Source organism: Chrysemys picta, chromosome 4 (assembly GCF_011386835.1).
Source record: "Chrysemys picta bellii isolate R12L10 chromosome 4, ASM1138683v2, whole genome shotgun sequence".
NCBI lineage: Eukaryota > Metazoa > Chordata > Testudines > Emydidae > Chrysemys > Chrysemys picta.
In genome coordinates, this window is record NC_088794.1 from 122,878,835 (window position 1) to 123,348,234 (window position 469,400).

The following is a 469,400-nucleotide window of genomic DNA, read 5'->3' on the forward strand; positions in this document are numbered from 1 at the left end:
TGCCAGAAATTATGGGTTCAGTTCTCACAGCAGGCCATGAAATATGTCTAGGAGATCACTTGTCAAATGCTTTGGGATACTTGAATGAAAATGCACTTCACTTCTATTCAGTTCCAATATCTCTTCAATAGAACATGAGGACTAGTTCACCTAGGGCCAAATTCTCCTCTCAGTGATACCGTCATAAATCCACAGTAATTCGATAGGTTTATTGTGGATTTACACTGGTGTAACTGAAAGGAGAATCTGGCCAACAGACTTTCCCAGGGTCTGCATGAACAATCTTTGAGGAACTCAGTGGTTTCAATGCAATGTAACAAGAAGCAATAGATATACAATAACCAACCTCTTGTCATGGTTTTTCCTTGCCATGAAAAGTACTCCCAAATCACTCCATCTTTTGGCAAGGAAATTTCACCACAAGAAAAGGGGTTCCACCTAGGAGGTACAGAAAATATTCAAGGTTTCCTACTTTTTGGTACAAACTCAAAGTAATCATTTTTATGGAAAGTTATACAAAGAATATTCAAGCGAACACAGGCCAGTTTCCCATCAAACATGGGCCCAGTTCTCAGTTAAAATCTTTTTGTATCAAAAACAGGTGAAAATTGGTATTTTTGATGCAAAAATAGCCACTCTGTCAAAATGATAAATAAAAGTAGTATTTTAGAATGTGCAAAACCCCAGGAAATACGAACAGAAACACCATTCTACACCAAAACTGTTTTTATACACATCTCTAGTTCCAAGACCTTTAGTTTTGCTACTACAACTCACTATACACACTCCATCTCTGCTAGGTGCCTAGCAGGGTCAGGGTCTATACTCCAAGGACTTTCCAAATCTGTGGATAATTTTGAAAGTTGACAAATTTTGAATATGAACACTGTATTCTAGTCATGGGGTCAAATATTTTGGATTGTCATCATTAAAATCAAAGGGCTTGTCATGATATTGTGTGAGCACCCCAATATATTCTGACTTCTCTGGAAACAGGAGTGAGTGACAATTTCACAGCATGCACCCACTTATCACCTGAATTTTAGGTGCCACACTTTTTTGCTCAAATAGATAAAGGCTCCACATAGAGGAGCCATGGTCTGACTGCTCCAATATTTTCTAAGGTCCCTACTCAACTAAGCACATCCCTAATTTTAAATCTTTAAAACTTTAACCCTAACCCTGGTGAAAGGGCATCCTATTTCTGTCAGATTCTTTCCTTCTTATTATTATGAGCCAAAATTAGTCACTAGCTCATTCCAAACCATCTGGCAATCAGAATATCTGCACTCGTTACAGGAAATTGCTATTAGTATTCCAAATAACTGCAGTTTGAGTGAATTGAGATCACAGATAAATGCAGACTTCCTCTACTTGACAGTGATCTGGAGAGGTTTAAAGAAGAATTGCTGTTTTTTTTTTAGTTATACTTCATCTGTGTACTTAACACGCAGGGCTTCTTCCTCTTCTGAGCACATATAAATAATAATCACTAATGACAGTGGGTTCTGAAACAGGACAAGTTGATCATTTCCTAAAATTTTCACTGATGGGGGGAAAGCAAGTTGGAAGATTTTTGTATAGAAAAGGCCCATCAGATAAATTGTGCAGCTGCTCCAATGCTGACCTCTCCTACAGAGCAGTATTCTAAAGACACGAACATGAAAATAAACACACCCTCTCTACGGATGAGGGAGGCAGCAAGGTCCATCATGGCTTGATGCTAAACATGAGAGCTTCTTAGTCTGATGCTTGGTTTCAAAATATATTTCCATTTTGTTTCTCTTTTCAAGGGGAACTAGAGCTTTACACATCACTGAGTAGAATTTCAAGACCATTTAAAATGCATAGGTCCAAACTGTGGGTGATTTTAATGGGAGCTTTACCTAAGTAAGGATTTGCAGAGTTGGTTCATCGTTTCTAAGAAACTAGGCCAGATTCTATTCTCATTTACAGAGATGTAAATCTGGTTACTGTATTACTATGGGTACGCTGAGACAGTAAGATGTTTAAGTTGCTTATGGTCACACTTGAAGTCAGTGGCAAAGCTAAGTATCTGGTCAGCATGTGACCACACTGGCTCCCAATTGCTCTAGCTACAAATGAGACTTGAAAACTGCTGATATTCCAAGGATCTCACAGTGTCTTCCACATCCCAGAACACTTCCCCCTCGTTATTTCCCACTCTGCCCACATCCATATATGAGGAGCATTGGACAGGACTCACTCTAATCTCCAACAGTGCAACTCCTTAATTAAACAGATGATTTGCTGTTAGCTGAGAAAGGCATTCATTCCTAACTAGTAGAGCCTGCTGTCTCCACAGCACTCCTTACCTCTACCAGCCCAGCCAGTTGGGGATCGGGACTGGGAGGTCTGTCTGACAGTGTAAGCACTACCCTTGGGCCATAGTAAATGAATTCCTTCATCATGTTCCTGTATGGAAATATTTTCACATTCATGCCATAGGGCTAGTGGGTGTCACCAAATGACACCTTTTTCAGGACACGCTTGTAACCTGAATGAACACTTCCCTATTTAAAGAGACTGCTGTGTCACTATCAATTACCTCTGAAGTGCCACCAGAGCGGATGAAAGTGCTTGAGGTGCTAGAAGTGGCTGGGTTTTATATGATCTCCCATTATCTCATTACAATGAATTAATAAAACAATAACTTGAACCGAGCAGGGCGATTGTACCGGCACTACGCAGGTAATTGGTCTTGATACGCTGTTCTCTTTAAATAGAGATGTGGTGGTCAGGGTTACATGCAGGTCCCAAAGAAGGGATTATAATATTGTGAAACACAATGGCCCCATTTTGTTATCACCTGTAACTTGAGTCTGGTGTTTATCAAGATGTCTGTATAAAATTCCCTTCATTGCTTGGAACCGAATCCTGGCCCCACTGATGTCAATAGGAGTTTTGCTGCCTTTTTCATTCTGCTCACGTTGGTCTCCCTGCCCTTTGAAGAGCTTTGATCTAACTGCTTGGTTAGCCTGGGAAGCATCCACCCCCTTCAATGCATGTAGCAGGGGGCCTCTGATCTATGCTCCCCATGCAGCAGTCCAGAAATCATTGAGCCCAAGTCAGGTTCTATACTTTCAGGAGCTCCTGCTAGGGGGCACTGTGCCTCTGCTACTTCTGCAGACATTGCCTAAAAAACCACAGTCTTGTGACATGATGTGGACAGTTACAGTCATTTGAACAACCAAGCCCTTCCTTCCCTTCATTGGAGTGGTAGTGGAGAAGGGTTTCAGTTGTGCAGAATGCTACTATGGCCGCTTCATTAGGGACTGAACAGTGGAAACTCAAATCTAGACATCATTTCTCCTTGTTATCATGATACAAGTAGACCCATAGTAACTAGAAACAATTGTTCGTCAACAAGAATCTAAGTGACCCACATTTGTGTTGAAAAACACAAGGAACAGCACAGCAGGATAGAAAGAAATAATCTGCTCTGAGACTAATTGCTTATAAAATACAAAAGTAGCCAGCAACCAAACCCTCTATTGTCAGTATAGTAAATCCCACCATGTGCGTAATTGCTGATTCACTGGGAACATGGCTGGTATCTCTTCTGCTGTTTTTTGGAGATTAGATCTGTAACGCATCTTTCCCTTTTTAAAACTTGGTTACAGGGTAAATGAGCTGCGTTAGAGTGATAGTGATGGTCTGATCAGTGAAATTGTTACTAAGCACATCCTTTCTATTAACAAAGAAGATAGATCTAAGAAATCAAAATATGGACAATATAAACTGATTGGATAAAGCAGACAGGTAAATATAAAAAATATGGCCTAAACAGAGGGCTAAATGTTCTGAGAGGAAGAGGGATTGGAAAATTACAATAGGATCAGAGGAGCAAGAGGGATAACAGTGGGGGAATCTGCTCAACATCTCAGATGTCTATAGACAAATGCAAAGAGTATTGGGAATAAACAGAAAGAACTGGACATTAGTACATAAGTTAACTTATGGCTTAAGTGGTATCACAGATAGTTGAATAAATCTCATGAGAGGAATTTTGGTACAGAGAGGTATAACTTGTTCAGGAAGGATAGGGGGTGAAAAAAGGAAGGTGTTGTATTATACATCAAGAATATATATACTTGTTCTGGGGTCCAGAAGGAGGTAAGAAGCAGAATGTTTGTAAGTCTCTGAGTGAAGATAAAAGGAGGGGAAAAGAGCAATGACCTCATGTTAAGGGTCTACTACAGACCACCAAATCTGAAGCAGGAGATGGATGGGGCATTTCTAGAATAACAGAAATGTCCAAAACACAAGATCTGGTATTACTGAGGGGCTTTAACTCAGACATCTGATGGTAAAGTGATACAGCAAAACACAAAATGTCCAATAAGTACTTGGAAGCTATATGGACAACTTGGTTTCAGAAGTAGAAGCTTGGTTTTGCGGTAAGCAGGAAGTAACCAGGGTGACAGCCATTTTAGTCTTGATTCTGACTAACAGGGAGAAATTGGTTGCAAACCTAATGGTGGAAGGCAATTTGGGTGAAAATGATCATAAAAGGATAGATTTCCTTATTCTAAGGAAAGGAAGGAGTCAGACCAGCAGAATAAAGACACTACACTTCAAAAAAGCAGACTTTAACAAACTTGGTAATAAGGTCCCATGGGAAGAAAATCTAAGGGAAAAAAGGAATTCAGGAGAGCAGGCATTTTTTCAGAGACAATATTAAAGGCACAACTGCAAACTATCCTGATGTGAACAAAAGATAGCAAATAGTAAGAAGCCAATGAGGTTCCATCAGGAGCTCTGTAATGACCCCAAAATCAAAAAGGAATCTTACAAAATATGGAAACATGGACAAATTGGTAAGGGTGAGTAGAAAAGAAGGGACAAAGAAGGGAGAAAACCAGAAAGGCTAAGGCACAAAATGAATTACATCCAGCAAGGGACATAAAAGGCAATAAGAAGAGATTCTATAAATATATTAGGAGCAAGAGAAAGAAGAAGGAAAGTAACTTATCGGGGATCGACATGTGGCGATTGATGCATCAGTCAGCTAATGAAGACCTGCTAAATCGACCACAGACCCGCTAAATCGACCACAGATCGCTCTCCTGTCGACTTCTGTTCTCCATTGGAACAAGAAGAGTAAAGGGGGTTGATGGGAGACGCTCTCCTGTTGATATAGCGCAGTGGGGACCCTGCGATAAGCAGATGTAAGCTACGTTGACTTGAGTTACGCTATTCACGTCTCAAATTGTGTAGCTTAGATCGACTTGCCCCGTGGTGCAGACAAGGCTTAAGTGGGGAAGGAGAACTAATAACAGATTATATCAAGGAGGCTGAAGTGTAATGCCCGATTTGTTTCAGTCTACACTAACAACTATAAGTTGTGGCCAGATACTTAACGCAATTAATATTAACAAGGGATTAGGAATGCAAGCCAAAATATGGAAAGAACAATTTAAAGAATATTTAGATGTATTCAAGTCACCAGGGCCTGATGAAATTTACCCTAAGGAACTTAAGGAATTAGCTGAAGCAATCTTGGAATTGTTAGTAATTATCTTTGAGAATCCAAGAAGGATAAGTGGGGTCCCAAAAGACTAGAGAAGGGCAAACACAGTATATCTTTAAACAGGGGGAAAAGAGGACCACTCAGCATAACTTCAATACTGAGAAAGATCCTGGAACAAATTATTAAATAATCAATTTGGTAAATATCTAGAAGATAACAGAATGTTAAGTAATAGCTAACATAAATTTTTCAAGAACATTTCATGCCAAACCAACCTAATTTCCTTCTTTGACAGGGTTACTGTTCTAATAAATAAGGTGAAGTTGAACACATGATACACTGATTTTTAGTAAAGCTTTTGACACAGTCCTATGTGACATTCTCATAAGCAAACTAGGGAAATATGGTCTAGATTAAGTTACTGTAAAGTGGGTGCAAAACTGGCTGAAAGACCGCACTCAAAGAATTGATATCAATGGTTTGCTGTCAAACTGAGAGGGTATAGTGGAGTATTGCAGGGGTCAGACCTGGGTCCAATACTATTTAATATTTTCATTAAGGACTTGGATAATGGAGTGAAAGCCATGCTTATAAAATTTGTGGGTAACATCAAGATAGAAAGGGTTGCTAGCACTTTGGAGGACAGAATTAGAATTCAAAATGACCTTGACAAATTAGAGAATTGATCTGAAATCAACAAGATGAAATTCAATAAAGACAAGTGCAAAGTATTTCACGTAGGAAGGAAAAATCAAATGCATAAACTACAAAATGTGCTACATAACTAGCTAGGTGATATCTTGGGGTTATAGTGGATCACAGATTGAATATGTCAACATTGTGATGCAATTACTAAAAAGGCTAATATCATTCTGGGGTATATTAACAGGACTGTTGTATGCAAAACATGGGAGGTGATTGTCCCACTCTGCTCGACCCTGGTGAGGCCTCAGCTGGAATATTGTGTCCAGTTCTGGGTGCCACACTTTAGGGAAGATGTAGACAAATTGGAGAGAGTCCAGAGGAGGGCAACAAAAATGATAAAAGTTTAGAAAAACTGACCTGTGAGGAAAGGTTAAAAAACTGGGCATGTTTAGTCTTGAGAAAAGAAGACTGAAGGGGGAAACTGATAATAGTCTTCGTATATGGGAAGGGCTGTTATAAAGAGGACAGGGATCAATTGTACTCTTCATTCACTGAAGGTAGGATAAGTAGTAATGGGCTTAATCTGCAGCAAAGATTATTTAGGTTAGATATTAGGAAAAAAACTAACTATAAGGATAGTTTAGCTCTGGAATAGGCTTCCAAAGGAGGTTGTGGAATCACTGTCATTGGAGGTTTTAAGAACAGGTTGGACAAACACCTTCTCAGGGATGGTCTAGGTTTACTTGGTCCTGCCAGAGGTTTTAAGATCCCTTCCAACCCTACATTTCTATGATTCTGTAATTACAATCTTTACAAATCCATCATTAATTTGCTGTAAATTCTTAACAGCAGCTTCTACATCCTTTGCACAGAAACCAACCAACCAAACAAAATGATCCTCTGAGTCTCTCTCTCTGACCATGGCCTATTCGAGATGCTTCAGGAGAAGGAAATTAAATTAAAACACAAAACCAGATATACCTAGCCAATTGTACATAAGCAGGAATTTCATTCTGACCCTAGCTGATCCGTTTATATCCTGAAACGTGAAGATTGATAATCCTAATTTTGGTCCTACCTCCCCTAATAGCAGACACTATTATTTATTTTAATGTCTTTTGAACTTTACAAAGTTGTTTCCTTCACTAATATCTACAGTGGTGAGTTCTACAGATTAATTATATGTTGGATAAAAGTATTTCTTTTTATCCGTTTTAAATGTGCTATTAACAGTATGGCATACCTTTTAGTTTCTATATCACAGTGTGTGGTATTATTGATTGGAATTGGTTTAAATGGGCATAAATTGTTTCATTTTAACTCGGGATGGACCTAAACCAAAACTTCAGAACAAAACTTCCCCAGATTTTGTGGCATTGAAAATCCAAGCCTGGATCTAGATTTTGCCAGTGCCCTCTATCTTTATAATGGGCAAATCCAAATCTCCACATCTCAGCCACGCTGGGCATTCAAAATCCAGATTTAACTTCTGAAACTTGAGCTCATTTCTGATTTTAACATAAATTGTATGTGCCCATTTATTCACAACTCTGAGTCCAAATGAAAGTGCCCAGTCTTGAACACACATCAGAAGGTACTAGCTAAGGCCACCCATGTACTTACTCATATTTAATCTAGGAGAATGAGGGTAGGGCCACAGATCAGTAATGCTACAGAAGCTGGGGGGAGGGGAAGAATGGAATTATAGCAGGTGGATAATAGGGGCATTTAAAGAATGGGTAGGAAGGACACAATCATCATTATCCTTGGGCAAATTCATCCCTAATGAATTTGACCTCAATTGCTTGATGTTGGAATTTCTCTAACAAAGTAGAGAATAGAATAAAAATGATCAACGTATGTGCAGCCTCTAGAGAGTTGAGGCTTCTACTAAAGAGAAATTGTCAATTGCTTTAAAATTCCACATATTAATGGTATGTACTATGCACTAACAAGACACAAGTGATAGGACAGGGACTTTCCTAAGTGACATGCATCTAGGGTGACCAGATAGCAAGTGTGAAAAATCAGGACAGAGGGTGTGTGTGTGTGTGGGGGGGTAATAGGCGCCTACATAAGAAAAAGCCCCAAGTATCGCACATTGGCAAGCCGCCGCTCGCAGCTCCAGCCCTGCGGGGGCGAGCACCGAGGCTCGGGGATTGGTGTGTGAAAAGAAGCAGCAGGCCGCATCCAGCCTGTGTGCCTGCAGGCCCCCCCTCTAGCCCCTAAAGCCCCTGCATTAATCCAGCCCTGCATCTGGTCACCCTACATGCATCTACAATAGCTATATTTTTCTGGATATTTACACTGCACACCGCCCACTGTGCCGTAAGCATTCGCAGTATCCAAAATTCAGTAATTCTGAACATTCTCTGCTAAGACACAAGGATCAGGGACAAACAAGTACTTCCCATTCCCACTTTATCTTCTTAAATAGCCTCAGATAAGTTTGCCCCACTGCCACAACTTCTGTAATGTCCAAGCAACAGCAGAACCATATTTCACAGAGCTGAGAGCCATTTTAGGCTCTAGAAGAAAGTTTACTGCACAAGCTACACATTACATAGATTCTGTGCAGAAAGAATTCTCGGACAATCAACAATGGACAATAAGGGCCCAATTCTGCAAGATGCTGATCGGCACTTCACAGGACCAGGTCCTAGATGCTATTTGATGATTAACAATTGATTTTTCTTTTCCAGACCTGCACTGAGCATGGTTAATTTACGCAGTGGTAAAAATGCTTGCGCCTTGCCTACAGTAACACCCCAGAGGTAGTGCAACAGTTTCCTGAGGATTGCCAGCAAAGAAACAGTCTTTAGAGGCTAAAGCGCATCAGCAGTTAGAGGAGAAATCGTTGCACCTGAGGACATTACACAGCAACTCAGACTCCTAGTAGGGGAAACTCAAGTGCGGATTAAAATGGAAGTTTGAAGCATTTTCTCCCCACTGTACAATACCTGGCAAATTTCCAGAGAACGATATTCTCTAGCTGCTCAGAGTAAGACTAACAGCTTCTTAAAGAGAACATGAAAGAGCGGCATTCAACTACTTAAAATAAAAATTTGAGGAAATATAGGGTATTAGTCCAGGCACAATGATGTCAACCCTACGTTTAAAGCTAAATTGGAATATACCTTTTCTTTTATAGGTTTGCAATATTTTCAAACAAGCTTAACGGTCACTTTGTATTTCTAGCACCATATTTTATCTAGAGTTTAAAAACAGGAAACAGATTAAAGTATTTAATATCAGCCCTACATAGGATTTTAAAAGTTGTTCCCTTTTGGGCAATACATTTGCAGCAGTCTAGAAATATATGCAGGATCTTTCAAAAACTGTGACACATAGTTCCAGTCTCTGATGTGGGTTGTTTTTTTGTTTTTGTTTTGTGTTTTTCAAAAACGCTGACACCTAAGCTGCAAAATATCTTGTCTTCCAGGATTTCTTGCTTAAAGATATCATTTTAATCACAATTATCTGGCACAGATGAGTGAAGGAAGTTAAAAAATTCCTTTTTTGTTTTCCATTATCCTAGATTCTTATGTTTGTGATTAGTTTAACTTTCATTTTTTGTCCTCTGCATTCAAAATTAACTCAGTTTTGGATGAAGATATAGATCCTATTAGCTCTAGCCCTTTGGGGAATGCCTACAACAGCTGCAGCTGCCATTTCATTTCCCCTTAATACCCTTGTGTCCTAGAATCCAAATAAAACAAATGCTGATATCTTGTCTGTCACACACACTGCATAATATTATTTTATATGTACTATACAGCCACGTGTAATTCTCTGGAGAAGGCATTATTAGTAACTTTCAAAGAAACCATTAGAATAACAGTTTGTGCCTCAGTAATCCATGCTAGAGATAATGAAACTCCACACCAAACACTGATAAGTGATCTAAGTTCTCATAAGCCTTCTTAACCCCGAACAGTGGAATATTAAAATGCTGCACAAACTATGACAGTTGACATGTAGAGCCATCAGAAAAATGTATGTAAATCCTGCAACTAATGACTCTGCATTAATTGAAGAGGTTTATATTTAATGACTTGTACTGATTCAGTGTCTCGTTATTCTGAAAACAAAAACATCCAACATTTCTGTTGAGAAGCAGAAGCTACAATATATTTAAATTCAGCTCTTTCCTGCCCTGCACTGAACTCAAACCTGGGCAATGGACTTACCAACCTAATAATAGAAACCTCGGATATTGTTTATACTGTCCTTGTCTGGACAGGTCAGATTATATTTTTATAGTTTAGTTAGAGAAAAGAGCCTAACATCTTATCTGTAGTTAATTTTCCCGTCAGTGGCTGAAGGGTTGAAGATAATAGATTACAGAATAAAATCAAGCTGTTTTCCTGTCCTTGGCTGGTCTAGCTGGGAAAGAAAACTAGAAATTTCAGATTCTCTGGCTGATGCTTTTTCCTTTGCTTGCTGCTTTTCTCCCCCATAACGATGTGTCTCCGTGAAAGAGAGGGCTATTCCCAGCACGCTGGCTGAGGGAACTTAGTCAGCCAACCCCCATTAATACGTTGATATGTGGACAGAGTTGTAGGGCTCAAAGGCCACCATCCAGTTTTTGGCAAGTGCAGATGCTTTGAGCACACAGACCTGTATAGGGTAAGGGAGGTTAAGTAAACAGCTGTGCTTTCCTTAGATACCTTAATACCATCTGTGCTTCCACTGCTTATTTGGCAGACTATCTCAGATTCTATTTGAATAGAGAAGGACCCAAACCAAATCCCCAGATCACAATAAAACCCAGCTTTGGAGGGCATTCAAAATTCCTGTCAGGCCCCAAATTTTCAAAGGCTCCAAATTTTCAAAGGCCCCATATATAAACCAAAATCCGAGCTCCCTAAAACTGAATCTGGACTTTACGATTTGGACCCATACATGAAAGGGAGGGGGAATTATGTGTGTTTACCCACCTAACATGCATGTTGTCAAACTTAATTCATTAAACTACACAACTGCAAAGTATTATTATCCCCTTGGCAGATCTGGCCCAGTTCTACTGCTTTGTTATTATACATGTTAATTTAAAACACCGAGGAAGTGCCAAGGTTCAAATGGTACAGAGATGGTACCATTCTTCACTACACCTGAGCTTTGCTCCTGATTTACACCAGTGTGAGATCAGATTCAGGCCCAAGAACTGAAAATACATTAAAAGCAAGCCACCGAAATGGTGAAATTGCTGATACGGCTGAAATGGTTACAGAAGGATATGTTCTGTAAGAAAAAAAGGCACATTTAGACGTCTCCACTTTCAAATACACTGGTGCCACACGCCTCTAAGTATAGATTACTGTGAATCAAAAAGTGCCAGATACATACCCATATGATGGTTACACTTGGTCAGTAGTTTGAGGATTTCGATTCCTATGGGCTTTTGGTGAATTTTTATTGCTCATGAAAGGAGAATAATGTTTCCTGTTAATGCAGGGCCAGACTGTGACCCTTCCTGTGGGCCCACACAGGGAAGTAAGGAGCCCCAGATGCCTCATGTTCCCCTGTGCTGGCTACATTCATCATGAGTAGTGGCTTCCCCAACTGGTCATTGAGTGGGTGGGCAAGGAGCAGTCAGAACCTTGGCTCTGTCCTACCAACGTGCTGGGTTGTGCTCACTGCACCAGGTACAGACCGGGCACAGGGTAGGTTTTCCTCCAAGCAGGGAGAAAGCAGGAGCCAGAATGTAATTCCCAGTTGCAATCTGTTTCCTGGACTGCTCCTGGGGCAGCACAACAACATGCTGTTCCGTATGTCAGGATCATGGCAAAGCCCCAACTGAGCCCCCAGCAAACAAGACAACACATGTAGCAGCTTCCTCACACTGCCCCTGAGTGCTAATCTGGATGGGACATCTTTAGGAATGAGAGGTGGCTGAATCTTCATGCCCATTCAGCCCTGGGCCTCTCCTTTGAGAGTGCCAACAGAAGAACCAATTAGTGCCAATTGTGGAAGTAGTATTTGTGATAAGGACCCTGTCCACTAGGGACTGGACCACCAAACAGCCATCAGATGATAATGATTTTGGGTCACTACTCACCCAGGCTAGATTTAAAGCAGCAATCTAGAGAAGAAAGGCACACATGGTCTATTTTTTCTGTAAAGTTTTATCCCTTTTGGTTCTGTAGTGCAGAGGTGCCCAACCTATGGCCCACAGGTGCACTACACAGCCCACCAGAGAATTTCATAAGGCCGGTGGCCTGCTTCAACACAATATACTAACAGCCAGTTCGTTAGCATTTTGTCGTCATGCTTACCATCGTTTTAGTTTATACAAGTGCGTAAATAGACAATACTGTACATAGAAACAAGCTATCTAAATACTTACGAAACCAGCTGACCTTAAAATATAAAATCAGTACAGGTGACTTTAAATCTTATTAAAATATGTAGAATCTGTTTGGCCCACACAAGGTTGTGCTTAGGTTTATGTGGCCCTCCTGCATAAAAAAGCTGGGCACCACCGCTGTAGTGTAAGGGAATACAGTAGTATCCCTTTAAATAATTTGGGAGCACTCTAACGTCCCTGTCTTCGGCTGCTACAGTCACCAGAACCCTGCTAGAGCAGCAGCGTACACATATAGCTAGTCCTGTATACTTGTATGAAGTTAGCAAAAGTTATTTCAACCCAACTGTGCCCATGTGGTTTACACGTATTATTAATGTGGTGCAGAGAACAAAGACACAACAGGTTCATCTCTAGGAGCTATGACATGGAATAAAGCAGCCACATTACACACTCTCCAGGAGCCTCTTGTGAAGCTTGGGACTGCAATCCTGCACAGTTTTGCATTTCTGATATGTGGTTTTTTCACCACCATGAATGCCAGGATTTCAGAATGCACAAAATCCATTCTATCTGTAGTCTGCACTGGCAGACAACAGAGCAGATCCTGTAAAATGCCCCAGGGTTGTATGGAAAATCTGTCCAGCAAGCAGCCTCCATCTCTCTTCTATGGGGGCCTGCAGGCAGCCTGTGCAGCTCTCAAAGTGGATGATGCAAGATAGCTAGCAAAGGGGGCATGGCCATGGCAGTTGGGGGATTGCCTCAGCAGCCTCCACTGACTGGTAGGGTTGCCCCCTGTCCAGGTTTTCCAGGGATCTTCTCTTTTTTTGAGGTAGCTGTCCCAGGAAATCTGTAAGGATGCTCAGTGCATACTGCCAGCTATCCAGCTCAGGATCACCCCATATGTCCCAGTTTTTGTGGCAATCCTACTGGCTGGGCATCTATAGAGCTCCTGGGGGAAGTTAAAGCTTTCAGTAAGTCAGTGACACCCCAAGAGAAGGTGACAGTCCTTCCTGGACTGTGAATCCCCACCTAGGCTGCAGCGCCCCTTCCTACAATAGTGGTGGTGAATCTAGTCCATGTACTGTATGCCTGACTTGGATGCAAGTAACTATAAATGCCTGAAAATAATATGGTAATGTTTGCATTGCCATAGGATTGAAGGCTCTATGAACATTTCTGAACATTAATGAATTAAGCTTCATAACACCCTTGTAAGTCAGGGAAGCCTTGTTATTCCCAAATTCCAGATAAAGACACTTTGGCAGGAAAAAAATTATGATTGTTCCAAGGCCACATAACTAGCCTGTGAACAACCAGGAAGAAGACCCAGATTTCCTCATTTCCAGTCTTGGGCATTTCAGAATTGCTCTACAATTGTATTCTTTAATTCTAACCATCTTTATCCAAGTGCTACTGCTTTTTCCTTGACTCAGATTTTAATAGCGCACACAGTGGTGGTGGTAGACAGGGATTAGAAGGTCAATAATTTGATTAATATCAAGTCCACTTAAAACAGCAAAGTGAGCACTCATCAGAGCTCCTTTCAATCATCCAGCAGCATGTGAAATCAGGTAAACTGGCAGTGTCCTCCAGTGTCACTAACAATTACTAACCCAGGGCCCTGACAAGGCTCACCAAATCTGAGCAAATTAAAATATTAGAGGTGGCTGCTGAGATTTCATTTGTGATAGACTGTGCAGACTTTTGATCAAGCTCAGAGGTGGCTTCTCCCCTCACCCTGAAATTCTACTCAAGCTATTGTAAGAACGGAAATAAAATAGGATACATACAGGTACTATTTCTTGTCAGTATTGGTGGTTTGGCGATGTGTAATAATAACCTCAAAATAATCTGAAGCATTTAGTGCTAGTTCTAGTGATGATTGTTGTGATGAATACACCTGTCTGACAGGGACTGGACTGAGTCCACCAAATTTGCACAGGTCACTGAACAAGCCAACAGATGACAATGAGTTTTACTCACCTAAACTGGAACTGAAGCAGTAATCTAGAGGTGAAAAGATAATGATTCCAAGAGGTACTCATGAGATGGTGTCAAACTAACGTATTCATGGCATGAAGTAGTGGAATGTATGTAAGAAGCAAAGGGGATTCTGTTTCCTAGTCCCAACTCTGGGTCCTCGTCCATCTTGCTCCCTATCAATGAAACAGCCTCAGGCAACAGGTCTCTAACTTTTCCTCATTCACATCCTGACTACAGGCTACTTCTTCCACTGGATCCACAAGCAAACCCTTACAAACCTCAGTCAATTGACTTCCCCAAACAGAAAGGAAGAAAGAACATGTTACAGATACATAAAATGTAACATTCCAAAGGAATATTCCTCTGGGTCTCCCTATGGGTCTAATTTATCATTGTCTCTTTTAAATCATAAACTATTAAAGGCACGGGCTTGTCTTTATTTGTGACTTGTACATTGCTGAGAACATCATTGGTGCTTAACAAATAATAAGTAATCATTGGAATATTAATAAGTAATAAATCTAGTCACAAATAAGGCCAAAAACTGACAAAGGGGAATTCTGTATGGGGAATAAATGAGAATATGCCACAAATCTGCATTGTGGGTAACAGATCTACAATATTGACTAGAGAGGAGAATTTTACTCTTAGCCGTATTTGCCAGCCTATGGTACGTGATGTTTTTATTATTTACCCAATTAATTATCTACTAATGAAGGAGCTATATTTTTCCTTAACAATATCTTTTTAGCCAAGGGTCTACTGAGACATTGGAGCAGTACATCCATCTCAGTAATATAACCTTCTGCCTGACCTGAAATGAGCTTATTGCATTATTATTATTATTTATTTGTTCTGATAGTATCTATAACATGCAAGGTGTTTTCCAAATGGAACCGAAGTCACAAGAGTTCACATAATAGGTATGCAAAGTAAGTTAGGGAAACCAATAGTTAAATACAGGAAATGGATGTGCAGTGCTTTCTGCAAAATATGCTCACATCCCAAGCAAGAAAGTATTCTTTACATCAGAGATGACATATGGCACTTGCAAACAACTCTGTTTCATCCTGAATGGCAAAATGCCTGATGCAATGCAAGTTACTGCATCATGCCATGAAAAGCCTTTTCTGCTTAACAAAAACATGTTCACACTGATTCCTGGGCTACATGGCAGGCCAGGGTGGCATATATAAAGGGAAAATCAAGTTTTAGGTATAGCAGAGAAGAATAAAAAGTCACATGGCAACAGTGTATGAGACCAGTTACATTTTGCATGTAAAATACTTTGTAATTATATATAAGGCTGCGATTCTTTCACAGAAGTCGTGGAAGTCACGGATTCCATTACTTTCCATGACCTCCGTGACTTCCGCAGTGGCTGGTGTAGCTGACTTCAGGGCCACCCGAGCAGCTGCTGCAGCAACCCGGAGCCAGCTGCTCCGGCGGTCCCTGGGGCCAGCCACACCGGCCGTTGCTTGGAAGGCCCGGGGCCAGCTGGCTTTGGGGACCGCCCGAGCAGCGGCCTGTGCGGCTGGTCCCACAGACCGCCTGAGCAGTGGTCCTGAGGAGTCCCCAAGCAGCAGTCCTGGGGGCCACCCCAGAGCCAGCTGCACCTGCCACTGCTTGGGCAGCCCTGGGCAGCTGGCTCCGGGGACTGCCGGAACAGTGGCTGGTGTGGCTGGCTCCAGGGAGCACCTGAGCAGCAGTCCTGGGGACCACCTGAGCAGCAGTGGTCCCAGGGTGACTGAAGCAGCGGTCCTGAGGCTGCTGGAGCAGCGGCCCGGGGCACCCAGAGGCCATCCGGAGAGTGGTCCACAGGAGCAGCGGCCAGGGGCAGTCAATCCCCAGCACTGGAACAGGATTCCTCCCAGCAGGGGCCCCCCTGAGCAGCAGCACCCCCGAAGTAGAGATTTAGTCAGGAGTATTTATAGAAAAAGTCACGGATAGGTTACGGGCTGTGAATTGTTATTGATTGCCCGTGACCGGTCCATGACTTTTACCAAAAATACCTGTGATTAAATCTTAGCCTTACTTATGTATAGTACCTTATAAACATTAATGGTTTTAATCTCATTTTACCTCTCTGAAAAAGTATTATTAAAATGCTCTGTTTACAGATGGGGACATGGAGGCAAGAGATTAAATAACTCACCTTGTGTCACCAAGGAACTTTATGGCAGAGCCGGGAATAGAAGCCAAATCTCCGGCCTGAGCTTTAACCACAAGACCATCCTTCCTCCCAGAAAGTCTCTCATGCCTAAAAGGCAGAATACTCCCAGCATATCTATTTCATTTGTTTAAATAAAAGCCAATGCAGCAAAGGAGAAAACACACCTTCTTCCCAGCACTTGCTGCTTTTTATTTCAGTTCCTACAATAATAGATTCAGCGCTAGTTATATGGCTATAGCCATCTGCCTGCTTTGTGTTCAGATCCAAAGATGCCTGTCTATCCCTTGAGTTAATTATAGGCCCTGCACAACTGAATTCAGTTTTATTCTGAATTCTCTCATTTATGATGTGTTGACGGTATTTCCTTATTTAAAACATTCTGCTAGATTTCCTTCCATGATTTTTAAGGACGTTATTGTATATCAACAGCAGCAGGGTTCATACTTAGACCAAAAGCTTCAGCCCCCTCATGTTTGGTGAACTAATCTTAGCACCACGTCCTTCCAACATCACTGCTTTCATAGCTATAATTACTGTATTCAGTTCTTTCTACCATGTGCTACATTATAGAAATAGCTAATTTGAAATGCGCAGGCCTCCTACTCTGAAAATTTTGGGCTCTGTCCTTGCAGAAATAAAGCTGTAAATAAGGTCTAGGCTGCTAGGCCACATGGCTGTTCATTATCACTACATGAAACTAGCTATAAAACACATCCCAGGCAGTGTTCCCTCTCAGCTGCACAGTCACGCAAGATTCAACCAAGTGCCGTGCACTTGCTTAGTAGAGCCATGCACATCTTGCAGCGACATGTGTTCAGGTGCCCTCTCCCTGTCACTGCTCTGCTGCCGCATTGCTCCTGCCCTCTGCTTTGGAGTCCCTGGCCAGCTGCTCCTGGGACCCTCCTGCTTGCTGTGCAGAGTGTGGGGGGAGGAGGGGGTGCTGATATCAGGATGTCCCCCTCCCCCCCAGCCCATGTACCCCATCTCTGCAGAGCAGGGCAGGGGGGACAGGGATCAGGAGATAGATGCAATTGTTGCTGTCTGAACAAGCCTTCAGACTGGTGAGTGAGTGCCTCTCTGCTTAAAGAGACAGCGCACGGTCTCTCATACACTTCCCCACCAACCAGCACACACACACACACAGTCTGTGTGTCTCTCTCTCTCACACACACACACACACACACACTCCCTCACTCAGTCTCTTTCACACTCGCCTCCCAACACATACTTATATATTGTTGTTACTTCCTGCAAAGCACATATATTCTCTGTAATTTTATTCTTTCAAAGTGACATTATTTTAGTATTTTGACTGGTCTATGCATTTCATAATTTTATTTCTTTCTTACGCTTAAATTTAATTCTTTGAGTAGTGAGTTATAAAATGACTAACCTGTCCTGGCAATGGTAACTTTTTAAAAATATGTACTATAGCTAGGTGTTTTTGTTTCTACTGGTAGTGCACATCCGCACGTCACCTCAATATTGGTGCACATAACAAAATGCATTCCGCACATGAATGGAAAAAATTAGGAGGGAACATTGGAGGGTTCGGACAGGTGTCTGCAACTTGATTATCTGGTATAATGGCAAAAAGAAAGTTGGACTTGCATTCAGACTCTCTCAGGTCAGTGATATGAGCCACATCTTTCCATTAGTCTTATTATAATTTTCACTACTATACTTTGGAATCTCTGGGTTTTGTAAAAGGCCATCAGACTGTTCTCTGAGCATCAACGGTTGTGATTTATCAATTATGTGGATTTTAAAGCTGGTTTAATATCTCTGCACTGAATAAACAAAATAAATAATTGTATAAAAGGTGTATGAGAATAAGGGCCCAGTCTTATTCCCATTGAAGTCCATTGGACTGGATCAGCCACTTTTATGAAAGTGCATTGTGAAAATATGTACATTTTCAGAAGGTCTCAACCTCTTAGTTCTGCATTACCATAGTTTTATAAGACATAACAATACTTAGCATTTTACATCTTCAATGCACTGTGCAAATATTACCTCAATAGCCCTCACAGGTTTCGTGTTAGGTGGCTAGTATTATTAGGCACATTTTACAGATAGAGAAACTGAAGTAAAGAGAGGTCAACTCAGTCTCATATTTTTAAATTAAGCTGCTGAAATAATGTAGCTTATTTGCTTCATGATTAAGATGTTTTTATTCCTTGTTTGAATATTACCTTATTTTGTTTCTCTTTCAAAGCTTCCAGAAACATTGCAAGGTTTTTCATTTAGAACCTGAGGTGAAGTACCACGTAAAAGCATTTGTAATACCTTCAAGACCACTTCCAAGGTGTCCATGTGCAACAGAACTAAAGATATTAAATAGTACTTTGCATATAATTAGCAAGTTTCATCCATACAGCTCAAAGCACTTCACCAAGATGAATAAGTGCCATTATCCTCTTTTTATAGATAGACAGAGAGGTGAAGTAACTTGCTGAGCAAGAAGCAAATGGAGCCCAGGTTTCCTGACTTCCAGCTCCCTGTTTAATCCACTAGGTATGAGCTGCCAGGTTTGAGTCCAGATCTAGCACTCACAAGTTTAGGCATATTCAGAAGACTTTGAAGTTTAAAGTCTCTGTTGTTTTAGATTTAAATATGCAACTAGTATCTAAAAAGCCACCCTTTACATTGGTACCACTAATACTGCTCTCTGTTAATCCTAAATATACTTTGAGGATTTCTATCACAATTATCTCAACATAACACACATCCAGAGGAGTGGGTTTTTTTTTTTAAATACAATTCTTTGAATGCAAGAGATTATGTTGTGAAACTTTTAACTCATGATCTACCTGTTTGTCTGGTCCCAAATTTAATAAGCTCTCCAGTGAGACTTGCTGGCACATGCTTAATCATCTGCCTTTGTCGATACTGTACTGTAGGTTAACTCAAACACACACAAGTCCCAGAAGATTGTAGCCAATTAATTCAGATTATCATCCATTTATCATTGTGTAATGGGTGTTATGGTCAATTCATATGCTATTTCATATATAATCAATGTATGATAAATAGATTTAAACTGTAGGATTACAGAAGTATAAGACTGAAAAGTATTTAGAAGTGATGAGTGTGTATTAGTAAAACGTGGCTGGAACGCTAGGCCTACATACTGAGATCTGTAAGATTTTAGCTTAGCCAGACTAGGCCATAGATTTAAGAATGCTTAACATGAGTGGATGCCAGTCAGGTCACAAGATTACTGTAAAAGATGCGCCAATAGGTGATGTTCTGGAAATGGACAATACTTTGAAGTCTAAGACCACAAGACACCTGATTGTAACATCTTTGAATGTTCTCTCCTGAGCACAGGTTGCCATAGAGACATGTTGTGCATAGATGTTAATGAGAATAAGAGGAACTAAGAAACAACCTATGCAAAATAGGGCACCCCAATATTTATGGGGTGTAGAAGTACAGATAAGGAAAAGAGTGATGAAACTTTATGCATATTCATAAGGTATTAGGTGTGGTCAGAATTACAATATAAAAAGAAATTCCCTGGTTGGGTAAAAGTGGGAAGATACAAGGGAAGAGCCACGGGAAAGCCCCTGTAGGAATCATCCCTCTGTTGAGGATTATCTAGTGAAAGATCCATCAGACCCTAGAATCTCTGTGAGGATGTGAGTATGACTACAGTTATAATTATTGCATATGTTTTTGTAGGATTTCTATAGGCCTGGGTAATTGTAACTTTACTTATTGCTTTCATAAAACTGGTAGTACAGATACTACTTTGTATTTGTGATTGTAGCTGTGGTCACTATCCTTGGACTTCGTGTGTCTCTAAATTTGAGAAAAGCACCAGAGACGATTTTTCACACTGTTGAGCTTGAAACTGTACCAACTGGAGCTGAACCCAGGGTGGTGTAATACAACATCACTAAATTCACTTTAAATAAAATACAAGTTTACAAGATAAATAAACACTTTCATGAGGATCCCACATTAATAAAAAAGCTGCATCTGCTGTGGGTGGATCAAAATACTTGTTTTATAAATATATTAACCAGGCCTTTCGAGATGCCATTTTATTTCTCTTTTCCCAGTGAATGTGGAGAACAGAACACCTGGCTCAGATGAGTGGCTGTTGTTGATTCTAGTTAAGTCTTTAGATAACAAAGATGAAGCTATCTGCACAGTTTTAGCAGAGGATGCAGGGATCCTGAAAAGTAGGCAAATGTGAATGGCTGCTTCCCTTGTGTGATGAGCTTACTGGCCCCAGATCATGCAAGACTGATGGACAGTTTGTTATTTGATTGCTTTCCTTTTATTAATTCTGTGACCATTTGTCCTGCTGGGAAGTAGAATGTAATATAAAAGCAAATATCAGGGAATACACAGCAAATGTCCTGTTTTCAAATCAAGTTATATTAACCATGGAGAAATATTCATTGTATGTTGTACCTACAGCTCTGTACATATTTACTGACCTTGGTTGAGAACTAATATTTTGGGAAAATCTAAAGGGAAGTAATTTTTTTCAGACTTGCTCTTGTATAAACACTTGTCATATTTATTTATTTCTAATCAGCTAATATTTACTACATAAATGGCTGCAGACATTATTATAAGGTAGTTCTGCTCTATCCTTTCCAATGGTAGAACATTTTTGCTTGCTGTGTCATGAGTAAGGAGCATTGTATTGCTTGCGTTTTGTTAGCAATGCCTGAAAAATCGAGGCAGATGTGAAATTGTGTGTGTGAAATTTCATAACAAATAAATGCCAGTTGTTTTTTGGGAGGCGGGGGGCAGGGGAGAAAGGAGGGGCTGCAGTCCTCAAAATGTAATATTCTGTGAAATTTTGAGGACCCTAAAATAGCGTGATCTGGAAGTACCTAGTGCCTTTAACTGTTAAGAGACAAACATCTTATTTTTTGAATCCTGGATACTAATTTCACAGATATTCAATAAATTCAAAAAAGGCAATTTCTGATGGAAAATATAATTAAAAAGGAGATTAGCAAGAGAGGCTGTTTGCAGTACATCTATCTGGCAAAGAAAGAGTATTCTATCTAGTGAATATCTTTGAATACATCAGGTTGATATGGTCTACCTTTCTGGAGGGGCATACAGAACCCACGGGTTAGTGCAGGGGTCAGCAACCTTTCAGAAGTAGTGTGCCGAGTCTTCATTTATTCGCTCTAATTTCAGGTTTCGCGTGCCAGTAATACATTTTAATGTTTTTAGAAGGTCTCTTTCTATAAGTCTATAATATATAACTAAACTATTGTTGTATGTAAGTAAATAAGGTTTTTAAAATGTTTAAGAAGCTTAATTTAAAATTAAATTAAAATGCAGAGCCTCCAAACCAGTGGCCAGGACCCCGGATAGCGTGAGTGCCACTGAGTGTCATAGGTTGCCTACCCCTGGGTTAGTGTATGCTACAAGTCCCCCTTTGTGCCCAAGCTATAGAGGATGTCTTTTACCATCCTAGTTTTGGCTCTTTAGCTCAGGCTGTAGAGACTCATGCTTTTTAGCTCTGGAGGTGAATGGTTCAGTCCTTGGTGTGATCAAGATAGGGGCCATTACATATAATCTCACTCTGATTAGCTGGAAAGTACAGTGCCAGTGTGATGTCCCTGCTGTGGACAATCAGTTCTGCTCTACCCTCAGGCCAGATGCATGCATGTTATCCTCTCTGCAGAGTTCTGAGATACAGGTCTCTGTACACAACCTCCTCCCTCCCTGCTGGAAAGACGACTGCCCATCTGGGCACTGGCTTTGAGCAGTTCTTGCACACAGGGAAGCAGAGAGCTGTAACTGTTGATACCTGCTAGGAGTGAAGTCTCCTTCTTCCTACTGCAATCTAATCTGGCCCTCACTGGAGTAAACTGTATGATTTTCTGCGATTTCTTCTTGCCTTCAGCAATCCAGATACAATTTCTATCTGTGTGTTTACACCTAAAAAACAGTAACATTCTTTATGCAAAGCAAAATATGTGCTTTAAGGTATTGGAATAAATTTTAGGATTTTATACAGCACCTAGCACCATGGTATCTAAGTGCTACTGAGAATTAAAGCCCTTAAAGCCCTATGAGAAGTTAGTTTTCTCTCTCTGTCCCTGTGGACACAGGTATGTGACTGGGTGCATAGAGGGGAGGCTACACTAAGTGTGTTTTACACTTTAATCTGAATACCATCAGAATTGAGAATCTGAATCGAGATCTGAATTTTTGTACTTGCTCCTGTCTGAGAATGGGCAGAATCAAACACTCAGTGCAAAATACCTGTAAAACTTTGGTAGGGTTACCATATTTAAAAAATAAAAAGAGAGGACACTCCACGGGGCCCTGGCCCTGCCCCTTTCCCACACCTGGCCCTGCCCCAACTCCGCCCCTTCCACGTCCAACTCCGCCCACTCCCCACCCCTTCCCCAAAGTCCCCACCCTAACTCCGCCCCCTCCCCTGAGCGCCCCGCATTCCCCCTCCTCCCTCCCAGCCACGCGAAAAGGGCTGCCCGAGCGCTACCCGGCTTCACGGTTTGCCGGGCAGCCCCCAGACCCTGCACCCCTGGCCAGCGCTTCCCCAGTGCAGCTGGAGCCCGGGAGGGGAAGCACCCAGCCGGGGGCGCAGGGTCTGGAGGCTGCCCGGCAAACCGTGAAGCTGGTAGCGCTCAGGCTTCGGGCAGCCCCTATGCCTCCGGACCCTGCGCCCCCGGCCGGGCAGTTCCCCTCTGGACCCTGCGCCCGTGGAGCCCGGGAGGGGAAGTGCCCGGCCAGCGGCTCAGGGTCTGGAGGCATGGGGGCTGCCCGAAGCCGGTAGCTCGGCTCTTAAACAGAGCCGAAGAGTCAGGGGAGGAGCACAGCAGCTGGAGCCCGGGAGAGGAACTGCCTGGCCGGTATTTTTTCCCCGGACATGTTCGGCTTTTTGGCAATTCCCCCCGGACGGGGGTTTGATCACCAAAAAGCTGGACATGTCCGGGAAAAACCGGAAGTATGGTAACCCTAACTTTGATATGTTCAAAATCTAGGCCCAGAATTTGTGATTCAGGCTCATCTCTAGTACAAACCAAAACCTGCCTGATAGCTCAGCCTTCCTATGTTATGCCCTGCACTGAGACACCTCAGTTTTGTGACTTACCTCACAGAACCAGGAGGGTCTCAATAGAAAGTTTCTGTACAGAAACATCAGTATCTTATCTGTCAACTTGCCAACCATCTTGTGCATATCAGTAACCTCCCAAATGTGCAGTCAAAGACCAGAATACCCAGCAGCTCTGTTTCCTACATTGCTGACAGGAACAGTCCATCACATCTCACTCCAGGATGCTCTCTGTTCATAAAAATCCTGAGCTTTTGTGGCTGGCAACACATGGGAAAAGTGGGCATAAAGACAACTAGTTAATGAGAGCACCAGAGTGAACACTGTGCATGGTCAGGAGACAGATGATAGCACGTGGTGGGATCACAAGTGAATTCCGATATGGTGCAGCTGATTTGTAAAATATTGGATATGTGGCTTTGCATGCCAGGATTGCATGGAATACCATGCAAATAATAGCATGATCCTCTCATGAGGGGAGCTCAGAGCACATAGGAATCAGAGATAGTTCACAAAAGACCATTGCTTCCCCTTATGGTGGGAAATCAAGCTAATTCTCACATTCTGTCACAAATTAATCCCAATATTGGCTGTGCATTACGGCTTCTCTACAGGGGAAAACAACCTGGAATATTTTGCAGAATAGCTATTCCGCTTCAACTGCCCAAGCGGACACTCTTAGTGCACAACAAGAGTGTCCACATAGGGATTTAGTGCAGAATAGCTATTGTGCTTTAAATTCACACAAAAAGAACAGGAGTACTTGTGGCACCTTAGAGACTAACAAATAGTCTCTACGGTGCCACAAGTACTCCTGTTCTTTTTGCGGATACAGACTAACACGGCTGCTACTCTACATTCACACACTAACTTATTTCATGATAGCTTCCCTGTGTAGAAAAGCCAATAGAGATAGGCATGAAAGAAAACTGTAGATCCAGGTCTGAATTGAGTTCATTGCTGAATGTAAACAGTTCATAGCAGCTTGATATTCGAGATATATAATCAAGTTTAGATTAGGATTTCACACACCCCAAATTCAGAAGTGTTTGGATCTAGGATTTTGGTTAGGCAGCTCGTGTACTAGAGAGATAGTCATTTCAGATCCAGATCTGGAGTTTTGGTTCCAAATCATCATTCTATTGAAGCCAGCTGGGTTGGGTAACCAAAGGGGCTCTCAAAATATTTTAGATAATATTTAGGGGGTTCCATGCAAGCAATATATAAGCTGATCGAAATATTTGTGTATGTTTTCTCCTTGTAAATGTGGGGTTTCCCCCTCAGAATTATCCCAGTCCAAGGCCAGGACAGATTGGGTCCTGGACCAGTGATGACATAAAACATCATGACTTTAAAATCTAGTATACAAACACAAAACTTGTCTTTGAGATGTGCAAACACCACCTTTTCTCCATGGATAGGAGTTTGTTTTCCATATTTTACTTCTTCATACATAGGGCCCTACAAAATTCACAGCCGTAAAAAAAACATCACGGACCATGAAATCTGTTCTTTTGTGTACTTTTACACTATACTATACAGATTTCACAGAGGAGACGAGAGTTTCTCAAACTGGATGTCTCGATCCAAAAGGGGAGGTTGCAAGGTTATTTAGGGGAGGCCATAGTATTGCCACCTTTACTTCTGTGCAGCCTTCAGAGCTGGGTGGCCAGAAAGTGGCATCTGCTGGCCAGGTGCCCAGCTCTGAAGACAGCACTTCCAACAGCAGTGCAGAAGTAAGTGTGGCAACAGGTAGCTAGAGAGTGGCGGCTGCTGGCTGAGGGGCCAGCTCTACAGGCAGAAGCACAGAAGTAAGGGTAGCAATACCGTACCATGCCATCCTTACTTCTGCGCTGCTGCTGGCAGTGGCACGACCTTCAGAGCTGGGCTCCTGGCCAGCAGCTGCTGCTGCTCTCTGGCTGGCCAGCTCTGAAGGCAGCGCCACTGCCAGCAGCAGCTCAAAACTAAGGATGGCAATACCGCGACACCCTACAATAACCTTGTGATTGCCTCCACTACCCTCTTCTGGGTCAGGACCCTTACAATTACAACACAGTGACGTTTCAGATTTAAATATCTGAAATCATGAAATTTATTATTTTTAAAATCCTCTGACCGTGAAATTGACGAAAATGGTGAATTTGGTAGGGCCTTACTCATAAAATATATAAGTAATCTTGACTCTTCACATCCTATTTATTATAGGAAATAGAGTCGCCGTTTTGCACAGGCTGTCTTGTCACTATGCTGCAAGGTGGAGGTGGTTCACAGAAACCTTTGTGAAATAATCACAGAAAGTTAGTGGGGTAGAAGGAAACGTTCTCAGCCATTATCTCTTGCTCCAGAGGATGTTAGAGAACATAAATAAACCCAGACACTGCAAATACTTTGCTGCAAGCGAGGCGATTAAAGTATCGCAGATTCCTACAAGACTATTTAAAGCAACTTAAATCTCTTTGATGGCTAGAAGTTTGGTACAGCCTCGCGGCTTGTATGGGCTTAGCCCTTCTAAAGCACCGCACAAAATTCCACAGAAAAATGGGGCTTCCGCTCCATAGGGAATACTGATAGAAACAGGTCTTCTGAAAACGTTTTCTTTGCTGAAATAAGATACTCTGAAGGAGCTGTTCACTGCTAGTATTTGTTTGCCCTAAATACTGTATTGGATCCCATAGAGGGCTCAGTGCTGCATTTATTCCATATATGTACTGCATCTCTCACTGCGGTCAATGAGAGTGCTATGTTTAGAAGGCCTGCGGGACAGGAGATGAATTTTGCCAGCATCACTCAGATGCAGAGCACCTCAATCAAATGACCAACTGCCCCAAATTGAAAGGCAGGATCATTTGCAGAGGGAGGCCTGACAGGTGTTAGTCAACATTTGCTGACTATCTTACCACCCCTGTAGCTCTGCAACAGTCTGGCCAATCAGCAAGTGCACGGGGGCTCTGGAACCCCTTTGCTGTCAGGACCAGTGGAGATGCTTATGGGAGTGTACCAGGCAACCATAGGAAAGGGGAATCAGCCCCTGTGTCCCAGAAAGAGAACCCTTCAATGTTAATGTAGGAGGGAAATGTCATTTGCTCTTATTGCAGTACTGGGAGATAATAACTCTTCTCCCAGAGGATCCCAAAGCACTTTACAAATGATATACACCCACCACCACTGAAGTGCAGCCAGCTGGTGGGTGAAGGGCGGCAAGGCCCATGAGGTTTGGGACTACAATGCAATGATTCTGGAACTCTGATTTGGTGAGGCAGCAAGGCAGAAGGGTGGGTATGGGTGCAGGAGAAACTAGGGGAGCCAGGTGACTGAGGGACCCTGAGGAAAGTTTTGCTAGCCACCATGTGCTTAGCAGCTGCCCTGGGTAGTCCAGGGGAGGAGCTGTGGCTACGTAAAGCAGAGGAGCAGTATCTGGCAGGAGGCGGCTGGGACAGGAAGCTTTGTGGGCAGTGGGGAGGAACTGCAGAGCTAATTGAGGGGAGACACTTCCAACAGAAGCAAAGGGAGGTGGGAGCAGCTGTTTGCTGAGCAGTTCCCAAAATGGCCCATGGAAACTAGATGACAACTCAAATATTAGGGCCTGGTAAGTGGCTCGAGCTCAGCAGGGCAGCATCCAGCTGGCATGCGCATGTTGCACTACAGTGAAGGGGAGAAGGAAAGAGAGAAATTTTTGCCAAGGAGATGCACACTGTCCCTAGGGTGACCAGATGTCCCGATTTTATAGGGACAGTCCCAATTTTGGGTCTTTTTCTTATATAGGCTCCCATTACCCCCCACCCCCGTCCCGATTTTTCACGCTTTGTGTCTGGTCACCCTAACTGTCCCATAACAAACTATACAGTGACAAGGAGCCCATGAATCATGCAGCCATTTTTAAGGTTCCAACAATCCTCATTGTCTTCTACCAGCAGCAGAGCAATGATCCTGAAGAGAAATAACTTGATAAGCATGCCGGAGCATTGGTTCTGCACAGATTAGAGAGAAAACTGCCATCTCTTGCAACACCAAGACACTTTCTGCAATGCCCTGGATTTTCCTTGGGACAGCCCAATCACGTGCTGAACAGACTTAACCTCATTTAACCTAGAGAGATCTAACAAGAATACCGCTGAAACTGGCTTCAGTTCATTAGGAGGGGTAACAGATGTCATAGGCCACAACTCTGGCTTGGAGGTAGGGAAGCTTTAAGGTGACCTAAAAAGAAAAGGGCTTGTGCCCTTTTTAGTTTCTTTATGATATATAAAGAAAGCATAGGATGTGGAATGTGTTGGAAAGAATAGTTTTTTCCTGGTTGTTTATTACTTTAAAATATCAGGAATACCAAGTTTGTTTCCCTGATGGGAGATTTCTCAGACCTTAATTCAAGGGGAGGAGGTTGGACATTTAACAATGAGATTTTGTCTCTCAACTGTTTGTTACACATTTGAGATAAATAGAGGTTAATAAAAACAAAGCAAAAAAAAAAAAAAGAATGTTCAACCAGTCTGAGTATAAATCTCTTCCTCTCTCAGCTGCTCAACTTTCATTCCCTTAGTATTTGTGAGGTCAAAAATCACAGTAGCTCTCCAGTTAAACATATAGTCTTTTCCAGGTCAAGCACGGTCGATAAAACCCGAATTTCTAATGTATAAATGAAGAAAAAATGAATTGGGGAAAAAAGATTATTTCAGTCCTTTTTCATAAGTCATAAAGAACCCAAAATGGGCATAAAGCATTTTCCAGGTCATCTTAAATGCTCCCATCAAAATGCTTCCAGCTTGTGCTCTAAATAGAATCCTAAGAACAAGTTCTTTAATCCAGACTTTTTCAACCTTTCAACTATAATTCTTATCAGATTGTGTTATACATAAATAACACCAAAAACCTGAAGACATACCCTGTGGTTAAAAAAACCTCACACTGCCTTCTAACGTGATCAGGATTAATCAAATATAAACCTAACTCAGTGCAATAATTTTTAGCATGGGGGGGGGGGGGGAAGAAAGAACAAAATAGACTTTTCTAAATAAAAAGAATAAATCCTTTCATTGCAGAATCCCTCCAAAGTCAATTTTTATATACTGGGACATTTAGAGAGGAGACAAATTAAGATGAGATATGATAGAGTTCTATAAATAATGAATGATAGGACAATGATCAGCCATGCACTCTTATTTACTCTCCCTCATAATATTAGAACAAGGGGCCATTGTATTAAATTCAAACTGATTAAGTATACTTTTTAAAGACATAATGCATTAACTTGCAGAATTCATTGCCGCAAGGTGTCATTTTGACTAAGAGGTAAATAGGTTTCACAGAAAGGATTGGACATCTGTATTCTTAATGATAACATCCACAGCTATATGATGCACTGAATTTTCAAAGTACTCAGAACCCAGCTGTTCCCATTGTTACACTTATGGCCCACTTTTCAAATGGGGCCATGACTCAATGTGCTAGCTCTTTTGAAAATTCAGCCCACCCGGAGTGGAAGTTATATGCATTAACTCATTTTTACTCTCCTTCTAGAACCTCTAGTTGCATTTTGAAGTTAAATGTTTATGTTGCTTTCCAGTGTTGGGTTCCAACATAAAAAAGGATGTGGCCAAGAAAGCTACATGCAATGACAGAATGTAGGTTTTACAATAAAAGTTTAACTGCTACTGAGAGTGCAACCAAAACCCTGAGTCTGACCATCCTCAAATTTAGGAAAAGTTCATCTCTGAATGCAGACGTTCACAAATGGCCCAGTTCTGTCATGGACTGAGCTAAGACCTGGGTCCAAAGACCCATGAATTTTTTAAACCAGATCTAAACTTGAGTTGGGCCAATTATTAATTATTATTGATCACTTTTTGTAACTTGTAATGCACGTTAACTAATTTCTTTCACATAATTTATCTGTGTATTTAAAAAATATTTCATGTGGAACTGACCAAACTCCAGATAGGTAAGCACAGAGCCTTGTTTTGTGCAACTCTTCTGCATCTGATTTTTGGGCATTCAGCATTTAGATGCTGTGGAGACTGACTCTTTAGCTACCTGTCTAGAATTCTGTTTGAGAAATTTCACCCTGCTAGCTTAGTCCACTACATTTCTCCTCCAGCTAGCCAATACCAGGAGCTATTTTACAGATCCAGCTCCCATTTGTTTGAAACTGTCTGCCCCGCTATACTGGGACAGTGGTGTGGAGGAGCATCTCATTGTCAGCATGGGTCCATTTCAAATGGCCTTGAGCTGACAAATACTGGATGGGGATTTCAGTAAACAATAGCATCACAGCTACACCCTCCAGGAAAGTGATCTTCAAGATAACTCAGCAATCTACAAAACTAAGCAAGGACTGTACAATCTTGAATTAAGGCAAATGACCAACATCTCAGAACTGGACAACTCCCATTGACTTCAACAGAAGCAGTGGGCGTTCAGCACCAACAACAATCAGACTATAAAAGAGTGGCATGGAATTCTGACACAGAAAATATACCTGCATTAACTGAATATCTATGAAGACATACAGTCTCTTTCCCTCCCAAAAACCTTCTTAATCCTATACTCTCCTTATTTATTCAAACTATAATAAGCACCTACCACTCCATCTTCATTTTTAATTGTAGTGCTCTGTACTGTACCAGCTTGTGTCCTTAGACTCTAAGCCCAGATTCTTAGCCTGCTGGAGCACAGCCGTTGTTATTTGTTTGGCACAGCTCTCCTGCTATCAATGGCTTTTATATTTACTGTGCTCTGTAAATAGTTCTTAAGTAACATTTTGGGGGTGAAGTGTACGAAGACACATCACAAGATTAATCCAATGCAGCTAGGAAATGCCAAACAGCCAAGTCTGATAGCAAAGTTTACACTTGTGTTTCCCTACAGTGCAGGACACTCTAGATCATTTTATTTTTTTAATTCTGATCTTTCAAGAAGTATTTCAGCTGAGGTGCCAGTTGTTCTAAAGAACTCAGCTGAGTCCCATCTGGCTTGAACTATGCGACAGTCTGATATTCTCAGCTGCTGTGAGCAGAGTCACAGCTGGTTTGAACTTCAGAGCTCAGACACACCAGACCATGTGCTATGACGGATGTCAGCATGCCTTAAGTGCCGTTGCAAGACACGAGGCAAGGCTGAGTGTCTGAATAAAAGTAGTACCCCCAGAAGTGACAATACCTATCATTACATGAGGCCTGGAATATCTTCTTGAATTTGTACTGAACACAATATTTTGCTAGTTTAATAGACTCCTTCCACATATCTACTATTTTAAATTAGTATTTGTGAAGTACAATGAAGATATAAATGACTACTTCTTACCTGAATCAAGAATTACTAAAAGTTGGGCATCATTAGTGATTATTGCTCATTATATGAATCTCAATCATAAACATCACTTTGTTTAGAAAAATAAATGTTAATTCTAATTAATGTTAGTGGTATAATTGTTGTTGCTTTAAACGTGCTGTGCTGTTTCTTTGGAAGAATTAATTCCTGTTTACTTACATATCAAACAACTTGCTGAGCTCCAAGAAACAAGATTCTTCCTTTGATTCGACTCCAGGGATTTTTCTTTACAATTGTTCATATAGATCTCTCATAGAATTGTTACAGTTGGGGGCATCAGTCTATGTAAAGTTTTGAATTCCAATTTGATTTTATGAACTCTCTGTATGCGGATATCCTCAATGATGTCTTTCACAGCATGTGGTCATGTTGCATCATCCCTCTTGTGGCATGACGGGCTGGCACCTAGTGTAGGGTTACCATATTTCAGCAAGCAAAAAAGAGGACGGGAGGAGCCCCGCCCTAGCCCCGCCCCTGCCCCTCCCACTTCCCGCCCCCCCAGAACCCCCAACCCTCCCCCCGTTCCTTGTCCCCTGACTGCCCCCTCCTGGGACCCCTGCCCCTAACTGCCCCCCAGGACTCCACCCCCTATCTAAGCCTCCCTGCCTCTTGTCCCCTGACTGCCCCAACCCTTATCCACACCCCCACCCCCAGACAGACCCCTGGGACTCCCACGCCCCATCCAACCATTCCCCACCCCACCCCCTGACAGCCCCCCCCAGAACTCCCAACCCATCTAAACCCCTCTGCTCCCTATCCCCTGACTGCTCCGATCCCTCTCCCCACTTCTGCCCCCTGACAGCTCCCCCCCAGAACTCCCAGCCCCCCACCCCCCCGCTCCTTGTCCCCTGACTGCCCCCTCCTGGGACCCCTGCTCCTAACTGCCCTCCAGAACCCCACCCCCTACCTAAGACTCCCTGTTCCTTGTCCCCTAACTGCCCCCTCCTAAGACCCCCCCCCAACTACCCCCCAGGACCCTACCCCCTACCTGTACCCTGACTGCCCAAAACTTTCTCCACTCCCCCCAAAAAGCCCCCCCTGAACTCCCGACCCCCCCCCCGTCCCAACACACAACCCGGTCCCTGGCCCTGCACAGTGCTGCTGGAGCGGGGCTGCCGGGGAGGAGGAGCTGCCGGCTCAGAATGCAGGGAGGGGGGGGGGGGAGGAGCTCCTCTACAGCTGCTCCGGAGTCCAGCCCGTGACTTTCCTGCAGCCCTCCCAGCCGCTCACTCTGCTCTGCCGGGGGAGGGGGGAAATCCCGGACATTTTGAGTTATTTACAAATTCCCCCGGGACGCTATTTTTAGCACAAAAAGGAGGACATGTCCGGGTAAATCCGGACGAATGGTAACCCTAACCTAGTGTCTGTCACTGAATGGGAGTATGGGGTGTTGTAGACATATTGGTCCCAGGATATGAGAGAGACAAGGTGGTAACATCTTTTATTGGACCATCTTCTGTTGAGAGAAACAAGTTTTTGAATTTACACAGTACTCTTCAGGGAGAGCCATTAATGACCATCAGCAAATGAAAAACTTTGCCTTAACAGGCCAATGGAGGCTATCAGCCTGTCACAGGGTCCACTCACCGCTAGGGGAGCCACCTCCCTGCTGCTCTGGTGATTAGCTCTTTCCAGGTCTGAGGCCACAATCTGCTGCTCACTGCATGCCCAGCTGCCATTCACTCTGTCTCTGCGACTCCTGGTGCCCCTTCTTGTGACTTGGTCCTCCAGCCAAGTCAGTATATGTGTATACCCCTTCCAGGGTATCAAAATCTCTTCTTATGAATGGACTGAGGCAGTCTTCCCATTCACTGCCCAGCCAGTACCACTTCCTAAGTGGCTAGTAGGGGAACCCAGGCCTACCCTCTACTCCAGTTTCTAGCTCAATGATTCTTTAGTCAGCAGCCAAGGTCTGTTGCTTCCTGAACCTTACTGCCTTTCCCTGAGCCTCTTCTATATCTCTTGGATCTCCCCACTTCTCTGGGTTTGCCAGCCTCACAACTCCCTCCTCCACAGGCGCCAGCTTCTTCCTTACTCCAAGGATGCTCAATCCCCACTCCATCCCAGGCCCCACATCACCCCTTCCCCAAAGCCCTCACCCCCCCTCTTCCCACCCAGTTCCACTCGCCACAATCAGCTGGGAGGGAGGGAGTGGGAGGCGGAGGAGTTGATCAGTGGAGCTGCCGGCAGGCGGGAGGTGCTGGAGGGGAGGGGGACAGCTGACTGTCAGTGAGTACTAAGCACCCACTGATTTTTTTTCTGTGGGTTCTCCAATTCTGGAGCACCCATGGAGCCAGCACCTATACCCTCCTCCCAGGGAGTAACTGTAGGCTATTTACCTTTATAGCCCCCAAACACACCTCCCTTCTCCCAGTGAGTGATTGCAGTCCACTTCCCTGGAGCCCCTTTCCATTGTCAGCTTCCTGCCTTTATAAACCCAGCCCAGCTCCTCCCACTGTTGGACTTCATCAGCAAATTAGGCCGTAGCACTTCCTGGCTTTCCTCCAGGTGTGGCCTATAGGCTAATTGGCTTAATTTACCCCTTCAGGCCTTGTGTGGAGTGGACACCCCATCATGCAGCCAAAGACTATTGACCTTTAATTACTCTAATCCACTCTAAGGAACACTCAAGGGTTGGAGGCAGCAGCCTATAGGATTTGAAAGTGGAAAGACAGGAAGAGACAAAGTGTTAGAAACTGCTGTTAAAAGGAGACTCTCTCTGGTAAGCAGAGCCCATAACCAAATAAGAAGGCTGGGAAGGTGGAGAGGTGATGCACAAGGATCATGGGCTCCCTGAAGGACACTAAGGCCTCAGCTACCCTACAAAGTTAGGTTGACCTAATTCCACTTGTTTCAAAATAGTTTTGCATGTGTCCGCACCTAAATTTGTCTCCCACGGATTTAAGCACCCCATTTCATCCACACAATAACACCACCTCCCCAAATGATGCAGAATCACAGTTGACCTACTTTCATCAATGTAGTACATGTGCAGATGCTGCATCGGGTATGTCGACCATAACAGTCATCCAATTGCTACCCCACAATGCTCCTATCCTCATGACAGTGGTTGCTTCAGTCACAATTTTGAACTCCACTGCCCAGAGGGTCATAGACACTGGAAACCTGCCCCCCACTGTGTTTTTGAAATGCCTTTTTCTGATTGCCCATCTTTGAAGCATCCAGCCATGCTGGCTCCGCGCACACACACACACACAAAGTAGTAATACATCTCCCTGGCCTGTGGGGAGAAAAGTTTGTGCAAGCCCAGAGGGCCAGCTGAAGAAATATAGACATCTACCTCTAGACCATGCAGGGGATACTGAAATGGGGACACAACAGGGATGAGCAGCATTGATGCATGAAAGCAAAGATACTTCACCAGGCATACAAGAAGGCGAGTTTATTGATCATCTAACCTAAAGATTCCATAAGTAATTAGGTAACATGAAAATGTCAAAAACAGAACACACAGTGAAATTAATGGTGGGAAAGTAATTTTCCCTCCATAAATTAATTTCTTTGTCTCACACTCACCCCCAATAAAAAGACAGAGGATTTTGGAAGTGAGCTTGAGGAGTGAAGACCCCCAGCATCCCAGCAGTTATAGAGGAGAGAGAGAGAGAGAGAAACAGACACCAGCTCTTTACCTTACACCAAGTGTCGTGGAATAATAATAATATATGTATTCTTTCTGTGTTCTGTATACTGCTGTATTAATCTTTGATTGATAATCTTTGATGCAATAATTCTGTCTGAGCCCACTATTTGACAATCTTGAATCATTATTAAATCCAGACATGCAACATATGTATGGGTCACCCTCTTACAGTGCTGCTAAGATGTTTGTAACTTGTGTATCTGCACTTTGTTTCCTGTTTATTTGTATATAATAAAGTTCTATTTTTAGAAACTCAGAGTACATTTATGAGTTTACACCAAACATAAATGTCACATTACAAAACTGATAGCAGTAGTCAATAACCCATCCAGCTTCAAGCTCTATATACATGATAGCAGACTAGCTTACGAAAGCATCACACAACACTACTAGGGCTGACTGTTAAAAAGTTCTTTTAAGGCCTCCCTCTGCTGTATATCTCCACAGCTGGCTCTTCTAATAGCCCTTGTGTCTGGCTATTCAAATTCAGCAGACAGCTAGTCCATGATGCTGCTCCATCCTGCCAGTAGCCTTTCCCCCTTCACCTCAAATATTATATAGTACACAATATGCAGCTATAACAATAGGCATGTTTGCCTCACTGAGATCCAATCTAGTCATTAAATATTGCCAGCAAGATTTTAATCTACCAAAAGCACATTCAACAGTCATCCTGCACCTACTCGGTTGATAGTTGAATCATTCCTCAGCGCTGTCGGGGTGGCCACGGTACAATTTCATGAGCCAGTGGACCAAGGGGTAGGCTGGGTCCCCCCAAATCACTATTGGCATTTCAACATCACCAATAGGAATGTGCTGGTCAAGCAAGAATGTCCCTGCTTGCAGCTTTTGGAAAAGTCCTGTGTTCTTCAAGACAGAAGTGTCATGACACACTGTAGCCTCTGAGTTAACTAGGATGCAAAATGCCCTGGTTCAATATCTTAGGTAACTACTTAATGGATTGTTTCAGAGGTTTGAGATTGGTAGGGCACACATAGAGATAAAAATACTTTTATTAAAGCCCAGACTAGTACAAGTATAATCACGACACTGCTAAGGTATGAAAAAGTCCAGAAGAGTGTTCCGCAGCATGCATACTCACAAACCTTACAGGAAACACCTGCAGTAAAGAGCCCCTCTTCCCTGGGTTGGTTTCCATCACCTAACCATCCTGACTTCCCAACTAAGGGCTGGGCTACACCTCTTTAATACACCTTTCCCTTATACCCATACATGTCCAGGACCAAATCTGATTAAGTCTCAGCCCCCTGCCCAAGTTTCGTATTCCAGGAGACCAATTTGAGGGTTCTGGCAACTTGCATGACCAATTTGTGTTAATGCATTTCACAATGATTTTGATATATCAGTGTGGTTTCAAAATACCCAAAGAATACGTTAAATATACTATTTTAAGCCCAAACTGTTATTGTGGTTTGTGTGTTTATCACAAGATACATATTGCTAAGTCTAATGACCCTTGTGTCATTCACTCATGCCAATTAGTCAGGCCTTGTGCTAACTGCTAGACCTCAAACTTAAGTCTGTTTTAAGACAACCCTTGACTTTGTGTAAGGTAAGAGGGCAGCTGGCCACCTACAACTGGTTCTGCGGATTGTATCTTTCTACCTGGCCACACACAGGTTGATTACCTTATACTGACACACATACAGATAGCCCTTCGCAGAAGAACAGATGGTGTACAGAGCTTTCCATGTTTGGGTGTATATCACCACAGTAGGCAAGTTTAATTGTTCCTTGAAGACATCGGATTCAGGTTGACCTACTAAATGGACAGCAGCCAATTATATGAATGACATATATAAAGAATTGACCCCAAGTCAAGTTTGTCTTACATAACAGGAATTATGGGATGTTGTGTTACCTACCCCAAATTTCTAATTGCACTAAGTGGTTGTTGTTTTTTAAAACACATGTCCAGACATTCAGCTTCTTCCTTTTCCAACTTTAGATAACATTTTGGGAAATACAAATTTAACAACGGCTTATTTTTAATTAATTCTGGAATATTTTCTAATTCTTAATCCTTTAGGGTTGGGGTGACGGTCTTTAAAACATATTTAACATAGGTTGAGCAGATAATTTTCTGGCCCAGGTATAGCGATGTGGTTCTGGTGGGACCCAACTGAGAGTGCCAATTCAGGACAAATTGCTCAAACAGGGCAGTTACAGCCCTAGGCTGGGGTTTTTCCACATCTAAGGCAAACCAAGCCAGCCAGACAGTGAAGACTTTGGTCTCACCCCACTGGCTAACCGCAAGTCACACAAGCAATTCCCTTAGACACTCCAGTTTCCCAGTATCATCACCAGTGCCATTCGTTATGGGGACAAATGGTTATGAAAACCAATACCCCAATAAAAGAAAAAAGGTTCTCTCGATCCCAAAGGACCAAGCCCCAGATCCAGGTCAATATACAAACCAGATCTTACCCACCAATCACGCTGTTGCCAATCCTTCAGAATCTAAAAGTTCATTTATAAAAGGAAAAAGATAGAGATGAGAGTTAGAATTGGTTAAATGGAATCAATTACTTACAGTAATGGCAAAGTTCTTGGTTCAGGCTTGTAGCAGTGATGAAATAAACTGCAACTTCAAAATCAAGTCTCTGGAATATCCCCAGCTGGGATGGGTCATCAGTCCTTTGTTCAGAGCTTCAGTTTGTAGCAGAGGTATGAAGCAGGATTGAAGACCAGATGGAGGAGAGGCATCAGCCTTTTATAGTCTTTTCCAGGTATAAGAATATCTCTTTGTCCTTACTGTGGAAAATTACAGCAAAATGGAGTCTGGAGTCACATGGGCCAGTCCCTGCATACTTTGCTGAGTTGCAAGGCGTATTTGCCTTCTTTCAATGGGTCAGTTGTATAGCTGATGGTCCTTAATAGGCCATCAAGCAGGCTAGGCAGAGCTAACACCAACTAGTCTGGGAAGTTTCCCAGAAGCATAGCATAAGTTTGAAATACAGACAGTATACAGCCAATATTCATAACTTCAACTACAAAATTGATACACACATATAGACAGCATAATTATAACCAGCAAACCATAACCTTGTCTTAGAAAACGTCATTTGACCCTCTTTATACAAGGTTTGGTGCCACTACAGGACTTTGGTTGCAACCATGTTCTATATGGTCCCAGTTCAAATCAATAACGTGACACCAGGTAGTATTTATGCTCTGCCTTGATTTATGCTATAGTCCTTGATTAACTTATTTATTTTTGGGGGTTTCACTGAATAATTTGACTATATTATGCATGTCAAGACAGTAAAGTATTTTTTTCTGCTAACCCTTTTACTTCTGAAATTAAAGGGGTGACCCTTCCTTGACCAATCCACAGTGATATTAGTGAAGCATCTCTGATGATCCACCAATACCTGCATAACCATGGAAAAGTGCACATTTCTGTTTATGTGCTCACTGGCATGGTAGGCTGGTTCCAGAATAGGGCTATGCATCCTGTCAATCACCCCACTACAATTCAGAAACCCTATTGCTTCAAATCCATTCACTATTTCCTGCACATTGCCAAGAGTCTCGGTTCTATGCTGCAGGATATGTTTAACGGCCATACACACTTGGATGATAACAGCCCCCACTGTGGATTTTCCAACCCCAAACTGATTGCACTCTGACCAGTAGCAATCTGGTGTTGCAAGCTTCTACTAGAGCATGATTGCTACTTGTCTCCAAATAAAAGGTTTGAATACACAGCGTGAAAGCCTGGCCTCATTGAAGTCAATGGCAAAACTTCAGTTTGCACCCCAAGGCCATACTTGAAAGGCCACATACAGTCTGAATGGATGTAATTAACAACACAGTAAGATACATGGGTGGAATGGCTGATCATCCCATGTTTGGGGTTGAAAAGAGGAGTCTCTCAATGTGTAATAGGTTGAAACGATTCCATCTTTGTTAGCAAAGCAACCCTATGCCCAGCATCACCTATTGTTTGGGGTGGGGTGGGGTGGAGCAAGAGGGGAAGCACAGAGTAGGGACAGGCGATCAAGCCAGTTAGTAACACCAAAGTGATCTCTGGTCAAAATCATGCTCACCGGAGAGCCACAGAAGGCCATGTGGTAGAAGAGGTGTCAGTTTGGGGAAGGGAGTTTACACTGCAATCATAAGTCAGAGTGTTTTGGAAAAGGTGCAGGCCTTGTCCACAATACTCATTTTGGGAGAATCTCCCACCATTGCAATGCTGGAAAGGCTAGTGTAAAAAAACAATTTAATGCTGTACACAGCAATGATGATTGTGAAGCTTGGTTGAGGTGGTGAAGTCAGAGGGTGGGATATTTCCCAGGGAATGCCTTACTGCTAAATGATGAACTAGATTTTGGCTGAGCCATCAAGGGTTAACCCATTGTTGTTAATGTAGCCTCACACTCTACAAGGCAGCACGAATGGAGGGAGGGGAGACAGCACGGCAGACAGAAATACACACCCTGTGTGTGTGTGAGAGAGAGACAAATGCGCATTGCCCCTTTAAGTACGCTGACCCCACTTTAAGTAAAATGCCTTGTTAAGTAGATCAGCAAGTTGAGACAGCAGCTGCTGCCAGCAAGCTCCCTCCGTCCTGAGCCCTGTCCTGTCATTCCCCTGCCCTCCACCCCTGGAGATGGGGTAAGTGGGGTGCAGGAGCAGGGGGGAGGGGGACACCCTGACATTAGCCCCCTTCTCTTCCCCTTCCCCCCCCCCCGGCACAGCAAGCAGGAGGCTCCCGGGAGCAGCTCCAAGGCAGAGGGCAGGAGCAGCACATGGCAGTGGGGGGAGGAACAGCTGAACTCCCAGCAATTGATAGCCTGCTGGGCGGCTGCCACACAGGGAACTTAGGGGAGCGGGGAGCTGATGGGGCGCTGCCAGTCCACCCTGGTTCCGAGCCCCCACCAGCCAGCTCCAACGGGCTGCTCTTCCTGCAAGCAGTGGACAAAGCAGGCGGCTGCCAAACGATGTTATAAAGGAGCATTGCACAACTTTAAATGAGCATGTTCCCTAACTGATCAGCAACGAACGAATGTTGTAACAACAAAACAACGTTAACCAGGACAACTTTAAGTGAGGAGTTACTGTATAGTGGTCAGTAGGTTTCCGGTATAGGGTGGTGTTTATGTGACCATCGCTTATTTGTACTGTAGTGTCCAGGAAGTGGATCTCTTGTGTGGACTGGTCCAAGCTGAGGTTGATAGTGGGGTGGAAATTGTTGAAATCCAGGTGGAATTCCTCAAGGGCCTCCTTCCCACGGGTCCAGATGATGATGATGTCTTCAATGTAGCGCAAGTAGAGTAGGGGCGCTAGGGGACGAGAGCTGAGTCAGCCTGAACCAGTCCACACAAGAGATCCACTTCCTGGACACTACACTACAAATAAGCGATGGTCACATAAACACCACTCTATACCGGAAACCTACTGACCGCTATACTTACCTACATGCCTTCAGCTTTCATCCAGACCACATCACATGATCCATTGTCTATAGCCAAGCCCTCAGATACAACCGCATTTGCTCCAATCCCTCAGACAGAGACAAACACCTACAGGATCTCTATCAGGCGTTCTTAAAACTACAATACCCACTTGGAGAAGTGAAGAAAGATTGACAGAGCCAGAAGGGTTCCCAGAAGTCACCTGCTACAGGACAGGCCCAACAAAGAAAGTAACAGCACGCCACTAGCCATCACCTACAGCCCCCAACTAAAACCTCTCCAGCACATCATCAAGAATCTACAACCTATCCTGAAGGACGATCCCTCACTCTCATAGACCTTGGGAGACAGGCCAGTCCTCACTTACAGACAGCCCCCCATCATGAAGACTCACCAGCAAGTACACACCACACAACAGAAACACTAACCCAGGAACCAATCCCTGCAACAAACCCCGTTGCCAACTCTGTCAAGGGACACCATCATAGGACACAATCACATCAGCCATACCATCAAGGGCTCATTCACCTGCACATCTACCAATGTGATATATGCCATCATGGGCCAGCAATGCCCCTCTGCCATGTACATTGGCCAAACCGGACAGTCTCTACGCAAAAGAAGAAATGGACACAAATATACCTACTTACTGTATTTTCCACTCCATGCATCTGATGAAGTGGGTTATATCCCACGAAAGCTTATGCCCAAATAAATTTGTTAGTCTCTAAGGTGCCACAAGGACTCCTCATTGTTTTTACTGATACAGACTAACATGGCTACCCTTCTGAAACTAGAATTAGAGTTTGGAATGTTTGCTATTTGTGTTAGTACTTTAACAGCAACAACTTTTAGGGCAATATTTTGAATAGTTCTATTAAACTAATTGGTTGGGTGACTTATGCTAAAGAGTTAATGTTAACGACAAAGCCAATAATTTTGAATGCAACTAACAATTTGGTTTAATTATATCCTTCTCTGATTCTTCAGTAGTCAAGCGTTACCAAGATTATAGCCCTGAACACCCTGAGTATCAGCTTGCATGTCTTACTGTTGTAGTGCCTGTGAAATCTCAGAAGATATTCAAAGCCTGCTTTGGAGGAACATGCCCTCCAATCTATAAGGTTAAAAATATTAAGAAGTTCTTCCTTTCCTATTTCTTTACATTCACTTTCAGTTGCAACAACATTCTTTGGTGCAAACCCAATACACACCAAAACACTTCAGTGCTAGTTTCAGTCAGAGACTGAAAATTTTTCTTATGTTGACTAACCTGCGAAGTAAGCCTGCTAGGCCATGTGAAAAATATAGGCTCTGTCATGTCCCCAGAATGCAACAGCTCCCTGCAATTTAAAAGAACGCATCATGTGACCCGGCGTGCCTAGGGCAGCCCTCGCTGGAAATGCCAAGGTCAGGGCAGGCTGCACAAGGGAGAACAGATACTCCCAAGACTGGTGGTTAACACTGAAGTTAAACTCCCCAACCAATCACAAACTGTGCTTCTGATTTCCCACACTGGTTATCAAGAAGCTAAAAATGAAATCACACAGCCCCCTTAATTGCATTCCAGTTCTCTGGCTCCCAATCAGCACCTAGATCCAGTACAGTGAGAAGTTATTTGAAAAACTCTGCTCACTATACAAAATGTTCTTCTGATCCCCAAAGGGCCAGCTACATTGTCAGGTCAATATTAGGTTGGATCTTACCCAAAATACCATGCTGCCAGCCAATTCTTTAGTGTCTAAAAACTAAAGGTTTATTATAAAGAAAAAAGAAAAAACAAGAAGAGAGTTGTTAAATGGTAAAGTAATCAAATACATACAGAGACTATCAAAGACCATATATCAGGTTCTTAGCAGTATTGGTGAGTTTGCTGGTTTAAAAGTCTCTCTGGAGCACATCCACAGCGTGGATGGGTCATTCAGTCCTTTGTTCAGAGCTTCTGTTTGTAGAAAAGTTACTCCAGAGCAGGGCTAGCTCCAGTGTTTTTCCCCCCAAGCATCGGGAAAAGAAAAAAAAAAGCCATGATCAGAGATCTTCATTCTTCGGCGGCAATTCGGCGGCAGGTCCTTCCCTCCGAGAGGGACTGAGGGACCCGCCGCTGAATTGCCACTGAAAAGCCGGACGTGCCGCCCCTTTCCATTGGCCGCCCCAAGCACCTGCCTGCTGCGCTGGTGCCTGGAGCTGGCCCCGCTCCAGAGGTAAGAAGCAGGATTGAAGACAAAATGGAGTTGATGCAGCTGCCTTTTTTATTCTTTTGAATTTTACAATATTCATATTCATAATATCCTGAAGTTTCCCCCAGATTCCATACAGCATCACACAGTTGTGCTATGTACTGTATATAACTGTAGCATCAATTCTAGTTAGTAACCTTGAAAATATAACTTACAAGCAAGAACAGGCTGAATTTCACCCTGTAGAATTAGAACATGGAGCCTAATAGGAGGTTTTTCTGGTGTATGGGGAAAAAATTCAAGAAGCTGAGAGGCCATAGCAAGTGAAACAGAAATTATGTTGCATGGTCCAGTATTTAATTTGTTAATTACAAACCATACAGTGTCCTTGATCTGAAAAGAAAACTCCAGTTTAAATCATTTGATGGTGGTATGTGGTTCCTGAAAGTGACTTTTGTTAGTGATTTTTAGAAGGGTGAAACAGGAATGAACTGTGTGTTGTAGTAAAAACGCCCCCTTTGAAAAAGCATTGCCCCCTTTGAAAAAGCATCACTCCCTTTTGTAGCACCGATGTGACGATCTGAAGTTAAGCATTTTCATTTGTATTATGACAGGACCCTACAGATCCTCACTTCAGTGTTTCAGCACAAAAGAGGGAGCTTTTAAGTCATTTTTGGAGACAATCATGTGCAGAACCAACAGTAGAATTCTGGCTTTACTACTGGGTTTCACTGATATTTAGAGCTATACAGTTCTCTCATTCTATATGGCACTCCTATTTATGCATGGATTGAGGGCTGCATAAGTCTTTTAGTCATGACAGGCCAAATCCTGAAGTTCTTATTCGGTTTTCATTCAGCATTTGCCCAGTCTAAAGTCAATGGGAGTTTCTGAGTAAGGAATGAGTAAAATCTGAGTAAGAGTGTTAGGATTTGGTGCTACTTGCCTAGAGAAATAGCATTAGAGAAACTGCCTGGGCACTGTTCTGATTCCCATGCAACATACTGAGCCAAAGGGGCACAGCTGAGTGGTGCAGGGCCCAAGTCCTAATAGTCTAGTAGGTAATGAACACCCTCTGGTGTTTAATGTCACATGATTTCTTTCCAGTTCCACCATGAAGCAATTGACATTGATGTGACACTTGGTACAAATAAGTCACTTGGACAGACCTACATAGGACAGGGCAATAATAAAGGAGAGTAGCAGATTCTCATTTTCATCCCACACAGTCTATAAACCTTTACAACTGAGCAACTGTATTTACAAGTCTGAAGATTGCTACTAGGAGGACAGCCAATGGGTGGCCAACCCCCATGCGCCCTTTCATGGTCTCAAGATAGCCCTACAAGTACCTCCACTTTAGTTTCCTCCTACCAGGGGTTTCTTCAATAACTCATTTTTGTCCATTCACAGCTCTGCTTGGGTTCTGGTTTATTAAATTAACAGAACATTCAAAATAAAGTTTGTAAGTCCTTCTATTTACCCTCTTCCTTCTCCTAGCCCTTGCTTTCCCGTTGGCTCACTCCCCAAGCACCGGGCTGAAGCCTGCTCACTCCCAGCAGCCTCTGTCCTCCACTCTGTTCTTCCTGCAAATACTCTTTCTATGACTTCCTGCTGCTGTTTATAAGAGAACCAGGTGATCCCTGTTCAGGTCTGACTCCTTAGTAATCAGGGTTGGCTGCCCCTGGGGCTCTACCCTTAAGGAGCAAACCACCCTGTTACACAGACAGTATATATGGTTTAGGAGATTTTGTTTTTGAAATAAAGGCAGCCTTAGTAAATGATTTAGGAGGACCCAGATGATTAAGGGAACTATTGAGATTGAATCTCAAATCAGCTACAGATCTGATGTTCATGGGGTCTACGCATCTCCCAGCCCTTTAAAAAGCTATTTATAGTGGCTAATTGTCCAGCTGCATTACATCTTCAACTAGATCCTCCTTCCAAACCAACATGAAATTAAAGCCCAGAGGAAGTCAAAAAGACACATTTAATATTAAACTGCAGTAGAAATACAGGGATGGTGGGGAGATAAATGTTTTCCAAACAGAAAAGGGCAAAACCAACAGAGAGACATTTTTCTTTTCTAAGGGGATATTTTATTTAAAAAAAATTAAAAGTATATATGTGAGACAGTGGAGGAAAACATCTGAAAGTGCTTCAGCTATCAGATTAAGGAACAAAGTGATACAGATGAGAGAGCAGCCTTTACAAAGCAGATTAAAACATAAGAGATGAATGCAAATGAAGGGTCAAGCAGCATGAATCCAAGAGAGCAAGGATTTATAGAAAGCACAGGAGAGGATGGAGGGAGGAATGTAAGAATCTGCACTGTAGCAGAGGCTGGAGCTGTTACAGCAGCATTGCTGAGGGATGGATGATGTGCGGGCTCCTGTCAGTGGTGGTTTAGGAGAATTATATTTGCCTGCTGACTCCTCAGATGTGTTTATCAACTGTGTTCCAGGGCAGCTTGCCCCCAGCATTTTGCAGCTCTGGGGGAAGGATGCAGAATCATTGATACCCTCTGCTGCTGCACGGCAACTTGCTGTTGTTCTTAGTGCCTTGGCTGGAGTGCAATCTGCCTGGGCTACTTAGGAGCTACAGCCCCACTTTAGAACAGGCTTTTGTAATTATCAAAGCAGCCAACTGTGACAACGAATGGCCGGAGGAGGATTCAGCAGTCTGGCTGTCATAGTAAATGGGATATGTGCTGAGAGGCAGAGGGATGAGGAAGAGAGAAATGTGCTTAACCATACCACTAGGAGGTACAATGGGGACTAGGCATGTTAAATGTTTTAATTTAAAGCTGAGTACAAGATTTTACTTACATAGTTCCCAGTTAAGGGCCAGGTTCATCCCTGACCTGGAAAGGAGACAGAAGCGAGATTTGCATCTCTCCTATTCATGAGCAACCTGGACTCATCTTGGCTTCTGGCACAGGCTAGGGCAGCTCTGAAGCTTGCCTAACTCCTGAGGCAAGTGGGCAGTGCGGAGGCATGAAATTTCCCTGGCATAAGAACACCCTGGCTATCCGATCCCCTCCATCCCACTCCAAGTCTGCCTGGAGCCCCCACTTTTGCCAGAGCAGAGGCCTGCTGTGAAGGCACACAGAATCGGTGGGTCTGCACTTGCACTTGGCTGGCGCTCCTGCTACTTCGGGGTATTGCCTACAGGGGGGTTTACACTTGTTCTCTGGCCCCATTGAGCCAGCGTAGCGGATGCAAAGAGGCTGCAGTGCAGTATTTGAATTGAGCCCATGTCTAAAACACCATTCGTCACTTCATTATTACATGTATTGCACAGGACCAGGGCCCTTTTGAGATGGAGACTGTACACATACACATGAAACAGACTGTTCTTGACCAAACAGCTCTGTCTCAGTATCTGACCAGAGACAACAGGTAGATACAAGAAACAAGCAGAGTAGTACAAGGTAACAATGAGATTATTATGATTCACACAATAAGCAGCAGTCACAGCACATCAACTGGCTTAGCCATTGCCTCGTTTATTGGAAGCAGAACAGAGGGGAGCTTTAAGGAGCAATATGAAGCAGGATGTTTTTACAGAAAGCTCTTCCCCAGTGCAAGGGATGGTGCCACGTTTACACTGATTAAATGTATTGCCAGGAACACAGGAGCATTTCATGACAGTGGAAACCACTGGCTCATTAATACATGTCCCATTCCCATTTTTCCTCATAGGTTTCTGAGGGAGGGATTGTTTTCCTGACCCAAATCATCAGCATTGATATAAGTAGCAGAGAATCATAGACCTGTCATGCAGTCAAACATATGCTTTAGTAGCCAAGAATTAATTTCCCTAGTTTTCTTAAACTTACCGATGGCTCAACCACTGTAGTTTAATGAGGATAAGTGGATAATATTCTAGGTCTTCAGCAAGGAATTTGATACGATGTTTCTAAAAACAAAGGAAATGAGCAGTAAACCTGTTGGATTTAACAATTGATTCTGAACTCACAATACTTTCTTGTCCCAATATAGCCATCACTGGCAGGGTTAGACATAATATCAGAGGGGTAGCCGTGTTAGTCTGTATCCACAAAAACAACAAGGAGTCCGGTGGCACCTTAAAGACTAACAGATTTATTTGAGCATAAACTTTCGTGGGTAAAAAACCCACTACTTCAGATGCATGGAGGGTTAGACAATCATCCCATGACCATGAAAAGGAGGAATACAGTTCCACATGGCCCCAAAGAAATGAGTGGGAGTAGCAGCTTTCATATCATATGTCCCTGTGGTGAAGCATAGACTTAGACAGAGTGCTTAGGATAGGATAGAGTCTCACCCTTAAGAGATGAGGGGTGCAGCACTGGGACAGCAGACAACTTTATTCCCTCCAGTCAGAGCCAGTGCTAGGCATAAGCAGACAACTGCTTAGGACCCCGAGTAGCTCCAGGTGGTCCCCTATTAATTATTAGTATGTGTTAATTTTTTGCAGAGGACAACATATGAGTTCAGGAAAGCCCTGACAGTGCAATTCAGTTCTATTGATCAATGCTTGTAGGTTTTTGATTGCCATGTTCTGCAGGCAACAAATTTAATCAGCTTGTCGGAGTGCTACAGTGATTAGGCCCAACTGTAAAACTTGACTGAACTTCCTTTTCTATAAAAACAGCCTTGCTAATTTAAGAGGCATAGTGGAATTGGATCTGCCTTTCTGTTGCAAAGCAAGGTGAACATTTTGCTGGAATGCATGTGCCTGATTCGGACCACAGATCCACTGTACTTTCCTGGGGTTTTTCCCCTGGCAGACATTATCCTCGTATCGAGAGAGAGCTGACAACGACTTTCATGGGGAAGGTCATTTTAAGTTTTACACAGAATAGAAGTTCCTGTCACCATTCACTTAAACAGGATTCAAAGATACCAGCAATTCTGCTATCCTTGCAAAAGAACAGGTCTCAAGAGCCCTTGAAACCGTTACTGAAAATAAGGAAAAACGTAAAGGCAGAAAAAAGTCAATTAAAGTATTCAAAATAGCAATGAATGGGTGTTTATAAGCTTTCTCCTACCTTTTATCTTATCTTTCTCCTACAACTATTTTTCACAGTGGAAAGTTATATTGCATAAGATCTCTCTGCACCACAAACTAAATCTTTCTATTTTAAAAATTTTGTTTGATTACATAAAATTTAAAATGTAAAGGAGCAATAGCAATGAACAACTGAAATTTCCACTGAAATTCAACACCTCATCCCTCAAGTTATACATTGGATGCTTCTGGCAAAGGCCTAATGCACATATCCTGTTTTGTCTGTTTCTTTGCAAATTCAGTATTTAAGAAAAAATCCTTCAAATTTCATATTCAGGGCCACCAGTTGCTCTCGTCACCATTAGAGCTCTTGTCCTCACCCACTTCTGAAAATGCTGCTGATATTATTAATTCAGCCAATTGCTTGCCTTTTTTCCCTCCCAGAGTTCCAGAACAAACAGGTTACAATTAGTGTCTGTGATGTATCCAGTTGCAAGCCACATGTAATCCAATGGCAACACTGAACTCAGATATTATTGATCAACTTCTAAATGACAAGTCTAAACACTACTGAATACTTTAATAGGGCCCCAACTCCTATTACTCAACACACAAAAGTATACCGACACCTGTAAACAACTTCTAGTCTATAAAGTCTCTGATGTTCTATATACCAGTGGCTTAAAGGTAAACTGCCACTAATTATTTATTTAGTTTACAAATCCAAGCATTGATCTCTAGGTAAACTAAATCTGTAACTATTCCCTCCTTCTCTTACTGACAGCTCAACAGGAGAATCCAGCACTGTCTAAATTAAAATCCACTTTTAGCATATCCCATTTCTGTTACCCTCTAGTGCTCCTGTTATACTTTGTCAAGCCGAGAAACTGTTTGCAGGTTACTAGTGATAGCTGTTTCTGTGCATTTACAATTGGTAGCTGGGGGAAGTAAATCATTGTATTGCTTCTTTTTATTTATTTCTATTGCAGGCAGCTTTTGGCGTGGATTTCAATTTGCTAGATGGCAATTTGATGCCTTTTCTTCAAACAATACCAATAGTTCTGAAGGGAATGACGCATTATATTCAAAAGTCTTATTTGCAGATGAGAGCTTAGAGCATTCTGTGACTGTGTATACACAAACACACACCAGGGTCATTAGCTAACCACAAATACACAGCATGGGGATTAAAATTTACAGCTTCTGTGTACAAAAAATAGTCAACCTGGTGAGTCAAAAGAACAGTGCCACTAACTCAACCTAGAGGGGATTAACATGCTTTACTTGTTAAAAGCTCTGGCATGATCTTTCCAACAGAGGGCAGTGGGGTACATGTAACATTAGCTAGTGTATTGCATGCTCTGAAGTCAGCAAAGCTGCTTACTGTTACTTGATGAACAAAGATACACACACACAGTAATTCCAAGTCTTGTTTGCTCTATTTACAGTCCCCTATTAAATTTATACTCATATTAAAATAAACCTCATAATTCCCTAAAGTGTTTTTTCTTGACCAAATTGCTTATCTTGCATAATTATTTCTGATGACTTGGAAACTGTGAAGAGATCAAATACATGACTGGTTTGCTGAGTTCAGGCACTAGTTATGACACTAGTTTTTATATTTAAAAGTATTTCCTTTGTTACAAGTGAACATTGATTCAGTTTTTCCAGTGTCAAACTTACGTTTATTGTCGCCTGCTTTCATAAATCATACATATACAATACACATACACGCACATGAACACCCCTAAAAAACCCCACATCTCATCTAACTTTCTAATTTTTGAATCTATGAATTGCACTCAAGCGGGCAACATTACAACAGGGGCACACTTTACAAGATTATGCACAACATTGGAGGCATATTCAGGAGGTGCACTGACCTGATGAAGACAATTTGGCAGGGATGCATCCTAGGAAGGAACCAAGCAATTCAGAATGAAGACGATATTGCAACTAAGATTTTGCGGAATGCAGGTAAGAACTAATTAATCATCCTTTATGACTTAAAGGGTTTGATCTTATTCCACAGAAATTCACCATGAATTAGCAAAAATGTTCAGGTGTCTCTGAAGCTGCATTTTTAATGGAAAAAGAGTTTCAATAAAAAAAAATTCACACAGCTCTATTTACCCCAGCTGAGGATATGCCCCTAACAGTTAAAAGATAATAAAATGGACTGGTTATAAAAGGCCAAACTCTGGCCTCACTTTTATAACTACCAAACAGTGCTGTTGAAGTCACTGGAGAAACACAAGTGCAAGTAGGGGCGGAATCAAGCTCATGATGTTTGGGAAAAATCCAAAGATCTTGCAAAGACTGTAATGATTCTAAAAGGACCTTAGAGAGGTCACAAAACTTAGAGAGGGGCAAACTAACTGTTGTCTTTTCTACAGATGGAAGCCAAAGTAGTGCTGATATAATTGTTTCAAATGTTTGGATGAAAGCTGGATTCAAGATAATCTTATGAAAGCAAAGATCCTGGGACTCTGACGCCTCAAGAATGACATGGTGTACAACATAAATCCCAGATGTATCATGTCTCTCCATAAAAGGATAATGCTGCTAAACCCTAATTTTACAGTTATGCCTTCATTAGAAAATAAACTTTCATTTCAATCAGAATTTCAGATAGAGGACAAGATATGAATTTTGAATAAAATGTAAAATTCATGTTTCCTATGTTCTGAAAGTGCATGTTTCATGAAGCATTCCAGTTATGAAGTCCATTGGGTCACACGGAGTGTATTGTGCATTTCAGTGTATTGTACCTGCTCAGGCCTTTCGATTATAAATTCTTTCCCTGTTCTTTGTTTGGTACAGTTCTGTTGTATAACACCATGCACACCTACAGAGTTATACAGATAATAAGAGACATTGCCTGAGATCAGAATAAATCTATTACACAGTCAATATACTGACTCTATTGTGGAGTCACAATAAAATACTATCATGTCACTTTTTAATTTTTCTGCCTTTTTGTTTGTTTGTTTGTTTTTGTTACTTTTCAGTTGTTTGGAAAATTTTCTTAAAATAGAAAAAATAACAGTATTTTACCTTACCACACTTACTGTCTTTCTCCTGGCGAACCCTTTAACTTGTCTACACTGCACACTTATGTCAGTATATGAGCAACACAGTTATACCGACCGAACTCCTGGTGTTGACACTGACAGGCTATATTGTTCAGAGAGCATCTTCAGTCGACATAGCTACTGCCTCTTGAGGAGGTGGGGTACCTACGTCAATGAGAGATGCTCTCCCATTGGTAGGGTGACCAGATGAGAGGAAGAAAATATCGGGACGAGGGAGGAGGGTGTCCGCCAGCGGAGCAAAAAAAAAAAAAAAAATAACCGAGGAGTGCTGCCGGAGCCAAATATCGGGACAAATTGCATTCCAAACAGGGAGCGGTCTGGATGCGGGACAAACACCTAAAATTCGGGACAGTCCCGATTTTATCGGGATGTCTGGTCACCCTACCTGTCGGTGTAGTTAGTTTCTTTGCATCCTGGAGCATAGAAGACACTGTCAGGTTGAAATCTGTTTTGATATGGTTTCCCCAGTCTCCATCTTGGATTAGCTAAACAACAACTTGGACTCCATTTTGAACACCCTCCTTCATGGAGAGTTTGGCATCCTTTTTCACCTTTTTCAAATTCGAGTGGGAAAAGGTTACATCAGTTAGATCATGTGACAGCCTAGTCTGCCCAGCAACCACAGATTACTTAAGGGGCAGCGCAACTGTTTCTCTGGGCTGTCCATCTGAGTGGCAGTCAGTCTCTCATGTTAGGAGCCAGTGGATGTAAGCCCCTAGCTAGGCCAGGACTTGCAGTTAGCGATACCAACTGTCATCCAGTTCCAGCTTCAAGACTTACCTGCATGCACCCGTTCTAACATCCACTGAGGAAGAGTCTGCATACTACCACGCAGGATGACACCTTCAAGAAAGGAAGAAAGAAGAGGACACCGGGCACTACTTACCTGAGTGATCACCGTTCTTGTGTTCAGGCTTCCTGTTCCCGAGTTCCAGTCTGTATTCCAGTGTTCCAGTCCGTGTTCCAGCGTTCCAGTCCAGAAATCCAGGTCCCATCCTTGTGCGCAGTCGGGGTTCGTTCCCTTTGGACAGCGAGAGAGATGGTACTGTGATTGTCTTTTATTGTCTTTAAGTCTCCCTAGTGTGTAGAGGTTTTGGGGCTCTCTGGACTTAGGGTCCATCAGAGTATTGTTAACAACTGAGCCATTATTATTTCTGTATATGTGTTTTGGGGTCCTACTTGTTAAGCTCTTGGTGTTGAATAAACTGTTTCTATTTGCATCTTACTCTGCTTCCGTTTTTAATCACATCTAAACTCATTGATAGATGAGGATGGGGGTAGAGCTTGCAGACTAGCCCATCTTCTGAGAGGCCTTAGACGTAAAAGTAATTTAAATCTGTCTCGGGCTAACAACACAGCAGCATGAGCTTCACCGTGGGCTACACCTGTGCATACCATGGCTCCGGATGGGCTTCTACAGCTGTGTTGAAGCTTGCACTGCCATGCATTCAATGCTCCAGGACCCAAACTAGCCAGATTAAAACTAGCTCAGGTATGTAGGCTCAAACTGCAATCACACCCCATGACTACAGTCTAGACATACTTTCGTTAGACAACCTGATGATGACTGTCATGTAAGAGCCTGACTAAAAGAATGATCACTTTGCCAGGCACTTAGCAATCATAAGTCTGGCTATAAACAAATTTTCCTTGTCTGTGTTATTAGCAACACCTTAGATTACCAACAATTAATATTTTTACCATGTATTGGCTTGATTGCTTTCTGTATTTCGTGCAGGTTGAACAAAGAAAATCATTAGTTTCACTTTCTGGCTCTCCTGAACTATACTCCTGGAGGAATTCTGTGCCACTGCATGTGCAGAATTCATGTGCCGTGCTGAATTTTTTTTCTCAGCAGAAAATAAAAATTCTGCTGAGAAGTGCTGCAGTTACGCCTTTCACCCACCAGGGGCTGCTGTGGCACTAGAATGTAGAGCTCTCCAGCAGAAGTAGCCCCACCTGCAGATAGGGAAGAGAAGAGGCTGCAATCCTCACAGCACCCTGTGGAGCTAGGTCAGGTAGGGTGACCAGATGTCCCGATTTTATAGGGACAGTCCCGATTTTTGGGTCTTTTTCTTATATAGGCTCCTATTACCCCCCCACCCCTTGTCCCAATTTTTCACACTTGTTGTCTGGTCACCCTAAGGTCAGGAGGCACGGGATAGGGGGTGATGGACAGTGTGGGGCACATAGGTCTGCTGGGGGTCACAGACTGGGGTTCAGAAGGGCTAATCAGGGGACCCGGACTGGGACAGAGGCTGAATGGGTGTGGTGGTACAGGGACACATGGGAACAGGAGAGGAGGGTGACTGAGTGGGGGCCCAAGTCTGCATGGGGGGGTTCAGGGACACTGGGAGGGGGCTGGCTGAGTGGGGGAGCAGAAACACATGGGGACAGAGGAGAGGGGATAGGATAGGATAGAAGCTGATTTGTCTGACTGACTAAGAGAGGGTAGGGGTCAGCAAGGGTCTGCATAGAAGAGGCTCCCTAACAAACACGCCCCAACCCCCCCAAAAAAACCTGTCCATACTTTTCCCACCCACACCCAACAATTCTTCTAGTCCACACCCAGGCTCCTCCCCAGCAACTACTTCCCTCTCCCTCAGCTCCTCCATTACACCTGATTCCCCAAGCCTTTGCCCTGCTTCCGAGAGGTGCAGGAAATACATTTCTATATTGTAGCTTAAATGAATTACTACTCAAAGTTCTGTATTAATATACTTAGTACGGAATCTATTTGTCAAAAAACATTTCCTGAATCTTCTTTGTTGTCTTTATTACAGACATACTTGCTGACACATATTTTGCAATTAATTACCAAAATAACTGAAACTGGCATGATTATATTGTGTTATTTTGACTATAAAATATGCAGAATTTTATAATATTGTGAGCATAAATTTTATTTTTTTGGCACAGAATTCCTCCAGGAGTAGCACTAGCACAAACCTGCAGTCATTAGGCTCTAAGTACTGCAGGGCAGGGTATTTAACTTTAAACAAAGACTGGAATTTCACTGGAGCTTTTCTGACAAGTTTAATTTCCATTGGTCTTAGGTTTTGTAAAGCTGGAGGGTTTTTTTTTTTAACAATTTCTGGGGCTCTAGAGCTCTGGCAGCATCTCTATGACCATTAAATGGGATGTTTAATATTAAAAATTACACAATTAAAGTTTTTATCTCCTGACAGTTAAACAAATCTGGGAACTATTTCACAGTCAATGACTTTGGTCCTTCCTACTGTTAGTGTCATCAGTGATGGATGTCTCCACCAATGATGGATGTCTCCAAACACTAGGCTTAGAAATGTCAATTGTAATTACATTTTTTGGAGGAAATCAGTTTGCTCATGAAGAAAATTGAGCTGCTTATCGCGTAAGCTTTTAGACTATTGGACTGAGCAAAGTGGGTGCAATTTTCCTTCAAAAACATAACAGAAAGATGCATTTCCAACATCAAATTAGAATCCCCTGTATTATAGCAGCATATGTTTCTTCCAGATTCCAAGATAATTCTCTTGGGTTTTACAAGTAGTTTTAATATCAAAACATTATTAACACTGTCAGGAATCTCAACACAGTTCAGAGATACAAATCATAAAGACATTTCTAAAGGTTACACCAATGAACATGTCTCCTAATCTAATAAAAGCCACCTCAGCCTTTTAGAAAAATCATAATCATGAGTCATCTGTCATCATTAGTTACAAAAGCCAACTACGTTTAAGTAAGTCCCCAGTCCACTAAAGTCTTTAACCACAGTACAGCTGAAAAGCAGACTATTACATTACTTTAAACCAGCGGTTCTCAAACTTTAGCAACCCGAGGACCCCCATTTTGATTTAAAAATTTTCACAGACTCCCCCCCCCCCCGCCCACTCAGCCCCAGGCCTCATTCCTACTCCACCCCTTTCCCAAGGCCCCACCCTCACCCCACCTCTTTCCACCCACACTCCACCCCTGCCCCTCCTCTTCCCCCGCCCGCGAGTACACCCCATCCCTGCTCCTCCCGCTTCCTCCCAGCACCTCCTGCATGCCAGGGAACAGCTGTTCCCCTGTGTGCAGAAAGCTCTAGGAGGAAGAATGAGGAATTGAGGGAGGGAGAAAGAGAAGTTGATCACTGGGGCCCGCGGACCCCCTGGAGTACTCTCACGGACCCCAATTTGAGAAACACTGCTTTAAACATTATTTTTTAATAAATAACCCAACCTAACCATGATGAACTCTTATTTGCAAAAACATTTGTTTAAATACCCACTAGATTTCTTCTGAAACACTGGGAACTTTACATGACACCCCAGTTGAATTAATATTTTTAATCATGGCATCACTGTAAGACTCAAGGCGTAGGGAATCATTTATCCATAAGCTTAAATAGTTAAACCAATCAAGAGAAGTATCATTCTTGATTTACAGTATCTCAAAATGCTTATTGACTTTATTTGTAAAAACAGTAACAATGGTGATTGTTTAACTGATTGAAATTAACTGATTGAAAGCCTGCTGCTTGGGATCATTAAAGGCCAGTGTATTTACAACAAATGTAAAGAAATACTACTTCACATAACACATACAGTAGTCAGCTTATGGAATTTTCTGCTGTAGGTTATTGAATCAAATGCTGTGGCTGGATTTTTATAAGATGAATAATTTTAGGACTGTTAAAGGAAGACTATCAACTTATAACCACAGTCGTCTCCGGAACGCATTTCACCTACTATTTTTACAAGTACCAATTAAGATTCCTGTAACTGAAATTCAAGAAAACATTATTTCTTTTAATTTTACAGTTTGCTTTGGACCCTATGCAAAAAGCCATTCCCACTTATTAAAGCACTTAACCATTTGATTTAGTTAACGTCATTTGGACTTACTCACGTGCTTAAATGCTTTGCTGTATTGGGGCCTTTGTGCATTTGGCAACACTTTGTATCTAGTCAGTTTGACGGTTTCCTCTGTAAAGTCAGTCAGGCAATCATGCAAACCTTTATGTACAAGACTTCAATGAGACTAGGCTTGTGAGTAAAGTTACGCATGTGCGCAGGTTTTTGTAGTATCAGGAGCTTAGTCAGTTCTGCCTCGTTTATGTGTAAGCGTCCTTCACACAGCAAAAATAAATTGTTTAAAAACAGTTCTGCTAAGGAGAAAAAAAAGGGTAGTCACAAATGCTTCTTGGCATAAAATGACCATCTCCAAGAATCAGGCAGAAATTCCCCCCAACCATGTACCTTATATCACATCTTTGCACAGGAGCATTATTTCAGGGATAAAAAGAATGTTCCTACTGGAATTGATGGGCCAGGCCTGGTTGACACCTGTATTGATATGGCATAAATCAAACTCTGATTACAAGATATTATTAGCTAATGTTAGTGATACAAATAGATAATATAGGATCACCCTGTCACCACAGAGATAAAGCTAATTACCAACACAAGTGTTAGGTAAATCTTATAAACAGTTACATTCATTTTCTTTATTAACTGAATAAGGCTCTGAACTTCCATGTAACAGGGCCTCCTTGCTCCTGCCTCTGTCCCGGTCTACTCAGAGAGCCTTGTGCTAGTCCAACACCTTGTGCAGTTTATTTACAAACGGATTCCCATCACCTTCATAACATATACAACTCCTGTAACGAGGGAGGGCGCACGAGCAATCACTCACTCTCACCTGCTTCCCCCTTTCCACTTCCTTTCTGTGATTATTTGTGGGCTCTGCCTAATGGCTTAATTAGCCTTTCTGCCCTGCCCCACCCACAAATTAGGCACAGCCTGCCTTGCTTGATTGGAGCTGCTGTGAACAGAATGCTGACTCAGCCTTTCTTGCCTAGCACTATGTCACATTCCATCTATAGATATTTGTTTTACAGGTTAATTTTTGTTTTTTTGTGAAACTCCTTGGGATGCTCAAAAGTCCCTTCCCTACATATCATTGCCACCCCATCGGGGCGGCAAGTTGTATGGGCCCGTGGTGCCCAGGCTACATGAATATTCAGGTCTCAGGGGCCCAGTTCCACCAATGTTTGGGGCCGGATCTCTTCCCCGGCCCTGCCTGCCATCCCCACATGCCGGCCTGGCGCACGTCCCGGTCCTTCCTGCTGCCCCAGGGTGATTTAAAAGGTCCCACGGGCCCCCAGTCACCGCTGCCACCGCCACCACCGGCAGCGCAGTGGGACTGCCCACGTTACAGTGCAGCTGCAGCAGCACTGTGACATGGGCATTGTAGTCACGCTTTATCGCCAGGGGAGAGCTCATTCAGCGATAAAAAAATAACCACCCCAAACTGCTGTCTATACTGGTGCTTTTCAGCGCTAAAACTTTTGTAGCTCAGGGGGCAGGGAGGGTGTTTTTTCACACCGCTGGATGACTAAAGTTTTAGCACTGAAAGACACAGCCTAAGGTGACTTCCTGCTCCGCGCCGCTGGCACATCCCTGCCCCCACCCCGAGCACCAAGCCACTGCCAGAGGGGTGTGCAGGTTGTTTCGGGAGTAGGCGCTGCCTGAGGTAACCGCCGACCCCCTGGCATCCTCCTGCACCCAACCCCCTACCCCATCCCAGAGCCTGCACCCCACACCCAAACTCCCTCCCAGAGCCTGACCCCTCCCACACCCAAACTCTTTCCCAGAGCCAGCACCCCCTCCTGCACCCCAACCCCCTGCCCAGAGCCTGCACCCCACACCCAAACTCCCTCCCAGAGCCAGCACCCTCTCCTGCACTCCAACCCCCTGCCCCAGCCCAAACCCCCTTCCACACTGCAACTCCCTCCCAGAGCCCAAACCTTCTCCAGCACTCAAACTGCCTCCCAGAACCCGCACTCCCTCCTGCCCCAGCCCAGAGCCTGAATTCAGCACACAAACTCCCTTCCAGAGCCCGAACCCCCTCCCGGGGATGGGACTTGGACCCATTCTGGGCACCACCAAAAATTATCCAGACCTGCCACTTCTGCATTCCATAGCTAGTGGACTTTCATGCCTGGTCTACACTGGGGGGGTGTCGATGTAAGATACGCAACTTTAGCTACGGGAATACCGTAGCTGAAGTCAATATATCTTATTCCGACTTACCTCCCGTCCTCACGGTGCGGGATCAATGGCCACGGCTCCCCCGTCAACTCCGCTACCGCCGCTTGCTCCGGTGGAGTTCCGGAGTCGACGGGGAGCTCGTTCGGGGATCGATATATCGCGTCTTAACGAGACGCGATATATCAATCCCCAATAAATTGATCACTACCCGTCGATATGGCGGGTAGTCTGGACATACCCTTAATATCAAAAAGACACTGAGTTAGGCAGACTAATTGGCAGGAGAGCTTTGGCCAGTCAGAAAATGTTGTAGCCACAAAACTAATATATACTATATAAATAAATGAACATGTACTTTTCTGAATATGGAAGTTTTTGATTGGTTCAGAAATCAGAGATCTTCTCTTTAAGCCAATTAGAATCAAACAAATCAGTTATAATTATTATTATTAGATTACATTTGTCAGTAGGCCACTGTGACGTTGTGCAGTCTATATGGTTTTATAAAAACTTGATAATAAGTCAATATAATGTAACTGAGATAGTTTTAGAGAAAATACGGTAATAAGTGAATGTAAGTAACTGGGATATGCCTCACGCAAAAGGTCTCTTGTAAGGTATCATTACAAAGCTTATAATCTACTGAGTGTGATCATCTGATTTGTATAAATGTACCACTCTTGTATGTAAAACTAGAAATATAAAATGTAACTCTGAGGGCCTATTGTAATTGTGTAAAGTGTGGACCATTAATGATGGTTTGGAATCTTGATGACTCCCATTGTCTGCAGATGGCTGTATTTACCTGTGAGTCTTCCTGTATATGTGTGTGCTGGCAAGTGAGTAATGAAGTCTTGCAGTGACATGTGATCATGTCACCTGAACTGGAATCCATCTTTAACCTGGTGCTTTTCCAGTGAGGGGGGGTGGAAACCCAGAGAGACAAAGAGTTCCCGCCTTATGCAAAAGATATATAAAGGGGGGGAAGAGAACAGAGAAGGAGAGGAGCCATCATGAAGAATCCCCTAGTTACCACCTGAGCTGCAACAAGAGCTGTACCAGGGGAAAGAATTGTGCCCAGGCCTGGAAGATGTCCAGTCTGAGAAAAACTTACTGAAGCATCTTTGAGGGTGAGATTATCTGTATTTAGTTTGATTAGGCATAGATTTGCGCATTTTATTTTATTTTGCTTGGTGACTTACTTTGTTCTGTCTGTTACTACTTTGAACCACTTAGATCCTACTGTCTGTATTTAATAAAATCACTTTCTATTTAGTAATTCACTCAGAGTATGTATTAATACCTGGGGGAGCAAACAACTGTGCATATCTCTCTATCAGTGTTATAGAGGGCGAACAATTTATGAGTTTGCCCTGCATAAGCTTTATGCAGGGTAAAACGGATTTATTTGGGTTTAGACCCCATTGGGAGTTGGGCATCTGAGTGCTAAAGACAAGCGCACAACAGTGAGCTGTTTTCAGGTAAACTTGCAGCTTTGGGACAGGAGATTCAGACCCTGGATCTGTGTCTGGAGCCAAACAGGAGTGTCTGGCTCAGCAAGACAGGGTGCTGGAGTCCTGAGCTGGCAGGGAAAACAGAAGCAGGGGTAGTCTTTGCACATCGGGAGGCAGCTCCCAAGGGGGTTTCTGTGATCCAACCCGTCACAGCCACACTAAGCCTGTGGTCATGCCCTGGTCCTTCCCTGTGTCAAAAAGTGAATAAAAGAAAGAAGCTTCCATGTTTGCATTTTCCCCCTCTTCACATTGCTAATGGTAGTTGTATTATTTTAAATGTTTTTCTTGTTGTATTTTTGACTTTTTGATTTCTTGAAAAATGGATACAAAATTTGTAAAGTCAATACAAAAGTGGATTTTTTGTCTGGGGCTTTACTTCTTCTCAAGCCAACCTACCCGGCCACGGAAAAGCAAAAACTGACAAGTGAATTCTCAGAAGTGCAGCTAGTGACAAAAATGAAACCTGCAGCCCTGGGTCAGTGCAAAGCTGTGAAGAGGCAAATAATCTTGTCCAGCTGGCGCACGCTCCCTTCATGCCACTTATTCCTCACCTAGGGGCAATTTGCTCCCTTAATCTCTTAATAACAACATTTCACAGCACCTCCCTTCAGGGGAATTGTAAAGAGTGCTTTACAAACATTTACTCACCGGTTCCCACAATGCACTCAAAAGATGCTATTATCCCCCTCGGGTAAATAGAGGCAAAGAGAGCTAAGTATATGAATGTTAAAGTAATATTTTATGTTTATTATTTATATATTAATTTATATAAATTATTAATAGAATTGAGTGATCATTAATAGCCTCAGACCATTATAGTTCCCCAAATACTGCCCTTATATCTGTAACACCCACTGAAGCTGTGTGGAATTTAGGATTGTCACTATAATTAAAAAGCCCTTACATACCAAAACGAGATTGGTTGCACTTAATACAAGGACAAACTTCCACCAAACTATACAGCCAAAAGCAAGCGGAGGCCCCAGCGAGGATCGAACTCGCGACCCCTGGTTTACAAGACCAGTGCTCTAACCACTGAGCTATGGAGCCACCATTTACAAATTCGCCTGAGTCGCCCTAAGATGCCAGGCGACCTTGTGGTAACAGCTGCTGAAACAAGCCTCCAGCTCCCCTCCTCCGCCCGCAACCCCCTCGGCGCCCTCCCTCAGCCCTGCTGCGGGGCTCGCTGGGAGCCCGCATGGGCAGTGGCGGGCTCGCCGTGCTCCTACGAGCCGCAGCGGCCCCCGCCAGCACCGCTTCATTTCCACGGGAAAAGCGAAGCCCGGCGGGGCCCAGCGCTGCAGCCCGGGCCCAGCCGGGCCCAGCGCGGACCGCCCCGCGGAGCAGCGCCCGCGCAGCCCAGCGGGGCACGAGGTTGTAGCGCCACCCGCGACAGTGCCCCGCGGGGCGGCCGGGTCCGCGCCTGTCAGCCGCGCTTCGCGGGGCCCCGGGGGAGCCGTGGCGCGCGCCGGCTCCAGGCCCCGGTTCGCCTCGTGCTGCGCTAATGAGCGTTGGTCACCAGGTGTCGCTGCTGCACCAGCTGAACAAGCGGAAAGGCCGCTGCCTGCGGGGCGCTGCTGATCCCCCCCTTCCCCGGGCCGGCCCCTGCGCTGCGCCCCTGTTCCGTTGGGGTGGGGGGCTGCGACTGCGCCCCCCTCCGCACTGTCATTACAACCCCAGCGTGCAAAGGGCTCCTGGGGGCACCAGCAGCTGCCCCGGCCGCTCCCTGAGTTCCCGCGGAGCAAGCGGCTGCAAGGAGGGGCCTTGTCCTGTAAGCCTGAGTGATGATGCGCCATGGTCTAGAGTTGTCAAAGTCTCACCGATTTCTTCTGAGGCTGAGTAACGCTGCAGATCTCCCTGTAACACAGCCTGGGGCCCTGGCAACACAGCTCAGTCGCCTCTCTCATTCCTAAATCCCCAGCGCAAAAGGGGAGCACCAAATAACAGCTAGACTATTGCATTCCTTTGACCCCTTCGCTACTATGTATAAAACGCATAACAAGCAGAATAGCTCCCCTCTGCATCTAAGAGATTGGGGGCGCAGTTCTTAAGTACAGTAACAATCAGGTGCCCTCCTGGTGTAGCATAGGGCTGTCAGTCACTTCGGAGGTTAAAAAAACTGGGCCATCTGGGATGCTTCTGAGCCCACAAAACTGGACAGCTGGCCATGGGCATTGAGCACCCTTACAGATTTCCCAGCAGGACATCTGGGAAAAGCTAGGGTCATGTGAGGTTCCAGCAGTGAGTGTCAGGCTCTTGTGTCTTACTTAAGTGGGCAGCTGGAGGACAGTAAGTCGTTGGCTTGGGCTCTGGGAGGGTGTGACGGCTGTTCACCTGCTACTTGATCCACCAAGCAAGCTTTGGACATCGGCTTTAGAAGAAACTTCTTGCCCCTTCTCCCAACTGTTGGCCACATTCTTAGAAGTGTGTGGTTTTCAAGGTTAAAAAGTAGTTCCCACAGTGGAGAGTAAAAGTTCCTTAGGACCCAACTGAATTAATCCCACCTTGAGTACTGCTATTACCACCACTAAAAACCAGATTAAACCAGATGCTTTTCTAAAAGCTTCATTCAACTGGTGCAGGACTAGGATTTTTAAAGTACTGTACAGTCTGAATACAAATATATTATTTACCAAGCTACCACTCAGGCCGTCCACATATTGATATCTTCAGCCCCCTTCCTGGTTTCTTGTACTTCTCGTTTGATAGCATTTAGACAGGGGGGAAGATGGGAGATATCATAACCCTGGTTTGGATTACAGCATTTTAAAGATAATTTATTTATTGCAGTTACAGCAAGAGGCCCCCAAGCAGAATCAGTGCCCTTAGTGGTCTGGGCATTATTCTCACATATGAAGATGGTAAAGCTCTTCAGGGCAGGAACCATCAAAGAAATCTCTCACGTTCATCCCCTGATAATTTAAAATAAATAATGGAAGTAGATTATAGAAGTAAATACTAAACAACTAGCCATGGCTATTGCGAAAGCAAGATTCACTGGGCAGTTAGATAGTAAAAATCATGCACTAAACAAAACAGTAGGGACAAGTCTGTTTTCTGCTCTGCTTGACATTCATTGCATCCATTTGAATTCAAACTACTCTGAAAACAAATTCTATAAATAAAATTGTTTAAATTCATCATGAGTTTCTCCTTAATTCTGCTGTAACCTTATAAGTAACGAAACTCTGAACTTTGTTTTACTTTTGCTTTGAGTTTCCTAGTCATCATAAGAGAGCTAGAAAATTAATGTTAAAATCTCATCTAAATTCTAATAATCACCCCCTGCTTGTTTATTACAGGAGACAGTTCTCCTCTGCATGATTTATAGATTCCAAGGCCAAAAGGGACCATTGTGATAATTTAATTCAACCCTCCTGTATACATAGGCCATAGCACTTCCCACAAATAATTCCTAATGCATATCTTTTTAAAAACATCCAGTCTTGGTACATGATGATAAGCTGGACTACCTGCTTATTGGTCTTGAGAGGTACAATTCCTGCTATAGACAAAGATGTCTATCCTTTTAATAGGAAAAATTGTGCCAAATTTACTAGGTAAAGTCCTAGTACCCATAAGAAAGACAGTCATCAAGAAATAATGGGCCATTCCATCACTTAAATTAACCACGCTGAAAGAAGTAATACAGAACACAAAAGATAGTTCTTCTGTATGTCCTAAAAAGTGAGAATCACAAAGAAAAACCATGTTTAAAAGCTAGCAGCACAGCCAAGAGATCTGATACTTAAGTTCCCACTCCAACAGTGACTAAATGCAGGAGTAAAAGATATTCAACCTTTTCCCCAAAACCATAAAAAAGGAACATGTCAGCCATAATACTTCAGGGGGCTGGAACTGAAAGCAGTACCAAATGCCAATAGCAGAAATATATTTTCTGTGCCCTTTCAAAGGAACATTGTCAAGAGAAAACATGTAATAATTAATACTAACTTCTTACCTCTCTTGCTACCTACTAAAATGATTAAAACTAAGTATTTAAAACATGGATTCATTTTTCTCCAGTCATGCTTTTTATTTAGTTTTTTGCCTCGCTGATCTAGGACAGTAAAACGAGACTGATCTTTGTATGTTTGTAGAAGAGATGGTCCTGCTCAAGCCACAGAATTCAGATCTTGATCCAGAGGTTGCACAACCCTGAGGCGAGTCTCAAGTAGCCAGGAAGTTTGGAGGTTTCTGGATTTTGGAACAGAATAATTTCTAATTTGTAGCCAGGTTTGCTTTCTGGTTCTCATGCACTGAGCTGGGATTCATACCACTTAAGGGAATGTTTAAATCTCCCCTTCCCCCCCCAAAAATCCTGATTTTCATTGAAATTTAAAAATCAAAACATTTATATTCATAGGAATATTTTGTAAGCACCACTATCACCTCCCCCTCTATCATACCCCACAAACATCTTTCAAACAAATTCTCATTTTGGATCTAAAACAAGTTGGCAAAGTCCCTTTAAAGAACAAATTATTGTCCATATCTTAACTAAACGTTATTAAGTATCCCATCTTTTTACTGCAGGATGAAGTCCTCTTTATGAAAAGCAACAATTCTGGTTGCCTGGGTTAAGCTACAGAAGTCAATTACAGTAATTACTCCATCACTGGCTGAACTGGGGAACCCTCGGTTTCCTCAATGCATTTGTATTGACAAGGCTAGTCCCTCAAATGCATTTTTAATCACCTTTTTATATGATGCAATCTCACTGAAAGTTCATTGCATTTATTTTTGTCAGTTCGCAATAGTGGGATTTGTGTGAAAGGATTGAGGAGATTTTTCTATTAGCGCACTTCATTTTAAGGGCCCCAATATATTAATGCTGTAAATGTTAATGTCCTGGCCTGGAAGAGTAATTTGGATCTGCACATACTGGGCAAAGATTGCAGTTAGGCTAATGGAAGAAACTAGGAAAGTAGCTTTATGGATCAGAAGCCCAGCCAAACTGCAGGGATCTCGTTTCCAGCTGATGATTTATCACTTGGTTTTGATCTTTTATGTCACTACAGAACAGGGATTGTACTGCATGTTGCCTCTCAATTAGTCTGAACTATCAAAAGAGAACAGGAGTACTTGTGGCACCTTAGAGACTAACAAATTTATTAGAGCATCAGCTTTCGTGGACTACAGCCCACTTCTTCGGATGCATACCGAAGAAGTGGGCTGTAGTCCACGAAAGCTGATGCTCTAATAAATTTGTTAGTGTCCAAGGTGCCACAAGTACTCCTGTTCTTCTTTTTGCGGATACAGACTAACACGGCTGCTACTCTGAAACCTATCAAAAGAGAGAGATTTAGGCCCTGATTCTCCACTACTTTACACCTGGGACACTCATTTACACCTGTGTAAAGTCAGTGCAAAATAACTGTCAAATACCACCAAATAAAAATAGCACTTTTCGAGCTTGATTCTCCTGCTGCTTACACCAGTTTTACACTGGGACAGCTCAGCTGCATTCCAGGAAGTCAACCCTTAGTTACTCCATTATAAGTGAGCAGAGGTCAGGCCCTCAGTGTTTGTGGTCTCAGTTCCAATGGACAATTATACAGAGCTTGGAAACCACCACGACAACTGACACTATTGGAACCCTTGCTGGCAGTCTCAGCAGAGAAGCCATAGATTCAATTGGTTATGGACACTGCATTTACAACATTCAACTAATTTGCCCAGGCAAATTAGTTGAAACAATAGTAAAGAATAAAATTGTCAGACACATTGAAGAACATAAATTGTTGGGCAAAGGTCAACATGGTTTCTGTAAAGGGAAATCATGTCTTACTAATCTATTAGAGTTCTTCGAAGGGGTCAACAAACATGTGGACAAGGAGGATCCAGTGGACATTGTGTACTAAGATTTCCAGAAAGCCTTTGACAAGGTCCCTCACCAAAGGCTCTTACGTAAATTAAATTGTCATGGGATAAGAGGGAAGATCCTTTCATGGATTGAGAACTGGTTAAAAGACAGGGAACAAAGGGTAGGAATAAATGGTAAATTTTCAGAATGGAGAGGGGTAACTAGTGGTGTTCCCCAAGGGTCAGTCCTAGGACCAATCCTATTCAACTTATTCATAAAAGATTTGGAGACAGGGGTAAACTGTGAGGTGGCAAAGTTTGCAGATGATACTAAACTGGTCTAAATAGTTAAGACCACAGCAGACAGTGAAGAACTTCAAAAAGATCTCACAAAACTAAGTGATTGGGCAACAAAATGGCAAATGAAATTTAATGTGGATAAATGCAAAGTAATGCACATTGGAAAAAATAACCCCAACTGTACATACAATATGATGGGGGCTAATTTAGCTACAACTAATCAGGAAAGAGATCTTGCAGTCATCATGGATAATTCTCTGAAGATGTCCATGCAGCATGCAGCGGCAGTCAAAAAAGCAAACAGGATGTTAGGAATCATTCAAAAAGGGATAGAGAATAAGACGGAGAATATCTTATTGCCCTTATATAAATCCACCCACATCTTGAATACAGAGTACAGATGTAGTCTCCTCATCTCAAAAAAGATATACTGGCATTGGAAGAGGTTCAGAGAAGGGCAACTAAAATGATTAGGGGTATGAGGAGAGAGTAAAGAGGCTAGGACTTTTCAGCTTGGAACAGAGGAGACTAAGGAGGGATATGATAGAGGTATATAAAATTATGAGTGGTGTGGAGAAAGTGAATAAGGAAAAGTTATTTACTTGTTCCCATAATATAAGAACTAGGGGCCACCAAATTAAATTAATGGGCAGCAGGTTTAAAACAAATAAAAGGAAGTTCTTCTTCACACAGCACACAGTCAACCTGTGGAACTTCTTGCCTGAGGAGGTTGTGAAGGCTCGGATTATAACAGGGTTTAAAAGAGAACTAGATAAATTCATGGAGGTTAAGTCCATTAATGGCTATTAGCCAGGATGGGTAAGCAATGGCGTCCCTAGCCTCTGTTTGTCAGAGGGTGGAGATGGATGGCAGCAGAGAGATCACTTGGTCATTACCTGTTAGGTTCACTCCCTCTGGGGCACCTGGCATTGGCCATTGTTGGTAGACAGGATACTGGGCTGGATGGACCTTTGGTCTGACCCAGTATGGCCGTTCTTATGTTCAATATTGCTCACGGACTTGGTCCCTTAGCCAGGGCTGAGGTACTTGGAAGACAACATGTCCGTTCTGTGAATCAAGAGAGAATTTGGGTATCATGCAGCATCTTTCAAGAGCATAAAATTAATTTCCCTTCTATTACTCATAATTAATCTATGTATCCATCCAGAGAGATCTAATTTAGTGCTGTTGCATTATACAGCTATAAAGATCCCAAGAGGACATCACCTATATTCTTATTGTGCCGGTCTTTTACCTGGTATAAAAGAATTTCTCATGAGCAGATCAAGACTGATTCTTTCAACGGGAATGCCACAATCTCTGTTTTCTATCAGGATAATAAAATCACCCCATCACATTTCCACACTTTATTTTCGCCTGTATTCACTTTCCTTATTGGTTTATGCTTTCATTAGGGAGCAGGGCCAGGAGGAAGGCTCGGTGGGCAATCACTTGGTATATATTTAATAATATCCTATAAAAAGAAAATGCCAAAACCAATTGTTCCTTATGGGCAAGCTGATAGAAAATGAGTTCCCTATGGGATAGGGGTGTTCATATGAGATTTTCCACATCATTTCATAGCTATTCAGTTAAGAACAGGCATCACACTTCATCTAGGGTCAACAGGTAATTTTCTCTGACACAGGGTGCATGCTGCTCTTGCCATTAAACCGTGTCAAGGAAATGCAGTGAATATTATACTGACTTGCAAAACTGCATTAACCACAATGGTTTCTCTCCAGGAGAAGGTGATGCCTACTGGAATAATAGCCATGTGAGCTGCTGTGAAGTCTGACCGAATATTAACGTCCTTGCAAAGACTGAGTTTCCTCTGCCTGCTGAAGCAGAAAAATATTCTGAAGAAAAACACACTATAACCTTAATATGAAAGATAAAATTAGTGATTCAAAGGAAACATTAGAAGGAAGGTAAATTAAATACAGTATCACACGAATACCTTTATGTTACAACATGGCAGGACTCAATTTTCTTGGATAGTCTCCAAAAAAAGCCAATGGGGGGAAAAAATTGAAAATACTTTCAGGAAAACCCTACTCTGGAATAAAGGTAGGAATGTATCTTTGCCTAATTTATATATATGTATATCACAGGGTAAAGTATTTTAAAGAGTAAAAGCAAGTAGCTGTGCCTTTCCTAAGGCTTGGTCTACACAAGCCATCTTGCATTGACCTAGTTGTACAAGTGTCCACACAAATTTGTCTCGCACCAATGCAAGCGCCCTGTTACAGTGATGCAGTAACACCCTCTCCCCAAGCGACACTGAGCCATGGCCAATGTACTGAGGTTGACACAGCGTGAGTAGACACTGCATTACTTATGGCAACCCTAACAGTCTTTCAGCAGCCATCCCGCAATGCCCGACGCTGCTCAGAACTGTGAACTCCAGAAGAGCCCCTTACCCCTTTAAACAGAGCTGGCTCCAGCATTTCTGCCGCCCCAAGCAACAAAAAAACAAAACAAAAAAGCCGCGATCATGATCGCCGGCGGCAATTGGAAAAAAAAAAAAAAGCCGCGATTGGCAGCGGCAGTTCAGCGGCAGGTCCTTTGCTCCTAGAGGGAGTGAGGGACCTGCCGCCCCCGAATTGCCGCTGGTGCCGCCTCTCTCCCTTGGCCGCCCCAAGCACCTGCTTTTAAAGCTGGTGCCTGGAGCTGGCCCTGCCTTTAAAGCCCTGCAAATTTTTGAAATGCCTTTTCCTGATTGCTCAGCTTGGCAAGCACACCTAGCAGCTCTCCACTGTTGTGTGCAACTACCCAGCTGACCATGCTGTGCTCAAGACACGCTTCGGCTTGGACTAGACAGGAGATATTGGCTCTCTTGGACCCGTGGGGAGAAGTTGCTGTGCACACACACCTACAAACCAGCCATAGAAATGTGGACATCTACGAACAGATTGCTAGGGGGATGCAGGAAAAAGGTATGACAGCAACCAGCATCAGTGCTGTGTGAAAGCAAAGGAACTACCATCAGGCATATCAAAAGCCAAGGGAGGCCAACAGTCAATCTGGTGCCAAGCCACAAACCTGCATTCCACACTTGGCGGAGACCCCATCACCACCCCATACACCACCATGGGTACCTCTGAGGAGCCCAAGCCACAGGCCCCTGGCATGAACAGTGAAGATAAGGATGAGGTGGAGGAGGAAGACAAGGAGTACTAGAGACATACAACTGGGGTCCAGCTATGCCATGAGCCAGGACCTGTTTGAGACTCCATCACAGTCCTGGCAGGCAAGCACAGGAGAGCCTGATGGAAGGGAAGGAACCTCAGATAAGTGTGTAATTGTATTTCCCATTGCAATGAGGTGCTGATGGTGCCCCCAACTTAACAGGACATAGCTATCAATTTTTCATGGATTTACTCATACTAGAAGTGGTAGTGTTACAACAAAGAAAGGTAAGGTTATCTGCTTTTCATTCCCCACTAGAATTACTCAGGGAGCCATGCAGAGCAGTTTGTTTATGTACACAGGAATGTCCCTTGACTCCTCCTGAGAGATCTCAATGAAACTTTCATGGAGGTACTCTGCGATCCTCACTGGAAGGTCTCTAGGGATGGCAGCCTTAGTTCTTCCTCCCCAAACACTTTCCCACACCAGTCAGTGATAACTTCGTCAGGCACCATTGTAGTACACAGGCTAGCAGGATATGGGCCTCGGGTGACTTTGGGATGTCAGCAGCAGCTTGTGTTCTCTGTAACTTTGTTAACCTCAGGAGTGAGATATCAGCTAAAATCACCACCACCTGTGGAAAATGGTGCCAGTATTCAGTGCCATTACTTATAGTTTCATGCAACCACGCAATTCCATCTTCCTTTCCCTCATCTCTGCTGGGCCATATTTACCATGTCTGGTGCTGTGAGTGGGGCCATGCACAAGCACTCTGAAGCAGAGGTGTCAGTAAGCATGTCTTGTTGAAAACTTTAGGGGAGTAAGGGAGGAGAGTTCCGAATCTTAACTTTCTATTTCCATTGTGACTATACTGACAATGGTACCTGTGTGTTTTATCTGCAGCTGCCACCATTGCTGCCTTGAGGCATTCCCCCTCCACACCCTTGGAACACATGAGCCAGATAAAGAGGAGAAAGAAGATGACTCAGGAAGACACAGTCTGTGAAACCTTGCGAGTGCTACATCAGACTGTGAGCAAAGGGTGTGGACGATGAACATTGTAGACAGCCTGTAGAAGGAAAGAGCTTTCAGGAAAAAGGCCCAGAAGTCCCAGCAGGAAAAGGAGAGGGAGATGCACCAGGACATAATGGGACTTCTCTGTCAGCAAACACAGATGCTACAGACTCTTGTGGACCTACAGTTGAGCAATCACAGGCTCGCCTCCCTTGGCAGTCCATGGAGAACTCTATTGCAGCACCTCCCTCCCCCACCCAACAATGTTCCACGTGGTATCGGGCCGCATCCTTTCCCCTATCACTTCACCCTGGGGGACATTAAGGATAGTCACAGCTTCACATACACTGACCTGTGAAAGCCACGGTTGCTGTTATATATAGGTAAAATGGACATGATTGTTTTTTCCCTTTGTTAAGTTCTTTTCCATTAATTTATTAAGTTTTTAATGCATTAGCTTTTCAGTTGCACAGATTTTTCTTTGCACAGGTTTGGTTACTGAGTAAAATTATATTATTTGGGAAAAAATCATCTTTATTAGTTACAAAATACACCGCAGACAGCGTATCAATTCTGAAACCACCCCCTTACTTGTTATTGTACAGTGTGACACAATGCATAGGATCAGTGACAAACACAGCAAGCACCACAATAATAGGTGCATTGACAGTGTTATATTCATTGATGTACACCAAGTGCAACACAATTCCTAACAGACCCCAAAACAGCAGGGCCAGGCGGAGCACAATACATCACAATACGTTACTGTGGCTTGCTGTTAAAGTGCTCTTTCAAAGCCTCCCTGAGCCATATAGCTCCGCATTGAGCTCTTCTAATAAATCCTGTGTCTGGCTGTTAAAATTTACCAGGCAGCTGCTCCACCTCTGCCCCCGGTGGCAACTTCCCCCTCTCACCCCCTTTGCTTCACAGATATTATGCAGGTCACCACAGGCAGCTATAACCATAGGGATATTTTTTTCACTGAGATCCAGTTTTGTTAGTAAACAACTCCAGCATCCCTTCAATCTACAAAAAGCACATTCTACTGTCATTCTGCACCTGCTCAACTGATAGTTGAATCTTTCCTTGGTGCTGTCGAGGTGGCTGGTGTTCAGCTTAATGAGCCAGAGGAGCAAGGGTCCCCCAGGATCACTAATTGCATTTCAACATCACCAATGGTAATCTGCTTGTCTGGGAAAAAAGTCCCTGCTTGTAGTTTTCTGAACCGTCCTGTGTTCTTAAATATGTGAGCCACATGCACCTTTCCTGATCAGCCAATACTGGTGTCAGTGAAACATCCCCGCTAATAACCATAGAAAAGTAGCCCTTTCTATTGTTGTACTCTGTGGCTAGGTGGTCTGGTGCCAAAATAGGGCTATGCGTGCTGTCTTATTACTCCACCTCAGTTTGGGAACCTCATTGCTGCAAATCCATCCACTATTTCCTGCCTGTTTCCCAGAGACACAGTCTGCATAGCAGGAGACAATTAGTGGCCCTGCACACTTGCATGACAATGGCCCCCACAGTGGATTTTCCAACTCCAGAATGATTTCCCACTCACCAGTAGTAATCTAGTATTGCAAGTTTCCACAGAGGGATCACCACTTGCTTCTCTACTGTCAGTGTGGTTCTCATTTTGGTGTCCCTGCGCTGGAGGGCTGGGGCAAGTTCAGCACACAGATCCGGAATGTATCCTTGTGCATCCAAAAGTTCTGCAGCCACCGCTCTTTATCCCAAGTCTGCATTATGATGCGATCCCACCAGTCAGTGCTTGTTTCTTGAGCCCAGAAACGGCTCTCCAACATCTGCAACTGTACTAATGACCTTGAAGTGGTTCTCACTGTCTCCCACAGCAATCTGTCCTCCAAGCAATTGCCATGTCCCCTGCTGATTTGTTTTTTCTTATGGCTCTGCAAATACTTGCAATGCTTATGACAATACTGCAGAACTATGCAGGCTCCATGCTTCTGTCAGAGATGGCAGACAACAAGAAGGGCTGTGCTGGTTCATGGGATTTTTAAAAAAGGTGTGAAAATTATGGGATACAAATGACAGTATGGGATGGAGACAGTTGCATGCCAGGAAGTTGCCCCTGTTCCCAGTCATCCCTGCACGAGTTGTTTCTTCCCCAACATGCATTGTCAAAACATCCCAAAAGACAGTGTGCTGCATGGTTGCAGGTTGTGCACTTGGAGTCTTGCACTTAGGATGGAAGAATCCCATGCACTGCTACAGACTAGGGACTAAGTGGCTAGGCAGCAGTTCTGCAGAAAAGGACCTAGGGGTTACAGTGGACGAGAAGCTGGATATGAGTCAACAGTGTGCCCTTGTTGCCAAGAAGGCTAACGCAGGGGCGGTTCTATGTATTTTGCCGCCCCAAGCACGGCAGTGAGGCAGCCTTCGGCGGCATGCCTGCGGGAGGTCCGCTGGTAACGCGGATTCAGCGGCATGCCTGCGGGAGGTCCCCCGGTCTCGCGCCTTCGGCGTACCCACCGCCGAATTGCCGCCGAAGCTGCGGGACCGGCGGACCTCCCGCAGGCATGCCGCCGAAAGCAGCCTGACTGCTGTGCTCTGTGGCTTGCTGCCCCAGGCACGCACTTGGTGCGCTGATGCCTGGAGCTGTCCGTGGGCTAACGGCATTTTGGGCTGTATAAGTAGGGGCATTTCCAGCAGATCGAGGGACGTGATCATTCCCCTCTATTCAACATTGGTGAGGCCTCATCTGGAGTACTGTGTCCAGTTTTGGGCCCCACACTACAAGAAGGATGTGGAAAAATTGGAAAGAGTCCAGCGAAGGGCAACAAAAATTATTAGGGGGCTGGAGCACGTGACTTATGAGGAGAGGCTGCAGAAACTGGGATTGTTTAGTCTGTAGAAGAGAAGAATGAAGGGAAATTTGATAGCTGCTTTCAACTACCTGAAAGGGGTTCCAAGAGGATGTATCTAGACTGTTCTCAGTGGTAGCAGATGACAGAACAAGGAGTAATGGTCTCAAGTTGCAGTGGGTTTGGTTTGGGTTGGATATTAGGAAAAACTTTTCCATTAGGAGAGTGGTGAAGCACTGGAATGGGTTACCTAGGGAGGTGGAATCTCCTTCCTTAGCGGTTTTTAAGGTCAGACCTGACAAAGCCCTGACTGGGATGATTTAGTTGGGGATTGGTCCTGCTTTGAGCAGGGGGTTGGACTAGATGACCTCTTGCAGTCCCTTCCAACCCTGATATTCTATGAGTCTATGATACCTACTTGGTGCACCACAATGTGCATGGACACAAACACTCCTGGTGAGTATGTGCAACACCAGCAAAGGGAGCCAAGTATGCATGCACACAAGCGATATTCTAACTGCAATGGCACTATGCCAATGTAACTTGCCTCGACCAAAGTTTGTACCATAGACATAGCTTAAGTAAACACAACTCAAGCACTGTGAGAAGATGATCAACAATATTTAAAAATATCATGGACATCCTTGAATGAAAGATGTTATATCCTTTTACATAGGGGATAACTAGCTTCAGTTTTATCTGCATTGTACACTAAATTGCAAGCCATAATGTAGATTCATAGAGCTGAATGACAACAGATATCCAGAGGAATTTCAAAAGGAATTCTTTGGTCTGATGTTGATTTGAGCTTTTAAAGTTTTTAAGTACCCCATAGGGTCTTCTTCATACATGGCATCTCTATTACTGGAGGTTTGCAACCATGGTAGCCTATTCTGTACAATCCTCTGGTAATCTCTTCGTTGATGAACAGTCCTTGTGATCCACCCAGGATATTACATTGTCCATTCAAGATCTTTTTTTTTCTGCCTCATGTTTTTCTGCCATCAGCTTTCCCTTTCAGTGCCCATAAACATGCTTCAGCCTCTAAACCTTTTAAAGTGTGCCCTGCAATCAAATCTTTCTGGTCATAAAATCTCTAACGAACATTTGCTGAGTTCCAATCATCTCCAGTACTTTTGGTTACATGGTCTATACATGATATTTTCAGAATTCTTTATAACATCACTATTCAAAGGCTTGTAGTTTCTTTATTATTGATTGTTTGAATGTCCATGTTTCACAGCCGTAGTAATTTAACGCAGACCAAAGTTACGCTTTCAAGAGTTGGAATTAAGTCCCTTTCATTAGATGTTTATTCTTCCAGAATGTCTCTTTTGCTCTTGCTATTCTGGTGACGACTTCAGTATCTTATCTGTTTTCTGTAATAATGCTTCCTAAGTAGCAATAATTTCTCATTTGCTGTATAACTGTGTCGTTCACTGGAATCTTGCATGTTTTTCCAGGATCCTGGCCATAGTTACTGTCTTGTCCACATTCAACTCTAGATCATATTCTTTGCCATATTCATATATAATCTCCATATCTTCATCAGACTTCTGCTGAATCAGCCAACAGCACTGTGTCATCTTCATAGTAGATATTATTCAACCATTTTCCATTCATCTTAATATCTTCTTATGTTTCTTCGATTAATTTAAATGCTTGCTATAAATGTTGAATAAAGTTGGTGGCATACAACTTTATTCTCTCTTGATCTCACTCCTCTCTTGATCTTTTTTAGATTTTCATTTTCATCTCCCATTATAATTGCTTTCTGATTTCAGTATAATTGTTTTATTTTTCGGTGGCCATATCCACCAATTCCTACAGCTCTTAATATATTGAGCAATTTGTTTTGGTAGACTTTCTCGAATGCTTTTTGGAAGTCAATGAAACACAAATATACAGTTTTCCCCATTTCAACTGATCTTTCTAGTCTGAGCTTCAAGTTCATAATGGCGTTTATTCTGCCCTTTCCACATTTGAAGCTGTACGGTTGTTGGCTTATTTACTTATCAATCTTTCCTTATATTTGGACTTAAACAACTCACAAAAGTATCTTAAAGTCATGATATATTAGACTGATTGTTCTGTAGTCTTTACAATCCAGAGCATTGTTCTTTTTGGGGATTTGGGTACACAGTGAGGTTGTAAAATCTTCTGACAATTCTCCTTTCTCAAACATATTCTTCATTACCTCTGACAGGGCTTTCAAGCCTTCATCCCCTCTGCTTTTAACAATTCAGCCAGTATTCTGTCACAACCTAATGCTTTTCCATTCAGAAGTCTTGTTATTGCTGACATGATTTCTTAATGCATTATTGGACGGCTTACTTGATTGATTTTTGTTGAGGTTTTTTAAGGCCTATCATAACCAGAGCTGAAAGTAAGCCGGTATGGTGTACTGGCAAGAGCCACTACGCCGTGCCGGACTGGACCAGCTTCCGCGATGGTGATTTAAAAGGCCCAGGGCTCCAGCCGCTGCGGGGAGCCCCAGGCCCTTTAAAGCGCTGCCGGAGCTCCAGCAGCCAGGCTCAGGCAGGGATTTAAAGGGCCGGTGCTCCTGCCGCTGCGAGGAGCCCTAGTCCCTTTAAATCACTGCCAGAGCTCTGGCAACCGGGCTTGGGCAGGGATTTAAAGGGCCCAGAGTGCCGGCCGCTGCGGGCTCCCGCGGTGATTTAAAGGGCCCAGAGCTCCGCGGCGGCCGGAGCCCTTTAATTTGCCCCTGAGCCCCAGGGCCTTTAAATCTTGAAAGGCCCCGCCTCTTCCAGTTGAGACCACACCGCTGCTCAGGACTCCGGCGTACCGGTAAGTCCTTTAAGTTACTTTCACCCCCGATCATAACCATATAGTTCCTTCACATATTCTTGCCATCTCTCGTTCTTGTCTTTAGGGTCTATCAAATATTGTCTATTTTTGTCCTTAAGGGTTGTACTGATCACCTTTCTAATTAAAGGCTCTTATCTTTTGATACATCTCACCTTGTTTGTTCTGTTTATCCAGTTGTTCAATTTCTTTGCATTTCTCATTCAGCCATCCATTCAGAATTTGGTAATTTGCATTTATTTTTTATCATTTTATTTATTCTTTGGTGTTCCTCGTTTCCCGTTGTCAATCTTTGTGCTTTTACTTTCCTTCTTTCATCTATCAGAGCAAAGATTTCATCCATTATCCAGGGGTTTTTCTTAGTGAGTAACTTCTTCCTTACATATTTATCAGTAGCTTCTTTAATAGTATCTTTAAGACATTCTGTAATGCCCAGGGGTCAGGCAGGTTGAAAGGCAGTCCAGATCAGAGTTTATGCAAGAGATCCAATAGCCAGGAGATCCAATCCAAGGGGAATGTACAGTGAGGTGGCTGGTGGAATGAGGCAAGGCAGCAAGGCAGGATCGGGTGGGGCAGAAAGACAGGTCAGGCAAGTCAGCAAAGCAAGGTCAAGCAGGGTTCAAATAGCTACAGGCAATGGCTCATTGCTCAGACAAGGGCAGAAAGCATGCAGAAAGTTTATATATGGTCACCAACCAATCAGAGTCAAGATCATGTGGCCAATCAGGAAACAGGTCACAGAACCCTGGAATTTGGCCCACCAGAGTCTGTGAATTCCCTAATAACTGGATGAGTTGGCATGGTACAATAGCTAAGGGTACTGCCCAAAAACCCAGTGGGCTACGGTTTGAGACCAGGTCCTGAAACAGTCCCAAGTCACTTGCTCTTTGTTTTCATTAATGATCCTGAACATCACTTCTTGACTTTGTATCTCCTGATTTCTCAGAGCTTAAAGCAGGGGTCGGCAATGTTCGGCACGCGGCTCGCCAGGGTAATCACCCTGGTGGGCTGGGCCAGTTTTATTTACCTGCTGACGCGGCAGGTTCAGCCGATCGCGGCCCCCACTGGCCGCGGTTCGCCGTCCCAGGCCAATGGGAGCGGCGAGAAGTGGCGCAGGCAAGCGATGTGCTGGCTGCGTCTTCTCGCCGCCCCCATTGGCCCGGGACGGCGAACCGCGGCCAGTGGGGGGCCGCGATCGGCCGAACCTGCCGTGTCAGCAAGTAAATAAAACTGGCCCGGCCCGTCAGGGTACTTACCCTGGCGAGCCGCGTGCCGAACGTTGCCGACCCCTGGCTTAAAGTTTCCATCCTACATAGCATTTGGCTTTTTGTAACTTTTTCAGTTTGATATTCTGTCTCATCTATACCCATCTATGATCTGATCACAAGCTGCACTTGGCATAACCTTAACCTTCCTAATGCTGTTTCTATACCTATGATTGATCATGAAAAAAAATCAATTTGGTGTTTATATATCCCTCCTGGTGATTCCCTTGTGCTTTCTTTTTGTTAAAAAATAAGTATTCCAGGTGAGGTCATGTCTCTCACAAAATTCTATGCATCTTTCTCGTCTGTTGTTTTTTTCACCAACCCAAATGGGCCAACTGCCACAGCTATTCTTTCCTTTCCTACGTTTACACTCCAGTCTCTCAGACAAGAATTACTACACTGTCTTTCCATTGTCGTACCATTGCTTTCTTCATTGCTTCTTCAATGTTTTCAGAACATTTTTCAACATCCTCATCAGAATCTGCAGTTACTGGGGTATATATTTGAATAATCATTGTATTTTTTGGATGTGCTTTTATCACTATTAGCATTACACATTCAGATGACAGATTTGCTTGTTCAATCTATCCAGCTACAGTTCTGTCCTCTTTAATTGCCACTCCTCCTACTTTGACATCTACCTGCACTGATAACTATGTGTTCTTTGTTTCTCGGAAGACTTGTGATAAAGTCATCCTGACCTCTCCAAAATGTCTTAATCCCATTATTGTAATGTCTAGTCTTTCCATTTCACTGTGTATATTGGCAAGTTTCCTGGGTTGATTCAGTCCCCCTACATTTCATGTGGCTATCCCTGCAGTTTCACACATCCAGCCATGTGGGGCACTGGTTCACACCTAGGGCCAGTCAGATTGCATGTCCATTAGGGACAATTAAGTCATGTTATCATGGTATAACTTTGGGGCTAATACTGCACAAAAGCTCCAGGAATCAAGTGCAACCATTTTTATTTATTTTTTTTGGTTTGGAACCCTTCTGATTAGTCAAAAGGCTTATCCTCAAGGTAACAGGGATTTTGGCAACTGGCTTATTGAATGGCAGCCCACACTCACTATGTCACAGTAGTTGACATTTGTGGCCCATGGCATAGTGGACATTTGTGGCATTTATAGGGGCAGCAGTGCCATCTGCTGCTCCATCATATGCTTAGCACTGTTGTCACATGGTCCATCACAGCTTATTCAACAGGTTTCCTTGCTTATATCAGAGCTAACCTCCATAGCTGAAGGCCAATCCACTATCTGCAACACATGGACACACTTGGTGGCAGAAGCTGAGCCTTTCGGTTCATTTCCTCCAAATTAGTGGAAGTCATTATTTTCACTTTTGAGTGTGGAGGATTATCATATCATCCACTCTTTCCTTTCAGTTTCTAGTAGCAGGACACTGACTTCTATTCAATCCGTCTTGAATCCACTCTAAAACATTATGTCACTCAGGGTTAACTACACTGATATTTGCCTGAGAAAAAAAGACATGCCAGATTGGCAGGTAGATTTTCTAGTAGAAAACTTCCCCCAAATACATTGTTAATGTCTCTCCTGCTCACACATGGCATTTTTTTATATTGACACAGTTTGTTGAGGCAAGAAATTGTGATTATTCACTATGGGATAGACTTATTTAGTTGCTACAAAGAGTACCCACCCACACATATCTAGCAAGCTAATTTAGTGCCCAGGGATGGTGCTCAGTTGAGAGCCCTGAAAACTAGAGTCCTCTGTCCACAAAACCGGTACAGCATGGACAGATGCAGTGCAAATATCTCAATACTTCCCTGCTTACATGCCTTAAACGTTGACTTGAAAAGACTACCTGTACTGGGAGAGAATCTCTCAGCTGGGCCACTTTGCTGAGCCTTCTTACCAGTGCCCAGTTATTTCTAATCATGCTGGTGGTTTTTATGATGTGGACTGAAAACCCACCAACTCATTTCAAGTAAACCACCCAACAGTCATCAGCTAATAATGACTTTCAGTCAGTGATACTCAGACCTCAGTGGTTCATTGTTTCTTTTTATATATTTTTTTTTCTCACAGCCAAATGACTTACCAAGTATTCTACAATCAGGTAATAACATAGTAAAAGCATCTTCATTGGTTAATAACTTAGATTGGTTAATAATTAAATCACACAGAGTTTTAATATCATGTGCTACAAAGAGCCGCAGGAGACACATTAAAGAGCCACTTGCAGCTCCTGAGCCTCAGTCTGAGTATTACTGCTTTCAGTCATTACTGACATGGGCTGAATTTGAACCATCAACCTAACGGTGAATGCTTCTATGCCCTATTACCAGGACCCAAAAGCCCTCCAGTCACCTGCCACTCAAAAGTTTAAAGGAAAGATTTAAAATGTGGCAGCTGCACTATCACATTCCAGACCTTCCAGAATGTTCTCAGAATTATGGCTCCAGCACTGGTGTGAAATGTGGAGCTACAGTACATATTCCATTTTTTAAAATCTCTCCAGGTAAGTGAGAATTAAGGGACTGCCAGTATTTCTTTGTAGAAACTCTTCTGTTTAGTCCTCTTGAACTCCGACCTCAGAAGTGTTTTCAGCTGGAATTTTGTGCAATCAAATCACAATCTGAGAGTTAAAGTGACGAGTACAAAAATGATAAGAAAACAAAAGTCTGCTGGTTTTGCATGCTTTGACCTCTATTTAAAATAAGAGCTTACAGATCATTAGTCCATTTTGTAAACTGGATCAGTTCAGTGTTTCCAAATATATAAATACACAATTATATATAAAATGAGTTATTAATGTTTTTAAATTGTCAACTTTACCTGCCAAACTTTTCAGGTTTGGGGTTTTTTATTTCCCAAATTAACACATTCTGGCCACCACACCCTCACACTACTCTATTTAGTTTGTTTTATATCGCACCAGTCCTATTGTGCCTTGAGAGTGCAACCTTTTTGGGTTCGTACCTGTGATATGTTTGGGGTATTTTGCCTATTGATTGGCATCATGTATCTTGATGCTGCTATATAAATAATCACAAGAACTCTCCATTAATATTATGACTCCATTCTGTGAAAAGACGACATGACAAGGTACCATTTCACTATAGTTCCTTATCATGACATCCAATTGAGCTATGACAGGCCACTGGGTCAAAAATCCTTTCTTGTTTAAAAAAAAAAAAAAATCTGGAAAAGTAATTTAAACAACAGAGTATGTTGGTCTGAAGAGCTATTAGAGGTATGTTTGTTTTTAAGTAAATAAAATGTGTTAACTTCAGCCTGAAAATCAGACTTTAAAATAAATTTGCTATTAGTAACACACCTGAGATAATTAAACAGAAAAAAACCTTCTAATTTTCTTTTTACTATTTATGCAGTGTTTTTTGTTTGTTTGTTTGTTTTTGTTTTTTCATTTAATTCAGTCTGGATAATGTAAATAAACCACTTATTTTTTTACTGGTCAATCTCATTTTCTCATTCACATGCACTTGCCCAGGTCTGCAACGATTGTCAAGAGGAATGGTTAAATTCTGTTCTCAGTGGGGGGACTCTGAGTGGGGAAATTCATGAACATATCTATGTATTTTGGTCAAATTGCAATGTCTCCAAAGGAGCAATTGTAGACAGTCACGTAGAGCGTATATGTTTCTACATGGCAGACCTTGCTGGATTCAAAATAGCCAGTATAGTGGGGTGGAAGTTTTAACACATTAAAAGTATGTCTGATGAGTCACTCTAGCTTATTTTATTTGTTTCAATTTTGAATAAAACACCTTTGACACATATTGTCACCAGGCCTCATTGGGTCACAGCTGAGAATACCAGAGTCAGGACAAACTGCTGAGAAATGGGGCAGACCCACCCCCAAACTGGTGGTTATTCTTCTATAAAATATACCAAAGCAGTAACAAAAGTAAACTTCTGTCTTACCACACTGGTTAACACAGGGATCGGCAACCTTCGGCATGCAGCCCACCAGGGTAAGTCCCCTGGCGGGCCGGCCCAGTTTGTTTAACTGCCATGTCCGCAGGTTTGTCCGATTGCAGCTCCCACTGGCCGCGATTCGCCGTTCCAGGCCAATGGGGGCTGCGAGAAGCCACAGCCAGCATATCCCTCAGCCCGCACCACTTCCTGCAGCCCTCATTGGCCTGGAACGGCGAACTGTGGCCAGTAAACAAACCGGGCCAGCCTGCCAGGGGGCTTACCCTGGAGGGCTGCGTGCCGAAGGCTGCCGATCCATGGGTTAACAAGCAGTAAGAAATGAAGTCTCCTTAGGTATCCCAGCCCTTGTTTCATCACCCAGACACTAGACTTTATGATGAGTAGTTATTTAAAACCAATTTCATCAAACAAAGGGTTTTTCTAATCCCAAGAGATCAGCCACACAGCCAGGTCAATATATAACTTGGATCTTACCCAATAATCACGCTGTTGCCAGTCGTTTAGTATCTAATAGCTAAAGGTTTATTTATAAGAGAAAAGAAAGAGGAGAGAGTTAAAATGGTCAAGGAAAACAAATACAAACACTCATTGAAAAGTTCTTGGATAAGGTTTGTAGCCGTGATGGAATAAACTGCTGTCTTATAAAATCTCTGATAATTTAGGGTGACCAGACAGCAAGTGTGAAAAATCAGGATAGGAGAGGGGGGCTAATAGGAGCCTATATAAGAAAAAGACCCCAAAATTGGGACTGTCCCTATAAAATCAGGACATCTGGTCACCCTAAGTAACTTCCAAAAGATTGGAAAGTCCTCAGTCCATTGATTGGAATGCTCCTTTTAGTGTAAGTCCATAGTCCAGAGATCAGAGCAGGAAAGAGGCCAAACAGAGATGCTTCCAGCCAGGGTTTTTTAATACCTTCTCCCATGTGGAGGGACTGCTTTCAGTCTTAGCTTGTGGAAAATTACAGGCACAAGATGGAGTCCAGGGTCACATGAGCTAATCACATGCCCTTGCATGCTTCGATGACTCAGAGGAGTGGCAATTCCCCATACTCTGTCTAAAGCATCCACAGGAAGGCTCACCGGGAGGGGACAAGCTTCTTCTATGGTTCATTTTAAGATTTAAGTGTTCCTTAATGGGCCATTGACTCTAATAGTTCATTCACAATGTGCTGGCCAGACTGGATATAAATTACCCCAGGAGAAAACACATTTGAAATACTGGTACGTAGTCAATATTCATAACTTTAGATAAAAGGATAATACATTCATAGAAACAGGATAATCAATCATAATTTTTCCATTGATACCTTACATGATGTATTTTGTACAAGATTTGTTGCAATTGTATAATAATAGCAATATTAATTATATAAATGGTCACATTTCAATCATACAGTGTCATACACATTAAAAGTTCAAAACAACTACAGCTAGTGGAGTGATTTTTTCAAAGCAAAAAAGGAGATAAATCTCTCTGCCCAGCTCAATAAACCGGCCCTGATGCAAGCACACCAATCCTCAGCTCTATTTGGGGGTACTCTGTATGGTTTTCTTTTTCCTTTAGAATTATCAAAAAAAAAAGTTTAAAAAAAAATCTAATAGCGTTAAAGGTTTGATTTAAAACTGCAAGCCAGGAAATCCACAGAACGAGTGAACAGACTGAGAAAAACAGTGCAAGCTTTGCCCCCATTGCCCCTCCCACCTACCTCAGTGAAAAGCTGACAGAAGGTAAGAGGGTACACGTACACCACTCTATATGCCAGTCAAGCCTCAACCTCTCTGCTGTGGTTGTCAGTGTGGTGGTTTGAATATGCTGTAATTAATCCTTCTTCTTTAGCCAGTTTGATTTACATTAATCCCATATGAGGAAAAAGAAAACGAGGCAAGGCAGTTAGGGCTAGGTTCACAAAGGTACTTAGGCAGTGCTACACCTAACCCCAAGGTGCCCTGCTGTCTAGAGGAATTCTTAAACCCAGGTTAGGCACCCATGTTCCCCATGTATGAGGAGAGTTGAGCACCTTAAAAAAGGGATTTTCAGAAGGCAGCAAGCTGAGAAGGGAGCCACTCAACCTCACCTGGAGTGAAATGCACAGGAAAGGGGCAGGCTTAGGCCCTGCCCCTTGAAGGTATTTAGGCACCTAACACTCATTGATCAGAGCCCTAACTAGCAGGCAGGAGGCAAGTGACTCCCTCCACTCAGGATTCTTAGCCATGAACCCTCTTCGGGAGCTAGTTTCCTAAGCCAGGTCAGCCCTTTCTCACAAAACATCAGCAAAAGGAAGACACCACTGGGCTCTTGGCTATAATAAGGTTAGGCCACTCCCCTTGGATACAGGAGACCTGAGTGCCCTTCAGTCTCCTGTGGGAGTTGTTCCATTTTGCATAAATAATTAAATGTTCATTGGGCCAGAGATAAAAAGAGATTGACTCCATAACCCAAGGGCTAGGGCACACACCTGGAAGGTGGAAGACTCAGGTTCAAGTCTCTGCTCCATTGAATATTTAATTATTGACCAAGTGCAACCATTCCAACAGCCCCAGAATACTCCATGGCCTGGTAGTTAGGCCAATCACCGATGATGTAGGAGAGCTGGAGGATTCAAAATGCTTGCTCCAAATCAGGCAGAGTGGAATTTCAAACCTGCTGGTGAGATTGGTGGGGGAACATGTAGCTTGAAAATCCTCCTTCCGGGCTGCAGGGGCTTTGGCTTGCACTAGTTAAGAGTAGGGCTGCATCAAGACATGAAAGGCTTTGTGCATTCCCACCAGCAGAAATTTAGGCAGCAGCTAAAAGTGGTTTTGAAAATGTCTGTGGCACCTAACTGGTGGACTTAAGTCAAAAAAGGCAGCTAGCCACCTAAATATCTCTGTGAATCTGGCCCTTAGTCCTTGGCCTAAGGAAAGAGAGGTTGAGTGAAGACCTCTCTTCTGTAACAGACTGCTGTGCACTGGCTCTGTTTAAATTAGAGATGTGTCTAACCCCAAACCCTGCATCCCAATATCCCCCACATTTAGGGAAATGTGGATATGAACCATATCTCTAGAAAGAACTGAGCCAAAATCCCAGATCCCAACACCCCCAAACTTTAGGTCTCAGGAATATTTCTTGTTTACATATAATATAATTTGTTATATTATCCTTAAACTGTGTCCCTTTCTAACTGAAATGCAGCTCAGTGGAGTTTGTCTCCGTGTTCTGCAATGTTTCGGAACAATGGTAGGAATTATTAAATTATGAATGAGTTTCATGTCTACATTCCCTTGCATTTAACGAGTTTAAGATTATTTCAGTGGGGTTTTATTGTGGTTTATTATTAACTATCCTCATGTAGATAAAACCTTTATCAGCATCAGTTTTCTTATGAAATCTTGTACACTACATGGTGAAAAAAGACATCATTCCACAAGGGGGAGTTCTTGCCAGTAATGACAAGTGAAACGATGGATACTGTTCGAAAGCCTGTACTGAAAATGTCCAGAGTTTGAGGTTATATTTGAGTCAGACACATAAATGAGAACATTTACAACCAGTTTTGAAAACAAATATTTTCTGGCTTTATTTGCTGGGCAGACTTGAAATTTAAGACAGGATGATAAAGTGGAAGTTACATAACATGATGCATCAGCGCACGTCTGCCTTGTATGCCATTGTTCGCAGTTTCTCATATGTTCTGAGGTGACAACACTGAAGTAATCAGTATTCAGGGATGGTTCCAAGTTCTCACCCCTGTATTTTGAAATCATTGTGTGATGTGTCAGTCTCCTGACCCAGTCAGCTGGCTGAGACCCTCACACAGCTTTCTGAAAACTTATTCCTAACAGTTTGTCATATAAAGGCCTTGATTTGGCAAGTCTTTGCAAGTTGCACAGCTGGGTATTTAAAGGTATTGCATTTGCCTGCAAGGTGTTGATCCCTGAGTCAGCACAAGCAGTCCTACTGAAGTCAATGGGATTGCGCATGTGCTTAACTGCTTTTCTGTAAGTAAGGACGGACTTCCATAACAAACAGTAGTAAGTCTCAAGTCTCCTGTGCGTCTGCAGCCTTACTCACAAGGGCAGAGAATGTGTGTGACTGAAGCAACATGAGCGAAGTATGAGCCTCATCATGCTTATGAGGTGTGTTGTCCTCTTAGGCCTCAGTAATCTGACAGTAGCACAGCAATGCTCATTAATGCAGGATCAGGTTCTACTGTGTGCCTTGCCCTGCTCAGCCTTTTCCTTTGTGCTCACGCATGCAGCCACTCTTACCTCTGCTGGGCAGGATCCAGCCCAAAATGGCTTGTTCTGCTATTTAGAGGTGTTTACACAGGCTATCACAATGTTAAACTCAGGGTTGGTGGAAAAGCCCAAGTGAACAGGAGCTTCTGTAGCTTGTCTCACATGGATTCCTGTTTTCCTAATTTACTAGTTTTTGCAAGGGGTGGATGTCTTTGCGTTTTCAGACTCAAAAGCCATCTGATGATTTATAGTACATTATATACCTACAGCAGACTATCCCATGCAGGACTAGGCACAATATATACTGAGGAGTTTTACTTTTAAAAGAACATTTCACATTTCCTTATTTTGGCCTCATTGCCTCCTATCTCAGTTTCCCATTATATCAGAAAGAAATGAGTGAATTAAAACTCTAGAGTGTTTTCTGGCCATTAAGGCAGGATCCTGACTGGATCTGGTCCAGCCACAACCCATCTTAAAAAAACGCTAATAGAGAACTACAATAATTGTTGACTTCAGAATGCAAACAAAAACTTCAGACACTGATCCCTATCAGCCCATTAGGGCTGGCTGAGATTCTGCACACTGTTTTAGCAGTTGCTTAGCAATGAGAAAACAAGCTGTTCTTGCCGCTTATCATTGGAGGTATGGTTAGAACAATGCCTATTACTGAATTGAATAGGTATGAAATTAGTTTGTATTCTTCCCCTTTTTGAGAAGGCACTTGGCAGCAAAGTGAGTTGTTTGGGCTGCAGGCAGACAGCACTGATTTTTTTCCCTCGGCCTATCTGTAGAGATAAATTGAAATTGAGGCTTTGCCAGGGCTGTTTATCTGAAAGCATCATCAAGAAAGCTGTGTGTGTGTGTGTATATATATATATTTAGAGAGAGAGAGAAAGATTCTTCAAATGTCCTCTTGAGTGAATTTTCAGGCATGTGTCAGCACTAATGACTGAACTCTATTCAAAGAAAAGGTACAGCATAAGCAACAGCAACATAGCCATCCCCACACTGCCCTGATGATGTGCCTCAGTTCACAGCTAGCTGTTAATAAGTAGTGCAGGCCTTGATCCACAAAGGTACTTAAGCACCTAACTCCCAAATTTAGGTACCACTGTAATCCACTAGCCCCTTGCTTGGCTGCCACCTAGCCCTGTAGGCTCCTAAATTCACTTTACAGCTAAATTTTCACTCTAAAAGTTCCCTGTGCGCCTATATTTCTGTCTCTGGGTATGCGCAGTGCTGCCTCACTCTAGGAAGTCAGGGGCCTATTTTCAACCTAGCTATTGCTCCAGTGTGATCCGCAAACCAGGGGAAGATGGGATGATAGGAAGGGGAACACTCATCTTTCCAGCAGGGCTCAATCCAGTAAACGTGCTCTGAGCACACCTACCAGGCTGGCCCCAATCAAAATCCAGTCAAAGGAGGAGGCAGTGGGGCTGCCTCCATTAGGACTTTTAGCTCAGTTGTTGGAGCATTAACTCAGGATGTGGGATGCCCACGTTCAATTCCTCTCTCTGCCTAATGGGGAAAAAGGATTTGCACTGGGGTCTCCCATCTCTCAGGAGAGTGCTCTAACAATTGAACTATGGGATATTCTGATGTGGGGCTCCCTCAGTTACTCCAGTTGAAGCTGTTCCACTTAGGGAGGCCACTTGTCTGGTTTTGAACCAAACAGTCTTCTTTCTGGGTGGTTTGTCCCCCATCAGGTACTGAGACAAAACCGGATGTGTTTTTGTCCAGTATTGGATGGGGGACACCATTTTGCAGAGAGCACAGCTCTGCCCCCACCAGCATGACATCACACACACTGTACAAGCGAGGTCATGCCAGCAGGGGTGGGACAGCACACTGTTCAAAATGGCACACCCCATGCAGCATGACCTTGCACACATCACATCAACAGGGGTGTGCGCGCTTCAAAATGGTGTCCTCCACACGTGGCATGACCTTGCATGAACCATGCCTCTGAGGTCATGCCAGTTGGGCAGCCCCACGCCATTCCTGGTACTGTGGGAATGCGAGTGGCCACCAGAGTTCCACTGTGGATAAATAAAGAGTCATTGGGGCAGGGAGATTGGACCCTTGGTCTCCAAACCTCCAGGGAGAGTGCCCTAATCACCCTGCTGTTCAGTCACTCACTCACTCTCTTTATGGTCCAGTGACTATTTAAGTATTTATCCAAAATAGAATGGCTTCAACAGGTAACTGCTTTAAATCACTGTTATAGTCTGTGAATTTGAGCATCTATATCATATCTGATGTAACTTCACTGAGATCGGCAGAATGACACCAGGAATTAATCTGGCCCATTTAGGCTGGGAGAAACTCGGAATGCATATTTTACCTTCTGCTATGAAAACTGTTCACCCACTTTTGGGTAAACTGTAATCCCATAAATGCTCACCCCTCCATGACTGCGAGCTTGCCTATGACCTTAGCAACACCAGACCCCTCATGTGTGCAAAGGTATCAGGCAACTACAAGACCTTGATTGTAAAAGGACAGCTCCCTGAACACATTTTTCCAGGATGTCTGAAAAGTGGTTTTTGAGAGGCTTCAAATGTCTTTTTCATGCACCACAAATTTCTTTATATTTCATACCCTGTGGTCACCTGCCATAGGACTGTATCATGTCTCATCATATAAAAGTATGATTCTGATAGTTGTATAAGAGAACTTCACTCAGCTCCTACAAAAATTTCTCCTAAGTGCTACAGCTCAGCAAAGAAATGAACAACATTTCCAAGGACTCAAATATAGAGAGTTGAATAAAATCTGGTTTACCCAGCCTTAATAAATCTTGGCTCAAATCTTTCCTCTCACACTACCATTTCCCCACTCCCTCTTTTGGATTTAATTACAATAGCTGCCAAGAGCATAACAGACTAATGTTTGGATCAACAATTTTCATTGGGCCTCATACCCTCAGACTCTGGGGATATTCAAAATCCAAATCTGGCTGTGAATTTTGGAGATAATGTCCCTCTCTTTAAAATGGACAAAACCAAATCTCTTAGATTAGAACACTGCAAAAATCATTGAGTCTTCAAAATCCAAATATTTCTGCTTCAACCTATATGTCAAATGTGCTTAGAAGCTCTTAGGATGAAATCCTGCCCACACTGAAGTCAATTGGAGCTTTGCCATTGACTTCCATGGCGCTAGGATTTCACTCCTAGTATTCTACTGTCTGGTTCCACACTTGCTCTTAAACCTCCCTGATAATATTTCAGATTTTATAATCACATTTTCTTATTTCTAAAACTGTTTTTCTCTCCACTGTTTCTGTGTGAGAGATCCAAACAAATAGAAGGGGAAACTGTCTATATACAAACAGGGTTTTTTCTCGCCTGTAATCTCTTTCCTTTAGAATAATCTTAGGTGTTAGTTAAAACAATGGCTGATAATACATTTTCAGACAGAGATGAGGTTTTTTTTTAAGTTGAGAGTGTCTCTTTAAATTAGTTTTGTGATGACAGTATACTATTAATGAAGTGTAGGATCTCTTACCTAACCTTATTATAGTAGAAATAATGCACACAATATATGGTGTAATTTGGTTTCTGGTAAGAAGGCAAGTATGGAAAACCAAAGGTCCCTAGCAAATAATTACCACATTTAATAACATCATCACAAGTTTCATTATTGCTTCCCAAACACTTGGTTACTAAGCTTGGCCTTATACAGCTTCCCCATCAATCATATCATACTTCCCTTTGGTATCATGTCATCATATTTCCATAATCATTAATCATATTGCCCAATACATTCTTGAGCAATTATTTAAACGGCTCTCTTATCAGCTCCCCACTCTGCATATTGCCACCTGGACTGCTCACTTACCAGTGTTCCTTTGATCTGGGGACTGTTCAATCAGATCAATAACGTGTAAGGAAAATCCAAATGGTTTTAAGCAAGAGAATTTCTTTCATGTGGGATATCACATTTGGAACAAGCCTTTCAACTATACAGCTAATTGTTTTCCTGTATTTTCTAAAAAAGTTCTTTACAATGATTTAACAAATTATAGTTAGGTGATGCTCAGTATATGGTATTTGGAATAATAACTAAGTATAAACAGGATATATAAACCACAACTACATATAACTGATCTTCCAGTGTGTTTTACTTGTCGTCTGTGGGTCGAGAAGTGTAGGGTGTATTTCCTCCACGGGGAAAAAGGCAGTGAGAGCCTGGGGGTCTGAGGCAGCCTCCCCCATTTTCCCCTTCTTCCATCAGCCTAATCCATTCTTCCTCCATCCCTTTTCAGCTCCTGTCCCACCTTCTCAGATTCTGCCTCTTCCTTCGGATGCCCCTCCACAACGTCCCCTTCTGCCCCGTGCTCAGTCCCCACCTGCCCATAGGCTAGGGACTCAGGCGTCATATGCAATAGCAGTCCTTAGTGGCTGCTGATAGAACTGTACATCTCTTGCCCACATCTCAGGGATGTGAGAGATTCAGGCAGGTATGATTGGATTACCAAATACATGAGTGAGATACAAAATTTATGGCATTTGGCAGCTTTGTGAACTGAAATAACAAGTAAGGGGCAGATAACTACAGTTCTGTCTGGTCCAACAGAAACTCTAGCCACTAAGCTCTACAGCAGGATTTCACATTTCAGACATTAGTTGATCAGGACAAACTCCTATTAGTTGAGGGCAGGATGTTATTACTAGGAACTTCTGAGCCTCTTTCCAATGAACCCGTTCATAAGGTGTCAAGTATTTTGAAACAAGACCTCTTACCAAGTCCTGTCCTCTAGCAACATCATCTCTTTTAGTTCAAATTTCCTATTGTTTGCTATAATTGATTCCCCTAAATAAAAAAGAGGAAAGAAAAATAGACCTCTTTATAAATTATTAGATTACATGATAGATAGATGTGAAGCCAGGGTGATAAATGATAGCACAATTTATCATTTTCCTACACAACCTACATAGAAGTTATTATTTAACATGTATATTGCAATAGCACCTGTGACATTCCCCTGGTGTTATCCGGACCGGTGATCTGCTAGGTCACTCCAATCCTCGACTCTGGGAGCCAGCCTTACCCTGCTCTGCTGTGAGAATCCCCACTCCCTGGCTGTTCTCACACAGCCTCTAGCATGTAAGCTGCTTGGATTGCGCAACTGAATGACACTAGCCAATATCTCTGGTCCCAGACACAATCCTAGGAACCTCTGTCTTGCAGTGTCCAGTTATGCCCGCTGGATGCTACAAGCTTATATGAGTTCATCAGTTTAACAAAGAAATTGACACGTACCAGGCTTGTTATCCCAAGGGGAGTCTCTGACACGCTTCAAATCAAACGCACTGCTTCAAGTAGAATAAACAAATGTATTAACTACAAAAGATAGATTTTAAGTGATTATAAGTCAAAGCAAAACAAGTCAGATTTGGTCAAATGAAATAAAAGCAAAGCACATTCTAAGCTGATCTTAACACTTTCAGTGCCCTTACAAACTTAGATGCTTCTCACCCAGACTGGCTGGTTGCCCTTCAGCCAGGCTCTCCTCTTTGATCAGCACTTCAGTCACTTGATGGTGGTGGTGTCTGTAGATGTAGGTGGAAGAGAGTGGAAAAGCATGGAAAATGTCTCCCTTTTATCATGTTCTTTCTTCCCTCTTGGCTTTGCCCCCCCTCCATCAGGGTCAGGTGAGCATTACCTCATCATAGTGCCTGACTGACCAAGGGAAGGGGGGAGACTCACTCGAGAGTCCAACAGATCCTTTGTTGCTGCCTACATCAGCGTCCTTTGTTCCTGTGAGGCTGGGCTGGGTTTGTCTCATACATGCCCTGATGAGGTGTGAACTGCCCCTCTGTTCCTGGACTTGTTTTAAGCCATGAGGACCCATTTTCAGCCTCATAACTATATACATGAAATTACAACTTATAACATTACTATAACAACAAATGCTCAGTGCTTCATGAGCCTTCCGAAGATACCTGACATGACAAACTTTGCATTGGATACCACACAATCATATTACAAGGATGAACATGGGGTGCAGGGTGTTCCCCTGAGATACAGAGTGTCACAGCACCTAACAGCCTCAACCACATTGTGCCCCGCTGCTCTCAGTGCTGTATAATAAATTACGAAGAACTTACAATCTACAAGATAAGATGGAGACTCATATTTATGTCAGAGATCAGGTTTATCTCACTCTGCTGGACACACACCAGACTGCTTATGAGGGGATCAAACCACTGAATGCCACATCCCCTTAGCTTGCTGGGGGCTAGGCAGACTTTAGGCCTGTAGGTACACACTCCAGGGGTAGACCTCATATCTGACATTCCCTTTGGCAGTGGGGACCCTCTTGGCCAAATTCATATTTGTTAGTTCCTGAAATTAGTTCCCCCAAGCCTAGCAGCTCTTGCATGTTTCCTAAAATTCCACCAAAAGTATGAGCCTCCTGGTTTACAGTTTACCCCTTCAGGAGTATGTGATCATGAATGAAAACTGACATTCAGACTTTGCACAGGATTCTAAACACAACTTACTATTCACTTAGCACAAGAGCTACAATGATCTAGACAATAATATCCACATCTTTATGCATTTTCCCTGCCTCAGTTTCCTCACCACTCTGGAGAGTTCTTTTAGCATAGGTCAGAGTCCTCTAAGGAGTTCAGGATCCTTCCTCTCCCCCCTGCCCTCCTGGCTTCTCATCCAGAACATGGAATCTCTGGTCTCTTCTCTCTCATTTTCTCTCCAATGGTTGCTGAGAGATCCTCTCTCTTTTGTTACCTTCACCCTCTTTGTCAGGAGACCTCCTGATAAGCCTTAACAAGTGACCACAGATCCCTACCGTGTGATTTGATTGCCAGGGAACCTCTGTCCTGATACACCACATTTTTCCTGGATCAGAACTAGCCTTTTCACTGGGGTCTCCTATCTGTTGTCAGACCACTGCCCCAGTCCTTGGAATTCCAGTCCAACATGGAGGTAAAAGGACAAGAGAGAAGACAAACCAACCCCACACTCAGAATGGAGTCAGCAATCTGACACATAAAGAGTACCCAATATCAAATAGAATTCATAAGTTGTCTGTAGTCAGATTCCCTCAATCGTCACATCATACTATTGGAAGGAGAAGTTGCCTGGCTTCCTAAAGAGGAACACACATCTCACTCCTAGCCCTGGAAGATCCTGAAATATCAGACTTTGAATTTGTGACCTTTTAAAAAAAATATAAATATATATTTATTTATTTATTTATAAAAAATAAAAGCTATTTTGGGTAAAATTTTTGTAGCTCTCTCTGTACCCTGGATAGTTGGTAAATAAAGAAGCCTAGTTTTACACATGCAAAGATATGAAAAGTAGTTCCCATACACATTTTTTTAAACTCTGTAAAAACCCTAAAATCATCTTTCAGTATTATATGTAGCATACAGAATTACACAATAGGTATAGTGTAGGTTTATTGGCACTCAGCTGAGATGCCTTGCATATCTCACGCTTGGCTTCACCACTCGTGAATAATTTTGTCACCCAGACTCAAGCTGATAAACCCATTATATTATTCGTACATATATTCATAACAAACATATTTAGAAACATTACAATGCTAGAGTAATAACTAGGGTATTACAGAAATTATGCGAGACATGAAAAAGCACAGCTGCATAAAATCTATATTGACTAGTTAACATGTAAATGCAATAGTTAACTTCAAATACAGTATTTTCACTCAGTAAAGTTGAATAGATCTAACAAAAGGCTGGCACTTCCTCCTCTGCAAAGGATGTGATGACCCACAATGGAATCAATAGAGGGATTTTGAAAAATGAAAAAGTTCTTTATGTATCAAACAAAAATTTTTACATACAATTGAAGTCCAGTCCTTCTCCCATTTCAGTCAATGTAAATTATAGAATCATAGGACTGGAAGGGACCTCAAGAGGTCATCTAGTCCAGTCCCCTGCACTCATGTCAGGACAAAGTATTGTGCCATTGATTTCAAGTGGGAACGAGATCAGCCCCCTTAACCTATAAAACATGACTGAATACCTGAATAAGCAATAGAGACAAGTTGGGAGTTGACTAATATGATTAAATATATCTTTTGGGACTGTATTTCTCACTTCCTTTTAATCACACTAGGATGGCATGTTGCTATTGCTGTTTATTGAGAAGATTGTCCCTATTTCAAGGATCTTGTGTTATTAAGTCATACACAGGCAACTGATGATCCACGCTTAAAGTGGTGCCAAATTTTAAAACAGGTAATCAGGTGGTGTAGCTCCACTGACTTCAGCCTCTTCCAATTTCAGTTATTTCAGTGGAACTAAGGGCTTGTCTACACTGGCACTTTACAGCACTGCAACTTTCTCGCTCAGGGATGTGAAAAAACACACCCAAGTGCAGCAAGTTTCAGTGCTGTCAAGCACCAGTGTAGACAGTGCACCAGTGCTGGGAGCCGCACTCCCAGCATTGGTAGCTATGCTCCTCAGGGAGGTTGTTTTTTGTAGAGTGCCGAGAGAGCTCTCTCCCAGCGCTCTGCTGCTACTACACAAGCCATGTTAAAGCGCTGCTGCGGCTGCCAGTGTAGACTAGCCCTAAGTGAATGTACACCTTGTGAGAATCAGGCCTATTCTACACACATGACCAATGCTGGGTGTTAACATTAATAGGTCTTGGAGAAAAAGTGAGCACTAAGGAGGGATTTGAAAAAGAAGAGAGCCGGTGACTAGCATTAGGATAAAAACGGCATGGAGTTCCAAGTGTAAGTGGCAGCTTAAAAGAAGACGTGGACTTGGAGACAAGAGGAGGAGGAAAGATACAAAGAAGAGAGATTTAGGTGGAAAGAGCAAAGGGAATGACTGGGAAGGAAGAGAGGAGTGATATAGGTTGGGATGGAATTGTGTTGGTCCTGAATAAGAGGATGAAACCTTGAAATTCCTGTGAAAAACAAGGGGAGGCCTGTGAAGGGATATGAAGTAACAGTATGGTTAGAAAGTAGGAGGAGAGGAGGGTTTTAATGGCAGGATTTTGTAATGATAGTAGGTCCTAATATGAGCCAATTACTCTGGCTTGCCTGATGGAAACCATTCTGCTGTTCCAGGTAAAACATCCTGACATTTGCTCTGTGTTCATAGAATCATAGAATATCTGGGTTGGAAGGGCCCTCAGGAGATCATCTAGTCCAACCCCCTGCTCAAAGCAGGACCAATCCCCAGACAGATTTTTTCCCCATATCCCTAAGTGGCCCCCTCAAGGATTGAGCTCACAACCCTGGGTTTAGCAGGCCAATGCTCAAACCACTGAGCTATCCCTCCCCTCTACATTCCTACATTTTAATGTTTGCTCATTTTTGTTACCTTCATTACTTTTGAGGCTGAAGGAAATAAAATGAAGGTGCCATTCACTGTTTTAAAACTGTTTAAAATTGCATATTTTAATTAAACCTCTTCTTCATTCTAATTTTGTTGTTGTTGGTGGTGGCATATAGATTTAAATACAAGTGCTCAGATGCTACCATGACAAGTCTAGAATCTCACTGACTTACATTAATGGCTAGCAGACCCATTAAGAATCACCATTTTTTGTGAATTAGCAGAAAAGTAACCAAACATGATATTAATAGCAAGCATGGTGTGTCACAACATGTACTTTACTTGACAACTATAGTTCAGTTTCACTATATTCTGATTCACACTTTTGGGTGCTACTGAAAACAAACGATACAATGCAATAAAAATGCTGGAAAGCTGTTTTGCTAAAAAAAAAAAATAGTGCATTCTTAGCACTATTGTAACAGTTGCCTACGGGTTAGAAAATTACTAGCCAATTTAGCACCGGGTAATTTTATAGGATAATTACTGATTTTACCAGAGTCTGTTAGAGTCTAAGTAGCAGGAGTAAAATCCTGGCCCTACTGAAATCAATGGCAATACTTCCATTGATTTAAATGAGGCCAGGATTTCATTCCAGGAGTCTTGTGAAGTTTGAATTATCAATTGCCAACCGTAATGAGTTACTACACAGTTTAGGAAACCATTTTTTTTCGTCTCAGCGAAAATGACTTTATGATATTTGTTACCATAGACCGTTCTTATTTTCTTATAACAATATCCCACTATTGAGTTCTCTAAATAAAAAAACATACATTATTATGCAACAAAATGACTGACTATGTGAGGAGAATAACTGGCTAGGTGGTTGTACTGCTGAAAAGGGTCTGGGGGTTATAGTGAATCACAAATTGAATATAAGTCAACAATGTGAGGCAGCTGCGAAAAAGGCTAAAATCCTGGGGTGTATTAGCAGGACTGTCATATGTACGACATGAGAGATAATTGTCCCACTCTGCTCGGCACTAGTGAGGCCTCATCTGGAGTACTGTGTCCACTTCTGGGCATCACACTTTAGGAAAGATGTGGACAGATTGGAGACAGCGCAGAGAAGAGCAACGCAAATGATCAAAGGTTTAGAAAAATCTAAAATAACTGGGCATATTAATCCTGACTCTGAGAAAAGAAGACTGAGGTAGGAATGGTCCTGATAATAGTCTCCAAATATGTTACGGGCTGTTATAAAGAGGGCTGTAATCAATTGTTCTCCATGTCCATTGAAGGTAAGACAAGAAGTAATGGGCTTAATCTGCAGCAAGGGAGATCTAGGTTAAATACAGTAGTAGGAAAACTTTTTAAATATAAGAGTAGTTAAGCTCTGAAATAGGCTTCCAAGGGAGGTTGTGGAATCCCCATCATTGGAGATTTTAAAAACAAGTTGGACAAACACCTGTCAGAGATGATCTAGATTTACTTGGTTCTGCCACATCGCAGGGGGCTGGAGTTGATGACATCTCAAGGTCCCTCCCAGCCCCACATTTCTAGGATTCTATGAATCTGTGATTAAAAGATGGATTGCAAGCTGCCCTTATTCCCTTAAGCAAGTGGAAAGAATTTTTTTTCTCCTTTTGTTTCCCACAGCACCAATCAATTTGGTATACAAAAATCATTTGAAACTAATGCTAGGACTTTAACAAATTACCTAATTGCCTACCTGTCACTGGATTTTATTTAACCAACTCAGAGTATTCCAGAAAAACTGGTCTATTATGTGCTCCTGTTCATACTACCATTTTGGTCAGTCTACAAACTCAGTTGAATTTGATTCACATTGCAGTGTGTTCCATTAATTTATACTTCTGGATCAGATTTTCCCCAATATCTCATCAGCTTCTGTTCTTCTGCAATGTATCATGACTGAACCCTCAACTCATCCACTATGGTTCACCAGCACCACTGACTAAGATGCACTGTTGGAATTAAACAAACTAGCTTATTTTTTAAATCCTGGCTTACACTCTAGTACGTTATTGTCTCTGATTTTGCAACTGATGGTTCCAATCAATAACAAACCCCTTATTCCAAAAATGGAGTATAAGTAAGACTGAATAAATACTCCCCAACAACAGGGAATAACAACAGGAGACCAGCCAGAAGTCATCCTTTCCAAAATGTCCTAACAACACCCACCCAACCCCTACAACATCCCATTTCCCCTCGCGCCTCCTCTTCCCCCCCCCCCCCCAAAAAGAAACACACAACCACAGAAAGCAAGCCTGCGAAACATGCTCTCCTGTCCTAGCCCAAACACAAGCTGGCAAACTAGGCCTGAGTGTTAATGCCAACAAACTGGTAAAACATAACACTGCTTTAGAAATCACTTTCAAAAGCAAAACTCTACCAGCAGGAAGATATGTCCTCTTTCCCAGCAGGAAAAGGTCATTTGGAAGGTTTCTTTAGTACAACACAAGACTAAACAGTATGTGGGGTCTTAAGACTGTCTGAGGCAGAAATGGTTTTCCACAGGCTGGATTCCCTCACAAGAAAAGAGACAGGATATTTCAGAAAAGTCTTGCCCAAACATGTGTAGCAAATAGCACAATATTGTATTAAGTCAGAGATCGGTCTGAACAGGAACTGTTTAGCCACCCTCCTCCCATAAACTTTCATGGTTCAGGTAAGATAAAATATGGATCTAAGTCTTAAAAGAGCAACACTCCAATGTGGAAACTACAGAACCCGAACCACCAAAAAAGAAAATCAACCTTCTGCTAGTGGTATCTGACTCAGATGATGAAAGTGAACATGTGTCAATCTGCACTGCTTTGGATGGTTATCGAGCAGAACCCATCATCAGCATGGATGCACGTCCTTTGGAATGGTGTTTGAAGATGAAGGGACATATAAATCTTTAGCGCATCTGGCACATAAATATCTTGCGATGCTGACTACAACAGTGCCATGCGAACGTCTGTTCTCACTTTCAGGTGACACTGTAAACAAGAAGTGGGCAGCATTATCTCCTGCAAATGTAAACAAACTTGTTTGTCTGAGTGACTGGCTGAACAAGAAGTAGGACTGAATGGACTTGTAGGCTCTAAAGATTTACATTGTTCTATTTCTTGAATGCAGTTATTTTTTTTGTACATAATTCTACATTTGTAAGTTCAACTTTCATGATAAAGAGATTGCATACAGTAGTTGTGTAAGGTGAATTGAAAAATACAATCTCTTTTGTTTTTTACAGCACAAATATTTGTAATCAAAAATAAATATAAAGTGAGCACTGTGCCCTTTGTGTTCTGTGTTGTAATTGAAATATATTTTAAAATTAGAAAATATCCAAAAATATTTAAATAAATGGTATTCTATGATTGTTTAATAGTGTGATTAATCACGATTAATTTTTTAATCCTGCAATTAATAGCAAATAATTTTTAATCGCTTGACAGCCCTAATAATTAACTATGCTTAAAGCGCCGATAAAGTAGCAGGATATCTGCCTAGTAGGTGACAACATTTCAAACAACACTTAATGCAATCTGCACTGTACAGTGTAAATAGCGGTGGCCATAATTTTTTACTCCCTGTTCTATAATCTCCAATATACATGGTGTGTAACACACATCTTTAGTTTTTCAATTCAGAGCTCAGCAAAATCTCTCCTCTTTTTAGTTGCTAGAAATCTCTAGTGTTCATCATATAAATTTAAAATAAATACACCATACATAATTGGATCCTAACCAGACAACACTAAGCAATCATATTTTCCACTGATACTGCAGTTTTGTTTCTAATATGAGTGGGAGGCTCTTCTACATTTTCCAGATGAAATTTAATATAAGGCACAAGCTATTCAGTGTCTCATTCCTTTGCTTTATAAGGAAATTGCAGTTATATTATAAATATGTATCAAGTCTTACCTAAGAAAAATCAGCTTCCTTTAGATTTGAACACAGTTGAGAAACTGAAAATAAGCCACATCAGTAAAATGCTCAGGAAAACAGCTGTTCAATAATTTCTCATCTAGCACTAGATTAGTCACTTGAAAAAAGTTTGAAAATTTGTATTATCTTTTGCTTTGCTTTATGTATTACATTTTCTGACACCTATTGTTTCAGGATAGCAAAGCCATTTTGTTTGCATGCAACTGGCACGTTGCTTTATAGGGGACACATTTTTCAGACAGCAAGATCATTTTTGAAATAAAATAATGGTGTGTTAAAAATTTTAAGAAATCTACTTACAGTGCTTATCATTTACCTTTTTGCACTTCCCTCTACATGGATAATGAAAGTGGACCAGTTAGTTCCACTATCTAATTCACATGCACTAATACAAGGCTATTGTATTTTCATTCACAACATTTCAGGAGAATGTTACAAAGAAAAAAAAATACTTCAACCAATTTTTTCTACTTTTTCGAGTTGGCTTCATGAATTGGTTTAAAAAGAACTTTGTAAATTATTCCTTTAACTTTAAATGTATATTATCTAGCACTAGAGCAATGCTGAGAGTGGTTTTGCTCCTTGCCTTGTTAATTATACTGCCTAAAATTTTTGCTTACCTGTTTTCTCTCTTTTATAGTAGTCTGTTTTTATACATTATATTACTCTCTTTTTATGCATCAGTAAATATGCTTGGCTACAGACAACTCCTCCTGCTTTCCCTTTAGACAATATAGACCTCACCAGCCTTCCTGTACTGTTGGGGGGAAGCGGAGAGAGATGGGCGCCTCTAGACCCAAAATCATATACCTAGGGCCCCACCAAATTCACAATCCATTTTGATCAATTTCACGGTCATAGGATTTTAAAAATAGTAAGTTTCATGAGTTCAGCTATTTAAATCCAAAATTTCATGACGTGGTAATTGTAGGGGTCCTGACCCAAAAAGGAGTTGTGGGGGGAGGGGAGGGTTGCAAAGTTATTGTAGGGGGAGTTGCAGTACTGCTACCCTTACTTCTGCACTGCTGCTGGTGGTGGCACTGCCTTCAGAGCTGGGCAGCTGGAGAGTGGCGGCTGCTGGCTGGGAGCCCAGCTCTGTAGGCAGAGCCGCCACCAGCGGCAGCACAGCAGTAAGGGTGGACTGGTATGTATTGCCACCCTTACTTCTGTGCTGCTGCCTGCAGAGCTGGGCCCTCAGTCAGCAGCTGACACTCTCCGGCCGACCAGCTCTGAAGGCAGCAGCACAGAAGGTGGCATGGTTTGACACTGTCACCTTATTTCTGTGCTGCTGCTGGCAGGGCGTGACCTTCAGAGCTGGGCACCTGGCCAACTGCCGCCACTCTCCAGCCACCTAGCTCTGAAGGCAGCGCAGAAGTAAGGGTGGTAATACCACAATCCCCTCTAAAATAACCTTGTGACCCCCTGCAACTCTCTTTTGGGTCAGGACCCCCAATTTGAGAAACTCTGGTCTCCCCTATGAAATCTGTATAGTATAGGGTAAAAAGACACAAAAGATCAGATTTCACATGGGGGACACCAGATTTCACAGTCTGTGATATATTTTTCATGGCTGTGAATTTGGTAGGGCCCTACTTATACCAAACTGTCTTCCTCTGTAATCCTGACTGTCCTCCTCAATATACATTCTCTGCAGATTGAAGTTTCCTTTCATTTTTCTGCTAGGACATTTGCTTTTGTAAAACCACTCTACATGCATACTAAATCAAGATGATAGTGTATATTGGCACAGGAAATAGAGTACATCAACAGTTAGCCAATGAAAAACTAATGCATGAAAACAACCAGTTCTCTAATATTTGTGAGTCAAACCTCACGCATCAAGGTGGGGGGGTGGGGGGGGAAGACCGGCTGAAGGCCGATTGGGACTTTATAAAATGAATATATCATCTAATGAAAACAAAGAAGTTAAAATATGAGTGATCAGGGAAGTGCCTGAATAATTGAATTCACACTTTAAAAAAAAAAGATATTAACTTTAAGTGTAATAGGAACTTTGTTCATAACTTGGAGGTACTTTATATTCAAGCCACTCTAATCAGACCAGATAAGTTAAAGCAGGTGAAGCTTTTTATTAATGCCAGACAGATTTTCAGGAAATGTTGTAATCATGCCATTGTTTTATTCATGGAAAAGCCCTATTAAAAAGAAATGAGTTGCAGTTCTCCTGTTATATTAACACATCACAGGCTAATTCTTGTTAGAAACCACTTTTCCTAAGCACGGACATAATTAGAAACTGAATTTTAATTTTTGTGGAAGGGCACAAGGGGCCATATGTAATCACTGATTAATAAGGGGCACTTCCAAACCCAGGACATTTGTACATTGGGAGGGGACAAGATAATTTGCAACATTGCTTAGAAAATAAGATTTATTTGAACAACAGGGATTTTAACCTTGGACTGTTAAGGTTGCTTCTACAACTTTAACTCAGAGTTTATTATCTAGACAAAGTTATGAAATGTTATGAATACAGAATGATATGCCAGAGGATTCCAGTAAAATTGATGTAATACCATTATTTTACACAGCTAACCCAATATCATATCTTGTAGCACCCCTATCCATCTGGTTACCTCCTTTAATGACAATCTCCTTACCAGTTTTGATGGTTAGGCCTGGGATCATTTGGACACCGCCTCCCACTCAGCAGGGTATAACTTTCTTCTTCTCTTCCTAGATAAATTTATTCCGTGGTGCCCTCACCCCCTTGCTCCTTCCAGGCAGGATTTACCAGGCAGCTTGAGGGAAACTTCTAACCACAGGGTAACCATGAGTTACATGCCAAATAGTTGGAGACTCCCAAGGAATAACACACACAATATAGTCAGAGTAACTGTATTAAACAGGAAGTAAATATGACAGAACAGGATAAATCAATATTCTCAGTGTCACCGGTGCCATCCCCTGCTGATAATACTGATGAATTTCCCCTAAAATCCCAATCACATAACCTGATATAGCAGGTATAAAATTTAATGTCCTGTTGGTACACCTACTCCATTGGGGCCCTTGCTGACCTGCACAAAGAGTATCTTCTGTAGCAGATATAAGCTATCTGGCTGACTTGGTTAACTACAGCCCAAAAGACTCTCACATGGGATAAAATGGTAAATCCCTCCAACAGGTTTAATAGACAGTAGGTAATAAAACCCCCAAACTCTTACCCACTGGCTTGATGACACAGTTCAGGGAATAGGGGATCTCCCAAACAATCTCCCAGGCTATCTAACTAAAAGATGGTGCATTCACAACTCCATGAATGATCCTCAGGTTCATAGCTGGATCTGGACTCCTCAGAAACACTGGTTATCCTCTTCATACAGAAACCAGGCTGCTTCTGTGCCTGAGATTACCCTTCACCATAAAGGGACACAGGGATCAGGTGCCGATTTTAATAACTATCTTAAAAAAATCCTAACTGCTAATCTCCTACCGTAGATCTCAGATACAATCACAGCAGGCAGGCAACCCTGAACTCTCAGCAAAAGCCATACCTGCCAGGTGGTGACTGACCTATCTAGGGAGCTTAAGGACTAACTCAGCCTAAGTGGGTAATGCAGCCTATCTGGGAGTCCCCTGGAACAGGGAAAGGAACAAATTTAGGCATATTGCCAGCAGGTACCCAGAGGCCAGCTCTCAGGGGAACCCTGCATGCAGACCTGGGATTCATGAACTCACCAAACACCAAGTCCTACACTTTCAGTGGCTGGCTCCAGACCCTCCCAAAATGGGTTCTCTCCTCCCACAGTGCTCTTGGAGACAGGCATCTCACTGAGATCTTCATTACTGGTCAGGGCTAGCTTCATTTTCCCAGGCTTTTTGACAATCATTTGAACTCTACTCCCACTTTCTCTCAGACACTGCTCCTCCTCTGAGCAGGCATGCTGATGGCCAGCCAGACACAGGTGCTATAACTTCCCCAGGTTGACAGGGGTCCCTATCACTCAAAATAGTTTCTCTCCTCTCTCCCTCTCGGTCGCCTCGAAACCAGAGGGAGAGAGAAGAGACACTACTTTGAGTGATAGGGGCCCCTGAGAGACTGCCCTTGGCTCCCCTGTGTCATGGCTGGATCATGGACAGCCAGATCTCGTAGTGAGAGCCAAAGTCCATGGTCACAAGGAATTCGGAGTCAGCTGGATCAGGATACCAGGAGGTCAGAGTCAGGAATCAAACTGGAGGACAGAACCACAAATCAGATGCCAAGAGTCACGCCAGGTCAGGATGTCAGGAAATCAAGCCAGGGAAAAGAAGTCACACATAACTGGGGAGAGCCCAGTTGTTCAGACAGTTCCTTGTTCCTGCTGTGGATTTAAGTAGGGCCAACAGGCCAATCAGCTGCTCTGGGACTCCGCCAATAGGACTGCATGGGTGGATCCTCAAACTAGGGCTGGGCTTCACGTGTCCCAGATAAGCAAGCATCCGCAGACTACCAGATGGAGGGGTGGAGCGTGGCTGCTTCTATAAACCCTGCAGATCCACCTTTGAGACTCTTGGAAGCAGGGTGCCATGATCCCAGGGACATTATACCTTTACTTGAGTTACTAGCATAGACACACCCTGGAACCAAAGTAAGCTCCACAGGGGGGTTACAATCCTAAAAGTGAAGGCAGAGCACCCTCACTCTCATACTATCTTTCTTAAGATGCTCAAAATAATTTGGGTCTCTTAAAAATAGCAATTACTTTTCCAGGATTTTTATTGTTAGTGAAGTGGATGTACCTTCTGCATAGCAGAATCTGTGGATTTGGAGCCTTACAAGTTCTCTAGCTGGCATCTCCAGGGCTGTTAAGCCTCTGCCTCTATGGTTGGCTGGCTGTAATGCCCCAGGACATGTCTGACCCTTTTTCTGTGTGTGTTAAATCAGCTTTATTTCCAGGTTAAGTGCTATTTAGACCCATCTCTAACTGCTACTTTGTCCTTAATCCACCCTCATTGTGACTTTGAATAAATGACCATAACCAGTTAGCAGGAGAAGCAGCTGAAACAGTAGATATAAAACAAAGACAACATCAAGGTGTTGAACAGCTAACTATGACAGATTATAAAATCCAGCAGTAGGATAATATAGAAGGAGAAGGAGAAAATAACCATGTACACGAGGCAAGAAAGGAAGAGAAGATAGCTCCTTGTCGCTCTGCATTCTATATGTTTCCTGCTCCATCCACTCTATGGTTAGAGAAGAAGGAGGGGTCAGGAGAGCTGTTGGAAATTGTGAATGCATACCCTTAGCAGTCCAGAGTGGAATCTCTCTCATATTTCATGATAAAAGGTAGATCATAGTCCTACCATTGTTTCTCAAGACACTATCAGTCAAGTCAAATGAACAACAAACCAAAGACAGACAAGATGATGTCTGTCCATTTTTTTTTTAAACATAACATGCCAATTTAGCTGCTTAATTCTTTCTAATGACCCTTCTAGCCATCCTCGTTACAATATGTTTTATTAGAGAATGGATTCATAATTTCAAAACTAGTCTTTTAATCTTTATTATTTAAAAAATTATTTAAGTTTAGAATATTTTTAATATTGTATAAAATAAAAACAAATTACAAAGAGGAAAAAAATATACAGACAAAGATACAGTTTACCCTCTGCTATGCTAAGAAATCTCTGAGCAAACTTGAAGAAAATAGAGAGCCAAACAAATAAAAGGAGTGCCCACAGCCCACATAGAACAGAGTAATAAATCAGGAAACGTCTGATAAATCAATCCCAGCATTGACTGATAACCAACAATAACCTTTTTCTTGACACTAACTCCTTCATTGTATTTTTAGAATAATTTAGTTTTAAAAAAACTATGATTTCAGGAAAAAGCATAATTTTCACATTTCCTCTGGTGTGTTGTGTGCCCTGCTGTGTTATGACATTTCAGGTTTCATCAAGTCACATTAATTTACATTTTCACATGTTTTCTCAATAGAGCCTGCTCTTTGGGTCAATTTCCATCCATTGCTTGATCACTTTAATGTATTTGTATTTCTGAATACTTAGACCATGTTAACTAATTTTCCCATACCCCATGCTTGCAATTCATTAGCAATCATTTCTCTTCTCTGCAAGAAGGGGAAAAAAAAAAAGACAAAGAAACAACAAGAAAGAAGCAAATAGAAAATTAACACACAGTCTGCAGTGTAGCCTGTTTATCACTAAGGGCTTCTCTATATTAGAAACTCATACTGGTGTAACTAGAAACTTGCACTGGCGTAAATGAATCAATTTAGTTATGTCCACAGAAATCCATAATGTAAATGCACTTCAACTGGTTTAAAAACTGCCCTTATTTCAGTCTACTTTAATTCAGTAAATTATCAGATTAAGCTAAACTGGTTTAAATGTGGTTTAAACCAGTGTAAGTGCACATACGTTTGCGGTTTGCACTGCTATAACAAAATCTGTTTGGTTCCATTAGTGCAAAAACTCCACATACAGGCCAGACGTTCGAAACTTGGTCTATTCTGTTCTGCAAACAATGCCCCAAAAGGCAGTTAAAAAAAGGCGGGAGGAGAGAGGAAATTTGATTGGTGTGGGATCTTTAAGCATGATAATGAAACTCAGTCTCACCTGCTCTTCTCATCTCTTGTTGCAGAGAAAGGTCAAATGATAAAGCATGAAGCAAGGGAAACCATACATATTCTTCTGCCATTTCACTATATTTAATAAACTAATGACTGACTGATCCATGAATCCAGACCTTTCCTCCCCATGTCCGCCTCAGTTTGTGACCTAGGTGTGGGTATTCTAAATTCCTCAGAAAGTATTGTCCTCAGTATAAGGTGCCATTCTCAAGTGCTGTCCTGCATGTAGGAATGCTTCATCTTCTCTCTGGTTTTAGAAACCATTACTGCACATCACACTGAAAGTTAAGTAGAAGGGCTGTGATAGGCTGGTTAGGGAACTGTGTTCACCTGGAATAAGGAATCTCCACAATATGGCTTAATTTCAGTGTAAAGTTAAAGTGTCCTTCAGCCGGACTCTAAATGTAAAAATAAAGCTTGCAAGCTTCAAGTTCCAGATAGGAAAAGGCAAACCTCTAAATCCGCAGGGCAAAGTGAGGAAGCATCAGGACACATACATTGGCATGGGCATTCATCTTACTCAGTTCTTTTTGTTAGTTTATATTCCCACCCTTGAGGGCAACAAGCTTATTAACATTATTTCCCTACTGCCCCCCCCCCCATAGCATCTGCCTCTCAATACAGCCTCAATAGTATGTGGCCAAATCCTGGGTGGGATCAATTGAAAATCTATTGCAGCATAACAGATCAGATTCTTCCCCCCACAGCACCCCAAATTGTTCTTGCTGATACTTACCTCTACCATCAATAGAAAGGCCAGAGAGGCTTCAGCACTTTATAAATGTTGGTAAACAGGAGTGCATGGCTCTGTGGGAGGGTGCTGGTTGAGAAGCCCTTAATCAGCTCCTGCTACTCCAGCCCCAATCCATTCCCCTTGATTGGGGCTGGGTGAATAGCCCTGTGCCTGCCTGGTAATGGGCAGCACCGGTCAGTCTTATTAGCCTGGAGCTATAAAGGCTGGAAGGAAGCCAGAGAAGGGGGAATGGCTAAGCCTGGCCAGAAGTGGGAGCTTCCTAGTCTGTTGCTGGCCCATCCTGTTGTAGGCAAAGTAGCTGTGAAGCAGGGCCGGCTCTGGCTTTTTGGCCACCCCAAGCCAAAAAAAACCAACCAACCAACCAAAAAAAACCCGGGGTGGCCAGAACAGCAAAGCAAAAACAAACAAACAAACAAACAAAAAAACCTGCGACGCGGCTGGAGCGCGGGTGCAGGGGGACCGGCTGGGGGGAGGGAGTGGGCGGGAGCGAGAGAGAAGGGGGTGGCCAGGGCTACAGCAGGGGTGCTGCCACGCTGCCCGCCTGCCGCGAGGGCTCCGCTCCTGTTGGCGGGGAGGGAAGGAAGAGGACTGCCCGGCAGGGCGCTCTGATTCTCTGCGCCGCCGCCCCCTACAGGGTGGCCGGAGTGGAACAAAAAAAAAAAAAAAGCGGACGTGCCACCCTAGGATTGGGCAGAATGCCGCCTCTTACAATCTGCTGCCCCAAGCACCAGCTTGCTCAGCTGGTGCCTGGAGTTGGCCCTGCTGTGAAGCCTGTGTATAGTTGGGAACTGGTGGTGGGAAACCTTTTGAGAATAAAGAGCATGGGTACAGCAGCACACTGAAGTGTCCATGTCTCATTGAAGAGGAAGGCCCAGGGGCCGAATACCCACGGGTGCAGCATGAACTCCATTACAGGCTCCATAACTTTATTCTTAGTGCAGCTCCACCAGTGTGTGTGTATGTGGGGGGAAGCTCTATGTAAATGAAACACTGGGGCTGCTGGTGTTTTAACTGCTATGTCCAGTAACTGTTCTGGGCATAGTTAAACAGCATAGTGCTTAAATGCGGGGCAGCCAAACTACACTTCCATCACCCAACATTGCTAGCACTGATGGTAGTGATACTGGGATGCTTTAAGAAAAAGAGCCAGAGTGGCTGAAGCCTGCAGATCACAATTTGTTCCTAATCTTGAATGACTTCAAGGGAGATGATGAACTTCCCACAGAGAGTTGATCGAAGCAGGATGATGTATTGAAGCCTAAGGGGGCATACTAGCCTTTATATCACTGATGGGGAATAATCTAGTGTCACATGTTCTGTAGGAGAGAGCTCAGTATAGTGCAGAGAGGGAGGCACAGATACTGCAGCACGTCTGTTATCCACTGGACATTGGTGACAGAATGGAATGTAATCTGTGTGTTTACTCTCAGCGATTAAAGACAACAACTGGCTCCAACAGGACATTCTGTCCTGAGGTGGAGAACAGAAAGGGATGCTTACGTAAAAGTGCCTGACAGACAGTGCACAAGAGGCAGGAAAATACTCATTTTCCCCTGTGGCGCTCATAATAAGGGATTATTCTGGGCACAGGGAAGGGAGAAATAGGAAGTCCAGATGTCAACTTTCCTCTGTGCCACACAGTCTGACAAGCGTACTCCCTATTTATCCAGCATTCTGTTACATCACCAATGGCAAAACTCATCAGCGGGGCTGTCTCTCTTCACTCTTCTCAAGAGCTTGGGAACGGAAGGGCAAACTTTTCAAGGGCAGCTACACACACCTCTACCCCCTTCATCCCGAATCCCAGTCATCCATAGGTCTTGGATCCCCCTCTCCAGACTTCAGAATACCTGGGCATTTTACTTTATTCCCTCACTACTGTTTTCTGAGGTCTTGTCCACACCTGGGAGTGGCCCTGCTTCAGCAGTCAGTGACCAATGGGGTCACTGAACCAGTGCTGAGCCCTAAGAGTTAACCAGGGCAAGTTGAGATTTGAACCAATTAAGCTAATTAGTGTTTATCCCAACTGTAAATAAGGTTAAATCTCATTGGTTTTTGGCACTCTAGGGATCAGGGAAAAGCAAAAGGTAACACATAGCCATCCTTGTCCTCCAATCCCCAGGTCCTGCACTGAGTGCAGCTTGACCAGAGGATTGGGGCCTTTGGCTCTTTTGAGGTTTATTTGTCACTAATTATAGCAGATAAGTGGCATCTCTGCCATGATATGCCCTGAAAGATGCTGCAATACTCACTGTAGTTTGGGAGGGAGAGAGAGAGTCAAGTGAGAAATCATGACTAATATCCCTTTTTATGCATTGCCAACTAATAGCATCACAAAAGTTCATCAGTCATGCAGCATGCGTAACTTACATATTAAAGTCAGGTGCACTGTGCAATGTTTAGAGAACGAGATCACTTGAATAACAGTAGAAACCCAAATTGACAATGCACTAATAACTGTGGATATTAAAATCCCATCAGACTAGTTAAAGTTCAGACTGTGAACATTCATATATGCTGTGAAATGGGAAGACAGCCTGTGAAATGATCATTTTTTTTATTAAGAAGTGTTTGAATGGCTGTTAAAAGAAATTATTGCCATAGTAATCAGAGCTCTCTGTGTGAAATCTCTTCATAGGCTTCCATTTCCCCCATAAGGTGAGAGATGCCGCAGTATTAAAATTACATAGGCCTATGTCTGGCGACAGTGCTCACTGATTAGCTATTAAAATACTTTGAAATTTTCTTCTGCTTCTTTCACTGACATGTTATTCTCAAGATAATCCCCAGAAGACATTACTGTGGGCAATGACAGTCAAGGAATCATGGGAACTAGGGATAAAGGGGCCTAGTAAATAATCTAGCCCAGTGGTTGTCAATTGAGTGACCGTGGTCCCCTGGGGGGCCACGAGCAGATTTCAGGGGGTCTGCCAAGCAGGGCCAGCGCTAGACTTTTTGGGGCCCAGGGCAGAAGGCTGAAGTTGGAGCCCCACCGCAGCAGGGCTGAAGCATAGGTGGAGCTGAAACTCAAGCCACTTAGCTCCATGGGACCCCGCTGGCATGGGGCCATGGGCAAGTGCCCTGCTTGCTACCCCCTAACGCCAGCCCTGGCTTTTATATGCAGAAAAGCAGCTGTTGTGGCACAGGTGGGCCATGGAGTTTTTATAGCATGTTGGTGGGCCTCAGAAAGAAAAAAGTTGAGAACCTCTGCTGTAGTCCATCCCAGGTAGGTGTAGAAGTGTTGTTCAGGGTATATTTCTCAGTTCAGTGTTCTGTCCAATTTTAAATGTTTTAAAGGGCCCACTTCCATCAGGAGAAGAGACTGCCGTTTCCAATTCATCCATAGGAAGCTTTTGCTGATAATCTTTTCCAAATGTCCTTTCCTTAATTTCATGCCATTACTTATGGTTAAGCTGCCCATGGATTACCTTAAACAATTGTTCTTTCTCCTTGAGATTTATATGATACAAATGATTTTATAATGTTCTATTTCCTCTCCCCATTCTTAGTCATTTTTTTGGCCAAGCGACTGTATACAGAATTGGTTCTTTTAACCTTGCCTGTCAAGTCGATTCCTTCTGATTGATTCTGGGACTATAATGTCAATCCCAGATGTACCGGTTCCCAGAGGCAGTTCTTCCAGGTAAATCAGCAGGTGACAGTATCACCTCCTGAGAACAACGTAAGCACAGGCAGCAAAATGTCCACAATTTACTGCACATTGGTAGGTACCCAAATCTTCCTGGAATGCTTGTGACTTCTCTCCTTGGCACATGCAGTATCTCATGAAATTCATAGCAGGCAGGATGCCATTTAACATCCTTTGCTTGCCAATTAACAACTCTGCACCATCAATTGATTGGTAATCTACCCCGCACAGATACCAGTTTTACAGGTCAGTTCTCCACCAGGATGGAGCAATCCATTTCAGGTTATGTGCCATCTACTTTGCTGAAGTAAATTGGAATGAAGGATGCTTGCCCATGATTCACTGATAGAGAGGTTGCTTGACCAGAGACCATCAGTTCTTGTATCCCTAGGCCTGAGGGGACTCAAGATTAACAGTGAGCAGTGGGCAGTTGAGCTTGGGAGTGGATGAGGGAATAGACTAGTGACTGCTCATGCTGGTTCACTGAAAAGTGTTATTCCAATATACTGTACACCAGCCCCTGACCACTTACTCTAACGCTGACCGATTGCACCAAATTCAGTGTCAAGTGCACTTTGCTTGGGCCAGATATTTCTCCATGTTTCCATAGGGGTGAAGTTAATACACTGACTCACCAAGACCACCAGATCATTATGAACCGACCCATCCACATTAAAAAAAATAAAAGATGGTCTTTATAGCTTATTTCTTGAATATGGAGATATAGACGGGCTGTGGTCTAGGGATTAGAACAGGGTGATCTGGCATCAGGAAACATGGCTTCTGTTCCTAGCCCTGGCACTGGCTCACTGTGTGCAAACTGGGTGAGTTAGGAGTGTTGCTTTTGCCATCTGTAAAAGGGGGATAATATTTACCCACATTTGTACAGTAATGTGAGATCATCAGCTGAATGGTGTTATGTAAGTACTATCACACTAGATCCTCAATGTAAGCTCCCCCTCAAAGGGCGTCTGTTTATGTTTCACCTTCTGTGGAATAATATAGCTACAGTAGAGAGAGTCTGGAAATGAGACTACAGAATAAATCTATATTGAAGAAAGAACTGAGTTGCACTTTATGATATCCCTTACCAACAGACTACATCAGGAGTGAATGAGTCAGTCTTGCTCAGTAAAATCAAAGCCTTTTGTTTTCTCCCTGTCTTGCCCATTTCCCTTTCTGCCTTTACATTATAATCAATAGTGTCTAAGCTTAGGGAATATTATCAGAGCCATGATTGCAACCTCTAACATTATAATCCATAGGGTTGCTGGGAGCATTAGAGCAGCCAGGATAAATTAATTCAGGGTAAGTAAGAGCTTTGAAGCTAGGAGCATCACCAGGCTTTTGAAGCTTAAGCCCTGTTTAGATTACTTGATTAAAGTGGGTCCAAAGCTTCACCAATCCATATATGTTGCTTAAGAGCAGTGTTGATACAGAAGCAGATTTAATTGGATCTGCAGTGCTCTGCCTGGAAGATAGTTCTTTAGAATATAATGAGATAATGTGCATCTGAGGGGGGTAGGAGAGGGGGAGACAAAATCATTGTCGTATTTTCTGTGCGTCTACAAAGCTTCTTTGCAGGAGTTGTATAAAAATAATCTGTGCGTTTGAGAAGGCAGAGGAGGGAAATTAAAGAACAAGACGAAAGAACCGCCAATTATAAACCATGTAAATATGTATCTGTTCATACATGTTAATCATTAAGGGTCCAATCCCACTCTCATTTAAGTCATTTGGAGTTTTTCCAGTGACCTCAATTAGACGAGGATTGATCCATTAGCTACCCCTTTAGTTGTCAAAATTGTTGGTTAGCCAATAAAGTACTATGCTTGTGCCAATGTTAAGCAAAAAGCAATTCTTTTACTAAAATTAAGAAGCTGATACCAAGTCCCAACAATTTTTTATGGAACTTCCTGGCTTTAGTGAGCAAGAGTCCAATATTATGTTGTCTATGTAACACTAGAGTTTTAATAAAATGATTACTTCTGTTACGTTTCTCAAACAATGGACACAAGTAAGATGTAGGCAAGCAATTCTATGCCCCAAATCCAAAGCACCGCACCTACCCTGATAACATCTGTCAACAATTCATCACCTGTGATTTGATTTAATCCCTGAAAACACAGATTTGGGAAGGTCATTGAATCCAGTTTGCTGATGACAAGCAGTACAGTCTTACGAAGGGTTTTGTCTCCTGAAAATAAAACCAGAAACATGTCACCACTAGTGAGCACGTGCTAGCATTCCCTGTTCAACCCATAACTGAGAAACTGCGTGGAATTATTGAAACATTTGTATTTCCCCCTCCCTCCTCCCTATAGCTAGTTACACACAATGTTTCACATTTCAAATTAGATTATAAATTCCTTGATACAAGGAAAACAAACACCAGGCCACTTCAGAAAGGGAAAGAGTTCCTTTTTGGCAACAGGGCCTGTTGTTGGTGGAATTCTGGGCAGCATTATCCTTAAGGTCAGGTATTTCTTGAAGTTTCAGTTATATGGGGAGACGACTGAAAAAGAGATACAGCCTAGTTTAGCGGTGAATAACGTTGGATGGACAGAAGTTAGGGATCAGAACATAAGAATGGCCATACTGGGTCAGACCAATGGTCCCTCTAACCCAGTATCCTGTCTTCCAAAGTGACCAGTGCCAGATGTTTCAGAGGGAATGAACAGAACAGGGTAATTATTAAGTGACTGTTATCCAGTCCCAGCTTCTAGCAGTCAGAGATTTAGGGATATCTGGAGCATGGGGTTGCAACCCTGACCATCTTGGTTAATAACCATTGATGGACCTATCCTCCATGAACTAATCTAATTCAAAATAATCTAAGGCCAGTTATATTTTGGCCTTCACAACATCCGCTGGCTCTACAAGTTGATTGTGCATTGTGTGAAGTACTTCCTTATGTTTGTTTTAAACCTGCTGCCTATTAATTACATTGGGTGACCCCTGGTTCTTGTGTTAACATGTAGGTGTTTACTCCTTTATATCACTTTCTTCACACCATTAATGATTTTATAGACCTGTGTCACATCTCTCCTTAGTCATTTCTTTTCTAAACTAAACAGTCCCAGTCTTTTTAATCTCCCCTCATATGGAAGCTGTTCCATTTCCCTGGTCATTTTTATTGCATTCTCTATACCTTTTCCAATTCTAATATATCTTTTTTGACATTGGGCGACTAGAACTGCACACAGTATTCAAAGTGTGGGCATACAATGGATTTATATAGGGGCATTATGATATCTTCTATCTTCTTATCTATCCCTTTACTAATGGTTCCTAACATTGTTAGCTTTTCTGACTGCTGCTGCATATTGAGCAGGTGTCTTCAGAGAACTATCCACGGTGACTTCAAGATCTCTTTCTTGAGTGACAACACCTAAATTTAGACCCCATCATTTTGTATGTATAGCTGAGTATGTGTTTTTTTTCCAATATGCATTACTTTGCATTTATCAACATTGAATTTCATCTGCCATTTTGTTGCCCAGTCACCCAATTTAGTGAGATCCCTATTTAACTCTTTGCAGTCAGCTTTGGATTTCACTATCTTGAGTAATTTAGTATTGTCTGCAAACTTTCCTACCTCATTGTTCATCCCTTTTCCAGATCATTTGGGAATATATTGAACAGCACAAGTCTCAGTACAGATCCTTGGGGAACTCGCTATTTACCTCTTTCCATTGTGAAAACTGCCCATTTATTCTTATCCTTTGTTTCCTATCTTTTAAGCAGTTACTGATCCATGAGAGGACCTTCCATCCTATCTCATGACTGCTTATTTTGTTTAAGAGCTTGTGCTGAGGGACCTTGTCAAAGGCTTTCTGAAAGACCAAGTACACTATTATCCACTGGATCACCCTTGATGTCCACATGCTTGCTGACACCCTCAAAGAATTCTAATAGATTGGAGAGCATGATTTCCCTTTACAAAAGCCATGTTGACTTTTCCCCAACTTATGTACATGTATGTGTCTGATAATTCTATTCTTTACTGTAGTTTCAACCAGTTTGCCTAGTACTGCAGGTAGGCTTGCCAGCCAGTAAGTGCAAGGATTGTCTCTGGAGCCTTTTTCAAAAATCAGCATTATATTAGCTTTCCACCAGTCATCTGGTATAGTGACTGATTTAAGCAATAGGTTACATACCATGGTTAGTGGTTCTGCAATTTCAAATTTGAATTCTTTCAGAAATTTTGAGTGAATACCTCTGGTACTGGTGACTTATTACTGTTTAATTTATAAATTTGTTCCAAAACTTTCTCAACTGACACCTCAATCTGGGACAGTTCCTCAGATTTGTCTTCTAAAAGGAATGGCTCAGATATAGGAATCTCCCTCAGATCCTCTGTAGTGAAGACCTATGCAAAGAATTCATTTAGCATCTCCACAATGACCTTGTCTTCCTTGAGTGTTCCTTTAATGGGATATACTTCCAGTGTGAGCCTCTATTATGGTGTTTTTAAATACCATAGTTTCCATGCAGCTTGCAGGCATTTCACACTTCTGACTGTTCCTTTTAATTTCTGTTTAACTATCTTCCTCATTTTTGTATAGTTCCTTTCTTTGAAGTTAAATGCTACTGTGGTAGGCTTCCTTGGTATTTTTCCCCCTCCAAAGATGTTAAATTTAATTACATTATAGTCTCTATTGCCAAGCGGTTCAGCTACATTCACCTCTTGGACCAGATCCTGTGCTCCACTTAGGATTAAATCAAGAATTGCCTCTCTCCTTGTGGGTTCCTGGACTAGGTGCTCCAAGAAGCAGTTGTTAATGGTGTCTAGAAATTTTATCTCTATATCCCATCCTGTGGTGACATGGGCCCAGTCAATAAGGGGATAGTTGAAATCCCCCATTATTATTGGGTTTTCTGTTTTTGTAGCCACTCTAATCTCCCTGAGCATTTCACAATTACCATCATCATCCTCTCAAGTGGTCAGTGGTATACTCTAATGCTATATTCTTATTATTCATAGAGATTTTATGGTATGGTATGGTTTGATTAATTTGAGATTTTTACTGTAGTTGACTATGCTTTCTTTCACATATATTTCCACTCCCCCACCAGTGTGACCTACTCTGTTGTTCCTGTATATATTGTACCCTGGTATTACAGAGTTCCATTGATTTATCATTGTTCCACCAAGTTTCTGTGATGCCTATTATATCAATATCCTCATTTAATACCAGGCACTCAAGTTCGCTGATCTTAGTATTTAGACGTCTAGCATTTGATACAAGCACCTAAAAAATTGTCAATATTTAGTTGTCTGCCTCCCTGTGATGGGATTGAATGGGTCTGTTTGTTTGTTTGACTGTTTCTCTTAAATTCCTACCTGTACTTTATCAACTTCTATCCTTTCCTCTTTACTAGGATATAGAGTCTCCCGCTCAGGGATGTCTCTGCCTGAACCGGGTGCTCCTCTGCACCTCTTGGCTTTCCACCAGCCCTTAGTTTAAAACTCCCCTTGAGCCTTTTTAGTTTTACATGCCAACAATCTGATTCCATTTTGGTTTAGATGGAGCCCATCCTTTCTGTGTAGGCTCCTCCTTTCCCAAAAGGTTTCCCAGTTCCTAATAAACCTGTATCTAGGGTGATCAGACAGAAAGTGTGAAAAATCAGGACAGAAGGTAGGTGGTAATAGGAATCTATATAAGAAAAACCCCAATTATGGAGGCTGTCCCTATAAAATTGGGACATCTGGTCACCCTACCTGTGTCTCTTCTCCTAACACCATTGTCTCATCCACACAATGAAATCCTGCCTGTGTAACTAGCCCTGTGCATGGAACTGGAAGCATTTCAGAGAATGCTACCATGGAGGTCCTGGACTTTAATTTCTTACTTAGCTGCTTAAATTTGGCCTCCAAGACTTCTCTCCTACCTTCCCTTATGTCATTGGTACATACCATGTACCACGAGCACCGGCTCCTCCCCAGCACACCACACAGATCTGTCTAGATGTCTCAAATGGGCCACAACCTTCATACTCCACAAGCAATTCACCATGCAGTTCTCCCAGTCATCACAAGCCCAACTATCTATATTTCTAATAATCAAATCCCCCATTACTTGTCTTTTCCTAATAACTGGGGTTCCCTCCCCCAGAAGGATCGCCTCAGTGCAAGAGAATACCAGCACATCATCCAGAAGAGGGTCCCAGCTATCAAATCATTTCCATTCCAACTTGATATTCTCCTTCCTCCTCAACAGCACAGAGGCGGTCAGACTGGGGATGGGACCCCTCTACTGTGTCCCTAAAAGTCTTCTCTATATAGCTCTCTGTCCCCCTTAGCTCTTCCAATTCAGCCACTCTGGTCTCAAGAGACCATACTCAGTCTCTGAGGGTTATGAGTTGCTCGCTATGAATGCACACATATGCCACTGGCCTGCAATCCTACGTGCTGCATTCAGTGGAATAAACTGGAAAGCCCCCATGCTGCTGCTGGACTTCTGCCTGCACTATTTTTAATCTTGCAGTGTTTGGTTTGGTTTGGTTGGGGTTTTTTGGGGGGGGAGGGAGGGGGTTGTTAGCCTAAGTTTAGAGTATGTCTGTTATGTGTGTTTACCTCTCACACTCCCTCTCTAAACTCTCACAAAATTCCCTTATTCACTAGTTCCTCTGGTTACTTAGGAACTGGCTTTTTAAACCACTGTTCTCTTTGAGTTAGCCTCATCCCATGCAGTTGTTCTCAAACTTATTTTGTGCCTGTAGTATTTTACTCTCCCCTCCTGCCACACAAGTACATATACCAATAAAAAAATCAACATGCAACTCTCACTAAATATTAAAAACAGTAGGTATTGATTCAAACAGAGCCATTTAAGTAATCATACCGCGCCATCCTTACTTCTGTGCTGCTGCTGGCAGTGGTGCTGCCTTCAGAGCTGGGTGGCAGGAGAGTGGTGGCTGCTGGCCTGGCGTCCAGCTCTGAAGGGCAGCACCACGGTCAGCAGTGGGGCAGAAGTAAGGGTGGTGTACTGAACAGCTGCCAGGGTCTAAGATGGATGCCCTGTCCTCCCCAAACCTCAAGAGTTATTCATTCATGTGGGTAAAATGTGTGCAGGATATTTTTTTCCCTAAAGCTTCACATGCCCCCACAGAATACATTCTGCTCCCCCCCCCTTCGCCCCCTGCCCCACAGGGGATTTGAGAACCTCTGCCTTACAGAGGTTAGGGATCAAAGGATAGCAGGCTAAAGCCTCATTAGTAAGGCCTCGGCCTAGGCTAGCAGGCTGCTTGGCCCTCCAAACAGACCACATTATGAACTTCAAACAAGCAAGCACATGGCAAGCAAACTAACAGAAAACAACTCACCGCACAGGTCATGTGGTTGCTCCTCCTTCACCTGGAGAATTCGCTCACAAAACTCCCATTTGCAGCTTCCTGTTCGCTAGCTACCATGCACGAGATGTAGGAGAAATCCTGCCCAGCACAACAGGAATGAAAGATGGTAGCTTCACTTTAAAGCACGAGACTGTCAGAAGCTGGCCTTGCTTTTTGTTTCTATAACAACTTCAGGAACAATTTAGTCCATTTAGATGTTTACGTGGGCTTGAATTTAGAGTGCAATTCGGAAATTAGACATCTAAATTGCACCTGCAAATAACTGACTTGGCATATTTTCCCAGACTACTGAATAGCCATTGGGAAGGATTAGTTGATGTGTCTCACATTCATTGCCAATATGGTAACTTAGGCTATGGTACAGAGTTCCCTGACTGCACTTCTTAGCAGGTCTGCAGTTCTCTTAAGATGAGGTAGATCCTACACATAGATCTGAACATATAGTACACCCCCTTCTTAGTGCAGCAAGAGCCTTGGACCTAGAACTGATTGCTGCTCATTTCATGGCACACTGAAGGTCCTACACTCAAGAAACCCTCATTGACACTGTTCAATGAAATAGCGCTTGGGTTAGGTTTACATTTGTAGAAGTTCTTGCGTGGGAGCATGTCAGAAGACCCACACACCTACAAACAACTTGGAACATGCCGCAGGTTGTCTTTAGAAGAATGAGGACATTTACTGAGAAAACACAGCAGAGACCAGCCCCCACCTGACCACTCAGATCACTCCTGCTGCAATTCCCTGAGCACTAGTACAGCTGGCAGTGTGTCAAGGAGCAAACCACAGAGCCAGATGCTGCTGCCAGAGGAATACGTTATGTAGCTTAGCATCTGGGTTCTCCATCTGACAAGCACGTGCTGTCTCTGGCCACAACACAAGGCTCTCCAGGTAGAGAAGGAAAGGAAAAGGACACCGTTGATATTAACAGCTGCCCTAGACTAGTAAAGGGAATGGAGTTCTGGTAATTTGAGAAGGGAGAAGACTTTGTAGAGAAATTCTATGAACTCTTCCCTGTCCTCTGATATAGTGAAAGAGAAGGCACAAAGGAATATCAGTTTGTTCTGATTGCAAATTCTCATCCCAGGCATTCTAATAATTCATTCACAAAGCCTTCACTCCCCTGCGAGATGGGTTTAATTCCCATTTTACAAATTTGGAAACTGCAGTACAGAGAGATCCTGAGGCTGATTTCCAGGGGTACTGAGCATCCACAGTTCCAACAGGAGTGAATGGGAGCTGTGAATGCTCAGACCTGCTGATAATTAGGGTCTGAGTGACTTGCCCAAGGTCACATAAGTTAGTGTCAGAACTGGAAAGAACTCAGGAGCAATTCCCCATTTCCCTCCCTGCCCCCAATTTGGAGGCTCTAGGCTTTCTTTCCCCTTTTCCTTTCCTTCCACCTGACAGAAGCCTCTTGCAGGGATTCTCCTCTTTATTTTCCCCCAGAGCCGCTGTGGGGCTTCCCCTTTATTTTCTCCTCAAGGCGGGCAATGGAGCTTCTTAGTCTCTCCTCTCCTTATAGGGCTGGTGTCTCTCTCTCTCTCTCTCTGAAGTCCTGAGATGGGAGCTAGGAGGGGGAAGACAGACCACACACATACCACCGCCCCTCTTCTGTTCTTCCCCCTTGCTCAGTCACTGTGCTGGGAGGGCTAATGTTCCCATCTCATTAGGTCCGGCAGGATGAAGATCTCCTCAGCCACTCTCATTGGGCTGTTAATTTGCTCCTTCTAGCACTGGGAGAGCGAAGAGCAGCTCAGACAGTCAGAGAGGCTGGATACAGAAATCAGGCAGCTCTGGCCCATTAGGCAGAAGAGTTCCCACTTTGTACTGAGAGGCTCCACATTGTATAAAAGGCAAACAGTGTGCTGCTGCAGCAAGACAGCAGAGGCCCAGAATGTCAGTGGGTCTCAGTGCAAGCGCATGAACCCATGCTAGCACATCTGTTTGCAAGAGTGGGACCTCCCTGCAAAAGAATCCCTCCATTCCACCCACCAGTGAAATGGAGTTGGCTGTCGGATGGAATATGGTAATCAATGTACTTGTGCCATCAACCCCACACAACAAGTTAGGAACATGAAGAGAAGAACTAAAATATTCAGTTAAAGCAATGGAGGAATTTAGGCAGATAGGATGTAATTATTCAAGTTAGAATTTGGCTAGGACATGTGGCAGACTCCCCTACGCTTCCCAAAAGAGCCAGGGGAAATTGAACAGCTGCAACAGCTCATGACCTTGGTTTGACATTGCATCCAAAAAGACAGGGTCTCCCTTAATACCACACTAGTTCAAGGAGCATCACATATTGAAACTACCGATACCATTTCTAGCACAACTTAACTTTATCTTTGGTATCTGCCATCCAACTCCGCACCAGGCACAACTCTGCTTAGCAGACCAGAGCTGAAGAGGTCACCATCTGAGGTGGTTCAGTTGCAGTCACACAGCTTCGTGACACCAGTTAGTGTTAATACAGAACTGCAATTTGTTATTTGGTACCTGAAATGAGAGTTTGTCTTGCCAACAGTTAATGAGTAATAAAGTTCAGTGTTTAATACATACAAGGATTTGTCATTTGTTTCCCGAGGACAATTACTATTAGAAATATAAAATTATTCTCCTAAATATAGAAAAGTACCTCAGCGGTAAATGAGATCAAATGACTTTTTCACTATTAGTTTTGGCCTGCTGAAATCTTTTGCATCCTGAAGTTTAGAAAAAGTTGAAGATTTTCTTTAGACACCCCCTCCTCCCATGCCGCAGTAAGAGCTGGGCTACTCAGCATTGCTGAAAATCTAGTATTATTTTTTTAAGTTATCTATTTACCACTCCTTTGATGGGGCAGGAGAGGTTGGAGGAGATGAGCAGGAATTTGGACTTGGGGCATGGCTTGTATGTAAGGAGTAATTGCATGCGGTCCTGAGTTAAAGTGGAAAGTCTAACTAGGTGGTTTAGCTATTTTAAAAAGGCATCAAATTTTAATCTAAGCCTGAAAGGTGCATATGTTTTCAAGTAGAGGATCCTTAATGTTCATTGCAGCTCAAAGCATCAGAGTTTAAAGAGGTAGAAAGCTGATCGGTGATTTCAGAAGGAGGTTTGTGAATACTCCAAAACAAGACATGCTCTTGATGTTGCAAAAGCCTCTCACAGATTATATGTAAAATAATGTTATTCATAGAATCATAGAATCATAGAATATCAGAGTTGGAAGGGACCTCAAGAGATCATCTAGTCCAACCCCCTGCTCAAAGCAGGACCAATTCCCAGCTAAATCATCCCAGCCAGGGCTTTGTCAAGCCGGGCCTTAAAAACCTCTAAGGAAGGAGACTCCACCACCTCCCTAGGTAACGCATTCCAGTGTTTCACCACCCTCCTAGTGAAATAGTTTTTCCTGATATCCAACCTGGACCTCCCCCACTGCAACTTGAGACCATTGCTCCTTGTTCTGTCATCTGCCACCACTGAGAACAGCCGAGCTCCATCCTCTTTGGAACCCCCCTTCAGGTAGTTGAAGGCTGCAATCAAATCCCCCCTCATTCTTCTCTTCTGGAGACTAAACAATCCCAGTTCCCTCAGCCTCTCCTCATAAGTCATGTGCTCCAGACCCCTAATCATTTTTGTTGCCCTCCGCTGGACTCTTTCCAATTTTTCCACATCCTTCTTGTAGTGTGGGGACCAAAACTGGACACAGTATTCCAGATGAGGCCTCACCAATGTTGAATAAAGGGGAACGATCACGTTCCTCGATCTGCTGGCAATGCCCCTACTTATACAGCCCAAAATGCCGTTAGCCTTCTTGGCAACAAGAGCACACTGTTGACTCATATCCAGCTTCTCGTCCACTGTGACCCCTAGGTCCATTTATGCAGAACTGCTACCTAGCCATTCGGTCCCTAGTCTGTAGCAGTGCATGGGATTCTTCCGTCCTAAGTGCAGGACTCTGCACTTGTCCTTGTTGAACCTCATCAGGTTTTTTTCGGCCCAATCCTCTAATTTGTCTAGGTCCCTCTGTATCCGATCCCTACCCTCTAGTGTATCTACCACGCCTCCTAGTTTAGTGTCATCTGCAAACTTGCTGAGAATGCAGTCCACACCATCCTCCAGATCATTAATAAAGATATTAAACAAAACCGGCCCCAGGACTGACCCTTGGGGCACTCCGCTTGAAGCTGGCTGCCAACTAGACATGGAGCCATTGATCACTACCCGTTGAACCCGACGATCTAGCCAGCTTTCTATCCACCTTACAGTCCATTCATCCAGCCCATACTTCTTTAACTTGGCGGCAAGAATACTGTGGGAGACCGTATCAAAAGCTTTGCTAAAGTCAAGGAATAACACATCCACTGCTTTCCCCTCATCCACAAAGCCAGTTATCTCATCATAGAAGGCAATTAGGTTAGTCAGGCACGACTTCCCCTTCGTGAATCCATGCTGACTGTTCCTGATCACTTTCCTCTCCTCTAAATGTTTCATAATTGATTCCTTGAGGACCTGCTCCATGATTTTTCCAGGGACTGAGGTGAGGCTGACTGGCCTGTAGTTCCCCGGATCCTCCTTCTTCCCTTTTTTAAAGATGGGCACTACATTAGCCTTTTTCCAGTCATCTGGGACCTCCCCCAATCGCCATGAGTTTTCAAAAATAATGGCTAATGGCTCTGCAATCTCACCCGCCAACTCCTTTAGCACCCTCGGATGCAGCGCATCCAGCCCCATGGACTTGTGCACGTCCAGTTTTTCTAAATAGTCCCGAACCACTTCTTTCTCCACAGCGGACTGGTCACCTTCTCCCCATCCTGTACTGCCCAGTGCAGCAATCTGGGAGCTGACCTTGTGCGTGAAGACAGAGGCAAAAAAATCATTGAGTACATTAGCTTTTTCCACATCCTCGGTCACTAGGTTGCCTCCCTCATTCAGTAAGGGGCCCACACTTTCCTTGATTTTCTTCTTGTTGCTAACATACCTGAAGAAACCCTTCTTGTTACTCTTAACATCTCTTGCTAGCTGCAACTCCAAGTGTGATTTGGCCTTCCTGATTTCACTCCTGCATGCCTGAGCAATATTTTTATACTCCTCCCTGGTCATTTGTCCAATCTTCCACTTCTTGTAAGCTTCTTTTTTGCGTTTAAGATCAGCAAGGATTTCACTGTTTAGCCAAGCTGGTCGCCTGCCATATTTACTATTCTTTCTACACATCGGGATGGTTTGTTCCTGCAACCTCAATAAGGATTCTATTCATACTGCCTGCCCAGGAGAAATAGGGACCTGTGTCCCCTGCAAGTAAATTCTGTCCAAAGTGGGGCTAAAATCCTCCACCTTTCCCTGTGGTCCATCAGTTCCAGTCCTTCATCATCCAGAGGGGCTGTAGTTGAGAGACAGAATACATACTTAACTCTCCTTGGGGACTGTGTGTGCTGTGGCACTCTGAGCCCTGGGAGCAAGACATTATGGATACAAACAGTGGCTAGGTCTGACAAATGGCAGCTACCACTAGCCCTTCAGGAGAGGCCTTGTATAGTCTGACATCGTGAAGAGAATTTAAAACAAAGAAATAAATAATCCACCATTCATAACAATATGAAATAGCCATCAAAGATTACTGGCAACATTTTACCATATAAATGTCTCGGAGTCAACAATTTTCAATAAGAAAATCCCTCTTGAAAGCAAAAGAAGTGCTTTTCCCATCACTTACCTACACATCTTTAAGTGAACCCCATGGCCAGCTCTCAAGGTTGTTTACTGGCATTTACAGCCTCCATAAACTACCAGAGACACTAAAACAGATGCAAACTCTTTCTGCCTGTGAGCAAATAATCTTTTAATCTGCTGCTGAACCCTGCAGCAGAAGTCATTATAATTTTACCTCACAACTGCAGCTAGGCACAAGCTATTACTCGACTGTTTCATGAGCTGGTGCTTAGAAAAACCTTCTGAATAATTTATCCTATTTTGTTTTCCTACTTAACCCTGAAAAAAGGCCACAGCACAAGCCTTTACTATTTGTTGAGAGTGTGAACCCTTGCCCCAGTCTTATAGCTTGGGCATCAAGTTAGTATACAAACCAGTGCTTCCCAGTCTCATCTACCAGGTTACTGTGAACACAAACTGACTATATCGAGAATATTACCAGCCTGATGGAGGTGAGTGATTTATTTCCAGCTAGGTACATGGTCACAGCATGTTAATTTTATGGCAGCCTTATTTGAGGGGAGTGGTAAAACAGCAGGACAAGCAAACAGCTTCTGTCAGTGTGGGAGAGTTAAATGCCGAGGCAATTAGCCCTCTTGTTCACCAAATTTTAGCAATCCCCAGTCCTTTCACATCAGTTTACTTTTCTAGTTTACTAAAGCAGACTTAGAGCCTCAGGAAGATTAGCCGTTTTCAGGAAGCCACACTCCACAGTCTTGGGGTTAAATTTGAGGGTACTTAAGGCTCTTCTTTCAAGTAGCTTGCCTGTGCCTACACAAAGATAACAAAAGAGGCAAATGCAGCTAGCTGCCCAGGTTTTCTAGTTAAGGCTGTCAGCCTACCAAGGTCTAAACTTGAGACAAAGATCCACAATAAGGGGTAGAGTGAAGAAGAAGGAAGACTGAAATGACATTTACCAAAAGAGAAAGTGTCTCCTAATGTTGTACCCAAGAATCAATATTTCTCAGCTAAGGCACTTAGAACAAGTGGAATAACTCTAAAGCCGCAATTCTGCTCTCGCTTACATTGATGTGAATCAGGACTAACTCCACTAAGTCAATGGCGTTACACTGATGTATAACCTGTTTAAGGAAGAGCAGTGTCAGATCCCAGGACTATGTAAATGAAAGTAATTTGGATCTAATGTTATGAATGGACACAATGAGGAAAGAATAGGAAACTCTTATGCTGGTTTATGTCTCGATGTGTGTCAAGTGCTTTGAAGACATAGTCACTAGGTTTTGGAGTTAGTCACACTAGGTGGGACATGCATTTTTCAGCTAAGACCTGGTCTACACACAGTTTTTGTACCAATTTAAATATTTGGGTTGGTGGTGTGATTTTATACTGAAATTAAAATCTGTGCAACCCTTGATTATGGGCATGGTTATACTAGTATAAAGATGCTCATAATTGGTACACTATGCCAGTATAAACATCAGCATAACTGCATCCACAGAGGGAGTGTGTGTGTGTGTGTGTGTGTGTGTGTGTGTGTTAGGTTTGCCAACTTTCTAATTGCACAAAACCGAACACCCTTGCCCTGCCCCTTTTCTGAGGCCCTGCCCCCTACCCCACCCCTTCTCCAAGGCCCTGCTTGGCCCCGGCCCTGCGCCGCCTCTTCTCTGAGGCCCTGCCCCTGCACTGCCCCATCCCTTCTCTGAGGCCCCGTCCAAGCTCACTCCATCACCCCCCCCCATCACTCGCTCTCCCTCACCCTCACTCGCTCATTTTTACCAGGCTGGGGCAGGGGGGTGGGGTGCAGAAGGGAGTAAGGGCTGGGAGTGCGGGGTCAGGCTGGAAGTGAGGGATTCAGGGTACAGGAGGGGCTCTGGGCAGGGGCTTGCAGTGCAGGCTCTGGGGTGGGAAGGGGATTTAAGGTTTGGAGTGCATGAGGGGGCTCTGGGCTGGGGTGGAGCCAAGGGGTTCAGAGTGTGGGAGGGGGCTCCGGGATGAGGCAGGGGTGTGGGAGGGAGTGCTGGGTGCAGACTCCAGGATGGAGTTTGGGGGCAGGAGGTGGCTAAGGGCTGGGGTAGGGATTTGGGGTGCAGGGTGTGTGTGTGGGCTCTGGGAGGGAGTTTGGGCATGGGAGGGGACGGCAGCCTGGGGCAGGGGGTTGGGGTGCGGGAGCGGGGGTGCAGGCTTTGGGCGGCGCTTATCTCAGGCAGCTCCCTGGAAGCAACCGGCATGTCCCTTGGCCTGTAGGTGTAGGGGCAGCCAGCCAGTTCTGCGCGGTACACACTGCCTCCATGTGCAGGCACCGCCCCCACAGCTCCCATTGGCTGTGGTTTCTGGCCCATTGGAGCTGCGGAGCTGGTGCACAGGGCAGGGGCAGCACCTGGATCCCCCATAGCCGCCCCTGCACCTTGCAGCCAGAGGGACATGCCGGCCGCTTCCAGGATCTGTGCGGTGTCAGGTAAGGAGCCTGCCAACTGGACTTTTAATGGCCTGGTCAGCGGTGCTGACTGGAGCTGCCAGGATCACTAAGCAGCCAGGCATGCACAGCAGAGGGCTGAGAGGCACTTTAAAAAGCTGTGCACCAAAACAGGCCCAGTGACCCGCATTGTACCCCATGCCCCAATCACCCATGCTGCCTCTACACTCACCTCTTCTCTGAGAAAGTTCCCACCATTGCTAATATCAGTGCAGCTCCATCAAGGGTAGCAGATGATGGGACCCCAAGTGTAGCTAAGGGTCCAGGGAGCCAGTGGCATTTTCACTAGTAGACCTAAGCCTGCACAGCTTCAGAATAATATTTTGTGTCCAACCATTGCCCAGTGACTACTGTGCTGCCTCAAAACAATGCTAAGAACACTAACTGCTTTTCCCCCTCCCTTTTCCTCCCAGTCAGCAAGAATTGTCCCTTCCCCCTTCCTTGCTTGGTAAGTTCGGAAATTCAAAATGGCTGAATGAGTGCCAGGGACTGACTAGCTGTTTACAGTCCTTCCAACTGTATTCCAAAATCCATTGTGCACGGTGGATCAGCAGCTAGATTTCATTACTGCTACAACTCCTCCCCACTGCTGCATTAGTAGGAAGCTAAAGGGAAAGTCCAGCAGGAACTCAATAGTGTCTGTTTCCTTATTGATTACCTGCTTGTTGCAATACTATATTAAGCAAACCTATTTTTGTTTGATTATACCTAGGGTAGAGTGAATTCTATAACTAAACAGTGAATGAACTAGATTGGAATGAGCAAGTGTATTAATTAGTATTCTGATAGCAGAAGAAATCTATTTTTAAATCACTGAACATCGTTGCTTCTTTCCTATGATTGCAGAGATTATGTAAGATGATATTAAAATCAGGTCCCTGCACCACAGTCTGATCCATGTTTTAGAGATGCAAATAAATAAAGGAATGAGAGGAAATTGTGTTACTTCAGTGGTTCTCTCTGTTTGCCTTTCCTAATTAAATGGCAAATGCAATCAACTCCTTAGTTGTGATCCTGTAGAATTTCATTTTCCTGGACAACATTTTGCCAAAAAGTAAGTATTGAGTTGAGTGCATGAGGGAGTGTGTGTGTCAGAGAGAAGAGGCAAATTCAGCAGAAAACTGCAGTGTCATCCTTCAAAGTACAGCTCAGTATAAGATGGAGCTAATGAACAGTTTTTTCCCCTTCACCTATTATTAATTTAAGTACTTCTTCCAAAAGTGTGTTGTTCTCTGATTAGTTGAGATACTAGCACTCACTATAAGAGTATCACAGGAAAGATATGGGATATCTGTGTGTATTGTGTAATTGACTGAAAACATACAGATAACAAGATGCTATGTCTCAGCAATAGGAAGATGCTGCAATGCAAGGCCCAGTTACCAAGTGTACAAAAAAGTGCAATTGTTCTTGATGACGGTTGCTTAGGAAAAGGCTCGGGGAATTGACTGTCATTGAAGACAACACTGATTGTCATAAGTGAAGGTTTAAGAATTTGGTGTTTACAGATCTGTTTAACAGTAGTTCTTGTATTGCTATAAAAGACAATCATTATTTGATTTTTTTACAGCACAGTGAATACCAGCACCACTGATCAAATATAAAGAAGCAACCAATCCTAACCCAAACAGAAATACAAACAAGGCATGCAGTTTTACAGGCAATCAAAATGATGTCAAGCAGCATAAGATTACAAGAGCACCATCTGCCTGTTATTAATTCTGACAAATGTTTGTCTTGGAATATTTGCCCTACAATTTCTCCCATTGTTAAGCAGCTGTATTTTAAGATGGAAGTTTTAAAAATTAGGTGTGGACTGAACATGCCCAGTCAAAACATTTTCACTTAAAAAACCCACAAACAGACCTGTCATAGAAACCCTTAACGGTATTTGATTTTATGGCATAATACAAGAGCTCAAAATCATCGAACTTGTTATCCAGATTCTGTGCCTTTGCCTGGACAAACATTACCAGACACTATGCTAACACGAAGCAAAAAATGAAGGGCCCAATTCTGCCATTTCCAGGGAAGGCAATGGGAGCTGTGGCTGTATAAATGAGGGCACAATTGAATACTGAGTGTGTACAGGCTTTGAACTGAAAGAGCTAGTCAAATTTATCTTTTTAAAAGCCATAATAAGAAATCCTGTGAATAGGCTCAGTTTATTTCTCCTTCTAGGTAGCTGTATGGCCCGCACAGAAGCATTCAAGTCCTCATCCTGTCCTCAACAGAGCACATAAGCTCAGATCCACAAAGGTACTTACTGAGAGCAGCAAAACTTCTGCATGGCTGTAGGCCCCTGAATTCACTCAGCACCTACATTTCCACTGTAAAAGTTCCCTTGGCACCTATGTTTCTGCCTGCCTCTGGGCCTGCTGCATCCCTCTAGGTGCCCAAATTCCTATCTCATGTCTACACTGCAATTGAACACCTGCGGCTGGCCCGTGCCAGCTGACTCAAGCTCATGGACTCAGGCTAAGGGGCTATTTCATTCCAGTGTAGACGTTTGGGCTCGGGCTGGAGACTGGGCTCTGGGACCCTGCAAGAGTCCCAGAGCTTGTACGCCAACCTGAGCCCAAATGTCTACACCACAATTTAAAGCCCCTTAGCCTGAGCCCGAGTCAGCTAACACAGGCCAGCCAGAGGTATTTAATTGAAGAGCAGACATACCCAAAGCAATCCACTAAGGGGAATATAAGCGGAGGAGCACCTATCTCACCTGTGGGGGCCCCAATCTGGTAAGAGTGCTCAGAGGCTGCCTTCTGGATTGGGTCTCATTCATAATCTGTCTGGAGGAGGTGCTATCCACCATATAACTTTCAGGCCAATGGTTAAAATCCTCACCTTGCATGTGGGACACTCAGGACCAATTTCCTCCTGGGTCTTAGCAGGGAGAAAGGATTTGAACAGGGATCTCCCACCTCTGAGGAAAGTGCTCTAACCACTGAGCAGGAGCCCTGATGTAGGGCTCCCTCAGTCTCTCCTATTGAAGTTGTTCCACTTGGATAAATAATTAAGTAGTCATTGGAGCAGATTAATTTAATTTAGTACAGTAATAAGAAGGGAGGATCCTCGATGCTCCTCCTGTCCTCAGGTTTGGCTTTAATATCAAGTTAAAAACAGCAGCACAACATAAATCTCAGCCTCAGCTTCTTCCCTGAGCTTGGCTATCCCTTGGGCTTCCCTTCCCCTTTTCTGTCCTAGCTCCCTGGTTCCTTCTCTCAGAGACACCCCCATCATCCTTTTATTCCTGGTGGAGTTAACAAGCTGCATCTGCCACAATGAATTAGTGCTGCCATCTGTTCTAAAAATAGTAGCAGCATAGATTTGTAATGCCCAAAGTGTTAGTGCTTCATGGATATGTAGAGACATGTCTCTAGAACTCAGAACCCATACAATGGATGATAAGCAAGGGCATAACATACGCTGGGAATGGTGAGAAGGACAAGACAATTCAGGGAAGTGTGGTTTCATTTTATTTTAAGGGGTAAACACACAGGAAGCACTGCTAGTTCTAGTTGTGCTGCCAATTTAATGAGGTGATATAGGATGCAAAACTAGCTTCTCACAGAAGGAGGAGCTCATAGAAAAGGAAGAGATGTTGCTGCACAGGGCTGTCCAGCAAAGTATATAACTTCATGCAATTGCTGTATCTTGGAGTCTTCACAATTATTTGACTCCCTATAAACACTCCTTTAGTCTAACAAATTTTGAAATTTAAGTCATGTACGAAGTTTAGACCAGCCTTAATGATGTCTAATGTCGAGTAGCAACACATACAGAAAGGTAACTGTTAACCCCATCCTAGTCTAAGAAATACCTTTGATTAGATGACAGAGCATCAATTTTAGGAACTGGAGCCCTGTGTGTTAATGTTCCATTTGCAACACAGAATGCAAAACCAAGACGAACTAACATAACAAAACACACTTTTCAGATCTTAATGTATACCGACAGCCTCATAGGAGGAAAGGATAATTGAATGTGCTGAAGACATGCAGCAGAGAATGGCCCAGTATAACAAATTCTCTGGAGTATCAAGGTATTTAACCATTGAGTGCATGTCCTAGTTGGATCTTGAGATGTAATATTAATCTCAGTGTCAAAGGATGGTTCTAAAGCTAACAAGAGATTTCTGTTAATGGCATTTCTTACTGTACAGGCACAGTTAATTTATCTAGTTTAGTGCCTGATCCTAAGTGGTACCCGCACAAAATTCTCTGTTACTCACACACTCTAGCGGCACCCACCTTTACCCAGTTCCTAGGGCTCAGGCGTAACCCTGCGGGTTTGCAGGACCTTTTCCCAGTGAAAGAGCCTTACACAGTAATATCCTTATCCTCTATTTATTAACAATCACCAAAACCAGAATGCACACATTACACACCCTGTGCTCACCATTCCCAATAAGACAGATGAACTTCTCTTGATGGCCAGTCAGGATCAGGTCCATCTGAGGGACTCCAGTTTCTGCACGGTATCATTGGCAGAGTGATGAGGTCTGGCAGCTTTGTTCTTGGGGCTGTGTCCTAGAGTTGGTTCCCAAATAACTTCCTTTTGGACCCCAGTTTATATAATGAAATTTGAGTCCTTTTTCGCTATACTGTAACCAATCATTATACTAAAATTTTACTAACCAATCGTAACGGTGTCACAAAATTCTCTAACCAATCCTACCCCACCACCTTAATTAATTTACAGCTAGCAAAATTAATTATGTAACAGACAGAAACAATTAAAGAACCGTACAGAGACCATACAGATAAACAATAGGGAAGTGGGGACCATAATGACAAAACAATAAAGAAATGAGGAGTTCACAACCACAACGATTGATAAGTGATGTCTTGCCAGACAGAATGCGATCAAACTAAGTTTTCTTTAACCATCTTAAGATCTGATTCTTTATGTGGTGATAGTGGGGCCATTAGGACGGGGTCTCCTTCTTCACAGCCGGATATTCCTTTGTTTTAATGTCATTTCGATGGAATGTGAGGAGGTGACTTCCTGCTTCTCAGCTAATGGCTGCTGCTCGGCTGCTCTTTTACTTTAGTTGCAGACGAAGGCCTTAGGTTTTAGGCCTTACAATATGGCTGCCGACAAAGGCCTTGTCCTTACAGTCCCCTCCTTAATGACGCTTTTACCAAAGCCGTCATTACTATTCCAGGAGTCCAATACTCAGAGCTGCTGAGCTTGGGCTTGCCTCCTCGGTATAATTAACAAAGGCCTTATTTTACTTTGCATGCCAGCTTCCTGTATTTTTCGAAGAGTTCTCTTCATCCAGGAAGCCAAAGCTATTATGCTCACTGATAAAGCCAATCGGATTCTGATGATCACCACAATGGGGTGAACCATTCTATTTTGCATACCAGTTGCAGAAGGTGACCGCCCTAATAGTGACTTCACTCTTGGTGGGAAACCTGCATCTGCAATAATTTTCAGTATGAGTGATTTCTGTATTCTCATGTTGTACTTCAATATGTATTTGTTCTCCTGTCTTTGCAATATCTTGTAAATGTGAATGTAACATAGGATGGATTAACAATTTTCTTATCATGGTCATATTCATGCTTAGGGTTACAGGTGTATGAAACATGTCAATGGTTTTCCATTGTTGGTTTTCTTTATATGCCTAGGAATGATGATCAGTGTAATACATAACCAAATTTTTTGTTAACTGGATTCCCAAAGGTACCACTAGATATATCTCAATAGTTAGACTGAGTTATTACATATGCTTGTTAGAACCATTTGATCTTTATTTAGGGTAAAATTTACCAATTTCCACCACGCCATTAATTGTCTCTCCCCTTGAATAACATTTTCTCACAACTTTTTGATTTCCAAAGGCAAATTTCCTTGCATGCCTTCCTGGATTATTTGAATGACCAGTTGCTGACTTATTTCCTGGGCCTGTGTACAGGCTAATGCTAGGGACACATTTTCTTGTATTGATTCCATAGTCTCTGCTAACAATAAAAATCCTTTTTACCTTGCTGTTGCCATACTGGCAGTGTTTCAGAAAATAATTGTTGCCCCATTTCTAATTTTGATAAGGATGCACTGATGGGCTTTCCCAATTCTTGTATTTCAGCTGTAACATAACTTAATTTGTTTGCCATTACTGCTATGTTAGTAGCATCCAGTACTCCAGCTCCTAATCCAGTTTTACCCAAAGCAGTTTAATACACTCCTTGGGAGCCTTTTCTTTAGGCTACCCACCCCTTCTGACTGCCAGGCAAATCCAATAACCTTCAGTAGTTCACATTGAGATAGTGTTAGGGCAGCTGTATCTTCACTGGGCCTTTACTGTACTGCCTCTTATAGTAATTAGGGAAGGTGTTGCAATGGCCTTCCTTTCCTTACATCCAATTTTATATAATATCCAGGTGCATTTAGCCGGGCTTACCTCCTGGAAGTTGATTAAGTCTTGCCAATTATTACTGATTTTTTTCCCCAGTAACCAATGTTTTCACATACCTTTTTTTCCCCGTGGTCATTTTACTTTGTGCTTCAAATTTTTTTATGTCCATTCTTTCATTCCCACCAACAGATAAACCTTGTGTCCCATGCATATTTTGCCTTTAAATGTGCCTTTACCACCTGTGAATGTTTCCCTGTTAACAGACTGGCATTCCTTGACATTCGCCCTTCTGCAACATTTGTATTTGTAAATACAGTTTAAATGCTTATTAATCCTTTTCTGCCTAACGCGGTATCCTCCTTTTAAAAAAAACAACAAACGCCACCACAATACACAACAACGCTAGGAACAACACAAAAACACCATCAAACAATCTTCCTTGCGACAGTAGATCCATGTTATTCTGGGTTGCTCTTTAGCTGGCGCCAGCTTTTCCTGATTTTCTGAAAGACAAAAAGAACATTTTTCTACCCCTTTTAGGGTCGCAAATTATTGCTTAAAATATCCCCTCCTTTTACAAATACCCTTGTTGATTGCAGGCAAAACAGAGGAATTACTCCCATACTTTCTTGTGTTTTTGTTTTATAGGCAGGCCAGGTTTCAATGGCTTTTACCCTTTAAGGGTTTAGGGGGAATTATCCCACTGCTCAGTCATTAAATTTATGAGGTGGTGTACCTCAGTTTCCCTTTCCATACAGCAGACCAGGTTTGTAATTTTTTCTGCAGTGCTAAGCTTGAAGTTTATTCACAGGTAATAGCTGAGAAGCATCATTACCATATGACCTTAAAGGTCCTCCCCACCCCCAATCATACACACTATATGTTAGCATCAAATCTATTAAAAGTATTTTGTTATACCATGAATTATATTGTTGGGGTTTTGGTGAATTAAGAGGTAGGGGTGTCATGCATATAAGCAGATCCCTTTTGTATTTGTCTTCCAATTCCAGCACTGTGCATACACACAAAAGTATTTTTTTTCCTACTTAGAGTTAATCTGTCCCTCTTATTCTTAGGGTTGACTCCTTTTTCCACCTTTCCTTTCTGGAGGATCATAATTTGAGCCTTTTGGTTTCAGGTAGTTTGTTTGCTGACCAGATATGTCCATTAGCTGCAGCTCCTTTGTGCTCCATTTATGGGCAGTTCTCTCCTTCCTCTATCAGTTAGGTAATTTGCATCAACACAGATGCTTTTTGGTTTGCTTTTGAATCCAAAGCCATCAGCAGCTCAGAGACTTCATCTTAAAAGAGACACAATCAACTTCCACCAGAGTTTTGATTACTTTTTACTTTCAATTCCTGCTTCCAAAACATACAGCGATCTGAAAAAGAAAACATAACCTATGGTGGCTCCTTTTCAGAGCCCTAATAGGATTTTAATTAAGTAGCGTGTTTTGTTTGCATTTCTTTTACCATTTCTACAATATACATTGCACATGTCCTGGGAAAAATGCACATTCCTTCCATTTAACTTCTGTAACATTATATTAGCTATATTAATTTTTACATAAGGTGTAACTGTTTCTTTTGTGCTCACAGAGTTTTCATGTACCTTTATCAAAGTGACAGTCTGATTACACAGAGCCACCTTAAGGCTCAGTATTTCTAACATTGCTTTTTTTGTGCACCTCACCCCTGCTGTTGCTCCAGAGGGGCACTGTCTTTTTTGTTTTTTATTCTTTTACTGCAGCTCTTATCTGCTATTTTGTTACCCCCCAAAAAGGATTCGGAATCTCTCCTCATTCTCCTGGTTCTGGCTGCCCCTTATTACAGCCACAACTTTGGTCTATAAAAAGACATTGAACTTTATAAAGCATTGAGAGTTAAGTGCTAAATAACAAAGCCAAACAACATTACCTGTGTCTGGCAAAAAGCGTATTAAGCTTCTTCTCTATACAAAAGAATGGGGTAAGACTCTCCTGGAAAATGCTACCAGCTTCAGCTTTACTGAAAAGTTAATTCCACAATATAAAACTTGCATGTGTCAGGGAAGACCCTTTATGACACTAAAAATTGAGCACTCACTGACGAAGCCCATCTAAAATGTTGGTTCTCAATGTGACTTGTTTACTCTTGGGAAAAGTCTGGCTTGTAACCAAGTGAGCAGTTAATATAATTGTGGTGTTTTTTTTTTTTAAATGAAAGTACAAGTGTATCCTGGCTTTTCCTCTCCTTCATCCCCAAAGCATGATGTCTGCTATCTAGCTATGTACTTGTATGGTCACCATAACAGAATCTGAGTGCTTCACAAATATTAATGAATTTACCCCCAGTACCACTGTGAAATAGGGAGGCATGGTTCCCATTTACAGATGAGACAGAGAGATTAAATCACTTGCTCAAGGTTGCACAGTAAGTGTGCAGTCGAGCTGGGAACTGAACATCTTCAATCCAGTGCCTAAACTAGCCTGTTCCTGACTTTCTTCTTACAGGGAATCCACTTCCCTTCTGAGGCAAACCTCAAAACCATCCTCTCCCCCTTTTGATGGGTAGCAGAGACTGAAACATGTGTGCCAGTGCCAGACACACTTAGTATTTCTTGTCCAGAGACGACTCCCCAAGAGTTCTCTCTCTTGCCAGCAAGTAGTGAAACAGGTTTCCTTTCAAGAATTGAAAAATCTGCTGGTCTCCCTTTTCCTGCATGCATGTCACTACTGATCTATCTGCACAACAGGCTGCTGAATATTTGCTTCGCATACAGTGCATGGGAGGGGGGGATCCATTAGAGGAAGAAAGACCAGAGCACAGTTAAGTGTTTTTTCCTTCTCACTGAGCTCCTTTCATCTCGTCTCCTTGTCTGTGGGTTTTTCCTTTCTCCATTCTATTACAATAGTCCTGAACACTGATAGGTTACAAAATGAAGCATTTTCAGGCAGTACATTAAAGTATCAATTGCCCAGACAGTTATTGGCCTGGGGCATTTTCATGCTTTTTGTGTATATCCAGGAAGTTTGTTTCTCCCTCTTCCCGCAATACCTGTCCACATCTATCAGATCCAGATGCCTATCACAGTGGTATCTAATACCAACCACTAAGAACATACGTTAAGAAAGGTCTATTATGAAAAAGGATGTTTATATAAAGGCTTCAGGACAGCTGGGGGCCACGGTGTAAGTAGCCATATGTCCTCGCTGAACAGCAGGGAAGTTCACCCCTCCAGTTTTAACAATATCTTTGAAAACTGGCTGTGGAACAGATATTGGGCTTGCTGAAGAATGAGGTGGTTTTTATCTTTTAGAAGCTCAATCTATACATATATTTAGGACTGCTTGCGGAAATATGGCATTTTCAAAATGGACAATGCTCCAATAATAATTTTATGAATAGGATTTTACCATTCGGATTGGCTGTAATAGGGTAACAGCACTGTTTACCCTTCACTGTTCAGTTGCTAAACAAAAGACTGAGGCCAAGATTTTCAAAATGAGTGCGTGGGCCAGATTTCTAACTCCAAATTAAGCCCTGGTTGTCAAGAGTTCTCACCAAATAGCAGCACCTATTCCCACTGAACTCAATGGGAGCCACTGGAGGCTCAGTGCTTTTGAAAATAAGGCCACCTAATACCTGCCTAACTATGGATTTGGCACTCTAGTTTAGGTACCAATTTCTGAACATCTTTGCTTGAGTGGTTTATCTGCATTTGCTTACAGTAGGAGTCCTAGAAACAGCAAGATGAGTCACTGAATTGACTTGGGATTTGCACTGGTGTAACTGAGCTCAGACTCTGGCCCAAGAATGGCAAATGCACCACTTAGAAGGAAATATTCTTGATAACACAATATCATCTGATATACATGTCTGGATTCTTCTCTGGTTTATGCTGGATATAAAACAGGAGTAATTCCAATGAAGTTATATCCACGTAAAACTGATATGAGAAGAGAATCAGGCACACAATCCTTTTAGCAAGATGAAAAATTCTGTATCATGAAATCATAGAAGATTAGGATTGGAAGAAACCTCAGGAGGTCATCTAGTCCAACCCCCTGCTCAAAGCAGGACCAATCCCCAACTAAATCATCCCAGCCAGGGCTTTGTCAAGCCGGCCCTTTAAAAACCTCTAAGGATGGAGATTCCACCACCTCCCTAGGAAGCCCATTCCAGTGCTTCATCCTCCTCCTAGTGAAATCCTATTTCCTTTATCCTATTTATTCAATTGCACATGAGCAATGCATTGGCACCTAGTGCAGTGAATGTGCAAGAGAGATCATACCGTGGGTATAAAACGTAACTCAAGTTGAATAAAAACAAACAGAAATCATACAGCCATTAGTGTTTTAAAAATATTGACTATTACTTAATATTTAAATGTATTTTCAAGCAAGTATACACAAAACTACAATTATTCAATTGATGCAACTCAGTAATTTTTATTGCAACTGGAAGACAATACATCACAGAAACTTTATGGTAGGTTTTGGGAAAGTGTTATTTACAATAATAATTGATGAAATAGTTTGTCTTTGGCAATATGATTACACATCAAGAAAATGTAAAATGCAAGTATGCTTCTAAATCAACACTTTCATATTTCCTAAAGATCGGCTGATTGCACTTGCCTTCGGACTGCTCATTTAGGTAAACACAAATACAACTTAACATCACTGTTTATTCCCCCATCACAGTTCTTATTTCAATATTCATGAAATTGGCAGTTTCATACGCCAAGTACAGCAAAAAAAAAAAAAAAAAAAAAAAAAATTGGCTTCTTATTACTGTACTAAATTAACTTATTGGCCAGTTAAGGTCATGTGACCCTTAAGCATTGATATTAAACCTCTTGGTCTTTTGATTGCTTTATCACTTTTTTCTGTAAAACAAAATATTTCAGAAATATTACAGAATCAGAGTATAAAAAAATGTACAAGTTTATAATGCTTTTTCATACACACACAAGTCATTCCCCCAACATTTTACACAATGGCAGTTTTAAGTAGTGAGTGTGAATGATGCAGGCATGGAATTGGTTATCAAATGCAGGTATTACTTTTAATTGTTGTCCCACACACATACTCAGGAAATGTACATTGTTCAATTAACTTAAAAATGCACTAAATTTCAGGCTTATCTGAACTAGAAAAAAATCGGTATTGGGATTTCAGGCCACAGTAATGGAAGGATGGAGTCTAATTTCTAGCTATGATATATTATCCATATTAGCATCTGAATATCCAATATGGAATATCAACTTTAGGTGAAATCCACCCTAGTGTTGAATGCCAGCTCAAGGCCTTTTGCATCACTTAAATCCTTAATCTTGGGCTTAAGTGGTGGGTCTTCAACGCTGGTGGTCTGTTCCAAAGCCCACTGAAGATAACTGAAAAAACACTCCCATTAATTTCAAATTGGCTTTGGATCAGGCCCTGGGCGAATTTCACCCTCTTTACAAAAGGAATAGAAATCCCATGCTATACTCATTGCAAATGTGATACAGTAGAAAAAAACAATTATATATTTTCAGATAAATACTCTTTGTTTCAATGCTAACAGAAAAGAGGAAAGGCTACTCGTTTAGCACAACAACTCAGAAGTGACCTTTGTTAACTCATTTCTGATTTTAAATGTACACCAGCAAAATACAGCACCATAGACACATCAGGTTGAGAATTTTTTTTCTTTTTTTTTTGGTCAGTGAAGCTAGTACTTGTTTGCTGAACTGTGGAAGAATTATAAGGTCATATACACTATCAATGATAAAGCAACCCAGCTGACAAGTCTGTGCTTAATTCAAGAATAACCAGTATTAGAAATAAAGTAAAAACAAAAAACCCTAATAAACCACTGTCAATTAATACTTCCTAAAGAAAAAGGGATTAACAGATGATTTCACAACGGTATGCAGATTTATACAGAACACTAAATGTTATGTGTAAATCCTCAGACTCCATCTCAAAATAGAAACACACAAGATGTATACAGTTTGATTTACACATTCTGATTCAAAGGAAAAAGACATAATTACAACTTTGTAACTGCGTTAACTGCAATATAAACCAAACAGAAGTTCAAAGTTTGGCAGATAACTAAGAAGAGGGTTATCACTTAGGTTATATAGCAAAGTGTTGATGTATATTACATAGAGTAGTATAAATAATAAAAAAGTATTATTTAAATTAGATCACAGTGCTGCATTATGTGCATAACAGTGTTTGATATATTACTGGAGGGCTGTGAAGAACAACACTAAAGACTTAACTGGTCAGACTGTCAACACTGATACTCTGTTACAATCAAGAGGATGTATGGTTCAAATGCTCTTTTGCTGGCAAAGTCAAGAAGATAGATAGATATTTTTTAAAAACAACCTTTTCTAAATAAAATAAAATAAAAATATCCTGGGCAGCTGTGACCCAGCTGATTTACTTGCTTAATGAGGTGAATTGCATTTGTATCTGAAATTGTGAACGTGTTTTCCACACTTTTATTATGAACCTAGAGTTCATGGGGTTACATTTTTCAAAACCACAGAGGGCCAGATTTATAAACGTGTGCAGGTGCCTAAAGGTGAAGATACCAGGTACCTGCCTAGTGGAATTTTCAAAAGCCCTAAGCAACTAACTCCCATTGATTTCAAAGGCAGTAAAACATCCAGGCATATTTGAAAATCCCACTAGGCAGGTGTTAATATGCACCTTTAGGCACCTAAATACCTTTACAAATTTGGCCCTTAGTGACTTAGGAGCCTCTCTCTCAAACTCAAGAGGTCACTCTTGGCTTAGGTGTTTTTAGAAATTTCACCCATGGCACCATTTGTTAGATGATTTAGGACCAAATTATCTGCTTATGAAAATTGAGATAACTCCATTATAGCTCTCTTGAGTCCAAATAAGTAGGGAATTTGGTCCATAGTTTTCAAAGCGAGGCAGTAATTCAGTCAAATGTAGAAGACCAGTGTGTGTGTTTAGGGATTTTCTTCTCCCACTAGTATAAATCAGGAGTAACTCCAAGGACATCAGTCGAATTACACACTACTATGTAACCCATGGATGAGGAGAATTGGGCTCACAGGCTGATTTTCTAGAGCTAAAGGGCTGTGTGTATCATCTCACCAATCCTGGTTTTAACTCCAGTGATGCCCCTGGAGTTACTCCTGGTTTCAACACTTGTGAGATCACAATCAAGCTTCATTTTTTAGGAAGATACATTTGATGAAATAGCAAAGCTGCTCAAGACCTGTGCTTAGCATTTTTAAAAGGCAAAACTTCATCAAAATGATTTTACAAAAGAACATCAAATATTTTGCAGCACACAAGCAATGAATGGTTGATTCCTTTACACTTGCAGACTTTAACAGAATCTATTTGTGGCATTCGCTCTGGCTTACAAATGTTTCTCCCTCCAAAATGAACATTGTAAAATGAAAGGATTTGTTTGTTAATTATAAACCACCCTTAAAAAAATCTTCTCAGGTCTGTAACTTGCCATTGATAGTCTGCTGCCCTAATATCTTTTTCATACCAGCTTTGAGGAATATTAATTTTGAAAGATTTTTTAAAATACTAGAGTGGGGAAAAATAGATGTTTAGAGATTTTAGGAGTTCTTCCTCAAAAATGGCTTTGTCAGAAAAACAGTCTGGCAAATGCTGAAGTCCATAATATGATCCAATTACCAGTTAGTTTTGGCAGGATTTTAAGAATCGTGACAATTGCACTGAGGCGTCGGCAATGTATTTTTATTTATTTATTTGTTTATTTAATTCTTGAGAGTATTTACGAACATGCATTGTATTGGCTCTATAATGTTTGGTTACATAATAGACTGGACAGACCTTAAACAGTCCTTCCAATCCAATGTACAAAGAACACACCTATGTAGATAAATGAATATTTAACTGATGGAACCAAGTCCAATTCTGAAGAAGTTACTGTGCTCAATCAGGCACAAATTGCATGTTTTAAAAGGTGGCTTGCAAGTATTATTTTTTTTTTTAAACATACCAATCTGTAGTTATGTACTGAATGTCACCAGTTATAAGTATAGGAATTCTGGACAAAATATTTTTTAAACTTACAACAATAGATTGTTTTAATCACATATACTTTATGCCCTTCTTGAATAGTCTACAGGGGGCATTAGTACATAACCAAACTTCTGGTTCCTCTCTTTTAATGGGTCCTGAAAGTATTTTATAAAACACAGCCTATTGACATCTTCCCAGTAGGCCAGCCTAGAAGCTACAAATTGCACCTGCCGATATTTAAATATACCAGCAAGTCCATAAAGGAGTTATTGAAGTCTTACAGAAATAATGTATTTTAAGACAACCTGCCTAATTAGGTATTTATGTACAAGACTGTTTTCTTGGGTGGATAACACTAGTGATAAATACATATAAGTAGCCAAATTAGAAAATAGTACTTATGGAACAGATACTTATCTCAGGTTACACTGGTATAAGTCTGGAGTAACTATTCTAGTCAGTAAAGTTACTCTGGAATTAGTTTTGTGACTGAGAGCAGTTTTTGCCCACTAGTATGTCACCATGTCATTTTCTCTGGTGAAGGTGGGGAGTAAGCCATTGCTTTAAATTTACTTGATGCCATTAAATTTTACTCTTAATTGTATTTAATATTAATCAGACTGGTGGGATGGAACAACATATGCACAAGCGTGTATTACAATGGCTTTTGGGGCAAGTTAATGCATTTTCATTTGCAGTTACTCTTCCCAGAAGACCATGAAACACAAGAGGCCAGATTTTCTGGTGCAGTTGTTGTGTGGCACTATCAGCGGATTCTGGCTGCAGAGCTGGCATATCCGCCAACAGGAGAAGGACCCCAGTGCAGTCATGAAGGGACTCTACCCAGAGGAAGCAATATGGCTGGTGCACCTCTATGCTGCACTGACCCCTAAGCTCTGGGTTTTTGCTTCTCAGGGCTGCTGGTAACCAGTGTACGTGACAGCAGCAGTTGGTAGGGTTCTAACTTACACCTGGGGACCAACCCTGCACCCAGTGGACCCAGATCACCTTGAGTGCAAGGGTTAAACCATCTTTGTCTCCCACCATCTCAATCTACGCTGCTTGAAGTTCTCCCAGACTCATCCAGCCCATGGACTATTATTCAATTCACAATATAATCAGGGTCTTGAGTCCTGATACACACTTAGGCAAATCAGAAGAAAAGAAATAAATTTTGGTGCTGCGCCCTTGTGCTGTAGTATGTTTTCTATACAACAGAACACCCATTGAGCATAGCAATATTGACAGACCATAGTAATCCACTGCACAATCCTTTCACTTCCTAAACCAAATGAAAAACCCAAATGCCTCATGGTGCAATTTTTATTTTACTCCACTGGGTAGGCGATCATATCCCTCTATAGCTTCCTGTTCATGGGCTATCCTCCTTCCTCATGTAATTCTGTGGATTAAAACAGCTACACCAAGGATAAATATGGTGGCCTCAAGTTTTTAAAGAAGACAGATAATTTTACTTTATGAAATGATGGGGATTTTCAGTCCCTGTAATGTTCCTTTTGCCTCTCAGATTTTCTTAGTGTAGATGATTTCAATGCCAAATTCACAAATTGGGGTGGGAGAGATTGTATTTTCTTCACAGCTTCCCCCCCACTTCCAGGGAATTCCAATCTAATTATCAACATTTTCAGGAGAGTAGCACAACTATACCTGAATCGCTTCCTCTAACCCTGTGCTATATCTCTGATCACCATCAATAAGGCTCTTTACTAACTTCATTTCTTTTCATGGCAAATTAGCAAAGCTATTCACTGACATACCTATCCCTGAACCAAATCCGAATTATTTTCCTCAATTAAGCTCCCATTATTCTCTTGATTCTATCATACACACTCACTACTAAATTTGCCCTCAAATTATTGCATCATGTTACACATGTACAGGCAGAGAAAGGACATACTTTTTTTTTTTTTTTTATAAACAGAAGTAGGGAGAGGGGGCTGAATGTGCAGACAAGGCAGTATAATTCAACCATCCAAGCCCTACCAGAGTGTGAAGATATTTTTAATATTGCAGAGTAAGTTCCCCAACAGTCAGTGTTTGTCCCTGAAGAAGGTTAAACCTTAAACACCTGCTTCAAAAAAACAAAACAAAAAACAAACAAAAAAAAACAAAAAAAAAATAAAACAGACTCTAAGCCTAAGGGCTTAAAAATTAGAGGCATAGCCTTTTTCTCTATTTTCTATATTTATATGAAAATAATTCATGCTTCATGCTAAATACATTATTTACCTTACAAGAACTTTGTTATCTTTGAATAAAAAAAAAAGTTGTTGTTTTTAATTTCCCCTCCCCCAAATCCATGCAATGTGGATCAGAATTTTCTGCTGGCTACGCTGGTTGGATCTGGAAATCTGATGTTTTTGCACAGATGAATCCTGACTGACATTAACTGCATACTCAATTTTGAGGGCAGTATAGGAGCTCTTTGTTGTACTCTATTTTCTTGTCCATTAATATGCTTTTCTTGTTTCTGTTTTTTTTTGTTTTAAATACAGCATAATACTAATGGCAGGTTTTGTAGCATTTTTTCCCCAGTTAGACCAAATATTTTTGATCCACAGAAAAATATTCTGATTTACTTACTTCCGTAATATCTACTGTAATTTCTTAGACTTGATTGCTTTTCACTCAGGCAGTTTAGAAGACATAGCTTGTTTTCCATATTATTATTATAATTATTATTATTTTTTGCACGCAGTGCCAATCTTCAGGCTTATGGCTTTTTGAACATTCTTTTAATTTAATATAGAAGACAGAATTCAATGATTAACAATACCATTAACAATTCCCTCTCCCCCCCCCCAACCATTTCTTCTCATTATTTCACTGAAACCCGTTGCATACATAGTTCAAATTTTCCACAACTTAAAGTTATCAGTCTTCACATTATGAGCCACATATAGTACAGGGAGCACTAATAATGCATTACTGTATGCGCAATTGCCTCCAGTGGCTGTCCAAAGACTTCTATGGCACAACTGTATCCAACTGCCACTGGTTCTTGGTTTGGTGTTGAGGACTCCATGCCTCCTCCAAATCTCTTTATTAACATTCACTTATAAACCCAATTGTAAGGCCATTTTTTTTTAACCTAAGGGCCAGGCCTGAATGATTACTGAATTATGCACATTTCTTCTAGGTATCAGAGGGATTTCCAAGGGCCGAATTGTACTCCCGTCACAATAATGTTGATGTCACTGCGTATTCAACCATGCATTTCTGACAAGCTGGAGAAAGCAATGGTGATTTTGGCTTTTTTACTTTGTGTCTTCAGGTAATGAAAAGCTTTTGTAAATTAGCTGAGTGTCAGTATGAGTTCTATGGCTTCAATCTCCTTTAAAAATAAAAATCTTAAGGGTCCAAAAAAAGAAAAAAACAAAAAACAAAAACAAAACAAAAAATGCTGATATTGCCACAAATCATTAGAATTCACCTGACGTGCTGAAACAAAATTTTGTAAGTTCAAACAAATCAATGATTTGTTCTAATTTTTTGTGGTTTCCTTTTGCTCTTTCTGCCCCTTTGCCGTCCGATTGGTGATGTTATTCAAACAGGAGCGAATTCCCGCTAAATGCAGGAGTGATCCAGCTGCTTCTTTCATCTCCTCATCGTCACTCTCTGGGGGCTTTTCCGTACGTCTCTTTTTAAGAGGCAGTGTGTCACTTGGTACTTTTTTCGCCTTCAGTAAATGTTGCCTTTTCTTGTGCTGGGATGCATACCCACTGTCAGCTAAAGAGTCCTTGGTCTCCTTTCGGTTTTGCTTTTTGTCCTCCTCTTCTGTTTCACTATGGCTCTCGTGGCTCTGGAAGCTAACTTCACTCCCTTCGCTGCTGTCTTGGCTGCCTTTAGTAGCAAATTCATAATGGTCATCAGCAGAGGAAGAGGAAACAGAGTCACTAGCAGGTGAAGTGCTCCTGTGGTTGGAAGATTTGGCACTGCTATAGTTGTGATCCTCCTTTGGGTCCCCACTAACGACTGGAGAGCCACACGACTGTTCACTTTCTGTCCTCATCCGGCAGTTTGCTAGTCCATTCCTGTTAAAATGATATGAAATATCCTTAGAAACCATGTACACATAATGCTGCTCTAAGGTGAAATGCAACAATCATGGAGTCAATGGACAGATAACTGATCAATATGGCTACCAAAAGTAATGATCATTCTATGCCTGATCCAAAGCCCCATTAACTCAATCAGTGGGAGCCTTTCTATCAAATTCAATCATCTTTGTATTGGGCCTCATACATAAAATACAACAATTCAAAACAGACTGACAGGAGTGAGTGGTACAGTCACAAAAATTGACATTCCGACAGTTCATATTTATCCTTCATCAATAAAACTATCTAATTTATGTTTATAAACAAACAAACAAAATCACACCACTGTTTTTCAAACAGATAGAAATGACAGTTCGGTGACCTGGAAATTTAACTCCTCCTTTCCTTTATATATTAGTACTACCAAAGGCTGGAATCAGAAACTTGCTAGCAGGTTTGGAGACAGATGTGTGTTTGTTTTCCCCAGCTATGTGATTCTGACAGTAGAGAACGCCTTGTTCTGTCAATAAGTTAAACTGCTGTGGCTTCTGACTAGGCACTGTGGCACAGTGAGCAGAGATGTACAATAACCAGGTGCCATTTCACTGTCACTTTTTGGACCATAAACACATTAAGAAAGAGAATCAACATTTATTCTGACTATATCAAAAGAAGAGGGGCATCCTCAGCACTGTCAATCTTAATATCTATTGACATAAGTGATCGACAAAATATTTTAAGAACAGTAATAAGAAGAAAAATAAGAAGAAAAAACTCTGCTTGTGTGCTACAAGGCACCATTTGGGATAATGTCTTCCTTCCTATATATCTGTACAGTACTTAGCACAGTGGGACCCCAATTCTGATTGAGGCCTTTGGGTGCTACTTCAGTATAACGTATAACCACTAGAGCTCGTTTGCACACCAGTGAAGTCAATGGCAGTTCTGCTGTTGATTTACATGGGAAAAGAACGTGTCCCCCATTCAGCAAGTCTGTTAAAGCAGGGCTTAATCCTGCACAAGTGCCCTCAACTTCCACTAAGCAAAATGGGGGAGGACAATGCTCGGGACTCATTCTTCAGGCTCCTAATTACTAACGAGAAAAATACTAGTCTGTTTTCAGTATCACTTGATAAACTGCTTTTAAAATCAAGTCTTGCCACCTTCACATAATTCAATGTTGCCAGTCTTTCAAGCCAACGCTGGATAAGTGACTTCCTAGGAGTGTCCTGAATGTAAAGGTTTCTCAAAAGGAATGTTAAGAGGAATAGCACCCTGCCAAATCAGACAAACTGTTCCCCTCTCCATTTCAAGTAAATTATGGGGAAGTGGTTCAGGTTTCCAGGGAATGGACTTGCCTTCTGGAACTTGTTTCTTTACCGAAAACAGGACAGTGTTATCCATTTCCCAAGAGTATGGGATGAGCTGTGCATAAAGTCACAGTTTCCATATATCTAACAGAACAAACAACGGCTAGAAATGAAAGAAAACTTTTGTCTAAGATCTATCTTATTCTGTTGAATTAGGAAATAGAGTTTCAAGTCCAACACCACCACAAAGCTGGAAGATGGCTAATTAGTCATTCTAAATTTTCTAGTTAGACTATTTTGGGGAAAAAATGTAAATACAAGGTCTAGTTATCAGCAAATAAAGTCTCTCACCAGCCTCTCTTGCTCAATAAAATTTAATTTTTCCTAGATTTTAGGAGTAGGTTTATGATCCATGAATTATATACAGGACTCAGCAGGAAGAGACAAAGCTCCTTCAATTATTAATAACTAAATGCAGCGTCATTCATGATTGTGCAGCAAGCCAGCTGCATTTACTTTGAGATGGTTTGCCACTGCAGGGGTTGTCGTTAGAGGATGCCAAATGCTTAAAGGAAGAAATCATCCATACTAAAGTAGTTGTAAGGTGAATTTATAACCAACTCCTTAAAATCATTCATTAAAAAGGAAGCATGGGATACATTTTAAATGACAAATTCTTCACTTTTAAGCTAAATTTACATGTAAAGATGATCAAAATTATCATAAATTAGCATAAAATTAAAGTTACATGATTTTACCAGGCAGCTAATAGTCTGAGCAATGTGGCTCAATAAACATTGCATGCTACTAATCTTCAGCATAAATTCAGCGACAAATTCTTGCTCCAAGGAAACAAACACTGGACACAATAGGTGGGAAATCAAACAGTATATTTATTAACTAGATGGTAGGTAAACAAGGTTTTTAATGGACCTTCCTATTATTAAATCATGGCATAGTTTGTTTTGAATGACCATTAAATAAAAAAGCAACAACTCCACAGAAAAGAGCAGCAACATCTCCCTAAAAACTGCTAATTTGCCCCTTGAGTGCACTGAGCAGACTCTGGTGTTTCTTCTGACACAGATGGGCTACAATTTGGAGTAAAGACGCAATGACTTTGCAAACGGATTAGAATTTTGAGTAAGTATAAAAAAATGCTACGTAGTCTAGGATTATAGAGGGAAGGTAAACTACTATGAAGAGATAAGTTCCCATTGGTAACCGAATGACCACAAAAAATGGAAAGAAGAAAAAGAAAAAGAAGGTGGTCCACAGAAAGGTGCAAGAAAGAAAAAGTATTAGAGAAATGGGAAGAAAGGAGGGAATAGACCAAGGATCACAGAATGGAAAGCATAAGGGATAGGGCTGATCAGGAAATGAATAACTTTTGCTACAGAAAATATTTTCTGTTCTTCTTTAATATTTTGAAATTTTCAAAGTTTTCCAACCAGTCCTGCTTAAGAAAATAAAAGAGAGAGATAGCAGGTCAAGGAGACAATTGGCAAGGATACTAGCAGAAATGAAAATGAGTGAAACAGATGGAATGTTTTAGGATCTTCAAGAAGATCAGATATTATGTATCCAAAAGTAAACAAATGATTTTTACCTTAAAGCAATAGCTCAAATACACGAGATGTGAAGACTTCCCTATACTTGATGTTAGCAGTTTAATATAATGAATGGAATTAAAATAATATCTAATCCATTTCCATTGAATATACACTTCTGAGGCACTTCCAAGACCTAATTCTTTGTATTACTGTTATGGAGTCATACATTTGCTAAGAAAACAAATAGTGTAATACTGGGTGTGAGCCAAAGCACCTCTGTATTCACACCCTACACCATATTATAATAATATTTGTACACAATATGCCTTGTGAGGTATCATTTGAAAACTAATAACTCGCTGGTCAATAATATCATGGTGAACAGTATATAGCAGCATTATATGTAAAGTTATTTATTCCCCCGTATGATGTTATTAACACGTGTTCAAAACCAGACAGCCCTGTGTAGGCAAAAGTCGTTATACAAGTCTCTCCTAAACAAAGACACGTGTGTTTACCTCAATTTACTTATAAATAGTAAACAGGATCTTCAAGACAGCAGGGGGAGTAGATGGCAGGAAACACAACAATTTGCATTTCAGCAAACAAAAGTGTGTGTGTGGTGGGGAAGAGCATGGAGCCTCCTTCATCGGCAGTCTACATATCACCTTCCTCACAACTTGAAATAACTTTATTTTGAGAGGTAACTTTCAGAAGAATCCATTTCAGAGGTTCGATGGACTATAAAAAGAAAGGGGCAGAAAACCCCAAGTGATCTCTTTCACCTAAAATGATCAAGGCACCAGCACCTCTGGGCCTCTGGAAGAGATCCTGAACAAGCAGAGGGTCACCATTTTGCTGGAAGACTGTGGGTGAGAAAGGCTATCTTGAACAAAGCCTCAAACCAAATCTTTCTAGATTAAGACTTTTAGATGTGAGTTTTCACTTTTATTTGCTTTTAACCATTCTAAACTTTATCTCTCATACTTGAACTCAAAATCCCATCCTCTTTCGTTAATAAACTTGTTTTACTATTAATCTAAGCCAACACTGCTGTGTTTGTACTAAAGTGAATGTCAGCTCCAGTTGATGTGGCAAACTGGTGTGTTTTCTCTCTTTAAAGGAGCAAATGAACCATATTATTTTACTGAACTGTCCAGAGAGGGCAGGACATTGCAGAGCACATGGTTTTGGGAAAATTTGGGACTGGGAGTGTGTTGGAGTCTGCTGGAAACCAGAGTGGGGCAGTAGACAGGTTGCTGGGGTCAGAGATGCTGAACCAGGACTGTCTAGCATGCAGACACTCGGGTGTGACCTGCATGTTGGTAGACTGGTTGTAAGCAGCCTAGGTTGGGCGATTCAACAGCAAGGCATCATAAGGAACCCAAGATTTCAGAGCAGTGGTGACACAATCCCTCACTGGTCTTGACTGCTCCCCTCCCCGCCCCCACTGAGTGCATTTCTGTTCAAGACTTAAATGATAACACCTGTCAGTCATTCAGTGTTTATAAATGCCAGGAAAATAGTGTTGTGTGCCTGGCCTATTCAATCAAAAAACAAGACACATACACAATCTCCATATATACATTCTTTGTATCAGAAGGCCTCTAAACACAACCCTCTCTACCACTGAAGCATTAACAAAACAAAACAAACAAAAAAAACCCACCACATTTTGCCTAATGTGCTTTTTTCAAAAGGGGAGATTAGACAATATTTAACAATGCTAAACTCATCATCACAGTGATGAAAAATACTACTAAAAATCAATGCCCCACATTTTTAAAATTCCCCAGAAGTTCATCCAGATTTTCTAGTAACTGGCACTTTTCAAGTTGTTTCATGCCAAATCTCTAGCTTGTAGCACAGACCACTGGGAAGTGCTTGGTTGCTTTTCATCCTTCTGGCACTGAAATATTTTGTTCTTCTGACGGACCTTAACTAGATTTGAAAACACTTAAGATTTATAAATCCATAGCTACAGTGTAAAGATTTTTTAAAAAAAAAAAGAAAAAATAATTAAATTTGACTAGACCATAGTCAGAGCACCTGGGGTGTTGCCAGAAATAGGGATGGCCATTTTAACGTCTGATTCCATTCTCATTGAAAATCAATAAAAGGTTTGTTACTGATACAATGGGACCAGGATGGAGTCTACAGTGGGTGGATCTCCTCTCTGCAAGTCAGTAATGAAATTATTTCCCCAGCATGGTGTTAGTGGGTCCCACCTATCAGGGGGTCATCTTCTAGAAGAGACAAAACTGAAATCGAAACCATTGAAGGCCATTAAAGATCTCAAGGTGCTTTTTTTTTTTTTGGCAAGCATACAAGGTGTTTGCTCAAGCATCCTGGCCAAATTCCAATAGTGGTAAATAGATTTTGCCTATTTGAATTCCTCTAGTGATTTCTACTGGATATGGTATTATTCACGTCCTGTCCCTAACTGCTGGGTAGTTCTGCTTCTAAACACCAGCTACATTCCACCCCTCAGATGGCTGCATTTTACTGGTGGCTGAAGTGAACTCTGTATATAGTTGGAATATCAGTTTAATTGTTTTTGGATTCTTCTGAATGAAACACGTTATGCACTTGTAAGTGGGAGTTTTAGAATCTCAGAGAGTATCCCACTTAAATGAACGAGAGAAACCAGGGCATGTCAATTTTTCTTCTGGACATTGGAAGTTTCCAGGTTTGCTATAACCCATATAATAAACAACACTGCAAGAAAGTCACAGGTTACTTTCCAGGTTGGTGGAATTGTCATTCAAATAGCACTGTACAGGACAACAAGAAAGCAAATTAAAAATAAGTAGGGCTCACTTCTATGATGACTGATCTGACCCTATCCATAGAGCCTTGCGCAGATACAAAACGGTGCATCCGTATCCGATCCGCAAAAATGTTCTGTAGATACCCACAGATTTGCAGGGGTCTATCTATCCAGAAGTTACTGAATAGAAGTCAACACTGGTAAGTCAGTTACACTATTGACAAACTCTCACAGGGAGATTTTACATCATAACAACAAACATGCAAAGGACTACGGCAAATATGAATCATGTAATGATCCATTAACAAACATAAGAATGGCCATACTGGGTCAGACCAATGGTCCATCTAGCCCAGTATCTGGTCTTCCATCAGTGGCCAATGCCAAGTGTTTCAGAGGGAATGAACAGAACAGTTAATCACCAAGTGATCCATCCCCTGTCACCCATTCCCAGCTTCTGGCAAACAGAGGCTAGGGACACTTCACAGCATGGTTTTTCATCCCTGCCCATCCTGGTTAAGAGCCATTGATAGACCTATCCTCGATGACCTTACCTAGTTCTTTTTTGAACCCTGTTATATTCTTGGTCTTCACAATATCCTCTAGCAATGTGTTCCACAAATTGACTGTGCATTGTGAGAAGAAATACTTCCTTTATTTGTTTTAAACCTGCTGCTTATTAATTTCATTGGGTGACCCTTAGTTCTTGTATTATGAGGAGTAAATAACACTTCCTTATTTATTTTCTCCACACCAATCATGATTTTATAGACCTCTATCATATCCTTCCTTAGTCGTCTCTTTACCAAGATGAAAAGTCCCAGTCTGATTAATCTCTCCTCATATGGAAGCTGTTCCATAACCCATATCATTTTTGTTGCCCTTTTCTGTACCTTTTCCTATTCCAATATATATTTTTTGAGATTGGGTGACCAGATCTGCATGCAGTATTCAAGATGTGGGCATACCATGGATTTATATAGAGGCAATATGATATTTTGTGTCTTATTATCTGCCCTTCTAATGGTTCCTAACATTGTTAGTGACTGCCGCTGCACATTGAGTGGATGTTTTTAGAGAACTATCCAGGATGATTCTAAGATCTCTTTCTTGAGTGGTAACAGCTAATTTAGACCGCATCATTTTCTATGTATTGTTGGGATGTTTTCTCATGTGCATTACTTTGCATTTATCAACATTGAATTTCATCTGCCATTTTGTTGCTCGGTCACCCAGTTTTTTGAGATCCCTTTGTAACTCTTTGCAGTCTGCTTTGGACTTAACCATCTTGAGTAGTTTTGTATCATCTGCAAATTTTGCCACCTCACTGCTTATTCATTTTTTCCAGATCATTTATAAATATGTTGAATAGGACTTGTCCCAACACAGACCCCTGGGGCACACCACTATTTACCTTTCCCTATTGTGAAAACTGACCATTTATTCCTACCCTTTGTTTTCTATCTTTTAACCAGTTACTGATCCAGAGAGGACCTTCCCTCTTATCCCATGACAGCTTACTTTGATAAGAGCCTTTGGTGACGGACCTTGTCAAAGGCTTTATGAAAATCTAAATTGTCCTCACAAAAAGAATGCTTTATCTGTATCAATATCAGATTTAGAGTTAAAACAAATGTGGTCCTTTTCACTTTGGAGAAGAAGGCAAGTTAAACTCAGCCGTCAAATATTTTCGTAAAAGGAACACCTCCTTCAGCTCCACAAAATAACTCACCATGCATAATATAGCAGGAAATGGGCCTGCAGTGCAACCTGGATTCTTTTTTAGAACAGATTGTTCTAGTAATAAACAATAAAATTAAGAACATCTATATGGAAATACATTCCAGGTCCTTTACACAGACAACCTACATGATGGTCTGGGTTCATAACTCTGCTTATGTCTTGGTATCGATGCTGCATACTAAGTTTATTTCTGTTTATTTAGTTATTATTGCTTGAATGACTGATTCAGAAAGGCAAATAAATAAATATACAAATAAAACAAACCAGCATGTGAAACAGAGACACCATTCCTTACTGCTATGTTTGACTTCACAGGCAAACTAGGTTTGGGCTCTAGGTCCTTTTGGTTGTTCAGATAATCTTCATCATGTGAACCAGGCCTAACTGATACAGCAAAGTTTGCCTGAGTCTGCAAGCAGCCTGAAACAAGAGCTTTTATTCATATCAGTGGGGTTTTAACTCATAACAGTTAAATGAAAGTTGCTGACTTTCCTACCTGCTGCAAGCCGTCTACGCACACTCCATAGGGTCAAAACTTGACCCTATCCTGGTGTTTGATTGTATTAACAAACAAATAAAGAGAAAGACAGCAAATACAGTTCAAGCTACTTCCCCATGATTGACTGCTCCTCAGGTTACCAGTTCAAGGCTGCTCATCCCAAGTCCTTTAGGTCCTCTCCACCTTAGACCCACAATCCCCCTGTGTTAGGGCAACCCAGCTCTGAAGCCTGCTTCATTCCCTCCAGGCTTGATATTCCTGACTGCTGCTGTAGGATGGTTTCAGTTCCTCTCTTCAGAGCAAACCTTTAACCCTTTTTGCCCTACTGCTGGGTTATCCACCCCATTACTTAGCCATTCCACCGCTGACCATTTTATCTGGAGCACCATTATCTATTGTTGTTGGAAGTAGTGGCAGAAACTGGGAAGAGGTTTCTGTTAAGAGACTGAGGTGGGCAATGAAGTAATCAAACCACTATCTCCCCACCTCTTCCTCTACCCAATCTGGGAAGGTAAAGAAAAGATGCATTCCCTTCCCAGAACAAAAAGCCTCCTCAGTTGCCCTCTACATACCAAAATCCACAGCCTCCCCACATCTTCCTGGATGACCTAGGCCCCAATTGTCCCTTACCCAACAGCCCAAACCTCCAGCTTCCCCTAATAACTTCTACAGCACACAAAAATTTGCAGCACATTGAACATTTTGGGGCAGAGTATAATAAAATGAATTTTGTATGTAATTACACAAACACCACAAGGGAGACTGTACTGACTGTAACGGTCAGGAGACAATGCTGCATAATTCCAGGGTCTCTTCCACATAATGGGCCAGAACTCCAGCCAACATAAACTAACATAGCTCCATTTGACTTCAGAGATGCCAATTTACACCAGTTAAGGATTTAACCCAATACATCTGGTCTTAACCCAATACATCCAATACTTAGTCCATGGAGCCGTGCCCAAATGCAACTGACGCATCAAAAGGGAACTAATGCAATCATTTTTTTAAATACAAACAATTACAGAATGAAGACAGCTCCTTGGGAACTGTAGCTACTGCAGAATGCAGCAGATGTCTACTTAGTGGAGAGAGGCAGCGCGTGTGCATCACACCCACATTCCATGCTCTGCTCTTCTTTCCCATCACCTTCCACGTGCCATTCTAGGCATTGGCTGTACCCAGTAAAGATTTACAGCTGTACAATAGGAATAATGATACTGATCTCCTTTGTAAAGCACTCCGATATCTACTGAGGAAATGCACTACACCTCTACCCTGATATAACACAAATTTGGATATAACACGGTTAAGCAGTGCCTGGGGGGGGGGGGGGGGCAGAGGAGGGGAAGCTGCGCACTCCAGCAGATCAAAGCAAGTTTGATATAATGCGGTTTCACCTATAACGCGGTAAGATTTTTTTGCTCCCGAGGACAGCGTTATATCGGGGTAGAGGTGTATGTAAGAGCTAGTATGATGATGAGGGACCTAATTACCTAGAATAGAACATCTCTCCCTATACATTATCTTGACTGAGGAGGTGCTTCTACTAACAGGCCCTAAAATGTGCTCTCATGAGGATTTTAGGCTGGACATTTCAATGGAAGGAGGTGGGGGTGTATGTGTCACAGACTACAGGACTTGCTTCTTCAGGTAGTCAGAGGTTAATCTATCAGTCAAGCCATTGCCTAAGGTGTGACTTGATTTTTCTGTTTACAAAGACGTTAAATGAAAGTATGTGCCTGGAGGCCAGAATGTCACTGTGCTTGTTTTTTAAGTGTGCTCAGATGATGCCACAGTGCTGGGGTACACTAAAATTGAATAATACAATGATTTCCATATTGGAGACATTTTAAAACATCCTACATTCTGAGCAGCATTGGTATCATATTTCACCCAGCTATTTTCTGCTGGCTCCTTGACTTGTCAGCCACAACGTGGAAAATAGTGGTGGCAAACAAGCTAAAAGTGGTGTGAATAAAGTAAATAAGAACTACTGTCAAAACACATCCAGCTACATTCTGTTGTGGGGATTTAGCAACAGACGATGATTCATAAACTAAAATAGCATAGGATGCTTTTTTCCATTTACAGATCAGTCTGGAACAAAAGATCTATTTATGAGATTTAAACCAAATGCACTACAACATAATGACTGTCTCCTCAATGGCTAATCTTTATTCATGTAAAGTGGTGGATTTGTCTTGATTTCAATATTTTTCAATAGGGTATTTTATTCAAACAATTCTATTGAGTCGCACCTTATTTTGTATACAAAAGGTGAAGTGATTATGTGAGATCGTTTCCTAATTTGTTCTTCCTGCAGGGAAAAGTAAGCAAGTAGATGGTAGATTGTGTAGAACTGGGAAACACTGCAACCCATTCACTTCCCACATTAAAAAGCCACAGTTCAGTAAATTGCTCAATTGGATGGAATTGGTGCGAGGTAATACATCAGAAGCCAAAGTGATTTCAACATGTTAGGTCAATGCTTAGTTAGGTTTTGTCCTCTTCCACAGAAAGGATCTTGAATAATCAATTATCCAGCTGCAATTGCAATGGCAACACAAATCCTAACTTTTTGTGACTATAACCTGATGCTAACGGCTGCCCAAACAACAGGCTAATTTGCTGAAAGTCTTACCTCCTTGTGATCAACCCATTCTATCAAATATTTGCTTAGCTGTATCCTTCAGCCAGCCAAAGTATGTCACAGATAAGTCTAAACTGTTTAGATCTGCAAACTTAAGTGCAGACAGAGAAATAATACAAAGGGATCTACAGTAGTTAGGTTGTAGAAAGGAAATAACAAAACAAAAGTCAACCAGGAAGGAAAAACCTGAAAACTGTCATGCCAAGAGAGATCATGTGGTGACTGTAGCCAAATATATGCTATGACTGCACAGACATCGATAGCACGTGTGTCATTTGATATGGCAGCAAAGAAAGATAATGCAGTTTTGGACTGAATAACCAAAGCCTGGGCAGGTAATAGCCACTCTCTAAAAGGTAGCTGTCATACTGAACCTGTAGTGGGGTATTTGGTATTGGGCATTTCAACACCAAAAAGGCATCGACAGATTAGCCCATGTGGATACAAAAGGTGCACAAGTTACGGGGTGAAAGAACATCCTTGAAACCATGAACATTCCCCTCAGGCTTTTCTGTGCTTTACAGTCCAGTGGATCCTTCATGAAGGCTCTTCTCTTCCAGAGAGGATGGGGTGATCTCCGTCATATCAGATAGACAAGCCATTGGTTCTTTTTGGTACTTCAATAAAGTATCTTCAGGTCCCCCTCCCCTCCTTTTTTTTTTTTTTAAAGTCTCTGATCCTAATTAGCTCTCACAGTGCTGAACAGATATGATGTAAAAGAGAAATACAAAATCTGCATCTGTGAATAATCCAGACTATCCTAAAACAAAAGGATTAAATACATGCACTGGAATTTAGGGACACGTATCATACTTTCTCATGATGCAAACCATAGTTGTGTTGAGATCAAGCTATTACAAACAAATGGCATTTCCTCACTTTTCAGGATAACTAAATAGGCAACAGAACCTATAGCCATTGGGGCAGCCAGGAATAACCACACATCATTTAAGAGCCAACAGAAGCACATAATTTTAGACCTCTACTCCATATCATTGTTTAGAATCTGTAGCTATTCTAGGGTCTTAGAATACTGGTGTCATTTTCTTAAGATAGAATTTCATAGATTCTAAGACCAAATCATGATGCTATGATCACCCAGTTTAACCTCCTGTTTAACAGACTATAGGACATTCCTGAATTAAGTCCTGTTTAAACCAAAGCATATATTTTAGAAAAAAACATCCAATCTTGACTTAAAAATTGCCAGTGACAGAAAATCAACCTCTGCAACAATTTAGCAAGGATTGTGATGAATTCCCTCCATAATTAAAAAACTGTGCTTTATTTCCACTGTAAATTTGTCTAGTTTCAACTTTTTATACCTTTGTCTGCTAGACTGAAGCTCCCGTTATCAATACAGTAAAAGCTGTGTTATCCGGGACTTTACCAACTGTAAAGCTCTAGAAACCGGCATTTCTGATATCTCCATTAAAAATCCGGTTGGGGTGGGGCCGGCGGGCTCCCTACCTGGTTCTGCGTGGCTCCCTAGAAACTGCAACATGTCCCTGCTGCTCCTAGGCGAAGGAACTGCCATGGAGGCTCCGTGCTCTGCCCCCGCCCCAAGCGCTGGCTCTGCAGCTCCCATTGGCTGGGAACCGCAGCCAATGGGAGCTGCCAGGGTGGCGCCTGCATGTGGAGGCAGTGTGCAGAACTGCCTGGCTGCGCCTCCGCCTAGGAGCAGCAGAGATATGTCGTTGCTTCCAGGGAGCCGCCCGAGGTGAGCGCCTCCTGGATCCGGCACCACGAAACCCCTCCCATGCCCCAACCCTTGCCAAGCCCCCTCCCACGCCCAAACTCTTTATTCTTCATTACCATTCAACAGGGTAAAGACACTATTCCACCTGCTGGAAGCAGGAACAGCAGGGGGACTGCAGGTGGTGAGCCTCTCTGATAACAAAAAATTTAAGCTATATGCTGCCCTGCATAGCATGGCAAAACTATGGAAGTCTTCAAGTGGTGGTGTGGGAGGTGGGGGGGATGGGGAACATGTTTCTATGGAGATATCCCCTTTTCCCCCACAAAGCTTCCTCTGATTCTGAAATAATATCTGTGTCGCTCAAACGATAGCCATAAGTTGAGGGGGAGGATGAGCTCCGGAACAGCCATTCTTGTCCTTCCTCACCATTTAGACTGGATTCTATGTCTTAAAAGAATATTATTAATAACTAATCCCATGGCTCTATGATCCCCCCTGGAGCAGAACACAGGCTCTGGCTGACAGCCAGTGGCATCACTGCTGGAAGATGTGTGGGCTGCCATTGCTGGATAGGGTAGACCTTTAACAGGTGCAGACAGAGGGAAACCCTCTGTATTTCTGGTTGATGCCTCATTCAGCATAGCAGATGAAAAGATGTGGTTTAACAACAGCTCATAAACAGCCATAGGTTATTATTGAATTAATATCTTCCCCTCTGTGCAGGAGCGGCTCCAGGCACCAGCACAGCAAGCGCGTGCCTGGGGCGGCAAGCCGTGGGGGGCGGCCTGCCGGTCGCTGTGAGGGCAGCAGTCAGGCTGCCTTCAGCGGCATGCCTGCGGGAGGTCTGCCGGTCCCGAGGATTCGGCAGCAATTCGGCGGCGGGGATGCTGAAGGCGTGGCACCGGCGGACCTCCCGCAGGCATGCCGCCGAATCGGCATGACCAGCGGACCGCCTGCAGGCGCGTCACCGAAAGCCGCCTGACTGCCATGCTTGGGGCGGCAAAACACATAGAGCCGCCTCTGCCTCTGTGCATGTCTCAGGTACTCTGCCTCCAGCTGTTGGTTAGATGAACTACACCTAAGGGTCTGGATATAAAGAGAACTTCCAGAAGCACTGACTATGGAAAGGCACAAACAACTGAGGCATTATAATGAATTAAGCTAGTACAGTGGTTCACAAACTGTGGATTGTGACCCCATTTTAATGGGTTTGCCAGGGCTGGTGTTAAGACGTGCTGCGACCCAGGACTGAAGCCGAATCCCGACCTGCACTGGGCAGGGTCAAAAGAAGCCCAAGGGCTTTGTCCCTGGGCGGTGGGGCTCAGGTTACAGGCTCCCCCACCGGGGGCTGAAGCCTTTGGCCCTCCCGCCCATGGCGGCAGGGCCCCCCTCCTGGGGTCACATTATAATTTTTGTTGTCAGAAGAGGTTGCGGTGCAATGAAATTTGAGAACCCCTGATCTAGTAGTAATCACAGTATTTTCCTTTATAGACTTGTAACCTCTGGCTGAGAACCGTGAGAGCAGATGATGTAGCCTGAATGGTCCTCTCCAAACCAGAATCAGCACCCAGGGCACCCAATTGGTACACAGTTGAAGCATTTTTTGCAGATACTGAGAACACTGGAAGAGAAGGACAATAGTGACACACCTGGACAAATTCTTCCATGGTGTAACTCTGTTGTCTCAAGTGGAGTTAGCTTTCACTAAGTAAAGCAAACCATTGAATCAGAGCCCTCAGTATTACCGGACTTTTCTTAAGTATCTTATATTGTCCTCCCTTCTGAAGGATACAGTCCTAATTTCATGGCTTAAAAACAACATTCTATTCTTGAACATTTCAAAATACTCTTGCAAGTGGACTGTGCACTAAAAGGACTTCAGATTGTACATCACAAAGTTAATAATTATAGCTATAATGTTTACGTACCCTCAGAATTTGTTTAAGTATTATAATCGATATTCTGGTGTCTGATATTTAACTCTAGGAAAAGATTTAGGCTAAATATTTTTTGTTATAATAATAAAAATAATAATAATTAATGGAGATATCCCATCTCCTAGAACTGGAAGGGACCTTTAAAGGTCATCAAGTCCAGCCCCCTGCCTTCACTAGCAGGACCAAGTACTGATTTTGCCCCAGATCCCCAAGTGGTCCCCTCAAGGATTGAACTCACAACCCTGGGTTTAGCAGGCCAATGCTCAAACCACTGAGCTATCCCTCCCCCCATTTTGTTATAAATGGAAACACAACAGAATGCTTTTAGCGAGAAAAATTGCTGACAGCACTAAGCTGTCACCATAACCTCAAATCCATTGATGAATGTACAATCCCGCTTTTCAGAGAAGCCAGGGTGCAACAGATAGTCGCTCATGAGACACTTGTCAGACATAGAATGGTGATCCAGGAGGACATGTACTAAAAACAAAATTAAAAAGCCCACTACGTCCTCTCATCTAATCTCAGAAATAAAAACAAGTGTCAAGACTTTTGACGACAAATCTTGCATATCCAGAGTATATCTATTGTCTAATAATTACTTTCTTTAACGCTGGTTCTGTACCTATATACCCTTACCTTACTGCAGCAGCCATGCTTCCAATAGGGTTGATTGGCAATGGCCTAACTCCTGGGAACATTCCTCTACTCAGAACACGAGCTCCATTTTGTATCACTCCAGGGGGAACTAAAAGAAAATTTTTAAACATTTAGAAAAAATTTTAAGCAGCACTTTTGATATTAAGCTCTTCAAAATAAATTTAGACAATGTTAAATAAGAATGTCTAATACAGCGCTCACCTTTAAAATCTTCACAAAAACCTTTGTTCATAGTTAACATTAAAGTGCTATTCACATTATTCTATATGCTAAGTAAAGATTGCAAAATATTTAATTTAACTTGGTTCACAGAGGTCACCCTTAAATTTTTTAATTGCCATAGACAATTCCTTACACAACATCCTACAGTAAACATAGGAAAATTTAGGTAACATTGCAATTACAGAGATAAAATTTATCTAAGGCAAAAATGGCAAATACTTTAGGAAGAACATATTGTAACCAAAATACAAGCCATATTATAAGCCATTATATCCGTAAATCAGAACTTTTTATCATTGAACACTATTTGTTCAGTGATCTTCCATCTTCGTTGGGTTCTATCCTATTCAAGAAAAGACTAGGACACGTCATTATACAATGCTGACTATTTGAACCACAAAGTTTTTTTGGATTTTTAGGGATTTGTAATTCAGCTGTATTCCAGTCTGTGGCTTTGGCCCACAAGGTTTTGTACTGGAAGTAAGTACTTTTCGTCACACTTGCGTGACGTCTACCATTGCTATTCTGAAGTAAAATGAGAGAGGGAGGATTTCAGGGATATATTTTTGCATTCTATTTGGCTTATATCAGGAACAAATCACAACAGCTGCAACACTTCCTCAGCTCTTCTGACCAGAAGAATATTTGAAATGACAGAACTAAGGGCTTGTCTACACTGGCACTTTACAGCGCTGCAACTTTCTTGCTCAGGGGTGTGAAAAAGCACCTCCCTGAGAGCTGCAAGTTTCAGCGCTGCGAAGTGCCAGTGTAGACAGTGCACAGCGCTGGGAGGTGTATCCCTATTTAGCCCCGATTTTTCCTTTTCTCATCGATTTTCCTTTAAGAAGTCATTTTTCCATTATCCTCCCAAAGCTGTGAATGAACTCATGCCATTATTATTATTGTGCATGTCCTGTAACTGCTTTTTTATTTTTAGAGACTTTTTATTTTATTCTAATTGAAGGGAGACTGGCAATCTAAAAATAAAATACTCTTTTAAAAGAAACTTTTATTACTATTGCCAGCGTATGCCAACATTTTCAGAAGTGGATGCCTAAAGTTAGGCACCTAAATATATACTTAGGCACTTTCAACTAAAGTGACCTGATTTTCTTATGTACTGAGCATTAACTGTTCCTATGGACTTCAAGCTATGGTCCTATCCCATCTTGATTACCACCTCCTCCTAAATGGCATCCTGATGCTCACCTTGCTTCAACTCCAAACCACCGAATACTGCTGTGAAAATAATCTTTTCCCTTCTGTTTAGAGCATGCTAATCCCTAATCAAATCCTGTCACTGGCTTCTACCCACCTTCGGTTTTTAGCACTTCTGGACAACAGGTCACTTATATTTACATGTCCAAATATAGCTTTCGGTGACTAAATTTAGGCTGAAGTTTGGAAGTTGACTTTCAGTTATAACTGAAATAATCAAGTTACTTTTTACTATTTATACTGTTCTACTTTTCGCACTTTCCACCCCAACACCGGAAAATCAATGAAGTCAGTTTCACTGCATAATTGTTTTCACTTCCAGATTCTCAGTGCTCTAACGTTTAGGTTGCAAACGCTGCAATGGAATGTTTACTTGCTTAAAACAACTGTTGGGATTTTACAAAAGCAAGCTTGCTTTTACAAAATGTAAAATTTGGACCAAATCTGTGTAAACAGTGCCTATTTAAAGGGGCATGAATATCAGTGAAGTACAATATACGTAAGTAATAGAAGACTAGTAGAGTAAAGCTCAAGGAAAATTCAGATATAAGATTAGGAAAAAAACCAAAAGAGCAACATAGCCTGAAGGAACAGATAAAACTGTCACATATCAACATGGCTTTTCAACAAGGAGTATGGATACACAGTATAGGAGAGGGGTATATATTATGTGGTACAGTTTTTTTAAATGCAAAGTCCCCTTCACTTCAGAGCAATAAGTTCTATCATATCAACAATCCTTGGAATGAAGCTTCCCAAGGACAACAGCCTCAAGGGATATGGGGGAATTTGTGATTTATGTTAATGAGTTACAAGTGTTGCCTAAGAACTTCATGAAACTTCAAGGCAATTCAAATAAAACAAGAGGAAAAAAATCAGCACCCAACTCTGCCTTCCTTGCTCCGCCTCTGTTCGGAACTAAAAGCTCAGTGTCATTTGACTCCTCTCACTCCTTTCCTTTACTTATCCCCTCATATCCAGCCCACTGAAAAACCCTGTTTCTGTCTTTACATCCTTGAAAATCAGTCAATTCCTCTCCAGTCGTATAGTCCTTGGTCCTCTCCCACTTTGACTATTCCAAGCTCTTTTGTTGCCCAGTTCTCATCTTGCTCCACTGCAGGCCATACAAAATAATGCTATGAAGAGCTTTTTTTCTTCTCCAGCCTCTTCGATTGTAAGTCTCCTAATCAAATCCCTTCAATAGCTTCTACTCCTCTTCTGCATCAAGCTCAAGACTCTGTCTCTCAGATGGTAGGTTCTGCCTAACCCAACCTCTGCTTACATTTCTGTTCTCATGAGTATCTTCCCCCCTCCCAACTCTTCATGCCTTCCTCTTAATTGCTCTCTTCATATCTATACCTCTTCTCATCTGACCGCCTTCTATGCTGACCATTTGTAACATTGTGAGATAACCCCACTGCCAGTCAGCCCTCCCTTTACACACATCCTTTTCATGTAGCCTTTCAACAAGAGAAAGTTTGTAAAACCCATTTAGAAACATGAAAGATGCAAAATAAAATCCTGCTATCCTTTGAGAAATGTCACCCGGGGAGCAATATTGCTCTCTCTTTAGTCACGGCTGCCTGTTCGCAGCCCATTTCCTTCCCCACCATTGCCAGTTTTGTTACGCTTGGGTTTAATTAAGCATCTGATCCTGAAAAGTCTTCAGTGGGACTACTTGCCTGGGTATGGAGAAGATCCAGGGATCTTATATTTAATTTAAAAATATGCAGTAGCTGTTCTATTGAAAACATCATCATTCCAAATTCAATCATCATTTTACTTCAGCTTACATTAATTATGTCATTGCTGCCAACGCCTTTGTTTCACAATACTTTCTGAATTGTCATGTAACAGCACCACTACCTAACTGGCCAGGTGATATCAACATACAAGATACCTGAAAGACTGGGTGGAACAGACCAATAGGGACTGGGGGGGGGAAGGGGAGAGAGAATAGGAAGCAAGAATGAGCCAAAGCCATAATGAAAACACATATTTTTACTGGTTAAATTGGTCTTAATGGATTTCTGAGCCTCTGATTAAAAAAAAAAAAAAAAAAACAGAATGGCAACCATCTAATGGAAGAAGTTCTTGATTGATAGGTAATCCATTCAGCTCATATGCTAGGCTTGTTTCCTGTAGCATTGTAACAGGGTGCTGGCCAGGAGGTCCTGAGCCAGGCCCGTTAGCCCAACTCCAATTAAGAAGTATTAATTGGGCTGGCTGAGTATGCCACACCTAATAGCTAGAAGAAAGCACCTGCGGGCCTTATTAGCTAGGGAGCTATATAAGGCTGGCAGGAAGGAAGTGAAGAGGGAGGGAGAAGGGGGGAGGGAGAAGGAAAGGTGGGGAAGAGAAAGGAGAGGGAGGAGCCAAAAGGCTGTGTATCCCTGCTGGCTGGAGAAGCTAGCTGTCCTCCAGGTTGCTGGTTTGGAGCAGACTGTAAATAGAAGGTGGTAGGAGCTGACACGGAAAATAAAAAGCACTGATGATTGCACTCAGAAGGGGTCTCTGGCTGATTTGTTGCGAGGGCGAGTGAAGGCCTTATTACAAGCATATTTTGTATTACACCTTTACCTCGATATAACGCTGTCCTCGGGAGCCAAAAAATCTTACTGTGTTATAGGTGAAACCATGTTATATCGAACTTGCTTTGATCCGCCGGAGTGCACAGCCTCGCCCCTCTGGAGTGCTGCTTTACCGCGTTATATCTGAGTTCATGTTATATCGGGGTAGAGGTGTACTTGCTCTTATCTTATTTTAAAGATCCTGTTATTAACGTAACATTTCACACAGCACCAGTACTCTTATTTCCAATACCAAAGTAACACGCCAAAAATATTTTAAAATGGAATGATTCACATTTGAAAACAAAGTCCAATAGTTTGAAAATTCAGAATTGCTCTGCCAGAACTTCAGTAATTCAGGCATTGTTCTCTTACTTAGATGGCTCACAACCTGGTCCTTAATACCCAATGCACAAGGGAGAAGGCGGGCACAAGGACCCCTTTACAAACTCCATCCTGATTGCCCGCATTATGCGAGGGTGAGGACAGGCAGGAACACCACCCCACTCCCTGGGCTGATGGGTGGGGTCTGAGTGGGAATTTCCCCCAACCCTAGCCAATATGCTGTCCAGCACAGCTGCACAGAGGAAGTAATAAGTGTCAGGTATAGGTCTGGTGTAGGATACTTCCACCCCAAGGATGAGGAACCAGGAAGCAGAGTGCGACTGAATGGGACTGCTCGCAGAGCAACAATTAAGCCATAGTAAAAATAAGACACTGTATTTATGTGGTATCTTGTATGTAAGGACCTACTTGTTCTTTATAAATATTAATTGATTAAGAGTAAAGCCATTCCCCCCGCCTCCCTCCACTCCGTCTAAGATCAGTATTATTCTTGTTTTACAGATGGGTGATCCAAGGCAAAGAGGTGAAGTGATTTAGGGCTTGTCTCCATTTACAGTGCTACACTGTCAGCCGCTACATAGTTATGCCGACATAAGTTGGTAGTGTAGACCAAGTCTTTGTCTAGGTCACACAGTCAGTCACTGGCAATCAGGAGTAACGTTTCATAGTTTTGAATCCCCATTGCCAATCCTGCTTTAACTAACATAACACACTGCCTCCTGATAGACATTTTTAAAGTAATCTACCCTCTTTCTGTGCAAATGACTAAAGAACTTTATGATATTTGAGACACACTGCTAAGGAAACTCATCCACATATATATTTTTCCCTTTAAGGTGTTTTTTCTTCTTCATAAACAACCGTCTTAGAGAAATTCCAGAAGCTGGAACAGTAAGATGTGTACACATCTTTCACTATTCAGCTTTTGCCATTATTTTGTACTGAAAACAGATATTGGACCTGATTCTCCTCTCACGTACACCAGTGTAAATCAGGAGGTACTGCCACTGAAGTTAACAAGGGGCAGGAATCGCTCAGTGGTTTGAGCATTGGCTTGCTAAACCCAGGGTTGTCAGTTCAATCCTTGAGGGGGCCATTTAGCAGTCTGGGGATTGGTCCTGCTTGACCTCCTGAGGTCCCTCCCAACCCTGACATTCTAATATTTCTATATGTGGAGAATCAGAGCCATGATCCCGAAATCAGCTCTAAAAATTCATCCTCAGTTTCTTCTCAATGGTGTAATTCAATTAATCTTACATGGAGTTGCTCCTAATTTACACCAATGTGAGTAAAATCAGGTCCTCTCTGTAGCAATTATTCCATAGTTACCCTTCCTTGCTTTATCAAGATTTCCAACAATCAACCGGAGAGAGAGACAATACATCTAATGAAAAAAAATAAAAAACATCTCTGAAATTGTGTGGGGGGAAAAATCTCAACTTGTTATGCTTCCCTGCAAGTTTTTGTATTACAACATAACCCATAATAAAGTGACTACCACACTGCTACACACAGAGAACATTGATAATACTAATCCATAAGGATCTGATACAAACCCACAAATCAAAGAAAGTCAAAACTTGGGCTTCAAGATAGAAGTCAAAGATGGAAGAAAGCTGCTAGGTCATGCAGCCACCTCTCGGTCAATGCAGGATTATTCCCTGTGGTACATACTCTAGCACATGGTAGAGTTTAGTTTTGAAGGTTGCAAGAAATCTCTCTTCCTTATCACTTCCCTTAATAGATTATGTCCATAACCTTGTATTTCGCTGACAGGAAAAGAGTTCATCTCTACTCTACTGTACTTAAGCACCCCTCCTAAACTTAAGTATTTCACAGCACCCAGAGAAGCTGTTAAACACTCATAAGGCACAGAAAAGATGAGGTTCCTGCCCTGAAGAGTTTACCTTTTTAACACCAGAACCATATGCAGGGAATGTGAGTAATAAAGAGAGGGGTGAAAAAAGCACAAGGAATATGCAGTGCATAGAATCACCCATCATACAGCAACCACAGCAGCATCCAGCTAAATAAATCAAGGAATTGAAATTCATGTTTCAAACATTAGGGCATAGATGTTACAATAAACCACGCTCAGTCCTGAGATGATATTTAAAATCAGAGACCTTAAAAAGGAGAAGGTAATAAATGCAAACATTTTCCATATTCCATGTGGGATATCGTGGTGTGTTTCATTAACTCTTCTAGCTCAAGGTAAATTGCTCTCTGCACTAGACTGAATGCACAGTTTTTAGAGCACTAATAAACTTACCAAACTAGCTTATCTGCCTGATAAAGAAAGTCTGTTTTTAAAGTGAACATTCAAATATACAGGTATTCTGCAAGAGCAGATTTGTCTCCATGTCTCCTGTGGTATCATGGGACACAGGCTTTCAGGCAGAGGCTGTCCTCCCTGACCCATCTCTTGTACCACAGAAGAGGTGGATATAAAATAGAGATATAGGCCTTCTCCTAATGGCTGTCAATTTTTGCCCCCATCTGCTGATTTCTTTTCCATTTAAGTGTTTGCCACAACACCTTATCTCAGGCTACAGACATGGAAAGTAGGGAAATATCTGTGATGTGCAAGGCATGAGACATCAGTGGTTGCCACAAGCAAACATTATTTGCTTAATATGCCACACTACTGACTTGTCTCATCTTTCACCAGTGATGAATTTGGCCCAATCTTCCTAATTTCTTGCAATCTTATCCCTGAGGAGCAAAATGGAACCTCTTAATCACATAGGTTAGGTTTACATTGCAACAGGGACAGCACATGTAGCATAACTGAGCTAGCTTTGATCAAGCTAGCTTTTTAAAAATAGTATCTGTGGTGGTTTGGACTAGCTGCCCGAGTTCATACCTAGGGTCTTCGGTGGGACTGTACTCTGGCAACTAGCCCATTTTGCCACCCATGCCACTGTGGTTACACTGCTACTCTTAGCAAGCTAGCTCCATCAAAGCTCATACTGCAATCACACCTCCTGATTGCTGCGTAGACATACCCATAATCTTTACTATCCTAAGACTACGCCACGCCCAAACTTCCCCATTAGGCTGCATAATTTTAACTCCTCTCCCTGCTCCCATTTGGCAGCTTAAGCGAATCTCTGGGCTTGTCTACACTGCCTCAAAGTTCCAACTACTGGAGCATGAAAGGCAGGGCGCACCAAAGTGCTGCACTGTAACTGACCCATATGCACACTGTGGGCAAAGACTAAAAAGTTCCTAAAAAGAACAGGAGTACTTGTGGCACCTTAGAGACTAACAAATTTCATGAAGTTGATCGATTTCCACTCCATACGGCTAAATGCAGTGCCTTGCATAGTGACAGGTTTCAGAGTAGCAGCCGTGTTAGTCTGTGTCCGCAAAAAGAACAGGAGTACTTGTGGCACCTTAGAGACTAATAAATTTGTTAGTCTCTAAGGTGCCACAAGTATTCCTGTTCTTTTTGCGGATACAGACTAACACGGCTGCTACTCTGAAAAGTTCCTAGTTCACTTTAATGTAATCCTGTTTGAAGAGGACTATATTAATGGAAACTAGGAACCTTTCAGTTCACACCTGCAGTGTCCACAGGGGGAAGTTATAGAACAGCACTGTGGTGCGCTCGGCTATCCAGGCTCCCTTAGTCCAAACTGTGGTGCATCATAGACATAGCCTCTGTTGCCACTTAATCCCAGATATGAATTCTCACATTTATGAGAAAACTTTATAAAACTAATGCAACCTCTGCAATCTTCTGCCATGCAAAGGGTGGGAAACCGCAGATTTCTAGCATCATTCTTTAGTAAATAGGCAAACACCACAGCAATAGAGTTGTGCGAGAACTGGATTTTTGTTTTGGGTGAAGTTTCTTGATTTCAAATTTGTTCTGCTCTGGAACAAAAATAAATAAAATAAATAAATAATAATAAAAAAAATAAAAAATTTCCCACAAACCAAAATCCTGGGGGGAAAAAAATGCATTTCAGGTACATTGAAATGTTTCGTTTTGACAAAAGTGAAATGTTTTATTCTAGTTCCTACTTTTTTCCATTTTCTATTTTATAATATACAATTTTTAAAAACTGAAACAAAAGTCATTTTGAAACAGAAAACGGAAATGTTGTTTACCAAAATGCTTTTTATTCAATTTTAATTTCAAATTGAGTTTAAAAGTAGCACATTTCTGCAACATGTGACGTTTCAGTGAATCAGTATTTTCCAACAGAAAAACATTCTGTCAGAATAAATTCCCAGCCAGCTTTACTATTTATTGTTTGTTTACAAGAGGCAATGACAGGGCATTGCGGTTATAAGGTTTCAGAGAGTAAAGATGTGCCAAGATAGCAGCTCTTTCCATTTACCCATCAGTCCAAGTGCAGGATTTCTTCTAGCGATTTTTATTTTAAGTTTATACCTGTATTGAGCCATTCCTGAAAACAGGTCTTCCATTTCCACAATCACTTGGGCTGTATGGAACAGTAAATTACACTGGGAAGCAAATTTTAGGTCAATGAGGAAAAAAGTCAGACCTCATTAAGCATTTTATTTTAATTTAATATAACCAAAAAGACAGTGAATGGGATTGTGGCCCCTAAATGCCTAAATCCTTTTTGCAAATGAAATTTAGACTCGTAAATTAGTGAAGTATTGCAACACTCACGGTTGCAATGCCTAAATACCTTTAAAAACCTGTGTCTAGGTGCCCTGAGAGAAAACTAAAACCATTTTCCAAAGCAGAAAAAGAGCAACCGACAGCCCCGTCCCGCCCCACCCCAAGATTTATACAAAGAAAATACCAAAAATCCTTTCCTCAGGACCCAAAGAACTCCTTCCTCACCACACTTCTCAGTCCTCTGCAAATCCCACCCAAAACAGGCTTTGTAGAGTGCACTGAAAGTCATCAGGTTCAAGCTATTTTGAAACAAAGATGTTGGAAAGGGAGGAGGAATTTTCAGAGCTGACGGGACCCTCATGGAGAAATGCCCAGCCTTCAGTTCCCTGGTTAACACTTGCATTCTCTCTAGCAAATCATTGTTTGCATTTGTGCTGTTAAGCTGCAGTTCAGCAATGTGCTTAAGTGCATGTGTAATTGGAGCTATGCAAGTAATCCCACAGAGATCAATGGGACCACTTATATGCTTAAAATTACATACTTGCTTAACTACCTTGCTGAACTAGGCCCTGTTGGAATTAAGACCAGGATCCCTACTATGATGCTTGAACTATGGTATTGGCTTCACTAATTGCAGGAATAAATTGATGCGTGTGCTACTCCCTCTAGTTCTTCTGTCCTCTAAAGCAACTGTTTCAAGGAATGATTTCACCCATTATTATTAACCGTAAAGTATTAATATGTTATACATATATAGTAATTTTTGTCTGAGGATCTCCAAACACATTGCAAAAAATAGAAAGACTATGGTACAGCAAAGCAAGGTTAAATTATATGCCCAAGGTCACACAGGTTGAGTGGCAGAACAACAAATTACAGTTTGCCAAAGATTACAACAGAAGTTACTAACTCAGAAATCCTGACTGCTACTGGAGGAAGCTACATTGCCTAGTGAATGGAAACTGTACAAAGCCTCAATGATCAACCATGAAAGGCTTGTAAGTGGTTTCTAATAAAGATATTTATCATTCACATAGCTCCTTATGACTTCAAAGGGTTGAAAATCTTAAATAGTTAATGTTTGTACAACATCCCATGAAGTATATTTGATCAGAAACCATACATTCTGATCCCAGATCTATCACTCGTTCCTTGTCTTGCCTAAGATGTTCACTTAGCCTCTCTGCACCTTAGCTTCCCCAGCATGGGTAACAGGCAACACTAAGGCACAGAGACAAAGTGACTTGCCACAGGTGACCTAACAAGTCAACATGTATCCTCAAGTTACAAACATAAATCTAAATATTGGTCATGATAGAAATAAATACATGAATTTGTATTAAAATATTAAGTTCCAATGTATTTGTGACTTGTGATAATTACTACTACACCTCTACCCCGATATAACGCGACCCATTATAACACGAATTCAGATATAACGCGGTAAAGCAGTGCTCAGGGGTGGGTGGAGGGGGCAGGGCTGCGCACTCCAGCAGATCAAAGCATTATATTGGGGTAGAGGTGTACTTCTTAAGGAAGTGTTTTGTGTAATCAAACTTTACAAAATTCTGTAAAATACAATGCTTAATTCTGTATATTATGTATGCCAAGTAGAATACATAATAGCTTAAAACCATATTTTCCCACTGTCTTTCTGAACATTATTGTAGTAGCTTTCATGCTTTGCTCTGAGTGCCAGCCTGGTTATATGTTTCAATAGAGTTTTGTACCCTGCTGGCTCCCCCCGTTTTTGTTTCTTTGTTTTAATTACAAATCTGAAGTGATTTACCATGGTACTTTATTGGAAAATTTTAAATATTTCAAGAATGCATTTGACAGGGTGTCAATACTTGACCATAACTATATTATTTTCAAGCTTTTGGCATTAATTGTGATTGATCAATTTTATGAGATTCTATAAAGTAACCTCCCCCACAAAAAATAATCTAAATTATGAAGAGGTTTATATATTAGTTTTTAAGTGACAGATAAAATGCAGTGAGGCTGGGGGTAAACGGTGAATAGAGGCAGCATAGGATTAGACGCCATTTAACATAAGAGCGAAAGTCAGCAGCACTTGGCATATGGGTATGGATTTTTAAATGGTCATTTTTAAATGTAAAAATTCTGTTACAATGCAGGAATGATTTGCTGTCTTTGGCTTTCTTGGTGCATGTGAGGAGATACTTTCTACCAGAGATGAACGTGAACTCAGACTATTCATTTCTGACATCAAAGCCTAGGCTACTCTACAAAAATAAAGCTAAACACTATTCTGAAACGTGGCTGTGGGCAAACGATTTTTTCTTCTTTTGTTCATACACTCCAGAATAAAACTATGTCCTGGAGAAGCAGGATTTAAGCTTGGTAGATACCTGAAACATGGTTAGAATATGTTGGTCTTTTCTGTCCATGCAGGTAGGAATTAAAGTATGGTATCTGGCTTGCCCACAACTATGATTCATAATCATGTTTAGACGTTATTTTTGTAGTGCAGGCTGGGCATGGATGAGCTGAAGATTTAAATTCACTGACTTATCACATTTTTAGATTGTGAAATTACTCTTAGCTCCTGGCTGTCTTCAGTGGATCACCTTTGTTGTGAAAGCAGCTGCCACACCTGCAGTCAAACATGCTCAGCTACTGAAAACATTTTCAACAGTCCGTTATCATCAGTTATGGTCAAACTGCACATAATGCCCCTTCCACTTTATACCAAATACTGGAAGGCATGTTGTTCAACCCAGGGCATTTTTCAGCTGTGATTTGAATACATCTATGATACTGTAACCTAACACTGTGGATTGAATCCTAAATCTTCAAGGTCTCTGATAACATCAGCATGTTTACTTCACTGATGATTTATGGCTTGATTTACCATCTGTTACAGTTTGTAATAGGAGTAGAGACTGAAATGTGGGCTTCTGTAGGACACTCGGGATTGCTGTGAAATTTTTCTCTCCCATTACCTTTTATTTGAAAATAAGTCAGAAGTTTTTTCATGCAGTAGTTTCTCAATGTGCACTAGATATTATCTGAGGTAAGTTGCCTAAGATTTTCCTAATATGGTAAACAGGCAGGGCCCACTGAAATTCACAGAACAGGTTATCCCACCTTCCTAATTTTACATTTACAGAGAGATAACGTAGCAATAATATTTTAGCTGATTAACACTTTTTGTTGCCCATCCCACTTAGCCCATTCCACCTAAGTCACTAATTTTTAGCTAGAGGTTACATTCCAGCCTGGGAGCCATCATTATTTGCTGACATCTTTGAAGTGGGCAGGGTGGACAGGGCTGTGATGTTTTCACTTTCCTCTCTTATATTCTTCTCTCTCTATATATGTCCCTGTTTGAATTGAGTAACTTGTGGGATAGGTGGGATGGGTTGGACGAGGTAGGGTGGGAATGGGAGGTATCTGCAGTGGGAATATTTTGTAATAATAAATACTTCCATTTGGGGTGGTAAAAGGAGGATCTGGTACATTCCAACAACGTAAGAAACTGGCTTTTCAGAAGTATCTTTATAAACTAAGTTATCCCTGGCCAAATGGTTTATTGCTATTTATAGTGGATGTGCCAGAGACCCTGTGCCCCAAATCTACTTCCACTGAAACACTCCCTACAAAAGCAGAAAACATTCACGTGCATTGTATTGTAACATTTTGGCATTTGGCTTTCCAATGCATTTTTAAGAGTAACTTACTATGTCCTCATTCCCTTGCCATTGGCCTATCCTTTACTCCACTCTCACTTTCCCGTTATTCTGTATTTTAGTACATCATGTTCAGCGTTGCTCTTTTCTTTGTGTCTTTCTCCTCCCCCTCTATCTCCTCCTTCTCTTTCCTTGTGTTATCTTCTCTACTTCTTCTCCCCATGTTCTTCATCTCTTCCTCCTGCTCTCACTCATCATCCCACCAATTCTCTTTTCTAACCGATCCCCTCAGTCTCCCCTCCTCCGCCGCTTCTCTCAGCCCATTCTTTCCACCAATCCCGAATGCCATATCCCTTGATAAAATCTCTCCCTTTCTCCATGTACACTTCCCTCCTCCTTCCATTGACATGCTCAGCCTCATCCCATGGAATGAAGCAGGATGGGAGTGAGGCCAAATCGTTTTTTCTCTGTGGAAAGTTGTTTCTTGGAGGAGATTCTCAGCAGATCCTTCTCCCATGGGATTTTGAATAAGGCTGACGATGGCTCCCCCCAAAGCTCTCCTTGGCTGTGCAGGGAATGCTTTGGATTGTGATTGGTTCTCTTCCCCAGACAGAGCAAGAAAGTGCTGACCAAGGCTTCCCTTACAGTCCGATTTGGTCACATGAACTAAACCAATGTCAGGGAAGCTAGCCAGCCTTCATAATGGCTGTAGGTAAATTCTGATGAAGTGGGCTGTAGCCCACGAAAGCTTATGCTCAAATAAATTGGTTAGTCTCTAAGGTGCCACAAGTACTCCCGTTCTTTTCGCGGATACAGACCAACACAGCTGCTACTCTGAAATCTGTCTTTATATTTAAAGCTGTGAGTTGCTCGGTATTACTGCCTGTCATGCTGACCAATACTGTCTCATTGTTTCCTTGGACTCCCCCATCTCTATCTGTTGTCTTTAGTCTTATACTTAGATTGTAAGGTCTTTGGGGGGCAGGGACCATCTTTTTGTCCCATGTCTGTAAGGCACCTAACACAATGGGTTCCTAGCCTCAAACAATAAAAAATGAACACAATATCTGTGGGACCAGCTGGAGAATGACAGGGACCTATGGGCAGGAAGCCAAAATTTGCCCCATTCCCTGGAGCCTGCCTTGGGCCATGGCACTGCATATTACACAGGCAAAATGTGAAGTATGCGTGCAAGAAAGGATTTGAAATAGTGTCCAACTGACCAGAAAACATCCAGGTGGCCTCAATCACACACATCAAATCAAAGCAAAATGAAAAGAAAAACTATGTATCCCTCTTCCCTTTCTCAACTTCTGGTTGTTACCCCAGGTCTTATCTCACTTGTCCCAGGTCACTAAATTATATGTATTTAATGAGTAACAATAATCTTATCTCTAACACAGAGATATAAAATTGTTATTCATGTAATAGTGGATATTATATTTCACAAAAAATAAATTATTATTTAGTGTAAAGTAGTGTCTATAAGGGACCTTATATTTCTTCATTAGATCCTCCTTTTTTGGTCTGGTATGCTGTATACTTATAAAAAGAGAATGTTAACTTTACATGTCTATGGTGCTATATGCTATAGAAATATCTACTCACAACCTGCTTGTATCTCAGGGGGAGTATTCAAAAGCATCATGGCAGTGGCAGCATCAATGTCAGGATCTGGAAAAATCAACCAATAAATACATTATTTACAACTGGGCTAATCTTGTTTTTACCCCCCGCTAGACCGAATCTCTGCATCGAAAAGGAATAAAGATTAAATTATCCAAAATTTTATTTTGGAAAATTCCAACCTGTGATCAAACTTGCACGTGATTCCAAAACTACTGTTAAGTCAACTACACTGAAGTATATTTGTCACTGTACTGTATATGCTTGCGTGCACGGTGTGTTCTGTTATTCCTCTCAAGCTTGCTATTTAATTTCAGTGAGGAGTATTTAGTAGGGCTGTCGATGAATCGCAGTTAACTCATGCAGTTAATTCAAAAAAATTAATTGTGATTAAAAAAATATTTTGGATGTTTTTCTACATTTTTATATATATTGTATTCTGTGTTGTCATTGAAATAAAAGTGCATATTATTTTTTATTACAAATATTTGCACTGTGAAAGATAAACAAAAGAAATAGTATTTTTCAATTCACTGCATACAAGTACTGTAGTACAATCTCTGTGTCGTGGAAGTGCAACTTACAAACGTAGATTTTTTGGTTACATAACTGCACTCAAAAACAAAACAGTGTAAAACTTCACATCATACAAGTCCACTCAGTCCTACTTCTTTGTCTTAGCGATTGGCTGAAAAACAAATTTGTTTACATTTATGGGAGATAATGCTGCCCTCTTCTTATTTACAATGTCAACAGAAAGTGAGAACAGGCATTCCCATGGCACTTTTGTAGCCAGCATTGTAAGATATTTACGTGCCAGATATACTAAACATTCGTATGCCCCTTCATGCTTCAGCCACCATGCCAGAGGACATGTTTCCATGCTAATGGCGCTCGTTAAAAGAATAATGTGTTAATTAAATTTCTGACTGAACTCCTTCAGGGAGAATTTTATGTCCCCTGTTCTGTTTTCCCACATTCTGCCATATATTTCATATTATAGCAGTCTCGGATGATGACCCAGCACACGTTGTTCATTTTAAGAACACTTTCACTGCAGATCTGACAAAATGCAAAGAAGGTACCAATGTGAGATTTGTAGATAGCTACAGCACTCACCCAAGGTTTAAGAATCTGAAGTGCCTTCCAAAATCTGAGAGGGACAAGGTGTGGAGCATGCTTTCAAAAGTCTTAAAAGAGCAATACTCCGATGAGAAAACTACAGAACCCGAACCACCAAAAAAGAAAATCAACCTTCTGCTGGTAGCATCTGACTCAGATAATGAAAATAAACATGCGTCGGTCCACACTGCTTTGGATTGTTATCGAGCAGAACTCGTCATCAGCATGAACATATGTCCACTAGAATGTTGCTTGAAGCATGAAGGGATGTATGAATCTTTAGCACAGCTGACACGTAAATATCTTGTGACACCGGCTAAAACAGTGTCATGAGAATGCCTGTTCTCATTTTCAGGTGACATTATAAACAAGAAGTGGGTAGCATTATCTCCTGCAAATTTAAAGAAACTTGTTTGTCTGAGTGATGGGCTGAACAAGAAGAAAGACTGAATGGACTTGCAGCCTCTAAAGTTTTACATTGTTTTATTTTTGAATGAGTTATTTTCTGTACATAATTCTACATTTGTAAGCTCAACTTTCATGATAAAGAGATTGCATTACAGTACTTGTATTAGGTGAATTGAAAAATACTATTTCTTTTGTTTGTTTACAGTGCAGATACTTGTAATCAAAAATAAATATAAAGTGAGCACTGTACACTTTGTATTCTGTGTTGTACTTGAAATCAATATATTGGAAAATGTAGAAAACATCCAAAAATACTTAAATAAATGGTATTCTATTATTGTTTAACAGTGCAATTAATCGTGATTAATTTTTTTAATCACAATTAATTTTTTAAATGGCTTGACAGCCCTAGTATTTAGGTTTCATTACTAATGCTCTGTGCAAGTAGAAGTCATTTCATGAGTTGTAGTCAATGTATTGGGATGAGCTACTAGCATAGTGGAGAGTGTCAAGAATACTTGCATGGAATCAGACACAAAGATGACATTCGGTCATTTTCATGTGCCAATAAGAATTTAAATTATTATTGTGAGAAAGTGTTGGAAGCAGAAACCTCTAAAATCAGGAACAACAAAAGCAGTGTTTCATTGAAAGTACCTAAGTGATTTGCGTTCGTACCTATTGTTACTTTTAATATAAGCAAAAATTGTTATTTGGCTGCCGTTATTCGTAAATCGGTTTCTGAATCCATCATGAGCCATCAGTTGACAGATGGCAAGTTATAGAGACAGAATAAAATATGATCCTTTTATAACTATATTCACTTGCTTCAGACGCAGCAGCGCGGCTGCTATGGAAATGGAGGTAGCCATGACAACAGTAAACAACCCAAGAGCCGCCACTGAATAAGCTGAAAAGAACATCTGCCCCAGCAAAGCGTCCCAGCTGCCCTGGGGCGAAACTTGCTAATCGTGCAGTGATGCTGTGTGACAGAGAAAGCCGCCTATGTGATGTCCAAATAAATGAAGTGTGCAATTGAAGCAGACATAAAAATGCACGCCCTTGCCGATTGCTGCCTCTGCATTGCTAAACTGAATGACTAATGAGCTCATTAACACACACACACACACACACACACACACACACACCTTGTCAGTATTTATATTAAATTACATACCAAAAAATTCAATTTACTGCTAATAGCTTCATGGTATTTTATTTTGGGTATTATGTTGGAAAATTACTTTTTACTGTTAAAAAATACATTTTTCATACTTTTGTGTGTGTTGTTCTATTTCCAGGGGAGTAATGTGATGTAGTAGAGAGTTCTACAAGCTATTAATAATACAAATGATGCAAAGTGTAAAAGATTTTAATGTCTAAGAAAAAAATAAATTAACTCCACCTACAGAGAAAAAGAGTTTGATTCCAGCTTGAGTATATCATATCATATTGTAAATAGCTATAACAACTTCTTACATGACAATATTTAATATACAATTGCTGTAACAGTAAAGTCAACAAATGCAGAATCAGTTACAAAAAGTTTTTGCACCAGTTTGGTTCTCCCTGTGTTCTGACTTTCGCAGGTGCCAATGTATGGAAAGGCAGGTGCTGAACTTCAGATCACATCAGCATGTTGTACTGCCAAGGGTCACTCCTAGTACACGTCTCATAAGAGAGTTTACAAACTCACACTCATTATTAATTCTGAAAACAGGCCAAAGGCAGAGTTCTTCCCAAAAGTCAGCAATGACACTGAGCTGTTTGGAAATGGTGGTTTTAACTTTTGCACGTGACCCTTGGGTGGAACAGTGTGTTTAATACACCACATTTTACAGGATCGGGTTCATTTACTACTACAAATCTAATATTGTTTCCTTTAGCTTGACCAAAAAGGGAGAATGTCCAGAGGAGATTCATATTTAAAATAGAACGATCTTACCTGTGTTAAACACTAACTTAGAAAACAAAATTGAAATAATTGTAGTAGTTCGATGTACTTTGTTACTATTCATGTAGCCAGCTTTAGCCTTTGTTTATAGCGGATATCTATATGATTTTACTTTCTGGTTTTCTTAATTTAGATGATATTCTGGTGTTTGGGTAAAAAAGACTGTGGGGGAAAATGATAATCTTTTCCAGAGAAATTAAAAACAAAAATACACCATGGAAACATTTACAAACAACCCCTACATTGTGGGTCTACATTGATGTGGCCAGCATATCTTGAAAGTTTTATGTCTTAGGATTTGACAGTTCTACAAGAACAACTGTGGTTTTGTAATCACTTAGACACTAATCAGAACTGGTTACAAGAAACATGGAGTGTCCACACCTGCTATGCTGTCTAGCCATGTTTGTATCCTGCACTTTTGAAAAATCTGGGAAGTTATCCCATGCCTCAGCAGGGGACACAGTGCCCAGAAGACATGCACACAGGGTGGCATCAGGAACATAAGGGACATCATACTGAGCAGAGAAGTGGGACAAAGTTAGGGACTGGATGAACTGGGCAGAAGCCTCATCTGTACCATTAAAAAAAAACAAAAAAGCATCAAAGACTTGTTACAAGAAGAAAACCACATGGCAGCCTAGGCCACAGGCACAGACAAGGGCAAAACACTGACAGGTGCCAATCATGGCACTACCTGGTTAGAAACAGGGTAAAAAGTTGGAGTACAGACAGCGCCATAATGCAAACTGAAAGTTGAAGGGCAAGTTCATGCTGTAATGTCAAAGGGACTCTAAGCGATGTAGTTGTCAAGCATTCGTGGTTCACAACATGGAGATTTTTTAGAAGGGGGGAGAACAAAATGGTAATCAGAAAAATGCCTTTATTCAGTGCTTTACCTTGACAATAAAAATCAAAGTTTAAAATGGGCACATTTTGATATCTCTTTAGTGCTAAAAAAGGAGAAACCAGAATAGGCAACCACAGACAACGAGGGAGATTCACAAGGTGGAAGTAGAAGAAATCCTTCCAAATGGAAAAGGACAGGGAGGAGAAGGACAGGATGGTGGGTGCTATAAAGAGCATGAGGAAGAAATCAAAATGACCTCAGAACCAAAGCCCTCAAAAAGGCAACAGGAAAAGCTATTGGCAAATAGATCAACAGTAGTTTGTTCTCTGAACATGTATTTGCAGGGTATGCACTCTAGGCCCCACACTATAATCCTAAATCTAAGGGTTGGCGCCTCATTCTTTGAAAGCCCTGCAAATGCTATCAAGAAGGTAGCTGAAAGCAGCGACAGACCGTAAGCAGATACAGTAGAGCACATAATAGTCTGAAGGGACATAGCCTAAATGGGGGCAGAGGTGGTACATAATTTGGATATACTATAGTTGTAATTCTGCTATTAAACTTTATCCAGCGCTGCATTCAAGAGTGAAGATTCCTTTGACAAGTCAAAGACAAAACACACACGCGCACATACAAAATGAAGAGTTTTAAATCCATAACAGAAACTGTTTGCTGTACTTCAGACCCAGGCCCTAATTCTGCAAAGTGCTGAAGTATGTGCTTAACTCTAAACACTAAGTAGTTCCACTAAAGTTAACTATGTGCTTAAATGCTTTGTTGAATCAGGGCGTTGGTTATTTTTTCAGCTATGTTTGTGGCTAAGGGTCACTTTAAAAACTATATTGTTTATATTAAAGATACATACAGATCGGAACATGTTCTGCACAGTAATACAGAATGGTCAAGTAATGAGCATGAAATATTTTGGCACAGAATTGGTCACAAAAAGCCAGAAAGCTGGAGGGTAACCCTCAGTGGTAGACTGTTTATTCAAGAAGTGACAAAAAATAATTAAAAACAAAAGGTGGCACCTGAGAAACCCCAATGTGCCAGCTGTCCATCTATTATGTTGTTCTGATCTTTGGTTTACAGTTTCACACTGAAGAAAAAACATTTTACCTTAAAATTATTGGTTTATTATTTGTAATAGAGTTTTTTTATTTCAAATTTTTTGGCCATTGAATGAAAACAGTCCAGGTCTGCCAAAATGCTAGTTCTTCCCTCATCTTTAAAACATACTATAAAAACTACAGTAACAAAATTAAAAAGGGACTATATTATTTCAAAATATAATTCCTAACAAAATTATAGTAGATTTACTTCAATTACTATACAGTATATCATTTTCCATTTAATCATTCCAACACCACACTGAATTTATTCCAAAATAAAGAAAATAGCAATTTAAGTATTTTAAGCAACTATGTCCTGAAATTTCTAGCTCAAATTCCAAGTGAGAGGCACTTAAATCCATAGTTAGGCACCTAAAAACTCAGGTAGTTTATAATGAGATGTCTAAACACAGATTTTGGTGCAGGCCTTTAGGCACCTCAGGCCTCAATCTTGCAAACTCTTATGCACATGAGTAAATTTATGCATTTGGGTAGCTTCACTGAAGTCAATGGGACTGTTCACATACATTTTTGCAAGATCAGGGCCTAAGTTTGAGAATTTGGGTCTTAGTTTTACTTTGGGTCAATTCAATAAAATGGATAAAGGCAGAGGTACTATTCAATTTCACTGCCAACTCATGTAAAAAGTGAAGTCAGTACATATACTGCATCATCTGTTTACCATGATCATCACCGTAGTATTACATCAGACAAGAATATACAAGATTTCCTTTTAGTTTTTCTTTTAAAGGCTTTTTAAAGGCTTTTTACTGTAACATTCAGCTGATCTTTGTGTTTCATTCACCTCTATTTTTCCTTTAGCCTTTTCCATTGCATTCTTCCATGCAAGATCCTATTATCTAAGCATGTTCTCTTGAGCTGTATCCAAAACATGCAATTCTAATGCTTTCATTGTCCACAGTATCAGGCATCACATTCCCCACCCCAACTCCCACCACTCCCACGTATTTGCTCATCTTTAATCTTTCTTCTTGACTTTATCCATTTTCAGCAATGGTACACTGCAAAAACAACTACGCTCTTTCCACGTTTTGTTCTTGGGCTCATTAAGTCAACAGGTCAACTCATAGTTTCTCTTTGCCTAATTAGTCTGTTAAGAGATGTGCCTTTCTCTTCTCACATGAAGACTGTTAAGCTTGGAAAATGAAAAGCAAAAGTCAAGGTAGATCAGAGATATACAAGATAATTAACAATGAATGAAGGCAAATCGAGTACTTTTATTTACCTTGTCCAGTGACAGAGAGAAGGACAGCTGATGAAATTAAAATGTACTAAGCACAAACCAGAGAGAAGGAAATGCAGGCAACTAGAAATGGCCTATGAAACTCCTTGCTGCAGGATATTACTGAGCCTGACTCAGGAAACATTTAATAAGATTGAGTTGAACTTTCTTGAACTAAATGGAATTACTTGTGGGAGTGCTACTGAAAACTAGTAAGAGTTGCAGAATCAGGTTCTCAGTAAAAAGGATTAGACATCATACATTTCAATAGCAACACATACAGTAAGTCTACAGGGGCTAGAATAAGAATCATGAAAATCATCAATTCTTAATGCAGACTGCCAGAAGAGGTCAGAAAGAAGGTATTCATCCCATAGTATTTTATAGCTGGCCTGGTAACTATAGTGATTTTCCCCCTTCCTCCAAAAGATCCAGTATGAGACACTGCAGAATTAAGGTACCAACTAGATGGACCATTAAATTGTTTTGGTATGACAGTTCCTAGGTTCATTTGCCATGCCGCCAAATGAATGACTGCCAGTCTTTTCAGGGTGGTTTTTTAAAAGGCCATCATTAAATATGGAACATTGATAGCAGAAGTCTTTCTCCTACTCAACATCTGCATTATAAAACTATATTGTCATTGAACTAACATATAATTAACCTGTAACATTCTGTAACATCATTTTATTATTGAACTAAATCATAAACAGTCACAAAAATTACTATCTAAAACAATTAGTGCTCTTTCTTCTACCGTTCTCTTTTTGCTAATATAACAGTAGACTTTGCACAAGTCCAGATTCATGAAAGCAGCTTGAAACAGAAAGCATATCATAACTTTTGATCTCAACTGTAAAGAGTAACGTTAGTTAACTGTAAAAAGTATAGATACATACTGTAGTCAAAGCAGGATAAAATCTTTAGAGAAAGTCTGAAAAGATGGCAGATCTACATTTTATACACAATCAGAGGGGATGATAATAAAATCTATGATTGATGTCAGATTTCTTGCTTTTCCTGTCTGAGTATTGCTGAATGTTTTTCCTTCAATGTTTAAGAGAGAGAATAAATTCACCTTTGTAAGCAGTACCAGTACGATCTTGTCTGCCCTCCATCCCATCTGTACAGTACTAGGCACGAAGTATAGGATGTAGAAAACAGTGGTTAACTTATGTAAGGACATGACAAAAAAATAAAATTCATGGGCAAAGATTTTCTATTCTGTCATGCACTCATCTACATTTTAGTCAAGAACCACAGTAGGCTTCTTGATTCTGCATGATCTTACATAGCAGAATTTGGAATTTTGTGGCTTTAACAAAATGGTCTTGCAAGTTAGAACTTGTTTTTTTAAATGTTGAGTTTCCCTTCTCCCCCCTTAATCCAACTGGTATAATCAAGGACATCAACACTTTTTCTAGCAGATCTTCACTTCAGCACAGGTCCTTTTTTCTCTCTGCTGCTGGTCATAACCATGTTAACATAAAAAACCAGGATTACAGCAAGATGAAATCCACCTCTGTGCACAGAAGGCCTATACACCACTTACACTTTATTTTCCTAAGGGGAAAAAACCCTCCACTGAGGACAACACTTACCTTTTTATGACTCTAAAATCAGAGCTTGAGGGGGCCTCAGCACACGGATGAATCCTTAGGGTATGTCTCTACTATAGATTCTGCCCAAGCTTGCCTCGCCCTGGTGGAGTATCCCCACCCATGTTAGAAAGTAGAGGGGAAGAAAATATAGCCCAGGTGGAGTTGCGGGAAGGCACTGGAGGACTATCAGCATCTAAGCTTCATTAGCTTATGTCCTCACTGCAAACAAAGGAAGCTGTCAGCAAAGCCAGGCTCAAGTCTACACCCTCAGCTGTGTATGCTAGCCTGGGCTTGAAGTACCCTCACTCCCAGGTGAGAATGGCTTTCTTATGTGGCTATCTGGGTGAGAACCTGGGCTAAGTCTGTAGTGAAGAGTCTACACTGCAAAAAAACACAACAACCTATGGACAGTCTCAGAGCCTGGGTCAACTGACTTGGGCTTTAGGGCTAGAAACAGCAGTGTAGACATTCCTGCTCAGTCTAAAGCCTGGGCTCTGTAACCCAGCAAGGGGGCAGGTCTCGGAGACCAGACTCCAGACTGAGCAGGAGTGTCCACACTGCTATTTTTAGCCCCGCAAGCCTGAGTCAGTTGACCCAGACTCTGAGACTCAGTGCTGTGGTTTTTTCTTTGCAGTGTACACACATCCTCAGAGAATAGGCCCCTTTTCCTGTTTATATGTTACATCAGCCCAAATAAACTCTTCAATATCAAGAAAGACTGGTGTAAAGAAATTCACACCCAGCACTATTCACTTTACTTGTTCCTAAATTAGAAGATTAAAACCCAGCTAATTAATATAAACAGACCAATTTTAGACTAGACTATACAAGTTACCAGGTTTGGCGATTTGTTGAAAATCAAAAGAAAAAAACAAAAACTAAACCTAGTTAGGGCAATACTGTGGGTCTCTCATGAACTCTTTGAAAGTGTATCCTCTGCTTGGAGACCAAAAGGATCAGATACAAAGTTCTCAGAACAGAAACCCAAAGAGATTAAAGCACATTTCCCACTAGAACACTTGAGAATCCTTATTTTGTATGGGTGCATGCCAACCCGAATCTATACATACAGACGCTAAAGACCGTACATAGTTCTTGGGAAGACTGTTGAGCATTCTCCACAGGGAGCAATGTTGAATGCTGCTGGGATGAGCAGCTTTTCTACTCCTTTGAAGCGTATTAATGGAGGAGGGCAGACAATCCTAGCAACAGTTACATTGTATGACTGAACTATGTTTGGGACCAGGTTTTAATGCTTAACCTTTTCACTCTTTCTGGGATAATCCTTTCTCTAAAATTCTTTGAATTTAAAGAAAAAAAAAAGGAAAATCTAGCATCTGGTATTTTTTGACCTCTTTTGTAGCTCTCCAACAAAAGTGTTTTTATCCAGAAATACAAACTGATCCTGAGTCCATGTGCAGGAGAGCATTTTCTTTTTAAAGGGTTAATACTCAACATTTTTCTTTATATTAAAACAAGGAATTTTAGCTAGGTCCTTTCAGGGCTTTTAATTACAGTTGTAGACTGACTGTTATATGCATTTAGTCAATTTCCAATCTTAGTCATTCATATTTTGGGTACATATTGGCCCTGTTTTAGTGAAGGCTCCTGCTAACACTCACATATCTGCCTAATCACTAAAACAACCCACAAGAATGAAGTTTGTCATTGTAGGATTGGAGCCTTTACTTGTGTTAAACAGACTTACTGTAACAATATCATTTTTGTTAGGATCCAATGGGCATGCAGTTTATTTAGAACAATGTTTAGGCATTCCAGCACCAGAGTTTAATAAGTACTGAAAATCATCCTGTTACTTAAAAAAAAATTGTTTGCCTTTTTAATCTCATATTTAGTAGACACTAGTTTTTTTGCACACTTTCACTTGCTCTTTTTTGCTCCATTATTGGACCATAAAATGTATTTTCACTTTTTTCCCCCCTTTGGATTTTCTTTGATTCTGTTGTATTTGTTTCCTTGATTTTATAGTTACAGGGCTCTTCCCGGTAAACAGATTGGGGACTTCCCTATTTGTTGCATTGCATTCTGCATTGTATCAAACCTGTAAGTTATAGACAGGCCTCATGACACATAGGAAATTTGAAATTACTTTAGAAAATAATGGAAAAAGTGTGAATAGACCCCAGAAGTTGTTCCAAAATACTGCAGGAGGGAACACTTCACATTGAATCAGAATGCTACAGAGTTTGAGGTTACAACTTTACAGCTCAATAGCATTCACAGATCATTAAATAATCATGATGATTCTACTGCGCTATAATCTGGCCACTGGTGAGGGAAAAGTAACATGAGCCCGGACAAGGCTTTTTTAAAAAATTAAATGAAAACATTGACAGGGGAAAGATACGGATTCCTTCTACCACAGATTTACTGTGACTCAGTCTCAGTTTACCAATATATAATAATGGGGATACTACTCACCTATCTAATAGGGAGAACACAAGGATAAATTGTTTGTAAAGCACTTGGAGATCCTTGGATGAGAAGTGCAAAGAATTAGTACTCCACAGGAATAGCTGAATTAACTATTCCTTTTCCCTACATAATGAATTAAAATAGCAATGCAAACCAAATCAAAACAACCACAGTCATCTGTGTTGATGAATAGTCAAAACACCTCAGTAGGGACTTGATCCTGATGGTGCTGAGCACACTGGTCCCTGATTTAACACTTAAATATGTACGCACACTTTGAACACAAGTAGTCCCATGGATCAGGGCCAGTTGCAAGATCAACCCGAGATTAGAGCTGCCTTACAAAATGTTAACAGCTCGGGATGAGGTGTTGACAGCTGAATGAATCTTCTGCACTTTCATTATCAATCATAACAGAGTGGGCAAATGGGTTTTGTGCCTGGGCTGGTAAAATTTCCTCAAGAATTTCATAAGAAACTACTGTTAATGTACCATACTTTTTTTTTCCCCTTCTTCATTTACAGTTCTCTGATGTAGCCTACAATTTCCAATGCAGACACCTCTCTGAACTTACAGTGCTGGGGAACACCAATAACTCCTCCAAAGTCTGCTGGATCAGGGGAATAGTTAAGGGGCAAGGGGAGTGTGTTTTGTATAGTTTCTATTCAATCATTTAAAAAACCCCTCCCTACTCAGCACTGTTATTTTTATACCCAAATATGAGTGTATGTGGGGGGAGGGGGGAAGATTATTATTTCAACATCCAACAGCCCCTAGTGAGGCCAACTTTTTTTTTTTTTTTTTTTTAAACAGAGGCAGTTGTGAGATTGTGTCAGTTATAGCACACTACCCACCCATTTCATCTTTTAAAAAGTTGCACTTGACATATATAGGGAAAGAGTCCATATTAATTCTACTGGTTCCTGGAGAACAGTAAAACAAGAAGTTCATTTAAAATGTAATTTGCTATCTTCATCTGTGTGTTTCAGAGCAAACAGTAAAGTTAATGCTTGTCTATGGAAACAAATCTAAATGTCTGGCAATCATATTGATAAGAATAAGAGCACAAAATGAAGAGAATGCATTAACCTCGTGAACACTAATTTTTAATGATCACCTATTTATTCTCTAGGGAGAATCAAATAGACTTGCTAATGACTACTGCACAATGGAACTCTTGACTGATCTCATGTCCTTTCATGGCTAGAAAATGAAAAGTTTCTAGGTACCTAAGCATCCAGTGAAAGCATATTTCTATTCCTACTCTTCATAGTCCTGCTATGCTTCTTTGTGTGTCCAGTAGGGGGTAGAAAATCTCAAAGTATAATGAGGACTATGGGACCTCAAAAATATTTTAAAAGGAGAAAACTTCTGTTTATTCTTCAATTTAGACCCATCACTTATAAGTAAACTTACTCCAACTATACACTAGAAAGTGGAACTGCAAGATACACAGATTTGTTTCTCAAGGACATTACTTACTGCCCCCCTTTATTGCTTCATAAACATTTTCTTTGGTACAACAAATATGCTAACAGAACATTTTATATTCTCTCCATAAAATATACTGCATATTATTGTAAAACGTACTAATGTTTTCTCTCATTAGTAAGAGACTGCCACCTTTCAATTACAAATATATTTCTGTTTTATACATAATTGCAAGTGAAATTCCAGTATGAAATACCAACCTGGTATTTATAGCAATCCTCAGTCTCACAAAATAAGTGTTAAATTTCATATGAAAAGCACTCTGATATTATAGTGATGGGCAGCAGTATAAAACCTATCGATAGCTAGATAGATGATCTTCTGGACTATCTAAAAAAAGTTTTTCTAACAGGATGTATCCCAGTGCATCTCAATGTGCGATAAGTATTTAGTATTACAAATCAGTGTCGTTTGGCTACTATTAGAGGTGAGCCTGAACAAAAACATCTGCTCCAAACACTGAATTTTGGGAAAGTGTGAAATCATATTTAAACTTCAGTTTAAACCTGAGCTACAATTACCTTTATTCTAGTTGTGTAGATACAAATTCAGAAGTGTAATATTGTTTTCTTTTTATTTATGTACGTTAAATAGAGAAATAGGTTTTGCATTCCAGGAAGATTCCAGATTACAGTAGTGGGGACTGTGCTGTTTGCACCTACAAAGAAGGTACAGCCCTGGCAGTAACAGTGCAGGATGCCCTATCCTACCCCAATCATCTGCATCAAACCTGACCTGGCCCTCTAAGATGAAAGGATAAATCAGTTTCCCTAGGTCATTCAGTCATGGGACCTCTCTGCTGAGACTGCCAACCAGGGTGCCAACTAGTGGTAATTGTGGTAACTGTCATTTTCTCTATCTAGTTACTGCTATGGCCCCATCCCCGTGATATCAGAGCGCCTCTCATATATTTAAAAATAGAAATCTCTCTTCATTCCCAACTGTAGATTAAAGAGATTGTGTGCGTATGATACACAAACTTATTGGAGGGAAAGCCAAGGTAGGGCGATTAATTCTGCAGTTAGTTCTGAATGCAGAGAGGTCTATGGTTAACTCTCACTCTCTTGTGGGAGTGAGTTCCATAGGCTGGATTCAGAGCCTATAAAAAGTTCCATCTCCCATGTGCCTCCTGTTGGTCAACTGTTTCATGGTTCCAGTGAAACGTAGCTGCTGTGAGAGATCATAGTTTCAGAGGAAGACGCAATCTCTCCTGTAACTAGAGCTCTCCTGGAGAACTTTGATTATCACAACAAAGGTCTTGACTTGAACTCAGAGTGGGAGGGCTTGGTACCTGTATTGCTAAATGGTCAGGATGTTGAACTTTTACCAGTCAGAGCTTTTTCAGGGCAGTAACTCCATTCTTACATATAACTAGGTTGAATAATCAAGGCTGGAAGTCACATAAATGTAGATCATTGTGATTGGTCTCAAACCAATCCTCCTCCCTGAAGATGACAGTTGGAATTTTTTGCTGCCATAGCAATATGGGCATCCAACACCCGCAAGGAATTCAAAAACACCGCAAGGCTGTGGGCAGAATTATCAGAGGGCTATCCAGCAGGAGAGGTCTTTGCAACACTTCTTTCTTCCTAGCAGCTTTATTTTTGTTACATAGATGTTCAAGGAACCTGGATTTGTCATCCGAGACTAAAACACTGGTCCATCGAGTCCAGCATTTTGGTTCCCATAATGGCTAGCACTCTATATCTTCAACACGGAGTCAGATAACTCCCCACACCAGAAACACGTCTAGTGCAGTGTTGTAACTAGAGAAAATTCCTACCTGACCCCTGCATGTGCTTAGCTTATGATCCAAGTCAGAGTCGATAAATCTTCTCTGAATTTGTGCAACTACATGTGCTATTAATAGACATAAAATTGTTGAGTCCTTTTTAGATGCAGCTAGAATATTTGACTCTATGATCACCTGGGGAAGTACATTCCACAGATTGACAATACAGTTTTTCTTTTAGATCTTCTAAATTAAATCAGCACTTACTTTCAGTAAGTGACCTTTCCCCTCCTCACAGAACAGGGTGGAAGGGAAGAACCACTAACTAAGAAGGATGGGCTTGTGGATAGAATATCGCATTAGGGCTCAAGAGACCTGGGTTGAATTACAGGTTCAGCCACAGACTTCTTGAGTAGCTGTGGATGAGTCATTGAATCCACTCTGAGCCTCATCTGGTCCTGATCTGTAAAATGGAAATAAACATTTCCCTACCTCACAGGGGTGTTGTGATGCTAAAGCCCATTAATAATTGTGAGATGCTCAGATACTATGGTATGGTGATAAGTACACAGAGAATTGCTTCTAAGTATATTCTACTTAGTCTTAAGTAATTATTATATATCTCCACCTTCCTTTCTTTCCAGGCTAGATTTTTGCCATCTCTTGTCATGTAAATCCCACCATCTGTCTATCTTATATGGCACCCATTACCACAGTATCTGAGTGCCTCACAGTCTCTAACATATTTATCCTCACAACAACCCTGCAAGGTAGAGCAGAGCTACTATCCCCATTTTATAGATGAGATACTGAGGCTCAGAAGGGTTAAGTGACTTATCCAAGAAAGTCTGTGGTGGAGCAGGAACTTGCACCCAGATTCCCAAACGCCTGCCTTGTGCCCTGACCACTGAATGATCTTCCTCTCTAATTATCCTGACTTCTAAACTCTCCTTTATCTGGACCTCTTCAGTCTTAGCTATAAAATTTCTTTAGGCGAGGCAAGCAAAATTGGACATAATTCACCCACGGAGAGCATACATGCCATTGTTCATTAGAACAATGTCCTACCTTCTCAGTGGGCCAAATTCTTAACCCAAATTTCACCTCCTTTGTGCCACCTGAACTACACCTAATCAGCTCCCTGATGTCTTTTTCACCCTGTTCTGAGTTTCTTGGTATGTGAGAAAAATCTAGCCCACCATTTTCAGAACTGGGACTGCACCAAAAAGCTAACTCCTCATAGCTCAGGTTATATGCCCACCATTAGCTGATATGATCAGGAAGAAACAGGTTATGATAAGTAGACTTTGGTCTATCCGGGCTCATAGTTTATATGGAATAGAATATTGAGTATGTAGCTTTAAAAGCAGACAGTTGGTTTTAGGCTGACCATGGACCCCTGTAGGCATAGGCAAGGTCTGCAGTTCTCTGGCCCTTATTCAACCCCCCTGAATGGCCCAAGTCTTCTTGTGCTCCTTCCCATTCTCCCTAGTGCCCACCCTGCCAAACCCTATGATGCATCTACATAAGGCCCAGGCACAATCGGGCCAAAGTAATTTCTCACATACTGAAACTGTGGTTGGGAGTTGGCAAGTGAAACATTACCTTTTAATTTCTGAGAAAAAAAACCACTGTCACTATGCTAACTGAAATCCAGGTGGTAGCAACCACAAACTGGGCACAATAGGAACGTAGGGCTTTATTTTTTACCAACAGGTTCAACGGGTCTTGAATTTCAGGCCACTTAAAACTTTGTGGTACATAAAAGCAAACACTGCATATATCCTTCCCACTGCTGATTTTAGCCCTTTCATGCTTCTTCACTGTATCTACAGCTGTTTTCTTCTTTTATTCTGATTCCGTAAGAAAGTGTTTTGCTCTCCATACTTTCTTACAAGCCCATCCCCAGAGTAGCTAAAAGGAACAGTCATCTTCCTTCCAACCATAATACTTAAGTGCTCAGCGAACACTCCATAATACTATTACTCTGCACTTCTTGATGAAAGATACTCTAGAGGACCTCAAATGAGCTAGTGAAGCTACAAAACAGTCATCTAGGCATTAGCTTCATTTTACAGATGGGGAAAATGAGGCAGAGGTTCAGTGACTTGCCCAGGGTCACATAAGTGAGTGCCATACTCAACAATGAAACACACCACTCCTGAATGGAGCCGGGCAAATTTTTTCCAGATGAATATTTTATCCCCCCCCCCCCCAAAAGCTGTTTCAGTCAATCCAAAATTATTTGTGAATGTGTGTCAAATTCACAAATAGTTTTGAATAGAACAAAACAATTCCCTCCCTTCCTCCCCACTGTGGCTAGATTTGAAGGGGGAGAGGGAGTAGTAATGACCTTGTAACCTTTATCCCAGTGGCCAGGGCACTCACCCTGGATCTCAGAGAGCCAGGTTCAGTTCTGCCCTCTGCCTGATGCTGAGCAAGGATTTCAGCAGGGGTCTCTAACCCCCCAGAAGCATGCGCTAACTACCAAGTTACGGGTACACTGGGATGGGTCTCTCCCAATCACTCTTGATGAAGCAGTTTTCCTTTCTATACATTAAATATTCTTTGGAGCAGGAACTTACCAGTTTGGGTTCCCACATCCCAGGTGGGCACCAGAACCACCAGACTACAGAATGATTCTCTCTCTCTCTCTCTGGCCCAATGACTATTTAAGTGTTTATACACAGTGGAACAGCTTCATCAGGATAGACTGAGGGGAACTGAACCTAGAATACTCTATAGCTCAGCAGTTAGAGAAAACTCTCTGGAGAGGTTGCAGACCCAAGTTCAAATCCCTGCTCCACACCAGGCAGTTAAGTTCCCTCTAAGCTGTGTGGCCGGGAAGAAGCCTATTAAGCGCAACGCAGGCGCTCATGGCGGTGGCAGGGAGAGATGCCTCTTCCCCAACCCAGACCTGCTGTGGCCGGGGGGGAGAGGTGCCTATCCTGTGGCCCCAGCCCCGTAACTGTCGCAGCAAGGAGAAGCGCCTCTCCCCTGCCCCAGCCCAGGTACTGCTGCAGGGAGAGAGAGCTTGTGGGTGGGGCCCTCTCTCCCCACTGTAGCCCCGGGGCAGTCATCCCCAGCTCCACCCCCCAGCCAGAGCCCTCACTCTCCCCAGCCCCCAACCACCTGCCCCAGCCCTGAGCCCCCTCCCACACTCCCACCCTGCCACACATCACCTCTATACTAGTGCACATAACAAAATTTATTCTGCACACGCGTGGGAAAAATTAGAGGGAACACTGTCAGGCAGAGGGGGAAACTGAATCCAAGTCTCTCACATCCTAGGTGAGTGCCTTAGCCAAGCTTAAGGTGGCCACCAGCACCATCTCCCCACCACTGTGTGAATCTAGCCCTTTAAAAATGCCTGGAAGCAAAAACATTTTGTTCAACCGAAAAAGGACTTCTGATTTGTCAAAAATTTTCAGAATTTTGGATTCAGTTTGGCCCAAACCATTTCCCCACCCCCACTCCATTTATCAGAACTACAGGCCAACCAAAAAAATCAACCATTTTTCCAGCTCTACTCCTGACACCCAGTTCTGTGCTATAAGCCACAAGACATTGCCTCTCTGGAGAACCCTAATGATCTCCCCATGTCAATTACTCTCTTCCAACTACATGTAATAAATAACCAAAGTTAATTGCAAATATTTTCAAGTCTGCGACACATGGATATAGTTATTTTAATGCAACATTTGCACAGCTGAACACTGATTTTAGCTCAGAAAGAAGAATTTTAACAAGCACTGGACAATTTACGTTTGTTTTTGACTATATAACAAGTTATTTTGATTAGAACATTCAGAGCTTGAATGAATTCCACACAAACAGAAAAGCATGCATGCATGTAAAACCTTGAAATAGTAAGAGTCATGCAAAATTATAGTTTAGATGAAATAATAATTACTTATAACTGGCACTTTATTACTAACAAAGGCTCTACTTTGCTACCGTACCAATTTCTTTTTAATGTAACAGAAGTTAATGGTATAATCTGAATATAGCACATTAAGAAAATGTTATTTTCATCTCTGTGGCATCTGCCTGTGAAAATGAGTATGAATCACATTGATGTGGTATCAATGGACTAGAGGCCTATGACACTATGCCTGATACTATCAGCCTCTCCCAGAAGTTGGCTCAAGAGCCCTTAACTTTTTAATTTTGTAAATAACTAATTTTCAGATACTTTACAACCTAGCAGAGGACACTTATTCTAAGCAGTCTCTAGTCTAAACTTTGTTTTAAATAATGCACAATACAGAAAGAACAGGCTGTACTGTACATCAGTGTATACGTGGCTATTTCTCATTTGTCAGTTTACACTAACACAGGGGTAGGCCAACCTATGGCACTCCGTGCCAAAGGCGGCACGCGAGCTGATTTTCAGTGGCACTCACACTGCCCGGGTCCTGGCCACTGGTCTGGGGGGCTCTGCATTTTTATTTAATTTTAAATTAAGCTTCTTAAACATTTAAAAAACCTTATTTACTTTACATACAACAATAGTTTAGTTATATATTATAGACTTATAGAAAGAGGCCTTCTAAAAACGTTAAAATGTATTACTGGCACGCGAAACCTTAAATTGGAGTGAAAAAATGAAGACTCGGCACACCACTTCTGAAAGGTTGCTGACCCCTGCACTAACATAACTGTAAACCACAGAATAAATATTAACAAATTTATTTGGGCATAAGCTTTCGTGGGCTAAAACCCACTTCATCAGATGCAAATGAATGGTTCTAGCACACAAAAGCTTATGCCCAAATAAATTTGTTAGTCTCTAAGGTGCCACAAGGATTCCTTGTTGTTTTTGCTGATACAGACTAACACTGCTACCCCTCTGATACCTGTCAGAATAAATATTATGATTTGCTACTGCATTTGAGCTCTGTTTCTGAAACATGCACTACATTTAATTATTGTTTTGCTAGAGCATGCCCACACAAATGAGCTGTGCATTGCATGAATAGATGGAGTTTCTGGAGTGAGAGCATGAAAGGGGTTAAAAAAAAAATGAGGACACTTATGTCAGCCCCTCCTTCTTGTCCCCTGTATTTCATCACACTGAAAGGGTTTAAAAGTAAAAAAATTCCTTCCACATCATATAATCCTGGCATCTGCTGTGCAGCAGATCAAGCTTACTCGTTTTGCTCTGTGTTATTCCCAAAAGAAACTGTACAGATTGGGACCAAGAACTCCATTTTCCATTTCTTGAAGGTTCTGAATACCTGTTTTTCCTATTTAGGCACATCAGACAAAGCAGCATAAACAGCTAGTAAATAGGAAGTGACCTTTTCTGTATAAGTGCAATTCTGATTATGTTACACAAGAAATGTAATTTCCTGAGGCTTTTTACTACCTTACTTTATGATATACGTGATATGATATCAATCCACCAACTTGATTTTGCTGACCCTTTATTTGGCGGGTCTCAACTCACCCATGACATTATTTACTTCAAATATGAAACCATTACTGAGATTAAGCCACAGCAGGAATTCACTCATAGTGAGTGAGTAGGTCATTGTGGTCATGTTTATTATTTAACAGTTGGAATAATTCATATCACAGCAACAATTCCCTGTGACTCCATTTATCACTTTCAAAACAAAGTACCTCAAACTTGGGGCGGTGGTGGGGAGATGCACACATCCAGTCCGTCTAGAATCTCTTTCTATTAAGCACTAGGCCAATAGTCATTGATGACACTGCAGTACAATTCCTGGGAGCATTCACTGTTAGAGGGTCCACAGCTTGAATGGAGATAGTAGAGATCTGATCACTTGTGCCCATCTACCCAGGCAGGGGGTATGGCCCTGTGGGATTCATACCTAGTCTACACTTAAAAGTTTTTGGGTGTAGCTACCTATGGTGGTTAGAAGCATGGGGGCAGGGAGAGGTGAAAAATCAGACCCCTAAGCAACATAGCCATGCTGGCAAATGCCTTAGTGTAGATGTGATTATATAGGCAAGAAAGTCCTTTTGCTAGTAGAGCTTATTTCATTTGGGGAACTGATGTAGACTATATGGCAAAAGAACTTTTGTTGGTATAAACTGCTTGTGCTCTGGGGATTTGCCACTATAGCTACACCAGGAGACAAGGCCTTCGTAGTGCAGACTAAGTCTCAGGAGATATGGGTTTAACTCCTGGCTCCACTGCAGATTTTGGGTGATCCTGGACAAATCACTCAATGGTGTCTCTCTCTAAATCAGGGGTTCTCAAACTGGAGGTTGGGACCCTCAGGGTGTCGCGAGGTTATTACATGAGGGGTCACGAGCTATCAGCCTCCACCCCAAACCCTGCTTTGTGTGTGTGTGTGTGTGTGTGTGTGTGTGTATGTTTCCTCTCCTAAAAACACCACATTTTCTCTATCATGGCTTTCTTCATTTTCTCACTATTTATTAAAAATGCATTTAAGAATAATTAATATTAACTGAAATTGCAATGAAATAGAAACACCAGTATCATGTTTCTATCCCTCCCCCCCTCTCCCCCCACACACACACAGAGAAAAAAAACCTTAAAAACTTGTTCCAAATTTTCACACAGCCTGAAGACCTGACATGCAAAATATTTATTTCCAGCCTGGATTTTATTAAATGCCTTTACTCAGCAGCCTCAACAAATGATGTGTGACTAGCTGTATTTCCAAAACCCTACAAACAGGGCTATGGCTTTTGCCTTTTTGTTTGGCTAATCTTTTCACATCTATTTGCCTTGCTGTCATGACAACTAAACAGTAAATAAGTTATTCGGGTTCATTCAACAAATTCCAAATTGGGAGCCTGCCTATTTTGTTTGCTTTAGGGCAAAAGGAGGAAGCAAACAGCAGCTTTGTAAGTGAAGTTGCTGATATTCTTCTCTCAATTATGGCTGTGAAAAGATATAGAAATGCAAAGTACTCTTTACAAATAGAGTCAGTTCATGCTGATCCAACTTGTTTCAATTCACTTTAATTTGATTCCGCCTCTAGAAGTGGTTTAACTTTGATATCTGCTAACCATGTTTTCAGCATTTAGACGGATTGTTTTCAACTCAGCAGGACAAAGCAATGTTTATACATTCTGTCTAGAGCACAGTATTTACTTAAAAGGAAAAAACAGAGTCTATAACCAGCTCTCCGGGTGCTCAATTTCATTTTCTGATCTATATCCTCTAGGCATACCCTACTGCTAATAATGTTTTAAAAAGTGCTACTGCAAGGATGCAAACAAACGAAAGCTGTTCAAAAAGGTCTCAATCAAAATTAAAGCATCATTGTTAATTATCTGACAAATAGAGGAGTTTGTAACATTGCATAACGATTTTGGAGGGTATCTATAGCAGATAATCATGACTGGTATGTTTACATTTCAGTTAACCTGAAGCAGTTTGATTATAGGTCTGTTTGCTCTCTGGTTTGAGGCATCAACTCTGCAGTTCCAGGATTGTATTGTGGGTAATTCAAAGACTGCACCCAAGTTTAAACATTAAAAACATCTTAATTTTATCTTAACTTATAAAAAAATTAACCCAGGATGCAATATTTTCTTTAACAAAGCACATTCAATTTCTTCCTAGTCTGGCAACCAGGCAAGCATAACACACAGTATGGCAGGGAGCCAGAGTAACATCACAGCAAGGAAGTTCCTCCTTTAAAAAGACACACAGCAGTGCGAGTTTTACATTGATTTTAGAAACTAAAACAACTTTACCTCTTCATTAAAGGGATAGCCCTCTTTGTAAGCAAGGGACAGAGAAGGCTGAAGACCACTATATGGCCTGCTTCACAGCAGAGAAGAGAAACTGAAGTGTTATCTGATTATTTTTTTTAATACTGCTGTTACCTGAAAAAAACTTACTTCATAAAATTTAGGTTAAAGGAAGTGTTTAAATTTCACAGATTAATTTCTTTTCTACATTATTTCCTTTCTACAAACACACAGAGAACAAATATGCAAAACAAATTTTGAGAGAGTTTTTAAGGCATTCTGTTCTATCTTAGATAGGTTCTTAAACCGTGCTCATCAACTTAATATTTGAGCATCTCTCAGTAGTGCATTATGCAACATAACTAACATCTGTCACATGTTTATTCTTTCATTTGCTCCTCAGAGGGAAAAGCATGTACACTGGAATGTATTGGTTTGGATTTTTTTTTATATACTCTATCTATATCTATATCTAAATATATAGATATATATTTTACACATACATAAATTGCTGTGTTTAAGTTAGAAAAGGCAAGGTCAAAGAAGAGCACCTTGCACTTCCAGTGAAAGATGGTGAGGTCTGTGATGGTCTATAGTTCCTATGGGAGTTAATTCCACAGTCTTTGGCCAGCCCTGGAGAAAGCTCTGTCTCCCGGTTGCATTGCAGAAAATTTTAAATTTTGAATTTTTTACTTCCATGCAATGTAAAATGGATCAAAACTTTTTAAAAGAGATGGGGAAAATGTAACAAGCTTTGTATCCCCTCCAACTGAACCTAACAGAGTCTCCTTATGTTTTTCCAATGCACAGGGAGACAAAATTCACAAAGTGAGGAAGTTTGCTTCTCGGCTTAACATTCTCCTCCATCCCCTAATGCAGATGGTCTGCCTCCATCAAGTTCTTGCCTCCACCTTCTCAAGCTGGGGGTCTGCTGTGAAAGGCCACTGCTGCATACAATGGCCTTCTGAAAGGCCAAGTGACAACTTATTCCTATATTCCAAGGCCAGAAGGGATGTTATGATCATCTAAGTCTGACCGCCTGTATAACACAGGCCAAAAAACTCCTCCAACATAATTCCTAGAGCAGTGGTCCCCAACCTTTTTCTTCTGGCGGGCGCCAGACGACGAGCCACGGAGGACCGTGGCGGCGGACGAGCATCCGCCGAAATGCCACCGACAAGCAGCAACGTCAATAGGCGTCACCGCCGAAAATCAGTGATATTTTGTCGGTGACGCCTATTGACGTTGCCGCTTGTCGGCGGCATTTCGGCGGATGCTCGTCCGCCAGCCAATACGCAGGCACACTTAGATGCCCCAGCGGGCGCCGCGTTGGGGACCCCGGTCCTAGAGCATATCTTTAAAAACAAAAACAAAAACTCAGCCAATCTTGATTTAAAAATTGTCAGTGGTGGAGAATCCAGTGCAACACTTGAGAATTGTTCCAATGGTTAATTACTATAGCTGTTAAACATTTATATCTTAATTCCAGTCTGAATATGTCTAGCTTCGACTTCAGATTATGTTACACCTTTCTCTGCTAAACTGAAGAATCCATTATTAAATATTTGCTCCCCATTGGTAGGTACTCATAGATTGTACTTATCAAGTCATTCCTTAACGTTCTCTTTGTTAAGCTACATAGATCAAGCTCCTTGAATTTTTCACTATAAGGGTACGTCTATACTTACTTCCTGGTCCGGATGTAAGCGATCGATCCCAGATCGATCCCAGAAGTGCTTGCCATCGACGCCGGTACTCCAGCTCAGCGAGAGGAGTACGCGGCATCGACGACGGAGCCTGCCTGCCGCGTCTGGACCCGCGGTAAGTTCGGACTAAGGTACTTCGAATTCAGCTACGTTATTAACGTAGCTGAATTTGCGTACCTTAGTCCGAAGTGGGGGGGTTAGTGTGGACCAGGCCTAAAGCATTTTCTAACTCTTTACTCATTTTCCGAAGTCTTCTCCAAACCCTCTCTAATTTTTCAACATCCTTCTTGAATCGTGGACCTCAGAATTAGACACAATAGACCAGCAGTGGTTGCACCAGTTCCAACTACTTGTGATTCCCCTATTTAAGCATCCCAGGATCACATTATCTCTTTTGGTCATGCAGTTGCACAGGGAGCTCACATTCTGCTGATTATCCACCATGGTCCTCAAATCTTCTTCAGAGTCACTGCTTCCCAGGATACAGTCCTCCATTCTTTACATATGGCCTGCATTCTTTGTTCCTAGGTGTATACGTTTACATGTAGCCATATTAAAATGCATATTGTTTGCTTGTGCGGAGTTTACCAAATGATCCACGTTGCTCTGTATCAGTGACCTGTCCTCTTCTCTATTCACCACACCCAAACATGTGTGTCATCTGCAAAAATCATTTTACTGATAAAGTTATGTTCTCTTCCAGGTCATTGATAAAAATGTTAAATAGGGCAAGGTTGAGAACCAATCCCTGCAGGACCTCTCTAGAAACACACCCATTCAATGATGATTCCTGGTTTACAATTATATTTTGAGACCTATCAATTAGGTAGCTTTTAATCCATTTAATGGCTGCCATGTTAATTTTATAGTATCCTATTTTTTTTTAATTAATCTGGTACCACGTAACATTTTGAACACCTTACAAAAGTCTAAGCATATTACATCAAAACTATTAGCTTTGCCCTCACTGCAGCAAACAGAGCAATAGAAGACTAACTATTCCCTTCAATTGCAACTACTCTGCTCCTGGCCTCTTATACATTCAGCAGCACCATGCTGAAAACGAAGCCTCATAATTCCTAGCGCGTGCCCTTAGGGAGTTCCCATCACCTATCTTAGCTCCCATGCTAGGTCTTATTCAAGATGCAAATATCAACAGCCTGGGCACAATTCCAATGGGAAAAATCCTACAACTCTGAAAGGAAACTCAACAGCACTCATTCCACTTCCATCAGAAAAGCCTTAACAAATAGTTAGGTTTTGCATATGTCCTTACGATCATAAGCCTGGGTCCAGATCGGGTCGGGCTTGATGCCCCTTAGACTTAGGGCAGATAGTTATAGTGGAAGCTCTCTCTCTGTTTGACGTGTGTGTTGGGAGGGGTTGCAGATACTTCCTGGCTCTTCTAGAAAATCTTTTGGCTTGGTGGGGGAAGAGGAAAGGGGGGAAGGGGAGGAAGGGGTCTTCCTAGTAGCCCCCATCCAAAGCGAAAATGAAGTTGGAGCCATCTAAGAGGCCAAGAGATAATTGGTGAGTGGTGGGATGGACTCATCCCCTCCTCTTCCCCAGCCTAAGGATTGACAAATACTAAGGGATCCATGGGATTAGGTGTTTTGTTTTTGGGGGTGGAAGGTGGCAGGATGTTCATTTGGAGGCTGAAGTCCTTGAGACAGGTGAATTGAACCTCACCAGTTCATCCAGCTCTAATTCATGGTATCATTTTCAGTTCTACACATATTTATGACCTGGTGGTTCTCATATTACACAAATGCTTTCAAAACTACACAAATTTTCCAAAGTTACATGGTATGCATCAGCTCCTGTTCCCAGCCCCAAAGTGTTTAGTGCTGTGTTATGCTATCAGGTTTTTACTGTGTGCCAGTCACTCCCCAAGGTGTTCATGTGAAACACTCAGACAAAATGAACATAACATCTGTATTCTATTTGCTAATGAGCAATCATCATTTCTACAATTCTCCAGCCTGGGATTTTGGTGCTTGGAATACTAATGCCATAAAAATAAAAAAATAGAAAGTTCCACTCATTAGCACTATAGTTACCAAAATAATTTTGCACTATTTAGAGTGCAACCAGGCTGCTATTTCCATTACGCTCCAGTATTTTAATAAGTACTGCTTTCGACAATAAAATTTGATGATATATATTTAATGTATTTTCAAGATTAGAAACATTAGTCCAGCAGTTTTTGCTTTCATTAAATTTTATCCACACAGGCCCGGGCTTTTTAGTATAAGAAATTTTCAGATATGGCCCTCTGAAAAGTCCCATTTACTGTTTTTTTTTTTTTTTTCCTGTGATAATCCCAAAGCAGGCTAGATGCTGTACAAAGAGAGATGAAAATACAGACTACAGCCCCTGCTACACACAGTATATCAACTAAATCAATGGATGAAAAGTATGCAATAGCCTCAATAACTTCCTGTATACAGTGGCATCTATCCATATTTACTGTAACTAATATATACTCTGATCATTACGGATTAGGAATATTGTCTGAATGAGAGCCGGTATCTTGAAAATAGTTATAGACAACAGGCAGCTCCCACCTTGACTCCCTTCGCTCTGTAGTGCTCCCCTGTTCCAATGCTAGATTTGGATCTCATTTATAGTTGTGTATATCAGAAGTAATTCTACTGGAGTCAATGGAGTTAAATAAGAACAAATGAGATAGAATCACGACTGAAGTTACAAACTCAATTAAAGTGACTTATGATCCATTTAAAACTTGCAAATTTAAAAGATTAGTTTTAAAACTTGTGAATGACTTACTGGAATCTAACTTACCAAGAAGGAGGATCAAGATAGCACAGAGTTTGTGTGTATGTGCACCCCTGCAACTCTACTGTAATATCAGAGCCAGGATATGGGAGCAAAAAAGGATAATATTCTTGATAGAGACAAGAACACGGTACATTAACAATTCTATTTTTGTACATAATAGCAGAGATGTTTTTACTGAAAGCCTTGAGGTCTTTTTAAACCTAAAAATAAACCCTTATCATGTGACCTCTGATCAGACGAGGTAGGCCATTAAATTTCAAACATTATGCTTGCAGTTCAGATTCTCCAAAGACAGTTCTATTGCCTAACATTGTGATATTCTGTTACATATATAGCCTTTTCCCAATAAAGACATCTTGACTGTAGCATTTCCTTCCTTAGTTCAGGCCGGCTTTCTATTTCCATGGCAACCTGTAACATTTCACATACCACAGAACACTATATCATGTATCACCGAGGCAGAACAGGAAATGCCACACTGTACTGAAAAGTGACCTTCCTCAAACATAAAATTAAATAAAAATTAAAACAAACCAACAAAAAAATCCCAGTTGTAATGTGGATTTGGAGTGAAATTGTAACCATTTGTATACTCACAGCTAGAAATATATTTATGTTTAACACACATCTCTGGATCCCAGAAAGTGCTTTAAATCACTCCAAGGACTGTACATAGCAAAACGAAACACAATTAGCCTGGATTTCCAAACAGCAGTTGCTCAATAAGACGACCATACTCATTAAACATTTACCATCAACGCAAGCTGAAAAAGTTTTCCTCTTTATGACAAAATTTCTAACTCTAGAGAGAGCTGAACCAAACTCCAGGTGTGAACCCAGATCAGAATACGGAGACTCAGTAACATCTTATCTTCTATAACCCACCCACCTATGACACCTATAAACTAGATTAGCAATAAATGCCCTGTTCCAGGGACCATATTCAAATATTCATAGATTCATAGATTCTAGGACTGGAAGGGACCTGGAGAGGTCATCGAGTCCAGTCCCCTGCCCTCATGGCAGGACCAAATACTTTCTAGACCATCCCGGATAGACATTTATCTAACCTACTCTTAAATATCTCCAGAGATGGTGATTCCACAACCTCCCTGGTCAGTTTATTCCAGTGTTTAACCACCCTGACAGTTCTTCCTAATGTCCAATCTAAACCTCCCTTGTTGCAGGTTAAGCCCATTGCTTCTTGTTCTATCCTTAGAGGCTAAGGTGAACAAGTTTTCTTTCTCCTCCTTAGGACACCCTTTTAGATACCTGAAAACTGCTATCATGTCCCCTCTCAGTCTTCTCTTTTCCAAACTAAACAACCCCAATTCTTTCAGCCTTCCTTCATAGGTCATGTTCTCAAGACCTTTAATCATTCTTGTTGCTCTTCTCTGGACCCTCTCCAATTTCTCCACATCGCCACATAATTAAAACTCTTTCCTAATCACAAACATATACACTTTTGCTGCCAAGTTAGAGTAACCTGGGCTACCCATCATGCATCTTCAGTGTCTGATCCAAGTAAGGAGGAAAATGCATAAAAAGAACTATGTCAAACCATAAATTTAAGTAATGCTATACCAATCTAAGAAAAGAGAAGCAAAAAGCTGTTTTTGTCCATTTGATTACCACCACCACCAGTTTGACTCTCCTTCACACCCCAAAAGATAATTATATCTGTGGCATCATACTAGCATAACATTATATGGTTTTACATACAAAACATTGTACAGTATTTTTTTATTTAACAGTTTAAAAAAATGTGTGGTTCTTCAACTGATGTAGCTTTCTTCGGTTACAAGTAAAATAAGATTAAAATACAGCATTTACTGCTTAATAGCATAACTCCTAAAAAGGAAAAAAAATCACATAAATGTAAAATATTAACATTAAAAAAAAAAAGTTCATCACCTTATTGTGCCAGTAAGTACCTATTTCAGCACCAATAGCCAGTACAAAGGAAAAACTCAGCTTAGTGCTAAAACCTACTTAGTGTCCCCTTTATGGTGAAAACAAGTATCAGTTCATGCTTCAAGGAAAATCATCGATTTAAAATCTGGTCCATTTCAAAAACTGAATTAAAATAATTCTCAGGTACTACACCTGATCTCAAGTCCTCCTGCCAATTTTTGTCATTTTACAATATTTTTCTTTTTAAAATTTTTGCTTTCCCTCCATGGACGTATGAAAAACCCAAATAAAGAGGGGAAATCTCATTAAATAACTATTAAGGGAAACAGTGAAACTGACAGTACAAAAAATGCTACTCAATCCACAAAGTAAACAAAATGCAAAAATAGAAGAAAACATTTCTCTCTAAGCTTACAGTGATCTTTATTTGCATATCAAGATTTCCTTTCTAAATAAGAATAAAATGTAGAACTAGAAACAATATTAATTCAATAATTATTATAGTTTATTGTTTTAATTCTTAATTATTCATATCACGTAATCATTGGGAATTAATAAATGAAAGCATATGGCAACTATAGAACATGGCCACACCTACTACAGCCAGATAATGAAATAAAACTGTAAAAAAATATCTCTGCCATACAAGCACAAATATAATATGCTGTATTGAACCAAATACTGCATGAGCACAGCCTATTCATGAAGAAACAACGCTCTTAAGTTTTAAACAAATCATCCTGATATATCTTGATAAATTGAGGATACTGAGAAAACTGGTTAACTTATTTTTGTCATATCTAGGAATTTTTCAGTTTCTGTTTTAAGCCAAAGTGCCTGATTTAGAAGACGTTCTCACAGTGAAAGTTAATTGCTTCAAGCTAAAAAGGTAACACTTCAGTACTATGGGCATTTTGGGGGGAGAGGAGCTAAGTTACTTCCTTTTAAAGTACTAGTGATTCTCAGGAGACAAGGGACTTGATTCTCATCTCTCCTATACATATGAAAGTCCAGAGTAAGTCCATTATTGATGTTAAGAGAGTGAAAGTGGTATGAGATCAGAATTTGGGCCAACATATGAACCACAGGGAACGGACGTGGAGCACTTTGTTTACTGACAGCTGTAGAGTAAGCTGAACATCTTATTTACTGTTTTGTTTTCACTACAGCATAGATCATTTTGAAACAGTGCTGCAAGGGATATGTTTAGCAAGACTGGAATAAGGAATTGAGAAGTACATCCTCCTGTGTGCATCTTACAAGCCAAATCCATCACACAAGTAGAGACTCACCTCTTTGGAGGGCCAGAAGTGATCTGCCTTTGCCCTGCACTGGATTAGATCAGCAGGGCTACATTAATGGCTGTCGAGTATGTCATGCAAAATCACTTGGAGGAACTTTTTAGGGAGCCACTGAATCAGCATTACTTCTGGGAGCTCTGGCTACAGTCCTGTTGTCATCAGCACTGCCCACTTTTGACACTGGGCTAACTGCTTACAGCTCTGCCTCAAAAGTGAAAATGCAAATGATTTCCCCAACCAAACCTTGTCCCTTGGGTTGGCACAGTTCCCAGCCCCAAAGAACTTTGCCACTTCTGCTGATAATATACTCTTCTGCCAGCAGTAGATATTGCCTTATGCCTGGAATTCTGAGGTTAAGTCTTTCGGGATAAGCTATGTCCTATCACGACCATTATGCAAGTATTGACAATATCTGCTGAAATAAAAAGGACCCACCACAATGTATGTTGAAATATTAGTGTGGCAAAGTTTCATTGCACCATAAATCAAAAATGTACCCTCCCTTCCTATATTAATGGGAGGCTGTAAAACAGTTTGTATCCTGTAAAACCAGGGCCTTTAAACATTCCGGTGTATTGGGTTTAAACTGAAGACAGGGCAAGAAAAAACAGGATTCTAGATTATGTAACCATCAGGGATTTTATAACAGAAGTGCTGACGCAATCTTAACTATCACCATCATCCTTATAGTGTAGTACAGGGAGGTTTTTTCCTTGTATACGTAAACGGATTTTTCTATGACTTTCACTGACTCCTGTAACAGTCTATTGGTCCAGACTCATTCTTCAACTGTATTGCATTAAGTGAACCCATTCCATAGCAAAATGACCATACCTCAGCAATTACAATACAAATGTGAATAATGAAAACAAGTTCTATAGATTTCTTCCATAGTGCCAGGTCTCCTGTGCTGAGCCTGGGACAACAATTTTGTAACACTGCGGTTTCCACTCCAGCCATGTCAAAATGGCAGAGTGCTGATCATTTGTGACAGGAGGCATTTGTACTAAGAGATTTTTGAAAGCAGTACAGTATTTCTTTGTGTGAAGGAGCTGAGAAATAATAATAATAAAAAAACCCAACAAAACCCCTTCTTTTCATTGTGCGCTGCCAAGCAAAACGATCCCAGAAACATGCTCTCTTTATTCTTTAACTGATGGAAATTACATTAGAGGGAAACCCAGCACAAAGGAAGTTTTGGCAGGGAAATGTGCCTTTTATTTTGCATTCCATAAAAACTTCCAAAGATGTATTGATTGAAGTCTGCAAAGATGCTCCTCCATATACCCATATATCGTGTCCGCTATAATTCCAGCCTAATCTACATTCCATATTTGTCATTTAAAACAAAACATTCCATCTTTAACTTTGTTCATTTAAAATAATTAAAGGAAATCCAGAACTAAGAAAATAACACTGTCCCACTGTACTTAGATATTATATTGTATCCATGATATAGAACGGGGGTCGGCAACCTTTCACAAGTGGTGTGCCGAGCCTTCATTTATTCACTCTAATGTAAGGTTTCGCGTGCCAGTAATACATTTTAATGTTTTTAGAAGGTCTCTTTTTATAAGTCTATAATATATAACTAAACTATTGTTGTATGTAAAGTAAATAAGGTTTTTAAAATGTTTAAGAAGCTTCATTTAAAATTAAATTAAAATGCAGAGCCCCCCGGACCAGTGGCCAGGACCTGGGCAGTGTGAGTGCCACTGAAAATCAGCTCGCGTGCCTGATATAGAAGTTATCACCCTACTTCCATCTGACTTTCTGTCCATTTCAGAAAAAAAATGTTATCTTAAAAGGGTAGCCAATTTTTCCTTATAATTTATTAACTCAAAAATGGTGCCCGTTACAGTAAGTTGCAAGTATATATACAATCGTTGTTACAAAATAAAAAGTCACAATAAACGAAGAAATAACTGATTTGTGAAATTTCCTTTTATAAACCTGAAAATTAAGACTATTCCTCTTGTTGGTTTTGTTCTTTTCTGCTGGCAAACCCGATTTTTTCCTACCACTTCTAATGGGACTGGAAGTTCAAAAAGCCTTTTGATTAAATTTGTGCACCATTTTCAGTGATGGCAACAGCGGTCTGGAATAGGTTTTTGTTAGTAAACAGATGGCTTGCTGGCTCTGCACTACCACAAAATACAGGTAACGGGTGTACAGTAATGCCAAAATAAGCAGCGCTCCCCAGCACACATTTCTATCTCTACAACTGAGGCATGGGGGTTTAGTTTTAGATAAACTATTTTGCTCAGTGATTGTGCTGTCACATTCAGCTAAGAATATAGTGATTATTCCTCCTAATAGGGCAGAGTCTTACGGGCTCTGCTATAAGGCTTTTTAGTACCAGAGTTGGTTGGAAAATGTCCATCGAAATGAAGTTTCAAGAAAGAAAAAGATTTCACTAAAAAGCACTCCCCTCCACCCGAGCTAGTACGGAATTTAAATAAAACACAGCTCTTCCAGTAAGTTTTATTTATTAGACTGTTCACTCCTGAGAACAGGGATCTTGCCTAATTTATATTTGCAGAGCACCTTGCACACCTATGACACTGTGTAAATACTGAACCCATCAGAATAACCACAGCAGCAATGCAGAAGCAATAATAGTGACAGCAAACTTGTGACAGCAGTAGCTCAGACAGGAGAGCATGAAAGGCTACACTGGAGACAGTCACAAGGTACTTCCTTCTAACCAACTGAACCAAATAGGCCAGGGTCTACACTAGCAGTTTGCTGGCATAGTAATGTTTATTAAAAGTGTAATTTTTGGTGACATTTTTATATCAATATAAAAGAGTTTTTGCCTATCTTATTTCACTTGGGAAACCAGTACAAGTTACACAAGCCTTCTATAAGATGCATCTAACACTAGCAGGGTTTTCCAGTATAGCTATACTGGCAAACTTTTTCTAATGTAGGCTTGGTCTTAGAATGGAGCCCAGAAGGTGTGTCTATACCTGAAAATCATTGGTAAGATTGAGCTGATTTCTTCTGTACTGCAAAATGTAGCACAGGCCTCTCAAGCAGAAATAGTAGTAATTTTTAATCTGAAATTTGCAGCACAAAAATGAAGCATGTAAGCAATTTAGTGCATATTTTTCGTAGTACTACCAACTTGAACCATTCTTCATTGCAAAGAAATTTTGAAAGTTAGATGCACTTTTAAACTTTATGTACTGTCAGTTCTACAGTAATGTTAAATACTGCTGTTTAACTGCTCTAGACTTTAAAGGAAAAGATTTTCCCAATAATGTTGAGAATTAGTGTTGTCTATTGTTTAGAGCAGCAGTCTCAGAATACTACTGACCCTGCTTTACTTTTGGCACATAACTTAACCTATTTGCCTCTGGTTACCTATCTGCAAAATAGAGCTAACAATTACACACACTTGGGGAATCGTTTTTAGATCCACAGATAAAATGAGCTATAGATAAAAGAGGGCCGTGAGTTAATACTTCAGTTCTATTTCTATTCTTAACTCCATCTACTTTACAAATTCCATTATTAGACTAGTTTTTGACTGTCATTTCTGGGAGGAAAAGAAATGCTTGATTGAAAGACTCAACTAAATAAAAGCCACAGGGGTTCTATTCTCTTATGACTGTACACGTGTCACACCCATTAGTGTGACTGTCATTTAGACACAGAACAGAGAATCACGTACAGAGAAAAAAATATTTTAAGTTGATTAGTCTTAAAAGATAATACCAAAATGCAACCTTTTAATAGCTTGTCGGTTACGTTGGTACATCACAAAGGTGTGTCTATGTAAAAGAGTGTGTTGCTATAAACAGAACAATGATTATAATTTAATAAAAAATAATATTGCATAAAAATCCTTAAGTCTTTTGATAAATTAGGAAAATTAGACTGATAATCATATACTCTTACACCGTTGTACCTCTTCCAAGAGAAAAATAAAAACTAAGCTTTAAGTGAAAGATAATAATCAAGAAATAGTTTGGGGGGAAACTATACAATAATTATGTCATCATCTACTAGAATTTATTTTGTTCAAAATTCTCATGTTATACATGTCTTGCTTCCCTAATGCATCACTGTTACAGCAAGATCATTGAGCTTTCAATCTCTTGTCCCTTTCCCCAACTCCAGCAATACACTTCTCAGTATTAATTGCATTTTAAACACTAATCACATTTAAAATTCAATCTCTGGCTATACGATTTATTTCTTAATGTAACTTGATGTTCAAGGGGAACACACAATTACTGTATTTAAAGTTGTACCAAATATAAACAAATAAAGCAGGTAACTTTTTTTAAAGAAGGATTTTTGAAAATCGTTTAGCGATATATATTCATCGGTTAAGTTAAAAGAACTCCTGTGTTTCCACAAGTTCAATAACAAGCACAGGGGGGACGTTTTTTGACAATTTCATTCCTTAATCTGGAAAGTAATGCCAGCCAATAATTTGTCACTCGTGTACTTTAGCTGGCGAGTTTTCTTCAGTTTTTGTTTTTTAATGAAGTACACAGACCTCCATTGAAAGCTACTGCATTGCAACACGAGTTATAGTACATCAGCCATGGCATCAGTTCTTCCATTAATAAACCTGAAACTTGATGTTTTCATGCTCCACAGATTAGGGCAGTGGCTATCAGTACTGTACTTACTGTACCAAACTGCAGGTCAGGTACTAGGTTTCCACGCTTGGCAACAAAGAAGTGGGTTTAGCGCTAGCATTCATAAACACTGCCACATGAAAGCTTTTATTCTGATGCATCAGCTGATACAAGGCTCCCCTGAGCTCCATTATATAGAAGAATGAAAACAATTAAAACTTATATTCAGGCCATGCAACACAGGAACACTGTTTTCTCTGCATCACTGCTAGTATGTAGAGATGCAATGTTTTTTCCTAATTAACCCTTTGATGTCACAAATCAGGATTTTCTCCAAAACTAATCATAACTAAAAGTAATGACAAAATTTCCTTTGTCGCTGGGTTGGGGGAAAAATATAAATCGATTACTCCTCCCAAACACAGACCACTAATGTCTCCACCCATAATAACTCTTACCTTGAACATTCACTTTTAACATGGGTACTAGTAAGAGGATTCCCTGATACTTTTTCTTCAGCTAATTACTGCAAAGGAAAGCTACTGCAAGAAGAATTATTGTAAAATAGCAACCAGAGCGGTCTTACACTCACTAAATCTCTGAGAGAAATTAAGTTCTTCATTCAGACATATGGACACCAAAATGGCCATCATTTCAGCTCCTGGATGTTTGGGGTTATTTGTGCCTTTTTATTATTAATTATTATTATTATTATTATTAAATAAAAGGGCATTTCTCAGGAAGGATTTAAAAGTTTAAAAGGTTGGTGGCGGTTTTTTTTTTTTTTTTTAATCACGAGATTTTCATTTGTAGATTATCAAGGTAATATAGTTCTTTTTTGATCACCCACATCGCACAATTGGGGAAGTTACTGACTTTTTGACTGAGTGCATAGGAAGTTTTTTGATATGAGGGGGACTGGCTAAGGGAGGGACAAGGACAACTGTCATGATTCCTGGTTCTCTTGAAATCTTCATAAAATGTGGACAACGGTATGACTCCCCCCCAAAAAAACCAAGTGTACTGACACATTGGTGTATGAAGGACCACAAAAGTAGTAACGGCAAAGTTTAACTCAACACACTGGAATGACCAGTTTAACTGACAATGATGGAGATGGAATCTCAGGGGTGTTTCTATTACAAAGCAGACATATTACGAACAGCCAATAAATCAGCTTTGATTCAGGCCTTTAAGGAGAGAGAGAGAGATATTTTTTAAACCAGTTACCAAAAAATAAATACTAAATTTTGTATTTCAGGAACTGTTCCTTCTCTGCCTCTGACCTAACAAGACTGACCTCCTGGCTATGCTGGCAAACTTTGTTGCCATTTGTAGAGTCCTTGTGGCAAATCAGCAGTGTGATAAAGTACAGCGCTGATAGCCTTTGTTCTAATCTGTGCATCTTAAACAGATCAGCTATAGAAAGTTCCAGATCTACCACTGGAAGAACTATAATATAGCAGCTGTATCTCATTTTATGAATGGAAACATCTGCCCACTGTGGTTGCAGCTCCTGTTCATCATTTCACACGGATGTCTCCACACAGGGGTACTGGAACAATTTTTATAGTGGGGGTGCTTTGAGCCATTGAAGCAAAGTGTATAACTTGTATATAATGGAAACCACTTCAGGTCAGGGGGTGCTGCAGCCCTAGTTCCAGCACCTGTCTCTCCACAACCCTTTTCCTAGCATAACACACATCTAGGCCTCAACAGCTGAAGTAGGCCAGGATCAGATTGTCCCTCCCTGCCAGCCATTGGAATTACCTGTTGCTATAGTAATGGAGGCATCTCATTTTTCAGCCTCATATGTTCCCTACTCAGTGCTTCTGAAAGCAACTGGCATTCCTACCGTGGACCAAACAGTCTGTGTACTCTCTGGGGTCCTATTAAAGAAGCCAATAATATGAATTCCAGCTTAGTCTTCTCCCCAGGCTTAGAATGTTCATAGGTTCCTCCTGTAGGACTTCTCTGTCCCAGACTCTAGCTTTCCCCCTGCCCCCCAGAAGCTTGACCACCTTAAAAGGTGTGGTTCTAGCTTTCAGCTGAAAGCCAACAAAGTTCCGAGTTAAAGTGGATAGAAAACCACAGTCCACGGCAAATTCCTAGGTGAACTCAATATGTGGACTCAGCTGTTTAAAGCTGTTTGAAGCTTTTGATTGGATATCTTGAAGGATTACCCTGCCAGTTCTGGTAGTACTCACACCAGAGAGTATACAAACCAAGCCACAAATGAACAGCTACCATGACAGTGTTGGAGTACATGTGCCCCCTCTCACCTTTTTGCTTGTTTGCCTTTTCTGCTGCAGCAAAATGTAGCGGCCAGGGCCTCTAACATAAACAGTTAAAATGCACAGGCAGTTTACTACTGCTTGCTTTACCAGGGAAAAGCAGTCAGAGCTTCACGTTAAAATTGCATAGACAAAAATCAATTTTAAAATATTATTGATGCTGCAATATGTACTGGTGTGCACCACAGACCTACATCTCTCATATTTAAAGTAGCAAAAATACTGCATTAAGAGTGAAACTCAAAGCAACAGATGCTGCAATTAAAAAAAAAAAAAAAGGGTTTCCAAGCTACTCTTCAGTTCTACCTCAAAATTAATTGTTCAACTGTATTTAATAATCGGTTATTAGATACGCACCAAGCAGTTGACGTCATAATACTCTTAAAACCCCAACTGTTACATAACATGTACGGCTAAATTTACAGAGGTTACTTTCATTCAAAAACATCAATAGTCATTTATCCAACAGAGGTTGAGCAGGGTAGGATGCAGTATGATTTTTACTTGATAGCGTAGATAGTCCAGTGTATGGCACCCTTTCCCTGTCAGATCAGTTTTGTTTACTCACTTTCAACTCATTTTCAAATGTCACCAGAATCCACTGCATTTATCATAGCAACAAGCACATAGTAAACTTTAGTGTAAGTTTCTTGAATGTCCCCAAAAATGGGGGAGGGGAAAAAAAAGAAAAAGCCCCAAGAAATAATAATGTACATTCTGGCATCCTTGTCTTTTCAAAGCCACTTACGTTTTTTATTTAACTTTGGCAGAATAGCAAACATGAATCACCACAATGTAGAGAAAATACTGCACATATTGTAGTGACACAATCTAGCTTGCCAGTGAAATATTGTACAGTCATTTATTCCCTTCCACCAAGAAAAGTTACTGTTAATACAGCAGTGACCCTAAGTAGCTCAAATGAAATGGCAATAAGCATTTGTAGGGTCCTACCAGACATCTTAGTTTCAATACAAATATGGAAGCCTATGAGTTAGTGCACAGTGGAGTACAGAATCACACGGATTTTATAGCCCATTTCACTAACTCTTGAGAACATAAGCAAAGAACAAAAATATAACCCCTCAGCTTTGAGAGAGCTGTTATGCTCTGCTAATCATCAATGCAAAGAATGATGAAATCCTGACTCATGGTGCCAAATACTTCAATAAAGAGGTGATCCATCCCCTTCTGGCCATGATCACACTTGGGGAAGAAAGCGAGAAAGCTGACAGTATAGTATGCTTCATTATTAAGGTTTACTGTGAACTATTTGAAGTTAAGCTTTCTTAGATTTTTTCAAAATTGGTGACCTTAAACAGTGTGTGTCTGGGAGGAGCGGGGGGGGGGGGGGGGGGTGGAGAGGAGGGGAAGCAGTGGCGGATTAGTTAGTGGACCAACGGGACTCGTGCCCGGGGTCCTGGCCAATTGCCCCCCCCAAAATGGGCACCCCCATGCCCCGACTCTGCTCCCCGGGAGGAGAGCCAGGTGAGCAGAGCAGGGCAAGCCCCCGCGCCCTGATCCCATTTCCTGGCAGGAGCGCGGGGAGTGGGGGTGGGGCAGGGGAACTGCAGGCGGAAGGGGTGGGGAGGACCCCCCACTTGCTCTGGCCCAGGGCCCCACAAAACCATAATCCACCTCTGCGGGGAGGAGGGGGGGGAAGGGAAACAACACTTGTCAGAGGCTAGCAGAGAGCCTTGACATAGTAGCTAACTATACCTAGTTTTCTCACAAGTCATTGTTAAAAAACAAACAAACAAAAAACCCACAACATATTAATAATTCTCACTACAAATTACTTGCCCAGTCTTTAACCGTTAATCAGAAGGAGCCCAATTTATATGTTGAACTTTTAGCTCGGCTTTGACCCCCACTGACTTTCACAACTCACGTCCAGGCTAATTTTTAAAGGAAAAGATTCAGGGAAAACTATAAATGGAGGGAATGACCTGACAAAATATGGGGAGGGTCCAGAGTGGGCAAAAGGTTCTTTTTCCCCACTCCATTTTCTGGATGATTTAAGCACAATTTGGATTAGGAAACTTGATTTTCTGGATTGCCCAGACAAGCCATGTGCAATTTAATATCGGGCACAGAGGAAAGTTTCAATTCCAGATCCCGTCTTAATTCCTCAGACATTCACAGCTTGTTATTCCCATGCTTCTGAAATATTTGTTCTTCTGGAAAAGTTAAAAAATTAAACTCTCTGATTTTAGACCTTAGGGAACAATGTTGTTTAGTTTTTCTATTGTTTGTTTCCAATACATAAGATTGTTAGAAATTCCAACAATCCAATAGCCTTTGTATATTAACTTTAACTAGAATAAATTTGATTGGGTGCTCCCCCCGCCACCTTTTTGTTTTTTTGATTGGGCTGTGTACTTCTACATTGCATAAAAAGGCCAAGTAGTTTAAAAAAAAATTGAACACCAAAGCAACACATGGCTGACAGTGCATAATGGGACCATCCCGTTCAATACACAGAGTATGGGGATGTCACATAAAACCAAGAATGCATACAAATTAAAGTCATGAAATTGCAACAGCAGAACACACAGAAAGCAAAACCAGACCAGCTAATGTAGAACGCAACTTCCATGTGAACATCTGCTGATTACAAATAGGAGCTCCGCTTGAACTTCTATGGTGAAAACACAAAGATGAGCACACCCTGTTGCTTAAGGTGCTCAGTAGATTTTCCTCTTTTTAAATGCCACCCCTATTGAAAATGTTCTGTATGCAAGTGCCTCTTTTCTGCATGCACAACTCAGGTTCATCTGTTTGAAAATGTAACTTTCACTGTGGCAAATGGAGCTGTGCTCTTTCCCTACAACATTTAGCATTAAAATGAATCATGAAAAAAAAGCTTTCATTTAAAAAAAAAAAAAAAAAACTTTCTAAAAGGGGGAAGGGGCATATTACTCAGAGTTTGTTCTGATACGATTCCTATAGGCACTGCATATGGCAGTAGGCATGTACAATTTGGAATTTACTTCTAAAACATCCCCTTAGAATAAGATCCCACAGAAGATTTCCTAAATGCCCATTTGTATACTGGGCATTTTAGTGTGTACAGAACAGAAATTATCATTCTGATAAGATAATGCTACCCATCCACTCCCTCCCCCACACTCTGAAACACTGCCAGGGTATCAGCCCCACATCTTCCTTTATTTGCTGGGACTCCATAGGCCTAGGACTGTACTAATTCAGCTGTGGTTTAAGAGCTTTTTCACACAGCCTCAATTCAAAAGTGCACGAACTGCTTAATTTGAGAGCTCTGCGATTCAAGTCTTTCAACCACGAAAATACTTCAAGAAATGACAGGAGTTACTTCATTAGATAGCTACTGTAACTGGGTATAGACAAATCTGTACCATATGTTCTCTTTCTCTCTCATATACACACACACACACAGTGTGTAAAAAAATATCTGATTACTTCCAACATCTGACTGAAATTTCAGAGTCCCCATTCAAAAATTCAGGTATCTCCAATGGCTTATATATTGCTGTACTTCAGGTTAACCACTTGAGCACTTGCAGACTGTGGCAATGATGTTTATTGATAGGATGTATAATGTACAGTATGACCATAGAGTCATACAGATCTAATCTAGTTATAGCTATGATGCACTGTCTGGCCTTTAGGGTGCTGAAGAGGGTATAACCACACCATCTAAGACACTTGCTTTTTCAGTCCCTTCCCCAATTTCCTGTTCATGATGTGCCTTTTCCATTCTTTTAGGTGAAGACTCTGTGCAGTCTCCCCAACACTGGCTTCTCTAAAGGTCTGAAGTGGCCTGGCAGTAAATGCATGGCTAGTGCAACCCATTAGGCAACCTAGGCGGTCGCCTAGGGCGCTACAATTTGGGGAGCGGTGACCGCGGCAGTATTTCGGCGGCAGGACCTTCCGCCGCCTCTGTGGGGGGCAGCATTTCGGGGCGGGACCTTCCACCGCCTAGGGCGGCAGAAAAGCTGGCAGCACTCCTGAGTAAATGGACGTGAACCAAATTCTGTTCTCTAAAGCACCAAGCTGACAATGCAGAGCTTTCGGTTTTAGTAAATTCCCTTTTACTGCCAGCATGTGGAGCAGAGTTTGCAGGGTCAGAAAGGCAACCTAGGTCAGCAAGTCCTGGAAAGCAAGCCTCTCAATGCCTGGGACATCTCAGAGTTGGAAGTTTGAATGCTATATACACAAAACTTATCTGTTTTTCCTTATTACAAAACGCCTGGAACTACAGCATATGTCCTAAAAGTTTTCTCACGATTGCCTAGGAAGACCATGCTCTTATACAGTCAAACCTTCAAAGTACAAGACTGTAAAGGTATAAGAGATACCATTCCTCTGGGGTCAGAGGCCTAGAGCTGTCTGACTACGCCTGCATGCTTCACCTGAGTGTGGGCTGGAACTTAATTAGCTCACCCTTATGAAAAAGAGCAGCAGAAAACAGAGACCAAAAACTGCAACACCCTCCAGAAAGCTAAGGGGCTGGGGTGGTGCTTCAAATGGACCGTTACTGGAGCTACTGCAGAGAGGAATTGCTCCAGAAAAAACAAATTGACAGGAAGGGAGCCTGTTTGGAGCCCTTTATTGCTGAGGCTCTGAGGTAAGAGCCAGGGAATCATGGTATTGGAATTACTGGTGTGACAGAGAGACTTGGGGAAGGAACTACTTTGCTCACATAGATTTTGAGGGATGAATCTGCAAAGATTTTGACTATGTTTTTGTTAAGAAGAAATAAAGCAACTACCCCCTGCTGAAAATAGCATCTCCCAATTCCTTGAGAAAACCCAGACAGAATTAACCCTCGGAGTGAACTGATATTGCAAGAACAAAGGTTGGTCCAATAAGAGGAAGGCAGTATAAGATAGGCCTAATCCTTTTACAGTGACCAACAGAGAACACCATCCAATATTTAAACACAATTTGGGGACATCTTCTGAGACTGTGATATAAAGGCCTGTTTGAATTCAGGGATTCTATCAATATTTAAGACTTAAATACTGGAACAAGGAACTTTTGAGTTTGAATTCTGAGTGACATATACTTGCTTTGTGATTTCAGGCAGGTTGATCATACTGTGCACCTCAGCTTCTTCAGCTATAAAATATCATATAATAATACTCACTAGACCTCCCTAAAAAGGATCTATGTGATTTAATCAATTAGCTAATATTGAAAAGTACTTTGAAGTTGAAAAGTGCTATTTCTGGTAATTGCTTAGAATCATCCCCACAATCCCAGTAATTTATCATTCTTAACAGTATTTCAGTTTTTTTGTCCACAAAAGCCAAGACGCACTGTTTATATATTTTACATTTAGATTGTATGCTTCTGAGGCCAAGGCTTATCATTCTGATTCTTTGCCAAATGCCAGACACACCTACATTACAGCATAAATAATAAAGTCAGACACTATATTGCATGTTTTCACTAGAATGGCCTGATGATAAACTCAAAACTCCTAAAAATGCAAAGATCATTTTTGGTTTATAATAGAAACTGAATTGGAGTTTCAACTGCAGAGTCAGAAATACAATACTAACTAGGATACCATCATGCAGGATGGGCAGAGGTAAGGGGAACATTTATTATACAATTAGGTAACAAAGTAATCATCTGTGGGTTAGATGGACATTTTAGCTGTCTAAACTGTGGTAAAACATCTGGGGTGATCTCTCACAAGTACATTTTTTCAAATTATCTCATCTGAACAATAAATACAATAAACTAATTTGATCCAGTAAGGAATTGGGCAAGGCCATGAAGAAAATAGGTAGTGTATATTATCCTCTTCTTCCTTGCATTAATCCCATCAGCAGGGGGTCTGCTCTATGGGTCCTCTCCTTCCAAAGTGCTCTCCGTTCAATGCCATATCCTCTGTAGTGTATATTCTCTATTACATATAAAAATGCTACATTCAACGGAAGTTATTTAGATTGCAAAAATCAAGCACTTGAAAGTCAGAAAATGCCAGATTTATAATTGCCCATACAATTTTACTTCTACCCCCTTTTGTTCTGACTGTGGCAACAGTCCTTAATAATATGTGATTACATAATTAAAGATATGATATTATAGTGCATATGCACAAGGGGACTGAATTAAGGTTGCATGGGTAAACATCAGTATAAATGTTTTTACCTGTACTATATAATAGACAAATCATCACAAATAGCTAAACTAACTCACTGATAATCAGCCTCATCACTGGGCTATATCACAGTAGAACAGCAATTAGAGTGAAAAGAGTACAATGTGGGAGCAGCGGTCGGATCTCTGTAGTTAAGGCTGAGTTGGAGGTTCTGCACTTAAAACAGCGATTCGTTGTCAGTGTTGTATGGGTAGAATATACCACACGCTCCCCTAAACCACAGCCCTTTGAGTATTGAATTAATTTTCTTAGACTTTACAAATAAACCTTAATTTATAAGTAAAATTAATTACCAGGTTATGTAAGAAATTCAGTGCTCTGAGACCTTTTTTGTCCTAACAGACAATGCCTGAGCTTAGAACAAATTTACACCAAAGTTTGAAGATAGATGAATTGAATATAAATGGTGTAATGGGTCATTACTGAAGACATTTTTAGGATTATTAGTAATTCATCCCTATTATAATTCACAACTGAAAGTTTCACTTTCAGCAGAAGCTGTAGAACAACGTTTTTTCAGACAAACTCATGAACTACCCTCTTTCAAAATCTATCACTTACAATGGGACTGAGGCCACAGGTTGCATCCTATTAATATGGCCACTACCTCTATTCTCCTCACAGTGCTCCTCTCTACCTCAAAACAGGGAGCCCACCATTTTACCTGAAGGCAGATTGGCTTCAACTTCCATTGCGAACAATAAAAGGCATTTGGCCATCAGTCCCATTGAAAACAATCATAAATGATGGCCATTTGGACAGATAGCAATTCTTCACTGGTTTCCCTGATGGAGATCTGGTGTTCATTTTCTGCTTACAAGGCAGTGACCTTGGGCTAGATACAATACAGGTTTTGTGCCTCTGACCAGTGCACTCTCGGGAAAATATTCTATGATCCTCATTAACTTGTATGTCTTCTTCTATATAAATTCAAATAAATTTCCATTCCTCGGAAAAGTCAACCAATTCTTGTGAATTAATTTAAGAGCCCAAGAAAGCAGCAGGATAAAATGGGGCATTTATTATGACAAGCACCCAAAATGTGCAAGGTGCTGCATATTCACATAACAGACAATACTTGCTGCAGCAGAGGTAATTTATTTTAACCCATATTAACATATGTAAGAGACTACTTAATATACTACTTACATGGATTATTGTGTGGAATACATAATACATACACTTCAGTAAAACTCAGATTTCGCATTATCAAGCACTTATTTCTGAAATAGTATGAAACTTGTCACCTGTAACTTTTGAACAGCATGGAGAGAGGAATATTTACAGCCAATGTAGTTCATGTGAGTTAGAGTTTAAAAAGTAGAACCACAATTACTTATTTACAATTGAGGATTTTCAAAAGGATCACTGCAACACATTTATCTTCTCTCTATCTGTATTCTTGGCCATTTTTTAAAACAGTCAGGTGTGCCCCAAGGTGTAGGGAACAAAGTATTCCAAGCAGTAGTTCAAGACTGTTTTTGTGTTATCTCTGACCTATAAAGCTGTTCCTCCTACTGTTGTGCTTATATAATATTTAATACACTCCCCATGGACATTATTTGGGAGGGGAAATGTGTACTTATACAACAGGTTTGTCCACTGAATAGAAAACAAACAACAACAACAACAATTTTATACTTTAGGCTCCATTTTCATAGGATATATGTCCACTTTAAGGTCCATTTTCCACTAATACGTGGAGGGTTCTGGGGGGGGACGGGGGACTGTGCACTGTTTCACTCCAAAGTACTTACACAACATTTGTATCCAATTTGTATAGCAGAAACATGCTCAAGTAAAAGCTGTGAGGAGCCTTTATTTACATTTGAGGTTCCCCCACCATGCCCCTCTCAAATTATTATATGTAATACAGGATCTACCCAAGACTTAGTTTCAAGGAGCATCTGTTTAGTGCGCTTCTACACTACGAACTCTCATCTTTGGGCCCTTATATAGATTTTTCTCATCTTGCTATGTAAAAATTCAAGGTTACACATTACTCATGAGCGGTATGGAAACCCACAGGAGAGTAAAATCTTGGCAGAAAACGCTAGAGTTTAAAACTTGCAGAGTTTCCACCAGATGTTCTCCCCAGAGAGGCACTTGGGGGCTACTATGGGGGAGAAGATGTGTGACCTTTGATGGAAAATCATCCACAAAGACACGCAGTCTGTCCCTGCAGATCCTTGGCCATCTCAAGGGATTTAGGGCATGAGGGGAGGTTTCTCACAGGAGCGATGGTGCCATGAGTCTGCATGCAAACCTGCTATGGGTGGGACAAAGGTCAAGAGGCAGTAATTGTTGATCCTACCAATGGTAACTCAATCTGCTGCTTAATCAGGTGAGCGCACCATGTACAGTAGCTGCTCCCCAGCTGCCCCTACTGTTACCCAAGAGAAAAGCCATGAAGAGCCGACCATACAGAGTAAGAACAGGGGGCCCCTGTAGGGTCTATTTGATGATTTTCTGCCTCATCTTGTTCCCTTCAAAGTCTGCCCCTTGTCATGTTTTCTAGGAGCATGAAGTGGCTCAACAGATGAGAGAAGTAGTTACGATTTTATAGGGCTTCTGAAGCATCAGTTTGAGCACATTGTACTGAAGTTACTTCTCTTGTCTTGCTCTATGAAACCACTGTCGGCATACTGACTTCTTATACAGATTGCTTCTTTATTTATTGGGAGATAATGGATCAGCATTCACAACGCGTCCTCCATAAGTAACCAGTTGCAGTTTGTCTGTCTGAGGTCTGGAGAAATGGAGGACCCAACTAGCAGATCAAATTCGAGGATTATCACAAATCTTGGTCAACCGGTCAAACAGGTTCCGGACGATGATTTACTAGTCATAGGTCCAGCACTTAAGGTCATCCAACTGAATGTTGAAGGGTTGTCTGCTAGCTACTGTGGCATGGCTTGACTGGATTGCATCCACCAAATAAATATATTTATTTATTAATATTGTCCAAAGCAGTGAGTGCCAGTGTAATTCCATATTCCATTTAAATTCCATATTCAGGTTTGTCAAATCCTTATTCAGATGCGAGTTTGAACATTTCAGGCTTTGGTTTTTTATGACTATCATATAGGCTTAATTTGTAGCAAAATAGCAAAAGAGGCTATGCTTATGCAAGGTACAAGAGCCAATTTTTAAAAAGGAACTATGCTAATCTAATTTTTTTTAAATTAGCCTTTTTCTTGTGGTAACCCTCGAATTTCTGCTTCACTGGTGATAAGTAGGTATGTGTGTATATTGTGACAAAGTTCCTCCTCTATCTTGGTGGGTCCTGCGCTTATTGGCGGATTTTCTTGCCTCAGAGATTCACCATGTGGGTTGGGGAACAGCCCGGAGACCTGCCCCTTTGGAAGAACCCACAGTCCAGGTCAGTTGGGAGGTTTGGGGGGAACCCGGGCCCGCCCTCTACTCCGGGTTCCAGCCCAGGGCCCTGTGGACTGCAGCTGTCTATAGTGCCTCCTGTAACAGCTGCATGACAGCTACAACTCCCTGGGCTACTTCCCCATGGCCTCCTCCAAACACCTTCCTTATTCTCACCACAGGACCTTCCTTCTGGTGTCTGATAATGCTTGTGCTCCTCAGTCCTCCAGCAACACACCCTCTCACTCTCAGCTCCTTGGGCCTCTTGCTCCCAGCTCCTCACACTCGCACCACAAACTGATGTGAGCTCCTTTTTAAAACCCAGGTGCCCTGATTAGCCTGCCTTAATTGATTCTAGCAGCTTCTTCTTAATTGGCTCCAGGTGTCCTAATTAGCCTGCCTGCCTTAACTGGTTCTAGCAAGTTCCTGATTACTCTAGTGCAGCCCCTGCTCTGGTCACTCAGGGAACAGAAAACTACTCATCCAGTGACCAGTATATTTGCCCTCTACCAGACTTCTGTACCCCACTGGTCTGGGTCTGTCACAATATATTATATATACATATATATAAAAAGTGAGCCAATTCAATATAACTAGCATAAGACTGACTACTATTTTTGTTTTTGGTTTGAGCTTGACTACACCCCGGGCGGGGGGGGGGGGGGGGGGGGGGGGGGGGGGGGAAGGGGGAGAGATAATGACTGCTCAGCTAGCCTCAGTTTTTTCTATCATGCCTCTCAGAGGAATGAGGTAGCACATATTGGCAGAGATACAACTCACTCCCACTGTAAGATGTTTTTAAAAGTGAGATTGTTTTATTTTTTATTTATGAATGACAAACATTTTGTGACCCTGTGTATATATAAATACACACCACACACACACACGAACTACAAGAGGTAGTTCCACATGTACTGAACCCGACATCACACAATACTCACTTTCCATACCAATAAATAAAATATAATCTCTCACTCATACAGATTACACCTAAATCCATCCTTGTTTTGCAACAGAACAGTTTAATAACAACGTTCATGATTAAATGGGGGACCACAGAAATCAAACCAGAGACAACACTGTTAGTGTAAAATTAATCTGTTCTTGAACATTGGGTACAATAATCAGCTGTAGCAGATTTGACTCCTACTTTCAATATAAAAACATACTGTCTAAAAATTTTCAAAACCCTGAATTTCTTTTTCTTGAAGTACAACTACCTGCCACCTGCAGTGGTCACAGGTGAAATTATTAGAATCAAGTGCCCAACTGATAGATTTAGCACAATGGATGGGAAGAACAGACAAAGAGAAACAGGAAGAGTTGAAGAAGGGGAAACGTGAACTTGTAAGAGAAAAAGTGCAAAGAAAGACGAAACAGTAAAGACACAAGGAGATAAATGGTGTTTGCTACCCAACATAAAAGTGAAACATGATAAAGTTGTATATCCAAGGATAACTCAATCCAGGTGTTCAGATGCCAGCTAAGCCACTTCAAATGTACAGGAGATTTTGGATTTCACCCAGAATAATGTTGAAAAACATTTGCAAAAATGCTTTAACAGTGTTTCACAATTTATAAGAATGGAAACGGCACTATAAATCTCTTGACCAAAAGAGTATTAAATATACACTTAGCTGACCAAGAGTTCACCCTGTTCTTAAGAGGACTGCATGCTAGCATTATGGTCTTATGACATCAGATGCCGCATTACAGTCTTATGACATCAGATGCCATGTTACTGAAGGCAGTGATGCCACTAGAGTGGTATTTGGGCTTGTTTAGGTGTTCGGGATCAGAAACTGGCAGCTGGAACTCAAGACAGGTTTTTTAATTCATTATATAAGGCTGTATGTCTGTCACAGAGGTCATGGATTCTGCAGCAGCCAGGAGCAGTAGTTTGGGTGTGTGGAAGGTGGACTGGGGGCAAGCCGTTGGGGTGCGGGCGGCATTTAACTTGGGATGGGGGGTTCCCCAGCTCTCACTAGCATGTCCCTGCAGCTCCTAGGCAGAGGGGCCAGGTGGCTCTGCACGCTGCCTGCGCCCGCAGGCACTGCCCCCGCAATTCCCAATGGCTGCGGTTCCCAGCTTGTGGCAGGAGCAGCACACAGAGCCCCACTGGCCGCCCCTCCCGGTAGGAGCTGAGGGACATGTGTAGCCGGGTAGAGAGCCTGCCAGCCCCGCCAACCTTTCCCCCTTCCCCAGCACCAGCAGGGGTCCCAGGCCATGTGCCACCGCTCCCCCAGCACTCGCAGCACCTGCGGACCACCCCCCACCGAGCACCCACTGCCCCCCCACCCCAAATTTTAGTTAGGAGTATATAGTAAAAGTCATGGACAGGTCACAGGCCCATGGACAGGTCCATGACTTTTACTAAAAATACCCGTGACTAAAACTTAGCATTAATTATATCCTATTTCATTATAAGGAAAAGATCCAATGTTTATATAATCAACACTAATACAACTTTTTACAAAACTATAAACAATCAAGTCTACAAGCTGTGATGCAGGGATGTACTATAAAAATGTGAAGCTGAAATAAGGCCTTAAATGTCCCAATTTAATTTGTGTACTTGTATTTTTGAAAGCAAGGCTGAACTTCTCCAAAGACCTGAACAGTCTTAATTTATTTTCATTTTGTTTTGTCTCTTTCACAATTTAGATGGCTTGGCTGATTTGCAGCTATAAATATGTACCAGTAGGGGGAAGAAAAAATGAACATACCACAACAATTTTGGCAAAAGAAACCACTGTAGGGCCCTGACTTATAAAGAGTAATAATGAAAACCAAGAAAAACAAACATTCTCTTAAGATGCAGTTGAGGACAACATAATGGAATTATGGGGGGGTGGGGGGGAAGAGAAGCATGCCCTTGTGCTTTGAAAGTACTGCACAGCAAAGAAACTGACACCTTCCAGTTCTTGGTCAATATCAAACATATTAAAGGATTAATTCTTAAATCAGCTCTTAAAGACTTTCTGAGTTTACAATATGTCTTAAAGCAAAAAGTTCTTGAAAGCGAGTTTATATAATTCTATTGTCTCAAGAGGCGCCTTTATACTTTCCCTTCCCTCCCCCTTCCCCCTCCCACCCTTTCTGGACCCAGATGTAATTTCCTTTCTTGTTTCCTTTTATTTTTTTAAATGAACAAATAAATAACTAAACATCACATACAACATGCTCACTCTAGTGTTCTAACTACTTTGGCAGGTGTACTCTGTAGAGCAGATGGATAGCGCTAAGGGGAAGCATAAAGAAGGATTACTTACCCTGAAGGAGTCCCTGTTTTGCTTTTTGAACATACTGTAGTTGCCTCAACACAGGCAACCCTGCCTCCTTCCTTCTTAAAGTAAAGCCTCAATATAGCTTTAAATCCTTTATAAACTACAACAGAGGAGAAGTGATGGGTTCATAAATGTTTTTTTTAAAAGTAATTAAGACCATTCATGTCTCCCCCAAATTATCTGTCTAGTCTTAACAAGAGCACATTTAGAGAATCTCAAAAGAATTAATTTATAATCCAGTACCTGAAGCTCCCCAATTCTCCTGGCTCAAGTGATGTTTATTTAAAACACTACAGTGAAACATGTACAACAGACTACCATCCCAGTTTGAAACCATCCCAAGTTACCCCCAAACATCCAAATACAATTCTGCTACCTTTTATTAAATAACCAATTTTTGTTGGTTGCTTAAGGAATGTTTCATGCAAAGGAGGGAGGGGGAGAGAGAGAACACTGAGCTTTTCTGGTTTTAAATAACTGGCACAAAGGCTCTGATCCTACCACTAAAGAAAAAATTGTAATAAGTCTAAAGACGAACAACAAGTTAATATAACACCAAACATATGGCACTTTCAAAACAGTAAATACAAACATCTCTGGGATCTGGTCACCATTGCTGAAATCCCTCTTTTTCTCATAGCTTTAACTTGCCTACAAGTTACAAAGCTTCAGTCTCATCAGATGATCTGAAAATATATACCTATTTATCACCGGGGAACCAGAAACTCAAGGGTTACATTAAGAAAAATGCTATTTTAATGAGCCCAGAGCTTATTTCCTTGATATAGCTTCACTCTGAAAAAGGCTGACATGTAATCAAGAAATATCTCAGACTTGGAGTTCTGGTACCCACAAGGTGGTGTTTTCTTGGAAATTTGCAACATCTTCTCTTTTTGTATAGTAATTTGTATGTCACCAAGACTGTTCAAGGCACTGATGTTGTAGAAGTATTCATGTTAGTTATCTCCATGCAAATGATACATTTAGCCTACTTTGGTTGTATTCTCAGTAGTTCAGAGATTATGGCAGTCAAGATTTGCTCTGTGTAATATCACTCATCTTCACACTTTCAGGGATACCAACCAATCTCAGATTCTTGGCATGGTGCATGTGCTTTAACTCATCAATCTTTGGATTTATTGCAACAATTACAACATTTTCCAGTTGCAATAAGGAAGATTTCCAATTGGAGATCTCCAAGTTTTCTACCATTTTCTTATGTTATTTCACAGAGTTAACTGCTAGTTTTCAACTTCTGCTCAGTACAGGATTCATGGACAGTATCCAGCCTTTGGATCATCAAGTCCATCACGTGTCACTGGAATTTTTTACTTCTGCATATGAGTCCACAGGGATGTGGAATGAGCCAAAGGTAAAGTTGAGCTAGAGGTGGAAATTGCAGAAGAGTCATCACCTTTGGTACTGGACAGAGGGGCTTTGAGGAAGTCTTCACTCACTGGATTTGGATGACCCCAATCCATTTAAGGAGTCCAAAGAACATTGAACATTGATTGGTTACAGGAAAGCCTACTTGTAGATAAAAATCACTTATCTGCAGAGTAATGGGGCTCATAATAAAAGATTCACCTTGGGCAACAACAAAAATACATCTACACAATCTCTTGTTAGTACAAAAACCTGCACTAGTTCCCAACTACACAAGTATGTAAAAATAATATATCTTTTCCCCTAAAACTGTAAACGTCACTATTACCTTACACAGGGAAATCCCTGATACATTGTGACACTGCACCCCATTTTCTTCACAGTGATATGATGATGATGATAGGATTATGGCATACTTATGATGCATTTTGTACAAGATAAGTTATATGAGGGGTCATTGACAAAGTTGTGATTTGCGGAATATGCTTATCCTATTTGTTTGCATATATCATGTTTGTATCTGAAGTTATGAATAGTGACTAGGGATCTGTATTTCATATGGGCTTATTCTGGAAAACACCCACAGCCAGCCTTTCAGGGACAATGACGAAGAAGTCAAGTTTTGAAACAAAAGGTTCCTGCCATATGCAAAGCTATATAAGACAGGGAGTTACATCATCTGTGGTTCTTCACTCCCTACACAAGAAAACTCCTGGAAACATCTGAGAAACAAAGACTGAACTGGGGGAAGTGCTGAACCCAGGCTAAAGGGATTTCTAGCCTGTGTATGAAAATCCTGGGGATTCCACGCTATAAAGCAAGCGCAGCTTGCCCCTTAAGAATCTGCAGCCTGCTTATATCATCTCTCAGGGGAGAATTTACTAGTTCATATCCTATCTTTCTAGTATCTTAGCCTTAGTTTGCATTTAATTTATTTACTAGGTAATCTTCTTCGATTTGTTTGCTATCACTTATAATCTAGGTTTTGTAGTTAATAAAGTTAATAAACTTATTTTATGTTTTCATCCACACCAGTGAGCTTTGACTGCAGTGCTTGGGGGAAATCTCTGCTTGGTTACCACAAGTGTGCATTGTTCTCGTCACATGGAGGGACAGGTGGATTGGGTATTAAACCCATATACTGACTAGATTTCACCAGGGCAGGACAGTACTGCTCTGGGTTCCTAAGCTGGGAAGCTGGTGGTTAGAGAGCCTGCGTGTAACTGCAGCTGGGTATATCCCTACCTGTATGAATGCTGGTGAAAGTGCAGGCCGAGGGGCTTTGCAGCTTGTCACAGCAGCACATTGTGAGAGGAAGCCCAGTCTGGTGGATCAGAGGGCTCAGTGGTACCCCAGTTCCAGGTGGCAGCCTGGGAGGGGAACCCGTCACAATAAGATAATAGTAATACATATCTTATCAAATGCCACATTGTAAACATACACACCGCAGGGGGGCGGGGAGGGGGGCTTTGAGTGTGGCACAGATTATTTGTGATTCTGTAAATCCCCAGCCTTCCAAGAGTGCTATATGATCCATGGGATGTTCTCTCAGATCTCAGGACAACGGGAGGTCACAGAGGTCATATAACTTGTCCTTTCTTTTGGTTGCTAAATTCTACTCTCCTCCCCTTCCAGCTGAAATATCAGAAGCTCCAGGAACATAAATTCACTTTTCTAAATGCCTATAAACCTCATGTAGGTGTTTCTGTGGGAGAGCCTGATAGGTCCCTGAGCAAGGGTTGTAGAGCAGAGGCCTACCAAAGCATATTATTAGGTAAGCAAATCACCTAACCAAGTACTTAAACCTTACTACGGAAAGGACCTCATGAAAATTTTCCAAAGTGCATTTAAGGGTATTAAATATACTCTACACATATTGTACTTTAGGGGTATTCACTAACAATTACTACCATATTCTGTGAGCCACAACAATTCATTTTAATTGTTGAGCTGAGGAGAAAGAACCAACTACGAAGGCTGCTTCCTACCTGGTTTTATATCTACAATCAGAAATTTACATGGAATTAAACCCAGAGTTTTACAGTTACTAATCACAACCTATGTAAACAAAAGCAAGATAAGATCATCATGCAAACGAATCAGTTTAGAGATGGGTTAAAATATATGCTTTACCTACCTAAGGTATTTCAGAACTGTAGTGATCCTAGCATTAAAACCAGTTATTTAACTAGAAACCATCCTACTTGAGTCTGCTTCTCTAGGTAGCTGTACTCGCTTTCCCCCCACAGCAGGGGTGGGCAAACCGGGCTGGATCCGGCCCCTCAGGGCTTTGGATCCGGCCTGTAGGATTGCCCCCTGTGGCGCCATGGGCCCCGCGCCGCTCTCAGAAGCGTCCGGCACTACTTCCCTGCGGCCCCCGGGTGGGGGGGCAGAGGGCTCCATGTGTTGCCCTTGCCTCCAGGCACTGCCCCCTGCAGCTCCCATTGGCCGGGAACAGGGAACCATGGTCAATGGGAGCTTGGGGGAGGTACCTGGAGGCGCGGCAAGGGCAGTGCACATGGAGCCCTCCACCCGGCACTGCCCCAGGGGCTGCAGCGCCTCCTGGAGCGGCACGGGGCCAGGGCCAGGGCCTGGGCAGGCGTGCAGGGAGCCTGCCCTGGCCCTGGTGCATGCTGTTGCCATCCCAGAGCCGCTTTAGGTAAGCAGTGCTGGGCTGGAACCCGAACCCCACCTGCACCCTGCCCCCCAACTCCCTGCCCTGAGCCCCCTCATATACCCCACACCCCTCCTGCATCCCAACCCCCTTCCCTGAGCTCCCTGCTGCACCCTGCACCCCTGTGCACCCCAACCCCCTGCCCTTTTTGCTATTACAATTCTTCCAGCAGCTCACACTGTAGGCAAATGACGACATACACATACACGCCCTACCTAACATTTGTACTGTAGAATGACCTGCCCGGAATTACTCAACCGCACCCTTTAGTTGCCAAGGAAAGTAAACTAAGACAGTAAACTTTACCTTGACTCATTTACAAGTGGATACTTTCATGTTTTTCCATTTGATACCTGCAAGCCACACTGTTACGAAATATCCAAATTCATTTGTCCTACTAAGACTCCTAATAACAATACCGTCATAGATCTATAATATAGGCAAATCAAGTTTAAATTACTAACAAAGCAAGGCAGAAATTAAATGTTACTTAAAAAAAAGTCACAAATCAGAAAATACAACGTAACAAAGCATAAATGTTACCATAGCTTCAACTGACTAAAAATGGCAGGCAAAAGTATAAAAGAGAAAACCTGGCGAAATGGAAAAGTAAGTTGCTGTGTTGTTGGAAAAATACGTGGGTGAACTGAACTGGGATCTCAGAGGCATGCACCTCTTAGCATAAACCAATCCTTATTTGATGCAAGGAACAAATCAACCTCTAAACATGCATCTGGTAGTAGCAAGCCTATTCCAACCTTCAAGTGAAAAAAGATATATTTAACAAAGAACGAACAACATTGCTGCTTTTTATTATTAGATTTCTTGCCCAAGACACTCTATAGAGAAACTGGCACAACAGTCCAAGTCCTTCAGAAAGAGCTCTCTTTTTTTTTTAATTACAACTGACCTGTTTGAAATACACTAAAAATTACGGCACATTATCTGCATATTATTTATTTTCCTCAGTAGATCCAACTCAAATTCATTTAACAGCAATATGCATTCAGCTGTGTTAGCCGCTCAAATCTTCAGATGACAAGAGAGTATGGGATCTTCTTACCTGCAAATTTGTTTTTTAAGCTATCAGGCCCACAAATTCCAACTGCAAAACTCACCTGAGAGTTTCTTCCCTTTTTATCAGTGTGGTGGCAACAGTATCCACTTAAAAGCAGATAAATTGACTATCTGGCCTGGAAGCCCATTGGACCAAGGGTGACCCTTCGGTATTTGGTAGTGGTGACTGGCAATTGGAATATAAAGCATTTTAAGCTTTTAGTCAACTTGATAGATTTGTGATCCTCTTTGAAAGTCTACTATTAACTGGTTCTCATCTTGAAAGTAATGAGAATTAACTGCTGAAATCTCTCAAAGAAAGGCCTGGTCAAGTAGCATGTATTGACAGCAAATGTTGGACCACGTTAGATTCCCATCCTCTCTATGAATGCCTATTTTAATGAGAATATCGACAGAAAAAGCATTCTGGGGATTTTGGCTTGGAGAATCAGAAGCCCTTACATTTATTCTTTAAAAGACATTTGAGGATTATTTTTGTTATTTAATTTGAAACAAATTTATTCTATCAATAGTTAACACTCAAAAACTTGAAACTCCAGTTCAGTTCCTTGATTTCGTGCAATTATTTTAATGCACTGCACTCAGATACATTGGTTATTTCATGGTTTCTGGTAGGTTCAGAGGTGAGGAAAACATATCTGTATAAATGCGAATGTTCATACACAAGCAAACTGGTAGCCTATCTTTAGATGTGCAGAATCTCTTGGGTCTGATCTAAACACAGTTTTGTATCAATTTAACTGTTTGGAGTAGGGGCTTGGTTTGCATGGTTTTGTATCCCTTCCCATCCTGGCTAATAGCCATTGATGGACTTATCCTCCATGAACTTTAGTTCTTTTTTGAACCCTGTTATAGTCTTGGCCCTCACAACATCTTCTGGAAAAGAGTTCCACCAGTCGACTGTGTGTTGTGTGAAGAAATACTTCCTTTTGTTTGTTTTAAACCTGCTACTTATTAATTTCATTTGGTGCCCCCTAGTTCCTGTGTTATGAGGAATAAATTCTTTCTCCACACCAGTCACGATTTTATAGACCTCTATCATATACCCCCTTAATCGTCTCTTTTCCAAACTGAAAAGTCCCAGTCTTATTAATCTCTCCTCATATGGAAGCCGTTCCATACCCTTAATAATTTTTGTTGCCCTTTTCTGTATCTCTTCCAATTCCAATATATTTTTGAGATGGGTGACCAGATCTGCATGCAGTATTCAAGATGTGGGCATACCATGGATTTATATAGAGGCAACATGATATTTTCTGTCCTATTATCTATTCTTTTCTTAATTATTCCCAGCATTCTATTCTCTTTTTTGACTGCCGCTGCACACTGAGTGGCTGCTTTCAGAGAACTATCCACAATGACTCCAAGATCTCTTTCATCAAGGATAACAGCTAAATTTAGACCCCATCATTTTATGTGTGTAGTTTGGATTGTTTTCCAATGTGCATTACTTTGCATTTATCAACATTGAATTTCATCTGACATTTTGTTGCTCAGTCACCCAGTTTTGTGAGGTCCCTTTGTAACTCTTCACAGTCTGCTTTGGACTTAACTATCTCGAGTAGTTTTGTATCATCTGCAAGTTTTGCCACCTCACTCTTTACCCAGTTTTTCCAGATCATTTATAAATATGTTGAACAGTATTGGTCCAGTACAGACCGTTGGGGGATATCACTTTTTACCTCTCTCTATTCTGAAAACTGACCATTTATTCCTACCCTTCGAATCCTATCTTTTAAACCAGTTACTGATCCACGAGAGGACCTTTCCTCTTATCCCAGCACTGCTTGCTTTGCTTAAGAGCCTTTGGTGAGGGAACTTGTCAAATGCGTTCTGAAAATCTAAGTACACTATATCCACTGGATCACCCTTGTCCACAAGCTTGTTGACCCCCTCAAAGAATTCTAGTAGATTGTGTGATTTCTTTAGCAAAATAGTTAAGACACTGCAACCTCCTAGTATGGATGAACTGATATGTCGGTACAAATGTGAATTATGCACCTTTCCTTAAGGGAATAAGCTATACCAAGTATAAAGCACTTTTTAACTGGTGTAACTGCATCTACACTGGGGGAAAGGAGGTTATACCTCTTTAAGTATACCGATATAGTTAAAGCAATGCAATTTGTATGTGTAGACAAGCCATTGGGAACATCCTTCCCTCTTTTCCTTGCCTCACTACTAGGAAAGTGACATCAAAAGAAGGCACATGGATTTCCCCTCTCTACTTCATTGCTGTGAGGAGAGATGGGGATGAGATTTGTCCTCCCCTTTGCTGGGCGGGGAAGAAGGGAAAAGGGATTGTGACTTCAGAGATAAGTCAGGCTGATTTCAGTTTGCTTGAATGCTGCAGTCCTATTGATCGAACACAGGAGGCCCAGAGACAGTATTCAAGACAGGCATTTTCAGGATCACGAGAGCACTGATTCACTTAAATCCAAAACACACCAAGACTTTATTGCATATTTACAGGTAGTTGGCTTTCAAATGCCATTATGCTGAACAGAACTGGGGGAGAAAATCTTCCTAGTACAGGCATCAGAAATTAGACTATGTAACAAAGAATGTGGTTATACCTGATAACCAGCCAGGTGTATTGCTTCACTACTCAAATAGCACATAGCCAATATGGGAAGACATGACAGGTGTTCAAATTTTATAAAACATTCTGAAAATATACAACTTTTTAATACAACCCTGCAGCAGACGCCTAAGTAGCTTCTTTGTTTTTATAAGTGAGGGCAATTAAGAAAGAGTGGGTCATTTAAAAAACGGTAGTATTTCAAAATGAAAGGGAATTTAAAAGTTGAGATTTCTGGCTACAGTAGATTTTTAATTTTATCTCAGTCCTTGTACATCTTAGAGACAGGTAGTTAGCCAGCAGCTGGAATCCGCAGGTCAGTATTCCTACATCACTGCTAACTATAGCTGAGAGGAATAAATTGAAGCCTTATTTTCATTTTATTTTTTCAAGTATTTGGAGCCAGGGTTTTGCATTGGCAATGGTGGACAGAAAGCACATGAGGTGAGTGCAAAGACAGTTTAGTGGCAATGCTTAAGCCATGGATTGGCAAGTAACTTGATCTCCTTACACCTGCGCTCTTGAAATTGGGACATGAACTGAGAATGTTCAAGTACACAGCAGAGAGATATAGCTGACTTTGTTGAAACACCATACATCAGCCTCAAACCCTTGCTACATATGACCTCACCATTCTCACCTGGCACAGATGCCCCAGACAAGAACAGGCTCTTTTCCGCATAAAATGGATGATAGGAGGAAATCACTAATTTCTCTAAACTAAAGTGGAAAGTTGTTTTAATAAAGATGGATTAAAAACAGCTGGATAAAGGAAAAAAAACAGATAGGTTTGAAAAGAGAAAGTTGATGATTTGGAACAAAATCAACATGTGTAATGAAGCACAGGAACAGGAAAACTGAGCTAAGAAACCAAACAACCTACAAATTCTGGAAATCCTGCAAAATAGCCCTCATGGACTTCATTAGGGAAGTTTTTGCAGTAAGTTTAGAAACTTAGATGAGGCAAAAGGTCCTGTGTACTATGAAAACGGTTTTAGAATCTGCATGGGAGTTCAGGTGAGGAAGAGAGAGCACATAGGCATCATGACTAATGCTGCAAGTTTGTCACCGAGGTCGCAGAAGTCACAGATTCTGTGACTTTCCGCAACCTCTGTGAAATTCCGCAACTGCAGTGACCAGTGTGGCTGATCCCATGGCTGCCTGAGCAACTTGTCCTGGGGCCAGCCACACCAGACGCTGCTGGAGCCGCCCCCCAGCCAGCTGCTCGGGCAGCCTGGGGGTCACCTGCACCGCCACTGCTCAGCAGCCCTGGGCAGCTGGCCCCGGGGGCCCCCAGAGCAGCAGCCAATGGGGCTGGCCTCAGGACACCCCCAGTGCAGCAGCGCCCCGGTGCAACTCAGATTTAGTCCTGGGCATTTTTAGTAAAAGTTATGGACAAGGTCACTGGCCGTGAATTTTTGTTTATTGCCCGTGACCAGTCCATGACATTTACTAAAGATACCCATGTCTAAATCTTAGCCTTAATTATGACCATAGTACTCCAATACAGTGGGGGAGGGGGGGCAGATTTTTAAGGAGTGGCTGGGGCAGGGCCTTGACAACAGGGAAAATAAAGTTCATTCTTTCATTTTCTTTGGCCCCAGGTTGTAGAGCAAAGTCAGGAATCAGATAATACAGAGCTCCCCAAAGAAGAAACTGATGCAGCCATCTTATTCCCAGGGAAGTTAAATAGAGAAGGGACACCTCATATCAATTTTGGGAGATGAACTAAGGCTCTTGGACAAGGGGCAGGGAAGAAAGCCAGAACAGGATTAATCCTCTGTTCTTTTTACATCAAAGACATAATGATTATAGGACAACCACACTCCATTTAACTTCTGTTATTTCTTCTTCTTTCCCTATTTTGATTTCTGCAGATAACAGGTTTCTCGGTCACCATTTTCCCTTGGCAGACTTTATAACGTTTAAAATTGCTTTGCCAAATAATTGAAATAAAACACAGATGGAAGCAGGGAGAGAAGTCAATCTCTCTCAGCTAAGAAGAGTTGGTAACACAGTGGAGTTATCTTCTCTTTAGCCCCCCAAAAACCAAGGACACTTTCCTTTAATAGTGCAAATGAACTGGAGCGTACCAAGTGTGTAACAAGTTTTGTTTACTAAACTTTGGGGCAGTCATTTCAGACTACCCTCTGTAATACCAAATGAACATTCTGTGTTTAACTAGATGCTTATCACGAAAGGTATTTTAAAAACCCTTCCTATTATCTTACTTTTCCCAATCAAAAGTTTGCTTCCTGGGAAACAGAAGCACAGGCAGAAACTAGCAGTTGAGTTAATTTCACATGTGAATGTCTGGTTCTCCTGTTTCCAAGAAAATGGATAGGGATTGGCAGAGTAAGGGGTTTTAAATGCTATCTGGGTGCAGGGCTTCACTGTAGCCTCTCTTTTCTTCATCTGAAATCCCCCTCCACCCACCTACCCCATTTACATCAAGATTAGACTTGAACGATCACCTGTAGCAGCAGCAGCAGCAGCAATGTTTTCTTGCTACTTGCTGAGATATACAGATATAAGCATCCATTTTTAAAAATAAAACCAGAGATTTGAAGGAATTTTTGACTCTAGTCTACAATATTTCAAATTGGAGCATAAAGTACTAAGGGAACCGTCTCAGACAGATACTTTGTCCCCTCCCTACCCTGTCTCCCCTCACCCCATCCCGTAGTGGTGTATGGGTTTGGGACAGAATATTGGCTAACTTGTTCCAATTGATGTGGCTATGCTGAATACCAGCCCAGCTGAAAGCTTTGCTAGTCAATCAGTTACTCAATAGGCAGTTGCCTGTTTTTGTAATGAGAAAGGGCTGGAATATCTGCTGAGGTGTGGGGAATACAAAATAGCTATATTGACTTCATAAACATCTTGTAATATAAGAAAAGGGAGATCAACATTTGTGCCATCCAAACTTGACAATATCTCTAATTTTCTAAGGTAACTACAGAAAAAATTGTATTAGGGATACATCTAAACAGCGTACTCAACCACAGACAAGCCCTGAACGAGTGAAGCAGAAACTTAACATATTAGACTCCCCCCCCCATTCCTTCCAATATGGTTTTGTGACTGTGAGGACATCAAATCCATATTGTCTTTACAAAAAATTAAAGGATCCAATTTCTGTAAGCTGTACTGTCTCCTAGAAGTAATGAACAGCCTGAAGCTTCTAATGAAATACATCAGAACACACTATAACAAAGATACTAGAAAAAAAATGAAGATGCCAGGCTTTAGAAATATGCAGAAAACTAGCTCAAAAATATTCTCCGTTGAACTGCAGTAGTTTATTACCCTGTGGGGAGGAGAGCCGCCACATTCCACTCCTTTCTATTTTGTGACTATGTTTGTATATATAATTATGGGTATGGCCTCATGTGAGCCATTGACCTCAATGTTAAATCCCCTCTTGATCTCTGGGACATTTTACAGGGTAGGAGTACCTTCATTTATTATGGAAGCTACCTGCATAAAACTTTCAAGCACTGAGGAATAAGATCCCAAAATTGATATATTTCACAGGCTGATCTCAATACAAAAGTTATAACTTGTTTGTTCCAGAACAGAAGGGTCTTATGAAAAGTCTGCAAGTTATTTCCACAAATAAACAAATTGACATAATTTGGGGATAGAGTTTTCTTTTAATGTTCCCAAGAAACACTAATTATGAGAGAAGTTATACGTACACATCCACAAAACCAAAAATACTCTTTCTGAAGAATAAAAATCTAATAGAACTCTCCGAAAACCTTTCCCTAACACCTATTAAACTCCACAAACTACGTAGTTTTAGGTAGTTTATTGTATGTCACACTGAAATAAAAACAAAAATAATTCCAAAGTCCTATACAAATATAAAGAAGAATAAACACATTTTAACTTGGGAGGTTTTCTTTGATACAAATCATCTAATTATTTTCCCCACTGTGGTGTTGACACATGGCCACCCGAAGAGACATCTTGGCATCAGCACAATTAGAGAATGCATGCTACGAACTAAAAGAAAGTCTCTCTCTCTCTTTCAGGGAAGAATTTTGCTTCAACAACACAGTTTAAATTGTTCCTCGGACATTTTCTACTGTGTACTCTCAATTTCACTCAAGAAAAAATTGTTATAATTTACAATAAGCAAATCAATCTGAGGAAGGAGAAAGCAGCAATTTTCACAGTCAATATCACTTTTGAGTAATAATTTGCTATTTTCATGAAACCAGGATTTAAAGAGAGCTGAAATAAAAGGAATCAGGTACAATGCAAATAAAACCACAAAGTCACTCTGAACTTCTTCCCCAAAAAGAATATTATGAAAATTATGATCACTGTGAAAATACGTTAATAAGAATTACTCAGGAGATGCATATATATCTATGACCTACCTTGTAGAAGGGCTCCATTTCTCTTGAAAAAGGTGCTTCCTGGCCAAATGGGTGGACCTGATGTGCTAAAGGTAACAAGAAATAAGTGTAAAGAAAATCTTATTTACATTTACTCGTTTACAAGTTACTATTTTAATGACGACCTCTCCTTTTAATGTGGTATCAACTTTGTCATGTTTTGACTTTAAAACAGGATCCAACATTCTCATTATTTGATAAGTTGATTTAAGATTCACATTTGATTCACAAGAAAACATTCCTCAGCCTAGCCCTCCAGCCTCACATTCACTCACACGCTAATTTAGAGAAAGGAAGGCAGCATGGGGGGGGGGGGAACAATTTTTTTTTTTTTATTGAAATCACAATGCAACAAATATCCTTTGGGTTTTTTAAAAGGCATCTACTACTGGAAAACAATATACTTTACAGCCAAGCATTTAATCTGAACAACCCACTTTCCCAGTTTAAAAGCAATAGTATAAAAAAGGCTTAGCAAATACTGTACTGTTTCTGTATTTTCATAGGAATATTACTTCCATGAAGAATGCCATGCATCAAGTGACATCTCATTGTATCATCATTAATGATCACATTAATAAGAATATAACTTCAATTGATATGGACAGTAAGTTTAGGAGGCTGGACAAGAGCCATGATTTTAAAAGAGACTTATTTTATTAGTTATCATTTATTACGTGGATTGAGGTAGCGGATAGCGCTCCAGTTATAGACCGGGACTCCACTGTGCAAGGTACTGTACAAACATAGAACAAAAAAGGGGGCCTTCCCTGAGGAGTTTACAATATAAGCATAAGGCAGGAGACAACAGTGGATTCCAACAGATTGGGAAGCACTAGGAAACAGTGAGACAATGGGCAGTGATACTGACAAAGCAGTGGCCTAACAGTTAAGTTTTTGGTAGACAATTTTAAGGAGGGATTATGGATAATGAAGGTAGATAATGAATTTGCTTGGCAAATATTTATGGGGAGCTCCTCGCAAGTGCGAGGGCCAGCAAAGGAGAAAGCACAAAGGTGCCGGATTGAAAATTAAACAAGTTGGCAATGAAGGCTGGCATCATTTTCAGAGTGGAGGCAGGAGTCAACATCTTGACAGCCTACAACAGATGACAGATCAGGTAGATGTAAGCAGAGAAGGGCCTCGAAAGTGAAGACAAGTAGTTGTGTTTGATGAGATAGAGAAAGGGGAGGCAGTGAAGGGATGCACAAAGAGGGGTGAACATGGTCAAAGCAATGAGATAGGGAAATGATGTTTACAGCAGTGTACTGAGTGCAAATAAGCAGGGCAAGATTGCATTTGTTAAGTCAAGAGATGAGGAGGTTGATGTAGCTGAGATGAGGATGACTTGGAGACAAGTGTAAATCATACAACAAGCTGCTACAGTGGGTCTCGTTATCATCTAGTTTGAGTAAGTTCCAGTCCATACAGAATATTTCACACAGATTTGTGTTTTGCGGGAGGATTTAAAAAGAAATTGTGTGAAGTGCTGACTCAGAACTTGTGGTGCTTCCATTGCTGCCCTACTCAGAGACCAGCATTTGAGATTTTTTTCCCCCTTCACCAGAATTCAGTTTGTTACAGCCTTAAACAGGTCAAGAAAACAAGCATCCTAATACATTGTGATCTCTAAACAATCTGTTAAACTGTATCTAATTATTCCTCACAGAACACTACCTACATAACTAACAGCAGCTTCAGCACACAGGGTACTTCATGGGAAACGAATAGGACCTATGACAAGAGTTCCAGCCAAAGAGTTTAAGGAAATAACAGATCTGCATGCAGGTCGACTTAGACTTTCAGCTTTCTGAGATAGAAAAATAAGAGTATTATGCAGCTTAGTGTGTGGAGGTATTTTGGAGGAGTCTTTACAAAAACCAAACAGATCCTGTGTGAACACTAAAAACCCACTGCACTTTAGTAATAGTAGGGGTTACTCTATTTGCCAAATATTCCCCTTTCTCTGTAGCTGTGCAATGTGATTTGTGCAAGTTGGTGCCCTCAAAAGGCAGCTGTAAGCAGTGATGCTTAAATAGTTGTAGGTACTTGGGGAACCTTCAGAATGAAAGGCACTAAATACAATATAAGCTTTTATTATAAACTAGAAATCTCAGATATGTTGATAGGGCTTAGGCATGGAGAGCATTTTAAAGCACAAACTCTAGGGGAAAAATCTTTAAAACAAAAAGATATGTGGTAACATTCTAGATGGAAGAAGAAAAAAACAGATGTGTTAAAGGATCTTTATTATAAAGTCATGACATGGGCTGCAAAAAAGTGCACCGAAGCTTTTAAAAAAACAACACTAAATAACCTCTTACCCTCCCCCCCCCCCAAAAAAAACCCCAGACATATATTTACTACACTGTAAAGTCATCTTAAAACAAGCACCATGGAAGCATGAGTTACTAGGATACAAAGAAGTTCCCTAGATGCAAATCCAAACACAAATTAAAAAAACAAAAACATACTTTTTAGGAAGATTAAGATATAGCAACTTCTGCTATATCAGTTAACAATCCACCCCCATCTCCTCCATCTTTGGATGCACGGTCTAAAGAAAGCAACACACCATTTCTGTTCATTACTTTTTTTCTCTCTTTTTGTTTGACTACTACTACACAAAATTCAGTGAAATGGAAAACAGATGCCTTTTGTTACATTTGCACCATTAGCAAGGTTCTGATAAAATGTCATGAATAAAAAAACACACTACTTTTCAACAAAATTATTCTGCAGAGACTTTTGTGCTAACATATACATGTTTCACTGAGTGACTCATTTAAATAAAATATTAATATATGGTCTGTAAAAGAACTCAGGTCAATAACCTGGGAATAAAAGCCTTTTACAGCGCAGGAGAGAATTAACCAAAATAGTATTACTGAATCGTTACCAGTGTGAAAATAGTGTATGTATATGCATGCACATGTCCAAACACAGATTGATCATGCATGCATATGCACCTACCTACCTACAGGTGAATGACTACCAACATCCTTGCTGTACACCTTACCTTACAAATCAGGGCATTGATGCTTCATGGTGTTGGACACTATGAATTCACATGGAGATAAATGACAGCTCCTTGTAGGACTGGGCCCTAAGTTTATAGGACCTCACTGAGTCCAGAATCATCTTTGGGGTTGGCACATGGCAAAGTTGCAAAATGATGAGGAAAATATGCTGCACAAACTTGTCCTGGACAGTGGGCTAAATGTGACATTCCCAGCCTTATGTAAAAGGTTCCCATGTAAAATTCAGTGGAATCCTGAAGTGAAGTTTTAATGACATTTTCTCACAACCAGGCTATTAGAGTAACTTGGGAATAGGAAGGGGGAGGAGAAGAGATATTAACTTATATTTTTGACTAGACATAATGTCTACGATGTAGGAAACAGAAAGCAATGATGGATTTACCTTGTATTTTCCTGAAACTGAAAAAACCCAGAGACTTGCATGAAAAACCAATCTGAGCCAACCTGAGCCCACTGAGATTGAGAAAATTGAGTGCAGATCTCCAGGGAAGAAATTTGGAAATTCAAATGTGTAAGCAGCATGCCACAGAGAGTGAGACAGATCAAGATTTTCAATAATAAGCCTCAGTGTTTGCAGAATAGAGCTCACATTTAACTAAAACTGGTAATTGATGGATAAATTAGCTTCCAGTTCCCAAACTCTTACATACAAAGTCTCAGGTGGTATTAACTGTTAAAATTTAGTTCAATTTGAGAAACGAGAGTTAAACAGTCTCTCAGTTTTAAAGTATTCAGTGTTCGCTTCCTCCCTGTTTCCGATGAAGTCAACATTTGGAAAAGCTCACCCTGCCCACACTACCTATGATAAAAACACCCTCTGGGTCATCCAGAGTATTTTTGGGCTGCATTTGGTTGTCTATATAATTTGTAAACTACTTCAGGCAGAGACTATATATCCTTCTGTTTTCTGCAACAGTGAACACAAAATAGTAATATAAATGCCATAGAGTATATAAAAAAGTCATTTGTGACCAGCATATCCTAGTAATAATAATGCTACTTTTATACCACTTATTGTTAAGATTTTTTTTTTTAAACATGTTCAACAGGAGTGAGATCCAGTTGTTTAGATTCTCCTTGAATAAATCCCCTCCTCTGGCTACTAGAAATACTGAACTTTTAAGTAAAAGAATCCCATGCTACCATTTAGTGTGGGGTCCACTTCAAATGGGACCTAGTGTTCAAAAACTAGAAACTGATCCAGAAAGCAAGTAACAGCTATTTTAAAGTTGCTATGATTTAAAGCCATAAAAAACCCTTCACTGACTTATTATTTTAAAAGTTTACAGTTTAGTGGATCTGTGAAAGGATATGCTTTAAGTTTGTCTTATTTAGAACACTCTGCAAACCATACAGTTCTACAGCATTCAGTATCAGGTTTTTCTTCAGTATCACAAAATTGTTTTAATGCTGTGCTCTAAATACAACAGAATATAAATTAACATTAGTCAGAAATACAAACTGTGAAGTGGAAATACACAATACTTGCGGAGCTCACTAAAGTAAGAGTTTGGATAGGACAATAAACATTGTAGCTGGGAAACAACTCTGAGGTTCTAAGAACTTCTAGCCTAATGCAGATGTGCTATATGTAGTCAGTATTAAACTATAACTAAAAGGTCTAATCAAAGTAACTATCCCATTAGTAGATACAAATGTAGTTTTGACTGGCTGTTTTTGGCTTTAATGACACAAGAAGATTTTAAAATGTAATCAAGGTTTGTCATCTGAAGCACACCACAACACCACACTGGAGAGAGCATGGATAAGAACAGATTACATCTGAGGAAATATATAGAAGCACAAACAGTCCTCCTGTTGCAGGACAATCATTCTATTACCTGCATTTTGTGCAAGATAAATTGAAGATTCAATCCTACTTTCAACCATACGGCAGTTAATGCAAAATGCATACTAATAGCAGAAGATTTTACAACAACTATATGGGGATGCAGGCCCATGCATTTAAGTTCAGGATGAATCCCTCTGAATCCAGTCAGTCATTCTAACTATGGTATATGTGTAAGTTCCTATCAGTAGAACACTGCATGGTTAAGAAAATCATCATCCATGCAGTAAGCTATCAACAATAAATGGCTGAGTGAAGTCAAGTCAATGGCATTTTTTGGTCTGTACAATAACTTTTGAAGATCCAGGGGTATCAATGGGAAGAACCCTACTGATTGTGGTGACAATTGAAAAAGCCCAATTTCCACTGAATCAGATGATTGGCTGATTTACCTCTCATGTCACAATCTCACTAGGGAGCTTCTGGGACACACAGGGTTTGGGGCAAAGCTGCTTAGAAATTTTCTGATAATAGGGTTACCATATTTCAACAATCAAAAAAGAGGACACAGGGTGCTGCCCTAGCCCCGCCCCAGCCCCGCTCCCTCCCACTTCCCGCCCCCCTCAGAATCCCCCTACTCCCTACCTGTCCCCTGACTGCCCTCTCCTGAAACCCCCCCCCAACTGCCCCCAGGACCCCACCCCCTATCTAACCCCCCCTGTTCCCTGTCCCTTGCCTGCCCCAACCACTCTCTACACCCCCTTCTCCTGACAGTCCCCCCAGAACCCCCGACCAATCTAACCTCCCCTGTCCCTTGCCTGCCCCAACCACTCTCTACACCCCCTTCTCCCAACAGTCCCCCTGAACAATCTAACCCCGCCTGTTCCCTGTCCCTTGCCTGCCCGCCCCCCCCCCCCCAGGCCGAGGGAGGGCTGCGAGCTCCACGTGCAGCCAAACACTGTCGCGCTGCTCTGCGGGGGAGGAGGGAGCAGGGGAGGGGGAGGGACTCTGGCTGCTAGAGGCCCCAGTGGCTGCGAGCGGCTTTCAATCAGACCCAGCTGTCCAATCAACCGCGCTGCACTCTGCATGAGGGGAAGGGGGAAATCCCAGACATTTCTACTTTATTAGAAATCCCGCACCCCGGACGCGGCCATTTAAAGCTGAAAAAGCCGGACATGTCCGGGGAAACCCGGACAGATGGTAACCCTACTGATAGAATATTGTGTTCTGGGGAGGTTGAGTTAGAAAAAGTTGATTCATACACATCTAAAACATTTTGCAGGAACATGTCAATTTTAACAAATGTTTTTGTTGGAAACAAGGCAGGCTGGCCAGCCCGTCAGGCAACCAACCAGGAGCTCCTGGTGTGTGAAATGAGGTAGGCTCACAGAAGCAATGAAAAGTGTGACCCTATAGTTGAATTATTTCTATCAAAATGTATATATCAGATTTACAAGATCTTAAAAGGTGTATAGGCTGCAAGAGACTTAAAACAAGGAAATAAAACTCCTTTGTCTGTTGGAATTTACATTAGAGCAAGGAGTCTGCATTTCTTACAGCCAAACAAAAGAGTAAGACACAACTGCTCTTTCAATGTTGCAGTATTTTACATTTACGCCAAAACTCCAGCCGGCCTCCTTTTCAGAAAGGCCTGATTAAACAGATTTCTCAAATTCAAACAAAACCAGTTGTATGGGTCCAAACACAAGAGTTAAGGTATGAGGTGAATGGAGAGGGGGGAAGGTAAATAAATATGAGGCCAACAATGATGATTATACTCTAAAAATATATCTTGAGGAAATTGGGGGAGGGGAAGAAAAAAACAAAAACAAAAAAACACACAGAATATAATTTAAAATCCTTTTGAAGTAGGGAGTTATTAACAGAGACAAAATGTCAAGGGGAAAGGAGTTCTATACCCCATGGCTAGCCACAGCAAGTGTGAGGGTCCCTAAAAGGTGGGTAGTGACAGAGCAGATACTAGTCAAAATGAAGCTCCGAAAGGAGACTTAAATACAGCCTACACTGGTAAAGGCTCTAAATTTCAACAGAATCAGCTGAAAGCCAACACGCTGCTTTATACACACCGAATATAAAGAACATGGGACAGGAACAATATAACCACAATTGTTTAGTTTTAGCTACTAGAAAGCATTTTATCTTTAAAGTCAGAAATTGTTACAAGAGAAATAATACCTTATGTTTGTACTCATTTAAAACCTCTATCTTTGTAATTAAATAAACTTGTTTTATTTTTAATCTAAACTAATCCAATGGGGTGTTTAAAATGAGCTGTTTGGGAACTCCATTTAAAGTAAGAAACTGTTGAATATTGACCCTTTACGGGGCAATGGATCTTTAATATCTGAACTGTCCAGGAAAGGGTGGGACAGTGCAGAACACACGTTTCTTGGGAAAACTCAGGATTGGGAGTATGTTGAGGTCACCTTGCTGGTAGTAATCATGGCTGGTGGAAGCCAGAGTGTGGCTGGTGTGTTGCTGACAAGCTGCAACTATACACAGACACTCAGGGTGTGACCTACATGCTGTTAGGTTGTTTGTGAGTGGCCCTATTTGGGAGCTACAGCAGCAAAGCACTGTGAGGCACCCAAGATTGCAGGACAAGCGGTGACACAATCCCTCACTGGTCTGGACTGCACCTCAGAATGTAACACCATCAGACCTGATCTAAAGCCAGCAGTGGATAATGATCCTCACAATTACAGTCAGCTCTAAAGGAAGGCTCAGGTATTACTGGTATACAAGTGAAAATGGAGATTAATAGCTACCACATTTTTTTTTTCTGGCGAGATTTAGGACTGGAGGATAATTGCCAAGCTAGTATCAAGATTTGGTAAGGACGTGGCATACCCCAGTATTTTCCCCAGTTTGCCTTCCTTGGTCTCAGAGTTATAGATTTTATATACTATGGAAATTCAAAGCTGTGGAGATTCTCTGTAAGTTGCACTTGTGCAGGGAAGAGGAGACTGGTTATTCAGAAAAAGGAGGAGGCTGATACTGGCTTGTTTCACATTCTCCTGCTGCTTTGGAGAAATGGCTAGTGCAGTTGGGTTGAGAAAAGCCAAACATTTCAGCCATCTCTGTGGATGCTTTTCTCTAATATACCTCCTGCATACAGGCACTTACTCTATTGCTGATGGCCTCAGTGCTATTGGTAGTTCCTCTGCCACCTTTTAATTTGCCCTTGCCTATTCATTTGAACAGGCACCCAAGGGGAGCTTTCCCATTGCACTGGCTGTCTGCAAGGCTGAACAAATCCCAAAGGGCAGTCAACAGTCACACTTTGTTATAGGTGGTGGTGAAGTGGGAATTAGGAGGTGGCCTTCCTGACTTGCTGGTTTTCGTTGAATGCAAGACAGGCGTTTTTTGCCCTCAACAACGAGCTGGAAGAGTGCAGAAGATTTGGTCAACTCTTGCTTTCTAACTCTTTTCAGGTGCCTGGCGTAACTCACCACAGGAAGACATAGGTGCTGGAATTAGGAGTGCAGGGGGTGCTGCTGCACCCCCTGGCTTAAAGTGGTTTCCATCATATACAGGGTTTACAGTTCGGTTCAATGGCTCTCGGCCCCCCACACTATACAAATTGTTCCAGCACCTCTGCAGGAAGAGTTACATTGTCCCACACACAAATCAGCGTGGAAGATTGAAGTTTCATTTTTACTCACTGCTGGTAGGATATTTATATTTCCTTTATTAAAAAAAAAGTCTAAAGAAGAATTGAAGCCTAGAGAATCATTGTGGTGGCTCCGGCAAATGAGCCTAGTACCAAACTAATGACAGACCGGTCTGGTTCTGGCCCCAAAACTAGAACACAGACCGGATATCCAGTGTGAGATTTAGGCAACATGGGGACGATGGGGAAATGACAGTTTACAGTAAAATACTTGAAAATTTTCAGTTCTCTTTGCAGTTCCTACCCCAATGGGAGGTGCTTCCTACCATCTGAGCATAAATAGGCCTGTTCTGATAAAATTAGTGCTGTTTAACCAAAGATAGAGGGGAGGAGTAAAGAGATCAAGGAACAAGTGTAATTTGGGTTTGAACTAATTCTGTTAGAATTGTTCAGAAACAGTTGTGTATCAAATCAAGCTCTTGCAACTCAAGTGACTCTCCGATCTAACATTTAGAGAAATGAATTCCCTTATGCATAACAACTTCATTTATCCAAACCATGCATTGCACACACGTCTTCTGTATATTCAGAATTAAGCTTCAGATATTATTTTCAGATAAGTACAGTTTTATTCAAAAAGCAACTTAAACGTTCAGCACATCACCAAAACCACCCCCTGCAGTGAAAAGGGCACTTGATTTTATCCACCTTAGCTATTTGCCCATTATTTTACAGTTTTTATTATTCTTAAAATGCCCCATGAAATGATGCGAAGTGATCTTGTTGCATGTGAGTTGAAAATGTATGGATATTTACTATATTACTTTTGGTATTTAGACTATTTGAGTGTGCTTCTGTATACCAGGTGATTTAATCACCTTACAGCTCCCCTACGAAATCTTGTGAAAGCCACACTTTAGGCAATATCATTAAATCTACAAGGAAAACATGTAGGGAACTGCAGGTTCAGAAACTTTGCTGAGAGTTTTCTACTAATGCATCCCTTTGGGAGTGGGGTGGGTAGGGACACATGTAAAAACCCTGTGGAGGAGCTTTCCCCAACAGTGCATCCTGGCTCCCCTTCCTGGCAGGAACTCTGCTCCTCCACCCATGCAAAATCCCCTGTTGAGGCAGGGCAGGGGATCCAAACACAGAGCAGGTAGTAAATGCTCAAGGAAAAGTATTCATTTTAGCAAGTACTACCAGCTCCTACCAAAAGTGGCCAATACCTTGCTCAGAATTCTTTTAGCCCACTAAATCCTGGCCCACCCCAGCCTCAGAGCTATGACCCAGCTGAGTGAAAATGGAGTTACCACTCCCTCCTTTCAGGGAGGGGATGGAGCTCCTTAACTCTTCTTTATTCCTCTCCATTCATCACAGCACAGGGAACACAGATCCTTCTATTACTGTTCTGCATTAATTTTGCTACATTCAACTTTACTGCCATTACTGGACGAGAACTAACTAGGCTGTAGTACAGAAAGGGGTTAACCTGCTATAAATCCAGTTATATACACTGTGGTTATATTAAAGAATTTATCACCCACATTATACTTTTTGAGCAATACAACAGCTTTTATATACTGCTGTACTCGACTCAGACACGTTCTGTTAATAAGACAAGAATTTACAGTTCCTGCCAACAACTTTATGGCGGTTAATATCACAATTAGCTATTACCTAGCAACATTCAAGCAAGCTTCCTCCCACATCAGGAATCCCCACTCCTCAACCCACTAAAACGAAGGCTAATGAAAATACAGGAAAAATATTTTGAAAGTACATATTCTTAAGATATTTCCCTGATTTTAATGAAAACTGATTACTTCAGAGATTTTTTTAACTACACAAAATCTTTACTCACGGGTCTCCGATTTTCCTGCAAGTGCCAAGGCATTATTTTAAGAGATTTATGACTTCCTAATAGCAATTTTTTTTAATTTATAAAGATTAATCTAATATTATAGTAATGCTTCTCCTTCCCTTGCAGTTCCCCCTTTTATTGTCTCTGTATGACTCACTTGTTGTGGGATGTAGACTGTAAATCTTAGGACTGGGACTTGACTTGTTTCTCTGAAGGTGTTTAACACACTTTTGAAGGAAAAATAATAAATGCTGATTTCTTGTGCATTCTAAATAAGTTTTGTATAAGATGACATGACTGCCACAGGGTTTAAGCCTAGCTCTTGAATAAAGTTAAATACAAGAGGAGAAAGCAGGCTCTAAAGATCTTCAAAAACAGACAAATGTATTGAAAACAAAATATATTTTGCTTTTTGAAGGAAAAATGTAGTGAGCTGATCAGGTTGTTGCACTCCCCAAAGACTGAATTGTGCATCTTCCCGAGGAGCATTCTGGGGGCTCCCATTTAATGTTTTCTTACACCACCTTTTCTTCTCCCCATCTTCAAAACTTCAGAGCACAGGTCACTATTCTTCTAGTCCAGGAAAATGAGGCCAAGTTTCCTTGGGAACCCATCAAAGAGTCTCCTGAGATAGCCCAAGGAAGCTTACCACTGGAAAGGTGTATGGAGCTCCCTTTTCCTCGGGATACTCTCTCTGTGGCCTCCAGAAAAATTATGGCCCTTACTAATGGCTGAAAATAGCTTTATTAACACCAGTTACAAAGGTAAAGCCTGTAAAAGATAAGGCAATTGACCTCTTATTCTTGTTTTGTTCTTTTTTAAAAGCTACCGCTTTTTTATTTTTAAACTGACATCCCTATCTAGATGTTTGCATTTTGGACTAGATCTGTCAAACTAGTCACTACTTTCTACTTTAAATACAATAACATTTCTTTTGAGATCTTTGTTTTTCTAGGCTGAATATCAGAATAGAAAAAATCACCACATATATTTAGAAACTCATTGTGAGCCAAATGTGAGTTTTATAATTAAAAAGATTTGTCTCCAAGAGGAGTCATGTTCATTGACTGCAGGAGTTTCTGGCTACCAGCCTCAAATTCTAATCCCAGTTTTACCACTAATTGAATATGTAGATTTTGGTCAAGTCCCTTCACCTACGTGCCTCAATTTCCCCACTTGTAAAACAGGTACAATACTGACCTACCCTGCAGTACTGCAGGGAAGGATAATTATTTGTTGGATAGTATTGTGAAAATAAAGCACGATGTGAGGGCTACGTATTTTTTTTTAAGTGTGTTTAGTTAAAGTTTACTTCATTTGTAGTATGCACCGTTCTCCCTCATCCCTTTCATTATTTTGGAGGAAGACAACACATTGGTGGATACAAGAGTTATGTAATTTATTGTTGTGCTACTTATATGTCTCTCAGTTCCTTACTTAACATAGTCAAGGTCCGCTGTACAACTTAAATCCTACATAAGGATTGCACAAAGCAGGGGAGAGCGGTGTTGCTGTGACTGAGAAGCTATTCAGGGGTTTCTGTGCACCAAATAACTGGTCTCTGTGCCAGCCTGTATAGGCAGAGAAGGTCACTTGATGATGAAACAAGAGACAAGCTAAAGAGCCCCATTTATGGACATTACGGGTATGTCTACACTGCAATAAAAACCCCTGGCTGGCTCATGTCTGCTGACTTGGGATGCTAAGGGGCTGTTTAATAGAGGCACAGACTGTGAGGTAGGAGGGTCCCAGAGCTTGGACTGAGCCCGAATGTCTACACCTCAGCTAAACAGCTCCTTAGCTTGAGTCAGCTGACGCGGGTGTTTAACTGCAGTGTAGACATACCCTATGGGCCTTAGTACCAATATGGAGGCGCTGCACACCATAAGCTAGAATAGCAGCTGCAGTGGCCTAGGTTAGTGAGGGTGGGGTGAATTTGATTTCCCTACATTCCATCCCTTTAGGAATGGGATATGCTCAGGCTTCCAGCAGGTGGAACGAATTTCACATGCCATGCAGTAATAAGGAAGTGTCGCTGTTCATATCTTCTTTAAAAACACAATTCCCAGTAAACTGAATTAAAGCAGCCTTATCTTACGATGTTAGTTACAAGAAAAGCAGCTTTCACAACAATCAACACTGCTTGGTACGCCTTCCATTTTCAACTCAGTATCACAATACTCCAGCTCTGACCATTAAAACTAGAAACAGACACACCTCTTGAGAGCTGTAGCTCTGCATGTTAACACCTAAGCAACTAAACCACAACAATAGCATATCTATCATTTAAGCATAATAAAATATTACCCCTGGTGAAACAAGCTACTGTGCCAAAATCAAGTTTGGATAAACTTTGAAACAGCCAAAGTCCATTTTCTACAGGCCTTTCATGCAGCTCATTGGTAGAAAAGCTTCTGTTTCTATTTCAAAGACACATGTTTTGCATCATGTTACAATGATATTGTGCATCACCATGGTGACCAGTAATTTATATTATAAGGGTGACTGGTCTATTTTCCTTCAAACAAAGCTAGAAAAATTGTCGGCATTAAGCCTCACAGTATCATCTAAAGAAACATTACTTTTAACTAAAGTGGATCTGATACAAGACCTAGAGTGTAACCATATGTCAGATCTTATAGATGTAGCATGTTACCCCTGAACAAGAGCAAAAAAGTTTCTGTTAGCGTGGAAGATACAAGATTAAAGTAGCTGTACTTTAGCAGGAGTGAAGATAACAGCACATACGTTCCCAGTAAACAAATCTTTTTTAAAAAAGGCTACAGGAGCACAGACAACGCTCCATTCCATCCACGGAAATTCTCCCAATTCTTTTGCTGTGGTGTGGCTGACACCTCACCAATTTAATTACTAATGCAGTACCAAATAATAATGCAAATCACATTATACATGGCATGGAGCTCACTGTTTCTATTCTTGGTCCACGTGCACAGTATCTTTGCACTTGGAAACTTAACGTGTCTACAGGCTATACAAATCTGCATTCAGTGGACCTCCCTTATTCAGGATCTGAAGTTACTGGGCCAAATACCAAGTTGTTTAAATTACATGCAAGAAAACTACATTAGAAAGAAATTTAAAGTTGCAAAGTCAAGCACTTGAAAGTTAAAAAATTCCAATTTAAGGTTGCCATGTGTAACTGTAACTCTGCCCTCTTGTGTGTATGCATTATAAAAGAGTCTTTAATTACATGATCAAATACTATTTAATACCATTCAGTGCACAGGATGGACAGTGCTCAAAGAATGAAGGACATGTTCAATAAATACTTCTTTTTCTCCTCGCTATTCAGTGAAGCGGCACCAGGCTTCATTCATTGAACACCATCTGAATCTTGCACTGAATATGGAATTATTGCCTCAGGGGCTTTTCTACAGTGCTCTTCAACATACTACCTGAGTCTCAAACATCATTAATTTATCTTTTCAACCCCCCCTACAAGATACAGTTTTACAGATGCAGAACTAAGGCACAGAGAGATTAAGGGCAAATTTTGCAGGAGTCTATGCTAATGTTGATGCCTCATTGATTGCACCGTATTTGAAACACTTTGGGACCATAGGCGCCAACTTTCCCTGCCCCCACCGCCCCGGCCCCACCCTTTCCCCGCCCCCATTCCAACCCCTTCCCCAAAGTCCCTGCCCCAACTCCGCCCCCTCCCTGCCCCTATTGGACCCCTTCCCCAAATCCCCGCCCCGCCTCTTCCCCAAGCACAGCGTGATCCCCTTTCTCCCTACTCCCTCCCAGCGCTTGCCATGCAAATCATCTGTTTCGTGGCGCAAGTGCTGGGAGCCAGGGGGAAAAAGGGGCCATGCGGTGTGCACAGGGGAGGAGACGGAGGCAGAGCAGAGGCGGACTGGGATTGGGGGCTGGGGTGGGGAGCTGCTGGTGGGTGCTAAGCACCCACCAATTTTTCCCTGTAGGTGCTCCAGCCACGGAGCACCCACGGAGTCAGCACCTATGCTTGGGACTGATTTTTCAGGACAGGAACTGCCTCATGCTATGTGTTTGTACAGAACCTTGCACAAAGCCACTCCAATCATAGTTGGGGCCTTTAGACACTACAGGAATACAAATAATGTATGGCTCTATAAAATTATTGGTTTAGGTCCAAAGGATTGAATGGTCGTCAAGTGACAGCAACTAAAAGTGGGATATCAGCAGTGACTGGGAAAGGTTGATTATGCTGCACTCTGGAGGAGAAATATCTCCATTTAGCTAGGGAGCTAGTCCTAGTTGAATCTTTCCTACTTTGGCGAAGGATAGGCTGAACAGGTGCCAAACAGGAGCATTCTATTTCTGATGCCCATCCACACACCAGGCTTGAGATGGAGCAAGTCTAGATCGGGGTGTCTGATTCTGCCTCCCTGATGAGTTAGGAAGTCCAGGCAGGGACAGATCCTGATCAGAGATGGGCTGACATTTTCATGACCTCTGGGAAACAAAACAGGCTGGGCCATTTGGGTGGTAGGAGAATGATGGCCCTGTTGTGATGGATCTATCTCAGGAGCTGTGGTAGCAAAGAAATAGAAGGAAAGGCATACCTGAGATCATCCGTCCATGACAACAGGACAGCACCACCCTCTGAGCCATGGCCCAGGGCTCCTCTGGAGCAATACAAGGGAAAGAGTTCTGTTCATTTGAGAGGCAAAGAGATCCCACTGAGGTATGTGGCTTGGAGAATGATGTGGTTTCTGATGCACCAGTTTCAAAGTCTGACTGCTTCCCAGCAAAGGGGAAGAGATCTTGCTCAGCCCTGTTTGTTTATGTAAAAGACATTGGTGATGTTGTCTGACATCACTTGGATATGAAGTGAATGTATAAGTGAGAGAAAGGCTCTGCAAGCCAGGTGGACTGCTCTCAGTTCTAGTATACTGATGTGTAGTCTGGCCTCCTGTGGGGTCCAGGTGTTTTGTTCAGGTGAGCACCTCAAACCAGAAGGGAAGCATCTGTTACTCTGGCGGCACTGGAGATGGGAGTGTTGAAGGGAACGCCCACTCTCACAGATGCTGTGCTCCATCTCAGAGGTGGAGCCCATTTTGTTGACTGAAGTGATCTGTTGTTGTTGTCAATGGTGGTTACTTCTGATGTACATACCTTCCACTAGTTATTGACTAATCCCTCTCTGAAACTCACTTTTTATCCAACAACTTGTAATGGTAAAAACTTCTGAGTAGTACTTTTTTCTTCTTTTCATCTCAGAGCATCACCATTCATCCCTGTTTATGGCTTGCTCCTCCCTTAAGCCCGGCCTGGTTGACTTTCTGTGTAAGATATCCGACCATCTACTTGGTGGTTGGCCTCTAGAATGGATTGGCTTTGGTTGTGTATGATTATTTTCTTTGGCAGCCTATAATCTGTTTGTCTTCTGCAGTGTTTCCATCACTATAAAGGACCGATCAGTAGCAAATGGAAAGAAATGTACTCTCCGTAATAAAGCCCTGGAGAAATCTATTCTTTAAAGTCAATTATTTAGATTACAGAGAATGATTAACTATTTGCTCAATACTGTGAAAAAAAAAAACCAAACCCACACATACATCAGAACTTGTGCCCCAACCCTACATAACATCAGATCACAGATAGCAAGAAACTTTGCATTTCAAACATCAGCTATCTTACTGAAACAATACTAACCAGTCATAAAATTAATGGGATTTCATCTTTTTACCATTAAAGAGGCAATTTATTGTGTATTCATTTATTACAGTGGTCCCCAAACTGTGGGGTGCACACCCTTAGGGGGCATGTAGGAACGTTCAGAGGGCGCAGCGGGGCCTGAGCCAGCACCCATCGGGAGGAAGCGCCCCACTCTGTCTGCAGCTCTACTCCAGCCCCAACCCTACCTCCAGCCGAGGCACTAGCTGCGGCTCCCGCTCCCAGGGGGTGGGAAAGTGGACAGATTATATTACGGGCGGGGGGGGCACAATATAAAAAGTTTGGGGACCACTGATTTACTACAAACAATACTTCATATGTATTGGAAAAAATTGGAAACAAACTGCCCTTTGCCATATGCCGTTTAAAAGTAAAATATAATGAGAGTTAAGAGGTAGGCTCTCTCTCTTTTTCACAGTACCATATTTGGGACACTACTGGAGTTTCCAAAATCAGTGCATTCTTTCAAGTGTTGAATGAGAAGGTAGTGAGTATTAGCATTGGGAACTCTGAACAATTCAGGCAGCCACCTAGCTGTATTAGGGACCTTCTCCAAGCCTCACTCCAACCACTACATGCAGTCGGACACTTTTTGAGATTCCACCACTGTAATACAAGTCAGTAGAAATTGTGCCTTAGCTGTGCCCAAGTTTTATAGTATGGAAATTATTCCCTAGCCACAACAGGTTTTGGCAGATGGAAAGAACTGCCCTTGAAATACCACCTCAGTTCATCCTTTCCGCCTTTCAAACATCTCCCTGCCCCATCTCCACCCCATTACTAAGAGATTTTTTTTATTACCCCAGACTGCCTATATTTGTTACAGTTTCTTCTCCCCCCCCCCACACACACACACTTCCCCCTCCTGTGTTGAATCCTTTTGTTTTTTATTATTCATTGTGCTTTAGAATGTTTATAGTCATTGTGTAGCACCTTTAACACCTCAGTAGGGGGCTCTTTACAGCTAAATTTTTATTAAACAAAGTTGGCTTCTCCCACATACTGCACAAGAACAAGAGCTTAATACTTCTTGACCTGTACAAGTTCTCACTGTTTCCATTAAAACCCTATTGACACCTTCCTGCTCACCCCCTGCCCCACCTCTTCCAGCCCCAGCTCCTCCCCTGCCCCCACAGCACCTCCTGCACACCGCTAAAGAGCTGATCGCGGCAGGCGCTGGAGGTGCGGGGGACGAGCTGATCTGCGGGGCTGCCAGTGGGTGCTGAACACCCACTATTTTTTACCATAGCACCCATGGAGTTGGCACCTATGGTGTAGACATACATCTAGTAACCACCATTAAAATAGTTCTTCCCAAGAAAGTGAGAAAGTTTAATACATTTTCCTTCATGAAGTACAATCTTGGCTTCTCTTAAGAAATCTAAGTAAAGCTTCCTTTAAAAACAGCACCCCCTTTGATGGGCAGAGTGTTCCTCCATGTTTCTGTTTGTTGGAAGCACTTTGTGTAGGAAGCATTACAAATGCAACCGGGGATCAACTTAGGTTTTGGGGGGGGGGGGTTTCCTTTTTTTTTTTCTTTTAAGGATCTCAAAAGCAACAGGACATCGATCTCCCGCTTCAGTCCCTAAACTGGATTGTCTCACAGGCTTGAGCAAAACTGTTGAATTATTTCCCTAACAAAAGAAAGGCGCTTTTAGGTCCTATAATCTCATTTCAAATCCTTTTACCCACTCCCTACTCTTTTTTGGCCTTGAAATTGCAATCCTCTTTTAGTAATCTCAGGACTAATTGGTGCCAGCACTCCAGTTTCTCTTGCTATTTCCCCCCCCCCCCCCTTCGCATTGTTCAGGTGCTGAAAAGGGCAGCGTGCCAGAGTTCAGTGCCCCTATAATGAATCTGTTCTTACAGAGTAACTGTTAATAATTAGCAGGAAGCATTTTGTCTTTAAATCTCACAGCTTGAGCAGCAAGATTTTGTAGAGCTAAAGAATCACTTAACTGTTGATACAGGGGTTCAAAAAAATTTAGCCAGTGATCTGCATGCGCAGCACACGCAGTGCTGAGTCGGGTGAGGGGCACTGCATGCCTGTGCATTTTGCCAAGCCTCTGTGCACATATTCTTAGAATGGCTGAAGGAGACTAATGAAAACACACACACAGATTGTTCTAAAGTTTGACTTGGTAATTAAGAGAATGGAAAGCAACATAAACTGTCCTAGAAACCTTTGAGAGTAGTAGACACAAGACAGTTTAAAGGAATTATTGGTGTGACAGAATCTAAGCAATATGGGGAAGAGTCTTAATTTATTAAATATTTAGAGTTCAATTCCTGGTGAATATAAAAAAAGAGCTTTTAAAAAACTGCTTTCTAGCCTTTAGCTAATGACTGTATTTTCAGGTAGGTGCCAAGAAGGAACAAATTACTTCTGTCACTGAAGCCATATCAGAGGTGACCATTACCCAGCCAGCAACAGAACAGAAATAGCTTTTCTGCATTGGAAAACTCCCATCTACAAAGGCCATCTTGGCCATTCACAGCCAATCTAGGTCTTGATCCCAGCTCTAAGTCAGAACCAGAGCCCTGCTAACTGACCAACAGAACCTGAATACAAATCGGGTCAGGTCGGGTAAGAAAACAAACGGATCCTCTCAGGCTTGGGCTGGCTCTCCTCCTCCCACCTGCAGGGTCAGCACTACAGCAGCACTCCTGCTGCTGACTGAGTGAGTGCGCCGACTGACCCGGAGGCACAGCGCCTCTCGTTCCACAGTGCACAGGGCCGGCTCCAGGCACCAGCCTGGCAAGCAGGTGCTTGGGGCGGCCGCTCTGGAGAGGGGCGGCACGTCCAGGTATTCGGCGGACTGTCCCTCACTCCCGCTGGGAGCAAAGGACCTCCTGCCGAATTATCGCCGCCTTTTTTTTTGTTTGTTTGTTTTTGTTTTTTGGCTGCTTGGGGCGGCCAAAACCCTGGAGCTGGCCCTGACAGTGCACATGGCACAACAAGAGGTGGCGGGCGGCAGGAGCAGGGCATGCAGCTGCCAGTGCATGCAGCCATCGCCACACTGATCCCACAGGCAGGAGGAGGAGAGTTGGTGCATGGGTAGGAGGTGGCAATGACTCTGGTTCGGGGGAGGGGGGAGAAGATCAGGTCATAAAATGACTCAACCCTCTTGAGCTTGGGTTTGGGTTTGGCCTAAAAATTTGGCCTGAGCAGACCTCTAGTCAGCACAACTGACTGACTTTCATGGGAGTTCTGGCAGACTAAGGGCTGCAGACTGGCACATTAAGAGTCTAAGCATAATTTTAACTTTGAAATATAGGGCTCTAGTGTTTCCTTCAATCTCAGAATTCAAGGACAAAACAAGAATCTGGTGGATGGGGTGGAGTTAAGATCATCTCTGAAATGTGTTGATACCCACAAAAGGAGCTCCACAAGGTTCAAGTGCAACTCTTGCATTACATCTCCAGAATCCCTGTACATCTCTAGGCAGGTAGGCTGAGGCCGAAATTGCAAACATTTAAAAAAAAAAAAAACCAACAACCCCCTCACCCCTTACTTTCTCCTTCCATCGTATGGAACCCTAACACGGAGAGCTTCAGGCAGTAAGGAGAAGCCCCTGAAACTACAGCTCCTGCAGGAGCTTCACTGATAGTGAACCACCAGGAGCCACTGCAGAGGCACAAGACCTGGGGAGCAGCTGCTTTAAAAAGGCAATACCAATGCTTTTGTGCAGGTACGCCCTACTCCCCCATACTTAACCGCCCCTGCCCCCTTCCCCTCAAAGGAAAACTGGGAAATTCCACGAGAGGAATTTCTTCTCTCTAGCCTCATTCTCCAGTCTAGGAATAGATTGGAGAAAAAGCCACTGTGTTTGAGTTGACACTTAAAAAAAGACAGTACACATATTACAGCAGCTGTCCACAATGGCACAAATGTGCTAGTAATGGCAATGGTGTACGTTCTTGTGCAGACAGGTTTTTAGTTCCATACCCTGGAAGTCAGTTAGCTGAGTCTGAAGACACAGTGGTAAAACTGCAGGAGCCCTTTCTTCACTTGTGGTTTAGCACCAATTCAGCTATGTGCTTGGTAGCTCCTGCTGAACATGGGTCAGAACTTTTTCTCTAAGTCTCCCAGGAACCAGCACATCAAGCTAAGAATTAGTAGACTGCTTACCTCTTTCATACTCAGTTAAACTAACCATTAAACAAACAGGATTAAGGTTTATATACCAAATTTTTTACACCAAAGCCACAATGGTGATAAAGAATGGCCAACAATACATGCCTGTCAAAAAAAGCACCTGTGTTTATAGAAGGGCACCATCAACCAGTTTGTACCCTCAAGTTTATCCAGCTCTTGTCTTGCAGTTGGAAGAGTAGGGGGACAAAATCCAGCAGTTTCCCCACTCCCCTCTTCTCCAAGAAGACATGTGAACAGGTTGATCAGATTCTACAGCAGCTGGACCTAAAATGCCTTAGTGAGTCCAGCTGTTTAAGTGCTACTGTAATTCAGTCTGGAGCTGAAAGATATCAGAGTGTAGTACAGTCTGTTGTAACAGCTGCCCTTACCCTGACAGAATTAAGTAAGAAGATGTGGCTTTCTGTCGATGGTCCCTATGTAGATTCTGATCACCAATGGTCACTGGATACTTTCACCACTGGGGGCTTCCTCCCAGCTGCTCCAGGGATTAGCTCCTTCCAGGTCTGACGCCCCATTCTGTTGCTTGTTTGCATCCCCGGTGCCCCGTTCTCCCTCTCTGGGACATGGGGTGTTCTCTCTTCATGGCTTGGCTGCTCTCTTTTCATGGCTTGGCCCTCCAGCCAGGTCACTGTATGTTATCTCCTCCTGAGGGTATCAAAGTCTCACAGGACAAACCATCCTAGGCAGTCTCCAAATCCACTGCCCTGACAGTGTCATTTCCCTAGTGGCTGGTAGGGGACCCAGGCCCACTCTCTACTTTGAGTTCCAGCTCAGGGACCCTCTAATCAACGGACAAGGTCTACAGTGTCCCACCTGGTTGTCATTTCCCGGAACCTTTTCCTAATCCGCCTCTCTCAGGCTTCCACTCCACTACCCTTCTGGGTAAACCTTTCCTTCAGGGCTTGGATCCCTGGGGTTTCTACTCTCCCCCTGGGTTTCCGCCTTTCCCTCTCTGATACCCAGACTTTCTCAATGCAGCCCTTCTCTGCTGCTAACTGCCTGGCTTTATATCAGCCCTGCCTGTGCCTTTTCCACTGGGCTCCACCACCAATCAGGGGTTGCTTAGGCCACCTAATTCCCCTCAGGTGTGGCCTACCTGGTTAACTGGTCCCTTCTCAGCCTCATTAACCCTTTCCAGTCTAGTGTACAAGTGAATACTCCAACCTCTGCTTTTCCTGCTGGAGTCCCTTATGTGGAGTACCATGTTTAGCTAAGGATACGTCCAGACTACCCACCAAATTGGTGGGTAGTAATCGATCTATCGGGGCTCAATATATCGCGTCTCGTCTAGACGCGATATATCGATACCCGAACGTGCTCCCATCGACTCCGGAACTCCACCAGGACGAGCGGCGGTAGCGGAGTCGACGGGGGAGCTGCGGCCGCCGATCCCGCGTCGTGAGGACCCGAGGTAAGTCGAAATAAGATACGTCGACATCAGCTACGCTATTCCTGTAGCTGAAGTTGCGTATCTTACATCGACCCGCCCCCCAGTGTAGACCAGCCCTAACACAGAGACTCTAATTCCTTTCTCTCTACCTCCATATTTAGGCTCTGGATAAAAATTTTAAAGTGTCTCTATGTGATTTAGGAACATAAATCTTATTGACTTTCATTACTAAGTCACCTAGGAACTTTTGAAAATTATACCCTCTGGCTAATCAATGAGAATAAAAACAACCCGTTTTGTGGAACAGATTGAATCAGTTTAAAAAGAGCTCAAACCCAGCACCTTCTAGGGGAAGATTTTCAGGGCCCAACAGTTCCCATCAGGTGTCACTAAATGGGAACCAAACCCTTGAAAATCTGATCCTACATCTTTAGTGAGATCTACAAACTATGATGTGGATCCCATTTCAATATGGGGCACCGATGGCAGCATCTTTGAGGAAATGGAGAAGGACCAGTGCTGGAAATTGTGCATTATTTTCAGTGTTTGAAGCCAACAGCAGCATGTGTGCTGTAACAAAAGGTCCACATTGCTCTAATAAGCCATTTGACTGTGCCATTTTAAATATCATAGAATTATGTAAAAACAGCATTTTATAGAAACACTTCAACATTATACTTACAAGCAAAATCTGAAAAACAAAAACTCCCTGCTCCTGCAGTTTTGTTTGTTGTTAATTCCCTTAAGTTTAGACAATGATCTAACTTTAATTACTTGTTTTATTTATTTTGTCATCTCCCGAGAAAACTGGTTTTGCTTATCTTTCATATGCAAAGCAACTAACCAAAGGGGCACTTTCATATAGACTAAGTATCAATTAAGAGAGACTTAAAATACTAGATTTAGTGAACTGCTATGAATTTTGCTTGTGATTAGGCAGCTGGTAGGGGGGAACACCAAAAAAAATACACACTTTCAGGAAAGAGATATATAAATAAAGGCAATTTTTGTTGTTCACATTTTTGTTCTACTTGCTAATCCAGATTAAATCCAAATTCACTACTACAACTAAAAGAAAACTAACACTAGAAATACTGTCATTTACTCTTAACAAAAGCTTTCATCCAGGACTAACTCCAGCCAGTAACTCCTTGGCCTAATGGACAGTTTAAAATATCACCATACGTTTTAGCAACTTTGTCTGTACTGAACAATCAGTTTTCGCTAGTTCCCTGGGCGGCCACTTCCAGGTTAGATTCCCTGCCCCTCACCGCCCCCAACAATTTAGGCATATAGAGTAACAGTTTTATTTTAAGGGACAAGAGAGACCATTACACAGGCCACTGAAACTCACCTAAATTTCTGCAACAGGCCAATAACTTCTGTTTGAAAGACAGCCTGTCTTCTAGAAAGAGCTCCAACTCTAACTCAAAGTGAAGGGTGTATGTCAACAAAAACTAAACTTACTTTCATAGGGACAATCATATTACATATTACATCCAGAACCCACCAATAAATTAAATGAGTTTAATATGCATAACAACTGGAGGTAGTGATCAGATTTGTTTGTAGCTTTAGCCAGTAAAGTGGTATCTTGTGGATTTAATCCCAAATGCTAAACTAACCAATAAAATGTTGGCTACCCAGTTGCTTTGTCAGAGTGCAAAAGTGTAATTCAGGACAATTGTCCCCTTTTATGAATAAACTCTTCATAGCAATCTTAAAGGTTCCCAAACAAATGATGTCTTACATGCTGGGGGAGACGGACACAAAAACCAAACCAACTGAAAATTACCATCACATTGCAGCAAGCCTAGCAAGATGTATTTAAATTTTTATTAGAGAGAGGCATGGCCTGTGACACATTGAAAATGTTAAGGCTAGTCCTAACTAGTTAAGATACGTAATTCAGGAGTACATTTAAGTGTAAAAAGGAGGTTTTAGTGATTTTAAAAAATGGAATGGATAATGGCTGAACCAGAAGAGAAAAAGAAAAAACCTCTTAGGCAATTTCCTCCATACCTCTGCTTGAGTAGACTAGGCAGTTACACTACTTTCTCCAGTTTAATTTAAAATTTCTGGAGCAATAGGGTTTCCTTCACTTCCCCTACGAAAAAAATATATTCATAGTCTAACAGATCTCACTATTAGGAGCAAAGCCAGAAGAATTATTCACTACAAAAGGCTTATTCGAATTTAGCCTCTTTCTCTGTTCACAGATTATCCGCGAACAAAGTGAGTTTTACTAATTTGTTTGCTAATCAAATGGGTTATGCAAACATACTTCAGCCTATGGGTTTCTTGTAAACTATTCACCATGACTACAGCTTCAAATATTTGCTGTTTTGCACTGTACATAAGTCACTTTCACCACACAGTACAATTTTTGCTCTCTACTCACAAAAGGCAGCTTTTTAAATGGCCCCATGAACATATCTGGCACACACATTCAGGTGAAGACATATTGCACAAGTATTCTTGTAAAATGTTCTCGGGAACAAATGTTTCCTCAGCAGAATGTTCATGGAAAGCCAATAAAAGGGAACACCGGTAACAGAGAACAAAGGAGTATAGGAACATAAGAATATCCAGACTGGATCAGACCAGTCCATATATTCCAGTATCCTGTCTCTCAGTGGCTGGCACCAGGTGGTTCAGAGGAAGGCATAAAAACCTCACCATTGTTAGACATGGGCTAATCCAGGGGTTCTCACAAAAAATTTTTTGGTGACCTCAGAGTGCAGACACAAACTCTTGCTGGTGGCTGCTCTGACACTTTTTCCTAAAATACTTAATTAACTTTAGGAAAAACAAATAAATATACACATCCAAATCATTGCAATTTATATAAGTATTTTTGTTTGTTTTTTGTTTTGTAGACTCAATTAAAAATAATGCACACTTATCTCTATTCTTTACTAGACTTAAACAGCATAGTTTAACTTCTATATTTGGCGGGATTTAACCAGAGGGCTGGCCTTACAGGGGGCTACTGCCCACAGTCCGGTGGTCGGGGGTGGTGCTGTGGTCAAGAGGCAAGAAGGGCCTTTTTTTAAAAAAATATTTAAATATTTCATAGAACTGGAAGGGACCCCGAAAGGCCATTGAGTCCAGCCCCCTGCCTTCACTAGCAGGACCAAGTACTGATCTTTTGCCCACGATCCCTCAAGGATTGAACTCATAACCCTGGGTTTAGCAGACCAATGCTCAAACCACTGAACTATCCCTCCCCCTAGGGTGTGAGGCTGCAGAAGGGAGGTTGGAGCACTGGGGTGGGGGAAGGCAGTGGGGCCGGGGCAATGAAGGGGTGGGTGGGGAGCCCCACCCTAAGGCTGAAGCTTAAAGCCCCACAACTGGAGCCCAACGACCCACCACTGAAACCCAAGCCCAGGCTCCATCACCCCCAGGAAGGTGGATTGGGAACCCACCAGCCACCTGCATTCCTCTGGTGTTGTGCCCCATGTGTCTCCAGAGGCGGGGCAGGGTGCCAACCCCGGCTGGCAGCACCAGCAAACACCAAGGCAGTGCATCCAGGAGCAACAGGGAGGGGAGGGGCTGCTGCTTTTCCCCCTCCCCGCCAGAATCACTACGCAGAGAGCTGTCGTGGCTGCAAAAAAAACCTGCTGGGCTAATCTGCCCCCATTTTAGGTCACATCCTAATCTCTAATATTTAGCGATCTTGTCTCAATCCCGAAGTATGAGGTTTAGTATCCCTTCCAAAATGTGTCAGTATTAACTATTACAATTCTGGATATTATATAGTTTATCCATACCAAGACAAAATGCCTTTTTCAATCTTGCTAATTTCTTGGCCTCAATAATTCCCAGTGGCAGCAAATTCCACTGTCTTAGGACACACATGGCACAGAAAAGTTCAGTTTTGAATCGTCCACCTTTAATTTTATTCAAAAAATATCATCAGACTTTTATAAAGCACTTATCAGGCCATGTGGACAATCTTCCTCCCGCCACCGTTTTTCTTCAAAACAAAATTCTGGCAAAATCAACACAATTTTGCAACACTTTTTTTATTTCAATGGAAAGTGATTCTGTCACAGTTTTTCCAACCAGCCGTAATTGTGAAATGTAGAAGGGCCATCTTAATGTTCTATGATGCATCTATTAGTATTATCTGTATATCTATAAAGTGTTTAGAAGCCCCACTCATGGGCCAGGACCCCACTGTACTAGGTGCTGTACAAAGAGCTTCCAGCCACCATAGGGGAAAAAAAATGTATTCACCCTAAAGATTGGATAAGATACACACTCAGATACCACTATGATGAATGACTTTATAAAAACTTTTACAGAGACAATCAGTAATAATTTAATTATAACCTACTTTCTTCAAATTTAGCTTAAGCACAAGTTTCTAAGGAAATTTCGCTAGAAAAAAGCCAGTCTTGAGCTACTCAGACAAAATCATCAGACATCTAAAATCCAAATAAGGATAAAACAAACAAACAAAAACCCACTCTCTGCAATTAGAGAAAGTATTATTGCAAAATGGATTCTTCTTAGTCTTAAGAATACACCTGGCACCTTCCATGCCAAACCAAATTCTGCTAGACGAAAACATACAGAGGGCTAAAAACAGAGCTTGTAATGCAGGGGTTCTCAAACTGGGGGTCGGGACCCCTCAGTGGGTCATGAGGTTTTTACATGGGAGTCGTGAGCTGTCAGCCTCCAACCCAAACCCTGCTTTGCCTCCAGCATTTATAATGGTGTTAAATATATAAAAAAGTTATTTTAATTTATAAGGGGGGGTCGGACTCTGAGGCTTGCTATGTGAAAGGGGTCACCAGTACAAACATTTGAGAACAACTGTTGTAATGGATTCTGTTTTCAACCCTAATTATGGACAGACTATCATCTATATGTAATGTTCAGTAGCCAGACCCATTGTAATGTTACAATGTAAAAAGAAGAACAGGAGGACTTGTGGCACCTTAGAGACTAACAAATTTATTAGAGCATAAGCTTTCGTGGACTATAGCCCACTTCTTCGGATGCATATAGAATGGAACATATATTGAGGAGATATATATACACACATACAGAGAGCATAAACAGGTGGGAGTTGTCTTACCACCTCTGAGAGGCCAATTAATTAAGAGAAAAAAACTTTTGAAGTGATAATCAAGCTAGCCCAGCACAGACAGACAGTTAGATAACAAGTGTGAGAATACTTACAAGGGGAGATAGATTTCAATGTTTGTAATGGCCCAACCATTCCCAGTCCTTATTCAAACCGGAGTTGATTGTGTCTAGTTTGCATATCAATTCTAGCTCAGCAGTTTCTCGTTGGAGTCTGTTTTTGAAGTTTTTCTGTTGTAATATAGCCACCCGCAGGTCTGTCACTGAATGACCAGACAGGTTAAAGTGTAACCTGTCTAAATTTGTTAGTCTCTAAGGTGCCACAAGTCCTCCTGTTCTTCTTTTTGCGGATACAGACTAACACGGCTGCTACTCTGAAACCTTACAATGTAAAGACTCTCTTGAGTATTGAGGTGACGGTCTTACTTTATTCAAACACTGAACACAGAGGGCCATTAGATCTTCAGAACCAATGTATAGAATTGTCATCCTAGGGAGGCAGGATATCTTTTATTGCACCCAATGGTTATTCACATATTTGAAGTTTCCAGTGCTTCTAAAGGGCTCCTTGTAATGTGTAAAAGGGAGAAGAGTCTATATGTTTTATAAACTTTTTCTACCTAGAAATACTTGATGTACCTTTCTTTAAAAACTTTCATATATTAAAATACAAACATTTAGATAAAGATGAATATTGTACTACAAAAATATCTAAATTTTACAAAAAAACAAACCTCACACACTACTGGAGAGACAACTATGGTTTTCTCACTTTTTAAGATTTTCAGAATAGTCGGAGCTATATTTATTCCAAATAAGCCTTAAAGATTAAGGCTATACTAAGAACAAATGAAATTTAACTCCATGGCTGCAACTAACAAATCTGAAGGAAAGCTATTTTGATGGATCTTCTGCTTGGAAAAGTATTGCTATGACAACGAAGTATTTGTTATAAGACGACTATAAATGGAAGGGTGACAAAAAAAACCAGCATAGTGCAAAGAGAAGTTAGTTAACTGGCTGAATGATCTTTTGGATCTATGTAGATTTTACCTCTTGTACATACTGTTGGTCAAATACAGACCTGATGTAAGCAGGTTTATTTCCCACGGAAGTGTCCGGGTCAAATTCAGCAGTAACATCACTTGTAGTCATAAAATAGGTGTTAGTGGTAAATGTGCATGGCTTACACCAATTTCCCATTTAGTTGATTTGAAAACAAACAAGTACAACTTACATTCTCCAAGGCATGAGAGCACAGAGCAGGAGAAAGCAACTATAAGGTGTAATAGAGCACTGATTCTCAACCAGAGGTACACATTCATCTGGGGATACACAGAAATCTTCCAGGGGGTACTTCAACTCATTGAGATATTTGCCTAGTTTTATAACAGGCTACGTAAAAAGCACTAGCGAAGTCAGTACAAACTAAAATTTCATACAGACAATGATTTGTTTATACTGCTCTATATACTATACACTGAAATGTAAGTACAATATTTATATTCCAATTGATTTATTTTATAATTATATGATAAAAATGAGAAAGTAAGTAATTTGTCAGTAATAGTGTGCTGTGACATGTATATTTTTATGTCTGATTTTGTAAGCAAGTAGTTTTTAAGTGAGATGAAGCTTGGAGCTATGCAAGACAAATAAGACTCCTGAAAGGGGTACAGTAGTCTGGAAAAGTTGAGAGTGACTGTAATAGAGTAACCCTTCTGAGTTTGTTACAATTGTTTTGGCAACATCCAAAGCTATTCTTCCATGATGCAATGTTCACAGTCTAGGGATAAGCAATTGCTCTATTTTTCTTACTACAGTTGTAACATTCAGCTATTATTATAGCAGTGCCCTGACATTCCCAAATCAGTCCCAGGGGCCCATTGTGCTAAGCACTATACATACATAAGATGTAGTAAACTCTTTGGACAAGGGCAATCTTTCAATCTCAACAAGAATAAGACAATAGGTAAGCGTACAATACTATTGGAGAGAGATAAGACTGACAGCAATAGGAACACAAGGTTGCATGTATTTGCCTAGAGTATAATGTGGAGACTTTATATAGTTTATTATTTTTAAGTTCAAATGAACTAGCAATATAAAGATACACTAACAGGGCACTAGCTGTTCACCACGGGGGCTCAAGTGATGTGGGTCTTGCTAGCTAATTATTTTATTAAAATCCAGGAACTGTAACCGTTTCTATATTAACATGCTCATTATAAGTTAAAACAAGCTTTAGTTTTGTTATAAAAACTGGAAAATTAAGCATCTGTATATTTAGCACTCTGACCAGTTGCCACTTTGTTTGATCACCCAGCAACCCACAATATGTTGTATATTAAATGAAATAGTACCTGCTTTTACGAGTGAACACTAGCATGCTGTGGTCAGTTTGTTCATTAAGTAAAGGAAGGGATGTTTCTATAGGAGAATATTGACACTAAATTATAATTATTTGCTGAGGAAAAACTTTAAACACAACACATGGCATCAGAAAAAATCCTGGCTTCTCTTAATCATATGCTTATAACAGTCAACCTCTCCCCAAATGGATATTAGACAATGCACTCCTTTCAGGCCGCACACCCCTCACTGAGTGTTTTTAATACAATGAGCTCCAAACGTATTGTTAGTTGCAGTGAAAGTGATCCTTTGTACTTGGATTATTACTTGCAATTTGTAAAATACTTGCACTCAAAGCAAATTATTTGTTAAAATAGCAGTATTTGCAGAGCCAAGCCATTTTAATCAGAAACATCAATATTAAAAGACACCTACTGGAGGAGAGATTACAAATTCTAAAGTTGTTTGTTACATTTTTCAGAGAAGTAAATAGCAATAGGAGGAAAACAATTTTGTTCAAAACAAAAAAACAAAAAACAAACACTACCACGCAAAATTTTAAATTTCTCAGGTCCCTGATTAGTGCAGTTGAATTAAACACTTCATTCAAGGATATACTTGGGATAAATATACTGAAGTCAATGGGACTACTCAGCACCTAAAGTCAAGCATATGTATAAAAGTCTTAGCAGGTATTGGAGCCCCAGTCAACAAAGTCAGCAGAGAGCAGCTCTGTAGGAAAGGTGGAGCGATTTTACATAATTATTTTTCACATCAGAATCCCTTTAAACAAATGAAGACTATCCATCAGTCATGGTACAGGTAGAGTGTGGGAGTGCAAAAGCCTTATTCGAAGTAACACAGTCTATCCGTATATTGAAGAATTTTCCCCACTCCAGTCACACAGCAGCTTAGAAGAGGATGCACCAACATTTGCCACCAATTTAGCAAATACAAATTAGTATGAGTCACTAGGCAGATTGTAATGAATTTTTTTTTAAAGTTACTTCTTATCCCACAAGTCTTATACTCTGTTTTCTGTGACTACATAAACCTTATAGTGCTATATCCATCTCTTCTAAAAGGATAAACCTCATCTTACAGAGAATCTTAACCTTTATTCTTTTTTATATAAAGAATGTATTAGTTTTAGAAAAACATATTTAGTTAATACTCCAAGAATAACTGAGAGCTGACCTGATACAACACACTCAAGAAAAAAAAAATCCACCGCAGATTTACTCAAAGCATTAACAGAAGCAGTAATTACACCTATAGTTCACTACAGAGAACGAAGACAGAAGTAGCAACATACACGATGATGATGATGAAATATCAGAGCATATACTTACAGAAGCTACTGTTAACAGAGTTTGTGTCTATAAAAATATATTCAGGGTTGCTACTGTCACAAAAACTTAAAATATATTAAAAGGTAACAGATTTTAAACCTTAGACTAAAGTAAACTCCCCAACACATAGGAGAGAATCATAGACTCATAGAAATGTAGGGCTGAAAGGGACCCTGGGATGTCATCAAGTCCAGACCCCTGTGCTAAAGCAGGACCAAATAAACCCAGACCATCTATGCCAGGTCTTTATCCAACCTGTTCTTAAAAACCTCCAGTGATGGGGATTCTACAACCTCCATTGGAATTATATTCCAGATTTTAAATGCTCTTATAGTTAGAAAGTTTGTCGTAGTATCTAACCCAAATCTCCCTCACTGCAGATGAAAACCATTACTTCTTGTCCTGCCTTCAGTGGACACGGAGAATAATTGATCACTGCCCTCTTTATAACAGCCCTGCACATATGTGAAGATTTATCAGGTCCCCTCCTTCAAGGGATTTTTCCTCACTTTTTTTTTTATAAAAACCTTTCCTCATAGGTCATTGTTGCTCTCCTCTGGATTCTTTCCAATTTATTCACTGCTTTCCTGAACTGGATACAGTATCCCAGCTGAGGCCTCACGAGTGCGGAGTACAGTGGGCATTTACCTCCTGTGTCTTACATATGACACTCCTGCAAACACATCTCAGAACATTAGCCTTTTTTGGACTGAGTTGTGCGCTTGATTTTTGCTTCCTAAGTGTAGCACTTTGCACTTGTCTTTACTGAATTTAATCTTGTTGATTTGAGACCAATTCTCCAATTTGTCAAGATCATTTTTAATTCTAATCCTGTCTACCAAAGTGCTTGAAACCCCTTTTAGCTTGGTGTCCTCCACAAATTTTATAAGCGTACTCTCCACTCGTTTATCCAAGTCATTAATGAAAACAGCAAACAGCACCAGACCCAGGACTGACTCCTGAAGGATCCCACTAGATTCGCCTTCCCAGTTTGATAGCCAGCTATTGATAACTACTCTTTGAGTATATAGTTTTTCAACCAGTCTTGCACCCGCTTTACAGAAATTCCATCTAGACCATATTTCCTTAGTTTGCTTATGAAAATGTCATGTAGGACTGCATCAAAAGCCTTAATAAAAATCAAGATATGTCAGGCCTACTGCTTCCCCGCTATCCACTAAGCCAGTAACCCTGTCAAAGAAGGAAATTAGATTGCTTTGACATGATTTGTTCTTGACAAATCCATGCTGACTATTCCTTAAAATCCTACTATTCTCTAGGTGCCTACAAATTGATTAAACTTAAGTTATTAAACAATTTATTTAGTAATTTAATACTTTGAAGCTTTTCTTTAGAACATGTACTTTTCAAATTTGACCTTCCAATTTATCTCAGATGCTTTGATATTTTAGTCAAAAGTTTAAATGAGAAAAAATTAAATAGAAGGTTGTGGGGGTATTTTTTTTAACCTAAGTAAGCATATTCAAATGAAATGTTTAGCATCATCAAATTCTACTTTTTTGGCTTACCGTCTTGAAAGAAGCAGTGCCATTTCAGAACACTGTGGGCTCTGGTTTCCCTGGGATGGACAGACATTATAGCTGTTACCTGCATTAACGTCATCTGCATATATTGATGGATGCCCACCGTAACACTGGATCCAAAAAGCCCAAAACTTTATAGAAATTTGGCTTCAAACTTCATGGCTTAGGCCATTTTTCTCATCCTGGATGATATTATTTTAACACTGAGCCAGTCATCTAACTGTTTGGGTTCACTTTATAGCTCCTGTACTAGATAGTATTATGTACCACAACTTTAACACAGGACATTCTATTGCAAAACAAAGTCAGCTCTTAAAATGACTAGTTCTCTTTAGAAGAATATTTCACAGATTTATGTGGTGTTGAATAAGCTTCTGGCTGAAGATGTGTTATGACGCATTCCCTCCACCCCAAGTATAGATAGTGAATCTCCCTGCTCTACTTGTCTCCAAGCCTCTTATGGAGATACCAAATGGTCTGTCATATATTTGTTCCTTTGCAACGTCCAAAAGAGACAGGCAGTGGGTCAATTTGCCTCTGTGGGATCTTGCCAACTGACACTTATAAAACTTGTAATTCCTTCTATTTATCCACCCCCCACAAGGCATTTTAATATAGGTTAATTAAATCATTCCAGATGTATTTTATTAATTTCAGGCAGCATAATTTCTCTTTATTGTGGGCTGCAGTCACCCAAAGTTTATAGGCTGCCATGGAGCTTGGCCACATGTGGCCTTTGCTAATTTTCCAAGGTTCCACTTTGGTCAAGTGATGTTGCAGATGACGATCGATAGCTTTTTAAAAGATTTCTCGCAAGTCTAAAGCTTTATGCAAGATTTTCTCCTCCCCCCCCCCCCCGCACATCTAAATGTTTTAGCTGTACAATGAATATTCAAACTTCATATACATACACAGCTAATGTAGTTAACAATCTCCTATTTTGACTAGAATTATGTGATTACCAGTATATGGTTAAACTAATTCAGCATACAATGATGCCCTAGTTCAGCCTTGTATTGTCCTTAAATCATAATGTCATAACAAATTCACAATACAAGAGTGGTAATAAATGTGGTAAACATTTTAAGAGACCACAAAAAGATTAAGTTCTTCTTAAGCCTTGAGGAAGTTTAACTATTGAAGTACTTCACTGCTAAAAAGAACAATGAGAAGGTTTGGATATTTCAATGGGGGAAATGGGAGGTGAAGCGCTTCTTTCTTTGAAAGGCTTTTACACCATATTGAAGTACATTATTTGTTTATAATGCAGCCTTAATAAGATGAAACCAGGAGAACCTAATGCTGTAGTAAAAGGGTCAACAGCACATGAACTGTAAAAGCTTTAAATTCATTGTTTTCAAAAGGAAAGAAAGTCTTCCTTTGAGATGTTGGATGTGAACATACGGTAATATTATAATCCTTCTTCTTCACCCACCACCCCCACCATGCCCATTTAGCATATCAACTTGGAAAGTTGATCCAGATATAAACTAACATCAACAGAAGAAATCATGCTCTCAAAGTAAATTCTAAAAGTGTTTTCTCTCTCTCTCACACACACACACACGCACACACACGGCAGATATACGGCCAAATTCTTGTGTATTGTCACCAAAAAAAAAAAAAAAAGCACAAAGTAAAGGTGTGGAGCACAACTTTCTTGCCCTGATCCTGGTGCTGATCTGTACGCTTATTTAGCAGCATGCTGTTTGTTACAGGTCAGAATGGCTTGCCTCAGACCAAGTGACAGAAGAGCATGTACAGGTTTGCATAGTGTAGAGGGATCCTAACCACATTCCCTTTCTAATAATCACACCCCTGTACCTGCTACCCTGGCAGCAAGCAAGGTGCGTGCTATACAACCCTTGGATTAGCTGTACACCAGTGCAGGATTACCTTTATGATTGTGGAGATTCTTTTATGAACAAGTTAGGACTTGTCTAAAGGAGGGAAAATTGCACTCGTGTAGCTACAGTAGCATAGTCAAACGGGTGCAAATTTTCATAATCTAGACAAGCTCTTAGTCAGCTCCAGCAGCCAACATATACCAGTGGAGCAGCATAAAGCTGTCAATACACCTGGGGATCTGCCCCATAGATTTGAAGGGAAGACTGACTTTAATAAGACCTAGATATACATATTATGATTTCAGTTATATTGAGGAGGGGGTCATACTGAAGTTCAAATATTTGTGCATAAAATGATTTTCAATCAAGAAAAACAATAACTTTAAACTGCAAATGTCTTATTTCTGAGAAAGTCTGCATTGGGGAGAATAAAACCTTTCTGGAGTAGCGCTCTGCAAATTGATAATTAGCACTTTCTGAAAAACCTGTCAAACTATCGCAAACAGCATTCTCTGCCAATGGGATTAACATGACTCAACAAGCTCCCTCCGATTCTACAACTGCATTGGATGAAGAATTCTATGCATTAAAATTTTACTTTTCCATAGAATCTTATTTAAATGTTTAACACGTCTGCATAGATTACCCTCTGTTTCTGCTACTTACAAATACATTAATGAAGTCATTAGTCTTCTCGGGTCTATAAAGAAAGCTTATTTGAATATTTATTTAACTGCCATTCTAATGTAACCATCCAAATTATTTAACTATCTGAGAGTATACAGGATGGTGGATGCTTTTGATAAAAGGTCAAGGGGACATAGGAAAAGTGAAAAACCTCTTTCACGGTGAGGGTGGTATGTGAATGCAGAAAAGATACTTACAGCTCCAATGTTAACCTTAAGTTACTCTAACAAGCACTGGGTCCTCCACTGCAGTTTTACCATTTTTACTCCACTGCTTTAGAAAATCCCACATTATATTTGATCTCCTAAAGCTACATGACCTCAAGCTGTCAGCTCATATAGCATGATTCTGTTGATTTATATGAAAACAGACAAAAACAGGTACAATGTCATTTATTTAAAAAAAAAAGTTTTAAGCCAACTGTAGTTGCTATGCAGGGTTATGTTACCAAGGCAACAGTGTATATCTGAGTACTAATGGCCTGTCCTTTTGCCAGGCAACAAACAGCCTTGTGATGCAACTGCACCTGTCTCAGCTATGCGTTGCTATGGAGACATTCTAGTTACTATGGTTACCATCACGCTAATCGCCTAGCAAGGGCAAACATACAGCAGTCTCCTGCGAAAGCCCAGCTGTTCCTCCCAATCTCTGAGTGAAGATTGATTGTCTGGCCATGTGATGGAATGCACTGCTCAGCAGAGATGCACAAGAACTTCATTAACGTTACTTGAAAGAAATCATTTTGTGCATCGCCACCTCCTTGCAGGACAAATATTGGACTCATATTTTTAAAAGAGTATGCTGAAAAGACAAAAACCATCAAAATCACTCATTAATCCAGAGGGCTAGTAGCAGGCATTCTTCTAAAGTCAGACAAAAATTCCTGTTGATTTTATGGGGTTTAATACATGCATTTCACGAGGTCCGAGTGACAAAAAGGTATTTCTGATCAAACCAAGATTTGCTAGAACATTTTAAAATGTAGATTCTATATTAGCAGTTAAAAGGAAGCAGATCTATTGAGAACCAGATATTTACTTCTCTCCTTTGTGGGTCACAATCTTAAATGCTCTCTCCTAGCAGCTAACACTTCACTTCTAAGCAATGGTCAGATAAACACACCTATTTCATTACTATGTGAGAATGAAAGCCCCTATTGTTCTCCACTGCACAGCTTTGAGATAAATGCAAGCACACGCACTCACCTACAGAGCACGTAGTAACCACAACAAAAAGAGTTTTAAATCACCAGATGTAGGGTTTACATGGAGACTTGACAGTTGCATTGACAACACAGTCTTAAAAGACTACTCAATCAAGCTCAAGAGAAAAATAATTCACTAGCACCCTGCTTGCTAGAGTCAGATATTTTTATCTACTGAAACAGGACAAACTGATATTTTAAAGCTTCCCATTTGCTTTTGCATGTGTTCATTTTACATTTTGCTTTTGCTGAGAAATGTTATAAATTAGCCATGGAAACACTACTTCTTCCAGTCTATGGATTTACTAGGATCAACATGTTGCCATCATCCAAGAGATCAAGAGGGTAAGGAATACTGTAGATTAAGTAAAGGATTTGACCATTATACTTCAATATTTTGTTCACTACCATATTGTCATAACTATTGTGATTAGTTATGTTTACTGTCTTATCCAAGAAGTACAGCTCAATAGAAATAATAGTCGTTACAAAAGGTGTTCTAGTTTTCTTACCTTTGATATGCCTGAGGAGATGTGGGAGGTGTATTGAACACATGTGAATATGGATGATAGGGTGTCTTTTTCAAAGCCTGAATGAGATTTTGTCTATATTCTGGGTCTATACACCACAAGGACCCTTTTCCAATACTCTGCAAAGAGAAAGAGTAAAAAAAAAAAGATAAACATGATCTAGTTGCATAGCCGCATGTACAAGCAATACTTTCGCAGGGAAAACAGTGGATTTCTTTTTGCTTCTTGACAGAAATGAACAGCGTTTGTTTGCCAGAGATTATTACTCCAATAATGAAATATTTCAATTTTATTTAAAATAAGGCTTTCAAGGAAAAAACCCCAAACTATTATCACTGTTTACATTCCTAATGCTCAATAATATCTGGAAATTTCCCTCTTACTCCAAACTAGAAGAAGAACTACAATTTCTTATTTTTCCATGTCAACTTTGAAGACAAATAGATTCCCCTTTAAAAGTGAATAAAATGTTATTTTTTTGTTTTGCTGTTGTAAAAACAAAAAACAAAAACAAAAAACAGGAAACAGGGATAAAAAGGAAGGGTTTAAAACACCCTAGCAACTGTTTTAAAAATAAAAGGACTTAATCCTTCAGCCACATGACATCCGTGCAATTCTACTACAAAAGCAAATTAATCCATACACTTTTTTTCTAAGAAAACAAAAAAAATCCAATATAATCAGAGTTTAAGTCATTTAAGACTATTGAGGAATTTTGATTGGTTAACTTTAATTAACCTTTCTGGACACACTGAAAACTCTAGCAGTCAGTCTGTGATGGGGAAGCCTACACCAAAATTCAATATTTATTCTGTAGATCAAAGCAATCCTTGTATCAGTACAATCAGAGGTCAGAGTGCAGATATTCTGAATTGTTCGGTTTGAACTCTTTAAAAAGATGTAAAGCGTGTCCTTAACGGACTTAGAAAAATGTCAGTTCAGACACAGAATAGGATGCTATTTTTTTCCACTAAAAGTGTTCAAAACAAGATAGGTAGGTCTGTAAAATAAACAGCTATTCCACTTACTTATTGCTACAGAGGTTGCGGACTTTCAAGTAGCCTACCATACTGAAGTCATTTTGGTAAGATTTTTGGATAAACATTAGCTGTTTTACCCCCTTCTGGAAAAAGTCAAGTTACACTACAACCTCTTGACACTTACTCTTTCTCAGCACTATATCTAGCTTTGGCAGAATTCAATTTTTTGTTTTTGTTTTTTTAATAATTTCAACAAATATCAATGTTTGTTTAACCATTTTTTCTATTTTAATCAATTTAATTTTTCACAGCTGTGCTAATTATTGGTTTTAAGCTTTTATTTGTATTTTCATCATTGGGGGGACTAGACAATAATTATATAAGGACAGTAGATGCTGAAATTCAAAAAGTTAAAGCTCCATAACGGGTAAAACACAAGTTGTCAACATCGTGTCAAAATATATGAAGTAAATATCCTTAAATCAAACTCTAATAAGTTCTAAAGAAAAATGCTTCTTGCTTTGCCTATCTGTAAATTTTGATGATCACAGATGGAAATATTTTCTTGTCGGTTTGTGTGTATACAGTGAAATTGATGTTTACTAACATTTAGCGACAAAAAACTAATCCTTCCAAGCCTTTACTTTAGTAAAGTAAGATCATCAGTATATTAAACTATATGTTATGATGTGTACGCAGTGGAGTTAAAAAAAAATCATCACTCTGAAATTAGTACATAACTAAAGCTGGGGGGGACACACCACACTTTTGCTTTTGGAAACTCTGTCATGTTTGTGGAACATCATCAACTTTCAAAGTATCAGAGGGGTAGCCATGTTAGTCTGAATCTGTAAAAAGCAACAGAGAGTCCTGTGGCACCTTTGAGACTAACAGAAGTATTGGGAGCATAAGCTTTCGTGGGTAAGAACCTCACTTCTTCAGATTCAAGTCTTGCATCTGAAGAAGTGAGGTTCTTACCCACGAAAGCTTATGCTCCCGATACTTCTGTTAGTCTCAAAGGTGCCACAGGACCCTCTGTAACTTTCAAAGTGTGGCCTTATCCTACAAAGATACTTCAAGATTCTTTACATAATATACAAGATTCTTACAAACCTTCCTCCAAACTCACAATCACCCAACCCTGTTCCTGCATCTGGATCTGTTTGAGTAGATCAGGGGTAGGCAACCTATGGCACGCATGCCGAAGGCGGCACGCGAGCTGATTTTCAGTGGCACTCACACTGCCTGGGTCCTGGCCACTGGTCCAGGGGGCTCTGCATTTTAATTTAATTTTAAATGAAGCTTCTTAAACATTTTAAAAACCTTATTTACTTTACATACAACAATAGTTTAGTTATATATTATAGACTTATAGAAAGAGACCTTCTAAAAATGTTAAAATGTATGACTGGCACGCGAAACCTGAAATTAGAGTGAATAAATGAAGACTCGGCACACCACTTCTGAAAGGTTGCCGACCCCTGGAGTAGATTCTTGAGCCTTCACAAAGCCCCACTCACTTCAATGGATTCCCATCTGAGATCAGTCATCTGCTTTCCTGGAGCTCATTGTGGGATCCATCCCTTAAGCTTGCAAAATAGATACAGCTGTAGACACACGTATGGGTGTTCAAGCATACTGCCTCAATCTTGTTGCGTTTTACATCCTATTTGTTTGCCTATATGTTGTCTTAAGTGAAGTAAGGCTCCCTGGATTATGTCTGAACAGGGCCTACCATTCTGTTGATCCTACATAAGGGGTATTTCTCACTTTTACCCCAAGTTAGGAAGAATCCTTGTGACCCTATGCTTGATAGGCTTTCCAGGATGATCTTAGCTCAGTGGTCCCCAAACTTTTTACCTCACGCCCCCCTCTTTACTCCCCCTCAAGCTGGGGCCAGGAGCCGGGCCATGGCTCCGGGAGGGGGAATGCGGACAGGGGTAAGGGGCCAGCGGCTGGGGCCACAGCTGTGGGTGGGGCCAGGGCCAGGAGTGGAGCTGAGGCTGGGGGCCAGGGCCCCAGCCATGGAGCCAGGAACGGGGCCCCGGACACAGAGCTGGCAGCTGGAGCCGGGGCCAGGGCCAGGAGCAGAGCTGGGTGGCACTCCATCCCCACCCTGTATGGAGACTGGCTGGGTCCTCAGCTGCGCCTCCCAGAATTTTCCTCTGTGCCCCTCTAGGGGGGCACGCCCCACAGTTTGGAGACTTCTGTCTTAGATTGTACATGTTGTACCCATGTATCAACAATATTCCAGCAGTGGCAATGGAATGGCCTGATGTTTCCATGTTCAGAGAGTTTAACACAATGGCTGCTTGAGAGTCCAAAACTAAAAGCCTGACTAATTTGCGTCCGTCTACTTACAAGCCCTTTTATTTCATTCAGTTAGCAATTCTATATAGCAAAATCATTTCAAAGTATTTTAAGTCAGTATAGCTATATTATGATACCCAGCTCTTATGTAGCATTTTTCAGTTATACATCTTCCAGCGCTTTACAAAGGTCAGTACCATTATTCCCATTTTACAAATAGGGATAGCACAGAGTGGGACAGTGACTTGTCCAAGGTCACCTACCAGACCGGTGGCAGAGCCTGGAACAGAACCCAGTTTTCCTGAGTCCCAGTCCTGTCCTCTATCCACTAGGTAGAGTGAGAAAGATGTTAATATAGTCCTTTAAGAAAAACGAACAAAGCAGAGAGCATTTTTATAGGGAAAAACTTGCTGTAATCCTTAGTATCCAGAAGATGGAACAACTTTTTGAAAGTTATATTTAAGGGCCATCAAGCTTCAAGAGATCCTTTTAACATTACTTTAGTATATTTATGTGCCTATTATACAATTACCTACACTATTTATATTCTCTATGCCATTATTTATTTTTGTTTATATACACAGACGCAGCTTTTGGTCTACCAAAAAGAGACTAGACTTCACTTATGTACTGAAAATTATTGCATATGAAGTATTCAAAAAATGCTGTGATACATTAGACTACCCCAGTGAGCTTGAGATTCAGGGTTCAGTGAAATTAGCTGTGCTTTTTAGCAGCATCCGAATTGGTAACTGACATTTTGCGTTCAGTCTTCAAACATTATACCAGATGTCAAACATCAGTTCAAAACAGAGATAGGTTTACTTGAAAATTTGTTTGTGCAGAGATGCACCAAGGATTGCAAATATGAGTTTCTTATCACGAGAGTAATTACACTTAATATATCAATGAAAAAATGTTAATGCTGATTACCCTATTGTGAGCTTTAGTATGTAGCTTCTAGCAGACTCCTCTACAAGGTGGTTAAATTAGAACTTGGATGCCTGTGTTTTCATCAGATACAGAGCATCTAACAGCAAACAGTAAACCAACTAATTATACTGAACTGGAAGGTGTTGCAAACACAGGATCTGGCCCTATAAGGTGGTGAGTATTCCCTGACATGCAGTAGTAAGCGGCAGTTGAGAGAGCTTGGCCTCTTAAAAAGACTGGGTTCACAAAGAGGAGACAGAAATACAATGGGACCTAAACACATTAAGAACAGGGACAAGCAGTAAAATGAGATTAATCCTGGAAATGTACAACAAAAATACAACCTGAAAAAAACACAAATATTCAATACCTTAGAAGAAGTAAATATCAAGAGAGAGAGACCTAAGGTAGGCTGATAGCAAAGATAACTAGGTATTTATAGAGCCAATCACTTCAGAATGTAGTCACTGACATACATGTGAAAAAGAGAAAAAATGGCCTGCATATGCAGTCTGCCCCGAAGAACAGGAAGCCAATTGTCCCTGTCTGTACAAAACTGGTCACGCCCCAAAAGCTGCAGACAGTTCTGGACACCTCAAGACGTCAGCGAATGGGAAGGGGGCAAGAGGATTTATGCTATGAGAAACATGTGCGGTTTTATCTGAACACCATAAACACCAAGGAGAAGGAAGTGTTTTAAGGGAGTAAATCTAAGGAAAAGAATATCCCATATTCATGATATTTGTCCATTAGGGAGGAAAAATTAGTAATAGTAGTAACTTTCAAATACTGTTTATACATATTCTGATTTTAAACCTAACAGCACAGAGATTTTTTTTAAAAAGGTACACGCTGCCAAGTACCTCCTGTTACTTACTGTGCATCCATAACTTCCAAAGTTAATGGGAGTTGAGAATCCTATAGGATTAGGTCTCTCATAAAATAACCAATAAGAAAGAAGTTTTGTACATTATATATATTGGGTCCATTGATGCTCTCATTTACATCTGTGTAGATGAGGAATAATTCCAATTAAGAAATTGCACCAACGGGGGAGGTGAAGGAGGGAAGATCTGTAAGAGACAATTTAGCAAATAAACTTTTAGCATCTGTATCTCATTTTAAATGTATGTCTTTGGTTTTTTTAGTAACAGCATAGTCACAGCAGAAATAGGGTGTGTATTAAAAAAAAAATGAAGCAACATTTGGTTAAGAATATCCTTCTTGACAATCAAAGAGTGAAGAGCTTCTTAACTGGCTGTATAGCTGAAGGACTAGTTTTCCATCATAAAGCAAGTCAGTGGAATTATGACCAATCATTTAGTAATTAATTTCCATCTTATGACATTTGGTGTGCTGCTCCACCAACTCCTCCAGTGTCAGAAGTCAATAGTGTCTCCAATCAAAAAAGACAAGGGGGATGGGGGGGAGAAATGCTTGGATTACATTTGTCTCCTAGGAAACAAATGACTAAGGAGTGGATAACAACTCCCTGATAATCTTAGCAGTGGAATGTTTCAAACTCCCTAACAATGCGTCCTCTCAAGGCTAGAAATCTTATCCATTCCTGTTTTTCACAGGTTATTGTTTTACAGAAGAATTTAAAGGTTAGGTGCAAAAGGACTCAATATTATTGAATGTCTCCTCTACCATGTCCAGGAGGAGTAGGGTGACCAGACAGCAAGTATGAAAAATAGGGACTGGGGGTAGGGGGTAATAGGAGCCTATATAAGAAAAAGACCCCAAAATCGGGACTGTCCCTATAAAATCGGGACATCTGGTCACCCTAAGGAGGAGAATATAATCTTTAGAATGGTTCTCTCCCTTTTAATATATTTCTAGTAAGTTATAATTTGCTAGTGACCAATACTGATTTACACTGAAGTGATAAATATTAAAAAGGCTATAAAGTTTTCAATAATATGACATACGTCATGCCTCCATTCTGTCAAAAAACATAGCATTCATGTGTGAGATGTATGTAACAAATATATGTAAAGTTTTTTTTTAAATAAGGCATTATGAATCTTCTCTCACAAGATTCAAAGGAGGGAGGCAGGGGGACGATTCCTCACCCCTATTTAAAATTTGCCCTAACAGGCCACATCTAACATAGCATATATATACATTTATTGGAATTTCTTTTTTAGGAAATGTAGAAAGCATGAAAACGTGATTTAGTTTTTGATGGCCCTACTCTTTGTATTCATAGTGAGCAATAAATCCCACAATAAAAAGGAGTGGGCATCTAGTAGGGCTGATAGTGCCACCTATTATTAAGGCTGCCTGACACTTCCCATTTTAAGACCCTATATTCAGTTGCTTTGGGGCTGAAATTTTACATGCTGGTTATCGGCGAGGCAGATTAAAAAAAATAAAATAAAAATAAACCTTCAACCAAAATGGAGAGCCATTTCTAATAATGAGGCAAGGGAAAGAAATGTTTTTCCCATTTTAAAATATTCTGGGGACCTTTTCTATGAACAGCTCTAGCACTCCTATGCTTTGGAGCAGGACTTGAAATTTGGTAGGGGTAGCCTTTGCATCAGGAACATGCCTTTTGCAGTACCCAATTTTGGCCAAATTATAGACCTTAAAATAAAATAAACAAACAAACCACACCTCAGTTCACACATGCTCAGTAGAGACTTCTTAGATTTTAGCAGATCCTCACTAAGCATGCTCAAACTTCTGACAGCTCCATGTGCTAACCAAACTGTACATGTGCCATCTGCACAGAGTGACTGCAGGCTTCTTCCATCCTAGGGTTATGGGGTGAAGCCTGACTTTCCCTGTAATAGCTGCTCTGGGTCAGGATAGGGCGTGGCCAGTCACTCCAGAGAAGACACTCTCTCCTGTGCTGTCAGTGACTTGCCTGTTGGCACCCTGAAGGAGGAAGCTGTATGATTTGAGAGCAGAGTTAGACAAAAGCCAGACCAGCAGGAGGGAAAGGAGTGAATTAGGACCAAGAGTCTAATGAGAATGGCAGAGGTTGGGCAGGAGGGAAGAGAAAAGAAACTGGGATTGGCTGGACAAGGTAACTGGAGTTAGGAACCAGTGCGGGGGCAATGGGAAACAGATCTGACATGATGTTGGAGTCAAGGGGAAGAACTGAAACTGGCTGGGCAAAGCGACTGGGACAAGAAGTCAAGGATGGGGGAAGCCTGGAGCAAGGAGCCAGAGAGAGGCATGGGAGACTGAGACTGGATGAAAAGTTTGTGGAGAAACACTAGGACTGGGAACCAAGGGGAATGGGGAGACAGATCAGATGAGGAGCCAGGAGCAAAGAAGCTGAGACAAGGCCAATATGGAAGGAATGGAGAAGAAGCGGTCATGCTTGTAGAGAACAGGTAAGAGTCTGTGCCCACTAGACCACACATCCCTTCAGAACCCGGAGTGGAATTTATAATTCCCAAGTCTCACCATTCCTCTGCTGTCAACAAATATACGCGAACCCACTGGAAAACCTTGTATCATCCCCACCCTCCACCCCCTCTAATGCTGGTCAACAGTACAAGGACAACCTATTGCCATCAATTATTCCATAAACTCAAGTGACAGAGGTCTGGGCAATGGATCTAAAGGTTCTAACTCTGTTGATGACCCATGTGGGTGTCAATATGATGCAACATCAAGGAATTTCAGGGGTTTTTTTAACTATGGTTTTTTTTTTTAATTAAAAAAAAAAATCTAGGAAATTACACACAAAGGCTCAGTCAAGCCTACAGAAATTGGAAAATGCCAGATTAAGGTTGCCTGTGCAACCTTAATTCAGCCCCCTTGTGCATGTGTGTTATGACACAGTCTTATTAAGTGATCACATACTTTTTTCCCCACAAGACCTCTGCATTATTCAGTGCACAGGATGAACCTGCTCTGGGGATGAATTAATTAAGGTTGTATTGTAGTGAATGAGGCTGTTGTCTATCTGCCTCATCTGTTGTGAAAACTGGAAGGCATTAGTGAATAAGCCAGGGGATTGCAGGAAAAGAAAGGATGGTCTCATGATTAAAACTGCCCTGAAAAATTGGATAATAATATACACCTCTGCCACAGAATTCTCATGTGATACTAGTCAAGTCCTTTAAACCAAACTTTCCAAGAGTGGTCATTAATTGTGAATTCCTAATTTTCTGAATCCATCTTGTGACCCTGGAGTCTGATCTGCAGAAGTACTGAACACTTACAACTGAAGTCAATGGGAGCTGTACTTTGAAAATACAAAGTCCCATATAATGCTAAGTACTCTGAAAACATCAAGTCCTAGGTGTCTCAAATTGGGCAACCAAATACAGTGAATAGTTTTTACCTCATTCTCTTTGCCTCAGTTGTTCCTGTGTAAAATGTGGATAATACCACCCCTTCACCTAACAGGTATCTGTGAAGATACATTTATTAATGTTTGTGAAGGACTCATACGCTAGTAATCGGAACCATAGAAAATCTGAGGAAATTAATAATTCTGTCTACAGAGCAAGGTTTGAACTGAGTGCAATAAATAAGGCACAGGGCTACAGGTTGAACAAAAAGGAGAAAACAAAATAGCAGGTCATTCAGTGAGCACTGTCCAGCCTGTGCACTGAATGAGACAGGGGTTCTATGGAAACAATAAATACGTAATCATGTAATAAGACTGTATCATAATGTATAAGGGGGGCAAAATAAGGAGGCAAAAGACAGGGAAATTACAGTTGCACAAGTATCCATAATTGTGGCATTTCCTAACTTTTGAGTGCTTTACTTCGCAACCTTAATAATGTTCTTTTAAAGTAGCTTTGTCTCGGTAACATTATTTGTATTATTTCAGATATATTATGGAGGCAGCAGTAGCTACTCCACAGTTAATGTGGAGTATATTAAGTGAAGCATTGAGATGCGCAGGAATGAAATCATTTTGTGATGCAAGAAAAATCATGTAGCATGTTACTAAAATAGGAAGTGTACACACACAAGGTTCATATCTCAACAATAAACTGCACAGCCATCTGATAAATAGGCACACTGAGATAAATAGCTCAAATAGTTGCCTTTAAAAATAAAATATTCTGCTTTTAAAAATAAAAAAATAAAATTATGCTCTTTTCTTTCCCTCTTTCCTGAAGCACTGGAATGGGTTACCTAAGGAGGCGGTATAATCTCCTTCCTTAGAGGTTTTTAAGGTCAGGCTCAACAAAGCCCTGACTGGGATGATTTAGTTGGGGATTGGTCCTGCTTTGAGCAGGCGGTTGGATTAGATGACCTCCTGAGGTCTCTTCCAACCCTGATATTCTATAAGTCTATGACCCCCTCCCCCAAAAAAGTGGTATTTCCCCTCAGAGTTACATGGTGGTGAAAGCCAGGACAGGCATTATTCGGTCTTTGACTGGTAACAAATTTAAGGGTAGACATCTTGTGATCCAACAGAGCTAGAAACCAGAATCTCAATAGTGTTAAATCATGAGTAACTCCAGTAACTTCAATCGATGTGCTCCAGATTTACACCTACCTTGGCAATAAACATGGAAGGTACCTGAGCAACTACAAAGCTTATGCAGCGTGAGTAGGAGCAGAATTTGATCTAGGAGCTTTATTCCACTAGGGGGTGGAGGTGGGGAAAGATTTCCCTGCTTCCCAGAAAGTTCATCACTTGATTCAAGCCTGATAGGTCCCACATTGTCAGACCTTAAAATTATGGCATTAGGATTGAACTTCTCTATCGCTCAAAGACCAGTCTGAACTAAGGGTAGTTTTGGAGAGCTTGAGGCTGGGGTAGACCACAGCAATGTCCTGCTTTGTCCCGAATGATAGTGCCATCCATAGCTAGGAAATGGCTCAGAATACATTGAACCTGCTACATTACCAGCTAAAGCACCTCTCCTGGACATCAACTAGTAGAGGCATTTTACTGGATTAGAAGGTTGAAGGTTCAAGGTTCACATCTCTGGGTAGCTGGGAGGAGAGAGAGAGAAAAATAAGGGAAAGAAGAGAGATTTAGCTAGTACAGGTACTTGCCACCCCATCCCCACCATTGCCAGAGTAACAGGCAGCAAGTGACCTACCTTGTATCTAGCATAGAAAGGAGGATAGGATAAGAATTCAGAAGTTTAGTTTAAGTTGATGTAATTTCCATGCTCCTTTGGCCACATCCTACTATTAATCGAAGTCAAACTACCCACTGAAGTCAAAACAAAAACCCACAACCCTCCTATCAAATAATGATGATAGTATAGTGTATAAATACATATAGTAACAAACTCCCAATGATTTACCAACATGGAACTTATGTACGACCTCCAAATGGCCCAGAGGCTAGCAGAGAAGCCAGAAAAGAGATTGCACCTAAAGCAGTTATAGATGCTAAGACCGTAAAAATGTATACTTCCAAACAACCCACTTCCCACTCCTCCTCATGCTAACATTCACCTGCTTCTGACACCTCAGTGTAAAAAAGGTATACCAACTTAAGTCTTCAAACTACGTTAAACATTACCTCCCACTGATCCGCTGTGTGGCTTGGGGCAAGTTCGTATACCTTTCTACCTTAGCTTCCACTCTGTAAAATGGAGCTAATACCATATCTACCTCACAGGGAGGTTTGAGAGGATCTAGTACCCATATAGCTTTTGAACAGGCAGAGTGCTATTTAAGGGCAGTTGTTACATGATCCTGAATCTTGGGAGGATCACAGCCACAGCCAAATGAATGGATTAGAGTGGTTTTCAACCTATGGTACATGGACTCTTGGGGCTCCGAAGACTATGTCTAAGGGGCCTGCGAAAGGTTGTCATTACCACAGAACAGTGGTTTTCAACCAGGAATCTGCAGACTATGTTTAAGATTGCCAAAGGGTCCACACCTCCATTCAAAATGGGTTCCGCAAATGAAAAAAGGTTGAAACTACTGGATTAGAGCTTCAAAAAACACATCCACTGCTTAGGTTTCTCTGGTGTTGCAGAGGTCACAGACCCATAGACAGATGCCTAGCATGCCCCAATCCAGGTTTTAGGGATCTGTTTCCAAACAGAACTCCTTAACAGATTGCTATTTAGACTCCACTATTTTCAGAGGACTGAGCTGTCAAGAGAGGAGTTTCTATATCCTCCCACCCTCCCCACTCCCAAAGGAGTCAGTTGTGGGTCCTTGCAAAAACCTGAAGAGGACGCATTCACAGACAGATAGATTGTGGGTTGGGGGAAATGTTATAAGACCCAGCCCTCCAAAGAAGTCACACTCAGTATTGCCAGCCCCAAGTGTTCAAAAATCATAAGTCAGTACACACACTCAGCTCACACATACATCCAATAAATCATGAGATAAGCCACACACACACACACCCCACATGTTTTTTCAAGTCTATTAGAGTTCTTTATTTCTTTTCCAGCTTGTGAAACTTTAGGAGTTCCCATTTTCAAGCTTCTCACCCGCACCCTAGACTTTCATTAAAAAAAAAAAAAAAAAAAAAAAAAAAAAAAAACACCTCAGATTCTGGTGTATTCACATTACTCCAGAGCTCAGAACTTGAAGAAAAACATTAAACATCATAACATGAGACTTACAATGAAGTCCCCAGAAATGGCACCAGTAAAAACTGGTGCACTTTTTGCAGCATCATTAGCAGATGCTACACTTGTCCAGTGTTCTAAAATCCTCTGGTAATGACTCCCATAAATTACCCATTGGAATGTTGTACAGCTCCTTTAGGTGACACATGCTGTAGCAGGCACATCTGGATGTCTCATTTGCTCCCAGGGGCTGCAATGTTTGACCTAATAAGGCAGTTGTCCAGGTGAAAATAAATCCAAAGAGCTAGATGACACAGATACACAGTCAAACTTGGGTGCCTGCAGTTAAGTACCAAAATCCATATTTAGGCAGCAGAATAAGCAGCCTTCTTTTCAGACATGCCAACCACCTGGAACTCCCGTTGACATTAGGGATCCAGCTGTGAAAATGTTGGCTATTCGTCTGGTACTGAGAGCACATTCAGGTTTGCCATACAAAAATGAAACCATCAGACTATTCTGTTCAACTCACTGAGCTTTAAAGTGGGGTCAGAGCTGAATCCTTGCTGTTCTAGAGATATTGGTTGCATCACCAGCACTGTAAGGAAGAGTATAAACTTAATAGGTTCCCAAAAAATGACTGAGCTGAAAGTATTGTTCTATGTTAAGAGGCAGTACTTGCTGCAAACAAACATATTATTCCAGCATTCACTCACCACCTAGCATTGTAATCATTTGAATTATGAAGCAATTTCAGAAACCTAGACTCAAACAGTGTTTTTGAGCTGGTTCTCAAGGAAGGCAAGCCAATATAAATAATTCCTCCTAAATGCAAGTTCCTCCTCCCCTACTTTATAAAACGTCTATTTCATAAGAGCAACAAGAGACATTCCAGGTACCGCAATTTGGAGGAAACTGCACTTCTTGAATCCTTAAGAGCAGTTTGCCTTCAGCCTTGTAATAATCTCCCAGAAATGCACTTGAGCGAAGGAGCACTTGCTTAAATAATGGATTCATTTTCACTAAAACAGAGAATGCTGGGGAGTGGAATTTTTTACAGTACATTTTGCAATACAGCATGGATTACACTTCCCTCATCAAATATGTCACTATTCCTGGAGATCTGCAAACTTGGTAACAGGAACTACTGGAAATAAGCAGCTCACAGTCATAGAATTCAACAAATCAAGCCTACTGTGACCATTTATGTCTTGTTGAATCAGCACTGCAGCACCCAGGGGTTGCCAAGGGCAGAGAGGCTTTTCCATATACAAAGGGAACTTGTGCGAACGCTACTTTGAAAGGTTGGCTCTGTTCTATTCATTCTCAAAGACAGTGACACTGAGAAAAGTGTGCTTTCCTTTCCATTCAGCAGTCTCTCCCTCACTTTAGCGCCATCTAACCTTAATGGCTGAGCATCAGCTGCTGAAAGGGAACTAGATAGGAGTTCCAGTGTCTTCATGTAAACCTGGGGGGGGGGGGGGAAATCTATGCAGCTGCAAATTAAAAACACAAGAACTTGGTAACAAGCTACAGCATATTGATACTGAAAGGGGGTAAGAGTGCATTATGAAAATCTGTAACCATAAATTATCTACTTGGCAAATGGATAAGCTGAGGCTGCATCTTCCCAAGTATTTGTTAACCATTAGCAATGATTCACCAGTCAGCACTATTTAGAGGACCTTCATCAATTATCTTTATTCATTGATGTTTTAAGTTACCAAACCAGAAATCCAACATATAAATGATTAGCCTCATTTGTGTACAATTGTTTCTGTAGTTGATAATAACTAGGTAGGACAAAATACCAGGTTGGTAGTGACGGTAACAATCAGTGTTCTATGACAGCTGTGCAGCTGAGGTGCTTGCATTATTTTTTTTAAAAAAAGTGAAAGCAGCTGCAGAAAGACACAAACAGAGCATTAGAGTAGTCTGAGGCTAGTTTACCAAAGAAACACACTGCTAGGCAATTCTTAAGGAAACAAAAAAACAAGCAAACCCATTGCCAACAATTGCTATTATTATAAAGCACATTCCTTAGATCCACTGTAATCTCACAAAAAAATTACAAATAGCTACTCATACAATCAGAGTCAATTTTCTACACACCCTTAATGTGTTTCTAATGTATAGGGCTGAAATTCTATATGTAATTTTTAGAGTTACAATACAGCACTTTACAATGATTTTAATGATGGCAACAACTGCACAGTAAGCATTTCATTTTCATAAACCCTCACAAAAAAGCAAGCCTCTGAACTCAGAAGTTGTAGAAACAACCCCTGTAGCTTCAGATTAAAGTTTTATACTGTTTCTGTCTCAGGTTGACATGCACAGAAAATTCAAGTACAAGAAATATCTGCTTTTTAAAAATGAAACTAAAAACAACTTTTTTCCTCTTCTATTCTGAATTCCGCCTCTGCAAACTCGCATGTCATATCTCAGTTACAAGGACAGAGTGAAAAAAGGTTTCTGCCTGGTTAAACATGACCCTTGATTCACAAGCACATGTTCATTTATTGTTTGAAATTAAGGGCATGATCCTGTGAGATGCTGAGCAGTGCACACAATCAAGCCCCAAGTTAGCTCAAGTCAAATATCTTTGGGGGTGGGGAGGAAAACAGAGACTTATTTTGATCTGAGTAAAAACAACCATGTTAATAGTAATACACAGTCATGCTTTGCTTTTTCCTAGATGCCCATCATTTCTAATACTTTAAGAGTTTCACAGAACGGATGGGTGAGTAAAAAACAAACATTGGTACAATGAGTCACGATTCTAATCATTAGACAATACTAAGTCAGAAGATCTGGATTCCATTTTTGACTCTACCACTGACTGTGCACCCTTGGATCAGTCACTTCACTACTCAGTACCTCAGTTATCCCTTGAGCTATAAAACTTACGACTGCTGTAGAACAAAAGGTAATGTAATTTGAGTGTCAGGTGCTTGAAGTGAAAAGCATTAAGTCTAAGCAAATCTTGCATAGGACTGAACAGGAGGCTACCAGAGCATGGAATCAAAGCTGCAGGAATATGAAGGACTCAGATGAAGTAGTGGAGAAGAATACAGGACAACTAGGGAAAAAGAAAAAGAAAAAGAAAAAAAAGAGCCAACATGATGGCACCTCATTAAAATTAAGTGAAAGGAAAGGCTATTTAGTTATAAGTAGGGCTGTCAATTAATCACAGTTAGCTCACACTATTAACTCAAAAAATTGTGATTACAAACATTAATCGCAATTAATCACAGTTTTAATCACACTGTTAAACAATAGAATACGAATTAAAATTTATTAATTATTTTTGGATGTTTGTCTACATTTTCAAGTATATTGATTTCAATTACACCACAGAATACAAAAAGTGTACAGTTCTCACTTTATATTATTATTTTGATTACAAATATTTGCACTATAAAATGATAAAAGAAATCGTATTTTAATTCACCTCATACAAGTAAGTATTGTAGTGCAATCTCTTTATCATGAAAGTGCAATTTACAATTGTAGATTTTTTTGTGTTACATAACTGCACTCAAAAACAAAACAAAGTCCACTCAGTCCTACTTCCTGTTCAGCCAAATCGCTAAGACAAACAAGTTTGTTTACATTTGCGGGAGATAATGCTGCCAGCTTCTTATTTACAATGTCACCTGAAATTGAGATCAGGCATTTGCATGGCACTTTTGTAGCTGGCATTGCAAAGTATTTACATGCCAGATGGGGCATACGAATGTTTAGCATATCTGACACGTAAATACCTTGCAAAGCCAGCTACAACAGTGCCATGTGAACGCCTGTTCTCACTTTCAGGTGACATTGTAAATAAGAAGCCGGCAGCATTATCTCCTGCAAATGTAAACAAACTTGTTTCTCTGAACAAGAAGCAAGACTGAGTGGACACGTAGTCTCTAAAGTTTTACATTGTTTTGTTTTTGAATGTAGTTATTTTCTGTACATAATTCTACATTTGTAAATTCAACTTTCATGATAAAGAGATTGCATTACAATTCTTGTATTAGGATAACTGAAAATACTATTTCTTTTGTTTTTTTATAATGCAAATATTTGTAATAAAAAATAAATATAAAGTGAGCACCATACACATTGTATTCTGTGTTCTAATTGAAATCAATATATTTGAAAATGTAGAAAACACCCCAAAATATTTAAATAAATGGTATTCTATTAACAGTGTGATTAATTGCACAATTAATCGCGATAAATTTATTTACTCGTGTAATTAATCATGATTAATTTTTTTAAATCGCTTGACAGCCCTAGTTATAAGATCTGATTCTCCTGCAACAGTAAGTGTCCTCAAAAAAACAAGCACGGTGCAAGAAAGTTGGCTCTCTGCACTGCTAAGTATTTGATAGTTTGTTTAACTTTCAAGTAGTTTGTTTTACAATGTCCATGTTCCTAAGTCTTAGCACACTTGTATATTCTGTCAGGGTGAAATTCCCACTAGTGCAAAGGGTCCATGAAAAGCCTTCTGTTCCACTCATGTCCTGCAATGGGGGTTGTGCATGACAGCCTCACACTCGCGACCCCTAGAATTAATCTCCAAGCCAAACCATGCAGGCCAGCACAAATAATGACAAAGGAGGTGGGCCAGAGAAAGAACTCTAGGATCTGTCATTTCATAGATCTATTTGTGTGGGATGTCTACAGCCAATGGAACACAGACACTGACATTGATATTCCAGGGCATAGGCGGGAATAGTGACTGCAAGGGAGGAGACGTGGAGAATTTGGGTTTTATGCAGGTGACGATGAAATTCACCTGTACTGATTTGGGATTTCGAGAACATGTAAACAATCCTCTTTTCAGCTCACCTTTAAGGCATGTGGAAACAATTAAAAGGAAAGCAGGCCAATAAGACTGTTGTGCCAATTTCACTCTCCTAATTAAATTAGTGGGGAGTTGCACTTGTGTAACTGAGGTAAGGATTAGGCCACAAGCAAACAAACCAAGAAAAATCAAGAGATCATGAATTGCTGTCAAGAGAGAATCCCCTCACCGCACAACCATTAAGGGACCTTGTTCCACCTGGGTTATTATAATACCACTCAGGCATGGTTTTGCATCATTCTTTTACCATGATCCCTTACTGTCATCTGAGACATGGCAGGAACTACTCCTCCGTAATTGTCCCCAACATGTAAGTTACCTACAGCCCGACTGTATGCGCAGCAAAGCACAGAACTGCATTCTAGAGACTTCACGTGACTTCATATTGGATTATATGTTCCCTGCCCTGGTAAAAGAAGAGCTCAAATATTGTGACTTCTTCCACAGGCTTAGTAGATGTTCCAGTATCTCTCATAACACCAGAGCAGTGGTTTTCTATCTGCAGTCAGCAGACTATCTAAGAGGTCCGCGAAAGGTGGTTGTTACTGTAGAAGAGTGGTTTTCAACCTGTGGTCCACATAGTCCTGGGGGGTCTGCAGACTACATCTAAGATTTCCAAAGGGGTCCGCACCTCTATTTGAAATTTTTTAGGGGTCCGCAAATGAAAAAAGGTTGAAAATCACTGCACTAGAGTTCATATTTATGCTAAACCTGCTCGTTGTTAAATCTATGTTAAATATTGTTAGGTTCTGTTATGGAAATCTTGCAAGCAACTGAGAAATTAAATGTCATTTAGTAACTGTCCTTGAACCATGTCTCACTTTTAAATACAGAGAAACAATAATGAGAGAGGCAGATCAATAAATAATATGGAACATTTATATCACACTTTCCACCTATGGCTAGTACTTGCCCTCTACAAAAAGGAGATAACATTCATTAGCCCTCCTTTAAAGAAAGAAAAAAAATGAGGCCACGAATAAAAGTTAAATGTCTAAAGTGACAAAGTCAATGGCAGAGCTGGGAACAGAACTCAGCTATAACTTCCAATCCAATGCTCAAACTAGGGACGATACTACTACCCCCTCGGCAGGGGCACTCATTTGAAGACACACTGGCCTTAGCTTTTACCACAGAAGAAAAAAAATCCATTTTCTTGCATAACTTTTCCTTTAAATGCTTTGCTGTGTAGCATATGCAAACCTAGCAACAGTTTGAAATGCAAACCTTCACCCAACAGATGTTTAAAAAAATTATTCCACATTCGTATCTGGGTCAAAAGTTAAAGGGTCATTTTTAGTCTACTGATATACCAACGGTGAAAAAAAAAAAAAAAAAAAAGCCACTGAGTGACTTTCAAGAGGAAGGGGTTAGCAGTCAGTAGAGAAGGGCGGGATGGAGTAGGTCGAACTACATCCATTAGTAGTGACAACTAAAAACAGAAATAAAGAGCTGACAAAAGCTAATGGGTCTGCACTGATTTTTCTTCCCATAGTCATTTAATATAGGGTCTTTCTTGCTCAATATTTAGTATTGTTTCACCTGACTTGAAATGGGATTAGCAACCAAGTGCTTTGATATATGGTTTGAAAGGTTGCCCTGCTTTGCAGTTTTCCAACTCCCTCTGTATTCTTTTTAGAAACACACTTTTGTAAACTCCATAAGCAACATTCAGCAGATTAACTGAGCTTTGCCACTCACAAGAGTAATATACTAAACAGGAGCCATTTCTCCAGTAAAAGAAACACCTCAAAATGTCCTACCTCAAGATACAAGTGTGGTCTGTGCTGATAAAAGTAGGCCCTACACATAATTTTTGGCCCAACTCTGTAGTAAATTCAAAAATATCTCTTGTTTTTCCTTTTGCCATCCCACATCAACCATATAAAATAAAATTAATGGTGCAAAAAACCTAGAAGGAAAAAAGACTTCACATCTTGCAAAAACCTCATAACCCTATTTTGTGTAAGCCTTCCTTACCCTTGCATGTCATCTCTCCCTATGGTGTGTCACATCATGCCTAGATAAGAAGTTAATCAGGACTAGGTTGGAGATTTTCAAAGACACAAAGGGCAGGGGCTTTCAACGAGTGTCAGGAGTTGACTTTGAAAATGGCCCCATAAGTCTTCTATTCTTTCTAAAGCGCCAGGTGATTATAGGGTACTAGAGAAAAGCTGAATATATTAATAAGGGGTTTGGCCATGCAAGCACTGTATGATCAAGACAAAGAAGTATAGGCCTAAAAATGAGGGGATTCATTATAGCTCAAGAGAAGGTATGCTGCTTAAACAACAGTAGCTGGAGGTATCACATCTGTGGCAGTCAGGAATAATGACTCCAGGTGCTCATCTCCGAAGAGCATAGCTTTTGCTTCCAAAATACAACCCTCCAACTGAAAGCCAGAGACCATGGCATGCCCCCATCCCAGATGATGATCACCACTAGCAGTGCAAATGTGCCCCTTTCCACTGAGGGAGCACTGACACCCCATCTTATGGATACCCCTATATAGGATCACTGACATAAGGGTGGCTCACTGCCTTCTGCATGGAATCGCTGAGGGAGAGATCACTGTGACCTCTCATGCCCTCCTCCACCACCTCTATGCCAGATGGCCAAAACGGCAATGCAGTTTAGGAGAGCAGTTCACTTACCAAGTGGTTTTTAATTCTTCCCTATAAAAAACAAAACTTGTTATAGCCAGACCTGTTTCAGAAATCTACAAACAATGACATAGGAAGCGTAGACAGACTTAGGGCTGGTCTACACTTAGAATGCTGCATTGGCCACAGCTGCACCACTGTAGCACTGAAGTGAAGACACTCCTACGCCAATGGGAGAGCTTCTCCATTTGGCGTAGTCAACCCACCTCTGTGAGAGGCCATAGTTATGTTGGTGGCAGAAGCTCTCATTGACATAGCGCTGTCTACACCAGGGGTTAGGTCAATATAAATATTTCGCTCAGGCGTGTGGATTTTTCACACCCGAGTGACGCAGTTATACCAATATAAAAGTCTGTAGTGTAGATCTGGCCTTAGGGTACTGGGGAAAGGTACTGCCATCCCCATTTCCTGCCGAGTGACCTATATAAAAAAGGCCCTATACAAGCGTGAAATCTGGTCTCCCCCCGTTGAAATCAAGCTATTGTAGAAGGGTCATGGTACTGCCACCCTTACTTCTGCACTGGCTTCAGAGCTGTGTAGCCAGAGAGCAGCAGCTGCTGGCCAGGCGCCCAGCTCTGAAGGCAGCACCACCGCCAGCAGCAGCACAGAAGTGAGAATAGTATGTTATGAGGTGTGGGGGAGTAGTCACTTTTGGGGAGGGCCAACCTTACGAGTGGGCGATATGGGTGTCCGCCTAAGTACCCTTTAAACTGCGCAGCCATGCAGCAACTTATTATGCCCCACACAGGGTCTTCAGGCTGTGGCGGGGAGAGGCATCTCTCCCCGCCAGCCCCAGCCCAGCCCCGGACCTGCTGCGGCCGGGGGAGAGACGCCCCCTCCTCCAGCCCCAACCCAGCCCTGGACCTGCTGGGAGAGAGGCGCCCTGCCCCCAACCCAGCCCAAGCCCTACCACAGCCAGGGGAGAGGTGCCCCTCCCCGGGCCCCAGACCTGCCACGGCAGGGATAGGCACCCCTCCTCCAGCCCCAGAGCTGCTGCAGCGGGGAGAGGCGCCTCTCGTCCCCAGCCCAAGTGCTGCTGAGGGGAGAGCGAGCTAGGGAGTCCTCTCTCCCCACTGTAGCCCCGGGGCAGCTTGCACCCCAGACCCCTGATTTTTAGCCCCACCCCAGAACCTACACCCCAGCCAGAGCCCTCACCCCTGCCCCCCAACCTCCTATCCTAGCCCAGAGTCCCCTCCTGCACTCCAAACCCCTAATTTCTGGCCCCACCCTAAAGCCCACACCCCCCTACGCCCCAGACCTGAGCCCCCTCCCACACTCCGAACCCCTCGGCCCCACCCCCACCACATCAATTTTGTTATGTGCACCAATATGGAGGTGATGTGTGACAGCCAGGCTGGTGAGGATGTGATTTCCTCTTCCCCTACCCAGGCCACTCCTGGGCTGGGTCAGATCCACCTCCAGGAAACTCCCGCAGCTGCAGGAAGCTCTGCAGCTGCTGGGTGGGAGCCCAGTTCTGAAGGCAGTGCCACCGCCAGCAGTGCCGAAGTAAGGGTAGCATACCACAACACCCCTAAAATAACCTTACAACCCCCCCCCGCACACACACACACACACACACCTACCTCCTTTTGGGTTAGGACGCACGCAGTTACACCACCATGAAATTTCAGATTTAAATATCTGAAACCCTGACATTTAAGATTTTTAAAATCCTATGACCATGAACATTTCCAAAATGGACCGTGAATTTGGTAGTGCCCTGATTATACAGCAAACAATGGGCAGCTTTTTCAGTAAGTCATTAACTCCCCTTCATCCATTCAAAATTAGATTCCCTCCAATTCTCTCCCTACCCAGCTTCAGCAACAGATTTGGTGATCTCTATGTAGGACCTGAAATGTCTGCTTGTATCTCACAATCACTGCAACATATATCACAACTGGCAAAAGCTCAGGGTAAACCCAAAATTAGAACAACAGCAGGAATACTGTTGGTTTATCCTTAAGAGCTTTGTCAGTGCACATAACTTCACATAGTATATTTTAGAGGGAGTAATCAATACAATATCTCTGCTTCCTTAAGCACCTTAACCAAACAAGTAAACAGCGGTTTGAAAAGTAACGATGCAGAGAAACACTTTTGGTGGTACGGTAAGTTAGAAAAGTCTGACATGCAGTCATTGGTCTCATATTTTGTGTTTTTAATAAGAATAGAAATACTGAATTAAGAATTCTTTCTAGTTAGTAAACAGGTCCTAGTTCAAAATATGTAGCTTGATGAGAATGAAATTCACAAGTTTATTCATGCCATTTTCCTAATGGACTATTTTGCATTAATGCAGTATTCATCTACGCCAAACACATTACTGGTTCCAGACATCTGATTCATAGTTTCCCTATCCAAATCACATCAAAAAATTAATTTTCTTGGTGCTATTCAACCAGACCACAGATTTTATCATTTTTGTACATAAAATAGGAGTATCAGTTATTAAAAAAAATTATATGCTGTGTGCAAATTTCCTCAGATTCACAGAAAAGACACAATAAACCTGAAATAAATACCAGAGTTTGTGGTACAGAGACAGACTGTAATCTAATAGAAACCAGCAAAATCAAGTCAACCAGTCTTCAGTATGCTCTTTCACCTAAGTTGGTGGGAAACAGGATATGAAAAATCAGTCACGTAAAATTCAGAGAAAAAAGTAATTCAGACACAAAATGTACCTTTTATTCTGAAGGAAGGAAATGGAAAGAGAAAACCCAGTGGATTTCCCCCCCAATTTTTTAGCTTTTTTTTTCTCCTTAGTATTAACTTTCCAATGTTATATTCATACATTGCTTTACAAGAAACAGGCCCTAATTTAAATCTTAGAATAATTTAAAGCATTTACAAACATTGAGAGAAGTGAGGAGATCACTGTCATGAAAAAAATAATGTTAAAGAACTGTGCAGAGAGGGAAGGGTGAAGACATAGTTGAAGTGGAATCAAGTGTCAGTGGATGTTGCAAAGATGGGACAGGGTAGAATTGTGAACCCTTAAGGGGCTTAGTTTACAAGTTTCCTGAAGCTTCTTGACAGTGGGCAAAAGGTTCTCTATAAAAAGTTGTCTGACTCGTCTTTACCAACCCACCTCTACTCTCCAGTGTTTACAAAGTAACTGTTACTCATCCTAATCATACGATATATGAAAGCTACCAATCAATACTGCAAGAGGGTGTATTAGTATTTAGTGATTAACGTACATTAATGTATGAATTTATCTGGCTCAAGATACCTGAAGTGGAACGGAATGGTAAGAAACAAGTGATTGAATGGACTTAAGTAATGAAAACAGATAATTCATATGAAATAAAACGTTAATGGTGCCAAGAGTTAAGTAGCAAGGTAGAAAGAATTTATGGTCCTCTCAGAAAGCACAGAAAATTTGTTTCTTCAAATTATTCAAGATCAAATGTGCCACTGAATGAAATGGTCTACTGAAGTAGAAATTGGGAAACAGAGTTCAACGATACAGCAGAAGATATTTTGATGTCATAGCTGTCACCAAAACATGGTAATGATCTATTAAGTCACAGTTCCAGTTCTTCTATGAGCTCATCAATCATGCAGGAAGAGCTCCCCTCAACCCAGTCTTTGATCTTGATCAACCAATGAAAACAACTGAAAGGCAAAGACTTGGACTTCAGAAGACTTCTTTTATGCTAACATACTCTTCAATATAGAACAAAAAAGCAACTCAGAGAATGATTGAAGTACTTCACATCCTGGATATACTGCTGCAGATAGATTTGGGGCTTGTCTACACTAGCACTTTACAGCGGTGCAACTTTCTTGCTCTGGTGTGAAAAAACACTCCCCGAGCACTGCAAGGGCAAAAGGAGCAGCTGCTCTGGGGCTAGCGATTTAAAAGGGCCCAGGGCTCTTTAAATCACTGCCTGAGCCCCGGGTAGTGCGGGCCAGGCAATGTGGATGGGCTGACTAGGGAATGCTGAGCCGCAGCCCTACCCCTTCGGGGGGAGGGGGGCGCGGTGGCGGCACCCAGAGCCGGCCTCCGTACTCCAAGACTTCAATTTTACTTTCACTCCTGAAAATATGTAGTAACTTGTCAGCTTTAATTAATTTAAATTTCTCACATGTATTCAAATTTAAAGTTTGTTAGGAAATTAGTTGCCACCTTAGAGTCCTAAATCACACTGATGGTCAAAAATTTGTCGACCAATATCAGCTGCCTCATGGTTAATGACAGGAAGAGGAAGGTAGATAACTCAGCCTCCCAGTGATCCTTGATGGAATTCTCTAGTAGATTCTCTCTTTATATTTGCATCCAACTACTAAAAAATGTTGAAGACTGCACTTACCAAAAAAACTCCGATGACAACACAGCAAATATTTTAAACCAACAAACGGCTCTGCAGAGACGCTATACTTACAAATGACTGAAGAAAGTTTCCAGTATGTTTGACAGATTATTGCCTGTATTGCAGTCCCAAAAGTATGGCTTTAGTACTGCCAACCTATGTGATTTATCACATGACTACCAATATTTGGTGTTTTTATTAAAGCTCAGGTTCCTGGGCTCAAAAACAAGGCGGCAATTTAAATTTTTTTATTATTATTATTATTAAAGAACTTGTGATTTTTAAGTTAATTTAATGGGTTTTAAGTGCTTGGGACTGGCAACACTGCTTCATCTAATTAAGACTTAAAATAAAAAAAAGAAAAGTGGAACTTCCCCACATTTTCCAAATTCTGACCAGACCTATTTAAAAAAAGAGCTGAAACTACATATGGTCAAAATAGAAAGACAATTCAGACAAGCTATGGAGCCTATAGTTTAAAGTGATCCCAAACAACAAAAGGTCATAAACTGAGTCAAAACAGGCAGAAACTGAAATGTTACTGCTGGAACATAATCTTTCCTTTTATTCTAGCATAGAAAATTGATGATCCAGATTTTGACACCAAATCTATATTTGCGGAAGAGGAGCACAATGGTTGTATATAAATTGTGGAAAAAATTATGGCAATCACAGAAAACGTGACAGTTGAATACAGAATTCTGTCAATATTCATGACACGTACTCCTTTCCAGCCAGTTTAGAATCAATCTGGTGGGTTTTCTTGCATTTTAATCCCACCACTGATTTTTTTTTTTGGGGGGGGGGGGTCAGTCTGAGGACAACAAAAAGAGCCAGATTCAGGTTTTTCCAGAGTGCCTGTTTAGATTTATTGCTAATATTCTCTAAAAACAGAATGCCTCTGTCTTAAGAAAATGTTACGTAGAAGACAGACACAATACAAGCTTATTGCTTTTCTAACTTGTGATGATGCAACAGGAAAGAGATATTCTTTGTGACCAATTTTCAGGGCTAACAAAACTACTTCCTGCTCCCACTTTAGCTAAACATATGGTGACTTGATCTGCAAGTCACCATCTTTATAAAATGAGCACATAAATAAATAAGTAAAAACATTTTACTGGGACAGGCGGGGTAGTCTGAAAAAAATCTTCCCACTTGTCTCCAGTTGCTGGGAGCAAGTACTGTACCGAAGCTTCCATGTGATTTGTCTCCTTGTGACAGCTCCTTTCCTGTTTCTCTGCTGGGCAGCCAAAAGTTCAAAAGCCACAAGCACTCCCAATAAGATTATAAACAGAATTCTACCAGCTTTTGGCACAGCAAAGTTTACAAATTTAAATGTTTCCTTTCGGGATGAAAGGCTTTTAAAATAAAACAAGCCATTGCAACTAGACAATTACTTGGCAATAAATAACTAGGCTCCGCAACAGTTATTTGTCAGCAGAAAAAAAAAAATTCTTTAAGATGAGTTACTTAGCTATTAAGATATGAGACAAGTGACATTCCCAACCTGTATGTTTGTCTAAATTCACTCACAAGATTCACCACAACATTGCAACTACACTGATTTTCCATACAATATTTCCATCCATAATTTAATACCGAAACAATGATGTATTTCTTTGCAACTTTTCTGTACTTTCAGTACATACACAGATTGACCATTTCAAAGCCTAGCCTGTATTCAGCCCGGTCCTAAAATGGGGGCGGGAAGGAGGCGGAAAACAAAAGAAATTAAAATGCTTTTAGTGACATTAAACATTTTTTTAAAAGCTTCCCCTCTGGGAAAGTCCCACAGTATTTAACTGGGCTTGAACCAGAGTTCTACAAAAGTTCCTCTAAAAACCTCTGGTGACATCCTGGCTCAATTGAAGTGAAGGGGGAAACACACACTGATTTCATCAAGGCCAGGATTTCGCTCCTAGAGAATAACCATCCCACAAAACACTACAACCAGTAGGTAATCTATCCAATTCTACTGGATGGTTTAAAAAAACCACAAACAAACAACTAAGAAATACTGTATTTATTCAATTCCACAGGAAATGGGCCATAATAGTAACACTTTTTCCCTATAGGCCTCACCAAGATGTTCCATACCCTTAATCATTTTTGTTGTCCTTCTCCATAACTTTTCCAATTCTAATCTATCTTTTTTGAGATGGGTGACCAGAATTGTATGCAGTATTCAAGACATTCAGTCATATTATCTGCTGCAGAATCCCACAAATGAATTTCTGCAGTGTATACCACAACATTCACTTTTTTCAATTGCAGGGTCTCTATACAAATGCCCATTCATTCCTTCACTTACTGAGAATCTTCCTTCAGAAAATTATATTGGCAGTTTGAGGCCCACCTAGCTCTTGCGAAACAGTAGAAGAGGGTTGCTGAAATGAAGTACAACAATTCAATGTCTTGTAAGCCTGTAAATAGTATTTTGACATCTTAGAGTCACTGATCTAGGTTAGCTGTTTGGCTTCTTTTCCTAACTGAGGCAACCAATCATAGTTGAGACTCATTGGAGTGAGTCTTCTCACAAATGCCTACATCAGTTCCCAAGACTACGTTTTTTTTCAAAGCTAACATAACTATCTTGATCTGAAACAAACAGTCTCCCAGGATAGCTATCATGGATTTGCGACCAAAACGCAGAGATGCTATGTATTTATGGCTAGAAGTTCTTCCTTCCACAACCCTCGGGCCAAATTCTCCTCTTATTTGCATGAGCGGAAATCAGGAGCAACTTCACTGAAGCCAAAGGAGTAAAACTGGTGTGAGAACAGAATCGGACCAAGAGAAATAAAACACAAGAAGGAAAAAAATGCCAGCATAGTAGCATCATTATCTTGCAGAGCAGATTCCTCAATCTCATTTCTTATATGAAGTCCATCACTGTACCATCTGAGAACATGTCTATACTACAGCTGCACGCCTGTAGTATAGACACTTCCCACATCAACAGAAGGGGTTTTTCCATCAGTCTCGCTGAGAGGCAATAGCTAGGTCACAGGAAGAATTCTTCTGTTGAACGAGCAATGTCTAAACCAGGGATTAGGTAGACCTAACTAGGGCACTCAGGAAACAAAGTTTTTCACAGCCCTGAGAGACATAGCTAGGTTGATCTAATTGAAGTGTAGACCAGGCCTGAATGTACACACTATCCAATGGGAAACCAGGATCTCGAATGAAATGAGCTCTGTTACTGGATAAGTAAATCCTCACATTATCTAAATAGAGGAAGTGCACTTCTGATAGTAGGAACAAAATTAAGCCACATACTTACTATCACTTCAATAACCTTTGTTAGATGCTCACATACTACAGCAATGAACACCATATCAGCATTTACACAGATACACATTCTGACAGATCCAATCATTGTGTCATAATAAACTTGAAGGAAGACTAAGACCACTGTTTCAAAAGGAGCAGGAAGCTAGGCCTCTTTGTAGGAGATGACTAACAATGGTCCATTGCTAGCTGGAAATGGTAGAATTATCAATAATAATGAGGAAAAGACAAAGTTTTCAATAAATATTTCTGTTCTGTAGTGGGGGGGGGGGGACAGATGATGTAGTCATATCATTATGATAACACTCTTTCCATTCCACTAGCATCTCAGGAAGATGTTAAACAGTGGCTACTATTTAAATCAGCAGGTCCCAGTAACTTTCATCCAAGTTTTCAATAAATCTTGGAACCCCATGGAAGTTCCAGAAGGCTGGAAAAAAACTAACATTGTGCCAATATTTTAAAAAGGATAAACTGGATGACCCAGATAATTATAGGCCTGTCAGTCTGCACTCAATCCCAAGCAAGACAATGAAGCGGCTGATCCAGGACTCAATTAATACAGAATTACAGGAGAAGAATATAATTAATGCCAATCAACATAGGTTTATGGAAAATAGATCCTGTCAAACTAACTTGATATTTTGTGATGAGATAAAAAGTGTGACTGATAAAGGTAATAGTGTTGACGTACCAAACTTCTGTATGGTGTTTGACTTGGTACCACAACATTTTGATTAAAAAACTAGAAAGACATGAAATTAATCTACTTAATGTGTGCCATGTTAAAAGCTGGCTAACTGATAGATCTCCAAATGTAAATGTAAACAGGGAATCATCATTGATCAGATGTTTTTTTTAGTGGGGTCCTGCAGGGACTGGTTCTTGGCTCCACACTATTTAACAGTTTATTAATGACTTGGAAAGGAACATTATACCATCACTTGAGGAATTATTTTGGAGGAGTCCTATGTCCTATATTATATAGGAGGTCAAACTACATGATCACAATGGTCTCTTCTGGCTTTGGAATCTATGAATTTCTGTACCTTTCCTCCAAATAATTCAATGAATAAATATAGCGCTCAGACACAGATCTAAACAAAAACCAACCTCATCTTGGGGCCCTTTTTGCAAGCTACTGAGTGGGAAAGGTTTTATTTGGGGAGCAAATGCCATCAAAGAAAAAAAATCAAAACCAAACCTCAGTCAGATGATTGTTTCCTCTCTGATTAGTTTTCAATAAATCTGATTAGATTCCAGACAACTGTTCGAACAGGTAGCCACAGTAATGGTCTGCTATATTACTACAACTCAGCAAGAAGAGCATTTGATTCATTTAGTAGTGGCCTTTGCTTCTATAATTAAAGAAGGCATACAGGAATATTTATTGTTGTGGCAGAATTCTTGTAAGGCAGAGAGTGTATTAGGGAGTTAAGTCAGGAGAACAATAGAGAGGGACAACGGGAAAAGCATTGAGAAGACTGAATGCCCACCATAACTATGAAGATTTTAGACTGCAAGCCAACACTTCACATTGAGATGTTAAAGTAAGGAGGTGGGTTTGTGGGGGCGGGGGTGAAGTTTCACCTCAATTTTCAACTGAACTCAGTTAAATCAGGAGCACCACACAGCAAATTAATGTTTCATTCAAATGCCAGGAAAGTCTGCTAAGCCTGGCTACTGCCACTTCCTACATAAAGGAAGGGACACACCCATCAATCCTCATAGGTTCTCTCTGAGACTACAGAAGACACTTTAGAACAGGGGTTCTCAAACTGGGGGTTGGGACCCTTCAGGTGGTCGTGAGGTTATTACATGGGGGGGGGGGGTCGTGAGCTGTCAGCCTACACCACAAACCCCACTTTGCCTCCAGCATTTATAATGGTGTTAAATATATTTAAAAGTGTTTTTCATTTATAAGGGGAGGGAGCATCTTCTCAATGCTTTTCCCATTTTCCCTCTCACGCACTCAGTTGCTTGGTATGTGAAAGGGGTCACCAGTACAAAAGTCTGAGAACCACTGCTTTAGAATAAAATTCTAGATAGTGTATTAGAAATCATGTATTAATCAGAGCGGATCCTTACTGAAGAAAAGCCTTGACAAGAAAAAATTTAAGCTCTCTCTGTATACTGAGTGAAATTCAAACCCTTATATATTACCAGGCACATGGACTTCAGCAGGGCTGTATTCACTTATATCAGGACTGAATCTGGTGGCACCTTAAAGACTAACAGATTTATTTGGGCATAAGCTTTCGTGGGTAAAAAAACGACTTCTTCAGATGACTCCATGCATCTGAAGAAGTGGGTTTTTTACCCACAAAAGCTTATGCCCAAATAAATCTGTTAGTCTTTAAGGTGCCACCGGACTCCTTGTTGTTTTTGTGGATACAGATTAACATGGCTACCCCTCTGATATCAGGACTGAATGTGTCCCAACACCTGTTTGCAATATTAACTTCTTTAGGTACGCTTGCATGATGAACGGATCAAGCACTGTTCTGCCCAACTTTGAAAGGAAAGAAATCAACTATTTCTAATAATGGCTATGTCACTATTGAGCAACATAGAGAGCAAAGGCGGGTGAGGTAATATCTTTTATTCTACCAACTTCTGTTGGTGAGTGAGGCAAGCTTTCGAGCTTACAGAGAGCTCTTCTTCAGGTCTGTGTAACTTACACTGGCAAGTCTACACTTAAAATGCCGCATCAGCATCACTGTAGCGCTTTAATGAAGACACTCTACACTCTTCAGTCGGTGTAATTAATCCACCTCCCCAAAAGGCAGTAGCTATGACAACGGAGGAAGCTCTCCGGCTAACATAGCACTCCTGGCTGTAGATTTTTCACACCCCTGAGTGATGTAGTTATACGGATATAGGTCTGTAATGTAGACAAGAAGACCTCAGAGTGTCATAGCTAAATACAAGGTGGAACAGATTGTTTAGCATAAGTAATCATCACATATTTCAAGGGACCATTCATGGTGAAGTGGCCAATTAACACCCTCCAGTCAAAGGGAGCAAAGGAAAGGGCTGAGGGGGGAGATCAGCTGGGGGAGGGTTACTAGTGAATTACAGATGGTTGTAATAAGCCATAAATCCAGTGTCTCTGTTCAGTCCATGATTTTTAGTGTCTAGCAAAATGTTAGGTTTCAGAGTAGCAGCCGTGTTAGTCTGTATCCGCAAAAAGAACAGGAGTACTTGTAGCAAAATGTTGTGAATTTAACCCCCCACCCTCCTCTTTTGAAAGTGTAGTGCAGGTTTCCTTTGAGGATGAGGACTGATAGGTCAGATATAGAGTGATCACTTTGTGAAAAGTAGAACAGGAGTACTTGTGGCACCTTAGAGACTAACAAATACTCTCATAAGAAACCAACCTTCCACACAAACTTCCTCATGGATAGACTTTACAAAAACTAGACAAGCCATTTACAAGACAAACTTTGCCTCTCTACAAAGGAAAAAGGACACTAAACTATCATTTGTTAGTCTCTAAGGTGCCACAAGTACTCCTGTTCTTCTTTTTGCGGATACAGACTAACACGGCTGCTACTCTGAAACCTGTCATTTGTGAAAAGTGAAACATATCCACAGGTGATAGGATGTTTTTGTCTTTTATCATTTTCCTGTGAGAGTTCATTCGAGAGCGTAGTGATTGTTTGGTTTCACCCACATAGCTGTTATTGGGGCATCTAGTGCACTGGATGAGGTACACCATAGGTTGTGATAGGAATGTGTAGGAACCATGGATCTTGAAAGATATGTTGTGGGGGCTGTTGATCATGGCAGCAGCAGAGATATGTCTGCAGGTTTCGCATCTGTTGCTCTGGCAGGGTCTGGTACCATTTTGAGTTGGCGTGTCCTGATCTGTGGGGAGATTACTTCTGATGATGAAGCTGGAAAAGTTACAAAGATTGTTTGAAGGCCAGACTAAAGGGAAGACTAAATTTGAAACTGAGCCACAAATCGGTCCTGATCCATTATCTGGGGCTTTTAACAAGGTTTTAAACAACATTTGATTATGCAGATGTGATATACAAGATGCTTCAAAACAATATACAGAAGTAGCATGTATGAGTCCATTGACACATGAATGTTAGTAGGTTTCAGATATCACAGAGGTCTGTGAAAAACTTGGATTAGAAACTCAGAGAAAGACATCTCCACAATTCATTAAATGCTTATTTATTAATATTCCATATTTGTACATGCTACACCCTCTAAACCATATCAATTCACTGCCTACTAAAAACATAGTGGGAGGAAGGAAATTGAAGTTCATCAGCAAATTAAAATACTGACTTCTAGGCTGGCTGAAGAGAGCTTTCAGCTAGTCTATTCAATCATAATCAGATCTTGTTAAACATTTTTCAAAAGATCTTCACAGCAAGGAATCAAGGCCTAATAGTTTAATTGTACTGTTCCATTTCAGCCAACACATAATGTTTGTTTCCTTTTGGGGGCTATAAAATAAGAGAGAGGCAGCTTCTGGAGAAATTTAAGGGATAAAATATTTTCTCATTAAAATGCACTCCTTGATGTTTCATTGAAGAATTCAAGTGTCGGACACAAAACAGAAAGGTGTTTTCTGAGACAAGGGAACATGGGTAATCTTTAAATGTTCAATCAAGAATTGGTGGTGTATTCAATGTAGTGAGGCTTTGTTGCTCAAAGGCATCTCTTATATACTTCTATGGGAGTTCATTGTAATTCACCATAGTTAAGTATTTGTTAATGGACACTTAAAAAGTCTTTCTGTGCACATACTTCAACCCTCAGACAACCCTGATGGCTTGTGCAGCCTGCTGTGCTCAAAACAGAGCATTAGCCCCAAAGATTTGTTACAACTGAAACACAATACAGCTGCACTTTGTTCATTACAACTCTCAAGGAATTAGTAAGAGAAAGAGAGAGAGAGAGGTGGTGAACGAGAAAATAAAGAAGGTTTCACAGAAAAGCTTGTTAATTGATTTTATTGACACCCCTCTTATTTCACAGGCCACTTCAGTAACATCCTTTTATAAGTGTACCAGCACAGCGCCTCTTAAAGCCTTCTCTGCTATCAATTAAGACCTTGCACAAAAGGAACCTATTGCCATATTTTAAAACTGAGTAAAAAAGGTTGCATCTGAAGAAGTGGATTTTTTTACCCACAAAATCTTATGTCCAAACAAATCTATTAGTCCAGTGATTCTCAAACTTTTGTACTGGTGACCCCTTTCACATAGCAAGCCTTTGAGTGCGACACCCCTTATAAATTAAAAACACTTTTTTATATATTTAACACCATTATAAATACTGAAGGCAAAGTGGGCTTTGGGGTGGAGGTTGACAGCTCGCGACCCCCACATAATAACCTCACAACGCCCTGAGGGGTCCTGACCTCCAGTTTGAGAACCCTTGTGTTAGTCTTTAAGGTGCCACTGGACTCCTCCTTGTTTTTGTGGATACAGACTAACACGGCTACCCCTCTGATACTTAGTAAAAAAGGAGAACACACAACAGAAACTGGTTCTTATAAATGTTGTGTGCACATCTCATTGGCCCCCAGTGCACCAAACTAATTAAGTATATGCTTAACTTTAAGCATGCAAGTAGTCTCACTGATGTCAATGGAACTTCTCACATTTAAAGTTAGGGCATGTGTTTAAGCATTTAGGAACCACTAAGGGTGCAATCCTGCTCCCAGTGAAGACAGTGGCACAACTCTCCAGTGGGCAAAAGAAGTCTGGTTAATGTAAACAAAAGGCTCAAAACATTTAAACTGCTATTCCTGACCCTTAATTCAGCCCTAAAGTCTAGTTGCCAACAGAGCATCTCACCTCCCCATCCTCACCTAAGTAGCCAGCTTCTATCACCACAACAAATATGGGCAGTTTGTTCCCACTTTCCTGTCTAGCAACTTCAACTCACAAAACTCCTCTCAGCTTGCTCCCGACCCCAGAGAATTGGAAAGTTACTGCATGGCATGTCTGTTGGATCTCTTAAAGAAAGAGCCGCAGGATGCAGTTGGCCTGCATACAGAATTCAGAGAGCTCTATGGACAGAGGTAGCATTTCATTATTATTAGTGACATACTGACAATGTGTTTGGAGCTGTACAAGATACAACATAGACAGTCCTGTATCACAAAGTGTGTTCTACCACCTTAGATAACTTCCCACTGGAAATCAATGAATTGGAGGGGGTGGAAGAGATTCTTAACTCCCTGTTTTATTCACGGAGTTGGTCTTACTTAAGGCATCAGTTAGAGCATTGTTTGAACACTGTGTCCAGTTCTGGTGATTACATTTCAAAAAGTTGAAAGGGTTAAAAAAAATGCACTACAGAAATTATTTAAGGTCTAGAAAAAAACTACATGACAGCAAAGAGACTAAGGGCTTGTCTACACTGGCAATTTACAGCACTGCAACTTTCTCACTCAGGGGTGTGAAAGAACACACCCCTGAGCGCTGCAAGTTTCAGCACTGTGTAGATAGTGCATCAGCGCTGGTAGCTACGCCCCTCATGGAGGTGGTTTTTTTAAGAGTGCTGGGAGAGCTCTCTCCCGGCGCTCTGCCGTGACAGCCACGGCAGCACTTTAGCATTGCCAGTGTACACTAGCCCTAAAGAACTCACTCTCTTTAGTTTATCCTAGAGAAGATTAAGAGGTGATTTGATCATAGGCTAAGTACCTACAGTGGAAGAAGATTTCCGATGGTAAAGAACTCTTTAATCTAGCAGACTAAAGCATAACAAGATCCAATGGCTTGAAAATGAAACAAACAAACAAACAACAAAATGTATGCCTAGTTTTTTTACATGAATTCAACAGAGTACATAATTACAATTGTAACAACTTAACTAGAGATGTGATGGATTCTCGATCAATTGATATTTTAAAAATTAAAACTTAAAGTCTTTCTAAAAGGTACGCTCTTGCTCAACCAGAAGTTATTGGCTCGATTCAGAAATTGCTAAAATTCTATGGCTTGAGTTATTCTGGTCAGACAAGGCGATCATAGGGCAGAAAGGACTATTATAAATCCCAGCAGTGTGCCAACGATCTCCCTATGAAAAATTCTTTCCCAAGTAATGCAGAAAGTGTCACTGGTGGTGAATGTGCATATGCAGATTGGTTTAAGTCTATTCAGGCTCCCTTTCCTCCCATTCTAACTAATGCCTTACCCCTATTAGTGGCATTTTACCTGTCAAAGGCCAGGACATTAACAGATCCGAGAAAAGCCATGTATATTAAAGAATCACTTCTCCACAAAATCTTCCCCCCTTCCTGCCATGACTCCTTTCTGCATGAGCTCCCAAAGTGAGAAGAAGGAAACAGCCTCTTGCTGTTCTGGTGCAAATCACAGTGAGCTCCCTGAATTTCATAGCTCAGAATGATTGATGGGGAACATGTATCTACAGCATCCCCACTAAACTCTCATTAGGTGAGAGGTTTACCAACAAAAACAAAACAAAACAAACCACATAAGAACAGCCATGCTAGGTCAGACAAATCGTCCATCTAGCCCAGTATTCTGTCTTCTGACAATGGGCAATGCCGGGTGCTTCAGAGGGAATGAACAGAACAGGTAATCATCAAGTGATCCATTCTGTGTGTCACCCATTCACAGTTTCTGACAAACAGAAGCTAAGGACACCATCCCTGCCCCTTCCTTTCCCTTTCTCCCCTCTCCCTCCCCCCGCCATTGATGGACCTACCCTCCATGAACTTATCTAGTTCCCTTTTGAAACTTGTTTGTGTCTTCGCCTTCACAACATCCTCTGGCAAGGAGTTCTGCAGGTTGACTGTGCATTGTATGAAGAAATACTTCCTTTTGTTTGTTTTAAACCTGCTACCTATTAATTTCATTTGGTGACCTCTAAGTCTTGTGTTATGAGAAAGTAAATAAGGAAGTGCTATTTACTCTTTCTCCACACCAGTCATGATTTTATAGATGTCTATCATATCCCCCCTTAATCATCTTTTTTTCAAGCTGAAAAGTCCCAGTCTTATTAATCTCTCCTCATATGGAAGCTGTCCCATACCCCTAATCATTTTGGTTGCCCTTTTCTTTACCTTTTCCAAGTCCAATATATCTTTTTTGAGATGGAGTGACCAGATCTGCATGCAGTATTCAAGATGTGGGCATATCATGGATTTATATAGAGGCAATGTGATATTTTCCGGCTTATTATCTATCCCTTTCCTAATGATTTTCAACAGTTAGCTTTTTTGACTGATGCTGCACATTGAGTGGATATTTTCAGAGAACTAGCCACAATAACTCCAAGATCTCTTTCTTGAGTGGCAACAGCTAATTTAGACCTCATCATTTTATATGTATAGTTGGGATTATGTTTTCCTGTGTGCATTAGTTTCCATTTATCAACATTTAATTTCATCTGCCATTTTGTTGCCCAGTCACCCAGTTTTGTCAGATCCCTTTGTAACTCTTCGCAGTATGCTTGAACTTAACTATCTTGAGTAGTTTTGTATCATCTGCAAATTTTGCCACCTCACTGTTTGCCCCTTTTTCCTAATCATTTATGAATATGTTGAACAGTACTTGTGCCAGTACAGACTCCTGGGGGACACCACTATTTACCTCTCTACACTCTGAAAACTTAGGGCTTGTCTACACACACAGCGCTGCAGCTGCACCACTGTAGCACTTAGTGAAGATGCTACCTATGCTGAGGGGAGAGTTCTTCCAGCAGCGTAGGTACTCCACCTCCCAGAGAGGTGGTAGCTATGTCACATCCCTGAGCAACACAGTTATACTGACCAGTGTAGACCAGACATTAGTCAACAGAGTTAAGGTTGTCTTGCGGTAGATTGTGCCCTTCCAGATTGTCAAATCCAGCAAAACTCAAGCTTGTGAAAACCAGGAAATAAAGAGTTAGTGTACATGTCCATGCAACCTCGCCATCAACTATAATGGAGCCAAATCCATTAGGCAAGGGTAACTCTGGAGCAGTTCACCTTATGGCCAAATGAGTATGTGGATACTCTCAAGCTCTGAACCTATTCCAGGTGAAGGGGGATCCTGGCCTGATCGTCATGACCCAATTATCAGCAATCAGCCTCAATGAATAAACATCATATCACACCAGGGTGATGGGCCAGGTTATCCCCATCTTGGTCCACAGGCCCCAATATGAGCTCCCTCAGCACGAGTGGCAGTCTAAAAGGAAACGATTGATGGTCTTGGCTTTGTCTGCTGTGGACAGCCCCTTTCTTCCCATTCTAACTAATGTCTTACCCCTATTAGTGACATTTTACCTGTCAAAGGCCAGGACAGTAACAGATCGGAGAAAAGCCATGTATATTAAAGAATCACTTATCCACAAAAAAAAAACAGCAAGTATTTCCCCATTCTAATACAGAGAATCCAGGAAAGTCACAGAGGTGCCCTGCTACTAGGATGAGCCTTCAAGGAAGCAGAAAAAGCCTGGTAGAAGTCCATCTTAGTAGCAGAAGGGAGTAGAGGAATGGCACTAAAGTTTTATGACTGGTTGCTGCTAGATGTCACTTTGATTAGAAAGGAACTCCCATCAATTTACAACAGAAGATGGGGGGGGGGGGGGAGAAATCTCCTAATATGATAGACATCCTTTCCCTTCACCTACGTATAAGACAGTAATGATCCAAGCAAGTTCTTGTTTTTTGGAACTGGAAAGCATACATGAGCCACATGCTCTGTAGCTAAGATATTGTCAGCTATGGTTCAGCAAAGGGTGAATACCTAGGCTCAATACATAAATGTCTGGGGGGGGGGGGGAATAGGGGTTCAAACAAAAAAGTGTTGCAGACCCTTAACTACAGCAGCGCTAGTGGGTGCAGCTATAATTACAGCAAACCTACATAATGCGCCTGAACTAGCTTAGCCCTTTCCATGAAAGCAGAGGAGCTGCCACATCAGTAACTCTGTTGCTAAGGCAACTGCTTACTTTCCATATCAACTGCAAACTCGTTGCTATGGAGACACATATACAAGAAAAATTCCTTTCTATAGCCAAGGACCAGATGGTAGGGAAGTCGGAAAAGTCATGGGCTAACGGATTGTACTAAATGGGACATTCACTACAGGGCATTTAAATCTGAACATTTGCAATAGGTTAATCTGAATCACTGAATTCATAGGTTTAGTAGTACAAACAAAGCCAGGGAACTCCTATACTTAGGATCATGTGATATTTTCTATATGCTGGAAGACTACTATATTATTAAATGCTAAATTCAAATGAGAGGTTTTGTACTACAAAGTACTAGAGTTTTCTCTCTTCGCCCACCCCAGAAAATCACCATCCTAGAAAAATTACCTAGTAAACATGGCTCTTATTGATCTACAAAGTGTCTATTGGTTAAGACAATGTCATATTACTAGTGCAAAGATATTATACAGTAATAGCAATATATGAACAAACCTTTGTACTGTATCACCCAAAGTTTCTTTTCCACCAGTCAGAAACATCAGTGTGACAATATCAGAACTTTGAAAAAAGAAGCAGTGATGCAGTTTGTAGATCTTTTTTCTATATATATACACACACACACACGAAGACGCCATGCCCAATTAAGTACACGGAAGGTCGCCCTAAATGCAAGAGAGTCATGAAATTGAAGGGTTCAGATTGAAATTCCTCTCACTGTGCCTAGGATTGCAGTCCACAAGGTGCCATATAAGAAATGGTCAAGCTTCCACTCTAAAGGGATCACAGAAGCAGCCTGTGCCTTAAACATGGTAAATTAGCTGCTCCAAAGTCTCCCTATTGTCCACTACATACGTCAAAGCAACAGGAAAAAGTTAGTGAAATTCGCCAGAAACACACATTTTTAACCAGTTCTATTCATGTCACATCTCAGTCTAGATAACACAGAGCTCTATACTTGGAAAGAGATGAAGCTTCCAGCCCAAATCTAGCAGCCTGAGGATCTAAGTTCCCTCTAGCCGCACAGCATGGGGGGGGAAGAGGTACCTCTCTCCCAGCCCCGGGCTACTGCAGTGAGAGAGGGCTGGGGGGGGGGGAGGGGGGAGTCCTCTCTCCCCGCCTGCAGCCCCAGGGCAGCCTGAATCCCAAACTCTTCATTCCCGCCCCACCTCAGAGCCCACAATCCCAGCCAGAGTCCTCAGACCCCGCGCCCAAACCCTCTGCCCCAGCCCTGAGCCCCCTCCCACACTCTGAACCCCTCAACCTCACCCCTGTCACACATGACCTCCATATTGGTGCACATAACAAAATTCATTCCACACATGGATGTAAAAAAGTAGAGGGAACATTGCTGAGGATGTGCAAGTTATAAAGGTCTGACCTAGTAATCTTGACATGGGAAGTGATGGAGGTGTAGGGGGAAGGAGGAGAGTAAAATAAAAAAAATCATACACGTACATGTTTTCCATTCTTATTGTTTACTGTTGTCTTGCCTTCCACCCTCCACTTCTGGACACTCTACCCACATCTCTTTTGTTGTGGACCTAGATCACACCTGCCTCAGCACAGATCTTGTCTTTTCTACTTGCCTGCAGAAAATTTATTCCAATGGCACTATATTAAATAACATGACAGCTAAAAAAACCTAACCTTAAATTAGACACAAGACAATGACTATAGCCTTTACAGTCACCACAAATACAGAACAGTCTGTTTTCAGTCAGCCCTGAGCATGCAGCACAAAAAAGGAAAATGCCTTTTTTACTTTGTTTGTCCTTGCCTGCAACGCCACAAATGACTGCCACATGAATATAAACTGGGCTGGCTAAGAGTTAGCAAACTAATATTCTGAAAGGATTCAAGGAGAATTAACTGTTCACCAGTATTTTTTCAGAAAAACAAATATTGATATAGCATATACATTTAAGCACTGGAAAGCATGGCCATGAAAGAGAAATCATCTAGCTTCCCACAATGTATCAACGCGCATCAATTAGCAAGTGCCTGCAATTCCAAAAACTGATTAAAAAAAACAAAACAAAACAAAAAAACTGAATACACTGGGCACATTTTGGAACCTGCCTCGTTAACATTTCAGGGCATGCCATTTGCTAAACTACTTTTCCACACAAAAGCAATAAGTAAAACACACACAAACCCAGCTACTTGCACACAGTGTTTCACTGCAAACTTAAAGTATCGTCTTGAACAATAATACTATTAATGGGAGTTTTGTGATCCTAAAACAAAGATTCAGTCTGTATTTACACTCTGCCTTTTGAACGGGTCTTTTACAATTTATCCAGTTACCTGCTGTAAGACACGCGCAACAGGTAAAGCCCCCAAGTCTACAGTTAGATGCCAAAGCAACGGAATCAGCAGTTGCAACTAGTGAGTGCCATGCGTGCAGGTCTCAAAATGCCAGCACTCTTGCCCTAGGGAAGAGGGGAGAACCACAGGAGGTATTTAAGTGACCTAATTCAATGTACATTTTAAATGGACAATGGAGATCTCACCGATATTACTGCTGGTTACCATCAGGAGAAGTGAGTGTTATGAGGAACTGGGAAGCAGATAGACATATATACGTACATTTTTGACAGCTCATTTTCTCAAGAAGAGATCAGAACCTAGTCTCCTTATTTATTTTAGTTGGGATTTCTAAAAGACTCATCACCTTAACAGCTGGCATGGTACCACCACTGTGATCATGAGCATCAATTGTAGGTGATCAATTTTCCAGAGTCATGCATAGTGCAAGAGGAACCCCCAGTTTCTCTATTTTCCTATAGAGGAAATCATTTTGTGGTATTACTTATGGTCCCAAAAGACTGTTGGACGCTTGACATACACACATAGCAGGGAACCTGCAATCTAGATAGGCAACTTTGAAAGAGAGGAGAACAGGTGTAACAAAAAGAAAATGGGAATGCTAAACACACATCTAGCTCGTTCCAAGATTTTTTTATTTTATTAAGTCTATTTTGTTAGCTTGTTGTGGTCAGCAGTGTGATTCACAGGCCACGATAAGGAATGGTATGGCATTTTCCCCGCCTCACGTTTTCACTTCCAAATAGGAAATTAGGACTCTAGTTTATCAAGTGAAATGAGCTCCAACTCATGAATTAAGGGCCAGTTTTAATCTCATGTATGCTCATGTACAGCAACAACTAATTTATCAAAATGTGGCATTAACACATCAGAGACCAAACTAGCTGAAAGGGTGAATTCTAGGAATCCACAGTTTAAAAAGTAACGATTCAGTTTAAAAAAAAACCGCACAAATAAAGTTTGGAAATCTAATCAAAAAGTTGTTAGTGCCTACCTATGCATTCTCTGGAACATTATTTATTCCACCTCAGAGTTACATCGGCTTCGGTTTCATTTTCACAGAATTCAGGGTCAGATCTCACCTAATCTAGCTTTGGAACAGCCAAAATATGTTGCAATCAGAGCAACTGCTAAACCAAATTAAAAATACAAAGCTGAATAAATCGGTATTTTTCAAAACGAAGAGTGTGTCCACTATATAGATATTTTCTATAAATTTGTGTAATTTCACCTGCCATTTATTTCACCAACCTGTTAAAATTAGAGAGCAAATTGGAGAAATAGCAGCCTGCCAATTCCCATGGCAGTTCCTCTGCTGAGGGTTCATGAGTCCTATTGCTTTAAGAGGCTGTAGCCATTTGGAATTGGACAACTGTTGCCCTTAATGGACAGATGTATGCAATTAAAAGTTTTGCAGGAAATAGTAATGCTCCCAACACACTGTTCATTTTCCCTTCCTCTCATTCACAGCCTGTTTCTTCAGATGCAACTGAATAAATTCAAACAGTGAAACCAAGAAACACAGCAATAGTGAAGATCTGGGTGTTAAAAACCTGCTTCTCATACCCATGCCACCTCACTGAGGTCAAGGAGGCTGCATGGGCATAAAAGAGCATAATTTAACTTCCGGTGGTCACAGTGGTTACAGGATGGGACCCAAACACCTGTGTCACCACCTTTATCCTTGGCCGCTGCCACACTTATGTCCTCTCAGAGGAGATTAAGTGCACAGGAAGATGGCTCCCTACCAGAACTCTGAACTTCTTCTGAATTTTTACAAGTGACAAAGTTTTTTCAAATTGCAACTCAGAGAAGGGAAAGGGGATGGAATCTTACACATGGCATCCCCTCTCACTACACATTTGTGTAAGCCAAGAACAGCACTGCACACTATTTATAGTATGAGTACATGCGTCTTGTATAGCTGGAAACCATTAGCACAGCACGATAACTAAAAACAATATTTAACCACTACGCATGAAGACACCAGCTGGAAAAATAAAAAAAACCCAAGAGTCCTTTCTTACAGATGTCTAGACAATGAATTTAATAAAGTCAGAACGAACCATCCTAGAGCAATGCTGGCTTTGTGAATGTAATGAACTGAAATTACCAGAGATAGTAATGTAAACTGCATTGGACTATAATGAATACATTTTAAGATGAGTAGATGAATTTCATTACGAACAGGTATGTCTGAATAGCTGGAATCTTACCTGACTTCTGTCTTTGTCCACCTTCTTAAAACACTTATTCAACGACAGGTTATGTCTCACAGAATTTTTCCATCCAGTGGGAGCATTAGCAAAATAGGGAAAGTGTTCTAGGATCCAGTTGTATATATCCTTTACAGGCAGGCGTTTGGTTGGCGAGTCCTCAATGGCCATAAATATGAGGCAGCTAAAGGAATAAGGAGGTTTGCAATTGGGGTTCTGCTTGGCATCATAGGGCATGTCCGACTGAGCAGGAGAAGGAGGCGTGTCATCATCAATGTCCTGAACTGGGCTAACACTTCTTAAAACTGAGTCTCCAAAGCTTTTCAGCAAATTCTTGCTCTCATGTAACCAGTTCAAGTTAGTTAGTTCTTCATCCTCCACGGCCCCTTTATCTAATCTGATGGCAGGCAAAGAGAAATCTAGGTCCTCGTCCTCATGAAGTGCCTTTGATAAATCGCTATCTTGGTAACACTGACTCAGTCCGCTGGAAACAGTAATTCCTGAGCCCTCTGGCTTCTTACTGGGAGGCATGACTGGACCCATTTAGACAGAAGCTCCTAGTAGAGTAAATCCAAAGCAGAGGGGGGGGAGGGGGAAGAAAGAAAGTTAGCTGGTAAAACGGCTATAACATAACATTTTGACAGCTTTTCCCCAGTCAATAATTTGGCCTTTTATGTTCTACATTAAAAATGACAGGATCACATAAACACACATCCAAGACTTAGGTAAAATAATTTACAGTCAGGAAAAGGAATGAAATTTCAGTCCATAGGATAATACGATAATCCTGATATGCCTCAATTCTGCATGTACTCAAAACTCCATACAGGAAATCCAAAACACACATCCCTTTAATGATGAATACATGTATCAAATCATAGAATACTCCACTCATACTGCTTTTAATAAGTACATAAACTTAAAAAAAAACAGGGTGCATAAGGCCAGTTGCTTCAGATTAAGTACAGCTGTTTGAAGACAACACAACAGCATTGTGATTAAAGTCACTCTGCCTCCTCTGGCTGACGGCACAAGCAAGCAAACGTCAAATTTAACTATAGCACAATTATGATCGAGCTCAAAACTAGGAGCAGTACTTTTTAAACAGACATGAAGGGGATCCTGCAATTTGGGATTGGGCCAAGAAATACAGAGGCATGTGCTAGAAAAACAGGACACATCAAAGTACATGTAAACAAAGGGGGTTTGAACATACATTGAAACTTAATTGAAATGTGGCATAAATGAGAATCCATGGGAAATGTTAAGAATTATAAAAGTGACCTAGAAGAAGTATGGTGACAACATTTGCGGAGAATACTGCATTAGGGGGCTAAGAGGGAGTGAGAGATCAATAATATTCAGAAGGACTGGGAAAGATCAGAAGCTTTTCCAGATAAATAATCTGAGTGATTCAACAGAAACAGGTGAGAGTAAAACAAAACAAAAAAGAGGGGTGGGGGGCACTGCAAGGGGAGAAATGTGCCTTCAGTTTTCATAAACAAAACACTAAGCGGATTTAAAAAAAGATAGAATTTTACACCCACCGCTAACTTATTGAGCTTTCTGCACAAGTACTTAACAAGAGGAAAAGGATGCCTGCATGGAAACAAAAGTGTAGAATATATTGTAGACTAACTATATTAAGCACTATAATTCCTCTGTCTAGCAAGAACACATTTGGCATACTGGTCGTAGAATCACAGACTCGCTGTAGTAGTAAAAGAGAAATTATAGCAATTGGCAGACAGAATTACACAGGGGCTGAAACACCTTACCTACAGAAAAAGGCTGAAGGGGATAAGGTGGGGGAAGCCAAGGCCAACATTCTGGGGAAGGAGACGAATGAAGGACAGAATTCATGGGATATAAAAGAGGGGAAAGAGTGCCCCTACTGCAATTCTTTTCACAGTAGTGATAAAGAGAACATGCTTATGCAAAGATAAATTGGAAAAAAAAAAAAACCACTATCTGGCACTACCACACATAGAAATAAGTTAATATACAGTAAAACCATTTTAAAAAGCAGAACAAAAATAATTAGTCTGAGACAGAAGCTATCTGGAGGAGGAAAATATATTGATATAGACCTGTGGACAGAGAGGCTGAGCCTACATAGACACTACTTCCTAGATTTCTAAAGAGAATCTGAATGTCTGGAATATAAATACGAGTTTTACAGTTTACTCCAAAATCAGGGCACTGTGCACTGCTCGCCTATGATGCAAACTCAACTTTGGCTCCTAACAGAAGTTATGCCCCATGAGCTCCTAAACAGGAAAATTATATCATGGCTGACAGTAAAGTAATTTAATTGCACTGTTGCTATGACAACATGCTGCTCTCTTTCTGTCTAATTTGCTTATTTGCCAGTATCCTCCCAAAGGGCCATATCATGCCATCCATTTTTAGACAGAACACTTCACTGATTTCAATGGTGACTTCTGCTTAAAGACTAAGGACTTACACACTAGTTGCTATATTCAGTCACTGATTTTTTAAAAAAAGATTGCAGGAACCACCAAAAAAAAAGAAAACACTTTCTTTAGGGTAACTTAATTTTTTTTTTCACATTTATGAAAAAAGTCCTAGATTAGTGATAACTTCCCTACAGGTTTTTTATTATTATTATTATTAATAGAACTACGGGAAATAGTCTGACTAAATAGCAGGGAAATAGTCTGACTAAAGTCCATAGGAAGCCCCCCCCCCCAAAAAAAAAAAAATTACAGAAGTTATCAAACTACAGAACACTTTTCCATGAGTGAATTAATATGAGGAAGGCAAAGAGACAATAAGTTTCAAGTCAGTCTGATTCTTTCACCTTTGCAACTAAGTAAGGTCATTGCCCTTGCCGGGTTCTCAGAATTCTCAAATCCAATTGAAGTTCAGCAGGAGTTGAAGATGCTCAGCACCTTGCAATTTAGGCCCTCAAGCACACTAAAGAAAAAACAATGCCATCGTATACATGATATATTGGCTTGCTGTCCCCTAAACTTTGGTTTGCAACATTTTTTTTCAAAACCCACAGCTGAGTTTTCCAGTATTTGACTGTAACTGTATGCCAAATTGCATTTTTTTCTCTCTCCATATTTAGACAAAGAAATGCCTGATCACATGAGAGTCTGCAGTTAAGCAAACATTTTTTAATCTGCTGCCAATGAGGTCGCTCCACCAGATATGTAAATAGTTATTCGCTGGTGAACTCCTTTACCAACTTTTCTGTTTGGTATGAGTTACACTCTCTTTCGTTTCCCGTCACAGAGGAACAGAAATGGTTGAGAGGAAAAAGAAAGCGGGGGGAGGGGAAGGTCACTACCCACCCGCTATTAATACGTTCTCCAGAATAACTACTAGAGATATAGTTGAGGCCTGAACAGATGTGTATCTTTAAAGAAAAAAAATGAGTTGACAAAGGAAAAATAAAGCAGGAGGATGAAAGGCAGCCAGAGACTGGTTCTGCTGCACTTTGAAACAGGCACATTGCAACACTCGTCCTGTACTTGTCAAAAACATTTGAAGGGGAAAAGGCACGCCGTGACTGGCTGGGATTTGAGTCAATCAATGGTGTTGCTAGGAAACTGGAAAACTGCTCTTATTCCTACACAGTGCCCGTGCCATTTGCAGTTGCAGCAAACATACCTTCAATGCTGGTGAGATGTCATAAACCTTTTATTGGCCTTACTGGATCATGCCATAAAAGCAACTTATCAATATACCTCAGAAGCCTAAGGAGTTATGGTCCCAGCGTTCTGATCTATTATTCTGACCATCTCTTTCTACCGCCAAACAGCGAATGGATTTTTTTTTTTAAATTAGGTCTTTGCTAAAAGAGTCTCCCCTCACCAATTGGTAAATAGACAGCAAGACTTAAGAGCTGGAGAGTCAGACTGTTGCCTACGATGGCTTTTTAGTTTAAAGACAATGCGAACTCTGTTCATTAAGTGTCTTAGGAAATCAAGGTAGCAACTAAAACAACAACACACATTTAGGGCATACACAGAACTCTTCGATCAACTTACTCCCTTCTTTGGTTTAACTAGAAGCACAGACACGATCTACAATTCCGAAAGCCGATCAGCACGTTTGTAATTAATGAAAAGAGCTGATCAAATTTGCAGAAAAAGGATCTGCGATTTCCCTCTCGCCACACTGAGCTTCCGATGCAGTGCCTTATGCAATCGTCAAAAATAACAAACAACAACTTACCTGGCTTGAGAGAGGTTAGATTTTACCGCTGTCCTTTCATGGTTATTATGCAAACTTTCATCTGATTGAACAAGGCATCGTCTCCTCCTTTAGACTGAGCCAACAATGTGCAGAAGGGGAAAGGGGTCCCAGGGCACAAGAGGAAATACAGTAGCATGGGACCCTCCTGCAGTTTTACCTTCGCGCCCCCCCACTTTCAGCCTTCCCTCCCCCCCTCCCCTTTACTCCTGATGGGCAGCGATTTGGGTCGGCGCTAGCAGAAGAGCGATAAATTGTTTCCACTGCAAGCAAACAAAAAAAGGCGACACATGACCAGGGAGGGAGGGAGAAAGAGAAAACGTGGGCTGGGCCAGCACCAGAGCAGCCACGGAAGGGAGGGGAGGGCCAAGGGGGTGGGGGAGGGTGTTCGCTCGCGTTGCACACACGGAGATCCCAATTGCAGACGGGAGGGGGGGGGGTGGATGAAAACACCCTTCCTGCCCGCCCACACCCCCAGCACGGCAGCTGCCCCAGCAAATCCGGCTCCCCCCTGCTCCACGTTCTGATCGCTCACAGGAAATTCACCAGCTGCCTTCCCTCCTCCTCCGGCTCCTTCAGTTGCTTCTCCGCCACTTCCCCAGACTCTCTCTTCCCTCCTGCGAGTTACACAGACATTTCCTCTCTCATGGGGGCTCGCCGTCACCCCTCCCTCGCTCCTAGTTTGGATGGTCTGAAAGGCATCTCAGAGTTTCTAACTACTCGGGGCCTGTCTCCAACTCGGCCTTATCCGAGTTGTTAGTGCGTGTGTGATTAGAAACATTGCTGAGCCAATGTTTGCACTACGCTCTGAAACTGCGGCGGTGCAGAGCGGTGTTAGATCTGAAAACATCAGGAGGGAGACTGTAATCGTCTCAATGAAAACGCTTTCTCACAACAGGGTGAGCATTTAAAAAGTCTCAGACTTTAAAAAAATTAAGAATTAAGGTTGATCGGGATGTTAGAGCATCCCCGGGTCTCGAAGTTGTTCTCGAGAGCAGCAGGGGCAAATAGCTAGTTTGGGGCTCTGGAATTCACTCCTTCAGAGTCCCAGCAATCGAGCATTGCTCTTTTGGGGGACACAATCAAAGATACCTCTTTATTCACACTCTCCCCTAACAGTGGATACTGGTCGCCCCCTGGCAAGGGATATCCTGGTAGTAGTGATGTTTCTATTTATAGGAATGCACCCCTCCAGTACAAGATTATTAGGCTCCAATATTCAAAAGCAAGACACAACCAAATGCACCCAAATTAAAGCTGTGGCAACCGGATGTACCCATCCCTCAGCCCAGAAGAGACTAGGAGAGCAGACAAGTCTGAAGGTCAACAAATTGAGGGTTAGAAAAAACAAAGCAGGGGAAGCAAACTACCCAACACTGAAAACACTAACCCTTGCATTTTGTGTAGTCATAGCCCCATGCAAAATGGACGTCAAATGATATGGTAGTGCTTTTACACCCACTATGCACAGGGGTAAATTATAGTACAGGTGTAGGACAGTGGAAAATATCCCCACCAGCATCCTTACAATTTATACCAGAGAGCTCTTAGCTCAAGGGATTTAGTTTAGCAAATCCCAACTGCTGAGGTATGTATCCACTCACAGAGAAGTACTAAATTATCCAGGGCCCAATACAGTTAAAGCTCTATAGCTTTAAAAATGGAGCTATAAGTCTGACAGTTTGCTCCACCTGGGGATCTGTCCTCAAATGCTTTAAATTGCAACAGAAAACAAACCAGAAATCAACACAATCAGGGAGAAGGGAAACCATTTATTCCTTGGAGAAGCATGTTTTGAGGCCTTGACTAGGAAAAAAGGTACTTCATTCCCACCCAGTTGAGCTATCTCAACAGGATTGGTGTCAATTCAGTTGAGAAACCCACTTAACACCAATTGAGTTAAACTAGTTGAATTAAGCTAATTTAAAAAACAAAACAAAAAAAACCCCACCCACCCATTTTTTGTTAGTCTAGATAGGTTCTAAATGTGCAGCTGCATTCTGCATGAGTTCAAGAGCACTGTCTCTTAAGACAGTAAAATCCCAACAGCTAGGAGTTTTATAAATTTCTCATCTGTACAGCTCAAAATATTGCACAAATCTGGGTCAACAGAATTATACAAGTGGAGAAACTGAGGCACAGAGACTGACTTCACTTCAGTCAGTGGCAAAGCTAGATATAAACCCCAGGCCTCTTTACACAAAATTCCTACACCTATAAACTACTAGCTTTTATGTAGTGCTTTTCATCAGCAGATCTCAAAAGACTTTATAAAAGGAGGCTGGTATATTTATCCCCATGTACAGATAGGGAAACTGAGGCAGAGAGGGACATGACTTCCCCAAGGTCACACTAGTGGCAGAGTAGGGAATAGACAGACACCAGGTCTCCCAACTCACAGTCATAGTACTCTATGCACTAGGTAACATTTCCTGCTCTAATACTGTATTCACATAACTGAGTTAAGAAAAGAAAATCCAGATACAATTAACCACCTTTAAAATTAGCATAATTAATAGTTTTAAGGGTAATCCAAAAATCAAGCGTTTTCCATTCTGAATTAACAAAATCTGCAAATTAGTTTATAGCTACACCAAATTTTCCCTTCAACATAGGCCAGGTCTACACTAGAATTTTTTGCCCATACAATGTTGGTTAGAAGTAGGGTGACCAGATGTCTCGATTTTATAGGGATAGTCCCGATTTTTGGAGCTTTTTCTTACATAGGCACCTATTACCCCCACCCGCTGTCCCGATTTTTCACAATTGCTATCTGGTTACCCTAGTTACAGATGTGATTTTTATATTGGCAAAAGCACTGGTGTAGATGCAGTTACACCAGCAAAAAAGTGACTGTTTTTCCATTTGGAGCTGACACATAAATTCTGGTCACGTCTTGCTAAGATCTTCCCTTGCTGATAGGTTTTTCCCCTCTGTCTACTGAACTGATATTTCACATTCTTGCATGTTTTCTGAAAGCTATACCAGCAGCTGAATGTAAGAATGGAAACAATACCCATTAGACAACAAAATATCTTTATTACCTGCACCTAACAATACCCTGCAATCACACTTCTTTCTATCATGGAAGCACACTGTGGACCATTACCTTACACAATTCTTATCTCATGGCCATTTTGTTTTAAACAGAAACTAAATTACCAAATAACCCCACCCCCAGAAATTTACTCTAAGTACTTGGAGAAGTTCTTTAAGTAAGACAACTGACTCTTTATCAACATCAAAGAGGAGACATTCACCACGTTTGCCATTGGTTTCAAAAGTCAAGTGTCTTACAAAACTAAAACAACAAGGAGTCTGGTGGCACCTTAAAGACTAACAGATTTATTTGGGCATAAGCTTTCGTGAGTAAAAACCTCACTTCTTTGGATGTGAGGTTTTTACTCACGAAAGCTTATGCCCAAATAAATCTGTTAGTCTTTAAGGTGCCACCAGACTCCTTGTTGTTTTTGTAGATACAGACTAACACGGCTACCCCCTGATACTTTACAAAACTAAGTGGAATTCAGTTAATGAGCATTGTTTCAGACGTGTCAAGGGCAAAATCTCATGGGATACTGTTGTGGGATATAAAGACTATTGCATCTAAAATCTCAGTACCTATGTATGTATCCTGTTCAGATACAGAGTTCAATTCTATTCTGTTTCAAATCAGTAGTAAAATTTCCAATTGACTCAATGGGAGTAGGATCAATTCCTGAATGTTACAGCTTTTCTGTGGGAAAACAGGTCCTGCCACAGTAAGCCATAAGGATAACAAGCAGAGGATCAGCCCCAAAATGTTTGAAATGCATGTATGGTAAGCAGTATTCTCTACTGGCTAGAGCACAGGACTGGGGGACAGAAAACATGTATATTCCAGTCCTTGCGGTCAGCGACTGTGGCCATGTCTACAGGATCAGTGTTGCAGCAGCGCCGCTGCAGCATGTCGGTGAAGATGCGCTGTGCTGACAGGAGAGCACTTTCCCACTGGCATAATAAAACCACCTCCACAAGTGGCAGAAACTACGTAAATGGGAGAAGCTCCCCCACCAACATAGCACTATGCAGACCAGTGTTCATAGGTGCTGGAACTAGAAGTGCTGGGTGTGCTGCCACATCCCCTGACTTGAAGTGGTTTCAGTCATATACAGGGTTTACAGTTTGGTTCAATGGCTCTCAGCCACCCCCACTATCCCCAGAAGCACCCCTGCGAGCGCTTGTCGGTGTAACTTATGTCCCTCATGGGGGTGGTTTATTCACTCCCCTGAACGATGTAAGTTATGCTGACATAAGCTGAAGTGTAGATATAGCCTCAATGTGCAGCGGCAGTTAAAAAAGTGAACAGAATGCTGGAAATAATTAAGAAGGAATAGATAATAGGACAGAAAATATCACGTTGCCTCTATATTAATCCATGGTACGCCCACATCTTGAATACTGTGTGCAGATGTGGTCACCCCATCTCAAAAAAGATATATTGGAATTGGAAAAGGTTCAGAAAGGGGCAACAAAAATGATTAGGGGTATGGAACGGCTTCTGTCTGAGGAGAGATTAATAAGACGGGGATTTTTCAGCTTGGAAAGAGACGGCTAACGGGAGATATGATTGAGGTCTATAAAATCATGACTGGTATAGAGAAAGTAGATAAGGAAGTATCATGTACTATTTCTCATAACACAAGAATAGGGGTCACCAAATGAAATTAATAGGCAGCAGGTTTAAAACAAATAAAAAGAAGTATTTCTTCACACAACGCACAGTCAATCTGTGGAACTCCTTGCCAGAGGATGTTGTGAAGGCCAAGACCATAACAGGGTTCAAAAAAGAACTAGATAAATTCATGGAGGATAGGTCCATCAATGGCTATTAGCCAGGATGGGCGGGAATGGTGTCCCTAGCCTCTGTTTGCAAGAAGCTGGGAATGAGAAACGGGATAGATCACTTGATGATTACCTGTTCTGTTCATTTTCTCTGGGGCACCTGGCACTGGCCACTGTCAAAAGACAGGATACTGGGCTAGATGGACATGTGGTCTGACCCAGTAGGGCCATTCTTATGTTCTTATGTTGTGCAATCTTAGGGAAGTCACTGTGGCTCAGTTTCCCCATGTGTAAGTGGGGGATAATAAGATTGTAAGCTTTCTGGGGCAGGAAATCTCTTTTATTCTGTTTGTCCAGTGCGTAGCACAATGGAGTCTTTGTTCATTCCTAGGTGCTATCATAATACAAATAAACAACAATAATACTTTTGTAAAGGGCTTTTGACATTTTCAGATGAGAAGTGTTGTGTGTCCAGGAAGATCAGACTATATGTGGTGTCAAACATTTGTTAGAAGTATCTCCAGTAATTTATTATTGCACCATAGATAGCGATACAAGAATGTATTAACTTTCAATTCAATTTTGAGAAATACCAGTCACTGTTTCAAGTCTCTCTGTTTAATGAGGATTTCCAGGAATCTCTCTCTACCCCATTCCCTTACCCTCCATCCAGTCTGGAATCTCTGATATCTCCTGCAAGCTGAGCATGGCAAAGAGCACGACTCTGATCTTCCCTCCATCATCATCATCATCATCATCATCACTGGTGAGAACATTTTCCCTGTCCATTAGTCTGTTGATGTTCCACCACCCCTCTGAATATTTCTACTGTCTGCCCCAATCCCACAATGCATCAGGTTCAAACTTTTGGTCATCACCTTCAAGTTCCTACCCAACCCCAGTCTAACCTAGTCTCTGATCACATTGCTCTGATCAATCCACTCAGGGCATCAAGCCTTGCACCACCGTCAGTTTGTCTGTTTCTCCCACAACTGTCTCCATTTATTTTTTCCATGTCAACGCCTATTTATGGAGCACCTTGCCAGAGCCATCCTCCCAGGCTGCTACCTTCCCCTCAGACAAAGCTTTCCTGAAGACCCAGTTCTTTCAAGAGGTCTAAAAGAAATGTGCTGATTATGCCTGTGAATTATTATTTATGGTTTGTACTGCAGTTGTACCCAGAGCTCCCAGTTCTGATTGGGGCCCTTTTGTGTTAGGCATGCTGCAAGCACAGAAACAAACATGGTTCCTGCCCCAAAGAGTTTACAATCTATTTTATTTTACAGTCTCATTAGAAGGTTGTGATCCATACTGCTGTGCACTAGCCTTCACCGTTTTCTTCCTGCTCATTCTTCCTCCCCAGTGGTTTGTTTCCTCTTCTTGTTGTGTCATGTCTAAACTTAGCTTGTAATGTCCTTGGGGCAGGGATCCTGTCTTATGTCTATTGATGGCACCTTACACACATTTGGGCACTATTTAAAAAAACAGATTGTTAACACAATGCACTTTTGCCCTTATTTCCTCTTTTACACTTCCTGCTGCAACTGCTCCTCCCAAGTGACCTTTTTTGTTTCTTTTCTTCCCCACATTGTATTTCTGCCTTCTTTCATACCGCCACTTATGCTGGGCATTTCCTCTTCTTGTTCATCAAATGACTACTTAGAGTCACATGCTAACCTCCCTTTCCCCACATCTATATAATGGAGTCCACCTCCACACGCACACATTAGGAGGGGATAATAGAGGTTCTCATGATGATGGATACATATTGCACAAGTCTGATACCAACAGCACTCCTATTTACTGATGGGAGACCTCTACTGTGACCATTCCCTGTGATACATATAATCAGAGTTACATAACTGTTTTATCCTCTCATTTAAACATTCCTCAAGTTCTCAATTACACCAATTGTGGAAACCCAACAGAAAGAGCTGAATTTGTGAGAAAATGAGTATCAGTGCAAAGCTTTATAAGAGGCATACATCTTGCCAGTGATCAGACGAAACAAAGTTATATGTTTCTTTAGTTTTGGTGTTCCATGAACCTCAGTATAATTAATTTTGAATAATCAGAACAACACAATACAGTGTTTCATGTAAAAGTTCCTTTGTAAAATGGTGCACAGAAGTTTATGATGCCATTGTAGTTTACACACACCTGCAACTTCTAAGGAAATGGTTATACTTTGTACTAAAATTATATACAGCTGTCAAACGATCAGTAGTTAAAGGGGGTGGGGAGAAAAATCACATGCTACTTTGTTCCACATACAATTATTAAGCCAGGTCTACAGTAAGTGCCCTTTACCAGTACAGCCATATCAGAATAGTATACCAGCAAAGCACTCCTAGTATGTATACAGTTTATACCAGCAAAAGTGCAGTTTTGCTGGTATCGCATATTCCAGCCCCCTCCCCCTGAACAAACAAACCATAACAGTAAAAGTGCAACTTTGCAGTACAACTGCAGCTACTCTAGGAGCTTTTGTGGGCATAGCTGTCAATCAGAGATCACAAGTCACTACACCCCCGACCAACATAGTTATACCAGCACAAGCCTGTAGTGTAACCTGTCTTTCTAGTTTACATTCAGATTTTGCAGGAGACAGAAACAAAATGAGTTTTTCATTTTCAAACTTTTCTGGTGTTTGATGGACCAGATTCTGTTGTCAGTTACACTGGTATAACAGTAATTTGCCCTTGTATTATCTCTAACTCAGAATTCCTCGTACCACAATTGTATGACTAACCTGCCAAAGTTATCAAAGACAGAAATCAACTGGATTTGATTTTATCTTTTTGGATGCAGGGAGAAGGAAATGAAGCAACCAAAGTCACATACAAAGCAAAAAAATTCAATTTTGAATAATAAAGTTACCTAGGAAAACAGTAACTAACACAAATTAATACTGTTACAAAGTTTTACTGTTGGATAGACCTGCTAAAAACAAATTACAATTATTTCTGGGTCAAATCTGGAAGTCCTTACTCAGATTTTCTTGAAATAAAAGCTCTTCATTTCAGTAAGACCTGAATAAGAACTTTAGGCTTTGGCCCTTTATTTGTATATCCACAAATGCAATTTAAGTTAGCATAGTAGAATCTTGCGTGTGACAATTTATGGGAGATATTGCATGGAATCAGAAGGCATGTCTTCCACAGATTTAAAGGAAGTTCTAAAGATCATCACTTTTTACACAGTCTTGATCTTTCAGCAGTTCCACACTTACTTTTAGTGAAACTCACCTTGAGTAATATAGCTATCAGTAAACTGTTAATTCCTAGAGATGTGTGCCTTGCTTAAAATGTGAGCTTTTTCTTAAAATCGTATCTATTCTTGGAGACAGGGTTTGCAACCAGTTAGTAGCATGACTGACACTAAATAAAGTGTGTTCACACGCCAAGTAAATGTTGATCATGTTGTAATTGTGATATTAACAACACTTTGCTCTTACCAGTAGCCTAGGCTAGCACATGACCGTTTCCCTATAACCAGTACTTAATTCTCTGTGTGGATGGGACTCACTAGCTATGCCTGTCTGCCTAAACAGATGGACAGTCTTTTTTCCCCTGAGCAAGATACCTGCCTCACATGCTACTATGGCTGTTCTGTGTGCATGTTTTCTGGACACTGCTTCCCACTAAGGCACTATGGGATTGCTGGCCAGATTTTCCCAGAATGCACTGATACTAACATAGGGTGTGTGATAGGTGTAGACACACAGACTCAGCGGATGCACGGTTGTATTTGAAAAAAGCTGCTATGTGGATACACTTTGTAATCTGGTAGGATGAGAACATTACAAACTGATTTAAGGTATCAGAGGGGTAGCCGTGTTAGTCTGGATCTGTAAAAAGCAACAGAGAGTCCTGTGGCACCTTAAAGACTAACAGATGTATTGGAGCATAAGCTTTCGTGGGTGAATACCCACTTCGACAGACACATGCGTGGGTATTCACCCACGAAAGCTTATGCTCCAATACAAACTGATTTTAAAAAATCAAGTTGTGTTTAAGGCCTTGGCTACACTTACCCGGTAGTTCGGCGGCGAGCGATCGAACTTCTGGGTTCGACTTATCGCGTCTAGTCTGGACGCGATAAGTCGAACCCGGAAGTGCTCGCCGTCGACTGCGGTACTCCAGCTCGGCGAGAGGAGTACCGCGGAGTCGATGGGGGAGCCTGCCTGCCGAGTGTGGACCAAGGTAAGTTCGAACTAAGGTACTTCGAACTTCAGCTACGTTATTCACGTAGCTGAAGTTCCGTACCTTAGTTCAAATTAGGGGGTTAGTGTAGACCTGGCCTAAGAGTCCTACCAAATACACTGTGGAAGGAGACCAAGTTAAAATTGTGGGGAGGGTGTGCAAAGGGAACCTGAAACAGTAACATCTGCAGTAGATTTCCCTCTTCTCCTTGGGTCCTCTGCAGGGCTATAGGGTGCTGAGGAGGTTGAACCAGAGAGCAGCTGCCATGCACAGCATGCTCTCAATAGATAAGGAAAAAGACTCCGTGGAATAAGAACACTGAATTTACTGACCAGAAGTAATTCCCAAATCTCTACAGAAACTTCTCACAGAGCGTGAACCATGGTGGGGGAATTGAGACATCATGGCATGGGAGTTAGGCAGAGGGAAAGAGAAAGGGGTAGTTTCTGGTTTCCACTGGGTGGGGGTTTCTGCTCCTCCATTGTGGTTGGGGATCCTCATGGTTGGGGTTGGATCCCTGCTTCATGCTGGGTCTGTTGGCACCACCCCTGCCTCTCTGGAAACAGACAGCCTCACCTAACAGATGGCATAATCTGGAAGATTTAGGGTCTCACTCTGACGCACCACAGATGTTTGGTAGGAAAGTTTCCTTACCTACATGTTTCCCTCATCCAGAAGGGATGGTGATGGCCTTAATAAACAACTACTTTGTGAAAAGCCCCAGTTCTGCAAACACTTATGCATGTGCAATAATGGTTACAGGATTGGAGCCTAAATTTTCTACCACTACACAACATTTTGAAACAAATTACGATATAGAAAAGTCAATTATGGTGGGTGGGTGTGTATATGCATTTTAATGTATCTGCTTTATTTGCTCCACCCTTGCTTGTTAAACCACTTTCAGCATTTTTTTAAACGCAAACAAACAAAACAAAAGAGCTTTTGCTGGAAAAACTTCTTAATTCTGAAAGTTACTGGACCAGCACTGGGTAATAGAATGGGGGTTTCAATAGAACACAAAAGCAAATCCAGACTTGAAAAGAGACAGGCTGTCCTGCTACAAGCCAGTCAACTGCCAAACTGTCATTTTGCTGTGCCGCTGAACAGAAGGCCCATGTAATGACAACCACAAAACTCATTTAGACTCTGAAAAGGTGACTAATGAGCTCATTCATGCTGCCTATAAATTATTCACTTACAACACTGACCCCACTCAAGACAAACAGCAAAGTAAACTTTAAACACTGGGATCCAAGGCCTTCTGAGGAGTCAGAGTTACTTCTGTCAAACATTTCACAATAAAACAGAAACTACACTTGCTTCTGTTTCATTGTCAAATTCACTCTTCTATTTACACTTCTTTTTACTACTTTTAATCAATTTAAAGTAGATGCAGCCGTTACACATTTATTTCTCTGTTGCCCACTTTTTCCATTAGTTATTACAGGCAATCAAAAAGCACTATAAATAGTTTTAAATTAGATTCTTCAGAAATTGAAGCCTGACCTTAAAATGCAATGCCGGTCTCTACAGTGCTAAGAACACAAGTGCACACATGATTAACAAGTGCTATGTCCAAATGGAAACAAAATGACAATCATTTTCAGTTATTTTGGGGTTTGATTTATGTGCTCTAGTTTAGGGTAAAATATTTCTTCAGAACACTGTTAATCCAACCTGCCTCCTGAGATTTGTGATTATTTAAATTTCCATTAAAATTTATAATCTGTGACAACATGAAAATGGAGGCATTTTTAAAGATATATTTTGGTTTTTAGGCGCTGGAATATACAAAAACTTTTTCCCAAAAGTACCATATTAATGAAGATGACTTTCCTCATTCTGTTTAATGTGAAGTAAGAGAGTTTATAGTTTACCGTTATCATTGTAAATAATGTTTGCTGTAACAAAAGTGGTTGCTGTATGTAGCAGTTCACATCAATTGGGACTTTTGTCTGAGTAAAGACTGCAGACACTTTATGATTATCCAGATAAATTGCTCACATATTTAGAAGTGCAGTTTAGTAAATTTTGATGTGACGTAGCAATTCATACAAAGACTGAAGTTAAAATGACATTAAGGGCTGAATTCTGCTCTTTGAAACATGCCCAACCCCCGCTGAAATCAATTAGAGTTACACATGTCTGTACTGAAATACACGTCTGTACTTAATTCCAAGGGTGAGAAATGCCTAGCCAGAAGTGTAAGCGAGGAAACTCATAGTTAAAAGTGAAATTGCTATTCTGAGCTAATTTAATACATTAGACACTGCAGGGTCTCCAAACAATGCCAGACCTTAAATAACACACGATACCTAGGCACAAGAAAAAGGGAGTTAAAGATGGAGTTTTACAACTTCAACTTTGAATTTCCTCCTGGCTTTTTCTCATTTTAAGTCAAATCCATAGTGTTAGAATTGTATTTTTAATCACCCCTTTTCTTCCAAAACAAAAAATATTAATGAAATGGAACAAGAACCTTGGAAAAAGACTTTTCTACCTACCAACAGCAATTTGGATAGCCTTCATGTGTTTACATTCACATTTCCGAGTCTACAAGAAAAACACGCTTAGATCCTTGCTTGCACTGTTTGTGTTGCTTTGTAAAAAGGCAAGTGATTAAAAAAAAAAAAAAAAAAAAAAGACAAAGCAGTGGAGTATTCTGCAACCACACAGCATGCAAGTCCTAACTTATCAGTAGCTCTCCACCTGATGAGATTCCTGAGCTTCTCCTAGCTGAAGGGTGTTGGCAAAAAAGCTGCTTTGAAACAGTGTCACATGTCCTGCCCCAATAACCTGTCTGACAAGCAGAGTTCACTTCACAGTTCATTGGTGGGAAATGTGGGAGCTTCCCACATTAGTCTTTCCACACCCTGCTCCTGATTTTTCTAATGACAAGCCATTGTGATGTCAGTTTTGCCCCAGGACTTGGTCTGGTTTGCATAAAAACAACCTACAGTTGGCTGCAAAAATCAGAAGAATAATGGGGGGGACAAACTGATATTAAAACTTTTTAATTACATGTATTTGCAAAAGAGGCACAAACTACAAAATCTTTCAACAATGATCAACAACTGAAATTGAATATTCAATACTGCTAACCTATCTTGGGGTTTTATAGCTAGGTAGACAATAATAATATTCATATTATTCATATTATATAATATCTTTATTACCTGCTCCTAACAATACCCTGCAATCACACTTCTTTCTATCATGGAAGCACACTGTGGACCAATATATTCATATTATTTTAAGAAATCAACAATCAAGACATTCACAAAGCAAACAACTTTTACATTCAACTTTCCCTGGGAAAACTCTGGTCCCCTAGAGCAGTGGTTCTCAAACTTGGGCTGCTGCTTGTTCAGGGAAAGCCCCTGGTGGACTGGGCTAGTTTGTTTACCTGCCGCATGCGCAGGTTCGGCTGATCGCGGCTCCCAATCACCACTTCAGGCCAATGAGGGCTGCAGGAAGTGACGCGGGCCGAGGGACGTGCTGGCCACCCTTCCTGCAGCCCCCATTGGCCTGGAGCCGCGATCGGCAGAACCTGCGGACACGGCAGGTAAACAAACCGGCCCGGCCCGGCCCGCCTGGGGCTTTCCCTGAATAAGCAGCGGCCCAAGTTTGAGAACCACTGCCCTAGAGTAATAATATCTATCTTTTTGTAAGAGATTATCTTCCCCACTCACCTCTTCATCAAGCACAGGTCCCAAACCTGTTACTCATATACTTAACTTTGCACTCTATGAATAGTCCCAGGGAAATCAATTGTACTTAGGGTTGCCAGGCATCCGGTTTTCAACAGAAATGCTCGGTCGAAAAGGGACTCTGGTGGCTCCGGTCAGCGGCACAGCAGGGCTAAAGCAGAGGCGGCCATGGGGGTTACATGTGCTGCCCCCGCCCCAAGCATCGGCTTCACAGCTCCCCCGGGCCAGGAACTATGGCCAATGGGAGCTGTGGGGGTGGCACCTGTGGGCACAGGTAGTGCACGGAGACCCCTGGCTGCCCCTGTATCTAGGGGCCGCAGGGACATGCAGGCTGCTTCCGGGAGCCGTCTGAGGTAAGCACCGCCTGGATCCCTCACCCCAACCCCCTGCCCTGAGCCCCCTTCCGCACCTAAATTCCTCCTCAGAATCAGCACCCCCCACATACCCCAACCCCCTGCCCCAGCCCTGAGCTCCCTCCCACACTCTAACCCCTTGGCCCCACCCAGCGCCCCCTCCTGCACCCCTCATCCCTGGCCCCACCCCCTTCCACACCTCAACCCCCTGCCCCAACCTGGCAAAAGTGAGTGAGGGTGGGCAGAGCGAGCAATGGAAGGGAGAGGGGATGGAGTGAGCGGGGGGCAGGGCCTCGGATTGGGGGCGGGGGGCAGGCGGCGGGGCAAGGGTGTTCGGTTTTGTGCGATTAGAAAGTTGGCAACCCTAATGGGACTACACATAGTGCATAAAGTTAAGCACATGCATAAGTCTTTGCAAGATCAGGACCTTAGTCTATAGATTTTTCACTTTATTTTTGGTAAAACTTTTGGCCTTGATCCTGCAAATATTTACACACTTCAGTAACTTCACCTATGTGCAAAAAGAAGAACAGGAGGACTTGTGGCACCTTAGAGACTAACAAATTTATTAGAGCATAAGCTTTCGTGGACTACAGCCCACTTCTTCGGATGCATATAGAATGGCATCCGAAGAAGTGGGCTGTAGTCCACGAAAGCTTATGCTCTAATAAATTTGTTAGTCTCTAAGGTGCCACAAGTCCTCCTGTTCTTCTTTTTGCGGATACAGACTAACACGGCTGCTACTCTGAAACCTTTCACCTATGTGAGCACTCTCATGGAAGTCAATAGGACATTCACAGGGTGTAAAGTTAAGCACATGTATAAGTCTGTGTAGGATTGGGATCTTAGGTGCCGGGACCCACGTAAGCAGATCAGCATCCATGTAAAGCTCCACTGAAGTTTGGGCTCCATAGTGGTGCTGAAGTTCTTTTCTCACAAATCAGCTTGTAGGATAAAGGAGTTAGGCCTTGATCTTGTGAAGGACATATGCCCATGCTTAACTTTATGCACAACGAGTAGTCCCCTACTGAGTTCCATAATATTTGCAATTGAAAGTTACATAGGGCAAGGGTTCAGAGTTGGCTCTCACATAAACTGGTGTCCACTCCAGGTTACTGCAATGGAGTTACTCTGGATTTGCACCAGTGTTAAGGGAAACCAGCATCTGGCTCTTTGTCTTTTTTTTTTTTTCTTCTTTCTGTAAAATGTTGTGTTCACCTATGGCACAATACCACTAAGGCTGATTAAATGGATCTCCCCTTATTGCAGTACAGACAGCTAAGCTAATGCATTTTAATCTCACACTTCAGTCTTTGCAGCAACCTTAGTGATTTAATTAAATAATAATAATACGAATAAAAACACATATCCATCAATGAGTGGCTGGTAATACATTTATTTGTAAGCAGAGATTTTTTAAGTTAAGTTCTAAATACACTGAACTTTACAGCAACACTTTGTAGCTACCATAACAACCACATCTTATATATACAACTCATATCCAATTCAGGGCAGAAGAGCAGTCCATTTTGTAGCAAAGACCAGTGCTGTTTTGTGGATCAGCTGGCAAGATGTTTTCTAAAGCAGCTCAGATCAGTCAACAACAATCTCCCCCTAGAGTCCAAGTACATCACCTCAAAAATATGTCTCAGCTCTTCTGGCACTGAGCCTGGGAACCCAAATCTGTCCCTGGTCCAGATCTTCCAGTTGGCAGCACAACAAATTGCTGCCCTGCCACCAAGGTGGAAAGTCATTTTTCACTCATTATGTTATTTCAAAAATAGAGCACTTGCTTTATTTAAAAGAGAAAAAAAAAAAAACCAATACATTGTGCTTTAGGAAATCTACAGCCCACAAAGCTCCTTTGCTTTATAAAGCCATACAGACAAGGGATCGAGTTAGAACAATGTGAATTAATATCCCAAGAAGTTTGAGCTGAAAAATAAACTCAGACTGAATATTCTATTGCTCTCAATCCATTGGGCCCATGCCAGTCAGGCTTGAACTATGCATCACTAATGCCCTTTCCTGTGATCTTTGCAGTGGCTTGGGGTGGATATCATCTAGATCTGCATCAGAGATTTCCCTCTATTTCATCTTGTGGAGTTTTTCTATGCATATTTTCCCTATAGTCTTCATGGGATTTACATCAGCTGTCACATAACAGAGCTAGCTGCACCTCGGTACCCTTCTGATCTCTCTAAATTTACCCTTCAGGTGTCAGTCCTCACGCCTTTATCTTAATCCATTGCAGGGTGGAATTATGCAATTCTTCCACTCTTACACCAGGCCTTCGGCTACAATATACCCTGTGAATCAATGCGCTTTCCCAGCAGGTCTTACTGTGGCTCTTCCCTTCAGGTGACTCTGACCAGAGGCGACTACAGTGACTCAACAGCCTTCTTAAACCAAAGTATTATTTAATTTAACAGCAGGAATAAAGCATTTAGAGAAAAAGGACTTTAAAAACAATAAACAGTCTACACATGTGTATCTTACCTAAAGGTTCACCTGGACGTATAATTAAGGCCAGCTGTTGCTGCAGCTGGCCCCTCTCCCTCCAATTAGTCCCCAGATCCTCATGATAACCTAGGCAGACCTAACTTTTTCAGACACCCCAGGGGGCATCTGAATCTTAGTCTGGTTCTCCTAAACAACTCTTCCGAACAATTTCCATCTCTTTTGAGAGACAGACAGTCTCCTTTTTAACATGCTATAGTTGATCTCAGCCATGCAGAGGCCTTTTTTCTGTCATGGCATTGTCCCTTAACAGCTCTCAAGCGTTTGCTGAGAAGTGGCTTATTGTGAGCCAGTTTTTTCCTTTTTCCTACAGCCCTCTAGTAATTAAACCAATATATTCATACAGTAAACATCCCCAAAACAGGTCAACCTACAGTATTCCTCCAGTATTTCAGAACAGCTGCGATTCTGTCACATGAACTATTTTGGATTTATAGATATTTATAGCTTGGCTTTGAGATCCTCAGATGGATGGGAAGCACAGCCAGTGGGTTTCCAGATGGAATTAGGTTTCCAAGTATTGGTGCTGCTGTTCACTTCTGCAGGTGGTGGTGAAAGGATTTAGTTCCATTGACTTTTAACTGACTTTCAGTGAGGCTTGGGTGTTTCCAGAGCCCTTTGGTGCTTTTGAAAATGTCTCTCTAAAGCCCTAAATAATAATATCTAGCTCTTATATAGCACTGTACAACAGCAGATCTCAAAGTGCTTTACAAAGAGATCAATGTCATTATCCCCCTTTTACAGATGTGAAAACTGAGGCGCGGAGATGACATGACATGATGTGCCCAAGGCCACCCAGAAACCAATGGCAGACCCCAGCATAGAATGCATGTCTCCCAAGTTGCTGTCCAGAGCTCTAGCCACCCTGCCTCCTAGGAATAGCCTGACATCTTTCTACCTGAGGGATTGTTCTCCCCATGCCATATTGTATAGTTGTGATTAACAGAGATGCTTGAGGTGGAGCTGCCTCACTATAAATTGGAGACAGTTGCTGGCATGATGTTATCCTTAAGAGGTCCTCACCTTTGAACCTGCCCCTCCAGTTCTCCCAAAGCCTGGATTTGTTAACCTTCCTGGTGTGCTGCAAAGCCCATCTTTTCCCCAGTTTTTGAGGAAGTGGTTGGTGGTGAATTGGAAGGGTTTTAGTTTAGTTGAATTCATCAATATATTATGAAGAAACAGTCCTTTCTATTGTGTTGCTAAGTGCATGGTCTATTTTTCTGGTAGGGGATAAGTGCCCAGAGGACTGGATGGGGCACCTAAAGAGGCCTTTACATTTCCAAAGAAATGAAATACATTTAAAACCATAGCATGGAATATCCATTTCCTGGCAAAGGGAATGTCTGTCTATCCACCCACCCTTACAGATTTGCAAAGAGAGAGAACACTTCTAGGTACGCTACGGGAACTCATTTGCTAGATTAAAAACAAAAACAAAACAGTGCAAATTCACTAGTGGTGTAAATGGGTGTAACTACACAGACTTCAGTGTAGTTGCAACCATATACACTGTCAGGGTAACAATCACCTTCTACCTAAGCCTATGGCAGAGGTGAATTTCACCTGGAATGAATTTGGCCCAATACTATACATATTGTGATGAACAAGTTCATCATGATTGCTGTTGGTTACTTTATTTCCCAGGAAGCTCCCACGTGGCTCAGCAGCTGTGGCCTGAGGGAGAGAAGCAACAAGCACTGCCTGCAGCTCCATTGCCTGCTGCAGAAGGTGGCTACTGGCAGAAAGCCAGACACTGTTAAAGGGAAGAGACTTTTCCTATTCTCCAGCAAGACTCTTTAGCAGTAGCAGCCACTAGCTCAGCCTCCAGCAATTTCCTACCCACTTCAGCACCACTTGCAGGTTTGCCAGATACTATTCAAACAGCAACAGAGGTGAAATCCTGCCCCAATGAAGTCAGTGAGAATTTTGCCATTGACTTCAGTGTGGACAAGGTTGCATCCAAGTCTAGAGGCCAGAGTCTCCTGTCACTTACGCTGGTGTAAATCAGGCATAGCTCTATTCAAGCCAATGGACAGAGAAGAATCAGCCCCAGCAATACCTTTCTTAGAGAAGGGGACGAGGAGCCATGTTGCTTTACACAGAGTCCCGGCCCAAGCACTGGGATTCTGCCTTTGTCCCCAGATGTCACTCTGATGGCTCGAAAGTCGGGTTGTGATGTTATGGGGATAATCTCATTTAAATAGTTCTGTCCCTCTGCTGGGATTCTTCTGTTTTTTAACTATGTAACCCAGTAATAAAACAGCTTGGGATCCTATTTCCCATAGGTGTTATTTTGGTGCTTATTAGTGATCACCTTTGGTCTTCAGCACCTCCTTGCAGCAAAACCAGGCAACACAGAAAACCTGCCTCAGTTTCCCTAATGGAACTGAGGTTGTAGATTAGGCAGTTAGAACTCCCTCAGACAGACATCTCCCCCAGTCCTCCTTATGTAAATGGGTTTGTATTTCAAACAATCCCTCTGACTCTACTTCAGGCAGGAGTCATCCAGCTCTCCCCTTTGGAGCTGGACTTGTAACTTAGGCAAGCTGTAGGGCCTTAGCCAGTTTCTCATTCAACTGGTCCCTTTTCCCTCCAATCAGTTCCCAGTTCCAGAGGGCTCAGCAGGCCAGCTTTCACCTGCTGATGGCTGCCCTGCTATGAGGGAGGAGCATATAAACTGGTCCCCTTTTCAAAACTCATCCCAATTTGCTGGGGAGACATAAGCCCTGCCCACTCTGTAAGGTTCCTGATTCTGGACTCTTAAAGAAACAGTGACGGGATTTCCTCTCAACCACTATTTATTCCCAGGACCACTTCCTCTCTCCTAATTTCTTCTAGGTCTTTTTATAGCAGACCTGCCAAAACCTTAGAGAGCCATGCCACACGATAGCCCTGGGCTGACCCCTAGAAACCACAATCCTTAAGGGGACAGACCACCCCATCACAGCACTGAACCCAGCAAAATGTACATAGAGGTCAGTGATAACTGCATGCTGACCCATATTGCCTCATTGTTTTCTAATCATTCCCTATCTGTATCCATTTGTTGTCTCTTGTTTTATTCTTTGATTGTAAGCTCTTTGGGGGCAAGGACCATCATTTTGTCCTGTGTTTGTACAGCGCCTAGCACAATGTGGTCCTGGTCTATAGCTGGGACTCCTAGGCACTAGGTCAATGCAAATAAATAAGTGGGTCCTATATGATATTGAGCACCAATGGGGGTGGGGGGAACCTCAGCCTTCTGCAGGTTCAGACAGGACACTCAGCACCACAAAGGATCAAGTCATTACCTAATACTTTGTTCACAGAAGGGCATTTCTTTGGTGCACCAGCCCACACTCTTCACAATTGTCAACCCTCCTTCAAACCTAGTCTATCATGTGAAAAATCATTTAGATTTGGAAACTTCTCATTGTCATGTAGCTAAAACAAAGATGAATTGGGAATTCCTTTCAAGCATGCTAGTTTCTCAGTTAACTTAGTGGCATATCTGATTTCTTTGACAACAGTGTATTTTTATCCTTGTAACAAGCAAAAAGCAAATTCAACCCAGAATATTAAGTTTTCTTTGTCTCCTTCAAGCCAGCCAAGTTTTTGGTTTTATTATTATTACACTTTCCTTTTTGCCCTGGGCTTCAGCACTCTACTTCTGAAGAGGGAGCCTCTGCCCAGGAATCTATGTTACAGAATATTACTCCTACCTACATAAATTGACCGAATATACAATAGGTCACCTTAAGGAGAAAGTTCAGGCCAACAGATTTCACATCAAAATCGGCAACTGGCAATAGCTATAGATTTCCATGCCTTCATCTCTCCCAGCATGTATGTCATATGCCCATGATGGTAACTCAAACCCTTATGGAAAAGTCCTGAATAATTGCATCAAAAATAATAACTTCTCTCTAGGTTTTGTAAGATGATCTTCTACAATGTAACAGAAAATTATATCCCTGGCATAGAATTCTATAAGTGGATAAAAAGCCCATTAAAAGACTTCATTCCCTGCTCAGCTCTGATTAAAGTGACTTCAGTGCAGTAGCACCAGGGATTGTCCAAAATATTCACATGAGAAGCCAGGACTAGAACCTAGATTGTCTAACTCCCAATTCTCGGATTTAAACCACTAGACCATGCTTCTTCAATAATGATATAAACATTATATAAAGGAACTATGAGTTAGTGTCTCATGGATTTAGAAAACAATTTTTGAAGCATAGGGCAGGGGCTCATTCAAATGAATGTGCGTATGTAAGTATTTTAAATTCAGCGAGTTCAGTTTGACACACCTGCTGAACTAACTTCTCATAAATCGTGTGATAATTACCTAAAGTTATGAACACAATATATATTCTTTATAAGGGTATATACACTAGATTTCAGTTACCTATTGTTTGCACCATTTGGGAATAGTTGTAGCTTATCATGTATCATGTGGAAATCTAGAAACAAAGGCATTAGAGCATATTTTTGCAGCACAGTCATGGGGACAGTAGGGGACTTTGGTAAATGACAGGCATGGGCAATCATCTAGACCAGTGGTTCTCAAACTAGGGCCGCCACTTGTTCAGGGAAAACCCCTGGTGGGCCAGGCCGGTTTGTTTACCTGCCACGTCCGCAGGTTCGGCCGATCGCGGCTCCCACTGGCCGCAGTTCGCCGCTCCAGGCCAATGGGGGCTGCAGGAAGGGTGGCCAGCATATCCCTTGGCCCGCACTGCTTCCTGCAGCCCCCATTGGTCTTGAGTGGCGAATCACGGCCAGTGGGAGCCACGATGGACTGAATCTGCGGACGCAGCAGGTAAACAAACTGGCCCGGCCCACCAGGGGCTTTCCCTGAACTAGCGGCGGCCCTAGTTTGAGAACCACTGATCTAGATGACCTCTATGAAAAGCATCATAGAATTTTTAATATCCATTCCAAGCAGACAGGACCTCGATGTTTAGTGTTTCAGCTTGAAGACTGGAAAAATGATCCTGCTAGGAGTTCAATATGAGGGTCCAAAGAGCCTCGGTAATTTCCAAACTGGCACAAATCCCACACCCCTTATTCATGGAAATCCCCCATTTACTTTGGTGGGAATTTTGCCAGAGTAAAGAATGTGAAATTTGGCTTCTAGTATTAGCCCTCTAATCCTTCTTTCTATTTACACATTAACTGTGATCTCTTTGAGGTCCATCTTGCAGTTCTTACTCACTGAGGGCTCCCCACTGACATTAATAGAAAGTTTTGCTTGCATAAGCACTGCAGATTTGGACCTTAAATGCAAACCAATTAAAATGGTAAGGCAGCGTGGAGAATGATGCAAGAAGAGCATCTTTCAAAACAACCCTGACAAATTAAAGAATTGATCTGAATTCAACAAGATGAAATTCAGTAAAGACAAGTGCAGAGTACTACACTTAAGAAGGAAAAATCAAATGCACAACTACAAAATGGGGAATAACTGGCTCGGTGGTAGTATTGCTGAAAAGGATCTGGGGCTTATAGTGGATCACATATTGAATATGAGTCAACAATGTGAAGCAGATGCAAAAAATGCTAATATCATTCTGGGGAGTATTAACAGGAGTGTCATATGTAAGACACAGGAGGTAATTGTCTCCCTCTACTTGGCACTAGTGAGGCCTCAGCTGGGTTACTGTGTCCACTTTTGGCTGCCACACTTTAAGAAAGCTGTGGATAAATTGCAGATAGTCCAGAGGATAAAACATTTAGAAAACTTGACATATGAGGAAAGGTTTTAAAAACTGGGCATGTTTAGTCTTCAGAAAAGAAGATGAGGGGAGACATGATAACATTTAAAATATGTTCCGGGATGTTATAAAGAGGACAATGTCAATTGTGCTCCATGTCCACTGAGGGTGGGACAAGAAGTAATGGGCTTACTCTGAAGCAAGGGAGATTGAAGTTAGATATTAGGAAAAACTCTCTAACTATAACAGTAGCTAAGCTCTGCAATCGGCTTCCAAGTGAAGTTGGGGAATCCTCATCATTGGAGGTTTTTAAGAAGAGGTTGGACAAATCCTGTGAGAGACAATCTAGGTTTTCTTGGACCTTTCTCAGCACAGTGGGCTGGACTTGCAGACTTCTGGAGGTCCCAATTAGCTCTACATTTCTATGATTTTATGAACTGCAGTGTACTGTACTTGTTATAATTAAGTTTGGATTATAAGCTCCTCGGGCAGAGAGGTCTTCATATTTCTCTGTAAGGCATCATTCATGTTTATAGGTTGGGTTAGTTCTCACGTTGTTGTTTGGACAGCATATCCAATGAACGCATTAGGCAACTCCATTTTGTTCTTAGTCAAATTTGGCATGTTATGGGGAGGATGCCAGTAGTAGGATGTGAGGAACAGCTGTGTGTTGATGCCATCTATCCATTGTATTTTAGGGCTTCCAGGGGGTCTTTTCTGTCCAGCTTTCATTGGAACAAAGTCAAAAATGATTCTCATAGGGAAGGTGGTAGGTATTTGGAGCAGATGACCATACCACCATAGAGAGTGTTGAGCAAGTGCTTGAGGGAGCAGAACATGTTTAGTTAGAAAACGGATCTCTTCATTCAACTTGAATTCATATCATTTGATGTTTTCAATCATTCAGAGATGCTTCATCTGAATGGTGCCCGACTTCTTTTCAATGCTGACAGTGAGAGGCCATTTTTAAGTTCCATAGGTCACCGAAACGTTATATATCCTCAGCTTTGTCTCTCTGCTTATCCAGGTGTCCAGGATCATCTTCTGCAGTTGGGTGCTTGGGATACAAAAAAGGAAGGAGTGGGACTCCTCTTTAAATGTCATATCCACAAATCAATCTTATCATTTGAACCAATTTCTGGTTGCCTACTTAAAGCCCAGTTGTAGCATAAACGTGGAAGATGAACAACTATTCTTTGCTATGCTCCAAGCAGTGAAGCTTCTGATGAAGACAAGACAAAGTTCTACAATCAACTGAACTCTTTTTATTCAACTACACCTCTACCCCGATATAACGCTGTCCTCAGGAGCCAAAAAATCGTACCGCGTTATAGGTGAAACCGCGTTATATTGAACTTGCTTTGATCCACCGGAGTGCGCAGCCCCACCCCCCTGGAGCGCTGCTTTACCACGTTATATCCAAATTCGTGTTATATCAGGTCGCGTTATATCGGGGTAGAGGTGTATATGAGTCGGCAATGTGATGCGGCCGTGAAAAAAGCTAATGCGGTCTTGGGATGCATTAGGCGAGGTATTTCTAGTAGGGATAAGGAGGTGCTGGTTCCGTTATACAAGGCACTGGTGAGACCTCATTTGGAGTACTGTGTGCAGTTCTGGTCTCCCATGTTTAAAAAGGATGAAATCAAACTGGAACAGGTACAAAGAAGGGCCACTAGGATGATCAGAGGAATGGAAAATCTGTCGTATGAAAGGAGACTCGAGGAGCTCGGTTTGTTTACCTTAACCAAAAGAAGGCTGAGGGGGGGATATGATTGCTCTCTTTAAATATATCAGAGGGATAAATACCAGGGAGGGAGAGGAATTATTTCAGCTCAGTACTAAGTGGACAAGAGAACAAATGGATATAAACTGGCCGTCAGGAAGTTTAGCCTTGAAATTAGACGAAGGTTTCTAACCATCAGAGGGGTGAAGTTTTGGAACAGCCTTCTGAGGGAAACAGTGGGGGCGAAAGACCTCTCTGGCTTTAAGATTAAGCTTGATAAGTTTATGGAGGGGATGGTTTGATGGGATAAAGTGATTTTAGTCAATAGGTCAATAACGTGCCATCGCTGGTAATTAGTAACAATGGTCAATGATGGGATATTAAAAGTTACTACAGAGAACTTTTTCTAGAGGGTCTGGCTAGAGAATCTTGCCCGCATGCTCGGGGTTCAGCTGATCGCCATATTTGGGGTCGGGAAGGAATTTTCCTCCAGGGTGGATTGGCAGAGGCCCTGGAGGTTTTTCGCCTTCCTCCGTAGCATGGGGCAGGGGTCGCTTGCTGGAGGATTCTCAGCGATTTGTGGTCTTTGGATCATGATTTGGGGACTTCAACAGCTGAGTCAAGGGAGAGAATTCTTCCAGGAGTGGGTGGGTCAGCTTTTGTGGCCCGCATCATGCGGGAGGTCAGACTAGATGATCATAATGGTTCCTTCTGATCTTAGAGTCTATGAGTCACTCTGATCAGTAATTTTAATGCTACTGTTGATAATTTAAGTGGAGCACGGAAAAACCTTATTGGACCTATGACCTCAAATACCTTAAAAAGCAATGGTAAACACCTTTCACTGTTGTGTTTTTCTCATGATCCTGTCATTACAAACACCTGATTTCATGGGACTTGAATTCACCAATTTACTTGGTCGCATGACAATGCCCAAACAAAGATGATTGATTACATTATAATCTCTCATTATTGGAAATCATCCATCAGCAATTGTAGAATTTATCAGTCTGCCAAGCTCAGTAACACCGACCACAAATTAAGCTATGTCTACACTGCACTACAGTGTGGACTATGGGGGTGTGAATGGCAGAGTGCACCACGGTGCTGCTATCTCACTGCCCCACATGGATGCTGCTGGCATGAACTTAAAGGTGCCTAGTTCACATTAACATAGTCCTGTTTGAAAGAAAACTATAGTAATGTGAAGTAGCTACAGAGCTGTAAAGAAGCTTAAGGGAAATAAGGTGGCAGGAATCTGTGGAATTGCTGTGTAACTATTAAAAAGTGCTGGACCACCTATTCTTTTGTGGCTGCAGATTCTGATCAATATCATCTGGAGAACAGAGGTGGTCCTGTGTGACTGGCAAAACGGCATTGTTTTACCACTAGGGAAACATAAAGGCAGCAAATGGGACTATTGAAATTACTCCTTTACCTCGATATAACGGTGTCCTCGGGAGCCAAAAAATCTTACCGCGTTATAGGTGAAACCGTGTTATATCGAACTTGCTTTGATCCACCGGAGTGCGCAGCCCCCCCCGGAGCGCTGCTTTACCGCGTTATATCCGAATTCGTGTTATATTGGGTCGCGTTATATCGGGATAGAGGTGTATTGTGACATTATTTTTCTATCTGTCCTAGGGAAAGATTTTGCTTCTGTCCTGCTGACCCAAGCCCCTGATATCTAAGGAGCAAGAGAAGACTACAACAAGCTGGCTTCACTCCCAGCCATTCCATGACAGAGCAAATTGTCACAGTGCAACAGTTTATTGAGAAGGCACAAGACTTCAAGCACCCTGTTCACATTACATTTATGGATATCAAGGTCAGGTTTGACTCTGTTGACAGGGAATCACTTTGGCTGTTCTTGAAACTCGCAGGCTTCCCTGACAAGCTCCGTAAAATGTTCCATCTCCTATCTGATGATTCCTCAAGCTGCATCCTTGTAAATGGAAAAAGAACCGCCTTCTTAAGAATTAGGTTGGGCATTCGGTGCCATTCCAGAACTCTTCAGTCCCATCATAGACTACGTGCTTGAGCAGATACTAAGTAAATGCATTTTAGGTATATGCCTTGGTGACAAGCATCTCACCTATATCAATTTTGCCATTGGCATAGCACTAGTTGTCAAATCAATGGATGAGCTAGTTGTAGCATTTAAAGCTCTGAAAATCTCAGCAGCAAAATTCAGCCTGAAAATTAATTGGGGGAAAAACAAATTCCTCTAATCAGCAATTCTGAACGTGTTGTGGGCTCTAGCATATCAGTGGGTAACCACTTTGTCGAGATTTTCAGTTATTTCACCTCCTTCAGCTCTATTGTCGATAACATGGGTGGCATCAAGAAAGAACTTGAAGCCTGCACTACAAAAGTGTCATCAGTAATGGGGCACCTCATCACGAATGTTTTTTGCAAACTGAACAGAACATTTATAGTGCTACATAAATAATTTCAGTACTCCATCTCCCCTAGAGATGGATGCTATGTCAATGGGAGAGTGTCTCACACAGACACAGCGCAGCATAGACACCGCCATAAGTCGGTCTAAGCTACTTTGACTTAAGTTACATATCTTACGTAACTTAACTAGCATAACTTGGATCGATTTACTTCATTAGTGTAGACCAGGCCTTAATCTGCTTATGCCTAGCTCCAGCTCTGCTTCCTCTTACTATAACATTACCATATCCAGCATAGGCTTGGAGGTATTCCAGTTAAAAATAAATATTGATTTTACAAAACAAACAACTAAGAAAGACAAAATTGGGCTAAAAAATCTGATTCACTTTATTCCCTGTAGCTATTTACAAAGGCCTAATGCATCCATAGTAAGGAGTTTTGAACACCCCTACAATAAAAAAATGATGCAAGGCAAAAATAAAATTATTCAGTAAGGACCAAGAATGTTCCAAGAAGTGTTTCACATTTCCAGAGTGTCTTTACAAAACAATCAGGAGGGGGGGAAAAAACCTATTTTAAATATTATGAACAATGTCAGTATTTTGGTAACCCTTGGACAACTGCAGGCAAGGGGTCTGATTCTGACCCTACTTACCCCTTCTTTACATCAATTTTACTGCGCTCACTTCTGATCTACACCAGTTTAAGTGAGATCAGAATCAAGCCCCCTGTAAACTGCACTGTAGATTATACTCTTCTGGAAACGCTCCCTCCCACCCCCGCAAGCATCTTTCTCACTTGTCCTTATCTGCTGAACTCACAACACCGAGTGCCAGGTCTATTTCCCTGACCCCTCTTTCTAGTTACTGACCCTTTCCACATAACAAACAGCACAACCCCGTTCTCTCTGCTGATCACTCTTGCAAACTCCCTGGCAAAAAATCTTGACCTTCCCACCTGCTTAATTTTCCCAGAAACCACCACCACACATCACAATCAGTGTTTCAGCTGCCTAACTTTACTGCCACTCCTCTCACCGACAATGAACTCAATCACCCTCCTACATGCCAAGTTCTCCTATAACCCCTCCAGAAAGTAATCCTGACAACCCTTTTAGGGTGACCAGATAGCAAATGTGAAAAATCGGGATGGCCTGTATAGGTGCCTGTATAAGAAAAAGCCCTGAATATCATAACTGTTCCTATAAAATCGGAACATCTGGTCACCCTAACCCCTTTCCACAATCCCTGAGCTCCCTTGCCAGCCCTCCTGCTGCTCCACAGATAAGCATCCTAATGCCCCTCCTTGCTGCTAAATTGCACAGGTGCCAGCCACCTGGAAATTATATATACCCTTCTAGGGCTTAAAATCCAGCTTTGGTTTCAAGATAATTATTAAGTCAACTGGGTCTTTTGAATAAAATTCTGTTCCATGTGAAAAAAAATACATTGAATTTGTTTAGGAAAGTTCTTCATGGTCTTCTAATGCTAATTAATACCACCTCTTAAAAATCCCCATGGTCCTCTTTAGAGACAAGTATTACAAAAAACGACTTTCTTAATGAAGATAGAGTTACTGAGTCCAGAAATGTTAAATGACTAATCAGTATGTCTGTGAGACTCAGAAATTGGCTTCATTTAAGCTAATGTAAAAATGCAGGTTAATTTGTACCAAAAATTATATATCAACAATTCAAATGAACTCGTGTGCCCTAGGCCTGGTCTATACCTAAAATTAGATCAACCTAGTTACATCACTCAGGCCTGTGAAAAATTTCTTGCTCTGTGCGATGTAGATAGAGCAACCTAACCCGCATTGTAGATGCAGCAAGGCTGAATTCTTCCATCAACCTAGCTACTGCCTCTCAGAGAGGTGGATTAACTACAATCAGTGGTTCTCAAACTGTGGGCTGGGACCCCAAAGTGGGTCACACCCCCTTTTTAATGGGGTCGCCAGGGCTGGCGTTAGACTTGCTGGAGCCCGGGGCCCAAGCCCAACCCCAAGCCCCACTGCCCAGCCAAAGCTAAAGCCAAAGCCCAAGGTCTATTGCCCTGGCTGGCAGGACTCAGGTTACAGGCCCCCCAGCTGGGGCTGAAGCCCTTGGGCTTTGGCTTTGGCCCCCTTGCCTGTGGCGGTAGGGCTCAGGTTCAGGCTCTGGCCCTCCCACCTGGAGCTGCAGGACTTGGGCGGGCTCAGGCTTCAGTCCCCCCTCATGGGGTCATGTAGTAATTTTTGTTGTCAGAAGGGGGTCACGTTGCAAGGAAGTTTGAGAACCTCTGAACTACATCAATGAAAAAATCCCTTCTGTCAATGTAGAAAGCATCTGCACTACAGCGGCATGGCCACAGCACCATAACTGTGCTGCTGTAGTGTAGATATCCCCATAGTAACTTATCCAGAACTGACCTGTTCATATGCAGTGTATACACACACACACACACACACACACACACACACACACACACACACACACTCTCTAGGCCATGGAGTTATATAGATTTACACCTTCTTGGGATCTGATCCTGTGTCTGTTAAGCACAACAGTGGTAATTATTTTGTACATTGTACTTCACATATGAGAGAAAATTGTCCAGGAAAAAAATCAGACATACAACTCCACCACAACTACCTACCACTGCATGCAAATGAAACAAGAACTAGTAGCACTTTTAACCTGTTTCTTTATCCTTTTTGCAGATGTAGAGTTTCCCAAAAAGACTTGAGTCGCTGGGCTGATGCTGCCCATCTCCTGTTCAACTGTATGCATTCAAGCCCACCAGAGAGCTGCTTGTGAACTCGAGGCTGGAGGAACACAATTACTTTAAAGTGATGCAAGCCATTTACTATAATGCTACCAATTGCACTAAACGAGGTCAGGTGGGCTAATGAAAGGAAAAGCGGTCGTTCTAACGACAAACATTCTGGGCCCAAACCTAAGGTGCTTTATGCAGGGATGCAACAGCCAAAAACATTTTAAATGACTAGACAAGAGGAAAATAGCCGAAGACTGCACCCTTACGTACACCATAAATGAGATTGCCACAGCTCACCACAGGTGGAGGCAATATGGGCATACAAGGGGCAAGGCCAATGGTAAACACTAAGCACGGATCCACACAGCCACAAACCTGTGAGAGGGGAGGCATCAGACCATACCTACTTCTCTCCTATGTGATCAGTAGTAACTGGATGCAGCCTGGCGGTGTGGCAGCCCCAGGCCTTGCTTCTGGTAGTTTGTGAACAAAGTTCTTATAGGTTTCCCCACATTGTGTATACTACATGCTAGATTGGAGGTATCTCTTTACCTCATCCTCACCTCACTAACCCAGGAATGGAATTCATTCCTACAACCAAACCTTGTTTGCTTGTACTAATGTCTGGAAGACTCATCGCACATTACTGACTTTTATGAATTAGTAAGCACCCAATCTTATGAGGTGCTGAGTACCCTCCATTCCCAGCAACTTCCATGGAGTTGAGGGAACTTAGCTTCTTGCAGGATGAGGGGCTAAGCAAATGAGCATGACGAAAGCATAGATAATGCATCTCACGGTGCACTTTGTTAATTTATTTAACAAGTGCAGTTTAGCTTTAATTATTTATGATAATACTTCATACTAAACTAGTAAACATAGCATAATATATTCTGTAAAAGTAATAAAGTCTTAGCTATATGAGACTGCATTATGGCTCGTTGCTCTTAAATCTTTGCTTAGAAGGGGAGCGCAGCATCAGTTTGTGTATGAATTATGAGGTGTGTGGGTTAGTGAAAACGAGCGAGATACTATTTTTGACTTTGTTTTTTTTTTTTTTCATTGTTCTCTCTCTCCCTGCTATGGGTCCCTCCCTCCTACCACTGCTCCCATTTAAGACCCAATTATTTTCCCATTGAAGTCAAATGCAATATCAAATTCCATTGACTTCAATGGGAGAAGATTGAACCCTTATTGTTTTGTTTACATACTTGATCAAATACCACACAGGTATAGTGGGCCAAATTCAGAGACAAGCCTATATTGTGACTCACAGGCCAAGGAGCCAGAAGATAGGCATGGAGCAAGAAAAGCAACTAACAAGGGCGTATACATTAAAATAGCCCATCTCCTTCCTTAACACATGCATTCTTACATTTTCTGATTTCCCAGTGTGGAAGTTACATCACCTTAGAATCCCATATTGATAAGTGGGTGTAGGGGAGTTTGATTCAGTCTCAGTTAGTGCAAGGGGGCCTAGTTCTCCTCTCACATCAGTGTCAATCATGAGTATTTATTATTACTACTATTGTTGCTCCAACATTATTATTATTATTAGCGTCACAGTTGTGCTTGGGCTCTACTGACATTGCACAAATACAGAGTACCAGAGGCATTGTAGAGCAATAGCGAGTCCACGCCTTAAAGAGCTCACAATCTAACTAGACAAAGTAAATCCAGGGTAGGGAACAGGGGTATAATTTATAAGCAGAGTGACGGTTTGTAAACACCATCTTAGTGCCAACATTTTTTTTTAATTCTTTGGTTGGAGTTTTGTTCTGAAGCAATTAGCTAGAAGGAAAGACAGAAGGGCCATAGACAGGAAGGTCTGAGGAGGGTTGGGTAAAGGATATCAGGAAGAAAAGCGAAGAGCCTGGAGGACAGGCGGAGTGAGACTGAGATGGGGCCACAGCAAACAGCCAACCAGCATAAACGGGAAACTGTCCAGAGTCAAATCTGTACCAAAGCAATCTGGTAACATCATCAGTGTCTGACAGTCTCTAGCGCAGCATCTGCAGTGGCTGCTCCTTGTATTTGCTTCTGCTGGCTAGCTTCTCTAGTATTTCCTTTGAAATCAGTGGAGTTTCATCAGTGTGAAACTGGGGTGAGAGGAGACTCAGGCAAGGGAGCCCACTGTCTATATCACCTCTGAATTTAGCCCAGTATCCGTATCTTTAAGTATCAAGTTAAAAGCCTTTCCATAGAACAGATTAGAAATTAGCTCATATGCAAGGGATAGTTGAGTCAGAGCATTAAGCTATTAATCATTAATTGCTTTTCAATTTCTCCTTCAATAAGTCAATTTCCCCAACTAGCCTCTTTCTTATTCACTGGTCCCCACTAGTATCCTACATCTATAAAACAGCTGCTTGTAACCACCGAGATGTTAGGATCTGGAAAAGCTGCCTTTCTGCACTGAAATTTGGCAAGGAAATACTAGTTTAGGAGGATGTATGACCATACTTGTTTCTGTGTCTCAGATATACTACTCTGGGCCGATGTCATCCTCCCTGCGTTACAATAGCTTGAGTATATCTACCCTGCAAGCTTTCTGCATGTCGACCTTTGCATTTTTGCCCAATCCTCCCTGTAACCCACACTGAAAACCCTCCAATATGCGTCATGGGGAAAATTCTACCTGAGCTGGCATACTTGACTGGGTAGTATGGGGCTGTTGCCTGATTGAATATTGATTATATTGTACTGATTACTTAAGAATTTCCAATTAACAAATGAAACCTTGCGGTTTGACAGGTTCCAGTTCCAAGACCAGGCCCACAGTTATTTGTACTATGATTAAATTGGCTGCAACAGTCACATGTAGGCCAACAGATTTTTTTTGCTATTTTAATATTTTTATTAGCAGAGTTATTAACACACGAAAAGTTCCCAAACAAACAAAAATGTAGCAGTAATGCAATATCAGTTTTACGGCCCACATTATATGATATGCATACTCACACAATCCTTATGGAGACCCAGGAGTAGTGAGACAGGTGATAGGCTGCCAGGGGCCTATCCTCTCTCTGGCATACCAACCAATACAATTATTAAGTTCTCATCAGCCTATCTTGTGGTCCAGCCTATTATTGCGTTTGATGGCTGCCCTGAATATTCATAAGAGGGTTCAGCCTCTTTGCCCAACTGACTTCCTCACCCTTATAATATTGGGGAGTCTTAATTCTATAGGTTAGTATACTAATTATATCAAATTTATTAGCATATACATCAACTGGTTACTATAACAATTCTTTGGCTAAGTATCTGCTGATGTTCCTATCCCAGAATTTCAGCAGAATTATTTATTGCAAAATGTATGTCGTATGCTATTTTTTGATTTAGGGTCACTGCTAATTAACTTACTTATGCTAAGCTAAACAATTTACTTATGCCACAGTTCATAGGCTTCATATCTTTATACTAACTGCTTACTCTATTATCTTACATGTTTAGGCTGGTAGGCTTCTTGAATTTCTACCTTATATCTTATCTTAATGCTTTTAAGCTAGCTTTGGACTTACAACTTCTGCGAGCTGGAGCCTCCCACTCCCCACCTGTCTTTGACCCAGGCTGGACAGGATCTGGACAATAAAAAGGGATTGGGCCCTTTGGAACCAATCCCTGCTTCACTGACAGCCGCTCATAGGTCTCCAAGCCAGGCAGGGGCTCCAGGAGCTGCCTGGGGAAGCGGAATTGAGCTCCTAGAAGTCGGAAGCACCTTCCACACACCATGTGAGGAACTCAACCAGATACTTGCCTACACCCTGAGTACAAAGACCATTGTCACACATGACATAATTGTAATCCCAGCCTGAGGTGTGGCCTCTGACTGTTCCTAATTCCTTTATCTTGGCATCTGGTGCCTCCCCCCAAGGGGGGGTGCCCTCCTAGTGCATGAAACATAAGAGATGCTGTCCCTTGGGAACAGGTTTACTACCAAATAATACACTAGGAGGGTAGTCCAATACATAAGGAATAAGATAATTATCTTAATCCCTAAAGTATCAATAAACAACGGGGGAACTTTATTAGGTACTGGGAACAAAGGAGAAGGGATAATGAAAGAACAGGAATAACTTGAATAATAAAATAGCAACAATACTTTAAATCCTCCCCCCCTCAATATTTACAAATGGGCCCAAACTATCCAGCTCCCTCTGGGGGCGGATAGTGAGTTCGGAATCAGTTCTTTGACGGGTGATGCAGCACTGTAATCACTGGCCAGATTAAAACAAACAGCAAAACAAACAAACATGGGATTTCTTACGAGGTTTTCATGCCTAGAAAGGTAGTACTGTCTTGAGGCTGGCTCCTTGGTCTGGAGTCCAACAGAAAGTTAAGCTGGCTCTTGGCACCTGATCTAGAATTGCTCCTCAGCCTTCGGGGTTGCTGGTCTCTGTTGGACCGATACTTTTCAATGACCCAATAACCACCAGCAGAGTTCAAAAGTTTCCCTTTGGGTAGGAATGGGAAGTTTAATGGGGACGTCCCATGCTGTGATGCTTCTCTCTCTGCTCCACTCCAACAATAGCCAGAACTGAAATTAAAATCAAACCCTTTGTCTCTAAGTTCTAGCTTATGATTTGTTCTGGAAGTTGCTTCCAGCTGGTTCTACCTCTGCCCTGGACTCTAGGTAATCTGAGAAATGGAGCCCTGAGGGCCTCTGTAGCCACTGTTGCTGTAGTTCAGGAGCAAGTCCCCTAGAGCCTTAGTGTAATATGTCAGGGACAACTTGCTCCAGAGAGGGATACATCATTTTGAATAGGAGTGGATTCATGTACAGAAAGGAGGAAGAGGGGGCAGTGCTGGAAGAGACTGTGGCAGAGTCCTAGGAATGGGCAGGGGAGATGGGAGCCCAGGATCAGCCTGCACAGGCTGATACCCTGATGGATACACAGGGACAAATTTTCCAACGACCTGTCCAGAGACAAAGCGATGGAATGGCTGTGACAGGGAGAGGTACAAGGCCCATTAAGTGCCACCCGCCATCTTTGTTCTGATCCTCTGGGAGACTGCACTTTTAAGACAGAATAATTTCTTGGTTACGTCCAATATTGCATGCTAGCAGGGTGGGCTTAGCTTTAGCTGAGGGTGGAAGCCATGACATTTTCATGGACTCCCTTCCCTATGCTTCTCTTTCACCCTTCCCCCGGCATCATGTGATCCAAGATGGATGCCAAGAGAGGGGAAAAAAACCTTCAAATGCACTCCTAGTTGCTGGGACTTACACAGTGTAATTGAAATAAATCTGAGCCAGATAATTAATGGGTCATACTACTGGCAAACATGAGTATATTTATAGAAATTTTGTTCTTTAGTATTCGGTTACACCAATCTGATTATATAGATTTATACCTAGTCTGTTAAACCACTGTCCCAGTCAGCACAGGTTATAAATCCCAGGGGCTGTAACAGGGGGCAAAGTTTGATCTGGTCCTTTGTTATTTGTCCCTCTTGCTCTGTTCATTCAGGACATGCGGTCCAGTCCAGGCAGGAGGGGCGCCATAAGCAAGCTTTCTGCAGCTTTGCTTTGTATGCTGTTAACGTTTGCCTTTATGTTCTTCCACTCCTGGAAGGTGATACTTGAACATTTGTCACATAGAGGTACTCCAGCTGGTTGGTCAGATTCCTTGGCAGGGTAAATTTGTTACAACTGCCCTCGTAACTCACTAGACCACTTCACTCATGGATAAGCAGTTCCATCACCAGGCATGGAAAAATCCCCTTTGCATAGATGTCTGAGTTTCCGCCATTTGCCTGGAAAAGCACTTTCCCAATCTGGTACTTGAAAGGGGTGATGTCATCAAGGGCTTCTCCAGCCTGAAAGAATGTTAGGACCAACACTTACCCTGGTGCTTCATTAAAAAAGTCTATGGCAACAGCAGCTTCTGAACAGGACAATGAGTCAAGGAGTATAAAAAGCATTCTTAACTGACAAGAGTTTCAGTGTGGCCTTGCATGATGCAAATGCAAAGTGGGGAGATTCTTTTTGTTTTTCCCCCCATGAAAAAAATTATATTGCCTTTCATTGTTTTGCTTGCCTTGGCAAGTACTTCAACCTCAGATGGGCCATCACTCCCACACAGGCGTAAGATGGACCCTACCATCCATCAGTGAGCAAAAAGGAAGTAGGTCAGGGCTGAGATGTTTGAGAACATGATCTGAAGGACTGATGCTCACTTGCAGCATTAGAGGGAGAAGGAGGAGAGAGATGAAGGAGCAGAGACAGATTGAACAGTTCAAGGCAGAGGAGAGGAGAAATAGGGAGCAGGGCCAGATGGTGATGGAACTGCTTTTGAGCATGTTGTCCACCAGGATGCAGCTGCCAGCAGTAGTGCCAGCTCTACAGCTGGCTCCAATGCCAACAGCAGTAACAGCCCCTGTGCAGCCACCCATGCCTGTGGTATCATGTCCTGAAGACAGTGCACTCACTGGAAAATCATGGCATGCCTGACCCATGTAAAACTCTTTGGACTGTATACCTTGTGCACTACACCCCTCTGCAACTGCACCAGCCACACAACTTGTGCAGCAACATGCCTCGTGGGCAAAACATTTTGTCAGGGGGAAGGAGAACAGGAGCAATAACTCTGTGCACCATTAAAAATGTCCTTTGTTGTTTTCAGTTCAGTGTTCATATAATTTCACTGGCTAGCACCATACCTTACACACACACACTTGTGCTATACTTTCCTTCACTCTACATACATGTCCTGGGGTCTGTGGGCAGGCAGCTGGTATGCCTGCAATACCTTGTTAGAGGTTTTTCACTTTTGCTTTTTATTTAATAAAGTAGTTTGGTTGTACAACACAGTGCTGTTTGGATGCTAACAGAAGAGTGGAGAGAGAAGATGCTTAGTCTTTGACATTTAAAAAAGCTACAGCATTTCCTAAACTCGCAAAACCAGTCATGTGAAGCACAGTATTGATAAAAATTAGCAGTGATTGAATAAAACAGTTAAAACCATAACTGCATTATAGGCTCCATTACAGCATTACATGCCCCCATTACTGGCATTGCTGGGCATTATCACAGGGCCCCTTTACAGCATCACATCTTCACATCCACATCCCATTGGCTATGAGGATATGGGCACATAATGCATCTCTTATCTCCCTTGACTGCTTGCACCCAGCCCCAGTGTTGATCTGGTTGCCTGTACTGGGCCTGCAAACCAGCAGGGTCCTGAGACCACTCCATGTGGAAATACTCACCTTTGGCCTCACAGATATTGTGCAGGGCACAGCAGGACTCAGCCATTCAGATGCATTGGCCACACAGGCAACCAAAGGATTTTGTAGGCAGCACCATCTTACTTTCAGCCTGCCAAAAGCACACTCCACCACTTTCCAGCAGTTACTTAGAGCATAACTGAACCTCCTTCTCCAGGCCCTCTGAAGTCGGGGTATAGCTTCATGAGCCATGACAAGACAGGGTAGGCAGAGTCCACCAAAATCATGGTGGGCCCCGACACCCCATTCATACCAATGCCCTTAGGAGGGAACAGGGTCCCTACTTGCCCCAACAGGTAAATGCCAGATCTCCTCAGGACTCTGGAACCATGCATCTTTCCAGTACTGCCCCTCTTGGTATTAAAGAACCTGCCTCTGTGGTCAAGCAAGGCCTGCAGAACAAGGTAGTAGTACTCTTTGTGTTCACGTACTTGCCCCTTCAGCAAGTAGGAGTAGCTCATCCTACAAACACATGGCTGGTTCCCCAGTAGTAATGGACAGAAGTCTGGAGAGTGTAGAGCAGGAAGTGCCTCAGCTAAATATGTTGGCGGACTAAAACCACTTCTTCACTGTGGCCTGGGAGGACAGACAAGTTCTCCCACAATATGCCAGGAACCAATCCCTAAAGCAGCTCCAGCTGGCAAGATGCCAAGAACTCCAGGATATGTCCACTGAAATCCTAGCTGTGGACAGGTGTAGCTGCAATGCCAGTGTCAACACGGGTATGTGGGGTAGGGAATGTGCGGCGCAGCAATGTGGACTCTTGGAGGCAGGACTGGCTAGCTTGCATCCACAAGGGTGTGACCCAGGACATATGGAAAGCTTGCAGTGTAGACATACCCTTAGAAGGAGAGAGAGAATCTCTTAGTTTGTTTCTCTCGGGGCTAGTTTGTCATAAAAGCTTCCCTCTTTCCTCCCCTCACTCCGTACATGTTGCTTATTGCTTTTATCTACAGAGTGCTTTGGAATCTTCAACTGGGAAACAAGAGGCCATTCCAGCTGGAGATAGACTCTGCTGGTGCGATGACTTACGGCCAATGCTCAGTTGTGCTGCTGCTTGTCAGTCTTCAAAAGATGTGCTGAAACCTCTCAGTCTTAGATTGATGCATCTGAGGGTGAAAAGGTAATGGGCTGAAGCTGCAAAAATCATTGGAAGTCCATAGCTCTTGTCCTCTCCTTCCTGAGAGGCAACTGCACTGAGTAAAGGGCCTTTGTGTAGTATAATGAAATCCAGAAACTTTTGCTAATAAGTATTGTCAAACTGAGCACATTCTCTCTATTGCAGTTCAAGAAGTACATTTGAGTTGCTAGTATCCATCTTACATAGATTTTTTTGATGAATGAGTGAGTAGCACATCTGTCTCAGCTGACATCTGGCTCAAAACTGTCATGAAATATAGATCTATAGAAAGACTATGTAAGCCCTGCTGGACAGCTGCACATGAACACAGTGATGTCCCAGTGTCATGCTAAGTCTGGATTGTAACTCTTTGGGGAGGCCTGAAACTAAATTTAGCATTTATCTGGAATCAATTCTCTTGCCCTCACTCTATAAAAGTCAACGTTATCCTTTAATGAAAGAAACGTGATATTCACTCCAGCATTGCCTTTTCTATATTTCAAGTTCAGGTATCACTGGTTCTGTTTAATAGGATCGCTCCTGTAGAGCAACACTCTGAAAAGGTCAAAAAAAAAACCACTAAGAGCCAAATTCATCCCTGGTACAATTCTTATTGATTTCAGTGGTATTATGCCAGGGATAGATCTGGCCTTAGCTGTTTCTATTAAGGTAAGTGGAAAAGAAGTGTACTTGTTGTCTTAACTTTACTTTTCAATTGATCTGTTCTGTTCTACTCTGTGTGCTTCACTGCAATCAATGGGAATATATCTATTAGAGAAAGTTACAGCAGAAAACATCTAAATAGCTTTTAAAAACACTGGCTTCTCAATTTATAATGAATGTCAGGGACATGAAAAGGGTAACAGAGATTCAATGTGCACTGAAATGCTTTATCTTTTGAAAGAGGATAGATGTAAGCACATAGCGTAAAAGTTTTTCTGTATAAGCTACATTATAGTAACAGATTTCTGTTACTACGATCAGCTATTGATAGGACACATGCAGCTGCCATCTCTAAACAACAGTGTCAAATATTACTCATGAGGGCATTCTGTGCCAAAAAAAAAAAAATTCTCCACACAATATTTTAAAATTCTGCAAAATTCGGAAAATTTTATTTGTCAAATAAATGGGGAGGCTCCAGCATGGCATTGGGGAGCACAGGCCACTGGCTGCATAGAGGTGGGAGATGGCTGTGCGGCTCCCACCCCAGGACACAGACTCAATGGTGAGGCTGCACCCAACCCTGACATAGTGCAAGAACCGGGCCTGTCCCAAAAATACCCCAGGGCCCTGCCCCTCCATGCCAGGTGCACCAGGTGTGAGCAAGCAGGCTCAGCAAGGCAGGATCCAAATGTGGAGGGGCTTAGTGTGGGGGATCCAGGTGTGGGTTGAGGGGGTTCTGTGTGGGGCAATCTGGGTGTAGGTAGCTCGGTGGGGGATCTGGGTGTGGGGGGGAATCTGGATGCACAGGCGTTTGTTGGGGGGTTCTTGGTGGAACGGTAATAGGACTCTGCAGGGGGGTCCAGGTGAAGGTGGTTGGGACTCAGCATGGGGTTTGGGTATGGGGGGCATAGAGCTCACCAGGGAGATCTGAGTGTGGGGAGTTCAGTGCGGGGTCTAGATTCTGGGAGAGTGGGGCGTGGTGGGTGGGGATCAGAGTGTGGGTGGCTCATTGGGAAGGTCCAGGTGCAGAGGGAGTGGGTCTCATCGGGGGGGGGGGTTGAATGGGGGGGGGTGAGGCTCAGTAAGAGGGACTGGGTATGAGGGGGTCTGGATGCACAGGGATTGGGCAGATGGGGGAGCACTCTCTGTACAGGGATCTCTCCCCCTGCAGCTGAGGAGCGATGGGTGCAGGAAGCAGGGAAATTTGCAGAGATTCCTGCAGCTGGGGGAGAAATATAAGTCTGACCCAGCCCCGGATGCTGTGCAGGGGAAGAGGAAGTCCTGTCCTTGCCAGCCTAGCCAGGACTAGCAGCTGAGCCCGGTGCAGGGTAGCAGGGCCAGCTCCAGGCACCAGTATAGGAAGCAGGTGCTTGGGGCGGCCAATTCAAAGGGGCGGCACTCCATTCGGTATCGGAGCGGCACATCCAGGTCTTTGGCGGGAATTCAGTGGTGGGGTCCCTCATTCCCTCTCTTCCTCTTTGAGCTGCCGCCGAATTGCCACCAAAGAGGAAGAGAGGAAGGACCCACCGCCGAACTGCTGCAGAAGAAGCGGCGTGATTGAGCTGCTGCCGAGGTGCTGCTGCTCTTTTTTTTTTTTTTTTTTTTGCCACTTGTGGTGGCAGAAAAGCTGGAGCCGGCCCTGCAGGGTAGGAGCCACCAGCCAGGTCTTCCCCAGTCCCACCCTCTGCCCCACAGTGATTTACCTCTCTGCCAGCTGCCCTGGGCACCTGAAACATACTGCTGGGGAGGGTCACATGACCGCTCTTGTAGCTTCCCCTTGCTTCCCCATCAGAAAGTCATTTTCTGAAAGGAGGCAAAGAAATCTGCGGGGGACATAAATTCTGCACATACACAGTGGCACAGAATTCCCCCCAGAGTAAATTATGGCTTAAATATTACAGGAATGGATACTATCGTAAAATTTAGCATAGATTAGACAGATGGTTAAATTAGGTGGAAATAAATCACTTTTCTATAATGATGTTTAAAATCATCCTTCCTACATCATGCCTTCCCCTGCACCAGGTATACCATGCTTACAAAACCCTTTCTCTAGGCAGACTGAAGATTGTGGGAACATCATGCTAATTTTTTACTAAATTATATTTAAATTACTAATTTTCTTATCAACCTTCTAATGTTTCTTACTACAACTATCCTTTATTAATCCAGTCAAGCCATTCCGCAACTAAACTGACATGTGTTCTGCAGACTGAAACATCACCAAAAACACCATTAACCTAGCCATTTTTAATAATATAATTTGCAAAACATCACAGATTCATCTCCTGGAGACTAAACATTGTGCCTGAAACATGAATGCAATTTCAGATGTTGATGGTTTCATGAAATGAGACCAAGTTACAGAGCTTTAATTCCACTCTGTGTGAGATTTCAGTCATGCTGATTTCTTAATATGAAGCTAAATTTGGGGGTTTCAGTTTAGATTTCTGCTTCAGGGCTATACAAATGTATATTGATGATGGTCATTACTCTTGATCTTATTTTTTATTTAATTTTAATGGCCAGATTTCCAGCCCTGGTCTCCATGACTGTGCTGAGAAATCGATCCAGCACAACATTATGCAGTACCAACTTCCTGAAGATAGGGACAGGAAACAGTTGCAATGACTGAAACAGAGCACACAGTCAGGCTATATACAGCAGCATTCGTGCTATGTTTATTTAATAAACCAGTTCTTGTTATTACCCATTATTTTGTTTGGATGGGTTTTTTATTTAACTTTATTGCTGAAATACTATAGTGCTCACCTTTTCATCAACTAAACTAAGAAACTGGCTGAATATTTGGTTATCAATGCTTATTATAGTATTTTTTTGTGGATATCATTTGGGACTGGAGTGAACACCTCGAAAAAAAATCAGGCCCTTTGCATTTTAATGCAAATATATGTTCCTCATTAGGGCCTTAATCCTGCAAGATACTCAGGACCAGCTGCCGAAAACCTCAATTGACTTAATTGGGACTCGAGGGCAGCCAGCATCTGATAGGTGGTGACTTGCATCTTGAAGGATCAGACCATATAATATATCTATACCTCCTACATCTTCATCTCATCTGTGGACAAAGGGGTGTTGTATCCTCTACCACAGAGTAGGGAATTATACTCATTCTTTCTTTGTTATGGAATTCCAAAGAAGGATTATACCAATTCCAACAATTATATAGATGTTTTGCAATTTATCTCATGTCAACTCCCTCAGCAACAGTGACCAGGTCCCAAGTGCTAATGGCCATCATTTAAAGGTTGCTTTTAATGCACAATCAGTCAAGGAAAAAGCAATCATTTTAAGTGATACTATCATATTGATTTACTTTGCATCATTGGAATGTTTTACCATAATGCATGAGAAATTCATAACCAATAAGTTAACCTTCTCCCTGTAAAGATATTCTACAGATGTAAATCATTAGTTGGGTGGGTGAGGGAAGAGAGGTTTTTTTGTTCTTATTTGCCGCTTAAATTCCAAACTTTACCCATTGAACACTACTTTATTTTGTATAACTGTTCGACTCAGAGAGTAATTCAATTTTCCCACCACAATAAACAAAATGTTCTTCTGTTGATCACTTGACATCACTCATTGGTCTGGGGCCATTTGAATGTCAGATCTGGCATTCCTTGAAATACCTCCACTCTGGTATGTTTTTCCACATGCTGCTGGCATATTTTATAGTATCTTCACAGACTACCTTCTTGGAAATAATGTTAATCAGGATAATTTCTTTTCTTATTTTAAGGGGCTCTTGATTGGGTGCTTTCAAATAATCTCTTAGTAAAATTTACCTTGGGATTTCCAAAGTCCTTACTACAACATGGGACAATATTATTTAGGAGTCAGAGTGCAAGTTTAATGGCTCAAGCTAATCTCAAAGAGGGCCTATTAAACTCTAATTTGTCAGGTTTCATTACATTCAATACTTACTCCCAATGACTGTAATTTTCCTGGATCATTTTGTTCACCAGAAAATTACGTTCCTTAGTTTTGCATCCCATCCCCTCTGTTGTATTCTGAAAAATTAAAGGCTTCTATTTCTTCACTGTTACTATCTAGAACAACAGTAGTGCAAAAGAGGGGTTAAGAGTTCACTGTCAAATATATTTATCTCAAAAGTAGGTATAATTCTTTTGCAAACAGCTACGTGTCAGTGCAAAGCCAAGCTGATTCAGGGTAATACAAGCACTTTGGTAAGTCTTTTAGGTGACACTAGATCCTTCACAAGCTCCCCACCCCTTCTTCTTCTTCATCATTATCCAATATCATTATTACCTTGACAAATTTACAAGTTATTTTCTTTCCAAATGGATCGATTATAAAACAGTTAATCTGCACTAATGCCCAGCACAGGTTTTGGTGATTCCACTATTGTTTCAATTACCCCTCTACCCCAATATAATGCGACCCGATATAACACAAATTCGTATATAACACGGTAAAGCAGTGCTCCAGGGGTGGGGGGGCTGCGCACTCCAGCGAATCAAACCAAGTTTGATATAACACAGTTTCACCTATAACGCAGTAAGATTTTTTGGCTCCCGAGGACAGCGTTATATCAAGGTAGAGGTGTATTTCTTTGAGGAAAATTTGATCTTGTTAAGCCAACAAAGCTTACCATTGACTGATTCCGTAGTGTGAGCTTCTTCTCAAATTCTACTTAGAATTGCAACTCATTGACATGATGGAGATGTCCTACTTTAGTTCCTGGTCCTTATTACATGTAACACACAGTGTTAACAATAACGGTAGAACATACATCAGCATGAGCAATAAAATACCTTTCTTTTATGAGTGAGTTTGGTGAGAACTAAAAGTTTCTGTTGGACGAAAGACCTGGGAAGAGGTTTAACTCCAATAACTTCTAACTTGATAACAATTACAAGATCTGCTTTAGATTTGCTAGAGCAAGAGAGTTGCTTCCCAGAAAGGATGGAAGGCAGAGAGGTAAAAGTTACATGTGGAACCCATCCAGTTTCCAAGGGCTAGTCTTTGTGCAGGCAATTCTAGCTGATCTGTAAGATGAAGCAATATTGATCAATGTTCAAAAGTGAACTTGTCATATATTTTCAGCTGTCTTTGGGGATTTGGCATAGCAGCCCATAAAGGATGCAGAGTGCGAGGATGAGAAAGCCCCAGGCAGAAAGAGGGTGGCCACAAAAGAATAACAAGAGCAAAATATATGATCTTCTAGTTGCTGCTTGTGTAGCTTGCCTGCTATACCTTGACATGTCTTCAGTACAAGATAAAAGCACCAAGATAATGTAGGTTGGGTGCTTTATAAATAGATACTGTAGATTAGCTAGAATATTGACCAAGAATGATTCAGTCCAAAGCATTTTGAGATCCTCTTTTTAAAGGCACTATATACTGTAAGTAATTTGATTATGAATGTCTAAGGTTTAATTTTTAAGCTCTTTATAATCTCATCTCCCACAATCATTTAACATAAAACCCTGCCATCTACACTAAGCAAGAGTGTTTACAAAGGTCAGATCTTTATAGGCAACCTCATTGAAAGGATGTACATTTGGTAAGAGGCTCACTCTTATAGGCTTATGCCTGCGTTTAAATTTTTTCTGAACCTATCTAATTTAGGTACCCATGAAATGTCTGTCACAGTAGCATCTAAGCATTAGACCACAGGGAAATGTGTTCTTTTTATCACCTATCACTATTTTAATATTGCAGTCTGGCCCTGGACAAGCTGTTTTGTTTTCATCAGCCTTTGAGATCAGTAACTATGGCCCTCTTGCATGGGGCAGTTAGTGTAGGTCCAAAATAAACAGAGAAAAACTTTGCTCTGTAAAAACTTGTGTGAATTCTAATCGGGTTCAGAGTCAATATTTTATTTTTCTACATTTCCAACAGACATAAGCTATGGATGTGCAGTTATTTCAGTTCACACGTGATTCAGATCTACATATTCCTATATTGTACTTACCTGATGTTACTTTAAGAATGCAGCTAAGGCTGTCTAGTAGAAAATGGGCCCAAATCAAAAGAACTGGATCCAAACATTTCTGAAACTTGGCAACGTCCAGATCTGAATCCAAACTTTGTAGTTTGGTCTTCCTCTAAACCTCTTAGCAGGCCAAAACAAATGCAGTAAGTACCCCCTATTATTTCTACCTGTCATACTCATTACCAATTTGACAAACCATTTCAGTGAAACACCTTCTGCTTTCTTTGAATGCAGAACCAGCTGTATCCTGCAATATCCGTTAAAACAATTCAACTGCCCCTATTTCTCTTCATTAAGGGTCTGATCCTCCATGCTTACTCACAAGAATAACTTTACAGGATCGAGCCCTAACTGATGAGAAAGCCAAGTTGCTCTAAAAGCATCATAGTGAGGAAGACCAAACTTTGGAATGCCCTCCCTGATCACATTTGTGACTCTGACACTTGAGAAATGCAAATCACTTTGAAAGCTGGTGCTCAGTATCAACCAATTGAAACTGAGCGCATGCATTTTTTTAAAATGGAACATCAAAAGTAGGAGGATGGCTTCTATTGACATATGGGTTCCACTTTGCTAGACATGCTGGACCAAAGTCATCCCTGGAATAATTCCATCATCTTCAACAAATGGGATAAATTTGGCCCCATATGCCTAGAGCAGCTGGGGATTACAATTGTTTTCCTCTTTTCATCCATATTTGAGCTTGTTGGGCATGATTTTATGTTTGCAAAGCAATCTTGCGCTATTTTGTGCATGTGAGCTATGAGGCATACAATTAATATTGGAGTACATGGCTCTGGTATGATTTTACAGTCATCCATGGCACATAACTAAATTTAAAGTAAAACAGAATAAAACATACTATAAATATTGTGTAAAGAAATAAGTTGGAGACTATTTTGTTATCAGATGCTCAGCAATCTGTTCAACTGGCTTTCCAGCTTACTAAACACGGCATCAGACTCCATTTTGAATGTGAAATTATGTTGTCTTTACACAGCCTCTCATATAATCTATTGTATTCATATAGAAAGACGCAAAGCTCAGAAATGCCATTTCATATTCCAAACAATTTGCTATAGGCAACTACATCATTACTTTGTACAAATAAATTTACATAAATCATGATTAGAATGTTTTATCTTAGCAACTTTATTTTGCTCCCAGAACACAAATTAAATGCATGCTTAAAGCAGAATATTTTAGAGGGAGTTATTCCTGAACTGTTTATGAGACAGGAATAGACGTTTCCATCTAATTTTTCATTCATAATGTAATTTTTTTAGTTTTCTTTGAACATTTAAAAACCACATGTATAATTTGCAGGGATTTTCCTTGAAGCGAGCAATAGAATAGATGACTCTGCCACAATCTGTTCATTCATCAGTTAGTGTTTCCTTTGACTCACTGTGCATTATGTTCTAAACACTCATTAGAAAAGGCCAAGAATGACAGTAAGTCCCACTTGCTGCCTGACATTATTATTTTACAAGCAAACTGTTGTTGTTAAACAAAATTTGCAAACAAAGTCATTGGAAATCTACTTCTAGTAAATATTCCTGTGTCTAGATTAATTGCACAGAGTAAGTCCTCCACCATTTTATATATACCGTATATACCGAGAGAGAGAGAGAGAGAGAGAGAGAGAGAGAAACAGAAAGAAAGAGAGAGACAGCAGTATTATTGTTAGTATTATGTGATTAGAAATGAATTAATTCAAAATATGACTGACTAACACTTTGAAATGAATAACATTGGGTATAAAACCATAGGGCCCAATTGCCAAGTCATCGTCCCTCAGGCCAAAGTCCTGCTCTCTCTCTGTGGCTGCTAAGGGCTCCTGATATACTAGCCCACCGCACACAATTTCCACTGTAAGATTTGTCCTTTGTGTGCGGTGGGCTAGTGTAAGATTGCTAAAGTCTGCCTTGGGGTTCAAAGATCCCAGGTGTGTCTGAGACTCCAGCTTCAAATAGGCTAGCTCCTATCCCTACCGAGGGTTTTAGGGGGTAGGCAGAAGAGCAGGAATGGGGCTGAAGGTCCTGCCATTACTCAGAACCATCACTCACAGCCCTCCCTAGAGTGGAGGGGTGCAGCAGATGCAGTAATGGTCACAGAGTGGCTAGACCACTACTCCACAACCTCTGAGAGATTCCCGCCCACTCCTGCCATGGAAGCTCCTCATCCAAGCTCCAGTTCTCAGGGAAACAACCAAAAGCAGGGATTGTTGCATTGAAATGCCAGCCAGGTCTACCCCTTCCTGTAATCACCTCCCTAGACTCAGAACTGTGCAGGGGACACCCTCCCCCACAACTCTGGGAGCACTAGGACCCAGCTGGTGTCTCTCCCCCCCCCACTATGTGGGCTTGAGAGAAAGTTGCAAAGAGGAGCCATCCAGACTCCAACCAGTAAGAACAGAAGTAGCCAAAGCAGAGACCTTTGGTCCTTTAGAGAATGTTCTAGAATTCAGTCTGGACTTTTCCTACCATATGCTGACAGACTGTTTGCTCCATTCCTCCCCTCCCCCATCCCCATCTCTTCACCTCAGCATCACTCTTCTTACCCTCTTCTCCCCTTCCCTGTCCCACCCACCCCCTTCCTTTCAATGGCCCCTCTCCCTTCCCTATAGCTGATCCCCTCCCAATTAAACACACTAAAACAAAAAGAAAATTGTGGCACTAACATGCCATGTGCTGCCATCCCATGGTTCACTCTGCCTGTGTGTCAACCCCCCATCCACACCCTGTGTCTGTTTTGTCTATTTAGATTGTAAAGTCTTTGGGGCAGGGACTGTGTGACCCAGGCACCCCCGGGGGTACCGTTATGAGTCTATGCACAGGGATTTGCCTAGGCATGCCCATAAGGGGACATTTCCCCTGTGATCACCATTTTAATGATATTTCACCCAAGGGGGCCATGTGTGATCTCTGCCGAAAGCTAACAACTCACTGGTTGTCATTGTTATCGCAGGACGTACATGCGGAGAATTTTAAGAGTTATGTAACATGTAGAATATTGTGTCCCAAAGCTGTTGGAGGTGAAACTGGTCACCTGCAGCAGGGTGGTTCTCAGAGCTAATTCAATCAAGAGTGAGAACAATTGACATTTTTCGACCCAGCCTAGCCAAGCGTTGACAGTGGAGACAAGGTGTGGGCGTAGGCCTTTACAAAGCACAAAAGAGCCCAAGAAAAAGACCTTGAATAGGGAGACCATCAGGGTGAATTGAATTTAATGAAACATCCAAATTATGAAAAGAAACAAAAGATCTGGAACTGTATAAAAGGAGAAAGAAAGGGCACAAGAAAGATAGTATGGAGGCAACACTCTCCCAGCGTGAGCGTCTCATGAAAAGTGGATCCCAGCTCTCTTGACTGGACAAGCGCTGTACGGACTGACCATTGGGTAAGAAATACCTTATTAGAGTGGAAAGGACCTTGCTAAGAAGTATAGGCTCTCGATTGCATTTTGTATTTGTCTTTTATGCATTTCCAATCCTTATACTTGCTTCTATTTGAATCTTAACTTATGCTTTGTCAAATAATCATTTATCTGGTTTTACTGTAGACACGACTAAGTGCTGTGTGCTAAAGAGAATGTTGAACTGAGGTGAAGCTAGTGAATGGGGAGCGCTGCTTCCATGGAGGCAGTGTGCAGTGTGGGTGTCCAGAAGTCAAGGGACTGGGCACTCAAGTGTAATGAAGTAGGATGTACAGACAGGCTAGTGGGACCTAAGCCCCGGGATCACTGTAGAACTCTGGGAGCTAACTACTTCCACAGATTTAGCCAGAGGTTATCTGTGCTCTGTCCCAAAGACTCACTTAGGGAACTTAGGGGCTCGGGTGTACAAATTCCTAGCCTGTGGAGGGAAAGAACTGGGCTGTGGAGCCTGGAGTGGGGGGCTTGTGTTACCAGCAGCCGGCAGTCTGGGGCAAGTTTCCCCTGGCAGGCATAGAGAAGGCTCCCTTGAACTGTAAACAAGCTGTAGTGATTCACCCTGTATCCCTTGGTAGCCCTGAAAGTGTCACAGACAGTCTGCTACTCTGTTTGCACAGTGCCTAGCACAATGGGGTCCTCGTCCGTGGCTAGGCTCCTAGGCGCTATGGGAACACAAATAATAATTAATTCTGATAATAACTGTGCCCTAATGGCTCCTTCCATCAGGGCCTGTTCAAAGTCAGTACAGAGACTCCTGCCACAACATAGCCACGACCTAATGCCTGAATAGTTCCACTGTAGGACTTACGTGGTGCACTGGCTCTTGCATGGACCCTCCACACTTGGCTTAATTTCACTCTTGGGGAAGAAGTAAAGGTGCTACATCTCCTTGCACTTTAAAATGCTTTCCGATTAAAAAGTGATGCATAACAGTCAGTACCCCAGACTCCTCCTCCCTCCAACACTCACCACCCACATTCAGTGCTGTTTGTCTCTCTTCTCCCATGAGCCCTCCTTCCCCATTTCATTGTGATCAGCTGCAGTGTCAATTCATTCCTATAGTTCCCTTCCCAGGAAAAACTGAACTCCGAGCAAATGTGTAGAGCCAAGATAAAGACCTCTGGAAATAGGGGAACTCTAACAAGACCTTTTTCTACTGCTTTGCTATACTCAGTCACATTAGTCTAGAAATGTACAACCAGCGTTTCCCTAGCAAGCTCAGCTACCAAACTTTTTGTACGAGGTACTGACCAATTTAGAACTATCCCCTCCTACAACTCATTCACAACACACAAGGCTTTGGCTTGTTAGACTTAATTTGCTGTACATTGGATGTATCCTTCTGTAAAAAATACTTTAAACCCACAGGCAAGATCACAAAATACCAACGCAGTGAAGTAAACTGTTAGACCATGTTAACTCTACAATTTCTCAACCTGGAGTGCCTTTGCTCATCAGCATACACTGGGAAGAAAAGAAAACAAAAAGATGGCAGCGCTAACTGAGAGACATTCTCTTGCTAAGCTGTATATTGTGGAAGCCTTGATGACAACAACTTTTACAGCACACCTTTTCCTGCAGAAATTCAGGAACATGGCCTGCCCCTTCTGCACTCATTCCACTTGAACTTGCTGCTCTATGTACTTCTGTTGTCTATAAGACTTGCTGTCAGTTAGCGATCAACAGAAATGAACATCTATAGTCACAAAGAGTGCAGTAAGAGCAAATATAGACACATCTGAGCTTTTCCTAGTTTCATAGAGTTTAAGGCCAAAAGGGACCATTGTGATCATCTAGTCTGACCTCCTGTATAACACAGGCCATTAATTTTCACCCAGATTCCCCTATCTTGAGCCCAAAGACTTCAGTTAAACTAAAGCATTTCAGTCCTCAGGAGACTAAACTATTGTGTGCCAGAGACAGAGAATGGGAGAGACTGAGGTGACCCCGTTGCCTCAGCCCCTGCAATGGCAGGAACTGATTAGGTGGGGAGTGCCCAGATGATGCCAGCAGGGAAACCACACCCTGTGCTGCTGAGGAAGGCGGAAAACTCCCAATGTCGCTGCCAATCTGATTGGGGGGGGGGGGAATTCTTTCCCAACTCCAAATCTGGCAATCAGCATAAGTGAGCAAGACATAGGGTGACCAGACAGCAAGTGTGAAAAATCGGGACGGGGGTGGGGTGTAATAGGAGCCTATATAAGAAAAAGACCCAAAAATCAGGACTATCCCTATAAAATTGGGACATCTGGTCACCCTAGCAAGACACATCAGCCAGGCATATAGGAAGATAATTCTTTGTACCACTTTAGAGCACCAGTCCACACTATCTGGTGTTCCATCTCCAGTTGTGGCCAATCCCTGATGCTGTAGAGGAAGGTGAAAAAAAGCCAACTCAGATTACATCTGGCCAATTGTGCATCGGGCGGGGGGGCAGGAAATTCTCTGATTCTTGCAAGTAACAGGCAGAAGCCCTAAAGCACAAGGAGATTTTATTATAGTCATCATCTCACTGCAGATCTGCAAGTGTTAAGAACACAGGCAAACCTCTTCTGCCCTTGGCCCATGAAGACAGGGCAGTATCAAGGGGACTAGGATTCAGAGAGCTGAGAAATCTGGATCTAGATTCGAATCCAAATCCAAATGAAGCCAGAGTTTGAGAGTGTTTGGATTCCATGTTTGTTGCAGAGACAGGGTACAGCTGTGCAGTCTGGAGCTACAATCCAGATTTGAAGTTTGTGAGGTGTGCGTGGGGAGGGGCTGTTGAATTCTGTGTTCCACTTTGGAACCAGCACTACTTGATATTAATAAAGAGATAGACTTTGTACTAAGTACTGAGAGGGGCCACATAGCAGCTGGAATCCCTGAGAGGACTTGTGGCACTCACCAAGGTGGACCCATGAAGAGGGGATAGCATAATGTCCCTGTTCACTAGGGAGCAGAACTGTGGTGCACCTTCACCCGCCCCCGCCCCTGTCAGGCACCCACCACCCATTAGGATGTGAGAACAGAGCAGAGATTACACTTCTCATAAGGATTTTAGCTGAAGCTTATGTGGTGGCACAAGGGGAAGTAGGTGAGTGTATTTCTTTGCATACACCCCCCTACTAGCCATTTACGGGCTGTCCAGCATATCCTTACCCTAGCATATCCTAGGAAATTGCTTAAAATGTAGGCAGTTTCTATCCCATAACCATGGTGATATCATGTGAATAGTAAGTAACTGAGTACTGGGGAACCCACTGAAGCCTCAGTAATACAGCCATGGAAGATGGCAATAATTTATCATCTCTGCAGTAGTTTAATCCCAGATGCACCATTTGCTAATTTATTTCCATATGTACCTGGCAGAGAGATTAATCAGCCATCTCTCTCTGAAACCAGGATTGCACTTTATCCCTTTAGTAAGCAAGAGAAAACAAATGCACACAGCAAAATAAGAGTTCCACTTAAAGGGACTCTGTCAACCTTAATGTTGTTTTTTTACTTAATGGCATCTTCTTAAAAATTTAATACCAAAATCTGTTTTTACATCAAAGTGTCTCTCCATTTACTTGTGACTTTGCCAATATTTGAGAAAATGGATGCAAAGGTATTGAGAGGGGACTTCATAGGCCAGGTGTGGGAGGTAGTGTGGACTATTGGATAGCACACTGGACTGGGGATCAAAAGATCTGGGTACTGGGGTACTGTTCCAATGTCCTGTTAGGTGACCTTGAGCAAGCCACTTCCCCTTTCCATGCCTCAGTTTCCTGATCTGTAAAATGGGGATGATATTTAGCTTTGTCAAATATTGTCCCTTTAAAGGAGGGTGCATATGTTTCCAAAGCAATGCCTGAGCACTTTGGGGCCAAACTGATACAGATTATAATAATATTTAGCTCTTATGAAGTGATTTTCATCAGCAGATTTCAAAGCATATTGCAAAGAGCGAATGTCTGCTACTGTATCTCTTCAGCGATGTGATTATTAATACATTGTTAAGGTTACTTCTGGTGCCCTTTGAGGATTAGTTTAAAGTCCACTATTGATTTTAATGATATGCCAATAATATTAGTATTAAACATAATTAGTCATATTAGATTGTTTGACAATGATTGTTTTATATACAGTATAGTCATTTCAGAAGAGAATAGTTTCAGATAGAGTTAAATAAAGATTCAACTGGGTTTGAAATGGAACAAGACCAAATAACTAGGAGGCAGCATGGTCCAGTGGCTAGTGTGAAGAGACTGAGGGTTCTAGATCTAGTGCCACAGACTTTGTGTGACCTTGTGTCAGTCACTTAACCACTCCGTGCCTCAGTTTCCCCCACTGTAAGATGAGGATACTATTTACCCACCTTACGAAAGCACTTTGATATTGCTGGAGAAATATGTGCAAAATATTAATAAAAGCACAACAAACAATAAAAATGACTGCTAAATATAAAGTCTGTTATGAATGTCAGTATCACAGTAGTAGCTATAATCTGATATAAGTCAAGGTATATAAATATTTGGATGTGCTGCTGACAGATGATTTACACTAGAATAGGCATGCTGAATATGTCGATTTGACAATCAGATCATTCAGGAGTTGGCATATTTTACTTTTGTTCATTTCTTTATAGAATAAGATTCTCCTTGTTGGCCTCCTCAAAAATTATATTTAAGTAATATAATGGAGTCTATTGATAGACAGGTTATTAGGTTCTCACCAAAAGGTAAACTACAATGGAATCAATTACTCAAATCAAGGGTGCATTTGAATTAGTTTCCTTACAAGCGCTGACTTTTATTTTTCCCACTGGGTGCTCCGCCATTGCTCCACCCTGAGGCCCCGCCCCCACTCTGTCCCTTCCCCCAAGGCCCTGCCTTCACTCTGCCCCTTCCTGTCCCCATTCCGCCCCCTTCCCTAAGGCCCCCCACCCACCCACCAACCTCTGTTCTCCGCCCTCCCCCGAGCGCCTCCTGCCAGCCTGGTCGGTGACCAGCTCCAGGGACGCCGAACAGCAGGGGCTGGTGGCTGCTAAGCACCCCCTATTTTTTTTCAGGGGTGCTTGAGCCCTGGAGCACCCATGGAGTCAGCGCCTATTTGAGCTTTGTCCACACTGTGGTTCAAAACATACTAGGTACACAGTTGTGTCAAAATTAATATGCTTAGAATCATAGGGCACATTCTGTTATTCACACCTAAGAGTAACTCCATGGTATCAATGGAAGCAGAATTTGGTCCATAGGCTACATACAATAAGAGTTTTTCCATAAATGACAAACAAGCCTAATTCCATGTGTCTGTATTCTGGGTTTTGCAAATCTACAAGACTCTCGGGTTCAAGAGAAGTTGGGTTCGTTGTACTTCCAATGGTGCTGCATAAGAACATGCATTTCGGACTCATGCACTGACAAGTTGGCCGCAAACGAGAAAAAAGCCATTGTCACTAAAATGCCATTATGAAACAGCCTTCTCAGGACCACATATTTTTTGACCTATTGGACCATACCCAGTTTTCTGGAGAGCATGCAGGTGGCGCAGATGCTAGTGAGACCAGTAACCAAAACAGTGACAAAACTCTTACTCCCTTCAGTGGGACAGGATCAAGCCCCACAGTTGACTGCTAAAGGATTATAATAATCAAGGATGCATACTTGGCCGTTGGAAGCAATAAAAGACTAGATTCTGCCTTGCCTAATATGGCCATCCAGAGGAGTTATTCCCCAAATACAGCACTGGGCATAAGGGAAAAGCAAGGGATACATCTCTGATGCTTACCCCCAAAAGCAAGTAAGCAGGGAGGGAGTAGTGTGGAGTGAATGGAATCATGTCTCCACCCCCTACAGGCTGGCCAGTATAGTTACCCAAATGTGTGGCAAGGGATAAGGAAAGCACACAGCACCCTTTTAAAGGTTTTAGCAAAATACTCCTCCCTTCTCCCCAGTGCAAGAGGGAAACCTCGATGAAACTGTATTAGAAGGGTGTCTTTGAGGCACACAGACTCTCAGTGCTCCCCCTGGTGACAGTGTAGTTCTCCCTGGTGACACCCGTTACTCAGGAATGTGCCTAAAAGCAAAATCTAGTCCACAGTAAGTACATAGTAAATCTGTAGCAAACAGACATTGTATATAATCACTCCTCTCCCTATAACAATAATCACAGAAAAGTTGTTTGGAGTGCATCACTTAGCAATCCATTTTGGTGGACATCAAGTTGGTGGAAAACATATACTTCCTAGAGAAACAAAGATTAAACAGAATTAGTCTACAGTTTTATACTCTCTTTAATTGCTTCCCTAACAGTCAAAATGGTAAGTTAAAGATATAATTTTCCACTGATTAATAACAGACATAACATATTCTGACATTAAAAGAATCAATATAAAAGCAGAACTGCCAACCACTTAAATAAGTTCATAGTGTTAATGTAACAGCTAAAATCTGTGCATCTAACACCTGCTCTAATAAACAGATACAAAGGATTTTTTTCTGATCACTATACATTTGTATGTTATACATTGCCTCCTCCCAAATTCCAGTTCAATCAGTAACATGCTTCTCAAGTGTATATCACTTCTAAAAAACCCTGAAGTAATATATACATAACCTAGTATACGACTTGGTGGCATAAAATAAACCTAGATGCCAATAAAAAGTAACAGAAAATGTCAAAGACAAACCAGGGTCATCTAACATATACAGTACAGTACAGGGAACTGATATTTACAAGAGCTTTCAGAAAAGACAATGGAGTCCCAAATCTTCTCTAATTGCACTAATAATCAGCTCACCTGATCTTTCTCATTTACAACTGTCTTTTCAATGAGACATTAAAGGATTAGTTGCTGTAAAGTCTAAAGTACTTTAAGATTCAGCAATAAATAAGATTTTGTTTTAAGACTCAGCTATTTACAGCCTCTGTATGTACGACAGCAAAACCCAGCCCTCCAGTGACCACATACTTCTTAGAGATTTCCTTGGAAAGGTATTTTCCTTCTCTTTATTCAGCCACGTTTATTTACATTCAATCATATTGACCAAATAAATGAAAACTGCTTAAACGGCCTCCTATAACTTTTCAACTTTGACCATACATTCCAATGTCCAAGTGGAATGCTGCAAACACTTACCCTATTGATTAGATGAACTCGTACAAATTAATATACATTTGAATCCAGAGCGATATTTTAAATTCTTTTACACTTACTTAGTCTAGTGTGTGCTGCCTGCCCACTGATGCGATATCAGAAACCTGCAAGCTACTATTTCTGCAACTGTGTCACTGTAGATAGTCTGAAACATGTACGTAGCTGTTGCCATGGAAACAAACACAGCTAGGGTAGAGTGCCAAGCTGTGTTAATTCCTTCAGCCATGAACCCCAGGGGAACACTAACATTCATCTTCATTCTCCTTTTGTCTCTCACTGCTTTCATATTTTTTTTCACATTATCAAATGATGGACTAAATACATATGGCAACACCTGAAAATACCACTGTTGAAACAATACAAGCCCCATGCTTTATATCAGAGCATCACCAGTACCTACGCCCTGCAAAAACTTCACTTGGGAGGATGGACAACTTCACTTTTTTTGGCTAGGGTAAGACAAAGGGACAAGAATAATGCAAAACACAGTTGCAGAGAAGGGTTTTAGCCTAACAGAACAGCTGTCATGTTGTGCTTGGAGATGCTATAGTCATCTGTTCTGGGCCAGGCAAGAACTTTCTAAAGTGGAACCAAGATATCGGCTTCTCCCTTCTCCCCCCCCCCCCCAAAGTTGTAGTAAACAAGGGGAAGCATGGTCTAGTAGTTAAAGCACAGGCTGGCAACCATGTGCCAACTTCCTGTATGACTTTGGGCAAGTTGTTGCATCTCACTGTGCTACTGCTTACTCGTCTTTGAAGCTGGGATAATATTTCCTGACTTCACTGGGGTGTGCTGAGGTGTCATTCTTTGTGTTAAAGTGCTTTGAGATCCTTAAATGGAGGGGGAGGTAGAAGTACAAAGAGTTCTTGTATTATAAATGCTTACGAACGGATGTAAATTGTAATTAGGTAGAGGCACTTGACAAGGCAGGGGTTCTCTGGGGCCAATTTGTCCTTTCCATTGAGCAGCTGCCTTCACTGATTAGGAGCACCTAGTAACGGTGTGCAAACTGAACTTTGGCCCATATGCTTCCCTGCTAGGGTGACCAGATGTCCCGATTTTATAGGGACAGTCCCGATATTTGGGGCTTTTTCTTATATAGGCTCCTATTACCCCCTACCCTCTGTCCCGATTTTTCACACTTGCTGTCTGGTCACTCTATTCCCTGCTAGTGGGAAAACTGCACAACAGCTATCTGGAAAATGGCATGAAGGCCTAGAGGTAGGCATGGATCAGCGCAAGGAGGCACTTCCCCAGCTACCACCACACATGGAGCAATGCAAAACCAGTGGCCAAGCTGCCATTATCTCGTTGCCCCAACTACGCTCTGCCACTCCCGAAAGGAGCAACACTGAAGATGTGGGGAGCATTCACTCTTGTCTGAGTTTAACTTTGGGTCAGTCCCAGTTTTGGGGAAAGGGGAACATTCTACTTAGTATGGCTCCTCCCCATTACCTCTGGCCCTGCCCACATTTTCCACACCGCCCCAGACTGCATGGTTATTTGACAGAGGTGGAAAGGTGACTTTAACTAGAAGAATGTATCCCAATTGGCCATTTATCTCCCCCACAGGGCTCCACCCCAGATTTCTCTATGGCTTTTCCCCATCCGAACAGCATAGCTGCCTGGGCTACATGGGCCAGTATTCCTACTCATATAAATCCTCTCTGCTTCTTCTGTTTGCCCCAAATTCCAATACCAGCCCCCAAATTTACCAGGTGATGACTTCTGAATATTTTAGGCGTCACCATTAAACATAATAAATGGCAGGCCTTCACTACTGGGAGCTCACCAGGGACAATGTCTGGACTAAGGGAGAATTTTTTCTTTAGTGATTGCTGTATATACCCACATCAGGAGACATAACTCACCTGTAAAGATTTAATTACACCCCACTGCTGGAGTCATTTAAGCGCATCTGTCTGGATGGAATTCACTCGCTCTCTCTTGCATTAAACACACATACAGTAAATGTGTTGCTCCATTTCAATCATCTTTGTCTTGGTTTGCCAGCAGAGACACCCAACACATTTTTAATAGCTAGATGTCAAGGGCCAAATCTGTTACTCACCCAAAACTCCCATGGACATCAGTGAGCAGGATTTGGCCTCAAAAAATTAATTGTCCCCAATGCGTCCCTAAACTCTGTATGTGGGGAGAACCCTTTGCCACTGCTGCAGACAAGGGTGTCAGCCACCTCCCCAGCAGCAGTACCCCTTCCCCATGACTCTGTAGATGGTTCTTGAGCGGTCCTTGGATCTGTGCCTGGCAAGGGAACAGGCAGTGGAAAGTCAGAACAGTAGATGGACACCATATTCCCACTGTTCCTGCAAAACTCGGGATGGAAATGCAACACAGTCTGAGGACATACTGCACTTCTGAGCCCCTTCTCCCACCCCAATCCCCTTCTGCATTGAGAATTTTCCTTTAAGAAGAGTGCTGGGGATCGCCATGATCTGCAGAAGTCCTGGCAGCTGCAGTGCCAGGGAAGCATAAGGCAGAGTGTGTACAGAAGCACTGGGCCTTTGGGTAGATGGCCTGCTTCCCACTGACGTCACAAATTCCATGTGGATCTCAGGAGTTCTGAAAAACAATTGGAGAGATTTCCTCTCTGTTAGTCCCTTCCCCTCGGTTTTCTAATGGGGGGAGAGGGACATTTGGGTCCTGAGTTTTGATGGCTTAATAAGAGGGGCCCAATTGAACACAAATCTTTTAAATCAGATATAGGTGTGAAAGTCCAATTCCCCCTTTAAGAGTTTAACTACCCTACCCAGAACTAATAAACACTGGCCAGTAACGGGATCACAGCCGCCAAATGTGGGTGAGCGGCATTCGTCTGCTCTCTTTGACATTGCAGTGTCATGGTAAGAAAGAATACATTTTAAAGCCCGGTCTCTGGATCAAGAGGGATGTTACTAGAAGATTACACTATAAATCTAATCCCTTATCCCCAATACTCAACAGTTTGGTATTTGAACCAGCCTTTCATCAAAGAAACTGACATTGGAGTATTAGGCAATTTGGTCAATTGATAGTGAATGAGGCAGTCATGTCTATCAATCTACTCAAAGGCAGACTGGTGACTGCTCCTGTCAGTTTCTTCAAATGAGACATCGTATTTTGAGTTCTCAAACAGTTCATTCATCTTTTCACCAGGGTGCACCTTGGTAAAAGCTTCTTACATCTTCCATGATGCCAGTATGAATTCTCTGCTATCTGAAAGTACCTATTTTAGGTACTTGTATGGTTCCCATCACCATATTATATGAAAGCCTCATAATTATAAATGTATTTATCCTCCCCAAAACCCTGTGAGGTAAAGAGAACTCTCCATTTTACAGATAGGGAACTGAAGCACAGAAAGACTAAGTGAGCTGCCCAAGGTCACAGCAGAAGTCGGTGGCAGAGCAGGGATTTAAGCCCAGGTCTCCTATGTCTCAGCTGAGCACCTAACCATTGGACCTTCCTTCCTCCCAAAAACATGGGACAAAGATCTGGACTGAAATATCCCACAAATTCTGGCATGTGATGGGCAGCTATAAGCAGGATTTTGTGACTATAAAAAGTCATCTAATTCCATTAAGGTCCTGTATATGGTAACACAGCCTGATGGAGTAGCCCTCTTCTCTTTCGGTCACAACTAATAGGGGGTTAGGAGCTCTGTGACAGTCAAGCGCTCCCCTTACTCAACACAGGCCAGCACAGAACTTCCAGCATCATAACTTTAAAGAGTCTATGGGGGGAGGAAGCACTTCTCAAAGCATGGGTCAACCAGACTATAGAAAGATATCTTTCTTTTAAATTCAATAGGACTTTTCCATAAGAGTTGGGCCTCAAATGTACAGTTTTTATAAACTCTGCAAGAGGAAGAGACTGCACAGTTTATAAAACTCTTCAGGAGAATGCTGTTCATTCTGTAGGCTGTCTCTCCAAGAGATTTAAAATTCCACCGAATTAAGCACTTCCGGTCTTTCAATGAATACATATCTGGAATAAAACAATGGGGGGAAAACCTGACCTACGGAGTCTGCATGACACAGACTCCAATGTACCTGTATTTCAGTCACTTTTTCTTCCTCGTTCCAGTCCTCTTCAGAGGAAGCCAAAAAAAATAAAAGAAATCTGACATGTTGGGATGGCACTAGGACCCAGATCCTCTAAGGCACAGGCCTTATTATACACACATAAACTCCCCAGTGGGAATCAGGCACCTAAATACCTTAGAGCAGTGGTTTTCAACCTGTGGTCTATGCCTTATATTTCCAAAGGGAAATTTAGAATTTTGTCAGGGTCCACAAATGAAAAACTATTGAAAACCACTGTCTTAGAGGATCTGGGCCTCCATGTCATGACTGAGAAGCACTAAAGGTATGTCTACTCTGCCGCTGGGAGTGTGCCTTCTAGGGTGACCAGATAGCAAGTATGAAAAATTGGGACAGAGTGTGGGGGGTAATAGGCACCTATATAAGAAAAATCCCCAAATATCAGGACTGTCCCTATAAAATCAGGGTATCTGGTTTTCCTTCCAGCCCAGGCAAACAGAATCATGCTAGCTCAGCTCAAGCTAGTGCACTACAAATAGTAACATGGACATTGTAGCCCAAGTGGCAGCTGGGATTCTCAAGGCCAATCGACCCCCCCCCCCCCCGGGTCTGAGCTCGGGTGGCCAGCCTGAGCCTCCGTCCGGGCTGCAGCATTCACACTGCTGCACACTAGCTCAAAATGGACTAGCACATTGGTTCCCAAAGTGGGGGACGTGCCCCCCTGGGGGGCATGAAGAAATTCCAAGGGGAGGTGCGAGGCTGCCTGGCCCTTCAACTCCCGGCCGGGGAGCCTAGCCCCAGTCCCCTCCCTTCCTGTCCCCCGTCCCCTGCAGCCACGCTGCCGTGTGGACAGCGCGGCTTGCGCCCATCCACCTCCCAGGCTTTCCAATAAGTCAGTCCTGCCACTCTGAGCGGCCTGGTAAGGAGGCGGGGAGTGGAGGGAGGGGGGTTGGATAAGGGGCAGGAGATCCCGGGGGACAGTCAGGGGACAGGGAGCGGTTGGATGGGGTGGAGGTTCTGGGGGGGCAGTCAGGAGACAGGGAGCAGGGGGGGTTGGATAGGTGTGTGAGTCCCGGAGGGTCTGTCAGCGGGTGGGGGGTGGATAGGGGTCAGGGCAGTCAGGAGACAGGGATGGGGGTAGGGTCCTGGGGGGGCAGGAGGTCCTGGGAGGGGTGGTCAGTGGACCAGGAGCAGGGGGGGTTGGATAAGGGGTGGGGTCCCGGGAGCAGGGCAGGTTGGATAAGGAGTGGGGTCCTGGGAAGGGGTGGTCAAGGGACAAGGATCGTGGGGAGGGATAGCTCTGTGGTTTGAGCATTGACTAAACTCAGGGTTGTGAGTTCAGTCCTTGAGGGGGCCATTTAGGGATCTGGGGCAAAAATCTGTCTGGGGATTGGTCCTGCTTTGAGCAGGGGGTTGGACTAGATGATCTCCTGAGGTCCCTTCCAATCCTGATATTCTGTCTCTATAAGGCATGATGGTAAAGGAGAGGTGGGGGGCATGAAGGTTTCTCAAAAATTAAAAAGGGGACATGATGCCAAAAAGTTTGGGAACCACTGGACTACCAAGAGTCTGTCTATGTGGACTGGATGGATTCCTCCCAGCTGCAGTGTACATAAGATACTTCTCATTACCCAGCTTCTCAGTACTGAGACAGTCTTAATCCTGGATCACTAACTACCGTTGCCCAGCAGGTATTCATGTTTCCATACACTTTGTAGTGAAAGACTTAAACATCCTGTCTGTTTTTGTTGTACGACCCTTTCAGATTGATTTGGCACTCAACTGTTACTTTGTTTTCCTCTCTGCAGGTGCAAGAAGTTGAGGAGTTGCTGCCTCAACAGAAGAGAGATACCAGGGTTGTGTATTTTAAATGCACTAGTGATGTTGAGGCACATTATTGCTTACATTGTGCCCAGTATTAATTACATTTTATCTAATGGTTGGTTCTTCTTGGTGTTGAATATTGGTTACAACAAAAACACCATTTATAATTCTGTCAAGTGTATTTTTTAAATATAACCTGAAAAGGGAAGGAAAGTGGATATGTGCACTATTTGCTTCTTTCTGATGTATATAAATAAAATACATCCTAAAAGGGTTTCAAGAGAGAGTATGAGAAGAGATTTCAGATCTTGCCTACACTGTAAACCTCCATGGCCACTGGGAAAATTTACAAAGAATTCCCACTAGTGTTATCACCAGTTCTGCTTAACAAGTCTTAGCACCAGACCGGAACTCTAATGTAGACTAATCTTGTGGGGCCAGACCCGTTTTCACCACCATGTTAGTTAAACCTGATAAAATCAAGTCAAACTGATACAGTGGTAAAAATGGGTGCAGCCTCAGGAAGCTTGTTTAGATTAGATTCCCCCTAATGCTACCTTCAGGTCAGTTGAACTAGTGATAGCCGCCATGGGTCAAGGTTTCTAGCCACCAGTGAACTCATACCAGGGAAGCCTGATTACTTGAAGAGGAAAGTGATTTTTATTCAGACTGCTACATTTTTTTGTGTTTTGTTTTCTGTTAACACCTATTTAAACCAAAACACTTGGGAGAAAAGCTGTCTCTTTATTAAATATTTAACACCTTTCCCTTCAGCTGTGGGCTGAGAAAGTTCCCAATCTGCCTGTGAGTCACCATGAAGTCCTCCAACAAAAACAGGGAAGAAAAGATTTGATATTTTTGCAGGGGGGAAAAGCCAAAACCAAACAAAACCAAGCAAAACATTTTTTCTTTTGAAAAATCAAAATAAAAAAACTTGTCAGGCCTTCTTTCTGCATAATGAAGAAGCAAAAAAGGGGCATAATTACTGACCCCTTTTCTTCTCTTTTTATAGATTTTAAGCTCAGAGGGACCATTAGATCTCTAGTCTGACCTCTTACATAACATAGGCCATAGAATTTCATCCAGTTACTCCTGTATTGAGCCTAATAGCTTGGGTTTGACTAAAGCACATCTTCCAGAAGGACATCCACTCTTGATTTGAAGACACCAAGAGATGGAGAATCCACTATTTCCCTTGGTAGTTTGTTCCAAGGATTAATTGCCCTCATTGTTACAAATTTGTGCCTTATTTCTGATTTGGATTTGCATAGCTTTAATTTCCAGCCTTTACTTCACATGCCTTTCCCCACTAAACTACCAAGGCAAAGTTTTGCAAGTGTCCCTCATTGCATCAGAAGACAGACAAGGGGTATACTCCAGAAAAGTAAGGGCTTGATCCTGTGCTCGTTGAAGTCAATGGCAAAACTTCCGCTGACTCTAATGGTGCAGGATCAGGCTCAATATGGACAAGTATGTCTCTGTAGTCTGAGTTGCCATTGTCTTGAATTTGAGTTTTTTTCTCTATTAACAGAGCCTTCCACGGAATTTGGTTACTTTGATCCTTTTATTAATTTGATGAAAATCTTAGGTACCAAATCAGTTGTATTAAAAAAAGCATCTCCCACAGTCTTTAGTTTAATTCTTTTAGGCAGGTATTACTGGATATTTCAGTGGCTGGCTGTAGACAATTGCCAGTTGATTAATAAGAAAGGCCAAGATTCTGAGTGAGATGGAAGAAAGAAAAGCCATGGGATGACCCAAGTGATAACAAAAGAGGATTACGACCAAAAGTTAAGCTCTTCCGGCATTGCTCTGATAAGATAAATACTACTATGTGCCATGCATACTGCAATATGCACCCATAGTGGCCATGTGAGTAACCAGTCAGCCACTTATTTCAATCAAATTAAGATAAATGCACTTCAGCATGTTTTCTTTTTCTGTCCAAATCACTCTGTTCAAAACCCAGATGAGCTAATTTGCTAGCACCTCTGACTGTCCTGTTGCCATTGGCTTAGGCAGCTGTGAAAAAGGTGGTGTATATGCACTTAGATATCTTATATAAACAAACACCCAAAAAATCTTGGCACAGATTAAGGGCCTGATTCTGACCCCAGACTGGTTTTAGATCAGTGTAATGCCATTAACATGCAATGGAGTGACTCCTGATTTAAACCAATGCAAGTGAGATCAGAATCAGACACCAGCTCTTCATTAAGGCACTTCTGAAGCCATTTGATTTAGAAATGCTAACATTCTAGCACTAAAATACACTGCCACACGGTGTTTATTTGAACACAGAAGGATAACTCAAATAAACTTACTCGGACAAGTCAATAACTCAGAAACATTGTACACACGAAAAAAGAACAGGAGTCCTTGTGGCACCTTAGAGACTAACAAATTTATTTGAGTATAAGCTTTCATGGGCTACAGCCCACTTCATCGGATGCACAGGATGGAACATATAGTAAGGAGATATATATACACATACCAAGAACTTAAAAAGGTGGGAGTAGCCCTACCAACTCTAAGAGGCTAATTAATTAAGATGAGCAATTATCAGCAGGAGAAAAAAAGCTTTTGTAGTGATAATCAAGATGACCCATTTCAGACAGTTTGACAAGAAGGTGTAAGGATACTTAACACACGCTAACACTGGCACAGAATCACTGGGATGCTCAGCTGCTTTGAGCTACTCCGGCAATGCAAAGCAGCCCTACTAACTAGTTGGTTAAACTGGATTTATGGCTACTTTATCATCTCTGGAGGGGGTGCATGAAGGAAATTAAAGTTCTTGATTTTTCAGTGCTCTCCTAAATATATTGTAAAAAATGGAAACCAGTGCTCCAAACCACATTTGGAGGTGCTCGGATTCCACTCTGAGGTGCTGTAGTTCTGACTGCATCATCCACACTTCCTTTATGCCCACTAAAAATACTAATCAACAAAGCAGTTGGAACTGCCTGGCTCTAGATTTTTCATTTCCTTATTATTTGCTGACTTTAAAAGTAACCTATGTAACTGTCATTCTAGCTGTGTACTTTATTTCTAGCACAAAGTTAGAATGCTATAATGTGTAAACAAAAATCACATGCTTGGACAGTAAATTATCAACTCTCTTTGGTATCTACAGACAGGAGTCTCAGAGTGAAATCCTTATCTGCTCAATGTACAAACCATCAGAGAGGATACTTATTCAGTGGTTCTTTTATCTCTGATGGGATACTGTACTAGCATATCCTCTGGTAAAGTTAGAGAGCTAATGTAACACAGTGCCTGCACTGAACACGGATGGGAAGAAGTATACAACCTTGGCCACTGTACTGAACACTTGCGTAACCTCTAGACTGGACTACTGCAATACACTTTACCTGAGGCTGCCCCTGAAGGCGATATTATACCTGTATAGCGGGTATAATATGCCATAGCCTGTGTGTTAAAGGGAATATATTTTGGGGATTACATCATGCCAGTTCTTTGCACTGACTACCCATCTAGTAAGTGATAAACTTCAAGCATCTGGCCTTTTTCTTCAAATCCCTAATTGGGCCTGAGCCAAGATATCTGAAGGATTGGCAAAGGCATTTAATGGAGGTACTAAGACTGACAGATCTCAGATCTATTCTCGCTGATCTGAGGCCAGGGACTTCTCAGCAGGGCACCGATAGATTTGGCATTCTCTATCACGAGAGATCAAGTTAAACACAATAAGAAGAACAGGAGTACTTGTGGCACCTTAGAGACTAACACATTTATTAGAGCATAAGCTTTCGTGGACTACAGCCCACTTCTTCAGATGCATAGACAGAAGTGGGCTGTAGTCCACGAAAGCTTATGCTCGAATAAATTTGTTAGTCTCTAAGGTGCCACAAGTACTCCTGTTCTTCTTTTTGCTGATACAGACTAACACGGCTGCTACTCTTAAACACAATATTTACCACCTTGGGGGCTAGAAGCAAGACTTACCTTTTTCAGTAAGCCTTCTTCTAGGACAGAGGGATTGCTGGGCTGCATGACCTAGGAATTGTGTCATCACGCTCTGGTTCTTCCAAAGCAAGCAGTTCAGATTTGTGAGACAGAGGGGTAAAGAGTTTTGTTCCTCTCTTTTAAGGGATTTAGATCTTTTCTAATCCTAACTGAATGACAGTCAGATACATCATAGGGATGGGCTCTCTTTAAAAATGAAATCAGTAGTGATGATGATAAAATAGAATCTATCAGGATGGCAGAGCAGCAGTCGTATGGTGTAGGGCAGGTAATTTAACAGCCTAGCCACCTGAACCCAATATAGGGAGGCAGAAGTGGAATGCAAGCTTATATAGCAATATTTGGTGCAAGACAGGACAAGCCTAATGAATTAAGGAAATGTGATACAGAATGTTCCCATCAGAAATCATCATAATTAGCCTAGATGTTATGGTAATGTATGAATAATAACTAATGACAATAACCAGATAAACAGTGCTGCTACTGTTTTCAGAGCATAAGCAATAACATTCAGGGGAATGCAAAATCTAAAAAGTGTGAATTAATGGCTACCAACCACTAACACCCTCCTGCGCACAGGAGACTAAAAGCAAAATATGAAGCTTAAAATATATACGTTGCTGAAACACTGACTCTAATGTTCAAACTTTGCAAAAACTTTAGCAATCTGTCAAAAAGTTTTTAGGCAAAACCAAAAATTTGCAGAGACCAGCTCCAAATCTTCCAAATCCAAATTGAATACAGGAAAGGAGGCTGACCCAGAGGGCAATGTTTGCCTCCCATCATAACTCACAAAAATATATGGTCCTTTTTTCCACTTCAGTGGCCATTACAAGAGTAGAAAACTATTTGAGTTATTTGCTCTAGTCTAAAGACTCAACTGGCCAAATTCGGATCTCAGTTCTGCCTCTTCCTGTCTATTATTAATGGATGTAACAGAGCTGAATATAATCCAGAATCTGCTGTCATCTGGTATCTGGCAAATACGAATGAAGCATTGGTGTTGCACAGTGCAACAGGGATACACAGGTGCACCCAAAGGCAGAAAGTAGGCCCAGCATCTATTAATAGCCAGCAGATAGTTAAGTATTTGTATTTGTGATCTGATAAATAGATGTTAATGTACCATATAAAACTCATTTATTTTTGAACCTATGAATATGAAAAGTTCACCTTCCCATAACCTCTTAGCAGACTAAAATAACACAGATTTTCTTTCAAAATATTACTAGATTATGATTCCATGATTTAAAGAAGGAGAGAATCTGTTTGCCAGTTTTTAAAATATTAATAGTGAAATGCCAAGACTCATATTCTTATTGTGATGCATTTGTATCTCTCTGAGTAATTCCCATTGGCATTAATAAGTCACTTACGTAAAGCTCTTTGCATCAAGATAACATAATCCAAAGAATCTCATTATATAATGATGATTCTGGCTCTAGAAAAGGCAGTGTCCAATTTCCATCTCTTTCGGCTATAGTGCAGTACAGTGTTTAGGGCTCTCTGTGCACCAGTCAGTGCTGTTATCTAAAAAAATCAAATCATTAATTTTAACTCTCCCTCTCACATGGGGCCATCCCTCTTGCCTCACTCAGGCAAGTATTCCCACTGATTGAAGACTATGAGACTATTCTTGTGAGGAAAGCCTGTAGGTGACTTTTGAAGTATGTTCTAAATGTTGATGGTTCCCATTGGGGCTCACCGATTTCTGTCAGAAAGGAGAGACTCTGATGCTGATTCTCATTTACCTTTATGTTCCTTTAAACCTGTTCCCAGTACGCCCGCTTTCAGGCCTCTTTATGCTGGCAGAACCACATGAAAGGACCTTAGAGGAGAGTAAATGAGAATCCAGGCCTTCTACCTCTTTGTGATAATTTTAACCACCGATGGATCTTTTGATACTGGCACTAGCCATAGAAATGAAGCCCAGCACTAACGAACTCAGCATCCATCAATAGCATTCCTGAAACCCCGGGGCAGGGCCTATGGGGTGCTGAACACCTCAGTGGAGATGCTGAGTGCCCTCAGCTCTCAAGCAGCTTTCAGGCTTATCCTCATGCCTCCTCTTCTACCACAAGCTTTCCCTGCTCTCCGTCTGGTGCTGCATTGCCTGCCTAGACAGCAACAACTTGTTTCTAATTTCCCAGCAATTCTAGCTCTGATACAACAACAATGCCAAATCATTTGAGTCCAATTAAACCTCCAAAGGATGATTCATCGTAAATTGAACTGTGGTTAATTTTGGTTCATTATCACATATTCAACTCACACTTTCCAAGAATTTTTAGTCTGAGCTCCATCTGTAGGTTACACACCCGGTACCGTTACAAGTGTAGTAAGTAAAATGAACTGAGAGATATGCCTGGGAGTTTTTATTTATTTATTTTTCGTACAGCAGAAAATTAAGGCAGGTAAGAAATCTTTTTTTTTTAATAAGATTGATCTATTCATCACATCAACAATAAGAAACTCCAGATAACATATGAGCCAGAGGAAACTCCTTTAATTTGATGGGTCAACTCCTGGATAAAAAATTTGCTTAGGGCAAGGACAGGATCGGAGAGATTTAAAAAAAATATATTTTTATTTAGTATCTTTTTAATAGGAGACTGAGCTGCTGTACAAATGGATAGCATTGCTCAAATGATATTCTCCTTTATTTAGGCAGAGCCAAATTCTCCAGTCCTGGTTCTGGCAAGGCTCCCATTGAATTCAACAGGAGTTTGGCATAGTGAAAACTGAATAAGGAGTATAGGACTTTGATCATCTTGCCATTCTTAAGGTCCAAGTTCCTTATTTAATTAAATATGTCCAATTCTACAATGTGTTCAAATAGTCATAATCTTCATGAATGGCAAAACAAAACAAAAAACTCAGCTTTGAGACTATACAAAACTGGCACTGTGATGCCAGATTGTGCCATCATCAATTCTTATTGCTCCAGGTACCCTAAGTGTATTTAAAAGATCATAACAGTTACAGCCCAATTGCCACTGGGACTCCAGAGCAGGTGCACTCATCATCTAAACAGAAGCCTCAGTGAAAGCAATTTAAATTGAAATTGCGACAGGATTTTCAGAATGTGAAAGAGATCCATTGTGAACAATTAGTCTCCAAAAACCCAAAATTAAAAAGCATATTCCATCCATTCTTGTATGCAGTGCAATTGTAGCCAGGTCAGTCACAGGATATTAGAGAGACAAGGTGGGTGAGGTAATATCTTTTATTGAACCAGTTTCTGTTGGTGAGAGACAGCTTTTGGAAGCCAAGGGCAAGTCATGCCTGAACAACCTGATTGCCCTCTATGATGAGATAACTCGCTCAGTGGATATGGGGAAAGCAGTGAACGTGATATACCTTAACTTCAGCAAAGCTTTTGATAGGGTCTCCCACAGTATTCTTGCCAGCAAGTTAAAGAAGTATGGATTGGATGAATGGACTATAAGGTGGATAGAAAGCTGGCTAGCTCATTGGGCTCAACAGGTAGTGATCAATGGTTCGATGTCTAGTTGGCAGCCAGTATCACGTGGAGTGCCCCCGGGGTCGGTTCTAGGGCCAGTTTTGTTCAACATCTTCATTAATGATCTGGATGATGGGATGGACTTCACCCTCAGCAAGTTAGCAGATGACACTACGTTGGGGGGAGAGGTAGATACGCTGGAGGGAAGATAGGGTCCAGAATGACCTAGACAAATTGGAGAATTGGGCCAAAAGAAATCTGATGAAACTCAACAAGGACAAGTGCAGAGTCCTGCACTTAGGATGGAAGAATCCCATGCACTGCTAAAGGCTGGGGACCGACTGGCTAAGCAGCAGTTCTGTAGAAAAGGACCTGGGGATTACAGTGGATGAGAAGCTGGCTATGCGTCAACAGTGTGCCCTTGTTGCCAAAAAGGCTAATGGCATATTGGGCTGCATTAGTAGGAGCATTGCCAGCAGATCGAGGGAAGTGATGGTGAGGCCACATCTGGAGTACTGCGTCCAGTTTTGGGTCCTCCACTACAGAAAGGATGTGGACAAATTGGAGAGTCCTGTGGAGGGCAACGAAAATGAGTAGGGGGCTGGGGCACATGATTTATGAGGAGAGGCTGAGGGAACTGGGATTATTTAGTCTGCAGAAGAGAAGAGTGAGGGGGGACTTGATAGCAGCCTTCAACTACCTGAAGGGGAGTTCCGAGAAGATGGAGCTCAGCTGTTCTCAGTGGTGGCAGATGACAGAACAAGGAGCAATGGTTTCAAGTTGTACTGGGGGAGGTCTAGGTTGGATATTAGGAAAAACTATTTCACTAGGAGGGTGGTGAAGCCCTGGAATGGGTTACCTAGGGAGGTGGTGGAATCTCCATCCTTAGAGGTTTTTAAGGCCCAGCTTGACAAAGCCCTGGTTGGGATGATTTGGTTGGTGTTGGTCCTGCTTTGATCAGAGGGTTGGAGTAGATGACCTCCTGAGGTCTCTTCCAACCCTAATCTTCTATGATTCTAGGTCTGGGAAACTTACTCAGAGTGTCACAGTTAATACAAGATGGAACAGATGGCACTAGAAAAGGTTCAGAGAAGGGCAACTAAAATGATTAGGAGTTTGGAATGGGTCCCATATGAGGAGAGATTAAAGAGGCTAGGACTTTTCAGCTTGGAAAAGAGGAGACTAAGGGGGGATATGATAGAGGTATATAAAATCATGAGTGATGTGGAGAATGTAGATAAGGAAAAGTTATTTACTTATTCCCATAATACAAGAACTAGGGGTCACCAAATGAAATTAATAGGCAGCAGGTTTAAAACAAACAAAAGGAAGTTCTTCTTCACACAGTGCACAGTCAACTTGTGGAACTCCTTACCTGAGGAGGTTGTGAAGGCTAGGACTATAACAGCGTTTAAAAGAGAACTGGATAAATACATGGAGGTTAAGTCCATTAATGGCTATTAGCCAGGATGGGTAAGAAATGGTGTCCCTAGACTCTGTTTGTCAGAGGATGGAGATGGATGGCAGGAGAGAGATCACTTGATCATTACCTGTTAGGTTCACTCCCTCTGGGGCACCTGGCATTGGCTATTGTCGGTAGACAGGATACTGGGCTAGATGGACCTTTGGTCTGGCCAGTACGGCCATTCTTATGTTCTTATGTCCTATGTAGATGTCCTTCGACCACCTGATGAAGTCCGACACCATGAGTTGCCGCATCAGCTGAGCGTAGTGTTGACCGACTCCACATTCTCTCAGCATTCACTCGTTACTGGGGTCCCATGCACTCAGGGCGTGAGTTTGGACCTCATAGCCCCTACCTCTCAGGGTGTCGGCCAGAGCGGCATATTTTTCCAGCTTTTGACATCAGGCATCATGGAAAGCCAAGGTTCTGTTTTCGAAGGGTACTGTGACATCCACCATGATGATCTTCTTCTGGTCCTCGTTGGTGATGACAATATCTGGTCGCAGTTGGCTGTCCCTTCCAGGGATGGCGGAGTTCATTGCAACCTTCCCCACAGGTGGCGGGATGGCTCTGACCAGGCAATCTTGGATGGTGTTGTGTCACAGCTGCTGGAATGGGGCTTGCAGCTACACAGCATGTGGGTAGTGTCGTTGGCATAGCTGCACTTCCTGCATTGCTTGTCCCGATTCCTGTGGTGGACGGCTCCGTTCAGCTGGACGCAGTTGACCTGAGCCCGGTGGCTGAACCTCTAGTTGGCAAATCAGGTGAAGCTGCCCCCAGGGGGGAAGTGGTTGCTGGCGTTCCACTTGCACGTCACCTCGAAGGCCTTGCCCTGGTCTGGCTTCTGTTTCAGGGTTTCCCCATATTGGCAGCAGATGGTATCCTTCAGAATCCTCTCCAGTGTGGTTCTGGCTCTCGGAGTGATGATGGTGCCCTCTGTGTTCTTCACCTGTGGTTGCACTCCTGTGTGGGTGCACTTGGGGTGAAGAAGCAGAACAATCTCTCCTCCAACCCCCCCTTATATCCTGCACTGGCCAGATCTGCAGTGGAGAGCACAGACCCCTCCTAGAACCTGTATGGGTACTAGGGCCCAGGTCCTCAAAGATGGCTCCTAACTTCCACTGAAATCAATGGAAGTTAGGAACCTAAATACCTCTGAGAATCTGGGCCTAGGTGATTGAAAGGATGAGACCATTGCTCCCAGCCTCTAGTCTGTGCAATCCAGAACCGGATGGAACTGCACAGCCCAGCAAGGTTCCGCACACACCTACACCTAATCTGTACATAGCCATTCAGCAACTCCCCTGACCATGGGCAGAGACCATGACTCCATCCCATCTGAGTTTTGGGGGATGATGTTAGGGGAACAATGTCAGCCTAGTGGAATTCTTCCAGACAGACGGAGGTTGGGTGGACCTCAAAGGCATCTCTTAAAGCTCTATCAACCAGGAGGGAAGAAGGGACCCTGTCAGGCCAAAGAATTTCTCTTTCCCTTGTGGCTGCTGTGAAGAGATTACTAAAGGCCTAGTGAATTATTAACCTCAGGAGACACATCATGTGTGGAGAGAGAAGGACTAAGTGTTAGGAACTGGGATGCAGGAGTCAAGGTCTGGTGAGCACCGCAAGCATCCAGATTAGGGAACGGAGGCAGGGTCAGAGCTGGAGTCAACTACCAAGTACCAAAGCCACAGGGTTGAGCCAAAGTCCAGACCAAGAATCAAAGCTGAGGATTAGAGCCAGGGTCAGATACCAAATGCCAGAGCCAAGGGTTGAGCCAGAGTCAGAGCCAGGATTGGTAGCCAATGGTCAGGAGCAAGGTGAATGGGCAGCAACCAGGGAGAGGCAAGTATCAGGAACAGAGCGGGAGCTAGGAGCGAGAAGCAGATCAGGAACAGAGCAGGAATCAGGAACAGGGTTGGACCAGGATTGCAGCAGGAAGCAGGCAAGAGCAGAGTCCAATATAGCAGCAGCAAGAAGTCTGCACGGTTCCTCAGACAGTCCACCCAGCTCACTTCCTAGCTTAAGTAGCAGGTGTGCACCAATCAGGCAGCCGCAGGCCTTGGGTGCACCAATAGAACTTCCTGTGTGGACTGACCTTCCAGTGAGATGCTGCTTCACCCATCTTGCTGGATGGAGACCAGGGAATGTCAGTGAGCCAGGGCCCCCACACCCCTAGGTTCTAACATGCACCCTTGGATCCTTACATCATGATCGATAGGTAAACTTTTGACCCTGGCACCTCCACCCACCCCAACAGCTCTTCATCTCATGGAGAAAAGGCCTGTTTCCACTGCTGCCCACACCTGTTTATCAGGTGCAACCTTTTTTCAGAATTACTTGGCCCAGCATACAGTCAAGTTATGAGGCAGTAAAGGACCAACATGGGCCCAAGATTTGGCTCTGGACATGACAAATTATGCCTTTTTGAGTTGGTGCTGACAGGTACAATATTGCTGAAAGCCACACAAAAATCTCCACTAGTGTCTATAGTTCCTATCAACTTTTCACAATGCCGTAGGAAGCCAGGATTGAAAGCCATAGGAAGGAGCAGCGTAGTAAATGGAGTGTAATCAATTTATTCTAAAGTTCATTTTAGTTTATATACCAACTAACTGGGACAGTATGCAGAACTGAATGAAAGTTATGGGCGCATACTTAGATTCCTGACTGCAATAAATTTGTAATTTTATTACAGTACTATATCTGTCATAACAGTACCTTGCCTGCAGCTATTGCACCTTGCACTGTGATCCCATCAGATATTAAAAGCCAAGCAAGGTTGGGATAGTAAAGTAGTCAGAGGAATTTTTTTGGAATACTTTGGTACTGCAGGAATACCTCTAGGCCAGTGATTCAGTAGATGGCTCTCTTTTTTCGGAGTCAATACTGATCCAATGCCCCAGTAGCATGTTAAAGGGCTCTTTTGCACAGGTGTTTCTGCTGTTAGAGGATATGTTTGGCAGAGGTCCTGACCACTTGTTTCTCAGATGTAGAGTGTACTATTTATGGGCATGGATGGACCATTTATCTTAAGTGCGTGCAAAGCACTATGCCCCCCCCCTTCCACCTCCACAAACATTGTTTTGGGGGCTAGAACTCAGTCTTCTTTCCCCCGTCCACATTGCTCTTTGTAGACTTCTAAAAGGTAGAGGATAAACAGACCCAAGAATGTCCCTTTAAAATGAAGAATATGTTTTTCAAGAGGTGTTAGTTGCATCTTTTAAGGGGAAAAAGAGAAGAGGAAAGAAAAGCCACTGGGAGATACAGGGGGATGAAGTCTTACTTTTGGGCCCAGCAAAACCCAAGGCCTTGGGCCCCCTATTTCAAGGGAACAAGAAATGTAAAGGAAAAACTGAGCTGCCATTCAAAAAAAAAAAAAAAAGTTTAGCACCTTTTCTTATGAAGAACCTTGAAAATATAAATTGATGCAAACTGTTCACCAGGCGCAACTGGAACCAGCAACTGGTCTCCAGAGGAGGGCCGTGGGGAGACATTTCTGATGTATCATGCATCAGTTAAGTTTGATGTGAATCCAGAGAATCATCTCACTAACCCACCCTAACATCAACTCAGTAGCAGCATTGTGCACAGAGAGCAATGTGACCATGTAACCAGAAACTGGATGTGTTACAGGATGGGGCAGTGGTTAAAAAAATGTTTCTCTTGCTTGCCCATGAAAATCAAGACTGTCTCTGATCAGATGAGTTCTGCTTTAACAACCCAAATCTTAACTCCATTTTAAACCATGTTTACAACACACAAGTCACAATTATATTTTAAAAACACTCTTCCCTCCAAAATCATAGTCCTGTGTTTAAATATGAACATCTAAAATGACATGTGTCCCTAAATCTCCAAAACCTAAATTGATATGCAAGAAGTTTACAAAATCATCAAGCAAAAAACCACAGCCACGGGTCACATCATAGCAAAACAAAAGAAGCCAGCTAAGCAAACAATGCAATTGCAGGATTCTATTCTTATTTCAACTTGCTTAGGTCTCAAACTTTATCCACCTTAGAACTCATACTCTAGATCCAAACCATTTTTTTTTTTAAATCACCATTCAGACACCTAGTTATTAAAAAGGATACACTTTATGTAAGGTCTAGATCAGGGGTCGGCAACCTTTCAGAAGTGGTGTGCCGAGTCTTCATTTATTCACTCTAATGTAAGGTTTTGCATGCCAGTAATACATTTTAATGTTTTTAGAAGGTCTCTTTCTATAAGTCTAGTATATGTTACTAAACTTGTTGTATGTAAAGTAAATAAGGTTTTTAAAATGTTTAAGAAGCTTCATTTAAAATTAAATTAAAATGTAGAGCCCCCCAGACTGGTGGCCAGGAACCGGGCAGTGTGAGTGCCACTGAAAATCAGCTTGCGTGCTGCCTTTGGCACACGTGCCATCGGTTGCCTACCCCTGGTCTAGATTTAAAAAAAAAAAAAGGATGCCATGTTGACATTATTGCTGGCAGACAAAAAACCATGTTAATTTCAAGTTTATAGCAACTTAGGGGAAAATTTATGATCCTGCTCCAAACTGAAGTCAATGACAATTTTGCCATTGTCTTCATTTTGGAGAAAGTATGAGCCTATGTGTCCCAAATAGAAAAATAACAGAAGATATTAAGGAAGCTATTTTTATTGTGGAACCTCTGTGATGGTGGTACAACAAATAAAAATATCAGAACAATAAAATGTACTTTACAATGGAAGTGGGATTAAACAATGTATTACAGAAGTTAGGGCTTATCTACACTACAAAATTAAGTTAATTTAAGTTAAATCAGCATACAGCCACTACAGTAATTAAAGCAGTGGTTCATGTCCACACTTGCTTCTTCTGTCGGTGGTGTGCGTCCTCACCAGGAGCACTTCCACTGACTGAAGTGGAGCACTGTGGGACTCTGGGATTGGCAGCCTCAATTAAAGGCATGGGACTCATAGCTGGCCCCCACAGTTGTCAGGTAGATGCCAGGTTCACAGTTGGGGGCCCCCCTACCCCATTGCCGACAGGATGGAGCTCTGAGTCAATGTGCAGGGCTCATTTCACTGACATTTTTGTCAGTTTCATGGCTGCTATTATTTCACATTTCAGCTCTGGTTTGGCTGTTAGCCTGAGGGGGGGGCCCCTCGCCAACAGCTGATGTAAGTAACGCAGTGTCTACAAAGACACTGGGTCACCCTAACTACAATAACATGGAGGTGGAAGTGCAGTTATTATGTCGGTGTAGCAGGCCACTTACTTTGATGGAAGCAGCATTGTAGTGTAGACACTGACATAATTAGGTCAGCATAAGCTGCCTTACTTCGACCTAACTCTGGAGTGTAGACCAAGCCTTAGAAGTGAGGAGGGATTTAAACTAGGTTTGCTGGGGAACCGTGACCTAAGCCCAGAGGTAAGTGGTCAAGTGGGATACTGGGAGGAAACACAATGAGGAGGGTACAACAGGGGAGGCCTCCTGATCCATACTGAGAAAGTAGGGCAATCGGCTAGTATCTTATATGCCTGTTCCCGAACCCAAGAAGCCTGGGAAACAAGCAGGAAGAACTGGAAGTCCTGGCACAGTCAAGGAACTATGATGTGATTGGAATAACAGAGACTTGGTGGGGTATTTCACATGATTGGAGCACTGTCATGGACGGGTATAAACTGTTCAGGAAGGACAGTCAGGGGAGAAAAGCTGAAGGAGTTGCACTGTATGTAAAAGAGCAGTATGATTGCTCAGAGCTCCAGTATGAAACTGGAGAAAAGCCGGTTGAGACTCTTTGGGTTAAGTTTAGAGGCGAGAGCAACAAGGGTGATGTCATGGTGGACATCTGCTGTAGACCACCAGACCAGGAGGATGAGGTATATGAGGCTTTCTTCGGACAACTAACAGAAGTTTCCAGATCACAGGCCCTGGTTCTCATGGGGAACTTCAATCACCCTGACATCTGCTGGGAGACCAATACAGCAGTGCACAGACAATCCGGGAAGTTTTTGGAGAGTGTTGGGGACAACTTCCTGGTGCAAGTGCTGGAGGAACCAACTAGGGGCCGCGCTCCTCTTGACCTGCTGCTCACAAACAGGGAAGAATTGGTAGGGGAAGTAGAAGTGGGTGGCAACTTGGGCAGCAGTGACCATGAGATGGTCGAGTTCAGGATCCTGACAAAAGGAAGAAAGGAGAGCAGCAGAATATGGACCCTGGACTCCAGAAAAGCAGATTTTGACTCCCTCAGGGAACTGATGGGCAGGATCCCCTGGGAGGCTAACATGAGGGGGAAAGGAGTCCAGGAGAGCTGGCTGTATTTTAAAGAAGACCTATTGAGGGCGCAGGAACAAACCATCCTGATGTGCAGAAAGAATAGCAAATATGGCAGGCAACCAGCTTGGCTTAACAGAGAAATCTTTGGTGAGCTTAAACACAAAAAGGAAGCTTACAAGAAGTGGAAACTTGGACAGATGACTAGGGAGGAGTATAAAAATATTGCTTGAGTATGCAGAGATTTAATCAGGAAGGCCAAAGCACAATTGGAGTTGCAGCTAGCAAGGGATGTGAAGGGTAACAAGAAGGGTTTCTACAGGTATGTTAGCAACAAGAAGAAGGTGAGGGAAAGTGTGGGACCCTTACTGAATGGGGGAGGCAACCTAGTGACAGATGATGTGGAAAAAGCTGAAGTATTCAATGGTTTTTTTGCCTCGGTCTTCAAGGACAAGGTCAGCTCCCAGACAGCTGCACTGGGCAGCACAGTATGGGGAGGAGGTGAACAGCCCTCAGTGGTGAAAGAACAGCTTAAGGACTATTTAGAAAAGCTGGATATGCACAAGTCCATGGGGCCAGATGCAATGCATCCAAGGGTGCTGAGGGAGCTGGCTAATGTGATTGCAGAGCCATTACCTCTGAAAATTCATGGCGATTGGGGGAGGTCCCAGATGACTGGAAAAAGGCAAATATAGTGCCCATCTTTAAAAAAGGGAAGAAGGAGAATCTGGGGAACTACAGACCGATCAGCCTCACCTCAGTCCCTGGAAAAATCATGAAGCAGGTCGTCAAGGAATCCATTTTAAAGCACTTGGAGGAGAGGAATGTCACCAAAGGCAAGTCATGCCTGACTAACTTGATTGCCTTCTATGATGAGATAACTGGCTCAGTGGATATGGGGAAAGCGGTGGACGTGATATACCTTGACTTTAGCAAAGCTTTTGATATGGTCTCCCACAGAATTCTTGCCAGCAAGTTAAAGAAGTATGGATTGGATGAATGGACTATAAGGTGGATAGAAAGCTAGCTAGATCGTTGGGCTCAACAGGTAGTGATCAATGGTTCGATGTCTAGTTGGCAGTCAGTATCAAGCAGTGCCCCAGGGGTCGGTCCTGGGGCTGGTTTTGTTCAACATCTTCATTAATGATCTGGATGATGGGATGGATTTCACCCTCAGCAAGTTTGCAGATGACACTAAGCTGGGGGGAGAGGTAGATATGCTGGAGGGTAGGGATAGGAGAGAGTCCAGTGAAAGGCAATGAAAATGATTAGGGGGCTGGGGCACATGACTTATGAGGAGAGGCTGAGGCAACTGGGCTTATTTAGTCTGCAGAAGAGAAGAGTGAGGTGAGATTTGATAGCAGCTTTCAACTACCTGAAGGGGGGTTCCGAGAAGATGGAGCTCGACTGTTCTCAGTGGTGGCAGATGACATAACAAGGAGCAATGGTTTCAAGTTGTAGTGTGGGAGGTCTATGTTGGATATTAGGAAAAACTATTTCACTAGGAGCGTGGTAAAGCACTGGAATGGGCTACCTAGGCAGCTGGTGGAATCTACATCCTTAGAGGTTTTTAAGGCCCAGCTTGACAAAGCCCTGGCTGGGATGATTTAGTTGGGGTTGGTCCTGCTTTGATGAAGGGGTTGGACTAGATGACCTCCTGAGGTCTCTTCGAACCCTAATCTTCTATGATTCTATGATAAACAAATACATGTTATCAGGTAGATTTATGCAGGTCTTTGTTAAAAGCATTGAAGAGATTTGCAACAATAGTTATGCTTTTTGGGTGCCTAACTATACAGAAATCCCACATTTTAAAAACACCACATGCCAAAGACCCATGAGCACCCATGAGCTCATGCACAAAACACTCATTAAACAGACACATCACACACATTCTTATAATGATAAAAACCACAGGTTCTAATTTCAAGTCACTTTCCGCATCTAAGGCTACTCAATGCAATGAAATTGATAAACAATAGTGAATGTGAATTCACAGATTACAAGAGGCCCCTGTGCAACCTTCTTTTTATAACAGGCACAATATGAGCAGCATCTCTGCCAATGTGCCTCAGACCTGAACTGGAGGGACCACATCCAGTAGTGACAGAAAAGCTCTGCCTCCATGCCCTGCCAAGAAGTGGTGCCAATCATGCCAATTGAGAGGGTGGTTTTATGATGTGACAACTTGCTCATTAGGAACATGACTGAGACCCACTAACTCATTTTACATAAACCACAGACTAGCCAATAAAGAAAGACAGCACTTTTCATCACTACTTATCTGAGCCACATTCAAACTAGAGACCTAGAGATGAGCAGTACCCTGGCTCCTACGAGTCTTATTTCACTTAGGGCTAGAGGGTGCTTTTGACACTTAACCTTGAGTAAGGAGTAGAGTGCAGTGGGGCTGCCCCAGCAGGAACCCCAGGAGGAATTGTGTCTCAAAAAGTCCTCCTCCAAGTGCCATCTTTCTTGGTCCAGGAGAGAAATAATTCACTGGACCATGGCAGGGTGCAGCTTATTTCCTTGTGTGCACTCAGCCACCCTGCATGTCTGTAAGTGGAGGGACCTCTGGTCACAAAGCCACGGCAGTACCCACTCCCTGCCTCCTCCTCACCCATCCGCTCCCCGTGGGGAGCATCCAAAGCTCTCTGCACTGGACACCGACACCCAGTGAGACGGTGACCTTACTTTCCCACACTCTCCTGTGTGGCTGCACTAGGGCTGGTTACAAACGAGCCCTTTAAAAAGCGTCTGTTGCTGGATGTCTGTGCTCATATTTTTATGTTTGTGAGTATTGCACAATTTTTTAATGTTAAGAACAGGCAATTATTTAAAGTTAGGAAGTAGAGCTTTATAATAAGAGTTTACAGATCAGATTCAGGTCTCATGGCCATGCCCTTCAGTTTAGCATTGGATAAGCAGTCTTTTAGAAGCATCATTCTAAATTTTTCTTTCACACCAAAATCAATTAGTGCCTGTAACTGGGATTGGTTTAAGCATTCCCCAATTGTTTTCATTATGGATATTTTCTCATTTGTCATGAAGCAAGACTATCATACAGTTAAAATCATGGTTTTAGTGCTTCCGTACAAAGATAAGAAACCAATGAGGAACACAAACTAACAACTTCCCTTACACTGTCTGGTGGCTGGGATAACACCTCGGGTCTCCCAGAATCTGCTACAAACCTTAACGGGTGCTTTTGGAAAAGGAAGATCCCGAGGCGTTGAGGTCCTGAATGCTGCAGCTGTTGTCCAGTGACCAGCTGGATCTTTGGAAGGTGCTTTTCAGTTTCAGCTACAGTTCACAGGGAAGATTTTCCCTAAACTGCTTGAATTGCTTCTCTCAAAAGTGCTCTCTCCTCCTCCGCTCCTCGCTATATCAATCCTGAGCATCCTGAATGGAATCCAAAGTCTTATTCCTGGATGTCTTTGTGCACTGACTCCCCACGCGGCATTGTTACAAAATATATTTCTTTGTCCGTCTCATCCCTTTCTGGCTTCTGGTACCAAGGGAGAGGTGGCACATTACTACTTGGAGAGAGCTGCTGGAAATTGCACCCCGCCCCTGGTATAGGTTAGATGGGAGTAATACTATACGAAGAAAGATTTATTAACACTTTTTCCACTTTATTCAGCATAGCATAAGGTTACAGTGGCTATAGCTTCTGTGCCGTTCCAAATTCACATTGTTCCCTAGTACAACTCTGCCCAGCACAGACATTAATTGCAGCATGTGCGCTCCTCTAGGGTTCTCTCGTGCTCTCTTTCACCCTACCAACGTTGTCAACATAAGCAGAGATGTAGCAATTCCCTCCCATATAGCAGCGAGTGGTAACCAGTGCCTAGAGCATAGGCCTGAGGAGAGGTGGAAAACTCAAGGACTAACCTGGGTTTCATTCCAACCTCTGCAATAATCTTAAGTCAACGAAAATAGTCTGGAGCCACCCATATTATAAAGCAGGAAAAAGAAAAACATAGGAAACATCTCCCCCACCCCCTTTCCTCTTGTTCTGTAAAGTCTTAGATGCCCCCCATTGTCTTTGCTCCAGCAGCTCTGGTCTTCAAGGTCTTGAGGTATTCAGAAAGCACTGACAGAGTGCAGGAGACTTCATCAATATCATATCCTCCCAATTACTTCTGTAAGTATCAGTGACATTTCAGAAATGCTTGAGATGCCAACCTGGCCAAAAAGACCTCAGCAGAAAGACAGAGTTGAAGTTAGTCCATCCACTGTGCTGAGTTCTCCAAAACCCCTTGGCACTGACAATTGCATTTGGAATCTAAACTGGGAAGTGTTATGAAAGCTACTAGTGAGGACAAAAATAGAATAATACAAAGGGACCTATCTATTTTCTTCAGTGGAACATACCACAATCAATGAATATAATATTCCTTTAATTCAGGTATTTGCTCTAAGAATAAATTCTTCCTCTCTGCTTGGTATTTTCTCTTATAAATGAACTTCTCTCTCTTTTTTTTTATTAAGTACATAACAAGTGAAGGTTTACAAAAGGGTAGTAGCTTTATACTGTTGCGGCAATTTCCTTTCATGCATCCATACTAACTCTGCTCTAGAAGACAGAAAATCATTGATGGCTAATCATTTATTTAGTAAGAGAGGGGGCTTTTCTTTTAGCTTAAGGGAAATTTCACCTGGAGGCCAACTCAAAAAGCATCAGTCCCTTTATTGCCGAATGCCCAGTGCCTGTACTGATGTGAAAGGATGTGGAGTGCATACTTATGTAGAGGCCACCACAGCTCTCATGAACACAGGGACTGCTCCCTTATAGTGTTCCTAGACTCATCCCCTCCCTGCCCCTTTTGGGGGTGGTTAAAAAGGCAGAGCCACTGTGGGATAGGCCCGTGTATGCTGCAGCTCCTGACAGGAGTAGTCATGAATATATTCCCCTGGCACAAATGGGAGCTCCATCCCGGTTAATTGATAACTGCACCACTCTCACTCCAGGGCTCTGCCTATCAGTCACAATCTGGCCCCTTATGGAGGACATCATATGCTGATCACAATCTCCGTCATATGCAACAAATCTGCAACCTGCCTCTTTACATCTTGGTGCATGCAGCACACTGACCGTGGCTCAGATGGTAATTAACATTATTACTGAGCAGCTCTCTACCCCTTCGAGCCAAACTCCAGGATGAAAGACACTGATTCAGGCTGTCCAGAAGATAAAGCTGGGACCTGCCAAAAGGAAAATGTTGTAAATGAACTCTCTCACCAACTATTTGCTGTTAACTTGTCCTGGGGTTGCAACTGCCTGTTACTGAGGTGTCTCTGGTGTTTTCCAAAAGAAAATTGACTTGAGAAGAAACAGACCTTGTTTTGTGTTGCCAGCCTGCTGCCATTATTCGCTATTAAACGCCTTTGCTACTTAACCACTTATTACTACTCCCTTCAGAAATCCTCTGTATGCCCCTTGGCACAGCAACAATGGATTTTCCTGTCACTGCCATGTGGTCTTCATTATTGTGGCCTAAATTAAACCCTGATCTAGGTGGGTGCAAGTCCACTGACACAGCTAGTTGAACCAGGGCTGAATTTGGCCCATCTTCATGCTGAACTCTACCCTTCTATGTTAAAAGGGATTCTGTTCCTATGTCCTCCCAAGTTAGAAGGCGCATGAAGGGAAAAGTTACCTGAAAAGCCGTCATGATTTTTACACCCCAGCTGCTCCTTCACATGTTCTTTTAGGAGAGGCGGCTCTGACAGCACGGCAGCAAAGACTTGGGCGTAGCCTCAAAAACTCTCATTGGGCCAAGCTCTGTGAGGAAACACATCTGAGATACTGCAGATTTCTCCCCAAACATGGAAATCTAATCTGCTCCCCACTCACACTCCTCTCGGCCTCCACCCACAGCAGCACTGAGAACACCACTGGTTTAGTTGCTGGTTTCCTGTTAGCTCCCCAACTGCCCTCTTTTTCAGCTAGCACCCCCAGAGAAAAAAGTGACCGTGAACACTGCTCCAAATGCCATTAACTACCATGGGTTTTGCTGGTCTCAGTTATGCTATCTTGAGAAAGTAACATGCCATATACATACTGGCTCTTCCTTAACTCTGTCCCATCTTCTATAGAGATTCGTAGAGTTTAAGCCCCAAAGGGACCATTAGTTTCTCTAGTCTATCGTCCTGTATATCACAGGCCATTACATTTCACCCAGTTACCCCTGTATTGAGCCCCATAACTTGGGTGTGGCAGAAGCACATCTTTCAGAAAGGCGTCCAGTCTTGATTTAAAGACATCGAGAGAGGGAGAATCCATCACTTCCCTTGGTAGCTTGTTCCAATGATTAACTACCCTCACTGTTCGAATTGTGCCTAACTTCTAATTTGAATTCATCTGGCTTCAGCTTCCAGCTACTGGTTCTTGTTATGTGTTTCACTGCTAAATTAAAGAGCCCTTGAGTACATGGGATTTTCTCCCTGTGAAGTACTTAACCACTGTAATCAAGTCACCTCTCAATCTTCTTTTTGATCAGCTAAACAGATTGAGCTCTTTAGGTCTCTCTCTAAGGGTACGTCTACCCAGGGATAAAAGCCTCGCGGCATGGCTGGGCTGGCCCGAGGCAGCTGACTTGGGCTCGCAACGCTCGTGCTGCAGGGCTAAAAATTGCCGTGTAGACATTTGAGCTTGGCCTGGAGCCCAGACTCTGGGACCCTCCACACTCACAGTGTCCCAGAGCTCAGGCTCCAATCTGAGCCCAAGCATCTACACGGCAATTTTTCATGGCTCTTCCTCTCCAATTTTCCAACAGACCTTTTAAATGTGTACACTAAAACAGGATACAGTATTCTAATACGTGTCTCACCCAGGCTGTAAACAGAGGTAAAAATCACCTCCCTCCTCCTATTCACCATTCTCCTGTTTATACATCCAAGGATCACATTAACTCTTCTTGCCACAGCATTTGCATTGGGAGCTCACCTTCAATTGCTTGTCCACTAGGACTCCTAAATCCTTTTCATAGTCACTGTTTTCCAGGATACAGCCTGTAGGTATGGCTTGCACTCTTTGTTCCTGGATGTGGAACTTTACGTTTGGCTGTATTAAAATGTATTTTGTTTGAATGGGCCCAAACCATCCAGATTCCTCCTTTTGACTGCCCTGGCATCATCATTAATATTCACCACTCCACAAATCTTTGTATCATCTGCAAATCTGACAGCTTTGCCACTGAACCAGGATGGTTGTCCTCTTTCTTGATTGTGGAATTGGGGCTTTGTGGCCATCAAATAAACTCTTCTTAAAGAATTCCCAATTTTTATTCACATTTTTTCTGTCTAATTTTTTCTCCTAATCTATTTTGTTCATAGTTTTCCTCCGCACTGGGAAATTAGCCCTTGAGGCACCAAGTAAATATATTACTGGTTGGACTGTCCTCTGCTTGCCCATATTGAATGTAATCAGATCACAATCACTGGTCCCTAGGCCATGGCCCTTATGGTGAGGATTTATTAGGTAGGAGCTTTGATGGCTACATGTAGGTGGTGGGTGATAGTGGTGGTGGTGAGTTTCTGTGCTGCACAGAGGCCAAACAGAGGAAGTAGAACTGGAAAAAACAGATTCTTCTCCTCAGCTATAGCTATATATTTATAAAAAAGATGCCAGCATTAAAACTCAACAATATTCATGTAAACAGTACAATCCACCAAAGAAAGGAGTCTCGCCCAGCAATACAACAAAAAGACACTCAGGGAGGCTTGGCACCTTGCCCTGTATGTGCCCATGATGGTCAGACCTGTGAATTCCAGTGAGAATGCTCTGCTTTGTCTAGGGACCGTTTGCTCAGTCATCTCAGCTCCCCTCCACTGTTGTGGCTGATCACAGTGAGAGAGGTGGTCTTCCAAACTATACAGGGCTTTATAGGCCACCATCACCCTGAACTGCATGTGCAAGTGAATAAGAACCAGTGCAGTCTCAGTAGCGCTGAAGTAACATGCGCTTTCTAGTCAGCACTGCTAAAAGGGGAGAAAATGCTGCATCTGAATAAAGTATGGGTAGCAATGGATACAGCAGCAGCTGAGCAGAGAAGCATTACACATGCTTTCTCCACTTCACCCATTAACTATTTTTAATTTTTAAGCAAGTTATTACAGCTATTATAATATTATAAATATTACATTACTCACTCAAAAAGATTAAACGGTCTCCAATAGGTGAACATATGCCTATTATTGTCACTTTGGGAGCGCTTCATGATCTGCTACCCCACTTCCCTATCCTCATCAGTGCTGCCTAAGGACCCCATCCTGCCAGCTGCTGAGTACAACCAATTCCTACTGATTTTAATGAGAGTTGAGGGAGCTTAGCACCTGGCAGGATAAGGCCCGAAACATGCCCAGTTTAGAAAAGAATGCAGCTGACTGCTATGCCATGGAAGCTTATTAGTGGAGACTTCTACCGTTCTATGTGACCAAATGCACTTTGATGCCTTCTCATTCTGTTCCCTACTGAGGTTTCAAGTCTTGAAATCAAGTTGCCTAATTACAGTACATTTATTTACACTGTAAACATTATCATAGAGTCATAGACTTTAAGGTCAGAAGGGACCATTATGATTGTCTAGTCTGATCTCCTGCACAACGCAGGCCACAGAATCTCACCCACCCACTCCTGTAATAAACCCCTAATCTATGTCTAAGCTATTGAAGGCCTCAAATCATGGTTTAAAGACTTCAAGGTGCAAAGACTCCTCCAGCAAGTGATCCGTGCCCCACGCTGCAGAGGAAGGTGAAAAAAACCCAGGGCTCCTGCCCATTTGCCCTGGAGGAAAATTCCTTCCCGATCCCAAATATGGCGATCAGCTAAACCCTGAGCATATGGGCAAGACTCACCAGCCAGACACCCAGGAAAGAATTCTCTGTAGTAACTCAGATCCCACCCCATCTAATATCCCATCACAAGCCATTGGGCATATTTACCGCTAATAGTGAAAGATCAATTAATTGCCAAAAATTAGGCTATCCCATCATACCATCCCCTCCATAAACTTATCAAGCTTAGTCTTGAAGCCAGCTATGTCTTTTGCCCCCACTGCTCCCCTTGGAAGGCTGTTCCAGAACTTCACTCCTCTGATGGTTAGAAACCTTCGTCTAATTTCAAGTCTAAACTTCCTGATGGCCAGTTTATATCCATTTGTTCTTGTGTCCACATTGGTACTGAGCTTAAATAATTCCTCTCCCTCCCTGGTATTTATCCCTCTGACATATTTATAGAGAGCAATCATATCTCCCCTCAGCCTTCTTTTGGTTGGGCTAAACAAGCCAAGCTCTTTGAGTCTCCTTTCATAAGACAGGTTTTCCATTCCTCGGATCATCCTAGTAGCCCTTCTCTGTACCTGTTCCAGTTTGAATTCATCCTTCCTAAAAATGGGAGACCATGTGGGGCAGGGATTGTCTTTTCATTCTGTGTTTGTACAGAGCCTAGAACAATAGGGTCCCTGTCTGTGACTGGGGCTCTGAAGTGTTACCACAATACAAATTAATATATTACTTCTAATAGTAATTACATTCTCTTTCTTTAGGTGAAGCCAATTAGGGAAATCGGCAGATTTGACTTCCACAGTAGAACTAAAAGATGATCTAGCTGGGGGAGGGACAAGTATTTTCTTAACCTTTCTTTAAAATTATGTATTTATTATCTGTATTGCTCTAGCACCTAAGGGCCCCAACCAAAGAAAAAGGCCCCAGTGTACTAAGTGCTATACAAATGGATACAAAATAAAAATAACTGTCCCTACTCCAGAGAACTTCTAAGACATCCCTGTACATAGGCAAGACTAAGGGAATTGACCAGTGATTAATAACATTTTCTAGCAGAAGAGAAAGTAATTTCTGCTGGGCCTAGCCAAACAGATGAGTGTGCATCCATATAGGCATATATATTCTGGAGTCTGGAGGGAGTTTTGCCATTCACTTCAATAGAAGCAGGATAACACCCCACATCTCCCCCTTTCTGATGCAAAAAATATTTCTGACAAACTGTTCATAGTTCTTTCACCTAATACTTTAAACAGTAGCTGTGTACATAGGAGCTGCTCCCATAGCCACATGTTTCAGGGGCTATGGAAGGAGAAGGTCAGGAAGGTGAGCAATTTTCAAGAAGCCACCTGCTACAACAGCACATTTGCAGTACAGATAGGGTGAAGACTGGCTTATGCAGACTTTCTCACCATTATCGACCTTCTCCGCTGCCCCCTTAAATATGATGCCACATCCCTATCTTGGGAAACAGTGGGGTTAATCCTTTGTGGTCTTCATTTATTTCCTGACAAGCATGTTAATGGGTCTTGTGGACACATTCTTTCCTAATAATTTCAGCCACCTGATGTTCTGCTTACAAGTAGTCATCTCTTCTTCCATGCAGCATACAGTCAATCCAGAAACAGCCCAGACAAAAACAATTGTATTGTCATTGAACGGAACTCCGCTATCTATTTGATGGAAGTTATCAATCCTGGAGTTGAAGGATTTTACAGAACAAGCAGAAAAGAATGTATGTAAGACTGAAGGATAAGGAGACAAAACAACAGCTTTTCAATCAAGAGTGACATGCCATACGCTTTAGGAAATAACAAGTTCAATAGCCAGTTGATAAACAGCTTGCTACCCGAAAGCACGTTCAGAATGGCAGGTAATCACCACATATATAAGCCTAGAATAAACTATTTCACATACAGCTCAATACTGCCGAATGTCATGTCCTCCCTTCCTGCAAATACATATATAACGGCTTGATTCTGCTATCCAAATTCACACTGACAAGCTCCTTAATATGGATCTGATCTAAAGTCCATTCAAGTCAATGAGAGTCTTTTCACTGACTTCTATGGGCTTACAAGACCTTACAAGAGTAGTCCCATTGATTTCAATAGGAACATTCATATAGGTCTTGAGTCGGCAAAGCACTTTAGCTTGTGTTTAACTTTAAGCCTGTGAGTAGTTCCATTGGGTTCAATGGTACTTTTCACAGGCTTAAAGTTAAGTACATTCTTAACCACTTCGCTGGATCAAGGCATAAGTAAAGTACTTCTCCACATAAATAAAGGTGAGAGAATCAGGCCCTAAATGTGAACTATACAGGTTTTTTGTTGTTGTTTTTTAAGATTTGGCTTAAGACGTAATTTTGTAATCATTGTAAATTCACCTCGAGCACATATTTTAAAGAAATGCATATAAGTGAATAAATAAGTAATATAATAACTGAATTTTCTATGAAATTAAAGGGACACTGTCAAGTTAAATTTGATTGCAGAATTTAGATTTTATAAAAGTTGTTCATCAGAAATGTGCCCACGATTTTTTTATTTCAGCAGAAACTTTTTAAACATTCTCCATAAGTGTCTGAAATCCAAACACTGTAGCTTTGAGCCTAATGCACAAGAATCTGTGGAAAGGAAACACACAGAAAAGTGAAACAGACTGGAGTATTATAATTGTTCAAGCTGAGAGAAATTAAAAAATTAAACAAACAAATATAGAGTGAAAAGTCCATGAGACGTAACAGTCATTCAGTTTTAATCATTTACAGTCTTATTTGTAACATAGATAATGGCATTTTAAAATATATATTGTTATCCTGACAGTGTGCCTTTAAGACTCTCCCTTTGCTTGTGGGAGGAGGAAGAGCTACGTAAGTAATATAACTGAGCTTTAAGTCATTGTTAGCAAATTGACATTATGAAGTCAGTTAAATTAACAGCTTTAGCAAGGACAGAATAAAAAAAACATTTAATCTAATCCTGATTCTGGAGTCAACTATTGAGAAACTTAACGGCCCCTGTGAGCTAAGCTCACACTTCTCTTTCCCTTTGTGTTCAGTGTAACAGTAATGCTAATATATTCTGCCTCAGCTAAAAAAGGAACCAATGGCAGGACAGCTATCTTCCTCAGAGGAGGTTGCCGGGCAACCAGCAAGCTTTCGGCTTGGAGCTGATGTTTCTGAGCACACAGTTAGATCCTCCATCACTTACAACTAACTTGATTGTGATGGATTAAAACAAGATGAAAATCTGCTGTGCTCCTCTTTCTTCAAAACACAGGGATCATTAAGACACACAGGAAAATACCATAAAACATAGACATATAATGTGTGCAGAAGATTGTGTGAAGGAAAAAGCTGGCAGTAATGAGATTAATGCTCTAAAATGATCCCTTTCTTATTTTACAGTACAGAAGAGCAGTTGGTAAAATCTCAGAATATAAAAAAGTCATAGTGATTCTTCTTTATGCTTCAATAAAGCAATGTGATTTTTCAGTGTTCCTTATCTGATGATATTTAGGGCTATATCTGCCTTTATCTGCTGGAGATGCACTAGAGGGACATGGAAGTTCTGTCTATCTAATCCAATCTAGCTAGGCATTAATACCACTCTCATTAGCTTAGTATCCAAGTACCTTGTTGAGCCATACTGACAGAACAAGTATTATCATTAATTATTTGTTAAGCACCAACAGCGTACTCTGTTCTGTATAATACACGTAAGGCAGCACAATCCCTGCCTGAGGAGTTTAGTCTGAACAGACGGTTGGTAAAACCAATTTAGTGACATTTTTTGCTGGTAGGAACATTTGTGGGCTTTATGGAATAAATGAATACGGCTGGTCAAAAAATCTCAATTGTTTTTCATGAGAAATTTCCCATTCATTTTTTTCTGGTTTTTGACAAAACAAAAAACAAACAAACACTTGCCCACCGATGTCTGAGAGGGTTTTTTTTTTTTTTTTTTTTTGTAAATCAAAAACTCTGACCTAAACTGAAAGTTTTTACTGAAAACCAAACCCTTTTTGGTTTTCAGTCTCTCACTGAAACAAACAGAAGATTGAAAATGAAAAATTAACACAAAATTTTGCACTTTGGTCAAAAGTCCATTACAAAAAGTTTCAATGAAAAAAAGTCACCTACGTCCGTAAATGAGTTTCAAGGAAGGGTTTGAAAAGGGCGAGGAGGGAAGATGGTATACGTGGTAAGACGGAATATGGCATGAGACTGACCAGGAAATGGAGAATTAGGAGAAGGGGAGGCGGGCTTCATCAGTCGAGTTAAGGACGTGTAGTGAATGTAGTAAGAAACAAGAGTAGAGATTGATGGAGTTGTGCAGAGCCCTGAAGGCAAGGACAAGAAACTGAAATTTGAAAGGCAAAAGGCAATCAATGGAGGGACTCAAAAAGGTTCTTGTATAAAGGTGCAGCAAGCACCCCTGGTTAGTGTGTGCTGTAGATCTCAGCATACATACGTGGGGGCCGGCCACATGCCTGATAAGCAGCAGACTACACCCACTTGGAGCTCCTGTGTGTCATTAGGCAAAAGCAGCTGGGAGCCTTCTTTGCAGCAGTAGGTGGATATGTGCTGATGCATGGCAATGTTGTGGGGGAAGTAAGAAACTCCCTATGCTCCTACCATGCAATACAGGACAAATTTCAGCCCTTAGTGTTGTTTTATTGTAGTCAATATAGGTTTTAAACTCAGTTAACAATTGCCCAATGAGCACTTGTTGCTAACATACATACCCGCTTTAAGAGGTATTAATAGGACAGTTCCTGATTAACAAAAACAACCCTTCCCCAAATAAAACAACCCCCCCTATTTCTTTACATTTTAGACTCATTTTCCTGATGTAAGCAGCAGCTCCCCAACTTCACAGCCCTACACCTCTTTGCAGACAGGATTCAGAAGTAAAATGAGTGACTGTGACTGTGCACCAGAAGTGAGCTTCTATTCCTCTCAGTGACAGCCAAAACCTTTAGGGCCAAGGAGCTAGCAGCCAATCTGGGAACTCTATACAGCTGGAGGGAGGTAGTCAGCCTCTCTCCAGCCACCAATTCTTTGTTCTGTTCTAGAAGTGTTTACGTTTTTTGGGTTGCCCTCTAGATCAATGACCTTGCTATACTCGCTGGAGGCTCTTATTGACTTCAGTGAGGTCAGGTCCTGGAGCAGTAATTTCAGCTGCCCCAGGGGATCTCTGAGATGGCATGATATGGGAGCTGTAGAGATGGCGTTCAGCTTGTTTTCAGTTACATGTTCAGATGTCAGAATCGGAGTTCCTACACCCATTCTGCTGATGTCTTCTAACACTCTGAGCAACCTTTTCAAAAGCTCTTAAGTGCCTTAAGAGCCTAAGTCTATTTTCAAAAGTGACTCAGGCACTTAGGAGCCTAAGTCTTCCTGAAAGTGAATGGAAGTTAATGCTCCTAAACCACTTGGGCCATTTTGAAAATGTTACCCTTTATACATACAACTACACTTCTATTTCTGTTTGAAGAGTTAGAGTCCAAGGTAAATAAACTGCTTGCAAAAAATAATAGCACAAATGACAAAAAATTCTCAGCAAACTTCCTAAGACTGACAAATGGATATTCACTAAGCATTTGGGCAATGTGACAAGAGAATGAACTTTCCATTCAAATGAAAACCTTTATATTTTACACTAACCCTCATATAATTAAACCTAGAGCAGCTCTGAGAAGATCTAGAAATGAAATTGTGAACAGAATAATTCATAAGACACTTGGGTCCTTATTTCTGCGTGCTCACATAATGGCAATTAAAGCTAAGAACCTCTGAAGAGCCTCTAAACAAGCACATGGAAATCTAGGAGAACCTCAGAGTGGGATTCTGCATTAACCTAATGTTCATAATCAAGCTCAGAATGTTTGCTCCCCAAAGCTTGAAACAGAAATGTTAATATTCTGAGGCAAATTAAAAACCTTAATGTACTGCAAAAGGTAAATCCCAAATCAAATCTGTAATAGGTAGGGAAACTTCAGAGCATCCATCAAAACACTGCAATAAAAATGCCCAGAACAGGCTCTGAATACCCTTTTCCTTTCTGAGGTAACTTGCTCCCTGCAAGGTCAATGTCTGGACTCAAGTGAAGCATCAGATTGTCAACTGGAGGTCTAAGAAGCAAACATGCACTTAAAGAGAAGCACCACTTTCATCTGCATTGAAGTAGGAAAGACAGAGTGTCCTAAACCAAAATGGCAATCAAAGTCACCTTCACCTTATCTAGTCTTATGCAATAACAGTCAATGTTAGAGATCCCCTTGTTGGAAATGTAAAAGTATGAACTGTGTACGTACAGAGATCATTCATTGTGCACAAGAAAACAACAGTGAAGAGTCCACAGGAAAAATTCCCCCATTTCTAGACAAGTAACTGGAATTTTTTCATCCATTCTGCTAAGTGAGGAAGATGTCTGCTGAGCCAATCTGTCTAAAGGCTTGTGTCTGCTTAAGCTACAAACAGAAGAAGAATACAACAATTTCTGCTTGGCGTAGGAGGGAAAATATCACTGTGTCCTTGAAGAAGGTGAAACTTCTGGTTATAGCTTGGCAATAGGCCTCCATACAAAAAGTTTGGCCATAGACCTCCAAACCTGACAGTCAGATTAGACAATGTATCTGCAGCTGTTTTCTCCTCAACAATACTAGCCACAGAGTTCAGAATATTGTAAACTAAGTAAATCCCAAGGGCCAGATCCTCAGTTAGCATAAATCGTCATAGCTCCCTTGCACTCAATGGAACTATGACGATTTACACTAGCTGAGGATATGGTCCTGGAAGTCTTCAGTGATTATTTCATCCAAACAATCAGAGAGGTTGTGACACAAACCCAGGTGTAGAGCACCCAGCCACTTACATCTCTTAGTTATACCCCATCAGACTGGAAAGGCAAGTAATGGAAATACCTTTAAAATTATGCCTGTAGGACATCCACAGCCAGAGCACAAAGTAATTTTAGCAGGGCAGAAAGATGTGAGTGGCAATTTGATAATGAAATTCCAACCACACAAAATCGATGGTGCATAGTATTCATGAGAAGTGATCTACATCAGACTGAAGGACTTTACTTAATAGTTCCTCAGGAAGAGGCTGGCCAGTGGGGAGTCAGAACACAAAAATTAAGGGACTTATGCACCTTAACTCCCACATAATGTGGGTCCAAAATTTGGTCCCTCCATTGTACAGAGCTGCATCATTGCAGAAAACACTTCCTTTTAGCTCTGGTATCATTTATTAACTTTGTCAGGAAAATCAGACTCACTTCTGACCCACTTCAAATTGTGGTCACCTGTCCAGACTACAAGCCCCAGCTCCCCGTGTAAAAGGATGACAATACTCCCTGCCTCACAGGAAGGTAGCAGGAATGAACTCATTCATGTATTTGAGGTGCTCAGATTCTTTGGCGGTAAGCACCCTACACATAAATAACGCTTTTCTCTGTCTAAAAGTGTTTAGGCCCTGTGTATGCTACAAAAATAACTTATTTGTAACTGTAAATGTCTTGCTTATGAAAAGTGAAACAAATGCCTATGGTTACATTCTGTGTGTTAAACCTAGGAGTTTACCAGTTTAAAGATGTGGCGCCAGATCCTGAGCTGGTGCAAATTAACAGAGCTCTGCTGACTGCAGTGGAGAAACACCAGCTGAGGTCCTGGCCCTAACTGTAGATTCAGATTCCAGGAAAGAGAGAGACAGAGAAATGTAGAATTAGATCAGAAACTGTTCTGTTTTACAAATGGCATGGGGTAGAAAACAATGACTTCCTGCAGTGTTACAAAATCTTGACACTTTTCCTTCTCATCTCTCTTATAATTTCAACCAAAGAGATTTCCATCTGGAATGGCTAAGCAGGGCTTCGATATATTAAAGTATAAACAAATCTCACTTTGGAAGAGTTTGGAAGGCAATTAGGGCCTGATCCTGCAGTCCTCACTCAGGCAAGCCATCACTTTTCAACAATGGGTGTTTTGCCTGAATAAAGATGTCAGCTTCAGACTCTAAACGTGTTAAGGCGGGTAACAATTTCTGCTACAAATTAACACCCCTTCACACAAAAGTCTTAATGATTGTTTGCATAGTGCTTTGACATTACTACATAACTATAAGTGCTCAGTATTATTATTTATTAGAAATTATTATTCTGATTATTAAAATTTAGGTATTTCTGGCACTGGACGCCTGGAGCATTCCCCCTTTAAAAATGAGGTAATAAAATCAGCATACAAATGCACACCAAAGTAATAAAATTTGTCTTCATCCCAATCTATGATTCTATGATTATGCCATAAACAGCTGACAGTGTAAAACAGCAGCCCTTCTAGTTGAGAGATGGATGTGCGAGCAGTCACTCAGATGTCCCAGACTGTATGGTGCACAAAATAGCACACATGCCACTAGGGGGCACAATCCATTAAAGGGCACCAAATGACAAATAGCATAGGCTTCGATTGATCAGCCCAACATAGAATAGAGAGTCACTTTTGAAAGTGCGCTTAATGAGTGAGCCAATATGCAGCTATGGTGAGTACTGTATCTCACCTATGGCTTAGTAGTGTGTGCTACAAAACTAAGCCTGTCTGAATATGGTTGTCAACAATTATATTAGTTGACCTGGTGCTGCATATAGTTTGTCTGGGTCCACATTGACAACTAAACCATATTTGGCCCAAGGTCAGCTAATACGATAGCTGACAACTGTGTTCAGACAAGGTTAAATTCCAGTGAAGACAAGTTATAAAAGGTTCATGATCTGTTACCTGCTTGGCTCTGACCTTCCACTGTACAGTGTCAAGTACCTTAATGTCAATATATGAATTATTAATGCTAATAAAGTATAAGTACTGTAAGCACCTGACCGTAGTATCCTCCCTTACCCTACATAAGAATTGTAGGAAGTTTGAAGATTTGGTGTCACACTCAGGGCTGGCCCACAACATTTTGGCACCTGAGGTGGGGAGCTCAAATGACGTCCCCAAACCCCCTCGCTTGGGCCAAAACTTTGAAAGGTCTCAATTCTGCCTTCTTCCTGTTTATTCCACTCATGGTACTGCTCTGCTACCTACCCCAATAAAGGAGAACTAACAACTTAAAATGCCTTGTTCAAAAATTTTAAGTAACACTTAACTTTCAAACTCCTGAACAGCAAATGTAACTTTTCTTGTCTGCATAGTAAACACTGGCATTTTTATCTGTTTCTGTGCCTTCTTGGTTGCAAAGATTTGAACTGCTTCCTGAAGGTCCACAGTCTCTATTGAGATGGTTGCAAGGCCAACCAGCCTCTCCTATGTCATTGTGGAGCGTAGATGTGTTTTTATTAACTTCAGCTTGGAGAAGCTGCGTTCTCCAGTGGCAACTGTTACACGAAGTGTTAGAAGTATGCACAGAGCAACAAAAGCATTTGGAAAGAGGGTGGTCATCTTATTTGTGCACATATATTCCAGAACAGCCTTTGGAGTTGATCCTGCTGAAATGTATCTTGAAAGGGCTTTCAGTTCATCACCTAAATCACTCGCATCAATATCGCGCATGTCATCATGTGTCAACACGGTCTCTAGTGCCCTGCATTGCTGGTGTAGGTCGTCTTCAGGTATAGCGAGGAGTTTTGGAATATCATGCATCCCAAATATACTGCTGTGTTCCTTGAGCTGCATGAAACATTCTTCAACTGACTGTATTGCACAATCTAGCACCTGGTTAAAGAATTCAACTTTGAATTGTTGTTTGGGGTCTCTTATGGGATTATCCCCTGCCTCGTAATCAAAATGTCTTCTTCTTCGGTGACTCTTGTATTCTTGATTGGGTGGGGAAATAATTTCAGTGTGAAGTTCCTCTGCCAACTTCTGTGTACTCTTCAGAACGTTTTGAAATCCCTCATCTGACCAGTAAGACTGTAGGTATGACTTTGCTTTGTCCAGTTGTTACATTGCTTCAGATATATCAAGGTCAACACCTTGGAGTCTCTTGCTTATAACATTTATTTCAAACCATATGTCATGCCACAACACTAAGCCACACAGAAATTGGAAGTTATGTATGTTTCTGGTGATTCCATTTCCCTCTGCCACTGTTCTCCCACGAACAGTTCTTGTCATAGCATTATCCTCTATAATGGCAACTATGGCATAATCTATTTCGCAATTTGGTGTTTGATAGGCTTTATCGCCTCCACTCAACATTCCCATCGTGTGGCACTCAGTGATTTCAGTGTCAAAGAGGATGTTCCCAGATGTTGCTTCAAAATTTGCCATCGATGAGTTGATGCAGAGAAAAATACATAGATGCTCTGAATTACATAAAAAAATTCAGCAGCCTCACTAGAAGCTGATGCTGCATCACTGACCACCAAGTTCAATGAATGAGAACTGCATGGGACAAAAAAAGCTCGAGGGTTTAACTCTCAGATCCGTGTCTGCACTCCTTGGTTCTTTCTTCTCATGTTGGCACCATTATCGTAGCCCTAACCTCTCATGTCAGCTATCGCAAATCCCGTATCTTCCAGCTTTTAAGAAGCACATTTGTCATACCAGCTCGTGTAGTATCTTCAATATCAATAAATTCTAGAAAATGCTCTCCGACAGTCACCATTGCAGGGACATTTTCACTAGGTTCTGTTGTTGTTACAAAATGCACCATTAAAGTCATTTGTTCCGTATGGCTGATGTCAGGTGTGCAGTCCAGAATAACAGAGTAATATCTTGCTGACTTCTGATCTGCCACAATCTTCTGTTTGACTTTTGTTGCCAGTAACTGTATGATCTCATTTTGAATTGTTTTTCCAAGGTAGTGGTGTGTGTACATTTCTTGGGTGGTGACTCTTCTTAGATGCTCCTGGAGTACAGCATCAAACTCAGCCATCAACTCCACAATTTTAAGGAAGTTTCCATTGTTTGGGACATACAGCTGATCTGAAGTGCCACGCAGTGCTAGGTTTTGGGTAGCAAGCATTCTCACAATGGCAATGAGCCTTTTCAGAACATTTTGCCAGTAAAGAGACTCTGATGCAATCTTCTCTTGATGCTGATCATCTATGGTGGCCTTTAACCTTAGTCTCATCTCAAGCTCTTTCCACCTATGGAATGCTCTCTGGTGATTTGCTGCCTTCTCATGGCATGTCAGATTTCTAGCCAGATTTTTCCAGTCCTTTGTTCCTGTAGAACCCAATGTGGCTGGAACATTAGACTGGAAGAGTTTGCAACAAAAAAGTATGCAGCATTCTGGGTTTTTGAGTACATAAGCCATGGCCTCTCCACTTTCTCACCATTGGGGATTTCATGTCAGTAATGTGTTGGATGGAAACTTCTATTTTCATTGTCTTTGAGGAACATGAGGTTTTTCACTTGCTGTGGCCCATGCAGTACAAGGCTCAGGCTATTGCTCAAGTGGGTCCACAGTCCTGGATCACCTAGACTTAAGGAACTAAACTCGGCAGCAGCTGTTTCTTGCGCCTCCACCACACTCTTCTCTGATCTACACTCTTCTTCAAAGGAATGTGCATGGTTACATTCATTTGAGATGGAGATATGGATGCTGCAGTAGCTGCCAGGTCACCTGCACTCTGACTAACTGGAAGATCAGGCATCTCCTCACCACTCTCATCCTCACTGGGGCCAGAAGGCTCACCATGAACATTTGTGTCTATGTATCTCAGGAGAGCTCCTTCCTGCTTAGATAGAAAAGCTTCCTTTGCTTTCTTTCTTTTTCTGAATGCTGCCCCAGAGGGGCATTTTCTTCTTTCACTCATGACTGCTGTTCTGTGCCAGCTATAGTGGCTCTCAACACTCAATTGAAGGGGACAAATAAGCAGGCTGGTAACAGCGTCTGAGTGAGGGAAGATATCAGAATCTTAAGGGCCTAACTGGCTCCTACTACTTCAGTTGACTGCCTGTTCTCCTCAAGTGGATTCAGGAAAGCAGTAGGAAACAGGAAGCTCCCTGAGAAGCTGGTGTTAATCAGTCCAGGCTCCTGGGGGTGCTAGAGAGGTACATAAGAGGCTCCTCCTCCTCTCTTTCCCTACAGCTCCTGCTGCTTTCTGTTATTCCCTCTCACCTTTTCTCCTGCCTGCCTGTTATGTATCTTGTGCCCTCCTTCCTCCAGCACAGCACTCCACCATCTCTGTGCATCTAGAGCAGAGAGAATACATATGCACCAGCAGCAGACACAATTTTCTACACTCTGGGTCCTAGTGGCACCCCCCTGTCTCCCCAGTCTGGCACCTCAGTTCGCCTCATGGTAAGGCAGCCCTACACTCTTGCCCCCTATTCAGTTACTTTACGCCGTTCGGGAGGTGAGAAGTGGCAGAATTCTGCCCTACCTACCCTACTGAGAATTCCCAGTGTGTAGAAGAGCTCTCAATTGCCATAAAGCAGAATACCTGCCTCCTACACCAGTTGCTCCCTCCCATCATATGTGAGATGTAGGGTTTGGGCCAGGCAGAGTGTACATGCATTCTGCTGAATTTTAACAGGTTCATGGGCCCTTGGGGACTATGGCCAGCTGGTATAAATCAGAGCAGCTTCTAGGTTGCTCTAACTTATGCCAAAGCATGAACTGGAACATCCTGAGAATCAGATTGCTGTAACTAGCTCCCTAACTGACCTTCTGCCTCTCCTTTGTGAGTAGATCTTGGCACAAGAGAGAAATGGAATTTTGGCCCTTATTTATGTCCTTGTTCTTAAGAATTGGACCCTACATATAAATTGAAAAAGCACATCTCTTACAAATGCAGAAAACAACCTTTCCTTGGGCTGGCCAGACCAGGCATGTTTCCAAGGGGATAGGGATCTGACTGCACATCTATTTTAGACTACTGAAAGCCAGTCCAGAGAGTACCATTGACAGCAGTTCCATAGGAGCTTGTGCGTTCACCCCGGGTGAGTAACAGGCTCAGATAGAATAGATGACTGGAACTCGGGATTCTAAAGCTGTGCTGTTCAGATATATATCACACACATGCTCACACATGGTCCCCAGCCTTGTCCGATTTAGGAACGGTTGATAATTTAACTGCTTTATCCTTGAAAAAAATCCAGATAATCTGGAGATTAAACTGGAAAGACTCTTCCTGATAAATTGCTTTCTGTAATACATAGAGAAGAGAAATATATATTTATAACTTCTATTGCTCCCTGAGGAAAGACAAATAGCCCAGTTGCCCTTGGAAGATTCTAATGAAAATGCTAAGAAAATGCTTAATCACATGATGCTGAGCCTTCTTTGAGCCACTTCAAAATGAACCTTTCTTCCATTTCGCAGAAATAACATGTACAGTAAGAGTACAATATATGAGCCAAATTCAGGCCTTATGCAACTTTTGGATGCAGACAGGAGTACAAGCAGCATCAATGAGCCCCCACATCCTGATCTAGCCATCCAACCACGGCCCTATGCCAAATCCCAGTGCAGATTATTCTTGTCAGAAAATCCTATCAGAGATAAAGGATGGCCCAATGGTTAGGGTGCTAGCCTGAAATCCAGGGTTCAATTCCCTGCTTCAGCACAGCTGTCCCATGGGACACTGGCCAAGACAGTTAGGGCCAGATTTTCAAAGGCATTTGAATGGGGAGAATTGAACTGTCCTATCTTCCAGGGGTGTTGAGAAAATAAATACATTAAAGTCTGTGAGGTGCTCAGACATCACGGGGGCCACCACAGGCAGGAAGTACAACCATCTCCAGTGGGTGCACTTAAACAGTTCATTCTAAGGATATTGCAGATTTCAGAGATATTCCTTACACTTAAAATGGGCGATACTAGTAGGCCTGGGAACAGGCCTAAAACCAGAATGGACTTAAGTGTGACCAGACTTAGTGACTAAAAATATCAATATAGAGAAAACTGGAAGAATAAGAAGATTCAGCGGGTCAAAAGCCCCAACTTGTTTGGAGAGAAGGCAAATTTAAGGCCAAGTGAAAGTGGCCAGTTACAAGAACAAGCTGAAAGTAAAATGAAGAAGAAGCTGAAAGAAAAATGAACCAGTAAGAGCCACTGAAATCTTGGATGTGCAAAAAAATGGAAGATTGTGCCCATCTTCAGTTTGCAGTCCTTTTGGTCTCTCCGGAATTGTTCACACAACAGCGCTTTAACGGAACAAGAAATGATGCAGAGGGCATTGTCAAAATCTGAGACGCCACCACCTTGTCCTCCTTCAAATCACTACTTAAAACCTACCTCTGGCATGATGCCTACAAACAACTGCCACCTTTTGCATCTTGTCATTGTCCTAAATTGTGAGCTCTCTGGGGCAGGAACGATGTTATTTATGTTTTTTTGTACAGCACCTAGCACAGAGGGACCTTGAATCTTGATTTAGGCCTGTAGATGCTACTATAATACTAAGTATAGGCATAGGCAATTCAACTCAAAAGTGGGAAAACAGCTGTCTCTATCCGGCCAAGACAAAACAAACAAACAAAGCAAAAAACTGAAAAAACATAAACACATTACTCATTGCTAACTATTCTTTCCAGAAACATAACATAATGGCTATTTCCTGGCCAGTAGATTTCTTGGGGATTGTTAGAAACTGATGATTAGTACCATATACATCCTGCCAGCAAAGATCAGCAAGAAATTCCTTTAAGCATACCCATATACACATTAGAACTTGAGTATTTTACCTTCTCCTCCAAAGCCAATTGTTGCTGTCAAGCATACCCTTTTATTACTGCCACATATCCTTTTAAGAATAGCTAATCAGAAAAACCTACAGAGGTATTTAATCTGGCTTTAAAAAAAAAAAAAAAAAGCCACCTAATGTTTTAGTTTGTAACTGCTGCCAACTCATGCTGGGAGGAAATTTAGTACTGTCAGTATTTAATTATTATTTTATCACAGATTTCTTTACCTTCCTACAGTGAAGAAATAGCTAGGGAAAAAAAAGTGCACCAATGAACAGCTTTTTAAATCGTAAAGACAGTGTCCTCATTATTTAGCTGCATTGAAAATTACCAGTTTAGGACACAAAATACCTCATTCTACAATAAATTTTGTTGGGTCATATTCTCCTCTGTTACACCTGTGTAACCCCATTGTAGTCAACAGGTCAAATCCAAAGGTGATGTGAATGGAGTGCAAGTTACATGTCGGTGGGGGAGTGTGAGCATACCTCTCCCCCTGGAAGCCTGCTCGTGTGTGATACAAGTCATCAAAATATGTGACAAATGACCACAATATGGAACATCTGGCTTTTGTTGCACATTGAGCCACATAAATAACAAATTCGATTTTTTTTTAAAAGAGCCCCATTTTACAACTTGTAACAGGCTAATTAATGATGGCCACGTATGTTGGTCTGTTACAGATTACAGGATGGGTTTATTTGGTTCACACTGTGGAAAAAAATTCTTAAAAACAGGTTTTATACTAAAAAACCCCACCCCATTCTAATCTGTTGTTTATAGCACAACACAACACAGGTATCCCATATTCAGGTCATTTAGAGCCAAGATAGGTGGCTTGGAGAGGTCTTTATCTAGGCTGCTGAAGAGAGAAGAGGTCTATCAGGGCTTCTCATATAGAGGAGGATTTAGGGTGGAAGGGGTAGTTCCTGTTTAGGCCACCTCTCAAAATAATTAATGAAGCCCTGAATTAAAGCAACCCCTCCATATAATTCATGCTATGCCGCATGCCTCCTCCACACTTCATGCCAGCCCTTCCCCACAGTTTATCCTCCCTCCCATCCCCGCAATGAATACAAGTTCCTCACACACACAATTAATTTCTGCCATGCCCTTCTTAATTTGGATGTATGATATGGGGATAGTGTTGCCAGGCATCTGGTTTTCGATCAGAATGCCCAATCGTAAAGAGACCTTGGTGGCTCCGGTCAGCATTGCTGACTGGGCCATTAAAAGTCCAATTGGTGGTGTAGCAGGGGTCCGGGACTCAGGCAGACTCCCTGCCTACCCTCCTCGCAGCTCCCCGGAGTGACCGGCATGTCCCTGCAGCCCCTAGGCGCAAGTGCAATCAGGGAAGCTCCGTGTGCTGCCCCTGCCCCAAGGGCCGCCTCCACAGCTCCCATTGGCTGCGACCAATGGAAGCTGTGGGGGCAGCGCCTGCAGGCACGGGCAGCACACACTGTGCAGAGCTGCCTGGCCATGCTTCCACCTAGGGGCTGGACATGGCGGCCAGTTCCAGGAGCACATGGAGCCAAGGCAGGCAGGGAGGCTGCCTTAGCCCCATTGTGCCACTGACCGGGAGCCGCCTGAGGTAAGCGCCGCCTGGCCGGACCCCACACCCCAAGCGCCCTGCCCCAGGTCGGAACCCCCTCCCAGACCCTAAACCCCTAATTACTGGCCCCACCCCGGAGCCCATACCCCCAGCATGAGCCCTCACTGCCTCCCACATCCCAACCCCCTGCTCCACTCCAGTGAAAGTGAGTGAGGGTGGGGGAAAGTGAGCGATGGAGGGAGGGGGGCTGGAGTGAGTGGGGGAAGGGCCTCAGAGAAGGGAGAGGCCTGGGCAGGGCCTCGGGGGCGGGGTAGGGGTCAGGGCAAGAGTGCCTGGTTTTGTGCAATTAGAAAGTTGGCAACCCTACGTGGGGAACGGTGGTGGCTGCTTCTGCCAGGGCCCTCCTAGAACCCAGGGCCTCCCAGCTGCTTCTGCTCCTGCAGATCTAGGCTACTCATCCTCTAAGAAGCCTGTGAGGGAAGGAGGGGATTTCACACTGAGTAGGGAGCAAGTCCGCTGGGCTTTGACATTATTCACTGGAGACCTGGCTCTGCTCCCTTCTCCCCCGTCTCATACTGTGAATAATATGTTGACACTATCGAGCTGCTCCCTCTTCCCCCCTTCCTTATCTGAAATCTACTGTCAGCTGCTGCAGCTCTTCAGACTCTTCCCTTGGAGGGAAGGGAGAGAAAGGAGCAGAGGACCCACAGGTAATACAGTAGGATGTCCTTCTTCCTCCACCTGCCAGTCTACAGTTCCCGGTCTTGAAGAACACCTGGCAATGCAGTGGGGCGGGGAGCCCGAACTGGATACAATATAGTGCACACCACATAATCCGGGAAAACTGAGAGGTCTGGGTGTGAGTATCACAGTCTAAACTGGTGTAATTTATACAATGCAGGGGCTGGCAAAAGCTTTAAATTACAATATCTCAGATTCCCTTAGGATCACCTCTGAATAACAATAATCCGAATATAGCCCCCTTGGTTTAAATAGCGTATGTGAGTAGAATGTGGCCCATTGTTGATGACGCTGATATCAAGCATCTAAACCAATCAACTAATAACAAACAGCCAAATTCTGATCTCTTTTTACACCAGCGTCAAACGAGTTACTGTCAGTTGACACCATTGTGACTGAGAGCAGAATTTGACAGAATTATAGCAACGCAGCTTTCAGACACAACTTTACTCAATTAATGACTTGGATTGGCTTTTACAACATGATGATAGCCCAGATGTGGTTAACATGTCTTTTCTTATGCATTTCTAATATGCCTAGCACCATAATGTCTAATCATAGAATCGTAGAATTAGAAGGGACCACAAAGGTCATCTAGTCTGATCCCCTGCCAAGATGCAGGATTTGTTGTGTCTAAAATCTTTTAGTCACTTTCTTATACAAAGCCTTTATATGTTGGCAAGATATCATTCCGGTATATCTCATGAAGGTGCCAAGCTCTACTTAAAAGCAATAACAGCAGTATAGACTAGAGTCCTATTAACGTTCTGACAATGAATTTCCTACCATTCCCTATAAATTAAGATTTAGGATTACTATTTTACAGAAATTACATGGTGAACCCTTCAAAATCCACGGAAATGGCCAGTCAATACCCTGGAAAATTGATATTTCTTGCTATTGTAGTAAAACTAAAAGCATTTGCTAAATTTAAAGCCAAAAGTAAACCAGACATCAGTATCCATTTTACTAGGGCTGGTGGTATCACGTGTCTTCAACCCCTGTTCTTAGTTACATGGTTTCTTTTCACAATAAATGAGGGAAGAGAAAGTAAAAGCATTTGTATACTACAAACGTGAGAAGAAGCAGCCTGTGGTTATTTCCCAGTCTGTAAGGCAAAGAAGATCTGTGCAGCTGAAGAACTGAGAGCCAAATACAAATTTGATCCTGTCAGAAATTGCATCTAGTTTAGGTCCCAGAGGATGCCTCGCTCCCAGCCATTCCTCTCTGTTAAGGAGTCAGCAGAAAGCAAGTTACAGAATCTCAAGTTTGAGAAAAAATAACTTATCATAGATCTTGAATTCACCGAGGAGGAAAAAGAAGGTTTAGTCCTCCTGGTTCATGTGAACTTGAGAGTGAGGTTGAGCCTCTGTGTGCAGAGATGAAAATGCGTAGGCATGCAGCGGCCCCGATGTTCAGGAGATGGAGATAAGATGATGTATTGACGGTGCCTGGTGAGGCTGCATATGTGACTCTGGCCCCACCACAAAAGCCTCAGGGTGAATGGGATCAAGAGTTTATGCTTGGAAGGACTTTCCTATGGTTTCCAGGACTCGGCGAACAGTCTGTGACAGGTTGGGACTCATGGGAAGTGATGGTTGAAACATTGGCATTATGTTAAGCCACAGAGGGGAATATTTTGGTTGGCTTAGGAAAAGATCTGAAGCCTGGAGGGTTGTAATGAATGTTGTTACTGAATGTTATGGTGGATTTGGGGGTGGGGGGGCCCTGAGAGTAACCCTGGGGGCCACCTTCTTTTTTCCCTTCTGCAAAGTGTGTGTGTGTGGGGGGGGAGCGGCGTGGTGGGGGGGGTATGTCATAGGAGAGCTGGTCCCTGTGGATAGACTCAGACCAGCTCCCATGCATCAGAGCAGGTAAGTCCACTCCAGCCAATTAAAGGGGTCTGGACTACACTGGGGACTATAAAGGGCTGCTAGTGAAAGGAAGAGGCAGATTTATCAGGACAGGCTGTGCCTGAAGCAGGGGGTCAGGTGCTCAGGGAGACAGCCCTGGGGCTGCTGTCCCCCAAAGGAGGCAGAGCTGGTCAGAACTGGGAAGCTGTCAGAGGCCCCTGTGGGGTGTGGGCTGAAACCTGCAAGGGAGGACTGAGTTAAATGACTGTTTTTCGGTTTACTTGCTTCTGTTAAGAAAATAAAACTCCTTGAAAGAGACTGGGTGGGGCAGCATATATTTTGGAGCTGGGGAGAAGCCCTGCTTGGTGCAAGGGAGGGGGAGCGAATGGTACATGCAAACATCAGCAGTGGAACCATCTGAGGGAAGCTCCATTCAGTCAAATTTAAAGGTTCCCTCCCTGGCTCTTAAGGAAAGGGCTCTGTCAGAGACAACTCTGGTGAGTGTCCAGTTAGTGATTTGATAGAGAAAAGGAACTGTGTACTCAGTGAGGGCTCCCAACAGTTCAACTGCATTAACTGGCAGAATCCTGCAGGGGATTCAAGGGTGCAGGTGGGTACATGTACCCCTAGGAGTGGAGGGAGTACCTCCAAGTACAGCCCTTATTAAAATAGCTACTAGGATTGCGCTAGAAGGTTCCCTCCCTACAAATAGGCTTAAAGGTTCTCTTGTTGGCCTGGTGTCCACAGAAAACTCTTTTAAACAAACCAGAGACTTAGCTGCCCACATGACTCCTGCAGTCAGAAATACAATTGTTCTGCTTTGTATGTTCTGACCTTTGCATACAATGAAATATACAGTTTAAAAAAAAACATGAAAGCACAGAGGTTGGGAACAATGAGGTGACAAATTTTATTTCTATGATGACAAGTCAGTACCCTCTTGCCAGTTGGCAAAACTGGAGCATTGCTCTTCTGTCTAGGAATGAGATACCAAAGAGGTGGTGAATGTAGGGTTCACTATCCAGATGGTTAATATAGATGAAACCTAATTACTATAGATAATGTGGTTATTCTAGGTTAATACAAGTCACACTTCTAGGTCTAATTTGGAGAGAAAGGAATATAGTTAAGAAGCCCTGCTTAATTCTAGTTCTACAGTGTAAAAAAGGGAAATAGCTTTGGTCAGTGGGAACATTTGAATGTCATTTTGGTAGGCAGTGCACTGCGTTTGACAAGGCTACCGAAGGAAATGAGAAGTGATAACGGATAGTGCCATGATTAGATCAGCCACCTTGGGAAAGGTGCTGAGGCAGAGATATTTCACTAAAATAAGGAGAAACTTGGGAATAGATTTCTGGCAAGTGATCACAAAGTAGATATGTTCTGAATTAGAAATGGATTTTGCAGGCAGATAAAGCCTAACAGATAGCAGGTAGTTCAAAATGATACATCATGAGGTCCAATAGAGTAACTATAAAGTTTGGTATCATTTATTTAACATGTAAGAATCCTATATTTAACAAATTTCAAAATATATTTGCTGTGCTGCCAACTTTAATTTCCAGAAGTTAAACAACTTTGTGTTAAAACTGCCAATGAAATCAGTTTTCAAAACCAAGCCACATTGTCTTTCGTGCTTCATATATATTTGGTGGGAGAAGAAATGTATTTTTCTACATAGTATTTTCCCATTCAGAGCTTCTCCTCCACCCATCTGAGCCATCTTGCAAGTCACTATGGTCTGAGGAGCTTGTCTGAACTGCCTCCCTCCAGAGGGCGATAACTAAAGGCTAAATTGAGCCAGAGAGTCAGAGCCTGGTATCAGAAGCAAAGCAAACAAAACAAAACAAACAAACAAAATTGAAAAAACCTAAGCACATTACTCATTGCTAACTATTCTTTCCAGAAACATAACATAATGGCTATTTCCTGGCCAGTAGATTTCCACTTCCTGGATCCCAATAGGATCACTCTCCTGTAGCCATCTGGCCCAACCCTGTCACATCATTTATTACTATTTGCTTACAAGGGGCAGTAGCAAGCCACTTACCCATTAACTGGTAGAGGCACATTTCAAAGCTACTGGAAGTTCTTACTTTCTATGGAGCTGTTAAATATACTGCTGAAGGGAAAGTAAACTGATTTTACCGCTCAGGCATTACCCTCTTCTGGGTGATGACCAACTACATACTCTTCTTTAATATGCTCTTCATGCATGAGACAAACTTGAGATGACTGCGGTCATCCTTAAATTTTAAGGTAGGTTGTTAGAATGGACTGTTCACTCTGTGTAAAGCTGCACAGAACATTAGTACATAATGTGTGCCATTGTCATGTGTTAATTTTTTAAAGGTGAGCTCTTTTTCCTTCTTGAATTAATTTAAGACTGGAAAAGGTTTAGGCTTGACGGTCATGTAGAATGAAGTCCTCTATTTAATCATAGAACAAATTACAAGACAAGCAATAGCTGTCCAATCTTCCCTACACATCCCGGCCACAGGCCTCAACCTTGTTCTTAGAGTCAGAGTTTAAGGCCAGAAGGGACCATTAGATATCACAGGCCATAGAGTTACACCCAGTTCCCCCTGTACTCAACCCAATAACTTGTGTTTGTCTAAAGCATACCTTCCAGAAAGTCTTCCAATCTTGATCTGAAGACATCAAGAAATGGAGAATCTACCACATCCCTTGGTAGTTTGTTCCAACAAGCCCATTTGTTAAGAATGTGTGCCTAATTTCAAATTGGAACTTGTCTGGATTCAGCTTCTCCCTACTGGTTCTTATTATGCCTTTTTCTGCTTAAGTAAAGAGCCCTTCAGTACCCGGTATTTTATCCCCATTAAGGCACTTATCCATCGTAATCAAGTCACCTCTCAATCTTCTTTTTGATAAGATACACAGATTGAGCTCTTTAAGTCTCTCACTATCAGGCATTTTCTCCATCTCTCAAATAATTTTTGTGGCTATTTTCTGAATCCTCTCCAATTTTTCAACATCCTTTTTAAAATGTACACACCAGAACTGGAGGTAGTATTCTAGTGATGGTCTAACCAGTGCCCTATGCAGAGGTAAACTCACTTCCCTACCCCTGCTCACTCCTCCCCTGTTTATATATCCAAGGATCGCATTAGTCCTTTTTGCCACAGCATCGCACTGGGAGCTCATGTTGAGTTACTGGTCCACTATGACCCATAAATCCTTTTCAGAGTCACTGCTTTCCAGTTCTGAAATGGTTCAGAGGGTAGATCAGTCTCCACACTTATTCAGTTATTGGTCTCCCTGCTTAGACTGCAGACTAGGGCTTCACCTAATACCAATTTAGTAATTATAGTGAAAATGTGGACATTTATCTGTCAGAAAATCGACTGAGAACCATTAAACTCATTTCACATAGGCCACCAAACATCTATCAGACAGCAAAGATTTTTAACCAATACCTAATCCAACCTGGGCTGGATTTAAACCAGCGACCTAGATGTTCTGTATCCTATAATGCTCTCCTATAATGTTACATTTAAGAAAATCCTCTGACTTCCCTGCACCTGTTTGAAATTCCTTAGCAATAATCTGACTTCGAATTCCTCTAACCCAAAGCTGAGCATTTCCAGTCACACAGCTGACAGCTAGAAAGATGAGCAGATGCCCCCATTGCCATCAGTATCACACTTCAGGCATCTGGCAGAGTGAAAACTGGTTAATCATACCAACGTATAACAATGCCTCCCTTAGCAGCATAAATACAATGGGCACAATTCAGATCTGAATTCCACTAGCGTGAATCAAGGCTAACTCCACTGAAGCCAAAGGAATTAAATTCAGAGAACTCAGATCAGAATCAGGCCCTATAAGGCCACCACAAAACTCAGTCAATGAAGTTACCCCAGGGGTGAATTGGGCCCAATACATTTAAGTCATAAAACTTGCACCAGACACAACAGTCATTTCCATAGTAACACATCAATCAAAATTGTTCAGATTTTGAAAGAAAATTTAAGATGGAAAAGGAGAGAGACATAGTGAAAACAGTTTTCCAGTTACAAAAAAAAACAAACAAAAACCAAATAGCTCAATCAAACCTCGATAATATTAACTGTAGGTGAGTCTCTAGGCACATCCAGACCTTAAGAACACTCTGCAGCCACAGCTTTGCTTCCATGGAAAAATAACAAGCAGAGCTCTGTATAAGTCACAGAAGCACCATGCAGCATAAATTAGTGATGCTGCTGTAACCATCCCCAGGACTTTAAAGTCTGCTGCACTATAACATGAGACTACTTTGCAACAACAGAAGATATAAAAATTTAGACATAAGAGCTAAGCTGGGGTTTATTGATAGCTTAGCTTTTCAAAGTTTACTAATTGTATAAATTATTATTCATGGCCTATGCCTCTCAACAAGTTGATGTCCGTCTATTTATCTTACAAACTTTAAATATTAGGTAAGATTGTACAACTCTTTCCAGCTTGACATTTGTCCTCCCTTGGCTCCCCTGGTTCACGTTCCACCTCTCTGGCCATTCGTTCAGAGTCTTTCAGTGTGTCCTCCACTATCACTCAGTCCTTGACCCCTTTTTCTTTTCTCACTGTATCTTATCCACACACACAACTTCAGCTATCATCTGTACGGTGATGACAAACCTCCCTCACCAGTCCCGCTCCATCCTCTCCCATATCTCAGCCTGTCTCGCTGACATCTTCTGGATGTCTCATCAAATTAAACTCAACATAACAAACTGGACTCTTGATCTTTCCTCCCAAACTCTCTCCAATCCCCCATTCACTTTTGCTGTTGAATAAAGCACCATCTTCCCTGTCACTCAGGTCTGTAATCTGGGGGTCAGCTTCATCTCTTCCCTTTCACTCATTCTTCACATCTGGGGCTTGACCAAACCTTGCTGCTTTTTGCCACTTACAGAGGGCCAGATCCTATCCTGGTATAAATCATTGTAACTCCACTGAATTCAGTGGAGCTATGCCAATTTAAACCAGCTGAGGATCTGGCCCACAATTTCTGAGATCTGATCTATGGGTAGGTCTAAACTTACCTCCGGGTCCGGCGGTAAGCAATCGATCTTCTGGGATCGATCCCGGAAGTGCTCGCCGTCGACGCCGGTACTCCAGCTCGGCGAGAGGAGTACGCGGCATAGACGGGGGAGCCTGCCTGCCGCGTCTGGACCCGCGGTAAGTTCGAACTAAGGTACTTCGAATTCAGCTACGTTATTAACGTAGCAGAATTTGCGTACCTTAGTTCGAAGTGGGGGGTTAGTGTGGACCAGGCCTTAGAATCTTAGAATTAGAAGGGACCTTAGGAGGTCATCTAGTCCAACCCCCTGCCCAAAGCAGGACCAATCCCCAGACAGATTTTTGCCCTAGATCCCTAAATGGACCCCTCAAGGATTGAACTCACAACCCTGGGTTTAGCCAGACAATGCTCAAACCACTGAGCTATTCTTCCCTGCCTCCCTCCCCTTCTTCTCTTCCACCTGGTTAAAACCCTCATTCAGGCTCCCCTCATCTCCCATCTTTATTACTGTAACCCCCTGATCTCTGGCCTCCTTGACACCAGCATCACCCCCTCCAGAGCACACAAGACACAGCCATCTTCCTTGCTTGTGTTCTGACCACATCACCAAGCCTCTTTGAACCTCCCTGGCCTTGCCTTCTCCACCAACTCCAGTTTAAATTTCTTGCAATCACCTTTTAAGTCCTCCACTGCCCTTGTCTTCTTACACTGCATATTCTTTGGGCTAGGGAAGTGGTTTTCAACCTTCTTTCATTTGCTGACCCCTAAACATTTACAAATGGAGATGCAGACTCCTTTGGAAATCTTAAACAGTCTGCAAACCCCCAGGGGTGCACAGACCACAGGCTGAAAACCAGTGGGTTAAGGAGTTTGCCTTTCTAAGTGTTAGGTAAGTGCCAAGCATATTCTCAGCATCTGAATAATAAATAAATAATAATGAGGAAAATGAGGAAAATCACTGTAAAAGTTCAAAGCCTGATTTCATATTGGGGTGCAGGTACAAAGAGCCGTTAAAAAAAACAGAGGTGTGAATTAGGGCACCAAACTTGCATGCTCAGTTACCATGACTGTGCAACTCTTAACTGGCTGTCTGAATACAGAAGCACGTGCAGTCATAATAAATGTACATGAAGATTAGGCAAGCATTTTAGCCCCGGTATAAATCAGTACTGAAATCAGCAATGATACAATGGAGTGAAAATGATGCAAGTGACATCAGAAATAACCCCACAGTCTTTAGACAATCAGGCCCTTAGTGGTACATTTTGTGATGGCTTCACAGAGTCAAGGAGGTCTGACACTTAACTATTTCCTTTATTTTGTGAGTTACAACCCGACCCTTAATAAACACATTAAGATAGCAGTAAGTACATTTCCTTTTCTTAAAAATCAAAACCCAAACACCCCCCCCACACACACACACATTTTGTTTAATCTAATCCAGGGGTCTCAAGCACGCATCCCACAGAGTTATTTCTTGAAGTCGCCAAACTCCCCTCACCCGCTACCCCCCCGCTCCAGCGTGCTGCGTCCCCGCTCCTGTGCCTACCTCTAGGTGCTTCCTGCCACCAAACAGTTGTTTGGCGGTGCTTACTGTTTTCCAGGAGAGAGGGGAGAGGAGCAGGGAGCCGCACGCTTAGGGGAGGAGGCAGAGAAGAGGCGGGGATTTGAGGAAGGGGTTGGAATGGGGGCGGGGCAGGGTGGGAAGAGGTGCCGCAGGGCCTCATGGAATGGGTGGAGTGGGGGCGGGGGCGGGAGCAGCGGGCGGGGTGGCTTTTGTACCTTTATATGAAAAGGTGTCAGTGGTGGGGTTCTCAGGCCAATGTACTAGTCCTCATGTGGCTCTCGTGGTGATTTGAGTTTGAGATCCCTGATCTAATCTAAAAAACTCTCCTCAGTCCAAAAAGCAAAATTGCAGCTCCATTTAGGGACTTCCACACCTGGAGGCAGGTGCATGTGTGAAGCAGGATTAGGCCCCTAATGAGCAGATTAAGGAGTTCGCCATATGCACAATGCTAGAATGATAAAACGTTAATGGAGTGAAAAGTATATAAGAGAATTATTAAAATATGGTTTCTCTCTGTAAAGCATGAAGCTAGAAAAACCCAGTAAAGATAATGTTAAAAAACAGGATTGAGATATTTGAAACCCTTCCCAAAAAGCTTTACAAATCTCAGGGTTAAAATGAATATATTAACCAGTTTCTTGGGAACTTGTAGAGATGTACCTGCTCCAAACAACCCTGAGCCTTGGGAAAGCTGGGACCCTAGTTTGGGCACATCTCTTATAATTGCCTATGCTCCCTTTCACACCAAGTGCAGCCAGCATTGAAATTCACAGTGGGAGGATGCTACTAAAAGAAATAATGTACAGTGAGACTCTCAGGGGATGGATCAGGCCGGGAAGGCTGCATATACTGGCCGCGCTGGAAGCTGACGTATCCAGGGGAAAGGTTGGTCACTGTGCAAAGCCAAACATAAAAAGAAACTGCGCCATATCAGGGAGTCGCAGAGCTACCTAGGGCATGGAGAACTCAGGATACAAGGCAGGGCCAATGCGGAAGTAAGGTTATTACTAGGTTCTGTTGCAGTAGGATCAATGGTCTACAGGAAGGCAAAAAAAAGAGTGGCTACTAATATTTTATTGTGCAAGCAGCAGTTAACAATAAAGCTAATGTCTGTGAATTGCTTTTCAAAGCCTAGCTTGGATTGTCTTGTTCTTAAACTCAATTTGTTAAGAAATCTAGTATATTGTCTTTGAAGCCATGATAAGTAGCTCAGATGACATGAATACGATGTGGAGGAGTATCTTCGGCTGGTAAGTATTGTGCAATTAGGTTCAAGTTGAGGGACCCAGCACTCAATCTGAGCAGCAGCAGAGTCCCAATATCCACAGTGTCCTAATGCAGGGGGTGCCTTCCTTCCTGGCTGACTGATGCCAGTCACCCAGGGAATACATTTTAAAGAACTCATGAACCGGAATGGATGCCTATGCAATGCCTATGCAACGAAGCAGAGTCAGAGAAAGGAGGCAGAGCATTAGCAACTAGAAGATTACCCTACAGCAAATGTGGATTTGGGGGAAAGGGAGGAGCTTCCCCAGCACAGCCATTGGAGCAGAATCACCCTGCGTGCCCTTACAGAATAGAGGCCTTGTTCCACCTAAAGGTAAGACCATCTAATGGTTGAACTGTCACAAGGCCAGCAGTCCTAGTTGGAGCAAAACAATAAATAAAATCATCATCATCTATATTTCTCTTTCCATCCACATATCTCACAGGTCTTACAAATTATTATTTAATTTATATTACTATAGCACTTAGGAGCCCTAGTCATGGACCAGGACCCCATTGCGCTAGGCTTTGTGCAAGCACAGAACAAAAAGCTGGTACCAGGCCCAGAGAGCTTCCAATCTAAATATAAGACAAAAGACAGCAGATGGATACAGACAGGCTGATGGGGGAGTACAAGGAAACAATTAGATAACATTGGTCAGCATGATGGGCAATGATGTCAGCACACCAGCAGCCTAACGGTTCTCAATTTTTTTGCAGACATCATAGAAAAGAAAAGTTGAAAGGCAGGGTTCAAAGAACACTAAGCCGTAGTTTTGAGGATATTTATGAGGGGCTTCTTCCAAGCATGAGGGGCAGCATGAGCAAAGCACAAAGGTGTGTGTCTGAAAATTTAACAACCGGGCAATGGAGCCAACTGGAGGCGGGAATCAACATCTTGATAGCAAGTGAGAGATGATAGGTAGGGTGAAGAGAGGCTGTGAAGGGCCTTGGAATTGAAGACAGGCAGCGTATGTTTGATGTGATAGAGAAGGGGAACCCGAAGAGGGATGACATGATCAAAGTGACGGTCTAGGAAAATGATCTTTGCAGCAGCATTCTGAATGGATATGAACAAGGCAACGTTGCATTTATCAAGGCCGGAGAAACGGATTTTGCAATAATCAAGACAGAAGATGAGGACAGGCATCAAGCTTCGTTATTCCCATTTTACACAAGGGAAACTATGGCACAGATATAATAAAATAATAATAATACCCAATTCTTATATAGTGCTTTTCAACAGTACATCTCAAGCACTTTACATAGAAGTCCAGAGTCTGGATCAATATAGTGGCCAGCCAGATTGGTCGCAGAGGGGAGCGGGGTTCTATCGGTCGCGATCCGATGCTCCTGGAGTGTGGCAAGACGAACCCCTTGCCACACTCCAGGAGCATCGGATCGCGACCGATAGAACCCCGCTCCCCTCTGCGACCAATCTGGCTGGCCACTAGATTGATCCAGACTCTGGACTGGTAACTATAAACATCACTGCAGGACTTTACATAGAAGGTATGCGGCAATAAAATATGTCAGGGACTTTCCATTTGCTCTGTGTTTGTACAACACTTAGCACAACGGGGTCCTGGTCCTTGAGTGGCATTGCAAAGTGCTACTGTAATACAAATAATAATATTAACAGAAGGGTGGGAGAAAAGGTAGAGGAGAAAGCAATTGCATTATAGTATGTCGTCACATGGGGGCTAATACATGCAGCTAGAGAGCAAGAGTGAAGTTTGGAGCAAGATTTTCAAAAACAGCTAGTGATTTTGGGTGCCTCAGTTTCTGGGCAGCCAACCTGAGACATTGAAAAGGACCCTGCTTTTCAGAATGTGTCAAGCACCCACCCTCCAAAAATCAGGCCCTATTAAGGTGTTTCAAGTTGCATCCCCAAAATCAACTACAGCAGTCAATTTTGAAAACTGTGATAATTATTTTTACATTTAAATTAGATGCTGTTTTATTTTATTTTATTGTATTCACTTTATTTTATTAATTGTATTATTATTAAGGAGACTAGACTTTGGAATCTATTTAAGGCTTAGTCAGGAGGGCCAGTAATAAGCCAAATATGCATGCATTAGACATATTTTAAAATCCTGGTCAAAGTTGCAGTTTTCTCTCATTCTGTGTTGTGCTTAAAGTCAAACTTGCAAATACAAATATAAGGCAGGACAGTCTCTGTTTACTGTTTAGTACCATGCTGAGTTTCTAGGTAGTACATCAGTTCTGGCAACCTCGTCCATTAGGAATTACACGTAATGCCAAAACATCTAATCCAACAATTAGTACTTGAACTGTGTTAGTGTACTAGATTATTTCTTATAATCTTATGTAACTGTTCTGTGTTAATCAGAAAGTTCCGCTTAATACTGTAAATACTCCTTGTTAGCCAATAGCTGAAAATAATGTGTTTTTTCCTAAATGTCTAGTTATTAATAGATAAAGACCTGAACCCAATCCATGGATCTGAACACTCTCTCACTGCCCCTAACTCTGCAGGGTGGGGATAGAATCCAAACCTACAGCTGAATCTCAACTTTATCACTGGTCTGTAACCTGGGATCCAAACAACTTCAGACTTGGAGGAGGCTCAGAAAAGGAAATTAATCTGAATTTTTGGTACCTCCAGTTGTTTTCTATTGGTGTGGATATTTTTCCCAATTACACTGTAAATTGGAATACTGGGAGAGACCATTCTCTCTCTCTCAGGTCCAATGACTAGCTAAGTATTTATCCACAATGGAATAATAATTGGGACAGAGAGAGAGAGAGAGAACAGGTGGGATTGACTGAAATTCAGTGATTAGAGCACCCACCTGGAAGGTGAGAGATCCCAGGTCTGATTCCTCTGCTCCAATCACCTTTATTTATGCACCATAGAACAGCTTCAGCAGGAGAGAATGAAGGAGCCCCATCTCAGGGCTTGTCTACACTACAAAATTAAGTTGACTTTATCTAATTCAACCTCAAGCCTCCGAATTAATTAACTCGATTGTGCATGGCCACACCATGCTCATTGTCTCGATGGAGTGCATCCTCACTAGCAGTGCCTGCATTGATGCACAAAGCAGTGCATCGTGGGTAGCTATCCCAAAGTGCAACTTGACGCAGTGTGTTTTGGGAAGTTTGTGCAATGCCTCATGGGACCAAAACATTGTCGCAGGGGAGAATGGGAACATTGCATCGGCATCCCATGATGCACTGTGCTCCCTCCCTCATATTAACAGGAAACAATCCAGTGGTTTTCATGCCTTAAAACCGCCGCGTGTACGTCATAACCCCAGAAGCATGGAGCCTGCTCAGTTGTGCACTCTTGCTATGAGCATCTCAAACACTTTGCGCCTTCTCCTGCAGTATTTCCGGAGCCAAAGTAGGATCTGCTGCACGGAATATAGCGATGTCCTGAAAGCTGCCCTGCTGCAAGCCATTGAAAAAAACAATTCACAGTTGCTGCTGGCAGTCACAGAGCAGCTGCACTCTGTTGAGCACCGTTTCTGGTCCCATGAAACAAGCACTGACAGGTGGGACCACGTCGTTTTGTAGGTATGGGATGACAAGCAGTGGCTGCAGAACTTTCAAATGCAGAAGGCCATCTTCCAGGAACTGTGTGCAGAGCTTTCCTCTGCCCAGCAGTTTAGCAACACAAAAATGAGAGCTACTCTGACAGTGGAGAAGCGAATGGCGATTGCTATTTGGAAGCTTGCAATGCCAGACAGTTACTGGTCAATGGGGAATCAATTTGGATTAGGTAAATCAACCGTTGGAGATGCTGGGCTCCAAGTGTGCAGGGCCATTAATCGACTTCAGCTACGAAGGGTAGTGAGTCTGGGGGACATAGTGAATGGTACTGCCACAATGGGGTTCCCTAATTGTGGTGGGGCGATAGATGGCACACATATCCCATCTTGGCACCAGACCATCTTGCCAAAGGGTACATAAACCGAAACACATACTTTTCAATGGTGTTGCAAGTGCTGATGGATCACAGGGGGCGTTTCACCAACATTAGTATAGTGTGGTCAGGAAAGGTTCGTGACACGCGCATCTTTAGGCACTCAGGTATGTTCAAAAAGCTACAATCCTGGACTTTCTTTCCAGACCACAAAATGAACATTGATGACATTGAGATGCCTATAGTTATCCTGGGGGACCCAGCCTACCCCTTGGTCCCATGGCTCATGAAGACATACATCGGCCATCTGGACAGCAGTAAGGAACATTTCAACTATAGGCTCAGCAAGTGCAGAGCACGGTTGAACGTGCCTTCGGTTGTTTGAAAGGATGCTGGAGAAGTTTACTAACGAAGTTGGACCTTAGTGAAGAGAACATCCCCATGGGTATAGCTGCCTGCGGTGTGCTCCATAATATCTGTGAAAAAAAGGGGGGAAATTTTCCGCAAAGGTGGGCAGTTGAGACAGATCACATGGCAGCCATTTTTGAGCACCCAGACACCAGGGCAATAAGAAGAGCACAGCAAGGTGCGCTGTATATCCGCGAGGCTTTGAAAAACCATTTCAATAATGAGTCATAGTAATGTGAGCTGCTTGTCTTCATTGTGCTTTCCCAAACCTTCACCTGACTTGTATCACTGTCCCTGTAAAGCCAACCCCCCACCCAAGCCCACTGCTTCTACTCAATAAAGAACATTTATTTCTCGAATCCATTTACTTTATTTAACAAACATAAGTAAAGAGGGAAAGCAGAAAAAAAAAAGATAACCTTGGGGAAAAGGGGTTGTAAAGTTGGAACAGGAGAAACATTTTCAGCTGTATAACATAACACCGCATTCCAGACCATCAAAGGTCTGTGAATGGGCACCTTCTGTTCCTTGTACCCTCCCACTGAGTTAAATGAAAGGGATAATGGACTTTTCACTCACACCTCATGGAACACTTCGGGGAGAGTGATTCTGCACCAGGCGATGCTGGCTGGCTGTCCACCAGAGTCTGCAGAGGAACTCTACCTTCCTGTTTCTGTTCCTGCAGTTCAACCAGACATCTCAACATGTCTGCTTGGTCCCTCATAATCTGAAGCATCGCATCCTGCGCCGCACGCTCTTGCTCATTGGAAGCTTTCCTGCTCTCCATGTCCATGTCTAACTTCTTGGACAGTGAAATCCTCCATGCTCTCAGCTCTGTGTCAGCTGTCCCGGAGGCATTCATTATCTCAGTGAACATGTCCTCCAGAGTTCTCGTTCTCCTCCTTCCAATCAGGGAAAGTCTGCTTTCAGGTGTTGATGACATGCCGATGGACACATTTCCAGCTGTCAGTCATGCGAAAAAATAAAGGCGCCATTGCACATGAATAAAATGTTTCCATAGCAAAGCCGTTTTCATAAAAAAACAACAACCCTTATTACACTAGGTGCAAGCCATAACATAATCAGAATCTGTAACCGTTCACTGTGCTGTTTTGCTGCTCCAGCCATGGTGAGTAGGCCCGCCCGGGTCATGGGTGACCGCACTTTTAATGAAGTTTATGGCAGGCTCATGTCGGGAGCAAAGGTAGTCGAACAATGGCCCTTCCCCATAGCACCATGGGAAGCTGTTTACAAATGAGGTGGGGAGAACATTTTCACTCCCAAATTGCAAAATCTCTCATGTGGGGCCCCAGTCCCCTATCAGCCACTTTAAATTAGTTAACGACCCATGTCGAGCACAGTAAAGGCACATTAGCGGCTGCGTGGTTTGTCGATCTGGAAGGTGGGGTGGGATGGGTCTACATGCCCTTTTTTTTTCTTGTAAGAGCACTTTTAACGATAACTTCCCTCGTTTCCCCTAGGCGACCCTATGCAATATCAGTCTCCTGAGGGTAGCAGAGGCGGAAAGGAAGGAGATGCTGCAAGCATCTGGGTATAGACCCAGTCCTTATGCTGCCATGCTGTGTACCACAATGATGCCAGCAGAATTAATTCAGGAGTTGTGTGGGAAAGTGTCCTACCATGGTGGAAGAAATAAGACTGCCCTGTCCAGAAACCTTCTGCAAAGGATTGCAGAGTACCTCTATGAAAGTTTCCTATAGCTATCCATGGAGGATTCCCGGGCTATCCCAGTCCACATAAACAGTCTTTTCTGGGGGCCACCATCTGCCATCACAGCACCTCGCTTTTTCTTCACAGTAAACATGAAATACCACCAAAGGTGTGTGCCCGCTAAAGTTTAACTGGACTTTGATTGTAACTGTATACTCACCAGAGATACCTTCCCCGGCATCACGGTCGGCCATCATGATGTCCTGCGACCCACAGGGCTCCAGGGTTAAAAATATTTCCTGGCTCTCGGGGAGAATGGATCCACCGCTCACCTGTCTCCCATTCTCCTCCTCCTCATTCACCATATCGTCCTCCTTGTTGTCCCTAGACTCACACACCTGTGAGGTGTCCACGTTGTTTGTGGGGGTGCTGGTAGTATTGTAGGAGCAGCAGTGATCTGTATGCTCTGTATAACCTGTATGTTCAAAAGGTCTGTTACACCTTCCCCCCCACCCCTTTTGTCTCCTCTCCCTTTTTGAATACCTGTGAAGTGGCTTTCCCTCTCCCTCTCCCTCCTGGAATGCTTGTGGAATGAATGGGCTGCTTGAACAGCTGGAAGATCAGAAGAGCTCCCAGGTAGATAAGTAAAAAGCAACAGAGGGTCCTGTGGCACCTTTAAGACTAACAGAAGTATTGGGAGCGTAAGCTTTCGTGGGTTCTTACTTGCATCTGAAGAAGTGAGGTTCTTACCCACGAAAGCTTATGCTCCCAATACTTCTGTTAGTCTTAAAGGTGCCACAGGACCCTCTGTTGCTTTTTACAGATTCAGACTAACACGGCTAACCCTCTGAAACTTGACAGGTAGATAAGGTGTCTGAGACTCTAATTAGGCAGTGCTCACACACCCAATGCATGGACACTGCATGGACACTGCCCAAGGTGGAGTGTGACCAACCAAATGCGGCCAAGTCATCTCTAGTTGCAGGCCATGATACTCTGATTAGGCAGCACTCACACACTGTGAAGGCCCTTTGCCCGGACCGCCTGGCCAGTCGTTCACCACATTGCATTCCATCGTGCCTCGGGAAGACTTACCTTAATCGCACCATCCATCGCTGCGCAGTGGGACACTTACTTTGAAGGATCCTGACATCTCCAGTGCTGTGCCTGTCCTGGGAGCGTGAGTACGTGAGTGTGAGTGTGACCCTCCCTGCCCTTCTTTTGAGCTTAGCTATCAGTATAATAAATGTGCCGCTTTCTGTCAAACTCTGGTGGGTCATTAGTCCTCCCTAAGCTTACTAGCTGACCCAATTTCGGGTAACAGGTAGGGTCACCCCCAAGAATCGCATGTAACTCGTGGTAGAACTGGCATGTGTGGGGTTCAGCAGCAGAATGACTGTTCACCGCCCTTGCCTTCTGGTATCTTTGGCAAAGTTCTTTTATTTTCATAGGGCACTGCTGCGTGTCTCTCGTGTAGGCCTTCTCCCCCGTTCCACGAGCGATCTTTGCATAGATGTCAGCCTTTCTTCTGCCGGATTGGAGCTCTGCCTGCACAGACTCTTCTCCCCACACAGTGATGAGATCCACCACCTCCTGTGCAGACCAGACTGGAGTGCATTTGGGGCATGTAGTCACCTTGATCAGCTGTGCTCAAGCTGGCATGCTCCCAATGCTGATCAAACAGGAAATGGGAAATCACAAATTCCTGGGGCTTTAGCAAGGGAGGGGCTGTTTCCTGTGTACCTGGTTTATTGAGAGTTGAGAATGATCTCCAGAGCGGTCATAGATGAGCATTGTGGGACACCACCTGGAGGCCATTTAAGTCGAATTACACAACACTGCGTTTGCATTACCTCACAGTCAATCCATGAAAATCGAATTAAACGCTACGCCTCTCACAGAGGTGGATTACAGAAGTCGACATAAGAGGCAATTTAGGTCAGTGTAAAGGACCCGGTAGTGTAAACACATACATTAACAGGTCGACTTAAGTCGGCTTCCTTGGACCTAACTTTTTAGTGTAGACCAGGCCTCTGATTGTCCCATAGCTCAGTCACCAGAGCACTATTCTGTAAGGGGTAGGAAACAGCTGTTCAAATCCTTTCTTCCCTCTCTGGAAGAGAAAGGGGAATTGAACTTGTGTCTTCCACATCTCAGGTAAGTGTAATAACCAGCATGCTAAAAGTAGTCTCCACCTCCTCCATCCAGATTTTGAATGGGACCCCAGCTGGTAGATGGCCTCTGAGCATACCTACCAGATCTGGACCTAGAGACAACTTAGGAAGCTAAATGCCTATCTTCACCTGGTTTGTGAATTGCTCTGGATGAGGATCTTAGGCAGGAGCTAAGTGTCCGGATGCTTCGAATGAGGCTGTAACATAGGGGCCTAGGGAAGTTTACCTGCAAAAATGTAGGCACCTAAAATCACTTGGTGCTTCCAGGGTTTATGGATGGCAGTAGAGCCAACACTGGGAGGTGGACACCTAAACCTGAGACTTAATCTGAGTTCTCTTCCTAGCTCTGCCACTCACTTGCTTTGTAACCTTGGACAAGTCATCTGACTACTTTGTGCCTCAGTTTCTTTATCTACAAAATAGAGATAATATCTCCCTGCCTCACATGTGTTGTGAGTATTCATGTTTGTAAAGTGTTTGGTGATCCCTGAGTGGAAGGTGGATTAGAAATGCAAAGGACAATTAATAAAATTCATCTACAACTTTATGCCCTCAGAAATTGGCCTTTATATGAAAAAAAAATCTGTGAATGCAAACTGACTATTCAGGAAATTAGTTACCCAATTTGCACATGCAAATACCACTTCTGCGTGCAAACAGGCAATTTATACATTCAGTTTTACAGTTCACTTTTGAAAAGGGGAGGAGGGTGGAGGAAATGTGGATTGACAAAACCAAATATAATTTTGTTTCCCATTGTATCTTGCAATTCACATGTCAAAGAGTACTGATAAGTGTTTGGTGTAATAAAACTTTTACAAACTAAACTGATCAGAGATAAATACTGCTACACAAACATCAGGGACCATGAAGAATGAAGGCTGAATAGAGAAAGCAACTAACTAATCCAGTTCATTTCCTTCACTTTGTAAAAACAAGTAACTGACATATTTCCTGCCAATGAACGTTCCTACAGATAAGAAAGCTCCTGACAACAGGAAATTCTTTGCTAGAAGAGAGAACACTTTTGCCATTAAGCCTCACATTCTTCATTTAAGTTCCACTCAATTAAAAGCAACATCTGACTAATTAATTATGAGCTGGATAAAAGTATGCAATTATCCAAATCTCAAAGACTTTTCTAAAGTGTACATGAACCAATGTTTTCATGATAAGCGGACATGCTTCAGTTCTAGAACTCTCGGAGGCCGACTCTTATTTGCACTCAGGCCATTGTAAACCCCTCTGGCAGCATGAAGGGGTGTTCAAGTGGGAGTACATTACACTTGCATTGATTTAATACACTGCTCTGGCTTTAATGTAAATGAGTCAGCCCTTTGTTTTTCAGAAAGTAAGGGTCCGGTCCTGGAAGGTGCAGAGTGGCTCCTGCAAGATTCTGAGCACCTTCAGCTTATTATCAACTCGGATCTGGCCCTAAAGCTATAAGAACTGCTCAGCAGTCAGCTAGTTTTCCTTAAAAACTGATGAAATATGCAAGTAAAGAGAAAACAAAGGTCAGACTAGTCATTGTAGTAGCTTTCAAAACTGATGATTTATATTGAGGGTGAAGCATTCAAGTGTTTTACACTAATCATTTGATAAGGATAACACTGCTAAATGAGGATCTAAGGGAACACCAAAATTAAATGCTTTGGAGCAAATGTAATAAATACTCAGAAATGTTCTTCTGTCGGAAACATTTGAGATCAGCATCAGCTACCCAAGAGGAGAGGGGGAATCAACCCCTCCCAAAAATCTTTCTTGTGAGTTTGCTGTGAAAGATTCCAGTTAAGCTTTTAAAAGCAAAATATCAGAGGGGTAGCCGTGTTAGTCTGAATCTGTAAAAAGCAACAGAGGGTCCTGTGGCACCTTTGAGACTAACAGAAGTATTGGGAGCATAAGCTTTCGTGGGTAAGAACCTCACTTCTTCAGATGCAAGTAATGGAAATCTCTAGAGGCAGGTATATATCAGTGTGGAGATAACGAGGTTAGTTCAATCAGGGAGGGTGAGATGCTCTGCTAGCAGTTGAGGTGTGAACACCAAGAGAGGAGAAACTGTTTCTGTAGTTGGATAGCCATTCACAGTCTTTGTTTAATCCTGATCTGATGGTGTCAAATTTGCAAATGAACTGGAGCTCAGCAGTTTCTCTTTGGAGTCTGGTCCTGAAGTTTTTTTGCTGTAAGATGGCAACCTTTACATCTGCTATTGTGTGGCCAGGGAGGTTGAAGTGTTCTCCTACAGGTTTTTGTATATTGCCATTCCTGATATCTGACTTGTGTCCATTTATCCTCTTGCGTAGTGACTGTCCAGTTTGGCCAATGTACATAGCAGAGGGGCATTGCTGGCATATGATGGCATATATAACATTAGTGGACGTGCAGGTGAATGAGCCGGTGATGTTGTAGCTGATCTGGTTAGGTCCAGTGATGGTGTTGCTGGTGTAGATATGTGGGCAGAGTTGGCATCGAGGTTTGTTGCATGGGTTGGTTCCTGAGTTAGAGTTGTTATGGTGCGGTGCGTGGTTGCTGGTGAGAATATGCTTAAGGTTGGCAGGTTGTCTGTGGGCGAGGACTGGCCTGCCTCCCAAGGTCTGTGAAAGTGAGGGATCATTGTCCAGGATGGGTTGTAGATCACTGATGATGCGTTGGAGAGGTTTAAGCTGAGGACTGTAGGTGATGGCCAGTGGAGTTCTGTTGGTTTCTCTTCTGGGCCTGTCTTGTAGCAGGAGGCTTCTGGGTACACGTCTGGCTCTGTTGATTTGTTTCTTTATTTCCTTGTGTGGGTATCGTAGTTTTGAGAATGCTTGGTGAAGATCTTGTAGGTGTTGGTCTCTGTCTGAGGGGTTGGAGCAGATGCGATTGTACCTCAGTGCTTGGCTGTAGACGATGGATCGTGTGGTGTGACCGGGGTGGAAGCTGGAGGCATGAAGGTAGGCGTAGCGGTCGGTGGGTTTTCGGTATAGGGTGGTGTTAATGTGGCCATCGCTTATTTGTACGGTGGTGTCCAGGAAGTGGACCTGGACCACCACCCACATTAACACCACCCTATACCGAAAACCCACCGACCGCTACGCCTACCTTCATGCCTCCAGCTTCCACCCCGGTCACACCACACGATCCATCGTCTACAGCCAAGCACTGAGGTACAATCGCATCTGCTCCAACCCCTCAGACAGAGACCAACACCTACAAGATCTTCACCAAGCATTCTCAAAACTACGATACCCACACAAGGAAATAAAGAAACAAATCAACAGAGCCAGACGTGTACCCAGAAGCCTCCTGCTACAAGACAGGCCCAGAAGAGAAACCAACAGAACTCCACTGGCCATCACCTACAGTCCTCAGCTTAAACCTCTCCAACGCATCATCAGTGATCTACAACCCATCCTGGACAATGATCCCTCACTTTCACAGACCTTGGGAGGCAGGCCAGTCCTCGCCCACAGACAACCTGCCAACCTTAAGCATATTCTCACCAGCAACCACGCACCGCACCATAACAACTCTAACTCAGGAACCAACCCATGCAACAAACCTCGATGCCAACTCTGCCCACATATCTACACCAGCAACACCATCACTGGACCTAACCAGATCAGCTACAACATCACCGGCTCATTCACCTGCACGTCCACTAATGTTATATATGCCATCATATGCCAGCAATGCCCCTCTGCTATGTACATTGGCCAAACTGGACAGTCACTACGCAAGAGGATAAATGGACACAAGTCAGATATCAGGAATGGCAATATACAAAAACCTGTAGGAGAACACTTCAACCTCCCTGGCCACACAATAGCAGATGTAAAGGTTGCCATCTTACAGCAAAAAAACTTCAGGACCAGACTCCAAAGAGAAACTGCTGAGCTCCAGTTCATTTGCAAATTTGACACCATCAGATCAGGATTAAACAAAGACTGTGAATGGCTATCCAACTACAGAAACAGTTTCTCCTCTCTTGGTGTTCACACCTCAACTGCTAGCAGAGCATCTCACCCTCCCTGATTGAACTAACCTCGTTATCTCCACACTGATATATACCTGCCTCTAGAGATTTCCATTACTTGCATCTGAAGAAGTGAGGTTCTTACCCACGAAAGCTTATGCTCCCAATACTTCTGTTAGTCTCAAAGGTGCCACAGGACCCTCTGTTGCTTTTTACAGATTCAGACTAACACGGCTACCCCTCTGATACTTGACACCATGCAAGGCACTGCATTTAGCCGTATGGAATGGAAATCTATCAACCTCATGAAGAAACTTGCACAAATACAGACAGATATCATCTTCCTTTCCAAATGCAAACAGATGGACATCATACCAAATGGACTGAAGGTGAAAAATCCTTTGCTATCTACATACTGCACAGACCACAGTGAGAGATTATGCCATACGTTATCAAAGAAACTGAGGAACCACCTGATCAGCATCCTATACAGCAAACAGAAAAACATCAAGAAAGAGCTCTCCAACCTGGAGACTCTCATAAATAACCAACCCTCCACACCAACGGACTTTACTAAAATAAGACAGGAGATCTACATTACACACTTCACCTCTCTACAAAGGAAAAAGGACCGTAAGCTGTCTAAAATCCTACCTGCGACATGGGGCCACAACAGGGGTACCCCTAACTCACCCAGCAATATCGTCAATTTATCCAGCTACACACTCAACCCAGCAGAAGAGTCTGTCCTATCTCGGGGACTCTCCTTTTGCCCCAGCACCCCCACGAACATGATACAGTTCTGTGGTGATCTGGAAGCCTACTTTCGCCGCCTCCGACTCAAAGAATACTTTCATGATAACACTGAACAGCGCACTGATACACAGATACCCTCCCACCAACAACACAGGAAGAAGAACTCCACATGGACTCCTCCTGAGGGTCGAAATGACAGTCTGGACCTATACATAGAATGCTTCCGCCGACGTGCACAGGCAGAAATTGTGGAAAAACAACATCGCTTGCCTCATAACCTAAGTCGTGCAGAACGCAATGCCATCCACAGCCTCAGAAACCACCCTGACATTATCATCAAAGAGGCTGATAAAGGAGGTGCTGTTGTCATCATGAACAGGTCTGACTACCAGAAGGAGGCTGCCAGACAACTCTCCAATACCCAATTCTACAGGCCGCTTTCCTCAGATCCCACTGAGGAATACACTAAGAAACTACACCATCTACTCAGGACACTCCCTACACTAACACAGGAACAAATCAACATACCCTTAGAGCCCCGACCGGGGTTATTCTATCTACTACCTAAGATCCACAAACCTGGAAATCCTGGACGCCCCATCATCTCGGGCATTGGCACTCTCACTGAAGGACTGTCTGGATATGTGGACTCCCTACTCAGACCCTACGCCACCAGCACTCCCAGCTATCTCCGTGACACCACAGATTTCCTGAGGAAACTACAATGCATTGGTGACCTCCCAGAAAACACCATCCTAGCCACCATGGATGTAGAGGCTCTCTACACTAACATCCCACATACAGATGGAATACAAGCTGTCAGGAACAGTATCCCTGATGATGACACAGCACAACTTATTGCTGAGCTCTGTGACTTTATCCTCACGCACAATTATTTCAAATTTGGTGACAATATATACCTCCAGACCAGTGGCACCGCTATGGGCACCCGCATGGCCCCACAATATGCCAACATTTTTATGGCTGACCTGGAACAACGCTTCCTCAGCTCCCGTCCACTCATACCCCTTCTCTACCTACGCTATATTGATGACATCTTCATCATCTGGACCCATGGGAAGGAGGCCCTGGAAGAATTCCACCATGCTTTCAACAGCTTCCACCCCACCATCAACCTCAGCCTGGACCAATCTACACGGGAGGTCCACTTCCTGGACACCACCGTACAAATAAGCGATGGCCACATTAACACCACCCTATACCGAAAACCCACCGACCGCTACGCCTACCTTCATGCCTCCAGCTTCCACCCCGGTCACACCACACGATCCATCGTCTACAGCCAAGCACTGAGGTACAATCGCATCTGCTCCAACCCCTCAGACAGAGACCAACACCTACAAGATCTTCACCAAGCATTCTCAAAACTACGATACCCACACAAGGAAATAAAGAAACAAATCAACAGAGCCAGACGTGTACCCAGAAGCCTCCTGCTACAAGACAGGCCCAGAAGAGAAACCAACAGAACTCCACTGGCCATCACCTACAGTCCTCAGCTTAAACCTCTCCAACGCATCATCAGTGATCTACAACCCATCCTGGACAATGATCCCTCACTTTCACAGACCTTGGGAGGCAGGCCAGTCCTCGCCCACAGACAACCTGCCAACCTTAAGCATATTCTCACCAGCAACCACGCACCGCACCATAACAACTCTAACTCAGGAACCAACCCATGCAACAAACCTCGATGCCAACTCTGCCCACATATCTACACCAGCAACACCATCACTGGACCTAACCAGATCAGCTACAACATCACCGGCTCATTCACCTGCACGTCCACTAATGTTATATATGCCATCATATGCCAGCAATGCCCCTCTGCTATGTACATTGGCCAAACTGGACAGTCACTACGCAAGAGGATAAATGGACACAAGTCAGATATCAGGAATGGCAATATACAAAAACCTGTAGGAGAACACTTCAACCTCCCTGGCCACACAATAGCAGATGTAAAGGTTGCCATCTTACAGCAAAAAAACTTCAGGACCAGACTCCAAAGAGAAACTGCTGAGCTCCAGTTCATTTGCAAATTTGACACCATCAGATCAGGATTAAACAAAGACTGTGAATGGCTATCCAACTACAGAAACAGTTTCTCCTCTCTTGGTGTTCACACCTCAACTGCTAGCAGAGCATCTCACCCTCCCTGATTGAACTAACCTCGTTATCTCCACACTGATATATACCTGCCTCTAGAGATTTCCATTACTTGCATCTGAAGAAGTGAGGTTCTTACCCACGAAAGCTTATGCTCCCAATACTTCTGTTAGTCTCAAAGGTGCCACAGGACCCTCTGTTGCTTTTTAAAAGCAAAATGGCTCTTCCCTCTCAGACACAAGAAACTTTTCAAAAGTCCAGCAAAGTAAAACTTTAATTAACCATAATAATTGTAGCTGTTTATTATCAGTCTTTATTTTCCCATGCTATATTCACTGCTCATGAAATATGTTTTTCTTTCATGTCTCAGTTGTTACCTTCACCGTGTTCCTGAAGCAAACAGAGGCTCCAATAGAAACTATTATTTAATGTTATCAGTTGACACTTATTCATTCAAGATTTTTTCCCCAAGATATGAAGGAGAGATGTGACATTCAAATTTAAATAATAATCTTTTAACATATTATGGTAATTAATGATGACAAACAGGGGCCCTGGAACAGTTTTTATAGTGGGGGCGCTGAGAGACATTGAACCAAACTATAAGCCTTGTATATAATGGAATCCACTGCACCCTTAGTTCCAGCACCTATAAAATGGGCCTAATTAATCTGTTATAACGCCTCTGGAAGCCACAGGCGCTACACAGGGAATTAGTTTGGCCCAGTAGCAAGTTAAAATAATAGTCACCCACATAGCTTTTTCACAATATGGAACCTGAAACTTCAGCAGAAGCATCTTCTGGGCCCTATACCTCAGGCCTTGCTCAGGCAAGACTCCCACTGAAATCAGTGGGAGTTTTGCCTAAGTAAGGACTGCAGGTTGATTCCCTTAACTCTTTGTTCTTTCAAAAATCTGAACTGAAATATAGATATGAAATACGGAAGACAGTGCAGTTTTTGTTGTAAAATGACCTTGATTTGACAGGCACATTCTCAGGTTTCAACAGATGCTGTGGGAAAGGCAGCAGAAGCCAACATGTTCTGCAGGCATTTCTGATGACATGCAGGCTTTTTTTTTTTTTTTTTTTTAAATAAATGGGGGGTAGTCTTCCCAGTTTCCATGACAACAATGTCTCCACTTGTCTGTTATTAGATACCATCCACTTCCTGTGTCTAAATTTTTAAGCCAATCAGAAAAGTGTTTATAGATTTTACAGCTCCTGGGACAGTCCCTCTTTTACAAGAGAGCTACTTTAATGACACGTAATGCTTAGGCTGCAAACGTTAGAAGGCCTTATATTTTCAGTTGCAAAGAGATCACACTTTACAGAGTTTGCTGGCTACTGCATGAGATACTGAAAGAAAAACAGGGTTTTGCTGCCGAATTCATTGTGCTCCTAACAGTTGCCTTGCCATGTTTTTTAATACTGCACAAACTCATCTTAATTGTTTATTCATTTTTACTTTTGATTTACCCTCTCACAGTGTAAATATTTTGTGCATGAAAAATTCTAATGTAATCATTTTATTAAGAAATCCAGTTATCCACTACCCGCCCAAGAAAAGGTCTGGTGTGACATAATTGATACTACAGCATAACATTGTTTTCTGCAATTAAAGTTTCGGTCAACTGAATTGTGTATAACACAATACTGCAGTAACAATAGAATTTTACAGAAATATTTTGATAATACAAACAAAAGCTGACCACAGTCTAACAACTATGTTGGGGGAGTGGGGGAGAGGCAGGAGGCTTATTTTATGGAGGGAGTAATCACATATATATTTTGAAGAAATAAACCTAAGAAAAAGTCCAACTAAGTTAGAAGTCAATATTGCAGAAAGGCAGACAAGAGGAAGCTAATCAGAAAGTAGGAAAATACCTCTCTGATTAGCTTTGACAAATCTCTCTTAACACAACTGATGAATCATTGTGTGTGTGTGTGTGTGTGTGTGTAAAACCAATATACAAACTGTAAAGTATGAACTGGGCTTCTCTATAAAACAGTGATCTAAAAATCAGTGAAACACAGGAACAAAAGAAATATAACAGGGTGTCTGCCTAACATTAGTGAAATGACTGTGTCAATGAACTGGAAGCACACTGGCTCTGACAATCTCCACATGGAGGCTGGAAATAGCCTATTCCTTTCAAATTTGATGCATTTTTAAATTATTATCATCATCCATCCCAACAGCTCTCAAACGCCTTTCCCGAAGCACAGCTTGTGTTTGAGAACTACCAACACTCAGCCTATTAACACTAAAATGAAACAAAACACCCTGCAATTTAAGGATCCAATCCTGTGATGTGCTCAGTTTCTATTAAAACCCACTGAAGTCAGGGGAAGGTACTCAGCAGAGATGCTCAGCAGCTTTGTAGGATTTGGCCTTAGAGTTGTTGGGGGAAAATGCTTTATTTTCCAAAAATATCTTTCTGTATTGTGAGCAAAAAGTGGAGAAAATTCTTAACAGCTCTGGCCTGGCAGTTTCCCCCCAAATATTATTAATCTCTGATTTAGAATCTAAAAAAAACCCAACTCAGAACAGCTGATTAATCTGAAGCTTGATCCAAATTGCAACCACAGATCTGAAAATTTGGTTAAAACAACAGAGCTGAGTGACCATCGATAATGTTAACTACCAAAATGAGCAGAACTGCAAAATTAGGAGAACCCCGTCCTTCAACTCCTTGAAGTGAATGGGAGTTTTGCCTGAGTAAAGATTGCCTGGGATCAGGCCCTTGAACATTTTTTGTTATTCATAACTAATTCTCAATGTAGCTTAGAAAGCTATCAACAAACACACATCAATTACCTCACCACATCAAGCAAGTTCTGCTTTTCCACAACAGATGAAGCAAAAAGGTTTAGCAACTAAATGCCTGCAGAAAGTTTTTGTTTGTTTTGTTTTTATATGAACTTACTTTTGGAACTAAACTAATTTGGATGAGGTTACTGTCCATCCTGCATCCTTTTACAGTTTAAGCTGCATGCAGTATATCCATTTAGAAGCAGATGGTATATTTTTTCCGGGGAGGGGGAACAAAACCTAAAAATCCAAGTGTGCACCAATGCAGCTGCCTGAACATTTATAGGCTTCTAATGACAATACTAAACACTGAGCCAAAGATTAAAAGACAGGAAATGAGAACCATGTTAGTTACCTTTTAATCTTTGTTTTTTGCTCTTGCTTCCTTCTGCATTAGTTGCTGTTGCAGGTATGTTATATTCTCACAGTTAATCCTTCCATTCTGGTTTTGTTCAATATTTGGAATGATCCCTATAGACAGAATGCAGCCATAACCCAGACTCCATGCTCACTGAGCTATCCTTGTGTCAGAGGTACTGCTAAAAGCACAGAAATAAGGAAACTTTCTGCTGGGTCCTAGTGCTCAACTTAATAGAGAGTCTCACAAACTGTATTGCAGAATAAAGATTATATTTATTGTTCTGTCTCACTTGCCAGCACCCAGTGGGGAACACAGTTACATAAACACTGCCTGCTGTATGTCTTCTGTAACATTAAAAATTATGTTAGAGATGGACCTGATCTGATTGTGAATAGTCCAGACTTTGAGGAAGAGGGTAGAGTGTGAACCCAAATCTAAATCCAGATCTGAATTTTATTGCTGACTCCTATCTAATAAGCCAAAACACAATCTGGAATTTGAACCTAGGAAAACTTTATACAGGCCTGCACAACATGTGGCCCGGGGGCCGCATGTGGCCCATGTGGGCTCACTGTGCGGCCCGCGTGGGGTGAGTAGGTGGGCTCACTGTGTGGCCCGTGGGGGGTGAGTAGGCAAGCGGTGGGTGAGGGAGGGGGGCCAAGGAGGCGAGTGGGCAGTGGTGGGGGGTGAGTAGGCGAGCCGAGGGGGTGGGGACTGAGGAGGCGAGCGGGCGGGCAGTGGCGGAGGGGCAGGCGAGCTGGCAGCAGGGGAGGGGGGGCTGAGGAGGCGAGCAGGCAGGCAGTGGCGGAGGTGCAGGTGAGCCGGCGGTGGGGGAGGGGGGTTGAGGAGGCAAGCAGTGACTTGATGGCTGACCTGGTCTACTGATCTGGTCTGGCTCCCATCCCCTCTCCAAGGGTTGCAGCTGTCTGCAGGTGCTGCTTTCCATGCCTTCCTCATTCATTCAACAGGGTAATTGATTACAAAGTGGGGGGAAGATCTTATTCTACTTCTAGCTAAAAGACATTTTTCTTTTACCTTAATTATACTACCTTAGGAGCCCACTATAACATATTACAAAGGTTCAATACTGCTGTTTTTTAAATTAAGGGAGATATCCTATCTCCTAGAACTGGAAGGGACCTTGAAAGGTCATTGAGTCCAGCCCCCTGTCTTCACTAGCAGGACCAAGGACTGATTTTTGTCCCAGATCCCTAAGTGGCCCCCTCAAGGATTGAGCTCACAACCCTGGGTTTAGCAGGCCAATGCTCAAATCACTGAGCTATCCCTCCCCCCCTTCCCCAGTGGTGCTGGGGAAGGAGGGTTTGTTTCCGCAGGGCGGGTGGCGCTGAGGGAGGGAGTTTTGGAGGGGCTGGGAAGTGCTGGGGGTTGTTTCCGCGGGGCGGGCTGCACTGTGGGGGGTGTTGTTTCGGGAGGGCTGGGTAGCGCTGGGGGGGGGGGGTTCGGCAAGGCCGGGGGGGGGGGGGGGGGGGGGTTCGGCCCTCAGCTGTTTTCTTTGGAGTAATATGGCCCTCGCCGCTTTACGAGTTGTGCAGGCCTGACTTTATAGAAGGTTCAAAATAGGAACCTGGAGCCAGATCTGAATTTTGCAGCTTGGGCCCATGTCTGCTATTCACCCATTACAAAAACAGAATCAAATTCTGGTATCCTTGCCCCACAGTCCCATAGCAGCTCCTATGTATCAGATCCATATGTGTGGAATTCTGCATTTTGAGGTGGGAGGGGGCGGTCATGGCTAAGAGTAGAGGGCCAGGGGTACAGAGAGACTTTCTGTACCACATCCGAGAGATTGTCCCATATAAGATAATGCTCACAGTGCCAGCATTATCTTGAACAGGCTCCCACTCTGCACACTCAAGCCCCCACTCCAAAGGGGTTGTTTTCCCAAGAATGAGTAGGAAACCAATGGGAGTGTGGCCCTGGAATGAAGGAGCTGTGTTTCTATGGGGGAGATTGGTGGCCAGGGAGTAGCAGCAACTGGGCCTCTGCAAATGTGCCTTCTTCCTCCCACTAAGGAATACTACATCTTACATTTGAATTTTAATAACTAGTTGAAAGCACAAAGTTTAGATTATAAAGTCCCATTCAAATTCACCAGGTCCTGTACAGATAATGTAATCTCTCCAGGTTGAAATACACACAGTTCCAACAATTCCATTCTGTATCTCAAGACAGGATCTGTTCTTAATTCCCTGAAGCCAAGTCATGACACAAAACAGCCCCTGTTGTTTTAGTTCCCAGCTTCCCAAGAGTTCTCAGTTCCTTTTCCACTGCAGTCTCAGTCAGTCTGTGTTAGTTCCTGTATCCCGCAGCTTGTGAGTGTCCTGAGTGCTGTATACCCTCTGTCCAAAAATAAAGGGGATACTCAAAAGATAATTCTGACTGGCTGCTGAACAGTCCTTGTTCCCAGATCATGAAGTGTGCCCCTTTCACCATCATTTTGCCCAATAAATGCTCCCTAGTGCAGTTGTGTTTAGGTTATGTCTATTTTTAAAAACCAAAGGCATAAAGAACTGAAACTGTTATGATTATTTATTTACTGGCATTGTCTGGTAGCCCCGAGGAACCCCAATCAAGGACCCGAGTCCCACTATGCTAGATGGTGTACAGACATATAACAGAGAAGACTGCCCTTACCCTAGAGAACTTACTGTTTAGGTGCCAGACAGGACATGACAGGTGGACAAAGGAGGTTTATAGGGAAGGGAAGGGTACGAAATGAACAGTGATCAACAGAGAACGTTAATCCTGGCTAACCCTGGCCTAACCATTTTAAGTTTCCAAAACAATACAAGGCTGTTCTATCACAAATAATGTTAATAAAAAAGAGCAATATTGCTGAGCACTTATACAGCATTCTTCATCCTTAGTTTACAATTCTTCACTGGTGGTGAAGCAGTGTTATCCTAACTTTATGTATGGGGAGCCTATATGGGGAGCCTGAGGCAAAGCAAGGTAATAAGTGGCTCAGCCAAGGACACCCAACATGCTGGTGGCAGACCTGGGAATAGATGCCAGGTCTGTCTGTCAGCCCAGCGCCTTTGCTATCAGACCACGCTATCTCCCTCGAATCACCTACCTAATTAATGATCTTAAACCATTACAAAAAGTTAGATTTTTTTCACTAACCCAAAGCAAAATTGCTCAGTAGCACTGTGTGGTGATATTGAGAGATGCACATGGCACCAGTCTTCCAGAGCTTCCTCAGTAACTCTCTCCCCCCGTCATAATGGGGCACTGTCAGACCATAGGCCCAAAATGTAGGTGGTGGTAAAATAAAAGGGGGTTGTATTAAGTTAGGGGTCTCAAACACGTGGCCCGTGGAGTTATTTACTGTGGCTCACCAAGCTCTCCGTCCTCCCAGAATTATTTCCTGCGGCCGCCAAGCTCCCCTCACCCGCTGCCCTCCCTCCTCCCCAGTGCGCCGCGTCCCTGCTCCTCTGCCTACATCCAGGCGCTTCCCGTCCACCAAACAGCGCTTGGCGGTGCTTAGCGCTTTCCGGGGGGGGGGGGAGAAGCGGGGAGCCGCGTGCTCAGGGGAGAAGGCAGAGAAGAGGTGGGGCCGGGATGGGGATTTGGGGAAGGGGTTGGAATAGGGGCAGGGAGGGGGAGGAGTTGGGGACTTTGGGGAAGGGATTGGAATGGGGCTGGGAAAGGAGTGGGAAGAGGCCGGGCAGGAGCGGGGCCTCATGGAAGGGGTGGAGTGGAGGTGGGGCCGGTGGCAGAGGAGGGGCTTTTGTATCTTTATATGAAAAGGTGTCAGTGATGCGACCCTTGGGCCAATGTACTAGTCCTCATGTGGCCCTCATGATGATTTGAGTTTGAGATCCCTGTATTAAGTCCTGGCCCAGATTTTCCTTATGCGAAAGGGACCTATCACGTATAGATCTCACTTCCAATACAGAATGGAAGGAATCAGGCACCTCTATGACACTATTCCCTCTATTCCTCAGCCAAACTTTCTAGGCTGGGGGGGCAGAGATAAGGCAGATTGCAATGGAGTGGGCAGGCTGGGGGTCTGGCTGGGAGAAATAATTATCATCCCCCCGTGACGGGTTGGATCACAGAAACCCCCTTGGGAACTGCCACCTAATGTGCAAAGACTACCTCTGCTCCTGTTTTCCCTGCCAGCTCAAGACTCCAGCACCCTGTCTTGCTGAGCCAGACACTCCCGTCTGCTCCAACACAGACCCAGGGTCTGAATCACTTGTCCCAGAGTTGCAAGTCTACCCGAAAACAGCTCACAGAAGTGTGCTTGTCTTTAGCACTCAGATGCCCAACTCCCAATGGGGTCTAAATCCAGATAAATCCGTTTTACCCTGCATAAAGCTTATGCAGAGTAAACTCATAAATTGTTCGCCCTCTATAACACTGATAGAGAGATATGCACAGTTGTTTGCTCCCCCAGGTATTAATACATACTCTGAGTAAATTACTAAATAAAAAGTGATTTTATTAAATACAGAAAATAGGATTTAAGTGGTTCCAAGTGGTAACAGGCAGAACAAAGTAAGTCACCAAGCAAAATAAATAAAATGCGCAAATCTATGTCTAATCAAACTGAATACAGATAATATCACCCTCAGATATGCTTCAGTACGTTTTTTTCTCAGGCTGGACACCTTCCAGGCCTGGGCACAATTCTTTACCCTGGTACAGCTCTTGTTCCAGCTCAGGTGATAGCTAGGGGATTCTTCATGATGGCTCTTCTCTCCCTTTGTTCTCTTCCACCCCTTTATATATCTTTTGCATAAGGCGGGAACCCTTTGTCTCTCTGGGTTTCCACACCCCCCCTCACTGGAAAAGCACCAGGTTAAAGATGGATTCCAGTTCAGCTGACATGATCACATATCACTGCAAGACTTCATTGCCCACTTGCCAGCACACACATATACAGGAAGACTAACAGGTAAACACAGCCATCTGCAGACAATGGTCCTGGTTAATGGGAGTCATCAAGATTCCAAACCATCATTAATGGCCCACACTTTACATAATTACAATAGGCCCTCAGAGTTATGTTTTATATTTCTAGTTTTAGATACAAGAGTGGTACATTTCTACAGATAGGATGATCACACTCAGTAGATTATGAGCTTTGTAATGATACCTTACAAGAGACCTTTTGCACGAAGCATATCCCAGTTGCATTATATTCACTTATTATTAGATCTTTATAAAACTATCCCAGTTACATTATATTCACTTATTATCATGTTTTTATAAAATCATATAGACTGCACAACGTCACACCCCTACATTCTGACTTGCGGAGTGCATATAGAAAATACATCCTGGGCCTCTAACATCTTGCCTGTGAAGTCCTCCCCTCTCTCCCACAGGTCTCTTCTAGGGGCCAGAGCTGGTGTGACAGCACAGGAAGGAGCATAGTTATTATAGGAGAATGTGGGAAGTAGCATCCCCCTCTCCCCCCACCCCGCCATGATAGGTTTGTAAAACATCAGTGACTGTGTTGACACACAGAGAAACCCTTCAACCACAGAGGAAAACAAACAGAAAAGTGCGTTTCTGAATGTTATATAGATTAGATTTGTTGTACTTTGTACAGTCACTGACCTGCAAACAAGAATCAGGACCTTTTTCTGTTTGTGCTCTGCTCCTCTCCTCATAGCAGACCCCTGCTGAAACACAGAAACTTTCTCTTCAAGGGAGCAAAAATGAACCTTTTCCGTACTCTCAAGGGACTTATAAAGGGAGGAAATTGTATAATTCAGAACTTTGCTCAGAAGACATTCCCAACTGACTCCCCTGACTTCTGGGCCCTCCCCAATTTTGTTAACCTGCAACCCTGGACCAGCCCACCCACTAACTCCCAATTCTGAATTCCCTGTCTGACCCCCACCTTGTCTACTTCAACATTGCTCACCTGTTCCTCTTCCTTCCCCCACTATCTATTCCTTCCAGGACTTCCAGCCTATCAAGCTCCATGATTTCTCCTCTGCCATAAGACCCCTCCTCCCTGCCCTCTCTTGTCTCTCCTCCATTGTCTCAGTCATTGTCTTTCTCCACTCTCTTGATTCATAGAAACATAGAATGTAAGGCTGGAAGGGACCTCGAGGAGCCATCTAGTCCAGCCCCCTGTGCTGAGGCAAGTAAACCTAGACCTTCCCTGGCAGGTGTTTGTCCAATCTGTTCTTAAAAAGCTCCAATGATGGGGATTCCTCAGCCTCCCTTGGAAACCTATTCCAGAGCTTAATTACTCTTATAGTTAGAACGTTTTGCCTAATATCTAATCTAAATCTCCCTTGCTACAGTCTAAGCCAATTACTTCTTGTCCCTCCTTTAGTAAGCAGGAAGGACACCATCCTCTTTATAACAGCCCTTAACATAATTAAAGACTTATAAGTCCCCCCTCAAGCTTCTTTTCTCAAGACTAAACATGCCCAGGTTTTTTTAATCTTTCCTCATCGGTCAGGTTTTCTAGACCTTTTATCATTTTTGTTGCTCTCCTCTGGACTCTCTCCAATTTATCCACAGCTTTCCTAAAGTGTGGCATCCAGAACTGGACACAGTACTCCAGCTGAAGCCTCACCAGAGCCAAGTAGAGTGGGACAATCACCTCCCATGTCTTACATTCGACAGACCTGTTAATACACCCCAGAATATTAGCCTTTTTCGCAACTGTATCACATTGTTGACATATTCAATTTGAGATCCACTATAACCCCCAGATCCTTTTCACATTTCCCTAGTTTTCTTAGGAAAATGTCATGTGGGATGTGGGAATATCAAAAGCTTTTGATCCCCTCTCTGATGGCAAGGTCTGCTCAACCAAGCTTCAGCCTTGGCTCGCTCCCTCCATCCACTGCTTATTTTATGAACATGATTGTTTCACTGTTACTTTGTGCTGCCTTTCCCCGCTTGCTTGTTGTACTCACTTGTTGTCCCCCTGAGATGTGCTGATACGTAAGCTCTTTGGGGAAGCCACTGGTTTTTTTCAATTTCATGCATATAAAATACGATGCAGGCCAGATCCTTGAATGGGGTCTCTAGGCTGTACTGTAATATAAATAATAAAGTAATATTAATTGGCAAAAGCCCCTTGCCATTTTGGGGCTAGTGAGAAGCAGCTCCCATATCACACAGGCAACTGCAATGTGGTAGCAGCTTTGACACTGAAACTGCCTAACCTGGGTGCTTGAGATCCAGGCTTCCACTGGTACTGAGGCAGAGAAGGAGAGGAAGAGTCACCAGGCTAAAAGCCTGACTGAACGACCTACGTGGAGACTGGCCACCCACGCCACACCCATATTAGCCTGCACAAAGCTGGGAACGCCCAGACATGTGCACCTAGACCAAACCAGCACATCATCTATGGGAAGGTAAGGGAGTCACCTCCCAGCAGGAGAAGGGAACACAGCCCTCACATGCTCTCCCACGGCAGAATACAACCAAACTCAATTTTGCTTCTCAGCAAGGCAATCTCACCTGACCTGAAGCTCCCCTTACACACACACACACACACACACACACACACACACACACACACACACACACACACACACACACACACACACACACACACCTAGCTGTCCCCAAAGATCTCAGCTACACAGGCATCTGGCTAAAAGAAAAGCCAGTCCTAACTTCAAAGCAATCAGCAACCAGTGGGCGGAGAGGTGAGCCAGCCTGCCCAAGTTCAGAGAGAGGAGAGGAGAGAAGAGAGAGCATCCCACCCCAGATTTCACTATCCAGCAGGAGAGGGCTGACTGCCTCATTTTTTGGGCCACCCTTACATCAGACTTCAAGAGAAGATCAGGGATTGAGCAATTCAAGGACCTGCTCTGCTCCAGTAAGGAGATCTGTCTGACTGGGGGTGGGACACCACAATTGTGAGTACTGTCTATGCCAGTGGTTCTCAACCTTTTCTGGGCTCAGGACCCATTTGTAAATGGTTATGGCTTGTCGCGACCCAGTGATTAGTCTGGGGGTGGAGGCCCTGGGGTGGTTTTGGTGGGGGGTGATGGGTCCTGCCCGGCACTCACCCCACTGTGGTGGTTCCTACAGCTCTTGTGCTGTGGGGTTGGCTGCGTGTGGCTATCCGCTCCTGGCATTCCAACTGCTGGGGTTGCAGTGCTGCTCAGGTTTGGCCCCACCCTCCCTGACTGGACCAAATTTGTGTGAATGGAGTTGTGACCTGGTTCATGGGGCTGCAGTGCCACTCACTCAAATTTGACCTACCTGGACTCCTGTTGTCATGACTACTGGGCCAAACCTGAGTGGCGCTGGGACCCCAGAGGTGGCAGTGCCTGGAGCAGAGAGGCGAGCCCTGCCAGCCCTGTGGGGTAGGAGCCACAGGAGCTGCCACGCGACCCTTTGAAACATTCTGGTGACCCAATTTTGGGTCCCGACCCATGGGTTGAGAAACCCTGGTCCACACTACACATGGTTAACTAGAAAATAGCTCTGGGCAGAGTTAATGGGCACACAGATGGGCATCATTGCCTCCAAGTGACTGTAAAGGCCTGCAATGCGCATTTAATTATTCATTGTAACTTTACCTTTCTTCAGTTTGCCCTCCAGAGCTACAACAGGAGGGACAGTGGGAATAAGTCTGGCTTTATCGTCATTCAGATTTACTATGCTATTGTGTGTGAATCACAGGTTTGGTGTGGGGGTGGGGGTATCTATTTATTTATTTATTTATTTATTTTTGCAAGGGGACTGTTATTTCCTGACGCTAAGTCTGGGTACAATGATATGGATAAAAGCTGGATCCTGCCAAATCCTGACAGTTTTTGGCCCCATCTTCCCAAATGCCACTGCTTAGTTGGAGGAAAAAATCTAGTTGCTGCAACTGCAAAAAAACCTCTACACACCTTGGTGCAAGAGCGCCACAAAAATACAGATCTGGTGTCGGGATTCTGCCTCCTTTTCAAGTTAGTAAGTGATAATTAGAAAGTTTGGATAAAAAGATTTGGAAAAAATCATTATTATTATTATTAGCTACCTTTATAAAAATGGTCATGTTTTACATTGTGGGCAGGGAAGCACTGTTCTGTTTCCTTCTGATTTCCTTGCTCCATGCTGAAGGACTTTGAGAAGTCAGTGTAGGTTTAAGTGAGTAGCTTTCTCCCTTCCCTTGTAAAGTTGTTGACCTAAAGCACACTCACACACCAGCCCCAGCTCTGGTCATGGCTACATCTTTGACCACAGAGCCTCTGTGCAAATGGTCCTGACCGTCCCTTGACTCTTTGACTCTTATCTCTTCATAGTGTAGGATGGATTCTGTTCATATGAATGTTAACACAAAATTGGAATTTCCGGAGGAAGGTTTAAAGGCTCCCTTCTAGAAGTGGTTTTGGAGAAGGAACATGGAGGCAGAGGGCCTTGAGGACTTCCCATCTGACAGGATTTCTCGTTAAGACAAATTACTCCCTTAATAAGTTTGACTCACGCAGAATTATAAATGGGCAAAAGTTCCCTCTTGATATTTGTGAGAAATGCCCCAAAGACAATTGCACAAGAAATCAGCACCAGTTGTGGAATGTATCACAGTATTGCCACAGCAACACAGTAATAACAAAGGAAAGCATTCAGTGGACCCAATCATGTACTCCTTAGTCAAGTGAATCCCATTAAAAGCAGGTATCCCTTGGTGTTCTGAGGGGAATGGGGGTGTGACACTGGATATATGATGGGACAGATTTTCAGCTTATTTAAATGGTCATAGCTCCATTGACTTCAGTGGTGCTCAGGACCGGCTCCAGGTTTTTTGCCGCACCAAGGGAAAAAAAAAAAAAAAGCCAGAGTGCCGCTGCCGAAGCAAAAAAAAAACCCTGGAGTGCCACCCCTTGAAAAGGGCCGCCCCAAGCACATGCTTGGAACGCTGGTGCTTAGAGCCGGACCTGGTGGAACTACATCCATATCAGCCAAGGATCTGTCCCTAGGTTTCAATGCAGCTATTAAGCCAATTGGGGCCACTGGGCACCACTGTAATACAAATTAATAATTATGATAGGTCTGTTAACTGTTTTTCAAATGTGGACCTGAGTTGGCAAGCCTTCCATGTATGGAAATCCCACTGAAGTCAGTAGGAATCCTGGCCCCATTCAAACTTCTGTCCTCACTTAGAAGTCCCTTCAAAACTCAGCCCCAACCTACATCTTACATTTCCCCACTCTCACCTTTTGCTCCTTTACTGATGCCAATGTCACTGTCTCCTTCACTTCCTTCTCATGCTCACCCTTTGTGCCTCCTTCCATATTGTCCTCTACGGTATGCCTCTACTACCCAATGTGCCAAGTCCTTCCCTGCTCCTCATTCAAATCCCCCCTAAAGACCCAGTTCTTCTGGGAGACCTGCTATTTCAAAGGGGGGGGGGGAAATTAGGGAAAAAACTCTCTGGAAGGTAAATCCTTCTGCTGGGTCTCCAAGTGTCTTTAGAGTGTTGGCCTTTCTGTGTTAGTTTTTGAGATTGTAAACTCTTTGGGGCAGGAGGTTGGCTTGCTATCTGTGTTGTGTTTATACGGCACCAAGCATACTATCAGTGCTTAATAAAATGACAGTTTTTGGCAAAACTCCCATGGACTGCAGTGGGGCCAGGATTTCACTCCTTTCGCCTGGGCACCCTTTTCTTACCAATCCACCTTGTCTTCATCCACTCTTCCTTCAAGCCCCTCATTAAGACCCACTTCTACAAACTCTAGTGTCCCCTACAAGGCAATATAAACCACCCTCCATTTAAATAGTTATAAATCAAGACTGAACTCCTTGGGGAGGAGACTATGATTTTTACATGTCACTGATGCACACATGTCATTGATGGACAAGGTGGGTGAGGTAATCTCTTTATATTTTTACCTCACCCACCTTGTCTGTCTAATAACCTGGGGTCAACGCGGCTACAGCAACAATGGAGAGCACACAGTTCGGATACTATGGTCAAGGGAGCCACATAAGTACGCAGGTGATTAATAATAATTGTGATATGAAATTAGTTACCATGCAAATGCTAATTTATCATCTACAAATGGCATTTAATCGCTTTGCTGTAGTAGGTCATTTACCCATTTTGCTTTCCAGATTCTGTTTTGCTTATTCACTTGAACTGAAAGATAAAAATGTTAATGCTTTAAGCTACATCGCATATTTGTATCCAATTAATCTGTATTAGACAGCATAAACATAGAACACAAGTGTAAATATATTGGGCTAAATTTTAAGAAGAGATTAGTGATTTTGACTAATGCTTCAGTTTTTGGATGTCTGACTTGAGATACCTTAAAGGGTATCTAATTTTCTATTTTTCACAGGGCAAGTGCTCAGCAGTTTAAATATTTGCTCACTCCCAGGCAGTTTCAGCTTATTATAATATTACCTATCTATTTCCTAATGTATGCTGATCACATTCTGTGTAGGGACGCAGTTATGGTGTTATATACCTACTCATTCCATTACACAGGGAATAGCCCTGGACATGCATAAAATAGTAACATACAAGGAGATTAGGGTAATCACATTCTCTTGTCCCTGCTTATGAATCAAGTCCCACACAACTTCCCCATGGAAACCCAGGCGTTCCTTTTATGGTCACAAAGGGATACTTAATTATGCACGTATATGTGTTCTTGTACTGTTCTAATAACAGTATAAGAGTCACTTGAGCAGTAGATTTGATTTTATGAACCAAGAGGATAAAATGTAGGCTCTGTAGTGCACATTGAAACTAAATCTTTTTCATTCTCCTTATTTTATTTTAGTTAATATCGCTCTTAAACTTTGAATTATCCTGCAAGTATTAGGGCTCATTAACTTTGTTTCAGCTTGCACTTAATGGGATGTCTTTTGTAACAAATATGAATCACATGAATGCTTCAGCCTAAATGTGTAATACAAGTCCTGGAGTTACATGCCAGGGTTCAGTCAGAAGAAAGGTGATGGGGACTGTTGTCATACTTACAGGGCTAGCTGCACCTCTGACGCCTCTCTAAGTGCACCCTCATGCCTTTACCTTTCCTGGGTGGAATCATGAAATTTTCCCACTTAGACAGGGTCCTGGGCTACAGCATCCTGTGTATCAACTGTGCTTACCCAGCAGGTCTGACAGGGCTCAGTACCTGAGATTTTTCCCTGTGCGAGCTTGTGATGAGTGGATTACAACAACTCACCAAAGCCTTCCTAAAACAAAAGTATTGTTTATTTATGTAACCATAGGAACAGCACATAAAAAGGATTTTAAAACAACAGATGATCTACATGCATGTCAGTCTCACATAGAGTCTAACCATCCTCCGGATGGGAACCCAGTAGGTCCAACTTCCTCCTGACTCCCACTTTGCAGGCTCTAGGTTCTCAGGCCAGGTCTACACTAAGATGTTAAGTTAACCCTGAGTGTCATAGTTAAGCCGACCTAACACCTGGTGTAGCCAGCGCTAGGCCAGTAGAAGAATACTTCAATCAACCTAGCTACTGCCTCTGAGGGAGGTGGATTAACTACAGCAACAGGAGAACATTCTTGTCACTGTAGTGAATGACTACACTAAAGCGCTTGCAGCTGTGCTGCTGTAGCAGGTTAAGTGTAGACATAGGCCTTGGCTACACTTGGGAATTCACAGCGCTGCCGCGGCAGCTCTGTGAAGCGCGAGTGTAGTCGTGCCGCCAGTGCTGCGAGAGAGCTCTCGCAGCGCTGTATGTACTCCACCTCTCCGAGGGGAATAGCTTGCAGCGCTGCGAGCGAGCTTGTAGCGCTGCAGGTGCTGATTACACTGGCACTTTACAGCGCTGCACTCGCTGCGCTCGGGGGGGGACATTTTCACACCCCTGAGCGCAGCAATTTGCAGCACTGTACAGCGCCAGTGTAGCCAAGGCCATAGAGAAGTTTTTGAGAATGAGGCTTTCTCCTTGAGGGAGTGTCTCTCTTTAAACCCTGTGTGGTCTTTGATTCCCCCTTCCCACAACAATTGGAGTTCCTCTTGGGGAAACCTATCTGGTAGCTCCAGCAGGGAGCCAAGCCCAGACATCAAAGTGAATAACTGTTGTATTGTCTCTCAAATGTTTGCAGAGAAGGGTTTATCTGGATTAACCTCCTTCTTTCTAGGTGCATTTCCTGACAATCCTGCTATTGAATAAACTATTGAATAGAGGATTGGGCCAAAAAAAACCTGATGAGGTTCAACAAGGACAAGTGCAGAGTCCTGCACTTAGGACGGAAGAATCCCATGCACTGCTACAGACTAGGGACTGAATGGCTAGGTAGCAGTTCTGCAGAAAAGGACCTAGGGGTCACAGTGGACGAGAAGCTGGTTATGAGTCAACAGTGTGCTCTTGTTGCCAAGAAGGCTAACGGCATTTTGGGCTGTATAAGTAGGGGCATTGCCAGCAGATCGAGGAATGTGATCGTTCCCCTTTATTCGACATTGGTGAGGCCTCATCTGGAATACTGTGTCCAGTTTTGGGCCCCACACTACAAGAAGGATGTGGAAAAATTGGAAAGAGTCCAACGGAGGGCAACAAAAATGATTAGGGGTCTGGAGAACATGACTTATGATGAGAGGCTGAGGGAACTGGGATTGTTTAGTCTCCAGAAGAGAAGAATGAGGGGGGATTTGATAGCAGCCTTCAACTACCTGAAGGGGGGTTCCAAAGAGGATGGAGCTCGGCTGTTCTCAGTGGTGGCAGATGACAGAACAAGGAGCAATGGTCTCAAGTTGCAGTGGGGGAGGTCCAGGTTGGATATTAGGAAAAACTATTTCACTAGGAGGGTGGTGAAACACTGGAATGCGTTACCTAGGGAGGTGGTGGAGTCTCCTTCCTTGGAGGTTTTTAAGGCCCGGCTTGACAAAGCCCTGGCTGGGATGATTTAGTTGGGAATTGGTCCTGCTTTGAGCAGGGGGTTGGATTAGATGACCTCTTGAGGTCCCTTCCAACCCTGATATTCTATGATTCTATGATAAACATCACAATAACCAGACCAACACATAATATTCAGGCAACTCCAAATCCATCTCAGGGCCTTTTCCAATTTTGCTTGCAGAAGAGGATTTTCAAAAGGAGAAAAGTTGAAATGTTCCTCTGAAGCTAAGGATGAGGCTATTAGGTGGTCCTAATGGAACTAGGTTCACCTTTCTTCTAAGTCACGTTCTTATTAGTGATGATGAAAAAAAATTGACACTAGAGTACTTCACTGGTGACTGATGAAGGTTTTAGAACAATATTTAACTAACAGCAAGAAAAAAATTATAAAGTAAACTACTTCCACTGCTGCTGTAATCTATGCTGGCGGTGTTCTTTGTCTCAGTCTATGCAGCTAGCTCCTTGAGCCATATGTGAAAGTCTGTGAGAATCAATAGGAAGCGTAGCACTCCATGGTGTCCTGTAAGATGTGCGGCAACTCTAAACATCCTTCTGAAGTTTAACTCTTCGGAGTCCAACTCCCTTTTTGAAAGAATGTTTTTACTAACATAACAGTAACTTAACATAATGGCATCTTTTCTGTTAGGACAGCACTGTGAATCTCAATCAGGTTTTTTTGGATGTTCCAGGTGTACTCTAAAACAAAGTATCTTGAGGCATGTCATTCTCTTTAATATGCAGTGTTGTTGTAGCAATGTTGGTCCCAGGATATTAGCATAGGCATGTGCGGCACATTTCATTAGGGTGTGGACCCAGGGAATCTTTTTTTTTAAAGGCGAACATTTATTGAATACTCAATCATAAAGGACATTCTTTTTATTCATCAAACAAACTAAAACTTAACTAAACTTATTTTTTTTTAAATTAACAACTAGTCTTTACTTAAAAAATACAAACTTAAAAAATGAGAAGCTCCAGAGAAAGAAGACCCAGAGGGAGTAATGGTAGGGGCAATCCTACGGAGACCAAAGGGGCTGGTAGAGAGAGCAGACAGAGAACAAGGGTAGAGGCAGCGTCACTGCGGGTAGACCCAGTCTTCTGCCTCTCCCCTGTGGGTGTAGACACTGATCTCTATCACTGTAAGAGGGAAGAATAGAATGGAATGCCCAGAAGAATGAATGACTTGAGGACAATTTCCTGAGGGACCAATACCCTTTCAGAGCTTTTCTAGCTCTGATGTTTACATTTGTACATGGTTTGGCCCACAGAAATAAAAATCTGCACATCTTCCATGTGTTTTTGGACCAATGGAAAAAAACAGTTACAATTCAAGTGACTTCAAATTCCCTATGAAACTGAGTTAACAAAATAAATGAGCTTATGAACAACCAGAAAATATACTTCTCAGGTGAAAAACTGTAACTGGACTTTGCAAAGAAATTGTAAGATTTCTTACAGGAAAAGCCACAAACTGTCTGGAAAGGAAGAGTAGATTAAATTACTTGCCTCAGTGAAATTAAATATCCAGGGAATTGCTGTGCCTGTGATGATGACGACTGGGGTTTGCTCATCTGTGGCTCCCCGTCCCCGAGCTGTGGAGGTACAGCCGGGCAGGTCTGCATCTGCAAGCAGGCCCCCTGCCTCGGGTGCAGCTCCCATTGGCCTTGGTGGCCAACAGTCTGGGAGCCTCCTGGCTAATGAGCTGGGGGTGGGAGGGGGAAGGCAAAGGGGAAGACTGTAGGGAGCTCGTGGGCGGGGAGGAGCTGTCTCTGGAGGCACAAAGCGGGAGCTCTCTGGAGAGGGGTGATGGGGGCACAGGGGCTGTTGGGGGATCTTCCAGGGGGGCAGAGGGTTTGTGGGTCTCTGTGGGGTGGTGGTGGGGGAGTGATGGACAGAGCCACCTGCAGTCCAGGTCTGGTCTGTGGGGGAAGGGAGTGTTGCTATACCCTCCACCCCCCGAAGCCGCCTCCGTTCTGTGTATTTTATGCCAGCCCCGGGGTGCCCATCGCTGCTCCTTTCTCCTGCCTCTGGCTCCATCTGTTTGTCTGCCCCACAATGCCCACCCCCATCATCTGTGTCTGACAGTTACAGACTCCTGCTGCTCTCTCTGCCTGCAGTTCTGTGCTGGGGTGGCGCGGTCAGGCAGCTCTGGCATCGCCCCCCCCCCCACAGCTCCCATTGGCTGGGGTTCCTGGCCAATGGGCTGGGAACCAGGTCAGCGCTGGGAAGGGGGAGGGAGGCAGCGTGCGGAGCTCTGCCCTACATTAGGGTGTGCCTGGGCACACCCGGCACACCCCGTGTGCATGCCTATGGATATTAGAGAGAAAAGGTGGGTGAGGTAATAAGGTTTATTGGACCAATTTCTGTTGGTGAGAGACACAAGCTTTCGAGCTACACAGAGCTCTTCTTTAGGTCTGGGAAATGTACTAAGAGTGTCACAGCTAAATACATGATCAAACAGATAGTTTAGCATAAGTAGTTAGCATGTATTCTAAGGGACCATTCAAGGTGGAGTGGCCGGTCAACACCCCTGTAGTCATAGGACCAAAAGGAGGGTTAGTGGTTACAATTAGTTGTAATAAGCCGTAAATCCAGTGTCTCTGTTCAGTCCATGATTTTTAGTGTCTAGCAAAGTTATCAATTTAAGCTCCCAGCTCATCTTTTGAAAGTGTTGTGCAGGTTTCCTTTGAGGATGAGGACTGATAGGTCAGATATAGAGTAAATCGCTTTGTAAAAAATGTTCACCCACAGGTGATAGGGTGTTTTTGTCTTTTATCATTTTCCTGTCAGAGTTCATTCGAGAATGTAGTGATTGTCTGGTGTCATCCACATAATTGTTATTGGGGCATTTAATGCACGGGATGAGGTACACCACGTGTTGTGATAGGCATGCATAGAAACCATGGAACTTGAAAGGTGTGTTGTAGGGAGGGGGAGTTGATCATTGTAGCAGTGCAGATATGTCTACAGTTTTCTTGGAATCATAGAATCATAGGACTGGAACAGACCTCAAGAGGTCATCTAGTCCAGTCCCCTGCACTCATGGCAGAACTAAGTATTATCTAGACTATCCCTGGCAGGTGTTTATCTAACCTGCTCTTAAAAAATCTCCAATGATGAAGATTTCAGAACCTCCCTGGGCAATTTATTCCAGTGCTTAATCACCCTGACAGTTAGGAAGTTTTTCCTAATGTCCAACCTAAACCTCCCTTGCTGCAATTTAAGCCCATTGCTTCTTGTCCTATTCTCAGAGGTTAAGAAGACATTTTTTCTCCCTCCTCCCTGTAACAACCTTTTATGTAGTTATCATGTCCCTTCTCAGTCTTCTCTTTTTCAGACTAAACAAACCCATTTTTTTCAATCTTCTCTCATAGGTCATGTTTTCTAGACCTTTAATCATTTTTGTTGCTCTTCCCTGGACTTTCTCCAATTTGTCCACATCTTTCCTGAAATGTGGTGCCCAGAACTGGACACAATACTCCAGTTGAGGCCTAATCAGTGTGGAGTAGAGTGGAAGAATTACTTCTCATGTCTTGCTTACAACATTCCTGCTAATACATCCGAGAATGATGTTCGCTTTTGTTACACTGTTGACTCATATTTAGCTTGTGGTCCACTATGACCCCCAGATCCCTTTCCGCAGTACTCCTTCCTAGGTAGTCATTTCACATTTTGTATGTGTGCAACTGATTGTTCCTTCCTAAGTGGAATACTTTGCATTTGTCCTTATTGAATTTCATCCTATTTACTTCAGACCATTTCTCCAGTTTGTCCAGATTATTTTGAATTATAATCCTATCCTACAAATCAGTTGCACCCCCTCCCAGCTTGGTATTGTCCACAAACTTTATAATTGTACTCTCTATGCCATTATCTAAATAATTGATGAAGATATTGAACAGAACCAGACCCAGAACTGATCCCTGCGGGACCCCACTCGTTATGCCCTTCTGTGGACCACTGATAAATACTCTCTGGGAACAAGTATCACATGCATCCGATGAAGTGGGCATTCACCCATGAAAGCTTATGCTCCAATACATCTGTTAGTCTTAAAAGTGCCACAGGACTCTCTGTTGCTTTTCTCTGGGAACAGTTTTCCAACCAGTTATTCACCCACCTTATAGTACCTCCATCTAGGTTGCATTTCCCTAGTTTGTTTATGAGAAGGTCATGCGGGACAGTATAAAAAGTTTTACTAAACTCAAGATATACCATGTCTACCACTTCCCCCCTATCCACAAGGCTTGTTACCCTGTCAAAGAAAACTATCAGGTTGGTCTGACACAATTTGTTCTTGACAAATCCATGCTGACTGTTACTTATTACCTTACTATCTTCTAGATGTTTGCAAATTGATTGTTTAATTATTTGCTCCATTATCTTTCTGGGCACAGAAGTTAAGCTGACTGGTCTGTAATTCCCTGGGTTGTCCTTATTTCCCTTTTTATAGATTGGCAAGATATTTGCCCTTTTCCAGTCTTCTGGAATCTCTTCCCTATTCCATGATTTTTCAAAGATAATAGCTAATGGCTCAGATATCTCCTCACTCAGCTCCTTGAATATTCTAGAATGCATTTCATCAGGCCCTGGTGACTTGAAGACATCTAACTTGTCTAAATAATTTTTAACTTGTTCTTTCCCTATTTTAGCCTCTGATCCTCTCTCATTTTTACTGGCATTCACCATGTTAGATGTCCAGTCACCACCAACCTTCTTGGTGAAAACCGAAACAAAGAAGTCATTAAGTACCTCTGCCATTTCCACATTTTCTGTTATTGTTCCCCCCCACCCATTAAATAACGGGCCTACTCTGTCCTTGGTCTTCCTCTTGCTTCTAATGTATTTGTAGAATGTTTTCTTGTTACACTTTATGTCTCTAGCTAGTTTGATCTCATTTTGTGCCTTGGCCTTTCTAATTTTGTCCCTACATACTTGTGTTATTTGTTTATATTCATTCTTTGTAATTTGACCTGGTTTCCACTTTTTGTAGGACTCTTTTTTGATTTTTAGATCATTGAAGATCTCCTGATTAAACCAGGGTTGTCTCTTTCCATACTTCCTATCTTTCCTATGCGGTGCGATAGTTTGCTCTTGTGCCCTTAATAATTTCTCTTTGAAAAACTGCCAACTGTATTCAATTGTTTTTCCCTTCTAGACTTGCTTCTGATGGAATCTCACCTACCAACTCCTAGAGTTTTCTAAAGTCTGCCTTCTTGAAATCCGTTGTCTTTATTTTGCTGTTCTCCCTCCTACCATTCCTTAGAATCATGGACTCTACCATTTCATGATCACTTTCACCCAAGCTGCCTTCCATTTTTAAATTCTCAACCAGTTCCTCCCTATTTGTCAACATCAAATCTAGAGCAGCCTCTCCCCTAGTAGCTTTCTCCACCTTCTGAAATAAAACATTGTCTCCAATACATTCCAAGAACTTGTTGGATAATCTGTGCCCTGCTGTGTTATTTTCCCAACAAATATCTGAGTAGTTGATGTCCCCCCATCACCACCAAGTCCTGCGCTTTGGATGATCTTTTTTTGGTTGAAGTTTTGCATCTGTTGTTCTGGCAGGGTCTGGTGCTGCTTTGAGTTGGTGTTTTAGTGTGTGCGGAGCTTACTTCTGATGATGAGGTTGTCTGAAGGCTAGAAGTAGGGGTTGAGGAAAGAATTCTTTCAGGATGGGGTCCAATCAAGTATGGGTTGTAGTTGTTTGATGATACCCCATATGGGTTCCAGTGACTGATGAAGTTATGCTGACTTAAGCCCCAGTGGAAACTCAGCTAAGTTGATGGACGAATGCTTCTATCGACCATCGCCCTGGGAGGTGGTGTTCCCACAGGAACAGAAAAAACCCTTCTGTCAGTGTGAGCTGCGTCTACACTGTGGGGAATGCTAGCAAAGATATGGAGTTGTAGCTATGCCAGCATAGTCTCCATAGTGTAGACATACCCTTACTATTCTCCTTTTCCAACCTCTATCATCCTGTTAATTATATACATTATTTATATGTTAGACACTTTACAGACATATAAAAGAAGGCCTTATTCCTGTCACAAAAAGCAAGGAAGAGGAAAGGAGGCCACAAGAGGCAGCGTGAATAAACTCTGAAGTGCAGCACATTTGCTATAGTTCCATGATTTTTGCTTTAAAGTTTGATTCAAATAAATCATCTCTTTTGTTGTCTTTGATTGGCTCCATTACACCTCGCTGGGCTAGCTGACCCACTCCCTCCTTTACAGGCCTCCTGCTTCCAGAGTAATTAGGGAACTTATTTGTCTTTGTATCTTTGGCTTTCTGTTCTTGAAGAGACAAATCTCTAAGTCCTCATTCAGTCCAAATGCCTGGTGAAGTTGTGATGGTGTAATTGATAGGATCCTCAAAGGCAATTAGGGGCCTAACTTCCATTGAAATCAGTGGGAACTAGGCCCTAAATACCTTTTGAGGATCCGGTCTGTAGTCCTATGGCTGTTTTGTCTACACTTACAGCACTGCAGTGGTGCAGCTGTGTCACAGTAGTGCTTAGTGAAGATGCTACAGCACTCCATCTCCCCAAGAAGTGGTAGCTATAGCAACAGGAGAAGCCCTCTCATTGACATAGCACTGTCTACACTAGGGGTTTAGGCTGGTATAAATACATCGCTGAATCCACACCTCAGAGCAACATAGTTATACCAACTAGTGTAGACCAAGCCTTAGTATGGACTGAAAGACCTGGCCCCAAATTTCCTCTTTATCTTTCTCTCTCACCTGCCAAAGTTTATGCTCTGATTCATTAGTCTTACAGAGGCTGATATTTGTAATACAGTATTTACAGGATCATATTTAATTGTGTATATGTACTTATTAACTAAAACATGAGCTTTACCAGGAGAGGTTTTTTTCTTGTGTAGGCCAAGAATTTTCTGTTTCTAATAAACACAACCCACTTTATTATGCTATGGTTACCTCATTATCCCTGAGAAAACAAAAACTGGAAATTTTATTGGGATAAATCAAAGACTGTGATCAAATTATCTTGCAAACTAGCTTTATGAATATCTCATTAAATAATGTAAGCCATAACAATGCAGTTAATTAGAAAATAGTACTTTTTCTGCCAAATGTTTGCTTTTTTTGCTTAAATGTTTATGCTGTTAGGGTAGCCCATCTGGTTTAGATTGTAGAATGGAAATCACAAGACTTACCCACCATCCCCTGACTTGTAATTCTGGAAAAGACTCGAAGTACTTTGGCAACATAATATGTTTCCCTGCCTTCTATGGAAAAAAAATCTACAGCTTTAGAGTAGATTAAAATAGACAACTGAATAATTGCTAGACATGAGCCCGTGCTGCAAAATTGGGGGATGAAAAGGGGTTGGTTCAGACCATTATAAATAAATAGGATCCAGATGTGTAATTTACATCCAGACCCTATGAAGTTCAGGGGTACCTGGATCTGGGGATTTGGTTGGGGTCTGTCGCTAGTAATTTCCAATCCAGCATATACTATATAATGATAGCTTTATTTCTTTATGCATTTTAAATAAATAAAAATAATAATATGCCCTGGGACTGCAAGCTCACTACATATTTTTCTATCTATTTTAGGTACATATATGGTCCCCATTACCATAGTATCTGAGCATCTAATAATCATTAATGTATTTATCCTCACAACATGCCATTGAGGTAAGGAAGTGATATTCTCCCCATTTTACAGATGGGGAACCGAGGCAGAAAGGGGTTAAGTGACTTGCCCAGTGTCACACAGGAAGTTTGTGACAGCACTGGAAATTGAGCATAGATATCCCAACTCTGAGACTATGTCCTAACCACTGAACCATCCCTTTCCCTAAAACTGAATTAAATGATCACTGAATTCAGTAACAACTACTACTGATACCTGGTGCTAAAATAGCACTTTCTGCCAAAAGTTTCAAAGCTCTTCACAAAGGTGGGCTTGTATCTGTATTCCCTTTTGCAGATGGGGAATACAAAGCACAGAAAGTGTACATGAAAGTAACTTACCCACAGTCACAGCACAAACACGCTGCTGAGTCAGGATAAGAACCCAGGTTATACAGTGCTTTTTGATCCTTGGATGGAAGACTCTCTAGAAGTGTAAAGTATTATTCAAAATATTAATTATTCAAAATGTTGAAAAACGTTGGGGAAGGTTATATATATCTCTACCAGTTCTCTCTGTCCTTCTGGTAAATATTTTTAGTCTATCAAGTAAATTTGTATAGAGTGGGAGCAAGCTGTCATTTACTCACCTTCAAATAGCTGATGTGGCCACTGGTTTTCATTCTTAAATGACCATTGTGACACCCTGTACCTCAAAGTAGTATCCTGGAACCCCCATATTCACCATGGTGATATGATTATGATTAGGGTTACCATATTTTGAGTGTCCAAAAAGAGGACACTCCATGGGGCCCCGCCCCCGCCCCCAGCCTCGCCCACGCCCCAACTCCGCCCCTTCCCCAAAGTCCCCGCCCCAACTCCGCCCCCTCCCCTGCTTCCCGCGAACATTTGATTCGCGGGAAGCCTGAAGCAGGTAAGGGGGGGGGTGGGAGGAGGCGCGACCCAGTCTGGCCCCCCCGGTGTCTCCAGCCTGGGTCGGCTCGGACCCTGGGGTGCCAGCCCCGGCCCAGCCCCCGGCCCAGCACCGCCGGCCCGGCCCCGGCCCCCAGCCCAGCACCGCCGGCCCCCGGCCCAGCACCGCCGGCCCCGGCCCCCGGCTCAGCACCCCCGGCCCCCGGCCCAGCACCGCTGGCCCCCGGCCCCCGACCCCACACCCCCGGCTCAGCACTGCCAGCCCGGCCCCGGCCCCCGGCTCAGCACCGCCGGCCCGGCCCCGGCCCCGGCCCCCGGACCAGCACCGCTGGCCCCACATGTCCCGATTTTCCCGGACATGTCCGGCTTTTTGGGATTTCCCCCCGGACGGGGATTTGAAGCCCAAAAAGCCGGACATGTCCGGGAAAATCCGGACGTATGGTAACCCTAATTATGATACGTTTTATACAAAGTATACCGTGTGAAGCATCATTTAAAAAGTCTTGATCTGTTGAACCTCAATATCCTGTTGGATTGTATGTACTATCTTGTATGTGAAGTTATGAGGTTACTGAAATACGTTGTGAGGTTGGGAACACCAAGACCTGCCTTTCAGTTACAACAAAGGAGTAGCCATCAATAGCCAGATAGTGTTAATGGCTCATCAACACCCATCAAGAAAAGAATCCACTGTCCTAGAGACTTCTCGGAGGAGGCACATATGCCATGGGGGCCGACTAACCCATGTCAAAGCAAAGATCTTTCCAGCAAGCTGAAAGAAAATACAAAAGAGAGACAGTAACTTCATCACTTGGCCTCACTCTTCTTCCCCCTTCCCCCCCCCCCCCCCGGCTCACATCTCAACACCAGAAAGCACATCTGGAAGAAAAAGACTTTGAACTGTGGAAGTGTGGTCCCAGGCTGGAAAAGAGTCCTACTCTGTATATTGAGGAACTGTGACCTGCTTGTACCATCTGTCAGGGTGAAAAAAGCTCTTGCTAAAAGTTTAAGATTTAGAATGCGTGTTTACTTTCTTAAGGTAACTATCTCTGACCTGTATGCCTACCACTTACAATCACTTAAAATCTATCTTTCTGTAATTAATAAACTAGGGCGGTTGATTAATTGCAGTTAACTCATGCAATTAACTCAAAAAAATTAATCGCGATTAATTGCAGTTTTAATTGCACTGTTAAATAATAGAACACCCAATTGAAATTTATTAAATATTTTGGATGTTTTTCTACATTTTCATGTATATTGTATTCTGTGTTGTAATTGAAATCAAAGTGCATATTATTTTTGCTTACAAATATTTGCACTGGAAAAATGATAAACAAAAGAAATAGTATTTTTCAGTTCACCTCATACAAGTACTGTAGTGCAATCTCTTTGTTGTGAAAATGAAACTTACAAATTTAGATTTTTTTTTGTTACATGACTGCACTCAAAAACAAAACAATGTAAAACTTCAGAGCCTACAAATCCAATCAGTCCTACATCTTGTTCAGCCAATCGTTAAGACAAACAAGTTCATTTACATTTAAGGGAGATAATGCTGCCCTCTTCTTATTTACAATGTCACCAGAAAGTGAGAACAAGCATTTGCATGGCACTTTTGTAGCCGGCATTGCAGGGTATTTACGTGCCAGATATGCTAAACATTCATATGCCCCTTCTTGCTTCGGCTACCATTCCAAAATCTGAGAGGGACAAGGTGTGGAGCATGCTTTCAGAAATCTTAGAAGAGCAACATTCCGATGTGGAAACTACAGAACCCAAACCACCAAAAAAGAAAATCAACCTTCTTTTGGTTACATCTGACTCAGATAATGAAAATGAACATGCGTCGGTCCGCACTGCTTTGGATTGTAGTCGAACAGAACCCGTCATCAGCATGGACGCATGTCCCCTGGAATGGTGGTTGAAGCATGAAGGGACATGTGAATCTTTAGCGCATCTGGCATGTAAATATCTTGCGATGCCGGCTACAACAGTGACACGAGAACACCTGTTCTCACTTTCAGGTGACATTGTGAACAAGAAGCAGGCAGCATTATCGCCGCAAATGTAAACAAACTTGTTTGTCTGAGCGATTTGCTGAACAAGAAGTAGGACTGAGTGGACTTGCAGGCTCTAAAATTTTACGTTGTTTTATTTTTGAATGCAGGTTTTGTTGTACATAATTCTACATTTATAAGTTCAACTTTCATGATAAAGAGATTGAACTACAGTACTTGTATTAGGTGAATTGAAAAATACTATTTCTTTTGTTTTTTTACAGTGCAAATACTTGTAATCAAAAATAAATATAAAGTGAGGACTTTACACTTTGTATTCTGTGTTGTACTTGAAATCAATATATTTGAAAATGTAGAAAACATCCAAAAATATTTAAATAAGTGGTATTCTATTATTGTTTAACAATGCGATTAATCGTGATTAACTTTTTAAATTGCAAGATTAATCGCGATTAATTTTTTTAATCGCTTGACAGCCCTATAATAAACTTGTTTCATATTTTACCAAAAACAGTGTGTTTTGGTTGAAGTGCTTGGGAAATCTCAGCTTAGTTTACAAAGTCTAGTGTGTGTCCATTCCACATTGAGGGAGTGGCAAACTACTTAATGAATTTACACTGGCCAGGCTTCTGACCAATGCAAGACAGTACAGTTCCGGGATGCAAGGCTGGAGCCTTCCCCGAACTGGCCCTAGACTAAATGGCGCCCCAGGTGAGGAACGTCTTTGGCGCCCCCTTCCCCCCCCATTTGTTTAACTTTTGAATACCTTGTAGCAGGGGTTCTCAACCTTTTTCTTTCTGAGCCCCCCCGCCCCCAAATATGCTACAAAAACTCCACAGCCCACCTGTGCCACAACTATTTTTCTGCATATAAAAGCCAGGGCCAGCATTAAGGGGTAGCAATCAAGGTAATTGTCCAGGGTGCCCCACACCCTGCTCCGCCACAGGGGGCCCTGCAAAGCTTAGTTGCTCAGGCTTCAGTGTTAGCCTCGGGTGGTGGGGCTTGGGGCCCTGGGCTTCAGCCTCATACGATGGGTCTTCGTCTTTCTGCCCTGGGCCCCAGCAAGTCTAATGCCGGCCCTGCTTGGTGGCCCCCTGAAACCTGCTCATGCTCCCCCCTCCCCAATGGGCCCATGACCCCTGGTTGAGAACCACTGCCTTACAGCACCCCGAGCCCAGTGGTCACCTGGGTTACCTGCCCCTAAATTCAGCCCTGAGCCTCCCTATTTATGGTTCAGAAGTGGCTGAGAGATCATTCATGTAACACAGTTGATTATGTCCCTGCCTGGGGATGTCTGGGTAAGTGCAGTGACTATAAGAGGTTTGTAGCTTGACATCAGCATCACAGTTTGAGAGGCAGCCCAGATTGGTGGTTTGAAGGGCTCAGCAGTCCCACAGTCCAGGGTGCACCACGGGGACCCCGTCACAACCATAAAGACAAAAAGGAGATTTATTACCTTCAAGGCAACAAGGCAAGTGCCACATTCTTCACATGCCAAAATAGACATTGCTTTCAATAACATCTGAACTTCTATGAAGAGATAGGCTTAAACTGGAACATGATACCTGAACCTCCTCATGCTTTGAGGAATTTCATGTCCAGATGTGAAAACTTCATAGCTTAGTAGTTCTTTATAATGGGCCAGCCTGGAACACCGAGGGCCAAATTCTGCTCTTATTTACATTGGTGTATATCTGGAGTGACTCAACTGAAGTTAGTGCAGTTAATACAGATTTTCCAGCTACAGAAATCTGGCCCAAAATATTGGAACGACTGATTTGCTGTCGTTTCACTCTGCAGAAAGATCTCAGAACAAAATGTGACAATTGCTGATTGTAGCAAGGTTGCGTGCCCTGTGGGCTGGAGAGCCTGGGGTTAACCTGGATTGCGGAATGAGCCCCCCCACCCCACCCCCACCCCGCTCCCACGCGAGGGGAATCAGGCAATTTCCCTTTAAGGAGCAGGGTGGCTGCAGTAAAAGGGGATGTTTAGGGAACTGTGTCACCATGACACCAGGGAGTTTGGAGAGTAAATCCCAGTGAGTAGGAGGCTCCTGGGGGGTGATGGGGGACACCCCGATTGTGTTTGGGACTGGATGTCAAAGCCCCAGTGAGGGAGAGCTGGGAGATCAGACTGGGACAGAAGAGCCTTGGGGATGAGAAAATGCCAGAGCTAAGTATGGATTTTTTTCTTTGTGTTATTGGAACAGACTTTTGTTTGGGACTCTCTGGGTTG

The 469,400-nt window shown here is 42.1% G+C and overlaps 1 protein-coding gene, 2 long non-coding RNA genes and 1 other non-coding gene across 16 annotated transcripts; 1 reads left to right on the top strand and 3 right to left on the bottom strand.

Moving 5' to 3' along the window:
- Positions 1–59,879: 59,879 nt before the first annotated feature.
- On the bottom strand, positions 59,880–59,952 carry TRNAT-UGU (transfer RNA threonine (anticodon UGU)). The gene has a single exon. It is a non-coding gene; the product is annotated as a tRNA-Thr (tRNA).
- Positions 59,953–138,273: 78,321 nt separating this feature from the next.
- FOXN3 (forkhead box N3) lies at positions 138,274–442,957 on the bottom strand. Of its 13 annotated transcripts, none has more exons than XM_005285379.4 (7): positions 442,766–442,939; positions 310,179–310,735; positions 268,852–268,988; positions 232,683–232,747; positions 171,469–171,534; positions 157,226–157,334; positions 138,274–142,416 (listed from the first exon to the last, which is right to left on the bottom strand). In XM_005285379.4, the coding sequence occupies exons 2-7, from the start codon at positions 310,719–310,721 to the stop codon at positions 141,867–141,869; spliced, it is 1,470 nt and encodes a 489-aa protein (XP_005285436.1). In that variant the 5' UTR covers positions 310,722–310,735; positions 442,766–442,939; the 3' UTR covers positions 138,274–141,866. The 13 variants fall into 13 exon arrangements, with proteins under 13 accessions (XP_005285436.1, XP_065449577.1, XP_065449578.1 ...); XM_065593505.1 differs by having other exon boundaries at positions 171,472–171,534; positions 442,766–442,932; XM_065593506.1 differs by lacking the exon at positions 442,766–442,939 and adding an exon at positions 342,514–342,638 and having other exon boundaries at positions 171,472–171,534.
- On the top strand, positions 268,386–343,523 carry LOC122174519 (uncharacterized). The gene is made up of 4 exons (XR_006176482.2): positions 268,386–268,684; positions 283,272–283,316; positions 339,081–339,264; positions 342,537–343,523. It is a non-coding gene; the product is annotated as an uncharacterized LOC122174519 (long non-coding RNA).
- LOC135983186 (uncharacterized) lies at positions 327,949–328,980 on the bottom strand. Its single transcript, XR_010600725.1, has 2 exons — positions 328,260–328,980; positions 327,949–328,011 (listed from the first exon to the last, which is right to left on the bottom strand). It is a non-coding gene; the product is annotated as an uncharacterized LOC135983186 (long non-coding RNA).
- Positions 442,958–469,400: the final 26,443 nt, after the last annotated feature.

Excerpts from the sequence above, each read along its gene's own strand:
- FOXN3 (XM_005285379.4), bottom strand. The coding sequence starts at position 310,721 with ATGGGTCCAGTCATGCCTCCCAGTAAGAAGCCAGAGGGCTCAGGAATT. Across the intron at positions 268,989-310,178 it reads TGGACAAAGACAGAAGTCAG|AGTATTGGAAAAGGGTCCTT; the intron begins GTAAGATTCCAG and ends TTCTCTTTGCAG. Across the intron at positions 142,417-157,225 it reads AGCATGGCTGCTGCAGTAAG|GAATGGACTAGCAAACTGCC; the intron begins GTAAGGGTATAT and ends TCATTTTAACAG.